Here is a 576,716-nt window from a genome sequence, read left to right on the forward strand (position 1 = left end):
TCTCGGGCGACACGAAATCCTCGGTCACCTGGATGCAATCGAGTAGACTGCGATATTGATGGCCATATAGCACGAAGAACAGATGGCCGTTAAGGCCGAAAAGTTCTAGAATGGAGACCGCGAAGGCAAGCATAGCTTAGGACGTCCACCAAAGAGATGGACGGGTGACCTGGTTAAAGTCGCAGGTTCACGGCGGAGGCAAGACGCTTCCAACTGAAGCAAGTGGACATAATACATGAGGGAGGCCTATGTCCAACAGTGGACGTCCTACGGCTGATATGATGATGATGATTGTGTGTGTCGGTCTGTCAGCCCGTCGCACAGAAATAAATCAGTATCTATAAAAGTTTCGATTTACTTCTAAGGTCCGGAAACATAAAAGTAGGTACAAATTAATACAGCCACAGTACAAAAAATACCTATGTATCCACGACTTTAATGTTCGGGCAATAAAGTCCTGTATAAGTACATATTTTTGGCACTTCAAACGTATGTAAGTATATTTTTGTTGTTTATGACTACCAAGCCCGACTTTCTTGGCTAACTGTTACAGCGAGGTATACTTTGATCCTATAGTGTGCGTGTGCCATTTGGAAATATTTATGCGGTTGGACTATTATCTATTTTGTGGCACAGGTGCAGGTGATACAAAGGTGATAGCCTAGGTTAAATATTCGTTATTTAGGAAATTTTGCTACGGTCTTCTAGTACCTAGGCGTAAAAAAAAACAGTTTCTAAGTTCACGCGCCTTTGAAATTTATTTTCATATAAAATCAATCCTGGTTCCTACTTTTGCTTTTTTTTAAATTTATACGAGGCCGACTCGCACTTACCCAGCTTTTGAACTCGGCTCAAATTAATTCCGGTAAGGTTGCCAATAATTTAATTTTAACGCCATCTGTGGTCGAGTAGCGACAACACGGTCATTTTACTTACACAAACAAAATATACGATAGTCACGTAAAACATTAACAGATGGCGCTTATTCACGGAAAGGAGGGTTTTCAGAGGCGAAATAACGCTAGATGGCGTTAGTATCGTGAGGTCCGACATTTGACGTTTGTTTACGATTGACTCATTTAGTTATTTATAACCAATCACGAGCAAACGTCAAACGAACCTCACGATACTAACGCCATCTAGCGATATTTCGCGTCTGTGAAAACCCTTGAAATCTAGAAAGTCAGAAGTCTACGGAGTCTACGGTTTTCTCGATACAAATTTACAGTCGAGATTCGCGCTGTCATCGTTCATCCACCATTACCTCTCATATTTAGTTTTCTAGATTTTTTTTTACGTACAATGGCAAAAACTACTAGACACTGGCAAAATTGTCCTCCAATGGACAGAGCCATATTTTTTTAAAGAAACAACAACAAATTTACAGTCAAAATTGTTATAAAAAAACATATATTTTTTTTGTTTTTATTTTCTTAGATTTCAAGTTTGAATAGGTGATTGTGAAGTTGTAGTGATTTTTTAAATACTTTGAAGGTATGCGAGTCAAACCTACCGACGTCCAATGGTCGGGATTGGGATTGATGTATAAGTAGATTAGATGATAAATACAATTTATGTTTTTATACAAAATATAACTTAATCTCGTAATTACATAAAAATGATAAATTGAGAATTGGATTCAACAATAAAGACTTTTCTTGTTTGTGTTCGAATTGAGCTGCTCAAACAAGGCTCAAACTCAAACCGCACTAGTACTGAATGCGAACCGCCTGGTAAGTTAGACAGATGTCAGATTCCATTCATTCATTCATCTAGTCGAGCCCAAAACTGTCAACTGGTGAGGAGAGTTGCTCAGTTAAAACCAAGGCAGTAACATACATTTAATTACTATTAGCTAGTAAAGGGTGAGTAAAAGAACAACTAATATAAACATCTTTTTTTTATTCCAACTTATAACCGTACATAATATACACAGTACAAAAAAAACTTGCTTTCGCCTAATACAGCAATAAGGACAAAAGAAATTGTCACGTATCTTGTTAAACTATCGTTTGTAACATACTGAACAAATTGAGAAATCTAATATAGGAGAAACTTATCTACACGCGTGTTTAATGTACAATGCTTCGAGCGAATACGTTTTACTCATACAATAACTTAAAAGTATACACTTCTTAATATGTACTCGATGGAATTCGAATTAAAAATTTACACAATACATACATATCACTAGGAGCTACAAATAAGCTGTAAATAACCTGAAGAGTTTATTTTGTATTTCGATTAAGGAACATAAAACATATCCACATCTCGACAATATCACTGTAATCAGACTAATTTACATTGCACATTCTCCGATCGCGACAGTCGGACTAAATCACATTTCGAGTACGTTTACACACAAACTGGTACACAATCCACGCGACGCTTAAAAATGGCATCTTACATACGAAACGCGGGTCACACTCGCTCCCAATCTTACGTTTAAATGCGGAACTTAGCTAACGTTACGTTCGAGGTTGAGATCAAATGCGAGGCTCGGTCGCGCGCTACTTGGTGGCAGGCGCGGGCGCGGACGCTGAGGCGGGCGCGGGCGCGGTCGCGGCGAGCGCGGCCTCCAGGCAGCACAGCGAGTCCTTGACGGCGTGGTACACGATGTTCTTAATCTGCAGCTTGTCCTCCTTGTTGGAGTGCTGCCGCGACAGCCGGCGGAACTGCTGCGCGAGCTCGAAGCAGCGCGACACGTTCTCGGGCGAGACAAAGTCCTCCGCAACCTTAATGCAGTCGAGCAGGTTGCGGACCTGGTGCGGCGCGCCCGCGGGCACGAACACCGCGTCGCCCGGGCACTGGAGCACGGCGTAGCCCTCCACGCCGTACTCGCGGTACAGCCGCTCGCGCAGCGCCGCGTCCAGGTACCAGGTCTGGTCGTGCACGGGTCGTGCTGCGCGCGCGGCCGCGCGCCGCGCTCCAGCTCCGCGCGCACGAGGAAGTCGCGGATCTTGTCGGCGTCGCGCGCCGCGTAGATGTGCCACAGGGCGGCGGGGGTTTCTGTCGCGCGCGGCGGCGCGAGAGCACGTCGACGCCGGCTTCTTCGGCGGCGCGGGCGGCCTCGCGCGCGCGCTCGGGCGCGTCCGTGGGCGCGCTCGCGTGCACCATCACGTTGACGGCGTCGCTGACGTCGAGGTGGAGGTTGGTGGTGCCGCCGGCGCCGCCGTACGCCGTGTACATCTTGGGGCCGAGGTCGGGCCGCACGAAGCACTCGGGCAGACGCGCCGCCAGGTTCAGCTTGCCGGTGCGCGAGGTATATTCGGCGAGCGGCAGCGCACGCATCAGGTCGTCAAAGCGCGTGGGCAGGAGCTCCGCGAAGTCCTCGCCGGGGGGCCAGTCTTTAACTTTGAGCACCATCGGGGCGCCGCGCTCGTCCCGCAGCCGCTTGCCCGCGAGCTCGAAGCCGTCCCAGAACTTGCGCGAGGGCTGGTTGGGCACGACGAGGCCGGACGCGCAGTTGACGAGGTCGACGCGCGTGTCGCCAAAGTCGCGCGAGAACGACTCCGGGCTCCACAGGTCCTTGTCCAGAAGCGTTGACATGTCTGATACTAGCACAGGCTGCCCACGTTTCCATTGATCCTAGAACAAAAGAGGTCCAATTTAAAAACATGATACAAACGTTTGACGTCAAGTTTGCACTTCGTAATTGAACAATTTAATTTAAATATTTGATTGAAAAGATTGAATAGTTTGCATCAGCACGAAAAAACCAGTTAAAAGTCATTAAAAACTGCGTTTTTATTAGTATGTTTAAAATGGCATCCAGGATATTTAATAAATTACCACAAACTATTACAAATCTATTGTCTATATTATTTTTTGTATCTTTATTACATTCTCAGTTTATAAAAAGTACTGAATCAGAATAAAACAAAATATTCACCTGGAAGGGTTTATAGTTCCCAGGGTGTGTGGGCGCCGTGAGATGCAGCAGACGGCCGTCACACAGCCACGCGTGCGGGACGTCGGGATACAGCATCTTGGATTCTGTCAACGTCATTATCCGCACAGGCAACTCGTCGCGGCCCCGCCCGGCGCGCGAATACCGCTTCACTACATTAGACAACGCAAACGGTTTGGATTCTTCATCCTCGTCTTTCTTCTCGTCAACGACACTGGAGATGACATCGTCCAGAGCGTCGCTCTTGTTCTTCTTCTGTTTTTTCTTGGGAGTCTGTTCTGCCGCGTCGGGTGCGGTGCGGATGAGAAGTTCGCGCAGTGTTGAAAAATTGCCGCCTTCACCGTCGGAGGAACTGGAGTCGGACTTTTCGTCTTTGACGTCCGTTTTGAGCGGGATGTCGGAGAGCCAGCTCACGACTGAACTCCCGGTCTTTCCGTTCTCCGATTTGACTGGGGACGACCCGTTGGTCGGCCCGTTCTCCTCTTTCACATCCTCTTTTTTGACATTCTGTAAAAGATAAATATTTCATTAGTTTGAGAGTTAGAATAAAAGCAATATTAACAACAGGCAACATGTCGCTGCGACACTAATGGTTGCATCTAAATTGTGGTTTCATAAATTGCAAACTATTTTACAACCACTTCTTAATATCTGATTGAGCAGAAAATTGGCATACTTATGTAAGTCCGATGACAATACAATAATCTGGTAGTGAAATACTGGTGGTCTGGCCAGGATCGCGTCCATAGGACCGATCTTTGCAACGGTTAATGTCATCAACTTGAAACTTAGTATGAATTTAGCTGACAATGACTGTAAATTTTTATTGAAAAATATTTTTCCTTTGAAGTGTTGTCATTTTGTCTCCTGACTCATGAGACGTTAATATTGGACCCGTAATTTTTCTTTTATCAATTAAACAATACTGCCCTCCTAAGCCAAACGCTAGCTCAAAAGACGCTAACTCGAAAAAAAAAACACTTCCGCGACTTCTAACTTTTCTGAATTTGTAAGCATACTATTAGTAAGTACTAAGTACCTAAGAGACATTGAAATGGCAGGGCGATTATTTGAGCGATTCAAACGCCTCATTTTCCTGGTCACGTTTTTCACGAATTTGCTGTCGTTTTCGATAATTTGTAATTCCTGTATTTCTACCAGATAACTAAAAAACTGTATCAGAACATTCGGCCATTTTTGCAGAAGTCTGCAAAAAATGTGACTGTACAGTCGTGTACAATGTGATGTACAAGTGTAGTGTGTGTACCTTTTGCATGACGTCGAGCAGCAGCTGTCGGGCGATGGCGCGCTTGGCGGGCGAGGGTGCGGGGTGGGCGCCGCACGCGCACGGCGGGAGCGCCCAGGCCGCGCGCGCCGCGTGCGCCCGCGCCGCCGCCGCGCCCAGCGCGCCGCCCGCCGCGATCTGCGTCAGCAGCAACCGACGGACCGGGTGCGCGCCGCCCGATGTACACGTTAACCAGCTGGGGACAAACATTCACGTTAGTTACGCAGTTATTCTAATGTGTCGAAAATAAATATCATGGGACATGGTTAAAGCCCCGCCCGGGTTTACGGTCGGTGGATGCAGGCCGCTTTCAACCAAAGCAACTGGAGGTCTATGGGGGAGAGGAGAACACGTACATACATACATCCATACTTGTTCAAAACCCGAGAGTAAACATTCTAATTATTCATACAAATATCTGCCCTGAACAGGGCTCGAACCCGGAACTTCAAGCTTCATAGTCAGGTTCTCTAACCACTCGGCTATCCAGTCGTCAAACCAATAAAACAAAAAATATTATGTGCGATATTTCGCACTCAAAGATCAAGAATAATCAAAATAATCTACTATTTTAATTTAGACCTTTCAGAAATTCATTGAAGTTTAAATTAAAATGGGATATTATTTTGAGTTGATTTACTCTTCATCTAGGAGTGTGATTGATTAAAATATTATTTTAATTGAATTTCAGTCAATGTTACAGTATGTTTAAGCAATAAGAGGACAATATGTAGTTCCCACTGTGGTGCTACAGTATCAGAGCCGCATGCTCTCAGAACTGATATAGTTCTAACAACGAAAGATTTGAATACCACTCTTTGTAAATAACTAATTAATAAAAAATATACAAATATTTTGACATACCCAAAAGAATCTCTTTCGACGTTAGAGTTTGCGTTAGATGAGCTATTTGTTTCACTAGGAGCAGTTGTTGCTTCACCGGAGGTCCGTGACTGTAAACAAAAAATAAATTTATACCTACACCAAACGCAAAACAACATTATAAAATTTGTAAAATGTGTTCGTTCAGCACGCCTGAACGATTGACATGATTTCGTTTATGTATACAGTGGAGCAAAATAAAATCCTGTGTAAAATTTGTATTGAACGAAAGTTTAGTTTGTACATGAAGCGAGTAATATCGGTGGCTCTGTATCTTTAGTTCCGTTCGAAAAAACATTGTCTGACCTACAAGTTTGTAATCTATTTTTTTTCTTCAAAAAAACTGTTTTTTTTCTTCAAAAAAACTGTTTTTAGAGCTTTACAACTAGCATGACACAATATATTTTGAATACTTAAATATAAATCCTTAATTTGCAGTCTATATTGGCGGATATTGGAATTAATATAAATGCGTAAATTATTTCTTTACAAAAGCATTTACTTGTTTAGGACACTAGAATTGTAATTTATACTAGTCTTTACGTTTAAAGCTTATTTAGATAATTTTATTTGAACACTACAATATCTAGTTTAAAGTATTATATTTTAGCAGCAGTATAATGTTTAAAAATGTGTGCTCACCTTATAGCAATCGAGGCAGACGACGAATCCGCACTTGCCACAGGTCCAGTGGAAATTGAATAGCGTGGTTTCGCAAACGTCGCACATCTCACGCACGCCTTGCACTACCCGTTTCCACGCTATCGTCTTGTCTGTAACAAAATTTCCATGATATTAACCAAATGTTATTTGATTATAGCACTGTCAACACAGACTAATGCATCCAAGGGCGTCGCTAGCCGATGGATTGATATGGAGAATGAGAAAAGGATGAATTGTAGGTAAAGTTGAGAGCACATAAACTTTAGTACTTAGGACTTAGGTTTGGTTGCTTTAGATTTGGTAACTTTTTTAGAATCTCTAGGGGGTGGCGGGGTGGCAGCTGCCCCTCTGCCCCCCCCCCCCCTTGGAGACGCCCATAAATTCACTACAAATCCTACCACTAAAATAGGATATGGCGTCAGAAGTATTTGTAATCGCCAGATGCCAGAGGTCAATTTATTTTGGGAAAATCAATTAGTTTTATCGTCAGTCGGCGTTAGTATCATAAAATTCGTTAGTTATAATAAAACAATCTGAAACGCGAGAAATGCCAAACATACCTCACGATACTAGTGCCAACTAGTAGCCACAAAACCCTAATTGCTTCATGATTCATTTAAAAGTAACGACGTTGCTAAGTCCATTAAAAGCTAAAACAAACAAAACCTCTTTCTTATGTTCAGCTCAAGTACAATAAAAAGTAATAATATATATGTTAGGCAAACATTCCTCTTTCACTTTCATAATTAATTTGGAACAGACACGGAAATTTCTAGTAATAATCATGTAAATTATTATACTTATCAATGTGTACTATAAACGTATTTATAACGTAAATTCCACCGGCTATCAGCAATCAGCTGACCTTTGATTCTATTTAATCGTATCAGCAGAATGACCAGCTTATTCTGCTTCTAATAGATTAATAACCTCTAGGTAATTGAAGCAGATCACGCTTGACCTACATGTACATGTCGCTAATGCAGGACTATATTCAGAGCCATACTATTTTTAGATAACAATAGAACCTATTTGACCAAATAAGGATGCTGGTTTGAAGTGGGCGTGATATTAAAACGGAATAGATTCTGATATCAACTGCTGTGAGTTGTTGCGTCACTGTTACGACTAATCGACGGTTTGACACGGAATTCATTTTGTTTAATTACATGACACGACACGGATAAATAAGATTAATAACAGCACTTCGTTGTTTTCTTACCGTCGTTTTGGTGGTGAACCTCTGCTTCTTTCTCCTGTTGTAGCAGTTCACAGAACTGGTCTCCGATTTCTCGCAGGAGGAAGCAACTCATTTCTATGTCTAATTCTGCGGCGCCGACCGAAGATGAGAGCCAAAGCTTCTTGTCCTCCTGTAAAAAAAAATAAGAATTGATTAGTGCAAAATAATAGCGTATGCCAATGCATGCAATGGGATGTTTAATTCACTTTGGCAATTAATTAGAGAACAGAAAGGCTTATTACATGTAATGTAAAATCCAAAGTGAAACTTTAAACAGTTGATGTTATGACATGACAATGTGCACTTTAGTGTGATGATATGTAAATTATAATGACCTCGTTAATGATATTTACCTCTTCAGCATCCTTGTAGGGATCAGAGAACCCGGCAATAGCTAGTTGCCTGTTCTTGGCGTACTTCAGTCTTCGGAAATGGTAAAAGCGGCAGAATATGTTGGGCATGTCCTTGTCGCGTTGCGCAGGGGACCAGCGGCACTCGCGGCACTTGGCAAGCCGCGGCGCGACCTCGCAGCACGAGCCGTTCTGGAGAAAGGACTCCGGCGTAGGCTTGGTGCGGGCCGACGAGGGCGTGCGGCGCGGAGGCTCGTCCCTCCGCCGGCCGCCGCGACCGCCGCCACCGCCCCGGGCTCTTCGACCCCGCGCGCGTCCACCAGCTCCTCGCTTGCTTGAGTTGCTCCCACTGCCGCTTCCACTAGCACCAGAATCTGAATCTTTATCATCACTCTCTTTATCACTCTCACTTCCGCTCTCGGAAGCCTTTTTCTTCTTCGGCTCATCGCCAGCTTTTCGTGGAACCGCGCCCTTTTTTCGCTTCGCTTTCGGCGGTTTCCTCTTTGGTGGTGACGTCGCTTCGCGCTCCGAACTCGAGCTATCCCGCTCGGCGTCCTCAACGCGGCCATTTTCTTTAGGTTTCCTAGGTTTAGCGGTTTTACGTCCTCCCGTCTGCCTCTGTATTGACTTGGCGGCGACGGGAACAACGATATTTGAGCTGGAGTCGTCCTGTTCGGACATTCTGTTGATGGCCATCGGTAACGTGATGCAGGTGCCGCCGCCTCCGGAGCAGTCCCCTTCCCCGATGGGCGCTGTCTCGTGTCGCTGAAGCCACGCTTTCTTGCCGAGGTGTCGCACGGGTGCGGAGCCGTCCCTGGGGGTCGGCGACGCAGTTTTGGCAGGAGTGTCTTGATCAGCAAGAGGTGTAACGGGCGGCGTGGCGGGCGGTGCAGGCGGCGTGGGCGTTGGCGCTGGTGGCGCGGCCGCGGGGGGAGAGGCTGCCTGAGGGGGGACGGGGGTGGCGGGAGCGGGGCTCGCGGAGGGCGTTACTGATGGCGCTGGAGAAGCACCGGCTGCCTTTTCGGGCGTTTCAATGCTACCGTCAGCAGAAGGTACTCTCACATCGCAGGGCGGACCCGGGGCCTGGGGTGCGGGTTCTGACCCGTGCGGCGTCCGCCCAACACTAGCGGCCGCGCTCGCTATTAGGGGTTCCGGGGCCGGTAACTCCTCCAATCTCCGCCGTTTCGATTCAGAGTCCGCGGGTTCGAAGGGGCACCGTCTTCTGGGTGATAAACGGTCGGAGTCATCGGCCCTGGCTACGCCGAGGTCGAGCGGCTGCGTCTGGCACGGGGAGGTGGAGGTGGCGTCGCCGTGCGCGCGCGGCGGACGCGCGTGCGCGACGGGCGGCAGGCGCGTGCGCAGCGCGGGCGAGTACGCGGAGGGCGGCGGGTAGGGGATGGGCGGCGGGTCGGCCTTGGCCAGCTGCAGCGCGGGCTCCACGGCGACGGCGAAGTGCGCCGGGCTGGGCGCGTTGCTGCTGGGCTTGCCGTAGATGTGCGGCGGCGCGGGGCTGGACACCTTGGGCTTGGCGGGCGGCTGCTGGTAGTAGGCGGCGGGCGAGCGCTGCGGCGGCGGCTGGGAGAGCGGCCGGCGCGCGTTCTTGTCCTGCGCGGGCAGCGCCGCGTGCGGCGACGTCTGCAGCGCGGCGTGCGGGTGCGTGGGCGCGTGCGGCGACAGCCCTGTCCGGTACGGCCGCGACGGCAAGTAGTGCGGGGACGGCTCATTTCGAGGCTTGCTCGGGTATTGGTGTTTTTGTTCTAAATGAATTTGTTTGGCGTCGTGTTTCACTATCACAGAGTTCTTTTCCGGCACGAGGGGCGGCGGCGCCGGTAGGTGCTGGTCCTTTTGTAGTTTCTCGTAGGCCCGGTAGGGGTAGTTGTATGGTGAGAAGTTGGGTTCCCCCTTGGGCAGGGAGGGGTGAGGTTTTTCCTGCTTGGGGGGAGAGCGAGCCGCGCGTGCGGGTGGTAGTCGGAGGGCGCGGGCGCGGGCGCGCGCGGCGCGGGCGGGTGCGGGTGCGGCGGCGGCGAGTAGTAGGCGCGGTCGGGCGGCGCGCGCAGGCGCTCGTGCTCGCCGCCCGCGCCGCGGTTGGGCGCCAGGCTGTTCAGCAGCGACCACGTCACGTTGCGCTCCCGCTGTTGACAATCACAACCGACACGTTAGCACGATACGTTTCGCATCACTTGTCCCGATTGCCTCGAGCGAGATTACGCCTCACATCACTGGAAACCGAGAACGTAAACAAATACTAAGATCGCAATGTGTAATAGTAGCCGGTAAAACGGCGTTAAGGTGTGATAAAAACCTTCTGATTAGCCAGGCGTAGAGATTCCTCGAAATGCCTCGACACGAGTTTCGAAGCGGCATTTTCTTGCTCTCTCCTTTCTTTGTCTTCTCTCTCCAGTTTTTCTCTTTCGCGTTCCCTCTCGCGCTCCATTCGTTCTCTCTCCTTCTCTTTCTGCTGCTTTTCCAGCATATCCCGTTGCTCCTGATCCCTTCGTTCCCTGTAAACAAATGAAAAAGTTTAAAACATAACGTATTTAATTTATTCAATTGTATTTACCTGTGGATAAACCAAACACGTGAGTAAGCTTACCCGGAATATCAAGTAACCGTAAATTGCAAGACAAACACAACAATAAGTAACGATGAGGTCATAGTTTGCTCAGTAGGTACGTTAAATTAAACTTGCGCAAACCGCAAATGATAATAAACTATAATAATGTATTTTCGTTGTTTGAGTTGAGTCTTTACCAATGAGGGCTATCGCGTATGAATTCGCCGCTAGAGGCGCTAGTGTAGCGTGAGGTCTCCGAAATGTCAAATCTCTTTTTGGGTGAGCTACGCGGGTTTATTTATAATTAGAATAATTTTGTGAATATTTTTCATACCTGAAATTAATTATGGCAATTATGCGATAAGGGGCAATGAATGTCTGTGTTTTGAGACAGTTTTGTCTTTCGAAAACTTTTGTCCTTCCTTTTTTCCGAACAAAACGGGACTAAGCAAGACTGTGGGTGCTCGACATATTTATAAGATGTATTAAATATGATTTTAATGTAAACTTTGTTTTCACGCCCGTAGTAACGGACTTTGAAAGCCACACTTAAAAACCTTACGCAACAGTGGCGCCATCTAGTAAGACAAAAAACGATAGCCCTCATTAGTTTGCACGTTTGCAAGTAATCATAGCAATAATACCAATGCAGGAGTTTTCTGCGTGAATAACCTTGCGACTAAATACATTTTTTGCACGTTACATGGTTAGACAAACAAATAAGTTATTGATGAAAGATAATTGTGTCCAATAAAATTGTTGCGATGACAATGACTCGAGCCACTTGGCGCGAGTGTCTGGTGCGCTAAAGTAGGTCAAGGTCAAATTCATTTGAAATGACGAAGCTGATTTGGACATGACGAGTTGATATATTTTAAACAAGACTCAACTAGGGCTGATAGAATAATACTTTAATTTAAGGTCACTTTAGTGTTTCAGCGTTTATCACTATTGTATTTTTCACCTATGATGAGTTCTGTGACACTTGAAAATTTTCCGAATTACGCATACTATGTTCGCAAAATATTTTTTTTAAATAATTTCTAGTTTGAAGCAAATTAATCATAAAAATTTAAACCTGTACATTTTAAATATATATAGCAATATCACTGTCCATTAAATAGTCTCCATCGAATACGATAGAAAAATATTTATTTTTCTAAATGACGTAATGTGTGAAACGGAACAGAGTAGTGACGTGACACAACATTATCGGCAATAAGGGCTATCGTTTTTTGTCTCACTAGATGGCGCACTGTTGTCTGCCTTGTATACGAGTTGAGTCTCGATTGCATTTTCTTTGCATTGTATTTTGTTATTGTTCATTTCTGTTATTATTGTTGTTGACTTTTGTTACTGTTTCTCGTTAGGTTTGTTGTTATTTTTTGGCAAAATGCCGAAACGGTCTAAAAAGACTGTTTTGAACTCCTAGAGTCGGGAGTGTAATTCGTTTGAGGGATTATTTTGAGCGAGAACGAGAAAACGGTGTCCCGGTGGGCGGAAAACTGGAAAAATATATATATTTTTAATATAATGCAACTGCTCCAAAAATAGGCACTAATAACTCGTAGAAAAATCGATAGTTCACTCGATAAATGGTACATCTCTAAAACTTTCAAACTCGAAACGTCACACAACTCATCATAGGTGAAAAATATTTTTTTATAACAGAAAACATTTGTTTTGCTCTAAGGAACTGAACAGAACAGATCGTCACATAGATATGACATTACTTTGAGAAGTGTGCCACCGACAGGGATGACACCCATGTCATTTCTTGAGAGTACGCAAGAAGGGTGACACTTTCCCGGCCCGGATAATACCGACTTGGAAACACCGACCGTTGTTCGCGTACACGCCCATGGAAGCTAATGTCAGTTTCTATGGGCGTGTACACAAAAAACAGGGTCGGTATTTTCATGTCGGTATTATCGTATTGTCGGAAAGAATGTCACCCTGCAAGAAACCCTTTCGACAGGTTATATAGTGTACACATTACACTGTAAGAAACGTGTAAAGTCACAATTGAGATGATTTGTTTATAAAAATTAGAGAAGTCTCCTAAATTTCAAAATTATGCTTCTTCGAAGTACCTAAGCTTATCAAATGAGTAGATTTTTCGCCTTCCACTTAATCCAACCACTGCAAGACGAGAGACGTGATACCTTACGCTGAAGTTGGCGGGTGGCACTGTCGTGCTCCCAGATTAACCTGACTATTTTAGACAACAGGAAATGCAACATTTTTCATGGCTGTGAAAGCTAGTACGGGACGAGTATGCCAGCCTAGAATGTGTAGGAAGCATATGCGCGCTTATAGAAAATATGAGTATGATGTGTCTACACATTTTGAACAGTTTACAATTTGGCAAGATAGTCTAAGCTAGATACGCAATTTTGTTCGCACTAATCTTGATAGAGAGACTGAAGCTTAGCTACAGTCTCAAATCATACGAATCAACTTTGGAAGGCGATAAGAAATAACAGAGCCGAAGCGAATAGCAAGGCAGCCTTTGTACATATTTCTAAAAGGCACAAACTCTCTTTGACAGATTCCCGTCAGTTCATTGATAAATAATAAGTATTCTATTCATATCCTAACAAAAGAATGTTTAAACAAGTTATTTAGCGTTGAATAATAATAAATAAAACATTTATCTAAGCTATGTAAGGACTCAAAAATATTTGCACATCACTTTATTGACAACAGCTTGTACACATTTTATGAGTAAATCGTGTAAGCGTGTAAATATGCCTACTCTACTGCTGACTATACTGTAGATATAGAAAATGTGAAATACAAACAGTCGAAGAAACTGTATATTTTTTGTCAGAATAGTAGATCAAAGCTACTGGAAGGTATTACTAACTGAATATAGAGCTTTACCATTTTTTGAACTATATCTATCAATGTCCATGCAAGGCCATAGCTATTAGGAAAAGATAATGTCTCATTGAAACTTGTCCGATAACAGTACACGCACCGATCGCACAATAAACCGTCCAAAACACCTTAAGCCATTGTGTTAATGATTACAATACAATGATTACATAATCACAACGATAAAACATCCGCTGCCCATTCATTTTGCAACAAGAATAAGCAATCTACGAAACATCAGTCACGTAACCACTATCACAGGTAATTAATTATTCACTCACTTCTCACTTTCGTTAATGGAAATCATAATGCCAGAGCTTGATTAAATACAGGTACTTAAGTAACATTAAACTGGAATATATTCAAATTACTTCGAGTTGCTTGCTTGTGCATACTACAATAATAAAAAATAGAAATAAGCGTCTTTATAACCTGTTTGTGACATGCAAATTGACACATGGCGTAAATGGAACCGAAACCATAGACAAAAAATCAGTATCGTGTAATACTTTTCACAAACAACGGAATCTAAACAGCCTTAAGCGATTTCACACGACTCTGGTGTTTACTTATTGGTGGGTAGTGACCACGTAAGGTAAACGTCCGAGCGCTCGACATGCTAACGCCCAATAAACGACACCCTGCTGTCATCTCTATAGCTAATGACATAAGATTAAAGATGCCAAATATTAGGACAGCGACGAGCACTCGTACGTTTACCGTAGTGACTTTCAAATTTCATCGTGATTTGTGACAATATTATGCGAAGTGTTAAAACTTTTTTGTACTCGCTTACTACAATGTGCTGCTAACGATACCGCTATCGGTAATCCAATGAGGTGCATTGTGTGATCGCAACTTTGACATTTCATTGTGAAACGTTTTCGCACTGAAAATGGCGGGATTTAAAAAAACTTCAACCATTCTATTTTATTTACTTAATTATTGTTCAATCGACTTTAAAGATTAATTAAAATATGTTTATATAAACAATTAATGAATACTTACATAACGGACAATAAGTAAATGAATTTTACAGTTATTACTAAATTTTAATATTTCAACATTATTTAATTTGGGTGTATTCTAAAGTTCCCAGGTCCATTCAAAGATTGTAATTAGTGAAAAAAAACGTTTCAAAATAGCGGGATTTGTTTTGCTTTTGCAAGGAGTTCTTGAAAAATAAAAGAAACAAAAGAGTTAACCACTATTTAAACGACTTTTTATCTGTGATAATGTGTGACTGGTGAATTAAGTGATGCAGAAATGATGACGCCGCCAGAGATAAAACAGCCGGCAATGGAAGTGAGCAGTAATTTAATTTGCTACCTTTAAAATCGAAAAATTCATTTATTGTCCGTTATGTAAGTATTCATTATTTATTAATTGTTTATATTTGAGCTCGTAGAAAAAGTAATGTAACTATTCATAATCAGCCATTGAGACACTCATGAGTGTCTATTCTGACATTCGGCTTCGCCTCATGTGATAAACTCGTACTCGTGTCTCAATGGCCCTTATTATGATACAGTTGCATAAAAAACTAGGGTTTGGCGTCAGCCACTCAATCGTAAGCGTAGGAGAACTCAATATATTGCCAAAATCAACTTTTACTATTTTAATTTAGACCAAGTTCAAGAATGGGACTCGTTGATAAATCGGAAAGTTAATAGCCGGGCGTTAAGAGCTACAGAGTGACTGCTAGTCGAATTAAATATTCTATAAATATTAAGCGTTTTAATTATTGTTTTTTTTTTAATGCAAGAAAGACATACAAAATGGAAGAACGTATCTACTCAGAAACCAAATTTTGACACAAAACGTACGTAGTATCTAATATGCCTACTGAAAACTAATTATGGACTAAACTTTAGTCACTAAAGCTTGAAACACACAGACGGCCCCGCCACCGCTCTCTGTGTGTTGCTAGCTTAAGAGAAAAAAAACCTATGTCGCAGTAACATGGTCGGTGCGTAATACTGTTTGTTTACCTAAGTATTATGAAATTTATCCATAACTTACTAGGAATAACTATAAAGATGATACAATTTTAATATATTATAAAATTATATTTTAGTAATGTTAAAATTAAGCGGCTAATCTAATGAAAAAAAAAAAAAAAATTGCGAAAGTTAGAAGGTTACCGCCTGACTTACCGCTCTCAGTCTTCCACCTAACCAGAGAGACATCGGATCTCGCTCGTTGTGTTCGCTCGATTCCGCCGGCTATAGCTATTGATATATGGTTAGAGCTCATATTAAATGATATTGCCTGCGTACCTGCGTACGTGCCGAGTCGCGTGCTCCTGAGAAGAAGGGCTACGAAATAGCCCGAAACATGTCGAGCTAAACTCGGTTTAAGACGTGAGTTATCCGTTACAATATCATTTAATATGAGCGAGTCTCACAGTAGTTTCATGTTCAAAATGGTTAGAGCTCTATTCCACCAAAAATATGCTGTAAAAATGTGTCAAGTCTCAGTTGAGATGATTTGCCTATAAAAAATAGTGAAATGACATAAACAGCCAAACCTAGAAGATAAATGTAGTAATAATCGTTAATTTGGCTGAAATATGGGCTGTTGAGGGATTCCATATGACTTGTGCCTTTGAAAATGCTGTAGTAGTCATCCTGCATTACTAAGACTATCTTCCAAAACGCATTAAGTAGTCGAAACTCCGCGTAAAATGTGAAATACATGTATGTTTACGGCTATGGCAGACTTCCGGCTATGTATGTACGTTTAGTTGGGACTTAAGGAACTGAGGTATTTAACTGGGTGATATCTAGGATACCCTCACATGAAACCTTTTTTTAACAAACGTTCTTTTGATACTTACAGGCGTAATCATCGTGCGATATAGTGCCGCGCAGCAAACATAGTGCAAGCTCTATTAAAATAATGAATAATTGCCAGGCAGGGTTTCAGTCAGACTATATATAATGAAATAAAATAATAATTCCTTATAAAGTAAATTAATCTATATCTAGATAACTTTTTCAAACAAAGGACATACGTTTGGTTGGTCTTAAATCTTATAATACACCATCGTGCGTGAAACTGAAAAAGAAGTGCGACATGATTTTCCACTCCTGTGTTTGTGCCATCATTGTCCCGTATCTGGGGCACGGCAGTACCCTCGCTAAGACCTAAGCAATAGTAACGATGACTCCTACAATATTTTGAACGGCACAAGGCATCCGAAATTCCACAACAAGTCAAATTTTAGCCAAATATATTGTATACGCTTCTAGGTTGGTCTGTTTATCAGATTTCACAAATGTTTATAATTAAATCATCAAAAACGTTTTTTTTACAAAATATTTTGTTGGAATGTACTTTAGTACACTTGGACATCGCTTAAGTTACTTATAAAGTAATTTAAATTCTCATAATGGCAGGGGTTAGGCAATTAAAACTTGCAACCTTTTTAGTTATATTCGTATTAGTCATTTACAGGCAGGGTGTATTATTATCATTAATAAATGATTAATAATTCAATTTACAATGCAAGAACGAACAGGAAAACTGAAACAGTGATTCGTTGAACAACCACGAACAGTAACAGAATACTAGTGAGTTCCGAGAAAATACCGAGCATCAACCAAATGAACCATGTAACTTGCAATATGCAAATTTCTTTTTTATATCTACATATTACTTTCAACTTACTCTCTTATATACTTTGGTTAACAAATTCAAACTCGAACTCATTATTGCGTTAAATGTTTATTGAAGTATTTGTTCAACATAATAAATAATTTCATAATATCACCCGGGATTTAATAACGATTAAACGACGATACCGATACGACGATATTGCTAAAATTATCTCTACGTTTTAACCACATTGCCGCGGTCACGAGTAGACTAATAGAGAAAGTTTATAACAATTATAACATTATAAAAGTATCTACATGACTTCCATATTTTCCATAAGATGATGTTTCCACGGTTAGTTAATTCTCGTTTAAACGGGGTTTTCATGATACTGCATATAAATATAGGGAAATCCACATTATCCACCGAGCCAATTGAGGCCTAAATATTGCAGAAAGGGCTGAAAAATGATTTTTCGTCAGACAAATTGTTTTGAATGGTATTCAAACAAAAAAGATGACAAAAAAAATGCAATCGACAGGTTTCTTTATGTCCACGTCCACTGGGCGCTTTTTCTGTGCTCATTCGTAATTTTTCCGATATTCCGGCTTTCAGGAGTAACTCTTTTTGAGTCAACGCGTGACATTTCAAATTATGGTACTCTTTCGTCACCTGCTCCCTACTGGCAAAAAGTCTGGGACAATTTCCTAAAACCGGGACATCGATTTTCAAACCCAGCCCCCGGCGCACCGAGACGTATAATATAGTAATCCTGTTAAAAGTAAAATCGGCCGAGTAACAATAGGTACGTTACGAGGTTTAAATAATCCCAATCACATTATAACTAGTTCAGTAACCAATCTCTCTAAATGTGATTGTGCTGGACATAATACATTCTTAAACGTATTTAATGGAATAGTGAACTACTGTATGAATATGATATATCTGCACGAATATAATTCAATAACAATAATACATATTGGTTTATTTTATTGGCACATATAAGGCCCTGTTTACACTTTACATTATTTCTGCATAATCATTCCAGTAGCATGACAGTATGGTGCTAGATTGATCTCTCGTAAAGCTCGTAATTCATTAACAATGGAATGCTACTGGAAAAATGTAAATAGGGTTGTAAAGTAATATAATAACATAAGTGATTCCATATTAAATCGATTTTGCTAAATTTGGTATTATAGAATCACATAGTTTTGATAGATTTCTAGTGAGTCACGGTCCTTTTAAAGTTTTAAAATTTAAGTAAATCAATGCTCAGGTTTTAATACCTACAAATTTGTTACAAATATATTTTCCTGTTAGCATACAGAATATATGGCAGATCGGATTTGATTGGAACAAAGTGATAATTCAAATCCATTTTTGACCAATTTATTACTGTTGTTTTTAAAAGCAGTGCCGGATGAAAACCATTAAATGTCCTAAGAAATCCACGTCTGGTAAACAATTATTTTACGTTATATTCTCACAAAACAACCGAAAAACATTTTTAATTTCGTTTATCTACTTATTTTTTGGTCAGACAGTATAAAAAAAGTGTTTGTACTACCTATTACTATTTATATCTCTAAGATGTTGAAATCTTCAAAATAAGCATGAATAAATTAAAGTTGACCTTGACTATTGTTATTTTCTGTCAAATTCAAATTCAAAAGTTGACCTTGACTATTCTTATTTTCTGTCCTTCACACTTTGTCGGTTTCTATTTTTTTTTATTCACTGTTACCAAATATAACACTAAATAACGCTAATAACAATGTAAACAACGTGTAAACAAAGGTATACGGAATGGTGAACTTTTGGAAAGTACTAGAAACTTAAAAAGTACCGTGGATAGGATAAGTTGCGTGGAAGCATTTTTAATTTATTGTTGAATTATATCTTTATTCTTTTACAAACCGAGTTGCGGCGGAATTAAAAAAAATACAATGTCAATTACACAGAGATTCCAACATATAGGTACTATGACGTCATAAATATGAGACGACTATAGGAAGTCCATACCAAGATTGTATTCGATTATTTTTTTTAAATATGTTTTTTCAAGAGATGTATTGTCTATATTGATGATTTTTATTTTTATTCCGTATAATTTACCAGTTTTGTATTACGTTAAGTTATTCAAGAAAAAAATATGAATAAAATGCATATAGCCTATTATCATAAAATCTGTTGTTGTTGGAATTGTGTCTTGTACCTACTCACCCTGTTTATTTGGCATACAATCTGCCATACAACCTGTATAAGGTTCTAAAAACAATGGAAATAAATTTCGTGTAACAAGAAAAAGAAAACAAACGGATTGGTTGTACAGCAAACATCTTTCAAACATAATTTAGTGAGATCTAAGAAGCACAGTATGTTAAATACTGATTGCTTTTTACATGCATAATTTATGCCACCGAACTTAACGATCTTGATTGATTTAAGTAAATTAAAGTCAACAGAGGTCAACATGTCTATGCAAATTCTCAGAAAAGATGACAGGATTGTGTAGATTACGCTGTTGCTAAACGTGAATGTGGGAAAGGTTCCGTTTTGAAGAGGCCACGGTAGGTATTTTAAACACAAGCACACCAAGCAAGTACACCCAGATGGCAAATGTTATCGAAATCCTTAAAAGCCGTTTCCGAAATCTAAGAATTAAATCAATGTACAAAAAATCCTGATTTAAATGTATTATAGATTGATATTTGCTGTTTGTGCCACCTTACTTACTTTATTATTATGTTAATGGAGATAAATTATTTTATAGAACTAGGTTGACATCTAAGCTAACAAACAATGAGTCTATATTGACCGCTATGGTCATTTCTATTCTAATAGCGTTTCTTTGTCGAAACTGTAATTTGTAAAATGGATCCGCGAGGTTTATAAATAATTAAATGAAGTGTCCACTTATTATGGTAAATAATTGTATCGCACGATTTGCAAGGGAGACATTTTTTAATCATCTGTATTAGTTTAACCATTTGAAATAATTAAAACTAGGCTAGCGTTTAGAAGGGATAGTTCACTTTAACAGAAAGACATTTTTTTTTTAGCGATAAGGTCACTTACATTACTACTCTCAGCATACTAATCTTTGTACGAAGCTGTTTGTAACTTTATGTGAATATAGTGGAAGAGAGGTTCACAATCATTTATTTTCATACGTTTTTCTATCACAAGCAAGCTATCAATGATAGTAATGCAAGATTCTACTACAGAATGACTTTTAGTAAAACGAAAATCGCTTTTGGTTAAGGTTTCATTATGTACAGTTTTTAAAATTAAGCAGGAGCCAAATTTAAGGTTAATCAATCACAGTAAGTTAAATTAAAACGGACCTCTAAGAAATTGCTTACATTTTTAGCTAAATTACAAGTGACGCATCACCTGTTTATATATTTATGGGTCTCCATCAATGCATATTAAACAGTGAAGAAGTATAAACAAAATCATTACTAGTTTTGCACACTGCCCGTATTATTGCGTGTTCTATTTATAAAGCTGTGCTTATCTCAAGCAATCTCAAGATAAACTTCAATGACCTAAAGACTAAACCAAACAAAGTGACGGAAACATTATCTTCATGGAATAAATAACGTAGAAAGCCTAAGCCCCTTATAAATTAACTTGTTTTATTTTCATTCTCATTAATTTAAGTAAACAAGCTGAGCCTATCAACGCCATTTTTTTTTGTCTTTACAGCAGATTGTTATATATAGTAGAAAATAATCATCTACGATTACTTACTTTCAATGATAGCCAGTGACGCGTTAACGCGAACCACTGATATGACGATTAAAGATACACTAACAACGCACTGGAAATTTATAATCTGGCGAGAAATGCGCAATAATAATGAATCTAGGTCCATAGCAACAGGAGTAGCATAAAAATCGCAAGATGCAAGATGAACACAATGGGGAAAGTGACTACGCGGTGACGGAAACTGGGCCGCGGAAGAAAGGTAACTGTAAAAGTGAAGTAAGCTGCCGTTTAAACTGCAATTGAAACAAAAGGCTTGCGATTTTTATGTTATTTAGTTATTATGCTCTCGCGGAATTATTATTTTAGTCTTTAGAACCATTTCCTAGCACAGCGATAAGAATACAAGAAAAATTTTCGTTTATTGACGGTTTTGTTCTCAAGTAGTCTGACAACAATGCTACGTTAAAAAGTTCATTCGAGTTAAACTATAGTTAGGCAAGTCAAATTAGACTATAGTTTAGTTTGATAAGATTCCGTGTGAACACACACAAACATCACGCCTGTATTCCCAATTAAGTTTGACAAAAACGGTACAATACCGTACCGTATCGGTACGTGTTCCGTGTAAAATACCGTGGAAATACCTATCCTGTTAAAAATAATTATTTAATAAACACATGAAGACAAAGTAATCATAGGCATTGTTATTATTCTCACCCTTGTAATATGAGCTAACTGACCTCGAAACAAATTCACAAATTTATTTTTACGCACTAAGGTCGGCGAATGCCGTCAACCCGCCTAGTGGAAGTGTGGAATAATTAGAACATGAAAGGTCTCGTCACTCATCAGGTCGGCCCTGACCTACACACTTTCCCGCTGACGTCATTACCGGCCTTCATCGGGTTTAACAATGCCGACGGAATTCGGATGACATAAATGAATACCTACCAGTTTAATTCTTCTTAACAAGTTTTAAGCTAATTAATTACTCTACGAGTTCTTCAACAAGAAAATCAAGCAATGAACCACTGGAATGATAAATTTCTATATTGAAATTGTAATAAAGACTGGTCATACATAGGCATGTAAGCAATCGCTAATCATCGCAATGTATTCGTTTCACATTCCTTTGCAACAGCATATCTAATTAATTACCGGACTGCTTTGGATTACAAGGTAGTTATCGTGTTCCGATTAATGCTGCCCAAGGGCAGGTCGATGTTTACTCGTTAACTATCCAACTTGTCTGTTGTTTACTAATTAATAAGAACGATCATTAACCCCCTTTGCAGTGCTTTAAGTAAGCATGAAAATTACAAATATCTTGAGCGGTTTTTTTACCTTTTTGACACTATACCCATCCATTACAAATACCATACCCAATTAAATATATAGTAAACTAGCCTGTTGCCCGCGACTGCATCTGCGTAGAATTAGTTTATCGCTATCCCGCGGGAACTAAGCAATTTTTCGGGATAAATACTGCCCTATGTCCTTCCCCGGGACTCAACCTATCTGTATACCGACTTTCAGCTAAATCGGTTCAGGAGTTAAGATTTAGTGTGAAGAAGTAACAAACAAACAGACTTGCACCCTTTCGCATTTATAATATTAGTGGGGATAGTAAGGTAAGAGAACTCACCGTAACAGTCTTTCATGTCTCTCTCTATCGTAGGTGGCCGCGGCGAGGTAATCCTCTGCGATGGCATGGTGCAGCGGCGCGTGCAGCGGCGGCTGGTAGCGCTGCTTCCAAAGCAGCTCGCTGGCGTACAGCGACGGCGGCGGCGGCGGCAAATGCAGCAGCGGCGGCGGCGGGTGCCCACCTCCGTAGCCGTGCGCCATAGCGCGCCACTCCCGGTCCTCCACAGAACTGGCGGAGCCGCCTGAGCGGACCCCGCTCACGCCCGAGTCGGACCTCTCGTCCGCATCGCGCGCACTAACTATCACACAGTCGTCCTCCTCGGAGGCCACGGCGATAGCCACACCATCCGCGCTCGCACCGCCACTCACTTCACACACTTCACTGATGCACACGGCAGGCTCACTCGCCACGGGTTTCGCACACTTGTCGGGCTCCGGACTCACTTGAACAACATCACCACTCGCACTTACACTCTCGGTGGCACCTGAAACAATAACAAACGATTCGTCAATACAAGAACTTGTAGCATGTAACAGGGGTATGGCTAAAGAGCAATATTAAAGTCACAACACTAAACACGGAAATTTTAAGCCACCTTACTAGGTGTAATACATAATTGTAGAGAATATTGTCATTAATAAAACCATTAGCATTACACGGACAAATTACGAACAGTGGCAAGTAGCTCAACAGTCTCGTGTTGTGACTGTACAAAGATACGATTGACAGTTTTAGGCTTGATACTGATGTAAAGTGGGTAGATAGGTAAGGTAATGCTAAAATATCTGGGTCAGATATATCAGAGAAGGGTTCGAGCTTCGAGCTGACAGCATGTGAAGTTGATATCCCGTATCATCTGTTAGTGTCGTCTGTCGTCCCGCTATCGCTGACGTCAGCTCCGTCGGGCGAGCGACACGTTTGGGCTGCCGCCAACATGGCCCATTCACATTACGCCCACCGCCGCACTCGCGAAATATGAAGTAGGTATGCGGACGCCGCTGTCCCATAAATCATGCTTCATACAAAACAATTTAATGCAGAGTAGATATGTTATGTCTCCAGAGATAAACGTTTCAGTTTCACCATTACACATTGGTGTTGCAGTTACTTCCCACTCATTGCTTTTAGAAACGACGTAAAACCACAGAATACGTAATAGTGTAAAACCGATATGTCGATCCACTACTCACCGTTTTAACAGAGCAAGGAACATTCAGTCCCTACCCTAGCCTTGGTAGACGCGGTTACTTATTTATTATCAATTGCATCACCGACTCAGTGCGGGCTAGTGAAAAGCTTGCATCGGCCTTGGCTCTAACGTGATAGGAATTAGTTATTGCTTGGCCGGAGTCACGTTTCGTTCCGCCAAGTTTATTACGGGCATCATAGACCGGAACAAGGGAATAAAATGAAGATATGCCGAGTGGGTGGGACAAGGCCGGTGGTGGCGCGCCACACGTGAGTGGCGGCTGGCGGCCGGCCAGGGATTGCCAATGGTCAACAGTTGATGATCGGGCATTTGGCGTGCGACCTAGAATGCTAGCTATGCCATAAAAGCGTGAATGACGAGCTGACACGTTCCTACATGTAAATGCCTCTGCTAGGCAACAAAGATGTTTGATTATAGACGTAACATTGCGTTATCTAATATAATACCTACGCTTGCTTTTTTATTTCAATCGAATAATTTTAAACAGACAATAATTGAATATATTTATGAAGCACCTAACTGACATAACACGGAATTCGACACAACAATAGAGCCAGCCAGCGCGTCGAGTGCGCAACAATGGAATTTTAATGAGGGAGCTGTTAACGAGGATCCACATTTACATAATCGCGTAAATAATTATTCATAATAAACATGAACACAAGAAACCGGCGATTGTGCGGGCGTTGTACGCAGATCTCGTCTCGGTGCGGCGCATAATGGGATAATGCGATGCGATACGGTTGCGCCGAAGCCAACTTTTTATGCATCCGCTGCCATTACTCACCTCACAAGAGAAACCGGTCGCGGCGAAATCCGCCCCACTACACTACACCATGCCTGCCATTCTTATCCTGTTATGTAGGCTGATTAATAACATAATAAGTCAGTCTGAGTTTTTTTCAAGCACGCCTTGTCGTTAGGTAGGTAGGTACTTACCTCCTATTTTATTTAACAAGTATGTCGTGCTGAGGCGACCGCGTGCATAGGTACTTAGAATAAATTGCTTTGAATATTTTATTGAAACAAACACTAATCTTATCGCTAGAGAAAGATAAGATAGATATAGATACCGAAATGGGCGACGTAGTTCAGAGTGAAATAAACACGGCAGTAGTTGGCAGTAGGCAAGTAAAGGGAAAGAGATAACTAATTGATCGCCAACAAAAAATCAAACAATGCGTAACTGAACATTGTTATATAAAAGCCTACTTACACGAGTAGAAAACAATAATACGAATGTAAACAAGTGTCTATTGATGCGCCGTAAACAAAAGTGGTGAGACAATGCGACATTGATCAGGGCGAGGACAATGGGGCAACAAATAACTCTGGGAGCGCGCCGGTGCAGGCTGATTGACAAGACAAACGCCGAGGCGGAACCGGTGAGAGCTTTCATTAGACGAAGAGGGCAAAAAGTTGACAAGCGGCACTAGCCGTCGCACCGGCCATGGCAGTAAATCCTGGCTGCGCCACCGAATGAATTATTCATAACAAGCTCCCCACAGCTCTGTTTCGCGAGTAACGCAACAGCAGATAGGTACAACGAAAATCCCCATAATTTAATAAAGCTGCTTATTAAACATAAAGCCATTAATAACAGCTATGTTTTACCACAAACATGTCAAACTACTTAGTCATTTGAGTCGAGTGCAATACCGTTCACCGCGTCATTAAACAACTGGGTCTTCTCAGAATAGTTAACCGCAACGGCGTAACTATTATGGGTACCTAACCTACTACTGAACCGGCCTGGCCTAACATCCGAACAACAACACGTTTAGTTCCTCCATTACGGCGGAGACCCGGCGGGGTCAAGAGGTCGAAATGATCAAAGCTATTTTGTAGTCGCACAACAATTCACGGAGGATGTCGGGCTTGAGCGCGTGACTTGAAACGATCAATTCACAATGATTCAGATCATTTGAATATTTCACGAGCTTAACTACCTACCTACTAATAAAGAGGAAGGCATTCAAACCTCATGCGGTTTGCGTGCGTGCTTGTAGTGGGTACGTGAGTAGGCAATTGGTAGCCTGAGGTCAGAATGAATTTAGGTATATTTTTTTATTATCAAGCTACAAAAGGACAAAGACAATAAACATCACTACAGAACCATTAAAACCGTTCAGCTGGCTACATGCAGTAGAGCGAGTCGTGTCGACTCTAACCGCCTATCCGTGTAATGAAACACTTCCACTCTGCTAATAACCGTTAAAGGACATGGAATGACAAAGCTTTCTCTGCAGTCACGGGGCTATTAACTACGTGGGTTTATGTAACGTGAACCATAGATCTTTTCTGACATTCGTCTACCTTAAATATGACGAAAAACCGCAGTATTTATGGTCACTTTCTAACTAATGAAGCGCACGAATCGAGACGTTCGCTTTTGAAATGTCAACCCAGTTTTTCGCTCGTTAACCAGTGTAGTGACCGGCAATTACGTGAACCGGTCTCGGCCGTATAAGGCGCATCGGTTGTCGTGACTGCAAATGCAATACCACCTTGAAGGTATGGTGAAGTGTGGCTTTGTGGCACGACTCGGGAAGGCGCGTGCAGTAAATTGCGCAATGTGGTATTGAAAGCGCATAGCACGGCGAGCGGGTCGGGAGTAATCTCCCTCGCATCTCACGACGTGTCCCGATAGCTCGTGACTGGAATCCCGGATCCCCCTGCAAAGACAACCCACCCCACTTTTCTACAATCTCTCCCTCCGTTTCAAAGTAAACCATTTATTTCCAGGGCCCTTGCGTTCTTATTCCGTGGCCCTACTACGCTACATATCTATTTGGAAAGAAAAGGGGTCGCAATAATTTAAACGAATCCTAAAGGTATTATTAAGCAAAATATTTAATATCGCTAATGCAATACCTACTCATTGCATACTTAGTAATTTAACCACACTACAACTAACTAGCATCCGGTTTTCCTGTTACTGCGCTGAATATTAATGCGTCTTATCGTTGAGCATTGAGCAACGTAATTCAAGGTTTGCATTATTTATGGTTGATTTAACTATTATATGTGGTGCATATTTAGGTGAGACGTATTTACTGGAATAGGTTTTGGCTTGGACCAACTTGAAAACAAGCATTTATGTACACTTTTTAACTGTTTTTTTTTTTTTTTTTAAATTGCTGACAGTCCTAAACCTGTATAAAGTATGAAGGGAAGTTTTTAGTCGGTATTTAATATAATATAAAATTAAAAAAATATTAAGTGTGAAGACTGAACTGTGACGTGGAATTCGGTAGTTCGATATTCGTAAAACTACTAAAACTAGTACGGTGTATATATACTGTATACGCAATCACGGGAGTGCATTTACGAGACTCATTTTGTTTACGCAATGAGTCAATTGAGTTAAGTACTCGTAGATACTCGTGGACCTAGTCTTTGGATCTAGTCTTTTTGTGGACGCGTACTCGCAAGACTCAGTCCGCGTTTTGCCTAGTACGTCTCACCTTTAATATTTATTCAACCACAAAGGAAATTATTAGAAAAGCACCAACCTGCGTAGGTATGAATATGCTTAAAACAATCCACGATTTCCGGGAAAAGATTATGGACATAGGCATAGATTAGGTAATCACACATCACAACAAATATTTACCGTCGCTATATATAGGTAGTGCCACGACACGAGTTGAAGTGAATGATTACACAGACAGGAGAATGAACTCCCGAAACAGCGTTGTATCAAACAAATGGTTCGATAGTGCATACTACAAAAGGTAGGTACATACCTACTAGTATTTTTCGCTATTAGCTATTTTTATTGCTGAAATATTTATTCATAATATACCTACCTAATTACTTGATTAAACTGGGGTACAGTACAGAAAAGATCAGGTCGGCAGGCGAGTCAGCAGAGGCTGACACGGTTGTCAGCGTATGACCTAACCTTACGTGGCACCACGTTTATCTGACTTGCCATTGCCACATGCGCAATATAAAAAAAAGTACAATTACTTACATGCTGTAATATAAGTAAAACATTTACTTTTATTAGCTTGGTAATTAAGACTAGCGCGACGGGTCAAGCAAGTCACATGCCGCGATAACTCGATGAGGTCAACTTTCGATAAAATACCTATACCTATTTGCGCTGCACAATTAAAACAGGAAAAACACTGATATCGTAATCGATTCAAGCACCGTTCTCCATTTTTATTAAATGTAGTAAATAGTAATGCCATGCCGATGGCGTGATAAGGAGCTTTGTCAGTTTCCGCTATTATTTCACACGTGCGTTATCTTATCTATCCGGATTTGTGTAGTTAAGCCAAACAGAACGAAATAAAAAAACTGTAGAAAGAATTGTTGACCTTGATCACTTTTGGATTATTTGAATGGCCCGAATGAGTACAATTGTATTGCAAAAAAAACTAGGTGTCAAAACTCTTGGAATAGAGAAATCTTTATCGAAAAGGAAAATAATTTCGGATAACCAATCACTAAAAGCAAATTACTCACGTTTGTCAAGTTGGTAATAAAAACTTCCGTTAGAATGTAATAAATAAATCTTCGGCAGTCTTCTTTTATCAAATTATCACAATTCCAATTTCACTTCTTCAACAACAACTGTTCCGGGTCACAATCACAAATCTCCAAATCACACGTAGATCCTGTATCGGTAATCCTTGGCGTGGCGTCCTTGAAAGCGGTCAGGAATAGCGTTCACCTGCACACACACAGCACTGCAGACGCCTGTGTTATATATGACTATGAATCACGATGTACGGAACAGACGTGAACGTCGTATTAGCGAAGACGTGCGAAAGCCTCGACGTTACACAAAGAACTGAAACGCGGGCGGGGAAGTGGCGGTTGGAGGGTGGGGGTGCGCGGGGAGCAGAGTGCGCTAGTCTCGCGCCGGCCGACCCGACAGCAACGTAGCAACAAGTGAAGGGCGTCGCGGGTGTGAAGGAGTAGGAAGAGGGGGTCAGAGGGAGCGCCCCGCGCTAAGCGCACCTGACGGAGAATGCAATGCAGTCGCAGCGCGACTACGCCAACCGAACCGAACCGAGCAAAGATGAAGCGATAGCACAGCACGGCACCGGAAGGGCACGCAGCCGATGATAATCGCTACATACATAAAACTTGCTTGCAGCAAATACTAGTTTTGTTGCTGCTCGATTAATCAACAAAAAAACACAACGGAATGCATCGCTAAACAGCTGGTCGTTGCGCGGTTAATTACAATATATTGTGTCTAACGAAATAAAGTTATTTGGAACGTTTCTACAATTGACATATTGTAGGAATTTAATTGCAGGTGGTAGGACCTTATGCAAGGTCCGCCCGGATTGCTACCACCATCTTGCTCGCTAATCCTGCCGTGAAGCAGCAGTGCTTGCACTGTTGTGTTTCGGCGTGGAGAGTAAGACAGCCGGTGAAATTACTGGCATTTGAGGTATCCCATCCATCTTAGGCCTCTAGGTTGGCAACGCATCTGCAATCCCCCTGGTGTCGCATGTGTCTATGGGCGGTGGTGGTGATCTCTTACCAACATTAGACCCACTTGCTCGTTTTCCATCCAGTAGAATAAAAAAAAATTTTTTTGTAGTAGGTATTTTATACAAAACAATGAACAGGCAGCTTATCATTAAGTATGTTATTCACAATACCCATCATGATGTTTGCCACACACAACTCGACGTTGCAAAAGAACACTTGATGTTGACACAATAATGTGCATACCTACCTATCGTGTAGGTTCTAAAAAATAATTCCCATAACTTAGACAAAAACTGGCAGCCTAAACTTTTAGGTAATAATGTTACAGCAAGAAACAAGAATAACAAAAAGTAAACAAATTGCGATCGTTGACCACCATAATCTACTGAGTACTGGCGTTCATCGAGTTAACGATTGGCGAACTGCCAAAAGCCTATTGGTGTGGTGTGACAACTATTCATTCTGCATTGCGGAGTACTTAGGTATAAAATAAATTAACCAGGGTCCTCCTTTATAACACGAGCACATGTACATACGTCACACGACATGACATATTTTTTAACATTTTATCTAACACTTAATTACCTAAGCCAAATTGACTTCTTGTTTTGACAAGAAACGGCCATTTTGCGAGGTCACGCTTGTGGCTGCGTTCCGAATTAGAAGAGTATTTTTTGTAACTAAATTAGCCAGTCGAATACCCGGAAGAGATATAGAAAAACTTTAATTAGGTTTATTATTAACCATGTTCTTTATAGCAATTAAGAATGTGTACCTAAACAAGTTTTGCAGTGAGTTTAAATTATTTTTGGTATCAAATTATCATTAACAACCGAGTTATGCGGGCGGTCGTGAAATTTATGGCAAAACTGGTTTGCGATTTTTTTTTCAGAGACGCAATGAGGTCGCATTTTGTTTATCTACGGCCTTCGTGCTTATAAAATTATCGACTACATGTGAATAGCTAACGCTTCATAATTTGCGCAAAAACGTGGTGAAAAAACCCAGACATGAACTGCGTAACTTAATAGAGTTCTAAATCAATTACAATTTACGCTTATATAAAAAGCTCAACGATATTGTAGGTAGGTACTTATCGAATGAGACAGTGAGATCCGATATCTTAAATTGTCACATTATATTACTGGAAAATGATTTCACTTCGAAGAACGAAGTGATACCGTAAGGCAAAATAATAACCCAAAAATACTAGCTTATCATTATCACGCAATGTGCTTCGTCAGATTGTTTAGATTAGTGAGATAGTGAGAGGGGAATTTAATAGATAAGCAACACAAACATAGCGGACGATAACCAGGCGGCACCTACTGATAACAGCTATCCGTAGGTGAAACTACTTACCCATTTGAAGCTGTGCAAATAAAGATAAACTGAATAAAATAAAACAACGTGCAGGGCTAATGCAGGTGTTTAAAATGTATCAAACAGGTTAGACAACACGGGTAGAGTAAAGAATTTGAATGTTCAAAGTACTTATCCCTAATTAGGCAGGACAAAATCATTAATAAGCATAAGCTTTACTATAAACCGTTAATGTAATCGATACTTTGCGCTAATCTCGATGATGCATTATTGAACTACATACTTTTCTACATCGTTTTAAAGTCAAGAAGGAAACGTTGCAGGTCTGAGAGTCTGAGAGATACAATATTTAAGTACTATTAACGTGCACCTTTACGTGCTGTGGAGATAATGGTGTAGCGGGCGTGCGTTATCGCCGTTACCGCCCCGTTGTCGCCGACGATTGCGATTACGATTTACGACAACAGGCGATATATTTACTCTGCAAAGAACACTCTCCTCGCGATTTCCGGGCCGTGACTCAGCCGCGTGGGAGAATATACAACGTAACAATCAAATTCCTTGCTCGCTTCAAAACGAATACATTAACTAAGTACCTATCCCGAGACCGGCTCTCGTCTCGCTCGGAACAATGACTTACTTATTATCGTTATCGATAGCTTACACAGCTGCAGAGCCGGCGCGATAGTATTACTATTAAAATAATTCGACGGCCTCCTGATGCATTAACCGTGAATCACTACGCAATATTTAGGTACGAACGGAAACGAATTTGGCTCGCGGATCGCGATAAATAATAATAAGCTTGAAGGTGAAGACGGTTGATGTTATTCATCGACTTATTAGTCTTATTACGAATATTCGAGACGTAAATCAAACATAGTTTCGTCATCGTGTATGCGAGCTGCGGGCTGCTCGCGATCGAATGTCAAAAACCGCACGACGCAATAAATTGTCTCGTGGAGAGTAAACATCGGCGTTCGGCCGCATTCATGCATAATTGATGAGGGTTCGGAACGAGCGTCGAGCGCATGGATTCCTCGCGGTCACGACTCCTAACTCCGCCGAAACGTACGCCTCCGGCAGCCATTTTGTGGAGCTGCTCGAGCAGTCGCCCCGGGCGAGCGCCAGCCTGCGCCAGGCGCGCCGCATCGTGAATAATAATTCGACCTTATGATACGTAACGTATCCACTATACCTGAGCTCCATGCTCAGATAATAACCGTAATTAAATACGAAATCATTTTTTCTCGTTTGTTTCACTTCCGCCGAGCTCGATCAGCCACACGTTACTATTTAAACATGATACTCGGCAGACGCAAAGTATTGCAAACAGACGCGGCCGCGGCGCGCAAGATGCAATTAATACAAAACGATCGTTATTAGTTTCTATTGTTACCGTCCGAGTAAATAGAGCACGAAGCGGTGTAACAATAATTTTAATGGCACAATACATGCGGAGAAGTCTCACGCACGCCTATTGTGCCGTGTAATTGTAATCAAAAGCCTTTTCTCTCGGATCGAGCATCTCGACGTCAATAGACATTTCACAACAACGAACGGGAACCTTTTGTTTTATCATGAGCATTATCTGTTACTTACTTATGTGATCGTGCGGTCGAAACGATCTGTATTTTATTAAGGTAAGTAACCGAAAACTTAAATTGAATGAGCTTAGTCTATTAAATTTGTGGAAGTTCAATTACGGAGGTTGTTGCCTTAATTTGATTTGCGTAGATACTTTGCGGTGGAGGCATATCTACCCCAGGGCGAGGCACTCGCATGAGCATGACGGATGAAAGTACCCCCGAGCGCCGACTAGTAATAACGTGAAATGAAATACAGAGTTCGTCTGCTCTTCAACCGCAAGTCTGCGCTGCGCCAACAACCGCCTCGACGAGCACATAACATAAAGTGAATGCGTAACCATGAACTACGTATTACGCCAAACAGAACACCGTCTGCCTGCATGCACCGTCAATCTATGCTACAACGTACTGAGAATGGAATGCATTACAGATTATGCACATACTTAACCTAACTATAAACAAAGCATTCTTGGTGATAATGGAATGAATTTAGACGCCTTTGAGTCGAGACAGCGGAACGATCCGTGTTTGTAAATCCTCGTTTTGTAGAAAGTCGTAAGAGTATTCACGTCATGTTAAACAGCTGCAAATGGTGCAGCCGTGCTTCCTGCCATCGAACGGCCCATTGTTACAGTATAACATACTTTTTATGCCGCATTAATAAGAATAGCATGAGCGTTGGCACTTGCGTTCGTTATATTCGCGATGCATGCCGATGTGACAGACAGTTATAGGTATGTATATATGGATGTATGTATGGAATCGACAGCCTTTTTGAGCGTAGCTACATTAATCGTTTTTCCTTGATTTGAATGAGTCAACATTGAACCGCTATGTAATTATTTATGCAAACACAATCAGATCTGCGCAAATTCCAACAGTTATAATTTCACAATTCCTATAGGAATTGTTATACTCCAATGTATGAACAGTTTCCTGCAGAAATTCTGTTGCTAAATGTAACAAGGATACTTTACAATTTCAAACAGTTTCCGTTTAGTCCAGTCATTCCAATCAAACGTGTATTTCTGGTTTGCTTTTACTAACAACAATTTACAAGTCGACGACTGCGGATTAATGGTAGTTGAACAAATCTACAGCTGAAACGCGGTAAGTAGGTACACTGATCAAATACAAATCGGAGTAGTTTCTGAATTGGCTTATTATGATGTTCATATAATTTGTACCGAAGCGCTGGGAACGCAAGCTGGCGTGAGATCAGAAAGTCGTGATCGGTCGCCACGACGCCCTCATGCGGCTTAATTCACTAATCAAATAGCACAATGCTTCCATTGATGCTATATTCTTTTCAGTTTACCCACAAATACTTCCTGAAAACCCGGGTCAAATGAGTTCACAAAAAAATCCGCAATACTTATAAATTCTATATGTTCGTTCTGTCCACAATATTTCTAGAATGCAATTACATCAGGAGTCACATTCGAATAAACCATCTCGCCGCCTTTTACATCCTTACATCACGACCCAATGATATATCAATATCAAACAAAACGTAATGGCTGGGTGTCGACGAGACAAGGCCGTATATCACTGTAGCGGACTGCCCAAATCCTCCACCGTAATATATAGAGAGGGGGGCGCCGCCCGCCACCCCGGCTTATTCAAAACAGGCATTAAGCCCTCCACCGTTAAAGGCTAACTGCTGCGGGTTATCAAGGGTTTTCCTTTGAGAAACTGCAGCCGAGTGAAGTATTCGATGATTTGGATACTAGTCAAATGATGTTTCGACACGTTACCTATACCGGCGACCGTTTTATCCGATGTCTAGGAGTAGGAAATGTATGAAGCCGACTAACAGTTCAAAATTGTACACCATTTCACTCAAGGTCCGTGCCAATGGATTGGAGAAATAATGAAATGAATGTAGATAACGCTTCGCTATAATAAATTCACTTGGCAAAGATGGACCAAGATCTTCTGTCCAGTTATTCGGCACGTCTGTGAGCACAAAGCGGCTTCGTGATGTAACCTCTAGACGACCTAACAGTTATAGATAGTAATAAAAGTATTCATTGAAATAAAATAAAGTAATGAGCCATTAGCGTCAGGAGTGCTAACGAAATATTGATGTTTTCCAAAAAAAAAAAACAAGAAACTGATGGAATCAAAGAAGTTTAAAACAAAGAGCGTTTAATTTGCGAATTTCGTGTCGTTGAAAGATTATTGAACTGTGTAGGGCGCCGAGGGGAAAATGTCACAATTTAGGCGCCGACACGGGACGAGGGGGCAGGGGGAATGTCGCCCACAACCGCTCCCGCGGCCTGTTTACGTTGTCACCCATGAATCGAGGTAAATCCAGGGGCAGAACTTTGATTAGTTATCCTTTTATTTACGGCGTCAAGAGGCCGTTTATTGGAAAAGTGTGCCCCATGGGTGCCGTTTCTTTCTAGCTTTGGCGTAATTCTACATTTTATTGATACTTACTCTTGTTGAACATTACATTCAGAAAAGGTGGAAGCTATCAATTTTCGTGGAAACGATAATATTAGAGAAATATTTGTCCATGAATTATTATCGATATTATAATCTTTATAAAAACACGGCACATACGTGTTTATTCGTTGTTTACGTGTTTTTGACTCCCAATAAACGGCAAAAGCTTCCGGTCCCGAGCCGTTGTCATGGCGACCATTATAGCCCACTGAGCCAAACATCCCTCACTTTATTATTCCCAACCAGAGGCACCCTTAGAGCAGCTGATTTCATTCATGGAGAGAATAATTTGTTTGCCTTTGAAAGCATATAGCTATAAAAAGGCAGGGGGCACAGGGATACACTTTTTTTTAATGAGTGGGCACCAAGTTACTAGCATCCCCGTTGAACTTTAAATAGTTTTCATCGCAATCTTTTCTAATAATTGCTAAAGCACTTTGAAGTAACTATATATTTTTAGTTTTCATCGTAATTCAAAGTCACTCGAAGTAACTTAGTAAATAAATGCTGACATCGTTGATATGTAAGCTATTAATTACCTAACAATGGCTGTATATACAAATGAAAAAAAAACCCTTAATAGACGATACGTAAACCAGTCACGATTAAATTTCTGTGGCTCATAAACATGAAATGATATAGGCAAATGTTACTGAAGTAAATATGAGCAGCCACGTGTACTTAAGTATAGTATATGTAGCCGTTGATGTGTAGAGGCACGTCAACCCTTTTCCCGCAGCTTGAGGGACCACAAAGAACCCTCAACGGCCTCCCGCCACCCTCCCGGCTTTTATTCACGTATAAAAGAAAACATTGATGTTAGATATAAGGCAGGCATTTCAGAGGGCGAGCCGAATTATTATTCTTATGAAAGAGCGAATCGCCGGCCCCCTTTGTTCGGGTCGACCTGTTCCGCAATTATACAACTGCTCGATTAATAACAACAACCGTAGAATAACTGTCATGTTCACTCGCGACTAATGAATGAGTTCGTTAATCATCTGATTAAAGCATTCAAGAACAAATAGAAGACGTCGAGCGAACAGCGAGCACATAGGAATTGTGTTCACGTTCTCGTGTTGACATCGTATTTGGACGTTCCATTATCTACTCACGACGCGTATCCACCTACTTCCATATTAGATTTCTATTTTCTCAACAGCCGGTTCGACCCACGCCATCTGTTGACAGCGATGATTTGAGTTTCGTGATAAGAAGATTGGCATTGGTATGTGAGCGTTGAGATCACCACTTAGTATTATTTGGCTCTGATACATTCAGAAATGTGTATAAGACAATGCCATTAAAAGAAGAAGGCATGATTATGTCGGATACGGCATCAACATAACTCATTAATCGCGTACATAACGACATAGATCGCGAAGCATAACGAGCGTTGAATATTAAATTCATTGGCCGAGTCGGACCGGTTACGTCGTATAAATTGCACGGTTTAAATTCGATCGCGATGTACGCAATATAATTGTCCGTTCAGTTAAACCAACAAGGCCAGCGTTATCAAGTGGAAATCGACACGTTTATTTAACGCGATCTGGGCCACCGGTAAGATAGCATTCCTTCGCCTTTACGGTAGCGCGATTTACTGCCGCGATAGTTTCGTTTTCACGTTCGAATGGGCCCGTTGTACCTATTTATTTGTCCATTGTCACTGTCTATTTGGTGGTGACCATTTGTGAGAGATCCCTGATGGTTAAGTGGGTTGCGTAGGTAGTTTGTTTTGATCGAGGGTGCAGGGCGGAGGGGGGAAGGCTTTGGTACATTGGTGCGGAGTTTTTATTCGCGTCAAGTAGCTGCGCGTGACTGTGACGACGCCGTGCGCACTCAAATACACAAGACACTCGGTTGCGCAACAGTGACTCTACGACACCTTGTTATTCAATAGACACCTCGACATTCTTTTACTTTCTCGACTGCCATTAGTGTCACAAATGTCACAATCCACTTAAGCCTTCTTCTACAAGTTTAACGTGTAGTATCTGACTATGGGCTAGTGCTAAACTTTTTAATAATCATAAAATTAATGCGTATTTATACTTGTAACTATATAATAATTCTTATTTTAACCGGCTACTTTATTGCACATAATTACATAAAAAATTTAATGTAATCAGCTAATAGAGTCAGCATTTAATGTTGTACAATTTATATTATCTTAAGTTTTTTGAGGAAATTACCTTGACACGGATCTCCAATGCACGATAAAGGTCGATATATTACTGTGCTCCCCGCAGCGTTAATAATTCTTTTGCTCTTTGAAAGCTTTATAGATCCATATTTCAAAGATTTAACACAACTCTATAATTTAGGGGTCGTGTTTTCTATGAAATTTTTACTCCCGAAGTTTTTTTACAATTCTACATGTCACATATTTGGGCACATTGTTTATTTCAGTCAATAGAGAACCAGCTCTACTGTGTTACTTTTGAATCTTTCCACTTTGTTATTGATTCCTTAACTCCATATTTGAAGCGGGTGATTACATTAGATATTGTTCTATCTATCATCTATTGAATGCTTTATTAGCATACCGTAAATCGAGACCCTTGTCTGGCCAACATTGTAACAGCATCTTGCGGTAGGAGTATTATAGATCACTGTGAGTTACGGTGTTATATAATAACATAGCAGTAAACCCGACAATAATCTAACTACAATATAAGACAATGTTACTAAGTAGCTAAACAAAGTCCATCCTTTCACGAGCATTAGTAGGTACTATAATTTTATAGCCTCTTATCTCAAGAAACGGGAAAACATCACCCTACGAACTACTACTTATAGTTTTATACGAACGAGTAAGCAATGTCTGAAGCTTTTATACTACTGAAATATTTGGATAGTAGATTATATCACATGGGTGCAAAATGAAATTTTTATGCCGCGGGATTCATAGTGGTTACCGAGAAAAACCTAATTTGTAGTTTTTTTTTTTTTTTTCAAATAATGTAAAATACTAGAACAGAAGACTGGACGTGGTCATACTTTTTTTGTGCCTTAATCTTCTTATTAATAGATTTAACACAGAACTAACCAAAGCACTGAGCAATTCAATGGAACGACCGGTGGATCCATGGCGCGGTAGGGTTGGCTGACGTGTAGCTGAAGCTGAAGGGTAGTGTTTATCATCACTTTCACGCACTGAAGCACCCACGAAGCACCATTATACAGCTCTAATAATTGTTCCTAACGAGTTAACTGACTAGTAAAGTAAGATGACTGATTTCAAACACAATGAATATTGCTGATACTATTTGATGTGAGAAGACACAAACAAAGTAGGTACTCAGACAGTCACTCCACAAACAGGCGACTGTTTCTCATAAAAAAACAAAGCGCCTACTTCAACTACGCTGTACTAAAACTTGTTTTATTACTTTGGACTTTACTTATTGACCTGTGTATTATTATTGATTTAAGAATCTTTCTTTTTCTTCCTAGAACTATTATCGAGCCAGTCAACAGTTGCAAGTAATTCTGAAATTTCCCACAGGTATTTAAACGATGTAATCACGTCAATTACTCACTGTTTTTGCGGCTTGTATACGTCAGCTTAAATGTACCACAGAGCTCATAAATAGAATAGGTATGGTATAGGTCGATTTACATGAGCTGGCACGAATGAATTGAATTAGTGAACCATAATGTCGTGTACTCGTACGGGTCATAAAATGTTTCAATACAGATTGATTCAATGAGTGATAATCGCGTTTTTAGACTGTTTTGTCCCATAATCGCCCAAATGTTGTGTAAAATAGAATAGGTATGGTATTATTAAAATAAAAACTCCATGATAATAAAAATATTTGTATCGACCGACCCGTAAAATTTACGCTTCCGCTACTTACCTATTTGTTTTACCTGCTTAGTTCTAAAAATGTGCAGATTATAATATGTATGTAATTGTACTTTTTTAACCCCCGACGCAAAAAGAGGGGTGTTATAAGTTTGACCGCTATGTATGTCTGTGTGTGTGTCTGTCTGCCTGTCAGTGGCACTGTAGCTCTTAAACGGGTGGACCGATTTGAATGCTGTTTTTTTTAATTGAAAGCAGGTTTTCTAGCGATGGCTCTTAGACATGTTTTATCAAAATCGGTTTAGCCGTTTTTGAGATATTGAACATTGAAGTGACAAAGTCGGGGGTTTTCCAACTTTTTGTTGGTTAGGTTAGGGTAGGTTATTTCTAGAATAATAAAGAAATATCATGTGCTTGTTTACAAAATATTAGAAGGGTATAAGAACAGCACTCACAGAGTGAGTGAATCAACCTATAAGTACATGTTTTATAGTCATACAAAATGCAAATAATGTAAGTAGGTACAAGGAAAAATTATATTCACGGAAACCCACTGCCTTATTGTTTGTGTTATATGAATATAAGTTGGTTCAATAACAGGAAATGAGATCGCGTAGAACAAGCGGCTCGTCTATATTTGGTGGCGTGAGAAATGTTATCTCGTCGATCTTGGCTCGGCCGGGAGCCGGTGTGCTTCTAGTTTAATTTACGATAAAAGTTAGTCGCCGAACCGGTACCCGCTGCTCCAAACAAGTTCGACTAATCGTGATTCGGGACGAATTAGCCACGATTTAATTGCTCACCGTTTGATATTACAAACACGTTGGAAACTCGTTAGTTTCTCAGCTATTTGTGTTCAAGACATTAACGTTATAATTATAATATATTTGTTTACTTGTGTACGTCATCAGTGGAAAACAAACATTTTACTGTGGTTTTTCCAAATATTACACATTTAGTCATTCAAAAGTATAATATAAATAAGTTCGTCTTTTATGCGACGTATAGGTACTCACTCAGGTCGATCATCAACGAACGAAACAGCTCGCTGTTTAAGTACATGCTAATGAATCAAAAGCCAGAAGTCATTGCCTCGGCGGCCGTGGGCGTTCATAACTCATGTGTAATTTAAACGCCGAGTTTCTTGACTCGCGGTGGCTATAAGCTACATCCGATAGGCACGCAAGTAGGTACACGGACTCGTTGTGTCGGCTTGGCGCTATTTGCAATGATATCGACGGTTTGCTGTGGCTTTGAATACACATCGACGAGCCCACGCCCGCGACTCGAGCGCTATATACGTAACTATTGTTGTTCGGCAACGTACCGGAACCTATCTCGGATCACCGAATGCGCCGCCGATCGCCAGACGCTCGACAAAGGCCGTTGGCCCGCTTCAAAGCCGCGTGGGTCGCCTATGCGCTTGCATCGCTGCCGGCTATACAGTTACGCTACATACAGCGTTTCCGACATTGCTTTGAGTGTATTAATTATCCAATTACGCAACCGCAGCGTCACGTCACGAAACACATTTGTAACCGCCCGCTATCGCTCACTTGCCAAAAGCTATTAATTACGACCAGAGAATAGAATATCCCGCCGGCTAATCCCCCGGAGACGGTTACGGTTACCGACAACGTTGATTAACGTCGGCAACATTCCATTAACTCTTTGTTTGTGTGCCTTACGAACACGTTTCTTGGTTACGTAAACGCAAATAACCTTCTTTCGTTTACGGACTAAAACAAACTCGCATCCACTACACAAATAAATAATTTATACGCCATGATACGGCACAGATGTGCTCCGTTAGAGCCTCGAGTATCCGCTCGGTTGTGTTTTGATCGCTTAAGCAATAAAGGAAAGTGACGGTCGAGGTTGTCGTCAGTTGTCGGTAACGATCGACACGGGTGCCAATTAGCGGGTGTTTTCACTCGATCTGCGGGCGACGGGGGGCGTGAAAATGGTCACACAATGCGGCAGACAATAGAGTGGAGATGAATCGGTCGCGGCGACACTGCCGTGCGAAGAATGCCGATGGAAACAACTGTTGGTTTCCGTGAAGGCGACGCGCGAGACGAACCGCGAACCGGTTACACGACACCGAGCAGAAACAATGCATTTTGCCTTTCGTTAATTTTAAGCCCACTCGTATTTATGTTTATGAAACCTTGCAAGTCTAAGAACCGCGCCGGTATGCCGGAACGAAGACAAACAAAACCAATGTGTTTTCACAATTGTTATTGGAGTACAATGCGGATTTCAATAACAGAAACACATAAAACTTTATAACTTACGTATTATGTGCGGTGGAACGCCCACCGAAGTCTGTGTTCTACTGCCAGACTATAACTACTTATTTAAAATATGCATAGGTATAACCTATGTAGGTAGATAAACAAAGTAATAATTGAAAGATGAACATGCCATTACCTTGGTTTCTAAAATGTAAAAGTGCCTATCAAAGTGAGATCAGATACCAAAATGAAATTTGCTGTAAAAACATATTTAATACCAAATGACACCAGCGACAGCGACCCAACTGATAAGTCTCACATTACTGTTATCAGACACGTTTTAAATGTACAAATACTTGAGAAATAAGCATAAATTTAGCTCTTGTTGAATAATAAAACTTGAAGGGCACATGAAGGTGACCAAGCGAAGAGGGAAAATAATCGACTGAGTCTCGACATAAAAACATAATCACGCATAATTTCAATAATTTAAATGCGCAACATAGCGACCGTAAATTAAATTCCAAACTCGAGGTAAATGAGGATATTAACTTGGTATTAAAAAGCAGACAATAATATGAAGTTGACACAAGTGTTTCCAGTGCGAGACCGTTTCTATAAGCCGGGGACGATAACGACAGAGAATAACAAAGCTGTAGGTACTAATATTTGCAAAGAGAACGACGATAAGTGATCAAAATTTGTTAAGGATGACGAATTTGCGACGTACAGCACAGTGCAAGCAAAAAACGTTAATGTTACGCAATAAATCATCATTTTTAATGTCGGTTGTCTTTAATTACCGGGTCATAGCAACAAGGTTAATTGATTGAGAATGCAGAATGTAAATTACAGCGAACAATAATGAGGCAGGTCGAGATAAAAAGTCAAAGATGTTGGTAAGTTCGTAAGCTGTGAGTGGGCTATTCTGTTAGCACCTTGAGAACTGGTTTACTGCAGTTTATTATGCATGTACGTTTAGGTAAGATAAAGTATGCCGGCCCTCGATTTGCTTGTTCGATAGTCGGTCGTTATAATTATAAACCACTAGTACGATTACTATGCTCATAATTAAATTAATTAAATGTTTATTTAAGAACACCGTGTTTGTTGGGAATTATATACTTATGTGTACTTAAGTATGTAAATATGTTTATGTTTTTTACAGTATCTCGAAATAATTTACGTAGAATCTCAGCCAGTTATAAGGAGCATCGTCTAATACGAGTCAGAATTAGAGTAGTTCAATAGGAGTCGATCGGTATTACGTCGTTAACTCAGATTGCAGCTTAATCTAATATTCTCAACACACCATAAGATAATGTAGATTGTCAACAGAGATGGCGCATTATTTACTAGTGGCACAATTCCGGCGGCCGCCCCCTCGCGGCGGCGAGATATAAATTAAACGAACATAAAAGACGGATGAACGAGAATAAAATGAGATGTCGTATAGTGAAAAGTTTACGAGGCGCTCGCGAGTCGCGGTCTACGCACACAGTTGGCGTATGTTCAATTCCTGTTTGAAGTATTTTAGGAGCCACGCACGCTCCCGCTGCGCCGCCCTGTTTACAAATACTAGCGCGCACTCGATTCAATTCCACATTTTATAAACACAGTGCCAAAAGAGATTGGGCCGCGGTGCCGCGCCGCGTCTGGAATAGCTCCGAACATATTTCCTCGCCTCCGCGCCGCTGCCGAACTTTACTCAGCTCAATAATTGTTTTGGTTTAAACAACTGTTCGTGAAATTTCGAACCAATTTACTATGGCAACGGATGAAATTTATTGGCATTCCGTTTTTGAAACAAGCATCAAGTTGCGAGGGAGTCTCATTTGTGCATAAAGAACAGTTTTTTAGGGTTTCGTAGTCAACTAGGAACCCTTATAGTTTCACCATGTCTGTCCGTCTGTCTGTCCGCGGGTAAGCTCAGAGACCGTTAGACCGAATATACATATCAGTCACGCCAAAATAAAAAAAAGTAAAAAGAAAATATTTTAGGGTAAGTACCTCCCATAGACGTAAAGTGGGGGTGATTTTTTTTCTCGACTAACCCTATACTGTGGTGTATTGTTGGATAAGTCTTTTAAAACCATTGGGGGGTTGCTAAGACAATTTTTCTATTCAGTGATCTGTTTGCGAAATATTAAACTTTAAAGTTTAAATTTTCATTAAAATCGAGCGTCCCCCCCCTCCTCTAAAATCTAAACTGTTGGGTGGAAAAAATCGAAAAAAATCAGAATGGTAGTAAATATACCTATCACATTTACAAGGAAAATTATAGCGGCTAAGATTGCTTAAGAATTATTAGTAGTTTGAGTAAATAGCAGCCTAAGGTATAAAATATACTTACCTAAACTTGGAAGATTCAGACACAATACGAAATCCTAAGAAAAATATTATTTGATTTTTTCGTAATGGCTACGGAACCCTATCCTGGGCGTATACGACACAAACATGGATGCACAGAAAAACCAGAAAAAGAGACCAGCTCTGGGAATCGAACCCAGGTCCTCAGCAATCCGTGTTGCGTGCTATAACCACTACACCACTGGCTGGACAGCAGTGTCTCAGGTCTCAGTTTGTCTTTTCGATATGGTTTCACGGTATACCCGTAAAAGTATCAAATTTGGAGTTGAAATAAAAAATACAAAAAGACTCCAAAAAACCAATCATAAAAATAACATTGTTGATAAAATATTATAATTTGTTCGTATAACGCATGAAGGTTAGTCCGGACGCAGCTCAGCTCGTTGTTTTCAATTTTAGTTGTGTAATGACGCCATGTTGGCAGTAAGCGAGAATATCTTTTAAAAGTCAAGCGAGTATAAATAATTGATGAATCGGTGTAGCCGTCCGGTCCGGCGCGCGGAAGAAGAAATCGACCGAAACGGGAGCTCCGTTCCAAAGCCGACCGGTTTAAAGGTTCATCGCTATACTCGTGGGAGCGAGGACTAAATAAAACGCCTCGCCGGCAGCCTCTGGCAGATAACTGAGAGGCATTTACGTGGAATGAAGAAAGGAATAAATTATACAGTATCGAATGGGATGAAAGGGCAAAAACATGATCTTCCGTCTACCTGCGCCGGGCCCTTAGAGGGACGACTCCACTCCGGTCGACCGTTGCGAGCAGGTTCTCGGAATGTCCTTCAGATTGTTAATAAAAATACCTCGCGGGAAGAATCCGTCCAACGAACGACTTCTCGGGATTACTAATAAGTCCAGATTCTACTAAATTGCTTTCAGCAAAGTCATTTTTATTAGGAAAGCTTTAAGCTTCTACCTTTTAAGAGGATAAAATAACTCCAAAATTGGAAAATTAGTAATGAAAGAAGTTAAAAATAAATTCATAACATGATATCGTTATGTTAAACTGACGCTTTTGAGAAGCACGCGGAATGAATATACCTAACGATGATATTATTAAACCTTATATGGTCATACACGTTTCCAATGAAAGTAAATAACCTTAGACAGTAAAATACAAACGAGCAAAAAATAAAGGAAACCGACACGATAATAATACGAGTTTTACTAGTGCCTTCGTGGCTTTGGCAAATCGACGACGCGTTCCACGATCCACGCCACGATGTAGGCACGGCCGGGCGGCCGGGGCCACAACAAGTAGAGAACAACCTCCTACTCACTCAAACTAAGACTGGAGTGTAAAAACAACTCATAAAGTTCAAATTGGTTCGCAAAACTTCGCACGTTGCTCAGCTAAATATAGCTAAAAACAAAATGACTCGAATCTCGTAAATATTTCGACATTTTCGCCGCGAGCGGGTTGTTATTTTGCGTTTATTGAGTCGGCTCTTGATTGTTCTTCTCGAAGCGGTTCTAGAGCATTGAACTTGGCAATTTTAACGTCGACAAATTATTATTATACGTTTATCTAACTGCGCACGGTTTCACAGATATAGTCTAATCAAATTATAGCTCTGTAAAATGTGGAAGCACGTACGCACCCACACATGTTCAATCTAGCTGTGCGGCTCCTAATAATAATAAACAGCTGTTTGATATATTTAACCTTGGAACCTGTCTTGCGCCCTTTCGCTCGACCCTACCTCCCCTAAGAACCCATCAACAGGACGGAACACGTGTTCGCTCACGCAGAGCCATATTTATAGCTTCAGTATTTGATTACACAATAAATCAAAGTCAGGCTATATCGAATGCTAGGCGTAGGTATGTGTTATACACGTAACCAATTATGGAACAGCATTGCTTTTAAAATTGCTTGCCGTAAAGATAATAAAAGTAAATTGCGAATAATAAAATTGGAAGTGAATATGGCACCAGAAAAGACTAACGTAACAGGTAACAAACAAGGCGCACTGTGTAAATCGGCGGAAAGGGGTCATTGACTGCAACGGGTGACAGGGTGGTGTTGGGCGAGGGCGGAGGGTGTATAATAATACATTTGAAAAACTGCCCCAAACATCTGCCGCACATGTGCGTACCGCTCGCAGTGGAATAATGCAAGTCGTGCCGCAACCGCACCGATACGGCGAGCTTTTTGTGCAGTAGTTTTTTGTTGTCTTCACGCTTTGTGCTCGCGAGCTTTCAAATGGACAATGCCTCTCTTTATTAGAAAGGAAATCAATACAGTTGTGACGTTTGAAGAGAACAATTTAGGCGTACTGGAACTGAGAGCCTGATTTATGGTTGTTGCTTAATGAACCTGCTTCTAGCGGTGGTGTAAAAATCGGATTAGACTCAGTCTGCATTGCAAATAATAGCAGTGAACATCATTCACTGATGGGATGACGTCAAAACAAAAACTACTTATATCGTTGGCGAGACGTGTAATTAAGAAGTTGGCTCGGGGAGTTGGAAGTGGATTGCAAATCGATGCAGTCCGCGGAAGATCACCATACTTTGGCGTGGGGCCAGACACTTTCGTTGGCTTGAGTGCGGCCGGAATAGGGAAAAGTAGCACTTATAACTTCCACGAGCTCCACGCTTTGAGTTAGAAAACGCTTTTGCTAACAATGTTATGACGTTGCGAATATGTATATACGAAATTTGTTTGTGAGTGACATTTTAACTCGAGACACCCAAGTGTTAAAATCCGCATTTTAACAAGCTTCTGCAAAAATTTCATGTTTGTGTTAGCCAATATGGTAATTTGCGTGTTTAAAGTGTATATATCATAGTCATTGTAGGAACTAAACGTAAACTTCAATGAAATAGTTCGCCAGTAATAGTTCATAACGAAGTGAAATAGTACCTACTAGGGTACTAGCAGCAACGTGTACATGAGCTGCATGTAGATACCGGTAGAGTCGAGCAGGGATCGTGAGCCGTGGCCTTTGACTCGTGAGCCCCCCGGGGCGGGACGAGCTCGTTCCAAATATTCCAATACATAACTCTTGTGATAACATTTCCCATGCGTTCAATTCGAACACAAATGATACGAAAACGCACTTACGAAAATTATACGCTTTCTCACGTGTTTGTGCTGTGGGAGAATCTCGCGAAAAGCATTTATTTTTATTACAGATTACAACCGATAATAATATACTTGTTAGCCTCTCATCATGACTGTAACTGGTTCTCTTAATCAGCTCGAAAATGGCAAAATACAACATCGTTTAAATAATGAACATCTCCGTCGAAATAACGATGAGCAACAAAAAATAAACACACAAAGCCAAGTACCAGCCTACAAACCATTTCGAAACGTGTTATAATCTTATTACCGTCATCGTGATCTCGCAGATAGTTAAATACAAAATAGATGTCGTAATAGACGTGTACAGACGAGTGGCGGCAGCCGAAGCGGGGGCAGAGGAAAGTCCCGTTAGGAGAAAGTAGCCGCCTACACTCTACTCTGGGGCAAAGGATCGTGACGCGAGCTCATTCGGCGCGGCGGCCACCGCCATCTTGGAGGCACAACTCCATTTATTCGACACCAAATATTATTACTTTACGACTGACACAACAATCAAGATGTCTCCGATTCGATATCATGCACGAGCTGACTTTCAAGTTCAATAACTTTTTGCAGATCCAATCTTCTTGTTGACCCGTGACGTAACGTTGTTCTGCTAGGTAATCGCAAAAACGTTCCAATGGCATCGCGAAATCGGTCAGCTACGACCAGAACAACTCTCTCTTTTTTTGCTGAAATGAATTTGTTAAAATCTTGAAATATCACGCGAATGTGACTTTACTAAAAATATAAGTGAGTCATTCTTGAATCTGCACTGTAAATTACTGGTTTTATGATAACTTTAGGGTTTTCCAAAGTTCAAAGCATATAAAAGACTACAACAACGTAACACAGAAGATATTCTTTTAGCTTGATCGATATGTTATATTCTGGCGACAATTACGGACGACGAATAACTCTGCCCATCTTAGCAATTATTGCGCAAGCAATGAAATAAAATCACGAGGGCGATAAATAACGTTTCATAACACGACAGTAGACGCGACTTGCCCAACCGGTCGGCGCGGGCGCAGCGCAGGTGAAGTGCATGCAGACGCGACCCTGAATGCAGTGCGTGTGAAGCGCCTGTTAAGTTAACATTTATCCAATAACCTAGCCAGAATGTGGTGGCTTATGATCAAGCGGATAATTCGAGTGACATAGTTCAAGCAAATTTCAAATGCAGTTTTGTAGATATTAAATAGTATTCTTTAACATACAATTACTTTCATTCAACGCATTTATTTACAGTTTTCACTTCTCACTCGTTAACTTCGTATTTATGATGGATTTCGACTGCATAAAATGACTTCTTATGCTCAAGTGCTTTTTATAGTAAAATCGTCAAAGACCAAGGCAATCAAGCGTTAACGCAGCCACGAACAATTTAACTATTTTTTTGTTGAACAATAAAACTGGGCAATTCTAATAAGTTATAGGAATAGCAACGTTTGAAAAAGGAAAAGTAATAAATTAACATTTACTTGCACTGCTGCTTTCTAATTTCCTCGCAGTCGAAGTTAAAAGCAGAGTTTAAGTATAACTTGTTGGTAAAGCCCATTTTACGATTTGACCATCAACCCTCATGCGGCTCGGGTGGATACAAATGTGTCGGGTACAATGGAACGTTTTATGGCACTTCTTGTATACTTATACAATACACTATTCAATTATAAATAACACCCCGTTCATGTCCGCGATAAAAACGATAGTAATTAAATTCGATCACATTTTGCAGTCATTTATTATTATCTCTTGAAAAACTTCATACCATAAATGTAACCACCATATCCAATAAAACACAAAAACACGTATATAATTAGTAAACCCGAAGGCGGCCGAACATGAGCTTCTGATAGAAAGTCATGCAAAATTACACGGTGTAGTCGGAACCGGTCGGCGTGGAACCCGACCATTACCAGCCATAAACATCAACTGCACAATATGCACGTATAACAATACACGATCAATTTACTACAATTAAAAATACTTTCACTAATTTCAATAACTCATGCATACATTGGGTGTCGTAGATGACATTTAAATATGTGCACTAAATGGTGAAGAGATATTAATAATTGTTAAAGGTTATATTACCTAACTGCAATAAACACAAATGCCAGTTCTTCGCACATTCAATTGTTAGAAGTGATATTGATGAGCAAATTAGCCAACAATCAAACTTCAAATTCTACTGCTGCAGAGCTACAGGCAGGCGTCATGATTTGATCTAAGAAGACCCCAAGAGCACTGAAATCCAAACAAAATTTCAGACCAGCTTTACTCTGTACCTACTGTGTGCAGAATCGCACAAGTAATTTAGATGGTAGCAAATGGCCATTAGATCCGAGGGGCGATGAACCCCGACATGCGGGCTCATTAATGCACCCGCTGCAATGAAGGCAATGCCCACTGCCTCGCCTGCGCCGGAGCAGCCGACCAATTATAACGGTTACCGACTTACCGCTGACAAACGCTGTGAGTTTACCTTGACGACATGTTGTTAACATTATTAATTTAATATGTATTTACTTTAGTTGTTTTTTAATTGCTATATGTACTTTAATTACTTTTAATTTCTAAATTATGCCAGATGCCAGTAATAATTCAGCAGCGATGTGTGAAAGCAACAGGCAATTGAATGAAAAGGTGGCAAATTGTGTTTAACACGACAATAGCCGACCCCGGACCCTTGTCGTGAGCACAATGGAAAAGCAGGTCCACCTTACAAATCTCACATACATTAGCTCACCTTTGTCACAAAGCCAATTTATCATAGAATAAGAACGTTGAAAAAGATTATCTTTTGTGTCAGAAATCAACCGGCTCTGTTAAATGTAATGTTATGAAACTGATTTAAAAATTATCGGCTCAAGAATTAGACACGGCCTGTACTTTCACCGGCGACTTTCTTACTCTCACACAAGATAAGACACGAAATACTGGTCCAACTTGTTCTTTTGACCTCCAGTCGTGACGAGATGGTATTGTTCACGAATGCCTTTGTGTTACCTGTCAATCTGTTTACGCTTTTATGAGCTCACTGGTAATGCCAAGCCAATACACTGGAAAAAGTACACTAACACTAACCGTTATGCTTACTATTTTCATTTAAGTGACTGTACTTCAGTGACTTTAAGACCAATGTTGCGTAATGCCTTTGTAGCTTTCCGAAGCGAGAAAAGGAAGTCAATAATTGCGATCCCATTAAATACTCGTTCAGAGCCTTTACCTTCTACCTCTAACTGTATAACATTATTAGCGTTCTCAATATCAGCTATCAGCTTATTACTATAATTTACCTGGTCTAGTTCGCGACTTATAATTAAGTGCTATTATCTACTATAGAAACGCATAAGTACATCGAACGTAAAATATAAATATGTTTATACGTTGATACTTGAGTATACTTATAAGCACGCATTGTAGCTGTGTTTATGGGTTGTAGCTGCGTTTATGTGTGTAGGATGAAACATGGCGTCTAACCGTCAGTGATCGGTTCAAGGCACGATCATCGAGTTAAACAACACGCGCACAAAAAACGCGAGACCGGTTTCTTCTCAACGGCCATAAAATGGTTTCGGGGCGTTCCGACTCATGAATATTCATTTAATTATACTCACATTTATATGATATTCGGGCATGACGCACAAAATCGGAGCATAATCATTTGGTAATCTTTTACATTTTCTGTCTTATTTATAACGTTGATCAATAAAATGTTGATGGTCGGATTTTTTTATTTTGGACGACGTGTTGCGCGGTCGACTAATCAAATAATTTAGGAGTGTTTATTAAGCAATTAAAGTACATGATTGTCATGATTTACTATTTTTAAACAATGACGCAAAACGTTGTGCCAAATGTGACTGACATTAATATAATTTATTTGATTAAGTGTTAGATATAAGTCTTATTGATTTGACCTTGTAGCTAAATTGTATAGTACTTAGTAGCTCGGCAAGGAAAGGTGCGGCGTACGTGGGGTAAAGAAAACAAAGCCACAGCGAGGGTGGCGCGGCACCTCGTGTGTGGCGGCGCTAGGAAGCAACCCGAGGGAAGAGCGTGTTGCTAACCGCCTCTCAGTACCTCCGTACACGATTCCACAAACCAAATCACCAGTTGAAACTCAATATGCGCATAAACACAATTTCGGACTGATACGAATAAAATAAATAACAATTAGCCACGTACCGTTGCACAGTAGATTTAACATAACTCACACAGACGCACGCTTACAGAATTATGTAGAACTATCTATCGAAATCGACGTGACCCCGTTACTCGTATGCCCAATTGAAATTCAGATTCGTTGAATGATAATAACAAATGTATTTGTCGTTTGTTCGGACCGCAGGGTTTTTTAACTTGCCCGTGTGAAGTATAAGTGGTCCATGCATATGTAGATTAGGGTTGAACAAACAAAGATATGATTTCAAATGTAAAATTATGGATGGCAATCTCGGCTTTCTACACAAACACTTTTTTAACACACGTAACGTCCTAAAGCCCCTCACACACAGTGTCACCCGTTTAGGAAAATGAAAATTAAATCTACCACTCACTACCTACCTATTAAATGTACATTTAATATGCCGAAGCAAATTCATAACAAAAGCAATTTCCTTGTCTGATTTACTCAGCCAATACATATAATTAGCAAAGAAACCCATTGTTTTTTTTATTTGTTCGCCTTTGTAGATCTTATTATCCTGTGTTCTGTTATTTTCATGTGTTTTTATGTACAATAAAGAGTTTTACAATACAATACAATATGAATATCAAAATCTTTTAACATTACCCCTCAAGTTTACATAAAATTAATATTAGTTGTCTTTATAGATCTGTCACTTTTTCATTTTGCCTTTGCCAGACTCAGACCAAACATAAATTTTGCCTTGACAGATTTGTAACTTTCATGAATAAAGTGGTAAGATTTCATTTCTATTTTCACTAGAACTCATCAAAAGACCAGAATGAAAACTTATCATAAGATTCATCTTCAAGTAATTGCTTTCTGAACCAGTTTGTAACTGTTAAATATTTTATTATTCACCCCAAATCTCAAGTCTGTTCGTGTCTTTATATCTTTCCATTACAAAACACAAGGCGAAACATTACAATATTGACGTTGTGCTGTTTATTTGGTATTAAAATCATCTGGAACGTATCCATTAAACAACAGAACTGATAGATCTATACTTTGTTGTGTAGTGTTTGATGTATTAAAATAAATGAAGGACAAAGAAAAGATGCCTAATTTTTTTTGAGGTAGCTCATTTTTGTCTTTGATTTTATTTTAAAATATAAAACACTTACCTTTCTTACTAATTTCGATGGTCTCACGTTCAGGCGAGGAACCTGCAACAAGAAAAAAAAATTGAATCCGGCAAGCTTTAGCAGAACACGAAAAACCCGAAGTGAAACTCCATCGAAAAAGGAAGCTTCGACAATTTAAAGGTTAAACATAATTTACTGAATACATAATAAAGTTGGCAATAATAGGAGTGGACCGGTGGAACCTGTTGCGGCGAGCGCTAAAGGTGTGAGAACAAACAGGGTCTACTTAACTGACATGATTTATAAAATGTTGATACTGTACGACGATAAATGGCGTTTCTGTTTGCCATTATCAAGCAAACACCTGCGAGACATTTTGATCGATGACTAGAAGTTTTGTTAATTTGAAAATCAGAATTAGCTGCATTCAAAGTTTATTTATGGGTAGTTTCACTTCAGATTCACTCAATTTGCGTCATGTTTCGGAACTTTAGGATATCCGAGTTTTACTCTAAACGCAGTTCATATTAAATCCAATCCAATACAAGGATTCCAAATTCACAACAATCTGAAATAACAGACAATTCGACTGCAGAACATCATCTCTAACTGCTAATAAACTCTACAGCAAAGTTTTTCTAGTCAACACCGTGATACTTTGAGCTCGAGTACGCAATAAAATATGTATATGTGCAAGTTGCGGTGATAGGACGTGGAAATACAGGGCAGGTGACAGTCGGAGCCGGGTTGGCCCGCATGGCTTGGCATCCGAGGGCAGCTGGCAGGTCACTAACCGTGACGCTAATGGATTTGTGGCTCTCTTTTCATATTATATTTATATTGTTTAGACGTCGAAGATAGCTTCGATAATGGACAATAATTTCCCGACATAAAGTTGCGAGACGCCATCATTTTCCATGGAATGTATTGTTATTCGTTTTATCGTCTGACCTCGATAAAGATAAATATTATCATCTGTTATAAAACTATTAATCACTTAATAGCGGTGACTAAGTTTCTTAAAATTTGGTTCACGTGTTCATAGTGGAATTTAACGTCAAAGAATAATATCGCTACGGGCGATATCTAAAGCATTACGGTTCTTTATTTTTGGCTTTTGTAACCGAGCCTCTCCGAAATTGATAGCCCTTTATCTGCTTTTTCTTTTTTATTTCTTGGAATAAATCCCGTTTCATCGATAACTTCCCAGCTAACATAAATCGTGACGAGTCACGCTATCTTTTTAACAACAAGCCCTGATATTGAAAAGTCTTTATCAAGTTTCAGGTTGACACGTTTCTAAGAAAGTCATAAGAAATTACGCTTCGACACATGTAATTAATTCGTTGAAAAACCTGCTCGCCATAATTGCGGCTGTATGTGAACCAGCTGTATGTATTGCGCGCATGACTCCGGCATTTTATGGCAACCTGTTTATAAGTTATGCAATTCAAGTGGAAACATATAAGTATGTAGTAAGTGGTATGCGGCCGACGGCCATTTAGCGTAATTGGCTGTCAATTGTAGTGAAATACGTATTTATAGGCTAGTTTGTTAACAGATCTGCCTACGCGCAAGATGTTTAATGCCACTGTGCACGCCTTACGTTATTCATTTCGGTGTTTCGACATTAGGAAATATGTATTGTTTTTACGTGTTCCAAATATATGTAACGAAGTTTTTCAGTCAACGTAAATTGGTTCAAAAAAACCAAAGCGAGGGTGGGGTGGGATTGAGGACACTAGTCTTAATTATAATTGATGTAGGAATAATTAACTGCTACTACTCCTACCAAATATTATGTGATCCAACTAAATATGTATAATATATAAATATATATATGTTAATAAAAAGGATCAACAGAATCAATAACAAATCAAACAACTTTAAACCAGTATTTTTTAGTCGACTTCACAGAAATGTAAGCTACCTACTTAATTAAGAATTTATTTCACAATTTGCTCTTTAGGAATGTCACAACTAATTATTTCAAGACTAAACTAATTGTATAAGTGACTTATCCAAGCTAGTCAGACTGGTCGCCTGATAGCCATCCAGTTAATCCAGAGCAGAGCAGGTGGCCAGACGGGGACGGATTAAATTATCGTCATAACTACCAGGTAGGTATATCCGCCGCTATCAGTGGCCGAGCGAGACAAATTGTGAGTGATTACACGATTACGGAGAAGGGAGTGGGCGTATCGAATCAATACCAACAGGGCAAGTCAATAAAGCATTGAATTCCGAGCTATAATTAACTTGTTGATTAATTAGAGCTTTGAGAATATTCCGACGTATCACACCTTCTGATTACATTAGTCGTTTATTTTAATACAAATATAATAAGAGCATAATGATTATAATGGTCATAGTCATAAAAAATAATTTCAAAACAAGTTTTGCGGTTCAAAAATATGACATTCCATATTTGTTCGTTTAATCTGTTGATAAACAATAATCAGCTGATAAAATAATTAAGTGGTGGTTTGTCCACCGATAATTACGGTGAAGCTAGGAACTAATAACCAATCAATTAATTTTCTGTGGAAACCATATTGATGTGTGCGTTGATAAAATATTTGATTATTGCGAAGAATTTATTATGAGGCAGGTGTTCGAATTCCACTGGGAATCAGTAAAGCGTGTATTTAACTTTTTTGGATGTTAATTTCAAAATGGCAATAATGGACCTTATGTATAGTAAGTCATTTATTAACTAAAAAAAATCACGATTGTATAAATAGCTAGCACGGAAGACAATATAATCACTATTACTTATGACAGGTCAATTCGTACTCAGGTTAGCTCGAGAAAGTTACACTAAGTATTATATGATCTTAAATAAGACAATAATGAAGCTCTTATTTAAATTTGTTTTAACAGCTTCACTAACATGATAAGAGCAGACCGCAACATAACAATCACTATTACCAGTTTTAATTAAGGCTAAAGTGACTAACGACCACAGGCGGGAGTAAATAAAACCAAGCACCATGGCAAACGCCACAAACATGGTAAACGAAACGATGCTACTTTATATAACACTTCTAAGCATTATGTATTCAGTGACATGCGGCAGCTACCGCATAATCAAATCGATTTAACTTGTTTACATCTCGGATATGTTAATATTAGCCGCTACCCGCGACTCCGTCCGCGTAAAATATTTGGCTATCTCTATCCCGCGGGAACTATGCAATTTTCCGGGATAAAAACTATCCTATGTCCTTCCGCGGGACTCAAACTATTTGTATACCAAATACCACCTACCTCGGTTCAGCGGTTTAGACGTGATGAAGTAACAAACAAACAGACTTACAAACTTTCGCATTTATAATATTAGTTAGTTAATATATAAAACTGGAGTATATATTTAATGGCCAAAAGTGGATTTCTTACTCGTTTGAAAATCATTTAGCCGAAGCGGTCTAATGGTCGATAACCAGTATGTCTGCGTCCATTAAGAGAGCAAAAAACAGCCGTTTCTCCTTTTAAGGGACCGCACCGCATGTGCCTTTCTTGATCGGCATGCGGCTGGACCAGTCCGGCGGGTCGTGAGAAATGGGAGCCGGGTCCGGCAAACGTCTGATACATGGCCCGCCTCTCTTCACCTAACATAATTCGGACCGACAGGATAAGAAAGCGAAATATGACATCACCTCGTTAAATTATGCTGTTTTATTCACGGCATTTTTGCATTGGCGCCAAAGATAAACACCGGTAATTAGATAAAACTAAAAGGAGTGCCCACACAGTTACGACTTATCTATCATCCATAGAGATACTATCTTGTAATTGGAACTAATATCGCTGATAACATTGATTCGAAAAAATGATAACAATAATCCATCACTGATCCAATATCGAGGAAAATGAAGTCTATACCCATAGATACAGCGAGATAAGCGACCGCTCGAAAAAGGGTATCAAATGCGAAACATTTCACGCATAGAGTAATTTGTCTTCATCGATCATACTGCCAGTGTTATCAAAATCTTTCTCCGGCTTTCTAATTGTGAGATAAGTCGTGCAGGAACGGGTTTGGTTCCACGGCCGAGTCCATTAGTGAACAAGGACCGGTCCACTTGTCTGTATCTCGACCGGACGGGCTCATTGAAATTAAATACGTGTACAATTAAATACGATACGAGCCTCGAATAGGTCGGCAGTTGTTACACGGATTATTAACAATAATTTAATCTGATGGAAGCTATTTAGAGTAACAGAGCATTGTTTTAACAGATTCAAGTTACAGATACTAACTAATAAAACATGTTATTTTAAGCTCCTTTAGTAATCCGTCTTTTGACTGGCAATCCCTAAAATTAGTTCCAACGCAGCAGGTTTTATAAAAGGTTGAGATCGTGTTGTTCACGGGCTTATCTGTATTACGAAAACTTATTGTAAAGAATCATTTTGCTTACCCATCGCATCATCGACAGCCGCGTAACCTCTCTCGCCACTCCGCTGTTATGATAAATTAAACCCCGGTAATGTACGCGCTCGCACTTGGCAAACGTGTTGTAAAACAAATAAATAATAAGCAGAAGCGGTCTGGGCTTGATACTGGCTAAAAATAGTTTTGTTTTCATAAACCCGATATGAGAGTTTACGCTAGTCCCGGGAATGAGGTCAGACCAGTTGGTAGTTGCGATGCGGGCAGTGTCGAAATGCTGCTGCCGACCACTGCCGCCAATCAACAATGCAACGCTTGTTAATTATACAAACACTTCAAAGACGTTAAATTTAGAGCGTCGCATGCATGTTTTCTAACCGGATTATAAAGATTTTTCTAAGCGGGGTTTATGGGTGTCCTATTCTTGGATTTGGCTATTTCGAGTTTGGTGCCAACTGCGTTTTTATTGACGGATGGCTCTAGCTACTACTTGGTTCCGAAACTGCATAATGAGGGTTTTCACAGAGGCGAAATATCGTGAGGTTCGTTTGACGTTTGACGCTAAATGAGCCAATCGCAAGCAAACGTCAAACGGACCTCAAAATACTAACGCCATCTAGCGATATTTTATTTCGCCTCTGTGAAAGCCCTCTCCCCAAAGGGTCTGTGTTTCTTGAGGGGATAGGATTGCATTACACTTGTTTAATTAAGGAGTGAATGACAACTATCTACAATTTTCAAGAGTAAATAAAAAAGGGCCCTGCTTTACAAGTATTTCACGGAACATTAAAGTTTGCGGTAAAAAAACTGGTACTTAAATTATTGCCATATTTAAATGTGACACAATAATCGCTATACCGGATTTAACATGACAACGAAAACAAATTACAATTTCCTCTTAATATTATGAGCAGTCGCTATTAGTAATATAATGTAACTGTAAACAAATCATTTCCTTATTATGTGGTTTAGGTCTGTGCCATTAAATATATGCATATAGGTAGGTAATTAAAGTGAACATATTTCCCTGCAAAATCGACAAAGCGTAATGTGGAAGAAACTCCACTTGGCACTTCTACAAAAATGCGGTCCGGTATTTCAAAACTTCCGTACGCGATTTAGTTCGTATCGTAGATCTTATTAATAGTCAATACATACTTAAATTATCTGTTTTTGTCTTGTATGCTTTTGTTTTTGTATATAATATCAAATAACTCGGATTTAATAATATACCAACAAATACCAGCAAGGTAGTTAACATACTTTTATCCTTGTTTGTTTTTGTATTCTTTATCATTTTGTAAATGTATTTTTTATTTTTTTGTTACGATGTGTTGTGTTGGCTGAATAAACGTTATTCTATTGTTTATGATATCCATAGACGTTACATGCCACTATTCTTTACCCGCAGCTTTGTTTGCGTTAACCATAGATTTGGCATTTGAAGAAGTTCTGGGATTTCTCATAGATTCCTATGGGAATACCCATATTTAAATCGGATTCTTCATGCCAAATTTAAAGACTAAACTTAGCGGTTGAGATTTCAGGATTTTAACCTGACGCGTAGGAATATCGGGATAAAAGTGACCTAAGTATGTGTTATTCTAGCCGTTTTGGTATGAAAATGTAGTACGCTCACCTGCTACACAATAATAAACATACAAACTTTCGCATTTATAATATTAGAAGGTTAAAGTAGGATTGGATTAGATTCAACATGTAGAGCACGGATCATGCATGTTGCAAAACAACATGCATGTTACAAAAGTTATATAAGGCATCCAGGCAGCGGCCAACGATTTGCCGACATAAACGCTTCATTTAGCTAATTACGAGATAACTGCGGGTGAACGGACGTTCATAATGGCGCTCTGTATCGAGCTATCGATTTATCAGGGAATTATTTTCCGTTAGATAACTTGGAATAGTTCGCTTATATTTTGTTGTAATCCATGGATCGATCGACATCATATCGGCCTATATAAGTGCCACAGAAGACCTTCTCTCAAAATGAGTCGCATCTTAAAATTATTTCTTGGAGGTACTTCTTGTTTCCTTTTCTGTACGCCGTACTAAGAAAGCAATCAGTCTTCAATAGAGATATTGTCTATAATAATAACCTTCATTTTATTTGATGACATAATACTTACAGTTACCTGGAATGTTTATTTGTTATTAATTAAAAAACCTGCATCCAATTTGCTTATTTTTGTTTAAATCTAAGAAGTCATTTAAAAACTGGTTTAGCTGCCACAGTATATTTTATAGTTTACAATTAACAGTGTCCTGTCCAATGTCATTGATCATGACATGTCGGAAAACTTGTTGGTAATGACAAGAAAGAATTATAATTATAAAGCCATTTAAAGATGTGCGGCCATCTGCAATCAGCCGTCAGTTTTCCTCATCGACCTTCGGCTTCATGGCTGATGCCTAAGAGGAAATCCAACCTAATTAGATTTGTACTCGCTTTTTGCCATTTGTTACGGAAAAAACAACGCGATATCTACATTAATCGATTGTGTGTAAAAACATGCAGAGCGATAATGCGGACTGAATAAAAAATTTAGTAACGAGGTCATTCCGCTCGAAGAATAGTGATGCGCCGCCGAGTCCATTGAGATCATAAAGCCACCCACTCAGTTCAAACATTTTTTGTACGATAATAACAGGCCATAAATATTCGTAATAGCATAACCGTACAAAACCGTCACTGTTGCAAAACAGTAATAAATTCCACGGTCAAGATAAATACCATATTTGGGTTGCTTTTGAATGCTAATGGAAGGATGTTACTTCCAAATTAATGTGTACCTGTTTAGAAATGGGTTGAAAAGTGCTTGCTTAATAGCGGATAGTTAAATGGAAAGAGTCTAATAGCGGAAATGGGGCATTAAATATTGATTAGCCGGCGCGAACAGTAGTCGTCGCGGGTCGCGTTTCTTGGAAGCAAATCATCATTAGTCTATTTGTAGCGCATTACTGACTCACCGCTAGACGAAGAAACCCTGGTTCGCTCCACTTGCTGATGCTTCACTTCCAATTTGTTAACCCCGGTTGACGTTATTATTAAAATTAAAAACATAGAGCTAAAAATAAACGCTGTTTAACCGACTGCTGCATTCATTACAAAACAAAAGCAGCAAACACGTAGATACCTACCGAAAAAAAACACAGTCAGATTCTTTGTTTTGGAATAATGCTAACATGTAGTGAGCCAAAAAGTTATCACATGTACCGGACACATGTTTGATACTCCCAGACAACCACATCCATAATGTATGTCTGTTTATGTCTAAGATATTTTTGTATGATATTCGTTTCGGTTCGAGACTTATGTTATGGCTTCCTATTTACACTATATATATATATGAGAATGGAATGGAAATAGGAAAAATAAAACTGAATCATATATTATTAAATTGGAAGACATCTTGTTAGAATTCAATTCAATGACGTCAATTCTGTATTCAACATCTACTTAAATCAGCACCATTGGCTTCATGATGTGAATAAAATATAACGATGCACTAAAACACTGCTGTAGATAGGTATCATAATACTAGACTCGTGTCTATTTGCTACGATGTTGTCATAACTTTATTTATAATTTTAATAATACATACATTAGAAACAAAGCTTCTTTTGCTACTTGCCAAGTAAGTGACTGTGAATAAAAAATAAAAATGTAATTTGGAGGCGGTCGCTATCGTAACAAAGGTCAATAGAATTGAATTCAATGTTCTCCAAGTTCCCATGGCCGTCGGAAACAATAACAGAGCAGCACTTAAATCCGAGAACAATCGGTCGAGTGGAAACAAGGCAACGATATAAATCAAGCTAAGCATTGCGTGCACCGGCCGGGCATAGATCCTCGCGTTTATGCTCGCTGCGCCGCCTTCCCGCCGCTTATAATTACCGAGTACTTTCGCCAACCAACGGCCCGACGCCATCTTGCTATTTATATTTGCAAAATGGCCGACTGCGCGCTCCACGTGTTCCTCTTTCTTTTGTTATTTCAAGAACCAGAGTTAGTGCACTGCATTCCAAACATTATGTTAGGGTAGAATGTGTTTTTAATGACTTTATTGTTTTAGAAAAGGCGTTAAGAAATGGATCGTAGCAGCTTGGAAGAATAAAGGTAAGTACGCAAACTTGGTCCAAACTTTAAAAGAAACACAGATATTACAGAGAAAGGTGAGTAAGAGTAACAATAATAATGTAGCCACATGTCTTTAGATTCGGAGTTATGCAAGGTCTAACAAGAAATTTACATTGAATAGGGCGCTTACTATGTCACGGCGTGACAGGGCAGTAGGGAAGGTCACCTTGACCAACAGCGGAACGGTGCGCTGTGCCTAACATGGTCCGACTTGGCAACAGAATTAATTTAACACGACTCTATTTCGAGCGACAATTTTAGATTATTAAAACGGAAAGACCTTTTGTTTTTTTAATTCGATTAAGCATACCTAACCAGTTTTTAGACATAATTATGTTATGCAATTTATAACTATATAAAATAACATAAATTTCACGTAATTGTATGTGCATTTGCACATGTTTTCGCGATATTCAATGCTAATTTAAAAGGAAACTATGTGATGTAACCCGGGTTGCACAATACAAAATAGTTTGCTTACAAATACGTAAATAAACACCTTGTAAAACAAACAAGAGTAATTCTAGTCTTAACATGATACAAAAGATAATTTGCGTCACTATCGATGCAAACAGCGGTCGAAGCTAAACAAAAATCGTAACAACAATCGGTGTTTGCACAGCGGTGCGGTGAACAAAGGACGTTGATGAACTTGAAAAATCAACAGATCTGGTAGGTACTTACGATCGGCACCGCCACTGAGCGATAACAAATTGCACAACTAATACATCATACCCGTTACGGGCTGATAACGCGTATCTACAGCAACTAGGTCAAACTGAATAAATTGATACTAATAATATTTAATACCTCTGGAACTATGATAACAAAACGTTGTTTTGATATAATTCTCCGTTGTTACAAAGAAAACAATACGAGGGGGTGAGTAAATTGTCTCGACAGTTTCCTGCTGAGCGGTTTGTGATTCGACACAGGTGACCGAATCTGTACATAATTTTAATGCAGATCTTGTGAAGGTGGTCGCTTAGTATTCAACGAGTTTTGCGGCCATTGCTGAGTGATCGGCGCAGACCAGCGCCTGCTGAATATGTATGAGTGAGCACTCGAACACCAGACACGCAACACTTTAGCCGTGACACACATCCTCACAACAGATTTTCAACTAATTCTTCTCAATTAATTCTCGCGTGATAAGTCGCGCGCCATTTCATGCCAAATGCTTCCATAATTTTTAATGTGTCTAATTATCTCTGCGAAACTATGCTTGTATTTTGTATAAATTGCGTGATCGTGATTATGTTCTTAGCAGTACTTACTTAGATTCTCGTACAAAATTAATTAATTTTCATATTTTTCCCAGCGCAGCGAAAAGCAACTTTTTGATCAGCCCGTGTAACCTTCGCTTCTTTTATGACACAGTAGTCTTTTCCGCGATAAAGACGCGTTTATTCTTAGCTATTATATCGCGTCGTAATGTCAATTGTGGGTCTTTTTGCAATTTCCGCTCACTATTGTCCTCTAATATTGATTACTGCGGCGAAGGCAATGGCCTCATTTTACGAAACAGTTTAATGTCTCATAAACCTAAACGTGTTATTACAGTGTGGGCATAGTATATATTTGATTAGGTGTGGAATTCACCGCGCAGAAATAGAGTGGCTGATTTTACACCTAGCTAAATAATGTAAAAAGTAAATTATGATATTCCGAGAATGATGCGCATGACATCATGCGGCGTGGTGAGGAACAATGCGGAGAGGCCGGTGTTAACGGCTCGCGGAACAATAGCTCAGACAATAAAAATGTAAATTAAATGTACCATAGATAACGATAAATATGTAAGAACACCGCAACTTGCTGCGGTGTAGAGAAATAATTTATTCATGTAAACTGTCTGGCTTTTTGCGTTTAATAGCTTCAAAGTGACAAAACTTAACAGGTTTTCTTACAGCGCTAACGATTCGAAAGTTTGTGAATATATTTATATATGCATAATTAGCATAAACGATTTCGTCCAGTTCATCAAAGTAGTTGTGATCATCAATGATTCATTAAATAACATGTGTATCCGGTCATTGATTGGTCATAACGTACAGTCCACAACTGCCGAGGGCGCGGAGTCAACACGTGGCGACTAATGGCTCGCCTGCTACGTGTTAACGCCTGGTCTGGTCTACGCATTTACGAAAATAAATTTGTATGTATGTAAGTACATGTTAACTTACTACACGACATCAAATTTAGAATTTCGTAATCCACAAGATATGTAGAGACGTTGTCGAGCATTTTTTTGTCATCAAATAATCGCAATCGAAAGGAAATCCTATCAAAATTAATGTTATCGCACAGGAATCACTGTGCAATAGAGAAGCGACCAATCATTTTATGGACCATGAAAATTTTATCCTTTGCATTTCAGTGATAGCCTTTGTGGAAACGAGAATGAAGCATGCACGCGAGGTTGTGTGCGTACGACAAACGTGGGAAAGCGAATGGCGGCACAAGCGGCGGCCATCTTGGCGTGGGTTGCTCGCATCACACGGCCACACGCGTCCGCTTGGCAACTCTGGGCAGGCACTAAACGGAGCGGAACAATTCGAGCACACCACGTGCTTTTTTGTTGCAACATTCCTCTCCCCCAACCGAGGGTATTGATTGGTCCGCGAACCTATTGGCCTTGGTGGTGAAAAAACGTTTTGAATTGCTACGTGCAAAGTAATTGGACGCGAGTTCGGAGATAAATAACCGCAATTAATATTAAAATAGCATATAGCAGCAAAAACTTCAACATTTAAATGGCCAAATGCTAAATCAATCTTTAGTTTGATTGCCGAATATCTTACAGTTAGCTTAATCGATATGTAAGATAATAGAAATCGTGATATGCCAGTTAAAGGACTTAAACCGCTTGGCGCAATAAAAAAGCCATTTGTAAGAAGGTATTTCTATCACCCACGTTATAGTAGTCTGCGAAATTTCTAGAGTAAATTATCACCTAGTAGGTATGTACAACCTTCTACATGAGTTCTAGAATTCACAGTTTCTCTATTGTTGACTTCCTTCATAAATTCCAAGATGACTGTCATTCTTGCTACATTATACATTAACTAATATAAGAGGTAATAAATTGAAGGCAAAGAAAACGACAACGAACGCATATTATGCATTTTGCTGGAGTTAATTGCATTCCGTCAGTCAGGGTATATTTTACATCGAAATCATGGAATAGGAGGGGTCGAAAGGGAAGGGACACTAATAATGATAATGCAAATAAAAATTATAAACTGGCTCTTATGGTGATACCTAAATAAATTTTCCTCGTAGACAGCTGCAGGAGTTAGTTGAATAATTTAATATGGTAATTGCCATTCGGACCAATGCTATAAATAAGTGTAGGCACATACTTATTCCAAGTAACTTGAAGTATAACTAGTAATTGGACATAAACAACAGACGGTTTTAGTATTGTATTGATAGCGAGGGTTTTAATGGCATGTAAATAATGAAATAAATGTATCGTACCGTAATAAGTATGAAAGACAATTAATGGTTTCGTAGTAGTGATGATTCAGCTATAGCATGTGATTGTTGTTAGATACTGGTGCGTCTACGTGGTTGGTTATAAGTTTATTTACGGCCGGCGATGTTTCCTCGGCGACCCGTCGCACCATGCGTGACTCACATTAGTGCGTTACAGCTGCTTTGTTATTATTACGTGAAGCGACGTTGTCGGCTCTACACTTTTTCTACGGCACCTCGCTTTTTATGTCCCTTTGTTACGCTCCATCTACCTGCTTCCATCTATTCAAGATAACAGTCGTTCACATTGTTACTGATATAGATCCTTCCTTATTGTTCATCAAATATTTTTCTTTGTTACTTTATATTCTTATTATTAGCGTAAACCTTATCTTTGACCTTGATGTCTCTCTGATCGTATGTTTTATTCCAAGAAAAAGTTTATTTTGCTATTGTGTTTTGTAAATCAGCACATGTTCCTACGTTTATTGATAGGTACATCATGAGGATTTAGTGGACAATTATACCTCTGAATATCATCGATGTCACGTATTACGAGGTTTTAGTGACTTTTTTTATGTTAGAGGCCAGACAAACGAACTAGTGGGTCACCTGATGACCAATTAATAGTATAATATACCTAAGTAGGTACGTTAGCCTTGTGTTTACTTTTGTCTTTGTTACAATGTTAACTTATTATACTGATTTGAGGTGCTAAAAAAAGAATATTTGTATCGTATTGTACCTTAGATGTATAAACCATTTTTTTTAAATGAATTAATTTATTAATATATAATTAAATAGATACAAATGATTTAAATAATAAAAAATTAATAACAATAATTAAAAACTAATATAAATCTAAAAAAGGCCCCTGTGGCATGGTTCCAAGAATGCTGGCAGCATTTCCTCGCTGATTGACGATGCCAAGACGCTGTGCGAGGAAGCTGCCAGCCCTCTTGTCTCCGGTGGCGTCGATCAGTTTCTTTACCAGTTGGCTAAGAGTTCCCTTGCGCCAGGGCCCCACGGACCGAGCGTCCGACGCCGAAGGCAATGAAGTTGTATCAAACTATTTTATATCCAGATTCTTGAGCATGGTATATATATACTAGTGTCGTCAGTCTTGAGTGAAGTTAAAAGGCAAGTTCCGTTAGCGGAGCTGGCCCTTCAGGTAACATAAACAGCTCCTCGAGCCGCATACCTACATTATGCAAAGAGTTTTTATCTCGGTCGCTCTCTGCTCCCGGCACGCTGCGGTAACTGCTTAGCCTTGCATGCAAATGTGGTTAATGAGTTCAGGAAAGCGCTAAAGGGTGACCGTTCAACATAAATCTCGACCTGTTCTAAATTCGAACGGTCCCACATACACAAATGCAAATAATGACGACATTTGCGACAAAGTAAAATAAAACAACAATTTTCAACATGACCGCGTATTACGTAACCCTAAATGAACTCAAAAAAAGATAATTAAGTCTCAAACGTGGAGCTCTTGCTACCGTCATGTAATTCGTGAAATTCGCAGATTGAAAAAAGAAGTGAAAAAACGTTGGCAAAAAATTTAACGGCAACCAAATCTAGAAGAGTGGGACGGGCTCAGTGATACGCGGTCGTTAGAGAGGGACGTCTGTGCACGCCATCTTGCCTGCATCGAGTCTTTAGTCACGCGCAGTAAAGCAGGATTTCTATTTTTTGCGCGTTCTCGTCTGACCTCGTTGGTTTATCGTTATCACACGGCTCTTATAATGGATTTCACTCGGCGAGGAATGCGCGCAGCACTGGCATCACAAGCGGGCGTAATAACAAAGATAACCTTCGCCCGCAGTCCATCAAATTTATTTGCATACGAGTACGACACACTGCTGCCTCTATCGTCATCCACATACACTCGTCGCACGAAGGGATTAATGACTGAAATAGGCGAAGCGATGTTGTGACTATGCAGGCGCGTATGATAAAGTACGACCCACTTAACCTCTCTTAATAGTGAGGTTCGCGTTCGGAGTCAATTAGCACGCCAATAATTTGAACAGCTGTGTGCAAACGAGGCACAATTGGCCCGCTTTCGAGGCTTCCAAGTTTTAAGAAAGACATTTTAGTCTCATTATATATATATATTTTTAGTAGACGGGGTGTCGTAGATGAAACCGATTGAGAGTACGCATTTCTATCTGGTCCGGAAAAGTTTACACAGTCAGGCCCTACCTACTACGAAGTGCAAAATTTGAACTTCGTATCTTGCCGTCTCGCTGACGCTAATATTATTTATTACGAGAGTGAGAAGGACTAGTTGAGTCGCCTTAAGGGTAAAAGACACTAGGGCTAGGGCCAAGCTTTTGTTTATTTGTTTTTAGTTTTTTTTTTATGTTATATGGACAGCCAGGTTAGGTCAGGACTAGATGTATCAGTTTCGATGGAATTGAAACATTTCCGAGGTGAGTCAAGGTCGCACGGAGCACGAACGAGCATCGTCTCGGATCACGATCGTTCAGTCGTGACTGCGGGTAGGTATTATTTGCTGATTAGATTAAGAATGACTGCTTTAAACTCTGTAAACTGTTTTCTTCTTAATGAGTCTGAAATCTTCTGCAATTTAAAATAGGTTGTCAAGTAATTAATCAAATATACCTAAGCAACTACGTTACTACTACATATAACTAATAGGACGAAAGACATTAAATCATTTTCGAGTTTCATAGAAGGAATAGTTTGTTTTGCAACTATAGCATAACAAGCCAACATTTTTAGAGTTCTATACGTCAATTGACAAAAATGGAACCAAAAAATACAGTCATTACAAAAAGGTGTTTCTATACAAATCGTCGGGGAATTAAAACCTACAGAGTAGGTACTTCCCGTTGTCCTATATATAGGAACTATTGAAATTTATTTTATATGGCTGTAGCTCTTATAGCAAAATCAATAAGAAAAATCTTATTTTTTAGGTATATCTATCTATGACAATAACCAATTTTAAATTATTCCACATTGAATAGATAAATTTTGCTTAGACGGGCCACTTTTTTGGTGACTTATATAATCTAGGTAAGCATATTTGCGACCGTTGCAACAGAAGTGGTCGTTTGAACAAAACTAAGAGCAATGAATAAGAAGCTTCTATAAATTAACTCGGATAATGTAATACAAAGTTTATTCACAGCCAGACAGCAATTACGTTGGAAACTTTAAGCGATATTCACGAACACCAAAGAGGAGTCCCGCCCGGCTTCACACCCCTCGCGACCAGTTTAACTCGCGGGGGGGGGGGGCGAAATTGACAAAGTTCCATGCTATGGCCGTGATCCTTTCAGATTATTTCAGCAACCTTCTCACCCTAACTTACTTTGATAATGTAAACTGAGGAAATTAACGAAAACATTTATTGTTAATTGCACGACTGCTGTTTTTGATCGTTTTTGTTTTTTTGCCTGGAGATTGAATATTTTGCGTATTACCTATCGAGTGGTGCCCAGTGAATTGTAAACCTAATTAGAATATATAAACGTAGGTATGCAGAATTTCCAAATGAAAGAACTTGCCGCCAATAATTTGCACGAGATACGTATAAATATTGACATGAGCAATTGATGATGGTTGTTGTTTACAAAAATGAGTTTAGCGAATGTAGCAAATCAATGAAAGAAAAGTTTACCAAGCAGGTCATGCTTAAAAGAATGCACAAAGGCAATTTAAAGCAAATAAAGACATTATTTGAAAGAATAAAGCTTCAGGAAGCTGGAACGACGACGGAGTTTGCCGGAGTCGGCTACTTGAGGAAAGTTGCGAAGTTCCACTAACTTCAAACGGATGGAAGTTTGCCCGTTCACAACTATAATAATGGATAGAGGGAGATAATCTACAAGTTTGTCAGTACAAGCTAACTTTAGTAATTTCATCCATACCATAATAATTAAGGATGCTCATCATAAACCAATTCTTCTTTATCATTTTAGGGAAAGTAAAATAATAATTCAAAAATCAAGTAGCATTAATAAAGTTGAAATAAAAGAATTATATTTTAGTACAAGCTGAAAACTCACGTTTCCTTAGCCAACTGTTATACAACACTTTATATTTTGGTAGAAGCCTCCAAAGTGTCTAATTTTATAATTAAAACCCGAGACCGTCTTTGCGTAACTTGAAATACTTATTTTCGGGGACAACGTCAACGTTTCTTTTCTTAACATGAGTTATTCTAATAACAATACAGTTGAATTATTATTAGTCAATAGATCATTCTTAAAACAACAAGTTAAATTACGATTAAGTTCTATCCATTGAAACCGATAAGTTAGTTTAGATTGAACATCATGGGAAGTTAGTTTGTTAGTTTGAGACTAATGGGAATTGGAGTTTGGCGAACTTCTTAACTAGACAGAAGCCAGAAGGCCAATAGGGAAGTAAATACTGTTTAGACTGACTAACACAGATTGAAGAATAAAAATAGTTTCAGTATTGTAAAAACGAATTCTACACTTTTCAGAGCTTTGGTTGCCTGTGGAGTTGCGGATCTACATTCCGTACTTCCCCATAAATTGCGATGTTCGGTTTATCGTAAATATCACAAAGTTTATTGCAATCGTAATGCGAAAATAGATATGATTGGATTGGTAATTCCTCGATCTCGAAATACGGAATAACTTAAAAAAAAAAGAATAATATCTTTAAAATGAATGTTTGCCTTCATTGTAGGGATATAGAAACATTGGCATCGTAAGCACACATTTCAAGAAAAGCACTAGATCATCGTTTACTCGTAAATAGAATGGCTCTGCTTAGTTCACGTATGTTTGAGTTGAGTATGAAGTTTAAACTTAAACGCTCCTGTTACAATTTAATGGGTATATATCACTACCTACCTGAACAACCATTACTAATTCCAAATTGAACATGAACACCCTTTCCCTAAGTTCATTTGTCTGTCAAATATTAGTCAGAATTTAGGACAGGCTTAGCTAACAGGGCAACATCGTTTGCTGGCTGACTCCGCAGCCACGAGGGTAAAACAATAACTGTAAACTAAGCTGAAAACTCATTAAAAGCCTGAATAGGGGAATGTGGGAGGACGGCACTCATTTATTGGGGTAGAGAGTGTTTAACACGATCGAAGTTTAATTGGCCCGACAGAAGTTCCGACGTTGTTAATATATAATGAGCTAGTAGAACAGAACGTACGAAATCCAGCTCTTAGTGCAGTGAAGGAATTAAGCATCTCAAGTAATTGGAGGACTTTGCATAAGGAACTTGAAAATTGAATACTTACAGCTATTTAGCAACTAGTTTTGATTAGTTTCCTTTGATTGAATTACTGAAGTAGAAATTATACAGCTTAAGAAACTAATAAGTTTTGATTTATTCATATTCAATAAAAGCTACTCTTCTCTCTGTTATTTTTGTAGAGTGTCCTTGTATGTCATCCACGTATCCATGCAAAATTTCAAGTCAACCAGATCACTTTAAGTGGGTGAATTTAGACTTGCAAAACTTGACAACAAACATACGAACGTTAAAAGTTGAATAAAACGTTGTAAGAGTGTAGATTACGTAATTTCTACACATAAACCGTGCATTGTTTGCTAATCCTGCCGTGAAGCAGCAGTGCTTGCACTGTTATGTTTCGGCGTGGATAGTAAGACAGCCGGTGAAATTACTGGCACTTGCCATCTTAGGCCTCTAGGTTGGCAATGCATCTGCAATACCGCTGATGTTGCAGATGTTTATGGGTGGTGGTGATTTCTTACCATCAGGAGACCCACTTGCTCGTTTTCCATCCAGTCGAATAAAAAAATACGCGTTAAATTTAGTATAGGGTTGAGTTCAAACAATCTATCTTCGAAAGTCTAACACAGAAAAAACATCCAATATTTATCGATATGGCTGGTTATCCTCATTCGTTGAGTTCGACGTCGCGGTCAAAAAGTTTGGCAGTGAGCCAGCCGGAATTCGCTTGAACTTGTTTGAAATATGTCACACCACAGTTTGAATTGCCACCATCTGTTAATCTATGAACTGACAAGTGATGAAATAAATTTAAGTGAAAGCTAATGGATAGTAATGAAGATCGATTGTGTTGTGATGATGGATTTTGTTGCTATCGTGATAGTTATGTGTAAAGAAAACTTTTTAGCTAAGTTAAAAATAACAGAACTTGCACTTGTTTAGTGTTAATAAGTAAATTAACAGATAGAGAATTGTTAAGAAGGCCCTCAAATTCACGATGGCTTTCGGAAAGGTTAAAACTGTCACATGGTGAAAAGAAATGCCTTTACTAATCATGCAGATTCTTACAAAAAAATTGAATACAATAATTAACCTCTAAGCTGGCTTCTGTCTAATGAAGTCTAGGTATTACCGGTACATTCTGCCAATTAAATCTGCTGAATAATTGTACATAAAATATTTCACTGTTTCTAATGAGGCATCGCCCAGAAATAACTACGTGTGTAGATAAGATAGAGATAACAATGAAAAATATCTGACACACAAGTGTTCGTTTACGATAAATGAACGTTTTAAAACTTAAATTATATCATCTTTCACCTTCGCTCAGTTTGACCGTAAAAGGCACTTCACGGCCAAATTTGTTACTTCCTATTTTGAGTGGTTCGACCTTTACGCGGACATTTATTTAAACAAATGAACGATAAATAACCTTATTCGTTAAGCTCAGTCGTGACAAGTGCCAGAGTGAGCGTCGGGTCACGCGGGCTTTAGGTAATCCAAATTGAACGGAATACCCCAATCAGCTAATATAAACTTGACGTAAAGAGCGAGCGCCCTTGAGTTCGTAATTTGCCATATCTCTGTCTTGGACTGGAGCCAATAACGATTCGAGTCACCACATTATTTTTCTTACTTAATATAGAGTTACCTCGTTGAAGTGGCAATGGGCAGGCTATATAGCACGGAGACCAGGTGGCTGGTGGGGGGGACCGAAAAGTTCATGAATGGAGAGGAGACCGCGGATCGGCAAACGTAGGAGTCCACTAACGAGATGGACGGATGACCTGGTTAAAGCCGCGGGTTCACAGTGGATGCAAGTTGCTTCCAACCGAAGCAACTGAAAGTATATGGGAGAGGCCTATGTTTTTAGGGTTCCGGAGCCAAAATGGCAAAAACGGAACCCTTATAGTTTCGCCATGTCTGTCTGTCTGTCTGTCTGTCTGTCTGTGTCTGTCTGTCTGTCCGTCCGTCCGCGGCTTTTCTCAGGGACTATCAATGCTAGAAAGCTGTAATTTGGCACGGATATAAATGTAAACTATGCCGACAAAATGGTACAACAAAAAATTCAAAAAAAATCTTTTAGGGTACCTCCCATAGACGTAAAATGTGGGTGATTTTTTTTTCTCTCAACTGACCCTGTATTGTGGGGTATTGTTGAATAGGTCTTTTAAAACCAAGGGGGGTTTGCCAGGACGATTTTTCGATTCAGTGATCTGTTTGCGTAATATTCAACAGTGCAAATTTTCATGAAAATCGTCCCCCCCTTTAAAATCTAAACCGGTGGGAGGAAAAATTTGAAAAAATTCAGGATGGTAGTAAGTATATTAAACTTTCAAGGAAAACTATAACGGCTAAGTTTGCTTGAGAATTATTAGTAGTTTAAGAGTAAATAGCAGCCTAAGGTATAAAATATACCTAAACTTGGAAGATTCCGTATAAAATACGTAATCCTTCGAAAAATATTACTTAATTTTTTCGTAATGGCTACGGAAACCTATTTTGAGCGTGTCCGAAACGCTCTTGGCCGTTTTTTTTTTATAGTATAGAGGCAAACGAGCAGACGGATCGCCTGATGGTAAGCGATTACTGTCGCCCATGGACACCTGCAACACATTGGCGTATCTAGGGTTATTTTTCAGGAGGGGCCTGGCCTGGATTTTTGTGTGAAGATATCAGTAATATAGAGTTTTGAATCATTAGCCCAAAATCCTGGGTTGGGCACTAGACCATATTGACCATAACACCGGAAGAGTACAAGTGCGTTGCCGGCCTTCAAGGTAGGAGTACGCTATGCTCTTTTCTTGAAAGCCTGAAGGTCATATCGGTTCGAGAATACCGCAAGCGATAGTCCAACAGCAGACGTCTTACGGCTGATATGATGATGATGATGATGGTGAATGTAGAATTTATTATTTAGGGCCTCAACTATAAGGCACAGTTTAGTCTATGTATAGGTATCTACATATAAATAATAGTAATATAACTGAAGACAAGGCATAGTTCCAACCAGAGCTTGAGACTAAAATCTAGCAAGAAGACATTTTCCGGTAGGTATTCTCACGAGATAAGGAAGTTCCACGAGGGTGAAGCCGCAGGCATTAGATAACTCATATTTTTTTTGTTTCCGTTCTATCTCGTAACGGTTAAACATACAAAACTCTAACTCAGAATGATAATAGAGGTAAATATGTTTGTTGCATATCAGCATCTGCAAATAATAAAAACCGGTTAAGCGTGAGTCGGTCTTCGATAAAAAAGGTTAAACTTTGTAAATGAAACTATCAATAATAATACTTTTCTTTTATGGGGACCCCTTAATTAATAAAAGTAATATTATTTGTTGTTGTAACAGCAATTAAAATACACATTACGAGTATGTGTACCTAAGTTTCAGCTGTCTATCCACTATCTATTACGGTTCTCGAGATACAGCCCTGTGACAGACAGACAGACAGAGAAACGACAGAAATATGGGCCATTTGTCACTTTTCGGGTACGGAAATTTAAGGGTATTTATTAAGCAGACTCTGGGAAATTGAATAAGTACTACGAGTACCATTGCATTGTGAGCAGTATACCAACATAAACAACAATAAGAGCGCAATTTTAAGGAAGATAAATAAAATCAAGCAATAATTGTTTTCACAAAAAAAACAATGACAAATGGCGTTCATTACGGTGGGTTCGTTTGGCGTGCCGCCACGGTCGATGGCCTTGCCTTGACCAAGTTCGAGCCGCGATCGGAGATGTCCGTCTGCTTGTATGTGCATATTAATTAACAAGTTACATAGTTATTTACATAAATTTGCCTTAATGTCACATTGCAACCTTCGATTGAACTGGAAACTTGGAGTGACAGTATAAGACATTGTGTTCTTGCAAAGTGGGTATACTATACAAGTATGCTATATGGATCCATAGAGGTGACTTCTGCAAATATAATTGAGAGTGTAGTTGTTTTTTTTCCTGCGTTAATAAAAGATTTTGCTACATCTCACTGAATAGGTACTACATACATAATAATACTACACAACAGAAAAAAGGACCGTCGGATTGGTACAACGAAAATACTACATTTATAACATATAAAAAAATGGTTTTATTATTACAACATAGCACAATACAAATACTTATCATTTAATTAAAATATATTCAGATAGAAACACAAACGTATTTATGACTTAATTTTTACCGATGAAACTCTAGTGGCCCTTATTTTTAACCCAAAACGCAAAAAGAGGAGTGTTATAAGTTTGACCGCTATGTGTGTGTCTGTGTGACGGCTGTAGCACCGTAGCTCTTAAACGGGTGGACCAATTTGAATGCGGGTTTTTTTATTTGAAATCAGGTTTTCTAGCGATGGCTCTTAGAAATGTCTGTTTGAAGAAACGTTTCATCAAAATCGGTTGAGCCGTTTTTGAGATATTAAACTTTGATGAGACAAAGTCGGGGGTTTTCCAACCTTTTGTTGGTTAGCTTAGTCCTTTCAATAGTAAATACTTAAGAGCGGCAGGAAGAAGTACAGTAACTAACATTTATCTTTCAATGACCTAATTCACAACTATCAGATTACAATGTTATCGTTTGAAGTAGTAAATTTATGAGCGTGGATTTTAATGTTATCAGCACTAGCTCTAGAGGAATTAGATAAATGAGTACCTGAGCAGACATCATTGAAGGTTATAAAGATTCCATGAATATATTATTATTGACGATGAAAACATATTATTTCTTTGAGCGTTAGCAGAAGTCGTGATATAAATACTTTTTGAAATCCATGAAAGAAATTTAAAATAGTCAGGTAGGAGTGCAGACCGACTGTTGGAGCGGCAGACATTTTGGCATATCGCCCACAACCCACTCAACCAAGTGCCGTATCGTTGCACATCTTAAAAAAATATCTAAACATCGAATAAGATTTATTGCATTAACAATTTATGAGTTAACAAGCTGTTTTGAGCAAATGTTTGATCTCATCATATGAGTCATGTCAAGTGTAGGTAAGTGGAAATTTAATTCAGCCTCGCTATTTGCTTTGTAAGTCTCTATATTTTAATGCGTTATTTGGTTTAGCCGTGGTGGCCTAGTGGTTTGACCTATCGCCTCTCAAGCAGAGGGTCGTGGGTTCGAACCCCGGCTCGCACCTCTGAGTTTTTCGAAATTCATGTGCGGAATTACATTTGAAATTTACCACGAGCTTTGCGGTGAAGGAAAACATCGTGAGGAAACCTGCACAAACCTGCGAAGCGATTCAATGGTGCGTGCGAAGTTCCCAATCCGCACTGGGCCCGCGTGGGAACTATGGCCCAAGCCCTCTTGTTCTAGAGGAGGCCTGTGCCTAGCAGTGGGACGTATATAGGCTGGGTTGATGAGGATGATGATGATGATGATTTGGTTTAGATAGAGCTCAGCAAACACAATCGTCTACATAAAGTATGACGCTTACGGCCCTCATTCTTAGTTAACTTCAATCAGGCCACGACAAGCAAAGTTTTTATAGCGGGAGTATTAACTTACAGTCACATTTCGATAAAAAAAAAACAGGATAGGACAGGTACAAAATAGCACGATGAGATCTTAGATCACTAATTCTCTATTAACAGTAATTAATAGGCACTGAACTAAGCCCACTCCGTCACCGGTATTTACATGAAAGCGTTAGTGGTGGGTACGTAATGCTTCACACTAATTCGCTCGACTGATTCATTTAATTATTCCTGACTGAGGTAAGAATCGGAATCCGTCAATTTCGGTCTTCGTTGCAACTATATTATTCATTCGCCGTTGAACGTATTCCAGAGCTGTCATGGAACAACCACAGCTACCTACAGTCATACAAGTGAATCATTTCGAATATACAGCTGCGAGATTTCAGTCTACTTATTAATATACAATTTTAGCAGATTCATATGTAAAGTCAGAAATACAGCGTGAAATTTTGAACTCACGTGATAAAAAAATTGTGTTTCAAGCTTATAGTGTATGTCTAGACCTTCCGAATGCCTTAACTAATTTATCAAAAAAAAAAGGCAAATTAAATTGAAGTTTCCATTGATTGAGTGGTCCGTCATGAATTTCAATGTAATGAACATCCTAAATTTTATTACATATAATATGAACAAATAAATTAATGCATTAAATTGTCTAGCATTAGCATTGTGTTGTCTAGCTTGCAACATAAATTTTGTATCACGTTCAAATTTTCAAGTTGTATAAACAGTAGGTATTTTAGCCGGCTCAAAAACCAGTCAAAGTTTTTGTATGTTACTTGAATGAGTTATTCGGCAGCAAAAAATCCAGAAACAGTACAAAAACAACTTGAAATCAATTTTAATTCACAACTGGGTGGTTCCAGCTAGTCGTTTTGTATGGTTAAGTACGAAACGTGGTCCAACTTTTTGGTGTTTGTTTACCTAATTAGACATTCTGAATTTTTCCCAGAGTTTGTCTTTTACGTATGATGACGTTTAATTATAGGCTAACCAACAATAAAATAATGTTTCTAAATCTTAAATTTGTTTTAAAATCTCTATATAGATAGATAGGTACTTACCTATGTTTTCTGTACTGCTTACTATGTGTTGATGATCAATAAAGAGTGTATTGTTTCTTTAGTTCCGCTAAATATCACGTTTTTAGGCAAATCAACAACACTCCAACGAAATTTTAATAAAAATGGTCAACCTAAAATTGCCGGCAAAATCAAAAAGTATTAAACTTGAAATAAAAGGCAACAACTTAAAACTAATACGTACGACTGGTGCAGTAGGCAAAGTTAACGAGGCCGTAATACTTATTTTTGCAAGCACAGGTACCATTCACTTTCACGCAATGAAATTAAATGACTTTTTGTATCAATGCGAACCACAACTGAGGGAAAGTTTAGTTTGCTTGCTTCACTCCCTATACGTTGAAAAAATTGATATTTAAATAATAAAATGGCGTATAATAGCCATACTATATATATAACGGTTCTCTATCGTTTGTCTGTATTTCAAATGCCATTATAACCTAACGTATCATTTTAATAATATTAATTTGTCGTGAAATCATTTGCAGAATTGTTTTTAAATTAACCTAGCCTACTACGTTCCTTAAGGATGACATTACCAATTATTTTAAATAACCTAACCATAAAAATTCAATTTTTAAAACAAGCTTTTTTTGCTGATTGAACTTTTTGTTGACTGTACTTGCACTGTCACCCAAACTACATTTGCATATCAAATTTCAAGTCGGTGCTATTAACCGTTGAAGAGTTCCGTCCTGCGGAGACGATCCTGGCTGGACTACAAGGATGTCACTACTAGATTATTGTGTTGTCACGCGATTTACATAAGTATTCCAAATTTCAAGTCAATCTGACTACTGGAAGTCGGACTCGCACACCGAGGGTTCCGTACAAACCTGTAGGTCATCATCATCATGTCAGCCGAAAGACGTCCACTGCTGGACTCCCGTAGGTAGACTTTAAAATTATTGAAAATATTTTTACTATGATGTAACTAAAAATTTACGGTTTTCGCAATTTTACCTTTATCTGTGCTATCAGACGTTGCTTCGTACCAAATTTCAAGATTCTGAGTTCACGGGAAGTACCCTGTAGGTTTTGATTCCCTTCTCCCTTGCTAGTTTCGAAAATTTGCGGCAATTTGCGGCATTTAAACGGCTGTATCTTTCGATTGCGTTGGCTTAGAAGTTTGATATAAATTTCAGCTTGATACCTCCACGCGTTCCTGAGAAAAAGGGTCTTGACAGACGGACGGACGGACAACAAAATGATCCTATAAGGGTTCCGTTTTTTTCCTTTCGAGGTACGGAAACCTAAAAACAAACAGGTCTTTGAAAGGCTCATAATATCATAGGTAAAAAAATTACCTCTTCTCCCTTTAAACAATCTCCTCATACCTGCGAACAATAAACACGAAATAATTAATGAAATGCTTTTAAACAAGACAAACAGACTTACAGAACAGATTTAGTGTCAAGGCTAAATTAACATGTAATTTCGCGACCGGTTTTTCCAGTGAATGATAACAAAAACAGGCCGACTTATTTCAATTTTATCTCTGTCAATGTTATTGTAAGAGATTTATCTTATTTCCACTTGTTAAAATACTTCTGTGCTTATAAATAAAAAAGTGTGTGTAACAAAACAGTAGAGAATTTCAAATGTAGCTATTAAAAATATCAAATGTATGTGAATGTAGAAAATCACTCTTATTATGAAATCCTTCCACCCTTAAAAGTTGTAAGGTCCCACCCAAGTAATAACATTCTAAATTTGTTGTCAACTTATTGTATTTATTTATTTACTCAATCGAATGAAGTGAAATACATATTTCAGAATTATATACATTGGTAGATTTTATACAGTTTCACTCTGCTCCAATTTATTTAATTGACGGTGAAAGTATTTCACACTTGTACTGATCTGACCAGATCTTATCTCTTTTAAGATATTTATAATTAACTCTTAACAAAGGACCACCGTACGTCCCTGTAAAATGTAGGTATTATGATAACCCGTGTCATTTAATTTTAATTTTATTTGACTTCTAATTAATTGTTATTGATTGTTTTTATGGACTAACGTCTGGAATAAATATATCATTTCATTTTCATTATCATCTATTAAATATATATTTTTTTTAATTTAGCTACTTTGTTTTGCTTACTTTAATATTGAAGAGAATATTTTTAAGATATGTATTTTATATAGAGAACCGCAAGATATATAAATTTTTTTAATGGCTTCATGCCAATTTCCTGCAGCGCATTCTTCTTGGTAATAGAGGTATTTCCGAAAGCACTAGTAGTATAAAAAGTGACATGTAAAAAGCCCATTACGTTCTCTTTCAAAATAAAAGTCTTGAGTTTTATTTCGTTTTTGAGTGTTTTACCAATCGCACAACAAAACAGCCGAAAAGGAATAAGCGTAAAAAGTAGTTATAAATATTATAAAACCCACACGGAGTTTAACAAAAATCTATAAATAACGGTTAAACAGAGGTGTACTAAAGGTTATCTCAGGTTAGAGGCTATCGAGCAGTGTTAGGTTACAGTAAACAACGTAGGGGCTGAATGGCGTCGCAGAATATCAAATTTACCGACTTGATTTATGTCTACAACAGAAATGATAAAAGATGATAATGAATAGCACATGCTGTTATATAATTAAGTGTTGAGTACTAAGAATAACAATATTTACGAAGCCTGGTCTACATAAACATACGTCGACAAGTAATTTTAAAGGGTTTCATTGTCTCGCAAAGATATTTACATTGCAATATTATCGACTAAGAAGTAAATTTTCTACCGCTGCAGCCACGAGACATTCAGTTTCAATTCTACATCTACGTAAATCTTTGACACATTAACATTAATGTTGAATCGTATCTCACTCCGATTATATCATTTAAATATCAAACAAACCATTGTGTTCGTATGATACGGAAACATCTGCAGTGGAATGTTTCGCAATAAACTTATTAATCCAACCGTGCGCTATCTGATCTCAAGTGTCTGATTAACCATATCATTATCAAACTTGATAAGCGAGTTTTCGAGTGTATTTAGTCGATAGGTATTTGTTCGTCGTGTATAAACTTCGATACTTCCTTTATTACAAATCATGATACGTCGAATGTCATTTAAAGGTCGTTTCTCCGTTGACTTGGGCTCATTCGTGCTTAAGGTCCTATAACTTATGCAACAGCATTCATCGGACTAGACCATGTCCGTTCCATCAAGGGGTCATCGTAATAACTATAGTACCTAAATAAATCCATCCTTATTAGCGGGCAAGGAGACGCGTACCGCGCTGTCAGCGGGCCCCAACGACCGCAATTGAATATGATAGATGACCCATTGTTGCAACCACTTCGTCTAGAGATTGATGGCATAATAACGTAGAAAGCATGCGAGCGAATCGCTTTCTATATGGCGCCCGACGCTAAATAACAAGGCAATTGTAAGTTTACGGCAATATTTACGTACGATAATTAATTGTTGCATTAGGTATTTTACTTTTATTGATCATTATACCAATTTCATTTTCTTATTTATGTGAAAGTTATTTAAATGGACGCGTGGCTTGCGTTTTGCTCGGCCGGTTACTTAAACGTGGTCTAGTCTAGAGTTGCGAAAGGAGACCGACCATATATGAATCCGGCTCGAAGCAGTTCAAGCGAGTTGAACGAATAGTTTAGTTCAAAGAATAATGAGGAACTGAAGTTAAACGGGCAATTAATTAGCGCACTGCCCGGTTGGGTGGAGTGACCTGGGAGCAGTGGTCTCATTAAACGTTGACAGACGATTTACGACGCCGTTTATATTCAAATTGGCGAAAGTCTAATACATTATCGTAGATTGTTGTGTCATCAGCATCAGACTCCAGGATGCGGGTTTTGAATGGATGCCATGTCATACATTTAAAGCTCACGTATTCATACTACCTAGATATTGTTTAGTTAAATTATTATGCCAGCATCTTCGGCACAATGCCGCAGGGGCCTTTTTTTAGATATAGTTTAGTTTTTAATATAGTTTTTAATTTAGTTTGTAAAATTTAGTATTATTTCTGCGTTTTGATTTATTTCTATCTTAATAAAAACATTATATGAATAAAAGTTCAATATCCCAAAAACGGCCGAACCGATTTCGATAAAACCTATCTAAGAACGCATCGCTAGGAAGCATGCTATTAAATAAAAAAAACGCATTGAAATCGGTTCACCCGTTTAAGAGCTACGGTGCCACAGACAGACACACAGACACATATAGCGGTCAAACTTATAACACCCCTCTTTTTGCGTCGGGGGTTTAAAGTAACATCAAATAAGTTTTAAGTTTAGCAAAGAAAAATTTCAGCATCATCGAATATGTGCTCATGTTGTGTAATGTGTTTTTGTTATCATTATCACATTGATACATACGTGACGCGCAAGTCATGTGTCGGCTTGCTTGCTGACAGCTTGCAGTGGCTAATATTGACACTATTTAATATTAACACCATTTAATTGCCATAAGGGATGTTAACCGCAGCTCTAAAATGATCGTAGAATCTGAGTATGAAAGATGACAGTCAAAGAAACCTCAAGAAGAAGAAAAGCTCAAGCTCAAGCTCATTAAACCTATTTCTCGTGTAATAAGACTAATAGGGGCTGTTTCACCACCCATTGATTTATTTCATTTGATGGATAAATATATTCAATGCATGGTGAAACAGGGGGTTACTGTACTAATATGTACACATGGAATTAAGAAACACATTACGTAATCAATGGAAATAACATGTTTGTAGCTCTAAAAACAAATTCCAGATTAGGTACTTCAATCGACCGAAATCACCCAAATAACCTGTTCGTCCTACTCCTACACATGTAAAAGGAAAATAAAGACGTAAATTTACATATTAATGGTTAAAACGTTTTTCGTCTGCTTATTAATAAGTAAGTTTGTCCAGCTGTGCGGGTGTCAGGTATCAACACAACATTCTTGATAAAGCAAAGGTCATGTGCTGAGTCAAAACAGCTCGACGTTTTAAGTGGAACGGTATACGATCTTGATTTATAATTATGCCTTTATAAAACAGATATGAAAACATGTTTGTAAAGTCTAAAGGTCAATGAAGTTCGAATGCTTATCAGAGTAATAAAGTTTTTAAAAGAAAAATACTTATGAAAGAATAATTTGACTGCACCAAAGTGTACGTGAGCATTTTTTCCTTTACACAGTAAGCAGGGGAAGTTCCGTTTCGCCTCGCCCGATATGAGAACCGAGCGGGAAGAGGGCATTAAAACTTGGGCATTCCTTCACGAAGTTTGCGCACTTCGCAGGAGTTGCGAGCAATATCTAACTAAACTGAGATTTATCTCCGCTTACAACTTCTTTGACAACCGCCTGTTATATTTCACGTGATTGAGAAACTTCTTTTTTCTTTGAGCGGCTTTGATTGTGAGGAAAATATTTCCGCCTGATTTGTTCAACAACTTTATAATAGAACGTGAACTTTGGAACTTTAGGTGCTTTTTTTTTCAATCTAATCTAAAAGGAAAACATATTTACAAGAAAACAAGTTTTACATTTTAAAGTCGGGTTTCTCAGAACAGAGCATATATTGGCCTACTACGTACTTGCCTAAATACGAGTATCAAGCTTTGCCAGGCGTTACTTCCTATCAAAAATCAGCAATATGTGTATTCAAACGGTGTTGCTTTGATGTTGTATATGTACAAACTCCTCTAACTATTGTGATTGAGTTTTCTAATCAGTTTGTCGTATTTATATGAGTAAAATGCTAATGACAACTTATAACAACAACAGTTTACGACATACGACACTGAAGAACACGGATTGAATACAGAACTTGGCCACACATATTGCTGATTTTTGATAGGAAGTTACCGCCTGGAAAATTTTGATATTGAGGCAAGTAGTAGGCCAATATAATGGTCTATTCTGAAAAAAAAAATCTAGAGGTGTCAATACTTCACAACCACATAAATAATACCTCTCTTTGCAGTCGAGTAAAAAAAATGTGATTTTTTTAAATGGCCTTTTTTCTTTCTTTTTTTTATATGATTAGTTTTCGTTTTTAGGGTGGCGATGCAAATCTATATAAAGAACATAATTTCAAAATTTAAAACAAATCGCTTGAATACATCCCGAAAAAATACATTAATCTGTCATCTCCCAGGATAACAGGATCAAAGGAATTTCGGCACAAATTTGTGCCTCTGGGAGAGGACAGGTTAAAAGAAATCTTTAAAAAAATCATAAGTCAAATACTGTCACAAGTAGGATGTTTATACTCAGCATAAATATTCTTCACTTTAAGAGGTAATCACAAAAAAAACCAAGCCCATTTGATGTAAGAGCCGACTGACTATGGAAACCCGACTATAGCCTTTACGGTTTGATATCTTTAAATAACTTTTTTTATGTAATCGTCACAAAGCAATTGTGTCGATGTTCTGTTGAAGATGAGCGAAATATTCAGCGTATTAAATATTAGTGCTGCGGAGGTAAACTGACATGAATCTTAACAAGAAACCATTAAGATTCAAACAAGGAATAAGTTAGCTTGCTTTTTTTTAACCTGCCTGAAGCCACTAGTGTCAACATGAGACGTATCGACTCGAGAGACTTCCGTTCCATTAGCGATGACACTGGTTCGACCGCGACGACACTTGACACGCTCACACTCAGGACATTCCGGGAACCGCAACCAGACAGCTGCTTTAAACTTAAACCCTTGGCTAAACAAACATCACATTCATTCATATGGCTTTGTCGCGTAGCAGCATATTTAATTACTTCCACGACTTGTCAGTTTATTTCTCTCCGAGATCTGTTACTGTTTTTACAAGCTTTCGTTGTATTCTTACTTATTGTGATTTAACTTGTAATGTTCATATGTAGTGCTTACCTATAGGTACTATCTAAGTCATTGTATGCAAGTTGTCACTTTTATAGTCCCATTGGCTTGAAATTTGGCAAAGATAGGTATAATAGGGTAATTACTACAGCTAGGTACTGTTTCTAGTCACTATTTAAATCTAGCAGGTGTTTTTGTTATTGGCAAGCGACACCAAAAATTCCTTGAATTCACTCATGTGCTAATAACCAAATTGAATGAGTTTACCCAAACGTGGGACGTGCGTTGTTTTGCTAATGACTTGAGCATTCTCGGAACGTAAACATTTAGCGTGCAGTGTTTGGCAACTTGGCAACTGATTTGACGGCTCGCGTCAGAATATCGCGACCTTTAGCGTAACACTCTCTTTCACAACAAGCAGGTAGGCAGGTAGGTATAAACTACATATTTTGAAAGACAGTTTGAACATTTGGTGACTTGATAATCAGAAATTCTTCTTGCATTTGCGACACACATACATAGATGTAGAGCTCACTGACAGAGAGCTAATTTGGTAACAGCAACACAGTCCAATAGCTAAAAGATCTTGTCAACTAGAAAATAAAGGCAAGAAGAAGAAGTAAGAAGAAAGAACAGTATATGATATGAGTAAAATTATCGCCCATTGCGTCTGCCCTGTTCCGGTAAGACCGTGGATAACACAAAAGATCAATCTCGCAGACATACCTACCCCCCGATCCTACCGGGGAACGAATTGTTTACATTTTTTCTGATCTCTAGAAAAAATACAGGTAGGTACATGTAGGGGCCATGTTTAAGCCGAAGAATGCCGGTTCCAAAAGAATAGGCAATTTTTTGTATGACAACAAAAAGCCATGCCCGAAATGCGTTGTGGCCCATAATTATAATAATAAGAATAACTTGGTCGATTTCTTGTTGCGAGGGGAGTTTTTTCCAAGCGGGAACGACCGCGGCAGGTGGTGTACACAATATGCTTTAGAGCATTAAGTTGGCTGGTACATAAATTTTAGCAGAAAAAGTGCAACAAAAACGGATTGGGGCGAACAAGCGGCCCGGCTCCAATGTCAAGTAAAGGTCGCTCGAATATCCTCTACGCAGCGATTTGAGTAAACAATGAGGAGGACGAAACGTGTCATCAATAAATCATTAACGTTATTCACTCACTGTTTATATTCGATGCGAGGCATAGCGATAATGAATAAATTATATCGTTATCTTTATTTTTCTTTTATTGAAGAATTGGTATATTTTTAAAGTGATCCATTGCGTCGTTCTGTCTGATATTTAATGCAAATGATTGTCGACAATACATCAGATCAGGATTTAGTAAATGCTTAGTGGTACTCTCTATAAACTAAGTACAATCTTAAGGTTTTGATGGAAAAAGCCGAATTCAAATGAAAATGATAAAACGGTGACAAATCCATTAGACCCTTCCACTCACATACGCGGAGGATAACTCATATCCACAAATCCAATTTCACGCCACGTATATACGTGAACACGTATCCTACACGAAGTTTAAAGGCCCCATCTTTGTATTCATCCGGTCGGCTCCATTAATATAATGAAGCCACAGAGCTAGCTCGTCACGTTCCTAGGCACAGCCCACGTCCGCATGTGCCACAAAAGGAATGCTCAATATTATTCTTACAACGAAAAAAAAAGCTGACACTATATTTTTTACGCGGCATCCAGGTAGCGCAACAAAAAACGAGCCGAGCGCGGGGAACCGGTTCGGGAGAAAAAACGCTTTGTTAAAGCATATATCATGAAGTCACGACTGCGACCGGTTCATTGGCTGTCTTGGCTCCGCGACTTGCGGCCGTCGCAGCTAATGAGCCTTCAATCAAGGTCGGCGTAGACCGTCGTTGCCGGCTCAATTATAAACCGGTCAACAAACGACTCTTTATTTAACTTTTTGATGTTATAACATCAAATTGTAATGCTTATTGATCTGTAGGTAGCCCGGTCTACAAACGACTCTTAATTTAACTTTTTGATGTTATAACATCGACTTGTAATGCTTATTGATCTGTAGATGGATTTCAAATGGGCTATTTTTAAGTCGTAGGTATAATATTCATATTATATGTACGTTAAATCATCATGTGGGTATTCATCTTTAGCACGTTTATGATACATCGTTATTATTTATTCAAATTACTAAATAAATAATAGGTATTGCTTAGAATAGTGGAAATGTCACACTTAAACTTTTCTTAAAGTACCTAGGTACCGTATTATCTAAAGGCTCTTCTATATACAGGTAACTTTGCTCAACGGATTCTTGTGAAATGTGAGGTCTGTCGATTTTTCAAAATGGCGGAGCTATTGGAATTGAAGACTGAAAAATGTTTCAGCCATTTCGAAAAGCTCGCGACGACGCGACTACAGCACACAGAGCCTCCAGTGATAGATAGTTATTTACGGTAGATGTCTCAATAATTTGTAGTAGAGTCGGTTAAAACTCTTGTATATTCCCATGATGAATCACAAGGAAGTATGAATATTGAATAGGAGCCCCGTTAGCGAAAACAATGAAGAGTTGAAGACGACGTCGAAGATTATTATCACATTTTAAATCGGGAATGGTAGAGGAGGTAATAATGAAAGCAGCAGTTACCATTGTGTGAAGTTGAAAAACAAACAATTTCTCATTAGGCGAGTAGCGCGAACCAGCCATTGTTCTCTCGAGAGGACATAACGGACTGTGTTGGATTTATGTAGACGGGACCGCGGCCCGCGCCCGCGCCGGCCTTATTCAGATGCTGCTCGCGCAAGTGTTCCCTTTTCAATTACCGCGACCTTTTGTGGATTTATTTTTCGAAGGCTTTAAGCGATTAACAGACAAAAGAAGCAATTTCAGAACTGGAAAGTCAGTTTTTAATTGATAGAAATTATCGTAATAGACGCTATAAAATAACATACCGACGTTGTGTAACATAATCTATCGGTATACAGGCAGAGCTGCGTTAACCAGTGGAGTGGAACGGAAGGGTCAACGGCCGTTGGACCTCGGACCAATTCGCGACATGAGATTGAATAATAAATTGATTGCCAGCTCGGCCCAAGGCCGGCTGCCATTACCGCCTCGCATGGCGGCCATTTTGTGGGACGTGCATCAGTAAATGTTTTCATCTATTCTCTATGACCTAGTTCCTATGTAGTCTTTCTGTTTCTTTTTAATCTTATTGGTCTTATTTCCGATTTAAATATCGTAGATTGATACATTACTCATTTCAAATCTTTATAGATAGGTACTTACCTATTAAGAATACATCACTTTTGATTAAATAAGTACATTTGTAGGTTACGTAGAGTCATAAAGCTTTAAAACGTAAGGTATTTAATTTACAAATAATGTTTACTTAGGACAGGTACCTAAATAAACAGAAATACAGACATTGTGATTAAAAAACAAATGTTTTTTTACATCATAGTGTTATTTAAATACGGTCAATAAGATTCGTGAATATTTATTACATGAATTATTTATTAAATCGCAGCAATCATTAACCAAATACGGTTACGACCAACGCTTACATTATGGTAATTTTATTTGAATTCTTTACTTAGTTAACGCTGTGACCATGCAGTATTTAAAGGCAAACATTACGTAACAGTTTTAAATAAACTTTACAGTGTAGGTATGTGAATTGTCGGATTGGACATTAACGATGCGATATAATAAATCACTTTAACAAGTAATAAGTTATATAACCTGGAATATAACAATCGCCTCATTTATTTATCCACATTATTACTTCGCATTGGGTACGTAACTAACTTCAAGCATAGTAAATTTTTCACCAGGCTTAATAGTGATATTTTATCATCAGTAGAGACCGGATTTGCAAAGAGTATGTTAGTAGTATAACAGTACTATTAGTTATTCTGTGGTATAACTTAGCTTATTCTTAACTATGTTAGCTTAGCAGTAGCGCCCATCGTTTCTGACAAACAAGGTAAAAATATATACTTACAGTAAAAATATCTTCACTACATGTAGCTAAAATATACATCAACGTAAAATTTTACGAAATGGGCTTAATATGCAAATGCAAAATCCGGTCTCTAATTATTACTATTAAATTTGGTTAGTATTAGATCATTTTAGATAAGACAATTGAAGCCTATAATCGAGTCTCCTGATAAAGCGTCGCGTGATACCGGTTCATAATCGGTTATTGTTTATCGTCTTGCAAGATTGCCATTCATAATCGCATCTATACGTATACCTAAAATGCCGTTGCGGTGTTTCATGTTCTTCTACAACTGTATGTTCGTGTAATAATTTTTATTACCGATTTCATTTAACTATTGTTTCATGGGGATCTTTTCTTCTCTTAAGTTTCTGTTGAAAGTTCTCTTTCTCTAGTATCTTTATCATTCCGCTCAACCAACAGAATATTGATACTTTTTTTTTACTTTTTGAGGATTATACAACAAAGTGATTAAAAGATATTATTATATCAAACCGTAAATGCAAAGTCTATAACTTGAGTTTTTGTAAATATACCATAAAGCCATCATTCCATTGGATAAGTGATTAGTGTGCAGATGCTGCAAAGTTAAGTTTTCTGGATCGTGTTTGTCGCCATTTCGAATTGATAATCTAGAAAAAAAAACGATCTGTATACGTGTATATTTCAGTGTTTCTGTATGTCTATCTATTTTATCAGCCAATAAACCATTCTTATTCTTATTTGAATTGATTTTATTTTACAGTTATCAAATACAACCTGATCTTTGGCCCGAACCAAGCAGCAATTTTATGCTTCTCAAATTATACACAGAACGTCATTTAAGTGTGACACGTTTCATTTTTACATCATCAAACGAAACGACGTGAATGCTAATAAACAGATTGTGTTACAATGTGTTGTGTAAATTTGATACGTCTAATGTAATTTGGTTAGAATGAATAACAATGGTGAGTGGTCAGTGGGCCGTTTATTGTTGCATTTACCGTGACCGATGCTTAGTCAATACTGACTAAATGGTAAACCGTAAAATATCACAAAATTATTACTAACGAATTACCTTAACAATATGAGCGATTGTATTGGACATGCTTGCAATTTATATTTTGCAAAACATGGATTACAAAGCAAACTGTAAAAACTAGGATAATAATATACGAATACCAATGACAGCGTGATCTATTTTTTATTTATTGGGATTTTGTGAAACTGCGGGCTGGGGTGCACAGAAAAGATCGTGAACAACAATAAACTTTCACTTTGTCTCTTCTGTCCCTTAGCTACAATTTGAATAAGGTGATTATTTTGTATCAGTCAGTACCTGGGCGACTGAGTTTCGTTCCGGGTAAAACTCAAATACACGCCGCGCCTTGTCCCAGAGATAAGATCAAATTAGGCCCCCAAAACCCACTATCCCATACTTGAAAAAAATTCATCGAAATTGTCAGAGCCGTTTCCAAGATCATCTTAATTTTAGTAAATATACAAGAATCACCCGTTTAATTGAATTAAATAATGTATGTATTAGGTATTGTTGGCGCCTGATTGCCTTGGTTTTAGACAAGATTTTACTTTATGCACGAGAGCATATAGAGCCACTTTTTTACGTCTATGTGTTGCCTACATGTATTCATCATAAATACGAACTTCGAGCGCATAAGAAATAAAATAATATTATGCTCTAAACACGATCAAACTAATGTATACTTAATCAAGTACGATATCATTACTTTATGTCACAAATTAAGAGTAAGCCCCTACAATTCGGCGTGTCATCCGTTACAGCAGAGCACAAAGGCCACGAGTGTCAATCAGCGTCTGCGCATCGTGACGTAACCGCCGCCATCTTAGAATTAACTCGCTGACCCACTCAGAATGACAAATATAAACCCTAGAGTCAATAAGTACATTTGCATTCCTAAAATAGATAACTGCATTTTAATGCGTTAAAAATTAAGAACATCCTCACCTATCACCTAAAGAGAAATATAACTAGTAATCATAGCGAGTGTTGGATTTGATAACTAAAGCAGAGTTGTACGTACCCTTTTGAATAATGAAAATTTGTGCTTCTTCTAAGCAATTATGCAAATAAGACTCCTTTATTAGGCTGTACATAATTATCATATTACAATGGTCCTAGTCTAAATAAAACAACACTATTATTTCATAAGTACGCCGTTAAACAAGTTCAGTAGTAGAACATTAATGAACAAAGTCTGCAAGAGTTTTAAACTTATGTAGAGTCTCCAACTTGCCCACAATAGTCCCCTAGCGGCGCTCTTAAACAAAACTACAAGCCATATTTACGTACGTCGTTAACATAGTTACACGCAGGGAAAACAGGTTCTAGGAAAGGGTTGTGATAAATTCCTCCAGAAAGCGATTAAGATTCGACAGCGAAATTCCCTTTAAGGGCACCATGAATCAGTCTGCATGCGGCGATTACGGACGTGTGCGGAGATCGCCCCGATAGGGAGTGGACTCCCTACCCGTATTTTATGGGCAGCTTCGAAACCGGTCACAGGAATGAGAATGCTGTACATACATACGAGGTCAGATCGAAGTCATAACGGAGCGAGGCTAGTAATTTAACATTGGGACGATAATTGCGAGAAGAATGCATTCGAGTCGCTAGGCGAGAGAAAATTGTTCGCTGGTCTATATAGTAGAAAATACAACGTGAACGTGTGGCGACTAATACAAAGTGTCAACCAGCCCTTTATGTAATTGGTGTTAGAGGTATAATGGATTCCTTTTCTTGTGTCACTCCAATAATGTGTGCTCTAGAAACCTTGATGACATTCTTTTCTTAGAAAAGATAATTGTATCGATACAGCCAGGCAAAGTATTTACAACAACTTTAAACTATAGGTAATGTAAGGTTAAATCGAATACTGAACTCTGTCTAAATACTCGGAAACATCTCTTTAGTATCAACTTATCTATGCATTTAACAATAAACTTGTGAATAAAGCTCTCGGTGTTCGTTAATTATTAACGACGTATAAAATCTTAAGAAGCCATAAGGCCTAGGTGAATAACTTTAGCTTGAGGAGAAACTCGAGAGATCGCGTTATCGGTAAGACTGAAATGGAAGATGCATAACGGTTCAGTGGGGTGAAAGTACTTGTACAAACGTAATACCGATGCAAGTGCGCTTGTATAGATACCAGCTGGGTACTTTAGCATTTTAACAACTGCCCGTCAGGCCGGGCCATAAAAACATTCAATTAAATGTTACAGAACATACGTATAATTTTAATGACTAGTGTTATACGACTGCTATGCTAATACGGCAGTTAAAAACCATTTTATTACCGAAAAAATATTCTAATTGCCCAGATCCCAGATCTCATTAGTGAAAACGAACGCATTAATTTTAAATATCGAATTCAGCATACTCTTTCACACGCTAAACATGGCCAGTCGAAAATATGCAAATCGTTGTTTATGCAGCGCGCCGAGGACGGAAACGGTACTGCCGGCCATTTGCAATTCCACAACGATATTGTATAAAATGGAGACGACTGCGCAGAGCAGCGCTATGAATAAGTAAACAGAATAGATCCGAGCCGCGTATTCTGGCGGCGTTCACGGCCGCGTTCCCAGCCGGCCATTGTTCTTTACGTAACGACGTGACGCGAACGCAGCGATTTATTACATTATGAAGGTGCCGTGCTCACGTTTCGCGGTGTCGATTTCCCCCGACCATTGTTCGTAATCTTACGCTCCTAATGTGCATTAAACTGGTGGCGTGTAGTGCCAGCAATCAGCACCCGCACAATGCCCGCAATCATACTGTAATTACGCTATGTCGTTTAATCAAGTAGGGCACTAATCTTGTGACACACATCGGTCTTTATTGAGCATCCTCATAACCGTTATTGGCACGCGGATTTGGAACTAAATCATACATAAATGAAATGTTATGTCAACAGCAAAGGCATTGACAATGTTATTTCTGAGAATAGGGAGGAAGTAATAACCGGTAACAGTAGCGGAGGGGGGAAAACCGCCCACCCGCCAACTTACAATAACAACATCACTAACTTGACAGGAAAAGGAAGGTGATATTAAAGGAGGTTTGCCGGGTGACCTTAAAATAGCAGAAAGTTCCCAAATACATAGAAACAATAATACATAGTATAAGGACTTCGACATGCAGGTATCGTAAATCAAATAGGTAATAAAATGAAGTCTTAATTACATTGCCCCCATAAATCTTCCATAACGGTCGATTCAACGCGAAAAGGGCAATGGGCCTATTGATGAGTCCCGCATTTTACACCACAGCGCTCCTTTTCAGTCAAAGCATTCAAACGAATCGGTTCATTTGGCAAAATAACACTGAAATGCATCACGCACATGAAATAAAAAAGCGCTTAGAAAATAACTCTAGAAAAAAAATAGGAGCCGGTAAAGTCAGATTATAAAATCATAATAATCTAGTCAAAATACCATATACGGGACTTATCACGCTATTTTTACACAAGTAATATTTACCTCGACGTTTCGGCAACGTTACAGTTGCCGTGGTCACGAGTAGACTGAAAATAGCGTGATAAGTCCCGTATATGGTATTTTGACTATGAGTGAGAATCACGAAAGTTTAAAACGTTACATAATAGTCTAGTTCTTCGAAGCAGCTTTTAAAACAACCGCAGGTGGGCGTACTCCGTACAGCGTCATTATTAAAACAAAACAATGATAGCACAAAAGTTTTCTAATTAAGTTGGTTGATGGTGTGTGATGTGTGATTCACGTGGCGTGTCAGTGACCTTCACTTAATGGCGGGCGGATGCGCTGTCGTGCGCCCGAGTACTTCATCACGGTTCCGTTTCACTGTTCACACAGCCTTTGTAGTACATAAACAAAGATGGCTGACTCATATGACTTGCTATTGCTACATTATTTATCGTAATAATGTTTAGCGAGGACACGCGTTATAAAGCGCGTGCTTAATAGTGCGTTCGTTTAATTTCTTGATTCGCGGTTTACGGTCAATGTAATGAAAAAAATGGGAAAATTTCTAATTAAGTATGCAGAACTCAGTGAGCGCAGAGTTGGAACTTAAGTTTAGAATAAGTTCAGCAACATATGCAGAGGTTGGAAATATAGTGTAAAGACCACAGATCTCAGAACGGAACGGAAGTGGAATCCTCTTACTAGTATTATTAGCAGTTATTACGTTACGAGTATAATAGAAAACCTACATTGCAGCTTGGGGTTGCTATGACAAAAAGATGAGCTTCCGGAGCGGAGAGAGTGGTATCAGACTAAGGGCCTGATTCACCACTCATTAGTTGATTTATGTGGTACCAAAAACCGGTCCTAAATGTGATTGGTCTATTCTATTCTGTCTTTTCAGTTTCAAGAGCATGCAATATTTGTACAATCAACGCCGCTGCGGGCGTTAAAGTCTATTTGTCTGTGAAATTCGGCACTTTTGCAACACGGCAATGCATTCCACGAATAAAGGGCCACCCTGGAACGTGCCTGTCGTGTCACCACTGCCCCACCCTCGTCGCGTGCCGCAGGCATGCAAATTTAACTGTTATTTTTATTCCGACTTTACAAGGGCAGTGGGGGAGGTAAAGTATGATAAAGGGGCATAATGTGTCTTAATGGGCGCCCCGCTTCCTTTAACACGTACCGCATTTACAATAAATAATGTTTCCTTAATGTTTTATGTATCGTTACAGTTTTACATACTTAATTGCTTAACTAAATGTAAGCCCGCGACTTCGTCTGGGTCCCGCGTCTGATAGCTATTGTAACTGTGGTCAGTTTTACTTAGGGCCAGTGCAGACGGACTGCATTCCACTACAACGTAACCACAACTGCCGACTGCTCATACATTTTTATTGCAGAGAGCGTGCAGTTGTGCCGACTGCAATGGAACTGCAATGACAAATGTATGGGCAGTCGACAGTTGGCAGTTACGTTGCAGTTGGAATGCAATTCGTTTGTACTGGCCCTAAGACCTGTTTACATGAATCCAGTAAAATCTGTCCAGTAGCCGGATATGTTGCGGGGTCAAAATCCTAACGAGTTACACGAGGTCGATGAGCACCGCAGTGTCATGGTATTTATTAGAATGATTTTACTTGAATAATGTAAACAGGGCGCATATATGCGTTTAGTTCGAAAAACGTATTAGATATATGTCCCAAACGTCGAGATAATAAAAATAAACAATATATTATTAATTTAAGACCCAATAATTAATAGTTCTTAAAAGCGTAAATTCCCTTTAATTTTGAAGAGCACATTTCACTGTACTTGCCGTGAGTTGGGTAAATTAATCAACATTCCGTACTCCACGAAATCGATACGCTATTGGCTTCAATAAGTTATTTCAGCGGTCGTAAATACTCTCTCATATCGTTGTTATATTACATGTATAGGAGATTTATGTACCCTATCTTGATGTACTGTAACAAAGTAATCTGCATTCTGGCAGCGGGCCCGTCACAAATTTTGCGTGCGCGCCGCGTCGCAGTTTGCATAACTTTGCATGTTCGTTAAACGTGTCGATACGATGCGAGTGCACAGGCACTCTGTGCATTCGAACACCTAGCTGTTAGATGCATTGCTAAAATATGCTAATAAATAGCCGCATGCAGCTTGTTGTTTTTCTTTTGCGATCGCAGTGAAAACGTAATGAAACATTCAATACAATGACAAGAGATTGATACTCTGCGGCACAAAATGTTACCCACTCTACATATAAAATTACCTATTCCTGCATACATTTGATACTGATATATGGAAGGTGAAAATCCCAGTAGTCGTCATCTTTAATTTTATGGCATAAGCAAGAGAGGTGACAGCAGGGTGTCATCTATTGAGCATTACCATGTCAGGTTATGACATTTTCCATAATAACGTGTATTGGAATATATATAGAGCTAGACATCGAAGCTTTTTCAGTCGTAGTCAAAATAACACAAACGGGACTTATCACGCTAAAACAGACGAGTAAAATTTACGTTTACGTGGCCGTGGTCACGAGTAGACTGAAGTGTGTGGTGTCAAGTCTGCTTAGCAGCACGAGTCCTTCGAACTACCCGCATTTGATCACAAAAAGTACAGGCACTATACCCGCTCTTGGTCATTTTTATGTAACCCCATCACGTAATGTCACGTGATATCGGCACTAAAAGTATTCAAAAAACATTAACCCACCAAACACAGTATAAATGCGCAGCATTTAACAGTAAATTCCTATCCCCTGTCACTCGAATGTTAGCGACAAGCCAAAAGCAATTAAAATCAAAATTAAATTGTTCAGTAAACTATCTGGCCACGGAAGTATTGAATATCCTGAATGCCACAAACATAAAGCAGGGGGCGACACGAGCCCCGTGTTTTAGTTCGCTGGCACTGAAAGTAAATGAAAACTGGAGTTTAATTTAACTATATACTTAACGATTAAGTATAAGCAAAGAGTCAAAGAATTTGTGTCGCTTATAAAATGAATATCGTTTGTGCCCAGCTACAGAGGTTAATGGGTTTACGGTGGATATTGATTTTCTTGTTTTGTCTGTGTATTTTGATTTTAAAATTGCTATTCTTGCTATTCAATAAATATTATTGTTAGTAAAAAAATGAGGTCCAGTTACATCAAGACCTACGATTATCTACCATCGCGTCATAAGGGCCCCATACGAGGTACGATTCGTCTGTAAGATCCGTCGCTTCAGACCGATCGAAATGACGAATCGACTGTACAGTGTATGTCAATATCGGTAACGATTTACTCAATCGAAGACGATGTCGGAGATCGCAACAAAATCCCATACAATCTTGAATATGTATCGATGAATCGACAGTGTATGGCTCTTTACGACAAATTGTCATGATTTTCATCAGATCGATCGTACAGACGAATCGTACCGTATATGAGGCCCTATAATAGAGACCAAGAAAACTTATAGTGCGGAAAATACCGTGTATTACAATTTTATACTAGTCGTATGAAAAATTGGACCTAGAGAAACGGCTTTGTCATCTAAATAAATCAGCCCAACTTACTATAGGCTCATTATTGCTGGTATGGAAAAGTTTTCAGTTTCATGGTTTAATGGTGCCCTGTTTTGTAATAACTGAGAACTTCGATCAAATACCTACGCTAGGAAACCTATTAAACGAGTGAAGTCACGTGGCGAGCCAAACTTTATTGTTGTAGACTTCAAAGGTTGCGGAATAGTAAAAAATAGAACCTTGCTCCATAATGTGGAATCTTTTAATAACTAATTTGCAAGCAAAACGTTTCCAATTATGTAAAATGGTATTGTTTACCAAGTGGCCGGCGAGTGAACTTACTGCCAACCTTGGGAACTTGGCTAGTTTCACATTCAAATGTTGGTCCCCTTACGCCGACGGCTAGGTCGCGAAATGTTCACAAAAGTGAGCAAACTTCGAACGATGAACAACAATGTGAACAAAGTTGGAACGATCCAAGCTATATTTGTTCCGAATCCGCGCTTTGTTCGCAACTTTGCAGCCAATACAAAGTTTGTTACTCTCAGAATGTATTAACAATTTCACGGTAAACTTTACAGCTTACATGATAACACTGGCTTTAATGCAATGTCTTACTTAGAACATGTTACGTCCTTGAATTTTCAATATGTATTTAATTCTGTCTCTGTATTTGTTTGAGAATTACAAACTTTGACGGAAATAATAATAATTAAATATTTTCGGAAATAAACTTTTGTATTTGTATTTTAAATTACAGACAGTATAAACTTGATAATGACTAATTGCATCTACTCAGATATGCAAAGTAATGAAAATCATTCGGTTTGATAAATGATAAACACTACAGCAGCAAATATTAGGTACCTACATAGTTGGCTGCGGTATTCCGGAGAGCACGAAACCGCATAGAGTCGTTTCAGAATATTATGCAAACCTTACTGCTTACTGCATGAGTATATGAAATCGCGCCGCTTTATTATGTAAATACGGTGGTCCCACGGCAACAGACTTTATTAATATTGGAATTATTTGAAAACTAATCAACGGGTATACAGAATTAGGTAAACGAGGTAGCATGTGCTTTAAATAAGATTTTACTACCGAAATTATGTTAAAACGCATAAAAAATCCCACTAACATGGAAGAAATAAGCTCAGATATCCAGTTAAGTAACTTGATTTCAAATTTCATTCAAATATGAATACAATTTTAAAAGTATGTAAAGACAAGCACAGGATAAAGATTTTGTAATTTGTAGTTGACAGTAAGGAAAATAAAATGTAAATTGTCTTTTTGATCGCCAGAGCGCGTTCCTCTGAGTTCAGTGCTGTCACAGTCACATGTACTCGTAGCTCTACAAAGCGAAAACGTTATGGCATTTTCTATTATGAAGATTATTCCAGTTACTGGGCAACTTTTTAGTTCGCTATGTGGTTTGACAAAACCAGACGATGTATTTGTTATTGTACTCGTAAAAGTTGCTGGTTTTTCAGACTAAGACATGAAGTTGAATGAGAAGAATGACTTACAAAGAATGACGAAATCTCAATATAAGATTGCGGGTCATTATATTGTCAACCTTTTAAAAATTTCAGCTACGCTTCCGGCATGAACGTAGTTATACTTACGTATGTTAAATACGCCAACTTATATGAACCATTCAGTTCACGGTACACCGTTATCTTGCTGCTAATTAGACGAGCGTCAACCTACTGCGGTTTATTAGGCTATAGGAGAGATTGCATTAATTTATACATACTTTTAGGTTCTAGTAAGTTAAGTATTGTTGTTTAAGACTTGGATGAAAGTCAAAAGTTCTGTGATTTTAGAAATTATTTAAACATAGTTAAAGTTTTTATAAGTATTCGGCATTTGCTTACAATTGATTTGTTATTTTTAATATACTCTAGGATTCACAAGGTTTAATTAAAGATTGTTTCTAAGATAATACCTTACATCTAGTGACATTGACGTCTATGTAAATTTATAAAGAAAAATAAAATTATATAGCTGATTGATAAACTAGGCTAAAAACCGTGTCGTGTAAACAAACCAGTTCTTATAAGGGTCGTATGTTCAACCCGTCCATCGTGGCGCTGTGCCAAGTTCTGGCAAGCTCCGGTTGCAGCACAGAACAAAATACAACTACGATATTTCATGATGGAAAAGTATGGCGCCATTTAGCTGGAGCAGTCGGGATGCTTTGAGAATTTTTTACTCGCTTTAATTCTCTTGTATCTCGCTCCAAGACCTTGTAAGGATGCATTTAATTCTGCGCTGAAGACCCCGTGAACTACGTTAATTGTTTCGGGACAAGTTTTGCGGATGCTGCTGGTATCACATTGCTCAACGACGGACAAAAGAGCAGCAGAGCAGCTTAATGTTTATTGAAGTCCTCAGATAACAAGACAATTCAAGACAATTGTCTGAAAACAACAAAGAGGATTTTCATTTAGAACATGTAATTTTTTTATTACAAAATGCAATAAACCGACGGAGATTCCCAATTGAAATGACGTGCTAAATCACTGCTAAAAGAAAACGTACGTATCTAGGTCGATTCAGAAGAGCAAAAATAATTGAATGAGCGTATGAAAGTAGTATATGTGTGTTACCTATTTGAAAACAATGAAGGCTTATCGCATATGAATTCGCCGCTAGAGGCGCTAGTGTAGCGTGAGGTCTACGAAATGTCAAATCTCATAGTTTTTGGGTGAGCTACGCGGGTTCATTTATAATTAGAATAATTTTGTGAATATTTTGCATTACCTGAAATCAATTACAGAAATTATGCGTTACGGGACAATGAATGTCTGTGTTTTGAGACAGTTTTGTCTTTCGGAAACTTTTGTCCTCCCTTTTTTTTCCGAACAAAACGGGACTACGCATCACTGTGGTTGCTCGATATTTTTATGGTACGGTTTTAAGGTATATTAATATGATTTTAATGTAAACTTTGTTTTCACGCCCGTAATAACAGACTGAAAGCCACACTTAAAAACCTCACGCAACAGTGGCGCCATCTAGAAAGACAAAAAACGATAGCCCTCATTCACATAAATATAAAAATGTCATGCATCTGTCATTTTCCTACAAAAAATGTCGTTCAATCCATTCGTGCCAGCCCTTGTGAATCGACCTGTACACTCTAATATAGGAAGACTCTTACTAATTTAACCGAAAACCTAGTGAATAGCGTATTCAATCTAGCATTACAGACAGGTAGGGTGAAGCCAGTCCGCCTGAATGCGCCGAATCCCATCCTATTAAGCGCTAGCTGGATCGTGCCCGGGGGTAACTGCCGCGTTACCATAAAACGTGCACAAGTCCGACGTACAAAGGAAACTAACGAAACTATTTACTTCACAAACTGCATAGTTTTGAATTAGTTTACCGAATAGAAGTTCTCGATGAACTGTGCCAAACATTTCCATATTGGTAGTATACTATTTATAATTAGTTTCCGATGGTATTGAAATCAAATTTCATTTTAGAATTCAGTAAGTCAATACGTAGAAGATGTGCTTTGTTTAATAGATATGAGAAAAATGCACAGAGTTTAAGTCAGCTTCCATTAGTGTTACACTGCACTGCAATTTGGTCTGTCGTAATCATAATTAGCTCCATGTTTTACTTCCTGCTTCAAACATACCTACTCCTTAATTAACAAAAATAAAACATAGAACATTATTACTTGCGATACATCTCAGTAATACGCAACAAGTTGTAGGCCCTATATATATGGAAAAAAAATTGACACCTCTATTCATCTTGCCAGTATGTTTACTTGAAACATTTCTGGCCGGAAACAAAGTAAATATAAATACCTGAAGGCTGCGGGGGAGGCTCGACCGACGCAATCTGTCCGTTGCTGCGTACCGCAGCGGCTTTCTTCCTGCCACCCGTCGTGGCCGGACTCTTCGCACTCTCGCGCTCAACCCTCTGTAACAACCGTAACATAGTATAAATAAATCTCGTAAAAAAACTGTGTAACACCAGACACCTACTTAAGGTAGTAAATACTTCATAATGAACATAGACCGAGGGCCAAGGCGATATTTAAATACGCGATTGATGTCTTACTTCGACACTGTTCGTACTATGGCACTTAATTTTATACGCCATAGGAAGGTGCATAGGAAGTGAAATTATGTACAGCTCTTGCGACGGAAAACGAAATAAGCTTAATGCAAGCATTCAAACTATTGATTCCTAGCCAATAACATTAATGATAAAGCTTAAAGTTAGCGTTTACAACATCGTTTGTAGTATGACATAACAGCGCTCTTTATAAAGAATTCATTGAGTTGTGAAGGAGCAATCCACTTATTTCGGCTGACGGCGATCCCGAGTCCAAATTTCGTTGAGTCATACCTCATGCCATTTCATGCCGGCTCTGCTGACTCATGCCGGACTCAGCAAGAACGCTCATACCGCCGAGTCAGCGCCGCACCTCGCCAGCGCTCAGATGTGACTCGGCGGAACTAGACCGCTCGCTATGCACTAATATTGATTGATATTCGATAACGATAAACTGAGACTGTTAATAGACTCCATCAAATAGATTTATTATCATCAGCCACCTAATGTCTCTCTAAAGCAATATATCAAGCAGTCTCCGGCGGATTATTAGGAAATGTAAATTAGGCAAGAGTACCTAATTTAGGAGCTCAATAAATCGTAGAATCAGAGGGCGAGGCGCAGCGTCTAATAAAAACGAATGGCCGGCAGAGAATACCTACAGACATTTCAAAAGAACATTTATTAAGTAAAGTGTTGAAATATAAAATTTGACTCTCAAACAAAGGCTGTCATTTTCGATGGAGACACTTGACAAAAATTCAGAGATACTTCCAAACAAAAAGAATACGCTCAAGTGAATATAAAATTTAACGTTCACGCTTCCACAAGCTCTTTGTTACAGTAGTTTTAAGTTTAACGTTACTTTAAAATTCAAACGAGGTTAAAATTATTTGTTATGTTAATTAATCAAGCGTTGTACATCAGCTGATCGCGTGTTGTCATAACAACATTTTACTCGGAAAAGGCGTGACACAAACTCGGTTGTGGATTGTGGGTGTCGGTTGGAGGCAGCCGACATGCTACACGGGAACTCGTGAAAAATGGGGCATACGGGGGCAGGGGGCGTCCCCTGGGTGGGGAGAGCGGGGAGATAGGAAGCCGCCGGCGGGCGGCGGTCGCGACTGAATTGTTTATGTGCACGCCGGGCACCGTGCTTTGACAGCGCTGCGTCATCGGGAAATTGACAAACAACACGCTAACATCAAGCGAGCGCTTAGCCAGGTTACTGTTTACGAGCAAATTAGCACGATTAGCAATTATTTATTAGCATTGGCAATTTTAACACCGATAAACAAACCCATAAAACCTATTGACCGTTATAAGGGGTAAAGTAAAGTAAACACCATAATGTAAGCAAAAATGTGCGTTATCTTTTAATATGGAACAGTTCGAAAAATTTCAATTAAATTACGAAATTGAAACAAACAACACGCACCGCTGAAACTTCTGTATGAATAGAAAGTTTAAAACGTTAATTAAAACTTCGTTCGAATCGCACGGGCCCGGCGAAAGCTGTGACTCATTCATTACATTAACATTTATTGATACTCATTTTGTCCTATTGTTTTTGTACTTTTGTTGTTTAGTGATTGATCAAACGGTGTCAATTAGGTACAATGAATGGGCCTAATAGCATCCCATCGCATACATTTTTATCTTTCTCATGGACGTACGATTAATTCAACGTACAATGTAATGTAATTAAAATAATATTTGGAAAATTATCGTTCAGCAAGTTCAATTTCTCATAACGAAACCTGAAATCTGATTTAAAAATACACACTTCTTAAGGAAATCGTCCTAATTATCATGTGCATGGTAATGGTAACAAACATAAATACGCAGATTATACTGCAGGTGTAGGTAAACACAATATCATCCAAATAGACTAATACAATTATAACTAAATAAACCTTTTGTTTTAGGCAACTTGGCCCGTATAGTGTGTAAATACCTTATAGATAAATGTGTAATTAATCAAAAACAAAAATATTAAAAACTAATTAGACAGGCGACGAGCATATGCACGCGTGTCTAATTTGTCACCAATGCCACTTCAGCCTTTTTGCATCATGGCATTGTTTTTTGATTCTGACCTCACACAATTGTCTTAGTATGAAGTTATTGTTGTTTAATTTTCCTCTAGTTGGCAGTGAGAGTATATTAGTCTACGAGGAAGGCGCGTGACCTACGCAACGCGCGAGTGGCCGACCAAACCCGGTTTTACCACGCAATTTAACACAAGGAAGACTTGGAAATAGGTATATGCAAGCATAAACGTTGCATATTTTGCTGATTTAAAAAGGGTTTTGCCTTTATTGAGTCATAAAATTAGCTGCAACGCCCGTGACTTCTTACCTACGCTACATTAATTTGTTTAATTTTCAATCCACCATTTAATAAATGAAACATTTCCAACAAACCACAAATAAGTAGTTAATTAAGAGGCTTTCTAGTAGTTTGGTTTAATGACAAAGCAGAATTTAAAACCTTTTAATAAAGTCATCAGAAACTTCTTTTAAGTGGCATTCGGTAATTTTACCGCACTGTTTGACATAAAAGCGAACGATCCATTTATGCCGCCTTCCCCCCAGTGCTATCGCGCGCATGTGGGGAGAGGTCGTTTAACCCTTTTCAATATATATTTCTAATGCAAACGTGTCGTTTAGTATCTACTTCTAAAACATAATACTCGTAGGTAGGTATGCACTTTTGTAACCTTGTTACTTTTACTTCAGTAACCCCCGACGCAAAAAGAGGGGTGTTATAAGTTCGACCGCTATGTGTGTCTGTCTGTCTGTGTGTCTATCTGTGGCACCGTATTTCTTAAACGGGTGGAACATTTTGAATGCAGTTTTTTTTTTATTTGAAATCAGGGTTTCTTGCGATCGTTCTCAGACATGTTTCATCAAAATCGTTTCAGCCGTTTTTGAGATATTGAACTTTGAAGTGATATGAACTGAAGAAGTGACCGTCAGCGCCATCTCTTGCTAAGTTCGTGGCAAGTAATAATTCAGGAATGAACTGTAGCTTATCAATTTTTAAGAATTGGAACACGTGTATCGGTAAAAACTACCTCGCACTTCAGCTAAGTAAATTATAACTTTTAAAGCCCAATAAAATTTTACAGTGATTACGTGCAATTCTATCAAGATTCTTAACCATACGGCGAATCTACACATAAATCTTTATTCACTCACAGTAAGTATTTAAGAGCCACATTAAGTGGCTTTGGCCTCAATAATTGTTTATAAAACCGCAAACAGATTTTAATTACATTAGCTATTCGATACTGTTACGTATAATAACAAAAACTATTCGATACTGTTACGTATAATAACGAGGAATAAATTAAAAAGTTCTGCTGCCAAATAACTCCGGTCGCCTGTGAGGTATTCAAGGACCAATTTATATACAACTTCGTTTGACTCATCGACAGGCACTTTATTAATTGATATTATTTGCTACTGTAGCATGCTGTTGTAATAAATAGGTACGAACACCCTAGTGCATGGTTTATAGAACCAAAAAGAAAAATCTTAGCAGGCCTCCCAAGAAATAGGTGGACTGACGACGAACTTTGTACGAAGTGGTCATAGTAACAACAATAAACAATAGTTTTCCGCGTGATGATGATGACTTTGTAGTAATCAACATAAGAAACATAAGAATAAAAATATTACCTAAAGATACAAGTCTTTAGGTAAGTACTTAGTTTCATTCTTATGTTTTTGCGTACAGTAGTCCTGCTGGAAAAAATGCGCTGAATACGGTACTAGATAAAGCAAACTGTGATGCGAGTTCTTTTACTTTATTGAATTGGCATTTATTCAGTGTTTTGTGAATGGTAACAGATAATAGGTAATTAATACTTTGTCTTCTACATAATGTGGACTCTACATTGTAGAGCATCCATAATTCAATCTGTTACGTGAATAACTTCACAAATTAAATTTTGCAGTGTTCACTCGTACACAGTGGGCCAGTTGATTAATCAGACGTGGGAATATCGAATGTGAACTACTTATGTAGATTTGATGGAATGATTGAGGTATGAATTGGTCTGACACCGTCAGTAGGCACAACTAGCGACCAATTAATTAATGGGTTCAGGATTAGCCAATTTTCTATCGTCGTGACGAAACAGTCTAAACCTAGACGTAAATATAGATTCGGGATTAATTCCTTTTGGAGTTAACAAGATTAATTAGAAATAATGTGCTTTAGTAAAATAAAGACAGCTCGAAACGCTTCAGTATTTTGTGTATGGTGTTTGATGTGGACGCGAATGAGGGAAGGCTCTGCACGTGAACATGTCATGTAATCTACGTCTTGCATAGACAAAGCTGTGGTGCACGGTTTGTAGCGGACAAACCTCCGCAAAGTAACGCCTGAATCCTGAATCAATCAATTATTCATTGCAGTTATTTGTCGTGATCAATAAAGAATATTCGTGTATTGTAGTTGAAGCAGAATAAAAAATGCATTCTGATGACTGTTAGGTATTAAAGCACAGTTTGACAGATGTAAGAACGAACACTTAAAATGATACTGCACATGTGTTGCTATAAATTCGACTGTAAACGTAATACAGAAACGATACTCGAAACGTCTACTCGGTTCGTTGAATAGTCCATCGTCCATATACATACACCCAAGTGGTGGTACATAGTCCTAAACAATGTACAACAGTGTACACAGAAACATGTATGTGCACTAAGGTATAGTGGCCGGGAGCTACATGAGCCATGCACTTCACGTTAGCCTTTGTATTGGGTGCGGATGCCGACGGGAATACATAGATAAACAAGATGTAACTAGAGTTGTAATGTTTTGGTGAGAAGATAATGTATAGTGTAAAACTTTTTAAGCACATTTTACTTGTTGGCTTAGCTATCTAGTGGCTATCTATGTTGTTGATTATAACCGGAAATATTAAAAAATTAGATACTGTATGTATTATAAAAGTTTGCTTTTTGTGGGTTTTAGGTAGGTATTTTTATGGCATTGTCATCGTATCTACAATGTAGACTACCATAATTAGGTACACCTGCTAAATTTCAGGTGAATATGGTAAAGAGTTGATCAAATTTATTACCAATTAATAAATAAATATTAGTTTAATTAATAATTAGGTAACATTGTACTTAAAAAAAAAACTTAGTTCATGACATTGTTAGTTATGTATGTACAGTCAAGGGCAAAGATATCGACACGGCCAAAGTTACAAAAATATGTAAACACGACTTTATGCACTTAATATTAAGGCCGTGTATACATATTTTTGCAACTTTGGCCGTGTCGATATCTTTGCCCTTGACTGTACCTACATACATACCTACCTAGTTACAATGTGAGGCTAATAAAATCGTGTTAATACAAACATTTTAAAATAATTTAAAATTACATACCTACCTACTCACAAATCCACGTACTTACCTACTTACTTTTTTTTTATTCGACTGGATGGCAAACAAGCAAGTGGGTCTCCTAATGGTAAGAGATCACCACCGCCCATAAACATCAGCAACACCAGGGGTATTGCAGATGCGTTGCTAACCTAGAGGCCTAAGATGAGATACCTCAAGTGCCAGTAATTTCACCGGCTGTCTTACTCTCCACGCCGAAATACAACAGTGCAAGCACTGCTGCTTCACGGCAGGATTAGCGAGCAAGATGGTGGTAGCAATAAGGGCGGACCTTACCACTTGCAAACTTGAATGTCTATAATTTAGAAAATAAGATGCGCATTATGCGTAACAGAAACGTTGCGCTTAATCGAGTATTTTACTGCCAGTAAAAACATAGCAAGTACGGAAAATAATTGACAATTTTCTCTCTTTAAAAATAACTCGAGCGTAACGTAGCAGGTCCTTTCAAGCGGCTATGAGAGTAATTTTCCTCGTAGTCGAAGGAGTACAGTAAGTTATATTAAGGTTGGAGGTAGGTAGGTAGGTTAGGACGGTATACATATAGCGCGAGCCCGGGAAACAGGCGCCTGGCAACAGTGCTTACTTTTGCGCAATATTCTTTACTTATACAAAACCAGAAGAAAAATAGACTACGTATTTTCCTATCACAAAACTACTTAATTGGGTCGTGTCTAGAACTAAACTTTTGAGAACGGTAGTCTTGGGGATGTCGAGCAGATTGTATTTTAATTTCTTTCTTTGAATATTTAAAGATGTTATGTGTATAACGAATAAAAATAAGCTGTTTTAACTCTAATCTTTGAAATTAAGAGCTGTCCTAAAAATAAATAGATTTGGCTTAGAGGATAAAGAATCCCGACTAAAAATTGTTTTAAAACAAATTAGCTCATCTCGCGTAGTCTAGAATTTTCGAAGAAAAAACGTTTTCATTTTAATAGCAGCTTTGAACGACATAATCGTCTGACAGCTGACAGGTATGAAATTTTCTGTTGGCAACATTTTACAAAGCGATAGCTAAATCTTTTGACGCAAATTTAGCGTCGGTCGTTTACAAACACGCTAAAAAAGAATCTAATTCATGATCGATTCTTGAAATTAACTTACCTATTTTCTCAAAGGTTTGAAATAATTAGTACAGTATCCATTTAATATGGTTCGTGACGTAGGCGAATGACCCTGGGACTACCTACATGGTGATTTATTTGCGTTCGCCAGCAGGTTTGGTGCTCGCCTCGCCCTACAGGATTTACTTTGCCAATATCAACAGAGCCATAATAAAATGGCCCATCCTAGCTCTAATCTATGTTATTTATATGAGCGTTTGTACATACGGAGAGTCCGGAATCTTGATTAATTGGACGGTTTGTGTGCAGGAAGTTAACGGTCTCTTGAAGGCACTTCAGTTCGTTAGAAAGACATCACTCTAGCTGAGGTAAAGGCGTTATAAGGTAGTTTGTATGTAAAACTTTTAGGAAACACTTTACTTTTCTAGTTCTAGGTATTGTTACGCTGGTTACATGGTGTCTAAGTTAATCCATCTTCGAAGGAAAATCCGAGCTGGAAATGATATTCAAATCAAAAACACGCTTGAACAAAACCCACACAACACAATATCTCGAGTTACAATGTTTTATTCATCCGCATCATCGCTTACGGGTCGAGTTACTTACACTAACTTACTACAAGCCCTACTAAAAATTGAATCATGCATTATACGCTGTTACGCAGCTGACCTTTGTCGTAGATTAAATAATAATCACCCTTTGTTCGTGTCCACGCTTGAATCACGTAGGATAATGCGTGTGATACAATTGTTATCAATCGTGATGTAAACCTTTCTCAGCTGTACTCTGAGATTATGTTGAGGCGTAACAATACTTTACGCTGATAGATTTAACCTTTTTTTTTTCTTTGAACCTAAAGAAACTAATTGGACATAGACACTGCATGATGATACTGCAAAATGTTGTTATTTTTTTCGTATGTAACAATATCGCATCTCATAATTACATAGTCGCTGTATTGACCTACATCCCCGACATGATCCGATATTGCAGTATCTACCATCCACCGGTATTCGCCGAAGAACAAATTTCACAAGCCTTTCACAAGCCCAATTAAAAGGAGGCAGTTACTGCAGAATTTATGTTATGCTCGTATATGTTCCCGGTATATTTATCTCTCAATCTCGTAAAACCGGAGGAGTGCCTGAGGCCAAGAGTGCAACGAGAACCGGTATAAAGCCCTCGCGTTTCCCTCCCGCCCGGCTGAACCAAAAGACACTATATACAAGCAGATTGTATAACCGCTTACGACGTTTTAAACTATCCCGGCAACGTTGGTCGATAGTTACTTGAGACTGGTATTGCTAGACTCCTAGCCTTTACTGCATTAACTAGATTTAGTAAAACGATAATACCTGGTGATACTCTGATAGTGATAGTACACTAATAAAAGTCCAACATTTATGTAAGCGCGACTATTAAACGCCACGAATACTCTTTATGTTAACGAGTTTCTTTAATTAAAAGTTAATAGTTATTTGATTATAAAAAGGTTGATATTAATAATGTCGCGTATAACAACCACTTAAATATATCTGCATTATTCATAATCGTTAAATGTGAATAAAAACAGAAATCAGATTAAAAATTCACATGGTTCCAATCCAACGCGGAAGGACACACGTGAACGTGACATAACTGACCCCGCATTAACAATTCAAATTAAATTTGTTGCCATCAGCTGTTGCCTAAAACTAACATTTTAATATATAAGGACCTTGACCTGACACTATTGTCACAGAAATCTCGATCACAGACATTTAATTCAAGCGATTACAATAACATTAGGCATTCCAATTGTCCGTTCAACCCATTTGCAACATAGATATCATTAAATAATACATATTAATTAATGAAAGGTTAATATAGAATAATCTGCTATGGCGTGGACGTTACAAGGTAAATCTGAAGATAAAGATACGGACGAAGTTGAAAGAGAGGAAGTACACAGAATAGAGAGCATGCCAATAGACTATAAACAGCTTACTTTCTCAGTACCAGCAATAAAGTATGTAGTAAAACAGCGAGTTGGCAGCGTCCCAAGCTTTCTTTTATTAACGTCCTATGCAGTAGCTATAACTAAAAGGAATTGGTAATTAATCTACGCGAACGGAACGACAAAACTGGGTCGTACAATACGATAAAGGAGAGATTAATTGCATGTGATTTTAAACAGGATACGTTTACATTTTAACACAGTAACATTCAATTATGATTTAACTTGTTTATTAAATTTTACTTAAGGTTCCAAGTTCAAATTCGTTCACAAAAAAAGTTAGAAGCACCAATGACAAAATAAAAAATAATATACTTACTGAGATTACTGCTAACGATGATGAGTGATAATATCTGATGAATAACTATAGCCAAGATGAGATAGCCAGATACCATATTGTCTGCTAGTTTTTGCCCACGTCTCCGTCCGCGAGGTAGCTGATAGATATCAGATATCGTAAAGGATACAACTAATAAATGATGCTATAAAATCTTAACACCACGACGTAGACGTTTTGATTTGATGTTATAGCGCCATCTAACCAAAAGCTTCGAGGAAATGAAACTGCTGGGGGTCTAGGAATCATGAAATTTTGCACAAAACAAAAGATTGTAGGCCCTCACAAATTTATTTACCATTCCTTCTGCCCCAACCCATACAGTTATAAAGAAAGAAGGTTAATATAATACGATAATTTGAAACTAAATGGTTTCAAAAGCCGGAATAAACAATCAAGATATAATTCAAATTGACGCATTAATAATTCCAATACTCAATGTTAATGAACATCATTCACGGGATTAAGAGCCATTATTAATAGCAAGAACTTGTAGAACTGACGGCCATCGATTAATTTCAATAATTTAGCAAACTTTAACAATTCACTATCGTTTTCAATGAGGACAATGGATAACCTTGATATTTCTACGTTGCGTGGTAAAGCGTTGGTATCATAGCAAAATCACGTCGAACGGAACGTATAAATCAAAAGCACATAGACGTTAGCATAATGGTGCATCTCGGTTCTCGAATGCAGCATGAAATTATCGTAAATCGGAGCGCGATCACGTTGCGACGGACTTCGGAGTTACTTCGTTCTTGTTTCAAATAAGCGATAGTATAATAGCTATCGTGAGATCTGTGCGTCTAGCAGCTATTGAAAGTTTACTCCTGTCCTGTTGTTCAAACTCAAATTATAAAATGTAAAGCAAGTATACGACTAGAATGTATATTTGCCCGGGAAAGGGAACAAATAAAGCACACCACGGGAATGTGAGCAAGTAATAGTCTAGTAACCACCAGGAGACCCATTTGCTCGTTTGCCATCCAGTCGAATAAAAAAAAACTAGTTACTCGTTAGTACAGACGTCAAAGATATTGTCTTTGAAAAACACGACACGATTAGCAATACACGGCCAAATTAGGAGGAGTGGCTCAATAATCCCGAGTTGTGTGTGACTGTACTTAATATAACGGGATCAAAGAAGAAAGCTTCTAAAAGGCTTATGAACTAAAGTAGAAATGTTATTCATTAAACAAAATAAGATCCGATTAACAAACACGGAACAATTTATTTGTAAGGCTGCGAATCTACTTGAGCTGAGCTAGGAGCTAATTTGTGTGCGAGGAAAAATCTATCAATAGGAACGCTTCCTTTTCCCGGCCTTGTTTAGCGTAGCTTTTCTATATTTGTAAAGGTACCGCACAGTATAGGTGGATGAACATTACAATTGCGGTCGTTAGGTTCTTCTTAGAAATAAATTCAAGTATTTTCGCGAACCCAATGAAACTCAAAAGGGAATTTAATCGCTATGTAAGGAGGTTCAGACCGATGCTTTCATATGGGATTTATTCTTATTCTCGTTATAGGCGTGCCATGTGTGGGCGAACGTGGGACGAGTTGGCGCGTGTACACCCGCCTTTACCCTCGTCTGGCCTTTTTACTCCTATAAAAAAAAAGTCAGTAAGTTCGTTGAAAAATCCCTAGTTCGTTGTTTTTGTATGTTTTTCTTATGTATTTTTGTATTTTTTGTGTTAATTTGAATTTTACAGTCCATTAGTTTTCTAACTGTAATCTTTTTTGTTCGTGGCTGTTGTGTTGGCGTTCATATAGCTGTATACATAATAATACATGTGTGGTACATACATAATAAGTGAATAATTGTTTCCAGTGTTGTTATTTCATCTCCTCGCAATCGAAGTGAGAGCATTAAAACAATTTTCCCCTCGACGTGTCCATCCACGCTCGCCGTACCGGCTCGGGTGGCTATATTAAGGTCTCGGGTCGGGTAAAATGGCTCGTTTTATGCTCTTGTTGTACAATCTACTATTTATGCTCTAGTTAGTGCATAAAGTCTTCGTCTACGTCTAATACCATGATGATCAGGCGCCAACACAACAGCCACGAACAAAAAAGATTGTAAAATAAAGTTTTTTTGCAAGGCATGTAGGTATAATAAAAGGTTGTAAGTCAACATTTATTTTAAAAGACTATTTCCTCACAGTCGCAGTGAAAAGCAGTGTTGTTCATAAAACAAAGAAACAGGAGATGTGCGATCCAAAAATATTTTTCGTTTGTAAATAAATAAAATATAATCTAATAATTTTACAATTCATTGAGCAAAGGCCGTAGAGCAAAGGTATTGCTAATAAAAAAAATATTAAAAAGTTCCTCAGAATACCAAAAAAAACAACCACCAATTTTCGCAAATCTCTATTCATGTTTTTTTCTTAATCGCACAGTTAAGTATAATTTGAAATTGGAACATGACTAATGTCAACTGCATCGGTTCTGCGATGATTATAACTGGCCAGTTCGGTTTCCAAGTGACCTTCACATCTCCTTAGTCTTAATTCTAAACAAACAAAACAAATACCGATAGCTGTTTAGTGTTTACAAGTTTTTTCATAAACTCGACCGTTTTACAAAACAAAGGAACAATGAAGAACTACGTCAAAAGGATTGGGTTGGATGACCGAGCCAAGGCAAATTTTATATGCAACTAATTAATTTCCCAGTAAATATTACAAAAAGTAACCGTGGCAATACTTTATTACTTTATTACCGTAAGTCGACTAACAGCCTATATTGATTCCATTATTATTATACCTACATGTTCGACTTAACCATTAATTACGTGTTCATACGCTAAGTGTATTACGAAATTAGCAAGTAATTTTATAATTAATTAAAAATTTAGCAAGACTTGAGCTCACAAGTCGAACTTGATTAAATTTTATTTCGTTCAATGAACACACTAAGCGAACCCCACTTCAAGAGCCCTCAAACGGGTTCCCCTTTGGGTTTAGCTCGTAAAATATGGGAACTTTTTGTGAATTCGAAATCCGACTCTCACTAAATGTATCTACCTGTTTCAAGAACAAAAGATTGGAACAAAACGAGCCCGCATCCAAAGACATTCGTAAACACCTAATAAACAGGACTAAAGAATTAACGGTGCACTAAACTGCATCAGAGATGGAAAGAGACCGCAAGATAACGAACCAGCAGGTGCGACAGAGAACACGCTAGCGGGGTGTGGCTATCACAAGCTACTTTATATGCTGCGCAAGTACATAGTTGCACGCGAGCGCATGGCATATATTATGTATATATGTTTGTGCCTGTATTAGGAAGTCGTGCCCGTGCTATTATATGCTAATCAGCTTTCAGATGCATGTTCACTGTTGCAGATTAGGCTTTGGTGTATTATTTTAAATCAAGAAGGTACAATTGGCATAAATATCAAAGAAGGTACATAGATATTTTGGCGTAGCAAGGTGGTTCAAATAGGATAAAGTAAGTAAATAAATACAAGATATCAAAAATATATATTAAAAATAACCAAAAGTATAAATATACAGATGATGAACTTATAAAAACTATCATAGACAGTCTACAGGAAACATGCTCTACTAATAACGAAACAAAAGTAGAGTAAACACTTAACACGTACAATGGTAAAAAAACAAGTACCGGCGATCTCGGCCACAATGCCACAACACCACACTTCGCGACGCCACGCGTGTTCGGGAACGGTGAAAGGTACCGGGAGCTCAAAGAGTGAACGAGCGGAGAGCCGAGGAGTGCAGCGCGAACTGGCGTCGGGAGGAGCGCCCCGCGCCCCCCGCACCCTTCCCCGGAGACATGAGCTCGCATAATTAAAGGCATCTCACACACCTTCCGCACACAAGGTCGCTTTTTATACAACTTACTCAAAATCAAGAAGTCATTTAAGCTTAATAGTTGCGGCGCTCACAAGGTCACTGTTTTTGGTATCTTGATCACGAGGCAAATATTTAAACTTAATTTCTGCTTGAAATTCCACGTTCGCCGCTTTGAGTTTGTTCTGTAGGCGGTCGTTTACTTTAGCGAATAACAAAATAATGCTTCAGAAACCGGTTCGTAAAGAATTTGTTATCAACAGTTCCGGCAATTTGACTATAAATAACTTTGTAAGCTTTTGTGATAAAAATCACGTAGCAACGGCAAAAAGCGAGAGGATTATTTCCCTTTTAACTAAATTTAACAAAAGAGATAAGATGCGAGTAGAGACGCAATTAGAGGTGTCATTGAGAAGTTGTCATTGCAGCTGATAAAACAGGCAAGTTCTTTATCTGATAGGACAAACTTCGTTTAAATATTATAAAATATGTCGTTTAAGCAAACAGAACGGAAGAAATTATAAAAAACTTGCTCAAATCATAGCAAAAGTCCTGTCATCCGGGTCAAAACGAATATTAACCTTCAAACGAAACAAGAACAAAGTAGTGGGGTGGGCACGTAATAACAGGGTTGGGGAGGCAGGCGCTTTCCCGGGCGCGGCGTGCCAGACGGATCCCGCGCTTGTCGCGATCGATACCCTATCCGCTGTGAGGGAACTCGCTAACTACCCGATAGAGGTGGAAAGTCGACCGGTGTTGTTGCAAACTTTACCGATCAAACTTCCCAGCTCTCCCTACTGAAAATGAATCAACAACTGTAGCGGCAACATCCACGCCCTATGCCTCTAACGAACCGTGTAATTCTATTATGTTAAACAAACTTCCTTTGTTCATAGAAATAACTTGTGATGTGCTGTTAATGCCTCTTGCTTACCTGCATTCATTAACATTCAAAGGTTGGGTGAACGTTAAAAATACAGCTTCCATTTCATTAGAACGGAGATAAAAGTAAGAGACGATTAAAGAGCGAAAGGAAATTGATCTTGGTACAATTATCCTCTTTAGCTTATGTAACTGCTGCTAGGATAGCAAAGTGGGACTCGGCTGTAATAACCACAACACTCAAGTCGTCCTCTTGTTGCACAAAGGACTTGTGGTTTCACCTACTCAATCACAATGATAATTTGTTATATAACAATAGCTGATACTCGACGCACTCGACACGATTGTCAATTAGACACTACAGAATGTAAGCCCATAATTTGTAGATGAAAGCCTTCCGTCGTGCAATGCGTAATGTGCCCGGTTCACTTGCGTTGAACGCGATGATAATGATGATAATGACATAACACGTTGTCGGCATAAATCATCATTATGTTGTCGCCGATTGATTCCATTCTGATGTCGAGCTAAAAGGGTTTCCCACGCAATTTGCATTGCGGACGATGGAGATGGATTGTGTTAGGAAATGTACATAGTTTTTACTTGTAGGCTGGTTATTACAACTTGAAAAAGTACACCGAGACTTTGTCTGTTTGTATAAACTAAATAGCTGTGAGAAAGAAACCAGACTTCAATGTTTCAATTGTGTCCTAATAATCGTTGTCATGTGGTACGAGTTATTTGTGGATGATAACGTTTTAATATTTAAAAAATTTCAAACGCTGCTTTCCGAAGCACAATTGAGCCAAAAGGTCGTTTGCTTGCTTGCTCAATTGATGCAGATATTGAACGATACATAAAGTAAGACGCTCAATCGATTCCCAGGGAAGTAGGAAAAGTTTGAATCGATCCACTTACGTTGTGACTGTGACGCTCTCGCGAGTTTGCATTGCAGAGCGCGCATCGTATTAAAATACTGAATTCGCCGGGAATTTGCTGTGTCAGCGATGTGAATTACGTACAGTATAAATATTAAACGAACGTAATTCTGAATTCAGCTTTGTGCAGTCACTCTAGATATTAATTGTTTGGTATGTTGATGACACCTCTCTATTGCAATCGAACGGAAAATTTAAACTATAGGTACTATTATGACTGTTTTATGTAGAATTGATGAACACAAATATGTTTACAGGTCACATGAAAATTGTAAAACGGTGCAAAGATAATTAGCTACTATGGATTTCACGGAGATTAAAATGACAAATTACGCACGCAATGTTGAATTTTGCAGTGACAATAAATTGCAAATTTAATGTCCATCAGCGAGAACTAATGTCACGTATTCATATTCCACTAGCATAATTCCAACCTGCTATTTAGTTTGCATTCAGATCAGAAATACGTGCCCGAAATACGTCGGTTTCTAGTCCCCTCTAAAATGCTGTTCCTATCGGTCGCCTGACAGGGCTTAACCTAAATATTTCAACTCGTATTAGATGACGTAATTCTAAAGAGAATTCAGAGATCATTACTCGCCTACGACGGTTCCAAATTACTCGGTTGACTCACCTTATTCATGTCTGAGGATTAAGTTGGAGGGGATCTTAACGGTGTCTGCGAGAATTCAATAAAGCCATCAAACCCAGGTTGTATAAGACTTGGAATCACAGCAAATATAGGATTACAAGCTTAATTCTGTTACAGTTGTTTATAAACAGTGAGTATGAACGACAGTTACCAGTGAGCAGTGTCTGGCAGCCGGCCAGTGCGGGCTTCCGTGAAATGTTATTGCGAGAGTGCCGAGATTCACTCCTTGCGTCTGTGTTACAACTAAGAGATGAATTATTTATTGGCTGCCGTATAAATCTATGTATCTACGTCCGTATGTTAATGAATAACCATTTGTTTCTTAGTAATACACGTCACATATGTACATTTAAGATGCTGAGGTTTTCTTGCCATGTTACTCTTAGAATCAAACATAATTATGTAAAGCTACGCCAATTAAACCAAACCACTTAAACCAATGGAAAGTTAAATGCGAATCGTCGATGAAGGTGATTGTTAACCACAAACATAGTAAAAACACGCTATTGTGAGTATAATAAATATGAAATACAATAATTGCATCGAGTAAATAATATATTAAATTACTCCTCATCAAAAATTGCACGCAATAACTGTGCTGAACAACTTGACCGAGAGCATAAAGAAACGAAAGTAAGTAGATAGTTAGGTACATACATTGGCACAAAAACAAACTAGATAATTAATTCCACATGTCGCGACATCAAAGAGATAACGTCGGAGCACAATGTAATGTAATCTCCAGATATAGGAATACACGTGACATTTCCACGACCTCGCCCCACATATGAACACAAGATCGTGTGTATCCCAGCTAAAGTATTTACCGTGGTTACAATTAGTAATTAATATTGAGAGGTTCGAGGAACTAGAGATAAAGTGCCTATTTTAAGTGACACATGCATGAGTTTCTTGCTGGCTAGTTTTAGGTCATTAAAAAAAAACTTCCTCGAATACACCATCAAAATCAAAATATAAACGTTAATCACATGTGAAATAAACTGCCATTTTCGGCATGTATTATGATCTTTTTGGGGTAAGGTTACATCCATAAATTACGTCGAACCGAATCCCACCAAATGCCACTCTTATTTTCTTTTTGCCAGAAACAGTCAGTATAATTGCAAGAAAATGGGCAAAACATGTTTCTGCACCAAAATAATGCTAAACACTCAAAGCAATCATTCAAACGCAAATTCACATGATTATATACACTTAAATGTGCAATTTGAAAAATAAAAAATCAAAACTAACTACATCTGAATCCGGTAGATAACACAAGATAGACAAAGAAGCTAGATTTTCTTTGTTCCATAATCTATTTGGAAAACGGTTGATCTCATCTAAAATGTTATTACGAAAGTTTTTAAGAGAAACCTTTCAGCGAATGCAAATTTAATATATCCATTTCAAAAAGCTCTTCTCTCGCTCTTGAAAAAAAAAATAGTTCAGTTTCGAAAAGTCAATGAAATAATGTTATATTATAATAATAGCAGTTTTCGGAACACCTGGGTGCGACACAACCAAGTTTTATGCAATGCCAGCTTTGAGTGTATAGAAACAGAGTTGTGTGTTTGTGGGATGCAATATGAATTTGGGATTACAGTTTAGCATTCCGTTCACGGTAGAAAAGAGACGGTTATATAATGTATAGGGGGGAAAGTGGAGATGATTTGTTTGAGAGTGCTTGCCAATCGATAACTGAGAGCATTTATAATGCTTCTAGACGTGACGTTTATGGGCCCGGAGCAGAGCTACGGAGCAGTCTAAAACATGGGGAAAGCTCATGTTTGTTTTAAACGCAAAATACTATTTTTTGCGTTATAACCTAACCAACTTAGAAAAGATGAAACACCGCCGACATTGTCATTTTAAAGTTTAACTAATATCTCAAAAACCATTAAAACCAAACGATTTCAATGCAAAATAGGTAAGAACCACCACAAGGAAAATATAGCTTTCCTTAAAAAATCATCGATATTGGTCCATTCGTTTGAGAGTTGCTATGCCACACACATACAGACAGACAGTCATTGGCGTCAAATTTATAGCACCCCCTTTTTGCGTCGAGAGTTAATATATAAAACCAAGTGTTGGTATGCCAATGCCAAACCATCGATAGGAATCTTCAGATAAAAAAAATAAACCTACATGGTAATCATCATTCAGTTAGGCATTGAATTTGCAATATCTACAAGTAAACTTCTAAACTAATATTAAAAAGAGAAAAAAAATCATTACGTGTTGTTTGTAATGGTAAATTCGAAAACTAATAAACCGTTTGTAAAAAATCGTTTACTTAGAAAGAGTAACATACATAGGCTATAATAATATTACATCTCGGGAACGCTTAAACTTACCACCGAATGCAATTAAACTTGCGACAAACAGTTAGTTGCAAATAAAGACACATTGTGTACTTCAAAGCATTTTACTAAATTATTAGCCATTGTTAATATCAGGTCAGGTATCTTCAGTAATTTCCAGCAGCGTGGAGGTATTTTCGTAAGTGAACCCGGTGGGATTCAAATGTTAGGGCGCCAAGCCTCTTGACTGGTAGTTCCTCTTATAAATACAACATGGGTCCTAGGTACTCCATTTTGAGTATTGCTATTGAAAGGGGTGTTTGGGGAATAACAAGACCTCGGAGACGTACTTGATAAGGAGTAGGAAGCATTCGACTTAGAAATCGTGCTCATATCCGTCTCGAAAATCAATTGGTTGATCTTGTGAATCAGAATAGCATTAGTCGTTGGATCGTATTGATTCAACTTAGCTTCTAAGTAACCTACAAATTTAGACGTAACATCTCTCTTTTCTTGGTCTGATGGAATCGTATATGCTTTCAAGTCGCCCTCTTTTTTAACCCGAAGCTCTTGATTGGTGTTTTCGTAGAGCGTTGAACTGAGCCTGGGTCGTTTGATGGGTGGAGTTGGTTCGACAAATGCTGTAGGATTTGGTTCAAGTGAACCTGTAGAATTTGGCCCATGCAAACCAGCAGGATTTGGTTCGAGGATTGCAGCAGGATTGGGTTCGAGTATGTCATCTATGTCAGTTGTGTCATTCTTGAATCCTTCTTCGAATTCTTCGGTATTGCTTTCTGTTTTTGGTATTATTAGGTGTATTTCGGTGTAATCACATTCATCCTGAAACATAACGCGAAGTCATGTAATTATTTTATTAAGTACACAACATATTACCAATTGAACTCGCACTAATACTCACATTAAAATACTTACATCGTAACATTCGTTTTCCTCTTCCGAGTGTAGCGATTTTTGATCGTTTATTCCCAATAAAAATTTCAATTTATTAAACGCAAACCAATCAGATTGGTAGTCGCTCAAGGAATCTGTAAATAAGAACATGGTAAAAATATATTGTATTTTTTTTTCGAAGGAGGTGAAGAATAAAAGTGTACCTAATTGGCCAGTTGCCGGATAATTGACTAGGTACTCGTAGGATAGTTGCTTTGCTTGAGGTTGCAAGCGTGCAGCGAGTTCTCTTATTTCTTCGCACAAAAACTCCTAAATCTCTTTACCACTCAGGGGTGCGACTCTATAAATTATGTCGATATTTAATTACCCTCAAAGGGTAAAACTGCGTTTCGTCGGGTAACATACAAGATGACATCCAACATCCATCAGTAATCGTGGGCACAAACGCAACGAAAGAATAGCACATAACTTGTAAAGGGCTAAATGGCAACTAGGTACAGTCACCAGCATTAATATCTGCCACAGCGGAGCGTGCAAAAATATCTGACACGTCCTTCCGTCCCTAGAAATAGAGTCGTATCAGATATTTATGCACGCTTGTTGTGTCAGATATTGGTGCTGGTGACTGTACTCGTACAACCTACAATTTTGAGGGGTCAATTCTTATAAAAGGTTAGGAACCGCTGCTGTAAACGAATCTCTTCAGTGGCGGCATCACTGCGCATGGCAGAAATTACGACTGGACCCGTTTGCTGCCAGCCAGCATACGGGGCTGCGGAGTAAGGTATCCTGAAGTTACTCGTTACTTGATGTTGAAATTAGCCATTGACTACGAATCTCTAAATAGAGAATACCGCTGATGGTCTTCAACTCTTTAACGCAAGTGAGACTTGCCCAGGTGAGTTACAACAAATAGTCAAATGCTTTAAAAAACTCTATGATTTTATTGATTGAGCAAGCGTATGGTTATAATAATAAAAACATTAATAACTAGCCTGTTACCCGCGACTCCGGCCGCGTAGAATTCGGTTTTCACTATCCCGCTGGAACTACGAAATTTTCCGGGATAAGAACTATTCCATGTCCTTCCCCGGGACTCAAACTATCTGTATACCGAATTTCATCTAAATCGGTTTAGCAGTTTAAACGTGATGAAGTAACAAACAAACAAACAAACAGACTTACAAACTTTGCATTTATTACATTAGGGATATAATTTTATTGATCACCTAAAAATGCATTTTCGGTTACCTAAATACGGGTGCTAAACAACGGGTAGACATACATACATATATATACACTTAAATACATACAAACATCCAAGACTCAAGTTCCTACTACAAACATTTGTACTCATCATATAAGTATTAGAAAAAAATTTTTTGGTTCGGGCACTTTGCCGGCCGCTGCCGCGGCACGCTCGCTCCGCTCGCTCCGCTCGCGCACTGAGGGCCGCAGATCTACCTAGCACTCCTCGCTCGCTTCGCTCGTCGTCGTACCTAACCAGACCTGCCTTAGTAGAATAGGTAGAAGCATCGAATTAAGAATCATTTGCCCGAATTTTTGCCATACCAACGTTTGCCATAAAATAAATAGAACCGTGCTGTTTTTAGGATTTTTTTAAAATGTCATCATAAATAATGCAGTAGGTTAGGTTAGGTTACTTTAATATCAACTCTGAAGAAATTACTATTTCAGAAATAAATTACTTTATAGCAAATGAAAATTCTAGAAAACGATACATTCGGGCAAACGATAGAGAACCGATCTATTTATTAGGTGACAGATCTATTATTTTGGTGATCGAATTTTAATGATCAAACTATAATTTAGGATACAGGTTTACATTAATCTGATGACTCATACTTAGAGACAGTTTGATTAATATGATGACTAATATATTTCTTAGGGATAGATATTATAATTAGGTATCGCAGTTTAGTGACAAATCTAAATTTAAGTGACAGAAAATATAGTTCCCTTATATTAGTGGGATATTCTCACCGTTCGCTTGTGCCATCTTCATCTTAGCTTTCTCTCGCCTAAACGATCCAAGTAAACTCGCCATCTTCCTTCTAGCATCTGTTACGTCGACTCCAAAAGTTTCAGCTATTTCCTGCCATGCTGTATTTTTAATGTACTTGTTGAAATGTCCTTTATGATTGGAGTCCCATAAAGCTCTGTGTTTCTGGTATTCCTCTATCATATCGAGGACTTCGCTTTTACTTAAATTCATGGCTACGAGTACGTAAAAAATAATGAACAGGCGCTTGTAAACGCGCAGCACGCATGGTCCGTACCGCACGAACGGCGAGCGCCGAATGACGTTACGTACGTACACTACACAAACTCACGCGCGCGCACGCAAAGCACACGGCGTCTATAGGTACAACCATGCAGCGTCTCATTCTCTTGATGTGTGCTTGCTTGCTCACACGCACGCCGTACTGCGCACGCAAACATTTCTCGCGAACAACGTACGATAATCCGAGGCTACACTATAGAAGCGACACCGATTAGATACGCTTAAAAAACTTAACATATTAATTTACGTGTACTTAGACAAACACCACTTGAGTGGCCAATTCAAACTCTATAGCAATTGCGTGAGAATTTGTTTTATCAGGACGTACATTATTATTGTTGATTCCGGGTCGACAATTACAGGTCGTACTTTAACTGCACCCAATAGTTCGTTCCAAAAGAACGAAAAAAGACGAGTAGTATAGGTACTTCTGTAGTCGGTAAATTGCGGTAATTTTTCAGCGGGCGCCTTGCACGCTCGTCTGTATAATTCAACGACAGCTAAATTGTCTAATTCAACAATATACAGTGCAGATGTATGTACTAACTACTAAATAAATTCATACCTGAATGCCTCCTTATATACCCTATTTTATTATTTCAATTCAAGTAAATAACAGCAAACTCTAGCACAGCAGTGAAAAGTTTACGGCTTCCACGTATGCTATAAAGATATAAATAAGTAACAATAGGTGCAATTTGTCTAATGTTACAATTACCTAGTAAATAAACAATAATTTAAGTCTACTTACTGATATCATGGCAAATTAATATTATATTATACCTCTAGGTACACAAGACAACCCACACATTTCGGTAGCTTGCGTCACACACTGTACACAACTTGGAACAAACGCAAAGGGATATTAGGAATAGCTAGCATGGTCTCCGTTCCCATACAAAATAGGTACATAATGTCTGTAAATACATAATGTACTCTAATTTAACCAATTTATTGTCCTTAGTGTAACGTTATCGTACCTGATTGATAACTTGATAAGTAAGGGTTTTTATTTTTTCCGTTCAGCTAGGGAATAGAAGAATGAACCAAATTATACCTTCAAAAGTTCGTATGTGACAATTGCTAGAACCCTGTCGCAGGGGGTTTCTGCTGTCTTTATTGGGCCTCGGTCCCGATCCATACCGTCGTATGTCCTAAAGTCAAGTGCCATACCAATTTTGTCCTAAACGCCCTTGACATATCGTTCATTAGTCATAAAGATTATAAGCCATAATGCTTCTTATCTCCTAAAAGTCATAAGCCATAATATTACATTACCTAATACTCAAAATACCTAACTGGGATGTCCCAATTTTTGACAACATATAATAAATCGAAAACCATTTGGAGAAATAGGCTTTGTGAAGCGTTTTCAGAAATCAGATTCCAAAAATGTGATAAACTGAATTAAATAAACAAAATTTAAGTAATGACCCTCATTTGACCCCTGCAGTGTCTTGTCACAAAGGCAGTTATAAAGCAGGTCTACATTCTTAAGCAAATTGACAGTTTGAAATGTTGCTGTCCTGCTTATAAAAGCAAAGAGTGACAAAGATAGAACTTTAATCAGCACATGATGCGCACCCGGCTTTAAACAGTTGTCATTTATCGTAAAGTCCGAAATGTATACGAGTATTTCCAATGTATTTTTACAAATTAAATAATTAAATTCCTACGTTACAAGTAAATACAAAATAATTTAAATACCAGATTTAAATAATAATATTTATTTACTATCACACCATTAAACAAACATAGGAATAATCGAAGCTAAATGAAGAGAAATAAATAAAACTATTTGTCATGGTTCATTTAGGACCCTAAGCCGTGCTTGAATTATTGTCAAATTGTGATGCCACAGATTATGTTATGTACGACCTGAATTTTTCAAGGCAATGAAACGTGGCTGTCTCACTGTGACGTCATCCAGCGTATTTCGTAAAGAAAATATAAAAGATTAAATACTCATCCAAATTCAAAATCAATGAAAATGGTATCTTAAAATATCCTATTCTTTCCAAAAATAAAATAAAAACTATAGGTTATTTTTTTTGTTGCATCCCAATTACTTTAGCCATAATATAACATGACCTAATCCCAAAATACCTAATATTAACATTTATGTCCTATGTAATAATCATCATTTGTCATAACGCTTTTTCTCTGAAACCTAATTTTTTCAGGGTTGTTATCAAATATAACATAACCTATACAGTTCTCCTAAGTAGATTGATTTATTTGCCAAATCATCATTTGTCATAACGCTTTTTCTCTGAAACCGTAATTTTTTCAGGGTTGTTATCAAATAAACCTATCCTAACCTATACAGTTCTACAGAAGAAGAAGAAGATTGATTTATTTGCCAACATGAACAATACAGGATAGACCACTTCAAAATTTCTGAAATATGTACGGTTTCAGAAAAAAAACCGTTATGGCAAATGATGATTTGGACAAACATTACATTAGGACATACGATGTTATGGATCACGAATGACACCCGAACCCAGAAAAGTAGGTTAGGTTAGGTTAGAACTGCGTCCCCCAACTAGAGAAACGGTGAGTGTTTCAAAATGAGCCGAACCCAACCAAAAAAACTGGTGCAAAAACACTTTGAAACAAATGGTAGCCTATATTTTTTGCCCCCGTTCCGCCTATCCCTACCGCTATATCCACCCTGATAGAGTTACGTGGAATATTTTTCCTTTCTTCGCTACCGGTAGGGATAGATGGAAATAATATATCCAGCCACCACCGGTAGGGCTTGTGGATTTTTTTTCCAACCATCCATACTAGCTGACCGTGTGCTAGGGACTTGTGGATTTTTTTCCAACCATCCATACTAGCTGACCGTTTGGTAGGGACTTGTGGATTTTTTTTCCAACCATCCATACTAGATGGCCGTCTTGTAGGGACTTGTGAATTTTTTCCAACCATACAAACCGACTTCCAAGTGAGTCTCAGAACGTTTTTTAATAAAATAACAGAAACAAAACGGTCAGTTTATAATGTTATTTTATTTGTTATTTCAAGTCGTTCAGTATCTAACAAATAACTATTACTTAACTCACAAATTTGAAGGTTAATCTAACTCCGTTATTCAAAAAGCCTTAATATTTAATGTTTGAACATATTGACTTTATTATTCACTTCCCGTGTTTACGAGAAAAATCGCAATCCCAATAATTTGTAACAGAGTTGGTGCGAAATTACTTTTTATGGATTTATAATTCCAAGGTAAAACATTGGGGTCTTTGTTTGTGTTAGCAACTTGTTCAGGAAGGTCGACCGGTAACTGTATAAACGAGTTAATATTGAAACATAATACAAAGGGAAACGGACGGCTGCGCACTCCGCCCTTTATAAATAGATCTAATAGCCAGCATAATAATATCTGCTGAATCATACAATACATAGCAGTTATTAATTTTATTTTAGGAACTGTTAGAACTTTGATTAGATTGAGTCTTTTTTTACGGCAGCGCTTTTAGAATTAGCTCACTATTAAATTTGGCAGTAGGTTTTTTTTATTAAAAAAAAAACCAGCGACTGTCCTCTATCTAACTTTATGTTTTAATGCCAACCCATGGAAAAAATTTAAACAAACAACATAGGTTAGTTAGATATTTATAAAAGTCTGTCTGTAATAAACATATCGTATATGGAAAATAAATGGTAGAGGTACCTAATCATAATACTACAATAAAATTAATTTATCAGGACATAAACAACTTTATTAGTTACTTGTTGTATATGTACCTTTAGTTCAAAAATTTATGGTCCGTTTCACCGCAAAATTTGAGCACTGAAGATAATGAATTGTTAAATTTAGCTGAAAATTTGTAACTCAGCTGAGCTCATTTCAAGGATGTCTTCATTTCATACGTCTGTCTCGTCCTTGGTCGAGGTCGACGAGACCTTGTTTTGATCCTTGGGACCTTGGGACTACGAAACCTTGAGTCTGGATAGTACAAAAATAACTGCTGCCCCACTCAAACGAGCTTATTTGCTTTGAGCTATAAGCTTTATACTCTATGTTGTAACGATCCTTTATCTATTCATCCGATATTAATGTACGTTTTCTCGAGATTTGAAAGTCGCAGTCCTGCCAATGTGGAAGTAATGCGTAGGTTGACGATAAAGGAAACGTAAGTTGAAACGATTCACGTCTTTGACGTCGTTCGTCTCTTATTATTGTTACGTAAAATGAAAACAAACATGAACCTGGCTGACTTTTGTTTTAAAAAAGAAGTTATTTTAATCATTAGGTATATTGTTAAAAGGTGATTGACATTGATTAAAATTGACAAGAGTTCATTAAGGTTGTACCTTGTTTTGCCTAACAACTTTTTGCCTATTTTCAGTTTGCCTAATGTTAGATAAACTAATATTACTTAACCTAATGTTTCATTTTACCTAATTTTCATTTTAATTAGTCATTTTACATACAAATTACTTTACATAATTTTGTTTCGCCTACTTTTAAATTACCTAATTTTTATTTTGTATAAACTAATTTGACATAATGTTTGACTGACATAATTATATTTTGCCTAACATACATGTCACATAATTTCATTTTGTATAAACTTATTTCGTTTAACGTTTGATTGATATAATTATTTTTTGTCTAACATACATTTAGCATAATTTAATTTTGTATTAACTAATTTCGTATAATGTTTGTCTGACAATTTTATTTTGTCTAACATAAATGTCGGTAAATTTTATTTATTTTAATCACGGTTAATCCGAATACATAATGATAACGTTAGTTAATTCTAAAAAGTTTAGTATTATAAAACAAAGTCGGTTCTGGCGCTTCGCCGGCCGCTGCCGCGGCACGCTCGCTTCGCTCGCTCGGCTCGCGCACTGTAGGGTCGCAGTTCTACCTAACGCTCCTCCTCGCTTCCTCGTCGTCGTACCTATTCCCTGTATGCTTAGTATTGTTACTTGCTTGAACCAAGTAGAAAAATAGTAGAATATTATGGATTAATTTATTTCAATTATAACCTACCAAATTGACCTTATTTTAAAATAAACATTTAGGTACCAAAATTAGGCATAACGTTAGTAAGCATAACAAATATTATGATAATTCAATATTAAACAATCCAATGTTAGTTAAAACGTTATTCGGCTATATGATCATTAGTTAAAATGAGAATCGACAAAGTTAGTTTTCGATAAAATAATATTTGGCAAAACGTTAAACGTTAACCTACCAAATTGACCTTATTTTAAAATAAACATTTAGGTACCAAAATTAGGCATAACGTTAGTAAGCATAACAAATATTATGATAATTCAATATTAGACAATCCAATGTTAGTTAAAACGTTATTCGGTTATATGATGATTAGTTAAAATAAGAATCGACAAAGTGAATTTTCGATAAAATAATATTCGACAACACAAGAGTTATGCAAATCATCACTTAGTAAAAATGAAAATTCGACAAAATAAAAATTATATATAATGAAATTATACAAATTGACGTTAGACAAACTATTCATTATAGTAAAAGTTGTTAGACAAAGTGAAATTAGGCAAAACATTTTTAGACAAGTCAAGGGAATACCGTTCATTAACGACGCAAAATGCTCGACCCCCATTGAAATTTCAGAACGTTATTAAAGGTACTCGTATGTATCTATCCGACTGGCCTTCTTAGGACTTTTTATTTGTGAAAGGTTGAAATAGGCAGTATCAGAGCTGCAACATTGTTTTATTCGTAACATGTGTTTAATTTACTTTACTGGTAAATGAATAACACGAGCGCGAAGGTCTCGTTGCCCTTTTTATTCCTTCGTGGATTCTGTCTGAGGTTCTTAGTGCAGATTGCTATCTGCTAATAAGATATTTTCATCGATAATGTTACTCAATTGTAAATTTTAAAAATATGGTCAACGGTCGTATAAACAATTTCTGTTTCGACTAATTACATCAAGGTAATCTGACTTAGAAATATCATACTCGTACAACATACAGCACGAAAGATAGTTTCAGTTTGAGAAGTTCCACTTATGTTAGGTCTAGACTACTAGTCGGCTTAGTAAGATATTAAAACCACTCACCACCCACCCACCACCATTCATTAGTTGATATTCTATACTTCTTATTTACTCGATCCAGCTAGAGTTAAACCTCTTCATTATGTTACAAGCAGTTTAAGTTCGATTGGGAATCCAACTGCAAGTTTGGAAGTCAGCGCATAAAAGGGAATTAGAACATAGTTGCGTCTGCTTAGAAGGAACTCGAAACACCCCACGATTAACATTAGTTTTAAACAATGCCGGCAGGATTAAACTAAAGTTCATAGTTTGCTAGTCCAATATTCAAATGAGCTCAGTATGCAGAAACCTCGCCCGGGCCTTAACTCGGCCAGACTGAACTCTGAGCAGACTTTTGCTGAGTAAATTATCAATTCGTCATTTATGTTTAGGCACGCGTTCAAGTCGATTGTCATTTTTATAAAGATGGACTGTTTACTTGTTATGCTTAGGGTGTCCACTACAAATCCAAAAAAATCCTTGACTTTTCCCTGACTTTCCCTGACCAATCATGTACATTTCAAAGCAGGTTATATGATTTTTAATTACTGCCCGAGATACTAAGCTGACCAATCATGTACATATCGAAGTAGGTTATATGATTTTTTATTACTGCCCGAGATACTAAGCTAAGCCGATGATGGGAACGCACTGCACACCGAACGTGCTCACTTTTTCGTTGACTGTTTTTATGGTGCCACTCTTTAATACGTCGCCCAGAACTGAAACGACTGGTACCAAAAATCGAGCTAAATTTTGGGAAATCACGAGTTTTTTACATTGACTTTTTGGATTTCTAGCAAATTTCCCTGATTTCCCTGACTTTCCAGAAAGTGGACACCCGATTGTTCAATATCACAGGGTTTCATTAATGAGATTATCAAAGGGTATATTTTATGTTCAGTTTATCGATATGGAATGGAAGCACAATAGGTACACAAAAAATACTATAACCACCTTCATTTGATATTATATTGCTTGAAGCACCAATCAGACAGGACGTGAAATTAAACTGCCTTTGCCACTTATAGGTACGTAAGTGTTATACAAAGACGTTTAAATTAAAGCTGTAACAGATGAGACCTCAGATCGTTAATAAAAGCTAGCAATAAATTAGTCATGCATCCCAAATTAGGCTGAACTGTGGCAGTATGAAGCCGCGCACGCGCCTGGCGCCGACGACCCGTCGCGGCTTGCTATACAGAAATAACCGACGGACAAACGTGAGTAGAGTGCTGATTAAGTTCTTGCTATCCTAGCTAATCAAATCTACAAGGATAATGCAAGAATTAAGGTTGCCTTTCGTCCTTTCGGAATATTAATGAGAACTAGACAATTGCTCAAGTAAAAGACTAATAAAGACAGCTCCTTACTGTTGGGAAAACCTAAACACGTAACTCGGAGCTAGCTATATGATCTACGTGAAAGTAAACAATCGAAACGTCAGCTTTCAATCCGCACACATATCTTCGAAACTGCCAAGTCTTAGTGCTGCCTCTGCAATGGCCGACCAAGCAAATTCAAGTTTGCCCTTAGTTTACACTTACTTGGAGGTTGGAGCGCGACCGACGAGGCATGACGCCCACCACTTCTCCCCTCATTATAGATTCGATAACTGTAAAAGAAGATAAATGTCAGAATGAGCAATGGCAAAGTAAATAAGGGAAGTCACATAGTTCAAGAATACGAGTAAAATTGTTCGTTCGCTATTTATAATCGTGAAATAATCCGTTTAATTATCAAAATAAATTGCACCACGTTATTATAAGGATCAATCAATGTCAAACCATATTTATGGTGCAAGTTAATCTTAGGACCTAACTCAGAAAAAAAAATAGTGTAAATAATATAATAACTGTGGTATGGGCTTTAATCTAGTCCGCAACTCTGTCGAGTAGCACGATTTGTTAGGTACGAAGGCGCGCGACGCAAAGATTCTCAGTTGCGTCACACACAACTATGGCCTCTTGCATCCAATTATGTATGCATTAGAATTAAGCTACCCGCTTCATGGTACGTCCATTAAGCATTCGCAACTATACTGGCTTAATATAAAATGAAATAAACATTTTAATATCAGTAGTCTCTGTGTACTCAAATAGATGAGCAATAGATAATGCACGTCCGTTATAGGAGTATTGTTCTCGCATACCCGGCAGCGGTCATTATAAATTCCCAAGTGGAAGTTCAAATTACGATAGCTCTGACTGATACCGCGTATTGAATACAATGACTGAATTGAATTTAGCGATTGACATTTGATAAAACACTCTGAGAGCTATTCGAAGACTTAAGAAACTTTATTTTGAATTGTTCAGTTGTTCACTGATACAAAAAGTGAACTATTAGCAGTGTGCCAGTTAAAGCAGTCTCTAGCATATTATTGGAGTAAGACAGTTGGCAGTGAAAGCGTGCATTATTGTTCCGCAGTCGGCCCCGTTGCTCACTGCAGCGCGATGGTTACGCAACCAAATGCCATTCCGCGAGCTCCTATCAACAACGCCATGACTCCACTAAATTCGGGTTATCGCTACATGCACCACTGCTTTTCCCGCTCTCTTGCATACAGGCAATATATCTAAAGGGTTTATATATGGGGTTTATCGTACCTCCATCCCCAAGGAGTCTCATTTGGACCAGTGCTGGATCTTCACTGTGCTCCTCCAGCACTGTATCGTCAGTCACCGTCAATTCCTGAAATAAAGAAAATGGTTACTCCAACAATTTACAACATACAAAATCATTTCTGATATTTACGTAAGACGGCATAGGCCAGAATCCCGAGTAAAGCAGGTGCTTTAAATTCGTCTGTAAACAAGCTTCCCAAATTCTCATCTCAACTTTCCCACGCCGGACGCCGTTTACTATAAGCTATAAATAACACAGGAGCGCATCTGTTTTATATTGCTAACTATTTTTTGAAACAACAATGTTCATTTTACGTTAGCTGAACCGTGCAGGAATAGGTACGTGTAGATTTTAATAGAACAGGTGCAGTAATTTATAATATTTTATGAACAAAACTAATCGTATCCACGGGAAGACAGGCATTACAGAAGTAAACGACGACGTTATCGTTTTACTCGGTATAGTATACCATGGCATAATGATGTCGTTAAAAATATCGTAGAGCCAAAACTAGAAGTTGAAGCAGAAACTTGTAAGAAACAAAGAGGAAACTTTGACAAAGTTACTTAAGAAACCAGGGAAGGGGGACGAACAGGGGGTTACTCAAAACTTTGGCGTGGCGGGCGGCAGTAATACCAACCTCGCCAAGTTTTCCACTCGCTAATTCGCAGTATAAATTTGTTTAACGTCTCAACTTTTTAACTGTAATTACTAAGGAAAGTTCAAGATAGATTGAAGTACTTCGCAACTCTGACAGTGAGGCTGAGGAGTTTGACGGGTAATTGAAACAACATAACTCGCAAACTTCACGCTTGTTTTAGATAACTTACACGAGAATAGTCGAGATTAGCTTCCGATTCGTTTGCGAGCAAATTATAAAGTTGAAGACTCTCTTATATCTTCAGTACCTATAGGCATTTATACTTTAAACAACTAAAGAACGAAGGTATTCGACAAGATAGTAAATAATGATTCGTCAACATTGAATATATCCTTCATAAAATTTCCGGAAGACAAACAATATATTTAATACAGAAAGTTTCATATCGCGTAAGTACAAGAATCTTCCCTGCAGCGGAAGGGTGATGAAAGAAAACAAATTGTTTCAATAACATAAAACAAGAAACTTTGTTGTGTAAAGTTAACGAAAGGGTGAAGGGTGTGGGTGGGGGTGGCCACCTGGCGCCCGGGGAGGCAGCGATTATTGATACATTGTTGTATTTAATATTAATTTAAACTCCCTCGTTGAAGCTTGAAATTATCTTATGAATAAATTAGAAGGGCGCAGGCTTTGAGTTATTTTGTGCTTATCTAGACACTGAGATGCTATTTAACAAAATAACTTTTGAATTTTGATAAAAAGTCCATCAAAGTAATGACCAGGTTAAACTTGATTAAACTTGAAATCGAAACTAATTACCCTGCTACTGATGCAACTAAACACCTGCTTTGCTTCTGCTTTTCTTTATCGGTTAATGCAAATGAATAACTGACAGTGTATGGTGTAAGTTTGTAAAGAAAAACAAAAACGTTATTATTTCCCAATAAATCGCATTTCACCTCACCTTTATAATAAAGCGTTTGCCATAAAATGGGAAACAAACATCATTAAATAACTGCCAATCTATGCCAGTGCTTAACGAATCCACATCAGCCGTCAGCTTGTCAAAACAAAGCAAGGACCGTTCAATTAAACGATCAAAAGGCATTCAACAACAACACAAAAACTCGTTCTTGAACGCGGCCATATTGCAAATTGACTAGGCCATTACCCCTTTTTAGGATGCAATTAATAAAATCGAAGGCAGGTGGAAAGTTCAGAATACCATTTCGGTGTTTATGGATTTATGCAGCATTCAAACGGGTTTCCTTTTGCGCAGCAGTGTGGCAGTTGCTATACTCGGCGAGATACTTAAACAAGTCCTTATAAATCGAGTCGTTACCGTATCGCCGGGATGCCACGGCGTTCAATAAACCGAACTGGTTCCACCTAGAGCTTCCCGCTACAGAATTATCGTGTAGAATGCCTTCACAGTTACTTGTAAACGCCTAGGTTTTTAACGCATTATGATGCTCTAGATCACCTAATCAGGATTTCCTTTAGAAGCGTGCCTTCGAGGCAAATTAAACACATCAAAATGAGTACAATACAATTACTCTTTATTGTACACCAGAAATAGTAAGCGATACAGAAAACAGGTACACAGAGGAAATTACAAGGTAAGCAATAGGCGGCCTTATCGCTTAAGAGTACTCGCAAGAAATAATTATTCCACGATGTTATATTTGCAATTTCATTTTCCTTATATAAGTATTTTACTTTTACCAGCCTGTGAATGTCGGTACTGTTTTTAATAATAAATCATACGCAAACATGGTTTATTAAAAATTCATGAGCAAATTCAAAACTTTGTCATTATCTCGATTAGATTGCAAGTCTGGTTAGCGAGCAAAATTTCTTCATCATTTAAGGGCTAACTCTCCTCTCCATGTCTTCGAGATCTCTCTATGTCTATTAAGTGTTTACATTTGTACGGTATCGAATGTCAAACTCTGAGGACTCGCGATCGAATTTCACCGAGAAGGCACTAGATGAAGATCCTAATCAAGTCAAGATTCTTGCTATTTAGTGCAAATGTACATATGACTCAGAGGCAGCACAAAACCACGATGCCATAGGCGTAAGGTAAGCCCATTTCGCTAACGCCTTCTCCCGTCTCTGTACATCGCAAGCGAAATTATATCCATTTCTCACACGTAATCCTAACGTGTAAAAGTGGGTCAGTATTTCGTTCGCATCAACTAGCTTAAAGTTTATAGGTCCACAGCCATCTGATCATACTCACGCCAGTATGCTCATTGACGCCGACGATGACAGCAGTGTACCACTGCGTGGCACCAGCAGCCCGGTACACCTGTGCTCGACAGCCTCCCAGAACCGACGGCGTGGTCGTTAGGATCCGCTGACCGTCCTGGATGGTCCGCCACTCCGCTGCCTGCGCGGCCAAGGCAGCTATCGTCTCCGCCTCCACGCCAGCCTCTGAGCCCGCAAGATGTGCGTCCCATTCCTGGAAAAAAACAAAGAGTTGTAGCCTATAAATAGGGTTGGAGCTAGACTTCTGTTTGTACACAGAAATATTTCCGGTAACATCTGCTCGCAGTTGATAAGGTGATCCCCTTGTAGGTGTCAAACGTTGGCCTCAAGATTGGCCTCACCTAGACGAGTTGAAAATATTCGCAGGTGACATGAGGAAACTTAAACTAGGCTGTGTGAGCAGACAACTGATTGATGTGAAAATCCTGCATCGTCATCATTATGCTGTAGCAGTCTACTACTGGACATTGGCCTCATGAATAAAAAACACGTGTAATTTTATCCCGTCTTCGGGCCGACCTTTCCAAGATCGTCTTTATCTAGATAGAGGGCGTTATAGAACGTATAGGACTCCTGTCGAGTCACAGTCTCCAAATCCGGTAGAAAACCTTGGGAGCGACCTTATATTTCCAGCAGTGGAATGAGATGATAACGAGCAAGATGATCGGTTTTAATAAGGCCTGTAGGATTTGATTAGGTACATCTAATATATAAAATTCTCAGGTCAAAAATGTTTGACCGATTTTTATGAAATTTTTTGTGTATATTCAGTAGGTCTGAGAATAGGATGTAAACTATTTTTCATACTTCTACGCGGACGGAGTCGCGGGCAACAGCTAGTCTTCTATATATCTTATATCTATCTATATAAATAAAAATGAATCGTAAAATGTGTTGCTAAGCGCAAAACTCGGGAACGACTGGTCCGATTTCGCTAATTCTTTTATTGTTGTGTTCGTTACTGCCAGGTGAAGGTTTTTATGGAAGAAAATACAGAAAAAATACAACGGGGGCGAAGCCGCGGGCAACAGCTAGTTTTATATATAATTTGCCTTGTCATCTTACCCATTGATAACGACACATAACGATAAGTAACAATGGCCGTTGTAGCCAATCAGTGTGCGAGATAATACCTAGGCGACTAAAGCTGCACTGAGTCATACAGCATTGCATCATGTTACATAACAGATAACTCAGATAATAATAGACGTTCACTTATATTATATCATATAACGCAGGTAAGATTTAGCTAGAAATGGTATTGTTACTTTCGCTAGTCTTAGACCGAGTGGTTTATGAAATAGCCAAAATTTAATCGTATATTATGACGTCCAGATAATGCCGGATTCTTTAAATACTCTTGTAATTATTAGCGCTGCTATCTTGTCGAGTGCAATCCTTCCTGGATTTGATAATTTTACAAAAATTGTCATTGAAATGGTTTGTATAATTCCGATGATTGACCTTAGAAAGTTATTTAAAAAGATATATATATATATATCATATCAAAGGAGTTCTGATTTTGAATTGTGTCACTACAAAATTTTAAAATGATACGGCGTGACCTGCGGAGCTTCAACACACGTCTCATTAAAGACCCAACTAGCAAAATTTGATCTTAGAAGTATCCTAAGACCACATTTTCGATACTCTTAGTGTACACTTGTAAACGTTGGTAAGTGTCGAATTGGGCGCATTTTATAAGAGCGATTGCTCTTACTGTTATTTTATTACGGTCTTATGAAGATCAATTTTAATCTTACAATACTCTTTCAATTGCTGTTGTAAAACCAAATAGCCTTACAAGTATCTTACACTGGCACGATGTTAAGGGTAAATGGTTTTTGTGTAGCCTCAGTAGTGCCGTACTAAGAGGGATTCACCTTATTTGCCTCTTTGTGTTACCAGTGTAAGAGTATCTATGTATTAAGCCGTCGCGAAAAGTTTGAAGTCAAAATCATATTGTTGTGTTGTGCTTGTTGTGGTAGAAATTAAGTATCCACTTGTGTTATTGTTTTATACTTTATTTAAGATAACTGTGTGTGTTTATTTTAGAGACTGTAGTCATGTTAAACCACGTGCGGAGTACATTTATTCGAATGAATTTTAATATAAATAACATTGCGATCTCGGGCCATTTCTGCGATGAGTTTGGAAATAATGTTTATTGATAAAATAAGAGTGAAATAATACAAAATTTCGCCATTTTTGCAATTTAGGCATTCAGTCTCACTGTATTCTACATAAGGACATTTATAAGCTTATTAATTCTTAGAGAAGTCCACTATAGAACTAAACATCCCTTATATTAATCTTGTTAAGTTCATTTAAAGATTTCAACTCTTGGTAAAACCTTGACTATGACAATAGGTGGCCATTTTCCATTTTATGTAGGGTTCCTTAGAAAATGAAAGAACCAGTAAGTATGATGAAGAACGATTAAAAGTATAGAAAACCTATTCTACTTGTCACACGAAGAAAAAATTTAACGCATAGTCGCATATATTTTGAGTGAAAAAAAAGTAATTTGCCAAGAATGCTAGAACAAATTGTGCATAATTAATTCGAGTTCAGATGGGCTACTACGAAACTCGCAAATCGAAGTTCGTATCGCACCGTCCCTTTTACTCGCGTATTAAATGACATAAGCGTGAGCAGGACGGTGTCACTAGAAAACTACTTTATTTGGTACGGAACCACCAAATATATTGCTAGGTCCAGCTTGTCCCATTTCTCTTGTTACTTCCTCTTCTGGTTCTTTCATTAATGTCGAGTACTGTTTATTAACTTTTCTTCGATATGCTCCGCTTTTTTTGAATCGTTTCCATTTTTGCAAATCCATTGTAAATCACGTTTTTTATCCAGTTAGCTTAATTTCCACACAATTTAAACGGTCGCTTTTAGACTTTACTAAGCAAGTAGTCATAACCTTGGTGAGTTCAAATGTTCTTACAGATATCTCCCAAAAAGAATGCAACAAATGCACTTACTTTTGTGTTGTCTTTCAGCAGCCATATAACATGTTTCAGTAAGAGCAGTACCCTTATCCTGTACTTACCTAAGACTCTATAAAGAACAAATGCTCTTGTAAAAAGCCCTTTAAAGAATGGATATTTTTCTAAGAGTAACTAGTCTTACAATGTGCATCTATAGGACATTATACTTATAGATGGTTTACGAGTAGGTCTTGTATGTATCTTTAAGAGATCCTTCTAAGTTTATAAGTTCTTATAGTCCAAAACGTCTGTACGCTTGCCTCTGTAAGGGGTTGATTCTTAACCAAAACCCTTATATTACTTTTATAATACTTTTGCTCTTATATGTGACAGTGTCCAAGACATTTTTGCTAGTTGGGGAGGCAATAGAGTGTAACCGAGGGTCCAAAGTATTCACTCAGCAGCTTGGAAGGAGCCACCTGACGAAGCTTAAAACTCACGATGGTCGAACCGTTCTGTCGAGGCCGAAGATTTTTGCGGAGATCGAGGATTTATATGGCCAACTATACGCTGCACATGCCCCTTGCCCCCAGCGTGAACGCCACGATTTAAGAGCCACCCTAACCCGTCACTAAACCGACGAACTACCTGAGATCAGCCAAGACGAGATCGTGCTAGCTCTGAGACAGCTTAAGAATGGAAAAGCCCCCGGTGAAGATGGAATTACTTCGGAGTTGCTGAAGGCTGGAGGAGCTCCCGTTATACGGGAGCTGCAGGGCCTTTTCAACTCCGCTATTCACTGCGGGAGAACTCCAAAGGCATGGAACGAGAGCTTGGTTATTCTGTTTTTTAAGAAGGGAAACAAAACCCTTCTTAAAAATTACAGACCTATCTCGCTTTTAAGCCATGGATATTAAGCTATTCTCTAGAGTTTTCCAATCTACTGTAAATTGCACCCTCTTCTAAAATGTATTCCTTCCTTTCTGTCTATTGTAAAGGCTGCCTGGAAGAGCTCGCTCAGAAGCGATAAAGCCACCTATTGCTTACCTTGGTAAATCTCCATATACCTGTGTTTTCTGTACTGCGTACTAACGTGTTGGTGTGCAATAAAGAGTTATTGTATTGTACTGGAACTTCAAACTCCAACATTGTGAAGTGAAAGGGAAAGGAAACCACTAAAATATTTTTCCGACTTATTAGAAGAAGTAAAAGTCCAGTTTGATTCCTTCATTAAGGCACTGTACTGCCACAGTAAAACAGCATTGAACAATAATTTAAAGAGTATGTACCTACCTATGGATAAAGACCTGCTCACATTAGTTGAATAACTGATACAATCACAATCAAAACACGATTTTACAACCTCGAGTCGTGTAAACATGCCCTACATTGTCGCACACACAGGCACAAACCATAGCCTGCACGTTTATCATATTAAGTGCAATAAATCACCATACAAGGTGGTTGCTTGAAATTATAATTGTGTACCGCAACAGAGAGCAGTAAGGTTTAAAATACCGTAATGGTCCATATGATATGTATGACCGTGTATTATGCTTAAACTATGGGCATGGTCTGACATAACACGACTACCCAAGGTAGGTACTTAGCTTGTTTTGTATTTTATCTCGCTGATGCATCTCTGTCTCTATTAAGAACAATGTGAGGTAGAGTACCTAGAGACATTCAAATCCGCGTCAAAACTGATTAATAGGGAACACCTACATTAACAAACTCATGTTTATTTATGTCAATGTTACACGCACATGCGGCCAGTGCACGCACACCATTGCATTCTGCACGCTGCCCACCGACAGACGTATCCGGTGCGTTGAACTCTCCCCACCCCACCCCTAATGACTAGTGAACGTGTAGTGTAGCGGCCTACTGTGTCGCTTTTATGGAACGTTGCTTAAAAAACGAATGACTAGCGGTGTTCCATTTTTTTGAAATGTATAAAAATAAACAAAGATGTTCTGTTTTGAGTTGAGTATTGCCAGTGCTGCTCTATGTTTGTTTCAGTGAATGTATTAAGTTAGAATTAAATTCAAAAAAGTCATTAATTATAATACAGATTGTTAGTAAAGTCGTATTTGTTATTTCGTTACAAAGTAGGTATTGACCGAATTCTGATCATGTACGCACGATTCCTCGCACGCGATTAAATGAGAATGAGAGGAGCGCAGAGCGCCGGCCAGTAATTTGCAACTGGCGGCTGAATGCTAGAATGCTCTAATTGATCCAATTCACAATGAGAAGCCTTTTATTTCAACGATAAATTCTGCTTGTACCGCGGTTTATTTATTACTCAGTAAACAAAGATAACAGTTGAAAGCCCGCAAAACCGCTAATGTAAATATTAAAGACTGTAACCAGGGTCACCGCTAGCAAAGATGTTTGAACAAATGTTTTAAAAGTAGAACATCCATTATGAACGGTTTTGTTATTACGTTGGCAGTCATGAACGTGAATCAAACAACATTTGTCTCGGTCTGCCGCCCGATTATGTCAACTGAACAAAGTGGTGCAAATATGGGGACTGACGGATGAATGCTTAACGATATTTAACGCCTTTTTAGGGTCCCGTAGTCCTTATAAGGAATTCTTTTAGTTTCGCCATGTCCGCCCGATGCGCTTAAGAGTTCCAAATATACAGAATGCTCATTAACGAATAAGATTACATCATATTGCAAATCATGACTGTTATCTACAGTCTAATAATAAATAAATTTTAATGAGATCACCTAAAAAGCAACTCTAATAGATCACAATGTCCACATAATCCGCACCCACTTCGCCCCACCACGACCTCTAATTAATCACTCGCAATATCGCCTTACGACTTGGGTTCAATATAATGGTGTTACTACATGTAGCTTACTTAGAACGAGCTTTAAAGTAAAGGAAAAATCGTGAGAAACCACCTGAGAAGAAAGTTTATGCCGTGTGTGAAAATCCCAATCTGCACTGGGCCCGCGTAGGCAGTACGGCCCAAGACCTGTCGTTCTGAGAGGAGGCCTGTGCCCTTCAGTGGGAAATAAATAGGCAGAGGTGATGATGATGATGATGACTATATGTAGCAGCTTTTGTTTTTCTATCTGGTTGACAAACATTTTCCCAACTAGTTTCTCAATCACAGACGTAATGGCATTGTACATAATTGTTTGGTACTATAAGGGGCTGTTTCACCATCCATTGATTAGTGTTAACTGAAGGTTAAATGTGATGCCGTCTCTATTTGTTTTGTTCGAATAGACAGAGACGGCATCACATTTAACCGTCAGTTAACACTAATCAATGGATGGTGAAACAGCCCCTAAGTGTTGTACAATCGCCATCAGATATTTCGGAGCGACCAAAGTGGTCAAAAATATCGGCACATGCACTCTATAATAAATGTATTAGAGTTCATGTATCCATATTTTTGACCACCTTTGCCGTTCAGAAATATCTGATGGCGACTATTGTATTTTTCACCTATGATGAGCTCTGTGACACTTGAAAATTTTCCGAATTACGCATATTATGTTCACAAAACTTTTTTTTCTATATTGAAGCAAAATAATCAAAAAAATTAAAAACTGTACTTTTTAAATATATGTATATAGTAATATCAGTGTCCAATAAATAGACTCCATCGAATACGATAGAAAAAAATATTTTTTTTTAAATGAGGCAATGTGTGAAACGGTGCAGAGTAGTGACGTGACACAACATTATCAGCGATTGCCGCGTCTCATTATTCGATTCGATAACAGTGAACACTAAGATATTTTAAAATTTTAAACAAAACTTGCAAGATTTTGTAAACGCGGCTATTTGAAACGCGGCCGCAGCCATCTTGTGCCTCTTGTGGCCAGTGCTTGTCAGTATCACTGTCAGTACGAGTGCGTCTGCCTTGTATACGAGTTGAGATTCCATTACATTTTCTTTGCATTGTATTTTGTTATTGTTAATTTATGTTATTATTGTTGTTGACTTTTGTTTCGGTTTCTCGTTAAGTTTGTTGTTATTTTTTGGCAAAATGCCGAAACGGTCTAAAAAGACTGTTTTGAACTCCTACAGTCGGGAGTTTGTAATTCATTTGATGGATTATTTCGAGCGAGAACGAGAAAATGTTGGGCCGGTAGGCGGAAAACTGGAAAAACATTATTTTTTAAAATAATTTAACTTCTCCAAAAATAGGCACTAAAAACTCTTAGAAAAATCGATAGTTCACTCGATAAATGCTACATCTCTAAAACTGTCAAACTCGAAACGTCACAGAACTCATCATAGGTGAAAAATATTATAAGTAGTACTTATTAGAATTAGAACGAAACTCTGCCAGAGACTGCTCCGGTAAATTTACCGATGTTTGTGTATTTTCTGTTAGTAATTTTTACTATATCAAATTTCCAAATTAATGGCGAACCTAAATTGGCTATACCCAATAAATAATTGCTCTCACTTCACCTATTTAGATCAAACACGAAACTAACTTAAATAAAATACTAACTAACTTAAATGGTTAGTTAACTTTCGAAGAGAAAGACTGGAAGAGACACGGCGACTAAACATCACAATTTAAAATATCTATCTAAACTACAATAATCATCATAATCCCAGCCTATATACATCCCACTGCTGTGCACAGTCTCTGAATGAGAGGGCTTGGGCCGTAGTTCCCACGCGAGCCTAGTGAAAATTGGGAACTTCACATACATCATTGAATTGCTATGCAGGTTTACGCTGGTTTCCTCGACATGTTTTCCTTCAGCGTGAAGCTTAAACTTTAACAACAGACCATTCTACGAGACGATAGATCAAACAGAACCGTCAAGCTAACCGCAAATTTAAATCTACCTACATAATACATATATGTCACCTGTGTCAAATTAGTTTTCAAACTTCGCGTTCCCGAGTGTTCCAGGAGATCTAGCAGACCCTATTACCTACGTACGGCACATTCATTTAGATCCTAAATGAATTCCTTAACGAACTGAACGGTTAATTATCTGCTTTCCCCTAAGGTTTTCTCTGATTTTATAGTAGAAATAGTGATTAAATTTCTGCGCAGAAGGTTGATTGGAATCCTAGATTGTTTGCCTGGAACTTTATCTCATTATAGAGTTCGATTCTCACTTTACTCGACTAAAGTGGCTGAATATAAAAGGGGTAGTAACACTCGTGTAGTACTAGATAAAACAATGTCAAAGCGGTTTTATTGCATAAAACAGTAAAACGTAACCGGAAGAAAAGACAATGCAATAGGTAGGTACTCAATCCATCAAGCGGAATGAAACGTCTCGGAGAAGACTCGACAACGACCGAGACCGGATTATAAATAGGGGCTTTGTGGTCACTCCGCCATCTATTGTATCCGTTGCCATCTTTACAGGCACCGCTTTATTCGTTGAAGAATAATGTAATGTAAGTAATGAGACCTGAAAGTTATAACACAAGTTTGCAAACCTTTCACGTAAAATATTTTATTTTCCAAGTCTTTTAAAGTAACCTAAGTGGGCACTCTATTTTGGTAATATCCAATAAAGTTTGGCGTTTGAAAATAGTCTATAAAATAAATAGCAATTTGGTCCAAAAAAAAGACCTTTAGAATACTGAGCATCTGTCTTCAAATAGAATGATGAAAGACAATAATATAAACGAATTTACGGCTCACTTCATCAACTCCTCTTAGATCCTGTTTTATGTCTTAATCTCCAGAAAGGATATCAACGGATTTGACGTACTTAATAAAACAAGGAGCAAGACCTTTATACACACATCCACAAGCCGCCCCCCTGTGGGAGGGACGCTGGACAGTGGGGTAAAGCCAACTGAAACAAACTTTACTCGTTTAAAATTTGTGGAAACTGTTCTCGAGTTGTTGCGTGCATATAGAAGTCGCGGAACTCCTATTGCTCTGTGGGTTTTTAATGGTAAGTGCTTTCAAAGTAATTGGAACTGTGTAACAATGAGCGTTCGAGTACATGTGCTTGGAATGATAATGAACTCTTCAATTCAGCAGGCGAAAGAAGAAACAAATCATAAATAGGTACGTATAGCGTATCCTACCTATAGAAACTAGATTTGACAAGAAAATAATGTTCGATATGAGTCGATATTCAACTCAACATATTTTAACAGATATTAATGATTCACGTATTTCTATTCAAAGATGAAACCTTCTAGATATTAGGATCTTCAGGCAATAAAACATTTTTTCTGGACGAAATATAGAGGAAAAATTATTTTACCTACATAACAAGACCGTGTTGTTTCTGCCAAATGATGGTAAGGAAAAAATTACAATTTCACCTTTATATCTATATTTTTACATTTTACCTTATTTTAGTGTCGTAAAAATACTGTTTAATAAAAAAGCTTGGATGGAAAACGTGAATTTGAAGGCGTCGATATTACTTAATGATAATTTAACGACAGTAACAGCATAATACGCCTCGCTGGTGATGAAAGAATAATTAATTTATATTACGGCTTTCTCGGATTAAAGTATTTGCCTGTACATTATACCAGAGGGTAGCAAATAAAATGAATGTTGATTGAAATACAAATTATGTTTTGCTAAATGTATCAATTTATCTAAAATAGAACCTACAAATGTTAACTGTTGCCTCTGGTCGAAAACTCGTACAGTCCAGTTTCCTAAATATGTAGTCAGCTCAACAATTGTGACAGTGTGTTGTTTCGAACGACGTCAACTTTGCGTTGAGAACTGAGTTGATTAAGATTAGTGGTGATCTATCATGGTGCGCACGAGTTATCAACGAGTGGCGGACAGGCGGCCGGGCTCGCCGAAAATAGCACGACACGACATGAACACCACCACCTGGCTCAGATATTATAAAGGGGCTCGGGTGGCGAGGGCGGAAAATCAATAAAGCGGGCGGCGGGCATCAAAACATACCGCTCCCTCCGCTCTCCCCACACCTCCACCCTCGTGAACCCCCCGTCTCCCGGGAAAATCCCCCCTTGTTTGGCAGACACCGTCCTTGATCTGCCCACTCCGCCCGCGCCCGGGCGCGCAAGTTTGGATAAACACTCGTAACGTGTATTCGAAATTGGGTCGCTTATATGCGTTTTGCTTTTTGCTGTCCCCACTTACAAAACTCGATCTAACACAACACGACGCTTCCTCATAATATAAACATATTTCTACTCCGAGCAAATCCAGACAAACGGGCGATAAACGGGTTTATAGCCATTCTAATATTGTTATTTACTTCATTCCATCAATAAACATTGCAGTCGTGATAAATCTAAGTTCAACACTATACAATAAATACGTCAGCGTAGCCGTAAATGCCGAATGAACGTTACGTAATGTAATGTCTCGACGTTCAAAACCTAAGAGAATAATAGATGAGGCTTAGAAACAGCGAGTAAGTAATTTCAATTTAATGTACGAACTTCTGAGAATATAGCAGATGATACGTGAACTGAAATAACTTAGGCGGCTATTCAAAATAGAAGTTAACATACCTAATAGTTGCTAGTGGCCAAATTGACGGTTTAACGGCGCTACCATTCATTGATATTTGTCTCGCACTAAAGCAATTGCCTATTAAAACAACTCGGCAATGAGTCAGAAGTAGAATATTGTTCGAATTAATCCCGACATGAAGCCATGATTCATTCGGCTCACGTCCGAGCGCCACTCGGGTCTTACCGTGGATCGTAAAATAAATAAATTCAAACGTAAATCAGTTTATAAACGCTTTATTGTAGTTGCACGCCCATTGTGATCAATGGTTGAATGACTAGGTATAGAATGCACGATCTGTATTGAAAAATATGTAACTAGTTGATTGTAATTTTGAAAGTTATCTACAAACACGTGAACATACATGAACATACTGCATAAGATATATCCGACTAACAGCGTAACTAAGATTTAAAAAATATTGATAAACGGTTATACCAATATAAAGATCTCAATCTTTAAATAATTGAAAAAACTGAAGGCTAATGTTTCGATATAACCTAATAAATAGTCAATCTTAATAGAACCCTATTCTCTATTATGACGAGCGGGAAATGTTGAATTTAATAAAATGGGGATTAATCGTTCCTGATCAGCGACACGTCAACTCAACCGTTCTGTATTCATTAAAAGTCAGTTCGTTACCTGATAGGGCTGAAGATTGGCGTAGTCGAGGAATTTCAGTTGCCTGTCGTGCAGAAATTCTACGGGTTGAGCATCAGTCTGCAGCGTCAGGTCTGCTGCCAACGGCATAAACGTCTGCGAAAGAAATTTCATCAGTGAAGTACATTCAATAACATGTCTGTATTACGTATATCTTCTGAGGGATAGTAACAAGTGTAGTTTTATTGAAGGATTCGTTTAAAACTAAGATCTTCGGTTCGGTAGGTACCTTATTTTTCGAATGTCTTTATGTAGGCCGCACAGCTGAAAATTAGAGCGATGTGATATGTTGGTAGAGCTAGAAACTAGAAAAGATGAGGTAAGCAGCTAGAAGCGTGCTAAGGCTAGTTTAGTCGCGTAGCGAGTTTATTCTTTGACAGGATTCTTTCGCTACGATAAATTACTTTTCTCGCCGGCAGTATAAACTGTTAGCAATCAACTGCTAACTATATGTGTGTGTAAGCATGTTCTTTACTGACACGGAATCTATATCTATTCTACGTCAGGCATTAATTTTCAGAGATCCATATTAATAAACTACACCTATGTACCAACCATAAATTGTAGACCTTAACTAATATTTTTTTCGTCGGCGGTGACGCAGCTGTCTAAGTTCATCCAAATTGACGTATATAGGTACCATCAACCAAATATGTGGTCTACCACCCTAAAGTTGATAATCGTTTGCATGTCATAAAAACAATAATGAATGCCAATAGACTTGTCTGTCAACTTGAAAGTTCGACTTTAGCGACATATTCATTTGATAGGAACTTGTTTAAAAATTTATAGACCACTTATTTTGCTGATGGTACCAGCTTAACCACAGATTAATTAAGTGCCTCAAAGTCCGTAACGGTACGTTATCATTCAAAGCAGACCCGCTTTTATATCATCAAAGGAATAATGCAAGAAATCAAGAGCCTTTTGTATCTGCGCAAGGGCATTCACACAGATCAAAACAAGCAACACATATCAGGTCAGGGTTGTAGATAAACACCTGCCAGTGTAGGCTGGTGACGGGCGGCCATTTATCTTGCAAAAACGTGACGTACAGGTCACATACCTACGCCTAACATATGTATTAGAGCTAGAATAAATGTATCTGGGCTTTAAGGGATTTTATTTACATAATGACATCCCAGGGCTGTTGGTGACGTGTGTAATTAATCGCCTAGTTGGACTTGCAGGCTTCGTGTAAATACGCATTAAATATATCGTACCTTAAGTAGTACAAGATCATTATAGACTAAAAAAAAAACGAAAATATAATTAATTTGCATAAAATGGAACTATGCCCTTGTTCTACTTAAGGAATGTTACGATATGATTAACCCGTCGAAACTAGTATTTTTGCAAACAAAACCAGAATTTAATTCCGGTTTGTGTAAACAGTTTCGACCAAAACTTGATTCAAGAACGATTCTAGTTTTTTTTTAACTCGCTTTAATTAAAGTTCTTTCTCATTACGTATTTGGATTATAGAAGCGATTAAAAATCGTAAACAATCTTGAACAACAATTAAGTCACGACAATTTAGGAGATGCACAGGTGCAGGAGCAGGAGACACTTCACCACGTGTATTGCTACCGAACACTGCAAAAAAATCGCTTGAACTCAATTTCAGTTTTGGTTGCAGCTTCGGCGAATTTTTTTGCCGAAACCGAATATAAATTACACGCCGAATCTCGTTTTGAATATTCGGTATAGGTAGAGTCATTCACGAAGACGCGTGCCGTGGTTCTTATTACAGTGTAATTAATGTCTAATTTTGACAAAATCACGCGTCTTCGTGAATGGCACTAGGTATATGTGGGTACCGCTCCTTTTGCTTTGCATGTAGGTATATTAACCGTTAAGTGCTGCAAAGAAAACTCAAATTTGACAGCCAAATAATGAACTGCAAAGTAGAATTACAAACGAATGAAAATGCAAAAACCATTTCCTTGACAAAGTTTGTCCGCCCTCGGATCGGAAATTAAGCTCGCTCAAAGGAACCCTAGAGGTGTTAGAGACATTTTGTGACGTTCAGGGATTTAAGGAACGTGAGCGTCGTACGAAACTTGTAATACGAGCTCGAAATTAACTGAACATGTAGGTGTAGAGGAAATTTAAACCAGTAGAGCTGTCTATTATGAATTGTTATTGTACCGCATGCACGTTTTGAACGGGACTGTCCCTTTTTTTGATTACGAGTCCCGGTGTCCCCAAAATGAAAACCGGGACGCGAAATTGTCCCGTTTTCAAAAATCGCGCGAAAATTCAGTTCTAAAGGTGAACATAAAAAAAACGTGCCAAGAGTTTCATTCTTACTTAAAAGCATCAGTCCAGCTGTGTTAAAGCAAATTTGTTCCTCTGCCTCTGATAAATATAACTAAACATTTTGAATTTTTTTTTTTATTTGTAATATAATAACAGTTAACTTTTTCTAAATGACCTTTTTTTTTTTTTCTCATTGACTACCTGTTAATTGACCTGAATAAACTAATGTCCCGTTCTGAATCAAAAAATAAATGGTCACGTTACGCATGCACACCACATCGTTTTATAAAATTCTTCTATTCTCCCTGACTCATTTCTTCAGTATAAGCGACAGTAAACTGATAAGCTGTTGAAACGCTCGTAGAACTACTTGTACTACTTATTACTTATTCAGATGTAGAATTACCCGCTCGCTATCCAATTTTACAAAATAATAGAAATGAAATCACTATTTATCTATTACTAGCCGATGCCTGCGACTCCTCGTAGAATTCGTTTATATTTTAGTAGTCACAACAGGATAAAACACAACCCACCTGTGATGCCGGCAACGCACCTTTGATACCCCTCGTGTTGACAGGTGTCCATGGGCGGCGGTGATTGCTTCCCATCAGGTGACCCGCATGCTCGTTTTCCCCTCTTATATAAAAAAGTGGAGATCTGTGTTACGGATACAAATGTCTTAATTACCTACTTATATACAATGTGCTCATTTTATACACTTTTCGCATAAAAGATACATACATACAAATGATAACTTAATAACGTAACAATACAATAAGCGGTTGTTTATATTTTATGAAAATAAACCATTTCTGATAAACATTATACTTCTATTGTGCCTTTCTTATTTTGATTGCCTCAGTGTTATGTTACACATTCTCAGATAACTTAGGTTTGTATCTCATTCATTTTTATATTTCGCTACTACTAACGCCATCTGCCGGTAACACCTATAACTGCTAAGCTGAGGGCGAAACGTAGTGAAACATGAGTATGAATGTGCAACAAACGTTTTGTCAAGGACCATAATTAATATTATATAGTTTTGTTCAAAAAAATATAATGCATAATAACTTACCAAAGCAGGCCAACTGACTGTTTCCTCTTTAATATTTCTAGGAGCCCACACTAAAGTTCTTTCCACTAAAAATATACGAAACGTCCGTCTTGAATAAACGGCAACCCATTCACGTCGTTGCCAGTCTACTCCATCGTATTCCACTAAAACCTGTAACAAAGAAGTTTCCATTAGTCCTTTTATTTCGATAATAAGTAAATAGTGATAAACCACTACGAACTTTTGTTTTAAGCGATATCTAGTGGCGAGTAGCGGAACTAAATCTGTTGATACTTGGCGCATTCACTCATGAACCCATACGAACAACAACGAGCGCTGTAGACTTATCACGTTGACGCTAGATGGCAGCACATGTAATCAAGTCAATGCTGTCGCAAAACCCCGCCCAACGAGGTTCACAACTAAGTATTGCATGTGCGAAAGAGAGGAACCGTACAAAACATAAAAAGAGAAAACAATAATAACAAACAAAAATTATTGGAATGAGATAAAAATACATTCAAAATAAAAATACTTGGGTAATGTATGTAATTTTTATTTTAACGTATCTAATCTAACTAAGATCTAAAGAACATACGGTCCACTCCCTTGCAAAAAACTAAATAAAAAAATAAAGTTTTTTTTAATTTATTCCTCACTATTCAGAAATAAAAATACTTAGGTAATTATGCATTTCCAGTAGGTATTCAGTTATGTAAAATATTTAAAAGATAGGTACTTAGTCCCTTTGGCCCTTCACAAAACATAATGCCTTCCGTGAAGTCGCCAAGCGGTCTCAGCGGAAGACCAGCGTTGGCCTCTACGGCCAGCACTATGCTGAGCTGAGACCGTTTCGCGATTTCGCAAATACTGTCATTAATATTTACTTTATACTTGTTTTATTTTGTGTACTTATGTAATTTGCGAAATGCGAATAAACGTTTTCTATTTCTATTATAATATTATTATGTGACAAGCCTGCAGCCAGGCAGCCTGCCATAAGGACCCTTTTGCTACGGATTGTCACATATAATCTCGATCATCATAGCTTTAGTTTGGTACAAACCAAGATACCGTGTCTATTAAAACAAACACAAGGCTAAGACTTTTCAATGTCAAGCTAGTACCTAATGTACAGCATTGTAGTACACTACTACATACATACTCTCTGTGATTAAAGAGGACTGTTTTTATCGTAAATAATGAATAAGCTACACATTAAAACAAGGACCCGTGTGGTGTCGGGTTAGAATAACACCTCTCTATTTCTTCCATGGATGTCATAAGAGGCGACAAAGGATATAGGTTAAGGTATACCGTAGGCGACAAGCTAGCGACCTGTCACTATTGTACCGTTTTTGCCAAACTTAAAACCTAAAATTGCCAAAAGTGGCTCCGAAGCGGTAACGTTTCGTGTGCTCTACCTACCCCATTTGGGAATACAGGCGTGATGTTTGTGTGTGTGTGTTGTGTTAAAACATAAAAAAAACTGCCAAAATTAAGAAAAAAAAAACAAATGCTCTGGTTTTGGATATTGCATCTCGGCCTACATACACACGTCCCACTGCAGAGCACAGGTCTCCTCTCAGAGTGAGATGGCTTGGGCCGGGCCGCAGTTCCCACGCGCACCCAGTGCTAATAGGGATGTTGACACCATTAAAAAATATTCGACTCCAGTAAAAAACGCTTAAAATTAGATTTATTAGATTTCTTGTTGCTTTAAAACAAATAAATAGTTGATTGAGTTGGCGAACAAGTGACGTCATAAGTTGCTATTTCCATTCAAACTATGGGAGAATACGGTATTTGACTTTTTATATGTATTATAAATTAAAACTTTACAATGCCTGTTATCGAATAGAGAAACAAATTTTAAGCTACCTTTACAAATAACAAAGTTATAAAGGTTTGAAATCCAAGATTAGACAGAGAAAGACATACTGGCATGTGACGTCACACGCTAGTAGCGCCATACTTGCTGCATAGAGAAAAGCGTTTGAGAAACAGACAGGTATATAGATTTTTCAAAAAATCGCTATAAATCCAATTTTCAACTGATTTATGTTTTCTCTTCGCTAAACACTTTCTGTATACCTATATTTTCATAATTATACCTACGTAAGTAGTGTAAGTACCTACTATGTGTGATGTCAGAAAAGGTTACCCAAATCAGACTAGGTTGTCCAAACTTAAGTAGGCATAGAAGTTCTAAAACATTGTCTGACTTATTTGATTTTTTCCACAAAAGCGTAAAAAATGTGTCAGTCGGTCAGTCCCATCTAGAGAAATAGGCTACGCGAGGACGGACCCTTTTTTACGAGGTTACTGCTCTGTCAAAAAACGGGAATCTTCCCATTGATTTGCTAACTCAGAGAGTGGCTCAGATATTGAGCACTGATAGACAGAACGCCTGCAAGCAGTGGCTGGATCAGTAAATGGTGGGGTAGAACTCAGTGGTCGTCAAACTACGTCCCGCGACATATGCAACGATTTAAGTAGGTAGGTAATGGCTTTGAAAACAGATTTTGAACACATATTTCAAAACGTATTATTTTATTTATTTATAAGCCTTAACTTTGTCTAATTTGGCCTTTGATCATAAAAACCGGCCAAGAGCGTGTTGGACACGCCCAAAATAAGGTTCAGTAGTCATTACGAAAAAATAAGTAATATTTTTCTAAGGATTTCGTATTCTATACGGAATCTTCCAAGTTTAGGTATATTTAATACCTTAGGCTGCTATTTACTCTTAAACTACTAATAATTCTCAAGCAAACTTAGTCGTTATAGTTTTCCTTGAAAGTTTAATATACTTACTACCATTCTGATTTTTTTCAAATTTTTCCACCCACCGGTTTAGATTTTAGAGGGGGGGGGGGACGCACGATTTTAATGAATATCTAAAGTTGAATATTTTGCAAACAAGTCACGGAATCGAAAAATCGTTTTAGTAAGGTCCTAATGATTTTAAAAGACCTATCCAACGATGTCCCACACTACAAGGTTGGATGAGAAAAAAAAAACACCCCCACTTTACGTCTATGGGAGGAATACTATATTTAAAAAAATATATATATTGTACCATTTGGTCGGCATAGTTTACATACATATTCGTGCAAAATTACAGCTTTCTAGCATTGATTGTCCCTGAGCAAAGCCGGACGGACGGACGGACGGACGGAGGGTTCCGTTTTTGCCATTTTGGCTCCAGGACCCTAAAAAGTGACGAGACAACCACTGGTCTATCCCGCGGCAGCGGGTGAGCACGGTCGTATTCAGGAATGTTTTTTCTGTCTTCGGTCTTTGGACTCTTTCATCCATCATACACATTCTATGATGCTACCGATATCGTGGTCATGTTTCAAATTTCATATAAAAAAAATGCGCAGACAACTGTATTAATATTCAGAAGCCACAAAGTATGGAGATATTTCTCTAGTAGGTAAGTACTTAATCAAATTAACTAAGGCTAGATGCAATAAGGCAAGTGGCGAGTTGTCTTTCATTCGCACATTTGAGTATACCTACAGAGAGTTTTTAGAAAGAGTTACGACAGTTTTTGATCGCAAGTGCGAGAATTGTTGCGTTTTCTAAAGACGTTTAATCAGTAGTGGACGTCTTTCGGCTGATGATAATGATGATAAATGAACTGAACTACAATAATATATTAAAATAAAAGTGACTAGGTATCTTTCTAAAATTCGATTGAATCTTCAGTTTGGAAATTCCTAATTCCCAATATAGCCGCGTAACTTTTCGTCAGACTCAAAAATAGACTGTCCAACGCCGTCAGTTGTAAACAAATGGATCCCACGCCACTCCGTATGCAACTAGGCAATGCACCTGCAGGGGAATTATTTAGTATCCATCCCAGACTGAATAGTTGACGCGTTGCCAAGAGGCCTTAACAGCCACAAAGATGAGTCCGTGAGGGACTACGTGAACCGATAGGAATCAATATCATTTATTGTGATGTGAACTGTAGTCAGGTAGTTCTGCTAGCGTTTCTACTGCTATCAGTATCCTATCGCCTCATCATCGTTATATATATCAGGCGTAAGACGTTTGTAGATCTGTTTCTTGTCACTGGTATCACTGGTAGACTAAATAAATTGCAATGAACTGAAATAATTTCCTTGCTCACCCGCGACCTTACGATAGCTAAGCTTATTCAAAATATGCGTGTTCATGCAGTTCCTCCACCTCCACACTGTAAGAACACACACAAATCACACAAACCCATCCATCACCCACCACACTACACTGACGCGTTTCGAACTCAACCAGAGCTCATCTTCAGAGTGACACAACCGTACACCATGCTACCAGTTGTTAGACTCCTTACGATAGCTAAGCTTATGCAAAATATCTAACACTGGTAGCATGGTGTACGGTTGTGTCACTCTGAAGATGAGCTCTGTTTGAGTTCGAAACGCGTCATTGTAGTGTGGTGGTGGTGATGGATGGGTTTGTGTGATTTGTGTGTGTTCTTACAGTGTGGAGGTGGAGGAACTGCATGAACACGCATATTTTGCATAAGCTTAGCTATCGTAAGTCGCGGTGAGCAAGGAAATTATTTCAGTTCATTGATATGGACATCCGCAAAGTAACGCCTGATTCAATAAATTAAATAAATTGCAAGTGGATGTGTGGTGGCCTACAGAAGTAATAAGCAAATCGGCCAACGCCCAACTTCATTGAGTTGGGATTGGGAACAAATCACTGGCTTCATTGCAAAGTGCATGCAAGTACAGATGTACCTAGTTAATAATATTTTGTCATCGTATTGTATTATATCTTGCTTTAAAAACATTAAGAATTCACTACATACGTTTTAAAGGAGACAGAGAAGTAGAGATGAAACGGATAGTGGTTTGGCCGGATACCGGATACCGGATATTCGGCGGGACCGTTGGCCAGATAGCCGGATATCGGGCCGCCGGATAATCGGTCTAGTTTTACGTACAATTAAATTAAGCTAATTCGAACATGCGCATGACACTCCGTGCAGGTTGCAACTTGTAGAGTATAATTATTAAGATTGGTTTTTTGGAATCTTTTTGTATTTTTTATTTCAATTTCAATTTTTTTGTTACTTTTACGGTCATCCCGTAAAACCTATATCGAAAATACAAACTGAAATATAGATGCACAGAAAAACCAGAAAAATGAGGGCTACGGCATATATGTCGCTAGTGTCGCTGCTTAAGTGGCTAAATAAGAAACAAAACAAGCTGAGATATGAGGTGCATAGTAGAAATTTGTGTCTGTATCGCTGTCCAACGGTGGTGTAGCGTTATAGTAAACGGCTCGGAATGCCGAGGACCTGGGTTCGATACCCAGCGCTGGTCTTATTTTTCTGGTTTTTCTGTGCATCTATATTTCAGTTTGTATTTTCGATATACTTAATTAACTAAGTGGCTGTTTCACCACCCATTGAATAACTTTAACTTTAACTGACGGATAAATATGATGTCGTCTCTGTTTGTCTTGTTTGAATAGACGCGAGACGGTATCGCATTTATCCGTCAGTTAAAATTAATCAATGGGTGGTGAAACATGCCCTTAGAATAATAAACTGATGTCAATAATTGTTAAATTCATAAATAAATAAATACCAGTTTTTAATCATAACTATAAGTTTTTTACCATCCGGTATCCGGCCGGATAGTACGCAACTATCCGGTATTCGGCCGAATAGTAAAATAGTGGCCGGATAGGCCGGATACCGGATACTGACAGGATATCCGTTGCATCTCTACAGAGAAGTTCTGAGAACTGGGAATTGCAGCCCAAGTCCATTCATTCTAAGAGACATGTATCTAGTATCTACCTTATATCTATGAACATAGTCGCTTAACCCAGCAACCAAACGCAACTAAATGTCATCAGTACCCTTAGTGTAAGTTTTCGGTTACAAAATACGTCTCGACGATCGGTCTTTATCCTACCTACTAATCCTAAATACTAATATTACAAATGCGAAAATTTGTGAGCGAGTATGTTTGTTACTTCACGCTGAAACGGCTGGACGAATTTGGATGATATTTGGCAAACAGTTAGTTTATAACCTGGATTAAAACATAGGATACTTTTTATCCCGATAATCCCACGGGATAGGGATAAAATCTCGAAATAGCAATTGCTGGGCTTAGAGTCATGAAATTTGGTATGTAGGTAGCTGGACGTCAGGAATAACACATAGGCTAGGTACCTACTTTTTATCCCAACATTTCCACGGGATAGGGATAAAATCTTGAAATTTCAACCTGGGTTTAGAGTTGAAATTATGGACAGTTGTTCTTAACACAACCTCAATGAAGAAGCCCACGATATAAATTTTGGGAATTCCCATTGCAGGGGAATTTTGTAAAATCCCGGAACTTAATTTGTAACTCGAATCGAATAGTTTACGCGTGCGAAGCCGCGGGTAAACTCTAGTCGAATATAATTGAATCCCTCGGCTTAAAAATTGCTTCTTTTTAAGGTGGTATGGACGATTGGCGTTTGGGTTCCTGAATCCGGTTTAGAGCTCCGGCGACGCGGTTCAATGGGTCAACGAACGGGCGCGGACCTGTCGAGCGATCGGTTGCGAAACAATGGACAGTGATAACAGTGCGATTGGATCCTTGATAACGATTGAAATACCATGAATAGGGGATGACTTGGGATGAATGTGGCAGTCTGTCGGAAGCTAGGGAGGTAAATGGCTACTCGGAGGGAAACAGACATGAATTGACGAGTGACGACTACTTTAAGATTGAGACATTTGTTGGGGTAGGTATAGTATACGTATGGTAAGGTTTACAAAAGGATTGACGAGATTGACACCAGTAAATGTAGCAAATTGTGTGTGTATGACACACACACACACACACACACACACACGCACGCACGCACGCACGCACACACACACACGCACACGCACACACACACACACACACACGCACACACACACACACACACACACACACACACACACACACACACACACACACACACACACACACACACACACACATGTACGAGTAAGTATGTATGTATAGAGATAGCTGGACATCTGGAATAACACATAGGCTACTTTTTATCCCGCTATTCCCACGGGATATGGATAAAATATCAAAATAATACTGGCTCTAGTTACGCGGAAACACTGAATTCACCATTGAATTGCATCGCAGCTACGTTTGTGCAGGTTTTCTCGCGATGTTTTTCTTTACCTTAAAGCTCGTGGTAAATTACAAATGTACCTATTTCGCACATGAATTTCGAAAAACTCAATACGAGCTAAGATTAAAGATTTCAAGAAGTATCAATAGGTTACATCTACAAGGTAGTAAACAGTAGATCTTGGGTCTAATCAAGTTGGCCACCACGGCCTTAGAGGAATCAACTTCCATTTCAATGCACTAGAAACAATTTTTATTAAGTCAGGTTTTGGAACTGAGAAGAACGATCAACTCAGTCACTGTGTCTGATGAACTACGTTAAAAACTAAGGGCCTAGCATGGTTGCACGGCTTTCGTTTTACGATATCACCAAGAGATGGAGCCGCTGTTTCCAGTTAAGCGTTACGTACGTTTTTCTTTGAATGTTGAAGTAAAGTATATATTTTTTTATTCGACTGGATGGCAAACGAGCAAGTGGTTCTCCTGGTGGTAAGAGATTACCACCGCCCATAGACACCTGCAACACCAGGTATCTAATATATCTAATATTTATAAAGACGAATCAAATACGCAACGTAATTATGTACTTGTTAGCTTATCAATATCAGGCCCATGACTCGGACATTCGCTGGCGTGTAATATCTTACTTTCACTTAAATACCTACTCTAGCAAAATGAAAAATAATGGTATAATGATAGCTTGCCAGAAAGTTTATGATTTAAACTGCAGTTAACGTCAATACGATAGTAATTTAGGTTTTACTTTTAGTGAAAACTAAATTCACGCTTAATGTTAAGTAATTAGAAATGTCGTCGAACCTTTATTTCCGTATGATTTCTATTACAACTTTGTCGGACAAATTGTGGGTTCAGAATCACATAAGAGATTCCCCTTTCAGCCGTTGGGCCCTAGGGTGCGGCAAACCTACATCGTTAATAATTAACACGGCAGTTACATACCATTACCTAACCGTAACCCCTACTATCCTTACTTTAATCCTACCCAGGCGGATTTCTGTGTGAAATATTGGGGTGCCGTTCAATCGTCATACAAACTTTTAGCATAATTTCATTTTACTACGTTCAAGACTCATAATATTCATTTAGCATAAAAACGGATTTCATATTATTACCGAGCATAAGCTTTAAATAATATAACATTCATTAGTCATAACAACAATTGCTATAATGCTTATATTCAATAATTTCATTTTGAGTATTCGGTTAATCATATAATTATTAAAATCTATAACAACATTTAGAATAAAGATTGGACGGTATAGTATAACATCATGCGTGCTAAATGCAAAAAACATTTGATTTGTGCGAGCGAGCGAAGCTTAGTTGTTGAGTCTAACAACTGGTAGCATGGTGTACGGTTGTGTCACTCTGAAGATGAGCTCTGGTTGAGTTCGAAACGCGTCAGTGTAGTGTGGTGGTGGTGATAGATGGGTTTGTGTGATTTGTGTGTGTTCTTACAGTGTGGAGGTGGAGGAACTGCATGAACACGCATATTTTGCATAAGCTTAGCTATCGTAAGGTCGCGGGTGAGCAAGGAAATTCTTTTAGTTCATTGATATGGACCTCCGCAAAGTAACGCCTGATTCAATAAATTATAAATGAAATGCATCTTTTTTAAATTTATACTTAGCATAGGTACATATAAGCGCAACAAAATGGTAAATATGAATATAGTAAACATTTTTATTCCATTCAAAACCTACTATCTATCGCAGAGTAAGAGTACATACAGATCTAGTGAAAAATAATTTTCCATCGTATTTTGTCGGATAACTTCGTATTTAACGTGCTTTCTCAATTAGCTTGAGTAAATTTTAGTAATCTAGTTGATATAGCAAGGTATTTACGAACTTTCCCGACAAAATACGATGGCAAAACATTATTCACGACATCTTTAAGTATTTCTATTCTACACGCATTCCTATGTTGACAAATTAACAAAAAAACTACTTTCAATCGAAAAGCATCTCTTTTCTTTCTTTCTTTTCAATCGAAACTCTTTTCCTTTGAAATTAGGTCATACCTACAGTAAAACCAGACACAGATATCATAAATTCACAAATACGAGATTATAGTGTTGCGTTGGTGTACCGGAATAAGACTAAACATCTTCAAAACAAACCGTGAGATGAGAACGATCCCAAAACACAATGACGGAACCTGCGTCTCGCTCAATAACAAGCGTAACCTTGAACAATTACAATAATTATAGCTAAGAGTACTTAACTTTAAAAATATATATTAAGAGTACTTGAATTAAAATGTAGTATTAAATTATGTATGTATAGTTTACGGATGAATTTCTGTTATTATTTGCACGCTTGCTTGCAGGTTGAGTACGCATGAATATTAACAAAATTTAAAACCTGTAAATAATTGTAAATAATTTTTTTATATTTTATTCTATTCTAAACTCATGAATTTAATAGGACCATACTTATTTAAATAGCAACATTATTTATTTTACACGCTTAGCTTCACATGTAACATAATCTTTTTTTTTTTTTTTTGCTCTTTCTATTATGGTATTGACACGCAACTTGGTATTTAAATGCATAGTTCTGATGACAATACAATAATATGGTACCATCAAGCTGATCTGAATTCTGATGATGGATGGACTGGAAGTTAGACACTGGAACTCCCAGACAGAACAGCATTATCTAGCCGGGTTTGGGCTAATAATGGGCTTTGTTAGCATTGTTTAAGTGTGTACATTGATCAAGAATGATATCTAGCGTTGATAATGGAGCAGTTATTCAGGTTTACCATTAAGTGTTTTTTAAACTATTTTTATTATTGAATCACTGGATATACGAAATTAAGAGCATTTTTTGAATTAGTCGGTTAACGAAATTCCTCCAAGCGAAGAACATTTGCATTTCTAGGGTATATAACATCATTTACGTAGGTAACATTCCAAATACGTAAAAATAGAATCCGGAGCAATCGAGCAGTAATCATAAACAGTATTTGTTATAGCACGTAAGCGTCAAATAGCGAGTGACCTTGCTGGCACTGACCGACCTTCGGGCGATCCATATTCAATGAGCTCGCGCAAGCAAGACTTTGTAAGACAATATCGCGATGCTTTATCAAAACAAACACGCACCGCTACATTTTCATATTCCTCGGCTTTCTTGAGATACATAACACTGCCACTAGTAGTAGAAGGACAATGTTGATTTCAACATTAGGAAGGTTTGAAGTCATAAAGCGATTAGTCGTCTCGTCATATATTACTTTCTTCCTCGTTTCGACGGTTCTATTAGTTCAAAGAAGTGCCAATATTTTAGTCAACTTCAACCGTAGAATAAATTCAGTCATAATGTTTTCTAGTATTACCCAGTATAAGTGGCAAAAAAGGTGCAAAAGGTCGAAGTAATTTAAAATTATAGCATAAAATTGAGTTTTATCACAGGAACCTTTTCGAAAAACTCGTATTAACCGCCTAAGAAGCTACTAACATGATTAATTATGGCTTAATTTATCTGAAGATGTTTTGAATACTTTTTCTAGACGGTCAGTCAGTAATTACCATAACATTGCCTCACCTGACAACGTTATCGAGCTGAGGTGAGAACGATAATTACGCCTGTTGAATATTGTATTTATTTTAAACTAGTATTTCTTGGATAAGTCGAAGCGAATCGGTCCAGGACATTTCGCAACATAAAACGACTACGAACGAACTTTACACATTATTCATGCACGAAGCTAGTATGAGTGTGTATGTCGGGAAGTAATAAGAGAGATAGAAGTTGACATAATGTGTCGTAAAGATGAGAATAGATTATAATCAAGGAACTGCACAGCTAATAAATCTAGTGAAAATTTCAAAGTTGAAATTAAGTTAACGGATCAGGAAATCACGAGCGGACTGGGACTGCTATTGCAGAAACTATACGTCTGCCTAATTGGGGACTTAGAATAATACTAACTCATTAAACTATTGTTACTTACTAAACTTGGATAGGTATTCCTAAATACTCGTAAACGTGTTACTTTATGACATTCCGCTCCGCAGGTGTGAAGTAGATCCAAAATGAAAAGAAAAACATCAAATAATATAGATAGCTTCAAGTTTCCCGAATAATGAGAGTTAGTATTGTGTTATGTAAGAGTCTAGGAACTAGTTTATATAAGGTTAAGACGTTTATTTAAGCTCTCTCTCGATTACAATCCAACTAGCTTGGCTTTCGTTTTCTGCACGACCGGAGACGTTGTCGGTCGGTTATACGCAGCCTCAGTTACTCATAAAGCGTCTCTGATAAAGCCCTCAGTCCTGAGAGATAAGGGGGATCCTGAGGGGAGGGGGATGTAAGGAGGTTCACGTACACTGGAGTTGGCAGCATTATTAAAATTCATGGAACTAAGTTGTTTCAATACCAGGAACGTGAGTTTAGTTTTAGTTGTTCTGTTTATATCCTTTTAGGTATTTTAGTGTCTTAATTGTATTTAGATTTAAAACATTTTCGTTTAGTAGATCGTCTTCATATCGGATCTTATAGAATGTTTCACATACTTTTTATCCCAACTCAGATCATTGTCTGTAAGAACAATTGTATTTCTGAACAATGTTGAGGATAGTATTAGACATTCTGCATCAGATGGTATTCAAGTGATTTTTTACCGCTTTTTGCCTTAAGAGGGCAGTATAATAAACAACAGCACCGTCGGCACCAATATAAATGAAGGAAAAAAACTAAGTAAACTCCAAGACGAACAAAAAACTTGATCTCCATTTAATTTAAGGCTTCTATAAGTGTAAAAAAACACGTTACTGGAGAAAGCACGGTAAGTTGAGTACTTTGAAACTTTTGGGCATGTCTAGATCGATGAAGGTAAATTGAGCAGTATTGTTCAGTGTTTTTGATAAATGACTAAACCCTGCTAAGTTCTACATAAACTTTTGATAGATTGAGTCTGACAGACTGTTAACGTGAGAGAATCAGCCAAGCTGTTGGCTTGGTAGACTCGTTGTAATACGGTAGACGTAGGTCTACCGTACCTATTACTACGAGTATCAAATGAAGATAAAGAAGGCTAAGTAACCTACCAACAAAAAACTTGGAAACCTCCGACATTGTCACTTCAAAGTTCAATATCTCAAAAACAGCTGAACCGATTTTGATAAAACATGTCTAAGAACAATAGCTAGAAAACCTGCTTTCAAATAAAAAAAACGCATTCAAATCGGTTCACCGTTTAAGAGAGACGGTGCCAAAGACAAACACACAGACACACATAGCGGTCAAACTTATAACACTCCTCTTTTTGCGTCGAGGGTTAAAAACTAGACCTAAACCTATCCACAATCGTGCTAGTTTCTAATAGCAATAGGTATTTTAAACAGTAAGTAGGTATTTTAAGTACAATAAAACATACCATATATGATATACTAAGTCAGTAAGAATTGTTATAGCTCAATAATCTCAACATGACAACATTTACCATCACAGTAAATGTGCCACTGGCAATTTAAGTACACTAGTGTTCAAAATTAAATGAAATATTAGATTGCGTGCTAGTCAGGCAGGGGGCCATATGCGGATGCGATGCGCGCGCGACGCATGCCAGTGCCGGTCAACGCACGCGCCAGGTTTATACCGACCTCCGTATACAAATAAGCATTTATTTTTGAGCAACGGCACCAATGCGAGTATACATTGTTAACTTTGTACAGTCGGAGTAAAAAAAGGTTCGTCACCGTAAGATCTATTTTCCTTTGCTCAGTATGAGCGCTAATCTGCTTTACAGGACTTTAGTAGGACATACTGCGTCAACCTGTCAACCTGCTAAACATAATCAGGTGACCATAGCAACCCTTCACTACACTACACCTTGGCACTGACAAACACTGAATACACAACACACAATTAAATAGAACATTATTTGATTAAAACTTTTACAAAGTTGTTTATTAAACAGATTTTGTATTGATATTAATACAGAGCATGCTTTGATCAATAACACCGAAGAAGAGGTTCGCAAAAGTTATCTTGGCAAATAATACTAGGAGAATCAGAGGCCTCATTGTCTTACGCAATCGGAGTCACGCACGATCGTTTTCATCTTTCTTTCTGTCACACTCACACTGTATGAGATGAGGATAAAAAGAGATGGTAAATGCAATCATGAGCGCCAGAGCGTTGGTGTTAGACAATACCACGGGTCTTGTTTTGAACTAAATTTATCCCACAAATTCGATCTCGTGGCAAATTTTATGAATTAAATTCGGGTTTTGTTCCGCGTACCTTGATTTTACTGAAGCTCGATATTTCGGCACAGTTGCAAACCCCCCGAAAACCCCGCAAAACTCGAATTTATTTATAGTGATTATCTAAAATATTGTGCAACATGGGAATTTTCTCAAAATCGGTATTGTGTCACATACATAATCTATAAATGTTGAGCACACATGAAATCAAGACATGACATAATTATCTTTTCCCGATATAAAACGCAATTTTAAACACTAAGGGGCTGTTTCACCATCCATTGATTAGTGTTAACTGACGGTTAAATGTGATGCCGTCTCTATTTGTTTTGTTCGAATAGACGGAGACGGAATCACATTTAACCGTCAGTTACTCGTAACACTAATCAATGGATGGTGAAACAGCCCCTAAGGATCTGTTTCCCCTTTCAAATATCATCCCCCAAGCCTAGTTTACTCTTCAGCTCAATAAATGCTCAAATTATTCAACAACAACTAATTTAAATGACAAAATTTATTATTTTAAGAATAATCACTGATGGACTGGCGTGGATGGAACGAAAACACGTCTTGCGATCGCCAGGTAAAATCAAGTAAATATTTTTTAACGCAAAGTTGTTTTTATGCATTGCTTGTGGCAGTGTGCAATTTATATTAATAAACTTACTTCTTTCTTTATTGTACAATAACAATTTCACTGGTTGGTAGCGAGCGATAAAATACCCAACCAGCAAAAAAGTCTTGGATTGCGCACTTTATGAGAGTGGTGGGCTTATAGCGCTCTTATAATTGTTTTGGAACATGTTACTCTGCTCTTATATTAGCCTTAGATAAGCTAGTACAGACTCAAGAACTATCTATCTTATAACCTAGTCTTATATATGTATATAAGCTCATTTTATAATACTATTATAAGCCTCTTACTCCTACAATAACATTTACGAAGACTCATTGTACTTGAGAATATCTGTTCTTATAGCACCATTCTCTAAGTTTATTTGATTTTATGGTCCTGATAAATGCTCTTGTAAGAATGTCAGACTAATATCAGCATAACATAAGAACATTATAAGCGTATACTTTTTTGATCTTGTTTAAAGCTATTGTAAGATCGATAGCAATAGTTTAGTAAGATATTAGAATGATATTAGTTCATTTGATTTTATAATGGTCCTGATAAATGCCCTTGTAAGAATGTCAGACTAATATCAGCATAACATAAGAACATTATAAGCGTATACTTTTTTGATCTTGTTTAAAGCTATTATAAGATCAATAGCAATAGTTTAGTAAGATATTAGAATGATATTAGTTAATTTGATTTTATAATGGTCCTGATAAATGCTCTTGTAAGAATGTCAGACTAATATCAGCATAACATAAGAACATTATAAGCGTATACTTTTTTGATCTTTTTTAAAGCTATTAAAGATCAATAGCAATAGTTTAGTAAGATATTAGAATGATATTAGTTCATTTGATTTTATAATGGTTTTGATAAATGCTTTTGTAAGAATGTCAGCCTAATATAAGCATAACATAAAAACACCAGACAAGTTAAGTGTTGAGAAAGATATTGGTGAGGGTTCTGCAGGATTTTATTTCATGCAAGAAGTCGATATAGAGAACAGAGATTCAGTTTGTGACATAGATCATGTCAGTGAAATGAATCTTCGACCGAGGACGAAACTGATTATGAAAAAGATTTTGCCTTAAAAAGTGATTTACACTGCAGTTGGGCATTGACTTAAAGTATAAATAATTCAAAAAAACACATTTTTCTAAAGTTTTTTCTTTGGAAAAGTTGTTTGTTACTAATCAGTATATGCATACGCTTTCGTATCAACGCCTAAATAGAATTCAACCTGTATAAGTCGCAAAACCAATTCCAGAGATTGCTGTGGCCATCAAGAAATTATTATATCACGGAAAAATGCATGCTATATCTCTTCTAGAAATGGCGTATACTTTTCCACACTAGTGCGCAAAGTAGCACTTTTTGTGCCTGAGTAGGTAATTCGCACAAATATCCTTTCGGGTTGTAATTATATTTACATGGCAATTGCCATTTTACACCCAGGGGAAGATGTAAAATCATATGCTCACCACGGGAAATTATAAAGAAAGCCTCAGATAGCTTGTTTATAGCCCTCGCCTTCGGCTCGGGCCAAATACCCGCAATCTGAGACTTTCTTTATATTATTTCCCTATGTAATGGCCGCATCCGTGACACGTTTCACTCAACAAGAAATGAGTTTCTTTCCAAGGCCATGTTAAATTCTTTAACATACGGAAGTCTTTCTTGGTCAAGTAATGGTCTAAATCCATATATTCAGCCATTTACATCACCAACGTTGTCACTTAAATAAAAAGTAAAAACTTTTAGTATATTTGTTTTTATAAAGTCAAGTGATCAGGTTAGGATAAATCAGGTAAAGGTTAAACAGTTCATGTTTTATGTAGGTAAAGCAAGGAACCCTAAATTAATTCAACATGGCCGTACCATTGGTATTCAGAATGCTAATATTAGAGTAAATGATCTTACAATAGTCTAATAGTGCGCTGGAAAAGTGCAACTATAACAATGGCATCATTTTCACTACAATTATAGAAATAAAAAATATACGAGGATAGAAAATACTATTTTAATTGATTATTTGAGTGGGCGCATGAAATTTGAAGCGTAAAACAGGGTCTTCTTTACAGTAAATAATATGTTCCAACGTAAATACTTACCGCGCAACATAAAGAACCACCAATGATAACAAACACGTTATTAATATTACTACTATTATTATACTTGCATTCAGTTTGTCACTACAATATTTTATTCTGCCACGCTGCAGTTCACTCACCGAGCATATGCACGCGGAATGTTTCAAAATTTCGTGTGGTCGTACATAAATTCAAAATAAGCTTGTTTAGGCTCACAAGATTCTAACGTTGGACCAATATAAGCCTATGCAGGCTTACAAAATACTTACGTAAAAGCGATATTAGCCTAAGGCAGCTTAAATTAGTTTTGTAAAGATTATTGTAAATGCGAACAGTATTCAATAAGACTGATATTAGGACGATGTTAAAATAAATACGCTTATAATTTGTGCCCAAATCCAGGCTTATACGATGATATAAAACCAATATTAGAGTGAAAATTTATAGTCTTGAGATGGTTGTAAGAGGGATTTTGCTGGTTGGGTACCTAATTATCTAAACTAATTATACAATTTAACAGACACCATGAAGATACAATGCGAATAAAAATTAAAGTAAGGAACCTACCTATCTACCTACTCAAGGACAATACAATTTTACAATTACAACGATCTTGAAAACTACTTTAAATGGGAGCGTCTGCTGGCTTTTATTTAATTGCTTCTCAGAATAGCAGACAAGAAAGAAGATGAAAGGCTGGATCTAAAACCTTAATATTTTATTCGTTTTACTCGTCAGTTACTACAGTTGTTATACCGGTCTTAACTTTCCTCAACGATATCGCCATGCTTTAGAAATAATTTAGAAACCTGGTATATGAATATTCACTATCAGCTTCGCAGCGCATTTGATTCTATTAATTTTGGTAATGACGAAATTTTTCAAAAGCTAATTTGTCAATAGCTCTGTTCAGCATGTCTAGACTAGTCTACACTACACCTAGAGGTAGGTAACACTAAAACGTCTTGACTGTAGTTAAATTTGCAGCGAAATTCTTTCTCTCTCTCTCTCTCTCTCTCTCTCTTTTCTTATTTAGTATACAGGGTGATCAATCCAAATGGGTCAGTGGGGAGAAGTCAGGAACTATGACAGATAGCGAAATCTGTTCTTATCTTAGGAACCATGGCTTCGAACATAACGATGCTTACTGCAGTTGGGTAAAGTAAAAAGCTAAACATTGGTTACGCAAAGTTGCATTATTGATGAATAATTCAACACGGGCAGGTCGGAAACGACCGTGTCGAATAAATTCCCCCACACGGTCCTCGTGAACAATATTCAATGAATAGAAAATTACTACATTGATTATTGTAACTAACAGGTAGATAGTAAAAAGAAAAGCAAAATAAACAATTTTGAAAAATTCACGCTGGTTATAAAACTTATTCTTAATTGGAAAAGCGTTAAATTATTTTTATGAAAATCCCCTGACTAGAAGTTTCGAAAGAAAAAAAGAATAATGTTATAACTTATATTTTTAATAAAATATAATTTCGTCCGTGCTTCATAAATTATCTGACCAATCAAGTAATACTTTTTGTAACCCGTTGAAATGCGATTCCCACATAAATTTACGGTATAGATACTGAACTGAATACAACACCACTAGTACACACTAGTACTAGTACACTGAACATCACTAGTTTTCCAGCTTAATGAGGGCTATCGCGTATGAATTCGCCGCTAGAGGCGCTAGTGTAGCGTGAGGTCTCCGAAATGTCAAATCAAATCTCATCGTTTTTGGGTGAGCTACGCGGGTTCATTAATAATAAGAATAATTTTGTGAATATTTTGCATTAGCTGAAATTAATTATGGCAATAATGCGTTACGGGGCAATATATGTCTGTGTTTTGAGACAGTTTTGTCTTTTGGAAACTTTTGTCTTTCCTTTTTTTCCGAACAAAACGGGACTACGCAACACTGGTTGCTCGATATTTTTATGGTAGTACGGTTTTAAGGTGTATTAAATAATAATATGATTTTATCTAAACTTTGTTTTTACGCCCGTAATAACAGACTTTGAAAGCCACAAAATTAAAAACCTCATGCAACAGTGGCGCCACCTAGAAAGACAAAAAACGATAGCCCTCACATATTTATTTACTAGCTTTTGCCCGCGGCTTCGCCCGCGTGGAATTCGGTTATCGCAGGCTGTTCCCCCGGGAACTGTGCATTTTTCCAGGATAAAAAGTAGCCTATGTCACTCTCTGGGCCATAAACCAGTTCTATGCCAAAAATCACGTCGATCCGCCGCTCCGTTTCGACGTGAAAGATGGACAAACATACATACAAACACACACACTTTCGCATTTATAATATTATTAGTATGGATTTCAAAGCTAAATTAATAAGACCGCCTATTTACCTTGGATTTCCTCCTCTAGGTAAGTACCTCTGTTTTCTGTACTACTTACTATGTAATGTATTGTATATTGTAGTTTTCAATTCAATAGTCATTGTTGTTGTTGTTAAATGAAAATTATTCTGGTTTTGTGGGTTAAAATTAAATGTATTTTTCCATTCATCCATTTGTTGGACATAGGCCTCCCCCATGTACTTTCAGTGGGTTCGGTTGGAAGCGGCTTACACCGTCAACCCGTGGCTGGCTTAGAACTGATCTCCTTCGAATCGAATTATTGCTTGATGATAATAATACCTCCGGCAAATAACTATAACTACATTACATTTTGCTACGAACGATACTAGAAATAGCTAATTAGGACAGATGATAATTTTGCAGTTGATATAAAATTAATCTGGTTTTCAATTCAACTAGACTTACTATTTTTTTACTAGAGTCGCGTTTTGGAATTATTATTTTACGATGTTCTAGCGTCTAGTTCTAGCGACTGCCTTTTCCAGTACATTCATCTGAGAAACCTATTTCCAAGAAATTTAACGCAACCTTATAACCCAGTAACAGTGAAGCCTTACATAACCATTCAACTCAGAAAAGGAGTAAGGACTGTACATTGCATTTATTTATGTTAATGTAATGTACATTACATTTATTTCTGTAACTGACATGCAATTAGAAACAACGTGAACGATTAATAGACAACATTGAATATAAAGTTGCATGGACGTGTACCCGCAAGTTCAATGTGTTATACGTCATAGTTACTTACATGATTTAATCCTACAGGGAATCGACACAGACCTGCTTTTAGTCGTTTGAGTTATGCCATTTTGAATACCAATTTAAAAAGGTAATGCGGAGAGGATTTCATAACATATGGTAATGCGCCAGGGTTTATTTATGTATACGCAATCGTCTGTAATGTTAAACTTGATCTGCGTGTGAATCAGTGTGATGATTAGTTTTCTACTTTGGTAATGAACGTAAATTTTATCTGTTAGTTTAAATATACATATACTCGTATGACGTATGTATAGAACTTCCGTTATAATTCCTTCGATAGGACGTCTTCTATTTATTCTGTGTCAAACTACCGACATAAATGCTAAATGCTACCATACTAACTTAGCTTTTCTTTGTGGGTAGTAGGTAAGTACTTGTACAGTAGAGGTCAAATAGATCTTTACACTTTAGTACCTTGTCACTGTATGTCTTCCGACAATTTTATATCAAAGTTCGAACACTAATTTACAGTGCACTTGACAAGGTAGTAAAGTGTACACATATCTTGACCTTGCTGACCTTACGAGATCGGTCTGCTGCTCTTACGATGGTTTTGGCATTTATGCCATCATTCAGAAAAGTATCGCGTCTGTTTAGAAACAGTAGGGTGAAATCGAAGTTCGTATGCATTGCATCTTACAAATTTTCGACCAAATCTCAGGGTCTCAATAATCAAGCAATATATGTATGTATATCTTTACTTTTACTTAAATGAATCAGTAAGTAAGTGGTGGCAGCTTTATTGGTTTATCTAAATTGTAATTTGTTTATTTTTAAGAACCATGTACTTACTGTTTGTGCCCAAATAAACATTAAAACATCTTTAGCGATGTTTAACTCAAGTATTCAACTAAATTCACAAGTCATCGTGCAACAAGTAATTATGAGCATCTAGCTAGATCAATTCGGATGATAGGTACTTGTTCAACATGCACAATAACAAATGGCACTGCGTAGAAATATTACACTTCAGTACTTATCACGATCATGATCACTTTCTAATAGCAAGCGCGATACTGCGCACATTTTAGCGCAAACATATTTTGCCATCGAAAGATAATCTTCACAGGTCATCCAATCCAAATCAAACGCATTTGCATTTTTATTAATACGATAGCAATCTATTCGCAGCTACAATCTAAAGCTGTCTTGATTACCCGCAAAAATACACAAAGCGGATGTTTTGGCTTAATCTGTCCCTTGTTTTCAATAGCAACAACCGCTTGCAAGCCGCGCGATCAATACACATTTGGCAGACCTTTTGAGTATTAAGTTCAGAACCATCCGTATTCGACCCTAGAGCGGCAAACGAGCCTTCCCTAAGGCACGTCCCAATTCAACCCTCCGCACGTTTTGACCTAGTTCTGAAAGCCGCTCATTTGCAACCGTAGGTTTAAAATGGGGTTGCATGGTAATGGTTTCTTGCCCCCGAACTGAGGATCTGTTCTCTATAGGAGTCTTATCTCTCTCGTGCTACGCCGAATACGTTGACCCAAATCTCGTAATTGACACTTGATGAGTTTCTGCATAGCTTTTAGTTATTTTCACAATAACTAAAAATACATAATAAAATGTATTCTACTTAATGCTTCTTCCAAAATCCATTCCAAATCTTTCGTGAGCGTATCATTCTGGAGATGTATTTTGCCTAACGAAGGCTGCCACAGAATGAACTTCAACTTTATTAAGTATTTACATCCAAATGCTTTAGACTAGAGAGAGATAAAGCTATGCAGTTATTTTGCGTAGATGCCTTTATATCTATCAAATAATGTCATTGTGTCTACGGCGTTGTTTTAAAAACAACAATCATGATTATACAAATATCAACCAACGAATGGTTGTGATAGATAACCAAATATAAGCTAAGTAGGTATACATCAGACGTCATCTACTAAAGAACAGGACTGGTTTGGCTGCAGTTGCGGAGTTGAAAGTAAAAATAGCCGTTACGTTGTTCCAACCTTGCTGAGATAAGTATATCTCGGAATATATTACAAACGAAACTATGTGATAGATACCAAATCACGTGGAAAATGCTCCCAGTTTGTGGCAATCAGGTGCAGTTGTAAACATGTTGGTAGACATGTACCACCACCATGAGCTTACATTGACCGTACTCGATGGCGTAAATTGTACAGCGCCTCTACAAATAATTTACGCCGTCGCTATCGAGTACGGTCACTGTATACTCATGGTAGTGGTAATGATGACATGTTTGTTGGGACTTAATACATGTTATCGCGTCTGTTGCTGGCAGCTGTGACGTAGGAAAAGGTGAGCGTCATTGTCATCTGTGGTTTTGAAACAGGAGCTGTTGTGTGTTGTCTTCAGAAAGCTTATAATGTAATCAACTAAAATAATATTCACTGGAACTAGAGACTCGTCCATAAGACGGCATGCTTCGAAAATTTCCACAGGATAGAGAGCAGAGAGCTAGTATTTTTTATGATCCACGGGAATGGAGCCGCGGCGCGGGATAAAACTAGTTACTCATATCATAAATGACAAGGTTATACCTCCAGTATAGGTATAGGCTAGTTTGTCGCCACTCGCCACCTGTGAGTAGGAATTTCGATAAATTCTTTCTTAGTCTCTCTCCACCTCCACCTCGACGTAAGAAACTGAATGTACGTTGTTTGACATACTTCAAGTCTCCACTTCTAATGGGGTAGGCTACTGTTTTGTAACTATAGGGAAACAGAGATATCAGACGCTCATCATTGTACTTATGAATAAATGATTTTACATATTTTTTTAACTTCACAGTCACAGGTCTAGAACTAAATCAAGCTTCTGTAAACACATGTTATTCCTGTGACATTTAAGTTTTTCGTTTAAAAATGAATATCAGCACAAAAAGTAGACTAGTAAATCTACAGGGCGCGTGACGGGTTAACATTAATAAATACTTCGCAGTTCAGTTCAGCAAACGAGTCAGTTCACATATTTATATATAATTGAATGACCAAGACGCAATTAATATTGCGCCCATTAAACCAAATACTGCTGCGTCACTTATCAGCGTTCCGCAATATTTTCGTCGTATTCAAATCATAGGAAAGTGACAGACGCAAGGTCCTCTCACGCGAGGGGTCGTTGACCGCGTTTACGCGAGCTAAGTATACACTGTGTAAATGTATACCTATTGATACCGGGGGGGCTACTACGAAATTCGAAAATCGAAGTTCGTATCGTACCGTCCCTCTCACTCTCGTATTAAATAATATAAGCGTCAGCGGGACGGCAAGATACGAAGTTTGGATTTGGCGCTTCGAAGTATAGGGAAGGGCCTCCTGATGCTGAAGGGCTTCCTGATGCTATTATAATATAACAAGGACGGTTGGTTTACCCAGGTTTGTATTCAAAAATACCAAACGTCAGTTTTGAAACGTAATGAGGGCTATCGTGTTTTGTCTGTCTAGATGGCGCCACTGTTGCGTGAGGTTTTAAAGTGTGGCTTTCAAAGTCTGTTATTAACTTATTAAGGGCGTGAAAATAAAGTTTAGATTAAAATCAATTTTAATACACCTTGAAACCGTATCATAAAAATATCGAGCAACCACAATGTTGCGTCAAAAAAGTTTGTAAGTGACACTCGGTGGAACCCGTCGCAGGGAGCCTCTGCTGTCCTTCTCAACTTTTTTTTTGATAAATGCAGCAAATAAGGTCCTTCCTCCGAGTATCACGCACAAGCTTGTCAAATTCCTAATGCATTTGTCTGTCTACAAGATTTAATAAAAAAAAAACAATATTTCAACAGCATGTAAGATATCTTTGAATATATATTTTTTGATTTCTAGAAAGTTAGACGCGTGGACGTTGTTTTGTTAGTCACGGACGGTACACTTAGAACATCGACCAATGCATGGAAACATTCGTAGAGCAGAATAAATAAAATCCTGAAAAACTTTTACTGGATTTTATCACGCGGTGTAAGCTAATTAATTACATCATCGAAAAAGACAAAAATAATGTTTGATTTTAAGGTCTTTTATTAAATTAGAAACTGACTCAACGCAACTGGCATGCGATTTGTTTTTATAAATGTATACAAATTTTGGTAAAATTTTCATCACAGCAATTAAATATTTTAACTTTTTATATGAGCATAAAATAATGTTTTTATTACATAGTAACTTACAAGCTCAAATTAATGTATTACCGGCATCGCGACCGTGTTTTTCTTAAGGGAAGCCGAAAAGAGCAATATCTCAAATAAGGAAATGCAAAATATCAACGTACCGAACGTGGGAATATTGGACGATAAATATAAATACTATCTCACTTAGTAACCAATATATCGGATGATCAAGCGAGATCTTCAATTGGAAAGATAACAGCATATATCAGCTTACCATTCATATCACTTACCTAATTTACTGTATTTATTCTAACACTTATCATAACGTAACAACACCGAATAAGTAATAGTACAAGTAGCACAGCAAGTAGTAACGATGAAATGAAATAAAAGAATAAATTGAAGAGAGGGTATGGATACTTAAGTATAATTATTTAAGATAAGGTCTGAGTCGATGAACCTATGCGATCCGAAGTTTGATATCAATATTATGACATAGAGAAATTCAAATTCTTACATACTCAATAACAATTGCTACAATTATGTTCTGACAATACAGCGAAAGGAAAATAATTAAGTGAGAATGAGAACACCAAGACAATATCAGACATTATTTCGCTCATTGCTATCTCTGTCTCAATTATGTCATTATAGGAATTAGTCTGTGTCTGTGAAGTTAAGTTAGCATTAAGGCGTGTTTGGCGCAGACTCATAGACACAACACAACTAGATAAGATAATAAGAGGAATATAATTGGTATTGTACCAGAATCATCATTTATTTTATTATATCAGCCGTAGAACGACCACTGTTGTACGGTTGGAAGTGGAAGCGGCCTCACAATCCTCACATCCACCGTTAACCTACCAAACAGGCCTCATCTACCAGAATTGGTGTCGCCAATACTTCGGTTTCCCTGCTATTAATAAGCACACGTTTTTTCATATTTTCATAGCTTTTAATCATTATCACCCACCATTATCATCAGCCGGAATATGCCCACTGTTGGCTGACTCCCCCTTTGAATGACAACTCGCCAGTGCATCCAGTGGTTGCCCGCTCTCGCGCATGTCGTCAGTCCATCTAATTAGAGGATTCCAAATTCAAAGCCAAGTAATCATAGTTACGGAGACAGGGCCACTTTGAATTGGATATAGAAATCCCGTTTATTCCTTCTACCGTCTTCAAGGCAACTGCTATGCAAAATTTCAGCCTCCTAGAGCCAAAAGTCTGAACTGGGTGTTGATGAGTCTGTCAGTCAATCAGTGAGGACTTTTCTTTTTATATGTATGTCCTCCCGTTGACACCTAAAAACGTTTATTGCGACGCTACTAGTAGCTAACTTCACCGACGCCAACTTGCACGATGAAAAGTTGCCACCGTTGAAAATTGTATCTAATTAATTAATTCATTTCATTACCACTTAATGACCTGGCGCATAGCTTACATAATAATTATAATACCTATTATTATGTACATGATTCTTGCTACAATTAAATAAGGTATTGTTTGAACTAAGGGCGTTCTTCAGCTTCAATCGAGACAGAGTGTAGTGGGTCATTTAGAATTGACGACTTAGTCGATATCCACATCCTGTTGTGCTCGCCCTGTAATACTATAATGAGATACAACGATATTGCGTCTCAGTGGAAGCTTGCTCTTAATAATAAAATGCTTATTTATGACGTTTGTGCAACCATTTGTAACGACAGTTGACATATTTTTACAAAGATCACGATCGAGATAAATGTTCCTTCCTAAGAATACATCGCAATAGCATCACCTTGAAACTGCATCGCGGAAGGTCAAGGGATTAAAACAAATGAGGAAAATACTTCACTGACAAAGGCTCCGGGAAATATCTGACATAAAATAAACTCGACAGAAGAAAATGATAAATCAGAGAATGATAAAACAATATCCGAATGACTATTTTCGTGACATAGAGCTCAAGTCAAAATGAGCGAAATCTATGAAGACAATACTCAAAATGAAAGAGAAATACTTTTAAGTATTCTTATTTCTTATTGCAATATTTTAAAGTGTTGCAAATGCCTAGACTGCCGAGTATGGAATCAACTTCCCAGATTTCGTGCTCTATAAAATATAAACTAAGAATCTCACAGCAAAACCACTTTGACCGGTTTCTTGTACAAAGCTAGGCGAGTCGTAGTCGTGCATATTGTAAAGTCGTCTGTTATGCAATGTCTATCAAGCATTCTAATTTGCTTACCAAGTCATGATTACATTTCAAATTGAATAGTTTTCATGGTTTTCTTGACACCTACATGTAAACATACCAGAGTTAAATCTAAACATACCACGTTAAAGAAATAACGTGAGGTATGTTGAGAATATGAAAACGAGAAATTAGCATATAAAATACTTTCTGGTCCGCTCTTTGTAGAAAAACTTAATTATACTGTCAAGGTTCAAGAATCGTTTAAATTATGCCTGAATTTACTCCATTGCCATTCGCTCTTGTGCAAATTGCACTCATTTTAAATGCACAAACTTACTATGTTTACGAGCCGTTTGTCGTAGATAAACGTTAATTACTTCGTCACATTAGATCCGTTGGGTGTGCTACAGTTGGTGAGATCGTGTTATTTATAGTGAATGGCGTGATAACATGCAGCTGTTATCAGCGGCAAACAATACGTTTATGAGTGCTCCACAATTACACACAGAACACACCGTGTACATTGTGTGACGTAACTTTAACAGGGTTTGAACTGTGAAGTGAATGAGGAAACAGTATTAAGAGAAGCGAAATGCTAAAGAACGTAAGTACTCTTGGAAGACAGATACTCAAATAGATAGGTTTGAGAGACTAACTTCCACGAATACAAATGTTAAATTGGATTGGATGCAGTGACTCTTAAACTCTTTATGACCATCTACTTTTCTTCGTTCCTTTAAATAAGGAAAATATTTTATGTGGTCGTGAAAAATATTGACGGCCAAAGGAATGGTTAGAGCCATCTCTGGTAACTTGTAAGGATCGTCAAGTTACCTCTTCTGTACACTTGAACATAGACAAACCTAAATAATTGCCTTTATCTACCAGCATAAATCTCTTACAAACAGTCGAAATATTAAGTCAATTGCTTAGAAACAATAATAAAGAAACAATACAGGTACCACGAGTGTTAACAAACTTACTGAAGAAGAGTTATATCTGAGTTTACGTTGGTAAATTAATATACGCACTTTAAAATTATGACTTCAGGCAAACAAAAATATTTACTTGTCGAAATGATATAACATAACAACATACTCGTATCAAAAGTCACACTACCTAATAGGTGACGCTATCAGTGTAACACGCAACTGCGCTCGTGATTTTCGAATAATGATCTAATAACAATGAAAATGTACGAATAGATAACGTATCAAAAAGGGTTATTATAGCGTCATTTTAAGTCATAAACCCTGCGTAAGATAGTTCAGATGAAGAAATAGCTGTAGAACTAAATAGATTTGGTGACTAAATCGATTCAAACCTGTACCTTTATATGTATGCAGGCGGCGTAATTGAACAAATTCAATTAGTGTTGGGCTTAATTATCATGGGCTGCAATGCAATGGGCCATTGCTTAATTGCGGTCGTCAACTACACGTGCGACCAGGATCTGAGCTTCATTTGCTCCTAAAGCGTAATGTAATGTATTTTTTTATAATTAAGCAAATAAACTTAACATCCATTTTAATTTCAGGCAAATACTGTAACTAGACTAATCGAAATAAAGGTCTACACGGAAACCATGAAGCACACTAAAGTTCGCAGAAAAGAAAAGCCCTACCATAAAGCAGAGAATTTAACAAAAGTAATTGAATCTGAGAAAATATCGACTTAGATCTTTCTAGTAGTTTGGTGATTTGAAATCCCAGTCCACAAGTGCAGACGCCGTTGCGAAATCCGCAGCGAAGCCTTTGAAATGAGTGCCTGAACCGCTCACCGCGCAAGGCCGCCGGTCATGGCTGGCCATGGTACGATAAACCTCATCTACTTACTCAATAACAATGACTAATACTCTGGAATTGTAAGAATTAATCATTATGCGAATTGTGAACCTTGAAACGGCGTGTAAAGATTTGCAAACTGGTACTTACACGCTGGTAGAGTGGTACATCTCAAAAATGCGGTTGTTTACTTTTTCTTTAAAAATGGTGCTAAAAAAGGAATGTTAAAATTTAACAATGATCTCATCACACCTTTTAAGAGTTCCACTGGCTTGGCAATTCAATAACTGTCCAAATTAAGAATGATTTTGAATCAAGCATATTACACATAATGACCAATGATTTCAATGAAAGTGAAAGTTTATTACAGTCAGTGTATGGTCAGATTAAGCTCCACAAATTGACCATAGCATAGTAATTTAAGAATGAATCGATGTTTAAGTTTCAATTTCTATTTCAAATGAAATAGGAAATAGCGTCAGTAAACTAAAATAATGCAGCATGTCATATTGTAAACAACACGTCACACATATCGGTTTCATAGTTTAATTGAGATTTACAGTTTGTCAATCCCACAGCAGAATTTAGAACAATTATAACAATGTAGCTACTGGAAGCATGAATCTCATATCCCTGATCAGACCAGACTCGACCAATTCAAAAGAAAACTATGATCAATTGTTATGTCAAACACACACCAAACCCGGCAAAACCAAGGTAGACAACGAGTTAAGCCGGTCTCAGTTAATATTTCCAATGATTTCACTCCGCTGAGCATTGTAAAATCAAATAAGATTATTTTCGCTGATTAAGGTGTTCGGAGTATTTTCTATTTGTATATCGTCAGCATAATTGAAAATCGACGTCGAGCTACTTTCGTCGATGTTGTAACAGGTTCATTCTTCGTGGTTGTGTGTATAAATAACAGTTAATTTCTCGTCTCACGGTCCGTTAGCCCGCGTCGCGTGCCGAACTCGCTTCCTGCTTACTACCACTGGATTTCTTCTTCTATGGAGGAATGTGACATGAATTGTATGCTTTCTTTATAAACTGAGTTAGCTTTTTTGTAAACAAAAGAGAGGTTTAAGAAACCTTTTTTGTTACGTCTGGGTTATAAAGGACTTCGTGGGAAAACAGAATGTAAACAGTGGGCCGGACATAAAACGTAATCGACTGAACTTTGAAATTCACCTTCATTCAATCGTGTTTTGTGATAAAATGAATTGCAGAAACTGTTCCATGAGTAGGTACATACGTAGCGTTTATAGGAAATATGCTGTCAATCTCCTTGTTATGTAGCTTCTTTTTTTTTACTGTCAACTATGTAATTATCTACTTGAATTGCCGTTTTCTGTAGATTGTTAACCGGACTATATTTTGTTTCAATAGGTAAGTACTTAATGATTTTGCCTCCAGCGCGCGCCATTGCAAGCAAGACTAGGTCGGAAGAAACAGTGAAGCGAGACCGTGATCAGCGACATTGTGTCCTCAACAAGTACCTATAGATACCTTTTAACACAAAATACTTCCAGAGTACATGATAGTACAATAATTGACAAAGTATATACAAATAACAGGCAGTACAGTTCTAATCAAAAGACGCAATGATAACATGACCTTAATACGAATCAATGTCTTATACTAAATTTGAAACGCCTTCATTTTAACCTGTTCATTTACAGTTAATTTATTTTACTAAGAAGACAATGCTCACGAAATTACTTTGTTACAAGAGAGCAATTTAAAAGCAAAAAGTAAGAATGTCACGTCACGTCCGTGAGTCACGCTCACGAGTTCGTATTTTTCAGTTCAAGAACTCAGCATTCCGTCCGATCATTCAGGCAAGCAATCGGTAAACAGCTACCAAAAATAAATTTCTTATTTGGGCTGCCCATTTCCGGTATCTTGAAATTAAACAACATAACGGACTAAACTCTAGTAAGCTGTTGATATTTGGCTTCGCCTCAATTGATGCCACGAGAAGCTAAGTCGATTGATTTATGTGATTGTAATCGAGTATAATATCTCAAGTCCATTAATCGTATGGAATGTTGAGGTAACTGCCTCCTGAATTATATTTTAGGAGATTCAATACGCTCGCGCTGCGAATTTAGGTCGCTTGCAGTCCGGGGTAGCTATTTCCAATCTTCATCTAGCACCGGCTCCGCTACGCCGTACCATAAAAACGAAAAGTGCTTTAACTGAAGTGGTTATGCATGACAGTCATTGAATGAGAAAACGAATCCTGGTACTCATGAGCGCGTCATAAAACTACTTCTCCAGTTTCACCGCTTGGAGTAATAAGGTGAGATTTAGGTTTGCATTGGTTGTAAGTTATAAAACTGTTGAAAAACTATTCAGAGCCGTTTTTTATATCTGTGTGCGTAGAAGGTTTTATTTTGTGCACATACTACTATAACTATCTCAAAGTCAAAGACAAAGTCAAAGTCAAAATAACTTTATTCAATTTAGACTATAACAAGCACTTTATGATATGAATGAATGTCAAAAAAAATCTACCACCTATTACGGAATAAGCGCTAATCTAAAGCTCTTTTGATTCGAAAGTACTGCAAGTTGCCAAAAGACATAATTCAGTTCAAATGTAGTTTCATCTAAAATAAAAGAACGTTGCGCAGAAAAACCAATCTTGATTTGGTAATGTAATACTTATGTTGTTTGTTACATAAGCCTAATAATAAATACATATTCAGACTCCAGACTAGGAAGTATCCATGTGTATGTATTTAAAAGTCCAACCATCTATGGCGCTGCTTAAGCAATAACAATTCCATTTTATTGCTAAGTAACAATAACAAAGAAACATCGAATGACACGATTGTGGCTCGCGTCTTTGTCCAAGCTTGAGGCATGTAAAGCAGCATTCCGCGACACAAGTGTTACATGAGTATTACAGCCGTTAATTTTGCTTTTTCTGCCTTGACATCCGTCCAAATCTTCATGTTCGATATCGTGCTGAATTTCAAACTTTTCTACTGCGTTCTTTTTTATTCTTCTTCGTATTAGAGCACAGAGGCAGCAGAGGCTACAGTATGTGCAATACATAAGATTATACATAATACTAGCTATATATATGTATGTATATTTTGTGTAAGTACTAGTCTTGCAGTAACATAAAAAATATTTCTCCACGCTATCCCCACTAGACAGCAGAGCAGACCCAGAAAATCGATTCAATGGCCTGCCTATAGGTGTGATGATGACCTACTTTATCGAATGACCCTTGGATATCAGCGCTACGTAAGGCAATTATCTATAATTACGGCCATATTACAACAGCCACTGGTAAAACAAAGCATACTTCGCAAAACGATGCATCGTTTCATTTAAACATAGTATGTGGACCACGTAGTAAGCGGAACCATGTTCTGGAAAGATGGAAACAGGGTATCCAGTAGTTTAACAAGCATATGTTATGCAACAGATTCATTTAACACATCTGATGATTTGTGTAAATGATAAAACGACCTGTTTACGGCAACAACGGCATTGCAGTTGAGCAGTAAGGTAATGATATAACTAAGAACGAGTCTGTGATGGTACGGGGGCCGCGAAGGTTGTAGAGCCGTGCGAGGCCGCCGACAAACCTTTGATGGTTATAAATACTGGGAATATAATCAGCGTCGCCATAATAATAGTTTAAATAAATCCCGGCCAATATCTGTGAAAGTTGCGAGTTCAAGTTGTTTAAAGTTATTAATTCGAAAGTTTAAGTGTTTGCGTGACTGATGGAAAGGGCAGGCAGCCAACATGGCTGCGTTTTATTGAGCCTTCGATGCGATAAAATGACAGGTTATTCCTGACAACTTTATGTAAGGTGTAGGTAATTAAACTGTAGTAAACACTGGTCTGGTTGAAATTAGCAATTAAAGTCCTACTCCTCAATTCAATACGCAAGGCCTACGGACCAATAGGTACGACTACTGTGATGTGAATGTACTCGGATTATTGGACTCTTATAATCTTTCTTCGGCGACACGATTTTTGGTATTCTGTTATTAGTATCCCAAATATATATTAGGTTTATTTGAGCGCTAATGTAAGATGATTAGTTTAGTATTCGGTCAAAGTCAGAGTTTGTACTTTGTGTCCACACAAATTCAGGGGAAATGGCAGATCTACGATCTGCGATCTAACTAAAGCTACGAAATTGCTAAGTTTAAGATATAAAAGTTTCTTACGAGCATTAATGACAGATGCTAGGTTTATCGTTGATTGTCTTCTACATATACCTACCACTCAAATACAGATCAAGTGTTGCATTTAACAACAGAAAAATTAATAACGTAATCCATACTAATATACTAATATTATACTAATATATATAATATATATATATATATATATATATATATATAATATATATATATATATATATTATAAATGCGAAAGTAACTCTGTCTGTCTGTCTGTCTGTTACGCTTTCACGCCTAAACCGCTGAACCGATTTTGATGAAATTTGGTACAGAGATAGAATAGACCTTGGGAAAGAACATAGGCTACCTTTTATCGCGAAAAAGAGGCTTTAAGGGGTTGAAATAGGGGATGAAAGTTTATATGGTGGAAGTTCGTCGCTGTCAAAAATAAAACTATGAAACTTGGCATTTAGGCACTTGATAAGAAATAAGTCTATATTTGTTTGAGCTTTTTAGAAAATTCGACCTGTGAGGGGATGAAATAGGGGATGAAACTTTATATGGAAGATCGTCATTGTCGAAGATAATTAGACGGTTCTTTATGAAACTTGCCATTTGGGCACGTGCTAAGAGATAAATACATATTTGTTCGCGCGTCTTTAAAAATTCTTCCTGTGAGGGGTGAAATAGGGGATGAAACTTTATATGGAAGATCGTCATTGTCGAAGATAAATCGATGGTTCTTTATGAAACTTGGCATTGGGCTACTTATAAGAAATAAATAGATATTTGTTCAAGCGTTTTTGAAAATTTTACCTGCGAGGGGATGTTAGCAGAGGGGATGATGCAGTGTTAGCAGAGCCTTCTAAGCTCATAGGCGAAATGTACGCAATGTGGGGTCATTTTAGATGGCGTATTCACATAGACAGTCAGACATGAAAAATTATGATTTTCAGATTTTTCTTATTTATTGTGCAATAAGAGCTACCTTTATGCAAAATTCCAAGTTTCTAGGATAGCCGGAAGTACCCTATAACTTTTTCTGTTAAGGCAATAGGTTTGGAAACACCTTTTTAATGACTGTAGCTTTTGATTGCCTTGACTTAGAGGTTTGATAGACGGACGGACGGATAGCAAAGTAATCCTATAAGGGTTCCATTTTTTCCTTTTTAGGTACGGAACCCTAAAAAACATTTGCTCCGGCGCTTTTCAAATTTCAACCTATTTACTTGAAAATATGGGGATGAAAGTTCTTAAGGAATTCCAAACAAATTACTACATATAAGTATATTTATCGGAAATATGTGTAGCTATGCTTAGTAAAAATGCCGTCTTAATTATAATCCTACCCTCCTAACTTACTATAAAGGACGTAAGGTGTCAAGAGTTCACTATGAAGAATTAGTCCTTTTGTGTTGGCAGGGTAGAATACACGTCGTATTGCTAAATTGTGGCTATCCGCAAAATATTTATGTTTTACCAAAGAACATCGGGTGGATGGATGGATGGAAGAACAAAAAAAAATAGTTTATATTTATAGCAATGTATTAAATTAAAATAGGTTATTTTCGGTTAACCGTAGAAGTTACTATGTACTATTATTGGCAGAATAGGTATCCTAAATAAATTAAATACTTCCCGAAATTACTATTCCACGCGGACGAAGTCGCGGGCAAAAGCTAGTAAACCAATAAAATCGACCGTAGATCGAATCGAAAGTAATCTACATTTTTCTGCGATTCCTTGTCCAACCATAAACATCGAGTACGTGTGTTGGTACAAATTAACAGTAGGTGTAACAGTTGTACAACTGGTTTGCCGGCTGGTACTAGAACAGGTCGCAGGGCAGATGGGAGTTGGAAAGCCTACGCGAGCGGTTTTCACTTCACTAACAACTAACAACGAAACCGTTACGTGTTATTTCTATAACTTTGTTTTGAAAGTTGGGATGAATTTGGCCGTAGGCGGAAATTATGGACTCAGTAACGTCGTAGTTTCATTGTTATTGTGTGCTTTTGCTAGTTAGATCTAGATTTCTGCGAAGTATCTGCGCCCTATTTGGGTCAATGTCTACAGGCGCCGAAGATTCTTCATAAAGGGACAGATGATTTGATCTAAATTTCTGAGACGAGCCCAGTTTCTCATATGGAACGCTTCAAGTAACCAGTGTATTTCGTACTGTCGTGGTGCTGTCACAGTCACTTAATGGCTTAGTCGCTTACGCTTATAAAACAGGGCCAGCCAGGTACCCAGGCATCTTTTTCTTCGTGGCCTCGTCGCGTTATTGGCCGTTGGGTAGCGGCAATCACAAAATGGCTATGTTGGCATGCTATAGTGACCCATTCCGACTTTAACGACTTTATGATGCTGTTTTTTTTAAACTGCCACTGCGTCATTTTTTTCCGAGCCGCTTTCCCCGTGCGACTCGCGCGTACCCGCGCGTTGATAAGTGGGCGTTTTCTCTTCTTGCGACTAGCTCTGGGCCCTTCGAGTAACGCAAGGTTTATTGCACTTGCTTGACTAATTCTGTTTACAAGTTGAGTTTTAATAATGACAAAGTCGTAAGAAAGCGTCTTTTGTTACTGAAATTAATTTCAATTTGAATGAGCGATCTTTATAACGGTAACGGATAGTTCAGCTCTATGAAAAAAGTTACTAGGCTAGGCATGGTAAAGGGTACAGCTAATGCAACTGGTACACATCATTATAATTAGCTTGTTATGTTAACGTACATTCAAGAGTTGTTGAAGCATGTAAATCTTAAATCCTAGTTCAAAAACCGAAGGTGTGGTCTTTTAATGCCTTTAGTCATTTAACCTCTAATTTTTCAGACGAGTTCGTCGTTCTTTTTTATAATTTTCTATCGGAAAACTGGGCTGCAAGAGGAGCAACACGGCGGCCTAAGGGCTCTCCCCGCGCCGCGCTGACCTACATTCCCCCTCTCGATCTTTGTGCTGTGCACGCTCCGGCTTGCACAACTCTTGCGTGATATCAGCTGGATTCAATGATAACTCGATAGTGGCCGTTCGATTGACTTTATAGAAAGTTTCGTGGTTATGCTTTTGTTTTATTCTAACAATCAAAGAATTGAGCCGTTCTTTGCGATGTTATGGTGTTTTGCAGCGCTCTGATCTATAGTTAGGTAACTTGCGTCGTTTAGTCATTTAACGTTAGTTTAGCTATCTTGTGGTGTTCATTATTTTATTATTATTATTATTTTTTATGAGTTTTCATTTGTCTTGTCTCATTTGCATCGTAAATATGTTAAAGTAATTACTACGTGTATCTATCTGAAACATTATTATGTTTTGACTATGTATGATACAGCTTTGTGTGGGATTCCAACTTGCCTTCACCGTATTGTGCTTTTTTGTGGACTGCGTTCATCCCTTGTTTTAATCATACATAAGTCATAAATATGTACAGAAAATGAAACATAATTATAGTTCTGTAATAACGCTATTGAGGTTGGTCGATTTAATTTCTTCAATACCAAAATCATGGTTCAAATCGACTCCAACTATTTTGTGGATAAGTGATATGTCGTGCTTCACACACATAAAAGTTTTTGTGGCCACCAACATTGTCTGCGATGAGATGATGGTTAGCTAACGTTGATACGTAGTAAATGGCCTTGCCAAGGGCAAGTCTATTCTGGCTGTACGACAACAATCGTGTATCATCTAAATGATTTCTACAGTCAATATCCAACAAAATCGTCAGTGAAGTGTTAAGGAAATATATAAGGAAAGGTAAGGGAATTCAGATTATACCTTAATTTCTGTAAAACACAGATCTATTGAAATTAATTTGGAAATCCAGAAACAATGAAAAGCTAAACTTAAACGACCAGAAGAGCATTGACGTATAGCAATACAATTTCTTAATACGCGTACTGCGTACCCTTTATTTCGATCAATATAACATCAAGTCACTAAGTTTTGTAAATCTAGCAATATCGATAAACCAGGTAGTATATATATGACATGCTGATCCTCTCAGACTATTGCATCAATTAAGCATCAATAGCTTGCTGGTTAATCAAGTAATATCCTCTTTGGGCGCAGCTGATGTCACTTCAATTACGGTACTTAATATCAAAAGCCTTCTCTGTAGACAGCCAATTTTAGGAACTTCTGATTGATTTTTATGGCTCGTTCGGGCAATGCTCAGGTCATTGTCGTTTTGCCTAGACCTGCCTCGAGTCTAGATTCTTAACCCAGGCAATGTACGGGTAACCGACCTCGAATGAAATATTTTACTTAGTACTTCAGTTAGGTCTACTGCGTATTAGACGGCTTTGTATACTTTGGAAGAGTATTTTCAGTTTTTAATTTTGAAAAAGATATAGTTCGTTTTAAATTTATGATTTTTGCATATTTCTGTTTCAAGCTTTAGCGTCAAGGTCAAGAAGGGCTTAACTAAATAGCTTGTATTGTATATAGTCAATATTATTTTTCAATGTTTTGTAACCTAACCCAATATTATTATTAATATTTTTTTTTTATTCGACTGGATGGCAAACGAGCAAGTGAGTCTCCTGATGGTGCGAGATCACCACCGCCCATAAATATCTGCAACACTAGGGGTATTGCAGATGCGTTGCCAACCTAGAGGCCTAAGATGGGATACCTCAAGTGCCAGTAATTTCACCGGCTGTCTTACTCTCCACGCCGAAACACAACAGTGCAAGCACTGCCGCTTCACGGCAGGATTAGCGAGTAAGATGGTGGTAGCAATCCGGGCGGAACATTTCAGAATTACCGTAATTACTCCCTGTTATCATATTCATGGAATTGCAATTATTGCAAATTGAATGAAGTGTGTCAAAATCGACCTTTAGGAAGAGTTTAGGAAGGAGGCACGAGGCGGAGAGAGAGAGGGATCATTTGTAATTTTGCAGGAATTGAATAGATTTCATTACGTATTTGATAGTACTTATATACGTTGAAGTTTGTCTGGCGTTTCTCACTCACGGCGGGAGAGCGAGGGTACAAAGATATGGTTTCTATTTATAACTGAGGAACGAGTGAAGAGCGCTGCACTGCATGGCAGGCGCGCGGACGCGGTGTTGCTTTGTCGCCTTGGTCTTCATGTTTAATGTTTTGTGCACTGCTTGTGCAAATAGACATAGTACTGTTACAACGCACAGGTTTTTTGACAAGAAAGGAATCCACTTGTTAAAGCCAGAGCGAACAAACTTGACTTTATACCTAGTAGGATGTCGACTGATGTCTTCTACGTCAGCAAATCACTCATGTTGTTCTCTCTCCGCCAAAACTGCGACTTGGCAAGTCTACCCGCTATTCTGGGTTGCATAATTCTTCCTACGCCTTCTCGATGCCGGAATCCCTTTGGAGATGCATCACCCACAAAACCGATAAGTACAAGATTCAGATTGCTACAAGTTGATAGTATCCGGTGGGGTGCTATTGTCTCGAAGCTAATTCAATCAAATCGAAATTGACATCATTCTCAGAGCCCAACATTGTCGTCACGATACTTCGCTCACCGTGTGGCGAAAATTTTCCCACTGTAGGTACCTACAATGATAAGTGAGATAACGAAGTGTCCTTCTAACCATCATATCGTCGGCATAGACATTAATATTTAAATAATGAAGATTTATTAGTTACTATCAGGAGTATTTCTTACGTAATTCATTTACATGATTTAGTTACCTATATTATTTAATTCGTTGAAAAGCTCTGTATCTCAGTTGTATCTTTCCAAAGTGTATTTAACGAGAAGCTACTAGCTATCTATTAGCAACGTATCGTATCGATAATATGAGTGGCATAGCTTTCGCAGGGTTAGGCGGTGCTGTGCTGTGCAATGGAGCTTTCATGGTGAGGAAACCCTTGGACCCTAATCTGCAATTATGGATAAAAAAAAAGAAACTTAGTGATACCTTTAAGCGCAAACAACGCCAAGAAAATTAAGATAGTAAAATTTGGGGTCTAATTTATTTTTTGCGCATTGCGCCTTGCGCCACTGCTTTGCATTGCTGCTTGCTTGCATGCCAATACCTATATGATACGAGATGCAATAGGGGTTTAACTTTTCTGTCTCATTTATGTTTAACAATTCTTTGTTTTACTTCACCTACGCTATTTAATTCTAAAGCCACTAATAAGTACAAAACTTTAATTATAATTTCCAATTTTAAAACAGTTCTATTCGTATTTTAATTCATATCAATATAAAATCTGCTCTCAAATCTTTCTTTAGTTCTCTATTTTACGTCGATATTATTTGTAGTTTCTACTTAAATTACTCTTCATCATGTACATACTCGTATATCTTGTTCATGTACTGTTGGCAATGTCTTGTAAATAAATAATTACTTTCTGGTCGCCCAAAATACTCTTAGTATATCTTTGACTGTCATCTTCATCAAATATATACTTGATATGATTAAGTGATATTATTAGTACTTGAGTAAACATGATGGGTTCTTCCTTTCAAAACAGAATGAGAAGAAATAAATATTATCCTGATTTCAAAAAAGCATTCCAGATTTCTGACGTATTTTCCCAATCAGTCAAACTACTAACTACTAGCATGTGACCAATTAATCGCTTAGGTTTCTTGCTATTAGCCTTTGCAATTTCTCTTACAGGAATACTCCGGATATCAACTAACTATAGGTTTGTTAATTACTGTGGTTTTGGTGCTTAACTGCTAGTCGGTCAGTGTATTCGTGAACTTATTGAGATTCTACAAGCTTTTGTTATTTATCAAAATTTTCTTTGGTCAAAGCTGCATACGGTGATACAGGACTATATCTATTCTGTGATACAGGATACAGGTCATAACGGCAATACAGCTCTCAATAGGTTTTTTGTTGCGATTTTTTGGAACTTTACATACATACTTAAATAAATCTCCAATAGGTTAAGCAAGCACTAAGCATGTTATGTACGAGTATTTCAGAGTAAAAGGCAACTTTCGAATAGAAATTTTATAATACAATACGAGTAGAGAAGTCAATTAATGATAAATATCTGGGCGACCGAAACTCGGTGCCAAGCGTTTTCCCAGAGATAAGACCAAGCTAGATCGATTTTTCATCCCCGGAAACCCCCACATACCATATTTTATCAATTTCGTTAACGAGATCTCCGATATATATAAGAATTGCTCGTTTAAAGGTATTAGATAAATAATTAATCAGAAAACAATTTTGATTAACACCAATTAAACACCCAATGATCGCAAAATTTCTTCATGTCATCACATCAGATTCAATTTCAGAGAATTCGATTTGAGATCTTTGATTCGGTTCAAAAACCGTGCGTCGTCAGGCCGGTGCATCGAACGCGGTGAGACTGGCTGGTGAGAGCGGGGTCGACGAACCCGCTCCAGCTCCATGTGCATTCGGTGAACTAAATTGTCATAGATAAACGGGTTACTTTTTTAAAGCGCGGGAAAACTGGACAGGACAGTTTTTTTTGTATAAAAATGTCCGAATTGTACCTACGTTGGACCATTATTCGAGGTTTGAAAAAATTAGGTTAAAGATTCTGTTTTCTATGCTGTAGGCATATTATGTATTTCATCCATGAGTAGGTAGTTTGAATTGGTGGGCTGGTTGGCGCATCCAAATGCTAATAGGTATGCTGTCCAAGCGACATTTTCTATTGACTTATACCTACCTACTCCATTTATTTTAACATTTGAAACTTAACGGTAAAATTTGCACACTTTTTTAAATGAAACGATGAAACTATTTAAAATTGTGTTAACTTCTATACTAAAAACAGTAACTACCGCTAATAAATGTAAGTACCTGTAGGTATTTTTAGTCCATTTGTGTTCGAAATACCGAGAAACGTTACAATTTGACCGTTAATTCAAACCTTAAATTAAATGGAGTATGTGGAGAGTGTGGGACAGACTATTTTTTTTTCTTTAGGTGCTAGGTAGGTACTTTAAGGGGCATAATGGAAAATAAATAAGGGTCGGTTATCCAAAAGATGAGGAGACGAGACACGAATTAAATCACAATAGGTATAACGCAACGACGTAGGTAGTATTGGCAAAAAACTCCACCTAGTTCATTAGTAGGTACCTTTCCCTTTAAACAGCCCTTAGTTACACGTCCATATACATAACTCATCTATGTGCCTACAATCTTTATTATCCCGGGTTCGTAATAGGTCCCAGGCTGCCAGGCTCCGACCAAGCCCTTTCCGACTGTCCCGAGCTTATTTCTCACTCCCTCCCTTTTCCGTCCCTTCCCCCCATCGTTGTAGGGCAAAATGTGCCCCAACCTACCTATACCTATACCTATTGAGCGGGAAAATAAATTTTCGCCTTACAAAACGTGGGTGGCGCATTGATTGTGAAGTCGTGTACCTACCTATTTTATATTGCATTCTTTAATTACAATACCGACTAGTTTACGTTAAAAAGTTAATGAACCGATTTTGATAAAACATGTCTAAGGACCATCGCTAGAAAACATGCTAAGTATCAAATAAAAAAAAACCGCATTCAAATCGGTCCACCCGTTTAAGAGCTACGGTGCCACAGACAGAAATACAGACACACAGACACACATAGCGGTCAAACTTATAACACCCCTCTTTTTGCGTCGGGGGTTAAAAACCGGTTCGAACGAGAAAATGAATGTTCGGTTCGTTGGAATCGGCCAAATAACAAACATGTAGGTACGCATGTATACTTTTACCTTCATAAAAATTCGTTACAACTTAATAAAATAAAAATTTTAAAAGTGTGGTACCTACCTACTTATTGTACCTGTATGATCAGAGTAAAAAAAATCGGCTGGTGCGGGGGAAACTGCGGGTAAACTGACCACAGATTAGACTTATTACTGTAAAATGAGTAAAATTTGTGAGGGTAGTTAAGAATTTGGAATATATTCTCATAAGCATGGACAAGGAACTTGACCTTCCCTGATTATTCGAAAACGATATCAATGAGGGCGAGTTCTATTGATAGGTGAACGATGGGTTCTAAGCGGTTGTTATAAATGAAGGACTTACTATTGTATCAATTCATGACTTAACATTATTTTCAATAATATCTACTTATTTAATAATTCGAATTTAAAAGCACTAAGCTCTACCTGAAGCTCCTTATTCTTGTTATCTTTGAGTGATGCTGCCCTGATAACACCAGCTTTCCATCCCCATTCGGAAACTTTATTCACATTAATTTTTGTCACACCACTCACAGACAAAAATCGTTTGCCAACTAAATCTTCACGGTATTTATAGGCCATAACGAACCACACAATCACATTATTCACTTTTAAACTACACAAACGTCAAGAAACACAGCGCACGAACGCTCTACGCACCACACTCTTCGTTGAGCGAAGGGAAACTACGTGGAAAACAAAAAAAAAGCGCCTGCCCGGAACATACAATATAATACGACTTGTTTTGTATACTGTTTCAACGTTCTTTCTTTCCTTTTAATAAGCATCTTTCCAATTTCACTGCATAATAATGAACAGGTCTATAATACTGCCAAATGGAACCAACATGAGTGCCTAGCGCTAGTCTTAAAATTGTACTCACTTTTGCATTTATCCTCATTGTCCTGTTTATAGTTAGGTTTCAACAAGCACGTAGATGTTTTACGTCCTAGTTTTACCACTCGTCAACAGATGACGCTGCTAAGACCTCCATAAGTTTGTATTTATGAATCTTAAAGGTGGCGCTGCTTGCCATATGATAAATAAAAAGTAGACTAAGTACCTTACATTTCAAGACCATACATAGTGAAAATAGTTCATTGTGCATTAGGGTATTTTTTTTTTCATTTTATGTTAATTACTTTTATAAACACTATTTAGCTGTCTTCTTAAACTTACATCAACATTTTAATATTGATTGATCACGTGATCAAAACACTGACAATTCAACTTTCAACATGGCGTCTTACGCTTACTGCTGAGCGGTTGTGTTTGTCATGTCATTTTAAATCCTACGATTTTTTGAGTGTATTTCTTATGTGGCCATTAATATGATATCTTCTATAATATCCCGATTGGTGATGTGAGTATTTTTTATTTACTGTTGTGTATTGTTGTGACATATTATTAATATTACGAGTTTATTTTTATTTTATTACACATCTGTCTGTTCTGTCTTGTCTACCCTTTGTTTGACTCGTTTCAGTCGACTTTGATCAACGTTTTTTAAATTAATTGCGAAAATCGCTGTTTAATGAATTGCCGAATTGAATCTCAAAATGTAGCATTATTTCCTTTGGACATTTTTGTTAAAAATTACACCAAGTATAAACTGTCATCAAATCATAATTAAATATTTTTCAGAAAACCAATACGTAGTTCAGTCGACCAAATAAGTCCTTTACCCTTTTTTATGCCAGTTTCTACATCATAGTAACAATACTATTACTACTGATTGTCACATCAAATCTAAGGAATTTCTTGGTTTATTATACCTACATTAGCTGAATATCGTGCGCATCGCAATTTGTACAAATCTTCTGAAGACTTGCCCTTGAACTTGCCTTACACAAAGTTAACAGAAAGGCAAGTAATATATATTTTTTTATTCATGTTATTAATTAGGTGTTCTGCCCTAAAGACTGATTTTATAATTGTTTAATAAGATAAGATAATATAAGATGATTTATTTGTAAAACATGAGTAAGTTTACATAGTGGTCAGAGGTTTACAATAATGTTCATCATGTTTTGCCTTTCCGCATACAAATTAATTTGTCAATAATTTAATCTAATAGAAAAATAATTGAATTAAGTGATCCCATTATCCAATACAATAATAATAATAAAATTAAACAAGTACTCAAGACACTTAAAAACTATTATCATTTATAAATTCATTAATATTATAATAACATTTTTCCAGTAATAATTCCATGATCCTTTTCTTAAATATGTCAATAGTGCAATTCCTTATTTCTAATGGTATCTTGTTGTAAATTTTAGGCGCTAGACGAAATATACTTTTTCTTAATAGGGCAGTATTGGAGATTTTGCTTATTATTCTAACGTTATCATGTGGTCTGAGATAGCTACATGCATTGTGATGACGTTGAAATCGATCAGGGTTATTTTTAGCAAATACAGCTACTTCATAGATATAAATTGAAGGGAATGTCAGTAAACTATGTTTTTTAAAATATGGTCTACTACTGTCTAATGGTTTGAGGTCAAACATCGCTTTAATACATCTTTTTTGTGATATTAAGACATTTTCTCTATATGTGCAATTTCCCCAAAAAATTACTCCATATCTAAGAATGGATCCTAGTGCGTGGTATGTTGACAAAACTATTTCCATGTCTATTAACTGTTTTAACTTATGAAGCACATAAGATGATGCTGCTAGTTTTGAACAAATAACTTTTTTTTTTTTTTTATACGACTGGAAGGCAAACGAGCAAGTGGGTCTCCTGATGGTAAGAGGTCACACCGCCCATAAACATCTGCAACACCAGGGGTATTGCAAACACGTTGCCAACCTAGAGGCCTAAGATGGGATACCTCACGTGCCAGTAATTTCACCGGCTGTCTTACTCTCCACGCCGAACACAACAATGCAAGCACTGCTGCTTCACGGCAGGATTAGCGAGCAAGATGGTGGTAGCAATCCGGCGGACCTTGCACAAAGTCCTACCACCTGCGAACCTGTGAACTTCAACATGATTTTTCCAATTAATATTTTTATCAATTCGTACCCCCAAAAAGTGAATTGTTTCTGCTTCATCTAGTACACTTCCTTGATATTCGATGTTTATCTGCGCTGCAGTCTTACGTTGGCTAAATTGCATCGACTTAGTTTTCGTAAGGTTAACTTTAAGGTTGTTTCTTTTTAGCCAGGAAATGATCTTATTTACAGAAGAATTAATATCAAATTCATATGTCAATCTATCCTTACATTCTATTACCACTGTACAGTCATCCGCAAACAGAGTCATTGGATGTTCTACTACTCTCGGTAGATCATTAATATAAATGATAAAACAAAGTGGGCCTAGCACAGATCCCTGTGGTACTCCATACTTAATTATGCGACTCTTAGAGAGGAATGAAGTCTCTTTTCTTGTGTTTGAATTTAACCTAGATATCTCTACTTATTGTTGTCTGTTGCTTAAATAAGATTCCATCAATTGAAGAACATTACCCCTCATTTCTCAAATACTTTTGCAAATACTGACAAGAGTGCAACAGGCCTATGAGATCCCATATCCTCCCTGTCGCCTTTTTTAAACATTGGTTTTACTATGCCAGTCTTTAGCATTTCAGGAAAAACACCCTCACTGATACTGAGATTAATCAGATAACTCAAGTGTGGTGCCAAATATTATGCAACATATTTAACAACCTTCGTTGATACTCCATCATAACCTACACTTTTCTTATTTTTTAAGTTTTTTATTATTTTATATATATCCATAGGAGTACTTGGCGACTTAAACATAGACGCTGATCTAGGAGTTATAGGGCATTTATAAAGCTCACTGTTATTATTTAGTTGGGAAGCCCTATCAATATAGTAGTCTTTAAAGGCATTGGCTATGTCTTTTGGATCAGATAAAACAATATTATTTAATTTTATATTCTGAATATTTTGAATAATTATTATTGATAAATTAAGATGATTCAAAGTTTTTAATGTTGACAAAGACACTGATTCAACTGGCAATTGTATCCAATAATTTTTGACCTAATTTAATTGGAGATGCTTTGATCCTGCAAATAATATAGATGCATCATTCAGCTCAACTGCTTTCAGATGAAGCAATGCTGATTTACAGATTCATTAGACAGGCCTTTGCATCCAGAGCCAGAGCTTATTCTAGAGCTTATTTGCATTGTTTTTGGTCCAGTAAACCAGCGATCGAAATTCAGTAGTTTTCAAGACATACGAGTTTGAATTTTTTCGAAAAAAAACACCACCATCTCAGGAATGTTGCTTTTTAAAAAAAAACATAAGGTAAACTAAGGAAAAACTATACGTAAATCCATTATTCCCGCGGGAACAATTTAAGCCATTGTCCTTTAGTATACATATCGAAAATATAAACTGAGACATGGATGCACACAAAAACCAGAAAAAGAGACCAGCACTGGGAATCGAACCCTGCTGGACCAGCATTGGTGTAGGGGTTATAGCACGCAGCACGGATTGCTGAGGACCTGGGTTCGATTCACAGTGCTGGTCCCTTTTTCTGGTTTTTCGGTGCATCCATGTCTCAGTTTGTATTTTCGATATGACGAACAGGTAGACGCTTGAGATATTCACAGAATATTTAGTTGTATTTAATCACTTAAAAAAAAAATAACATTAAAATATTTTAAATTGTTAATTTGTTATTGGCCCTGTCACGTTCCATCTTTTATTTTATTTTTTATTTACTATCACTTGTTCGTATAATTTAATACGACCAATGATCGCGTTGTTTGTGTTTGCACGCACCATATCTTCATAGACCTCTTCTGTACTGGTTCTGGCAGAATATCAGCGCTGCGGCCTCCGCAGCATTATTGCTGAGTCAGCGCCCTTTCTTTCCACAACACATGGCCTGCACGTTGTGTATTTTCACATGTATATATAGGTTTTATGTAAGTATGTACGTACAGACACTCGTATACATATGTGTGCGCCTGTGTGGGTATGTGCATGCTGCATGTATACATATATATCCCAATAAATTTTGTATGATTTCTCATTAAATACTACTTCACTTCTTCTTTTCGAAACATTTTGATTGGTAAAGTATCAATAGTTTTTAACTTTGTAGTTTAACTTTAATGAATGATAATTATATGTATATTTTTAAATCTTGTTATGATATTCTGTGTTGTGGATGAATAAAGTCATTTCTATTCTATTCTATTCTATTCTATATTTAATGTTGCTCCCATACAACAAACTTGTTTTTATTATGCCTTTTTTTGCTACGAAACCCTTCGTGCGCGAGTTCGACTCGCATTTGGCCGGTTTTTAGGGTTCCGGAGCCAAAATGGCGAAATTGGAACCCTTATAGTCTCTGTCTGTCTGTCTGTCTGTCTCTCTGTCTGTCTGTCTGTCTGTCCGTCCGTCCGTCCGTCCGTCCGTCCGTCCGTCCGTCCGTCTGTCACAGGGCTCTATCTCTTGAGCCGTAATAGCTAGGCACTTGAAATTTTCACAGATTATGTATTACAGTGGCCGCTACAACAACAAATACAACAAATTCAAGGAAAACTATAACGGTTAAGTTTGTTTGACAATTATTAGTAGTTTAAGAGTAAAAGAGTATTTTTTTTTTTACATTACTTCCTTCCGTCACATTCAAAAAATTATTTTAAATTGTAGAACACTTTTTGTATTAGCCAATTTTTTATTTTTTAACATATACCTAAACTATGGAAGATTCCGTATAAAATACGAAATCCTTAGAAAAATATTACTTATTTTTTTCGTAATGGCTACGGAACCCTATTTCGGGCGTGTCCGACACGCTCTTGGCCGGTTTTTAATTAAAACAGATGTGGTGCTTCATACTGATCTGATAATTTCCAATTTAGTTATTTTGGAAAATTATTTCAAGTAGGTTTATTACGTACAATGATCCTTATTTTATCCATCAATTTGAACTCCGCTCCTCTTCAAATTCGGCAATTTTTCTTACAATTTATTGATTAATTTGTATTTTATATAATATATATTATTATAACATTCACTAGAACTAACAAGGTAGTGATTCAATTAAGAGTAGTGAAGAAAATAAGACAGTTATAATTTCAGATTAATGATTGTTAACATTAGTTGGTATGGTAACACAAAGAAGTACAGGTGTCTTTACACTTGGTCCCTCCATATTGACACAGATGGTATTACATATGCAGGTTACTTGCGTACCTATTGAATATGTAGTAACTTTTTTGCATTCAAATCAAAAGTAGGGGGTACTTTATTTATTAGTTTATTATATATTTCGAAAACATGTTTTTTTTTAATAAATTCGCTTCTCCTTTCTTTTAGTAGCAGTCTTTCCATTGATGAATTCTTCTTCTACTCTTTGGTATTATTTTTTTAAGTATTTTATTATGTATGAAACATTCACATCTCTATTGGCCACTGGCTACTTCCTTGAAATTACTCCTAATTTCAAGGAAGTAGCCAGTACTTCAACCAGTTTAATCAGTTCCATGGGTATTGTATATACAAGTTTAATGAAAAAGTCTGAAATTAACTCTAAATAATTAGCAAAAAAAAATTAAAACAGAGAGAATGGGTTTCTGCTAATTCATTTGAAAGCATAACTAGCATATGAAAAAGATATTTTTTTTTTATATAACTGGCGTCTGTCCAATGGGACAAATATGAAAAAGATATTATTTAAGGTATGTTTATATAAATTCATAATGATAGGCACATAATGTCAGTACCAAAACATATAAGAAATCCTTTTAGTTATTTATACTAAACCATAGCTGAATCTGTACATCTGTTTTCAATTGCAAGTTGCAACATAAATCAAACCAACCACCAGAAAAATGTTATGGCTTGCTAATGGCCTGAAATATCAGCCAATTGATACTATCTACGATCAGGGCAGTACAATAACAGTTCAGCCACAAATTGGCATCCCTCCAACGATTCTTAATTTCAAGACCTGCACAATACCGACATTTGGCAGCATTTCATTCTCCTAGTCCCATTTTTAACCTTCAGACATTTGCAAGCTCTCTGCGTGGCCAGTATTGTTCAATAACTGTTATTTAAAACCAGTTTACAATTTGAATTGCTGTACCTGCCCTCCAAGTTCAAAAAGTCATCACATCAAGCCAGTCAGAAATAGAATTGTGAAATGGAATAGCTCTAGTGACTCTTAAGCGGCTTTAGTTTCGTCGCGGTATTGGAATTCGTCATAGGGGTATCCCGCTGCACTGCCGGGTGCTATTTTCGGTAAGCCCGGCCGTTCGCCTCCGGGCTGTTGTAAGCTTTAGTCTGAAGCGCTCATCGCTTGCGCTCGCGCCGCGGCCGCTATCGTTAATTCTATGCAACTTTGAAGTGAAGTGCGTTGACACCTAACCGTACCGTGATTCATGTATCGACGTCCGTAGGAGTTATTAGTGTCTGTTCCGAGTGCGCTCAGTTTGCAGTTCCAGGTCGTACTCCTTGACTCCGACTTAATTACGACCTTATAGAGGCCACTTGTCTTACCTTTTTAAGTATAACCTCGGCAGAGTTACTTCGTCCAGTTTCGCCGGTGACGTAGATTGACCTAAAACAAAATGTCTTCGAGAACAAAACTCGAAATAAGAATAACTATTTATTATGAGGATCATGTTGTTGTGATTTATATCTGATGTGATGTTAATACTAGTTCAGATAATAAAATGAAGGTCTAGTTTCTTACATTGTGTTTGTTTTATAACTATAATTGGATAAGCAAAAACATATATTTTATTACTCTCCACGTTCATTATGTATGTATATTGTAGTTTCAAATCATATCAACCACTTCCTGGCATCCGAGATCTTCGATATCTCGATCTTCGTATCTTTTGGTAAAGAAGGATAATGTAATTTGGATGACAATGATAATGCAAGTACAGTCAATAAAAAAGCTTGTATTTGTGTTTTTTTATCAAAAATGTGTCAACTATTATTTTGTATAACAGAACTAATGCCCGTTAGTATAACAAACAAGGAAATATGAAATTAAAAAAATAATTCAATAATAAAAACAAAGCGTTTTTGTTGAGTTCCATAACGCTTCAGTGGCTAACTATGAACATTTTAATAGTACACGGCACGAGTCATAACCGTGTACCTTAATGTAGGTTATCCCGAAAATAGCTATGCCATAGTCAATTATCGTGTTGGCATGGTATTTATAAGACTTCCGGTCATTAGAGTACCCTACTGTGTTGCAGTGCAGTCATAATGTAGGTACCTCGCCACCTTTTTAGGGTTCCGGAGCCAAAATGGCAAAAACGGAACCCTTATAGTTTCGTCAAGTCCGTCTGTCTGTCTGTCCGTCCGTCCGTATGTCACAGGCATTTTACTCGAAAGCTACAATAATAATATGTATATCAATGTAATTTGGAGTACAGATGTTTTGTCAAAGCTGCTATTTAGTTTGGTAGTTAAATTACAAAAATAAATATTTATAGGGGGGGGGGGGCGCACTACACGTAACAGAAATAGAAAAAAAAAAAATTTTAACGCATCAACGTGTGGCACATAGTTCGACAGCTCTTTTGAAAAGATAGTAAGGTTTCTCAAAAACTTTTTGATTAAGTAAAGATTTGCGGAAATAATCGCTCCCAAAGTAGCAAAAGTTGTGTCCCCCCCCCCTCTATCTTGTAAACCGTTTGTCCAAAAAATATGGAAAGGTAACGCTTAATAAATACTTTCAACGAAAATTGGTTTCAACATGATCGGATATACCGTTTTTGAGTTATTGCCGAAAAACTGCGCTTTGCAACAAAAGGACGTAAGTGCCGTGTAGATACGCTCTTTTTCTGGTAATAAATTTTAAAACTGTGAAGTGTTTTAATTGTGTTGTAACGCAAATAATATTACTTGATTTTTTTTCGTAATGGCTACAGAACCCTATCTTGGGGGTGTCCGACACGCTCTTGGCCGTTTTTTTTTAGTACTATAGGAACAAGTTCCTAAATTCAACAGTGTGGCTCAATTAAAGTCTCTGTATACGGGTTAGTACTTCGTAAAAATATTAATTGGGTCAATCAACTATTTTACCGACACTTTGGGCGTCTCCTGCGTTACCAAAATTGTCTCTAGCGTTACCAAAAAATCGTACTTCCATCCAACAAGATATTTCGCGGTTTAATAGCTTAAACTTACGTAGGATGGCATGTATTCATGTACACCATCTATTAAATTACAGAAAAAACATGTTTACTTACAATAATCTGCAATTGTTTGAAAAATGTCGCGGACAGATTAGTGTCGGTAAAAAAGTTGATTGGCCCATTTTAGTCTTACCTAGAGCATCTAATATCGGACGTTTTTTGCAATACCGGTATTTTTTCGATACCGAAAATTCCAATACCGGTATTCCGGTATTTCGATAATTTTTCGATATTCGTATTATTAAAGTAAAATGAATGAGTTTCCTACTTCCAAAACCTTTCCGGTTCCGACAATCTTAAGCACGAGTAGGTAGCTAAGATTATTTCAAATTACAACGAACAAAGATATAAAGTATTTTTATACAAAATCCAAGATACTCCGTATGATGAATGGATGATACACGTTTGTTATTGTCTATGAGGCGAGATCTATGTGTAACATAGGTATATTATTTTCTTCCTGCGAATTTAATAATTCTTTTACTTATCCCTAAAAAAAATTTGTGACTTTCGCGACTTTTGAGTGTTGAGAATGTAATACTCTATTTAAAAACAAGATAATAATTGGTATTTAGAGATCAATATCGAAATTATCGAAATACCGGTATTATACAATGTCAATTCCGGTTTTGCCAATATCGTGATTTTGCTCCGATTCCGATATTCCGGTATTTCGGTATTATCGAATACCGGTATTCATGCTCTAGTCTTACCTTGAGCAACGCAATACAATAATCAGCGAGAAGGTTTCAAGGTTCTAGCCATTTTCGGATAAAGTGAAATCACAATTTCAACGGCCTTGTGCTGTACATTGCTGATGTTAGGTTTTATTGTTTGCTTTGAAGATGTTTATCTCGTGCTTCAAGCAGTCAAGTGAATGCCAGGAACGATGTACTTGATGTTAATGTCTGAAGCAGCGAATTTGTAATATGCTGTTTACTTACAGAAAAATGATTGACCAACAATTCAAGTGATTTTACAAAGCCCACATTTCCACAAAGATCACTCCTTCTCTGCAATAAAAATAAGACTATCATGGAGGGAGGACTAAAGCAATCTCAATCTATTACTTATTTTTTATTAGTAGTGAACATCGAAATCCTGCCCTATTTTTGTTTCGTGCAAAGGGCCTCCCGCATCGCTTCTGATGTTCTAATGTTTGTAAATTTATTACTGTTTTGTTTATGTTTTTCAAAAACAGCTGTCGATCGAATAGTATCGTAATTCGTTACGTGAGCTTACTGTTAAAACTCAAGATTGCGTGATATTTTTACAGCTTCTATTTAAATTGCAATGTTAGTATGTATGATGTATGTAAGTAATCTTCATCTTGCAAGTCAAATTCCACCCACTTCCCGTTTTCGGATTGGCTGTAAATTTAGTTTGGACATACAAGTAGTTTGGATTACAATGCCAGTACAGTAATCAAAAAGTTCAGCCAACAAAAAAAGCAGCATACTTCATTGACGTTTCTAACGTCTTCAAATTCCTAATATATTGCACGACTTTTCTGCTCTCCAACAAGTACAAGGATTTGATATGCTTGTTCATATTGTGCCTTTTTATTACTTGCTAATGGATATAGTTACACAAAGACTGCAATTATTAGTTAATTCACGCTCCAGTGAACGTTACATCGACCCCGATGCGATGCGCACACGACGTATTTGGCGTGCGGGGCTAGCTGTTCTCCATTGCAGTAGGAAGTTACAGCCGCATAAACATTTGGAAATTTTGGAGATAGGTACTTGTGATATTTGATTATCAATTCAAAATTAAAGTGAGTTTTTTAACTCAACATAAGATTTGATATTAGAGCGATGGAATATTTTTAGGTTGGGAAGAACAACCATAATCAAGGATGTTAGGTAGTGTAGAGGTATTCGGGTATTATTTTTTTAAAGTACTCACTAGAAACAGAACACAACCGAAACCTGTATAATCTTGATTTCAATGAAAAGCTCAAGACAGAGATCTAACGAACATTCCTCTGAATTAAGTACATATTTAGTTCTTTTTGTGTCTGAAAATTCAACCTACTTATACTGCGCAGCAATTTTATGAGTCACTTTCGAACAAAGCCCTTGCCAGTGCATTATGTATTCCACGATGCACATTGAGGTAACGAGAACCAACTAGCGTTACGAGGGTTACCAATCCAGGTTCATGTTCAGTACTAGGTAGGTACTGACAGGGTAATTATATTCCGTTTAGTTCAGCTATCATCTCTGGTAGTGCTGTGTCATTCGTTTCTAAATTATTATCATGAATTTTTTCTGGTTAGATTCAACAAAGTACCTTAAATAGTAAGAAATTGTTCCTAGGTTTTGATAGCTAGCTATATATACTTGTGGTTTGACTGGGATTTGTTGTATTATTCACAATATAATTCGACGCAATGCATTGCACTGGATGAGGTTGACAATTAAAACTTCCAGGGTACATAGGATAAAGGCACAATATTTTCTGTCATCTGGCAGTTAAGTTTAACCTGCTTACTGCTTAGACATTTTAGGGCCACATGTTGTAAATTGTAATTTGGTTTCTGATAGTAAATTCAAATTCAAGTCATTTATTCAGTAATAGGCCGCAATGGGCACTTTCACACGTCATTTTAAGGGTTCCGTAGCCAAAATGGCAAGAACGGAATCCTTATAGTTTCGCCATGTCTGTCTGTCGGTCTGTCCGTCCGCGGCTTTGCCCAGGGACTATTAATGCTAGAAAGCTGTAATTTTGCACGAATATATATGTAAAGTATGCCGACAAAATGGTACGATAAACAGATTTTTTTAAACAAAAAAATGGAACCGACTAGAAAACCCTTGAAAATATTTTTCTAGATAGGTACCTACTAGCTCGAAGTCCGTATATCAGCACGAGCCAGCAGGAGTGGAACAATAGTTGTCTACCTCACCTACATACTATGAGATTCAATCACTCCTGCTAGGTCGTGCTGAGTCACCGACTTCGAGCTAGTAGGTACCTATCTAGAAAAATATTTTCAGGGTTTTCTAGTCGGTTAAATTTTTTGTTATTTTTTTTGTTTTTTTGGATTCGGTTTTACTTTTTTTTTTAAAAATTTCTTTATTTCTCACTTTTTAGTGACAAATCACTAAAATATGAAATACCCAAAGTACATCTCACAACGATTCCATTAAGTCCAAACACGGCTTAATTACGTTGTTTTATAACAGAGTTCCGTTGCCTACCTTCCGGCTTCAGCATCAGATCAGTTCGAAAGAATCATTGACTTAAAGCTTCTTCTTAGTCGTTTATCTAGGTTTATTAATCATGATCGTTTATAGACGCGCGAGCAGTACTTAGCTTTGCCGAGTTCCATTGGCCATCTACGGTCTTCTTCATCAGGTCCAGTTTACAAAATGATACTTTTTGAATGTAAATGCTTTTCTTAATGCTAAAAATGCCAAAATCGCTATAGGTGTGCCTATAAATTTTGAGGTTTGCCCTCGATTTCCCTAGGATCCCATCATCAGATCTTGACTTCGTGACAATGGGACCACTTCAAAAGTCCCTCTTTCGAATAAAAAAATAATTTTGAAAATCGGTCCACAGTTGACTGAGTAATGGGTGAACATACATAAAAAAAATACAAACATTGGAACATTCCTTTTTTGAAGTCGGTTAAAAAAAATAAAAAAAAAATTTTTTTAGAGTACCATAGACGTAAAGTGGGGGTGATTTTTTTTTCTCATCCAATCTTGTAGTGTGGTATATCGTTGGATAGGTCTTTTAAAACTAAAACTATTTTTCGATTTAGTGATTTGTTTGCAAAATATCCAACTTTGAAGTGCAAATTTTCATTTAAATCGAATTCAGGATGGTTGTAAGTATAGGTACATATCAAACTTACAAGGAAAACTATAACGGTGAAGTTTTCTTGAGAATTATTAGTAGTTTAAGAGTAAATAGCAGCCTAAGGTATAAAATATACCTAAACTTGGAATATTTCGTACAAAATACGAAATCCTTAGAAAAATATTACTTCATGTTTTCGTAATGGCTACGGAACCCTATTTCGGGCGTGTCAGACACGCTCTTGGCCGGTTTCTTAAACTACCAGCGCTCTCACTACAAGAAGAATGCGCCTCAAGAAACTTGGCAGAAAGTCATTTTTTTCAAAATAAAGTAATTAGGTATAAATAAAATACTTAAAAACTACAGTATAAAATTAAAAATTACAAAAAAATAATGATAATAATAAAGGGATGTATAGGGTATGGAGTACCCTTAGTTACATAACTAAACACTAACTATATCTACGTTCAATAGTAACGAACGATAACCCTATAAAACGTAAACACGATGCACAAAGGGTAAACCGGATCGCATAAGATGTTTCTAAGATGCACTGCCCGCACCGGAGGTTCTTGACCTATATGCTATGCGGCCTACATCGAGGGGGAGTTATATTTTTGTTACTAGATTTAATAATAAACATTTGTACGGGATGAGTCAGGCTAAATTTCAAGGCAAAAGGATAAGTTTTTCAAAACTTATTAGCGTGTTTTGTTTGATACGTTTGATTCATGGAAGGGACGATGATTGCAATTGAAAAATGGCGCGAAACTTATTGACTATGAAATTTTTACAGATATTTATTGCCTCGTGCCGGATACTGTGAAATTAAAACTTGTTTACGATATATTCTAAAATAATTTCTCGCTTAAAAGCTATTGGCTCGCCGATTATAAAGGCTGAGAAATCAATACAGTAAACAGTTCAGTTCATACTTGAGCGAGTTTTATGCCTCATTTGACCGACAGTTTGCATCACCGCCTTGTTTATTATCTTCTAATCCGAATATTTGCAAAATGGCTTCCAAATTCTACGTTCATTATTTAGACCAGAGGTGGCAGAATTGGGGCAAAGGGAGTTGGTTCCGCGGTTATTTTCGTTTTCAATTTATGGCATTGTGAAAGCGAAAAAACATGTCTGTTCTCATTTCTTAATTCAGTTCGTCTTTGTGAGACATTCAACGTTTAGTGGTTTAGTTAAAATTCTAATAAAGATGTTCGTGTTCGATCGCATTGAGGTTTGTTTCCGCGTTGTAATTATCATTGTTCAGTGTGTATGTAGATATTGGATAATTTACGATACGATTAGTACAAATACTGCTGTTTTATTAATGACTGACAATTCTTTTGTTTTTTGCTTTTTTATCCAAATTTCGATTCGGTTTATTAGTGTTTGTACGTAATTTCCAAATGATGGCTGATGGCATAACACATGAGTTTGACTCATTTATCTTTTGTGAGTTCGCTTTCGATTAATAGATATTTTTGTGAAATTAGTGCCTCCCTAAAGGTGTCTGTTATGACTATGACTATACGCCTATATATGTCTCGCAATAGACAGTGCTATTTGAATAGCATTCTGTTACAAAGCAAACTAGATTGCGCTCTCCCGTCTACATTAAACCGTCTGTATACTTAAACAAACAGATCTAACGTTGTATGCAAAGGGACAATACGTGATTGTTACACCTATAAACGAAATATAAACGCATGTGTCTTGCGCCACGCAATTGTCTTGTTTATTTTTAACTCGACCAGTCCTATTGGAGTCTTATTGTCTGAGCAAGTTGCACAGTTTGGCAAGAAACAAAGACTGCGGGGTAGACCATTTTAAATTGGCATCACTGCAAATGTCTTGCCGGTGGTCGATCATTTGCGGAATAGTTGCCGCTGCATTGCTTGCTTCCGTTCCGTCGTGCCGTTCGTTGTCTTTTAACAATCTCTGAGTTATTGTCTATTTATCACGAGGAGATTGTTGTCATAAATAAGTATTACACGCAGTTTCATTTTTCTTTTCTTTTTAAATTGTGGCCCGTAACTTTATTATTATTTAATTGTAGAGTGACTCGACACAACATGTCTTGGCTTCAATATTAGTCGGCCCGACTTTAATGAGCTTCATTCGTTAAATTGTTATGGACACTTGCGCTTTTGCTGCGTTATGAATATATAAACGTGACTGACTGATAGAAGAACAGACAGACAAGCCAGTGGTTTCTACCACTGGAGCTAGAGATTTCAAATATGACTCAGAAATATAACTCGAGTATCATAGAGGTCCTGGTGAGGTAAGAAGGGATTTTCTAAAACTACCAAAGGATTCGACGTCATTTTTTACATTTTCCTATAAAAACTAGTTTTTTTATTTAAAAATTTAGATCATAATTTTTGATTAAGTTACGATAGCTATCCTATATTAAATGCATAGTATTTAAATCAATAAGTAGGTAATGTTGCTCGTAAAAAATCATAAGCGGCATTTAATACTAGTTACTATCAATGAAACAGAAGCATTGTTGATGAAACAGTATAGGTGCGGTTTGGAAACCGACTTGCTCGAATGAGTGGGGCATTAATTAGTGTTTTAATAAAAAACCAAAGTCATTATAAACGCTCGTTGAAACATGACGGATTTTTACTTCTCATTGGCAATCGACTGCAAGCTTTTCCCGGAAAATATGTTCGTGAGCTAATGAATTCATTAGGCCTTGGAGTAGAACTTGCATTACAATGTACCAAAGTCAGTTATTTTACAGTACGCCAATCAGTGCGGGAGATGAGATCTTTAACTCGCAGTCTTAATAAAGCAGCAAGCGGACGCGCATCTTACATGTGCCATTTGAACAGAGTGCACTCGGTCAGACATCGATTTTTACAAGTGCTTTTCGTGTATAGTGTACAAATGTCGTGGTTAGACTGTCTCCATGGAGGCAGGTCGCGCGCGCTGTAACCGTGACGACAATCAACGCTTGCCGACGCTGAGTCTCGGACTGTCCAGCGTTAGACTCATTGTCAACAAGTTCGAGGCAGGATACACTCGTGCCGCCTCCGACGCATTTGAAAGCAACCGTGAACTTGTCGCGTACGACCCACGCATCGACAAAGTCGATGATGACTCCTCTCTCGGCACAACGAGAGATCGAGTCTGGCATCGATTACTTGTGAACCTGGGGATCGCTCTCTGCAAATGCATTCCTAGTGTAACGCTCGCAAATTTCACAATCCTGAGCGTCTTCGTCGGATTCTTCGCTCCAAAGATGATATCTTACCTGGTGATATATCCGTTTTGCAGATTGGTATTCGGGACCCTCTACCCGGCTTATGCGTCATATAAAGCTGTACGGACGAAGAACTTGAAAGAATACGTAAGTAGTCAAAAATATTTTATAGGATAGTTTTCATTATAAAACCTTATACAGTTGTTAGTGCAGTATAACACAATAAAACATAGTAAATGGTTAGACTAGTGGCCTTGTCACGGGTGCATGCTCAAGCTGTTAGAAACGCTTCAGTTCCTGGGGTGTCCTTTACCTCGTTCCCGGCTTCCTCATGTGGAAATTAGGTGATATACTCTTTTATACCCCCGAGAAACAAAGGAAATTTACAGCTGGCGTAATAAAAGGTTCGTTCATTAGACACTCGATGTGTTTGTTTGCGCTAATGCCAAGAGACTAAAGAGCATTGTTATCCGTTATGTTAATGCTAACGTGAACATCAATTATGTATGTTAACACCATTGAAGACGAACGGTAGTAACTTCTACTCGGATACATATATTTGAATGCGAAATTCGTCTCTGTAGCTGTCGCGGTTAAGGTTAAGTCATTTAAATATTTGACGTTGAATACTTACTACAATTAAGAAAATGCGTATAATTCTAAGGCTGTCCTAATACTAATTTACTGATCTGCGGTTAGCTGCCGTCTAAAGTTTAGAACAGCGTTCCTAAACAATTAAGCATGTAGCAATGTTGTAAACTTCAGGTCATAAATATAGTCCTTGTCAGTTTTTACCTCCGTCCCGAGCAGGCCAGTTGGCGTGGGTGACATCCTTTCCGTAAATGATTTTAATGAACGCAAAAGGCAAGCAATAAAGAGACTGTCAATTTTGATACCATACTGTATATTATGCTCTCACTGGACATCCTTTTCTTAGTGTTAATTTTAACACTCACACTTTTGATCGCATTTTCGCAATTTTCTATTTTTTTTAGATTATAGACTATTTGCTACCTATCCATAAGTTCCATTTAACCAAAGTGTGCCACTGTCATTTTAAGATATTTATGTGTCATATAAGGTTGGAGCTATGGAGTGAGCTATGCTTGGGGTTTCTCTACGGGATCGAATCAGAAATGAGGACATACAATTAGCTCGTTAAAGTGGCAATGGGCAGGCCGTATAGCACGGAGAACAGATGGTCGTTGGGGCCGAAAGGTTCTTGAGTTAAGACCGCTGATCGGTAAGCGCAGCGTGGGACGTCCACCGACGAGATGGACTGATGACCTGGTTTAAGTCGCGGGTTCACGGTGGATTCAAGCCGCTTCCAATCGAGGCAACTGGAGCTCTTTGGGGGATGCTTATGTCCAACAGTGGACGCCCTATGGCTGATATGATGATGATGATGATAAAAGGTTGAGTTTCTCTAGCCCGCTCTAAAAATAAAATTCTAAGCACTTAAAAGTTGGCTTGTTGAAAATCTAGGCACTTAAAAAAATATTTAGGACAAGGTATGTAGATAACAGGTCAAGATCGGTGTATGATTGCCAAGTGGTAATGACCGTCACACTATCGAACAATTAAGCATCTAAACAATTAACAAATTTCTTAATATTCCAGGTAAAATGGATGATGTACTGGATAGTTTTCGCCCTGTTCACGTGCACGGAGACATTTACGGACGTGTTCCTATCGTGGTTCCCGTTTTACTACGAGGTGAAGATAGTCCTCGTGCTATGGCTCCTCTCTCCTGCAACCAAAGGGTCCTCGATTTTGTACAGGAAGTTTGTACACCCGGCGCTGTGCAGGCGAGAGCAGGTACGCTTTTTACGATAGTTTATTCGTTGTTTTGATCAAGCTTAGTAAACGGAAACAGCCAAGGTTTACAGGATGTACTACACCCTTAATGATACATTTGGGCTCTTACTTTATTATACTATTCGAGCATTTCTAAAACAATAGTTTTAATGTTCCAATCTTATTAAACCTTAAACGAGCAGTTCTTGTATATTTATTTATTTCGGATTTATTTTATTTATTTTTGGGGGCAAACAATTGATCTAGCTTAGTCTTATCTCTGTTGTTATCTGTATTAGTTTTAGCCCGCCTAGATGCCTAATATTATTATGATAGTTACACGATTACAACTAAAAATTGATTATAATTCTAATTGTTACATTTTTATCTTCTGCTTTTGTAAGCAAGCAGATCAATTTTAATGTAGACTGCATTATTTTACTACAGAACTGGCCCTGTTCATTATGCATTCAGATGTAATAAACGCATTATTATGCTGTCATTTGATGTCGCATGATGGTGTTTTGTATCACATAATTCACTTCCTCCCGTCGTGTTTACCTGACAATGACTTGTTCTACTTAGGGCAAGTGCCAAGTTATGAATAATTTTTCAATTGATAAAACATATTTCTGTTCACGTCGTTCGAAGTAGAAATTCGTTCACGTCATGAGAAATTTCGGAAAATAATACTAATATAGAAATTGGGTCAATTTTTTATCTAATACTATAATACTATGTTAGCTACTGTAATGAATTTTCTTTTTACCGTTTTTTTTTCGGCTGAGACTGTTATGTCATACCCATACGATATCCAAAGTTATGCGAGATAGGTACCTATTAGAAATCACAACTGTTTTTGTCATAATTTGCGCCCTAAGGCTGCGTTTCCACCAAAGATGTGCGAGGATGTGTTGCGTGCGAGGAATGTGTTTTTCATGAACCAGTAGAAACTCTTCATTTACCTGTCCTGTCTGGTGGAAACAGCTCAGCGGAGTGAAACGACGTAAATGAAGCGTTTATATTGGTTCATAAAAAACAGCAGCCTTAGGGTGACAAATGGAGCCTAGCAGCCTTATTCATAAAAAATCCTTAATTGAGGTTTGATCGGTCTGTTACTGCAGACTGATTAAGCTTGTTAGACGGTTGTTAAGAAGTATGATTCATAAACGCTTGCTAGCAGTCTGCTAGTTGTTGAGCTGCTGATAGACGGATTAGACGCGTTATGTTGGCCATGGCGCATGTTTATGTTGTACCTAAGTGAAAAAAGCCCTAATTATGTTAATCATCTTAATTTATTTTTTTCATATTTATTGTTAGTAAAGTAGCAGTAATAAATACCTAATTTATAGGATTTTTAAATACAAATTCCTGAAAATAATTTTTCCTGATTTTTTTTTAATCTTTGCGTAGCCCTCCCATTCACTAAAAATATCTTCGGTATGGTTTTTTGCTCTTGTCAAAGTCAGCTGTTCAAACTTGTGGCGGCCATTTTGTGACTTAGCAGGGAGATAAAGGAGGGTCTACGGTCCTCTAACTTTAGCAGAGCCTTGATCGACTGATTAGCGCTAACAGACGTTTATGAATCATGTTTTTTTAGCATCGGGCCTTCAATTAGCCTTCAAGGAGGCTCTAACTTTTTATGAATAAGGCTGTAAGAATGCACTGATATCGTAAAAAAAAACCATTTCATTGACCAGTTGATTTAATAAAAGTGTGCTTTTGTTTCAGGAGATAGATGAGTACATAGCAAAAGCCAAAGACCAGGGCTACCACACAGTGCTCAACTTGGGCACTAAAGGCGTCAACTATGCCACCACCGTTATTATGCAGACGGCCATTAAAGTGAGTTGACAACCTTATTACAATGTTAGCTTTATAATAATGTTTTAATGGCATGCTTCTGTTTTGTTTTGTCTCTGATTAGAACTGTCTTGAATATGTTTGAAACGTGTTAAATATCGGGGATGTTTTTTGCAACATTTAGGGGCTGTTTTACCATCCCTTGATTAGTGTTAACTGACGGTTAAATGTGATGCCGTCTCAATTTGTATTGTTCGAATAGACGGAGACGGTATCACATCTAACCGCCAGTTAACACTAATCAATGGATGGTGAAACAGCCCCTTAGATTGTCATTCGCTTTGAGCAAATATGCATTGTGAGTTAATTTAATAATTAATTACATCATTATTGCATTGTTCCTAGTTGTTAAACTCACGTTCATGTTTATGACAGTTCTTATTGTAGACGAGTCTTAAACAAGGGTAACGGTGGACTTTAACCCTTAACAACACGTTCAAAATGTTAACTAGTAACGATTTTTTTTGCATATTAAATATAATGACCCGGATAACTCACGTCTTAAATCGAGTTTAGCTCGACATGTTTCGGGCTAATCCGTAGCCCTTCGTCTTCGGAGCAACGCGAGAGCAGCTTTGCTCCGAAGACAAAGGGCTACGGATTAGCCCGAAACATGTCGAGCTAAACTCGATTTAAGACGTGAGTTATCCGGGTCATTATATTTAATATGAGTGAGTCTCACGGTAGTTTCATGTTCAAGATTTTTTTTGCCTCAAAAGTTGACACACCTGTGTTGTGTCAATAAACTTAGACGAAATGGCATGTTTGATCACAACATGTTAATTGGTTTGTATTACAAGCACTCTAAAATACTCGCTTTTACCCCATTGATTCACTTCTGTAAACAGTATTTAGTTGAATAAAGGTTAAGTAAATTGAGTTAAATGTCACATCATTTATCACTTAAGCTCTCGTGAGACATGATTTATAAAATTACAGAATTAAACGCTTCAACTCACTATTATAAGTCAGGTCCGGCTAGTTTCGATCTTCTCGGAAGATCTTTTTCAAGGCTGAGTGGGTTCACGACGGTGGCACCCCTCGCAAAAGATAAAAAAAAGATCGAAACTAGCCGGACCTGACTTATGGTCGTGAGTTGAACCGGGTAGGTAATTATGTAATTTTATAAGTCACATCATTGTTTAAAAGTAGAATCATTGCATTAGATAGCGCAGCCTCAAAGCACCTTTGCAAGCGAGTAGCCGTCAAAGCAAGCGCCAAACTTGTCATCAGGCATGCCTCGACTTCCACCCTCCACATTGTTGTTGTTTTATACGTTGACGCTTTATTTAATTTCACTTTCTGTTTTTTTTTTTAATTTTATTAACACGCTTTTTTTAATTTTCCCCCTCCCACCGTTCTATTCCGATATCCTTTCCATTGCTGCTTCACGCAGAACTTCAATTTGCCGAGTCCCGAGCAAGAGCGAAGAGTTCAGGCTGGTCGGGATGCTACTGACGGCTATCAAGATACCTATGACGACCTTGACTACCAACCATCGGGAGACCGGAATCTGCCTGGTATCGTGGAGATAGTAGAACTCGATAGCGACAATCAGGAATATCCTGGTGACGACGGCGACACTACTTACCCTGACACAGAGTCCGCTCAATCGTCCGCCCGCAGTCGAGGCAATGTGGTCAGGAAACGCAAGGTCGTCAAGGAAAAACGACCAAGGAGCAAATCCAGAGGACGTCGCACCAGAAGTCAGACGGCCGTCGACAGAGATACCAATGAAATCATGGTCGATTGACTCTCCTGATCGTACGAAACTTCAACTGTGATTATTAGAACGTTTCTAGGCTATGTTTAGGGTAATATTAACTTTCCCGTGGATTGTAAATTTTGACGTAATATTTCAAGTTTGCTCGTTTAGGAAGTCAAGTTTCTAAAGCCTCCTCATACAACCATATAAATGCCAAAGTTTTTTTAACACCCACTCTCTTCATTAAACTACAGGGTACGGTCCATAAATCTAAAATAGCAACGTGTTTGACCAAAAAATATGGTAATGAAACTAATGAAGGTTTCTGTGATAGGCTAGTGGGCGCTAGACTACGTAGAGATCCGTTTGACTACTTTGAAATTTGTTTATGATTGATTTATGAACTAAATCAAACAATTGCATGCGAGACTGTTGGGAGCGTCAAACTTCGCATACTCTTCGCTAGTCATACCATAATTTTTGTCCGAATCATCGTTTGTAATAAAAAAAATCCTCTGAAGCCTTAATTTTTTTCTGAAAATTTTAAATGGTCATCGTATAGAAAACTATAGGTTAGGTTAGGTTTGTTTTATAACAATTCTGTACAATCATTGGATTCAGATAAAAAAGAGTTATGACAAACGATCATTCTGACAAACATTATATTCGGACTTTCAATAAGTATGCGAGCCGATATGGACCCGAGGCAGTTGTCAAACGGACTTCACGATACTAACGCCATCTAGCTATATTTCTCCTGCTAAGAAACTCCTCATTAATTTGTAACTTTTGCAACGAAATCCAATTAATTAGTATCGTCTTACTTCAATTCCGTACATTGTTGCCATCTAGCTATGATATTTAGAGTAGATTTTGATGTTAATACAGAAGTGAGAATTAGATGATTTTGCTCAAGAGGTTTTACTGTATAATACTTTTTACAAATCTTTCCAAAGATTTATAATAATCTCAGGTCATTTGAATCGAAACCTCGCATATTGTCTCTATAAAGGCAATTTTTTTACTTTTTTACCACATGACGTTATTTTAATGTTTAGTTTATAAATTAGTTTTAAAGTGCGCATGTACTGTGGAACGCACATGTATGTTACATCACTTCGACTTGATTTGTGTGACTGATTTAGTTAAATTAAACATAATTAATGATTTATTATCTGATCTCTTTCATTTGTTGTAGTAGTTTTTTTAACTTGAAGGTTGCATGCGCTTTGCCAAAAACCTTGTACAGATCTCAACACAATCATGTAAGTATGATTTTTAATTGTTTTCCGCTAAACTAGATACAATATCACGGCAGAAAAGCACTTCGTAATATTTTAAGACGCTTTTTCGGCTTTGATATCAGTTTTAGTTTACTCGCATTTGGTAATTTATTTGTCAGCTAAGTAGTTTTTAATTTTCATTGACATAAAGAGATACATGTATATACCTATATGACTATTTCGTAGGCATTCATGGAAAAGACTAGTTGAAATGCCTTTGTCGCGATACAGTGTTGGGTCAAGTTTTCATTATCAAACAATTTCACCATCCAACCCAGTAATAATAGTAACTGTTCTATTACTAGTATCAATAACTACTTTTAGGCTGTGGTTCGATCAGAGATGTATAAAGATGCGTTGAGAGGAATGTTTGTCATGCGTGAACCAATAAAAACGCTTCATTTACCTATCCTCACTCCTCCGCACTTTCCCCACTAGAGATGCGCTGGGCGAGGATAGGTAAATCAAGCGTTTCTATTGGTTTCATGACAAACACATTCCTCACAACCGATCTTCACACACCTCTGATGGAAAAGTAACCTTAATGAGGTCTAAACTTTTTAAAATGCGATATGTCATTGGTACAATGTTATCTGTGAAGGGGCACTTTTAAATTACATTCGCCAACTCATTGATCAAGTCTTACCTCCCATCAGTCAGAATACAAAATTTAGCACGACCTCTTTACTCAATACAGAGTAGTTTCATTAAAAATGTGAAATACCCACAGGGCGGCGGAGGGCTAGTGCAACAAATTCGCAAGAGCTACAGTCTGTCTGACCTGACGGAGTGCGATGTGCGGGAGGAACGCGCAGCGGACGAAGCCGATGACGTGCTGAGCGAGCCTAGAGCTATCCGCCGCGTGGTCAAGAGGTAAATGGTCCTACTTTAATGCAAAAGTTTGTATGCGTGTGTGTGTGCTTCTATATTATTTGTTACTCCTTCGCGCTAAAACGCCTGGACGGATTTAGATGAAATTTGGTATGTATAAGCTGGACACTTTGAATAAAACTTTCCAAAAGCGCTGGTATTTAAAAAAAAACGTGTTAGTGTCCATTGCGGCCTATTTACTGAATAAATGATTTGAATTTGAACACATAGGCTACGTTTTGTCCCGACACTCCCACTATTTCGTGATAAAATCTCGAAATTTCAATTGCCATGTTTGTAATTATATTTAATATACAACGTCAGCAATATTTTTTTTTTTAATGAAATCCACGATGTAGTTTTTGGTAATCTCCATGGGAATTTAATAAAATCCCGGAATTTTAATTCAATAAAGTTGCGGACAAAAGTTAATCTTTACTGTAAGGGCACGTGGGAAAACGGCTAAACTAGATTTATTTTTCTGTCATCCTTACTAAAATATGAAAGCCATTACTAGCAGCTTACTAATGGCCGCTAAAATAGCGTGCCCTTTGGATCCCTGCTTGGTTTAATACTCTCCTGCGTAAAATATTGTATTGTATACCTGTATACTGTTATTTAATCGCAGCAGTGGCTACAATACTCGACGCAGTGCCTCAGAGTCGAACAGTCGCACGCCGATGTACTTCCCTGAAGTGGATGTGGATGTAAGAGGCCCGAGGACTGCCAGGACTGACGAACCTGACTTTAGGTGAGGACACTTACACTCATAATTTATTGAATCAGGCGTTCATTTGTAGAGGTCCATGTCAATGCCATAGGTAGTTACGTCTATAAAAGCAACAAATGTTACACGCACAACTCACATAAACCCAAATATCCTCACCACTATACAACAACGGAACGGTTGTGTTAACTTGTGTTGCTCTGAAGATGAACACTGATAGAGGTCGAAACTTGTCCAGTGTAGTGTGGTGGTGATGATAGTTGGGTTTGAGTGATTTGTGCGTGTTTTTACAGTGTGGAGGTTCTACTGCTGAACACATAAGTATTTCTTACATAGACGTGGCTATTGTAACGTAGCGGGTGAAATTAATTGTTTATATTTCACTTACACTTATATTCATACATACATTCATCATCATCATCGTCAGGCGAAAGAAGTCACAGCTGAGCATAGGCCTACCCCAAAGTCTATCAATTTTAAACAAGTTCCTAACAAATGAATATGTCACTAAAGTCTAATTTTAAAGTTGACAGAAATGTCTATTGGCATATACGTACCTTCGCCACACGCATCAAACGGACTCTAGGTTGTAAGTCCAACTTGTGGAGGACCCACGCTTCGTTTTCCGGTACATGATCGCCACTCAAGAACGCATTGGCCATAAAAAATGGCTGTGTTTTTGTTGTGATGTAGTGTGTTTTTCTTGTCAATAAATGTTGTGTTTGAGTTTGAGTTTGAAAAAATAAAATAAAAATAAAATCATTCATTTCAGACAATTAAATCCATAATAACAACCATCAGTTCTTCAAACAATGTGCCCCACCCACTGTTACTTCAATCCATTATCCCTCTTGCAGCCACATCAAATCCACCGAAGACATAAGCTCCGGCTACTCGAGCGCCGACAACTCGGCCTCCCTCGCCCGCACGGGTTCGGTCGGCGCCGGCGGCCGCGTGCGCGCGCGCACCACTCGCACCACCGTCACCACCATCAAGAGGCCGCAGGCCGCTGAGGTCTGGTAACAACTTTGTTATACTTATGGTAGGCTCGTGACAGGGTGTTTCAGCAACGGCTGTTGATGAAAAGGATTTCATTTGGGTCAATCAACTTTTTAGAGCTTGTTGCCATGGTAACGTGTGTTACTTATTAAAAGTATGATTTTATGGGGTACACATCCACTAAAAGCTAGAAGTTGTGATACTTTTAGGGCAATTTATTCATGGCTCATCTTTCCTAAGCGTGCTAATAGTATAAATTGCAAACATTTTTCTAACAAACTGTATGACTGATGTCTCTTGAGTTACGGGACGGAATAACAACGCTAAAAAGCTGATTGACACATTTATTATACCAATTGATCTATTCCCGAACCAAGCAAAATTTGTACTAAGAGTGCTGGACACCCAATAAACATACTTATATGGATAAATAAATAGTTACTACTTTTAAAAAAGCTCGAGTAATATTATAACAACATCTAAAGTTCCTCGAGACGCAGGTAAAATTGCTAGCAATAGTTAGTAAAACTAAGCCTCTGAGTGAACTTTATGTACAGTCGAGGACATAAATATCTATACAGCCATAGCGTCAAATATATGTATACATCGACTTTACGGTTAGCGGTATAAAGGTGTACAGATATTTTTGACGCCGTGGTAACGTACATATATTTATGCCCTTGACTGTACCTACATTATTTCAAGGGTCAATTTTGTTGTCCTTATTGATTTGCCATAAGAGGTTTTTTCAAAGTAGTGACGAAATATATACTTAACTACATATTTTCCATAGAATTCATTTCATTTTTAATACCACTTTGGCATTGCCATCAATACTTTATAAAAGCTGCAATCCTTTTGATCAATGTTCTATTCTATTCTAATGTTTGATGTTCAAACACCTAAATCACGTATTGCGTTTGCATTTCCATGAACCTGTGTCATGCAACTGCATACTCAGCAGTGGATAGTAGACTTGATATAAGCAACATTTGTCACAATAAATTCAATTACTAATAGTATACCTGTAAGGCTGCAGATAGAACGACAGCGTAGGCGAGTGTGTTTTCTGTTCATTGCGCGGCTAAAGGCCGAAAGAAAAATTCTAACGATCATACTGCACCGTTCAATCAATCAGTCCGATTTATCGTAAATTCCTACGCCACACGCTACAGTTTATCTTAGCGATCTTCGTTGCAGTTTCGATGGCGAACGACGACGCAATAGCAGTTGTGGGTTTAATTATAGGTTTATAGCCCTAATTCATTCGATCTGATTTATCTATTCCAATTTAGATACTGTTCTGTTCGACGGTACAGTTGATATTGTTCCGTTCGACGGTACAGTTGATACTGTTCCGTTCGACGGTACAGTTGATGCTGTTCCGTTCGACGGTACAGTTGATGCTGTTCCGTTCGACGGTACAGTTGATGCTGTTCCGTTCGACGGTGCAGTTGATGCTGTTCCGTTCGACGGTACAGTTGATGCTGTTCCGTTCGACGGTACAGTTGATACTGTTCCGTTCGACGGTACAGTTGATGCTGTTCCGTTCGACGGTACAGTTGATGCTGTTCCGTTCGACGGTACAGTTGATGCTGTTCCGTTCGACGGTACAGTTGATGCTGTTCCGTTCGACGGTACAGTTGATGCTGTTCCGTTCGACGGTACAGTTGATGCTGTTCCGTTCGACGGTACAGTTGATACTGTTCCGTTCGACGGTACAGTTGATACTGTTCCGTTCGACGGTACAGTTGATACTGTTCCGTTCGACGGTGCATGCAATGAACAGAGAGAACACGCGACGCGCTGCTGCCTGCCCCACTACCCGCCGGCGCGCAGTTCGTGGCCTAAAAACTATTCTGTGCAAACAGCCACTTTTGGAGTACCTACTTGCGTAAGATTTGGTCTAGTAGTTTCAACATGTGTTGCTTGTGGAAAGTTTCCAAACTAATTTACCAGAGGTGACACCAGAACTAGATATTATCAGTTAATTTATAAGTAATTTTGATGTAAATTGCCAAAGTTTGTAAGCGTTTTGAGCTTGTTTTATTAATTGTCGATATTTTTAAGACAGAAATAAGTTTGAGATAGGTGTATTGGGTTGTCTTTGTCAGATATCATATTTAAAAATACAAACACGAACACGTTCGTAGATTTAAAAAAAATACAAAGACAATTCAAGGTGTAGAACATAGCAGGGTAGTAATGGTGCTGGAATTCTGGTTGTAAAGGTTTACATATGGTGTAGTAGCAGTGATTAATTAAATTTGCTTAATTTATGCACAATTAATGTACGCTAATTTATAAGAGATATCAAGGTCTAAATATAGTAATAATGTCTATGTTCAAAATCTATGGTTTGAACAGATGTCTCTCTCAGGTCAATAAAGTCCCATTTTTCGTTTGATAAATTATTTATTTAATAGTGTAGGACCTACACTGTAGGTTATATGTTTAGTATAAAGTATTACTAAACATTTAAACTTAAAGACATTGCAAATTAATATCATGTGAATTAAAAGCGATTGCAACACCAAATAGTTGATGTTTAGCTTGTAGTGTGCTGTGTGCATGTTTTCGTTTCATATTCTTACTTTAAAAATTATAATTATGCTATTTTCTCTTTCGACGTCTATATAAGTCTGTTTATGCATTTACTAGATTATTTCTACGTTTCTTCTTGATATTTGATTTAGACTTAAGTTTTTATTTAAATTAAAGGACAATGAAGTAATCATCGAAGAGCTACCCGACGACGATACTTTTGAATATACGAATATGCCCCCCCTAATCAACCTTCCTCCGCACCTTTTCCTATCCGATACAGATCCTCCCTTCATATATCAATACATAGGAGATCAAGTTAAAATAGTACAATTATTAGCAAATAGTCCACTAGGTATGAATTTTAATCAGAATAATATAGATTATAGGGACCAAAAAGATGCTATTGACCCCCAGTCGACAGAAAAACCCTCTCCAGATGAAGAGAGTATACATGATGAGTTTGAAAACGCACAAGATGATTTAGACAAAGAGGTTAACCAAATTGTAATGGCAAATAACCATAAAGACAATAATGAAACTAACGAATTTCCAAATACTAAATCAGTTATAGGGACATCAACAAAAGTAGTTGACAATGATAAAGCGCTTGAAGTACCAGAGCCTGAAATAAAAATAGAAAATGAACAAGACTTGAATAAGGATGCCACATTGATTACTTCAAATAAAAAAGAAGATAATAATACTGGGAAAGAACACGATAAAAATATAGATAAAACAAGTTTAACAACAGACGAAAGAGAAGACACTACAAGTCTTGATACATCTGCTTATGATAATGATTCCGCTGAAAGTGATGATGAAGCCTCTTTTGGAACCCCCGATAACTCACCGAGGAGTAAGAGAAAATCCAAATCCCCTAAAGGTAAATATGGCAAAGGCAAAGCACCACCACCACCGCCCCCTAAAGTAGATAAAATTAATATAACATCTGATACGACGCTAACAGTTGATGTTGCCCAAGAAAAAGCAGCTAGTACAACTTCCCAAGAAAGTTTGAGCGATATACTGCATGCTTTACCCAATAACAGCTTTAAAGAAACGGGTTCATATCAAGGACTGCAGGTGGTTAATCCAATAGCTGAAAAAAAGAGACGTCATAAATCGAAATCTCCGGGTAGAATTCCAAAAGGAAATGCCATGGGAATCGGTAAATTGTTACAAATTCCTAGCAAACTAGCGTTCTGGCACAAAAGCGATGACAAGTCTAAAAGCGATACCACGTCAAATCCGTCGAGGTCTCGCTCTCATAGTAAGTCGTCTGCTTACGAACCAACAGAAATCAATGATGATCAATTGAGTTTCGTAGACGCTGCTGATTTTGAGAGCGAAGTCATATCGCATGACATAATGGAAAAAAGTGATGCTTTACAAAAGTTGATCGAAGCCAAGCTAGAAAGCCATCCCGAGTACAAGTTTGTGTCATTGCACGATGAAATTCCTACTACATCGAAAAGTACAGACGTTTAAGAGGCCTCCCTAAGTCCTGAGTCCATTTTCTCATTGCAGCAGTGAGCGGAACGTATGTTTTATTTACGTTTTGTTTTATTGTTTTGTTTGCATGACGCTAAACTGCTACGAATTGAGCGAATGCAGCTGTTTTACAGTTAAATGTAACCAACTTACTGTAGATTTACTTGTATGTATTTATTCAGCGTGCGGTGTCGTGTTTGATGTGTATTTATTTTAACGAATAATTATTAACAGTGTAGCTATTAACCGGCTTCAATCCACCACGCTTAAAGCACAGTTTGCACAAAATTAAAGCATCAAACTCTAATGTTCGTATAGGAAAGTAAAATTTAATTGGTGTTTGTAGCGTGCAATGTGTAGTGGATTCGAGGCTTCTAATTGTGCAATATTATTTCTTTGGCCATGATTTTTTACAATTACATCATGTCAGTACTGTCAGTGCGCTCAGAAATGTATGAATTGTCCTAAAGACTCCGTGACTGCTGACAGCTTCAGATATTTATAAAGCGCATTTCTACAATTTCAACTAAAGAATATGTTGATGTTGAATTTGAAGCTTTCTAAACATGTTCAGTTTCTCATGTTTTCTATGCCATTATTGCACTACTTAGTTGGAGCAATCTATTTCCAACATAAAGGAATGAATAAAGAGTAGAAATTCAATGCTTTCTTTTCACGTAACTGCCAGATTTTTAACAAACATAGAATACTTTAGGCAACATATAAAAATAATTAGTTCGACCTTCATCCTTTTTCTGCTCTTTGTTTTGTGGTTCCACATACGTAGCTCCCATAGATACTGCTTTGCTTTGTTATAATTATTTTTCAATTTATTTAATTCTATTTCCAGGCAATGCTGACAGCCTCTGCTACCATGCCTCGCACAAAAAAGTCTAATAAAAGGAAAACACAATAAATACAGCGTCAAGTAAACTCCATAAGTACCTTTTTTAGGCAACTTAGCTCTCTTAAATTACAGTAACGAGCTGTATGAACATATTATGTCTCCGCAATATTGCTTAGCAAACGTGAGTAGAAAAACACATCAAACAATGTTTGTATAGGTACTTTACAGTGTGCAGGCTTGTTTGTTGTTTAGGTCCTTCCAATATTAGTAGTGAATGATATTGTTTTATATTGTGCTTACCTTTAATAAAATAAAGTTTCGTTACTGTTTCAAGCGATCGACTTCTGTGCACCGTTAAGTCTGACAAATAATTTGAACTACGAATATTTATCGTTATAAATTATTTTCAATACAAACTGTAAATTGTTAAATTATATAACGGCACCAAAAATCTAGTGATAAAACTGCTCATCGCAACGCAAGTATTCGTGTCATACATGAACTAAGTAAATAGAGCATAAAATGCCGCGTAACTTCCTTTTATGAGAAATTAATTCTCAATAATATCAGTTACTAAAAAAAAGTAAATGTTTATTTCATCTAATGAATTCTTTCCAAATTCGCCGAAATAGGTTGAAACCGCAATGTGGCGATAATCATTTTAGCCAAAATTTGCCAAATGTGGAACATGAAACGACTCGACAATTAGTAGAAAATGCTTAATTATAGTTATCTATTAGTGTTAATACAAAGAAAAAAACTAGTCCGCCGATGTCGCGTAATATGTTTTGACAAGGATCTCTAAACGAGGCTTAGCGTCATCTTACTCAAGCAGTGTGAACGCGTGTTGAAGGGAAACTGCTTCTTGATATCATGTTATAAATCAGTATATTACCGACTGTGGTTGTATTTGTAATGTGATAATAATAATAGCCATTGATGAATTGGATGAGAGGCCCCAAAGATGGCTATGTAGGGAAAATGTATTGCATGCAATAACAATGCGATCTGGATATATTTTATTTATAGTACTCTGATTTGTACAGTTAGTTTAAAATCTCATTAATTTTAGCTTATGAAAGAGTCACTTTATGTAAATATTTAGCTAGGTACTATGCATGATGCTCTGATCTATATAGAGGTAATTATATAGTAGGTATGCAGTTAACGGAATGAAAGATTTTAAGTATTGTGCATAATACTCTCCTAAATAATGTCTAAATTCAGTATTGAATTAAATGGTCAAGTTCCTATGACGTTTTATGGAATGATTATACTTTCTCCTTTTAACTACGTAAAATTGAATGAAATGATAAGTACTACTTTTCTAACTTGAGTATTTGCTGTGCTATCAATCTGCATTTGTACTCATTTTGAAGTTACCTTGTAATTTTGTTACCTGTTACTATTATATGTTTTACTAGTTGACTGAGTCACAATTTTACATGAGTCCTGTTTGAGTTTATTTAAATAAATGACTACTACCATAAAGTGCATTTTTTATTTTCATTATATTGTACATTTGGCTGTTTTATACATTACTAGAACTTCTGTGTCTCAGTGTGTCAAATATATATTTTCCATGATCCAAGTTATACACATTGTTAATTAGCTGTTTTTCCAATAAATTCAAAGATTCATCATCCCAACATTTTACCCAATACAGTAAAGAAAACATTTTGTAATAGCTTGTGTTGTTGAGGCTATCAGATATAGAAATGTGTGGTAAATTTTCAATAATTTGTAATAGTTTGGGCTTGATAACAGAATTGAAAATTTTGTTATTGCATATAGAAAACTTGTGAAGAATGTCAATTACTTGCATAGTGACAGATTTCTCTAGTAAAATATCAGGCAAGTTCTTGAGCCACATTTCATATGCATCAGTTGTATGGAAATGAGCCAATTTGTCACTCAAAGCTATTTTGCAAAGGAGTGAAAAAATCTTTTGTCTGAAATTACTGCGCAGATTTTTGTTGAAATAAGCCCATATGATTTTTCTCAGCAAAGCATCCATTACAGAGAGGGTCCTAGTCCAATTATTCACTTCATTTGAAAATACAGAGTCCAAAATTTTGATGAGAAGATCACTGACCTCAGTTTGGCTGTTCTCATTGAATATCTTTTCCATATAATTAAGCACAGAGCTTATTTCTTTGCTCTGATTTTTAACATGAACATTAGGATTTAGCTCAATAAATAATTGGCAGATTGATAGATTCTCAATAACTAACTTTGGGTCAGTGATCACATCTTCAAAATTAGGGTTTGTTGGTCCCTTTTGCTGCCTTGACCTTGTATTTGTTACAAAAGGAAATGGTTGAACAAAGTGCTGGATGAAGGATTTGCGATGATTTTGTCTGAAAAGATTCTCTATGTTAGAATGGGGATTCTTCTTATTTAGGTGTTGAACAAGAATCCACAGCATCGAAATGACTTCAAGGATTCGTTTGAGTAAACTTGCAGAATCCTCACTGATCACAGTTTCCATGTTTTTCTCAGAGTTCACGTTGGCACAGACTTCCACCCAAGCCTCAAACAGCAGTGGCATCAAAGTTTCAATGTACTTAATAAATTTTTCTGCTTCATCTATCAACACATCCTGTGCGTGTTTGGAAGAAAATGATGACACATAGCAGATTGATGTGTAACTTGGATTAAATAATGGATAGCAGCTTAATTTAGTGCTGTCAAAGACCTTGGTATTTTCTGCAAGTTCTTTATTAACGGCATTAATCTTATTGTGCTCTACATACTTGTGCAGAAAATCTTGCAGACGGAAGAGTACTTTAACTCTCCACTTTACACTAGTTATTTGACTTTTAAGATCCACCGTGAGTGTTCTTCCTGGTTGGGAGTCTACCCGTAACTTGGATATCATATCCAAGAAGTTAGGCATGATTCTATGGAAATCTTTAGCTATATTTTCAGAGCTGCACATGAGGAGTACATCAAGGAATAAGAGAGAGTCTTCTTGAATTCTGTTATCTATGTGTGTCATTGCGCTCCTCAGGTAGGTTGACAGTATATCAAAGAATGGTTCAACCTTTTCAGCAGTTACATTTGAAAGCATCAAATGAAGAACTTTCAGGGCCTCGCGGCGGACCTGAAATCAATAACGTTTGATGAGAACATTATAATAATAATAATCAAATTGTTAAAAACTTGAGCATTAACACTTGATTTATATTCGGTATGTAAGTACTTACCACAGCTTCAATATTCAGTGCCAGAGGAGCCACGCCATTGATTAATTGACCCAGATTTTCCTCCAAAACATTGGCATGACCGCTTATCAGCTCCTTTATCCCTTCCAAAGCATCTTTGCAAGATTGTGTATTAAAATGATTAAGTCTGGACAAGAGATCTTTAGCGTTAAGTTTCCGTGCAGATAGGGCTTCGTTCTCACCATGTTTTTTCAACTGTTCCTTGATTACAATCTGTTTCACTTTAAAATTTGTTTTTGTCACATTTGTACCTCTTGGCAAGTCCTTCTTGGCTTTTAATTTAGTTTTTGCTTTCTCCGACTTTAGAAATTTTTGATATCTTGTGGCACCAGTTTGTGGCATTTTTAAGAAGATATTTGGACCTCAATTTAAAGACGAATTTTATATTTACTTATTTTAACCTCAATAATTTATAACCTAACCTTGCCTATTATGAATGACAGAAATACGACGAAAAGACGTGACAATGACAGCAGGGCTACTATGAAACTCGAAGTTCGTTTCGTATCGTACCGTCCCTCTCGCTCTTGTCTTTGCTTTGTATGCACTTTGTGTCATCTTTGTATGATTGTATGGCCACAGTATAACAAGTACTCCCTAGGGAAAAATGTTATACTGTGGTATGGCAGTGTTTGATTACCCCCTTTTTTTTTGCGATGTGGAAATGCTTTATGCATACTTCCGTGGAAAGTTATGTGGGACTCTCTGAACTTAGGATACTTACTCACTAAAAACACATCGGCGTTTCTCCACTCTGCCGTTATGGGAGCGCCATGGGATCGCGGACATTCAACCATGACGCTCCCCGAGTGTTTGATTTCCCCTACCTTGTTTGCTACCTTGACAAATTACTTTCGCCATTCACCGTTTACCAAAGTTTTATCACGTTCCTTGAAAGCGGCGTCTATTTAGCCATTCCGCCCGCATCGAATTAATCCTCGATTTGTTGCTTCTTCGGACACGGAACTATTTAAGTCACGGATATAACCGCTAAGTTGATTACCTTTGATATCTATTGCCATCTTTGACATTGACACATGCTGTTGTTGGGTTGGTGGCAGGCAGTGGCAGTCACTACAAATCAAAAACACGTGGTATCGTGGTTGTACTGTATTTTACTTTACCAAATCGCTGTGGTATATTAAAACAAGTAAAGATCAGCGCCAAAATGAAGATCAAGAAACAGCATCGTAAGAAAAAGTATCTCCACAAGCTAAATCGCAAACGAATGCACTTAAAGCAACGTAGCACTGGCGAAGTAAATTGGTAAGAAAAATGGTCATAAAAATGATTTGTTTACCTTAAGTACTAAATATTTGCAAGACCTCGTGGCAGCTAAATTAATTTGTCTATATTTACAGTAAAACCCTAAAAGAAGCATGGGACATGAAAAAATCTACTCTTCGCAATTTAAGGGAGATGGGACTTGCAAGTGATCCTAATAAAGCGGTAAAAATACCAAACTACAAACAGGAACAGTTAAAACGCGCTAAGAAAATGGTTAGTCAGGAATCGTCAGAATCTGAAGAGGAGGTTGAAGTAAAGATTATTCCTAAGAAGGAAATAGTTGAAAAACTAGAAAAAGAAGCCCGAGCACCCAGACAAAGAAGATTCATGTATGTATTCCTTATATATTTTGTTTGTTACAAGTTTATGAATTATGGACTACAAGTTTTAATCTAACATGAGTTTGGTATATTCCAAGTTCAGATATTAGTAACTGAAACAAGCCTATAGTTAATTGCAAAGTCATTCAATCCATCTTACAGTAAAAAAAAAAAATGTTGGAACTATTTTAATCTTGACAGCTATGTATAGTATAATAAATTGAATCACAACCCAGGGTGGAGCCTTTGTGCTACTAATGTCATGTTGATATCTCATACTTTTGTCAAGGAAATCAAATGAAATTGATTATTAAAAGGTTCCAACCTGGGTCATAATTCAATTTATGTCATTACTAGACTAAGTTTAACCTTGTGGAATGACCAGACCCATACTATCATGTGCATGTATTTTTTTTATGAATAGCAAATTTTTGTTACTTATTTTGTTTCCCAGCTTTAGGGTACTAAAAGAAAATTTAACTTGAAATGAATACGGGCCTGGCCACATCATCATGGCTTGGTGCTAGAGTGCAGCACACTGCATTATGTTGATGTATGGTGCTGAGCACTTGACACACCTTTTAATCAGAGGTGTGGTTCACCGCAACGGCAAAGTGCCGCACTCCGTCGCCGCGCCGTTTCACATGACAATGGAGTGCCTTAATGATGGCCAGGCCCTTATTTCCATTAAATAGACACTGAGGGTGACACTCTTTCTCGGCCCGGATAATACCAACATGGAAATACCGGTCCTGTTTTTTGTGTACACACCCATAGAAACTGACATTTCTTCTATGCTTATATTGCTTCTATGGGCGTGTACACGAAAAATGGTTGGTATTTCCATGTCAGTATTATCCGGGCCGGGAAACTGTCACCCAACACTGTCTATCCTTATTTTCTGATTACAGGTTACCAAAAGGTCAAGTGGAATACCTGACATATTTACTAGACAAATATGGCCATGATTACAAGGCAATGACTAAGGACAAGAAGAATGTTTATCAAGAGACTTGGAAACAGATTCGGGCTAAAATCAAAACTTTTATGGGTATTCCAAAGCAATATGGAGAATATTTAAGAGCTAGGGGATTGTTAGATAAAGAGATTGATGAAGAGGACTTGAAGGAACAAGCAAAAGCATTGGTTATGGATGACAGTGACTAACCTTCTCAATATTAAGCTGGGATGTATCCGTTGCTCGTTCCCTAAATACCAGAATTGCAAAATACAAGATTGCCAATTTACCCGATTTCTGAAATACTAAATTTCCAAAATACCAGATTTTCTTGTTACTGTGTTTCTTTTTATACCAGATTGCCAAAACAACGTGTTCTCAATACACTATGTTCCATTTAAAACCAAATTCCCATAATACCAGATTTTGAAAACACCAGGCTCGCAAAACATAACATACTTGAAACACCTAGTTTGTTAATCTACCAGAGACTAAATACCAGATTGCCAGTTTATTTTATTCCCAACACACAAGATGCTGATTATACTTGGTTTTCGAATACCCTTTCGATTTCGATTTATTGTAAACTGTTTAGAACTATTTTACCATTAGCAGTTGGCAAATACAGTGTTTCAATAAAAATAAAATAAGTTAAGGGGCTACCCCGTCACAATGACCTTGACTCGCGGTTTTCAATAAAATTGCAAATCAGAGCAGGTTTAATGCATGTCCTCCGAAATGATTTACTTTTTAGTTTAAAAAATATACAAAATATCCAGTATATATCATTCTCCACAAAATAACTCAAGGCTTTTTTCGTTTTGTGTTCCGTGGTAAAGGTTAAGAAAATGTTAGAAAATCGCGAGTCGACGTCATTGGGGTAGCCTCAGGTTTAAAAAAAAAATTAGCTTAATAGCAAGTCCAATGTGTAGTGTCCGCAGCGGGCTAAGAAGAAACAAATTACTTCAGGTGTTTTTTTTACACTCAGCCAATTTAGGTTTGCGTGGATACCTGACCGTACTTGTTTGATATTTGATATTTTGGAGATCTGGTATTCTGAAATCTGGTAAGTATATCGGAATTCTGTTGTTTGAAAAAACAAATATTACATGATAACGCTAAGGTGAGATTTCTTGTGATTTCGAAATTTGATATTTTGGTTATATTAGGGAACATGGTGAACATAGTATTTTATAAAACTGATATGAAAACGAGCATAACATAAAGAAAATCTGGCATTCTGGGAATCTTATATTTTGATGAGCAGGTATGTCCGCAATTAGGTATTTTGCGATTATGGTTTTAAGGGAACGAGCGGTATCCATCAGTGTGCGTGCAGTGTATAAACAACCTATTCACATATGTGAATTAACTGGGCGACCGAGCTTTGCTTGGGCTAAAACTCGGTAACAATCGTTTTCCCAGAGATAAGACTAAGTTAGATCGATTTTTCATCCCCAGAAACCCCTACAAACCAAATTTCATCGAAATTGTTGGAGCCATTTCCGAGATTCCCGAAATATATTTATATATATACAAGAATTGTTTTTTTAAAGATATAAGATATGCATATGATCGAAACTATGCTTGCAATTAGTATCCAACCAAAACCAAAATTTTATTCACAGAATATTCTAGTGTATTAATTTTTTGTTTATTTATTAGAAAACTCTATACCTATTCTAGTGATGTGAAACAACAATGCAGGCATGAAATATTAATAGAAGCTCAGGAAGACAATTAGTCCTGAATGCTGCCCACTAAAACAATTTGGCAGATTTTCAGTTGAAACCAAATCTTCAGTTGGACACACAATGGAGTTCAGAAATATTTGCATATAACAATATTTAGAAATTTAGAAATTCTTGAGCACCTAGACAGCTCTGATATTGGTGATCTTGACTTTACAGCAAAATATATCTATTTGATTGGCTCAGAAATATGATCAATGATTATATGTTTGGAATAAGAGCATGAAATTTTTATATTCAACTGTACCAGAATCTAATTATTTATTAAAACACTGGGGTTTCTACCCATCATCTGAAATTATTTTGCTTGAAGTCGCTATAACAAAAAACAGAGCTGTCTAGTTGCTAAAAAATATCTGAACAGGCACTTATGATTGTGTTCAGATATTTATGAGCACCTGAACAAGCTTCGTAATTTGCGATAGTGACTACAGAGGTATGGTTACAATTACAATAGATACCAGCTAGGTAGTCCAAGGTAAATTGGTAAATAAAGAGAAATGTATGACTTATTTTTATGTAATTAAGACTAGATGTAAGTTCTGTAAATATAACTGATACAAACATAAATTCTCTTTTACTTCATATGTTCTTCTCAAACACAAACATCAAAACTATTGAGTTTGACACTCATTAGGTATATCCTTCACTGGTTTAACCTGCTTCAACTCTTCATACCAATCCTTGTCCATATCCAAAAGCTGCTGAGGTTTTTTATACTGAAATAAAAAATAAAGTTCAAGCAAAAAATCTAAAATCAAGCCAATTATTTTAATTTACCCAAATACTTCTTACTATGCCCAAGTTAGTGTCTGCTGCCACATTCTATCAAAACAAATAAATTAGTTCGTAATTTGTCAGATTTCTATTTTTAAGTGGAATTCTCATTTTGTCAAGTTTGCTTAACTGTTTGCTCCTGTTGACCTGGAAACTTAAGACAGTTTGGTGGGACATGAGCTACTCATTGTTAGCTTATTATTCCCTATATCATTTAGTTACACATCCTAGGGGGGAGGGTTAAGTCCAACACCAACCTGTGGCTAATGATGATGATGATACTCCCTAGCTACAAGAATGTAATGATTAAAACGAAACCTGTAGGTGTGCCGTTAGGAACCCCTGTCCCCTATCTAGGTAGTAGATAAAACTACACTAGGCTTACCACAATAATTAGTGTATTATATTGATGAGAGAACTGGATATTAGCCTGTTCTATTGGCAAATTTAATCTCATCAACTCTGGCACTTGTAGCTTTTTGTAATATTTCTTATTGGTGGTCCGGATTATGATGCATTTTTCTTCATTGTTGGCGCTGATGGAATATGTTTCAATGGGGTATGGCAGGTTTCTGATTCTCCACTCTAAATTGATCCTAGTGTTACGTCTAGTCACAATTGGCTAAAAACAAAAAGGTTAATTACTAAACAGACTGTGAGTTCAAATGTTTCTGGCATTGGTATCTGATTTCATTAATTAAAATAAAAAAGAAATATACCGCATAACACATTTTTTTCATAAGATCTAATTTTTACTGTCAGAACAGTACAATATTAGTTTTATTAGTACAGTCGAGTTCATAAACTTGTGAGCAAAACTGATCAAAAATATCTGAACACAACTCTATTGTCAACGGCGTAGAAGTGTGTTCAGATATTTTTGATCAAATTTTTGCTCACAAGTTTATGAACTCGACTGTACAGTGGAAATTAAACCTTATGGAAAAACTAGTTTCGCGGTATTGCAGTATCACCAATGAAATGAGATTTATTTAATAAGTAGTTATAGTTTGTATACTTACAACATAATATGCTTTACTTTATGAGATTATAGTATACACAAACAATAGGGAACTTTTTTAATTTGTTCAAATACAGTAGGGCTATTATGAAATTCGCAAACCGAAGTTGGTATCATACCATCCCTCTTACTCTCGTATGAAATAATAATATTAACATCAATGGGATGGTACGATGCAAAATTCGAATTTCATGTCCTACAGATTGGTCTAAGTTTATAGAAATATTTATATCAATTTTATTTTAGCAGTGCAAAGTGTGATTCAAACGCTGTGTGGCCTTTACTCTAGTGTATGAGCTGACCAGACCTCACACGATGCAGAGCATCTGTGGTATGACAAGTCCTGTAAATTACTAGATGTTAATGTGCACATTATAATTTCAAAGCTGCATATTAAAACCCACCTGATCATTGCTTTCAAAAATTTCTGCTGTTTCAACATGTGGCGTGGCATCGGGTATGGGGTCCCCAATTTCTACATCCCATTTCCCATCGCCTCCAAGCTCTGTTTTGACCTTCCATGCCCTTCTAAGCAATACCTGCGTGTCTACGTTATACTCTTCAACCATCTCCTTCGCATCTTCAAATTTGTAGTGAATTTTTTTGATTTTGTCTTGTTTCAAACAGCTTTTCTCAGCGCTTTGTACGGACTTGTACCAAATCGTGTTCTTGTGCATCTTGCTGGTGGTTTCCGCAGCTTTACTTCTAAAAGCAGCCTTTAGTCTTTTTTCGAAACTATTAGAATCGTCAAATGATTCGATCAAACAAGGTTTTCTTTTCATTGTTTTGTTCCCATAGAAACAATTGGAACGAAACTTATTGTAAAACCTTTTTAGTAATCGACACCATTCCAACCTACATTTTTTAGGTTTATTTTGTAGGTACTTAATATGCACTCGCTAGGTAGTATTTTTGGATCGTACAAAAAGAAAAGTATGTGTTTGTTTGTGATTATGAAAATTAAGTATAAAATCTAAATAGGTAATTAATCTTTTTTTTTATCTAAGTTTGATCTAAGTGTTTGAGGTTGTTTTCAAGCTCTAGTGTCAAATAAAAACCAGCGACAGCGGCGCGGTTATAATATTGGCTTAAATAGCTGCACAGATGTTTTATTTGAAAATGCTATAGCTATAACGAGTCGAGTATTTCATGAATAAAAATCATGCTAGCCAACCGTACATTTCCCAACGGGGAAGGATTTTTTTTTTATCGGTGCAATAATTTCGGAGGAGCCTATTCAATGCAAACAAGATTCAAACAAACAATCAATTCTTTTCTCTTTATAATATTAGTTTAGTATAGATAACTTTCTAATAACTTATAGTAAAGTAATAATACATAATACTCTCTAATGGCGCGTCTACACCCGGCAACGAAGGCCAACGAATGGGTTTCGTTCGTTGGGCCCGTGTGTACGCGCCTATGTTATCGCCACGCTACGGATCGCCGGCGAACGACCTTTGGCGTTCGTTAAGCCGTCCACACCACACAGCAGGGCTACTACGAAACTCGAAGTTCGTGTCGTGCGGTCCCTCTGACACTTATACTATTTAATACGAGAGCGAAAGAGATCGCATAACACGAACTTCGAGTTTCGAGTTTCGTAGTAGCCCTGCAGGACCAACGAACCCATTCGTTGACTTTCGTTGCCCCGGTGTGGACGCGCCATAGCCCTTACCACAGAATATGTAATAGAACAAGAATTACTTACCCTTACTTACTTATTTTATTCAGATTTTTTGGATGTTACCGTCCCACGCATACGTCATCGCATCGAGAAACGTCAAACGAATCAAATATTCAATTTGTAGTACCTATTTTGTATAGTTCACATTTTAGGTTAATATTACATTAAATTTAGTTATAGAAAAAACACGTAAATTTAGTGTTCATTACTAAGACCAATTTTGCATAATATTACAGCGATACGGAGCGCAGCGTCGTACCTACAAGATGGCAAAAAGCATTCCAGATCGGTGGGTGACATTAAATATCTTGGTGTTATTATTTTGTTTGTCCTCATTTCTATCAATACTGTGACTTGCAGGTGGATACCGTACCGGGCATGTGGTAAAGTCATTGAAGGGACCAGAATAATTTGTTTCAAAGTACCTCTGAAGAAGGTGAGTTAGCTAATTATGTTTATGTCAACTATTTGACTTCCATCCAAATCATATGAGAACCCTCAGTGTGTACCGAGAACATAAATATTATCCAACAGCTAATTACTTTGTATTGTGCCAGTGTGATAGATAAAGATTTGGTGTTTGCTCAATTTATTAGCTGCAGACCAATAAAAGACAGTCAGGGTGTCGACTTTCTGGAAAGTCAGGGAACTTCTTGGTGGTCAGGGAAATTTGCTAGAAATTGAAAAAGTCAGCAAAAAAACTTGTGATTTCCCTAAACTTATCTTGATACTTTGACACCAGTCGTACACAGTTCTGGGTGACGTATTAAAGAGTGGCACCATAAAAACCGTCAACGCAGAAGTGAGCATGTTCAGTGTGCAGTGAATTCCCATCATCTAGCTTCATATCTCGGGCAGTAAAAAAATCATATAACCTGCTTTGAAATGTACATGATTGGTCAGGGAAATTTAAAAATGTGGTCAGGGAAAGTTAGGGAAAAGTCAGAGATTTTTTTTAGGATTTATAGTGGACACCCTGACAGTGAATAATAATTGCTTTAGGTACTTTTTGGAGGTTCATATCCATGTACTAACCAATTATCTTGCTTGTGTTGTAGCAAGTAAATCTGGTGTACTTTGTATTCTTACTGACCTAGACAAGTGCTAGACGGAGTGAGGGCTAGATGGTGCCATGCCCTGTGGATCTCACTCTTAGAAGGCCCTCGAGCCCTAATTTGCAAATCATAGGTAAGAAGAAACCTAATGATACCTTTAAGCACCACAAAAAATAGATGTATGTCAAGTTACATGGACAATAGATACATGGATGTCAAGTTGCAGAGAACAGCCCACTTCTATCTAACACACATACATTCACACTGTGTACATTCTAGGTACCTTTATTTATTTATTTATTTATTAAACTATATAAATAAAAATGAATCTTAAAATGTGTTGCTAAGCGTAAAACTCGGGTACGGTTGGACCAATTGCACTATTCTTTTTTTGTTGTGTTTGTTTATTGTCAGGAGTAGGTTTTTATGGACGCAAATTTAGAAAAAATACATCGGGGGCAAAGCCGTGGGCAACAGCTGGTTCAAAATAAAGACAACAAATGGTCCAAGAGTTAGTAAACACGAAAATACTTAAGAAGCTATGTTAAACTGTTGTATGCTTTGTTCCAGATCAGTTCAAAGTTCAAGGCTTTATTGCATTTTTATATTTTTATCTTAATCCGCGTAATTAATATTATTTGAAGCAAAGGAGGCTAGAATGCAGGTTTTTATTTTTACATTCCGCATATGAAAGTTTAAGGCGCAAACAACCAAAAAAGAAGATAGAAAACAAAGTTTTGATGCTTAATTTTATTTTTGCACTGGGTTCCTGACTTAGTTATGCCACTGGTAATGACTTGGGTATTCTGCAACCTTTGGAAAAAAAACTTTGTATACCTATCAAATTTTTTGATTTAAAAATAAAGAAAGGCAAACGAAACCATTGCTGGTTTGAGTATTTCATGTTTTTTGATGTCAGCGCCATCTATAATTTCGTCCCAGCATTATCTGACTCAATTGTTATATTACGTTTTTCTTAGTACCATTGAAATATTATAGGTGGCGTTATGAGTCTGAAATGAGATAATCAAGTTAAGTTTGTTTGTCATCATAGATGAGTGTGTATACTGGTAATAGCTAGCTAACTTCACGTATATTTGTGGTCTCGACTAAAGCGCCACCAAGCGGTTTAGTCCGTGACTATATGTCTTCTATATAGGTGTATGGCTATGATAGCTATCTATTACGGATATATATTGATAGGTATGGGTAGGTGTGTAGTGTTAGTTAAAGGTAGGTATTTATAACACGACCAAGCTAAGTTTGCACCTCGCACTTAACAAAGACAGTTAAAAAAATATTAATTCAACAAATAGGAGACGAAAATTCGTAAGATGCGTATCGGCGATAAAGAATTAAAGCTGTTAATGCTAAAATTTTCGTCTCCTATTTGTTGAATTATACATTTTTGAACCGTTCTTGTTAAGCGCGCGGGGCAAACATAGCAATATACATAGCTTGGTCGTGTTACAGGCAAAAGGCGGCAGTCTTTTACGCCGATTTCAAGTATATAATTTCAAATAAAAATTTACGTGGATATAATTAGCAAAGAAAACTGTGAACGTTCAAATCAAAGACAGCCGTTTAATGTTGCCAGCACTAAAAATTAAATTGCAGCTATTTCGTGGCAATCACATTCGATTTCCGATTTAAAATTTTGTTTAATAGAATAAAACATAAGTAATTTTACTTTTAGGCGCATAAAATAATAAAAAAAAACAATTTAGAATAATAATGATATATGTTATGGATTTTTACTTCTACGATTTTTTTTTACCAATGGTAACAATGTGTAACATTAAGCTTATCAGCGCCACCTAGGCGATCTTTAGAGAGATCGAGCGCGTGAGTATTATCTTATGAGACTCATCCAATAGATGGCGTTTTTATCAGTGCTCTATACTTTGTTCTAATTTAATTTGCGTTTTGGCAGTAGTACAGTCAAATGTAACAAACATTACATTATTATGATGCTTGTAATCACTAACTCCAAATCAGAATGAGATAATAATATTATATCGGAATCGAAATTTATCAAAGCAAAAAGTTATTAGGTATTTACCCAATCAATTATTTTTTTCCTTTTATAAGTAATACCTAAATAACTCTATCAATACCTACTATGATACTATCGATGATTCCGCCGATACATATCCTGCCCACCTAAGCCAAAAGGCGCTATCTCAAAAAAAAAACACGAGTTATTAATACTATTGTGTAAGTAGCTTAAAACATTCTGCATCACATGGTGTAAATTACAAAAAAAGCGATATTTTTTGAGGGCAGTATGTCGAGGTTAAAAAGTCCCTATCGGTTGGCCGTGGCTCGAAATAATTTATGTACTCAGAATGCTTGGTAGATATTTCGCGTCCGACAGCGGCTTTGACAGTAGGAAGTCCTACTGCCCCTACTGCAAAAGCCGCTATTGGACGCGAAAAATCTCAAACTCAAAATCTTATACAAGGTATTAATTAAATAACTGAAAACCTGAAAGTAGTTTGTTCAGAATCGGGAGTACAGTAAATTAGGTACACTATATTTCAAAGCAGGCTGTGTGTGTTTTTTATAAATCCCTTTTTTTTGGGGGCGTAAAATAAATATCGAAAATTAATATAATATAACATTGTAATGTTAAAAAGTCGACGGTCAAAATATCGAAAGTAGGTTAGATTAGCATAGATATCTTAACCGTCGATATTTTAAGATACGTGCCCCTTTTTTATTGTGTCCAGTCTTAAAGTGCCAAATGCTGCATACGCTAATTAAATATCTTAGCGAGGTTGCATACCTACTATTTAAATCATTTCATACTTCCCATTCTTCTGTCAGTTTCATTTTCTGCTTAAAAACGGCGAAGCGCACAATTACAAATTACGAGTGTATACTTAATTGAAAATTAAGTAGAATTACTGACTTGGCAAAATACATTCGAATACTTTTTGAAATAATTAAGGTATTAGAAAAAACATGCAATAAACTAAGTTGAAATAAAAAAGACTGTTGAGGTGTCCGAGGTTTCAGTATATTGATTAGATTAGAAAAAAAAAAAAAAAAACACCTTGTGTAAGCCGGTGATGATAAAGGAGTATGTAGTTGAAAATCCACACCGAGGGTTGCAGAGGGTTTGTAGGTACTTGGCTGGTACGCCATACGTTCCTACATTCATCACAGTAATTAGATTCATAGTTGTCATTGAGTAGTGACTGACTTAATTTAAAAATATATTCCGTAAATTATTTACTAACTAATTGATTCCCGAATCTTCTGAGTTCATGAGTGAAGTTAGTTGCTAGTTACTTTGCTTCCTATATTTATTTTATTACTCTAAGGGCTGTTTCACCATCCATTGATTAGTGTTAACTGGCGGTTAGGTGTGATGCCGTCTTTATTTGTTTTGTTCGAATAGACGGAGACGGCATCACATTTCAGTGTCCTTCTTAGCCGCTGTTCTTTCTTCATTCGACTTAACTACACACGTACGTTTTACGTAGGTACAGCAGTCTAAGTATACTAGGGCATCGTATCCTAAAGATCAAATACAGCAAACGAGCGAATATCATCGGTATCTCAAAGTCAACTAAGTAAACCTCCAATGGAGTTTACACCTTCCACAACAGCAGGTGCACTAGCAAAGGCTAAGCCGACAACGAATGCATTATTGGTCCACCACCATGTGTTTGCATAACTGTCGTCGCCTGGGCGTTCACTTGACCACACCACAGTTATAGCAAACATAGACTCGTGGATCTGTGTTAATTTGTTCTGCATAGCACTTGCATTACCGAGATATCAGAAGTGTGTTTGGTTTGCTACTCGGAATTGTGAAGATGTGATAATCGAACGATGACTTGAATTTTGGTTTGTTTACTGTACTCCCTTACTAAATATTGTATAGGTTTGTATTCTTTCTAACGCGCTAATATTTAGTATTGCAATCTTCTAGGAAACCTATGATAGATAGCAGCCTCAATGGTTACCATAATTCACATACCACCCAAGTTAACCAACAATATGGTTTTATGCAAATTTAACGCATCAAAAAAAACGCTACCACCAAAATTTGCTTATGTTAGCGTATGGAAATGATGAAATGTGAATAAGATATTTTTCACTGCAATGTAAAGCAGGGCCTTCCTTATTGGCTGGTCAAGTAGTGGGCAAAGCCAAAGCTATTCTCAATTTAACTTCACTTAATTTCGTTTGCTGTATGTCCGACATTATGCGGCGGCGTGTCTCAACGACATGTTTGTGGAAATTTGAGTTTGTTTTTCGCCCTTTATTGTTTCTGTCAACAAAACACTGGGCCCGCCGCGATCGAGATGTGCAAGGGCGATCGGAAAATTAAAATTCATGAGCGTGCTATGAAGTTTGCTTGTGAATTGCGTCGGAGATTGTCCAAGTAATTTGTTTAGAAGCCGTCTAACTTCGGATTTCTGAGCCAAAAACGCGGAATGAACTTTTCTTTTAGATTCTTTCTGGCTTCTGTACTTTGATTAATGCATCTTTAATTACTTTGAGTAACCTGGCTTAAAGTACCTATACAATAACAATATTGTTTTTTTTCCTAAATCTCCCGATATTTAATAAAACGTGAGTGTCCACAAATCGGCCATTGCTCCAAATCTTAATGAATCAGGAATCATTAAAAGCTGTAAACTGGTCATACTGTAGGTATAAGTAAAATTTTGTGAAGCCTCCTTAGTGCAACTGAAGTGGAAATAACTAAGAAAATATTACGTTTATCAGGATCTAAATAAAGATGTCACGACATAAAAGTGAATCCTGAATGTAAATCCCAGATAAGTAAAACGGCAATAAAACGTAATTGTGCGTAAAGAGGTTACCTTAATCCGTTATACATCCCCTCTATTTGATCTACCGCGTGTCACAATATTTGTACCCGCCTAAAGGAACCGACTTCCAAACGGCTAATCTCGTATTTGATAAAACAGCGGGTGCCATATAGTGTGTCGACTACCCTATGTGAATAGTTTATTCTTTTTTCAACATCTTTTGAGTTTTTTCTCTAAGTTTTTATATTCCGTGGCGCTTTGATTCCCGATTCTTTATTCAACGGGATCTAGTCATAAATTCTAATAGTTTTGTTCAACTTTGAATTATAAAGGGGTATTACCTTAATGGCAATCGGTAGGTGTAATTTGATATAACTCGTGACTATAAGTCTGTTACTTTATATTGAGTTTCTCACCGCTCCACGGTTATGATTTTGGTATTTTTAATCGGAATTTATTATTTTTAAATGTGTTATTGCTCGGTCGATCCGAAATCCTTTTATAGTTTTCGGCATCTGTCAGGAACTTATTAGTTTCATTGAAGTTTAGTTCCACTTCTTTCTTGTCTTTGTTGTAATTATGATTAATGGTGACAGGGCCGGGGCGTGCTTTTCAGCCAGGTAGCAGATGGCACTCATGCCGTTATGCATAATGTTCTTTCATCTCTCATCGAAGGTACTAATTGCGTGTTTTTTTTGGCAACGCGTGCAAGATTGAGCGCCTTAGAATCACAATGCAAGAGTACCAGATGTTAAGAGCAATTATGTCGCGTTGTATGATAGATTCCATGTTTATTTATTTAAGTAAAGTACGTGGAATATTTTTATGATATGTTTAGACTTTCGATACGCGAAAGCGATGTATCGCGCAGGCGCAGCTGGAGTCATTGTGTCAATCAGCGAAACGTTTATATACGCCGTGCGGCAATCGACAATCAGAATTATTTACTTTTAGTAGTTATGCTGTAGGTATCGCCCGCCTAGCCCAGACGCACACAATTGGTGCAACGACTTGGACAAACGCTTATGCCCTTATTATGCGCGCACACGACGATGTCTTATGAAGTTATAAACGACAGGCATTTCTTATTGTGTTCGTTTCATAGTTTTATTTGTATCCATATCACTGTTAAGCTAGTGACTAATGGATCTGTCCTTTCTTCAATGCTTGTAGCTTCGTGTATTTCGGCCCTAAACTCGTTGTACGTGAGTTTCCCACAGCCGGAATCATCTTGGGTAATTATTTGATGTTGATATTTGTGGTTCTCTTGAACAAGTGTGAATCGGCAATAGAAAACAAAATTTAATGCGATTGTTAGTTATCTCACGTCGTTAATCGGTGTTATGCGGTGTCGGTATGTGTTCAATATCCCAAAACGCAATCGGTATCGATATCGACTCGTCTCCGGTTTAAAGCCCACATAACGTGTGGTCCTCGATACCTTTAATCGTGTGAAAGAATAAATTCAATATTCTTGACTCCGGAGTCCGTGCGCAGTGTCACAAGGTGTCATATGAATTCCATGAACCGGGTCCGAAAAGTAACTTTATTGTTTACACTATTATGACGGGACCCCATAACAAAGACATGATTATTACAAGGTATCAGTTTCATAAACGATTATTTTCTGTGATTTCGTTTTTAATCTACAACATTATAATTTAGATGTCAGAAATGTATGTGGGTTACTGATAAGTATTACCGCGCTTGACAAATTCCGACGCGTAATGTTACATTTTAGTTTCCGATGCCATTACTCCAACCCAAATGCCTCGTGATTGGTTTAAACCGTTTATTTACACATTTTTACTGGAGCACGTTTCAATATCGTTACGGAAATCTGAATCGGGAGTGGTGTTGCATTTCTCCAGCCATCAGGCCAAATAAAAAAGTCATAAAACTATGACGCGCTGGGAACACAGGGTGGGCAATGTCGGCCCATATCACCCGATTTATATGGTACCGACAACGGCGAAAGACCCGACATCGCATTTATCGCTTATCAAAGCGTAATGATATAGTATTACATGATCGTAAAAATCTCGTCTAAAACTAGTCCAACATGGGCTGCATTAAGGACGGGTCGAATTAGTTCTCGCAGCGTGTTGAATATTCATTAGAGTGTAAGGGATCCCGTAATTAATAAAGAAACCGATCAAGCGTCAGTAACACCGAAAATGTTACGGCGCAGTCATCTCGCGCCGCGTCCTGCTAACGGGTTCTTTAGAAACATCACAAAGTTCCGCATCATTCCCCAAACCTCCGCCTTTGTTCAGTTACCTAGAACCGTCAAAGAGGTTGGCGTAGCTCGCAGCGATGGATTCAATTATGGTTCTAATTTATGTGCTCGAGGACCCGGTGTGTAGATTGACGTAAATCACGATTATCTCAAGGCGCGCTGGACAAAAGGACTTTCTAATTCAGTTTTATACCTTTTGTATATTATCGTTAGGAGGTCGCATTGCATTGGTACGTTACGATCGCACAATTGTTTGCCATTGTACGCGATATTACACCTCAATTATACGCAGCGAGTATGAAAAAAACGCAGACTCCTTCTTTGTATTTTCGCAGGGGGAGAGCAATAATTTATTCGCTGTCTGACTTCCGCGTGGCGTCAAACGGTGGTGTTGTTGGGTCGCTTCTATAAACCACCTTTAGATTAGGAAAACTGCGGCTTTAAATAATAAATACTTATATTTAAACTGTAATCATTTGGAACTATTCACTTACCTATTGCAGTGCTTCTGCTTTGTTAGATATTTGATCTCTACGCGCCTTCCCAAAGTTCGTCTGCTTCGTGCGTTAAATTAGAAATTCCTTCTTGTCCTAGCAAATGTCTTTATCGATATGCATGGTAATTGTTAATTAGTATCGATGTGCTAAAATCGGAATCGCGGCGGAGTCGATTAGCGTCGTATCGATTGCGGCGCCGATCGCGCGGGCAGTGTTAATGGCCGCCCATTTAGCGAACTGTTTGATCTTATAATAGACATTTGGGAACACTGTTTTTGTGAACTATGCATTTTTGGAGCGTTAATGGGAAAGTTAAACAACGGCCTGCTCGTAGGAGTGACGTCCGCACGCGATTGCGTCAAGCCCTAAGTATTGTTGATGAAGTGTTGTCATCGTTTCATTTCTATTGCTTGTGTTATCGTATTTTTTTTCTGTAATGGAGTCACCACAGTGATGTCAGTGACGATTTCTGGCCACGATAATCGTGATTGTTACGCCCTGTCTGCTACATTACCATGTTAAGTTATGAGCTCATTTGTGTATCGTATTTTAATTTTTGAAGATTGTTATTGGTCTGCCGTGATGGGGTTGACATTAATCGGTTTGAGGTTAATTAATATATGATTATTAGGTAGGGCAATTAATTAATTTGAATAAGTAGATGGCGCCTGGTCGGCCACCAACGGCCGTCTTGGGACGGATAAAGGACCCCGACTGCGCGAGCGACTTGCTCCGGCTCGCGCTAATCAACGCTAGTTAATTGCCGTTTTGCGCGGTGATATATCGCTATTAGCTGCTTTTAACTGTCGGTTATATACGTCAATAGATTTATTGATGCTTAACCAACTCACGGCCGTATTTATATTTACTCTACCATTTGTGAACTTTAGTCCAAGTTAACAAGTTTCTAAAGTCTTTAGAACACTTCACGTGTTTGGCAACCAAACTGCAAGTAACTTTATTACTTTGACAATTCTATTGTTCGCTTTCGCCTTTACTTTGTGTTTATTATTAATGATAAATTAGGAGAATGTCAATTGTTAAAATAGCAGCAGTCATCTAACAATTTCGATTAGGTAATTAGGATTTATTGGATTAACTAGTGAATTCAGATCTATGTACGTCCCCCGTTATTGACATAGGTAGTTCTATTAGTTGAATTATTTTCTTTCATTGACTTTTCATTATTCATTTAGAGGAGGTAGATTTCTACACGATCATTTTTTGATCGGTGACCAGGAGTTGAAAAATATTAATAACCAGGAAAATTTTAATTCACTAACCCTCACGCAATTACCTCACTGTTTAAAATAGGTACTACAAATAGATAGGTACAATACATGGTAGGTACTGGTACTACATTACAAAAAAAAAACCATGTAAAAACGATTTCACTAGAAACCGGATTGCAAATTACATACAATAAAAGTTATGAATGAAAACTGTCAAAGTGCAACACATAAAAAGTCTTTATTTTTACTTATTTTAGAATCAAGGTATCAACGGTAAATTAATAATTATACATTTAGTATATATTTTATATTCTAGTAGAGATTTTGATCTAAAATGTTCAGTAAGTTTTATAATGCATTTTAATCACTTTTGCTTCTGGCAAATTATCATGAACTATGTAGTATTAGTATGTACTTATCCTATTCAGAAACATTGCAAATTTATATAGTTAAAAAAATTAAATATCGCAAGATTTTGGGTAAAACATGCAATGGAAATGTAAAGAAAAATGCAAAATACAATTGCATGTACGGTCTCTAGTGAAGTGATCACCATTTAATTTTATTTATCAAAAATCAAAGAGTACACAAAAACATTTAAATAAGATTAGGTTTGCTCAAAAACGACTCGGTCAGAAGCAAGAAGAAGAGTCAGATAGTTTAAGTAAAGATATCCCCTTTCGCTTGTACAGTAGTACAGAGTACAATGCAAAGACAGCCGTGGGTGGCTTTATGCCAGGCTCAATCAGTGACGGCTGTTGCGCGCACGCGCGGAATCACCGCGAATTATTATTGGCACCATTTGTCGCTGCTGTAGCGTTGTCTTTATGCAACATGGATAGCGTTAGACATTTTTATGGACCAACAAGAATATATATTACTTTATGTTATTTTGTTGAAGATTAGTTTCTTTACGATTATTATCTTGCTACCACTTCACTATTAAGTAAATGTATTTGAAAAAAATAAATCATCAAATCTAATTTATTAACGTAGATATAAATCGAAATATGGCTATTGTTTTCTTTGCTTTGCTATAAGTATGCCTAAAAATAACCTGATGAGCACAGGTTCGATCAGGAATTAATTTCGATGAACAAAACTTTGGGAGTGTATTTATCATTACCATTATTATTTAGGACAGCAAATCATTCAGTCAACTGATAGAATAACGGTTCGTTTATGCACACGGTATCTGTAAAATTTTAATCAGCTTCCAATGCTAATGCTCATCGACTAATTTGATTACTGTAAATTAAATCGAAGATCTAAATATTTGGGTCGCCAACGTTCCCCGCAGCTGGAAGATGAGCCCGTATCAATTACGCAGATCGTGTGATAAGACAATAAATTGTAGGATGAGATAGCATCTCTGGTCGATGGTATTTTTCTTCACCGCTTATGATTTAGTAAAGGGTTATGAAGGATTCCATTATTAAATGTTGAAAGACTTGATTTGAAAGGATTAATAATTGATACTGTCTGTGACAAACGTGGAGAGCTAATTAATTTATAGCCGTTTGCGTATTGAATTTTGAAATCAGCTAAAGAGAGATGTAGCTACTTTAATAAAGACGTAAAAATAGAAATAACATCTTTAGGTACCTACTACTATTTGCACACAACATCAACTTCTGTCAGTTTAATTGCTATTTATTAGACCTATTGTAATAATCAGATTTTTTTATACGATATACTTATTTAATTTATTGTAGCATAAAATTGTATAGAATTAACTTATCAAATTAAAAAAAAATGTAGTTAAATGATCTCTCAATCATTACTGTGAAATTTAGTCGCATTACATCGAACCGTAACGCCCGTAACGTTAAACAGGTGAGTACATTCGGTCCCTATTTGTTTATAAAGGCTCTGTCAGACCACACAGTAAGCAGGCAATCATCTGACCATCGCTCACCCTGCTCCCACTACGTAATCATGGCATCATTACCTCTAATGACGTGTTAACGTTGCTTTATGGGAATGCCAAACATGACGTTCACATTTCGTTCATTTACATTTGTTTGTCCACTATCTTCGGATTGTTTGCTTTCGTCTCTAGAACAGAGGGCGGCGGCTCGACCAGCCACCGGCTTGCTTGTGCCTTTTTAAGTGCAACTTGGTTTTAGGTTACGTTTGGAATTGGTTCTGTATTGTTGCTTCTGTCCTTTGAGTCATTGAATTACATTCGGTTTCTTGACTTACAGATTACAGAAGCCTTAGCATATTAGTGTTAATCCTACTAATATATAAATGCGAATGGTTGTGAGTATCAGTATGTGTATGTTTGTTACTCCTTCACGCTAAAACGGGTGGACGGAATTGGATGAAATTTGGTATAAAGATAGCTGCACATCTGAAATAACACACAGGCTACTTTTATCCCCATATTTGCACGAGATCGAAACCTCATTCGCTGGGTATAGACTCATGAAATTTGGTGCAGCTATTTATAATGCAACATCCATAAAAACCACGATGTATTTTTTGAAAATTTCCACGTAAATTTAGTAAAATCCCGAAAACTGCAGGATCTCATAATTTACGCGTGCGGAGCTGCGGGTAAACACTACGAGTAAGTAGTTTCTACATTTTAAAATGAGCAAAATTACTTCACGGGGAATCTTTCGTTAAGATAAACGATAAAAATAATTCGAGTTAAATGTTAAAGTAAAAAAGCCGCGCGGTATCTACATTTGGGGGTATCTGGTACCGTTCATTATATAATCACTATTCGTGTATAAGAAGTAACGCCAAAGGAATCCATAATTCACGTTTGAAAACATTAAAAAACGAAACCAAGGATAGTAAGGGACCGTTAGTCCGAAACACTCGTAGCTATCACTTTAGGAAGCCGTATATCTGTGGGGATACGTAGGGGCGTTACTTAGGCTATGCTTGTTGATTTATCAATTCGATGACCCATTGTTAGGGATATTTTCATTCGCTTAACAATGTTTTTATAAATACATAAAATACTTACAGTCAAACGTAAGGAAAAAGTGATTTTCTGATTTGAGTGAACTTGGACATCAAGAATGAGGTATTTTGTGGCATGGCAAGTTAGTTAGCTCTAGTATCGTGAGGTTAGACATCTGTGACATTTGGGGTACGTTTGAGACTGGTGTATAATCAATCACAGAATACTTAAATAGTACGAGAACAGAAGATTCTCTCTCATTTAAATAAATAGCGACTCTTGCTACCTTGAAGTGCAATTCCGGTCGTATTTACTGCGCTAATTCGCTTACAATCATTAACATTAACCCACAAGTTGCCTCTCTTTCTATCACGTGTCGCTTATCTCTTTTAACTATCTCAGGGCGGTCTTCTTTAAAAAATAAATCTGAATATTTAATTATAATTTAAGTTACTAGCCTTTACCCGCGGTTTCGCACGCGCAGACAATTTTGCTCGGATTGTAAATACCTCGATCCAATGTACATGATCGGAACTGCCAGCTTTGTCTCGATTAGCTTTACTCATTGTGACAGTGACAGGCATATTCATGTCGATCATCATCTGTAGCGGTGTATAGCTACCGAAAATGAAGTAATAAAAATACATAGTTAATACTGATGATTACGTTTTATTTCACCAACATCTCAGCAGAAAAACAGCGAAAAGCAATAAAATGGAATTGCAAACGGCTAACTTTGACATATATTTACTACCGGGTGGCGTGAGTGAGCAACTGGCAACATACCAGACAGATGTGCGACCCGACCGGCGCGCGGCAGCCCTGTGAAATCAGTGCCTCCAGATGACACCGTCAGGTAATTGTTGCTTCACACCTTAAATGCGGAGTACGCCATGCCCGATATATATATTTTTTATTTGACTGGATGGCAAACGAGCAAGTGGGTCTCCTGATATGATGGTAAGAGATCACCACCGCCCATAGACACCTGCAACACCAGGGGGATTGCAGATGCGTTGCCAACCTAGAGGCCTAAGATGGGATACCTCAAGTGCCAGTAATTTCACCGGCTGTCTTACTCTCCACGCCGAAACACAACAGTGCAAGCACTGCTGCTTCACGGCAGGATTAGCGAGCAAGATGGTGGTAGCAATCCGGGCGGACCTTGTACAAGGTTCTACCACCTGCAAAAATGAGCCAATCGCAAGCAAGACTGTGACGTCAAACGGCCTCGCGATATTACCGCCATCTAGCGATATTCCATGCACCTATCAGAAAGCCTCATTCTATCACTTTTGTTTTCATACTGCAGAGGATCAATTTTCATAACAATGTAGAAGCAAATACGTGTCTCTATCTTTTCTCCGTCAATTACCAAATATGCCTGGTGCGGTTAACATACGAGAATACGACTGGTTAGGAACACCCACGGTTGTCCACCATCCTGTCGGTGTTAATATGGCCCTGTTGATTTTGTGCGTTCACCAAACACGGTTTTCCGTTGATGCAAGCAATAATCCCCTGTATTGGGAAAGAAGCGTTTGTGATGGGAAAGATGCCGTGTCTAGGAAGCGAACGAGCGACCGCAAGCCGAACCTAATTCACACTATGTATTTAGCTTAACTTCGTGAAACACAACAGAGATGTAATGATGACTGTGGTAATGCATTTTTTCGTGTACTTAAAGAGGGTCGCCGCACTGCAGATGATAATCAAATTATCATTGCAGACTTCCGCATTATAATTTAAAACGGGTTTGTCGAAGTTTTTAACAATTTCTCAGGCCAAGAAGACGTATCGGACACCACAAATGGAATTATTAAAACTAGCCTCATAATAAATCGATTATATATTCAGAAATTCATATTGAGCTGTCGGCGGTGTTTTAAACAGTACAGTCACGTTCGGCCAATAAAAAGGTTAAAGCGACAAAGAAAGAAATCTATAAAAGGCCGTTGTTGATAATAGTCGTTGGTCACGAAGACGGTAAAAATGTCCGAGGCGCCAGTATTTTTGCTACCCGCTGTGATTCCCTATACCCGCCAATTTAACATGGAATTCCGATCTCCCCTAGCGGTATATTGGTTGAGAGAGGAAGGGAGGTGTATGTTGTTTGGTGGAGGTCTCTGTGGCTGGCTGCGATGCCCCAGGATGTTAGAGCTCGCCGATTGAATTCACACCCGCGGTTTCCTTGTCCCCTCCTCATTATAAATCAAACGCAGGTATGATTCCGTCTAGCGCAGTGTCTGAGCGCCGTGAACCATTACGAGGGTGATTTGTTTGTCAGCTCTGCACTGCCACTGAATTCTGTGGAAATTAACACGATTGTCATAAACATAATGGTGATTTATAAATTGGTCAAATGTATTCATAAACTTAAAAAAAAAACAGGGTGACTTAGTCAATGTTAACTTTTAACTATTTGTTATTGTTTTAATAATTCTGAATTTAGTAGGTAGGTAATCTATTACTTAGGTATACCTACGCGTAGCTCATTTCGACTTTGTCTTGTAGTAAGAAAATTTGGTGGCTGTATACCAATATAAATGAATGTATATTTAGTACTTAGATTTTGAGTCCGTCTGACATTACGATTAGCCAACGTTAGTTAATCATGCTATTTTAAATTAAAATATTGGCTATTTCGTGCATAGATACAATAATGTTAGCATTTTATTTCGAACGGGCACTGCACCTAACTGGTTTAAACCTAAGGTAATGAAACTTGTATAATAATTTGTTTTCGTAATGATCTGTAACAAATTTTATTTCTATAAACACGTCGTTAAGAACTGGGTTACTTCAAAAACATAAAGGTTTGTAATAAATTACAGTCTTAACAAATACCCTTAAAACATTCGAGGCCCCTTGTGACATTTAGTCGATTCTACCAAATTGTGAAGTTATTCAAATAAACTATTCAATGTGTTAATCTAATATTTTATGGCTGGCTCAATATTTATTTAACCTCGATTCTTTTCTATGGTAAATGTGTCACGTTCAGAGTGCGCTGGAAGTGTCTCGTCTCGACTTGACAATGAACTTGCCAGTCAGTTGGGCTTCCTTCCCTTCAGCGTGCCGCGTACCCTCCTCACGTGTGACGCTGACGGCCTCACGGCACCGTGCATTTGTTTGTCCGCAGCTGCGGTGCCGACAACATATTTATTGTGCTCATTAACCTTCAAGAACGCTATTTAATTGTCGGCCGTTTTTTATTTACTTCACCTCTGACCCGTCCGCGACTTATTGCTCCCCGGCCTCTCTTTGAAAGCGAGAACTGGCTCGTTATTTATTACCCCGCGAGACGGGGATGTGTCGTTTCTATCTTTGTGGCGCTTGTGAGCCCGTCTATATGATTTATGTGGTTATAAGGACGTGATTACTGTCACACGCCGACGAATCGTGTGCCGCTGTTAATAGTATTGTTGCCTTTTCAACTAAACGTATTGAATGCAACACGGATAAACGCATAGCTTCACGCCTCCTTAAAGATGTCAAAGGATACGTAAACGAGTCTGGATTAACAGCGCTTATTGCCCGAGTCGATTTACAAACTGTTTTTATTGAAACATGCAGTTATGACATCTGCCAACTTTACCAATCATTATGTACGTACGTAGGTACATGTAACAAGTAAAAACCTGTTCATTCATAAGCAGTAACGCTGTTGGAAGATAATGAAGTCCTGGTATTATGAAAGTGGAGAATCGGTGTCATATGGAATAAATTTGTACCGAGTTACCGACGATATTGTCAAAATGGTCATCTATTTCTCACGCTGCGTGAACTGGTACTCACCGGGTCTAATATCAGAGTCTAATGATCAAAACACAGGCTTAGGGATTTTTGTATACAAATGTATGTGTTTATTGAATAAGCCTGTTGCACAATTTAGAATGTTAAAAGTTAGTCTCGTGACAGCTCTCATGAGCGCATTAAAGCATTAGAAAATTTAAATTTTGGGCTTTATCTTCATTGCGGTGTTTTATAAAAACCAGTAAACAGTTTGTAATGCTACGAAAAATTACCGGGATTAGGGATATTTTGAGGCTTTGCATACCGTTAAATTATTTAAATTGTGTGATACGAATATGAACTTTATTTTGGACACAAGAACTAATCTACAAGTCTAAAAGCTTCCATAAGTGCAATGGTGCGTTTGTGATAGATAGTCCCGCGTCTGATTTACATTGTATTACAAGGGATTCCTATCACAGTGAAAATGTCGCTACTATTGTTTCTCGGCAGTATCGGGTTAAGTAATTCAGTCGAGCTTTGACGTCTTCATAGGCGCTATCGCGGGCATTAAATTGTGGTATCATGTCGGTACCGTCGTCGGTACGGAACCGTTTATTGATTGGTATCGTAGTTTGTCCGCTGTTCACTTTGAATAAAATTCGAATTATAATTAATCACTGGTGCACCGCGTGGGAGAGCGCGGCGCGCGGGCCGACCATCTATCATATTTTGTGATAACGCCACTAGGGCGCATCTCCTAAACGTATTGGCCCAATTGAGCCCCAACTATGTGACAATACTTCCACGCAACGCATTGATGCATCACGTAAATATTATGCAATTACAATATCGTTGAATGACGTTAAGAAGATCAAGTGACACGAACCGTTTTATCGCGATTTTAGCTATCGTTATGCAACGGGTCGTTGAACACCAATGCGTTTAGGAATGTGAAACAATTCAAAGTTCCATTGAATTTAAACTGAACGACAACTTGCGGCCTATTATGTCGGAGACAGTACCGCTGACAACAATAAAATCGAATCATAAAGTTTAGATAACACCTCCGAGAGTTCCTTTGCAATCTCACCACTCAATTCCATTTCCAATAAGAGCGTAAATAGATAGGCGGGTGGATGTAAACGATAGACACCCTGGGGCACCATCGGAGGCTCCTGTCAATTGAATTTGTCTGCAAGCGCGCCGTGCATTAATAGCGCACTAAACTATGCTCCGTACTATTATTGATATTTTCATAAAAGCACGTATCCATTGTGCGGTGATGGCGATCAATGCCTGTAAGGTTTTATTGCGTTTTTGTTGTACTATTGGATATTTTACATCGGGTATTTCGGTTTTTTGTTAATATTTTGACTTTGTCGTTTAATGCTCTGTTCTCCGGATTATCTTACGGTTAAATATTTTATAGATGATTATTTAATTTCATATCAAGTTCCCTGTGAGTCAAGTTATGACATCTTTTCAGAATTTACCATTGACAATGTAGTTGCGATTCTCAATACTAAATGTCTTTCTACTGAGTAGCATCGCAGTCTATTAGTTAATTAAGTATGAGCTTTGTTAGCTGTTTCTCGGTCTGTTCCCACGTTCTCGCCTCTTAATCACGACGTCTGCGCGCGCGCCTAATATCGTGCTGTAATGTGTTTATTAAGCGCCGTTGCCTTTAATGGCGCACCATTTAACATACAATGTGCACCGTTTCGCCAGATAGCATTGCATGGACTGTATTTTGTTACAATATACTTATATATATTTTTTTCGTTCGTATCAGGTAATTTACATCCAAATTTAACGTCGTATTTGTTTGTTTCGATTTTATTTTCTTTTAGATTACTTTATTCAAATGATTGTTACATCGCCGGATGTTATTTACTGTATCTGTACAATTACTAGCGGGTATGTCCACTCGTTGATACCGTCGCGTGAAGAGTTTGCAGCTTTCTTTCTTCGTTGCAGTTGCACCATCGCTCGGGGTATGAATAACGCCGTATTAATTACTGCTACGAATATCTGAGAGCCGACTTTTATTCATAAGTTGCAGCTCCAGACGATTTTTTATGTACACCTTTCATTATTCATCACACTGGACCTGTTATTTTTTGAAAAATGCCAACGTGATCAAAATTGAGTATTAGCTGGTATCTACTAGATTACTGTATTACGGTGGGTGGAGCTTTAGTACCATCAGTGAAAGCCAGTAGCACGTATTCTTCACTGCTCTCTTATTTTTCTTTTCAGTACCCATTTAAGTCAAATGTTAGTAAAGTACCAGCGATTCCTCAAATTTTACGGATACAAGGTCGGAACATTTTGACTTTCCTTTGTAAAGGCAAATGAAAAAAAAACTTTATTATTGTCACTATATTTTAATCAACAAAAATATTTTTTAATGATAAGCTTTCCAATTTTTAAAGACCATATATGTTTTATATATATATAAGCCACGTCGAAATGTTCAAAATATGAATAGCAACCTTCGACCCATGATTTAACTAGTTGAATTATAACTGGAAAATATTAATATTTCACTCCATTTGGCCGGTCATTATGCCAACACGAATACCATAATCAGCGCCACAAGTTATGGATCGGAGGTGTTTGATAAATTCCCTGGTGTCACCATTACCGAAAGTGATCTACGCGCCTCATTAGCTCCCTCTAAATAAGACATCACCGATGAGTAACTGCTAACACGCGGTAATTATTTTATTACATTCCAATGTTAATAAACAACCCATCGATTAATACCTTAAACGGTAAAGTTTTTAATACCCATCAAATTAACCGCCCAAAAAATCATTTTAGTTTCCTTTCCTGGTCAATTTGACAAAGAAAAATCTTGAACTTTGAAATCTATGTTCCTTCGTTTTCTTATGATTGAAATTTAAATTTCAATGTTTTAAATAACGCTTTTTAAATGATGTCGGGGACACAGAAATTGATTGCTCCGTTCAGTTGTTTTCGTTAGTGCATCGTTAACTAGTGTCGCCGCTGCCGCAGGGTGATGCAAATTAAGATGTTCTGTCGGAATCTCTTTTTGATTTACGATCTCATTTAGCCACACTCTTAGACAAATTATAATTCTCTGTCGTAAGCACAAATCTGGTATTTCTTAGTTTCATCTTGCACAGCTCATCTACACAGGATTCATTGTTATTATTTTTTTCTGTCCACACAATTCACATTTACTGCGCGGAATTTTGATACGGATGTTCAGTATTAATCCGATTTTACGATACAAACAAGGTTATATTGTTTTGCAGATTGCTCAAGTCAGTTTGTTCTTTCAATATTTTATTGTCTTTTTAATTTATAGACTAACATTTTTATGGCTGCCACATCGTAAAAATTACTTTAGTGTATTTAGAATTATTTCGTGTTTAAATAACATTCCTAACCGAGGAACCATACATATTCATAATGATATTGTCAGCTAATTTTTAACCTTCGCGTTGATTGAACAGCGTCGTCACGTAATTAATTAATTAAAGAATACTTAATTATGCCACTATTTTATAATTTAAAGCTTTTTCATTTTATTAATTTATTCTAGCGTGCATATTTAGTAAATTAGGAAACGATCATAGTCGTTTCGACGGTCACCACATTTATCATAGATACCAGCGTAAGTTATATCGCGAGGAAGTTGTTATTGCTTAATAATTTAAATAAGGCTAATGAAGTATTGCTTGTTCTCAGACCTATGATATATGTTAGAAATTTCTCGTTTAATATGCATGTCGTTTTCGTTCTAAATAGTTTTAGGAATGTATCAAATATTTCTGAACCAATAAGGCCGATGTATTTTATTATGTCTCGTACAGTTAACACCTCGGCAAGTGCGCGCTATCTTTATGACGTCTGTTGAGCGCCGCTCTGGATACTCCGGCCCGGGGGTCAAACAGCCTTATTAATCGTTCCCGCGAAAGCCTCTGCTTCGGCACTTATCTTTTAATTCAATTTACACGCGTACCGAGCATGTTGTTTAGTAATTTATCGTCAATAATTCAGACTTTATCTTGTATCGATCTTAATTTCTTTATTATCAGTTGTATTTCTCTCGGCATGTGTAAAATAATGTAAGCTCGATAACTTACACTTAAATATCGAGCTGATTTTCTTATTTCCCATACAAACGGTTTTTCATCTATGTTCATCTGTGCTACCTTATTAATTATATTGTTTTTCGTTGCCGAGCTTACATCATTGGCGTCTTACTTGAATTTCCTGGGACAATTTAATGCGCAACGAGTTTAATGAAGTGTCCGGGTCTCGTCGGTACATAATGCTAGCACCTGCACTGCAACAGGGGGCTGAACGGTAATAGAGAGGTGTGTCGGCACGCCCCTCCGCTGATGTGCCGCCGACAGGCCCGCAACTCTCGCCCGCTGACTCTGTTTCAACGTGAACGCGCGACGACTACTCAGTACTAAGCTTGTAGACTTTACCTCTAGCAAGTCATTAGACCAATCTGCGTAAAGTATATGAACATAGGTTCATTAATTTAATGCCAACGTTGATAAAGTTCCAGTTTTATGCCGCGCGATACCTCTTAATTAAATAAATGGCGACGTAAATTTTATAGATGCCACTAAAACTTAAGCAACCTCATTGACGTTACATAAAAGTAAGTAAGTGGTGTTCAATATTTCACGACTGTATCTTCAAAGCTGTACAGTTAATTTAGCTATTCATTCTTTAGCGCCTCGCGTTCACCACCTGACACACAAACTCAAGTGTTTGCGTTGTTATGGATTTGACCTTTTCTATTAAGTAGATATAAAATTTTAGATATATATATATATATACATTATCATTATAAAATACTTGTTTCTTTATATGGCGATTAGTTTATTGCACCGCAATACTGATATGGTGCGTCTGGGCTGCCGAATTATGGTTGTGCTATTGTTGTTCTTTATGGCTCTTGATTTTTCGATTGCGAATTCTTGGTATTGTGTTTTCTGTTCATAATTTTTGTTCATGAATCAGATGGCCTGATTTTGGGGTACTTACATATTGTTAATGCGTGACGCGGTTTATATGCTGGGTGCGACGTGTACTGTTGTATGACGATGTTTGTGCGGGCGGGCGCTATGACAGCGTAAGATATTGTTAATCCCCCGGTTCCAAGAACGCAAGGTTGATCGCAGCGCCTGATGCTGCACCAGGCTACTTTTTCCAGACCCGTCATACATTCCCGCTTAATCTCTTATAAATTTTATACAATAATTTCCTGCTACATTTTTTGAACGAGCAGTAGAAATGTTGACTACAAAATATGTCATTTCTTCCATATCATCATCTTTAGCCTATATACGTCCCACTGCTGGGCACCGGCCTCCTCTCAGTATGTAATTATTCCTATTCATTCTTTATTTTAATGGAATAACTATAAATTTAATTCATGCTTTATCATTTACTTTGTTTTTCTTAACATTATTCAATTTATGCATTCATAATGTTTCTATGATAGAAATATATTCTGTCTGTCTGTCCTCTTAGTGTTTGGCGCTCACCGGCGCCGGAGCACGTCTTCTCACGAATTTCGCGGCGCCTGCGCGTGGGCGGCCTATCGTACGCCGCCATCGCACGTCTCACTGAATGCATGCACCAACATTACATTTCTTCCACGCTGTACCTTCGTACTGCATACATAAAGTCTAGTTGAGAGAACACGCCTGACTTCTAGAATATACGAGCCCCCTTTGTTGCATAGTGCGTCTAATTAGTCAGACTGTTTAGTGTTAGACCCGCCGCAGGCTAGCATTAACTACGACCTAGTGTGAAATTATGAGATTTGTTGAGGTATGAAATATGTTGAAAACTTAAGTATAAGCATGGTGCTTGTACTTTTGTCCTCACATTTTGTACCGCTTAAAAAAATATATGTTTTTAAGGTTCCGTGTCTCAAAAAGAAAAAATAGTATACTAGTGATACATTTCGTTGTTCCATCTTCTTCGTTGTTCAGGTATGTGCGGATGTCCGTCAAAAATATTTTCTCATATACGAGTTGAAATTAATGTCAAATACTTAAGGCTGATCTCTCTATAAAAGTAAGTTTCTAAGTCTTCGTTGTCGATTTTTTTATACAGAAACTGTGCGTATGACTACTTGTAGGGTACTTCCTGTTGACATAGAATTACTTATGTTATGACATTTGTCTAGAAGTAGGTTAGGTAAGGCCTCACAACAAGTAATGAATATGTGAATCACCTCCATTTCCATTACATTTCTAATCAAAGCAACGGGTAATTTTCGCCAACCACAGACTTTATGACAGTTTGTATTTTTTTTGCCTGCTTTTAAATTTGCATGGCACTCTCAGTGCGCGAGGCAGAGTTGTATTTTTGCCCTATTTTTCTTAAGTATCGGGCGCCATCATCATACCAACTATCTCCATTATTTCTCCAGTACAATATATTTGAGTTACTCGAATCGGCTGGCTTGTAGAAAGGACATCGTATTTTATGAGTCGTGGTCAGATCTATCTATCTGAACAATTCATAAGAGCATTCCCGTATTCACAAGTGACATTAAACCGCTTTGTTGTACAATATTTTTTGTCCATCATGTCATTTTGAGTATTTGTGAGTAGATATCAGAGCGAATGTGTTTACTACTCGTATGTTTATTGTACTCACATCGCTTGTATATTTTACGTTTATTTTCCTCAAACCCTTCGTTTTGTTTGTATTGCTTTTTGTTATCACGGGAACTACTTGGTACCCACGAAAAAAGTGTAACTTGTGTTTAACGAACAAACAAATTTTATTTAAACCCAGTTATATATTGAGTTTTTTTTGAAAGTAGCTTATTATCGCAGAGTCGTATCAAAAAATCCACTGGCTTTCATATTTATTTACAGTTCACAAATTAACATCTTTAAGAACTGTGTCACCATATAAGGGTCAGTCATGCATGTATACGATTGAAATTCTGATTCAGAAATTGTGACCTAAAATATATCGGCGCCGTGGCGCCATCATTCTCGATCTTTGATTGGGTTATATTTTCTTTATAATCCACACTAATGTGATTTATTGAAGTTTTTATGAAGTTTAATGACACATATACTTTTTGTACTATTTGATTGTTTCTGATTATGAACCCTACTTTTGATTGCTAATGGTTACTACTTTTTCTTCTTGGAAAGGGTTGTTTTGTTACTGATTTGTCGCGATAGGGTGATTTATCTCAAGGGAATTTATCGCTCAATCAACGTCGCGGCGCGGGCTGACCGCTGATTGGATTTCTTCATAATTACATCTTTTGACACGTACGCGCCAAGTTTCGTACTTCACGAGACGGCAGGGCACGAGATCGTGGGAGCACCGTGTAATCAGCTTTCTTGATCGTCTTGTTTTGACTCCTCACCATGCCACGGAGATATGCTAAACGGAGACGATACCCCTGTTACAAAACTAGTATTTTTATTAGTAATATTTTTATTGAAATCGTATATTTGATATGGGGAGGCCTAACTATGTCCAACAGTGAACGTCTTTCGGCTGACATGATGATGATAATTTTCATCGAAATTTGCTATCAAACTGAAAAGAGATGACTCTTCAAAATGATTTGTTTCACATTATTTTTTTCTAAAAAAAACAGAGCGAACGGCTTTTTTCTTGGCCCTTCCAGAGGCAAGTTTAGTTTCTTGATTCAGACGCGCGCCAAAAACAATGTAGGTGTTGAAGGGTGGTGTTTTCGCGTTCCACTCAACACGTCCAGTTGTCATGTGCAATATTTTTGGCGCATATTAACCGTAAAACCTTCACGCGTTTATAATTTTCGTTAAGAGCTATTGGACTTTGATGAAACCCGCAAATTACTGAACTGACTGATAAATTATGTGCCTTACCATTTTTGAATTTTGATTCAAGTGCCTCACCTTGTTCGTGGTTCGTTGTTATACAGGATTTTTAGTTGGAAATATTTGACGCCATTTACAAGGAAAGAAGTCTAAATGCTGATGAAGCGGAAGTTTATTGAAAGGTCATTATTTTAATCAGACAAAGATGAAGTATATTTCGTCTCGTTGGCTTTTCTTTAGATATTAAAAATACCATTGTAACAATCGAATTGCTGTTTAGAAATATGTAGCTGACTGCTCACCATATTGCGGTAATATGAAAGCTAATTTATGATTTAACAAAGTGATGCCATAGGCTGACATAGTCACATTTAGTGTACTAAAGCCTCGTTAAAATATAAGATAAAAAAAGCGATGCCATGCTAAAATAATAGTGGTGTCTTCTTATTCTGGTCAGGTTATAACTTAGTGCCCCGGGTATTGCCACCCAGCTTGCTCGCCACAATTTCGGCGCGCCCGTCGCAATTAGGCGCGATAAATGCTCCCGGCGTTCGATACAGGCAGCTTTTCATTCGACTAATCGCCCAATCGAACACAGAATTCGATTTTAATGAGACGTATCTTTTACTTCTTTATGTAACACCACATGATGAAATTAAAGTGATCCTGGTCAGTAACAGTAATGCAATGATATAGATATGAAACAAAATTTAATAATCTTTTGTCTGTACTTGTAAAAAAAAATATTATTGTTATTGACGCCCGTATGAGCTGGTAGCGAGTAATTTATGAATTAGTAAAACATTGGCTTAGATTGTTGACTATGCCTACACTCACCCGCATACAAGAAAAACCTAGCCACATATCAATTATAGTGACAACGGGTGACAATTTGGTGGTTAAGCAATTACGATCTCTTAAATTTTATGTCTTATTCTAAATTGATTTTGACATTTACGTCACACAATAAATAGGTCGTTGCATCTTCCTGAAAAAGTTGTAGAACATAAAGCAAACAAGTTCACGGGTCTCATATTATACTTCTAAGAAAACTCCTCCTTTTTACAGTATAGGTACTGCGGCAGTTGTATCGTTGTCGGAACAGAGCGAACCAGTAACGACTTCAAAACAATGCATGTTACTGCACCATTACAAGGCGACAAAACCCTAATATCAATAGAACACTATACGAACAATAGTTGCCCTCTGTCAATTATGCCATCATTACCATTCGAATAAATGGCGTAACGGATCAGATGATTGTCCAAAAACAACATGACGACACGGGGCGATGCTGTCGTGGCTGCTCATAGGCCAGGAAACAGTGTAATCTCAATCTTAGGGCTCGATGTATACAACAGTCATTCAAACAAAAAACTGAATGATGATCTTGCATTTTTAAGAAGTCAGAACAGTTATTCTATAAATCATTTATAGACCGCGGCGCCGTTAAATTTTTGTCACTTAACAATGTACAATGAATCTGAATAATAATTAAAATAGTGCGTGCCTGTTAATGGTTATTTATGAATATCTTTGAATATTTATCGAAGTGAATGATGGAATTGATCGTTTCTATATTATCTTTCGTTTCGTACGACTCGAACTCGCGCACAGAGAGTTTCCGTACTTAACAATATTTATTGTTAAAAAAATAAGTGTGTATTTCGATGAAAAACAAAGTTAACTTTTTACAGCTTCGAGAGACTTTTAAAAATATTATTTACTAGCTTTTGCCCGCGACTTCGTCCGCGTGAAATAGTAACTTTGGTAAGTATTTAATTTATTTAGGATACCTATTTCTACGGCTAGCTATAAATATAAAAAATTTTTTTTGTTCTTCCATCCATCCATGTTCTTTCGTAAAACATAAATATTGTCACAAAAAAAACTCTTACCTCAAAATAGATAATTTTTCTGAGTGAACTTTATAGACATTACATCAAGGTTAAATTTTGTTGAAATATTGATTTTAGATACGAGATTTTTTCAAAGTAGTGACGATATGTTGCGGGAAGCTACATTTAAGCAATACGACGTGTATTCTACCCTGCCAACACAAAAGGACTAATTCTTCATAGTGAACTCTTGACACCTTACGTTCTTTATTGTAAGTTAGGAGGGTAAGATTATAATTAGGACGGCATTTTTACTAAGCATAGGTACACATATTTCCGATAAATATACTTATAGTAAATTTGTTTGGAATTCCTTAAGAACTTTCATCCCCATATTTTCAAGTAAATAGGTTCAAATTTGAAAAGCGCCGGAACAAATGTTTTTTAGGGTTCCGTACCTCAAAAGGAATTTCCGTATGTCTGTCAAGACCCTTTATCTCGTAAACGCGCGGAGTATAAATAGTCCCAAAAGCTGTGAAAAAATCAAACCTCTAAGTAAGTCAAGGCAATCAAAAGCTACAGTTATTAAAAAGGTTTTCCCATACAAATCGCCGTAACAGAAAAAGTCATAGGGTACTTCCTATCCTAGAAACTTGGAATTTTGCATAAAGGTAGCACAATAAATAAGAAAAATCTGAAAAAATATTATTTTTCATGTCTGACTGTCTATGTCGATGAGCCATTTAAAATGACCCCACATTGCGTACATTTTGCTTATGAGTTTAGAAGGCTCTGCTAACACTGCATCATCTCCTCTGCTAACATCCTATCGCTGGTAAAATTTTCAAAAACGCTTGAACAAATATCTATTTATTTCTTATAAGTGGCCAAATGCCAAGTTTCATAAAGAACCATCGATTTATCTTCGACAATGACGATCTTCCATATAAAGTTTCATCCCCTATTTCACCCCCTCACAGGAAGATTTTTTAAAAACGCGCGAACAAATATCTATTTATCTCTTATGTGCCCAAATGCCAAGTTTCATAAAGAACCATCGATTTATCTTCAATAAATGACGATCTCCCATATTAACTTTCATCCCCTATTTCAACCCCTCACAGGAAAGGATTTCAAAAAACGTGCGAACAAATATCTATATTTATCTCTTACATGTGCCGAAATGGCAAGTTTAATAAAGATTTATCGATTTATCTTCGATAACGACGACCTTCCATATAAACTTTCATCCCCTATTTCATCCCCTCACAGGTCGAATTTTCAAAAAAGCTCAAACAAATATCGAGATTTCTTATTGAGTGCCTAAATGCCAAATTTCATGGTTTTATCTTCGACAGCGACGAACTTCCACCATATAAACTTTCATCCCCTATTTCAACCACTTTAAGCCTTTTTTTCGCGATAAAAGATAGCCTATGTTCTTTCCCAAGGTCTATCTCTGTACCCAATTTCATCAAAATCGGTTCAGCGGTTTAGGCGTAAAAGCGTAACAGACAGACAGAGTCACTTTCGCATTTATAATATTAGTATGGATTTCAACTTGCCCGTTTGCATGAAATCGATCCAATAAGGATAAAATACGGAACCCAGCCTTTAAATTGTAACTGTTGTTTGCATCACTTAATTTTATTACTTTGGACCATGTGGTGAAAGTCATCAAAGTTATTTGGTGTTTGGATCACGATAAGCGTCTACAAGCTCTTTCTTGTAACCTCGTAAATTGTGTTTGATCGCGACTAGATTTGTTTCCTCAACTACGTTCAATTTGAAATTTAATACCAATTCAAACGTAGCGCCAGCGCTGACTCACCGTTACGATTCGATTTTGCGAAACACCTACTTCTGTTTGTTATAAAGTAATCTTAAATAATTTCTTAACACGGTAATCATTACAAAAAAACTACGTCAATTATATAACTAAACTAAAATAGGACTACAATGACACTTAGGTTGTATTTACTATACTCTATTTATAAACTTGTAACTTGTTGTTCATTCAACAACCTTATTGGTATCGCTTCTTCGTTCAACATCGTTTATCTGAAAGCGGCAGCGGTATTGGCGATTATTTGATCCTCGCATTCGTCAAATATGATCGAGGCGTGCGAAGGTGTTCGTTTTGTCGACACGCGATGGTGCGATAAGCCCTGGGCTTGCCACTTGTAATTTGATGGGTGGTCTGCAAGATTTTTTTTTGTACTGTTTATTTTTGCGCTGTAGCAATGTTCTTCGCAATTTAATGTTGTTCCTTTGTGACTTCTATTTCGTAAACGTAACAAGTGATAGGACATTTTAACCTAAATTTCGTAGCCAATGAGACGCTCGTCTTAGCAGGAAACTCCTCAAATCAGCAATATATTTCCTTTTGTCATAGGCTGTCGCGTTTATGAAATACGGGCTTGCTTTCCTGTTTGGCTGATTAATACCGCTAGAATTCGGATATACCTATTGATAGTGCTCACTGTCTAATTTTATTAACAGTGACATCTCTACATGTGGTACCGTTCCTCACTCCATGTTTGCAAATATACATTATAAGTGGTATGTCGTAAAAATGACAAAGTTACATTTATTGCTGTGTACGACACAGACACGTAAGTAATGTCGTGTCGCGTCGTATGAGTTTGTCAGCGGGCAATCGGCGATTTATTCAACTGCCTTGTTGATTATTTTATTAAACACATTTTTTCCACAGTCACATTAATATTTATGCATCAATATATCCTAATTATTTCCGTCGCATTTTATCCATAACATACTTTACATCTCTTTTTTTTATTAGCCTATATGTGTGTCCCACTGGTGGGCAAAGGCCTCCCTTCATGACCTTTAAAATAGTTAATTCAATTTTAGCGTCAAAAAAATTGAAACATCATGTAAAATAGACGTTTACTAAGATAATTTATAGAACTCATTCTAACTACTGCTCTATTAAAATATAAGCCACAGTTAGCACTAGTTGCAGATGTATGAGAGATCAATAAGGTGCCACGAGATGATTTCTGAATAGCATCTATTATTTATTTCACTTACTGCGTTGTAACTCTCGATACGAATAGTAGCGTCAGCAGCAGAATGTAACTGAATAAGTTTCGTTTATACTCCCTCAGAAATATAACTCTAAGTTTGCATCTACTATAAATATATAACTGTATCAGCCATAAATATTATATTGATAGCATTGCAGCGAGCTGCATGTTGTTTTTGTTCACATTCAATGTACAAATATTGAAAAGAAAAAAGTTAAAATATGCCAGAAAACCAGTCGATATTTGAGTTTCAATTGTTAATTTGTGATGACACGCTGCTTTGAGTTCGAGAGTATTAAATAATGTATGTCTACTTTACATGGTGCTACATAATGCTTATTTTCGCTGCCCTTTCACGTTCACTATAACTTTTTATCTCTAGATACTTAGGCAGAACTCCCATGAACTTACGATTTCTTACAATGTTGTGGTATTTTATGTGATGGATTAGAAATAGTTGGCTATGTTCCAGAGGGAACTGAAAGAATCTTACTTAGTAAACTTTCGTTTACATGAATAATTTATTGCTCTAACAATTTCCCTAAATAAAATGGGCTATAAAAAAAGACTTTATTTCATTAGGCAAGAAATCTAGGCAAGGCAATAAAGACTAGCTATCACGTCATCAAGTGGCCTAATTTATAAACATGTTGGTTTTGCCGCATTTATAATAATTAATAATGTTTTCGCTGTCTTTACTGGTATTGTAGGTGTGTATCGGTGCGTGCAAATTCAACTCTTGTGATTAAGAGTTACGATTGTCATTAATAACGTAATGGATTATATTTATGATCACGGATCATCTCTTCGGTTTTATTACGCCGCTAGTACCATACATTTAATAATACTGAATGTATTTCGAGGGCTTGATATTACAAAACTTTTATTTGTGATATTGTTTGCTGTCTGCGTGCTATTTTTTTTTCTTCTCATCCACGCCACGACCGTTGAGTTAGCCGATTGTCTAATGTTTTTTTCACTTCTCATGCTCGTAAAATTCGTGTTTATGCTCGATATAGGCGGCATAAAATTAGTATTTATGCTCTAGTTCTTCAAATAAAATCTTCGTCTAAGACCAAGGTAATCAGGTGTCAACAGCCACAAATACAAAAGTTTCTACATATTTTTGTTAATTATTTTAAAATTTATATAATATTAAAAATGAATAAAAAAAAAACAATAAAACTAAAAATATTAAATTATATAATAATGCATGAAAAATAAGAGGTACAGTCGAACAAATTGAATCATGACCCAGGGTGGAACCTTTGTGTTACTAATGTCATGTTGACATCTCTTACTTTTGTCAAGCAAATCATAGTGAAATAATAATCGTTTATTTCTGAATAATGTATCAAGTTAATTTCAATTAAATTAAATTAAATCAATAAATAAAATAAAATTAAACAATGTATGTATGTAAATACTTTATTGTACATAAAACACAGAAATAATACAAAAATAAAATAACAAAACAAAAGAGTACAAAGCACAATGTAATTAATTATTGTTATTAATGTAATTATTAAAATACATATAACAAAAAACAATAAAGAGTTTAACAATACAATACAATACAAATGATTAAAATAACCTAAAACCTGTAAAACTCGAGCATTAAGCCCAAAAAGCTGAATAAATAAAAGAGCTTAGGGAATTAATGATGCTTACGCCAATATACAATACAATACAATAACTCTTTATTGCGCACCAACAATAATAATATAAGTAGGTACCAAAGTAAAGTTAAACTCTGACAAGGTTTTTTTTTATGAATCAAGCACAAACATATATGATGGTGTGACAAGTTGCAGCCGTGATAATCCACGATTCCAATAAATTCCTTTGTCCTCGCGCTGTGTTTTATTTGTTCCGGCTCTTCGTTAATTGAAAATGGTGTTAAGCCGACGGCGGTCGCGATTGTTTATTAAAGTCAAACCTTGGAAGTTTGTTATTCTCCATCAAAACATTGGTTAAATGATCTGAAATATATACCCTAACCCTGGTTATTCATAGGTCGGTTACTCATACCTCGTTTAATTCGGACGGCTTGATAAAGATGCTCCCAAGTGTGCCACTGTCAATAACAGTCAAAACAAGACCCTTAATTAATCTAGTAAATGCGGTCATATTTCCATATTTAACTACAGATGATACATTGCTTACAACTTATTTCTTTGCGGTCGGTAATAAATTTTTGAGTCATTTCTCTGATTTACAGTACTGTGCTACAATTGTCCGCTCATCAGTTTGTTCGACGATTAATTTATACTTCTCGGAATCGTCAAGAAGAAGACATCGCGGCGTAAGAGCTTCGGCACTTTCTCATGTCGTCGTTTAATTTAGTTTTAATTGATCCCATAAAGTATTTACGGATGCCTTGACCAAGTAGCAATGGGCAATATGTATTCGCGTTTCCAGTATCAAAAATTTATTGAAATAACCCCGCTGTTAATTTATAAAGGCCACCGGCGATACCAAATTGAAAATTAACCCCATTTAGACACACCTCCTGGCGCTCTTTTTTTACGTTAATCTTTTTTGCATTCTGTCAACACTGTCGATAAATTATGACCACTCTAAACAACCTATTATTAAGGGATCTGACATTTTATTTAAGATAATTTTAGGCGAAATTGAAAATTTTTCACAAAATTCCAAGCCTGCGGTGCAACACAAATGGGTTTTTTAAATTTATGTTCGACCATTTTGGAGACCACTTATATCAAATTCGTATTTTTTTATGAATTAGTTCGTTGAATTATTTATAATTCTCCCAGAAAAATTGCGGTAGAATATTTTGTCGAGTTCTTTTAATTTATTTGTTCAAAGTAAAAAATTCCCCGTTTTTATTACAAACGGGAATATGCAAGCTCCGTAAAGCTCATGGTAAATTTCAAATGTACCTAACATGTAACTCTTAAGTCTAGCGTGATAGCAACGTGTTCATGAACTAGTTGACATCTTTACTCCTTTAGATTTTTTAGACACAACAAGTAATTCGGACAAACGGCCAGCGTCTCCCAAAAACGGTCCCCAAACTCAAGATTAGTCTCCTAGAACCGTCACCGCGTCTGGAGTTCATTGACACCAGTCAGGTAGGGCTGGCCAGTGATTGATCTGCGTCCTTATCAGTGCCCTGTCGCCTACATGCGGCACTCTCAAAGACGCATTGTCCACGACCACGGAGGCATGTGCTAACGACACGGCGACTCTTACCCCGCCCGTGTGTGTATATTTGTGTTTGCTAAGTTATTTTTTTTTTGTTTCAGTGTGTCCAAGAGAACAACAAGAACATTAAAGAAATGTAAGTATGTTTCACTTTTATTTAGTGTGCTTATATCTCAGCTTTTATCTTTAAAAGTTGAGGTATTTAAAGCTCGAATTCGGATGCTAAAACTGCCTTCAACACCTCAGCAAAATCGGTCATGACTTCTGACCCTTGAGTCATGTTAAGTGGGAAGTAAATTGAATTCTGACGTAAATTGGCTGCGATTTTCACTTTAACAATATTTTAAGGAGAACGATTTGTGCCAAATCCAAATAAAAGTAAAACAAAAAATGTAGCGGTAACATTGTACTTTTTTGCAGATGGGACATCAAAAGTCTTCTTGAAAAAATACCTAATTTAGGAGGAGTGGTGGACTTAACAAACACTGCTCGTTACTACAACCCAGCCGTAAGTAGTATCTACAATATCTATGCCTGTTTTGTTAAACGTCTGTCTAATCGCGTATTTACACATTCCGCACCGAACACCTAAGATTCATAATTCTCTTTGGCTTGTTACTAATAATGAAAAATAACCACATACCAATAACAAACCTAAGAGAGCATACTTACACCAGAGTGACGACTTCTAGTTATGAGGCTAACGTCTGCAGGACTCGGTACGTGTTGGAATACCTGGAAGCAGTAAAATTATGTTCAGTTTTATGATTCAAAGTCACATTTTCCGCTACGATTCTTTGTTCGTACTTACCTCTGATTGCCTTGCATTCATCTTACAGTATAATCCTATCGTAAAACGGCGTTTTCATGGAGCAGTCGGGCAGCCGCCGCCTTTTGTGGTACAAAACGTTGACTGACTAGTCTGTACTATTGGAACAAGTGGATCTTGAAGATTTTAGAGAAGCTTATTTCGATAATAATTATTCCTAAATAATAATCCTTCTAATTCTTTTTTTTCCTATAAAATACCCATGTCGTGGCGCCGTGACAACTTGTCGCCGGGTTGTCTTAATTATATACGTGACGTCAGTTCAGTGATGACAAATAGGGCTAAGTTTGTGTAGGTACATAGCAAATATTAATCTAACGTAACTTATACTTCTTTCACTCTTTGGGTTGCCCATTGAAAGTGTTCACTTCATGCTACAAAATACTGGGACAAAATCAGCCACAAACAAATAAGGGTGTTCTTCCAATAAACCGAAACGGAACGGAGATTATCGATCATCGACCAATCTCCTTAGTTGAAATCCGTATCTCACCGGCTCTGTAATATGAAAATGTAGGTGTACAAAGTGCTTTTTATTATCCATCCTCGTGAAGTTTTGGTTTATATTTACTTATTTCTGATACACCGTGTATACCGTAATGAGGATAATAAAGACTAGTTTAACCTTCAACCAACAACTTGTGCTTTGTTTTTTTAAAAATCTATAAGATCAAAATATTAAATCTAACTTATATTTAAAATTTGGTTTTCCCCTGCAATATTCCTTATAACTTTGAGCTATGCGATTCATGGGTCTATAATTAATATCTAGATAAATCTACAGTTCAACCTTTCCTAGCTCAGCTATCTATCAGTATCAGTAAATTTTAAATTACCTATATCCATACATTAATCCATTTTGAATTGTAAACCTTGAAGGCACAATGTCCATTCAACTCTGTATCTATCTACTTCTAACTTTTATTGTCACATAGATATAATAAAATATTTAACACACCCCGTATTAATCTTACTTTTTTCTTGTAACTATTTATTCTCTTCGTTTCATTACGGATTTCGCCTGCAGCTTAGGCCGTGGTCTGAATTTCGCCGCGGGCTCAACTATACGCATGAACAGTAATGTAGGCAGTTTATACGTTCTATGAATTTACCTTGCTCTCAAACATTCCATCTTCCTACGTTTGACAATACATCTTTAATGTCAATCAGTACATTGTTACTGTAATGTTAAAATTTATGTTAAATTGTTCAGCAGTTATTTTAAAACGATCATTGTGTATGCTAGTCTTAAAATTTCATGATTTGCTTAGGTTGCAACTTTCTACGCATGTAAATGTTTTTATAGCTACTTATTGTAAATACAGTTGAACAATTGTACAATTTCTGATATTACTAGTGACAAAGTGTCGGTAAAATGAACTAACATTTGCGTCGAATTTCGGCCTTCTGATTTTCTGATTATTTTTAAAGCTTTGCAATAATACGTATAAAAGTTAATGACTTTATTCTTAATTACGGTAAGAAATTAAGTCACAGGTCTTCAGTGTCAATGCTATGTTCAATAGATCTTTGAAACGGCCAAATCATACTTATAAACCAACGTGTAGAGTAGGGTGAGTAAAGTAAGGCAGGGCTTTGGGGCTTAGCTTTTCCTGAGATTTGATAACTTTTACAGCGAAAGCTTGTGAGTCTTGGCCGCTAATATTACACGAAAAGTTTTTGGTGGGATATAGTGTTCTGTCTACAAAAGAGCGTGAGTTAAAAACAGAACCTTCAGCAAATTCAAAGCCAAACATAAGCTTTAATATTAATAAATAAATAAAAATTAAAAAATATCACGGGACAATTCACACCAATTGACCTAGTCCCAAAGTAAGCTTAGCAAAGCTTGTGTTATGGGTACTAAGCAACGGATAAATATAATTATATTGATAGATACATACTTAAATACATATTCAACACCCAAGACCCTAGAACAAACATTCGTATTTTTCATACAAATATCTGCCCCGACACGGGAATCGAACCCGGAACCTCAAGCTTCGTAGTCAGGTTCTCTAACCACTAGGCCATCTGGTCGTCTATATTGAATAAACATGTAGCTAATGGATAAGTTCTACTGAAAAGATTATTAGTAGGGCTCGGAATTTTGAGTGCGGCTATTGACACATTGTAGGGAGAGAGCACCGCTTTTTATCGATATTATCGATAGTATCCAACTATTATCAATGCGGTTAATTTAGCAAAATAAAATAACACTTGAAAGCAAATACCTATTTACGTTATCAACTCTTTATATACCTATATCAAATATGTATTCGTAGTTATAGTGATTTCAAAAAGGCAATTTCAACGGATTAAACTTTCCGATATTTCGAACTTTTTTCATCATTGACCGCTGAAAAAAGTACAGTCGAACAAATTGAATCATGGCCCAGGGTAGAACCTTTTAATAATCAACTAGTAACACAAAGGTTTCACCCTACCTGTGTCTTAAATTTGTTCGACTGTACGTATCATCGGAAAGTTTGAGGTTTTATTTAATAGAAACATAAATTAAAAAACTGTTGATTTGTCGATAACATCGATAAAAAGCGGTGCTCTCTTCCTACAATCTGTCAATGTCCGCACGCAAAATTCCGGGCCTTAATTATTAGTATCATTATCACCTGAATGATGTGATAGCAGAAGACAGCCTCGTGTCAGGCGGCACACGCCTCGTCGTCCGTCAACTCGTGTTAGCTTAGTTGACTCAGCATTGGTCCACACTGGAACATAGTCGTTTGAGAAAAAAAAATGGTAAATTTTATTTGTTTCGTGCGCTGAATATGCGTCGAGATTTTGATGAAAAAATTGCGCTTTCGCGTTAAAGACCGTCTTCACAATCGTTATTATCGTGCCTATTAGGCACTGCTGCTGGGCCTTTTGCCTTTTCTTAGATGCGCTACTGAGCACAGTCATGGTCTTCCTGCATTAAGGTCAAGCAGATCAGTGGTTTTGAAACTGAGGATTATTTACTTATCCACAGAGGGATAGAGATTTCTAAATGAGTAGATCGTAGATAGCATCTGTCTACATTCAATTTTAGATAGATGTCAGGTGCCCTCGTAAGGTTGAGATAGGCTTCCGCTCACGTTCCCCCGGACAACAAAAAAAAAAAGGCTTCCGCTCACGTTGTCCAGCGTTAACTTATGCGGGGATATAGGAGCTAGTCTTAACATTCCTATCCAAACTAATTTAAAAAAAATGGGAAAGTAACTCTATATGTCTGTCTATCTGTCTATGTTTAACTATCTATCTGTTATCTCTTCTCTCTAAAACCGCTGAACTGAAATTAAATTTGGTATGTATAGTTTGAGATCCCGGAAACGACATACATAAGGTTGTTTTTATCTCGGTAAATTGCATAGCTCTCGAATTCTCGGCAGACAAAGTCGTGTGCAAAAGCTAGATCTTAATCCTTACTAATAATATAAATGCAAATGTGAGTTTGTTTGTTTGCTATGATTTCACACTTAAAAAGTATTTTACCGATCGTGATGGAACTGGGTTTGGAGATAGCATCGGGACCCTGAGAAGGACATGACGCGCGATAAACAAGCTTCGCAGACGAAGTCGGGGGCAACAGCTAGTAAATTCATAAAGCCAAATTTGGAAAGTGCCAACTGCACCTGCGCTTGGATTTGTTAATAGAAATTGATTAGGCACTATAATTCATTGCATCACCATCACCACTATTCCGATCGGTTGTCATCGCCTCACAGAGATTACACTCGTTTAATACGTTTGGTTTGGACTCATTTACGCTTCACTTGATGCTTGTAATCTCTGCGCGTTACTATTTTAATTGACTATGTTACAATTATCAAAACTCGATCATACCAAACTAGTTTTTTTGTAACTGTTGTTGTATTTCATTGCTATAAAGCCGGCTCGTATATGTCCGCTTCAAATCCAACACTTTTCTTGAAAGGAAATATGACTGTCCATTTGTTTGATAGGTTTTCACGAGTAACTGAAATAATTTGTAAATAGATAAATCGATTGCAAAAAAAATGCTGATTACATTTCGACATCAAAGTAAGCGGTGGAATAACATGTTTCCTAAAGAAAGTAACCATTCAAATTATAAATATACCCAAGCTTACCCATTTCAATTACAATGTGCAATACAGTGCACATGATTTATAAGACTACTTGCCTTATTTAACTTTTATAAAAAATTGAATTTTTGAGATTACATGGCAATGACGGGGTTAGTCTAGTGTTTTTTTTAATTTAGTCAAAATAATGGTCAATGAGGTTTTTTTTAAAGGCGAAAAATCGCTAATTGGCGTTAGTATCGAGAGGTCCGTTTAATGTTACAGTCTTGATTACGATTGGCTCATTTAAGACGTCTTGTAGGCTTTTTTAAATCTCGATTTAAGGCTTAAACTGACAATTCTTGTATGGATCTGACAGGACTTAAGACCACTTAAACCTAGATTAAAAAGCCTGCAAGTGGACGTAAGAAAGAAAGAAAGAAAATAATTTATTTATAACAGCAATGACACATAATTAGTAAAAATAACAATAAGAAATGTTGCCGCTATAAAAAGGTCCCGGCTCAGCATATCGCTGATTGAAAACCAGCACTGGTCTTCCGCCGGGCCACAGGAGAGTGAAATTACGGAAAGTCACACAAAACAAATCAAATACAAAAATAGCTACGAGACTAAAATATAAGAGTTAGTTGAGTTAGTTATTTAACCAATCACAAACGTAACACAAATGTCTAGAGTTGTCAAACGGACCATACGATAGTAGCGCCTCAACTAGCCTGTTATAAAACCCTTGTTATGATTTGATATTTTTATATTGACAGAATAACCCTTAATGTTTATTAAACACCTTTCCTTCCCTTTCTTTCCTTGTTTCCTTTTGCAGGTGGTAGGACCTTGTGCAAGGTCCGCCCGGATTGCTACCACCATCTTGCTCGCTAATCCTGCCGTGAAGCAGCAGTGCTTGCACTGTTGTGTTTCGGCGTGGAGAGTAAGACAGCCAGTGAATGGAAATTTTCACGTATTACGAAATTAATTAGGTTCAGTTTCCAACTAAATACAAATGGCCATCCAGTCGAATAAAAAAAAATGGTCCCTAAATCGCCTCTACCTTATTAAGGGTTCTGATAGAATTTAGCAGTTTATTATTAGGTATACTGAATCAGCGCCTATTCTCCACATTATCGTATGGCTCTCAATTTAGAGAAAAATAAATTAACATTATTTTTAGTTCATGTTTTAAGTTAATATTGTTGTGAATTATATATATTGAACTTACTTTGAGCCTTGTGTGATATTGTGAATAAAGTTTGTATCAATTTTATGCATACAAAATGTTTAACTGACATCAGCTTGCAAGCAAGTATGAGTACCTACTTAATGGGGTTAATGTAGTGACAAGTGTAAGGTAAATGTTACTTAAAGCACGTGGTATTAGTTGCATATAATTATTAATTTTGACATTGCCTCTATTCGCATATCTACGTTAGATGCTTACAGCATTTCGCGGATTTTCGCGGCTTTCCAGCAATCCGTGAACACATAAATTTGTACCTACGGTATTTATTAAGTACTTATTTAATTTACTGCGTAGCTTACATGGTTACCTACATTTAAGTAGTTATCCTTGAAACAATGTTGGTATTTGTGAAAATGATCATAATTCATTGTTTTTATGTCTAAGAGCTGTTTGTTTCGAAGAAGCGAAAGCATTAGCTTTAACCACTTTAATAGTACACACACCACAGGGTAGATATTAAAGACTAACACAAGCGCTATATTTTTGAACACTATTTTTATTAGCTTTACTTGTAACTATACGTGTCTATTTACTAATAAATAAATATGTAACGGATTATTTGAATTAGATTTATACCCATTTCTTATTTTAGTATTAACACGAAACTTGTCAAATATGTATAAAAAATAAAAACAAAATTTATGTAATCTGTTACAATTAGTCAATAGATTAATAATATGATATCATTGAAACGATCTGATGATGGAGCCGGATACCAGACACTGGAACATTAAAACAAATAACAACAATAAATAAATAACAATGTAACATTGGATTTGGGCTTGTTAGAACAGTTTCAGGGTGAATTTTGACTTTTTTCCGGTTTACCATTGAAGCGTGTTCTTTCAGTTTTATTTTAACTATAACATAATTCTATACACAGACTTTGTTTTTACTTTTAAAATTAATGGGAGGTGCGTTATAGGGCGGTGCAGTCGGGATACATCCATTATGAACGACTAGGGAGGGAAAACCCGCACCGTGCCGGATTCTTAACAGCTAAAACCCTGGCTGCACACTCCTCCCCCCAACTACTAGAAGTCGATACACAATTAAATCTTGGAAGTGGTGCTTTAGGAGTAAAAATCGCAAACGTTTAAAACAATATACGTACATATTCTCTTCTATTTTTGTTATAGGATCTGAAGACGGCGGGCGTTCTCCACGTGAAAATTCTAATGCTAGGCCGTGTAATACCTCCCGAGAACAAAGTGAAACAGTAAGTGCCGATTCACGTGCGATTACTTCTCTCCTCATGCGAAGTTGCGGCTCCGCTCGAGCAGAAGTCTCTTAGATGTCGCACGTTACCAACACGCCTTGATTAACTGGTATCAGTTGGGTCGCGAAATAAGCTATTCAGTGCGGCTTATGAATCATTTTACCTAATTAAGCAATACAAAATGTTGAATTGGCAGCAGCCGCGTTGCCGACTTCTATGAAATGAAAAGACTTGTTTGAACTTTGCTAGGGCACGTTATTTCTTATAGCGATATGCAACAGTCGTCAAGATATACATAGTGCCATCCTCGAAGACGCGTGATTTTGCCAAAATTAGACATTAATGACATTGTAATAAGAACCACGGCATGTGTCTGACTACCTATAAAGATGCGACGAGGCTTACAGGTGTCTTGTATATCTCATTTTTTATATGAGCCTGAACCAATCTTATCGACTGAACAAAATGTAAGAGGGTATATGTCGTGAGAGGAGGATACTACCCGGTACAAAGACTAGCTACGAAAAGATTGATGTTTACTTTTGATTTTAAAATGTTTAGTTTATGCAGTCGGTTGTCAGTGCCCGTGGGCAATAGACTGCGGGGATGCGCCGCTGCCCTTATACGGAGCCGCGTAAATCAAACGGCGCTGCCATCGATCAGCGCAACTCGCGTTATCGTTTTGCGTTCGCGGCGGATTTTAATTTGAACCGTCGAATTGGCGCCATTCGTAGACCGAATATGGTTAATGTTATAAATCTCGGAGCGGCGTGGGCGCGCTTCGGGCCGCCGTACCGCGGGCTATGGCCGCCGCGGTGGTACTCTCGGATTCAATTGAACCCGGTCACATCTAGCGCCTGTGTCGGACGTCGTCTGCCGCCCACGCGTGCTCTCGGAATTTGAAAGGCATTTGTCGCTGCTCCGGTACCTGGCGTCGCGGCCGACGGCTGCCCTGTAACCAAATATTTTATTAAGTTATTAATTTTCGGATACTCTATTGGTTTTTAATCGCGCCGGATAATAATGTTCTTTCACTCATTGGGAATGTTCGAAACGGTAATTAAAATTTAATATCCACCGATGTTTACGGTGATAGCTCTACATAAAAATGTACTGATTGAGGGAGCGATAACAGATTCTGTAATGGCGCTTAATTGGTAAGCGATAAAGCGACAAAAGAGCTAATACCCATGGCAGATTTCATTCCACATAAAGGTGAGTGAAAATGTGAGTTAACTAATAGATTATCATCATCATTTGTTTAGTCTTTTGTCCTTCGGCGGGTCCGATGGCCGGTTGTCTTCGCCATAAATAACCATCGGCATTTCTGAGATAGTTCGCCTGTTATCAGGACGAGAGGACCTCGTATCTGTTTGTTAGTTAACGTTACAAATGCGCCACCCGTATAGCTCGAGCTACTCTCGACATCTTGGGGTATACTGGCTTTAATGATACCACTATGTTTAGAGGACTAATTTGACGACTTGAGAATTGGACGAATTTGTAAATGCTTTTAAAGAATTTGATGGTGTGACGTGATAAATAGTATTAAATAAAACATGTTGAAGTTAACTAAATACTCTTTTACCGTTCTAACTTAGCCGTGGTGGCCTAGTGGTTTGATCTATGACCTCTCTAGCTGAGTATCGTGGGTTGAAACCCAGGCTCGCACCTCGTGAGTTTTTCTAAATTCATGTGCGAAATTACATTTGAAATTTACTACAAGCTTTACGGTGAAAGAAAACATCGTGGAGAAACCTGCACAAACCTGCGAAGCAATTCAATGAAGTGTGTGAAGTTCCCAATCCTCACTGGGCTCGCGTGGTAACTACGGCCCAAGCCCTTTTCTGAGAGGAGGCCTGTGCCTGGCAGTAGGACGTATATAGGTTGGGATAATGAGATGATGATGAAATATTTTTTTCACGTCTCATGCTCGTAAAGTTGGTATTTATGCTGGATCTAGGTGACATAAAATAACTTTTTATGCTCTAGTGCATAAAGTAAAATCTTCGTCTAAGACCAAAGTAATCAGGTGTCAACAGCCACAAACAAAATGTTTGTATATATTTATTTTAATTATTTTTATCTTATGTAAAACTAAAAATCAACCAAACCAATCAAAATACTTCAATAAAACTAAAAAATATATAATTATGTAGCAATGCATGAAAATAAATAAAAGGTAGTAGTGACCGATTGTGTCCACTGTTGCTATTTCATTTCCTTTCATCGAAGTGAAAAGCAGTGTAAAACTCGAGCATTAAATCTATCGTTTTATGCTCTTGTTGTACAATCTACTATTATATTGTAAAGTGTTACGTCATCTAAGCGGTACCTATGGCGAAACATCTTAGAAATAGAAGCAGGATTTTTTGTTTTCCGAATCGACCAGAACAAAAACAAAATTTTTCCACCCACCTAGTATCTACTTCTGGCTCCATAGTCCATAGTAAACCCCAATAACTGTAGACGGGATATCAAAGAGGATCCCAACCAACAAGATCTTAGACACATTGAACAACGATATCACAGCGAAGACCTTCACCCTGACCTTTCCGACCGCCGCGAGATCATCAGCTCGTAATGGTGCTCGCGTGCCTTCGCTAGTCCATTTATCACCGCCATATTTTTACTTGTTTTTCATGTCGTCTGTCCACAATCATGTCGTCATTACAACCCGGCCCATGTAACCATCACCCCGTCTATAAATTGTTACCAACGCCGGTGGTACGGTTTGTCCGATTAATACGTTTTTATGGTTCGACTCCTAATAATTTATTCCGTTCACGGGTTTATTTACATTTGCTGGTGAGTACGTGTTACATCGATCGTCCTTTGATCTAGGATTAAGCTTGTACGCGGGTGGTGATACGAGCGTCATCAACTTTATAACACCAATCGACGAAGAATCCGTTGACTCGTTATAATCCTTCAAGTGCATTGGTAAAACCAGTCATTGGCATGTCAGCGCGATGCCTGTTCAAAGCGTGACCTAATATTGATACATTGGATTCCGTATCATGTTCACGTGCTAAATCCGCATTTGGTAGTTTTTCTCCATTATTTTTTGTTGGTGTTTCGATTAGCGCATGATTGAGAGTTATCACGAGACAATTTGACATTGTGTTAAGTCACTTCTTATTTTTAGGTGTTTCACTCAGTACTGACGAGATTTGTTACTAAAAAAATCTTGTTTTAACTTTGTAGAGGACGGAATAATTGTTTGCTAAAACAGTGGTGTGACGTCAAACCTTTGACTTGGAATTCCCAAATATACTCACAATGCGAGGCTAAATCTACATGATTACCGAGAATTACGTAACGCTAAGGGCTTTATTGTATGTGTGAATTGGACACTAAAACACGAATAGGTGTGACTTATAAATTCTACTCTTGTAAGGATCCATGTCTATACAAAATAAACTGTTTCAGCAACTTCTCTAACTTTCTGATAATGTTATCGGATTGAATTTTCAATCGAAGTTTGTTCTTCGCCGCGTTTACAAACAACGCTCAGGATCAAAATATTTGTCAAATGCTCTAGACAAGTAAGAAATCAATAGATTTCCAGGATTTCTAAAGCGGAAATTTACGAGAACATGTCCTTTAAAATGCTTTATCGCTTTAAGGTGTTGAAACTAAACTCTCAGCGCTGTGATTGTTTGTCGAGTAAAAGTCCAGTGTAAATCAATGTAAGATAGGAGACTTCCGAGCGTGATAACAAACACATAAATATGGCGACCGCCAGCCATTGTCCAAATTTACTGCCACTAAGCCTTTCCACCAATATTGCCGGTTATTTTCTCCGCGTCTGTACAGAGAGTATTAGAATAATACGTACTGTTTATATGATGTACATTCCAAGATTCTGTAAAAAGATTTTTCGTGTTTAGCCCATTCGTCCGACGATTGCTGCGATGTCACTTATCTCGTTCTTTACGAATGTTGTTTACTTTTTTCACTCACACAATTTATTTTATCTTTTGCCTTTGAAAATACTAACGTAAAATAAAGTTATGTATGATTGTACCTACCGGTACAACTTCATTATTTCCTAAGTGTAGATTTACGTCGCAACTACTTGTAATAAGTTCGAGAAGGAAATAATTATCGATATTCTATAATGTTCCTAATAATACTACTTAAGCAGCTATTACCAGTGGTTACACCGTTTTATTCATAGTAATCGTCGATCCGAGCTATTCTTTTATTTTGTTAGAGGTATGTAATGTATGTAATCAGTTATTTGGACCACACAGGCTCACATGATTGAGCGTATTGAGACATTCGACAAGTACATATTAATACCGTGGACTTATCAGGGATATTGGGTGCTTTCGAAATTTCTACTTGCACCGTACATAACTTAATTAAGCGCTTACGAAACGCCGCCTCTTATACATGATTTGATTAGCCGCGCTCTTGTTTTAGACATGATTATTTTTTCTTGCATCGACCAATAACTTGTTCTGTACCGTACTTAATAACATTTAATTATGTTGATATTACTTATATTTATTGCGTTCTAAGGAGTCGTATGGTAGGTATGATGATTAAAAGAGTTTTTAAGTTAAATTTTACATTTATGACAGCAACTCTTGCTATCAGAACTTTGTATGTTATAGAACTCTATCTTTCAACTACACCAGACCACGGGAAGTAAAATTAACTGTCTAGATTTGATTTAAAATCTATACTTACTCTCGTATAAAGAGGAAAAGTTTGTGAAGTTGTAGGGGGTACTCTGGATCTACTGAACCGATTTAGATGAAATTCGGTATACAGATAGATTGAGTCCCGGGGAAGAATATAGGATAGTCTTTATCCCGGAAAATTGCATAGTAGCGATAAACGAAGTCTACGCGGGCGGAGTCGTGGGCAATAGCTAGTTTAAAATAAAGTAGTAAAATCTTTTTGAATACAAGCTTTTTTGCTGACTTTTTAGGGATCCGTACCTCAAAAGGAAAAAACGGAACCCTTATAGGATCACTTTTTGTCCGTCTGTCTGTCTGTCTGTCAAGACCCTTTTTCTCGGGAACGCGTGGAGGTATCAAGCTGAAATTTATATCAAATACTGAGATCTACTGTCCCTTAGAGCTGTGAAAAAATCAAACTTCTAAGCCAACGCAATCAAAAGATGCAGCCGTTTGTGCTGCAAATTTCCGCAAATTTTCGAAACTCGCAAGGGAATCAAAACCTACAGGGTATTTCCCGTGAACACAGAATCTTGAAATTTGGTATGAAGATAGCTATTATAAAACAACCAACTAGAACTGTTTTTTTATGTCTGTCTGTAAATATCAATGGCCAATATGATTTGATCCCACACTGCGTACATTTTGCTTAAGAGTAGGGCTCTGCATACACTGGATGTATTAAATCACACTGAAAAAGCGAGAAATATCTTCAAGACACGATTTCCGTTTACTTACATACCTACCTATAAATGTGTACGGAACCCTCGGTGCTCGAGTCCGACTCCCACTTGCCCGGGTTTTAGGATTCCGGAGCCAAAATGGCAAAAACGGAACCCTTATACTTTCGTCAAGTCCGTCTGTCTGTCTACCTGTCTGTCTGTCTGTCCGTCCGTCCGTATGTCACAAGCATTTTACTCGAAAACTACAAGATGTACGTCAATTAAATTTGGAGTACAGATGTCTTGTCAAAGCCGCTATTTAGTTTTGTAGTTAAATTACAAAAATAAATATTTATAGGGGGGGCACTCCATACACTTAACAGAAATTGTTTTTTTTAACTCGCATCAACGTGTGGCACATAGTTCGACAGCTCTTTTGAAAAGATAATAAGGTTTCTCAAAAACTTTTTTGATTAAGTGAAGATTTCCAGAAATAATCGCTCCCAAAGTAGCAAAAATTGAGTCCCCCCACTCTATCTTGTAAACAGTTTGTCCAAAAAATATGCAAAAAATATGGAAAGGTGACGCTTAATAAATACTTTCAACGAAAATTGGTTTCAGCATGATCAGATATACCGTTTTTGAGTTATTGCCGAAAAACTGCGCATTTCAACAAAAGGACGTAAGTGCCGTGAAGATACGCTATTTTTCTGGTAATATATTTTAAGACTGTAGTAAGTGTTTTAATTGTGTTATAACGCACATAATATTACTTGATTTTTTTCGTAATGGCTACGGAACCCTATCTTGGGCGTGTCCGACACGCTCTTGCCCGGTTTTTTATATTTATTTGCTACGTATATTGCTTCTTGAATTTTATCCTATCTGCCTGCATATACGCACTAGATTTGTCATTTGGTGAAATTTGACTATATAAAGGTTTGAAACAATTAGGTAACTAATCTAACATCGTAAATGAAATAAAACATTGTAAACACCAGACACCATAAACTTAAAGTGTGACAAGTCAAATAGGGCATCAAAAGTCAAAGTCAGTAGTGTGAAAATATCTCTATTAGAATTCGAACGGATATCGCATGGGCCAGCAGAAATAGCGAGCGTGTGAAAATACCTCCATCGCTAGTTGGCCGATAAAATTATCGACCAGACGCGATTCAGATGGGTACTAAGTAATAGTCAATACTTTCATGAACAATATCCTATTTATTTTAATAACTAAAGAGTTAATAGCTGAAAGTATGCTCCCTCCCAACAGGCGTAGTATATTTTCCTTTTTTTCGTGGGTGGGCGTCTTTACCGCCTCGCCATTGTCTGAGATAAAATAAAAAATGGTTAATACTTTAATAAAATCGTATTCATATTTATTATTCATCCAATTAATTAAAGTACAGGAGTCGCAATACACATAGCGTCATTGGCGCTATTCACCTCATCAACGCAGGAAATTAATTAAACCTCTTTCGCTGAAATTATTTTTCAGAAGACTTAATCCATGACTATGAAATGAGTAACACAAATTAGCGTTTGAATTATAAAATTAGTCATACCGTAGTTTCATGTAGTAATCTACTCCGACAAAACATCGTAAGGGAGAACGTCACAGTATATTTATACGTCTTTTTTCCTCTGCGGCAGTGTACCGGCGCCACTATTTGATGCGTACGATTAATTTGCACATCCCACATGTTTATTAGCAGATGAATACTCATTGTTGTGGTTTATTATGACTACCGAATATGTTCTTGAGGCGCTATGTTAATTTGACTGACAGCTCGGATTGGGTTATTCGATTCCTCTCGTTATAGGTGTTGAATTGTGTTTACTGTTTTAATTAAAATTCTTAGAAGCTATTTTAATATTTTTTGTTGAGCTATTTGTAAGGCAGACGTTCGAGTGCTGATCGACCTGATCGTTGTTCTAGTAGTTGCCATCTTTAGTTTTATGTTATCAAAATAGATGTGACAGCAGGGTGCCGTCTTTTGGGCATTAGCAATATCAGCATATCCATTGTCCAATCACACATACATCACATAGGTACTTACTTTCTTGTTTTTTTCCGCAAATAAAGTTTTTCTTTTATGTTTTTCTGATTTTGCAAAAAAAATATCTGGGCCAACTTGAGTTATCTTTTCGCTTTTGCTTATTTATTTTTGCTTCTATTATCTTTACTAATATAGTTTATAAGAATATTTGTTACTAACAAATTTCATGATCCCCTGTTGACATCTATGGACGTTAAACGCCTGATAATAAATGATTTTTATTTTTTTCACACATAATAAATAGTTTAGAGCAATAGTATAAAAAAAAAAATACACAATAGTATTATTTAAAGAGCGACCTCTTTCAGGCAACCTTTGAAAACAGGAACAAGAAAGAAACCGATTTATGCATGTAGTGCAATTATCAACATATAGGTGTAATAAAATACATAAAATAAACATATTGTACCCTATACATACGAAACTATGTAGATGTTTACGGGAGTTTCTTATTCAATTAAACAACTTAGCAGACATACTAAATTATTATATTCTGAATTTGGATAAAATACTTTTCCCAGTAATGCATATGTGTGATCAACTTTGTAAAGTTTAATTAAGTATTTCTATGCCACAGGTACCTATTGGCATAATGTTTATCCGCATCCCACGCGAACGAAGTCGCAAGCACAGCCAGTCATTTATAAAAGTAAAGGTAGAACAAGTTAGTCGGAAGAAGTATATTGTCCTATTTGTTCACAAACAAAACAATATAGTTACTCACGTCTATTTCAGTGTCTTTATAATCCAATGGACCACAAAGGACGTGTTCTGGGAAACCGTGCATAATCGCGACGTAACAATTTAGTTCAAAGCATTAATGCCGGTGATTCAGACTGTAATTGAGATAGTTTTTAGTAGTTGACGCAGTACACAGGGATAGAACAGTTGGATAGAATATAATCAAGAAATTCATGACTAACTTACTCTAATGACAGATCCACCTTACTGCCCCCATGTTCTCCAATAATTTATTTTTCTTCATTTTAATATCTTTGATTTGTTTAATTGTAATATTGTGCTAAACCGTTATATGCAAAATCGTCTTGTAGAATGCTGTGAGTTATCCCTCCCCAAGTTTTTAGAGACGTCACAGACGAACCCAAATATGTAGATTTCGTATATGTTAGATCTTTCACGTCAATAGAGATACGAAATAAGTGTTTTTTCAGACAATGTTTAAAAAATCATACAAAATTAAATTTTAATTTTATTTCAAAATCCGGTAGACAAAAATGGAGATAAATAATTGGAGAACCGATAGCCGTTTGACTTATAATTCTATCTGTAGTGCAAAAGTAGGAGATACGATTCAAAACTTGTCAAAAATCAATAAAGACCTCAGGTAGCCCCTTAACCAGGTCATCCGTCCATCTTGTTGGTGGACGTCCTACGCTGCGCTTGTCCATCCGCGGTCTCCATTTGAGAAGTATTCGGCACCAACGGCCGTTCTCCGTGTTATAAAGCCGTTGTTTGCACGAATATATGTAAACTATGCCGACAAAATGGTACAATAAAAATATATAGAATAGACTATAAAATAAAAAATATGTGGTGTGGGGTATCTTTGGATAGGTCTTTTAAAACCATAAGGGGGTTGCTAAAACGATTTTTGATTCAGCGATTTGTTTGCAAAATGTCAAGAGTAAATAAGAGTAAAGTATTAAGAGTAAATAGCACCCTAAGGTATAAAATATACCTAAACTTGGAATATTCCGTACAAAATACGAAATCCTTAAAAAAATATTACTTATTTTTTTCATAATGGCTACGGGACCCTATTTCGGGCGTGTCTGACACGCTCTTGGCCGGTTTTTAGGGTTCCGGAGCCAAAATGGCAAAAACGGAACCCTTATAGTTTCGTCAAGTCCGTCTTTCTGTCTGTCGGTCCGATGTCACAGGCATTTTACTCGAAAACTACAAGATGTATATCAATGAGATTTGGAGTACATATGTCTTGTCAAAGCCGCTTTTTAGTTTTGTTGTTAAATTACAAAATTAATATTTATAGGGGGGGGGGGCACTCCATACACGTAACAGAAATTGAAAAAAAAAAAATTCTAACACTTGGTCAACGAGTACTTACTGTTTTTTCGCACCAACTGTAGTTGTGGTTTGATACCGGCGCCGTAGTACGTTTGATGTGGTGCGCATGATTCACTCTGTTATGGCCTTTGCCGTTGGAGCATACGTTTCGGTATGTGCAGTTGGTTTCCGGAACGTTGGCGGTCCCCCAGACGTGAAAATGCCAAGTATCGGTGAAGGCATTGCAGTGCGGTTTTATTTCTATGTTGTTTTGTCTTGTGTGTGCGTCTACGTAGCCAGGTCGTAGGGAGTGTTTTAATGCATTAGATCAGCTTCTTGCTTTTAGAAACGTTAATTGTAGTAATAAGTTGTTTATAATATATAAAGCAACTGCTATAATTACCTAATTCGTTGTTTTAAACACGCAAAACAAAGGAAAAGAAAGCGAACTATTAGGCTGCGTTTCCACCAGAGATGTGCGAGGAATGTGTTTTTCATGAATCAATTATCCTCGCTTCGCTCAGCTGTTTCCATCAGAGCTGTGCTGTCCGGGATATTAAAGGCTTATTCCTGCTATTTACTCTTAAACTTTTAATAATTTCTAAAGAAAACGTAACCGTTATAGTTCCTTGTAAGTTTGATATACTTACTACCATCCTGAATTTTTTCTATTTTTTTACCCACCGTTTAGATTTTAGAGGGGGCGACGCCCGATTTTAATGAAATTTTTAGTTGAAAGTTGAATATTTTGCAAACAAATTACTGAATAGAAAAATCGTTTTAGCAACCCCCTAATGTTTTTAAAAAGACCTATCCAGCGATACCCCACACTACAAGGTTGGGTGAGAAAAAAAAAATCACCCCAATTTACGTTTATGGGAGGTACCTTACATTTTTTTGAGTTTTTTATTGTACCATTTTCTCGGCATAGTTTACATATATATTCGTGTCGTGCAAAATTACAGTCTTCAAGCATTGATAGTCCCTGAGCAAAGCTCACTACCTAGCCGACTACACAGCCGACGACAGACAGACAGACAGACATGGCGAAACTATAAGGGTTACGTTTTTGCCATTTTGGCTACGGAACCCTAAAAAAGCGAACTATTAGGTTGCGTTTGCACCAGAGATGTGCGAGGAATGCGCTTTTCATGAATCAATTATCCTCGCTTCGCTCAGCTGTTTTCATCAGAGCTGCAATGTGCTGTCCGAGGATAAGTAAAAGAAGCGTTTCTATTAGTTCATGAAAAACACATTCCTCGCAACACATCCTCGCACATCTCTGGAGGAAACGGTTTTAATGAGGGTTTGTTGACAGGCAAAATATCTCGGCGAGGGCGTTAGTATCGTGAGGTCTGTTTGATGTTACAGTTTTACTTTCGAAGGGGCAGTGTTTGGTGCGAAGTGACAAAGTCACCGTGACTCGCCGTCAAAAGGTGTCACTGTGACTTTTCACAAAAGAACAATTTTACAAAATTACATCCGTTCCTACTGTTCCTAGTGCCTAGCGCAGTCTCTGTTACTCAAATCACGACGCTGTGCTGTGCTGTGACTGTAACTCGGGCTCTAATCGGGCTCAGTCGGGAGTGTTCGGCAGAGGCGAACATCGAACATCGGATGACATGACGCCTGCTGCTGAGTTTCTTGCTGGCAGTTGTCGGATTCTTCTCAACAGAGGTTTTTCCGAACCGGTGGTAGATTTTTTTTGACATTCATAAGTCCTTGTTATAGCCTACATTGAATAAAGATATTTTGAATAATTTATTGAATCAGGCGTTACTTTGCGGAGGTCCATATCAATGTAAGGTCGCGGGTGAGCAAGGAAATTCTTTTAGTTCAAGATATTTTGACTTTGACTGGCTGCCTGAGAGCGAGTGAGATAGCGTTAAAGTTATGAATGCTGGCTCACTCATCCGTGCAATGAAGCATGCGTACTCGAAGATATGCCACATGCCTGTACGATAAACTCATTAATTACTATTAAATGAAATATAACTTTTAATATTTATTTAATTGGTATCAAAAATATATATTTTTATACAAAACAAAGTCGAATTAAATTACAAAGCATACTTACCAGAAAATGACAAAAAATCTAAATTAATAACAAAGTAATAAAAAAACACCAAAAAAAAAATCACCAACAATGTGTTACAATCCTATTCTAAAATTACGTAATTAAAAGTTATATTCTCGATTATGGATGGTAGGATGCTGATATGAGTGCGTAGTCACATTAACACGTACACAGAAGACACATTGAAATAACAGTGTTTCATTACATGACCGTGACGTTTCACAAATATCATACAGTGACACGAGTAACAGGCGTGACAAAGCCACGGTGACTTTTCACTGTGACTTTTTTGGAACGGGATCGTCAGTCACTGATATCAAAATGTAACGCTTTTCCCCATGTCTACTGCGAAGGATTGGCTCATTTAGTTACCTAACCAATCACAAGCGTGACGCAAATGTCGAAAATTGGTAAACGGACATTACGCACGATACTAGCGCCAACTAGCCTGTCACACACTGAAACCTTCAATGAAGGGATATCTGCGAGCTATAAACGTAGGCGCAGTAGAAGGGGAGGGCTAGGTGATAAATTGTATGAATAATACGAATGTTTGTTCTCGGGTCTTGGGTGTTTAATATTGATTTAAGTATGTATTTATCTATATAAGTATGTTTATCCGTTGCCTAGTATCCATAGTGCAAGCTTTGCTTAGTTTGGGACTAAGTCAATTGGTGTCAATTGTCCCATGATATTTATTTATTTATTTATTATTTTATTTATTTAACAATAACCAAACAAAATTAAATTTACAATCTTCAATTTATTCAAATCAGAATATAATTTACCTGTCACTATTGTACCGTTTTTGTCAAACTTAAAACCTAAAATTGCTAAAAGTGGCTCCGAAGTGGTAAAATTTCGTGTGCTCTGTCTGCCTACCCCATTTGGGAAAACAGGCGTGATGTTTGTTTGTGTGAGAATATAATTTCAATAAAATAAAGTGTCCTTTTGCGATTATGTCTTATCATCGTTTTTATCGATAAGTCTCACATTCGCTTCTAAAACTTTTCAGACTTGAATAAAGTCTGAATTCTCCCAATAGCGATAGGTTTTTTTTATTCGCCGTCATTACGTGCCCAACTTTTTCTTCACCACGTTCTTTTATTTTTAGCACCTAAAGCAGCTTTCAGATTGATCTTTTTTGCGAGATCAACTATGCTTAAATCTTGTCTAAAAATGTTTAATTAACAGCTATCTAACACAACAAGTTGCTAAGTATATAACAAAGTGTCAATATGGCTAAAACTGATTACGAATAAATTGACACCTGCATAATAAATCCGCATAGTGTAAATCCGTCTGGACTTTGGGCGTACACAGTTGTGATAAAAAGTAATAATATTTTACTGTAAATGTTTGACAACTCGATATCCAACATAACACCAGAAATCGGTTGACATTATTTTTATGAGCAGTCAGATCAGAACGTGATTCCCCATACGTATAACTAGCTGCGCCCGTGATTTCGTCGAAGGGGACTTAGATCTATTTATCTCTTTCTGTCACAAAACACATCGTTACTGTTTGTTTATTTGTTATACTTCATGTTTTGTTTATCTGCCTTTTTTATTCAACATTTATGTGCTCTTTATCAATTTTATATATTTTTTTGTCTGTTAATACGAGTAGTATACAAAAAAAGAAATAGCCAAATTTTCATTGAACGTGCCCTAATCATCTCTTTTCTCAGATCTGAAAAATCCGCCCATTCACGCGGTTTGAATCCCCAAAGTTTTCCGATGTAAACATTGTGCTCGCATCTACCCTCGAATAATTTCGATATGTACTTACTTACTTACTTTTACTTACTGGAACGACGCTTTTCCTCCCCAGAACGGTAATGCGTTGGTACTTCCATTGACAACTCGTCACGAACTACGCTAGTTTACGAATACATTGTTATTTATGGCCGTGAGATTGGGCTTGATATTTTTTTCTTTGGAAACCAACTCTCCGAGGTTTTTTCCGTATTAAAAAGTAGATAAATATAAGTCTAGACAAAGAAACTGAATCACGTATATATAGGTAGAGTCATTCACGATGACGCGTGCCATGGTTCTTATTACAATCTCATTAATGTCTAATTTTGACAAAATCACGCGTCTTCCTGGATGGCACTAGGTATACCAGGGTGGAACTGTACATCTGCTAAAGAAATCATCGCAAAATTGTTGTGATAGGCATTAACCGCGGTACGCGATTTAGTTTCCTTGGCTATACTATATCAGACACCCCGAGCCGGTTTCGCGGCACTCAATTCATTTTGACACGCAACCGGAAGCTAGTTTCGTGGCATTTCACGGGTGACCGGGAGCCGATCTAACACCCGAAAAGATAAGGCAAATAGTCATTTTCTGAATATCCGAAATCCAGAATCTGAATCATTTGACCTCCCGTATAAAAATGAATTAAAATCTTTTGTGCATGTCAAGCCTCAGTCCGTGAGCTCGCAGCAGGCTGCGCGTCAAATCCATTCCTTACAGTCCTTGTGTGTGGCCATTAAACTAGTTATTGAAAAGTACTTCAGTATAATATAAACGAACACGAAGCAAATGAAATACGCCTTGTTATGTGTCAACAAGCGCCATAGCGATCTTATTAAACGTTTACGCACATAGTTAATTATTATTTCGTATGCAAACATAAAGGTATTAATTTAATTTCGTATAAGTAGTCTCCTGCAATATGGCATGTTGATTATATGACATTTAGTTGATAGTGTTTGGATCTGTTTAGTTGGAACGAGGTTTACGATATGAAATAGCAATTTAAAGAATATTATTTTCTGTGCAAACAACATTAAACTGATGTTTTAGTAGAGTTTCTAAAATTGCAATTGCAACCACGTCCAATTGTACACAAGTTTATGTTCCTCGTTTTTATTTACGCTGAAAACATGTTTACCTACGTAGGAAGATTTTTGTTGCATTCGACTGAAAAGCCATGATAGACTGCTGAGCATTAAAATCGTGGGTTTTAACACAATCTCAATGAGGAATCAAATTTAAGTTCCTTTGATTTATGTAATAATACCACGACTATTTAGGACAAGAAAAATAATTGCAATTATGGCCGAACTGAGCACGTGTTGTAAGGCTGAGACCCTATTATTGACCTGTACGCATCAGTTATTATTAAAAATATAGTTGTTGCCCGCGACTTCGTCCGCGAAGAATTCGTTAATCGTTAACTTTGAATTACGTACCTAATTTTCCGAGATAAAACCTATCCGACGTCCTTTCCAAGGTCTCAAGCCATGCCTATTCATACCAAATTTCGTCTATATCGGTTCTGCGGCTTAAGCGTAAAAAGGTAACAGACTATAGTTACTGTCGCATTCATATTATTATTAGTATGGAACTTTTTCAAACTCACTTTCATACTTTGTCCTCGACCGGCAAGAAGCATTTGAATAATTGTCATAAATGGCTCTATTAAACATCATAAAGCACTAGTTACTAAGTGAGAGGCTATAACAGTTCTGTCAACGCCACTCCAATCGTCTAATTCACATCGACAATTTCCTAAGGGCGCCACCGTCCAGTTGTAATAACTTTACATCACCCGACGTCACGACTCACGCTCTAATAGCCGACTGGGCCGATGGAAATTGCAAGGATATAACTTAATTAAATATGTTCACAGAACTTGAGATCGCGGAATATCATCGTTTTACCTTTTATAACAACCGTTTTGATCAAATTTTGTGGAGATTTGTAGTTTTCGGGGAAGTGAATGGTCAGTGTTGATGGTTTTGCAGTCCAATATATATTTTTTAAATAAACATTGTTTTCCTAGTATTCTACGAATATTATCTACTAGCTTAGGCTTCCTCCTCAGAGAAAATGTCGGCTGAATTTCGAGTTGCAGTGGTTTAGGCTGTGCGTTCTCTATGTTTTATACCTCTAGGCATAGATAGTTCATTTTATACGTAGTGTGATTAGCGATTAGGGAAAAAATGGCAAGCGCAGCGCCGCATGCGCATCTAAGCCAACGACGGCGATGTATCAAGGGCTAATTGGCCCAGACCCCGACGCACTGCGCCTCTGGCCGCCGCGTACTTCGCACGTCATAAACACCGTCTACCACGCACCGACCAACCCGGCATAAATTACGTCTCAACTACGCCAGCACTAAAACTTCATTACGCTTCTCGTAAAAGCGCTTTTGATATTCACACGAGTCCTTCGCCGGCGATAACATCTTTATTTAACAAGTTTTAATAGCTTTTTAATGATCGCGATCAGGCCTCCAAATAAATACCGACTTGTTCCTGTTGATCCTTTTTTGTGTTCAATTTGTATTTTGTCCACGTTTGACCTCTGATCCCGTAGGACCTACGTTCTTAGGGCGGCCTGAATCTCATGGGAACCTCCTTTGTCCTTATCTCGCGTTGTATCAGAATGTCGCCCATTATCTCTGTTCCGGGCATTTTCGGCTCTTGTAGGGTACCGACGTAACGACATGTACGCTCCTACCATGATGGATGCGTTTGCGCCGCATATGTGAGGTCCGGGCGTAAGGTGCCGAGAAAGTTGCTCTCGGATATGCAGTGTTTCGTGTGACAAAATCTGTATGCAAATGAAGTTCTCAGTAGGCAATAATTAACCTTATTATTCCTTTGTTAGAATGGAAAATGCAGAATGTTTAAAGTCTGCTATCGTTATCCAACAAATTAATGAATACTTTAAAGCACGGTTTATGTCGTCGGACTTGCGTTGAGGAAGACCATTTTCAAGAGTAAATTACAAAAGCGCATTCGATTGTTCATTAAAGCTGTCGCTTATCGATTAATTTGAGGATTTAAGCTGTTTCCTGTAGGTGGGTCGCTCGTATGTTACGTCACAGTATGTAAGGCTATAATAATTGCAGCGATGCCTCCTAGTAGTTACATAAATTTTCCAGTAACACGTAGCAGGGACGGCGGCGGTCGGTGCCGCTTGAAAAATACTCGGATTATAACTTGGGAGCGATCTCTCGACCGATAACGCCGCTAGATATAAATTATCCCACAAACGGTGGATGCGGCTGATATTAAATACGAAAGCATGTAATTCACGCAGCTCCAATCTGCCTGCTGTGTAATAAAATACACAATTTTGACAGATTTTAAATAATGACATCCGTAACCAGGAAACGCTTAGAAAGTTTCATTCAATGTCGGTCTGTGAAGCGCAACCTTGCAAGGTCAGCCTGACTTGCGTATAATGATTTTACTATCAATTAATTGTTAATTTAAAATGTTCGTGACCAAATACTATTTCTAGAAAATAAAAATATGGCTCATAAGTTATTCATTATCCTTACAAAACCTTAAATCATCGAAATTGATCTGTCATTTACAATTAACTCTATAAATCTTATTAGCGAGTTACGATTAACATTTATAGTAACTGTTTAATTGATGATATGATCTGTGGGTAAATTAACCCCCAAGTTATAAAAAATATTTTACAGTTTGAAAGCGGGTCTTAAGGAGTCGGCTTGGTTTGGGATTCAAACGCTGATTATCGATTAAGTATTGATACGTTTATGAGCAACGTTATTTTGGAAAGTGGCCGCCGTCACGCCAGGCCCGCGGAAGGGGCGCGCCACACGTAATAAAATCTTCAATTATCATTAACCCATACCGAATCACGGAGCTAACATCTCCAATCGAAAATATTTCACTTCGCCTTATGATTATCCATTACGACCCGATTCTCTTTATATATGAGTCAATTATATTTCATTGATATTGGTTTTCCTTATCAATAATGATCATTCCCAGTTGAATGTAACGTTTCGTATAGATATTGCCTCTGAAGTGTTCTTCGAAGCTGGCCAGTTTTCCACAGATATGCAAAGGCCATTGAAAATTAAGCAATCGGAAAGTCCGGTCGCCAACGACGTCAGACGCCCCACGCAAGAAGCCTTGATGAGGTATTCTTTGAATTAGTGGTGAATCGTGACTTTATGCATAATTAAACTATTTGCACGTTGGCGCCACGCGTCGCGGCTAGTTTCGTTTTGTAAATTCGATTTACAAAGATTCAAATTCTGTAGAATTGTTTGTTAACAACGTTTTTCTTTGATCCACAATTCGTTTCACGGTTTTTTTAGTTTAATTTACTATATTCTGGAATAATCACGGTTATTTGATAGCAATCAAATGTTAAACAAGGAGGTGGCTCAGATAGTATGAATAATTTATGATGTGGTCTTAAAGAGCTCATTTGCACCGTTTTAGATGGTAATGTCGATGATAGACTGAATTGTAAATTCTGTTTGGATGCAACTCGTTCTGTCTCCTGCCGTTCGTCGCTGGAGGGGACTACCTAATGGTCCATTAAAAAATGATAGCTTAATGAAGTATTGCAGACGCGATTTTCCATGACAAGACATGGCCTGCTTGCCTCTAAATAAGCTTCGTGCCACATTTAAGGTACGACAGAACTTCTTTTTGTATAAAAAGAAAATACTTTTACCCAAAATACTTTCAACAATTTGAGTCGTTAGACCACCCCGGCAAGTTATTTGAAGAAAAATCTCAAATATGCCAGTTCAGGGGACCGAAGGCGCTCCCTCTGACCTTCGCGGCAAATATAGTATGGGTTTTGTTTCGATGAAAGTTAACATATTTCACCAAATTGGCAGGAATGCAGCCGGTCGGCAGAAACGCCTTGTAATTCCGAGACGCCCACAGATCATGCGGTTTTAGGTGTAAAAAAATCGATAAACGCATGGCGACACGCTGTGATCAATATAATGATAATATTTCATCTAGAACGTGACGGTTGCCGTAGATTTTATGTTTTTTTAGAAAATTCAATTAAATGTTTAATGGTGGAATAACTGTTAAGACGGTTTTATATTTGGCTACCAAATTTTGTGACATATGTTATCGATTTCCAATTATATGACTTTTATATCTGCTCTAAATGTTCTTTAATGTACGCCGGCTTTTATGGTGCAAGTTTTGCCACTTGCAACATTTTTTGTGCTAAGTTTATTGTTAACCATGTCATACGGCAATACAATAATATTGATTTCCTTTGTTTGATTTCAGATTTATGGATACCATTGACGAGTTCTTGGGAAAAAGCCGGGGTGAGTCAAAGTTGTGTTTGCCGAGTGTATTAACGCATTCGATTACGTTTGGACCGTAGCCTGTGGCACTCAACGTGAAGTTGTTGCTCTTGCGGTTTTCTCTTCTAGTAGCAGTCCAAGCCTGGCGAGCCAAACTCGGTTTGTCGAGCGCAGGTACCAACTGTTCATAGAATCCATAAATTATGCATTATACCGCTCTATGTAAAGTGCATTGACCATTACAGAAGATTTAGGATTATTATGATTAGTATGACTCAGATTTTGAATGCCGTGTTCTAGTAATCGTCTCTTACGCAAGATTTGTTTCAATTCCAATTTATGCAGATATAATTATGAGACATCATAAAAACTCTTAGCTTAAAATAACACATCAGATTGGAAAGCTCTCGCTGGAATCAGTTTTTGAAGTTCTATACTCTATACTATTATTTGTTTCTTAGCCGGTAAGCTATAAATTCTGCTAGGTGAAGTGCTGTTTTGTCTTGCCTTGAGCATCCTTGTGCCGTTTGAGTGAGACGTTAAAGTGATTGATGAAGTTGAAACGTTCTCGGACCTTTGTACGCGCAGTACGCCACGTGGATGTGGGCTAGATCCGGCGGTACTCGTGCCATCCCGTTTCACGTGGGAGTCAGTTGCGATGAGGTGTTAATGCACGCCCATTGCCTAATTGTATTGCTTTACGAGACCACCATAAAGAGTATCGTTCAGCGAAGTCTTTATAGACACTAATCGTTATTCTATTGTGCTCCTTCTCAAATTACTATGGTCGTATGTCGCGCCAGCGTCGTGAATGCGGCAATATAATTTTGTTAGATCGAACATTAAAGTGTTGTGAAACACGATTTCCATATATCAAAACATCTTTTTACACACTTATGAGATTCTGTAGATCTTAGTTGTTTCCGTGCGTCACATTTGATTTTCCTCGAATCATTTGTGACGCGTTGTCACTCGTGCGCTTAGTTCTCAGGAATTTTTCGGAATATTCTAAAATTATTTGCATTTTCATACCGGAACAATCAGCTCACCAAAACTTCTAGAGTCCACTGATCTGTTTATCTCAACTTGAATCTAAAGTAAAATAATTCTGAGATACAACAAGCCAATGACGCGATAGATACCTACCTATTCACGCTTTTAACTTCCTATGTGTCGTACTCCTCACAATGGGGTTCAATTTACCGCAATCGGTCTGTCACATCAAAACATTTCAACGCATTGTAGAGCAATAGAATCTTATCGCTGGCGCTGGACAAAACACACGATTTCAATTAAACTCAACTTCGTTTTTAATGAGGAATTTATAACGCATCCAGCCATTCAGGACTTATTAAATTTTAGAGTTGCATCTCATTCGCTACGTCAGCGATGTATTGGATATAGCAGCGGGGGTCTGGCTACGTTGGCCGGGCTACGAGCCGCGGCACTGGGAACTCACGCGCTGGCCCGCGACCGAGTTTATCGGCAGCCACGCTTTTAATTACAGTGACACAAATCGTAGTTATCGCTGAACTTCTCACGGTGCCCGGCTCAATATTCAGAACGTTCATTAAGTTCTAATTACGAATGGGCGCCCTTGTTTGTCTTGATCACCAAACGTAACTTTTATTAGATTACGTGGGCAGTTTCAATTAATTGTAAGCATACGATAATCTGTCGGCATTTTCGTTAGTAATGACCGGTTATCGGCGGCTAAGTAGATTGAGTAAGACGTATACGTAGTACGCGACTGGTTTGCTACAGTTGACGCTAGATGGTTTAGGGAAATGGGTCGGCCGAGTGGTTTTAACTGCTTTTCAGTAACCTTCCACTGTAATTAATAATTCCGTTGTTTATTGTTTAATAGCTTTTAAACCTCTACGACTTTGACACTATTGTATAGTCGACCAAGAAAGTGCTTTACCAATTTTAATGACAGTTCCTACTTTAGAAATAAAACAATAAAGCTGATTGTCATATTGACTTGTGAGTGAAAATAGGCTTTGACGCTTTACAATTTACTCATAGAAATGGTCGATTATCTAAAACATGAAAATGAGAATTTCAGTTCAACGTGTAACTTACCGTATTCTTATGAGCTTCGTGTAAAACATTTGTAACACACCGCCTCGTGGCAAAGCGACGATATTCATATTTCACGTTTTATCTGCGAAGGAATCGCGCGACTACTGATTTACACGATATCCCATGCCCGGGAATGCTACTACAAACGCTACCGTTTATATCACCGGGGTGGTCTATGTGTACCTATTTGCAAAGCGACGATTATTAAATCATGATTTTTATGATGTTAAAAGTAACAAAAATATGTGAAATTAATCTCTTGTTAGATATATTTTGGAGGTATTGATCATTAATTAAAGTAATATCGCGCGTTAAGTGTTGTCGTTTTGGCTGTTTTTTTGTTTTACTACGGCCAAAGGTATCGAATACTAAAATATAATTTTAAAGTTATGAGTAATAGGTTATGCGTGGCGTCTGGCAGATGTCATAATAATATGACGCTGCAGGGTGACAGATGAATTACTCGCCCGCCACGGACAGATGACTTGCCACTTATCGATGCCTCACCGATAGCCGATACTGCTTCTTAAGCAGTATCTATTAGCGCCGTGATCCCAGTTAATGCCCCTTCGACGCCTGTTTAACGGCCGGAAACTTAATACAAGAAGATATCATACTTCTGAAATAAGAATTGTTTATGATAGTCTTTTATTTCACCAGTTGTAGAACAACGACCAAATTTTATAGTCGCAATGAAAACAGATACGTTGAACTGAAATGACGTTCCTTTCTTTAAATTATAGTGCTGACGTCACGCGAAGTTGAGTTGGTCGAACCAGAGTTGGGCAGTTTGTTGACATGGAAACTAGATATATCGCAGCGCTCGGGACAATTCTGCTGCGCGACGCGCAACTGCGGGGGCAGTCGCAGACAAAGTTGCACTTTTGTACTAGAAGCAGTCTCGAAGACAAATGTTTTAGAGATTTGTTTGCCTGTCTATTTCTGAAGTGATAGCGTAGTTTAAGCGTTGTTTGTAATATATGGTATTACTATTGCACAAATTATTTGGTTTCTTTGAATTTTTGCTACAATGTCTACTTTCGTTGGTACTTAGTTATTTTTATTTCCGACGTATTTTTGTTCTTGAAGTTGGAAGTTTTCTAGCGTAGTTTGCAATTTCTATTTACTGGAATGTCCAATTACGTCTCTACAATAGTTTATGATGATTCTTGATGGACTGTGAAGTATTTGCTATTTCTTAAAATTGTTCAAAGTAACCTCATATGTGAACAATCACCAAGTTTAATAGTTTCCTTGTATTCTCTGATCCAATGATCGCGGAGTTTTCCTCAAATTCGTAATCATGGTAGTCTCCATATCGATTACTTAAATCCTAATCGCTTGTGGTTGCGGTAGTCAGGCGTGCGTACACACATGTCTTTTGTTGTGAAATGATCAGTTTATTATGTAGGTGTCATTCTACTATATCTTTCCACACGTTGTTTTGTTCGGTTTCACAAGTCATTGTTGCGTTTCTCGTAAAATATAAATAGGTTAACTACGTCCGAGAGTGAACCTGCTCGTTTATTTATGGATAACCATTTATGTATATGCTTTGGTTTGTTATTTTGATGCTCTTGTAAATAAACTACGTACTATCACATCAGAAGCGTATCGTCTTTATGAATTATACGAGTAGTAGACCAATTCCATTTTTGATCAAGTATTTAATAATTCATGTTGATTTGGTAATCTTAAGAATGTTCCGAGGTCGCATTAGAGATATCGTTTAGTGGGCAAAGAGAAGCGATTAATGACAATATTTTTTGTTAAATATGTAATCAGTCATGTGATCATCTCGTCTGCGCCCACGCCTGGCGCCGGCTTGTTGCAATACAAGCTTCACCAAGTACTTGATTTAAATGATCGCTCTTCTTGCAGGCTACTATTTTATTTATTTTTAAATGTATTATTTTATGATACTTACAATGTAGGAAGATCTAATTAAATGTGATAGAAATTTCTGATAATGCTTCTTTCGTGAAATATAAGGTAAAGCTGTACTTTACCGAGCAATAAGAATAACTTTACTTTGGAAGGACAGGACAGTTACATCTGCATAAATTAGAAATCAATAGTGTTTTTTCGAGTTAAGATGATCGGATTTTAACACTATACAGTCAATATTTTACACTTCTTCGGCTCACAGTCGACCTTAATCTACCTTTATATCCGTCAGTTTTCGATTATTCCACGCTCTTCGCCGAGCAAATTCAAACGATCAAATTTTAACACCGTTGGGACATCACGGTCGCACGAATGCGTGCGGTAAAATCCTAATAAGCCGATTACGATGTAACAGAGTCGCGCGTAGGCGAACCGCCGTATCGATATCGAGGGACACAATGCTTCGATTGTCGACAATCGATCTGCGAGCTCTGCGCTTCGTGTCGCCGAACCTACTGCAACTTACGATATAGAATTGCGTCTGGGAATAAATGTGACACTTGATAGTTCCGATTCGCTGGCTAAATTCGCATACTGTCATTTTATACATAACGCCATGAGACTTTCGTACGTTTCCTTTGTTGTTTGTAGTAATAGGACCATTGACGTCATAGCTGAAACCTTTTAAGCCAGATACGAGTATCAAACTGCTTTTGTATACAAAAACGTTTTAGTATTCGTTCGCGCTACTTTGACACATATTGTGAAACGTTATTATCATATTTTATAGGCGCCTGTCTGCCCGTCGCCGGGTCTATGGCGGGTCCTTCTATTACGCAATGAGATGCATCACAAATATCGTTATTATAATTAAGTAACGCCCTCTTTTGATACCTTTTGTCTGTTTGTCTGTCCGTCCGTTCCGTTACCGGTGTTCGTGTTTATTCACTATCGAATTTATTACATTTGAAATGTTACGTCGCTTTCTATGCTAAGTAACTTACAAGTAGTTACATTGTATCGGTTCATTGTACGAGTATATCTTCGTTACAATTTACATGTGAATCAGTAACTAATATTTAATAGTTTTGACATTTGAAATGGCATCTATCATTCATTAGGTACAGTCTAAAAGATATCGATACGGCCAAAGTTACAATAATATGTATACACGACCTCAATGATAAGTGCATTATTGTCACCTGCAGCTAGGTTTCACTACCGTACTTCGCGCAGGCGTCAGTCATTTCATCCTCACCACCTTGATGATTGGCAACCTAGCACCGTCCGGTTTAAGCGAAACTTTTTTCCTCGCACGACTAAAGTATGGAATCAGCTTCCTGGTACAGTGTTTCCGGAGCGGTACAACTTAGGGATCTTCAAAAAACGAGCCTATCAAGTCTCTCAAAGGGCCGACAACGCACCTGTGATACCCCTCGTGTTGACAGGTGTCCATGGGCGGCGGTGATTGCTTCCCACCAGGTGACCCGCATGCTCGTTTTCCCCCTCATATAAAAAAATATAATAATAAAGTCGTGTCTACATATTTTTGTAATTTTGGCCGTACTATATCTTTGCACTTGACTGAACAGTGCGCTCGTTATGCATATTGGTCGATGAATAAATACCGAAACGCAAATTAGGTGATCTGTTGCCACTAAATTATGTAAGTTACGTTTTCACTTAACTCAATAATATATCATCCAGGTTTTGCCTGCCGATTCACCGGCAATTATTACACGTACAAGAAAATAAAACTGAGATTTTTTACAGTAAAACACTAAGCGAGAGTTGCACCAAGTTACTTTAACGTTAACGAATATCAAACCAGCCATCAAATCCCAGGGAGTTCATGACTGGTTCGACAATGGTCGTGGTTATAGTAACTTGTTGCAGCTCATAGTGCAATGTTATAATTCTACGTATCCCAGTCAAAAAATTGCAACGCCTCAATAGGGCAGTATTTTTAGGGTTCCGTAGTCAACTATGTAGGAACCCTTATAGTTTCGCCATGTCAGTCTGTCTGTCCGTACGCGGCTAAGCTCAGACACCGAAAGTAGTAGAAAGCTGTAATTTGGCATGAACATGTATACATATCAGCCACGCCGACAGTGGTACAATAAAAAAAACTAAAAGATTTTTTTCTATGGTACCGCCCATATTTTTCTTGACTAACCCTATAGTGTGGGGTATCGTTGGATCCGAAATATTCGACTTTAAAGTGCAAATTTTCATTAAAATCGAGTGTCCCCCCTTCTCTAAAATCTAAACTGCTGGGTGAAAAATTTAAAAAAATCGCATGGCAGTAAATATATCATATTTATAAGGAAACTTATAACGGCTAAGATAGCTGGAGAATTAGTAGTAGTTTAAGAGTAAATAGCAGCCTAAGGTATAAAATACACCTTAACTTGGAAGAATACAATACGAAATCTTTAGAAGAATATTACTTGATTATTTCGTAATGGCTACGGAACCCTATCTTGGGCGTGTCTGAGCTCTTGGCGGGTTTTTTTTTGTAAAAAGTGTTGCAATAAATAAATACTGAATACTGAAAACTAGACTATAAAAACACAAATCAAAGCAAACGCAATCAACATTATTTTTTCACTTGTATTAGCTTCGTTTGTAACGTAAAGCATAAATTAACAAGGTTTTTTTTGCCAAAAACTTTGCCTCGAGAACCCGATGTTAACATTTATTATATAGCAGCTAATAAAGTCCGCGCATCTGTATAGAGGCGGTCCTCGCAGCAATCACCTCGTTGTTTGTTTCTGTAATTGAAAACGGACTTGCTCGTTAATTAAGATGCTGGCGAAAGCCTTGATGGATTGTTGTAAATGGAAATACTTTTTTCTTTTCCTCCCTTCGAGTTGGCATGAATTTGCATGTGCAATGCATCAAGCGCATTACCTCTTGGCCGCGGCGTGGGAATCCTGCGTCGACATCACAGTTTTTGTTCGCTTTTTGTCTCGTGCTAAGAGACGGGCCAACGTGTGTGCCCGTGAGATATGCGCGCGCGTCGGTCGCACGCATGAGTTTACGGCGCGTCTTTCTTATTGCCATTAATTCCCCTTGTCACAGTTGTAATTTGTCCTACGGCTTGTTTCTTTACCGACCCGTTTTGTTCTTTTAAGTACACTGAGAAATGCATTCTCCTCGCTGAGCAGAGTTTGTAATGCTCAGCTTTGTGCTGTCGGTACTCGGTACTTAAACCGTGCGGTGGTGAAGTTGCTATAAATTAGTTAAACTCGTGGCGTAACGTAAGCGCTGATAGTGTGTACCCGGAGCGTAAACGCCTCGCGACACGCGATGCGGCGCGACGCGACGCGGCATGGCGCCAACCTCGACGAATCCGTATTAATTAAAGTGCGACGAATTCTTAATTCTGTATGAAATTACTGCATAGATGTTAATTTGTTTAGTTTTTTTTTAATTTTTATTGAGGAATCCGGATGCAGGCAGTTTTTTTTTAAACGAATCGTTTCAAACCGGATTGAAGTGTTTCTATACGTTTAAAATATGAATACAAAATTTGTTTGGCAAAAAATCTAGAGACGGATGTGCACATAACGTTAGTGCATAATAAAAACTAAGTAATGAAATGAAGCTGTTTGAGCACCATGCAATCCACATAAAATTGCAAAATAAAACATCCCATTCATCCCCCAGCGCAACTATTATACCGACCTGTAAACAAAAAATCTTAGCGAAATCGTAATCTGTGACCAGTCCTTGTAATTACCAGCAAGTTTCGCTCTCCTTCAACGCTACTTTCCCGCAGTCTTCCTGAGGAAGTGTCAAACCGCGGCCACGACTTCCTCCCCCCACCCTACCTTTGGGGTGCGTAGGGGCGCGAGTCAACGACCCCCGCCGATGTTTGCGGTGCGGTTTTGAAGACACAAACATGAGGTTTTAGTTTATTTTTCCTCTGAAAGCCAACCGATCGATCGCAGTTCGGTTCGCTCCAATGTTGTAAAATATGTTCTCGTGCACTTTGAAGAAAACTAAGAGATCATTTTATTTTCACATTCATTATACGGTATAGGCATTATACATTATAGGTATTATACGGCTGCATTTTGTCATGTCGTTTGTTCGTTTGAACTATTAAAAAAAAATCGTATTAAGTATAAAGAAAATAGAATGTCAATTTTATTGACAGACCCTTGTTAATATATTTTTGAAATATGAAATTTTCAACAAGTCTCTGGCCACTGATTTTTATTTGTATTTAAGAGCAGTGCTGACTTGCTAACTGAATCATTTTGTATACATTTTGTTTAGTATTAGGTATACCTTTTCTTTTACAACTTTATCTTCTCATTCAACTCTCCGACCATCTAGCCGGTTGCAATATACAGAATGTCTTTAAATTATTCCAGAATATTTCAGCGGTTAGGTAGGTATAGTGTTAATTTGAGTAAATAAACCTTCGAAAAGGTTTTTATCAGAATTTTTCGTTTGAAGTGTAGCTACGTTTTTGACGCGATATATTTATAATTGAAAATCATTTACAGAGGTGTTTAGTCTAACTAACTCAACCATCTGTTGAAGTATTACGGAATGATTGGGAGATACCTTGCATAATTTCGAGTTAAGTACTAACTCGGGGGGTTAAACATGTAGTGTCAAAATGTATGAAACTGTCATTTATAACCCAGGCTTAAAGATTTATTTTTTAAACCTCCGTGCAAGCAGCCCTTGCTCTATTAATTGTTATTTTCTTCGCAGATGTTCTGGTCGGCGTACACTGCACGCATGGGCTGAATCGTACGGGCTACATGGTTTGCCGATACATGCGCGATCGCCTCGGGATACCTGCCAGGGAGGCCATCCGACGTATGTATACAAGCTTTACATGATTTTACTTATTAATATTGAGTTGGTAACACCATAGTTAATGAATAGAAGTATGCACACTCCGACCCATTAGGAGACTTAACTGCCTACTCCGGCGCGGACGCTTAGGGTTGTCGGTGTCTATTTTAGATAAATTACCTACCGGCAAATAATTTTAATACGAAAGGTAACTTAAAATTGTCTTATGGCTGTGTCTAGACAAACAAGATTCTATGCCGCTATATTATTATTATTATTATACTACATTTAAAAATATTATTTATAAATTCGCCGGAGTGGTGATGGCGACTGTGTACGTACATACCACTCATGATACCCTACACATAATACTATAACTACCTATATTGTTTATAGATAGGTAGGTAGGCATCTATTATTTTTCATGTGTCTGCACGAAACTGTTACGCTACACTTATATACGAGTACTACTAATTTACAACTATACCTAATACAAAAAAATATGTAAGTACGAGTACACTAACGTAAAAGGTGGTCATCTCGCGAAGCGAGCGCAAGAAGTACGTCAAAACGTACATACTGTTAAAGTTGGACTACTAATATTAATTATCATAAGGTTCCAGATTTAATCGATTGTGACACTAGAAAAGAGGGTGCAACGAACTGTTTTTAGTCAATTTCAAATTTAAGTAATCTTAATTGTTGCAGGTTTTGAAAAAGCACGCGGATATAAAATTGAACGCGAAAACTATATCGCCGATATACTGGGGAAGAATCCCGTTGCTCCCGACGTGGGTAAGAAAAAAACCATAGTCACACCAATTGACAAGCAAACCATGGAATACAGGTCGCCACTTGGACAATATGAAGAAGAAGACTATGATGAACGGAAAACCAACGGATACCGGAATAGATATAATAAGAAATTTAAAACACCGGGGAATAGGTACAATAGTAACGAGAGCCAGTCAAGTAGTAGCAGATGGGATATGTCAGAGATGTCACATAGACCTTATAGTTATAAACATGATTATTGACGTACTTACAAACCGATGTAAGGCTAGATAATTCTGTTTCTACGTTTGGACAGAATTTAAATGTCTGGCTAACGTTCAAGTACACACGAAAATGGAAATGTAAAGTCCAGTCTAAATAAAATAAGATTTACAAAACGTATTTTTTTTGACAGTATACTTTTATTTTTTTATTAGATAAGCACCCACTTAAATTTCAGACTACAGAACTTTGCTTCATAAATAATAAATAAAATCATATGTTGTAGTAAAACATATATCATCAATTATTTTATTATTGTATGTCTCTTAACAATGAGTAATTGAAGAAACATACGATACCCGTTTTTACGCAAATATAAATAAATGTAATAAATAAAATTTTCGAGATAATTCAAGCATTTTTATTTCGCTCGTCGCATTGTAACATGTTTTGAAACATTCGAAGATGCTCTCTTTATCACTATCAGCTTCGTTATGGTAACGCAGCATGAGAACAAGTCTTATTACAGTCCAATTGTAGGGATCACGTAAAAAACACGCGCGTGCTTGATGGTATCAAGATGCTCCACAGATTGGTGCTACCACAATGAATGTCGATGTTAGCTGATGCTTACCTAGTCCCGCCTAAATGGCTTTGATCAAAATCACCGTTTTTTTATAGATCCATCCATCCGGCAGCAGATGGTTTCCTTAGCAGAGAAGACATGTCATGAAATTCCTAAAGTTTACATTATATTGATCATCTCCAGATGACTCAGCTTTTAGAATTTCCAATTTTAACTTTCTAATTCTGAGTAAAAGGTAAAATGATGCAATCTGATTAGTTGACATTTTTAAGTCAATACCTGGCAGCCCTTACGATTGCGTTTTCGAAACATCTCGTGCAAGAATCCGAGCTACCTACTGCTGTTTGTCTGACAGTGGAATATTTTGTTATTTATACGAAATTTTATGCATCAAGACTTAGAATAATAATGGGCATGTCAGTAAAATAAACACACTTCCTAGAATGCGAACGGTTTTTGTGACGACCAACTAGCAGAAAATTAAGATAACTGATGCGATAATGCAGTTTAAAGCCGCTTTGTTCCAAAGTTTCTAAATCAGTGAGAAGATGAGACAGATAAGTATGAAGTTCATTCTGACAATTAAAACCGCAGTATCATACAATATACTTTTTTATTTCATGTTATTGTATGTCTTTAACAATGAGTAATTGAAGAAACATACGATACCCGTTTTTACGCAAATATAAATAAATGTAATAAATAAAATTTTCGAGATAATTCAAGCATTTTTATTTCGCTCGTCGCATTGTAACATGTTTTGAAACATTCGAAGATGCTCTCTTTATCACTATCAGCTTCGTTATGGTAACGCAGCATGAGAACAAGTCTTATTACAGTCCAATTGTAGGGATCACGTAAAAAACACGCGCGTGCTTGATGGTATCAAGATGCTCCACAGATTGGTGCTACCACAATGAATGTCGATGTTAGCTGATGCTTACCTAGTCCCGCCTAAATGGCTTTGATCAAAATCACCGTTTTTTTTATAGATCCATCCATCCGGCAGCAGATGGTTTCCTTAGCAGAGAAGACATGTCATGAAATTCCTAAAGTTTACATTATATTGATCATCTCCAGATGACTCAGCTTTTAGAATTTCCAATTTTAACTTTCTAATTCTGAGTAACTTTAAGGTAAAATGATGCAATCTGATCTAGTTGACATTTTGATTTCTGAGAACTCGTAAGTCAGCTGTCGAAAAAATTGCGTGACGCATTATTAGTTGATCACTAACTTCTGTAATGAATGATGTAGTGCGCCTAATAATAATAAAAAAGCACTTAACTCATTTTATATGTAATAAAGGTTGCCCTCCACCTGCAGAGATGCCCTTACGATTGCGTTTTCGAAACATCTCGTGCAAGAATCCGAGCTACCTACTGCTGTTTGTCTGACAGTGGAATATTTTGTTATTTATACGAAATTTTATGCATCAAGACTTAGAATAATAATGGGCATGTCAGTAAAATAAACACACTTCCTAGAATGCGAACGGTTTTTGTGACGACCAACTAGCAGAAAATTAAGATAACTGATGCGATAATGCAGTTTAAAGCCGCTTTGTTCCAAAGTTTCTACGTATAAATCAGTGAGAAGATGAGACAGATAAGTATGAAGTTCATTCTGACAATGTCCCATTCCTCTAAACCGCAGCATATTTTATGAATCAGAAACTGAATTATGCCCTGATGTTTAGTTTGTAACGTTCTTCGATATATTTCCTGGCTTTTACTAGGTCTACAGCTGTAGCACTAACGCTCGAGGTTGTCTCTGATTTATTCCTTGTCGATACATGGTAGCTTTCTCAAGTCGTCGCTTGTAGTTGCATTTATTGCTCTATTGTTTGCCTCCTGGGTATAGATTACGAGTGCTTCTAGTAATTTAGTTGTAACCACTTCGTATTGTGTTTTGGCTTCTAGCGTTAATGTTGTAATGAATTGCAATAAGATATTTGCAACTGAAGGCACGGCGCGCTGTCGAGGCAATTCTAAGGTGAGGGATGACCGTAAACACCACACATTCTAATTTACTTGTTTTTTCAAGTAGGTACGCTTGCATTGTGCCCACGCAGTGGGTTTCTCGTAGTCGCTTCATAAAAGCGAATGTCGGTGCGTTATCTTACGACCCAAAAAGGACGTAAATTAGCTCCACTTTGTCAGCTTCTAATAAAACGTTACATCTTAACTGGGTGTTATCTTATATTTTTGTTTCGAATCTTAACTACCTGGCTTCCGTCAGGGCATATTTCTTCAGGTCCTGCGGCTTGAATGTCGTTGACGACTATTTAATTTATGTCCATTACTGGAAGCGTTTCGTTTTAATGCGCTCGTTTAACTAGGTGACAGGTCGGTGACGGTTCGGGCGCCATCTTGATTATTATCGGCGCATCGACGCGTTCAAAGAAATCGGTAGGTTAGATGCTCTTCGCTTTTTATGATCCGTTTGAATGGAAATCGAAGAGTATGATTATGTTATCTTTAAGGCGATTTCCCTCATTAAAGTAATCTCTAAAGTAAGTAATAAATTGCTTAGCGGTTTGTAATTAAATGATTGAAGTAGCCTAATAGCCTCGTAAGCTAAACATTCGCATTCCGATGAAATATTTTACTTACAATAGCGCTTCTTAAATTGGCAGATAAAGTCTGGAAATCTTAGTGACAGCGCGCTGTAATTAAAGCAGGCAGTGGAACAATGTATAGGGTCATTACTCTCGCGATCCTATTATCTGATCGATAATTCAATCTGGGCGATGTTGCGCCCGCGGCGTGACGCTACCGCGGTAGAGCACGTGGATTATTTACACCAGCAGACAATAGTGGAAGTGCTATGTTGTGTACCTATTCATTATCTTTTAGCTCGTCGCGAGTTGTGATTGCTTGTAGATGCTTTTTGTTGAGATTTCGTACCTGTGCGCTTTCCGAACCTTCATCATATAGGACATTAGTATCTTACCTGTCAATGTGTCTTTTGAATTGTATCTAATACGCAGACACTTGACTATTTATCGCAGGATAGGTACTTACTGTGTCCACTATAACAATAAATAAACGAGTTAAATATTAAGTAGGTAAATGGGATCTCACATGAGAAACGTCTTTTTTTCGCCGTATTTTACTCAATCAAACTACTCAAACTACCTACTTTTTTAACCCCCGACGCAAAAAGAGGGGTGTTACGAGTTTGACCGCGATGTTTGTCTGTCTGTATGTCTGTCTGTGGCACCGTAGGTCTTAAACGGGTGGACCGATTTAAATGCGGTTTTTTTATTTGAAAGCAGGTTTTCTAGCGATGGTTCTTAGACATGTTTGATAAAAATCGGTTCAGCCATTTTTGAGATATTGAACTTTGACTTTTTGTTGGTAAGGTTAGGTTATGTAAGAGTAAGCCTCGCTAAGTACCGACGAGGTAAATACATACAACCTTTATTTATTTATTTAGAAAGAAAAAGAGAAAAGTAGAGTAAGATTTAATTACAACCGTCCAAATTCACAAATTAATACCATTTGACCATTTTCTATTTAGATATTTAGAGCGGGTTTCCTTTCCTTTAATGTAAACATTCAATGTCGGAATGATTGTTGATCCCACCACCAGAGGCGTCTTTATCTATAGTGCAGGGTGTGCGTTGCACACGGGCGCAGCGGTGTTAGGGGCGCCGGCGCCGGCCGCGGCACTTTGTACCTATTCCATTTTGACCGCGCGCTTCCTAGATGGCGCTAAAGTAATAATTGCACACGGGCGCTACATGGGCTATAGACGCCGCTGCCCACCACAATCTGTAGTTGTTTAACCGTATCATCAAGCCTAGCTTCAATAATAGTATCAGTGGCATAAATAACATGCCTCATACAATTAAAGGGTAGCCGGCGGATATGGGCTAGCTCTTCAATTGTGGCACTGGGTCGCCTTTTAATAGCTGCGTCGATTTAATCGGTTATTAACAAAGAATTGATATATTAATCGTAATTGTAGGCTCAGTTACTCGAGGCAGGGTTTTTTAGGAGTAGATAGGTAACTAGGTAGGTATATACTGTTAAGTAGGTACACCTACACTTTTCCTAAATCTTACTATGAAATAAAAAAAAACGCCGCCAAAAAAAAACAACTAAAAAGGAAAAAATAATTACTTATGCACTACCTAGCTGTTGCCCCCGACTTCATCTGCGAAGAATTCGTTTATCCCTATCCCGCGGGGACTATGCAGATTTTCCGCAAAATTAGTCCAAGTTAATTTAGTATATGTAAGTACCACAGAAAACTAAAGTACATTTGTTGTATTTTTTAAAGTATTAACCTTAGCGGTCCCCCGACACCGACAACGCTTAGTTAAAAAAATATAACTAGGTATTTATACTAAATTAACTTAGGCTAATTTTGTGGGAAATCAGCATAGTCCCCGCGAGTAGGGATAAACGCGTTTTTTTAGGGCGTTTTTTTTTTAATTGTATGCTGGCGTTTTTTTGTGTCGGGGTTTTTTAAATTTTAAATTTAAGTTATCTTATTTAATGTTTTTTAAATTTGGTATATTATTTTTTAAAAGTGTACTAGTGTGTTGGATATCCTGGCTGTAGCATCAGCTCATCGTGTCGCCACCATTGCGTTGTGTAGAATCAAATACTGATCAAAAAGAATCAACCACGACATATCTGCTATTATTTTTTCAAGAGTATACTGGTGTGCTGGATATCCTAGCTGCAGCATCAGCTCGTCGTGTTGCCACCACTGCATTATCTATCTATTTTCTTCTTTATTTGATCTAAGTGCCCTATTAGTCTTCCCATTCCTCTTTTTCATTCATCTTTCCTTCTACTACTTTTTGCATTAGAACATCGTGTCCTATCAAATCTCATTATTTCCCATTATACATATTTAGGATACTTCATCATCAGGCATACGCGTCTCTTCTAGACGAATTTTGGCGTGTTGCCTGTGCACAACGTCTTTGGTGGCTGACTAGACCGATGCGAGAACGACATGTTCGTCCTCAGGCCTGACAAGAGAAGTCTGCGGATGTTGGTGCAGAACCGCACTTATTTACCGCACAGGATACTTATTTCTTTTAAAATTAATGATTAGAGTAGAAGACAGGGCCACCTTATGTAGGTACTGTCGTTTAAAAAAACTACAATATAGAAAACAGAGGTAGGTACAAAATATCAAAGCAGTATGCGGCATTATCGCTTCCGAGCGATCTCTTACAGGCAACATATACATAGAAAAAAGTAAGGAAAAGATTTTAGCAGGTGGTGCAATGTTCAGTCGAGTTCATAAACTTGTGAGCAAAAATTTTATCAAAAATATCTGAACACGACTCTATTGTTATCGTCGTAGAAGCGTGTTCAGATATTTTTTGATACAATTTTTGCACATAAGTTGTACTGTACTGTAAGTACATACAGATACACATACAAACGTAAAATACACGTTTTTAACTAATATAAATATATAGATATTCGGTCACATATAAATAAAATAGACTAACTATATAACATTCATGCACAAGACGACAGACTGATAGTACTCCCTAAGCATAGACTTGATTGGTAAGGACCTTGCGCGCCTAAATCTATTGGTCAGGAGTTCCATAACCAGGTAGGTACCCTGAACTGCAATGTACTTATACCTATATGAATAGACGTAAAAGATAGAGTTTAAAAGAGGGTCGGTAAAGATAAAGTTCGAAAACCACCAAATAGAAGTAACATAAATAACTAAATATTGTTTTTTTTATTAAGTAATTTTAATACTGAAACACTTTCGTAGTTAAATTATCGGAAGGTTATACTGTCGCTTTCAAGCATCCGTTTGAACTATTATACTTATCTGCTATGAGTATAGAATCGATATCGATACAATCGTTGCATACGTCATCCAATTGTTACGTATTCGTTCCCAAGGATGTTATCGGGAATCGATAGTGGCACAGGAAGCGATTTATTAAAATTTGATCACTTCATCATAGAGAAGGATAAAAAAGCTTTGTTAGCGTGTGCCGCGTTATTGTTATAGCACAGTGAGAGTGATCCGAGTGTAAACAGTACTCCAATTGAGGTAGCAGATGCTTCAAAGGGCGTCTTCTGTATGGTTTTATAATACTGTATGTGTTTAGTTGGGTCAATCAACTATTTTACCGACACTTTGGGCGTCTCCTGCGTTACCAAAATTGTCTCTAGCGTTACCAAAAAATCGTACTTCCATCCAACAAGATATTTCGCGGTAGCTTAAACTTACGTAGGATGGCATGTATTCATGTACACCATCTATTAAATTACAGAAAAAACATGTTTACTTACAAAAATCTGCAATTGTTTGAAAAATGTCGCGGACAGATTAGTGTCGGTAAAAAAGTTGGTTGGCCCAGTTATGTCAATTATTTTCTAAACTATAAGAAGAAAACAATATTTGATTATGTGAGATTGTTAGTATCTAAACTGATATTATAAACAGAATAGATTTTAGTGGTCTATCTTTGTCTGTTTGTAATAAATAAACTCCAAAGTACAGAATCGATTTTTAAATTGTTTCACACATGAAAAGCATTTATTTAGCGGTTAACATGGATTATATCATATCCTAGCAACGTCTAAACTTTCCAAGGGACACAAAAAAGATTGCGAACAACAACTAGTACAAAATAAGCGACATTTAAATAACAATGGGATAGGTAAACACTCTCGTTCATTTATCTGCATTCACTCTATTCCACGCTACCTACTCTCTACTCTATTCGATCAGTCAATAAGTAACTTGATATTCTGAAGAGGTTACCTACTGTTTGTGTATATGATTACTATGAGTACCAAGTGATTATTCGAATTTTACTTTTTACGAAACTATTTGGAATGTAGCGAGAGTGTAAGTTATGGCAGGTGACACAAACATTGGTTATGCTCGTGCGGTGTTATTCAATATTTTTATAATATGTAGAGCCTTGTTAAGCTACTTGTCGTGCGTGTATACTTTATTTGTATGTTTCTTAGAATTTAATAAGTATAAGAGTAAAATTATTCAAAAAGGAAGGCTTGCGTAAGGTGAAATTTGTAAGAGGTAAGTACCGACAAACAATACGTAAATTTAAATTCTGTGTTGTCTTATTTACCTAGTACCTATCCTCGTCAAATGCAGAGGCGGAGTTATCAGTTTATCGATGGAGCTATAATTATAAGTAAAAAAAAAACAATTAAATAACCCGACTGCCCAAAAAACTTTTTTTTTCGTGGACGCCATTTTGGAATCATAATCATCAGCCTATAGCAGTCCAATACTGGACATGGGCCTCCCCCAATGAATGCCATTGCGCCCTGTCTTCGGCTAAACGCATCCAGCACCAGCACCAGCAGCCTATCGCAGATCGTCACTACACCTGGCCGGATTTTGGAATACCTATTACATATATACATATACACTATATCACTCCGACAGTTATGACAACTCCAATAATTTTTTTTTTCGTTAGCCATTTTCTATGTCCCACTGCTGGGCAAAGGCCTCTCCCTCGGACTTCCAACTTCCCCTGTCGGCAGCTACGTTTTGCCAGTCGTTTCTGAATGCGTCCAAGTCGTCCCGCCACCTCCGTACTCCAATAATACACTCGTAAAACTCGAAATCGTTCAGTTGCTTTGCCTGTACATAAATAAATAGACATAAGTAGGTACATACACATTTACATAAATACGCTCGAAAAACATAAGTACTTATCCCTCTTTCGGACAGAAAATGAAAAGATACCTAGATAAGGTACAGTAGGTACGATTTTACTCAAAAGTGAAGAAATTTGAATGCTTCTGTACCTAAACATGAATTTAAGCCGTGGAATAATGGTTCAAAAACAGGGCACGACCGGGATTTGAACCCGGGACCTCTCACACCCAAAGCGAGAATCATACCGCTAGACCATCATGCCTCTTGGCATCCAATGAAAATAAATCGTCTAGGCTTGACAGCTGTACAAGTTTTTCAGCTGTTTAAATAAGAATACCTACTTAGACGTAATGTCTGCCGTAATGTTACCTACCATAACATCAGTGGTAAAGTCTAAAGAACGTACGTTTCCTTTAAGTTTACGTTTTCTTACACTGTGTGTTCGCATAATAAATTGGAATATTGGGATATCGCGAAATTGACGCGGGAACTCTCAGAAATTACAAAGTTCGGTATTCATAAAAACACATATTCGACCCGTGCCACATTTGATGTCTTTAAACTTAGCGGTTGACTTTTTGGAATTTTAGTTTAGATACCCAATTATCTTCATAATAAATTTAATTTAAGTCGTCCAGACGTTTAAAGACTAACATACATAAAAAATCACGCAAGCCCGTCACGCATATGTGCATACTTAAACTTTTATGTTACAATTTATGATATTAGTAGGTAGGTACCTAGTTCCCACGGGATTGGAATATATACTGAGCGTCAAAAAATCTGGCCCTCAAATGTATGCAATAATAGGTTACTTTGTATGAAGAGTGGGCCAAATTCTGTGCCGCTAAGTATATTTTCGAAATCTCGACCGCTAGGTTTAGTCATGAAACTTGGCACGTTTCTTTTAAGTGCAACGCTAATAAAGACCACAGTTTAGTTGTTGGGAATCCCCGGAATCTATTGTTTGCTAATCCTTCACGCTAAAACGGCTGTATGGATTTGAATGTAATTTTGCGTGAAATAACTTTATCCCGATTTTCGCACGGCATCGGAATAAATCCCAAAATTTCAACCGCTGTAATTTTTGAGAATGGAGATTCTGGTAGCAGTTTAACGGTTTACGCGTGCAAAGCCGCGGTTAAAGTGTAGTAGATAATTAATTGTTTAAAACTGTTGCTTTTATCGGTAAAAAATATTACGGGGCAGTATTTGTAGGTAATTAGTTAAAAACTCATGATTTTTAGGGTTCCGGAGCCAAAATGGCAAGAACGGAACCCTTATAGTTTCGCCATGTCTGTCTGTCTGTCTGTCCGTCCGTCCGCGGCTTTTCTCAGGGACTATCAATGATAGAAAGCTGCAATTTTGCACGGATATATAATTAAACTATGCCGACAAAATGGTACAATTAAAATAAAAAATATTTTTTTTTAGGGTACCTCCCATAGACGTAAAGTGGGGGTGATTTTTTTTTCTCATCCAACCCTATATTGTGGGGTAACGTTGGATAGGTCTTTTAAAACCATTAGGGGTATGCAAAGACGATTTTTCGATTCAGTGATTAATTTGCGAAATATTCAACTTTAAATAAACCTCTAAAATCTAAACCGGTGGGTGGAAAAATTTGAAAATATTCAGGATGGTAGTAAGTATGTCAAACTTTCAAGGAAAACTATAACGGCTAAGTTTGCTTTGAGAATTATTAGTAGTTTATGAGTAAATAGCAGCCTAAGTATGTTGGAACAACAATAAGAACTCTTTGATACAGTAGAAAGTTGTTTAATTGAAGATTTGTTGCTAGTTTTACATAAATTTTTAATGTATGATGCGCTTCATCTCCTGTCAGTTGTCGCAAGTGACGTCTCGCCGCGCGCGCCATCGAGAGCTCCCTCTCCGCCCCACCGCCTGCCTGCGTCGTCTTAGGGATGCGGTAACAATTTCCCCCCCTCGAACATCCTGGATTTCGAGGTTCTGATCAGGAAGCAGTGGACAAAGATTGCTAATAGCCCGACGAATAGTTCCTTTGTGGGTCTTGACATCAGCCACTCTCGCTATTCCGTCTGTTCCGGGATAAACTTCTGATATACGGCCCATGTGCCACTTTAATGGAGGCGCCGTATGATCCTTGACGACCACCATATCTCCAACCATCAACTCAGCTTGATTGACCCTCCATTTAGTGCGTTGTTGTAACTCCGTCAAATATTCCCTGCTCCAGCGATTCCAAAATTGTTGGCGGAACTTCTCCAAGACCTTATATCGTGACAGTCGATTTTGCTTCACATCCAGTAGCGTGGGTGATGGGAGCGACGTCAGTGATCTGCCAACAAGGAAGTGCCCTGGGGTAAGGGGATCTAGGTCATTGGGGTCGGACGAGAGAGGAGTTATAGGTCTGGAATTTAGGATCGCTTCAACTTGCGAAAATAGTGTCGATAACTCCTCGAACGTCATATGAGTATTACCTAAAATGCGGGTAATATGAAATTTTGCTGATTTTATACCGGCCTCGGCCAGCCCATTAAAATTTGGAGAGTAAGCTGGAGAGAACAAAAATCTGATACCTTCGTTGGTTGCATTACTCTGAACGCTGTCCTTGCATTGCTCTAACAACCTACCTATTTCATTGCTTGCTCCGACGAAATTAGAGCCGTTGTCACAATATAAGATAGAGGGTTTCCCTCTGCGAGATATAAAACGACGTAGACATAAAATGAAGACTTCAGATGAAAGATCACTAGCAACTTCAAGGTGTAAAGCCTTGGTAGAGAGGCATACAAACAAGCAAAGGTAGGCCTTAGTGATCTTACAACCGCGCCCTTTACGATCTGTGATGTAAAACGGCCCTGCAAAATCGGTTGCCGTGACTTCAAATGGAAGATTCGGAGTAACTCTCAAAACTGGAAGGTTTCCCATAATTGGTTGGAGTGTTTTAGCTTTCATTAATCTACAGATTTTACAATTGTTTACGGTGCTTCTTGCCAATATTCTGCTCTTAATGGGCCAAATTCTGTCTCTGATAGAGCTCAATAACAATTGAGGTCCACAATGCAACAGACGTATATGTTCATGAACAAACAGAAGTTTCGTCAAATAATGTTTAGAATCTAGCAGTAATGGATGTTTTTTTGTATATCTTTCCGAAGACTGTTGTAGACGACCACCTACGCGCAACAATCCGTTCTCGTCTATAAAGGGAGTAAGAGAAAGAATATTGGATTTTGACGGTAAGTTTTTTCCTTGATTTAATAGTTTAAGATCTTCAGAAAAGGTTTCTTGTTGAGCTTGTTTTATCAAGAGGGTTTGAGATGATTCGAGTTCACTCAATGTTAATTGTCCTGTGAGTCTGTTGTTAGAGTGCCTGACATTGTGAAGAAACCTTAAAACATAAGCATAGACACGTTGAATTGTGCTGTACTTAGAATAGCGTTCAAATTGTACTAATGTTATTTTATTTTCACCAGAACCAACAAAGCCATTCGTAGTATTTGATAAATTAGTGGCAGTGGGTTGGACAATGGATCCGGGATTTGAATCGGTAATGGTAAGCGTAGCTGTAGAATTTAGTTGCATGTTAGTTGTAGTCTTAGAATCATTTAGTATGTAAGCTTTTATTTCAGGTAATTCGAGTTTAGATTGGTTTCTCTTAGGCCAGCATGAAACATCATTTTTTAGAAAGGAAGGGCCCTGCCACCACATGGAGGCATTACGTAACAGATGTGGTTCTATACCCCTTGATGCTAAATCGGCAGGGTTTAACTCCCCTGGAATGTGTTTCCAAGATTTCAGAAAGGAAGATTCCAAAATCTCTCCTATTCTGTTAGACACAAATGTTTTTAAATTTCGTGGTTCAGTATCAAGCCAACCCAGTACGATCGTGGAGTCAGTCCAATGAACCCGCCTCTCTATTTTGCAACGAAGGGAATTAACGACCTTTACAGTCAAACGAACAGATAACAACGCACCCAACAGTTCAAGCCTGGGAATCGTAGTAGGTTTTAATGGTGCTACCTTCGTCTTAGCACATAAAAGACGCGTTGAAACCTCACCGCTTTCGTCAATCGATCTTAAATAGACGCAAGCTGCATAGGCGTCTTGAGATGCATCAGAAAATGAATGAAGTTCAATAGATCGCACGTTTTTACTTAAGACGCACCTTGGAATTTCGATAGTCTCGAGGTGACTTAAATTCTCGATGAAATCGAGCCATCTCCTTTCCAAATCATTTGGAATAGGATCATCCCAGTCAAGTTTAGATGACCACAACCTCTGCAATAGAATTTTTGGAATTATAGTGCATGCGCTCAATAAACCAAGGGGGTCAAATATTTTAGCAGAGTTTGCTAGAATGCTACGTTTGGTTGCGGGTAATGAATCTCCCAACTGTACGGCAAATTGTAAGAAATCTGATGACGGTTGCCATTTCAGACCTAAAACACTCGAGCTAGCATCAAACGCCTTTGATCGGTTGGAGCTTAAATTGGTTTCAAATATCGAAGGTGCATTTGTGCGATATTTCCGAAGAGGGAAACAAGCCGAATTAAGAGTTTGAGTAATACCGTGACAAATGTAACGAAGTTCTTCCTTGGAATCGGCCCCACAAAGCAGGTCGTCCATATAAAAGTCGTGTTTTATTATTGATGCAATTTTTGGGTCTGAACATTCCTTTGATAATTGTAATAGACAACGCGTACTTAAAAGGGGGCGGAAGCAGTGCCATATGTCACAGTATTTAGTTGCAGAACTTTGATTGGCTGATCTTCTGCAGGTTGCCAGAGAATTAATTGTAAATGCCTTTGACTTGGATCGATTAAGATTTGCCTGTACATTTTTTCAATGTCTGCAGTTAATGCATACTGATACTGACGGAATCTCAACAGGATAGACATTAAATCGTCTTGAATCGAAGGCCCAACATACTGAATGTCATTGAGACTCCGTCCAGAACTTGTTTTTGCGGACGCATTAAACACAACCCGTAATTTAGTTGTTTCACTCTGTTCGCGTAACACGGGGTGGTGAGGTAAATAACACCCAATCGCTGGCTTAGGTATTTCCTTGAGGTGTCCCATAGACTTGTATTCATTGATGAATTCACAATAGGATTGTTTTATTGCCGGTTTTTTATTTAATCTTTTTAAATTACTGAACATACACATTTTTGCCATATGAAACGAATCGCCTAGCGTTTCTGTTGGTTCTCGAAACGGCATTTGCACACAAAACCTGCCATCTAGGTCCCGATATGTCGTTTTGCAAAAAATCTCTTCGCATATCTCATCCTCCGTATTAATGAACTTGGGCGTAGGTAACTCTTCGAGCTCCCAAAATTTGGATAGTTGATTGCGAATATCTTGGCTAAAGTTACAGTGTACCGTAGAGGACGTGTCGGAGCTCCCCCCTGTAGGACCAGCTACTACCCAGCCCAACTGCGATTCACGCAAAATGGGTCGATTTGGGCCTAATTTTTCTTGTTTGGATCCGATTATATCCCAAAAGATGTCAGCCCCCAACAGGAGGTCAATCTCAGATGGATTATTAAACCCAGGGTCTGCTAATTTTATGTAGCTTGGAATATGGAAATTTGTTTGTATTTTCATGTTTGGTAACCTATCGGTGATTGTTGGAACCACAAAGCATTTAACCTTTGTTTGAAACGTTGTGTTATATAGAGAAGTCAAATTTAAATTGCAATGTTTGTTTATTTGGAACGATGCATTGTTTAGACCAGATACACATTTTATCTCATTAGAATATGCATTACAACCTATCCTCTGCTGTGCAGCTTGGGTGACAAATGATGATTGGCTGCCGCTATCGAGTAAGGCTCTCAAGGTGAATGTGTGACCATTGTTTGTCACTTTGACTAAAGCCGTAGACAAGAGAACCTGGCCTGAGGAAACAGTAGATGTACTGCCAATAGATGTATGACCTTGAAACGATGTCGACTGAAACGGAGCTGCGCCGTTCTCCAATGGGTCTGAAGTTGAGGGCAAGTGGTACGAGGTTGTAGGTAATATTTGTGATGTTGTAGGTAAGCTCAACGTTGACGTCGGTAAGCTACTAGTAGCAGGTAAGTGTTGCTGTGCTTGTGGAACATTTAAGTTATGGGGTCTTGCCTGACTTTCCTCTGCTTGTTGGAAATGTTGTTGTTGTCTGTGCAATAATGTGTTATGTTTTTTGTAACAGATTCTGCAGCCACCGAGGCGACAGTGAAAGGATCGGTGACCAGTACGCAAGCAATTACTGCACAGATTCCATTGGGATACATTAGCCATGCGTTCGTCAACAGACATTGTTTTGAATTGTGGGCAATCATACAATCTATGATCTTGTCTGCAAGCCAAGCATGGATACTGTATCTGTGTATCAGGAGAAGACACCATAAATGTTTTTGACTTACTTACATTTGTACGTTTTTCATTTATGTCTGGTAAAGATTTTTTGGAATTTAATGCCTCAAGTATATCTGATTGATTACGTAGAAAGGTAAAAAACTCCTCCAGTTTGGGCGAATTTTTCAAATTGCCTTTGTATTCTTCCCATTTCCTTGCAGTAGAAATATCTAATTTGGAAGAAACCATAAAAATAATTAATGTATCCCAGTACTCCGTTGGCTCTCCAAGTAAGTTAAGGGAACGCAAGTTTTTTGTAATTACATCTATAAGGCTCCGTAAGCCTTTCTCGCTTTCTCGTGATAGAGGTTCTATTGCAAACAAGCATTGAAGATGATGATTAACAAGTAACCGCTTGTTATCAAACCGTTCACAGAGTAAGTTCCAAGCAATGGCATAATTATCCGAAGAAACATTTATAGAATTTATCACTGCACTAGCAGAGCCCTCCAGGCACGATTTTAAGTAATGAAATTTGCTGATTTCATCTATTGAATCATTTTTATGGACCAGAGATTGAAATGTGTCTCGGAACTCAAGCCATTTATTTGGACTGCCATCAAAGGGGTTAAGCCGAATAGTAGGCAATTTGATATTAGTACACTCTAGTGAGCTTTGCTTTGATTTTGAAACTTCTTTTTTATTATTGCATTCTTCACAAGCTAGTAATAACTGCTGAGTTTGGGCAATAGAGGTAAAGAACTGATTTTCGGTTACTTCTCTTTCATCGATTTGCGAATTCTCCTCGTCTTCATGAAGTGATTCTATTTTTGATTGCAATTCGTCAAATTCGGAAAACATATATTGTAATTTTGCTAACCTCAAAGTCAGTTCATTCACCTCTTGTTTACTTATTTTTCCGACTTCACGCTCTAGCAAAGGCGACAAATAACTATTATATTTTGTTAAACGAGCTCTTATGTTGCCTCTATTCTTAATAAAATCTTTTAATTCTGTCATTTTGTGAAGCAAACAATAAACCACTAACCTCTTAGAGCAGAGAATAATTTGTTCCTAATGCAACCAACTAACCAACATAACAAACCTGGTATCAGACGACTTAGTGTAGTTATGTATGTATACATACACTAAAGATTACTTTTTAACTTTCAATTTGCATTTCACAGCAATCCCTCTTGTTGTAGATCGTATATTTGTTATTCATTGATTTTTGTTCTCACCAACTTGCTCTCCCTCGATCTTTTAACCTGTAATATTCGGCAATGAAGTTATTAAAGCATTATGTATTAAATTGATGCGAATTATGCGGATGCACGGTTAGATAGAATGTTACGAAATCTGTAGGTATCTGTTGTAGCATAATATTTTAGTATAGGTTTGAGTTAGGTAAGTATTCTTAAATAATCTGGTTTTAAACGAAGTCAAAGCTGTACAATTATTAATTATCTGTGTGGAATTAATGGTTTTGGATTGAAGCTGTCTTACTTGTAAAATTAAGTTAATTTCGTGCAAACAAAATGGAGGATGACACTAGTTAGTTAGTTAGAAACTGACCGACACCATCGACACAAGTTGAAGTAGGTACGAAAGGGAATAAGATAGGAATAAGGTACTTCCTTGATTAACGATTTGCTCTTGTACGCTCCGCTTTTCGTCTTCTTTTGTTTGAGTTTCATCAATCGTGTGCCTCGTGTGCGCCAAGCGTTGCAGGTTCGTAGGTTATAGTGCCATCTTTATCCAAATTTCGCTATCACTTCGGGGGTCACCATCATCTTATTGTTGGAACAACAATAAGAACTCTTTGATACAGTAGAAAGTTGTTTAATTGAAGATTTGTTGCTAGTTTTACATAAATTTTTAATGTATGATGCGCTTCATCTCCTGTCAGTTGTCGCAAGTGACGTCTCGCCGCGCGCGCCATCGAGAGCTCCCTCTCCGCCCCACCGCCTGCCTGCGTCGTCTTAGGGATGCGGTAACAGGTATAAATATACCTAAACTTGGAAGATTCCGTATAAAACACGAAATCCTTAAAAAAATATTACTTAATTTTTTCGTAATGGCTACGGAACCCTATTTTGGGCGTGTCCGACACGCTCTTGGCCGGTTTTTATTTAACCGTCTTAGCAATAGGTCATCATCATCATCATCATCATCATCATCGCTCTTTCGAGTGATATCTAGTTCGAGCGAGGTGACTTCTAAAATCGGTTACCAGATTCTTAATATTTAGAAAACCATAAATCATGCACCTCCCTCACAAGATTACACGCTTGTCGTAAATATCGGATAAATAAAACGGGCCAGTCCACAATCCGGGTAAAGTAAGAATAACGGGCCATTAATGAGAGAAAACATCCAATCTCGATATATTACTGCCTAATTACCTATACATTTTACTTACCATAGTGCCGCGACACGGACAGGCGCAGGAATAATGTTTTATTTGCTTGCGTATACAATATTTACAAGTCTATTTAATGAGATTAGAAAGACTTTACGTGTTTGTTGTAAGTTTTGAAGATGATGGTTTATGGTATTAAAGCCTGTGTCGCAACTAAAAGAGATTGAATGTTGTCTGGTAATATTAGGTGTCGGTAACAAAAACGAAAATGGAAAGCATTTTTAGAGTTCAATACCACAAATGGAAAAAACGAAATCATGGATGATTGTAACTACAACAAGTGCATAAAACGCGCCATTTTGCCCGATATCATATCCATCCGATCTGTACACGAGGGTAGATATAACTTAAGGGTGAAATGATTAACTACGTTAAGTTTTTGGAGCAATTTATAAACTCTGCTTCGATTGCGTTGGAATTACCTAAACAGCAACAGTGAAAATAATCCCTACTAGCTTTTACTTCTTATTACTAGTTCTGTTATTATAATTACCTACTGAGCTATGCATGTGGAAATATGAGAGGTAATGGTGTATGAACGACGACCATAATGTAGAGGCGAATCATTTATAATGTTCCTCCGTCACTTGAAAGTTTGTTCAAGTGATTGTGATATGTGATATTATTGTTATGCTGAATTTCATCAGGTATTTTTACGTAATTTTTAAGAGGCATGATGGTCTAGCGGTATGATTCTCGCTTTGGGTGTGAGAGGTCCCGGGTTCAAATCCCGGTCGTGCCCTGTTTTTTGAATAATTATCCTATGCGTTAAATTTAAGTTTACAGCAGCATTCAAATTACTTGGCTTGTAATTGTAAGTCAAACCGTATAATACCGGAACCCTTATAGGATAACTTGGGTGTGTCTGTCTGTCCATCTGTCACATCAAATTTGTTTTTTTTTTCTTATGTAGCTCTGGCGATATTATCGATGATTCAGCCAACGACGACAACGACATTGACGCAGAAGCAATAAGTAGGGTTTTTATTTAGTCGTTCAGTAGCAGTTTATAGGTATTTACGTAACTAGCTTAGGACCATATCATTTTACTTAACTTGAGACTTATCGACTGAAAAGTGAAATGAAACTTGTTTTTATTTTTTTCTTAAATTGTCTATGTGTTATGTGTTTTTAAGCATGTTATTGTATTCTATTCGATTCAAAGTCAAAGTTTAAATCAAAATATCTTTATTTAATTTAGACTATAACAAGCACTTATGAATATCAAAAAACATACCACCGGTTCGGAAAAAACTCTGCTGAGAGGAATCCGGCAAGAAACTTAACGAGGTAGGTAAGTATATATTTTTTAAACAGATTTACAAGGTAATTATAAATCGTTATTTTTTACGTACTGCGGTATGTAGTGCGTTAGCAACTGTAAGGCTTAAGTTGTAGATCTTTGAGGAGCGACGTTGAAAACCTTGAGTTCTTCAGCGTCACGTACCCCTTTATGAGAGAGTATGGTCTCATTTAGTAACGCTGGAGCCGGAGCACCCTGAGCAACAACGGCTATCTAACTAAATACTATATAATTTTGCTTTAATCCGTAAAAGCCAGAATTCACAGAAAAATGTAGTATGTAGGTAAGTCTAGTGTAGTACAACGTCATTATTTACACAGGTGATTTAGTTTCTAATTTAAGAAAAAAATTCGGAAACAATTCAGGCGGCATGATGGTCTAGCGGTATGATTCTCGCTTTGGGTGTGAGAGGTCCCGGGTTCAAATCCCGGTCGTGCCCTGTTTTAAGTGCTAGAGTGATTTAATTAGCCTGATTGTATTTAATCTAATTTTATAATAGTATTTTTTAACAGTTTGTCATTTATTGCTAGGTTTTTCGGGTGCGTAGGTACATCCGAGCGAAAAAACGGAATCCTCAGAGGATCACTTTACGTTATCTGTCTGTCCGTACGTCACAATCAATTTTCTCCGGATCTACAGAACAGATTTAGTTAAAATTTGGCACACATATGCATATTTATGTTATCCAAACACAAACATGCTACGCATTACATGAATTTTAAATTTAGGGGAGCGTTACTGGAAATAAAAATGGCTATGAAACAAAATCACAAAAACGGACTAAATGGGCTATTAAGAACCTATGTATCCAACTTACAACCTATCAATAAATATTTGAATTTTAATTTGAAACTTTTATAAGTACAACTACCGACGGTCTCCATCGTCAACATCGAATTTGTTTAGATGCAGGTGGTAGGACCTTGTGCAAGGTCCGCCTGGATTGCTACCACCATCTTGCTCGCTAATCCTGCCGTGAAGCAGCCGTGCTTGCACTGTTGTGTTTCGGCGTGGAGAGTAAGACAGCCGGTGAAATTACTGGCAATTGAACACTTGAGAACTCATCTGCCATTCCCCTGGTGTTGCAGATGTTTATGGGCGGTGGTGATCTCTTACCACCAGGAGACCCACTTGCTCGTTTGCCATCCAGTCGAATAAAAAAAATGCTCCAAATTATTTGAATTAGATTGAAAATATAAACTGAAATATAGATGCACAGAAAAACCAGAAAAATAAGACCAACAGTGGTGTAGCTACACCACTGTTGGCCACCAACAGTGGTTTTACGGGATGACCGTAAAAGTAAAAATTTGTAATTTAAATAAAAAATACAAAAAGATTTAAAAAAAAACAATCTTTATTTAAATTAGACCGTATTTACTGTCAATTGCGTAAGAGTGCTAAACAACTGGACTGTATAGTAGTGCTAGCGGTACGCCAAAAAAAGCTGCAAATGGTGTTAAAAGCATGAAAATCGGAACAATTGATCTTTAGGCCATACGAATCAAGCACGAAGACCCGTAGCACGAAAAAAAAAACAAAAAAGGAAAGGAGTTATGACGTCATCTTTTTTTGCATGAGAAAGTTTTTTTTTTGTTCTGAAACCTATCGTTTGTGGTATCTACTTACTAAGCCCATTCTAAAAATATATTACATCACTATATTTCTGTCAATTGTTTTAAATTAAAATAAAAATCATTTTCAAAACATACCAAGTTTTGGCTCCTAAAATGATATATGTAATATCCTCATATCCAACTCCAAGAAAGCAATTTTGAAAATATTTAGTTCTGCTATTTTCAAAACAAAATATATAATTAATTAGGTACAATAATCTTGACTATTGAAGTGAACATAACAAAGTAAATTAAAAATAAGAATTGCATAAAAATTACAAACATGTACGAGGTGCCAAAGTTAAGAACTTAGATAAGTCTAAACATCTTAACTGTATTTACGTACCTACTGAGAAATTTCCACCGAAAAAAAGGGTCCTAAATGGACTGAGTCATTATTGTATGTTTGGTGTCTTTTATGTACCTGTACGTACTCTAAATGTATTGTAAATCTATTTTAATTTTAAATACCTTTTTGATAGTTAATTTGAGGTCATTAAGTGAGTTTTTGAATTAAAAGAGGGCACGACCGGGATTTGAACCCGGGACCTCTCACACCCAAAGCGAGAATCATACCGCTAGACCATCATGCCTCTTGTTCAGGCTTTAATAAAGGTGTTTCCATTTCAATTCATGCCTGAAAAACCACCTACTCTAACAATTGTTGGATGTTTATTACGTAAGTTCATTAAAGACCTGGCCTAAAATATGAATAAACATTAAAATATTTTATTTTTGTTAATTGTTGTGTTATTGTCGTCTTGGAAGATGTCCAGTCGGACGGCCTAGATACCGGTGTATGGACCAGGTCGAGAAATATATCGCCCAGCTCCAGCAGCCGGAGTGGCAAGACGTGGCCCAAGTTTGCAGGTGGTAGGACCTTGTGCAAGGTCCGCCCGGATTGCTAGCACCATCTTGCTCGCTAAACCTGCCGTGAAGCAGCAGTGCTTGCACTGTTGTGTTTCGGCGTGGAGAGTAAGACAGCCGGTGAAACTACTGGCACGTGAGGTATCCCATCGTAGGCCTCTAGGTTGGCAACGCGTCTGCAATACCCCTGGTGTTGCAGATGTTTATGGGCGGTGGTGATCTCTTACCATCAGGAGACCCACTTGCTCGTTTACCATCCAGTCGAATAAAAAAAAATGCAGAGCAGAGAGGCGTTCTTTGGTGTCGGAGGCTAAGGTCCATTTCGGATCGCTAAGTTATCCAAGTAAGTATGTGAGTAGTAAGTGTTAATTATTGTAACGATGCGATTATGTTATAGAATATTTCTTTAACTCACAAGAAATACGTCTACGACAGAAACTTATAAGTAATATGAAATATTAGTTTGGGTGCATGCAAATGCAACTACATATATATATATTATAGTGAAAAATCCAGTTTGATATTTCTTATGTTCTTTCTCTTTTTTCTACTGTTAATGTGAAAAATACTATATTATGAGGTATACAGATCATCACCTATGAGTTATTTAAACAGATGGTTTTTGTATGAAAAACGAACCTGACGACCACGTTTCAATAGGTTCATAAGAGGCATGATGGTCTAGCGGTATGATTCTCGCTTTGGGTGTGAGAGGTCCCGGGTTCAAATCCCGGTCGTGCCCTGTTTTGATGCCCATCACTTACTTAATTACCTTAATATGGATTTGTTATTATTTTGCCTTCGAACTTCATCTTCCTTTCTGCAAAAATCTTTATCACTATTTGCACTACGCTGTTTATTTCCGTATACTTAAGTAACTACTAATCATATGGTTTAAGTATGTATGTATGTATGTAAACTCTTTATTGTACAAAGGAAAGAAACAAAACACAATTGACAAACTCAAAAGAATGCAAACATTCACTTACAGAGAAAACACTCATTCTAAAAAAATATATCGAAAATAGTGCGTATCTTATTGTAAACATGCAAGTAGGTTTTTAATTGCTTATCTTTTATCTTATATTATTAACTTATATTGCAACCTTTTTCTTTGTTTTTTGACAAGTGTAAACTCATCTAAGGATATAAAAAAAATCGGGAATAGTAATGTAATTAAAGTGTAATTAAAGTGAATATGGCTATACCCTGTTATCAAGCGGGCAGTTTGGTGGCTGCCTAACATTTAGTGATGCGCAATACAAACTATCCAAGTCCAGACGTTACAGCTATGTATGGGAACTCCAATATTTATCTGAAAACTCAATTAAAAAAATATAGACTTTGCACATCAATAATGTTTGGTAGCCACCAAACTACCCGCTTGATAACGGGGTCTAAATATGACCTGTTATATTCACCTTAATTGCATTACTCTTGTATCAACTCTTAACATCCACAAGCATCAAATATAATATTGCATTGAGTTTAAAATATGTTTGATATTTACACGAAAACAAAAGATAATTGATGAAGACACCAACTGCACCTCGGCAGTTCAAAGCCACCCTGGTCTACGGTAACAGAAAGGTACTTCAATAAAATTTGCTAAAGAATCCAGCAAAGTTGACGTACAGCATGACAATCCATCACTGCGGCGTCGGTGGTCCTGCCCACTGTTGTGTAACCAGGCATTGTTCTTAGACATAAAATTGATTGTAGGACTTTTTAAAACGTGCGTAAGTGCGTACACTTAGAAACAATTAACAGATATGGTTGTTACGAGCTTTTGTTGCAACGCGTAGCAGCCATTTTAAGTGCTACTCTGTTGTAAAGTGAATCCGGGTTGCGGGACATTAATTGATTTCCTAGATGTTAAGATTTTAAGAGGTAGGTACTATAATAAGCACGCGTAAGCAGATACTGCTGGCGATAGTATGATACCTACTATGCATCTTGCAATTAGTGTAAACGAGTACCTTCCTTCGATATTTATGTCGCAAAGAATAGACGTAGCAAAGCTGTTATTTTTTAAATAAGCGGGTTCAAATTTAGCACGAAATAACTCATAACTAATTCTAAAAAACGACAAACTGTGTCATAAATATTGATCAACCAATGCGGTGTTTAAGTCAGTATCAAGATACTTATTTATCAGATCTAAAACCAAAAGAACTCATCTTGCATGTACTTCTTAAGTTTTCTCTCGAATTTTCAGCATGGCTTATTGCAAAGCTCTTACTGCTACAAATCAGACCCACTTGCTAGTCTGCACCACGCATTACACTACTCCGACATTTGGCACCTAATTAAGCCATCGTCCATACATTCATGAAATTGACAACACGATAGAAATCCCATCGACAATCGAACTCCCACGATACCTTTCTCCATGTCAAAAGAGCCGCATTTACAATGCTAGCATCTGATCCTACATGCCATCCGTATCTTGAAGCGACAAGGTGTGTTTTTCTATTGTTCTGCGTTGCTCAGTTGCGTTTTAATGGTGGCGGTGTATTAAACGAGTTGCGGTGTTTTCAAATCAAAGTCGATCGCTTACGTGGCCGCAGGTTTACGGTCTGTGCGAATTGGATGGCGACGGCGGAATGACACGAATAGATCGTCACAACTAATATAAAAAGGTTTATTTATGCGTTGAGCAGTTTTTAATGGAAAAATATGGTTTTCCGTGGGAAGAAGAGATACTAAAGTTAAAGGGAGAGCTATGCGACTGTGGCTATTCACTATTCAGTAATACAGTATTTGACTATTTTATTTATTTAATAAATTAAAGCTTATCATGCATGTTACCAAAAAGAAAAATATTATATAGTGTTATAAAGGCTTGATATACAAGATTAGACAGAGAAAGACGCACTAGCATGTGACGTCACATGCAAGTAGCGCCATACCTGCAACATAGAGAAAACCGTTTTAGAAAGATACAAATATAAAGATTTTCAAAAATCACTAAAAATCTAATGTTCAACCGAATTCATTTTTCTCTTTGCTAAATAGGATATCCATGGCAAATTCAAGAAATTGACAAAAGTACCGTATTTTGGGGTTATTTAAGGATTTTTCGAGTCGAAGATCGTTTAACGTTTGCAAAACAGACTCGCAGAGCACGCGATTGGCTCTCGAAAGGAATATTGTACAAGCAACCAATTTGGATTCCTTCCATCTCTATCATTTAAACCTCCCTTCGATACTGCGTAGGAACATTGCAACACGAGCGCAGTTTGTTTCAAATCGGCCATTTGTATTGTTTAACACAAAGCTACTCACAGGATGCCAAACTACCATCTCTTATTACATCACATTTGGATGTACGCCATACTGACACGGTGCTTGCATATGCGTTTCCACTTGAAAAACTTATATAAACCTAGAGTTCAGGGTGCAAGAGCTTTTTAAAATGTTCTTTTCAGCCTATGAAACGCGGGCTATGAACTTTGTCTAAGGTTTGTTATTATGACAGCCAGTGGTGTCACTAGCTACTTATTAACTAAAGTTATACCGGGTGAGGCCTTAAAGTAATCGGAACAAATAATTAAAAAATAATTCGTACTCGTTAAACTGTACGACGTTACTTTCACGACTTTAAAAAAAAAATTAACTCTTTAGATTTCCCCTTTTTCATAAAAATTAAATAGTACTATCAATCCCTATCCTAGAGCCCAATCAAAATCACCTGTTACGCTACTAACATCAAAAATTTGCTTTACATTGCTTTTGAAGTATAAAAGAAACAAAAGTAATTATTATTACATAATTATTAGTGAAAATTATAAAAAAAATTAAGAAGAAACCGTTGCTGTAACACAAATATTCCTTTTACGAAGCACCCCGAAGCGTCACACATTTAACTGCCGTCAAATCTTTAATCCTAGTTTAATCGTCGGTGCCGCCGGCTCCTTTCGTCAGCTTGCGGAAAGACGGCAATTTTGGCAGGATTCCGTATGGGCTCCGTACTGCACCGACGGAAACCCAAATTGCTCACCGAGACGGTTTATAATAACTCATATGCTGTTTGTGCATTTGGAGATAATGTCGCATTGTTGCTGGGACCTCTTAATTTTGGGTATTATGTGAAATGCCTGGCAGTGGCGTGGAGTAAATATTTTCGTTTGGCAACCGGGAAATAAGAAAATTGTATGTTAGCTACCGCGATGTGGAAGGCATGGAGAAACCATCACCACATTATTCTCCCGGCGGGAATCGAGTTGTTACGGCGCCACATCACTGATGTCTAGAAAAATAACGATAAGATGTAAGTTTAACGCAAAGAAAACTCTTTTTCAGTTTTATACCTTCATAATAAAAAAATATGTGGCCCTAGTATTCAAAAATATAATAATTATTAGTAACAGGGCTGTTCCACAAAATAAACAGAAACAAAACTACATTACACTACATTTGAAGTGCTCGATGTTTTAGTATGGGACAGTGACAGAACTTGATTGGGATTGACTCATTCTCTCTTACTGACGTAGAGTCATTTCATACCAGACAGATTTGCTACTACTAGCTACTTATTGACATATTTGTCATAGGTTTAATGGGTCTGTATGAACAAGTTTGTATCAACTGTGAAATATACAAAAAGTTTCGTTGTTTTTCAACTAACATGCTTAACTTAGCCAGTTCACAGAATCCCTAAATTATCACATCACCACTACAATATTTATAAATGTATAAATACATATCTCTTTGTGCCCGCGAGTAATTGTCATCGTCTACCGCATGCGAGCTTTATTGCCCATATCAAGTTCGCTGGGACGTCGTTTCGTTACCCAGACGTTGCGCACTTTGGCTGATTATGCAGTTTGACTGCTGGAATGACTCATCATAACTTCATTAGTAAACAAGTAAACGTACATATTTCACAAAAATAAAAAGTATTCATAAAAAATATTTTTATTTTATCGTATTATAAGTTTAGAATAGTTTTATGTAAATGGTTTTAATTTGATTATTATAATTATATTCTTAATATATTTGTAACTCTAATTATTTAAATAAATTCACAGTATTCATTATACGTGCCGTGGTGGCCTAGTGGTTTGACCTATCGCCTTTCAATCAGAGGGTCGTGGGTTCAAACCCCGGCTCGCACCTCTGAGTTTTTCCAAATTCATGTGCGAAATTACATTTGAAATTTACCACGAGCTTTGCGGTGAAGGAAAACATCGTGAGGAAACCTGCACAAACTTGCGAAGCAATTCAATGGTGCGTGTGAAGTTCCCAATCCGCATTGGACCCTCGTGGGCCCAAGCCCTCTTGTTCTGAGAGGAGGCCTATGCCCAGCAGTGGGACGTATGCTGGGATGATGATAATGATTCATTATACGTATTTTTTATAATATTTCACAAAAATCAACCATTATAGGACACTCTTACACACCCGTAACTACTTATGAACATAGGAACTGAAATAAAAGGCTACCGATTTGTGTTCATATTTTTATCCTCATGCTTTTTTTGTTCGTATTTTTTTATTACTAACATCGGAACTCATAACAGACAGTGTTGATATTTTTTTTACTCATAATGTCATTACTAGAAAAAATCTCAACTCAAAATAAAAGCTTATTACCGGGTGTGCTTGTAATACGAGCATATAATTAAAACGTGTACTCGTCAAACTGCACAACATGCACAGGCCACACCCGGTATATAAAGCACATGCATTATGATTTCAAATGCTCACTTGCATTGCCTATAAAATTTGGTAAGTAGGTCGGATGGTCGTCGTCAGAATTTAACGGTACTACTCATAACGATGGTCCAAACGAATAAACGTGCAAAGGCCTTTACACGAAAAAATTTTAATTGCTGTATGGCATCAAATTTATTTATACCGATCTGATTAACCGTTTTTGAGAAATAGTATTTTTATTGTTTATGTGTTATTATTTTTGAACGCCGCAATTAATGAAAACACATAACCTTCCTTCTTCGCAGTCGGGTAAAAAAAACCATTTTAGTTGTATTAAACTGAAGATATTAAATGATATTGTACCGGATAACTCACGTTTTAAATCGTGTTTACTCGACATTTTTCGGGATAATTCGTAGCCCTACGAATTACGGGCTGCGAATTAGTCTGAAACATGTCGAGCTAAACTTGATTTAAGACGTGAGTTATCTGGTACGATATCATTTGATATGAGTGAGTCTCACAGTAGTATTATGTGTAAATTCAAGATTTTTCAGAATCGGAAAATTGCTTCGGTAATACGAGCCTAAAAACGAAAGCGGCCGAGCCGAAACGTGGACCTTTGCGGGGCTAATCCACAAATTCAAGGTCGCTCAGCGAGCTACGGAGAGAGCAATGCTAAGGGTTTCTTTGAAGGATAAAATCCGAAATCACACTATCCGACAAAGAAGGAAAGTCACCGACGTTGCTGAAACAATTAGTTAGCTGAAGTGGCGTTGGGCTGGCCACGTCTGTCGCAGGATCGATGAACGGTGAAGCAGACGAGACCTCGAATTGAGACCACGGACGGGAAAACGTATTGTAGGGCGTCCTGTGGCACGGTGGACGGACAACCTTAAGAGGCTCGTTGGCGGCGGATGGATGCGAGGGGCTGAAGACAGAGTGTTATGGCGCGCCATGGAAGAGGCCTTATGTCTAGCAGTGGACTGCTGTAGGCCAGGGCTGTAAAAGTAACGAAAACCTTGGTACCCGTATGTATTCGTTACTTTATTAACCAGTACTCGTTACTATCCTATCGTTACTTTTGATGCGACCATGAAGCAGCAGGGTTGCTACGCAACTCGAAACTCGAAGTTCGGCACCGTACGGTATGAACGAACGTACTTTATACAAAGCGAAACCGAACTGTATCGTTATCGTATCGTCTGTCTAGAATGTTCTGATGTATATTTTTAAGTTATTATTGTAATAAATCTAAACTAATTTTAATTTAATTCTATTTATGTCAATATTATAAAGCTGAAGAGATGTTTTATTTGGTTGAACGCGCTACTCTTAGTAAAATAATTAAATAATGACAGTTGAACCAGAACAGAGTACGACCGATACGGGTTATACGGGTAACGAGACGTATTCGCGAGTAACGATTCGTTACTTCAAATCAGATGAAGTACTCGTTACTTAGTAACGAATACATACGGTTTGCCACAGGCCTACTGTAGGCTGATGATGATGATGATGAATACGAGCAAGAGTTCAAACCCACATGTAGACAACGCATGTCCAAAGTTTAAATAAAGAGTTTGTATACCAACGCTGTCTAGCAATTGGCCACTAATAAAATTGGAAAGCAAGCAGCGCGGAAAGAAAACAAAAGAATATCGAGAGTCTTGTCATAGTCCTTGTCCGAGCTGCGTGTTTAATTTTGCATTATTATTAAAAAGTTGTTTTATTTTACTAATTTACACTCCAAAGATTAATATACAGTCTACACCACAACTTAACTTTCCCTCTACTAAGTGGCCACACTCTTGACAGAGTCATTGGTTGAGGTTCCGCTGTGAACCTTCGTGACGACTTTCTTGGGAAAAGAGTAATCGTTTCCCCTCGCCTTTCACACCTCGGAGCTGGAGTCCGGAATACAGTCAGCAGGAGAAGTGGATGAGCGGCTACGGTGCTCAAGATGATCTACACATGACTCACACGGATGCAGAAAGCGCAAGACCGGTTTGAGTGGAGCGCCTTGGGGGAGGCCTACGTCCAGCAGTGGACGTCTTTCGGCTGATATGATGATGACTCTACTACCCAGGTAATAAGGGAGTGTTTCGATAATTTTTAGTACCATAACTGTTCATCTACTTCTGCTGCAGACTGTTTGTAGTATTTCCTCCTAGTTTATGTAGGTTTTAGGTGTACCTACGTGTACCTTCATTAAACTATTCACGTAAACCAGTCTTCATGTAGTAGCTATTATCAAAAAATGCAAAAATATGGCAGGTTGCGAATTAATTAGCATCTGCCTGAGCCAAAACAGGGCACGACCGGGATTTGAACCCGGGACCTCTCACACCCAAAGCGAGAATCATACCGCTAGACCATCATGCCTCATGACGGAAAAGGTCGAAGAATACCTCTATTTTCAATTGTAGTGGAACAAAACCATCTGCGTAAATAGTACCAATCATGTGTATTTAAGTGTTTCTAATATATTACTTTCCGTAATAGTGTGCTAAAAATATAAGTAGGCAGGTCTGAAGAAAAATAAAAACTGTACAAGTACCTCTTCATCACTATACTAATATTATAAATGCGAAAGTGTGTGTGTGTTTGTGTGTTTGTATGTTTGTCTGTCTTTCACGTCGAAACGGAGCGACGGATCGAAGGTATTTTTAGCATAGAGATAGTTTTATGGGTCAGAGAGTGACAGCGAATACTTTTTATCCAAAAAAATGCACGGTTCCCGAGGGAATAGCGCGCGATAACTGAATTCCACGCGAACGAAGCCGCGGGAAAAAGCTAGTTGGCCTATATATTTAAGTGGATGGTATTGTTGCTCTTACGTAATTTTGATTTTTTATTTTCCTTATTATGTAGTTTATCCTTTTAGTTCGCCTATACTAAACATTCTCGTTTGTTGCTACACTGCGGTTACGTCTGATAAACACAAACACAGCTGACAGAAATTGACAGAATGTAGATTCGAGTGAAAAGGTACCGATTTGTTCAAAGATTTAAGCACTCGTCTCGCATATTTTTATTGTAGTTACTTACCTGTATGCTAAATGCATGTATAGTGACTGTATATCTTGTCCCTGAATACACTGTCGTATTTTTCAGCACACTAGTGTGGAAAGTATTCTACAAGACATACTGAAATACATGTGGCGGGAGAACTCAATACAATAACAATTTACACAGATGTTTTTTTTGCTACAATTTTAATGGAGGTTTTTTTTTACACTTTCCGTCGTGAGGCATGATGGTCTAGCGGTATGATTCTCGCTTTGGGTGTGAGAGGTCCCGGGTTCAAATCCCGGTCGTGCCCTGTTTTGGCTCGGGCAGGTAATCATTGATTAGCTAGTTACTAAGTTTCTAAATCGTTTGACAGTATTTACTGCATTCATGTAATAAATACACCTAATGCCTACATAATGTGGGAGAGAAAGAGATAGAGAGAGAGAGAGAAAAACATTTATTTACACATATTCGATTCATATAAAAGTACATTGGAAAGAATAAAAAAATAACATCGAATAGAGTGGGCCCCACTCAGCATAATGTTACGGCAAGTCGCAACGCTGTTTTTCAGTGGAACCCATTTAAAAACTAAAACATAAAAACAAACAAACACTGTGACGACACGTACGCCAGCGGAAAGAAATTCGCAAAGAAACTTTCGATCCGGAAGGTGATGTTTGTAACCACATCTGAGAAAATACCTAACTTTTACTGAGAGAGGCTTCTTTTCCAATATGCCTAATTCAGGCAACTCAATGTTAACAAACCGAAATGCCTATCATGCTATCATGCATTAAACCATTGGGTAGTATATTCTCTTCTATAGTTTTACACTGTGAACGTGATTAATGGCTGCTATTGAGGACTATTTACACCTATTCTTGGCTATTGACGGCGGGGCTATAAAGTCGGAGGTATGCAAATGATACGGACTCCTCGCCGATTCATTTGGTGTGGCCTTCTCCCGGAACCTACATTATAGGTTATTGCAGGTTAAAATGACGCTTTTTACTCAAGATCCGCGTGTATTGTAAGTACATGGGCCACTGTAGCATTGGACGGACGAAATCCAACGACACGGAAGTCAAGACAAGAATGAAATAGCTTATACTTCGTTTTTTAGCAATTGATAAAGGGTAAACAATCTTGTCGAGTATTTTTATTGAAAAACGTTTTTAAAAAACAGTAACTATTACTTATGATACCAAAAGCATGTAAATGATCATATTTATGTCCTTGCTAATTGTTGCGTATTTGCTGTGACTTATTTTTCAAAAGACATGTCAAGATCGCTTACCTTCTTTCTAATGCTAAAAAAAAACCGAACTATATAGTGGGAGCCTTAGAAAATTTAAGAGTGGGAGCAGATAGAATTGAACTACAATTAAGATTGGTTTAACACAGTGAACTTGAAATTTGGTACGGACAGTACTAGTATAAGCTCTAAATTGTGGCCTATATATAACGGTGCTTCAAAAATTTCAGGCTCTAAGAATGTACAAGTTATAAAGAAAGAAAGATAGAAAAGAAAAAGCAGACGAAGCGCTAGCAGGCCTCCCTCCCATTAAGTGGACTGAGTTGCGGGCTACGGGGGGCTAGTTGTTATTCATTGTGTCGTTCTAAGGGGGGGCTCTGAACATACGTACAACAGTGGACGCCTTTCGGTCAATGATGATCACGATGAGTACAGTCAGCAAAAAAGCTTGCATTCAAAATGTTTCTTTTTTGTTTCCGCATTTTTAACCCCCGACGCAAAAAGAGGGGTGTTATAAGTTCAATCGCTATGTGTGTCTATGTGTCTGTCTGTCTGTATGTGGCACCGTAGCTCTTAAACGGGTGGACAGATTTGAATGCGATTTTTTTATTTGAAAACAGGTTTTCTAGCTACAGTTCTTAGATATGTTTTATCACAATCGGTTCAGTCGTTTTTGAGATATTGAACAATGTCGGGGGTTTTCCAACTTTTTATTGGTTATCGAGTAATTATTTTTATACTTTTCGCGGCATTTTAAAGGCCCTCAGACTGCGTGGCTGCGCATACAGAACGCGATTAGCAACATGTCCGCTAAAGTTATATCGCTTCAGGAACGCGGGGTCATATTGTTTTCAATATTTTAACACATTCCTGGTAATTAACAGTAGGCAACGTTGTTGGAACAAGTACTTGTAGTTAGTTTAGTACACGAATACTTATGGCGCGAATATGATAACGTACTCGCACGAGAGCGGTAGTCCATCCATCATAATTTAATTTCCCACTGAATTGTATCCTCGGTTACATGGTAAAAGAAGGCATGTGTCTATCATATTCGTAATAAGCTTCAAAAAACTGAAAGTTTCCTACATTTCTAACTCTAACGTAACCAACCTGGAAAAGTTTAAAACCTCCGACATTGTAATTTCAAAGTTTATATCTCTAAAACGGCTGAACCGATTTTAATGACCAGAGAATGGAACTTTCATGGCATTTTTTGACCTGTTATAGTGACTTCTCACTTATCGACTCTACCTAAATGATGTCGATATATTAGACTTTAAATTAGATTGTCGTAAATAACTTATTATATTTGACTGTAAAAGAAGTTGTTTAAAACCGGAAAATATGAAAAAAAACATCTATTTCTTTTATAGAGACATTTGATGGAACACTTGTTAACATTACATTACAACAGAAGAATTACAACATTAAATTGTCAAAAAAAAAATTAAAAGAAGAGATCGCTTTTTACCTTAAGGCCGCCTATTGGCTCCCACTCTATAGTTCGTTTTTTTTTTAGCATTAGAAAGAAGGTAAGCGATCTTGACATGTCTTTTGAAAAATAAGTCACAGCAAATACGCAACAATTAGCAAGGACATAAATATGATCATTTACATGCTTTTGGTATCATAAATAATGGTTACTGTTTTTTAAAAACGTTTTTCAATAAAAAGACTCGACAAGATTGTTTACCCTTTATCAAATGCTAAAAAACGAAGTATAAGCTATTTCATTCTTGTCTTGACTTCCGTGTCGTTGGATTTCGTCCGTCCAATGCTACAGTGGCCCATGTACTTACAATACACGCGGATCTTGAGTAAAAAGCGTCATTTTAACCTGCAATAACCTATAATGTAGGTTCCGGGAGCCTATTTACCTCTACTTTTAATCTTCTTTAGTACTTGTGTTGTGTATTGTTTTTTTTGTGGGTTGGATTAATTTTGGGTAATACCGTCTTCATAAGTCACGAAATTATGTTTTGTCTGTCTATGGCAAAGGAAAATGCAAAACTGGCAGGTAAAGGCATACTGTCAAACTAACTGAAGTTTAACGAGCGTTTATGAAAGAGTACCTAAAAGTAGGATAACATCAACATACGCTTGACCGTTACGTCTCCTTTTGGCGTTAAGCCACGGGTAGGTGCACACAGAGCAACAACGTTTAAATAATTTACTTTATAAATTAGCGCTATGATTTTAAAATTGAATTGAAGAGTTTATGAATAGGTAATGAGATTAAATTAACTTCCATGCTACATGCAGAGAAAAGATAACCAAAATGAACGGAGGTTCTTTTTCAAAATCAACATAGGTATTTAGTTGTAATACATGGGATATCTTTGAGTCTCTGGCACATTTTTTCCAGGAAGCGAGAACAATAACAACACTCAATAGAAATTTAAACTCGTGCAAAGTTTCTTCGCAATAATACGTTGTATATATATTGCATGTCTATTATAATAAGAAAATCTTGATTTACACCCTGCCTGTCATCGTAAAACATATCGATTTTATGTGTTTTCACTTTCTATGTATTATTGAAATTTGATCTGATCATGGTTTCTATGGATCTCTATTCTAATATAATAAGTGAAATTATTATGCTGCAACTTATTGTACGCTAAAATGTGCATAGTAAAATTCAAAACAAACGTTTCAACTAGATGTACCATAACCGCAGAATTTTCTGTCAAAAATCTCATTTTTAATGAGAGCTACCTTAACATGGGTGCTTGTAAAAACGAAAAAGTTTTTATGGTTTGAATGGGATCTAAAGATCTAAACTCTCATCTTGATTGTTTTCGGATGGGTTAGTTGAGGATGAAGTGGTGCAATTAGTGCCATGCGCGTAGGCATATCCAAGAGATCTGCAGGGCTACTACGAAACTCGAAACTCGAAGTTCGTGTCGTTCGGTCCCTCTGACACTTATAGTATTTAATATGAGAGCGAGAGGGACGGTACGATACGAACTTCGAGTTTCGAGTTACGTAGTAGCCCTGCTGCGTTTGAATCTCGGCCGGTGCTGCCGAAAACAAAATATTACGTTTCGTTAAGCAAACGCTAATAAAACGAATAATATAAAAGCTACCTTATTTGTCGACGGTACCCATAGAACTCATGATGAGAGTAAAAGAAATGTCACGGGAGCTTAAAGCGCTTAGTGCAAGTGTGGCTTAAAACCATAGAAATAGTCACAGATATAGATTACACTAGATTACGCAAATGCATCTACTTCGCGTGTCCGAACCCCGACCAAACGTCGGAGTTTGCCCCATACAAAGATTGACCGCTAACTGACTAATCATGACTAGTGACTGACTCGAGCTCCAAGGCGCGGGCGGGCGGCGCATTTGAATCGATTTTGCGTGGACATCGGGGAATTCACATCGCTAATTCGCTCTTGAGACGTCACAGTAGATATAAAAAAGTGCCACGGTTGGTTTTCATACAGATTGGGGTGTTTGCGTTATCTAGTGTAATCGATATCTGTGGAAATAGTGAAAATTCGCCCCCCTCCATATACGTACAATAATGATTTAAGTTCCAAAATTATGTAAATACCGCGTATCTGCACTACTCACTTTTACATTAGGTGGTTTGAAGTAAATAATTTTGCATTATCCATGATAATTTAAGCGTAATTATTTTCCCTACCGAGCCTAAACGAAACTGTAGATATTACGCTTTCAAAAGGCAATCATTTAAATGTGAAGTACCATAAAATAGTAAAACCTATGAAAATAAAAAAAATTGCGCAATAGCAAAAAAAAAAGCCGAACAATTCTGTGGCAATAAGCCGGTTCTGGGTGCGAAATACCAAGTAAATAAATTACTTGTACTAGGTCTATTACGTCTGCAAAAGCGACAAAAATAGTCCTCTTTGAGTATCTAATTTTGTGGTACTATTCAGTGGCTTACGTTAACATATTTAAGAGACTATATCATCGAAGCTACGTGTAAAGTTCCCCCTACACCGAGCTTTAAGCTCTGGCTAAACGGAGTGTAAAAAATTAAAAAACGAAAATATCTGGTAAATCTAAATTAAGTATGTAGGCAAGTTCTCCTTATTTTCTACCGAGCCTAAACGAAACTGTAGATATTCAAAAAATCATAAATGTGAAGGCGCTCATAGCAATAAAAAAAAAAAACAACCTTCAATCCAAGCCGGTGTGGCAATTTTACTGATTTATTTATCTAAGCACTTACGAGTAACATATTTAAGTTAGTGTAAATTGACTTATGAGATTTATCCCAAAAAAAAGTATAGAACTAAGCTCCCAGTTCTGTATGTTTTAAACTTAGTTCGCTGAAAAATCATAATGGGCGCTCAAAAGTAGTAGGTATATATAAAAAAAGTCTACCTGCAATCTGCCTTCTGGGAATGTGGAATTTTAAACACAAATATGAGCGGCGTTTGCATAGTTTATTCGAACTACCAGGGTTAGTTTAACGTTAACAGTTAATTTGTTAGGACGGCAAGTTAAGTATTGAACTTAGCTTCACCTGTAACTTCACTCATCAAAAGTGCTGGGAGATATTTTTTACCCCTAGACAGATTTGAACAATACAATAATTAAGTAATTCGTGTTAGTTTTAGGTTAATTTTTTTTTGTTATATTATGTAAGTATTTTAAGTCTAAGATATTTTTATGTACATACATAATTTAAAAGCAGTACTTATTAGTAATATGTTATTTTGTTACTATTAAATGATATGTGAATTCGTTGAGGCATAAGTCAAAACATCCATTTTTTCTAGGGATAATGAGTACCTATCCTAACTTATGTATGTACCTATGAATGTGACGGATTTTTTTTAACTGCAGATTGACCATGCTCTTAATAATTTATTTAATCATTTTTGTTTTCAAAATAAAATAAAAAAAGTTAATCTCACTAAAGCCGAGATTAGACTTGCAAGAAAAATCGTGCAAGTTGCATTACATTGCGAGGCCGTACAGCCAACGAATTTGTAATGGTTAATCGAACGCCGCAATGTAATGCAACTTGCACGATTTTTCTTGCAAGTCTAACTTGCCTTTATACTGGTATCATACGAGTTGTAGCCATAACTAACTGAATCAGGTAGGGTTGGTCCTGTTCACATTTCCGGGATCACCCTGAAGAGTATCTTGTGCGGTCTACAATTATCCAGACACAGTTACCTACCACAATGTACTAAATATTTTTTCAGGGTTTTATAAAATTAACCTTGTATTTAAAGATATATGGTTGCATTTAACAGTAGCAAATTAGCCAAAGAATTAGTCAGGCCACGTGTGGCTCAGGGCTACTCATCAAAGGGCCGCTTATTCAAATCGCGAACTAAATGCTAAAGCGATAAATTGGTCACGGACCGGACATCTTAATTTGAAAATTTGGATGTGGTACGATGTATTAAAATAAAATTAAGCTTATTTGACAGAGACTGTGTTTAATTGGGTAGTTAATATGCATACCGATATTTTTGAGTTTGCAAATGTCCGGTAGCAAGCGGCCAATTTAGTTAAACGCGTAAAAAATTACAATATTAAATGCGAATTCAAATTACCTACATGCGAAGAAGGTAATAATTCGGCTAAAAAAGTTTATTTATGCGATTGCGATGAGTGTTATGCTAAGTGAGTTTTGAACAAACAAGATTATGCCATCTAGTCGGACTAACTAACGGATGGACGTACAGACTAATGAACAATAAAGGGCGCTTCTCCATTCAAATGTTAACGGTTATCTTATTTTTTCGCACATCGAGAGTAATCCCTCGGATTCTTTGTAAACAGGTCCACTTGTGCGGGATTAGTGACGTCACCGGGCGACAAAGATCCGCCAATGAATGGGACCGGATGGAGAAAAAGCCATTCAGCTGATTGTTTGCGAATTTGCCATTCAATGGTAACTTTTGAAACGTTTTGACGTCTAGATGGAGCTAATGTATAGGGCACAAAATGGTTAAACTGTGTAAAGGCCGCCTTACATATGCCCGTTCTAGCATGCAAGCAGGCTTATAAGCATGCTAGTACCTGAAGTACCTACCAGTATGCCACTAAATAAGCATGCTTAATAGTAGCACGTGTCCTATACTATACACACATGCTAGTGGGTAGCATTTGCTTAATAGTAGCATGCTTTCGTGCTAGTAACTAGCATGTGTAACAGCAGCTTTAGATAGAGTCATTTTACGATGATTCTTGTGACACTTGCAATGTTAGCTCGTTTAGAGTAATGTCAAAAAGGCGGTAATGCTTTAACGTTGGTTTACAAAATACAATTAATACAAAATTTAGCTTGTGTTTGTCGAGCCACGCGCACTTTAGGGTTCTGTATGTACCTACTAACATGGCGACCAATATTCAATATTAAGTTTTAATCCACTACCACTCGTTAACTGGTAAAGCTTACTAAGTTGTAATTTTCCTTTTTAATTCGTTAAAGACTTATCCAAAGATATCCCGTATTATAGATTTAGTGGAGAAAAAAAAATATTCTGAGTGTACGTGTAGGTAAAAAAAAGACTATTTAAAATTTTATGTCTGCGAGGTTAATAAATCCGCGCAAAATTGCAGCTTCCTAGCACTTACAGTCTCTAAGCTAAGCTCTGGACGTCTGTTCGGACGTACAAACATATAGACAGACCGACAGACAGGACAGATGGACGAACGGACATGGCGTATCTATATAAATATGGGTTCCTTGTAGGACTACAGAATCCTAAAAATATTCCGCCATAGAGCCAGTAGTTTTCCCCACTCATTGCATTACTTAATTATGTAGATTTGCTTACTGCTGGCCTCTCATTAATCAAATTGATTATTCGCATACTTAATAATTTTTGTGTCAAAGTTTTTTTTTTCGGAAGCAAAAATTAAACCTACCTCATATTTTCTGAATCATATCTAAAAAAAGCCACTTGCTTTTAAAAATTGGTATAAGAATGTCCACGGAAAATGTGTGAAGGTGATATTAATACATAGGTAGGTATCTATCTATCTAATACCTTTAAACGAGCAATTCTTGTGTATACATAATTATATTTCGGGGACGAAAAATCGATCTAGCTTGGTCTTATCTGTGGGAAAACGCTTGTTATCTAGCAGCATTTAATCTAACTGCACATTTTTCCTTATAAATAAACATTACGTCTACCAATTAATACCCAACTACTCAGCCTTTATCTTTCACTACCAAATTCTTATTAGCATAACTAACATTAACATAGAGAATGTTCCAAAAATAAATCTGGGGTGGCGTGGGACGGCCGGGAGATGGGAGACGGGGTAGGATGAGTCGGGATAGCCCGTCAATGGAAAGTGTGCCGGCGTCGCGCGGCGTCGCCGGCGTGGCGCGCCTGACGCACAGGTTGATCCGAAAACTATTGCGTTGTAGTTAAGTAAGAAAAATCCTGCGAGCAGACAGTCTAAGTCAAAGTTAACGTATCCTTCCTCAATTTAGGCCATAATAAACACTTTTGAGTATCGAAGAAGATATCAGCGTCGAGTCACCTGTCACCTTTCGTGGCCTGACGAATGCTGAGTGGATTCCTATTTCGCAACAACGTATTTGGATTATTACGAGTATTTGAACATTATTAAATATAAAAACATTGTCTCGATTTTTTTTATTTATTATTAAATATAGATTAAATTATTACATTGTCTTCTATTGATAAAAAAAATATTAAGTTCATATGACTACTTCTTCCTTTAAACTTTTGTTTTTAATTTCAATTCGTTGCGATTTCGGATAGTTGTTTTAGTATCCATCAAATAGATTTCCAGGAGTTTTTCTTTTCATGTCGTCAAAGTGACGACGAAGCTCAGGGTGGAACTTGAGTTTTTTTGTCGGTTTTTTTTTTTATTTTTTTTATTATACATACTCGTACAGCCTGTATTGTCTTCGCAAACGCCCACGTTGGGTACATTCATACTCGTGGCATTTCAGCGTCTTTATGGCCACCGTGGATGCGGCCTGGTCACAACCTTAGGCGGCTGCTTTAATGTAGATATTTTATCACATATTTATCTAGAGGTGCTTTGAAAGTTTCTGGAATTTAGTTGGCAACTTGAGATTTATTTGCAGAACTTTTATTTACTCGTAAATAAAATACCACTCTTTCACAAAAAAATCATCTTCGCTTTTTCAGAATTATGCATGCAACCGTCAATTCGATTTTCAATGACTTAATCATTAGTTAAATCTGCTGGTAGCAGTATAGCGTGGAGAGAAGATATTCGTAAGGTAACCGAGAGAATGAAAGAAGCGTGAGCTTCTTCGCGGGTTACCACGCGTATGTTTTCGGAGACATCATCTTGTAATTTTTGGAAATAAGTTTTGATTACTGGCGTCACGTGTATATTTTAGACATCCTTGTCGGAATCCCCCGCTATCTATGTAGGTACTTAGACCAAACTATCTTAACTTATTGGTGAGGGATGCAGATATGAAGGAATCATCATCATCATCGTATATTCAAAGCTTACTCTTATCCGCGGCTTCGCTCGTGTTAAAACCATTGAAACGGATTTTACTAAAATTCCCATGGGTGGGTACTTCCAAAAATTACATCGTGTTCTTCATTTAAACTACATCTAGATTTTGCGGTTAACATTTTGGGATTTTATTAAAAAAAATAGTATATGAATATGTGTCATATACGATATGAAGGGTCCTCGGAAAGAATATGTCTAGTCACTTTTTTTTGAAAATGAGATTTTAATGCCAAAATGTAGAGCTCACAAAGTACTATGACTTACCATTGAATTAAATAATCTGAAAACAATAAAAAAATATTTTTTGATCTTTTAAATAAATGGTAACCATAGTAATTGTTCGTGATGACTAACTTTCAAACCGCTATAACTCAAAAAACTTCTTTCCGTGGACCCTTCATATACAGACATAACGTGTACCACGATAGTAGGAGACCGTCATATGCGTATTGATATTTTATAGAACAATAAACATTTTACTGTTCTGAATATGTTTCACTTTATTCGGTACGTTTTAGTATACTTTATGAATGTTTATCGGCTGTCGATATTATCAGTATTCAGCCTATAAACGCCTTACTGAGTGACATATATATTACTAGCGTTTAGCCGCGGCTTCGCACGTATAATCCATTTTAAATCTAGCAATTTAATGGAAATTTCGGGATTTTCTTGAATTCAAGTTTTTACTTACGTTGTGGGTTGATGACGAACAGCTGTGGGAAATTTCTTGTCTCCAGACTCAGGTTAAGACTTAGGATTTTACATAGATCCCATAGAAATATTAGGATAATAAGTAGCTTATGTGTTATTTCAGACGTTCAGCCATCTAAGTACATAACAATTTATATCCATAACTGTCCAGACCTTTAGTGCGAAAAGTGACAAACACACGAACGCACGCACGCACATATAATATAATTATTAAAATAATTAATTATTACAATTATTATAATATATTTTTTAAAATCTGTATTTATAATATTAGTAGGATTTTCATTGTAGCTATGTAAATTGGAATAAGGTGAAAATTCTGTCGTTGTAAGGAAATTTATTTTCATATTAAATCATCCTGTTAACTTTACTGAATTTAATAGGTTTTACATGGCATTTTCTTACGATTTAAGCTCATAATGATATTTAAAAAAGTTGAAAAGGTATGGCATGGTAATAGAATATATCAAACAGGATAGAAAACTTTTGTTTTATTTATGTTATTCAGTAAAGAAGTAGAGTAACATTTATAGCTACGTGAAAACTACTAAGGCCAAAAGTTTTGCAAAAATGCAATGCAATGTGGACGGAACTTTGAAGTAATTTTAACAATTAATATATTATAATAATAATAATATCACGGGACAATTCACACCAATTGACCTAGTCCCAAAGTAAGCTTAGCAAAGCTTGTATAGTTCATAGTATAGTCCCGAATTATATTAGTTATTACAAAAATACAAATCTTGCATCTTTATAATATTTATTGTACCTACATACCTACATGAAATTATAGCTAGTTGTGTAAAACTTGGATACTATTGAAATGTGTAAAATGTATACAATGCCCTACATTGCATAAGATTTTGATCATACAATCGTGGGCTCTTACTGTATTTCATTAGCTGATATCCCAGACAACCCAGTAATGGCCTATTTCCCTAATAGTGTCTCCTAATTTACAAAGTTTCCCTACACCATGACCCACTGTATTCCGCCCACTGGGAATCCTACGTCTTGGCAGACTCTAATCTTGACCAGTCACGCTATGTGCGGATAGGGGTTGCTATTTCCATTTAGTTTTTTTTATTCTTGAAAAAAAGTTGTAGTACCTTGGTAAGGAACAATTTTTAGTACTTGAATTACGCCAGTTTCTTCTTTCAGTCAACCAGATTTTAACACAACACAGATTAATAGTTCTTCTACATTTTTAGCGCTCCTATAATTAACTTATAATTAAATATTATAGCGCTCTTAAAATAAAATATTACCTATTAACTTTTAACCAACAATCGAAAAAAATTAACCCACGTGTGGGGTTACGTATGGAGTTCCAATGACAACGCAATAATGACAACAAAAATAATAATAAAAACTCACAAGAGCTTTACTTGTTAGGTATTTAAAAAATGACCCAAATGTACCTAACATTTCTTTAAAATTATGTAGCTTTGATGGCCATGCTGGTATACTCCACCAAACCAAAAAGTACAGTCAGCAAAAAGCTTGTATTTTTTTTTCAGAAACCTTTTCTAATTTCTAATTTACGGACCAGTCTTTAACGAAATAGTCGGCCTAATTTTAAAGCTCACTTTGCAATTCGAATATTGATGCAAATTTAAGTAATTATGTCCAAATGTTCTGGTAAAGGTTTTCAAATACCAGGCTAAAGCTAGGTTGGCAGCCCTGCCAGTTGTGGCGATCCCCGTCACCCTTAACCTTAGCTCGGAGACGACCACGCGTTGGCATCGAGCCATGATTCCTTCATTCATGATTTTTGCCAGCGTAACCAGTGGGGAGAACGGGGGCGTAATAGTAGATTGTTCAACAAGGGACTAAAACAAGTCATAATGACACGAGATGTTTAGCCACCTGAGCAGAGCGAGGGTGGCTATAGTTCGAGTGGCATTATGGTTGTTTAGTCTCGCGTTAAACACTCTACTTTTAACTTGGAATGAGAGGGAAAAAAAACAATGTTTTGTTCAAAATGACAATATTACGTTTGAAAAACGTACGCTTGACTAATGAACAAAATATGTACAAAACTCAAATAGCAAAAAAATATTGTTGCTCTGTTTTTTTTTCTTTTATTGTTTATGAAGTGACGCTTTAAACGCTTGCATATTTGGGCAACAGTTTCAAAATTGAAAATTTAAAACTAATTGGACTTTGCATAATAAAATGAATTAATCCTTAAAATAATTGAATAGATTCATATTGGAAATCATTAATTGTGCTTCATCCATCCCGCATCCATCGTCAAATTGTAGCTATCATTTTGTCAAGAGCTGAAATTTATTTTCGATTCGCTTTATCCCGTTTGAAATATAGCTAATATTTAACAAGAGCATAATGCAAACTTTGCTTCTATGCAGCACAATTCGATGCAATGCTAACACATCGTATCTTTAGAATTTAAATAAACCCGTGCCTTTGCTTTTGAAAAAATTGACAGTTTTTTTTTGTAAAAAACTGATTGTCGATTGACTCCTTATGTATTTACCTGATGTAAAGTGCAGATAAGCCAAAAAATCCATACCTCTAGAATATCCATACCCATTACCAGTAGCTTTGAAAAGCCGTAGATTACGCCAAAGTAAAATGTAGTAGTGAGAATGTATTCATGAAGCAGAAAGTTGTATCGCTATGCTCTATTTAGCAAAATATTAAAGCTACAGCTGCACTGGATCCATGGCAAGCATTCAAAGATTTAATATCGGCCTGACCTTTGCCATTTTGGAGGGAAATTATTTTTTCGCCCACGCCTGTAGACTTGGAGCCGCGCCAGGCAGAGTCCGCCTTTTCATAATTAAGTTTTCGTATCAACTTGTTTAGTAAACATGTTTATTAATAATAGAATATTTTTGACTGTGTTACGGTGCGACCAAACCGCTGCTTAAAAAACGGCGACGGTACGGAATCGCAGTGACGCATCGTATGCGCACCGTTTTTTTGCATGCTTTCCACACCGCTGCTTAAAATACGCAAACGGTGCGCAATCGCAGTGACTTGCCGTAAACGTCACGACTTTTGTTCGGTAAAAACCTGACGTTTACGGTAGGTACGTCACTGCGATTCCGTATTTTAAGCAGCGGTGTGAAGAGCATGCGATAAAAACGGTGCGCATACGGTGCGTCACTGCGATTCCGTGCCGTCACCGTTTTATACCTTTACTTTGCATTGCGATGGCAGCTAACTAAGCGGTAAGAAACAGTGTTAACTTCGAAGATGTTTCTAGTTATTGAAGTATGAGAAAGCATGCAGAATTAAATTCAAGGATCCTAAAGAGTTAGTTTAATGTTACAGACAGTTTGTTTACTACTTATTCTGTCTAGATAGTTGGATGGTTGGATCAGAGATGATGATATCCGCAGTAGAACTAAGGTTATCGACATAGCTCGAAGACGCTTAGTTCTGGAGTATTTTCCAAAAATATACCATTATAAATAAACCCTTAAATAACAAAAAAAGTCTATAAAAATATACCTAAATTTGTTTTTGTGAAATACCTTAAAATAAAATCATAGCCATTGTTCTATAAAAACATTTCTTTCTTTAAAGAAAATATATGAAGAAACTGACCCAACTTCATACAATAGGAGCTACATTGTAAGATTTCAGCGATTTCTCAATATTTTACAAACAATGTGTCACGTAACTTTGCCCAAGAAACTGGGCGAACATTCTAAACTTACTACGACTATATTTGGGAACACATAAACGACGGTAATGTGTTTTTCCGCTGAGTAAGAGAAAGATATTTTCACGTGAGTTAGATAAGTAAGGGCGCTGTTTGTAACGTCTATTTCTACGCCAATGCCATAAACATTTCAATAAGTTTTCATTTGGAAAAGACAACTGTGTGACGACTCGCATTTCTTTGTGTGGAACACACCAATATCGCGGAATGCAGATTGCAGACATCGCTCTTTCTTATGTTGTAGGAATATAACGATTATCCAGAGCCGGATTTAGAGGTCTGGACTGGAGGCCTTGGGGCAACAAAGGAGTGGAGGCCCCCTCCAAGTATTTTCCAAATAAAATGAGGCCGATTAAGGGGCGATTTGAGATTTTCATATTTTACTGATTGCCTCATTGAAGTGAACAAACATAGATGAATATTTGTGTACGTACTACTGTTTACTCATCGGAATTTAATAAAAAATTCCGAAGTCTATTGTGAGGGCCCCTCTTTCGTGGATCCCCTAAATCCGGCCCTGCGTATATCATTAGATAAATAAATCGAAATAATTCCGAAATTAATGGTTTTGAAATACTTTTCTGTAGTTATTTAGTCTTCCATACTTGGGGTTTGTGATTTAATTAAAAAAAATATGAACAGCCTAATTTTAATCAGGCTAGTTAAAACAATTAAGTTATTGTATTATGTTGTCCAGCATCAACAAAGATACAAACATTAATTTTGTCATCATCATCATCTCAGCCTATACACGTCCCACTCCTGGGCACAGGCCTCCTCTCAGAATAAGAGGGCTTGGGCCGTAGTTTTCACGCGGGCCCAATGCGGATTGGAAACTTCACACGCACCATTGAATTGCTTCGTAGGTTTGTGCAGGTTTCCTCACGATGTTTTCATTCACCGTGATGCTCGTGGTAAATTTCAAGTGTAGTTCCGCACATGAATTTCGAAAAACTCAGAGGTGCAAACTGGGGTTTGAACCCGCGATCCTCTGCTTCAGAGGCGATAGTTAAAACAATAGGCTTTTCATTTTGTATATTGTGAAAAAAATCAAAACATTCTGTAAGTTATACCTATGTGGTACTTATTTGGTTCAGTTGGTAGGTGGTAGGACCTTGTGCAAGGTCCACCCGGATTGCAACCACCATCTTGCTCGCTAATCCTGCCGTGAAGCAGCAGTGCTTGCACTGTTGTGTTTCGGCGTGGAGAGTAAGACAGCCGGAGAAATTACTGGCACTTGAGGTATCCCATCCTAGGCCTCTAGGTTGGCAACGCATCTGCAATACCCCTGGTGTTACAGATGTTTATGGGCGGTGGTGATCTCTTACCATCAGGAGACCCACTTGCTCGTTTGCCATCCAGTCGAATAAAAAAAAAAGTTGTATTCGAGATATTTTAATTTTTATGATTATGTATGTAGGAAAATTAGTGAAGTGAATAAATCGATAGTCATAACTTTAGATTAAAACTCGTCTGACATTTCTTTAGACAGATAAAAGCTTATCGACGCCAATATCAACAGACAAACAAACAAAGAATGCGGTCATGTACCCACATACTGTCTCAAAACAGCCTCAAAATCTATTGAAACTAAATCAGCCAATACATTTCTACGTCGACCCAAAAAGGTTAACAGATTAACGACTTATCGATTCAGAGTTTTATCGAAACTTATTAAGTATTCATTGTTATTCGAATTATTATCTCGATATTATTACTAGATTAATGATTATTTGAATATAAAAGTAAAATCACCTGCATATCAGAGTTTCTTTGACGCAGTTCAGTAAATTTATGACGGGCCTTAAGATAGGATGACCATAATCCGTGTGTTCCGGTTAATTATTTATTTATTATACAAATATTTATTTTCTTTATCGATAATTGTGTCAATTCGAAATCAGCGTTCGTGATTTATCGTCGTTAACGTCGGTTTGTGAGTTATGTGTATAACAACCGTACGGCTGTTACTAATTTGCAAGATGACAATAAATTTAAACTATTGTACTTACATGAATTTAGAAAACTGGACACAGTAGAACTTTCTAAGTTTTTGTATACTTATTATTACTATTTAGCTCGGAGTCGGTCGAGGCTTACCTTAGGTCGAACCTTAGAGCGGACGATCTAAGCCAAGTACCGGCTAGTTCGAACCAGGCACGCAGGGACCAGCGGAAGGAAACATGAAGGGTGCGCCTCTTTCGGGTGGAAGCGATCATGTCCTCGTTACCCTTCTGCTTTTAGAGTAGGACATGAGCCTACGGCAGCCATCGTGAGAGCACGTAATCCCGGCTGGGCCAGCCGGAACGTGGGTCGCTTCGGTGCCTACGAGGAGTAAACCGAGTCTGCATTGCACAATCTTGATTTGAGGAGCCCAATCCTGGGAAGGTCAGTGGCAGTGGCGTAGCATAGTTAGGGCGGGGGGCGGTCCACCCCGGGCGGCACATTTAAGGGGCGGTAAAATACCTACCATAAATTTTTCAAGGTATGTGTGAAGTTCCCAATCCGCTAAGTGCCCGCGTGGGAACTACGGCCCAAGTGTTCTCATTCTGAGAGGAGGACTGTGCCAAGCAGTGGGACGAGTATAGACTGAGATGATGATGATAATTCCATAACAAAAAAAATGTCGCACCTACGATTCGGACCGATTAGAATGAGTACCCTATTAATAAGAGGGCGGCAAAATTTTCTTCCGCCTCAGGCGGCTGATACCCACGCTACGCCACTGGTCAGTGGACTCCGCGGTGTCATTTCATGCTCCTCTGTTTCCCCGACCCATACCCCATCCTGATAGAATACATGATTAAGTCCGATTTTGTGGATTCTTGCACTACTTACCACATTGTAGATAGTCAGAGATTTTTATATTTCTTTCTTGCTTGCGGGTCCAACAATATGATATTTCTAATGCAAGACAAACTACGGTAATGGCTACGATGTGGGAACAGTGGCGCAGTGCGTTTTCTCTGTTTCTTGCTTGTAGGTACTACCAGGTAACCCCTGTACGGTAATTGGGTCACCTACATGCAACTTCTTCATCTATATGAAGAACTGTTGGGACTTAGGACAAGAACATATTGTCAATATTTTTGTTCGGTATTATTAAGACAATACTAATATCTGTCGGGACGGAAATTAAAAGCACCGTAGAGCTTTTCAGACTGGCAAAAGACCGAATCAGATATGCGAAGCTGACTGCTAACCTTTACTATTTAGAGAGGCATTTAGAGAGAGAGAGAGAGAGAGAGAGAGAGAGAGAGAGATAGTGTTAATGCACGCTTAAATAATGCATGTGGAGTGTGGGTGCATTATCACCCCGTACCGAACTAGCAGGGAACCAACGACGACGACGTGATAATCCGAAGCATTATGTCTTCCGATTATCATGCCTTACGATTTCCGTGATTGAAATAAAAAAAAATACCTAACGAAGGGCGAGAGCGGCGAGCGAGGCTGCCGCCTAGCTCGCATACCCTCGCCCTTCAACCTAACCGGGCCGGGTCGGATCTACTCCGACTATGTCGATCTCACTCGCTTCGCTCGCTCGATCCGCGGCGATCGTTCGAATTGAATGGATTCAGATTATCACGTCGTACATTATCACTACGTACTCGTACATTACAGCGCGCCCAATATTTTGTACGCCCTGATAATGCGCGACCATGATAATGTACCTACGGCAGAAGCAATAATGCTTCGGATTATCACGTCGTACATTATTGCGCGTACCTACATTCCGAGTTATACATTATTGTTTCCCAGAATATCTTCAAAAAGGATTTATCGCGAAAATATAAAATCGTTAAATAGATTTTTTAGCCCGAAATACCGATAACCCTGGATTTTCGTCACAAATCTCAACTGTTTGTCGTCGCTACATCATGTTTATGTAGGTATATTGCTAGGTAATTGAATATTTGTTTCATAATGTACTATAGTAAAAGAGTGTACCTACAGTGAATCACGATACTGATTATATTGAAAGCTTCACTAAAACCTCTTTCCCTTCTATAGTAAAAAAATAACCTTTCCTAATAAAATTACGTAGATACGAAGACTCGCCGTAAACCGTATAATTAATTTGTAGCATTAAAAGTGCCGACGTTCTCATCATGCCATCGGTTTAGTTAAAAATACTAGTTAGTTAAACCTGATTTAACAAATTATCTCAATCTTTTTACCGGCTGAAAAAGTACTGGATGCTTTTTTAAGTACTTATTAAGAAATAATTACATACAGTTTCGGATTGAGTGTGGTTTTGGAGTTGTCTGCGAGGTTGGTTTTATGTCAACTTTGATTTATTTACGATGTGGTCACCGCGTTAAATTTTTATGTCACAAATCAATCAGTTTGATTCTGAATTCGGGGGCGATGAAATGTTTGATTGGTGCTGGTACATAGTAAGCGACAACTAAGTAGTGCTTAGTATAGAGCAAGTTTTTGCTGGTAAAAAGAAACGAGGTGGTTTTTATATGTAAAAGTACCTATATGTATTCGTGAATCCGGTAAAATAGAGTTAAGAAAGTTGTCGTTGAATGATGTTGGTAAATGTACACTTAATGACACTGATGCCGAATATTTGAAAATCATTAAGTCAGTGACTTACGAAAATTCACATGATTTAAAGGGCACAGAATTGATAAAACCCATGATGAAACCCATTTCCCCCTCGACGTGTCTATCCACCCTCGCCGTAGCGGCGGTGGCTATATGAACGTCTCGTGTAAAATGGCTCGTTTTATGCTCTCGTTGTACAATCTACTATTATCGCATGCGTGAAATCAGTACAATAATTTTATTAGCAAACTAAATGCAGAGTTCATAAATAAGCGGTCTTATCCTATCGTTTTATTTCTAATAATTATTGGATACAATGTCTATTTTAAGCTTTCATTACTTTGCTTTTATGATCAATGTTTATATATACATTTATGCATTAATTGGTTTATCCGCCTCCTAAACCTCAATAGTAATGTGACTGTAAAAGTATTTCACATAAATAATTCTGTTGTACTATTTATGTACCGCACGTTGTAAATGTTATAATTTATGAAACTGGTTGACAGATTGGCAACATAACTAAGTAGTAATAAAGACTGATAATGGCAATAAAATTCTAGAAAAGTAAACAAACTATAAAATATTATACTAGTATCTACATGGATCTTGGTTGCCAGTTTCTATCTTATGTTCATCATCTCAGCTGTAGGACGTCCACTGTTGGACATAGGCCTCCCACAGACCTTCAGTTGCTTCGGTTGGCAGCGGCCTGCATCCACCGTGAACCCGCGGCTTTAACCAGGTCATCCGTCCATCTCGTTGGTGGACGTCCTACGCTCCGCTTGCCGATCCGCAGCAGTTTCTACCTATTTAGCTACATTTGATAATAGCTAGGCCAGGGACGGCGAATCTGTTTTGGAAGAATAAAAATCGGCTAAAAGACCCTTCTTGGTGCACCGTTATGAATTCAAGAAATATGTCTGCCTTAAATCACTAGCTCCAGTACCTTACTTTAACTTAAACCAACAACCTACTTTAACAATGGCGTGGAGTGAACATTTTCTTTAGGCAACCCAGAGAGTGAAAGAGGCGTATGCCTTTGGATGCAACAACTCGTACGTAGTTAGTGTGCCTGTGTGTACGCTGTATTTTCTCTTTGTGTACCTGTTTTCTGTATCGTTTACTATTTCTGGTGTACAATTAAGAGTCATTGTATTGTATTGTATTCTAGTCAACGTCATAAATAAGTGATCGCTTTTGTACCTTGTAAGTGACTGTACCTGCACAACTTTTTTCATATGTACTTGCCATAGCTGACTTTCTCAAAATGTAGGTGACACGGCGGGAAGCGAGTTATTACGGCGCCACGCCACTGCACGGTTTCAACTTTAACCAGGAGTAAAAAAAATGGGTCGGGTTTTAGGTATCTCGATTTAGTACATAATAAAGCAAGGTAGTGCCCACTAATGCATGAATTAAAATCAGTCAATGCGGTCAAATAACCGTATGCCTACCGTATTGCGAATATCGGAAACAAGACGAGGTTTAGAAGGCCAATCAAATTCACTTAACGACCTGTTCTGATTGTGCCTAATTACGGCATTTACGGCCCAGTATCGCAATGGATGCCGCTTTTTGGGTTCCGTCTACATTTTTAGTGAAATAATGGTAGATTGTTCAACAAGGGACTAAAACAAGCCATAATGACACGAGATGTTTTGCCACCCGATCAGAGCGAGTGTGGCTATAGTTCGAGCGTCATTATGGTTGTTTAGTCTCGCGTTAAATACTGCTTTTCACTTTGAATGCGAGAAAAAAAAACATTTAAAAACTATTTTAAAACTAATTGCACTATGCGTAATAAAATGAATTCGTCCTTAATATAATTAAATATATTCATTTTCGTTCTCATTTCACGAAATTAAATTATTAAGTTGTTTTTATATTTTTGCACAGTTTTCATTTCGTGCTTATATCCACGCCCTAAAAATTATCTATACACAATCAATGAAAATGGCGATAATCCTCTATTCACAAACGCCGTGATTGGCTGTTTAGGGGTTTCCAGAGTTAATTAAAAAATACTTTTATCCCTAGAGATTAATAAGGAGCTTTAGTCCCGATAGATCAAACATTCGTCCCTCAAGTTTCATAGTCAGGTTTTCTAACCACTTGGCTATTCGGTCGTCTTGGTTGATTTTTAGGGTTTCGTACCCAAATGATGCCAACGGGACCCTATTACCGAGACTCAGCTGTCTGTTTTATTAGACTGTCTGCCTGCGTGTCTGTGTTTTGTCTTACTGGTGGGAGTTGTCCCCTAGGTTTCCAACTCGCTCTCTCTGCACTTATGTCTGGACAGTCGCTGGAGAGAGCGTCCTGGTCATCCCGCCACCTCCGCCTTGGGCTGCCGCAGCACCGACAGCCGTCATGTGGCATCCAATGACTTAGTTGGTACAAGGGCAAAAGCAAACGCCAAGAATCGCTTTTACTAACAAAATTAAGAACGAAATTATGATGGGACGAAAACTAATTCTTTCTAGTGTTTGCTGTTTAATATACTGAGCGGCAAAAAATCTAGCCCTAAATGTATGCAATAATAGGTAATTTTGTATGGAGAGTGGGCCAAATTTTGTGCCACTGAGTAAAAGTACTTATCTACGTGGAGCAATTTCGCAGGTGTTCTTATGAAGCGTCACCCTCGCTAGCTCTTCAGGTTTTCTTAGGGGATGACAGAAAACTAACGCGAAAAATGGGAAAGAGTTAATTTTATCGTGTAGATACTATGCTTTCATTTTTAACTAGCTGTGGCCCGAGCTTCGCTCGTGTTAACTATAATTTCAGAAGTACACTTATTGTTATACTATATTTTCAGAAGTTTGTTTATTTTATATCTTTTGGGAACTGTACCTACCCTTTATCAGGATAGAATTTTCTTCTAACATGTCCATATATCTACTGTTCCAAAATTGTATGTAAATCGGTTTAGTAGATGGTAATCGATATTTTAGAATACAAAACAAACTTAGTCATTCCTCGGGAACAGCTTTTTTAGGATTCAAGGTATTATTTACTCTGGATTGTGTGCAAATTTTCGTAGCAAATGATTCTATAGTTAAGGCGTAAAGGTGGATCAAACAAAAAAACTCACTTTTGCATTTTAATAATTATTAGTATTAGTAAGGACAAGTTTTAGTAAGAATTTTTCTAAACTCAGATTCAGAGAATCTATAAAATACCTTCTTGTAATATTTGTCAATGATGGTCATCTCTCTCTCTCTCTCTATCATCAAATACTATTTCTTCCGTATGACATTACACTTAGAAATTCATCTAATTCATTACACGAATTTGTAATAACGGGGCATGTATCTAAAAAACACTTGCGGCCAACTCGTGCCTGTCCATTTTCGTGCAAACACCTATTGAGCGTAACTGTATTCGTCAAGGAAGCAGATCTAGTTCGCTCATTACTTTTTGCTCGACTTTTTGCAAGCGATTAACAAACATTAGGTTTGTTTGTATTTCACGACGATCTTTAATTATATTGAAACAAATCGTTTATTACTTTTTTTGTCCGTCTGTGGCATGATTTCCTCTATTGCCAGACCTTGATTCGTCCAGATGTTCTATGGTGACATGGAGCTACGATGGAGTAGGCAATTGAAATGGAATCATTTTAAATTTAAATTAGCAAGGAAATGTGTGAACAGGCGAGGTTGCCTTTTTAACATTTATGATTCAAGGATTGTAATCGTGACGGATTACTTAGGCTTTGGAGTTGATTGAATAACATTATTTGTTTTATCGAAGCGAGTATATCTACGAGATAATTAAATAACTAATAAATTCACCAGACGTATATGTAAAACGAGTTGTAAAATCAAACCAAAATTTAAGCTAGGTAGCTATTTTGCATTATTTTTTAAACTCTGTCAATGTTTAAGTTTTAACTCATCCAAAATAAATCATACATAAGTTCCTTGAATTAAAAATTTACCGAAGAATGGTGATCGACAGAATAAAAAGAACCTACATAATGCTTTTTAAGCATAGTAATATAATCAAATTAGCTTGGGAAACATAACCAATTTGATAAAAAGTAACAAAACTAATCATCCTTTTCATCAAAAATACTGTTTCAAAATGTAGTCACTGTAGAAACGGTATATACCTACTTAGAACATTGCATACCTTAATTAAGTACCGAAAACTTAGACAATCACAATTAAAAAGTCCTGAAAAATATCTACAGCCAAACTGACCGAATCACCTGCTGAAATATTTCGGCTGATCTTTAAATTATCTTGTTTAGTTATTTAGTTACCAGCACAGTGTGACGTGTGCACTTGCTTCGTAGCTCCGAGGGCGGGGATTAGTTAATAACGAGAGCGGCACGCTGTCTGCAGCTTTGTTTTTTACCACTACACCAACAATACGCCATATTTCTTGCCCTCATAACCAACAAAGACAACTAAAGTACAATCAACAACAAATATAACCACAGTAGCGGAGAGTCCAGAAAATAAAAAAGCTCTTACTCTCTTTGCAATAGAGTCGAGTGAAAATCTTTTTGAATGCTGCGATTACTATATTTTGCTGGTTGTAATGTTACTGAAGCTTATGATTATCGTTAGTCTTAATTTATTGATACACGTGATTTTTTATTTCGTACTGTTTTGTGTTCGTATTGTTTTTTTATGTTCGGTAATTTGAGTAATTATGAACTAGACAGGTGTTACACAATATGGGATTGTGTCTCTCTAGTCAAGGGCATTGCCGTGATCAGAACTGCTATTGACAGTTTTTTCTAGTCATTTCTGTGTGAGTAATTGACCGTCTGCACACCTGTTCCACGAACTTGTGGATGAAGAATAGAGATAAGGCACAAAAAGTTGGAACATCTTGGATAGCAACAGCAGGCAGATACATATATTGTGACTACTATGCATATAAATATTATACTCGTGATGATAAGATTATTTAAGATTGGTTATTTAGTATGGTGATTGTATCACGGGCTTAGTGTCTAAGGTTTTTATCACTGTCTACCTATATCTTTCCGTCTCCCGTTTTCCCATTTTCTCTCTCTCTTCCCTTCTCTATTATCCCTGTGCCGAAAGTCTTTCAAAAGCTTTATTTTGAAAAAAAAAGTACGGTAAAACAAATGAATTGTTCTAGTTTCGAAACTCGTTCTTTCATCATCTTCATATTCTCTAAGGTGTTTTTGTATCGTCAAATAAACGATACGCAAGTGTGTTTAGGATATGATTGACGGAGTTATAATTAGCCTAAGGCTAATGACCAAAGTAAATATAAAATTGATTCTAATACGAAGGTCGAAAGAACTAAGCGGTCACTGGTTGCTAATTAAGTAATCAGTAATTGTTGGGCGTGGGCAGAGTCAATTGCTTGAATCAATATGAAGAAAAAAAACCTAAACGTTTCGCGAAGGTATGTCGTGTGTTTTGGCTACAATGTATCTTTTTAAATGACATATCGAAAATTAGTATTTACAATACCATGCGTCGACTCTACTGAGACAACATTTTTCAATTTTTCATACTTATTAAGGTATGTGCTACAAGATTTTCTAAGCTAAGGTAAGCTAGCAAGAAATTTGCCTAAGGTTTGCAATTAACTCGAGAGGCAAGCTCGAGTAACCAATCCAATGTGGCAAAACATTGGTTAGTAATTTATAAATTTCACTTGGTAAAAATAAGCTTTGTTCGTATCTATAAACCGTTTAAATTGAACAATTTCCCATTAATTGTCCTCCCGAAGACTATTTAAACCGGTCAAATAAAAATCTCCCGTTAAGTATTTGCGTTTTATAAGATCATCGGACTTCCCAAACCACAAAAAAATACAAAAGAACTTCCAAATATTCAATAAATTCAACGACGCGTAAAATTCAACGCATTCTACGTCAGATCCGATTGACCACAAGCCGCGGAATATTGTCCGTCCGACAGCTATTGTGCATATTCAGCCTAATACAATTTACGGCCATTGTCAGCCGACACGTGGCAAAATGCCACCATTAATGCCCCTTGCAGCCCGGCAGATGGCGTTAACCGAATTATTTGCTATTATGATCTAAAATTGTGTTATAGAGCTTTCGCTTTAAGAAAAAACGTCCTTTATTTTGATATTTAGTCCGGCTATAATGGTTAACAACTGTCAGATTATTCCGATGATCTATTCACACCCTTAAAAGTAATAATTAAGCTGCATTATGTCTTAAGGGGTGCGATCGAGAGTTCGAATTGGATCGTCGTGAACCGTGATTTATATAATTTGAGGACAATTGTTCATTTCGTGACGAATTGAGTCGTCGATTATGGACGGAAATCGAGCAATTTAGCTGTGAATTTATTCGTTTCCTATTTATTTAGGGTGTTATGGATGGTCATTTGGCGATGGGGAGTGAGGGATACCGATCACCGTGTAGGTAAATCGATTTTCAAATTGAAATTGATTGCTATAAATTTTCTTTTGTTCGAGACTTCGTGTGTGGTACGAATTGTTACACCTAGTTATTTTACAGCGCACGTTACCACGAACAGTATTATTATAATCCAAGTGTACATTCTTTTCAGGAGAATTAGCGTTTCACCAGCTTTTGAAAATAATAATCTGAATAGCATTGTGAAAGATATGTTTGTTTTATTTAATTTTTAACGATATAATGAAATCCCGATCGATCCGATTTATTTGTATTTGTAATAGTAAAACATGAATAAAAACGTCTACATAAAACGCAGACGTGCTTTTCAAATGCCTCTCTAACATTGTAGCAGTATTAAATACTTGCGAATAGTGAAAACTGATCACATGATCCTATGAAACATCGTAATCTACTAGACTGGCTGTTTAGAACAAAACGCGCGGCGCATCAATCATCAATATTACTTTGACACAACCTCTGTCACGGACGTCAACAAACTATAGTGAAGGTTCACAAATCCGCACTGCAAACAAATTTTGTGCGCTGTTTTGATGTAAGGATCGTGCAGTCTAGTACATAATGTAAATGCTATGAAAACTAGAGATGTTAGCCGGGTTTGAACCTATGATCCTGTGTTTGAGGGGCCGTAGGTCACACCAGTAGGCTAACACGGCCTTTAGACTAACTATAATACACGCGGCTAAGGTTAACACATTAACAGTTCATCTTAGACCGAAAAGGGAACATGATCCCAATTCAATCCGGTCGGACCCGGCTAAGGTTGAAAATTACACCTGATTGCAATTTTTAATTGAATTGTAAATTACGTAGGTAGGTATATATAATGTCAGTGACTCTTCTATACTTAATAACATTTTGCATTATACGTGCGCGTGTCGTTTTAAGGTTGCGTATTGAGTCACTCGCATTCACTATCAAATGACAGGTTTCGCATACAAAAACTGACATTTGATTGTGATTGCGAGTGCCAGAAACTTTAGACCTTACGGCCTTAAGTCCCCATTTGCCCATGATCAATAATATCATAATGGCCAATAATAATAAAAGGAATTCGCGGTTGCGATTGTGTTTTTATTTCATCTAAAATACGTTAATAACAAGGTCTTTAATAACTTTAAAGCCGAGCCTCCGGTTTAAGGCTATCTTGTGTACCTAAGTTACGTACAAACAAAATACCTCTGATAACTAATGCAGTGATAACACAGGAATAATTTGCGTAGTTAATATACTGAGATAGAAATCTGAATTGTTTACTAATCGCGAATAACAATGTATTAATCAGCAATATAATAATAAAAGGGGATTACCGTAGATATAAACATGTATATTTAGGTCAGCAGAGTATCAAGTACTTGTAAATATACTTATAGTAATTTAATTCCATAGAGGAATTTCAAGTGGTGCTAGGCGTACACCTATATTATGGTATTAAGCATTTCTTAGTAAGTATCATTTCTGTATGTATTATCATAATTATGTTTTGCTGTTACTTATGTGGAAGATCAAGATGAAAATTATTTGGCGCAGGAAGGATTTTCCCATTCTCAATAAGTAGTAAAATAATAAACATGGGATACATTATGAGAGGGCACTGCTTGATGGAAATAAAACAATACGAAATAAGTATGTATAACAGTAACATTTGGTACAATACTACACTTGAAATTCAATTTACTCAAGAAGTAAGCTTTACAGGGTTAGTGTTAAATCTGATTCTATGCAGGTTTGCTAAGATTAGGCTTATTAAAAAAACATCGACACGGGGAAACAGACGAACATGGAATCGACCCATTAGACAAACAGGGAACAAATACAAAACAAACCTAATCCCGTAGAAAATATGTCTAAATGACTGCTAAGGGTAGATAACATTTATTTATTTATTTATCAAAGCACTCTGTGAAATTCAGATTACAAAAACATATTACTGAAGACCTTAAAGCATGACTTGCACATAAGAAGTGTATGCGCAACTTGTTTCAAAATACAGTAACTTGATCAGAATCATTGCTTCCTATCTAATGTTATGTCACGAAAGCCTAGAATTTAAGAAAATTGCGCTTTCATTTCAATTATAAATACTATAATGGAAACATTTTATTAGAGGGGCATTTTCACAAAAAGGTGTAACCTTTCTTATTTTTCAATTTTGGGAAAAATATTGTTTTTCATGCTCAGAATCGAAAGAACAATAGATTCCGATGGTTTAAAAAAGTCCCAATCAAAAATGACAGTTTTGTGACGTTTTTTTCATACACTCGATATTAGGCGTGACAAAACTGACTCATAAAATTTGTATGAAAAAATTAAGTACATTTTGAAAGAAAAGGTATACGTTTTTGTTAAAACGCCCGAGATGTCGTCAGTGAAGAATTAAGCTTTGATTTACTAATAGTAGCGATCTCATTTTAATTCACTTTTTGGTATCTGCAACCAGTAGCGTGGCAAGCGTCATCTCATCATCATTATCATCAGCCGGAATAGAAGACGTCCACTGCTGAACAAAGCCCTTGGAACGCCGCAACGAACGACAACTCACCAGTTGCATCCACCGCTTTTTAGCAGCTCTCAAGACGTCTTCAGTCCATCTAGTGGGAGTGAAACGTATGAATGGACTGTAATTAAAAAGCAAACGAAGAAATATGATTAACGAAAAATATAATTTGATCACACAAACACAACCGAATGAAACACAAGCCATATGACAACTAAAAAGAAAATATACAAAAAATAACTTTACAAAAACACCAAAAAGTACAAAACTCCAAGGAGTTTGCAACAGGGAGGGCTTCGTCTTCCGGTTATGGTCGCCATTCGGGGACACGGCGAGCGTATTAACTGTTAATTTCGTGTGCTATCACGTAGTCTTTGCGCAAATCAATTCAGTAACCAAATTTTTTCAATACCAGATCAGATTGAGGAATTTTGTTGATTTTCTTAAATTCAGGATACGACTAATGGAACAGAAAATTGATGAATGATCAGCTTTCCCCAATCCTTACTATTATTATACATAAATGCAAAAGTAGGTCTGTCTGTTTGTCTATTACCACTTCATGCTGAAACTGATTTAGACGAAATTTGGCATCGAATTCTTCGCAGACATAAAAATAATAATAGGTTTGTTTTAGGAGTTTTAATCATGAAGACTGTCTCATGTCCGCACCTTTAGTAGTTTTCTATCTAGTACGGCGGAGTGCCCGATATTGCCGATAAGAGTTTTACTGAAACAACTTCAGTGGAACGTTTATTTCCGATAACAATTTGTAAGGAAATGTATTGGACTTTGTAAACACGATTTTGCCGACGTCAATTTCTAGATCAGATAATAAATTGTGCAGTGACTTCGAGTTAGAATCGCAGTCGAGTTTGAAATTAATATTAGTAAGAAAATGCTCTTCATTATAATGAAATATATAAATGAAAATATGGGTATGTTTATTTGTTTTATGGCCTTCTCAAATCGTCAAACTATACCAAATAACTGTTGCTCATGACTTCGTCTGAAGATTTCGTTTGTCGCATGCGCGCCCGCGGGAACTATACAATTTTCCGGTATAAAAACTATCCTAATTATGTCCTTGTGAGTGTCTTAAATAATCTCCTTACAAAACTTTAGAAAATGGATAAGACCATACAAAAAAAATCAAACATATTCACATCCGAGTTTGTAATATAAGTAGGGATGTTAGTAAAGATTAAGAATTTGGTAGGAGCAAATTAACAAAAAAGATCAAGTTAGGTTAGGTTTCATTTCATTTAGGGCCAGTACAGAGGACTGCATTCCAGCTGCAACGTAACTGCCAACTTGTTCATACATTTCAATTGCAGTCAGAGTGCAGTTGTGCCGACTGCAATCGAACTGCAACAAAAAATATATGGGCAGTCGGCAGTTGCGGTTACGTTGCAGTTGGAATGCAGTCAGTCTGTACTGGTCCTTAGAAAACACAAAATTTTTTCGCGTTCTTTCCATTTGCATATGTGTTTTTCAGTAAGTACCTACTAGTATTTTAATTTAGACCTAACTACTACAATTTGAATGAAGTGTAAATCAAAACGGAGTAAGTACCTTATGTTGAGTTGATATACTCTTGATCTAGGAGTGCGATATCCAAGCTCTGTCATCATCATCATCAGCCAGAAGACGTCCCTGCTGAACAAAGGCCTCCCCTTTAGAACACCATGGCAAACGAGCAAAGTCTCCTCATAAACATCTTATTGCGTTGCCAACCCCAAAGTAATTTCCGCTTCACAATTGCCAAACCTTGCACGCTGAACACAATGACAATGAATGACAACTCGCCACTTGTATCCACCGGTTTCCCGCAACTCTCACGATGTCGTCAGTCCACCTGGTGGGATGCCTGCCAACGCTTCGCCGTCCGGTTCGTGGTCACCACTGGAGAACTTTCCCCCCCAACGGTTATCTGTTCTTCGAGCGATATGGCCCGCCCATTGCCACTTTAACTTCCATATTTTCCAGCCATGTCGGTGACTTTAATTCTTCGACGAATTTCCGTATTCTGGATTCTATCGCGCAAAGAAACTCCAAGCATAGCTCTCCAAGTAATTGCGCCCAAGCTCATTGGATGCTCTCTTCTGTACACTAATCCTTCCGGCTTCTTCGATGAATATTGCTAATAACTAATAAAAGTAATCTATTTACTTGTTTTTAATTAATTTCAACATAGCCATAATCCAGAAAATGAGGAAGTCCTACAGATAAGGTGGACAGGCATCGTTGGATTTAAAAATGTTCCGATCACTATCACTTCAACATGGCGTTTTGTAATCGGAAATGCACGAGGCACACTCAGATTATTTTCCATGTTAATCGTGGTATCAGCTTATTATCAACTGATACGGAATCAGTACTTCCTTTCATCAGTAAGTATTGAATTATATGACCGATCAGGATATGTCGAAAGTAAAATAAGCTGTTTTTATCTCATTTGGAATTTTAATTACTTATTTCTTAATATTTTTAGTACCATCGTCACCTGTTTCATGTATTTGTATCTACTCGTCCATCAATATGTGGATTATAGAGCCATTTGCCCGTAACCCTTAGGTTCTATGTATGTTTTGGTTGTGTAGGCAGTTTAATTGTGTTCGACTAAATAAATATGTAGCAAATAGCACGGTAAGTTCACGAAAGGTCACGTTATGTCGCATAATTGGGAGCGCCAAAATTCGCATGCTCTTCGCTAGTCATACCGTAATTTTAGTCGGAATTATCGTTTGTCATACTTTTTTTCCTACTGAATCATTACATTTTTCTGAAATTTTTGAATAGTCATCCTATAGAAAACTATAGGTTACGTTAGGTTTGTTTTATAACAATTGTGAACAATTATTGGGTTCAAAGAAAAAAGAGTTATGACAAACGATCATTCTGACAAACATTAGATTCGGACTTTCAATAAGTATGCGAGCCGATATGGCAAATAAAATATTTTTATCTTTATCTTTTATCTTTTTATGGACCCCGTAGAATGGTATGGTATGCCATTGGGGCAGCCTGGTACAAAGCAGAGCTCAAGAGTAGAGACAGTGGTGCAGGGCGTTCTGTATCTAGGTAGTGACCGATGATATTCGTAAGGTTAGAAGGGGAGAGATGAGGATTGTGCTTGTTATTAATTAGATAAATGAAGACGAGGCTGAAATTTCCATTGTTCAAAAAGATAACCACTGATTTAAAGCACGTAGTGGGTATAATTCAAAAGGAAAAACTGAAAATCAGAAGCATAAAAGCAAAGAACCATAAAAATAAAATTTTAGGCTACGTTAGTGCCATATCAATAAGGATGTGTTAAAGTCTCATTCAAGAATGGGCAAATAAACACCACTGTGCTGTGCTCATTCATGAGTTCATTGCTAACATTTCTACGAATTAAGGTGTCAAGCTCATGTTGTGGCAGATTAAACAAGATTCACAATTCTCAAAACAACGAATTTTTTGGTATGTAGGTAGGTAATAATAGGCATCTAATTTAAGTCGATGACGACCTTCACGTGGTTTTCCAAATAAACAGGACTTCTTTGACAGTTCCATCGTTTTCTTAGAAATCTCGATTAATTTTTGTCAGTAAATACGAGTGTAATCCAAGATTACGAAATAACAGATTTGAGATATTTACATACCTATATAACGATCTATCTAATAGCGTTATGAAACATGAGTTTTCAAGCGGGTTGAAAGGGTCAAAACTGAAAATATTGCGTGTGTTCAAACATCGAAGAAATACTCGTAAAATGGACACTAATTTATCCAGCAATGGCATCCCAACCCAAGACTACTACGAGAAACTCAATCTAGGCTCCAGGGCCTGACCGAGGAAAAACATTTTCTTTTTGCAATGTTTTTAGACTTTTATACTGAATTCTATCTATACCAGCAAAGTGAGGCTGGAAAACACTTACACGTCGCCGTGTGTACACATTGCAACCTTTCGTCAAGTGAACTTGTTGAGCTACAATATTTTTGTTGGCAGAATTTTGGCTTTACTATTTATTCGGTCAGATATCTTTTGTAATTTCCTGATTCACTTGAAATTTGGTATACACTTGTAAGTTGGATACTGGATAACAATGCAAGTACAATCAATAACAAGTACAACCAGCATAAAAGCTTGCATTTTTTTTAACAGGAACTTCTAACTTTCAATTGTTTACATTTATGTCAAATTTAAGTAAATAAAAAATATTTCTTCTTCCATTTTTAATGTTACAGAATATTCTAAAAACACTGTGCAAACATCCTTGCATACGCAAATATATTCTAGTTTCTTGACAGTCAGAAGCTAAGAGATTTATTTAAGTTTTGTATTTTACTGCATAAATATTTTACTTACTTTGCGAGTTCGGATAAATTGGATCAGTGTCCTTGACCTAGATGCCTCAGAATATAAAACTAAATCCCCTTGAATTTTGCGCCAAATATTTAATGGAGTGATAAAGTAAAAGCAATTGTCAACAAATCAAATGGTCCTTCGAATTCCACATCCAATACATTTGCCAAAAAGCTGCGTAGGCTCCGTAGTTTATAACTTTCAGAGAGTTATAGGTAACTATACATAGTTAGACAGATACTTTATTGTATGTAAGTACCTACCTAATATTGTCATTACTCATAATATAATACCTACGTGTGCTCAACGAAATCTCAAAAGTTGCAATAGATGGCACCACATGCCACTATTGGCGTATGCAAGCGATCAAAGTTTTCTTTCGGATGTAAGTCGGGTTTCCCGGCGGTCTAGTCGTTGTCGTAAGGTAATGCTAAGGTAAAGGTAATGCTTATTGCCACAGAGGGCAGGGGGCAGGTTTCAATACCACCTGGAGTATCCGAAAATCTTTATTGCTATAAAAAATAGTATGTGCATGGGTGCCCCCAGCACTATGTATATATACTTCGTTTTTTTAGCATTAGAAAAAAGGTAAATAATCTTGAAATCATTTTATTGAAACAAAGTTAAAAAAAAAACTGTAACTGTTACTTATGATACCAAAAGAATGTGATGTCCTTGCTAATTGTTACATTGTATTTGGTGTGACTTATTTTTCAAAAGTGTTTTTCAATAAAAAAACACGTCAAGATCGCTTTCCTTCCCTCTAATGCTAAAAAAAGAAGTATAGCGCTGCGGCTACCCTGCTGTCTACTCAATGGACGCCATTATGTGGCATGAACTTAAGTTCAACAGGTCGAAATGTGTAATTTAGGTATACGTTTTTTTCTTGTTATTTACATTTGAACAAGAGTCTGTAGAACTACGTGAATAAAAAAACCCCTGAACATGTAATTAATCGACATAATCCCTTCGAACGGTACCCTAAAAACCTGCCGAGTGATATATTACTTGTATAGCCTCTGCAACTATGATGTGACTGTCGTCTTCAAACAATCGAAAGTCAACACTCCAAGGAGCGATGACTTGATGCGCTTGCGCCGCCGCGACTTAGGAATTCCGTAGTATTTTAGTTGGAAGCTGATTTCAATTCCAGTACGAACGTACTGGACTCAAAAGCAACAGGTCGACTATATGAAACACGCCTAGGAAACAGACCTGTTTGCATTATTTTGCATTTGTAGGGTTTCGATGGCAGGAAAAGAGTGGGTAATTTTTATTTATTATTATTTATTTAATTACTGAACCGTCTTTAATTAAAAATTTGCGGAACGAGAGAATACTTTTTCTAGAAAAAAAAAAACAAATCAAACTGGATTTGCCATATTAGAATATACAAAAAATTACAAAACACCGGTTAAAAATAAATCAATAAATAGTAAGTCGCGGTAAGATGATTTTTGCACACCTTATCAAATATAAACAGTACTTAAATTATGCTTTGATTATATTATAAGGAATAAAATGTTGTAAGTTTGTATAGGTAAAGTCTGCTTCAAAACCGAAACATATTCAATTCTCCCTACCGTATCTTGTACTTACACCAAGGATTAAAAATTAAGAAGCGACAAAAGAAAAAATAACCTTGTAACCGTTTTTAATATTATCAAAAGACACAATTTCCGTCACGCCGTAGGTACATATAAATAATAATCATAAACAAAATACATAATAATATTATAATTTGATTCAACAGATAAACATCTTGCATTCCACACATGCCGCGCCGCGTATATTCATATTTCACGCTATAAACGTTGTATAAACAAATACATGAATAGTTTTAAGCAAATTACGTATTTACGGAGGAGTTATGCTCCTCGGCTATGATAATGCCTTGTAATCAGTAGATTACCGTCGCCCACCGGCTCCCATAGAGTTCGGCTTGCGCTCGAGTCGATTTTGGTGCTACATGAATGTATGAAAGTTTAGTGGTGCAGGCATTTTCTTTGTATTTTCACGACTAAGACAAAATATGAGAATGTGAATGTTGAGTTAAAACCGTAAATGGGTAGGTACCTATTGATTTTTAAAATCACCAGAATATTATTAGGTTAAATTTAAAATACGGGAATACTTACAACTTTAATTCATTTGTTCTATTCTAGTAAACGAATTTTTTAATGTTAATTTCGAGTGATGTGATTTAGAAAAAATACCTACGACAGACTTAGAATTGACGTTACAGACATAAGCATTGTAAGGAATAATTACCTATAGCATTTTTGTGTCAACAGGGTCATATTGGAGGATTGTTCCTCGTGTAAAACTTAAAGCTTTAAGTTAAGGTTTGTATTTTACTGACCTTTGTTGAGAACTTTAGTGTTTTTACCGATGTCCTCAATACGGATATTTGACTATTTTGTATATGTTTTATAAATTAAAACTACACAATGCCTGTTATCGAATAGAAAAACAATTTTTAAGCTACCTTTACAAAGAACAACGTTATAAAGGTTTGAAATTCAAGATTAGACAGAGAAATACATACTGGCATGTGACGTCACACGCCAGTACCGCCATACTTGCTGCATATAGGAAAGCGTTTGAGTAAGACAGGTATATAGATTTTTCAAAAAATCACTATAAATCCAATTTTTAACCGATTTAAATTTCCTCTTCGCTAAACGCTATCTGTATATCTATATTTTCATAATAATATTAAGATATGGCAAAATCAGGAGTTGTTTAATACCGTGTTCATGTAGTGAGTGGCGATAAAAAATTCAGATTAAATCAGGTCAGACTACAAAAACTTAAACTTAATTTTAATTAATGTTACCCAATTTCTAAACGTAAACAATTTATATTTCCAACAATAAAGTTTCATAGCTCGTTTTATTGTAGATCCATGTCGCACGCAGCTTTAAATTGAATAAATTATTGTCAATGCGTTTATATTGTTTTATTGGTATGAAAGTTCGTGAGTTTTGGTTATTATCATAATAAAAGCGTTCTGTTATGACGAAATTTTGGGTCTCGATAGATCTTACAGTGGATCGATAATGTGAATTATGCGTTAACGTGTCAGTTGGATTATCGGAAAACAATAAATAAGACAATGGACAGAAACATGGTGTAACAGTTGGTAAATTATCTAATAAAAATAATAAAGTTGATTGATATGAACTATTGTTTGTATCAAAGACTGTTACGGTACTATATCCAGTTGCTACAAATCGATACATAAGGGCTGGCTTTAATCAATCACGACTTTTCTTTTTATATGAATAAGCTAGCGGCTTTACTCTCATTGCAGAACTTCTCCCGAATCCCGAATTCGAAGTTTGATAACTTTGACTGTGGTTCAATCACACGTAAACGGTTGCACGGGCTCTTGCTAACCTGGGTACGGATATATTATATCAAAAAATGCATGTTCCCGAGGGAAATCGATGAACAAGTTGTAGTTTGTGGGTTCAACTTGTTGTAGCCTAAAAATCGTCGCTTACGACAAAGATCTACGTCCACTTGCAGGCTTTTTAATCTAGGTTTAAGTGGTTTAAGTCCTGCCAGATCCGTACAAGAACTGTCAGTTTAAGCCTTAAATCGAGATTTAAAAAAGCCTACAAGACGTCCTTAGTAACGGTTCCGTTGACACTTTATCATATTAAAAGATCATGTCGTATTTAATAGTTTATCATCTTAATTGAGACGTTTGAATTTGGATTATATCTCATCATCATCATCATACCAGCCTATATACGTCCCACTGCTGGGCACAGGCCTCCTCTCAGAACAAGAGGGCTTGGGCCATAGTTCCCACGCGGGCCCAGTGCGGATTATATCTGTGGAGGGTAAATCGTGGGCAAAACTAGTAAGTACCTAAATATTTAAATATTTGTTACTTTAATAGTTGTACGAAAGCCGCAACCTAAGCAGACAGTAGGACGTAGGTAGTCGTAATATTACGATGTTACACACGTTTAACGGAGTAGCTGTATTATATTCAAGAATATGAAGTTACATTTTACACAATAAACCATTTACATTTCCCAATACTTTTTGGCCTACCAACGTAGTTTATTGAGATTTTACTGATCTTTAATATCACTATAAATGTTTAATTTATTACACACTCACTAATACGCCATTTCATTCACTTTATAGCATTTGTCACTAAATTTATTTCCATAGATCCATCTAATAGTAATTCGAATTAGTTGCATATGAATTTGGAACTTTACTACCTACGTCTGTGGTATAAAATTTCATATTAAATTTAACAATAATAAAATCGTTTTGGTGATGTATGACATTATTTGCTTGCGGTGGGTTCCGCGAAGCCTGCAAACATGGTAAAGAGCAATATAGTTATATGCCGGATTTTGCAAGGTGTCTTGCTTAAGTATGAGAATATTGTACATCCATACTTTGGATTTTTATAAAGAGAATGGACTACTTACCGAAAAAACTTTTAAAATATGTAAACAACCAGCAAGTATTTAACAATTAAATTATGATGTGACATAGTCATTCATATTGTTATGGTTTCATAATATATATTGTAAATTTTTAAACGGAGTTTTTCATAAAAAGGTCTATATTGTGTGGGAACATATTTTACCAAAAAATAATAATATATACTATGGAAAATCTGCACACAACTTTGAAGTGAAGTTCCTGATCCGCAATGGGCTTACGTGGGTAGTTGACAGTAGGCCTGTACCATTCGTTGGACGTATAAAGGCTGTAGATAAAAAACGTAGTAACAACTGGAAAGCTGCATGAAACTTACATACCGCGAAAGTCAAAACCAAGAGTTAAATACGCGCGGTTGAAACTTTTTCTGAAATCCGCAGAAAGTAAATAATAATATATACCAGCGTATTGTTTGGAAAATTTTGTTGTTACTTCAGCGTACCTACTAGGGTCTTTCTCAGCATTATGAGTAGATCAAGACGTATGTCTTACAACTATAAAAACACCTATAATAGAACATAACAACTAATGTGCCAATGCCATACCGATTTTAGCGTCTCTCAGTGATCCCTAAAACAAGAACTATTTTGTCCCTATTCGTCTGACGAGACGATCACTTAGCATAAGTCGATTGTCGGCATTTAGTATTTTGTTAGATTTTATTAACGTCTCGTCTGCGATGTTAAAGATACCGCCCGATTTGAATCCTAGGTGCCTTATACATTGAGTTATCAGCTGCATTTTGGTTTACTGTATCCGAATGTTCACTTAGAAAGCTTTGTTTACTTCCCACTGCCTTGTGTTCTGGCTTTCTTGGTTCTGATCTAATTTTTGAATAAGTAACGACGACGAATTTGATGGTTAGTACCTGACTTGACTACGAAACTTGAGGTTTTGGGTTCGATTATACCGTAAAAGTGGCTCCAAATGGTACGGTGTAGATCTGTTAGCTTGAACTTGGCTTGACACGCTACCGCGTGTCTAGATATTTTATTACCTACTTATGGTATATTAACAGTTATTTAAGTTTTGGTAGATAATATTGTTGTACGAGCTGTAATTTAACTTGCAACGTTCGTATATTTGTCGTAAAAAAAGGAATTTGTCCTAAATTTACGAAATCATTTTTCGACCACTTTCTGGTGTACGATTGCAAGTCCGGCGACAATACAAAATTCTGGTACTGAAATTCTGGTGTTCTGGCCAGGATCCTCACCGCAGGAGGGAACTCTTCAACGGTTAATGGCATCGACTTGAAACTGGTAAGTACGAATATAGTTTGGATGATTAAAAAAGAAAAAAGATTATAGAGAAATCTTTATTTACCGTATAAGTTGGCAAAAGCACGTAATGTTAATCTGACCCAGTGTTTCTACTTGCACTTCTATGTGACACAATCTAAATCAAATGAAGTTTTACATTACCTGCGAGTATTACATAGTAACGACCCATAAAAAAATCATATAATATGATCATTTTAAGATTCTACGTTTATGTCTATTTCACGTTTTGTCGTAAAGTATGGGCAGAATAATCTTCGGCATGTTATGTCTAGGATGAAAAACTAGTTACTGCAGGAACTGCTTTTACCTTGTTATGCTAATTCGATTTAGTCTTCATTTATGTAGATACATTATGTTTTGAGTGAACGCGCTAACGCTCATTGGTGGATTGCCATAGTTCTCAGAGGGATCTTTTAATCAAAGACTGAAGCCGAACCCAATACCACCGACATCCAAATTGAAATCAGTGTTCGATTAGTTGTTACCTGCATCAATATCTGATACAAAAAAGCTTGCATTTGATACGACTCTATTTCTAGGGCCGATAGGCACGTCCTGACTCTCATTGTGTAGTTGATAATTATGAGCGGTGGTGATCATTTTTCATCAGGCCCTAATGCTTGTTTGCCTCCTCAGATCCCACTAATATTATAAATGCGAAAGTTTGTAAGTCTTCATCACGTCTAAGCCGTTAAACCAATTTGGATGAATTTCGGTATACAGATAGTTTAAGTCCCGGGAAAGGACAGAGAATAGTTTTTGTACCGGAAAATTGCATATTTCCCGCGGGATAGCGATAACCGCATTATACGCGGACGGAGTCGCGGGTAACGGCTAGTTAATAATAAGTGTCAGATATTTTTGCACGCAACGCTGTAGCAGATTTTAATGCAGGTGATGTAGGTAGGTAGGTACATTAATATAAAAAAGAAAGAAAAAACATTTATTGCCACAAAAACATTAAATAAGATTTCATACAAAATAAAAGTTAAAAACAGAAAAAATAAAATAAAAAAAAGAACATTATTATATTATTATTATTATTGTAATTAAAAATAATTTGATCTCGTATAGTACTGCGAAGAGAATTCGCTTCATAATTTAGCTACGTATGCGATTTATCAATATATCGTCACTACTTTGAAAAAATCTCGTATCTAAAATCAATATGTCAACAAAATTGAACCTTGACATAATGTTCATAAAGTTCACTCATTTAAAGTAGTTATGATATGCGAGTAGCTACCTATTATGATTCGATAAATATTCAATTTTTTTTTTATTACCTTTTGTGGTGGAAGTCATACAACATTCTACATAAAGCAAGTCAAGATACGAAAAACAAAATATTTAATGAAGTCAATTCACCAAGTGCCTATTTTACAATCAGTTCACAGCTAATAAAAATAACCACGACATGCGTTCAGAAAGTCCCGGCGTATTCAAATAGTGGCCCCTGCCCCTAGTTAATCTCTCTATGTTAATTAAAATGTTCACAAAAGACAGAAAAGCGTTGCTACTCTATTGAAACAACCGGTTTAGCGCACGCTCAGTGCGTGAAATTCTATTGAATTACGGACAAATTATTTGCAAAAGTTATACAAGGGTACAACATGACATCATAATATCTACTCCTAGAAAATTATTATTTCCAGTAAAGATTTCTTATTTTGGACCCTTAATTTAGATTTTTGGAACAGAGATTATTATTGTAATAACCTCAAGGATGTACAAATAAAATTGAAATAGGTATTAAAGTAAAGCATTAACTTTTTATCTTTTAACGAATGAATATTTTGAACATGAAACTACCGTGAGACTCACTCATATTAAATATATTGACCCGGATCAAGTCACGTCTTAAATCGAGTTTAGCTCGACATGTTTCGGGCTAATCCCTTTAGCCCTTTGTCTTCGGAGCAACGCGACTCAGCGGCTACTGCAACACGAGTAAACTCGATTTAAGACGTGAGTTATCCGGGTCAATATATTTAATATGAATGAATATTTCTCAGGTCTTGTCCTACTCAAAACCTAACCAGCAAGGCATGTATATTTTACTTGTATTACAAAAAAGATGAATAAAATAGAGCACTGTATTAAGGTAATTTTCCTCTGGCGAGGCGAGACGAGACGAGGCGAGACGAGAATTGAAATTTGTATGGAGGCGCCCGCGGCGGCCCGCGGCAGCTCGCGGCGGGTGCGCGAGAATGCATACAAATTTCAATTCTCGTCTCGCCTCGTCTCGTCTCGCCCCTCCAGTGGAAAATCACCATAACGGTATTCCAACAAGCTTATTGATCAAAAGATTTAGTTAAGACGTTAGTTAGATGACGGAATTGACACGCCAATTATTTGATTTGCATATTCTATTTTTATCTGCCTTTTGTATAAAGAACTGACAGTTTTGTTGGACTTGCCGATTTCAATCTTGATTGAACGACATTTAGATACATTGCTACCTATTTATATGTTTTGATTCCTAGTCAAAGCAGGAGTCATTTTTGACTTTGAATTTATTTTGTATTTTTTACATTTAACATTGTTAATTTAACCAGTGATCTCTTTAGTAATTGAACTACAATGTGTTTCCTTACTCCTTTTCTACCATATTCATTGGTACGGCCTTCCGCAAAGTAACGCTTCAATTATTCAATTCCTTTTTTATTTTTTCACAAAACAATTCATTTTCCCTTTACCTCTGCTGCCCTAATAGTCCATTAATTTTCTTCATTACCTTGTACATTTCAATTGTTTTTTAATTTTAAGTTTCCTAAATCATACGAATCCTTTTCCGTAAATACTTGGCCGTTACCTCGTAATCGGTCGTGTGAGGTAGTTGCAACCGGAACCGTGATAGCTGTTGGCTGCCGGAAGCATCCGGAAGTGTGCTCCAATGGCTGAGTAGTCTTCCGAATAGATGCTTCTAGGGATACAGGTTGTTATGTTCTTATCATTAGAGCAATTTAATAGTTTATACCTAAATTTCCCTTAAATTGTCAGTAAGCATTACAAGCTCACCATTAAAGACTAACTTTTGTATTTTTTTTAATGTAGAATTTTTTGGACTATGATGTAACTACCAGGTTTGAATCGTGAACTTTTCAATTTTGTCAATTTAAGGGTTAAATAGTTACGTAACAGATATGGTTCGATAAGTTCTGTTGTAGCACATCTCTCGCATAAATAGTGATAAAACTTGAATCTTCTAACCTCAGGGCGCTATTCGTATTTATCTGGTTCTCTATGTTATTGCAAAGCCTTAAGAAAACCTCTTGTTTATTAGGAGTTTTTCATCCCCATTGCAAAAAAGGGCGTTATAAGTTTGACATGATTCTGCCTGTGACATCATGTTCCCAACGGATGGACCGATTTGATGTAATTTTACTAGCCAAAAGCTAGTCTGATCGAGATGGCTCCTAGCACTGCTTCACTGAAATTAATTCGGCTGTTTGAGAGATATTGAACTTTGAAATCACAGTGGCGGGAATTTCTCAACTTTTCTAAGTTGTTTTATTCCGTCTCTCGTTCTGAGAGGAGGCCTGTGCCCTGCAGTGGGACCAAAATAGGCCGAGATCATGTTAAGTCAAAATTACATTACTCAGTGTCCACAGAAGGTAAAAAATTTGACGTAGTTAATATTAATTTTCTTCCTTTTAAAACGAATAACTAAGCATGGATTAACTTAATTTCGTTTTGTTGCGGTTATTGCTCCAATCCTTTAAGGATTACCTTTTTTGCAACAATATTACTTTAGTGAAACCTAATCAATAATAATAAATACAGCCTGTCAATACTAACAAATAGCATTGGACAACAAAAAACCACGAGACTCGCGCCAAAACTGTTTCCAAACAAATTGATAACTTCAAAAGCACACATCAATGACAGTGACATCAATCAAAATATATTTGAAAGGGGATCGCATGGTGACAATGGTGAATCGATACAGTGTAATAGTGGGGAGGAAATAAAAACCAGTATCGCTTCCGACGCCACCCTCGGTTTCCGAACCGCAACTGCTTTTTGGGATTCGTGGGGCTCTTTTGCTGACGGTTGGTATCTAACTTAGTTATATTATACTCGGGAATGCGAGGTTTGGCGTACAGTTATCAAAGAAATAGCTCACAGAGACGTTTTACTTTGATATGGGAATACTTAGCTTTATCAGTCAATTTTAAAATTGATACTTTATTTTGAAAACCTCTTGTAGCATTAAAACTATAGAAGGCTTGGTTTTGATTCCGATTTTGCGGAATTCCGTATCCAACTCTAATGAATTGGTGGTACGGAGGTGAGGTAGTCCTCACCTGTGAAAAAGATGTTCCTAAAAGATGGAAACTAGTCGAACCATTCCTGGCTTATACACGTGAGTTGAACCGTTGAATTTAGTAATTTTAACTCCGTATCCCTTGTTGCCTTATTCCTTTGTCATCATGGAGAGTTTTGCAAAATACTTAGCTTTCTGAATTCCATGATTTGGTTTGATTAGGCGTTGATGTGTCTGTAATTAGAAACTTTTATTTTTAAATATGAACATAATTTTAATTTGAATGGAAAACACAATAATATTTTTATGCTATGCGTAGCAAAAAAAACCCTGCGATCATCTAACCGCTGCTTTTTTTCCACAACCCTTTCATATAGAATTCAAAATGACAATAATCACACGCGCTTAGAAATCGATTTGTTTTGCATTCCCGGATGATGGATGCAGCACGGGTCCCTTTCATTATCACCCTGGGGCGTGAGGGTAAATGAATATTAATACAACCCCTGCGTGCACGCAGCTGTTGGCGCGCTCGAAGCTTTGCAAATTTCGGTCCAACATTGGATCAAATGATGCCATAGTTTGTCGTGAACTTGCGGAATGTTTCGATTGGTTGAGATCTAACAAAATACACTTATTAAAAGGTATTATATTTTTTATCCCTAGAATGTTTTGATCATTTCAATATGTATAGGCATATTGCAACTGAGTCTGGCAAAAAAAGACACATCAAATTTTTCTAGTGATAATGAGTAGTTATTCCATGACTTATGATGTCTGTAGTGCCGCCATTCTGAGTTCGGCTCAGATTTGTCATTGAATAGGACGAAAAAAAAACAATCGTTTTGAGTATCCAAATCCAAAACTTAGAGTCTATTAGATAAGCGCAGACTATTTATGCGTCGTTGTCACTGAATGTTACTCAACTCCCGTGCTTCCTGAAAAACTGCGTTGCCCGATGTCACGCGTTGGGGTGATATGTCCAATATTTGGCCAAATATTTGCCCAGGTTATTCAGTTAGAAAACATATATTTTTATTTATGTTTGATGATTTATTTATTTTGGAATTAGCCTTTAATTATAGAAAAAAGTTCACATAGCTGAAGAGAAATTTGTTAAATTGACACAAATTGTTATATCACACTTAAATCACACTATCCTAAAAAATCCACCGTGACATGTATATCAACATTGGAAATTACCCTCCAATATTTGCAACAATGTCTTTATTAGTTTGCAAATAATTGCTTTATTTCCTCCCCACTTTTTGTTAAGCAGAAAAAGCGCAGTTTATTACCTAGCTAATAAAGATACTTATTATAAAACGGGGAAGCTGAGCAATGACTCATTTGAATAATCATAATTGTTCATGAGAATTACAGTATTATTCGTGGATTTTATTGGAATAAATGTGAATGGTGACACATATAGAAGGATCAACAAATAAATTAATGCCGCTAAATATGGCGGTACTTGTGGTCAGCTAATTTAGGCAGATGAATCAACGTGAAAAAGTGTGCTGAGTGCAGTAATGGGTTAAGCAAACTGTACATAGTTATGGTAAGAATTTAATTTGAGGCATTTGCTTTGACCACAATGAGAATGACATAACAGTTTAAAAATACTCGTATTTTTGTACATATTGTGTTCCTAAACTAGCATCGTTTACTGACCTGATCAAAACATTTATAAGAAACTAGCAATGCATAATATTCAGTGTATATATATATCCAAAATATTACCGAATGCTATTTTAAGGATATATGTCTGTAATAAAAGAATCTGGAAAGGTTTTATCAACAAGCTACCTGTCTTACTAATTGTTTAAACGTATACATTTTACAGTGAGCTAAAATGATAAGTGATTCGGTGCGGTAGCTCCGCAGGTTGTAAATAATATAACCAACGATCTCTTATCAGCGATCTTGTACTTAAATGGCAGCGGTATCGGATTTCAGTTTATTGCAGTTGACAGGGGCGAAGTGGATACAGCGGTACAGTGGGTACGAGGTACGAGACGCTTTTGACTTCGATTTTAAGCTGGGTGATCGCGCAATAACGCGATTCTCTATAGATTCTCTGTTATGCAGAGTGGGGCCAGTCCCAATTTTGAATATTATTGAGTAATAGTACTTTGGTTTGGCAGATTAAATAAAATTTAGGAATTTAATATGTTCCAAAAATTACGTCGTGTTCTGACATTTGCGTTGTATGAAGAAAATCCGTGCAACTCATGTATTGAGATTTTTGAAGTTTACACGCGTATATCCCAATTCCGTGGGAATATCTGAATAAAAAGTAGCATGTGTGTTATCCTAAAGTTTTCTGTAAGTACATAATTTCGTAATCTACGTTACGTAGGATCTATGAACATATTTTGTCCAAACAAAACTAATTAAAATAATTCGAAAGAATTATTTACGATACATGGGCATTGAGGTTGGCCTGCTGTAGCCCTGTCTCTTGGCAGTGGTAGTATAGAAGCCCGCGAGTGAGATGTCTGAGATCGTTTGATTGACGATAATGCCGACTGTTTACAAGTTTTACAACTACCTATTATACAGCTTGTTGCTTATGCCTGTCGCGATAAAAGAAATCGTTAATTAGTGGGAATGCACTTTGCTGGTTCGCGTAATTACAGCTGAACAGTCCGTTTCTACATGTAATAAAGTTTTATGAATTGGGTCTTTAAATATTAAATGGCCACCAGTTCTATGTAAGTGGCTTGTGCGACAAAACAACTTTATGGCTGAAGCAAATAGTGAGTAAAACACTTTTTTACGAATGAATATCGTGAAACTTTATTGAAAATTATAACTAAAATAATAAGTATCAAATTACATGTGTACAACAAAAGGATAGGCTTTATAGTTTTTAAAGATAATCGGCGAGCTTGGTAGTGACAGAGGCTAAGTACTTTTATGACTATGACCGAAAAATACGAGGAGATGCCTACGTTTCTACGGTTCTTCTGAACAAGAGTCACCGACATAAGTAGCCGAGCGAGTTAGCTCGCTGAAGTGGTAATGGACAGGCCATACAGTACGGGGAACTGATGACAGCTGAGACCGAAAAGTTCTCGAATAGAGACCGGTGAATCGGCTCAGCGTAAGCACCAACGAGATGGACGACTGACCTGGATAGAACCGCGGGTTCACAGTGGATGCAGGCCGCTCCAACCGAAGCAACTGGAGGTATGTAAGGTGGCCTGGACCGTGGTCCGCTGTTGGACGTCCTACGGCTGATATGATTAGTAAGCATGGTTTTTTTATATAAAACGAATGACAGAATGGTATAAACAATATTGTAGGCTGTTAATCAAAACGACGACCTCGACACTTTAACGAAATCGCTTAACAATAATAAATTACTATGTCTGTTTATATTATTATGTCCACCTTTTCAGTAACAAGTACAAGACAATAGAAGTTTAGTTTATTGGAAATATCCCAGAAGACATAAAAATGCTATCAACCGAGATACAAGAAATGTATGCTTCTTCAATTCCTGGCAGAAAATAGATATTTTAATAACTGACAAATTATAGGTTTTAAAAGGTTGTAAACTTGAACAGTACGTTACAGATTATTTTCTAGAGTTATTTTGCCTAATAACTGTGTGCAAGATACTCAAAGAACCATGACAATGAATTTAGTTATAGTACTTTTTAGTTAGTTAGTGCTGTATGCTGATATTACTTAACCTTAACTTTAACCACGAATTTAATGGGAACTAAAACACTCTTCATCTAAATATGCACATTATTCTTCATGCTGATCCCGTGGGAATTTCGAGATAATATTTTAAAAACTCAGCCATTAAGATTCCAGCAGGCATGAAATTAGTTTCGATTTTTTTATGCTAAGTTGATGAAATTCATGATATGTATATATTTTTCGAAATTCCTACGGATTTTTTTGTGAAATCGCGGAATTTCAATTCAATTGCTAGGCTTATTAGTTTACGCGAGCCAAGCCACGCGTAAAGGTTAGTATAGTACCCAACATAGACAAATAAATATATTCCTAATCCTTACTAATATTAGACATTGGAAAGTATGTCAGTCCGTTACCTTTTCACGCTTAAACCGCTGAACCGATATAAATGATATATGGTATGAAGATATGCTGCGAGATCCTGACAAGGCCATAGGATATTTTTTATAAACCATAGTTTCCGCAGCCGCAGACGCGGGAAAAAGGTAGTCACAAATATGCCTCAAGTACAAAAATTCGTCTTCATCATAAAAATGTCCGTCCTTACGAGTAGGTACCATAATCAAAACGTCGTCAACATTTTTACTTTCAATAAGGAAGTTAATTTGTGATAAGTAAACAATAACAATACTACCAAATAGCAAACGTTACTAAACAAAGTAATGCTAACAAACAGTAGCCACAGCATTCGCTACAAAGTAGGAGCGGGATCAGTTCCAGCGAAGTTGGTGCTTCCAGTCCCGGCCGGCATCCTGCTCCTGCCGCTTCCTGCTGGTCTTGTTCCACACAGCACCCTAATATTATAAACACCAATAATTTAACATTACTAAATAGAGTAATTACTAATAACATTACTAATACAGTTCCGCATATTTTGACACTACAGCAATTTGCGGACTGAAATTACTAAATTGTAATATTATCAAATAAATATGTCTCACGAGAACTTAAGTAATATAAATCTGCGCACTGTTCACATTGTAACAAACACGAGGTCCTCGCACGTGAACGGCGACAAAACAATGTCTTATACTCGTGTGTGTGTGTGTGTGTGTGTGCGTGTGTGTGTGTGTGTGTGTGTGTGTGTGTGTGTCGTGTGTGTGCGTGTGTGCGTTTCGTGTGTCAATTCAAGAAATAATTTTCAATCAAAAACATTTTATCTTAATTATGTACTAACTAGCCGTTGCCCGCGACTTCGTCCGCGTAATATTCGTTTATCGCTATCCCGAAGGAACTATGCAATTTTCTGGGATAAAAACTATCTTATGTCCTTCCTGGGGACTCAAACTATCTGTATACCGAATTCCATCTAAATCGGTTTAGTGGTTTAGACGTGATTGAGTAACAAACATCCATACATCTAAACATATTCACAAACTTTCACATTTATAACATAAGTTGGATAGGAATTATCTTGGAAATCCGAGAGCGAGGCCTTTACCCAGCAGTGGGACCTAGAAAACGGCTAAATAATGTACATATCTACCTACCTACTTCAATTTCATATTTAATTATAATTTAATTGAACCAAATGAGAGTAACAAACATTTCCGATTATCACATACACGAAAGAAATAGGTGCTAAAAAACAACTAAAACCATAATAATTTCACAACCCAAGTAAACTAGTTACAGTTAAATAAATACTTGAAAATCATCATCCATTGAACAATTTGGTTCCAAATGGAAGCAACTCTTGCGCAGCGCCCAATGAAATACACTCCTTGTTCAACACAACTGGGTTAGCAGTGACATCTCGCTGATAAAACAGCTGATATTCCCTGTTACTATTTGTAACATGATTTTATTTATTTCCTTATTTAATACCCACCTTTACTGTATCATTTAAATTGTTCGTTTGACCAAGAAAAAAGTGTCTACTGATACGCTGGTCTACTGATATACAAAGTGATGCGTTTGTAGCTCATTTAAACACATTAAATTTAGGGAATAGTTTTTTTAATCAGGCGTTACGTTAGTTTGTTACCTGTTGTGTTGCTCTGAAAATGAGCTCAGATTGAGTTCAAAGCACGTCAGTGTAGTGTGTAGTGTAGTGGTAGCGAGGTGTGTGGAGGTGAAAGAACTGCATGAATACACATTTCTTGCATAAATGTCTATATCGTAAGGTCGCGGGTGAGCAAAGTAATTGTTTTAGTTCAATTTAGGGATTCTGCGGTGACAGAACACTAGTTGGGTCGACATATTTCAGGCATACCTCAACTAATAATATTATTATGTGTTTTCCGTTTACTGTATTTTAATAATTAAATTTACGCTATTTATCATCGTCGGCCGGAAGACGTCCACTGTTGAATAAAGGGTTCCTCCTTAGAACGCCACAATGAGAGATAACTCGCCACTGGCATCCACCGGTTGCCAACTGCCAACGCTTCTTCTTCCGAAATCACACATTCGAAATCTCGTAAGAGTAATAAAAAGAATTGCATAATACCGTGTGTGGCCTTTAATATGAGCAAATAATTAAAACATAGATCATACTCCTCAAACTGAACAACATTATTTCAGCATTTTTTAAAAAGAATTGTTTTTTTTAATTTTTATTATACACTTAAGTTTATTCGAAGAAGCAATGTAAAGCAAACTGTTTTAACAGTTGGGTTCTAGGATGACGTACATTGATAGCAGTATTTAATTTGTATGAAAAAAGGAGACTACATTATTTTTAAAAGTCGTTGAACTAATGTTGTTTGGTTTGACGAGGACGATCTATGTTTTAATTTTTTGCTCGTATTACAGGCCACACCCGCAATATTATTTTGTCTGACATTAGCTGAACTAGGAACACAAATTTTATGTATACGTCGCTGTGGCAATGACATAAATATAAGGAAAAAATAAAGATTGCGGTTAAAATAGTTAGTTATATAAGTAGGTACAAAAGTCAGTGTAGCACTTATTGTATCATTAAAGTATCCTTCACCGTGACCCATTTTTATTTAAATAGGTACCTACCTAATTTCAAAACTGTTTGTTGCTAATCAATAATTTTCGCTTGTACAGTTGAATGAAAATTTATATATCTATCCACTTTTTCGCCTTATTGCATTTTTAATAAAGTGTCAAAATTTATACAAATTTTTGCACTCGATTATACCTAAACGTTTTCACAGTAAATGCCCAGCCCACTCACTCTGAGAAGAGACCTGTGCTCTGTGCATCGAGACGTATTCAGGCTGAAATGATGATGATGATCGCACAATTTGTTTTAAGTAGTTATTGTGAACCTAAATACCATGTACCGCCATACTATTAACACGTACTACGTCTTAAGTCATCTTCCGCATGTTCCATGCTCGTAGCTACTAACTGTTAAAACTGTATAAACAACCCAATGAAGGGATGAATTACGAATTTCCATAAAAAATAAGTTGAGGTGTGTAAGCAATGAATGAAATCTCACCCCATCAATAAGAAAGCGGTCGTGCAAAATTTCGGTGTCAACAATTCATTCATTCATTTACCCCTAACCTAAAGCAGTTCTGACTAGTCGTCCGACGCGTCGACCGGGGACATCCAAAGGCATAACAAGCCGTGTCACTCCGAGAATAATTGTAGAATTAACTGGAAAAATTATAACCGAGAAAAATTAGTCACGGCTCTAAATATTGGGAATAAAATGTGTTCCTGGATGCGTCATTGGTCGTTAGAGTAGTCGGGCGACTGGTTGGGGCGAAAGTCGGCGGTCACACAGCGCGACCGGCGCGGCTTGACGCCACAGTCTCATCTAAGCCACAGCTATGCGCACATCTTACCCATCATAGCCGAAAATTCCACATTCGAATTCCAGAGTCGCGCGAACCGGGCGACGCGCGCGAAACTTGCAATACTTGCAATCGAATTTCAAATTCGCGTAACTTTAAAAATATTTGTAACGAACTTTTTCCTCTTGACTGTTGTACTGGAGTTGGCGGCAAACGGTAAAGTTCTTAGTTGGTGTATGTTGTATGTAAAGTGCATTTCGCATAAATTGGGAGCGTTAAACATTTTTTTTTATTTATGTGCTGATTGTAACGTGTGCTGAAAGATTCTGTTGATGTGAAGTGTTTATTTTTTTAGTGCACTTTTGAATTTGGATTTTATTTGCTCCGGAATTTGGGTTGGTTTTTTATTATTTTATTCTTTTATTTTTACTTATTTTTAAGCCTGATTTACTTTTGTGCGTTGTTTTTAACTGTGATGTACGTTATGTTTTATTGTGGGTTTTTAAGGTTAAGATTATTATTTGATGTCGTTTGACTTTTAGGGGACTTTTTCCTTGATATCTGTCATATAAAGTATCAGAAACTTAGCGGAGAGTAGTAAAAGATGGCCTAAGTCTGTTAACAAAAGTTAAAAATTATTTCAGCGGTTAACCCATACGATAACGCCTGGCTACACCAAGTATAGACTAACTTCAGAATATTTTAGACCTACGCTTTCAAGTCTACGCCGCAAGAGCGCGGAACGAACCGCTGCACTTGTGCGTTAGCGTTTGCGTAGATTTAAATAAACTACAAAACTTAAATAAACCGCATATGTTTTTTTATTGAAACTATAAGGCAATTTTATTTTCCAAATAAATTGGGGAATTTGTTAAAGTGATACAAAAAAGTTTAAACACGTATTGCACGCAGAAATAAATAAAAAATGCGTAAGGCTTCAGTTTCGAATTGAGAAAATAAAGTGTCATTTGTTAAACAAATATCCATATACTCGTAATAAACGGATAATAAAAAAAACATGTATAAGTAACTTTTTTAGGAAGCAATTTAGGAATTAGATTTTTTAAAACTTTTTTACGAATACAGCGAAACACACCTTTTTGTTACTCATCAGTGTAGCTTACTCTATGAGAAAAAAATATTTGGCTATGTAACTTGAAATTTTTAATTCTTAAATCGTATATCGTCGTAGTCGTATCGTGTGCCGTGATCTTAAACGTCGTGCAAACTTAGGTAAATATGCATCCATAATTTTCTTAAAAAGTACTGATCTGATTGGAATGGGGCTTTCGCTTTTCATCTGCCAATTATTTTGGAAAGATTTTTGTGTATCTACCTATAATTAGTTTTTCTACGCCATAAAAAACTAGAATTATAGATGTAAACAATGTTATTAAAATTGTTGTTAAGAGAGCTCACATTTTTTGCTCTGTTACATGCATTTTTTGGTCTTTATTAATTTTATTTAAAATGTAAATAGATAAACCAAATAAGTAAAAAATACTTAAAACTCAATAAACACACACAGTAGATTTCGCACCCGGAACAGTTTGAAAAAATAAGCACTTCAATCTGAGGTCAATTGTACTGCTAAAAATATAGCAAAATTTTCAATTATCATCACGCGTTCGTATTGTCACGCAAAAAACTCAATGAAAATGTTATAACTCAAGTTGAAATATGATTATGTAAGACAAGTTTTAGTACCTTATTGGGAAATCGGAAATGAGGTCAATTTTTTATTAATAAATTAAAATTATATACTTTCGTCTACGAAAAACAGAGAAATTTAAATTTCCTGTGGACCGTAATAAAAATAAGTTGCAAAGCAAAAAAGGTTTTTTTTTGCGTCAAATAGGATTTGATATTTTTTTATTTCGTATATAAAGCCATATGGCTGACTTGATAATTACCTACAAGATACCAAGTTACCAACATTAGTAAGTAAAGGGTGTTGTAGTTTTAGGTTATAATACTACCAATGTCGATTTGAAAATATTATTTTTAACCTCCGACGCAAAAAGAGAGGTGTTGTAAGTTCTACGCCACTTGTCTGTCCGACTGTGGCATCGTAGCTCTCAAACGGGTGGATCGATTTCGAGAGATTCCGCAAGCGAGTTACCCTGTGATGGTTCTTAGGGTGAAGCCAGATGAGCGTAATTTTTTGAGTTTATGAGCTGCGTACTTTCGGGCGCATAATTTCTGCTGCTTTCGGTTTTATACAAAAGTCCAGTACGCGACTCACAACTCAAAAACTCAAGCTCGTCTGGCCTCACCCTAAGCTGTTTCATTTAAATCGGTTAAGTCGTTTTTGAAAAATTGAACTTTGAAATGATAATGTTGGGAATTATTAAACTTTTCGTAGTTGTTTTTTTTTTATAGAACAATCGGCTGCTTTTACAATTGTCACTTCATTAAAATTCTTCAACGTATAATAATATCTCATTATCCATTTTACAACAAATTTGTTTAAAAAAAAAACACTTCGTCGACCAAGCGAGAGCGAAGCTTCTCCGTTTCAGCTTGAGCTAATGCTTTCGTATGTAGGGCTGTTATTTGTTCTTCACTACAGGTCGCATTTCTCGATCGATTCTCGTAAATTTTTGCGAGCATCTGTAAAGTCCAAGTCAAAATATCTTTATTAAATTTAGGTTTTAACAAGTACTTACATACATAGGTACTTTATGTTAAGTATGAATGTCAAAAAATCTACAACCGGTTCGGAAAAGACTCTGTTGCAAAGAACCCGAGAAAAAATACAATGAGGTGTATTTTTTACAAGCTTTTACTTAGTTTCACCTGTCCCGTTGTCTGTCTGTAATCAAATCTTGCAACTTGCAAGTTAAGTTCGACCAACTTCCAGTAGTCGGATTGACTTGAAATTTGGCATAATTATGTAAATTGCGTGTTAGTACAATAATCTGTCCGGCCAGGATTGTCTTCGCAGGACGGAACTCTGCAACGGTTAATAGCATCGACTTGAAATTTGGTATGCAAATGTAGTTTGGGTGACAATGCAAGTAAACTCGACAAAAAGTACAGTCAACAAAAAAAAGCTTGTATTAAAAATGAAATTTATACCAAAAACTTATTTCTACTAAATCATCATCATCATCATTTTCCCAGCCTTTATACGTCCCACTGCTGGGCACAGGCCTCCTCTCACAACACCTCTGTCTTATTTAGAACCAATAGTTCGATACCTAATATATAGATTTTTTTGTAGGTAGATTCAGTTGCCAAAATGATAGAGCCATGTGGTTTGTAAACATGTAACCAACTTAGAAAAGTTAAAACCCCTGAAATTGTCATTTCAATGTTCAATATCTCAAAAACGGCTGAACCCATTTCAATGAAACATAGCTAAGACCCGCTAACTCGCTTTCAGGTAAAAAAAACCGCATCGTAATTAATCCATTCGTTTGATAGCTACGATTCCACAGACAGACATACGACATTGGCGTCAAACTTATAGCGCCGCCCCTACTGTTTTTGCGCCGGGGGTTAATAAAAGACAGACTCACAGATCTACAGCTCTCAGAGCCACTAGTTTATAAAACGGTTTTTCACTCACTGTAACCTAACTTAGAGTTCCCTGACATCAATATAAATAGCTTTCCTAACGACAAAATTTCGTGAAAAATGTCCAAGTTCAGATAACTTTGGAACTGAAATTGCCATTCTAGATTCACGGCGATGGTGTTATTGACTCGGAACTGAACAACATATTTTCTCCCGTCGCTGCAGTTACAGCTTCATCAAGTAAACGAGAAGTTTCGAATGCACATCTCGACTTCGCTATTTTTCTATTTCGCGTATGTTGCTAGTAGGTTTGTTCAGGTTTTACATGTTTACGACCTTATACGTCCCGCTTCTGCTGCACAGGCCTCCTATCAGAAGGTCTTGGGCCGTAGTTCTCCCGCGGGCCCAATGTTAATAATATTTCACGCAACCGTAGGACGTCCACTGTTGGACATAGACCTCTAGTGCTTTGGTTGGAAGCGGCCTGCATCCACTGTGAACCCGTGGCTTTAACCAGGTTATCCGTCCGATCCGCGGTTCCATTCGAGAAGTTTTCGGTCTCAACGGCCATCTGTCATGATGTGCAGACTCAAACAACTTAGATCAGAAAATTCGGAATGAGCACATGGAAATAAATAAATGGAATAAATCAATGCACATAGAAAATCAGAAGAATTAAATTAACGTTAAAGAAAAGTAAAATCAATTAACTAGTAGACTTTACTCCACCTTATGTATTCAGGTATAACCAGACGATTATGTCGGTAAACACATTCCGAACGGCCAGAGCTAGGTATTCCTAGAGGCATATAAATAGCTTTATGACAGTTTTCAATAGTTTCGAAGAGGTAAATTCTGAAGCGTGAAAGCCATGAAATAAAATGGCAGCTGTTTATGCACTGAACGGACTGAAAGGAACGATATACGATATGGGAATGCGAAGAAAACTCTTTGATATATTAAACAACTAGCTGTTAACCGCAATTTCGTATGAGTCGTGTCGGAAGTTTGGAGGTTCCCGGGATAAAATAAGAATTTTTAAATCGATTAGAAAGTCTTTTTTTTTTGCTAAATAAAGATAAAAAGAAGCAACAAAAACATGTGCAAAGAAAATAAAATTTGTGTTTTGTGCTAAATAGGGGTAGGCAGTTTCTAGATTCTAGAACTTCAATTACCATTTTATTATATCTTTGAAGATATCTATCTAAATTAAATACTTATATTTTGATCATTAAAATATGTAGCAAACAAACATACCAATCTGCCTCATTAACAAAATACTTGTCAGTAATAACATGTAGCATTTTCAAATCAAAATTTAACACCGGGAAAAACACTGCTCTAGATAAAAGCAAAATAAGTTAGACAGAAGCGCGATTTATTTTTACCGATACTCGTTCAGGAATTGCTGAAAAGTTTCATTCATGTTTAAAAGAGTTGGCCTGGCAGCCATCTATTTGCGATATCCAACGCACGTTAGTTTAATTGTCTGAAAGAAGGAAACTCTTGGAACCCTGTTTTCGTGTTCGCATCGGAAACATCAAAATACGTACAAACGAACGCAGAGTACAAACGTATCTTTGCGGTTCAACGCACTGCCTCTATCTACATACATATAACTTAGTACTACTTAGTACGTACGTAGCGATACTAGCTCAATATTTTACTACAAGCACAAATATCTTTTCATCTCTCCTGTTCGGAAAGTTTGATTTTCATGGGTAGATATAGCCGGGTGGAAAATTGCGTTTTCATCTCTAGGGTGGAAATGATTTTTTTTTAATTTTTACGATCAGCCACGGAGTCGATGATAATTAAGTTACGTCAATGACACTTGTTTTCACGTTTCGGCATGGCCATCTAGATGCACGTCGTGACCAAGAAGCTTATATACAACACTGGAAGTTGAACGCCGAACATCCGTTTGAAACAAGAAATGTTGATCTTTATTACGTCACGAATATATTCCATCTCTTTCTTAACTTAACTAAAGAAAGAGATGGAATATAGGTAAGTATAAATAAGTAATAAAGGTCAAACTTCTTCGTTCGGCGTTCAACCTCCAGTTTTATATTATATATAAGCTCCTTGGTCGTGATCAACTAGTTTTTTTTAAAGTCGGCCGTGGCAAGTGGCCAGTGCGAAATGGTTGGAGGTTGGATATCAGTTAATTTAATTTATTATTATTCTGTTTTTTTGTAGTAATTTTCCTCAATGTCGAAATGAAAAGTAGAGTGTCTAACTCGGGTGAAATTACCCATTTCCCTCGAACTATTGGCGCTGGTGAAATGGGTCACTTTCCACCCTTGGTTATCAATCTACTATTGTCGCGTTACAAACACACCGTCAACTTTCAAAGTTGTTCATAGTTTTGAAACAAAATGTCAGAACGGACGATTTACTTATTTTTGTTATTGTAAGTTTTAAATAACTAGACAAGTAGTAGTGGAGGTGTATTGCTATTTCACTATCGCTTCATGGGATCTTTAGGGGTGAAAACGGAAGCCTTATGTCGTTGCCTTTTTAAAACGGCTGTCATAAACATCTGCCGCCCATTTAAGATAACATATGAAAAGTTCAGTGAAAACGATGAGAGTTCGTTTAAAAATTAGGCAGATAAATACTTCAACAATACGTAGTAGATATTTTAGGTAATTAATCTATTCAGGCGTTACTATGCAGATATAACTATCATTTTTTTTTGTGGAGTAGCAAAGCATAAAAGGTAACAGGTAAATATAACAATATCATAATGAGATGAAAATATTGCGTGGTTAGTAATATACCACGTGTTACTCTCTGAACAATTACTGAAAACTCGACTAGAGTTCTTTCTCAGGAATATACTAACTAACTAAATTATTGGATTATATGTTGTAACAAAAAAAAAACAACATAGAATTAATGTTTTTTCAGAAATAGGTATTAAATAAATCACAAATAAATCCATACTAATATTATAAATGCGAAAGTGTGTGTGTGTGTGTTTGTATGTATGTTTGTCCGTCTTTCACGTCGAACCAGGAAAATTGCAGTTCCCGAGGGAACAGCGCGCGATAACGGAATTCCACGCGGCCGAAGCCGCGGGAAAAAGCTAGTACATAATAAATAAATAAATATCATAGGACACTTGACACCAATTGACCAGGTCCCAAACTAAGCAAAGCTTGTACTATGGATACTAGGCAACGGATAACATACTTATATACATATTGAACATCCAAGACCTGAGAACGAACATTCGTGTTATTCGTACAAATATCTGCCCCGGCCGGGACCTCAAGCTTCGTAGTCAGATCCTCTAACCACTTAGCCATCTGGTCGTCTAAGTAAGTCATTTCTCCGTTAATACTATCCATCTAGGCTTTGTACATACATAGGTTACAAATACCCTAATCGATACGCTCTATTCATTTTTGTCCAGAGAGTAGAGACTATGTTGTATATGAATTTTTGAATTAATTATTTCAAAACCAATATAAGGTACTTCCTCACAACAGTTTATATTGGATAATCAACTAGCTTTTGCCCGCGGCTTCGTCCGCGTGGAATTCGGTTATCACGCGCTGTTCCCTCGGAAACTGTGCATTTAACCGGAATAAAAGTATCCTATGTCACTCTCTGGCCCATAAACTATATCTATGCCAAAAATAATGTCGATCCGTTGCTCCGTTGCGGCGTGAAAGACGGACAAACATACAAACACACACACTTTCACATTTATAATATTAGTATGGATGCATAGTCAACAAAGTGTTAAACATCTTAAGTTTCATTATCACAGCTAGTTTAAAGTAAATAAAATAAAATATAATTGAACATCCAGTAAAATTAAATAACACTAAAAACCTCGTGATAATAAACGTGGCAGTATTAATACTGTACCTATTACTAAGAATCGGTACTCAATAATCCACAACTTAACAATTTTACTATTATCAATATAAAATTCCGGTTTTAATAATAATTTCTTGACAATTACAAAACATACTGTTTGTTTTAAAGCCGCTTAGACGCTTAAATTAATTGACTTTGGATAACCTTAAAGGGTCATTCAAAGTCTTCAGTATGAATGAGAGACTTGAACTTCTTAGGGCTTTCATTCACGATCATAATGCGTTTTAGCCTTTATCTTATCCTTGCAGGGCTTTTTAAGAGCATTAAATATAAGAATGGCGCAATGAATAAGGGGATGGGACTCTTAGGACGATGATTACACACAAATTTATCTTATCAATAAATGTTTCTTTCCCCTTCGCTAAGAAGGGGCAAGAAATTGCTCTACCGCCCTTAGTGTCATTTCTATGTTATAAAACATTCAGCGCAAATTGTCAGTGTAGGTTGTGTAAAATCACGGAGTGTGAATGTGATCGAAATGTGGAGGTAATTTTAAATATATAGTAGTCGTTACTATGGCCCGAAATATATTAGTTACAAAATCAAATCTCGTCGCTTTTAGACGTTCACCAGACAACGGACCGCATTTTTTGCCGGACTTGCGGTGTTGTATGGCTTACAATTAATGTGTGTATGTATGTACATGCACCGGACACTTGTCCGGCGACTTAATTGTCTAGTGCATGTACACACATTCATTGTAAGCCATACAACACCGGAAGTCCGGCAAAAAATGCGGCCCGTTGTCCGGTGAAAACTACGGACGTCTACAAGCGGCCTTAGCGTATTTTTAATTCGATAAAAGTCACGAATGTGTTAGAGAGTTAACGTCTTTCTTACGTACGTTTGAGTACTAAAACGAGGAAATAAATGAAATCTGTACCACTACCATGAGTTTACAGTGACTGTACTCGATAGCGACGGCGTAAGTTATTTGTATGGAGAATTGTACAGCGCCCCTACAAATAATTTACGCCGTCGCTATCGAGTACGGCCACTGTAAAGTCATGGTAGTGGTACTGGGACCACATATATTTAAGTATTCAACAACGGCTTCATTAAAAAAAATATACGGCTATGCTACTAATATTATAAATATGAAAGTTTGTGAGTGTGTGTCACTTTGTACCGTTTTTGTCAAACTTAAAACCTAAAATTGCTAAAAGTGGCTCCGAAGCGGTAATTAATTGATACATTTTGAGCGTGAAATTTGGCACGGGTGCTTGTCATACAACGTAAATTTATGAAGACCAAGATATTATTTTTTGGGAATTCCCACGGGAATTTTATAAAATCCCAGAATTTTATTTCGACTGCCATACCTAATAGTTCACGTGAACAAAGCCGGGCGTAAAGAATAGGCGAAAAATGTTCCAACAGTTTACTGATTTACATAGAATGTACAGAAATATGTATGTTAATTAAGCTTGTGTAGAATCAACAGTGAAAATTGTCCTCGTTTATTTTTGTACCACGAACTCGACACCTGACACCCGGATTTATAGAAATACAAAAAACAAAATATTTTATTTGCAAACACTACTTAAGAGGTGAATTATTTTAACTTAGCGTAGCCAAGAGGTTGTTTGAGTGGTCTGTACTAAAATCAAGCAGTGGTTTGAGTTAGAGCGGCAAGCTTTCATGTTATTGATTTTTCGCTGCTATTAAGGTAATCGAAATTTTCGTTCATTGAATCCAATCAACACAGCTTTGTCATTAATGCGAGTTAATGTAACAAATATTCGCGTCGACTTAAGAACTTCCTTTTTTTCGTCGGTTATCTAAATAATGTTTAAATTAAAATTTAATTTAATTTCTCTCATGTGTTCATCATCATCATCTCGGCCTGTAACGTATTACTGTACTGTACAGGCCTCCTCTCAGAATGCGAGAGCCTGGGCCGTAGTTACCAAATGTATTCAAATTAAAAAAAATAGTTAGGTACTTACTTTCAGGTGTCTGAAAGCCACTTTATTTCTGCTGAAATACGGATACTGAAATTTATAATAATAATACACATGCCCATAGATGGTTAGTAATATTATATTTATGCGTTTAGGGCAACTGCTTATGTATTAGCTACTCGCTTGATGGTTGACCACAGCCTGATGCTTGTATTTTTGCATTACGTTATTCGACAAAAAAAAAACTGAAAATAGCTCAAGAAGCACTTCACTGATTCTATATTTATTGTGAAACGGAGACGTTTAATATTATTTTAGTAGTTTTTTTGCTGTTTTGTTTAATAACATGCGTTTTGATTCTAATTGGTTCAATGGTTTGAATGTATTATTGTTACTTTTTACGAATAAATCGTTGTGAAGTCATATGATTGGCATATTTACGACGTTTTTACATGTGTAACAAACTTAACTTTTCTTGTGTGACTACACAGGATTCTAACCTTTAAAACCTGACCTGTTTATTTATTATTTAAACATGAAAAACTTTTTTTGTTAAAACACAGACATCATTTGAAATAAAAAAAAAATGGTTTGTTTAGTTGTTTATAATTTAAGTGTCTATATTGGAATCCATACATATTAAATCCATAATGTAATGTTTGCCATACCAAATGATCATTTGCCATAACTGCTTTTCTTGAAAACTATAAATAATTCCTGTTTGTTATAAAATAAATTTACTTTACCTATAAAGTTCTACGGAATGGCCATTTAAAATTTCCTGAAAAATTTATGGTTTTAGAGAAAGAAGAGTTATGAATTATGATCATTATAGCAAACATTACATTAGAACAAACGGTGTTATGGATTACGACGGAGACCTATAAATCTACTTATTACATTTGAAAGTTTGAAACCTTCCCGAATGGCTTTGTACTTCAGTTTATGATTGACTTTGGCCTGCCAATTTAGGGTTAGGTCCTAAAGTTTACTCATTTTGCTCTGTCATATCATAAAAACGTAGGCTGATCAGTGGAGTTTTTACATGCCGAAGTACTTAAGGAAAATTGTATTACCTACCTTATTTCATCCTTAGGCCAGTGATAAGTACTAGTGGTAGGGAAACTGAAAGGAGATCCGTGATTCTTTCTCAGGGGGTGTGGAGACAAAACTAGAAATAAAATAAATATAAGAAGTTTGATTTAAAAGACATGAAAATTTATCGTCGATCGTGGTAAAGTGGCGTCAAACCTGCGGCCCTTTTTTGGTCTGTTTGACATAAAAAATATCAAACTTTCAACTTTGACTTTTAACCCTGTGGCCTTCTGCACCATTGCTAGGTGCTTACACATTTGTGACCCATAAAAAAGGTTAAGTATAGATGCGCTACAAATTCGAATTTAGGCTATTGTTCCACAAGGCTACCGTTATGTTACATTTAGGTAGAATTACATTAGGTTTCGTGCACTAAAAATTTCACTAATTAAGTACCTGTATGTATATTTATGAACCTTTACAAACCAATGAGTTGCTAAATAAGAATAAGGGCGTGAAACGTTGCATGTTGTTTTTTGTACTCGAATACAAAATTAAACCTTAAGTCGTTAAGGTCGCGGGTAAGCCTAACCCCCGATAATGAATATCTGATATAATTTTGCTGGTTACCATTCAACAGCCAAGAGTTCGGAACCACTGCCCTAGAGGTTATTCATTATCTAGTACTTGATGTTGTGTAGTATTCTAGAGGTTTTTCCGAACCGGTGGTAGTTTATATAAGTGCTTGTTATAGCCTAAATTGAATAAAGATATTTTGACTATGACTTTATTGTCCCAACCGTTCGGAAAAATCAGAACAGACCACCCACCTTTTGTTTATCTTTGCTCAATGTAATCAGTATCCATTAAAAATATATACTTTAATATGGACTTCTTTATACATTGCCCAATACTTGAATGTCGAAGTAATAAAAGCGGACATAAAATACATACTTTTATAGGCGTTTGGAGGTAAAACTTCACAGGGAAGTATGAGCTGATTAACATATTTACTAGTCTTAATTTTCCGAGTGGATTACCTTGTTTTCATTTATATATGCTGATTATTTTTTGATACTTAGATCAGAGATTCTCAATCTTCAAACGCTTGATTCAATAAATTCTTTAAACTTTCTCAGTTTATAGCGCAGTCACAGCATCCTTGCAGCTACTGCAAACTATACGCAGCACTAGGTACTGCTACTTGCTACTACTGCTGCTAAACTGACTGGTTGCGCTGGTTCGATTATAAACACCTAATTGTAACAACTATCTGTGATGTACCCACAATCAACAATAATATATATTTTTTTAATTTAGGGTTAGCTTAGCTTGTTGAAATAATATACAATACCCACTCTCGACATTTGACGCGCTTCCTCTTTGTCATATTTTTATTAATTAACAAAATAAAAAACCGGCCAAGAGCGTGTCGGACACGCCCGAAATAGGGTTCCGTAGCCATTACGAAAAAATTAAGTAATATTTTTCTAAGAATTTCGTATTTTGTACGGAATATTCCAAGTTTAGGTATATTTTATACCTGAGGCTGCTATTTACTCTTAAACTAATAATAATTCTCAAGAAAACTTAGCCGTTATAGTTTCCCTTGTAAGTTTGATATACTTACTACCATCCTGAATTTTTTCCACCCACCAGTTTAGAGGGGGGGACGTTCGATTTTAATGAATTGAATATTTTGTAAACACATCACTGAATCGAAAAAATGTTTTACCAACCTCCTAATGGTTTTAAAATACCTATCCAACGATACCCCACACTACAAAGTTGGATGAGAAAAAAAATCACCCCCACTTTACGTCTATGGGAGGTTGACTAAAAAAATAAAAAATAAAAATATTGTACCATTTTGTCGGCATAGTTTACATATATATTCGTGCAAAATTACAGCTTTCTAGCATTGATAGTCCCTGAGCAAAGCCGCGGACGGACAGACAGACAGACATGGCGAAACTATAAGGGTTCCGTTTTTGCCATTTTGGCTACGGAACCCTAAAAATACGTGTTCAATATTTTGTGATACCTAATGTAACTGACGGATTAAATATAATATGGTTATTTTACTCAGGAATCAAGGTAACTAATAGTGGAACCTGAACTTCAAGCACTTAAAAGGTGACTGTCAATTTGTCAACTTCTGCGCAACAGGCACAGGCAACTAGGGATACATAAATGAGTGGAGAGTTTTTCATTGCACATGAATATGCAAGTCCGACCGCTGCACAAGCGTCTAATCGTTCGGCAAACAGCCACGGCTGCATTCTACGTGTGGTCTTGTACCACAAGTGTGAATAATACAGGGAATTAAAGCACGTGGAAGCGTAGTGGGGTCAATGCGAGCGTTTCTATGTAATCATTTTCGTGGACTCTTTTCTGTACAAATGTAGAAGATTCCGATGCAGTTTTTCAATTATCTGGTAGAAGTAGTGGAACTCAACAAATAATCAAAATTAATTGGCTGTGAATTGTAAAGCATATTATGACCTCGAAAGTGAGGCAGTTAAAACGCTCCAATAATAATGGATTATTATTGGAGCATTTTAACCACCTCTAGTGTACTCTAACAGTCTAGAACCATATTGGAGCTGAAAAGACAAAAGTTGTTTAGCATATTTAAAAAAAACCGCCAAAGTCGGAAACAGTCCTAATGTACACTCAATATTGGGTGATTTACCATGGTGTTTTAAGATCAAAGACCTCTTCACTGTTAAACCGCTGAATTAATTTAGATAAAATTTGGTGTGCAGATAGTATGAGACCCTGGACTGGAAAGCAGACCGAGTCGCGAGCAACAGCTAGCAATGTATAAAGACACATTATATGCACAAAATCAGTTTTTTTTTGCATTTTAAAGCCTACACATATTTAAAAATTGTCCCTACGCGTACCTATAATATGTATACCAAATACGCATTAAAATTTAAATGAATACACCGTTACGTCGTTGCCACTTCCAGCCGCCCGACTTCGTTGCACTCAACTTTAAACCAAAAGTACCTGGGATCCACACTCAGGACCTTCACCTTTATTTATGCACACTCAAACAGAAATCACCCTTTGCGACGACCGACGCATGGGAAGCAAGAAAGCGTTCAAAATGATTTATTGTAAATGGTTTCTACTTTGTTGGCTAAAATAATAAGAACCGCGCCTGTATTGCTGTTCTAAATTTTATATTTTATTGTTATTTTTTTACCTTTGCCTGAAGCCGATATGGTCAGGTTAAGATTTAATTTGCAACCCCATTATGGAGCCGGCGGTTACGGGTTGCGTTATGACTCAGCGATATTGAAGGCGACTTTACAAGGATCAGTGCAGGTTTAACTGCAACATTCTTACCCCAAGAATCTACTGTTTTGTGAAACTTAAGCTTCAAAGTCTACTCAATTAAAGTAAATAAAACAACATTGCTAATGATAATTTAAGTGGTGGAAGTAAATAGTTACGTAGTCGTAAACGTTAAAGCTAGCGATCGTACTACTGAATGAGATGTCTACAACGCAAATAAAAACGGTGAAAGCACAGTAGGACTTGCGGGTGGCTTTGTCCCGTGCACAATAGACGGACTGATGCGATTGACGGTTCGACTTCGAAGGTGTTACCAGAATTAGTGGCCTATTATTACTTTACGGGGCCCATAGTGAAGCAGAAAGCAGATAACAATAATTAGCTTGGACGTAGCAAAAAGTGACATAAATCCCGCATAATAAGTCCTCTACTGCAAAAAAACACCGTCCGAGTTTACCTGGACTCCGGTATTTTTTGCATGACGTAGAATGAACGCGGGACGATATAATAAACACCTCAATTCCTGGCAGAGGCATTGTTTAATGACTGCTCTGTTGTGATCTTGCACAATTCTCGACCGACTTTGTTTTTTTGATCCGAACTTGCAGCAAAATAAAAATATTTTTTGTATGTCTTAGTAGCGTATAAACAAAAGGGACACAGTTTCTGTAGAGGTGTGATTTATTTATGACTGCGTTTAGAGCCTCGGTTTGACCGAGTTTGGGTGGCTTCTCATCGTTCAAACCTTGAGAATGCGATATAAAAAGTTTTTTTGTTAATAATCGTTTCTTTTGTTTCAGGAACAATATGGGCATCAACTACTTAACAGATTCGCGATCCAACTCTTTAAATTAGACTCTTTTTACATAACCCCGATATTTTTTAAACTGTCATAAATACAAAGATGCTGGGGTGTGCTCTAAGAAGAGTTCCCTCAGTGTCTGCCGCGTCCCCTAAGAACATCTGCTTCAGCTCGGCTGATGACAGCCGGTGCTTAGACAAGTAGATGACAGAAAGCATAAACTTTAATAAGCATCAATTTTGGCCTTAAATAATTAAATTTGAAAGTTAGTAACAATCCGAAACCGAACTAGTCAAAACAAAATAAGGATCAGTAGCAATATTAAGTTACCATAGTTTGAAGGCGATATAAAGGTGGATCTAGCGCGGCGTGTGCTGGAGTGGCCACTGCGGTGGTATGCTTTATATTGCATCTTGTGTCGACTGTGCGCTCACTGGTCGCTACGTCACGTGGCTTCCCAGCGCGCGACTTCAGTGCTGGATGCTTCTAACTGTATACACGTGAGTACCTATGTACATTTAATTATTTTTATACACTACGAGTATAATCTACAACTGGTAAAAGAAAGAAAGGGAGACTTCTAAGTAGATGGGACGACGAAATCATACACACAGCTGGTCCAAATTATATGAAACTAGTAAAATCTAGATAAGATTGGTTGAATTTGGAAGAGTCTTTTAGATACCTGCAGCGGGGTTCTTGCTGAATTATAAATTAACGCTAAAATTACCAACTTGAACATTGGGTTTTCTGATAACTATATTTATCTAGGGGTATATAGGTTACTTCAATTTGAAATAATAAAAATTATAATAAAGAGCTCACATGATGAACACCTCCTTCTTTGGGTTCTGTGCATCACAAGGAAAAAATGCAACCCTTATAATATAGGATCACTTTGCAATCATAATTTCTATTTTATTGCCAATATACCTACTGCTATTCCAATCCGTGTACTATTCAAAATTATGCTGAAAAAACCAACTGCAATTTAAAAATATATATTTTAGAATCATGTTAGGTCAAGCCAGGCATTAAGTCCTCCGGTTGCTGTTACATAGTTACCTCCATTATCGTAAACTCAAACCGCTTAGCCGACTGTCAGCCGTCAGTTAGGTAATACATATGAGCCCTACGACCTTTCTGTCTTCACGCTCATCTGACCAGCGCATAAAACCAGCCAATGTATCGGCGATACATAGTTACTGCGATTTACAAGGGGCTAGATCAAGTTAATGTATCTACTTATGATTTATTTCAGATTTGAATTTACTCGTCAAGTTTCTAGGGATTAAGAAGAATTTTTATTCGCGTTTCATTTCTAGATATTAAGAAGTGTAACTTTTTTTAGAACCGTAAAACGGGGTAACTTTATTGTATAAACTGATATTGTTCATAAGTTGAAACGAACATAAGTTCGATGAATATATTATAGAGTGAGAGTAGCAAAAGTGAATAAAAACAAGTGAGCTCCTCGTCGAAAAAAAAATATGTTTCAAAGTCGTTCCGGTAAATCAAAGTCACCCCAAAGTTTTGGATGGCATTTTCGGTAATAGTATTGGCCCTTAATGGTAAGATCTAATACCGCGCACTCGCTTGACCACATTATCAATAGCAAGCTGGAACATTATTAGAATTTCTAGGCTTTGCATAGCATAGATGATTGTAAGGTGCATCTGAAGTTTTCCGCACAAAATATTGTTACTGGCAGAACTCAGTGGTGGTCGTGCGTTAACCAGCTTAAAAACACCTGACTCAGTTATAATTCCTACGAGCGTATTTGTTAAAATTTTGTTGTCGATCGAGCACAGGTACCCTTATGCCCCAACTAGTAGCGCCGAAAGGATCGCTCGATTACGCCACTTCTATTCCCCATTAAAGTAGAAACAGCAAGTTAAGGAATAATGATGATGCTACAAGCTTATCCGCTGTCGTGCTCGTAAGTAAACCGTACTCTGCTATTATCTTTGTCTTCTTGCAATATATGCTGGCACATATGCTTCTCAGCGTAATCATATACTCGATTCCAATTCGACAGGGGAAGTCAAAACTAATATGTATGCAAATAAATCAGTTTTACAAAATAAAGGCGCATGTGTCGAATCCATTGTCTTGTTTATTGAGCGTTTGCATAAAATAGGACTAATATTTGATAATTTGTAAACAAAGACGTTTTTCTACATATTTTTTTTGATTGATGGAACAAATTGGTCAGTAACTTTTCGAGCGTATAGTATCTATGTGAAACCGAACAATATGATGTTATTTGCGATGTTTGAAATAAAATTCTTCATGATACTGTCATATTTCGAATTGACTTGTCATCTAGGTATGGTTTCTATCAATCCAATTTATATAAAGTGTAAACAAACCGATTTTATCAAAAAATTGTATAAAACACCCAGTGGATCGCATCAATAACACAATCATCTGTAATTCGTTTCTTTTAACTAGTTAAAAGTGTGAGTGTGTGTTTAAGTGATTTTATACGATTAGACGTATAATCACTTTTTTCACCAAAATTCACTTGATTTCAATATTTAATTTTCATTTGAAACATCTTCGTAAAAATCTGACGTTATTTCTTGAATGAAACATGGGTGTAATCTGTAGTAGCATAGACTAGCGTAGAGATGGTAGAAAATTTGACATTTCAAAACTCGATTAATGCTCGATTTCATAAGCGACTTTTATTTACTTACGTCAAAATTAAAAAATAGTTACTGCTTTTATAATTGAATAAACAGTCTTTGGAATTAAATCAAGTATTGTAAATAAATAAAATATATAAAAATACTTTGATCTATTAATTAATAAATTAATCGATTTACTGAACAGATTAATGATTTTGCACTAGTTTCTAGGTTTTCACATCACTAAATGTCTATGGTCGGGTAAATGGCGTCTTTGTTTACACTTTTCATAAATTGGATTGACATAAATCATAAGTATATGTATTACCTACATCATCAGTAAAGACTAGAACTGAGTAATGAATGAAGTAATGACATAACCCTGGGTTGTGGCAGAATATCAGTGTTTTGCTCCTATGAGCAATGTTGACCACTGAGCCATGGCCCTTTTGCACTACTGCAGCGCACACAAACAATTAAAAATTGTTTACTTTTAAGTTAGGACTGTTCTTTTTTTCTAATTTATGTAATTTTGATTGTGTGTGTTTGCAGTAACAAATAAACGTTTTATCTATCTATCTATCTATCATAACCAAATAAACAACTGCACTCTTTTAAAATAAACATTCTCACTAATCCCACCAATATTATAAATCCGAAAGTTTATAAGTGTTTGTTTGATACCTTCTCATGTGATGAAATTCGGTACCCATAAAGATAGTTTGAGTCCCAGGGAAGTACATAAGATAGTTTTTATCCCGGAAAGTTTCATAGTTCCCGCGGGATAGCGATAAACGAATTCCACGCGGACGGAGTCGCGGGCAACATCTAGTAAAATAACTTAACCAGATTGAAATAAACCTAAACAGATTTCATTTAACAATCACAGGATACTTATTTTATCTGTTAAGCGTTTAGTAAACCCATTCTAGCTTGTTCGGCACTTTAACGCGACTTTTGGCCAGCTGTGTGCAAATATTTCATGTTATTACCAAATAATCACTCAAAAGACTCTTAAATGTCAACAACATTTCGATATCTAAGCCTATTTACACTGGGAATTACAAAAAAGCGCGGTGAAAAAATTCAAATAATTATTTATTATTTATACCTAATGCCGTCCACGAAGACGCGTGATTTTGTCAAAATTAGGCATTAATAACATTGTAATAAGAACCACGGCACGCGTCATCGTGAATGACTCTACCTATAATTCATCATCTTTGCCTATATACGTCCCAGTGCTGGGCACAGGTGTCCTCTCAGAATGAGGACGCTTAGACCTTAGTTCTCATTCGGGCCCAGTGCGGATTCCGAACTTCACACATACAATCAAATTTATTCGCATATGTGTACTTATAGGTTTCCTCACGATGTCTTCCTTTACTGTAAAGCTCATAGTAAGTTTCAAATGTAATCAAGCACATAAATTTCCTAATACACAGAGATGTGAGTCAAAGCTTGAACCCATAACCCTCTGCTTGAGAGGCCATAGGTCTAGGCTAAGCTAGCACGGCTATAATAATAATTTAACTTTTTATCTCCTAGATAATTGCCAATTTTTAAAGTCCTAAAAAATCCTATTCTGTCCCATTGGTTCCGTTTTCTTTTGAATGGGGGGAGGGGAGGGGGGCAAAACAGGTACACAGGTATGTTTTTTAAATGCCAATGACTTTACGATTATCAAACACGCATTCAATAGTCATTATTTTTTGTTACGAGATCGTCTAGATCATACAGGCGACAATAATGGCCGAGTGGGAGTATATTGTTTGGCCACGCGAGGACAGGTCGCATTACTTTACTATGGTTACAACAGAGACGTCTAGACACCTCGATAAGCTGTTTGCTTGGGGGCCCGTAGCCAAGTGAACCTTAGTAGATACTTTCATAACGCCAAGTGCTAAGGGATGGAATTCGCTTCCATCGTCTGTATTATCGGATAAATACAAAATAGGGGTCTTCAACGCTAGAGTGAATTAGTCTCTACTGAACCAGTGAGATACACCATTGCCCTCATTTGCACTTTTCATCAGGTGAAATAGGGGTTAATCACGGGACAGTTTTATGTAAAAAAAAAACTCCTAACCTTAGTAGTAGTATCAGCTAATAGTTTAGTTACATATGAGAAGAGAATATTGCAATTTCTAGGATGGTACATGTTTTTATTTTTCACTTTCCGTTTTTTTTGTAAAAATAAATTGTAAGTTTATTTCGGCAAACCACACGTTTCGTGAGATTAATAGGTTTTGTGCCTTGGTCTGTTTAATTTAAAAAAAGAGGTTCTACTAACAGCTGTTAGTTGTCTAATGTCGCCTTACATTACATACATAGATCCTTTAAAGGGATAACTTCGCCTTAACGGAAAGTGAAAAGAAAAATCTATCTACAGGAAGAGTGAAGCTACATTATAAGTCTACTATCGATAAAAAAATATAATATGGACCATCCTAGAAAATTTAAGTTAGGTACTTAATAGCGCGTGTATTTAAAAGCCTAGTTTAGACCTACAAGAAAAATCGTGCAAGTTGCATTACATTGCGGCGCTCGATTGACAACTACAAACTCGTTCACTTTACGGCCTCGCAATGTAACTTTTTCTGCTGCTAGCAGTAATTTACACATTCCCTTACTTACTTAAAAATTAGATGATTATTGTTACTGGTGTTAAAATATGTACTCGTAAGTATCGTGCAGGCACATTTTTGTTTTTAGAATTGGATTGGAATATTTTACCCAAAGTACTAAACATTACATGGACGTACGTAGTTTCCGATACGAAATATTTAAACTGGACCCTTCATTTACCTTCGCATTTCTTTTACTTCACTGTTTGCCCAAATATGCTCACCAGCAAATTCATCAAGTTCGAATTTATATTTATCATAGGTGTTTATAAGTGTCAGATTCAATCAAATGATATTCTTCATTACTGGTTTGGAAGTCAGCTTGAGTATTGTCTTCGTATTTCTCGGTAGCGATCGACTTTGATACCGAATGTTATATGGTCGTAATATTGGAGATATGTGGCAGTGTATTTGCTTGAAGCAATATTTGATGGGACAATAAAGGTATGGTTTCATTTGGATTTTGTTTGTTGGAATTGGTTAGTGATCTAACCTTCGTAATGTGATGAAACAGCCAGGTATGTTTTTCCAAATCAGCATTGGAAGAACAATGTTTATGTTATTTCTATCTGCACATAAGTGCTCCGTAAATGGGTCAAAGACTTACGGAAGCTAGTACGTTGTGCTCTATACTTGGCGTAGCAAAACGGTAAAGAGCTATTGTAATGTTCTTAACAGCCTTTTGATAGGTATTGTATAGGTATATCTTAGATTAAGATTCTACCATACTTTTAATTTGGGTTTTGGGAGGGAAAATTATTTAAAAGGTACAATTTAAATGTCCATCCTAGTGAATCAATTTATCAATAGCTACGTTATTGGCATTCCTCAAGAAACCATTTTAGTCTGTTCCCATCAGTGTTCTCGTAAATCAACTTGTGTCAACTTCTTCAGTATACATGTGAATCGTTTCTGTCGAAAAACGTCAGTCGACTCGGTAATCGTAGCGCTAAAAAGTTATAAAGACCAGTGGTAAATATGGGAACTAAAGTATGCGACGTACTAATCTTTTTCGTCAGTTGAAGACGACGCCGTGGCTGATGATTCACTTAAGTTGGTATTTCACAGCATTTGGCACGTGTAGGCTTTAATCTAATAAATCTAATAATAGTTTAATGCCATTGACTGACACCCAGACAATGTAATTCATGTGTCACTCATAGCACCCGCGTACCCAAATATAGGAGTTAATGAATTATTAAACCGGTGCTGTGACACATAATTATAAGTCTGTTTAGTCGCACGTGCAATCCAGCGTTAAAAGTGAAAGCGACGCTATCGGAAGTTTGGTGTATTAATTAAAAATATTTTTTTATCTATCGCCTTTACATCAATGTCTGCCATCAAGCATTATTGTTTTATTTGTTGAAACGTCAACACTATGTGTCGTCAACGTTCCTGAAACATATCAATAAATTAGTTTATTTTTCAAAAATGTTGTGAAATTTTCCCTATTCAATTGGTATTTATTTCTGGAAGAGTATCCTAAATAATAACAATACTATGTTATATTTGGTCAATCGACACTTGAATCTATGAATGAAAGACAAACTGACGTCAATTGGGTAAACTTTGTAGGAGTAGGGCATGAAAGAAGTTTAACTTACCTTTTTGTTGTCACAGCGGGTACTTGCATATTGCGTTTGGAAAGCTACTTTTACTCGGCTAGTGCGTAGGCGTCTTTATGTGGAATGCAAAGGATTGTTCGAAATTTGAACTTGGTTTGTCCCCAATGATGCATTGGTGTAACTTTTTAATTTTGAACGTGTATTTTTCTATTACAAAAGTGTTAAATGATAAATGACGAAGCAGTTTGTGTGGCCCTTTTTGTTACCTATACCTTCATTTTTAAATTTGAGACATGATTATAGAGTTAAGTACATCCAAAAAACTATTACAAATAAAATTCTACAGTAACTACTGTACTGTACTGTACACTTAGGAATAACTTTAAATATAAATCAGTTACGTGATGACTCTTATCATTGTTGATTTTGACGTCTTACGCAATTTTGGCTGGTTTCTTGACCAAAACTGTACCTAATACCAAATCGCTTAAACTTTAATCCTTTATCCTGTAAAACAATAAACTTCATACATTACGATGCACATCCGTCAGCTCCAATAATAACAGAAAGGCTCGTACGTCGTACGTGACAATAAATTAATTATCATAGCCCTGCGACCCGGATTTGTCCGGGTCGAGCTTCCCGGGTCAGGTGGTCCTTTCAACTCAAGAGGGAAGCATTTGGAGGGTTCAAAAAACTTATTATAAATGCTTATTGTCTGTCCATTGAACTTTCGGATTGATGCAGGATAAACGAGACAGATTAGAAGACTCGTTCAATGCATGCGTTTCGCTTGTTCTTGTGTTTATAAAGCATTTTAAGTAGTAAATGAGTAACGTCTGTATTGGAGAGGGAGGCTGTGATGATCGAAAACACTAGAATGTGTACTAACATGATAGCAAATAGAGATCTGGAGTCTTTTGAAACACCACAGCATATTTGGTAGCAATTGTAATTTAATCAGACAAAGTTACTATAATAGTACCAAAATCAAAATTTAAAAAAAAAATTGGCGTATGCAAACGTTTACGATTTACGGCTGGTTGGTCAGATTCCCGATGGTCAAGTTAGTACTAAAGTAAAGTAAAGCCACAGAACGGACGGATTCAGATCTCACCCGAAATCCACAAAACTTTTTCATTAAAAATAAATCTTAGATTTCGTTGAGCATGCTTATTGCTAATAATATGAAATAGCATGCAAATAGGGCGCAAAAATAAATGTTGCCGACTATGGAAATTATGGGAACTAACCTTTCTTACTTAAATCTGTTAAATATTTATTTATTACCCTTTGGTAATCAGATCTGTTAAATAATCTTGTAATTTTCTCTGTGTACCTGTTTTCTGTATCGCTTACTATTTATGGTGTACAATAAAGAGTAATTGTATTGTATTGTATTGTATAATTTCCTCTGTAAGCCTAGGATGCATTTCTTCTAGACGCTTTGTAGAAGATAAGCGAACATGGTCCATTCGGCAGGTCGTTGCCTTCTAAGCCGCATTACCGACAAGAAAATGTAATTGCTAGGAATCCATCAGATTAAGCAGTTGCAATATTTTCAAATTCATTCTGTTTTGTCTCGTTGTTCAGCTAATTGAGAATTCAATGGGTTTAATGGGACTTGGCAAGCTTGCTTCGTGGCCAGTTAACGGTTATGGTTTCAAAAACGTAGTTTCATAGTTTAATTAAAAATAAAAGAATCCCTGTCCCTGAGTTCTAATGGATATGGAGTACTTACTCTATATTCTATGTCTTCTTCTTTTTTGTCGTTTCACTCCTCAGCAAAGCGTTCGTTGAGGCGTCCACATCGGTGGACTTATTTATATTAAGCTCTGCTACGAGTATAATTCTATTTGAATAGGTTTTTCTTTTTAAAAGTGGTTGTCTGCCATGTTTTTTGCAGCACCTTTGCAACAGTTATGGTTCCGAAAGTTCTGTGAGATGAAAACAAGCTTTTAATATAGTCGTTTGGGGCATCCTTGCTGTTTTGTTTTTTTCTAAGTCCAATGCATATGGCTACACACGACTGCTTTTACTAAAATATCTAAATCGTTTCATTGCTTGTTTAATCTTCCAGCCAATATAGTGCCCTTTAAGAAATCTTCTTTCCTTTTCATATCTCACGCTACAGTTTCTACCGCGTAAAATTAATAGCGTAACAAAATTGTTTTTAATTTGGTGTACGCGTCAGAAGCGCCCGCGCCGGGGCCTTTGATCTGCTCGTCCAATATGCGTAATTGTGGGTTTAGTGCTACGAGGTGTGTCTCAAGTTAAAGGAGGATATAGCCGACTTTAGCTTAACTGTTGGCCTCTGTGAGAGGCTCAGAGCTATGCTTGAAGTTTCTTTGGAGTGGACGTCTTCTGGCTGATGATAATGTAATAAATTTGGTTAGCTTGAAAATATCCCTTTTAGGGACAAGTTCGCCTTTGTACTCTTTTTGTTTTGTTGTTTTCCTTTTGTATTATTTTGTGTTTTATGTACAATAAAGTATTTACATACATACATAATGACTTTGTAAATGGGTTAATCAACTTTTTGTTGCCTTGGTAACGTCTCCTGCTCCTTGATTGACTCAAATAACATCGGTATATCCCTGGATGTAGTAATATAGACTAAACTTTATTATCCGGACAGCTGATGAGTGGAATACCCTGCCTGCGTCTGTGTTTCCTGATCGCTTCAATCTGGCCGACGTCAAATCTAGTTTAAATGGGCAATTACGTATAAGGCAAGCATGCTTCTCTAAGTCAACATCTTCGCTTACCATCAAATGCGTGATTGTGGTCAAACGCAAGCGTATTTCTGTATCAAAAAATGCAAGAAATTTTCTACTAATACTCGAAAAGCGTGAAGACCTTAATTAATACCGAAATAACTACATTTAGAAAAATTTTGGGCAAAAAGGTGTGAGTGGTAGACAATAGTACTTATTCTGCCTAAGAAGGAAAAATATAAATTTTGTATTCTGCTCAGGAATTTATATTTCTTGCGAAAAATATTAGAAATAAAGAAATAGCTGCAGAAAAAAAAGAATTATTTTTGGATATCGCTGTTGTTTGAATTTTCTTATCGCTTGTCGTTCTCACCACACAGTCTTACCGTTTTTTCTCCAAGCACAAGTGTTTTTAATAAATAGGTATTACATTAACTCGGGGGCTGGCGTTTATACCATAAACCGTTGATGTCTTATTACAGGTGACCATCAATGTACCTCGATTATTCATAAAATGTATTCAGTGTTAAAGGTTTTAATTACCGCCCTTTTTAACCTTTTTACACAATAAACGAGGCTTTATAAGCCTGTCTACAAGATTGGCTTGTCGATTATAACGTTAATTATCGTCTCTTTAAATTTTTGCTTTATTACTTGGAAACTAATTGATTTTAAGCGCACTTTAAAGGTCGTTAATTTTAGTTTGATATTTAACATTTTTGTATTCGTCGGACAACCCAGAGAGGAAGAGAAGCGTGAGTTAGGCATGCCTTCGGATAAAAAGTCTTGAAATCAGTAATTCATCATACATTGACGACCACTGAAGGTTTGGCCAGTCACGTGACGTAAACAAATGACCTCTGTGTTCTTAAGACTCCAAGAAGAAATCAGGATTTCATTCAATTTGGTACTAACTTAATATCCACCCTATGACGTCCACTCTGGGACATAGGCCTTCCCCACAGATCTCCGATTGCTACGGTTGGAAGCGGCCTGCATGCACCGTGAACCCGCGGCTTTATCCAATGAAATATTTACACTAAAACATCTAGAAATGAAACTTTTAGTTATTTTTTCCAGTTTGCATTTTCCAGTTTCCAGCTTTAAATGATCCGAGAACACAAAATTAAGACGTTTCACAAATTATGCAATTAAGGCATATGGTTAATAAAACTTTCGTTTATTTGGCTAATGATCGAATGAATAATATTTATAAGATCCCAGTCAATATTTAATTCCGATTTTATGATTCCTCTGATACGCGTATTCTATAAACATAATCAAGCTAACATTAAGATGTAATCGAATGCAATATGCGGATCGTAAATGTTACCAAATTCGTTAAGATAAACACAGCATGTAATTACATTTACTACTCTTAAACCAACATTATGAATTTTAATGAGTATTTCAGAGCTTACTGCAGCTTTGGCTAAACGTCTTTATAGGGATTGGCAACATAATTTATGCGCATGTAGAAATTTACTACCCTAACCCCAATCGGTAAACAGAAGGGTATTGTTATTAGTTTAACTTGCACCTGTGCATTTGTATGCTTGTCTGTGGCGTCGTAGCTTCCAAAGGATATACGTTAGACCTGTTGAGATGTAAAATTTATTAAAGGAAATCTGGCTTAACCGTGATCACTTTTAGCATTTTTTTAAAGATGCAGCAGTTTTTGAGACTTTAAAATGAAAATGTCGGTCATTTATGTTTTCTATGTTCTAGTTACAGTGATTTTTACTATGATTAACATAGTCTTATCAGTAATAGCGATAAAGCATATAAGCTACATATATCATCGTCTTCAAAATAATACTTACAAAATCGAATCAGAAGGATCACTAATAGAAAAAACATCGATAATTGATAAGAAAACTTTGTACATGTCTATTTTTTTATCCCCCTTTTCGATGCCAGATCATGACTTTTAATAACAAGTCTATGTAGGATTTCACTGGTTCTCAAGGAAATATTTAAGACAAAAAAATCAAATACCAACGACACTTTTAACTATCTATCCTAAAATTTATAGCAATCAATTTATTCCGTCATAATTATTACGGTGCTGTTAATTGTGTTTTATCAATTAGGCGTATTTTATGTTCGTCGCTGTAAGTGTTCAATGGCATACAGAATGTTGAGTAGACGAAAAAACATTTTACGGTTATTAAACCCCGCGATTGACAACCGGGAAGGCATTCGTGTCGTTCCCATATTTTTATTGCGTGTAAACCCGTCGGCGGGTTTTTATATCATCTCTTTAAGTGACATAAATTCTAATACAAAGTCCATTTGTGTATCTCGGACGTCTTAAAAGGTATGGGGATAATCGTTTTTCTGCTTTTTACAAGGAACTCATTTCAATTATCGAACGATTTGATGGGTATAAAACTGTATGGTATGTGTCGTGTAGCGGCGCCCAGCAGCGGCCGGTAGGACGCCGCGCTCTTTTACATTTTTAATTTTCGAACACGCTAATTTAATTATGGAACCTATTGCTTTTTTTCCATATCCCGCGCAGCTGTATCCTGCCAGCGATCATAATTTTCATACGTAACGGTAACTTTGTTGTCTATTGTTGGTTGGCATTAATTAAGTAAGCATTTAAGTCTTACTTTTTTGTTCCGAAATTAATTTTAATAAACTCGAGACTTTTTGCACTGTTCAGTTGACCTGAATAAAAGCAACTGAAAAAAAAGGCAACATTAATTTGTAACAAGATAACTTTATCTAATAGACTGATAGTAAGAAACAGTTATTATCTCGATATTTAATCTGTGAATGGAGTTTAAATACGTGTATTATTTTAATCCGTGTAGGTGTATCGGAGTTGATGCGATACGGGACTCTGAGATTAATATTAAATGAGTGGGAAAAGGACTTTGATGTCACACGACAAATGGACTGGCCTGAGTGACTGTTGCAGGTGGACATATAAAACTATAGAGTAGGGAATAGAGAAAGAAAACATTATTTTCATAATAATTCTATCCATCAAGACACAAGATGCATTTCTTCATGATATTTTTCAACAACTCCTTTTTTACCCGAATACCCGAATAAGGGTTATGTTTTTGATTAGTATGGATGGGCTTTATCTTTAAATCTCTTTTGGCGGTTTGAAATAGCACAATCAAACAATATGATTCCTGGGCAGAAGCATATCTTAGTTTAGTACTTACATAAATAATTTTACTTATCTATAACATTGATTTTATCGAATTACGTAAATGCCTACTTACACTGGTTAACTGTACCTACATATAAAATTTAACATTTTAACTTAAAAATTGCTACAACATTCTGGCCTTCCAAAAGCCTAAGCACTGTCTCATAAATAAATGACATTTTAATTCGTTGTAACTAAATTGACGCTTGTATGAAAGTTTTTAGCAGCAGTTAGAAGCAGAAATTAAATATTTTTATAGTTAAAAATTTATTGTTCTCAATGGTTTGATTTCTTTTGTGGCTCTATGGTTCGCGCTGTGCGTCCGCCCGAAGGCTCAAAGAAGAATAATGTCAACCGGCCAGCGTCACTGATACATTCCCAAATATCTATTATTTTATTTAACAAACATTAGGTATTGTACCTCGATACGTATTAGTTATAACGAGGTACCGTTAGGTGTCTGTGTGTTCACAGATGATTTATTCTAACGATTTATTAGGTATATTGTCCGAGTTGTACGTAATTTATGGTCGAAGCTAGTCAAGTTGCTGAATTTATTTTAAAGTGCCAGTAACATTTTAATTGTATTGGATCCGCCTGCTGGATGCTTAAAATTTTACGCGAATGTATGTTGCTTTACTTATAGTTTATATTATTATATATTTATATTAATTATTTGTTTGCCAAAAGTCAAATACAAAAATACTTAATATGAAACCGTATTAGGTTTACAATAAACAAAGATACCTAGAATGGCAGTCTTTATTGATATGTGATTACCTTTACCGATATTTACTCATAATTTGTATAGTTTCGATATTGAGTCTACCCGTGATTATGATGCATGGAACCTGCGTTGAAATATCGGGAGCACACTAAAGGTTAGTCATACACTTTTTATGTGGTAGATCTTCACTGGAACCACTTGCTGGCTGCAGTACGAATGGGCCGGCTCGACCGGGCTAGTACAGTCACCAGCATCAATATCTGACACAACAAGCGTGCATAAATATCTGATACGACTCTATTTCTAGGGCCGGAAGGACGTGTCAGATATTTTTGCACTCTCCGCTGTGGCAGATATTAATGCAGGTGACTGTACCACACTCCCACAGAATACCGGCGTGAAATAGTAGTTTTGCTACTGTGTTTCGTCCGGTGAGTGTTAGATCCGGAGGCCTAACTCCCCCCCCCTCTCCCTCTCCTCTTTAGTCTGGCAACGCACCCGCAATCCTAATAATGCTGTAGGTGTCCATGGGAGGTGGTGATCACCTACCATCAGGTGACCCGCATGCTCGTTTTCCAGCTATTTAATAATAAAAAAAACCACTGCGTACGTTTACCCCACATGACTCTATCATCTACCTACATATACTATCTGGTCTACATTCCGTAACAAATATATTATTTTTTAATACCTAGAATGTGTAGGTATTTATGCACCTATTGATAAGATCTATGTATTATCAAAGCACAAATTTCTTTGTATTTTAACAATTAGTACCTGGGCGACCGAGCTTTGCTCGGGCTACAATTCGGTAACAATCGTTTTCCCAGAGATAAGACCAAGCTAGATCGATTTTTCATCCCCGAAAACCCCTACATACCAAATTTCATCGAAATCGTTGGAGCCGTTTTCGAGATCCCCGAAATAAGGGGTTAGGTATAGATAGATAGCAGCGTTATGATCAGTGATTTACGGTTATATATATATAAATAACAGGGAAAAACGAGCCTGATGGGAAGCAGTCACCGTCGCCCACCTGGACACCTGCCAACACGACGGGTGTCACAGGTGCGTTGCCGGTCCTTTGAGAGACTGATAGGCATGTTAAACATATCTCGTCAGAATATTCATCATTATCTGGTTGGCCCGGGTATGCCCGTGACCATGATGCATTTAGCTGAGGCCTTATGTCTATCGCACTTGGAATCACGATCGTTTTCACTTCTTTCTGTCACACGGTATAGGATAGGGTAGAAAAAGAGACGGTAAATGCGATCACAAGCGTCAGAGCATTAGGCAATACGGTCACAGATTTGAGATAAACATTGATCTCATCAAAGGCGCAATGCGCCGTAGAAAACATAATATCAACGTCACTTCCATCGTGAACACGAGAATGAACCAAAAAGTGTGTCCCGAAAATCACAATAAAAAAACCGGCCAAGTGAGAGTCGGACTCGCGCACGAAGGGTTCTGTACCATTATCTATACAACATTAGACATAAGCAAAAAAAACACGTTTGTTGTATGGGAGCCCCCCATTAAATATTTATTTTATTTTAATTTAATTATTAATATTTCAAGCGGTATTGCCGTTATTAATATCGAGCAAAAACGGCAAAAAATCAAGTTTGTTGTATGGGAGCCCCCCTTAGATATTTATTTAAAGAAAGAAAGAATTTATTCACAACACAACAATATTATTAAGTACTTAATTCTGTTTTTAGTGTTGTTATAGCGGCCACAGTTATACATAGTCTGTGAAAATTTCAACTGTCTAGCTATCACGGTTCCTGAGATACAGCCTGGTGACAGACGGACGGACGGGCGGACAGCGAAGTCTTAGTAATAGATTTTCCGTTTTTACCCTTTGGGTACGGAACCCTAAAAAAGATGCCAATAAAAATAAATCACACCCAATATATCACAATATCACACATCTTCTCATTTCAAGATAGTTTTCTATTCACGCGACTGTCATCAAATGACGGATGGTGTTAGTCATTTTATAACAAGGTAACTGAGCCGATTCATCAACGCGTGTCAATTATTATTCTGGTAGCAAAGCTTGGCGATGTTCGATTTAATTAAAATTTATTTGACAAAGCCAGCGGTCAAACTGCTATTGGAACTGGAGTAAAAGTGGCTGCGCATTCGAATTGAAAGCTACACCTGCGAGTGACAAATCAACTTATGAAAACAAACCTTTGCAAATAGAAAACGTACGCAAATAGAAACGTAAGAATTAAAATCAGTGCTTATTGTGTTTAAATTATATTTTTGTTTGTTTTAAAATACGAAATGTTAAACAAAACATACTTCAATATACATTCAGACTGAGGGCTAGGAAAGTTAATTTTCTATTTAAAAAATATTTATACTTATTTAGGGAGCCGTGGTGGTGGACTAGCGGTTTGGCCTATGCTATGCCCTATCTATGGCCTCTCAAGCAGAGGATCTTGGGTTCAAATCCCGGCTCGCACCTGTGTTTTTCGAAATTCATGCGCGAGATTACATTTGAAATTCACCACGAGCTTTACGGTGAAGGAACATCGTGAGGAAACCTGCACAAATCAGCAAAGCAATTCAATGGAGTGTGTGAAGTTCCCAATCCGTAATAGGCTCGCGTGGGAACTACGGCCCAAGCCTGTGCCCAGCAGTGGGACGTATATAGGCTGGGATGATGATGACGATTTAGGCTTTCGGGAAATTGATTTCGCAAGATCAATAATAGGTAAATACAAATATATTACATGATTCACCGTCCGTTAACCCGCCAGAAGCGTAACTAAAAGAAAACCATAATCATAACATCAATAAACATTTGATGACCAATCGTAGAACAAACAAACATTCTGCTACTTAAATATTGCAAATAGTAATCAGTAATCACCTCGTAAAATATGATAGCCTTTGCGCATCTAGATATATAATATACCACAGCCATCGTAAACTCGGATCAGTTAACCACACTATACTTTTAATAACGACTCGCTTGCTTTAAGCCGAGTTTAGACTTGCAAGAAAAATCTTGCAAGTTGCATTACATTGCGGCGCTCGATTGACCACTACAAACTCGTTGGCTTTACGGCCTCGCAATGTGCAACTTGCACAATTTTTCTTGCAAGTCTAAACTCGGCTTAATAATTTAACATAAAAAAAACATATTTAATAAAACAAGTGCGTGTATTCAAATGAAAATACCTATGTGTTACTCGTAGGTAAAAAGATAAACACCGCACTATCATGAAAATCAAGTTTACCACGGTGGTAATAGGATTTAGAAAAAAAGGTCTTGGGAAGTCACGGCTAAACTACGTAATAAAAGCACGATCAAATCTTTATTATGGTAATGAATTTGCCAATTTCTTAGTTGTTTTGTTTCATGGGCAGCTAGCTGTTGCCTGCGGCTTTGTCCGCGAACAATTATTATTCATTTATCTCTATCCCAACCAATTTCCAGTATAGAATCCATCTTTTATCCATTCTCGACACTTAAACTATCTTCATACCAAATTTCATCTATATATCGGTGCAGAAATAATTGCGTAAATCTTTATTTCTCGAGGTGACCCGGGTCTATTGTAGCTGGGGGGATATTGTATCTGAGCCGTCTGATGGCGTCCTAATGACGCCATGTTCGCCATGTTCATGTGTGTTGTGTGAAGACAGTCTTCTGGCGAACACAACGTAAAATGGCCCAGAAGAACATGGCATCGTAAGGACGCCATCAGACGGCTCAGATACAATATCCCCCCAGCTACAATAGCCCTCACCTTATCTACCAAAATTTATCACGATCACAAACACAACAAACGTATTCACATTTATATTTACAATATTAGTTAGAGTTAGTAAAAATCAATAGACGTGTGTATCCTCACAACTGGGTATATCAACTGCCTGCCTGCCTGCCTACATCGTAACCATGTCATCTAGCTAAATCATTTCATACTTCCCAATGTTTATTACCGTGAAAACTTCTCGGTTCGTTAATCCTAATTAACAAGCGAGCAATTACAACCCTGGTTGTTGAAATTGATTTACTTAACGCGAACAATGTTATTTAAACGTCATAATTTTAAAGTACGGTGCAAAAGAACCACGATATTTAAACACTTGAGGAAGAGGTTACACAATTTTAACAAAACACTCATCAAGTACTCACAAAACGTCGAACTCGAATTATTTTAATATAATTTAACAAATATGAAATATAAACACTACCTATATACATGATTCACAATCCACCACGTTGTTAAAATGGTGTTAATTTTTCACGTTTACTGTTCTTTAAGAAGTTTAATTCACATTTAAGCATTATATTTCTACTGTTCCACTAATTAAAAATTTCCAACATGGATTCAACTTTGTATATTTAAATTAATTGTTTTCACTCGGTTTGCAATTAACATTTTCATGAGCGTTAACGTCCCTGACCCGGCCTTCTCAAGTTTCCACTTTATCTAGATTTTTGATCTAAGCTAGCCGTATCGCTACCATCGCCTAGGTTTTACGTAACCACTCAAGTTCACGCTGATCCTAATCTTGGACGAAAGATCTTATCGCGGTGCTGTAGACTTTCTGGATTTAATTCGGTTGTTATTGCGGGTGTTTAATATAATTATCGGGCGGACTTGGCATTTCAATTTGCAGAAGCACGTGGTTTGAAGCCGTAATGATATTTTTTACTTATTGTTATTTTTAGTTTGATCGTTTTTCCGTTCGTTTTGTGTGAAGGTGTTTATGCGTTCAGTAGCCTACTGTGATTATGGTCTTGCGTTTAGTGACGTCGAATTGTGTAAATTTATTGAGTATATTTTGTCGGTCGCTATTTATTCCTATATTATTGTTCAGAAATTTGATATGGATTAATGATTAAGTGACAAGTATCGGAAATAGTGTCTTTTGCTTATCAGGGAACTCTTTCAAATTTGATTTCTTGCCCAGACCACCCATTACCTACTTAGCGGTTTGTTAATATCTATACTATAACCATGCAAAACTAAGCAAATTGTATAAAATAAGAACCGAAAACGTCTACATACAGTTACCAGTTCCTCCTAATGAATATGCACTAGTAATTTAAGCGCAAGTGATGGTGCAAATTTTGCTCACACGACTAAATGCTCTCCCTTGAGCAATCAGAACTCGGCATTTTCTAGTGTATTTAAATAATTATCAGTGAACATGTTAACATTAAGTATGGTTAAGTGTTACAAAACGAGTAAAGGAAAAATGGTTTGTATCTCAATCGGAGGACTAGTAACCAATTAGCGAGCGCAATTTAAATGTAAGGCAAAACGGCGCCAAGTAATGCAAGCGAAAAAGTCGCCTCGAAAGTTTAGTGCGATTTTTGGAAATTTGACGATGAATGTATTTTATACGATGATGTTGTTGCATGTTATAATTATACCTATATTCACGTTAGTTATGACAAGCAATTATAATTATTGATTACTAGCTTTGCACGCAACTTTATCTTCGAAAAATTCGTTTATCACTATCCCGCGGTAGCTATGCAATTTTCGGGAAGAAACTATCCTATGTCCCAGAGTCTAAACTATCTAACTAGAGATACCAAATTTCATTTAAATCGGTTCAAGATTTGACCTGTTACTAAGACGGCATGTTTACCTTTTGAGTGTACCTACCTATTCGTACTGTAAAGTTCATTAATATTCAGTATTAACATGTAACATTTGTACTTAACTTTGTTCGTATTAATAGAACGAGGCCTGTACGGATGTTTTAAAATCTAAAACATCTCTGTCTCGCCCTAGCTCTAGCTCATGGTAGCGACAAGCAATCGGCATAATCTTCGATAAGCAAAAGTGTCGCTTGCAATGATAATAAACCTTCATATTTATGCAGTGGACAAACTATTAAAATATGCAGTAGTAAGCTTAACCAAGTTACAACGAGTAATAATGCAGATATTATCTTATCTTGTATCCGATTCCTTATCTGACGCAAAAATCACAAAAAAGTTGTAATATTTTTATCGTGTAATTTTTAATTGGCGAAACAAATTAGCATTGGATTTTATACGGCTGGAAGAGCTTTGTACTTCTTATCGGTATTTAATTGGTCGACATTTATATGGTTGTAGACATTTAATAAGATCACTGAACTAACGTAAGGTTTTTAATTATTATTGTCTTTTACTACCGGTGTCTGATAATGAAGGTAAAAATATTATTTTAGTATTTTTTAGGGTTTCGTACCTCAAAAGAAATAACCTAACCTAACCAAAAAAAAGACGGAAAACCCCCGACATTGTCACTTCAAAGTTCAATATCTTAAAAACGGCTGAACCGATTTTTATAAAACATGTCTAAGAACCATCGCTAGAAAACTTGCTTTCAAATAAAAAACCGCATTAAAATTGGTTCACCCGTTTAAGAGCTACGGTGCCACAGACAGACACGCAGACACTTTTTGCGTCGGGGGTCAAAAATAAAATCTTGTATGATCACTTTATTGTTCGTCCGTCGATCTGTCGGACTACCAAAACTTTATTGCTCAAAAAAGTAATATGTTTTGGAGTTCTCTCAATCAAAATTACACAACAATTTTTATTACAATGACGTTTTCAAGTTTCCCATAGGCAGACATTTGAAATTTGGCAGGAAGTAAAACTTTACAATACAAGTAAAATACAATCATACTAGGAAAAAGTCGGAAAATTGCCGTTAATCCGCAAAAAAGCCTTGTTTTTTCATAGAATATAAGTAGTTACAAATTTGATATTTGCTGACTTTAAAATTTTCCCCAGAGCGCGAGTACGACATTCATGGCCGGATTTTTGTTCCAAAACATTAAATGATCTTTAGAGTCACTACTTCGTGTAGCTTGTTAAACAACGTTGTAGATTAGTTCCCACATGTCCCAATTGCACTCACAGCTACACCCACCGCGGAACATTCAATTAAGGTAGTCGCAAGCACACCCGATTCAAATTAATGTTAAAGAGTCAGTGGCAAATAGGTACGCCCAGCCTCTCGGTTACCGCTTTCTGATTTACACGCGTTTCGTAATACACTTTCAGTTTCATGTTTATTAACTACAACCTATTATTTTTCCATTTAAAAGGTGATGATTTGTGCTTCTATTATGACAGTTATTGCGGCGATATTTAAAAGATTACTAGTCGTGCTCTAGGTTGCCGGCTTTAGACTGTAATTAACACCAAATTGATTTTGTAGAGTGGTTCCTTACATTAAGAATCTTCACACCGTTTGAGTTTGACTAAATCCTTTTAGAAAATAGCTATAGCCCGCGACTTTGTCTGCGCAAAGATAAAACTCATGGTCAACTCCCGTTCTCTATCCTACGGAAAATTCCGGCAATTCATTCTTACAGCACCTCTATAACATACATCTATCTGCCAAGTTACAAGTCTGTATAACAGCTGCATCGTTTAAGTACCTAAGTTAGTTAAAAATACGAATAATCTTTTATAATATGTATTATCCCAAGGGAATTCCAAAAAAATCTATTCTAATTAAGTACAAAGTTGAAATCTCTGACCATCATAATATGGTTATGGAGGTACGAGTAAGACCATCTTGAAATAAATGTACCTTAAAATTTGTCAGGTTACAATTGTATATCTATATGAGTATATATAGACAAGATACAATTATCTACACTTGCGTAAATAAGTACTCGTGTTTCAAAATATCACACTTTGTAGCTGGATTGCATGGATGAAGCAGTTCTGAGCATTTAATTTGCAGCTTTGAGTACGCGTTTCACAGAAGCCACCGTGGCGTGTGCTCCGCGAGAGAGTGCTACAAATCAACCCGAAACATGTCCAACTAAACTAGATTTTGGACGTGATTTATCCGGTTTTATTTCACGACGAAGCAGCTAATGAAATTATTCCTAAGTACTATAAATTACAAAGATGCTATTACATTCATCGATCACTCCAGTAAAGAGTTACATTTCATATCACCAACAAACATTATTAAAAACCGTGTTACCATTAAAACCGTATTAGTATCGCCCTGGGAGGCTGACGGCGCTACAAATGGCCGTTTTAATGAAGAAACATGAACCGCGATTGTGGTGGCATTAATAAAATAATATATTATTTTAATCACCACTATCACTGCGTCAGTTTGTCAGTGAAGCTATTCGTTTGCTATGATATTTATTAATAAAGTGAAGAGAACATGATTACTTTTAAACTTAAATAAAAAGAATAAACAATAAAAATTAATGCTGCACAAAAACTACCTGTTGTAACAACGTCAAAATATAAGTTTAAACAGTCAAAACAAACGAAGATCGAACTTGAATAGAATGATGCGGAAGTGAGCAATCGATATCGAAATCAATCTATAGTAATGATCGTGCGTCAAACAAATGATTATGAAATCGATATTAAGCTTCCCGATGTAAAAACGAAACATCGAACACAGACAGACAGTCACGTTTTGACAGACAACACTCATTAGCATTGTTTAGTTTAATTTTAATGAACTTTTTTTGGGAGATGCCAAACGGTATGTTGCACAATCTCCAATAGCTATTTGTTTTCGTTTTTTGTGGTCTACAGTTAAAGTAAATGGGCAGCTACGGTCCGCTATAATACATCCGATCAATGTGTCAAATTAAAATAAACTAGTGATATTTAAATAAAGTTCTATCCCATTCATAAAAGAAGAGACATGATATGGCAGTTCAAAATGAGAAATGGCTTCTTAAAAGGATAACTAAAATGCGACGTACAGGTTAACACGATTTAACTAAATAAGATGTCGCTTGTGATGACTTTCACAATAAATCTCTTTTATTCGCTTCGCAAAATGACAGCGTTTACGGCTTCGGAAGCCATTTAAAGAAATCGTTTGGAATATAATGAACATATCTCTGGGCTTACAATAAAACATTTTGAAAGGTTTCCAATGTGCGTACCTACGGGCGATGTTATATTTCAACTTTATTGCATAACGCCACTTCTTAACAAATGCGTCGGATGTTACGGGTGGTCATTGGTGGTATAAAAAGATATGGAAAAGGTTAGGCGAAATTTACGTGACGTTTCCGTGGGAACAGTAACTTCAAACGTCAGCGGTTACCTCAACGAAGTAAAACAATTTGACGCGAAGGACAGTCGAACAATGAACGATATTGAAATATCTGAAGGCTCTTTCTCATAGCTTTCTTTAGTCCTCACACATTTACGTGACAATCGGCGTGTCGGTTTGTTCGTCTACTTACATTAGCGAACTGTCCGTGGCACAAATAGCAGCCGCCCCGACAATGGGGCTTGTCTTCCAGCGAGCCTCGGTTAAGACGGCCCTGTTAATGGAGCAGGGAATTAGCACCGGTGTAGCGAACCACTATTATCCTTTATGTCTTCATTTCACCCGCTTAAAGACTTTTGACGGCCTCCTCGATTCCGTTCAATACTTTATGGGTTCATCCCACCGAGCCTTAATAACCGCTTTCGTTTAATTTACGTACGCGCATACAATTGTCTTACATTGTTTATCTAGTGCGTTCCCGGCACTGTCATTTGATGTTTTATGATGAGGAGAAATTTAGTTTCCCTATTCATGTCCAAACTTGTGTTCGGACAAGTTTCTTTTGTCGAAGCGAAGTGTATATTCAAAAGTATTGTGGTGGGCGTGTGCACCATCATAACCCCGCGTCGTAAATCCGCGGCGAGGAGACTCTGCCGGCGCCGCCGCCGCTCACTAGTAGCATTAAATCTTCATTCGAATCCGTTCTTATCGTTTGTAAAAACTTTACTGCCACTTCAACTTTTCTGAATTGCAACTCTTGTCGCAATAGAAAGGAGTCTTCTTAAAAAACGATTTCGTTTATTTAGTCATTTTCTAGCAGGACATTCAGAAAAGCAAGTCTCGCGTTACATTCCTATTAGATCGTATTATTACGATAAAGGCACTTTAATGAATCTTGGTGGATCTGTTCATTGCGAACATAACTCATGAAGCTGGCTTTATACTAGTATGACGTCGTCATGTTACCTAATGATATAGTCCACAAATGTAGCATCCCTTATCCAAATTGAATCTTAATTGACGCAGCTATGAATTCATAAAACAATTTTAATTGTTCATGTTTTGCATAAAACGCATTGAAAATAAATTGTTGTTGAGAGTGGACAGTGGAATGACGTGGGTGGAGGGGAGCCTCCGGAGCGCACGCCCGGTGCGCCGGCGCGCAACAAAATGTCACTTGGCAACTTGTTGAACAATATTTATTCAATAGCACACCGACTTGAAAAGACGGACACTCGAAACTCTTGTGCAGGAAATTGTTAATGACATTCAGTTCTTAGATACACAATGAACTGCGCAAGTGTACTATCGACGAGTATGTTAATATTTCCTCAATGGTCGCCCTCGCCGCGGCCCGCTAGCTGCAGTGATTAATTAAGTAAAATAAAAACTTTGACAAATTATGACAGTGCCAGTGGCGGCAAAGTAAAAAGTGATGGAACAAGAGGCAGAGAAAAAACTTGATACAGTTAAAGTGTGATTGATGGACTTGGCCTGTTCGCACACTTACCGAGGACCGGTGTGGTAATTGAATAATGATAACGAAATAATTTTGTATCAGGCAGTTGATGAGCATTTTTTGAGTCCTAGTTGTAACGTGGATATGTCGAGGCGGGTTTTCTCAAGCTTTTAGTTCTGTTGACGTTGGAAGTTGTGGGTTTGTGGTGAATCCATTAATTCCCCCTAGATCGACAGAGCGGAGCGGGTATGCGATATGCAAAACAATTGAGATTAGCAAAGAGCCCGCTCAGATCCTGACTTAAGCCCGAGGCACACAGCGGCTGTTGATATCTCAAAACGTACCAGTAGGTCTATAAACTTGGTCAAACGCGTATTTTTTCGTCGTCGAAAAAACTGTGCCATTAGATTGTTACTTTAAGTGAAGGCGCCTACGTAAATGCCGCTTACCACAGATACCACAGCTAACGTGATGTAAATTTTACTTGTTTGGCAATTACACAGTCGTGTTGTCCGTGCGTCTGTTTGTGTACATGCCGCTACATGCTAATTATGAGCAAAGTCTGCGACATTAGTGTTTGATGGATATCACATAATTACGTGGAAATTATTGCTAGGAATACCGCCGGTTTGCCGTTTTGTCACCAAATTAGTTTTAAGTATTATTGATTATAAATATGTATGTTAGTCTGTAAGGTATTTATTGTATGGGCCAAGTTGCCCGAAATAAATGAATTTATTATTATTAATACGTTTGTTTGTCAAAAATTAAAACGTCACTGTTTCGGATTTCGTCAAGAACTACTTAAGTTTAAATAAGTTTCGTTAAGTGTTTCAACACTTAATTAAGAGCTACTTAAAATTTATAAGTAAATTTGGACATAACAGGAAAGTAGATAAAGCGATCACGCCCCATCCTTCTCAAACTAAGCAAAATACTAGGCAACGGATAAACATACTTATATAGATATATACATACTTAAATACATATTAAACATCCAAAACCCGGGAACAAACATTCATATTATTCATACAAATATCTACCCCGGCCATGAATCGAACCCGAGACCACAAGCTTCGTAGTCAAGTTCTCTAAACACTTAGCCATCCGTCGTCAAATTTAGGAAAGCAAGAAAGAAGAAAAAAAAAAAGAAAACTTATCCAAAAAAAAAAAAATATTGAGATAATTCATAAGTACTAATTTTTATTGTTCTGTGTACAAAAAACTCGCCAAGTGCGTATTGTGCCACATCTGATGTAGGGTTTCCAACTAATATGCAGCAAATATTCAGTATTAAGTTTAGATCAACTACCTTTTAATAGTTATTTCGTAAAATCTACATAGGTATGACAGTTTTTAATATCTATCACTTCTTGCTGAGTTAGTGAGTGCGTTTTATACCCCCGACGCAAAAAAGCGGGTGTTTTAAATTTGACGCCAATGTCTGTCCGTCTGTGACATCGTAGCTCTAAAACGAATGGACAGATTTCAATGTGGTTTTTCACGTGAAACCGACTTTCCTTGCGGTGGTTTTTAGCTGTGTTTGGATATTATACGGTTCAGCCAATTTTGAGAACTTTGAAATGTCAATGTCGTTAAACTTTTCTAAGTTCGTTAGATAGTGTTAAGTGTACCGCAGCCTTAAATACAATCCGCGGCGGCGCTCAAAGGCAACGTATCTGAACGGCAGTGGCGCCACTGGGAGCTATTATCCTCCCGTTATTCTAAACGATCGATTCACTAGCTATAATAAAGGTACGCAAAATATATGTATACAACGTGTTTTTTTTATTTCGATAAATTCGTCAGATGGCTCAGTTCATTGGAATCCAGGTGGCAATTAACTTTTTGGCCAAATAATTTAATATTTATTTTTATTGGTTTTCAAAAAAACTTTGCGATGAATCCTTGGTTTGTTACATGATGGTTACAGAATATCAGCGCTGTGGCAGCAATGTTGCAGCATATCAGCATGTGCTGGCTGACTAAGCAGTCGGCGCCTTTTATGAGATATTTTTTTAATTTGAAAACACTGAAAAGGACTTTTAATAGAAATACATTGTCACCCGACTAATGGTTTATTATATGGTTTTTCAAAAGCTAAAACTTTAAGTATTGAATATAGTATAGTATTGTAAAACTCTTTATTAAGTATGAGTAGTAAATCGTCATTGTTAAAAAATGCTTAACAAATCCGTGAATACCTACCTATTGACATAGAACCTACCATTTTCGGGTGATTCCCCGTACTTCATTTCAACAATTTTATTAATTTAGGATTATTATTTGTCCAGTGGTTATCGTTTTTAACCATATCATTAATTAACCCCCGACGCAAAAAGAGGGGTGTTATATATAAGTTTGACCGCTAATGTGTGTCTATCTATGTGTCTGTCCGTGGTACCGTAGCTCTTAAACGGGTGGACCGATATTAATGTGTTTTTTATATTTAAAAGCAAGCTTTCTAGCGATGGTTCTTAGACATGTTTTATCAAAATCGGTTGCGCCGTTTTTGACATATTGAACTTTGAAGTGGCAAAGTTGGGGGTTTTTGAATAAAGGTATTAACACTAAGGACGAGATCGTAAAGCATAAACTGTATAAAGCATCCAAAATTTCTTGACGTCAGGAAAACGTCACGAAATCTTGTTGTAATTAATAAAACTGCTGAGCTGTCGGTTGGCCTCCAACAAGATGGAGCGACTGGTTAAGATTGCGGGATCGCCTTCGGGAAGCCTATGACCAGCAGTGGACGCCTTTTGGCTGACATGATGATTTTGGCTGACGAATTAATACACAATGTCGGCTAAGTATTAATATTATTCAACTCCTGATCACCGATTAGAATCATCGTGTATAAACTTATTTAACAAACGAACAGATATAAATCAACGATAACGCTACAGCAAATCACGTATGCCAGTTAAACGTTCAAAATTAGTTTTACCGAATTCAGTCGACTTTGCATTCGAAGCACACGCATGCGCCCCGAATTTGCTTAATCTGTCAGACCGCGGGTGACATTTTAATATTCCAAAAGCGTGCTTAACTACAAATTGATATCTGTACCAAACCGTCAATATGGTGTTATAGGAATACCAAGTCAACGCCATAGCTGCTTCTTCTTGAATACCAAATCAGGCTTTTGGGAATGATTGAGGCCCAAGTTTTTATCTGTCTTTTTGATAAGTGTGTTGATCGTACTTTGGTCTCAGATTTGTCGGAATAATTCCACAAATCATAAATGTGTGTGTGTGTGTGTGTGTGTGTGTGTGTGTGTGTGTGTGTGTAGATAGCTGGACGTCTGGAATAACATTGCACTTATACTACTTTTGATCCCATTATTCCGACGGAATCGGGATAAAATCTCGAAATTTCAACCGCAGGCCTTAGCTATGAAATTTGGCACCGTTATTTTAAATGTAATGTCGATGAAAACAACGAATTAATTTTTGGGAATTCCTATGGGAGTTATTAAAATTCGGATATTTCAATTCAACTGTCGGCTCTAATAGATTACGCATGCGAAGCCGCGGGTAAAGTCTAGCAGGTATAATAAATTAATCTCAAAACCATCCGATCGTTTACTTATTCTATCCGGTCAGTGGTCTAATGCCGCTTTCCTCGGTACCTATCTATCTGACCAACTTTGTTTAAATATCACCATCATCATCATCATCCCTGCCTATATACGTCCCAATGCTGGGCACAGGCCTCCTCTCAGAACAAGAGGGCTTTGCGGTGAAGGAAACATCGTAAGGAAACCTGCAAAAACCTGCGAAGCGATTCAATGGTGCATGTGAAGTTCCCAATCCGCACTGGGCCCGCGTTTAAATATCAATCTTGTTAAATTTTTACTACATCAAGATAAAACAAGAGCGTGTCAGACACGCCCAAAATAGGGTTCCGTAGCCATAACGAAAAAATTAAGTAATATTTTTCTAAGGATTTCGTATTTTATGCGGAATCTTCCAAGTTTAGGTATATTTTATACCTTACGCTGCTATTTACTCTTAAACTACTAATAATTCTCAAGCAAACTTAGCCGTTATAGTTTTCTTTGAAAGTTTGATATGACTTACTAGAGGGGGGGGACGACGCTCGATTTGCGCTTTAAAGTTGAATATTTCGCAAACTAATCACTGAATCGAATAGCAAACCCCTAATGGTTTTAAAAGACCTATCCAACGATACCCCACACTATAGGGTTGAATGAGAAAAAAAACACCCCCACTTTACGTCTATGGGAGGTAGGTAGGTATACCCAAAAAATTTTTTTTTTAATTTGTATTGTACCATTTTGTCGGAAGTGCAAAATTACAGCTTTCTAGCATTGATAGTCCCTGAGCAAAGCCGCGGACGGACGGACAGACATACAGACAGACAGACAGACATGGCGAAACTATAAAGGTTCCGTTTTTGCCATTTTGGCTCCGGAACCCTAAAAAAAGTAATCAGAATTATTACGTTATGGTTCCAAACGATTTTATAACTAGGCTGTTACCATGCCCACGGAAGCCGCCATACTTACCTACAGCACAGTTCACGTCACGTTACTATAAAGGAGCAATCAAATAAAATATCCAAATTGATCTCAACGACTCACAATATTGATTTCAAATATGGCAATTTACATGTATTTTAAGATATTTAGACACGATTTTTATTGTGTGTTGTTTTTTGTGTGCCACACATTTTATATACCTACGGCTTCATATTAGCATAAACGTCATTGACGACGTCAGGCATTCTTCGTGCTAGGTATTGGCCATAAAAAATAAAGAGCCTTCTTGATGTTCTTTATACGAAGCAAGACACTTGGAGTGGTCGCGCAAGACCACTAGTGTCTAGACACAGTTGTTGCAGATTTCAAGAGTTTAATTGTTTAATTAGCGCCAGATCTTTTATATTATACACTTGTTAGGAGATGTTCGTTTTAATAATATTTGTATTAACAGACAGCCTCTTAATTACGTAATATAAATTCCACCATTGCTTTTTAGCACTTCAATGTGAATGTTGTATTCAAGTAGCACATTAGTACGAATTTAAACAAGAAATACCTTAAAACCTACTCAAAAAGTCGAAACAAAATTGCAAAGTGACACTTAAACTGACATATATATACAATTTCTAAGCTCGTTATCGTTCATAATTTTTAATAATTACTCAATATTTCAAAGTCAAGGATATAATTTCGTTGACATATCGGAATAAAACAATAAAAAAACCTAATGAAAATTCCACAAAACCAGCTTATGTCGCCTACTAGTCTTGGCATTAGCATAAAAATATAGTAAATTATTATTTCGACAAATAGTTATTGGCTATATGGAAAAAGATACGAATCTGTGGAATTTGCAATAATACGTCAAAAATTATTAATTGTCCTACACCTTTTGTTACTCTTGTATGTTATTAGCAGCATATTTAAAATGCGAATATTTTTATTTGGGAGAAAGATATATTATATGGTAGTAGTGATTTGAGAAACTATGTTGAAAAACTCGTGACAAATTGAGGTTGATGTGGAAACTTTAGAATAACTTGCAATTTAACAATTCCCAATGTATGCAAAACATTTCAAATATGGAAGCATCTATTATTTAGCAACAGACAGGCGCAGTTAAGTTTGGATTCTTGACATTCTAAAGTCAATTTATAATATTGATCAAAATCAAACTTTCTCCGTCAATTAAAACAATAGCGCGGAAACGTTAACGGTTCCAACGTGTTAAATATGTTCCTTTGGCGTAAATTTGACACTTGAAATTTATCTTAATACCTTAAACTAGTCCGTTGACACATATTCTCGTGGTAGTGGGTTGAGGCCGAAGAAAGCGAATCGAAGGCCCTTTTGATGAGATTTTTATTTATTAGGTATCATCTTGTCGCATTCTTAGTTTCGAAAATCTTTCGCATTGACTTACGATATAACATTCCCATGATTTCTATCACCGATAAGTCAGACTTGATCGCCAATTATCGACTAAGATTTATTCGGTTTTCAGAATTCATTTCTTTTCTTTGTAATTATATGCGTATCTCACAGCAGGAAGTGGGCTTCTCTACGGATTCACCATAATTATTTATTTTATCGCACTTTCACACCATTGTTGTACTTTAAAGTCTTGAATTATAACCTTATTTTTAAGTTTGAAATTTAAATATTTTCTCCTCCTTAGAACACACGATGGTTAATGATAGCATTTATTTTTATTACGTACTTAGTTAGCATTTTTGGGTCTTTTTTAGTTTATGATTGTTTTCAAACAGCAATTTCTCCTATACCGGCTTGATTTAACACTAAACTTTGTACAGTATTGAAGAAATTTGTAATTTGCATACACATATATGGTGTAGCCGCGTCACCCGGCGCGACCTGTCCGCAACGCAGACAAATCTATTGGTCAAGGTCCCCCCCCCTATGAATATGCAAAAGAACGGCTTTTAAAATATTCTTCTAATCAAAACTGCACAACTCTTGATTATGTTGACCATAAACAGGTAGAATATCAACGTCAAAAACAGCCGTCAGCTTATTATACTAATCAGGTAAAGTTCACTGTGAATTTAGTGGGTTTCGAAACACAGACGTCTTTGGTCGTTGACCTAATGGCTCCATAATAATTAAGTTGTCTCTAACTTGTACAGAATATAAGTTATAGCATAAATAGTTTGCTTGTTTGTAAGCTTTACCTATAAAGCAAACATACGAGTGACATCGCGCGACTATCCAATAGATCAGTGTTTTTCAACCTTTTTCATGACACGACCCCTTTTGTATGAAGAAATATTTCGCGACCCCCCTACTCGTTGTTTTTTTTTTCAATAATGAGTTAAAGGTAACATTAAATATGCTTGCGCTAATGTAGGTAATTTGTCTTATTTTAATAAAAAAACTGCATGAGAGTGTCCTATCCCATCCTTTTCTAACATGCGCACTAGACGATCTTACTCTCGTTTGATGTGAAGAATGGACGATCGTGTTAATGTTCGCTAACCGCCACCGTGGCAGCAATTATAATCTACAAAAAACTCCATCCGCTAAAATTTGGACAATTATATATATCAGAGCGCTTCTGTGTTTGTGTGAGTGACTGTATTTGTTGGATTATCTCAATTGCGGCAGAGATTTGTGTCTTTGATCCTATGCACGTGCTGTTGGACTGAATCGAGTCTCTTCTTGGACTGCTGAAGGACTACCAGCCAAGGTCCTGGCGTTGGAGCAGCGAGAAGAAGCTGAACCTGTAAGTGCGCATGTGTCTTACCCTAAATCCTTACTCTCATGCAGTTCAGTAGGTCTCTTTTTCCGTGGTTCTAGCAAAACGTTTAATTTCTTATGGATTCCTTCATCATCAGGGGTATTTTGGTTGTCTCGAACTAAAGTGGCTTTATCAGTAAAGAAAAGCCTCACCAAAATATTTTTAAACTTTTTGTTTTTTTACTGAAGTAGTTTTCCCAGCAACTAGTATGGGCTCGGCGACCCCGCTATAGAGGCTTCCGACCTTTCCGACCCACAGGTTGAAAAACACTGCAATAGATGACACACTGCGTTTACCTCTGTAAATATTGCTAATGTCATAAAATTAAGGATGGCAACTATTGGGACAGTGACGAATACTCGTACGTTTACCTTAGTGGATGGCTTGGTTGATTATGATATTTGGCTCGCAGCGTTAGGTACTTTATTGAAATAGCGACTTTAGTTGAGTAAAGATATTCTGAATAGCTTCGCAATAAAATAGAAATCCATGTACCTACTCCACCGTCTACAAAATACCGGTGCAAGTATAGAATATCTCAGCCAGTTCAGTATGGTAATCGACTGGTGAAATCAAATATTAGTATTTTATTTATCAATCCAAGCTAATTATGTTCACTGGGTCTATTAAAATTTATGACATCCTTATATCATCCATGATGTAGATGAGACAATTTCAATATGTTTTATTGTTAACCAGTTTAATTTATACTTCGCTGTCTGCCTTAATAGGTTGGCTCGTGTGCGATATAAATTTTGAAGGATTAATAAACAACTCGTTAAGCATTATTAATTATAGATTGTTTTGGACACAATTATACTCTTGCTGCAATTATCACCACTTGGTTCCATGCATTCGCCTCAAATTCAAAGATCCTTATTCTCCTTCCAAACAGAAATAAATAACTAACTGAAACTTTCAAAAGCTTATCATGCGAGGGCTAATTCTTCTGAATGTATATAGGTACCTACTGTTACTGTGAGGGTTATAAATCGCGGTAAGTACGTCAGTTCGCGTGACGCCAAATGTAGGTGAACACGCTTAATCGGGGTTGCGGCCGCTGGATCAATCCAATTTATTACGAAGCCACTGTAATGTTCAATTATTATTAGTCACTGAAAGTAAAACACTACGGTAAAAATAAGATTTAACGTCACCATTTGTTAACGCCAATTCCTCCGTAGCTGTCACATTTTGAACTCCCAAGCAATTAAGTATTTCGACAGTTTCAAAAAAGGGTTTCCGATTTAGTTTTCAACTTTTTACTGGACTGCACGGATAAAAATAATGTATTATTTCTGTAATTCTGACGTTAGTCAAGTCAATCAAGGGGTAATATCTGTAACTTCACAAACGATCCTAATCATTCTTTCCCTCTAATAGAAAGCTACACTGTCTTTGATTACCAAAGGCATAGTTATCTACTTATCTAATAGTCGCTACTGTCTTGACAGTAGTCATCGGTTTAGGATTGGTATGGTTGGTCGAGGTGCTGCAAGTTTCGAGTTTATAGTGACATTTATAATTGACAACAACAGTGAGAGTTGCTGCCCTATCTCAAATCAGGTTCCTTTGTTGCCTTGTACGACATCTATGGGAAGAGATCTGTCCTATTCTAAAACTAAGCATGACACGGCACAATAAATAGTACCTACCTCAATTAATGGGAAATAAATTTTATATGTTAAAATTTCGTTTTAATTTGTAAAGCTATTGCGAAAACCTCGGAACATATTTTAAAGCTACTTCCTCAAAGACCACTTATGCTAAGGCTTTTAAATCCACGGTCAAAGTTTTCGAAACAATGTTTAAAGAACGGAAGATGACGTTATTGCTATTACGCCGTACCAACATAGTCATTATCGTCCGATATAATAACATTCTAACATACCATTATAACTCTGTACATACTTTTCTGCGAATCCCTTTTATCATGGAAAAAACTAGCAGTAATGAAACCAACGGGGTGTTACAATCTAGCCGATAGCACTTACTATTAGTCGACATAATTTTTAATATGAATAACAAGATAAAGCGAATCGGGTCATCAAATTCTCTTGAGCCGTTCAATAGATACCATTTAGTGTTTAATGAAAATGTGCTATTCATTTTTTCAAGGACTTTATCTCTCGGTAAAGTATCACGAATTGTTTTAAATACGGTGCATGTGCATTTATTTTAACTAATAATTATATACTTTTAAGTCCACGGATTCGTTCTAAACAGAGGCAGGCCAAATAAGAGATGGCGGGACCATTTGGTCGGGTACATAAAATTGAATGGCAGGATCATTTTCTTGACAGACACGACTGAGGGAAAGACGGAGAGGCAAAGATAAAGCATTGGAACATTCAATGGGCTATAAAGAATCACTTACACTGTTCACAGCGATCTAACTAGAAACTAAGGACTGAGATTAGCGATGCATACAAAAACGGCATTTAGTAGACTAGACAGGTAGTATAAATGATATCAAGAAGTAATTGGTTCCTGCAAAGAAATATTAACTAATTCGGAGTATTTTAATTTCTTAGGTATCTACACGAGCTAAACTTGTCTTACATCTTAGTCAGAACTTATCATCTTCATGTCCATAGGAAAGACGTGAACCTAAATATGATTATTATCTAGACGTACGGTACGGTTGGTACGGGCATAATTACAAATTGATACTTATCTTAAGAATCTCTTCAAACTCACACTATCAAATCTGATTCGATTCTAACTGTATCAATACTAATGAGCAGAAACGCACAAGTATATTCTGATGTTCGAACATTACCACTAAACGCTGGTCTTGGTAATTGAGATAAACATTCGAGATACTCGGACCCTAGCGCCCACGACGGTGCGTGTTTGCGTTTTATAATCGTAAAGGAGATAGTTGCATGTTTGATTGGTTTTAGGCTGTTTAAACAACTGGCTGCTTACGAGGACTTGTTAAGAATGCAAAGTAGTCGGATAATTTTTGCTTCGTTTTGTTGTATTGTTTTGGTTTTAAGGGCTGATTGCTCATTTAGGAACCGCTGTTTAAAATGGCCTTATTCTGTTTTAAAACGGTTTCATTTAGTTTGATCCCGTATATTTGTTTTGTTTATTATACGTTGCACTTGTTTACTAAGTTCTACCATATAGCAATTCTGACTAAAATATTTTACTGTTCTTTTGGGATTCAATAGTTGTATGTGCTTATTGATTCACAAGTAAAGCATGAGCTCAAGGTAGCATACGCATCTTTATCGTGATTTCTTCAGATCCTACCTACCCATCGTCATTGAGGTTACTAATTTTATGTTAATTTACTAATAAGTAATTAAAATACACTGAGATGATGCCTGATAGTAGTATTACTTACGTGTTGTTAATGTAATTGGAAATTTCAATTGAATGGATGAATTCTAACTTCATAGTGAAATTTGGCTTTAGAATAACAATCAATTTGCTACATTTTTTTTATAAAAAGAAAATAATAGTTTCTTTCGCATATATGTAAATCTTCATTAATGTAGTTTATAACGCTACTTTATGATAAAATTTGTTATTGATTTCAACAAAAAAATTTTTTCGCATATAAATGTATCTTTAATGGTGTAATAACTTTATGAGAAAATTTGTTATTGATTCGGGCGAAAAAATTGTGCACAATAATAGTAAATATTTCAACGACGTCACTCAAGGAATGCGTTGCTGTCAGTAGGTACACATAATATTCAGCAAAGATGACGCCCGAGTGTTAGTGGATTTGAAATTTTCCATACATTTGTATGTTTTTATTGAGACGTGGGTGGACAGTCCTCCGCTGAAGGCTAACGGCGCCTATTGCGTACTATGTGTAGTACTTTGAAAAAAAAAGGGTTTGGAAAAATACCCACTTGAAAGTTGGTGGAATGCTTGTGAGGTCAGATTCTATTACGCAGTTTAACTTTACCTTAAGCTTAAGCAATACTTCGATTATTTAACAAGGTACACACGCTAAGTTAGTATCAGCATAATTGATATAAGTAAGAAAATCATCAAGCTGTAAATTCCACCCTTTTGGCTAAAAATGTAGTTTTTAAAATTTCCGGTTATTCCCTTAAGCATGGTAATTATGAGTGTACCCAGGTTCTGGGCCAGGGGGGGGGGAGATCAAATTTTATAAGCACCTAGTCAAATAAATAACAATATTTATCGACAACAGTAGATAGTTAGTAGGGAGGTAAACAAAATCCAGGGGGGGTAGCTGCCTCTCCTTGCCTCCCCCCCCTGGGTACGCCCATGATAGTAATACCTACTCGTAGCATGTGTTCTATAGTCGATTAAAACAAGTGTCTATTCATGTTTCTGTACATGGTGTCTATAATAACAGTATTGCCAATATGGTCGTATTGTATTGTGGGGATTCACAAAATGTGCTGTAATGACGAAAATATTTTACTGTCATAGTTAATAATACCACAGGTAGTGGTCATAATGGTCGAAATAACTTACCTAGAACATGATCTAAGTCAGCCAAAGGTAAATTTTTATTTCAAATCAGTAATAAATAATGACTAGTACAGTCGAGTTCATAAACTTGTGAGCAAAAATTTTATCAAAAATTTCTGAACACGAGTCTATTTTTAACGGCATAGAAGCGTGTTCAGATATTTTTGATCTAATTTTTGCTTACATGTTTATGAACTCGACTGTACCAATTTTCAACTAAATCGGTTGAATAGTTTCGAAGTTAATTGGCTGTAACAGACACACAGATAATCAACTGACTGAGTGATTCTATATTCCTACAAAAGTTTGGCTTTTTCGCTCAGACGTACGCTAAAAAAACTTATCTCAAGCCGACTACCAAATTTTGATTATTGATTTCGTTTAATATCATATTTTCTTCTGTCAATTTACAGAATACTAATTAATATTCTGCAGAATATAAATGTATGCGTGCATCCTTGCGGTTTGACGATGGCAGCATAATCGTTCTGGCGTGCGGTCGGGCGATGCCATCCTAATAACAATATCTTCTCTTGTGCCTTGAGCCTCGCCTGTCAACTTGATGGCATTTGCACAATGTGGCTTTAGAAGCTATTATAATCGTTAAATTATTGCAAATAGGCCTTCAGTAGATATTTTTGTATTCAGTTCTCCTTAACCCTTTACCCCTTATTCGTAACTGTTACTAAGATTCTGTTGGTTAAACATTTTCGGACTTCCACACCCGAAAGATGCCAAGGCAATATGCTAAGCTCCGCATCAACGAGTACCCTATTACTGAACCTTCTCTGCTACCATCTTTGTCTCTCTTTCTACTTTGTCGTCACCATGATCACGGCGGACGTATGTATGTGTTATGTTGTATTCCTTTTATGCTATTAACAGATGTTTTCATATAAAAGAAATGCACGCGCTTTATTTACCCATAATATTTGCATGATAATTAAGAAATTCGTCATGGTGCGTATGAAAATGTAGAGGTTCTAAGTGGCCAAACGGTTTGGCCGTGCGTATGCATTAATTATGTTACTACAACAAAATACGAAATGTTTGTAAATGACCGAGAAAAATCCAGATGGCATACGAGAAGGTATGTGAGCCGACCGCTCTTGCGTCTGGTCTAAGCTATGCGCGGGCACATATTTTACTCAATGTACATGGGTAGTAGGTACGATTAAACTAATGTTCAAAGACTGACAGAAGTAATACCAGGATGGAACCTTTTAATAATAAATTTCACTCTTCAAACGTATGGGATGTTACATGACATTATTACATAACACGAAGGTTCTATCCTGGTACATAATTCAGTTTATTCGACTGTACACTTTACAAAATAAATGTCGTAAGGTGACCCGGGGCTATTGTAGCTGGGGGGATATTGTATTTGAGCCGTCTGATGGCGTCCTTACGACGCCATGTTTGCCATGTTCATGTGTGTTGTGTGAAGACAGTCTTCTGGCGAACACAACGTAAAATGGCCGAGAAGAACATGGCGTCGTAGACGGCTCAGATACAATATCCCCCCAGCTACAATAGCCTCGGGTCACCTTACTCAATTCTTTGTTTGAAAACGGACGTATGTTAGCTAGTTATAGTTTTGAAAATGAATTCGATAGAGAGTTTGAAACGCGTTAGCATTTGGTGTGGTGTTTGTGATAGTGGGCCTGTGGCATAAGTCTTGTTTTATGTGGAAGAGGAGGGCGGGTTCTGCATATGTTACACAAACATATAGCTGTAGCAGACAGTGCTAAGCACGTATCATCTCCAATAAAAAACTGAGCAAAGCTCGGTCGCCTAGGTAGGAACTGTATCATTATGCAAATAAATATTTTTGTGGTCACTTGCAATGTTTACACGTGTCATTGCGGACACAGGATGCCATGATACAGTAACACTGTGTTGTTTTCTTTGTCTTACTTCTATGTAATTATTCTGTCACTGTTCCGAATAAATGTATTTTCTTTCTTTCTTTCTTTCCATGAGCCAATATTATCATTGCATTAATTAGATAGTTTTATTTCACTAATAATGTGTCTTTAAGGTTTTGCTAGTCACCGTGAAGAATGCGGTTATGTATTAGGTACAATGTTTGTATTGTTATTCATAAGATGATCCCATATCTTTCAAACTTTATGCCCCTGTGATTCAGTGACATGTTTGTTTTTAAAATATCACAGAGTTTACGTAAAAATAAATTTCGATCCTTTTAAGGCAAGAATTTGTGGCTAACTCATGTTGGTCTTTCCTTGGTGTGTGATGAAGAAAAAGGTGAGTATGTGCTAATGCAGCTTATGAATTTGAAATATCTGAATGCTTGCTAATTGTTGAGTGAGGTAGTGCCTTGACCGAGCGCCGTGAGTGAATCGGCCCAGACACAACATGACATAATAGCAGACAGCAGGGAAACTTAACATAAGTGCCTGCTGAGTAAATAGCTAAAATATTTGTAGCTTACATAGCTATATATCAGAAGGTTTAATAGTATGTAAGTATCTGGTTCGGACTATAATTTTAAAGGTTGCAGGATGGAACCTCATTAGACACTATTAAAAAAGAAAGCAGTGGTGGCAAAGGGGCGTGGGTTCGAGCCTATACTCAAACCTCTGAGTTTTTCTAAATTCACGTACGTTCATTTCGTTCGTTCGTTTCGTATGTTCGTACATTTGAAAGTTTACAACGAGCTTTACGGTGGAGGATAACATCCATTTCAGAAGAAGTTAACATATCTATCTAAGATGATTTCACTATGGCAGCCACACATAGTCCTTTAGGATTCGACCTACTTCGTGGCTAACCTTGCATAATGTAAAGTCATACTCGTACAGTGCATAGTATGATCTCAGAACAATTACTACAATGTTCTCTAGAATCAGCAAAACAACCTTTAAGTTGATCCTTGGAGTTAAGTCTACAAACTGAGTACAGTCGAACTAAATAAATTACGACTAGTTATATGCAGAATCAACTAGGAAAATATATGGAAAATAGTTTAATTCTACTTAGAAACTATGTTTCATCAATTTTTTTTTCATTTCAGTCACTTTTTTTTTACTAGGATATGATAAAATACTAGTACCCCAGTACCGTTTAAAATTGGGTGCCCGTCATGCTTAAGTCCCATCTGGTAAAAATATAGACTACCTCTACTATGCCTGTAAACTGTATTTTTTTTTTTTTTTACTATCTCTCGTAAAATGTGTATGTGTGGGACTGCGGTTTTATTAATACAGCCATCAGGTTTCGAGCGATAAAACCCCATTTCAGTATTTTAATAGCTATTTGTCAATGCAATGGTGATTATAGAGCAAATCCTAGGCTACCAGGAAAACGAACCTTTCGCCTCCAACTACACGCAAATCCTAAGTCCTAAACCTCTCATCATAACCTACATGGGGCTTCACAGAACCGTTCATCGTAATTCTCTAAGCTTTTCCTCATGTCCGAGAAGGCCGCACTTGTCTGTTATGGCGCTGTTTGCTTATGCGCAGGCGACGGTCATTCCAATCAAACAATTGACAATCGGAGTACCGCGGTACAAGGGATTTGACTTAGCGCAGCGCTTTGCTACCTATGTTTAGACCGGTAAATGAGCACCACGGGGACCTATTATGATATCTTAAATGTTCCAAAGTTTGAAACCTTATGAATCAGTCTTATAACTTTAAATTACTATGATAGAATTTTTTGCTATGTTGTCGCTTTGTGGGTGATAGCCAAAGTAGTGAAAGTATATTAAAAAAACCGGCCAAGAGCGTGTCGGACACGCCCAAAATAGGGTTCCGTAGCCATTACGAAAAAATTAAGTAATATTTTTCTAAGGATTTCGTATTTTATACGGAATCTTTCAAGTTTAGGTATATTTTATACCTTAGGCTGCTATTTACTCTTAAACTACTAATAATTCTCAAGAAAACTTAGCCGTTATAGTTTTTCTTGAACGTTTGATATACTTACTACCATCCTGAATTTTTTCATATTTTACCACCCACTGGTTTAGATTTTAGAGGGGGGGGGACGCTCGATTTTAATGAAAATTTTCACTTTAAAGTTGAATATTTCGCAAAGAACTCACTGAATCGAAAAATCGTCTTAGCAAACCCCTAAAGGTTTTAAAAGACCTATCTAACGATACCCCACACTATTGGGTTGGATGAGAAAAAAAAATCACATGATACCCTAAAAAAATTTTTTTTTGAATTTTCAATTGTACCATTTTGTCGGCATAGTTTACCTATATATCCGTGCAAAATTACAGCTTTCTAGCATTGACAGTCCCTGAGCAAAGCCGCGGACGGACAGACAGACAGACAGACAGACATGGCGAAACTATAAGGGTTCCGTTTTTGCCATTTTGGCTCCGGAACCCTAAAAAGGAAAATAAGTGTTATCAGAGCACTGAAAATAAAGTTTATTATCAGTAAGTAGCATAGACTATATTTTATTCCGGTAACTTATAAAGTTTGCAAAGAAATAAGACGAACCAGCTTCTGTTAGATAACCAGACGTTTAATTTTTATTGTATAACATTATGCTGTAATGTTGACGTCAATATAAACAATTTCCTATTTATCAGGAAATGACGATTTGGACTATTAAATCCCAAAAAGATTATTGCACCGATATGCGTGTTTTGAAGGAAAAGACGCGCTGTGACAATAAATTTTATCGCGCTGTAAAGATTTCATTGGAATGTTTGACACGTGTGTTCGTACTTTTTGGTTCGAACATCACATTTGGGTACGGGCAGTGCTGCGAATACTACGTGAAGAAATGAAAGAAAAGATTGAAATATTTTAAAGATTTTCGTCACTTAAAAGGATAAAAACAGAAATCATACTTACTGGATTACTTCATTGCCGGTCTGTTCATTAGTTTGTTAGGAACTATAAATCAAAACCAAAAGGATGATTCATGAAAAGCAGAAATAAGGCCTCAAAGCACAAATGAAATTAAAAAGTGAAAATACCACGTTATTAAACTTTTAACATACTAACCTGCCAACTTCTCGTCATAATTCAAATCTTACAATTTAATTTGGACCATTTCTAAGAGTTTCAATAACTCTCTTCTCAGATCCGGAAAGAACGTGTGTATAACTCCAAAAAACAATGCAATAATGAAGTGCCCTTAGCAAAAGGTTGCAGCCTAAAAATTTAAGTAAAAAAAAACATTCATGATAAATACCTACTTTGTCGCAGGAGTGAGAACTTACAAGGAAAATAATCGACCGTAAAATCGAATTTCACTTTAAAATTCCAAGCTGAGTCAAATGGGTACCTTTAACGAAATCAAAGCAAACGACACCAATACCAACAAAGCCGTTGAGTCACAATAACAGTAAATTAAAGTTGTTAATGAATTTGCCAAATACTTTATTGTTTGCGTACTGCATAGTCTTACTCTTGACCCCTTATAACTAGCAGCAAAACACTTCACCAGTTTAAATCATTAGCCCGCTTACTAATAGGATTAACGGTTTTAGGGTTCCCTTAGTCATAATTATTGAAGTGAAACTTTTATTTTAAAACAAAAAACAATCTGTAAGGGTTGTTTAACGTAATCTCAAGCTGCATGACTAACTTCGTCAATGGCTATGCACAATTTCTATTCTGCCACTGTTATCCCACTAATAATAAATGCGGAAGTTGATAAGTTTTTTATTTTACATAAAACTGACCGTGATTAACCCCTATCTCACCTGATATGAAGTGCAGACGAGGCCAAAGGTCTCACTGGTTCAGTAACAGCCTATTCACTCTAGCCTTGAAGAGCCCTATATATTTATCCGGAAATACAGATGATGGGAGCGAATTCCATTCCTTTGTTTGTTTGACAACTTTTCACGTCTAAACCACTGAACCAATTTAGATGAAATTCGGTATACAGATACTTGGAGTCCCGGAGAAGGACATAAGATAGTTTTTATCCCGGAAAATTGCACAGTTCCTGCGGGGTAGCGACAAGCGAATTCTACGCAAACGGAGTCGCAGGCAACAGCTAGTGTTCCACAAAATAACAATATATGGGACTGTTATTGGACTGTTAGTGACTGTCGAAGAAAGTCATCCAAATTATTGAGATATTTTAAAAGCACATTAAATCCAGCCGACTACACGGAAGTTCTAAGGAAAGACTGGGCGCTAGCAGGTCGAACTGGCCGTATACTACGAAGTGCAAAATTCGAAATTCGTATCGTATCTTGCCGTCCCCCTGACGCTGTATTATTAATACGAGAGTGAGAGGGATGGTATGATACGAACTTCGATTTTCGAATTTCGTAGTAGCCTCCCTGATCCACGAAAAGCGCCGGACGCTACACCCCTACTGGCCAAGTCTTCAATCTCAATAGGCCGTCCGGCAAACGATTGATATTTCATTCGATAAAAGGTCGCTAGTTCACTACACTACTAATACCTACGAGTTTACTGATACGAGAGTGGTGAGCTATGAATAGAGTGTGGCCGGTAAAATAGCAATGCCTGCAACTGTAATTTTCATGTTTTTAGTTTTAGTTAAGACGCGTAATTTAAGCCAGCTAAATCGTGAATGTGAGACGGCGAATAAGGAAGTGGTACTTTTGAAAACGCAGAAAATAAAGGTAAGTACTCGCATAAATAGTGCTTACTGATTTTTGGTGTACTTATATCATTATTTCCATGGAACACTTCGGCTTACTTGACTTATTGCGCTTGTCCAATCTTCAAATAGCAATGAGCCATTGCCATGACTAACTGCGGAACGCTAAACGGTCGATAACGATAACGAGCCTGCATTTATTCTGAACCAAGTGTACCAAGTTGATCTGCTTCTTTTCTTACAGTTTTCGGAAAGTAACTTTTGCCCGCGGCTTCGCCGGCGTGGAATTCGGTTATCGCGCGCTGTTCCCTCGGGAACTGTGCATTTTCCGGGATAAAAAGTAGCCTAAATATTGTCACTCTTTGGCCCATAAACTATCTCTATGCCAAAAATCACGCGAAAGACGGACAAACATACAAACACACAAACACACACTTTCGCATTTATAATATTAGTATGGATAACATTATTACATTAAATAGGTCCTTGAAGACATGAAAGAATACAAAATATAATCAAATAAAATGCCTGCCTATAATGGTAAACTAATTACACGAAAAAAAAATTTTTTTTCTATTAAAAGCAAGTTTAATAAACAACTCCTAAAACAAATATTTACTTGACTAATATAAAAACAATTACAAAACTAAAACTAAATATAAACTAACCTAAAATTAATTATTTTAGACAATAATACTCGTATTTTCTATGATAACTGTTTCACACGGCAAGAGATTATGCATTAATTTCTACAAAGACAGGTTTAAAAATCTAGGGGCACGGTCGGTAGTGCCCCTGTCAAGTCAAACAAAACCAAGGCATGGCCGTACCATACATACTTTTCTCGATGCCATTCAGGCTATTTTCAACCTCCTGTAACTATGTGCTGGCTGTACTTATTCAGTCCTAAGCTTTAGGTAGATTTTTTCATGACTAACGTCTGAAGTCATCGATCACTGTATCACAAGGTGACGACTTGAAACTGATGAGTCAAAACCAAAAAAAGAAATGCTCTTATTAAGAAAGCAAGAGATTGGAGCGAGCTAGATTCTCAGAAAATATATTTTTCGTATACCTATAATCTCCTTGATGGTAAACAATACCGACAAGAAACTACTGAAGTCTATAATATTGACACTCCTAACACACACTATTCCTATCAATAATTCTTTGTTAACCCTGCAAGATGATGCTCAGAATCGTGCGAAAACAAAGTATATTTCGTTAGCTTCGTCTGTAAAACCATGATAAATATAGTACAAATTACAGTGTCGGTACAAATTACAAAAATCGGATACTTGCTAATTAGCTTAAGTGCTTATGATTAGGTTACGTACGCCTAATCGTTTGTTTGTAGTTTGGTGCAGTGCTTTTAGCATTGTTTGTTACATGTTCAGTGTTTGGCAATCGCACTTTGTTGCCATGATATTTTGAACTCAGCGGTTGTATAATGATTAAATAATAACGTTGATAATACCGCCGCTGTAAGTAGTTTGTTACTGGGATTCAGTAGGTACACATGTAATGTAAGAGACGAATATAATTAAACTTACACCATTTTGGAAAACTGTTTCTAAGTTTGGACTGTCGGGCCAAACTGACTCTACGTAAATTTTCAGCCTATAATTTAATTCGTTTTATCTCGTGGCTTTGCTCCCGTAGCGTAGATGAGTAAAAAATGGCTAACACTCCATCCCAGACAATTTCTAAAACAATCCCATCTTACTCGTAATACAAGACACTAAGAATATGTTAGTCAAATTAGGCTTTAGCTCCACCGATATAGGCTGTACTTTGTCAGTCAGTCAGTAAAAATTCACACTTGAAGTTAATTAATGTCTCATTTTTAACAAAAATAGTTATTTGGTATTGTTTTGATGTTCATTTGTCATTTCAAGATATCCACTTCAAGCCACTACCTACTCGCAGACACGTCTGGTTCAGATTGACTGGCAACGTCTTCTTGATCAGCGGCTGGACAAATAAACATAAGACCAATGCCGGCAGCAAAGTAACGCCATCATAATTCGTCCGCCCGATTTCAGCACTTGACTCTGCCAGCAAATCGGGAAGAGGGCCGTTGACCCTTCGATAGACACGCGACGAAGTGACAATCACCGTCAATGTCGTCACTCGTCTGGACTACGCACATCCAAACATTCTAAAAGCCACAGAGTATAAAAAGTTCACACTTCTGCATAGTTCAATTGAATAGTATCTCAATACTATCTACGATAATGCTATACAGGCGCACGCTGTTTATTTTCATAGCTGATGTGTGAACGTTAGCTTGTTAGATTAAGCAATAGTTTCTATCTGGCTGTTATTTAATTGATGCTTTAATATAAAGTGAACTTGAGTGGTTTGTTGTTGACAGCTCCATGGGAGCCACTGACATTCTATATTTATTAATTTCCTTTATAGGTATTTATTATCAAGTGCAATTGGTATGTTGATGCCTTAGTGTTCAGATAACAAATGTTGGCGCCGTATATGAAAGAACGTATTGATAAAATTACAACAATGCGACATGAATAATAGATAAAGATAATTCTCAAGTTTTAGAAGTGTAATCATTTCAATTTGTCGCGTAGATAAGTTTGGACTTTAAGTATATAAATACTATTGTTTTCTAGACAGACGATTTTATCAACGCCCTTATGTTAATAGTATAGTATGTATTTGAGCTTTTGTAAAACTATTTTCTCTCTCTCTCTCTTTCTTCTTCAGCCACTAACCTATCCACCCAATGCATTAGGTATCTTCCAATACACGCCATTCCATTCGGTCATGTGTCCGTAAAACTATTATAATAAGTTAAATATTCAACTGCTGGTGGTAGGACCTTGTGCAAGGTCCGCCCGGATTGCTACCACCATCTTGCTCGCTAATCCTGCCGTGAAGCAGCAGTGCTTGCACTGTTGTGTTTCGGCGTGGAGAGTAAGACAGCCGGTGAAATTACTGGCACTTGAGGTATCCCATCTTAGGTCTCTAGGTTGGCAACGCGTCTGCAACGCGTCCCCTGGTGTTGCAGATGTTTATGGGCGGTGGTGATCTCTTACCATCAGGAGACCCACTTGCTCGTTTGCCATCCAGTCGAATAAAAAAAAAGTAAGTCGATAAATTAAATTACTTACTTAACATTAACATTGCGCAACCTTTTAAGTACTATAGTTTTTAGTACCTTTGTAGTAGTAGTTTTTTAGTAGGCTGCTGGTAGAAGCTGAATGCGTCTAGCCGAGGACAGGGCGCAATGACGCTCTTTGGGGGAGGCCTATGTCCAGCAGTGGACTGCTATAGGCTGATGATGATGATGGTGCACCATCATCATTGCACTACGCCATTTATACTAAAAAGGTTAATGAACCTTTTTAGTATAAATGGCGTAGTGCAATCAAAGCATACCTAATTAGGTTAGTCATAATGTAATGTTTGACATACCTAACTCTTTTTTTCTCTTAAACCACTTTATTTTTCAGAATTGTTATAAAACAAACCTAACCCAACCTAAAGAGTTCTACAGGATGACCATTTCAAAAAATTATGAAAAAAGTAAAAAAATATGAAAATGTATAATGTAGTTCGGCGGGTAAAAAAATTATGACAAATATTACAAATTATGGCAGTCGAAAGGATCCCACTCCTTTTTCTGGGCGCTATCGGTCACGGAAAGACTTGTAAATTAACATTAGGGTGGATGCCGCCCCCCTCACTGCACTTCGCAGTGTCCCTGATTAGATGGTCGAGTTTCCTCATTGGTTGTTTTTTTGTCACTGTGCATACCATAGCATAATAGGTCAAAGTTCATTACAAGAATTGATATTAAATTCGCTCCCATCGTCTATATTTCCGGATAAATACAACCTAGGGTTCTTCAAGGCTAGAGTGAATAGGCTGTGACTGAGCCATCTACACCTTTGGCCTTACTGCACTGATCAGGTGAGATAGGGGTAAAGTCAACCATGGTCAGTTTTTATGTAAAAAAAAATCTTTTACTATTCATTTACATGATGGTGAACAGAAGTTCTTAGTGTACCTAAATCAATTCAACCAATTTACATACGAGGACATTACACGAATAGAAATAAATACATAAAAATCATTCTTTTCCACAACAGTCCGGTAAAATTGTCTACTATATCAGTCAATATATCCAACATTAACATATTAGACAGATCTTAGCACTTATTGAATATAATCTTATTCCTACTGTATATTACGCTAAAACGCTAAAACGGCTGGACGGATTTGAATGAAATTTGGTATGTAGAGCTGGACATCTGGAATAACTTATAGGCTACTTTTTATCCCGATATTGCCACAGGATAGGGTTAAAATCTCGAAATAACAACCGCTGGGCTTAGAGTCATGAAATTTTGTACAGTTGTTCTTAACACAACCTCAATGAAGACCACGATATAAATTTCGGGAATTCCCAGGGGTATTTTGTAAAATCCCGGAATTTCAATTGTAACTACCAGATCGAATAGCTTACGCGTGCGAAGCCGCGGGCAAACTCTACTTACCCATAAACCGTAGGTACGAGCATCTATTCGTACAACGCTGGCACCGCCACAAGTTTGTCGTACGTTTTGTTTGGCGACTGGCGCCTCGCGTATGTAATTGCTCGGACAAACAAATACGAAGACGCCTGATTTACTAATGTATCTAGTTTTAGCACTTACACAATACTTGCGGAGGATAATCCAAGCTCGGACGTCTCGCGACAAACATGTCTCATTTATATATTACTAGTGATTACCCGCGGTTTCATTCGCGTAAATCATTAGGTCTAGGAGTTGAATTGAAATTCCAGGATTTTACTACTCATGGGACTCTCAAAATAATCATCACCATCATCTCAGCGTATAATACGTCCCACTGCTGGGCACAGGCCTCCTCTCAGAATGAGAGGGCGCGGGCCGTAGTTCCCACGGGGCCCAGTGCGAATAAGGAACTTCACACAGACCATTGAATTGCTTCGCAGGTTTGTGGAGGTTTCCTCACGATTTCCTTCACCGTAAAGGTGGTATATTTGAAATGTAATTTCGCACATGAATTTCTAAAAACGCAGAGGTGCGAGCTCGGGTTTGAACCCACGGTTCTCTGCTTTAGAGACCATAGATCAAACCACTAGGCCACCACGGCTTCAAATAATATATTCGATATTTTATCCCGATCCCGTAGGAATTTCGGAATAAATCTATAATTATCTTCATAGAAACGAAACCTTATTATGCTATTCTACCTAGAGTATATTAGTTCTGCTCATAATATGCCACTACGTCACGATTTCATTGCTAAAAAGCCGCGGCGTGTAAAACCCTAAATAAGTAAATACTTGGGCACATACTTGGAAATTTGACATCATGCATATCATGATGTCACAATTTTATGTCATTTATCCAAAAATATGCACAATCACAAAACATATCATAGAAATCACTATCAGATGTGGGTTATATTCGTATGAGGCACGCAGTTATCTTGGATTACATCGATTTGCTGTATTTATAATGAATAGGTAACAAGACAACACTGATAAGTAAAATACCTCCTTTTCTGTTCTCAAAAAGCATTAGTCAAAATACTTATTTCATAATATAACAGTGTAACAAAAATAATGTTTAGTAGTGTGCTTGGCCAAAGTATTTTAGTCCAATTGTCATTTTACGTAATTATATCCTAAGGCATAACTATAGCAATACCCATAATATTCACTTGGCATAATGCTAACGTCGACTATAATTTGGCATTATTTTATGCACCACAATAATTACGAAGCATAATTTTAATATGGCAATACCCACATTAACATTAACAATGGCTTTTTATGAATAACTGCTAAATTCAATGAGCAAGATAATTCATGTACCTACTTGAAGTTACTTAAAATCCTAAAAAAATATAGTCTGTGTAGTACGATCTTGACCCAAGTGCTAAGAAAGGCGTGATCAAATCAAGTTGCGTCATTTACAGTGACATTCGTTAGCTTATAACATAAGAATTTCCGCATACTTTTTACATTGAAGGATGACACTCACGTGTAGGTAGAATGCCGTCTACATTACGCTTGTTGTTTGATGTGCGTGTGAACTTTGCTATATATCTTACAGTTAAAGTCAGTAGCGCATGAGTGTTCATAAACTTTCAACTTGGCAATTTCTTTACTTTTCGACTTGAAGCAAATGGAAGAATAGAAAAGAAAAAGAAACAACCCGATGGCCTTAAAAAAACTTTACATAAAAACTAAAATGGAAATAAAAAGTCTAGCGGTCTAAAAGGCTGGTAAGTCATTTAATCTTTAACAAAATGTTCTAACATATATGTATATGTTTGGAATGGACCAATTGTTAGCTTTAATTTAGTATCCATAAAGTAAAATATACCTGTATATTTCGAGATAGAACTATCCTATGTCTTTCTTAGGGCCTCAAGCTATCTCCGTACCAAATTTCATGTTTTTAATTTCATAGACCAAGAGACAGATACAGAAAGACAGACAGAGTTACTTTTGAATTTATAATATTAGTAAGGCTATGAATTTATTTCGGTGTACTGCCTTTTCGGCTAAATATGTTTCGCCAAATTTCACTTAGCAACCAATCTTTCACCGTTAAGTTTCATTAATTTGGCAAACTAATCGTTGGCATAACTTTACTTCGCATTTTTCTTATTTTTATCTTGCAAAATTTTACTTCATCACACTTTTTTGTGGCAAATATTATGTAGCAAATGATTGGCTTAGGCAAATAACAAATTGTCAAATAACATTCGGCCATTTTTTATATTGCAAAGTTTTACTTTAATTTGATTTGAGCGAGCGCGCGAAGCGAGCGAGCAAGATGGTTCGGAGCAGAAGCTACTTGGATAGTTTAGGTTCAGAAGGCTAAATAGCCTTCGATGTTAGGTTAGGATAACTGCCACTAGGAAAGTAGGTGAGATGCCATTCAATATGTTGCTAAATTATGGTAGTACATTTGACGAAACCATAAATGACATCTTGAAAAAAATCCAGGTAATAATTTCCATAATAATAATTTATCAATTCGTTAGTTGGGAAATAACATTTCGCCTAAATAAAAATATGGGATAAATAGTTTGGGAGCTGATATGCTAAATAATTTTCGCCGAATCATTAGTAAACCATTTATTTCAAATCCTAACTCTTCACACTATTTACGTCGCATGCCAAACTTCCTTCATTTTACTTCTAGAGTACCGCCTCCGTATCAAATTCTACTTTGAAGTTTTATGAAAATTTACTTGACGCTGCCCAAAACCGCGTGTCTCGGCAACGCATAAATTTTCAGAATCACCCAGACTTCGTGTAGGCTGTAAAATTGGAATGAGATGTCAAGCAACTTTGTGAGGTTGCTCTATCTATCTGAAGATCCGTTGGCAATTGCGATAGAACCTTTTATCTAAGTAAATATCTACTGCTAATTTTTTTACGCAAAAATTATCGTTTATTAAGTTCGTAGAAGGCCGCTTAGAGACTAAAATTGTCATGTCAGCAACAAAGAGATGAATACAGCCAAAGTGAAAAAATATGTATACACGACCTTAATGTTGAGGCAATACAGTCCTGTATACATATTTTTGACACTTCAAACGTATGTATAATTTTGTTGCTGACTGTAACTACAATTGAACAAACAAAATCACGTAGGTCATCATCATCATCAGCCTATAGCAGTCCACTGCTGGACATAGGCCTCCCCCAAAGAGCGCTATTGCGCCCTGTCCTCGGCTAGACGCATCCAGCTTCTACCAGCAGCCTTTCGCAGATCGTCACTCCACCTGGCCGGAGCGCGTCCTACACTACGTTTGCCAAGACGCGGTCACGTAGGTACTGGAGTGGAAACCCTGATTCAGTTTCTTACACCTATCGAAGTTTTGCTTAGCCTTGTATACGAAAGCCCGTAATTATCTGTGAAAGGAATTTTCTGAAACCGATGTTTTTAGTAATGAATATATTTAAGCTTCAATTAATTCAAAAAGACAAACTACTCTAATACATTTCGAAACGTTATAACAGCTATACGAAAAGAGTACCGTTAAGGTGGTGTTACATGGTAAAATATTTGTTCATTTTCGCATTAAATTTTGTATATTTCACTTAGAGTGATACCATCTATGAAAACAAAATGGAATGAAAGGAAAATAAAACACCTAGTTACCTATTAGGTACCTTTAGATAATTTTCTTTTGCCTATTACATTTTATTGTCTGGACACATAGTTCGAGTAAAATTATTAATGACAACCCTCATAATATGCTGGTTTGAGGTGGGCTCTAAGTACTAGCGCTGGTGTGTTTCATCATGAATAGTAAAACAGCCGGTGAAGTTACTGGCACACGTGAGCTGCCACTCAGCGTCATTATCATCAGGATCATATCAGCCGTAGGACGTCCACTGTTGGAGGCTTCCAGTTGCTTCGGTTGGATGCGGCCTGCCTCCAACGTGAATCAGCGGCTTTAACCAGGTCACTCGTCTATTTCGTTGGTAGATGACTTACCACTCAGCCATTGATCCATCCACTCAACGTCTAACATGAACAATCTCAAGTCTCTTTCACGGAACCCGATCATGCGCATCAAAGTCGCAATTTTTCCAAGAACAGCTTGCTAAGTAAAGGTTGGCCGGTCAAGTACTCAGTAAGTGTCTCCTCAAGGGTAGTTTATTTACTCTGGCTCGCTCATTATAGCCCGTAATGCTACATTATAGCGTTATAGATATACTGTGACGGTGAGGTAAACAAATACGAGAGATTATGAGACTAAAGGATGCTATGGAGGATCAAGCACTCATGTAAGTACCTATTGGGAATAATTCCCAATGCAAAGATAGGTAATTAAAACTTTATTTTGGAAACCGTCCAAGTACACCATCAAAATGCCTGTAGGAATAGAATTGAAATCGGAAATAACTACAAAAGGTTTTATTTTTGAAATAGCTTCATTTTGTTGCCCAATAAATATGACTACCCTAGGTTTTCCTCCTCGTCGGAGTAGTGCATAAGTTGTGGGGGTAAAAATGTACCTACCCCAAAAGGGCAAGCACTGCTGCTGGCTGGCAAGAACTGGATGAGACTGGCCGAGGATCGTGCTCAGTGGCGTGCAACTGGAGAGGCTTATGTCCAGCAGTGGACTAAGATAGGCCGATGATGATGATGATGATGATGATGACCCCAAAAGGGTATAAATTATTTCTGATTTGTTTTTTTTTGGTATATCCCTACTGATCTACATTTTTTATGCCTTTCCAATGCATTTTGGAACGTCGGACTATTTGTCGTATGCAAGTGATCAAAATTTTGGAGTGGGTTGGTGCACTCGGTAGCACACTTGGCGCGCAACTATGATTTAGGAGGTTCACATCACACCCAGCTCACCAGAAAAACATTTTCATTTTTAAAATGATAAGCAGGATAGCGAATGACTCCCTTTGAGCCAACACAGCGTAATGAGTGCCGAGCGTTATTGATACAGCCTCTCTTAATCGTACACGAAATTGCACTTCACTGAGTTTATCGTGGTCACCGAATGACGTTTCAAGACCAAATATATTCTACACACTTTATTGACTAAGGATTACTTAGCGCGTCCGTATTTGTATGTTAATTTGATTTTTATGACTTTTAATGCATGTCGGATACATATGTACGTTTTTATTGAAGCGACAATGGCTGTGTTAGGATTTGTACCTATGAAATCTAAATAAAGACTTAAAATGTTTTGTATCAGGTTATTACAATAAAACCATGATTATATGTAATTTCATCAGAAATTTGTTACAATAACAAATAAAAAGAAAGAACATATAATAAACAAGAAAATTAACAAGCATTCCTGAATTCGGCATAATACTGCGGCAAGCCACAAAGCTTATTTTCAGTAAGCTACCTTTTAACCTTAAAACAATACAATGATTTGTAAACCGCATACCTATTATACGTGAACTGTATTAGCTAACTCAAGTAGGTAGCTACTTATTTGTAAACGTAGTATTATAATTCTGATTATCCTTCCTACTACTTCAACGGTCCTCAGCTTAAATCCCGATCACGATTTCCCTGCACGCAGTCAATTAGATCTACATTTCCCACCACTTCCTATATGAAAATATTCCGATTGAAAACACGCATTTACGCAGCAGAAGGAAATAAAAAGGTTTTTCAAAGGTCACCGGTTGGGCACGTCTTGGCGGTCAAGGCAGTGTTGTCAAAACAATCCTCTTTACACAGTACTTCAGACTAAACAAGGAAGCGACGTCAAATGTTGTCGCAGGCATGTGGTCAACGACTCCGGAACGAGGAAATTTCCTTTTCATGTGTCCAGTCGAATTCTAGGAAAAACCATCAACTGTTAATCAATTGAATTATCTGTAATTTGTAATCTACTTAGTACTGGAAACGATGAGTGATGCGGCATATGATTCATTTTTTTTAAACGCGCCAGAAAAACTACCGAGTGGAGTCTACCAACAGCATAATGGTAGTTCGGGATCCGATTTCTTCAAAGACCGGTAACCGGACCTAATAAAACCGAGAACAGAGAAAGAATTAAGATACCTTAAGCTTATCTGTGTGAAAAATAGGTGCATATAATTTAATACTATAGGCCAAGGTTGCTGCAGTAATTTTCAGCTATAGTTGCCAAGTTGAGGCCACTTGGAATAATTATACAGCGACCTGCCTGACCCGAGCGGCATAGTTTAACTACGAAGTAGTTCTAGGTAGGCTTTATTCTACATAGTAGTTATTGGCACAGTAAATTTTAGTTTTATTATTTTACTATGACAGTTAAATATTTAAAGCACTTGGTAACCACTATTTAAACTAATAGCACACCCGGGATTCTCGACTTAAACATTAAATGTAAACTATGTTACGTAAACCTAAGATTTTTTTTTGTAATTGTTTATTGCGAAGCTCCCAATCCGCACTGGGCCCGCGTGGGAACTATGGCCCAAGCCCTCTTGTTCTGAGAGGAGGCCTGTGCCTAGCAGTGGGACGTATATAGGCTGGGATGATGATGATGATGATGATGAATTGTTTATTACCTCTCTTGTGCAATTTTGTCTTCTTGAATAAAGATATTATTATTATTATTATATTGTCGAAATTAACTTGACTTTTCAGTCACAGTGTAGCGGCCGGTGAGTGAAAATTACCAAAGTTTAAAACATTATACTCGTATACCTACACTAACAACATTACATTATAAATCTATACTTGCCTACTAAAAACAGTACCATAACTGACTAACAGACAGTAAGCAGTTCGAACTATAGAAGCTTGAGACTTGCAATTTGGCCGATTTATATCTGAATTAACATATAGGTGCACTAGAAAGTGATTGTACAAAATTTGTAGCTTAATTGTATTCTACTGTAAAAAGAAAATATAGAAAAAATAACATTAAGTTTTCGTTTAAGCGCTAAAGGACAAATGTTTTGTTTTACATAAGATCAACATAAAGCTAGGACTTGAAATACTTAACGCAATAAAGGAAGGACGACACAGTCAAGTTTCCAACTTCGAAACAATTCAAACACGCTTTTACAAATAGGTATAGCCACGGAATGATGTACCCAAATGAAATGCACATTTTGGTACAAGGTTTTTGTTGTAATAACATTAGGACGATATTAGCACAATTTGTTTGTGCGCAGTCGGTTTCTCGATTTTCAAGTTCGCAATGAAATAAGTGTCGTTGTTATACATTATAAAGTATATATTTTTACAGCCCAATTAATTTCTTTCTTTTTAAGTCGAAAGTAATCATCATCATCATGTCAGCTGTAGGACGTCTATTGTTGGAAATAGGCCTGCCCCATAGACTTCCAGTTGTTTCGGTTGATAGCGGCCTGCATCCACTCTGTTAACCAGATCATCCGTTCTACTCGTTGGCGAACGTCTTACGCCCGCGCTTGCCCATCCGCGATCTCTATTCGAGAACTTTTCGGTCGCAACGGCCATCTGTTCTCCGTGAGCTAATTCGCTTGTCTATGTCGGTGACTCTCGTTCTTCTACGTATCTCCTTATTTATATTTTTTTGATCCCTTAGGTAGATAAATCCCGAGCAAAGCCCTCTTCCTAATAACATTAAAAAACTAGTTTTGATAAAAGTTCTCTATCTCCATAACGCCGATGTTAACCAATTTTTGATATGACAGTCAAAATCGAAAAATCGGTAATATCGGTTAACGTTTAAGGAACGAAAAACATTATCACCGTTTGCACGACAAGCCGTGACTACACGAACTTCCTAATTATAACGAAAACAAAACCATCTTGCTGCGTATTGTTTTTAAAAATTAATTAGTAAATATCTGCTTAGGTGTTCCGTTTGTTTATAATTCAAAGTTAAGGTTACTGGCACCGTAATTCGTGTGCGACCCAGAAACAGCAACTGTAAACATTAATTGATTACACTTTTAGTAATATTATGCAGGATTGTCGGCTGTGTAAATTTAAGTATGTAATGGTTGTCAAGAGAAATTTTTTAATAGTCCAGTCAACGAAGAGGTGTATCCTAAGAATAATTCGGCATTTAGTGGCTACAAAATTTAGTAAACAGATTTTTGTTCAATTGTAGATCATACCTACGATCTACAAAAAATTAAATATATTGGTCCAAAAGTAGGTATGAAGACTAAATCATGTCTTGGATTTTCTTCACGTTTCCTTCTCACTAGATTACCTACTTGTGAAAGAGCCAAATTTTTGATATAGACGAAGTTCTATGAAATCTATAATTTTTTTCTACAGTTTTTGTGCCTCATACAAACTTTGAGCCATCGTTTTGAAGTAACATGAAAAAGGAAAAGTCACTTGTAATTTAATTTTAATACAACGAATTTAGAAAGTCAGAAAAATAAGAAGCAAACTTAGTCTACGAGAATATTAACAAAATTTTAACACCTGCACAACATGTTAAAGAAACAATGTTTTGTAAATAGTAAAGTAAAGAACTAAATGCAGTTGTTGGTAGTAAGGCACGGGCTACATTGACCCGTTTTGATAACTTGCTCGTAGATTAAGTACGCGCTTGCCTTGGTAGGTAGCACAGGTGTAGATTACTCTTTATACATAAAATATAAGTTACAAGCATCTTCAGAAAATACTTTTACCGTTTACTCTATTTTCAACCTTAGCTAGCACAACTGTTCAAAATTCGGGTCGAGGTCGCATATCCACAGAATCTATCTTAGTGCTAACAAAGTGTAAACAAAAACAAACCACATTTTTCAAAGTAGGCTCAGTGAAAACTTTGACTGACCACCGACAAAAGCCTATCGTGCACACCGACGCCTGCACGCACACGAACAAAAAAGTTTAGCTTATAAGTTTATAATCAAGCGAGGTTTTTATCTCTTAGTCGATGGCTGACCGCTGCACTGCGCGCATGTTGCCGTGAGCGCTGAAGCCCCATAAAAACCGCGCGTGAAAAAAAAAACTCCCACCCGCACATGAAAGTAAAAAGAAAAAAACTCTCCAAGGAAACCGTCAAAGGAGTGTTCCACAAACGAAGTGTTCTATTTTTGAATTCGCGCGGGGTTTCGTAGGCTTTATTCGGAAAATTTACGAGTACGAAAGTGTAGTGTTTCCGTTCAGAGAACGTTCAGAATTTTCCCAGTTATTTTCAACTTCTTATGACCACAAAAGCTATTGTTGCGTCGTACTTAGGTACAAAAAGTAAACGATTTCAAGTGTTTAGTCCATTTGAATGCGAAGTGTGTTGAAAAATAGTTATATAAAAGTGGATTGTTCAGTTTTTCTAAAGGATAAGTGGCAGAGCAATTCATTTAGATGTGTGTTCTACATAATATACAACGAGACACAACATGACGGCAAAGTTCGGCTATGTAAGTCAAAGATGTTATTTATTTATTCACTTAGTAAATTAAATATTGTTGCGAGGCCTTTTAAATTATCCGTCGTAGCCGCGCGCGGCGGGTAGTTGTTTTAAGCGTCTAGGCGTTTGTTTTGTCTGACAATTTAGAAGTGTATTTTTCTTGTTGTTAATCGGTTGACAGATTGTGAATAAACACTCAATATAGCTTTTATCTTGCGCTTATATTTTCACGTGGTAAATATCTAAATCGTTATGAATGGAATATTTATAAATTATCTAAGTAGACGCATGTATAATTTAAAGGTGATTAAATAGATTACGAGAAGGTAAGTGCGCATAAATAAGTCGGTAAGTGATAAAGTAATAAATTATTGTATAATTCAACAGTTGACTTTCAAGCGCTAAATACTAAATAAGCGCTAAACTTTATAATATTTTGTGTCTTCGTACATTTTTTATATCACTTGTTGTGCAAACGGTAACAATTATTTTATTTATTGTAAAAGTACTGCGATAAGTTACCGGAGTGAGTGACAGATAATTCGTGCAATACCTACTTATATTAACTAATTATGCTATCAGGGATTTAAAGAAAAACGTGGTTTCGTAAAGTGGCCAGTAATGCGTGTTTGAATAATTTACTATGGCAACAAAATTAAAAACATAAAACATTTTTAGGCTTCTGCAAATTAAGTGTGCCAACTGTCAACGCCTATTACAGAACCGTTTCAAAGGGTAGATTATTTAGATTGTCGTTTTCGGCTTGATTTTAATAGAAATTGCACGATACTACAGAACTGTTCATGCGATAATCCGACTCCCACTTAGTCCCACTTTTTTTGTGCGTCATTTAATTAATAAATTAACTTGGAAAAAAGGAAGACCTATGTGGGACACTAACGGGTAAATTAAAATTAATATGGGTAATGATAACGGGAGACTTTTATTTAAATTCACCCACTAAAGATAACTAGGTCTTCAATTAATTATTTATTAAAAATAATAATAATTGTTATTATTTATAGAGTTTATTGTAAAATTTGTGTTATTAATTAAACTGTTAAAAATAACTTATGTATTAAACGATGGAACTGAAACGCTGTGGTTCTCAAAGCATTGCTAACTTGACAGTTCTTTCGTCTCTAGTTTATTTGGCATATAATTTCACTATGCTTATTCTTATTTTTTGCTTGTTTGTGCCGAATAAATCTAAGGCTCTTTCTTTTATATCGAATGAATCACGTCAGCCGTGGTGGCCTAGTGGTTTGACCTATCGCCTCTCAAGCAGAGGGTCGTGGGTTCGAACCCCGGCTCGCACCTCTGAGTTTTTCGAAATTCATGTGCGGAATTACAATTGAAATTTACCACGAGATTTGCGGTGAAGGAATACATCGTGAGGAAACCTGCACAAACCTGCGAAGCGATTCAACGGTGCGTGCGAAGTTCCCAATCCGCACTAGGCCCGCGTGGGAACTATGGCCCAAGCCCTCTTGATCTGAGAGGAGGCCTGTGCCCAGCAGTGGGACGTATATAGGCTGGGATGATGATGATGATGAATCACGTCAGCAAAAAATTATATTAAATTTAAAAAAAATGAGCTAGCCGTGATATTAATTACTAAGAGGTTACCTACTCAAGTGCCAGATAACCTATAATCTGGTAGTCGTAAAGAATTATTTTATCGATTCTGGTGTTTATTGTATTTTTGTGATTCTACATGCGAGCCGGTTGCCAGTCACATATCATCGTCATTTGATAACGATTTTAGATAATTCGCGGGGAACATGTGAATTGGAACATATGGCAGTATAATGAGTCCCAAGAGATATATAAATGCTAATGTTTGAAGGACTCTGTGACATGAGATTCTTAGGCTTTCATTATTTGTAGCGAATCAGCTTGTTGAAGTGGCAATAGGCAGGGCATATAGTACGGATAATAGATGGCCGTTGGGGCCGAAAAGTTCTAGAAGAGACCGCGGATAGGCAAGCGCAGCGTAGAACGTCCACCAATGAGATGGACGAATGACCTGGTTAAAGCCTGGGTTCACGGTGGATGCAGGCCGCTTCCAACAGAAGCAATGAAGGTTAAGGGGAAGGCCTGTGCCTGATACAATGATGATGATGTATTTGGGAGTGGACATAAAATATCAATCGTGTAAGAGACAAGTTTTGTGATTGAACTATATTTATTTGAAGATGGCTAAACCAAATTGAGAATTGGGAGGGGGAGGGATATTTAGGTTAGTTTATTATTTTTTTATTCTTTTTAATTATATATATTTTAACATGGACGCTCACGGTAGGGCTGGTCCACGAATTTAAAGTTGCTCATCGTGCTATGGAAAGGGCTATGCTCGGAGTTTCTCCGAAAGGTCGAACTCGTAACGAAGTGATCCGACAGAGAACCAAAGTTATCGATATAGCCCACCGCATTAGCACGCTGAAGTGGCAATGGGCCGGCCATATAACCCGAAAAACCGATAACGGGGTAGACGAGTTCTTGAGAGGAGACCACGGATCGGCAAACGTAGCGTAGGACGTCCTCAGACTCGGTGGAGCGATGATCTTCGCAGTGCGGCTGGCAAGAGCTGGATGAGAGTAGCCGAGGATCGTGCTCAGTGGCGTGCCATGGGAGAGGCCTATGTCCAGCAGTGGACGAACATAGGCTGATGATGATGATGACATATATATTATTTATTTAATGTCAGTGTTTAGTTTAATTTTTATTTATTTTATTAACTGATTTAATTTGGTTCGATTTAATTTAATGACAGTGAGTGCTTAGGTTTAATTTTATTAATTGATTTAATTTGGTTTAATTTAATTTTAATTTTGTGATTTGACATGATGTACCTATTGCTATCTGAATAAATAATTTTATTAGAATTGAGAATTACTTTTTTTCCGAAAAGGGCCTTGCCATTCGTTTAGACAAACATTATATAAATGTGATTAATTAATTTATTATACTATGTCTGCCTACCCCGTTGGGAAAGAGGCGTGATTTTATGTATGTATGTATGTACCTACTATGTTTTAAAGGTTGTTTGTACTCGTGTGGATAGTTATACCTATTTTAATTGCAAATAATCAATATAGCTGCGTCGTACTGAATTTAATAAATCTTTCAAACTGAAAAAATACGCTATAAAATATATGATTATTATGATTATGATTATCCTACTAATATTATAAATGTGAAAGTTTGTGAGTGAGTGAGTGAGTGAGTGAGTGAGTATGTTTGTTACTTCTTCACGCTGAAACGGCTGGACGGATTTGGATGAAATTTGGCGAAAAGTTAGATTTTTTACCTGGATTAAAACATAGAATACTTTTATCCCGATATTCCCACGGGATAGGGATAGAATCTCGAAATAACCGCTGGGCTTAGAGTCATGAAATTTGGTATGTAGGTAGTTTGACGTCTGGAATAACACATAGACGACTTTTTGACCCGATATTCCCACGGGATACGTAGGTAAAAAATCTTGAAATAACAACCGCTGGGCTTAGAGCCATGAAATTTAGTATGTAGGTAGCTGGACCTCTGGAATAACACATAGGCTACTTTTTATCCCGATATTCTCAAGGTATAGGGATATAATCTTGAAATAATAACCGCTGGGCTTAGAGTCATTAAATTTGGTATGTAGGTAGCCGGACGTCTGGAATAACACATACGCTACTTTTGATCCCGATATTCCCACGGGATAGTTTTGTAACTAAGGGACCCCATACATCCCTGTATTATTATTATTATTTTGTATTTTTTTCTTTAATTGTATACTGTAGTTTTAAGTATATTATTTGTAAGTAATTATTTTATTTAAAAAAAAATGACTTTCTGCCAAGTTTTTTGCGGCGCATTCTTCTTGGCAATGATGGTCTTTCAAAAAACGGTAGTTTTATAAAATTATTTGAATTTGAAATTGGATAGGAAAAATTTTGAAATTTCAGCACTGGGTTTAGTCTTGAATTTTGTACAGTTATTCACAACACAACTAAATGAAGACTACGATATAAATTTTGGAAATTTCCAGGGGAATTTTGTAAAATCCCGAAAATTTCAATTGCAACTACCAAACCGAATAGTTTACGCGTGCGAAGCCGCGGGTAAAAGCTAGTAAAATATAAAACATTCGTTTCGCATGGGACGATTTAAATATTTATTTTTTATATTTTATTATTTCCCAATAAAAACCTGTGGCAACTTTGTTGGTCAATGTTAGATGTAATTGTTTATTAAGCAAGTTTAATTGTACAGTTTGTATCCGAATACATAAATAAATAAATAAGTAATAAATAAAATAAAGTCCCATAATTCCACAGCATATAGCTAAGGGCGAATTATATTTGCTTTGGAAAAAATTGGCACTTCCCCGCAAACGTAGCCAATAGCCATATCCGTATTATATAAATAAAAAAGGATTGGTAGCGTGTACATACATACCTACATGACAGCCATCTGAGCGATACAGGTAAATATAGGTTTGGAGGCTAAAAAAAGGTTAGCTTTAGTTTTCCTTTACTTTATACAAATTTACCTGTTCATATTTGAAAAAATTAAGACATGTATTAATGTTAGTAACAAAAAAAAGAACGGTTAGAGCATTAGCCAAAACTAAAATATCTGCTTGCAATACAAAAATTATTAGACATTAAATAATGTAATTTCTTGATATTATGTTATTATATACATTATTTCTTGTAGATATACAAAATAAAATTACTATTAGGTTTGCGAATTATATTAATCCATATATGTACATTATCTATTTAGTTCAGTGCTCAGGGTTTCTGATAAAAAATAAATTTATGATCGCATTGATATTACCGTACTCCAAAAAGCGTAATCCAATTGTTACTAGATATATTAAACTTGTTTATGTTTACCTAAATGTTTTAAGACGCCAATGGGTGACATATTTTTCACTTGTCTTATATTTTGAGACTAACTACTCTACTACTCCTATATTTTGTTCTTAGCAGAATTTTTCTTTATTCAATGTTTCATTTCAATCAAAAAATGGTTTTATTTTGTACAATAAAGAAATAACAAGGAAAAGCAATAAATACTATCTAACATCCAAGACTAAAACTATTTATAAACTAATACAAAAAATAATACAAAAGAAACACGTCCACTAAATGACTAATCATCTATGTAAATACACTTTGACCGTTTACCTATTCACAATTTCTTATACTATAAAATTTATATAATCTAGACCGCATGTCTAAGCCAAGTTCAAGCTAACAGAACTGGCGGCCAGCACCGTGAGTAATTTTACCCGAACCATTTGGAGCCAGTTTTGTCCCCCTCATAACTCAAAAACTATTTCACATTTAAACGTGTCAGATATGGCTCATTTATTGAAACTTGTGACACACCTCAAACGGTTATTTAGATATCAACATCCAAAAATCGTCATTTTTTATCACTGACTGTATATGAAAACTAGCCAAGTCGCTTACGCTTCAATATATTATCGTAAGTTATAAGAAGAAATGATATTTTAAGTTGTTATAAAATAATTTCAGGACTGACTATTGGCACTTGGCACCTATTTCGATCTCACTTCTCTTGTCGTTAAAGTCAACAATCAATCAATCAATCAATCAATCGTATTATTGAACTTATTGAACTTGGCTCTCATTTCACATTTATGTTTTGATGGGATGTATCTATGCTGGAATGACACAGCCTATATAGGGGTAAAATAATTTTAATTGAAAATAAATGTTAAATGACAAATAATGTTAAATTATAATCGTACGCACAAAAATGTCACAATTATGAAACTAGACGTGGTCTATCTTGATATTAGCATTCTAGTTTATTACCAGTTTAGAGATAGGAACGATTATGTAAAATTTACTAAAGATTTAAACAATAATATGGCACACTGATAATGTAGTAGCTTATCTTTCCTGATAGCCAAAGTGAAAATCTTTTCCCAGTAATACCTTTTAAAATAATTGCGTGTACGTTTTTAACGCCAATTTTATTTATAATATGACAAATAAAATATGTCCATTTACTTATAACTTTTGAGTTATAATACGCATATGTCGAAACAATAAATAACCAAACGCGTCAATTCAAATGCATTCTATTTAAAATGTTTTTTGAAATAATTATTGATTGCAATCTTTATTGTTAATCTAATAATTATCTATCGTTTAACTAATTTATGCCATGAGGCTAATAATGTTATAAATGCAAAATTTTCTGTGTATTTGTTACTCCTTTCCGCTAAAACGGCTTTACGACTTGGATCAAATTAGGTATGTAGACATTTGGCATAACACATTGTTAACTTTTTATCCCGATATTCCATCCCATCGTGATCGGGATAAAATTCCAAAATCTTAACGACTCCCAAGGAATGCCAGAACGTTGTATATTTTCTACTACTAATCGCGCCAAGTTCAAGTGTTTTTCTTTTATTTTTCACTAATTCCACAAGATAAAAGTATTAATCAGCACATTTTTCGCGAAACTAGATTAAAAGATGATCGTCAATTTCCTCAACTCTTAATCTTCTTAGAATTAACATAGTCAAGTATTCTTAAGGAACTTTTGATTAGATTACCTGCCTATTAAGCAGATAACACTTAGAAATAACGAGTTATTTTTTCATTAGGTATTTTGTAGTTTGTCTAAGTTCCATCGGTCTCTTCAATTAACTAGTTAGGCATGTGGTAGTATACCACAAACACACTCTGAATTGTTTGCGCTTTCCATTTTCAAGTAGAGGCGTTATTAGTGTAGTCGGCGTCCTATAGGAAAATCGCTAGTGCCTTATGGGTTTATGACTATTTGACTTTTCTTGTAATAAGTATTGCTTCCGGTTTGCGAGACGAAGTTCTTGAGCTTGCCGAAGCTATTAGTCAAAGGACGCGTTTATACGTGAGTTTTAATTTGTGTGTTTATTATATTAAATATAATGACCCGGATAACTCACGTCTTAAATCGAGTTTAGCTCGACATGTTTCGGGCTAATCCGTAGCCCTTCGTCTTCGGAGCAACGCGACTCAGCGGCTGCTGCAACACGCGCACAAAGCATATATATATATACTTTGCACATCTGTGTTTGGGTCATAGGATTTCGCAGGGGTCAGCAACCTTTTGGGAGACAGTGCCATATAGTGTACAAAATAGATAAAGTTCGCACTTCTAAGATAATTTTGTACCTAATAGATATCTACCTATAGTTACCTATTGTAGGTAGGTTATATAAGTCATATTATAAAACAGTTGCGGGCCGCAAGGAAATAGGTCTCGGGCCACATGCGGCCTGCGCGCCGCGCGTTGCCGACCCCTGGATTACACCATCCGACCAAATTTCACCTGATTTGCTCTAGTAGATTAGGAGCAAATTGGCTGTGACAGACGGACGCACGAGTGATCCTATAAGGGTTTCATTTTTTTTGTACAGAACCCTAAAAAAGCCAGACAAACTTTTGATATAATATAGGATATAGGTATATCATAAATATCAGAATATTTTTGAACCCTGCCTGAAATTATATCTGTAAACTCAAAAATAGTGGTTATAGTCAGTATATTATACATTTATGGTACTGAATAAAGTTTATTTATTATTTATTATTATGGTAGATAAAAAAACGGGGCGGATAATAATTAAATATTTTCCTTTCGAGGTACAGTCGAGTTCATAAACTTGTGAGCAAAAAATTGATCAAAAATATCTGAACACGCTTCTACGCCGTTAACAATAAAGTCGTGTTTAGATGTTTTTAAACAATTTTTTCCCACAAGTTCAACAACAACAACAACTCGACTGTACAAAATCCTGATAACAACGATATCCATTTTACTGACACACATACTCGTAATGTACCGACATTCTTTGATCGGGTCCACGTAAATAGAAGCATCTTGACAAACAAGCAGCACGTAACTAACTTGACACTGCTGATGCTTTCTAGAGTTAATGTGTAGTAAATTATTTTCTCGTTAGACTTTGCCGGTGCGAACAGCCTGAACACTATATTATTGAATTAACTTGCTGGCGCGTGATCATGTAGAATGCTATAGCCCACGTGACGTTCGAATAGTTGTAATTTATTAGCTACTAGAGCACGCGTAAATTATTAGATACAGCAGTTGAATTGAAATTTCGAAATTTTACAAAATTCCTGTGTGAATTCCCGAAAATTACGTTGTGGTTTTCATTGACGTTGTATTAAAAGCCACTATGACTAGTTTGTGACTCTAAGCGCAACGATTGTTACTTCAAGATTTTAACCCTATCCCGTGGGAATATCGGGATAAAAAGTAGCCTTTATGTTACTCCAGATGTCCAGCCATCTACATACCAAATTATCCCAACGTCCACACCTTTTAGCGTGAAGGAGTAACAAACATAAGTATATACACACACACACACACACCACACACACACACACACACACAAACTTTCGCATTTATAATATAAGTTAGACTAGGTTAACTCGTTCATTCGCTTGGACTAATATATTTGATACTAGAGTTTACCCTAGTTACGCACGTGCATTCGATCTGGTAGATACAATTGAAATTCCGGGATCTTACAAATTCCCCAGGGAATTCTCAAAATTTATATTGTGGTCTTCATTGAGATTGTGTTAAGAACAACTGACCAAAATTTAAAGATCCTAAACCCAGCGGTTGAAATATCCAAGGTTTTATTCCTGACCCGTGGGAATTTCGGGATAAAAAGTAATCTATGTGTTATTTCAGACGTCCAGCTAACTTTATATAAAATTTCATGACACTAAGCCCAAAAGTTGTTATTTCGAGATTTTATCCGTATCTCGTGGGAATATTGGGATAAAAGTGTAACCTATGTGTTATTCCAGACGTCCAGCTATCTACGTACCAAATTTCATCCAAATGCGTCCAGCCGTTTTAGCGTGAAGAAGTAACAATTATTTATAATAAAGTAGGATTCTAGTTGAATCTACTGTGGGTACTAGGGTACTAGACACTAACAGCAAAAACTATTGTAAGTATGTATACGAACGTATCTTTGCCACTATTTAAATCTATGCACTATCTGTCATCTTGTAATAATGAGCTTTATGATAATATATTTATTTATTTATGTGTTGCTGTTTATCTCACTGCCTATATTTATTTTAGACCTGTATTATATGTACGATATACTTATGTATGTATTTGTAGATGTATTTTTGTTGCGTTTTAATTTTCTGAACTTACTTCTGATGCACCACCTGCTGTAAACTAGTCCTTCCTTCTTTCTGTAAAAGGGTTGCCTGGGAAAGATCGCTGTTAAGCAATAAGGCCGTAATCAGTAATTTATTTGCTCAAACATGGTACAAAGAAGATGGTTTACATACAATTTACAGTGCGACATGTTTTGTCAGAAAGACATGCAAAATGTTTTAAAGTTGTGTGTATCACTTGCATTTATAATATTAATTTTCTCTCTGTGTACCTGTTTTCAATCAATCAATCATTTATTTGATAAAAGTAGGTAGGTAGGTAGTCGTTAGGTAGAAGTGGGTAGGTTTTCTGTATCGCTTACTATTTCTGGTGTACTATAAAGAGCCATTGTATTGTATTGTATACATTATCAAAATATAACACCCTGATGATGTATAAACAATCGTTGGCTGTCACAAGCTTTTGTTCGGGGGCGTTTTTGATGACGCTCAGGCAACGTCATTTCAAGCTTGTATCTTCATTGACCATGATATTAAAACGTTCAACCATAAACAGATGTTGAAACATTGTTCACCATCATCATAACTATTAGCTGTAGGATGTCAACTGTTGGACATAGGCCTCCGCCATAAAGATCCAGTTGCTTCGGTTTGACGCGGCCTGCAACCACTGAACCTGGGGCTTTAACCAGGTCATCCGTCCATCTCATTGGTGGACGTCCTACGCTGCGCTTGCCGATCCGCGGTCTCTATTACAAAACTTTTCGGCCCCAACGGCCATTCGTTCTCCATAATAATGTTAAGTTATATTGATAGACAAGATTTTATGTCAAACGACTCGTCTAAAGGTATTAGATATTAAAGCTATAATATTACCTTACCTTACCTTACCTTTACCTTATTGCTTCACTTAGAAAATCTCTATGTATAGGTATACCTTGATTTCTGTACTTCTTACTGCGTTGGTGTGCAATAAAGAGTTATTGTATTGTATTGTATAGATATATAATCAGAATCTTGGAAACGGCTCCAACGATTTCGATGAAGTTTGGTATGTAGGGGTTTTCGGGGACGCCGGGGTTTTATATCTGGGAAAACGCTTATTATCGAGTTTTAGCCCGAGCAAAGCTCGGTCGCCCAGGTACTTTGACTAAAACATTGAACATACCATGCTTAAAGTCGTGTAACCTAGTGGTTCAATCAAAATCGTGTAAATATTAGTGGTGCCTAAAAACATTAATTTATTAAACATTTATTTGTTTGTTTCCAGGTTACCACAGCTTGCCGTCTCTGCGAAGATATTGTGCCTCCTGATGGTAAGTAAATAAAAGTCCTTTAAAACTCTATAGTTAAAATACAATATTATGATATAACAATGATATGGCAGCCGGTAACTGATTAGGTAACTAAAAGGTCAGTTAACCGGCAAGGATTAGTAATTTCAATTGCAGACGCTATTCTATTCGCATTAGGCGTCGTAATGAGAAAACTTAAGCCTTCCGAGTAGCACGTACGGCGCAACATAGTGCGAGTTTATATTACGAAGAAATGATAATCAGTAACAACCTGGAGGTGTATGAGGGACGTCCTACGGATAATATGGTGATGATAATGAAACGGTGAATTAGTTGGTTTATATAGTACTAGCCTGTTACCCGCGACTCTGTCCGCGTAGAATTCGGTTTTCACTATCCCGCTGGAACTATGAAATTTTCCGGGATAAAAACTAACCTATGTAAGGACATAGGATAGGGGAAGGCCCGGGACTCGAAACTATCTGTATACCGAATTTCAAATTACGTGATGAAGTAACAAACAAGCATATAAACAGACAAACAGACTTACAAATTTTCGCATTTATGATATTAGTAGGATTTGCAAAATATCTAACAAAAGGTTTTTTTAGAGCGATGATAAACCTATGACAAGTTTTGCTGGGCATATGCCTCGTAATATTCAACAATAATTATCCCGATAATTACGGATTCATAATAATCAAGGATAATAATATTATTAATGTTTATCTAGTTAGACATATCACTGCACATTAGCACTATTTATAGGAACAATTTTACCACTTCTAAAGCACAATAAACAATTTCATATGGAGTCTTAAAATATTAAGTTAATTCTACGTCAAGATGATTATTAAATAAAAAAGAAAACCGCTCTTATTGCGTCAACGACATTGAAAACACTTATTGTTGAAACTCGTTTGCCTTTATAAATATGTGAACAATTTTCGTACGAAAACCAGTCGAGTGGGATTTTTTATTGTTTTAATAATTCGTGATCTTAAATCGTGACCCCCATTTAACTGTAGTAACTGACACCTCTAATCCTAATGTATGTTTACTCTGGTGTATATTATGTGGAATTTTATTATTTGGAGCTTTGGAATTCCTGTCTTGTAGTTACACTTTTTTTGGTACCGTTGACGTCCTTGACATATACAATATAGAAAAGTAAGTTTTTTCTGACTGTACTTGCATTGTCATCCAATCTACATAATATGTATTTCAAGTTGATCCGACCACTGAGTTGACCCACGAATAATATGACAAGTAAAATAAAAGCTAAAAAGTTTTTGGTAAAAAATTCAATTGCTAACTGTACTATTTGTTGACTGTACTTGTATTGTATTGTCACCCAAACTACATTTGCATACCAAATTTAAAGTCGATGCCATTAACCGTTGAAGAGTTCCGTCCTGTGGAGACGATCCTGGCTGGACTATCAGGATGTCACTACCAGATTATTGTATTTTTTATATAACTCGAGCAGCATCGGGTGACCCAGGTTCTCGGTCTAAAACTCGAGAACACGCGTTTTCCCTGAGATAAAATACAGCTAGATTGATGGTTCGCCCCCAGAAACCCTACATAGCATAGTCAATTTCATTCATTAGAGCCATTCAATAGATAATCATTAGAGCCGTTTACAAGATCTACGACATAAATACACAAGAATCGCTCGCTGAAACATATAAGATAGCTTAGGCCCTTTAACGTCTGATAGAACTTAGAACGAGGGTTAATATCACTTTTCACGAAAAGTTATTTACGATAAAACGTTAAGCAAGTGTCATTTAATAAACATGAATTTCAAATAACTTTCCTGGTAGGTAACCGAGAATGATTATGCGTTGTTTTGCGAATAACCACAATTCATTAAAATTAAGTGTAAGCAAAGTTGGCATATTGTTGGATATACATATGTTGGATTTATGTGGACGTCTAAATTATGTGGCTTTAAATTTAATCAAAATCCTCTATTTTTGGTCGCTCAATGCAGTTTTATTGTGTTCATAAAAATATAGAAACATTGTGCTGATTTTAACAAATCACAGCATTATTTCCCTGTAATCATAGGATCACAGTTTTTTTTTTAAATAGAACAACAGTTATGAATAATAGAACAATACAAGGCACTCTGAAAAAATACAATACTCTTGAAATATAACCCGTTCTGGCGGCAGTTGCGTATTCGTCCTCAAAAAACTCATACTAAAATGACACATTATACGTCTCTGCTCTCATCAATTCCGCGAATGAACAATTCGTGCCCTGTAAATAATTTTCAATATAATTTAATACACATGCTATCAGAGCCTAGCTCGCTAGCTGTCGCGCCCCGTAATTACCTGCAGTTGCTTGATGAAGAAATTTACCTCATTGAACGGCTTGCCAGTTTTCTAAGAGAAGATTGAACGGTATAGACTTAAGGTAATGAGACCCATTTTATACATAATTCAATAATATGAAGCAAATAATAACTTGCAGTTTAACTTTAAAACAAGTTTTAAACTAATATTAAAAAGCAACTGAAGGTATAGACCTACCAGGCTACCATCTCATAAGAGGAGGCCTATGTATGTCCAACAGTGGACGTCCTAGGGCTGATATGATGATGATGAATATTAAAGGGAGAAAAAAAATGCGTACTAACAAACATGACGTTTAATACCGTATTAACTCAAAATGATTCTGTATTACATAATGAGTTCTATGTAGAGGTTAGATTAAAAATATTATTCAATACAGTTTTATTTTGACTTAATATGGTATTGAATGTCATGTTGTTTGTTAACTGGAGAACTAATGAGCCAATTTTAAAAATCTGTCATCTATATAGGAAGCTATTATTAGCTCATCTTATATTTTTTTCCGGGATCGTGTCAATTTTCCACGGGACGTAGACGAAATTTCAAACAAAAGCAGTATTTTTACACATATATAATATAATATTAATTATGGTTCTCTTATCTGCCTACTTTTGTCAAACGCACTCGCAGAGGACCAAGATACAGGCTTAGCCTAGTTTGGCCTCTGACGGATTACTAAGTTGTATATACTGTTACCTCTTTTGGTCAAATAAATTATTTTGCATTTTATTTTTGTATATAATAATAATAAATAATAATAAAAGATATTTATTTAATAGTTTGCTTACAAAATCTACATATATCATTGTCATGGATTTATTATATTATATAGGTATTACATTCGTCGAATGCATAAATTGAAGTATTGTGAAATTTAAACGGACCGTTATATAGAACGTATTATAACATATTGACACGTGAAATATCTTTGCGATTTCCCCCTTCATTATATATGTAAAATCTACTCGAGAAACATTTAACATTTGACTTGCGACCTTTAAATAACATCATTAATTTTGCATGTTAACTCCTTGCGGCAGGATTTGATGCCTTAATTTAAAATTTGTTAAGAAATTTGGTACAGTATTGGGGGGTGCTCATGATAAAACCTCCATTAGGAGCAGTTTTTGCTACACACGATTGGACGAAACTTTTAATTTAATCAGGGAACTACTTATATGCTGTCAGTTCTGTATGGAGAACATCATCATGCTGACATCACACACACAGATTTATAGAGCTTTTTGTGCGTTTATGAAGAACCCATAACAACAGTGTAATAATTTATAACAAAGGGGGCTCTTATCGAAAATACAAACTGAAATATAGATGCACAGAAAAACCATAAAAATAAGACCAGCGCTGGGAATCGAACCCAGGTCCTAAAAAAAAGGAGCTCTTCTTTTTCTCGGCGCGATCTTCCCTACTATCAGCCGAATCCCGACGCACACTAATAAAAGTCGGAAAGACTATGACTTGCCAATGAGCATTAGACGACGATGCACTGCCCTGCACCGTCTAGTTGCAGTATCTAGACGGATAATTTACCTTACTTACAGTTATTTACGCTACGCCACAACAAATAAGCTCGTGAGATGCAACATTAAATGTGTAGGTATTTATCCACGTCTCGTTAGTCAATTTTAATGTAAACAGCCCCGTTTCATCCCCAACCAGTCAAGCGTGAGCGTCACCGCCACTCGCTGTTCGTTCAAACGGTTTTAAATTAATTGATCCATTTCAGATTATGCAAGCCCGTCTGAGTGAGAACGTTTAATTAAAAACATTTATCTGGATTCTTTTCATGTACTCCTTGCTTATACTCAATAAAAAAAAGTATTTGGTGTTTTATGACAGGTACAATTATTTTATGACAGTTATGATTACGGCAATGATCTGATAATTTACAATGACCTTTGTACGTAATTATTATATTTGAACAAAATCACACACCATTACTCGTTCTGAATTCTCACTATCCAAGAAAATCCATGTCCATAACCTCGGTTCTAAAAAACTGCCGCATTATTTGTTGAACAAACTTTATCACTCATCACTCTCACCACGAATGTCTTACGAATGTATACCTACTTATGTATTCTGTCATATATGACATATCATATCCCTTAAGCGTTATCTTTAAACGTCATATGCGTCATTATAAAACAAAGATCTCTTAATGACATCAAGTCTGCGAATTCAAACAAAAAACGTGAAAACACTGCCTCGATTAAACTGTTTGCTTTTATTATCTACCGAAAACAATTATTACATAGTCGTTATCAGTCGCGTGTGTGGCCGGCTTTACTCGCCAAGCGGGGCTTGAGCTGAGATAAGTGTGATAGAATCTTTACTGGGCATGGGGACATACTGAAGGCTATCTCGAAAGGTACAGAGCTCTAGCTCTAGCTCTAGCTCTTCTTTTGATTCTCATGAGCAAATAATCCTACAATCAAAGTCAAAGTCAAAATATCTTTATTCAATTTAGGCTATAACAAGCACTTATGAATGTCAAAAAAAATCTAGGTACCACCGGTTCGGAAAAACCTGTTGAGAAGAATCCGGCAAGAAACTCAACGAGTAAATAGAATACAATGTATCAAAACTTTTTATTGAGGACTGGATATCCAAGTGGTTAGAGAGTGACTATGAAGAGATTGACTATGAAGTTTGAGGTCCCGGGTTCGAACCCCGTTCTGGGCAGATATATGTATGAATAATACAAGTGTTTGTTCTCGGGTATTGGATGTTTAATATGTATTTATGTGTGTATTTATCTATATAAGTATGTTTATCCGTTGCCTAGTACCCATAGTACAAGCTTTGTTTAGTTTGTCCCATGATTTTCGGCAAACGTTGACCCTTTGTCACTTTGTCAGTAAAATCAGAGACCAAATCGTGGCGCTACATTTTTATCGGTTTTCTAGTATTTATTTGATGCAAACTGTTTAAATAGTTTTTTCTTTATATAATTCGTAAGCAATAACCCGCGGTGCAGTCTTCTTCAGAAAAAAATTTCGCCCGGTGCGGCCAGTAAAAAAATATATTTTATACAGCGTGTATTGTTGATATAGCCAGTAACCAGACGTAGATTTAAGGGTTCACTAATATTTCGCAACTATCGTTTGGCAATCTGTTTCATTTTGGCAACTGTTTAATATTTCTGAAACTGTAAATATTTCAGTATTTTAATAAAACTAACCAAACCTAACCTAAACGGTTCTACACGATGGCCCTGAAATAAATCCTGAAATATTTACAGTTTTAGAGTTTGCGAAATGAAAAGTTGCGAAATGAATCGGGTTGCCAAACGTTAGTTGCAAAATGAACGGATACCAGATTTAAGTGCTGTGAACCAATATTAAAACAAACTGTTAATTTATAATTAACTACCAGAGCGTAATTAGTTTTCGAATTATTTTCGAGCATTAATGTAATGCGTACAATGATTTGATAGGAGAGAGGCCTTCTGTAACAGCTGTCACGTCAACAAGTGCGACGTTTTAAATAGAAACAAAGTAGTATACGTAGTGATACATTGCATGCTAATTTATTATATAAGGAAAATAATAAGTCTAAATTTTTTACTAAAACATAATAAAGTATGATTATTACGGCCTTTACTAACTACCCTGAAAGTTTGAGGTTGTATCAAAAATAGAAATACAAAAAAAAAGTGTGCCTGAGCCCATAGCGTGACTGAGCCCATGAAAATCATACAGATTAACGGCTTAATTAGCATCAATGTGACATAATGCACTTTCCACAGAAACTCTCAAAATAACATTTACTTATTAACATAATCAAAGTCATTTATAGTTCAAAACGCGACCGTTACTTTTAAATGTGGCTTGTTTTGACATGTTATGATATGATTATGTGTAGTTTATTATTGGTATTTATTTACGAATAGTTTCGAAATTTGTCTTATGGAGCGGACTTAGTGTACATTATACACTTATTTCAAATTAAGACTTAAATGCCGCAGTTCTCATGGTTTGATTAAAATCAAAATATTACGCAACTTAAAAATAGTTATAAGCATGACAAAACTATTTATCAGGCGCAGAACACGTGAAACAAGATACAGTAATCATAAAAGTATTACCATTGTAACTACGACTTATTACGTAAATTTATTACAAAATGAGACAACAATAGTCACAATAAAGGAGCATTCGTAAGAAAGCCTTAACGTTAAAAAGTATTAATCCCGGTATTGTTTACACAAAGTTCACGTGAAATGCAATATGGCTGAGTGGCAACCGCGGCGCGGTAGCCTATGCTTTCCCACCTGAATCTGACACCACCCACACACCAACACAAGGTCCTAAATCACCAATGAATACTAAACAAAAATAAACTTTCACTTAACAGAATAGGATTTAATATCCTCCACGTCGGGCACTCTGAACCCTCAGTCTGACGGATTAGCCGAGCACGCCTGACCCATTAAAACGATCGATTGTTTCCTTATTGTGTGCTTGAAGCCGTTGTTTCTAGTAATAATTGCAAACCTAATGTGATTATAGATCAAAGCTTTATCGAAAAGCATTCCTGTCCCTTAAATCCATATCCATACTAATATTGTGTGTGTTTGTATGTTTGTCCCTCTTTCACGTCGAAACGGAGCGACGGATCGACGTGATTTTTGACATTTATGGGCCAGAGAGTGACATAGGCTACTTTATATCTCGGAAAAATGCACAGTTCCCGAGGGAACAGCGCGCGATAACCGAATTCCAAGCGGGCAAAGCCGCGGGCAAAAGCAAGTTAAGAATAAAAATTAGATAAAAGCCAACAAACGTTAAGAAGTAGTAGACAACGCGACAACCTAGCGCAAGGAAAAGATCTGAAATAGGTGCACACGATTTTTAGTTTAGGAGAATTAGTAACAGTTCATTTCCAGGTGACGTATTCAAAGACGCGTAAACTCTAACAGAGCATTGCTCGTCTGCTGTATCTAAAATATCTTTGAGCCTAATCCAAAGCAATGCAAGAGGACTAAGTGTTAAGTTAACTCTAGTAAGTTCAGGAGTTCGCACGATGTTGATCAGTATATTTGCGTAATGAGATGTCAGCTGGTGGCGCCATTAGAGTGTGGTGAAAGTTCAGGAACTAATTCAAGCTATCTTTGCACTGATAGGACATCGGCCACACACAAACAGTTAAGTCACGATCTTACCTTCGTCATTAGGGTGCGAGGGAAAATTGGTTGAATTTTCAATGACTTTCAGCCAGTAGGTATAACAAACCTTGCTTACAGTAGGTAATTTAGTTTTTTAAAGCTAGAGTTTATATCGTATCATGTAATGATTATTTGTCTTATGTAATGTTTGTTCTAGTGCCGATTGTCCTAATCGTTAATTATACTGAAACCTTAAACCTTATCCATTGTCTTAGTAACCACGCACGAGATGTTCTAAAATCATGAAATGTTTTCAGTTTTAAGTGTTAGAACAGATCATTAGAATTAACATTACATTAGGACAACCACGTTAGGCGATACTTACGCACTTGCCAAGTTATTGACAGATGATAAAGCTACTTAAAAACGCTATTACATTACGCGTGCAATTACAGAGCCAAATGGTTACTTTCTGTCTTAAGTGCTTAACGGTTTCGGGTTGCAGTATCAAATCTATGACGCACTCAAGTATGATACGTCTTAGTCTTGTGACTAAGGCTGGCGTAAGCAGGACTATAGACAGAGGCCTTGTGACTAAGGTTCGCGTATGCTGCGTTTTATAGCCTGCAGTGTTATCGTGTGGCCGATTTACCGTGACCATCCGCCACACGACGTACGGTAACACGTCTCGTGTACTATTCGAGATAAAATCAAACGTCACACTACGCTGCATTTTCACTTTTCAATTTCCGATTAAATATGAATGAAACGTACGCTAAAATATTTCAATTATTTCATTGACAATAACCGGCCTAAGGTTTTTTCCACTTCGCCTATAGATTTATTACTGAGCAAATATTGTTTCATTAAACATCAACATAACTCAAATATTAAACTACATGAGCACGTGCTCTTTAAATGAAATAAACTTGTATAGTTTTGAACTCATTACAAAGCATTGAAGGACATTGCCATTTGTTACCGAAGAGTCATCATTATCATCGTCAAATGTGGCGTGGCTCAAAAACTTACATTATTTATGCGAAGGCCGCGACTGAAAAAAACCCTTAGAAGAACTGTGTCATTCTTGTAATGCATAGCAACAGATAGCGTAACTTCCAGTAAAACTTTGATTTAAAAACATTTTACTTAGTACAGTCAGCATTAAAAGTAGCTGGTTACTTTTGTACTTTGTCGTTTTACAGCCACGTACTTAGCGCCATACAAGATTGACAAATGTGTTCATGTGATAAAGTAAAAAAGTAACCAGCTACTTTTGATGCTGACCGTACCCTATCCGCATAAGTTGAAGAACCCTGTAAGAAACGATATTGTACAGCGGAGAATATCTAACTAGCATGATTTAATAAAGACATAGGCTGAGCAAATGCCGCGTCAAATTGATGTCGGTGTACCCGGTGATTTGCCACCCTTCACCCGTATAAAGGTCGTGGCATATAGAACGATTATCAAAACTCCCGATCTCCCCTCAAACTTGTAGAATTGTAGTGATAAAGAGCAGACTTTGAGATCAAAGGGAGTTTATCCACAGAAAAAGTTTTCTTTAGATTATCTTGTACAGGGACATGGCTGAGAATTAACTTGCCTTAAAGTTGTTCTTTTCTTTACTATTTTATAAAAGGTGTTTTAAGTAATGTATAAGTTTGACGCCAATGTCTGCCTGTCTGTATGTGACATATGTGGTAGCTCTCAAACGAATGCACCGATTTCGATGCAGTTTTTTCACATGAAAGCGTGAAACACTTGTTCTTGCGGTGGTCCTTAGCCATGTTTCGTTAAATCGGTTTTACTTTTTGAGATATTGAATTTTGAAATGACAATGACGGGGGTTTTCCAACTTCACTGAGTTCATCACCATCATCATCATCATCTCAGCCGTAGGACGTCTACTGCTGGACATAGGCCTCCCCAATAAATAGACCTCCAGTTGCTTTGGTTGGCAGCGGCCTGCATCCACCGCGAACCCGCTTTTCTAAGTTGTTTAGGTTATAATAAACTCAGTACTACTGGATGACCTTCCCCTTCACAATAGTCTAGTGTAGTAAAATCTTTATGACCGCAATCAGCTCGCCTGAGCTTAGCTACCAAGTAATTCCGTTCAGAATCCCAACCAGGTAGGTTAAGTAAATAAAACTTAAACATTATACCTATTATCGCTTTCAAGATTTTCAATTTTCAACTGTGATTATCAGCTTTGATAATTATATTTAAACAGTGCGCTTGTAACTTCTTCGATATGCCAAAAAGTTCGAGATCATGTTTCGAAAGTTCGAGCTTTTTATCATTACCATTTCAGACAATAAATATTGTTGAAAGAGATGTTGTTGAGGATAGAGAGAGTTTTTTTTTTCATGAAAAAAATACAGAAGTAACAGTGAATCTAGTCCAAGTAATCAAAGTTGTTTTCACTCGTACTTCCACCGTGGTACCTAATAATCGTGGGAGATTGAGAACGAAACATTTTTAAAACTTTTTTTTATTGCACCGGATAAGATTTGATTTTTGGCTATACATGCCCAGGTCTACCAACTAGACCACAGGGCTTTTGACCAACTCACTCGACAAAAATTGATCGCTTGCATTCGCCAAAACTGGTAAGTGGTGCCATCTATCGCAACTGTCTAAACTCACAACTCCTACGTTCCGAATTTCCGGATTGCATTGGAAACACGTAGTGACGTACAATAGTAGATTGTACAACAAGAGCATAAAACGAGCCATTTTACCCAAGACGTTCATATAGCCACCCGAGCTGGTACGGCGAGGGTGGATAGACACGTCGAGGGGAAATGGATTTAATGCTCGAGTTTTACACTGCTTTTCACTTGATGGCGAGGAAATGAAATAGCAACAGTGAAAACAATTGTTCACTCACGACGTAAATTTTATTATTCATGCATTACTATATAATTATATTTTTTTTAGTTTTAGTGATTTATTTTGATTGATTTGATTGATTTTTACTTTTATATAAATAAAAAATATAAAGAAACTTCTTTGTTTGTTGACACCTAATTACCTTGGTCTTAGACGAAGATTTTATTTTATGCACTTGTGCATAAAAAGTCATTTTATGTCGCCTAGATCCAGCATAAACACCAACTTTACGAGCATGAGAAGTGAAAAATGTATTTTTCCAACATATTTGTTTTATCACCAGTATATCTCAGCGAAATGTAAGATTATAAAAAAAATGTTAGGTATTGAAAAATCTTAGATTTCATTGATCACACTTACTGCTGATAAAGAAAAATAATGATGGTAATGAAGTTTGACTTAAGCTTATGCTAATGTAATCTTTCTCCGTTTGCAGGTGGTGTTCTGCGGTGCGGTGCCGTCGATGGTCCGGTCAGTGCGCCTCTACAGTCAGTGCTCTCACCTGTACGTCAACGTCTTGCCAAACGGCACCGTCATGGCTCGCTCCGATGGAAACGACCAGCGTAAGTACTTACGTCTACCCTACAACATCAAAGGAGTTTGTGTCGTATACAGATTCAGTACCTAAATGCCCTAAATAGGAGCTTGAAAGTATTTGGAGCCTAAAGCTCTCTCCGCTCAGTTGTTTCCACTAGAGATGTGCTGTGTGAGGATGTGTAAATGAAACGTTTCTATCTATATATAAAACAAAGTCGTGTTAGTTACACCATTTATAACTCAAGAACGGCTTAGACCAATTTTTATGATTTTCGTGTTTTTGGATTTGTCTTCATCAGGAAAATGTTCATGGGTTTCGCAACTGTCAAACATTTAATGTTCATCCCGTCGATACGGTAAACTCTCCCCTCAAATTAAAGAACGTATTAAAATAAATTGGACCCGCTAGATGGCGCTGTTGTTGTTATGTTATCAAAATTTTAATGTAGTGTTTTTTTGGGCAGGACTAAGTTGGTTAGTAAAACACATTCTTTGCAATTTCTTCTCACACATTATTGGTGGAAACGGAGCTTAAAATCTGAGGCCGTATTGTCTAACGCACTTGGAATTTCACCATTTCTTTCTGTCACATAGTATAAGAAGAGGGTAGAAAGAGAGTGAATTCGATCGCGAACGTCACCGCGGTAGACAATACAGCCTCTGGTATGATCGACCGTACAGGTTGTGATGAAAGTGCGATAAGAATACCGTATACACCGCTATAGCTACAAATCACTAAAATAAAATTAAGTAGAAAATAACCTAACCATAAAAATTTCATCTTTAATACAAGCTTTTTTTGCTGACTGTACTTTTTGTTGACTGTACTTGCATTGTCACCCAAACCCAAAGTCGATGCTAGGTATTAACCGTTGAAGAGTTCCGTTCTGCGGAGACGATCCTGGCTGGGCTACCAGGATGTCATTACTAGATTATTGTATTGTCACGTGATTTACATAGGTATGCCAAATTTCAAGTCAATCCGACTACTGGAAGTTGGGCGAATTTAACTTGCAAGATTTGACTACAGACAGACAGACAGACAACGGGACAGGTGAAACTAAATAAAATCTTGTAATAAAAGAAGGTCTGCATACACGAATGTGTGTCAGCGGTATTTTACCCGATCTTAATCAATGGTAATCGTAATAGTTTGTTCATGGGTGAGTCTAATATCACGCGGTGGCCTGAACTAACTTTAGTCATGAATCATGATCATGAATGGTAAATTCCTTCGTGTTAATGAGTTATAATCTTTCATTTCTTTGTCTAGCATACTGGAGTATCAGTAATAATGTAGCATTGTGGAATTACAAATTTGAGATTCGCATATGGTGAAGCATACTTTGAGTATTTTGACGGGCTATATTTATAAATACTTGAAGTAGAGTTTTAAAAATGAACTAAAATTCCGTCTCTACTTGATAGATCATATCATTATATTCGTTTATTTCTTCTGTAATCTTCTGTTTTGAGTTGAAACTGTCAGCTATTATTCAAAGAAAGCTTGACATTATTGTATTGTGAAGTGAAAACTTACGAGTCGGCTGTGTGTGCGACGGCTAGAAGTCATACGTGAGAACCTATAGGAATATGTCAATACTCGAAAGGTCAACGGCCACTCGCTCGAAGCAGGTAACTCACAGAGCTATAACGGGGTACATACGAGGTTAAAGTTTATAACAACCCTATTATGTTACGCATATTGAATTTTATTGTTAATGAAATGTGGAGAATACTAAAGGCCCATATTTGGTCTTAGCAATTGCCGTATATTTCTGGTTAGCGTTCCTTATAACTTTATCCCTTGGATTGTATCCAAGCCAGTGAATTCTATGTAGGAATTAGACGATTGACCCTCGTAGAACGATACTATTATTTGACGTTTACGATGTAGCCTTTTAAATTGAGTGCTACAACCCCTCATTGAGTGCCTCATATAAGTGACAAGTGTAGATATCAAGTTAGTACAGGCAACCGACTACATTGATCTGTTCTCTCTCACCCTGGTTATAATGGGTAAGAAGAAAGGTGTAGGTGTTAATTATTATTATTATTTATCGGCCGTAAACCGTTGTAGCTAATTTACCTATATCTAACTTCACCTATAGCCTCTCAAGCCGAGGGTTGCGTTTTTAAGGCCAGAAAGCACCTCTGAGATTTTCGGAATTTATGTGCAAACACTTGAAATTCGTGATGGACTTTACATGCACTTGAAAGTATTGTTTTATGGTGTCATCGACCTATTATTTACATGTAACCATATGTACATTTTTAAGGTAGAATAAAGATACCGCGCAATTTCTTTTCATAGTTTGTTCAAAACAGAGAAATTATGCCAAGTGTTTGCGAATATGAACGAGTATTAGATAAGTGTCCATTATTCGCCGGCGTTACTTAATATTTGTCGTAAGAGTATGCAACTTTTAGCGGTCACCTATTCAAATAAACTTTCACCTTTCTTTAGTTAGCTCATGAGTTTAACGAGAGTTATTGCGAAGTTTTTGCAATATTTTATTCTCGATTTGGTGGTTTTAGATCATTCATCATCATCATCATCTTGGCCTATACCTACATACATTATAAGTCTGACTGCACGGTACAGTTCTCTTTACAGAATAAGGTTTGGGCCGTAGTTCCCGCGTGGGCTAGTGTAGGGCGATATACAACACACACCTACATATCATGTGTGAACAAACAAATGACTAATTACTGTTTACCAGTTTTGAGCCCTCTGGCTGTATTGTCTAACACAAGACGATCGCCATCACATTCGCTATCTTTTTCTACCCTGATCCTACCGTACGACAGAAAGAAGTAGTGAAAACTATTGTGATTGTGACTGCGTTAGACAATAGGCCGTATTGCTTAAAATTTCTGACGCTCGCGATCGCAATCAAATGACAGATGTCGCATACAAAAACTGTCGTTTAATTGCGATCGCGAATGCCAGAAACTTTACGCAATAGGCCCTCAGTCCCCTGACTGTAAGAGTATTGAACTTGGATTTATTTTTTCTAAAGTATTTTAAATCAAGCAGGATTAACATACAAGGCTATAGAAGCTATTATGCTGTGTTAGTTTTTGCAGGCATATTGAAATCCACCACGGCGTCTTGTTTTGATAAAACTGCGATTGACTTTGAACTTTATGTAGTAGCATTACAGCGGACTATCATTTTATTGCTTAATAATTTAGTATCGCATTGGATGGTGTACGTGTAAAATGCGAATTAAGATTACAGAGTTCATATTACAAGCGTGTACTGACCTAGTAAGGCAATGACATGACTAGGTATTTTACGTCAGCAATAGTAAAATACTTATTGTTCATTTGATACCTTGTTACATGTGCATGTAAGTTATGTACTAGTTTCATCAGATCAATGTAAATACATTGCCATCACCAAATTCTTGTAAGAGACCAAAAGTGTGTATTGGTCGTAGTAACGTTAGGTACCGTTAAAAACCACGTTTCTTATGGGGATCCTTGGAATTTTTAACTTTTATTTTGTTGTTTGGCTATTACGGTTCAAAAGATACGTGCGACGAACACACAGACACGTAACCCTAAAAAATGATTATGTTAATAAAATTATGTTTTCTTTAAATAAATTTATGTCGGCCGGAAGACCATTAATCTAATATGAACAATAATTGCGTGAGAATAAACATTTATTTGATGCTACAAAAAATTTAATCACTTGACCCATGTTAGCATACGTGTTAGTTGTGAGGCAATAAAAGAAACTACGGGGCCAATATTAAATTTAACGATTTAATATTGCATCTCCAGCGTCCGTTGATCTGTAATTTGGATCTTTCATCTTGTGATCGCGGCTCATCATTATCTGGTGCTCACTTTTCAACGGAATCAATGCGCCGCCTACCGCCGAATACCGCGTGAAATATGTGCCGCTTCTTAATTAAAATTAGATTTCAAGTACTGATAAGGAAAATTAATTACAAAAAAGAATTAGAAAATTGTTTACTACAGAAATAACGGAAGTACACACATTGGGACTCAGGAAAAATAAAATAAATTAAAGTGTTATGGAAATATAAAATATTAAACTGTTTATGTAATTGTTATCAAATAACTCACTCGTAAGTCAATCATTACGTTATCGTTGACCGTATTAAATAAAACCAAAGTTCAATCAATAACGATAACTAGCAATCGGCATGTCACCTTCGGCGTTTAACGTATCCGCATCCTCTTAAAAAAATCTTATGAATTCCGTGCCCGTTTTATTCCTTCTTTGTAGTTTATTTTTTGCGGCAATTCATCGAAAAGGTAGGCGGAACGAAAATTACATGAAATCAATCGATGGAGGCGGTGCGGCGCCTTCCCAAATTAAGTTGTTATTTTAAAAATTTATAATAATATAAAACCCATAAGGCCCTCTGTTTCGCAAAAAAAAATATACCACACGCATGCGCTCATTATTAATTTAATAGGATCAAAATAACATAATTTGGCGCGTCAGGAAAACGTTTCCGTAAAAGGTATTTTTACAGTTTTTTGTGCCTCGAGCCGATTGTTCGTGTCAAGCTTATTGTTTGTTTTCTTTCGATTATAAAAGCAATTTTCAAGTGTATCCAACAAGGCTTTTTTACTACGACAGCTGCTTATTTGGGCGACAAAAAGTTTGCCTTTCAACGATTCGCGATTACCTCGTTAGTGGTCGCCGTGAGTGCCGTGACGTTTGTACTTTGTTTAATTAGGGGCTAAGTACCATGACTTGCGACATTTCATGTGTTAACTTAACTAGATTTCTAAACGCAAATGTAAAGTAAAAAAAAAGTTACCTCCGATTTTGAACTCGTTAGAAACGAAATCGATTTGGCATTACTCAAGATTCAAATTATTAAGTTATTGACGGTTATTAACAATTAATAAAATAACAAGTTTCATGCTCATCAAAATCAAGGCCTCAAACGAATAGATAGCTTATCGTTGTTTTATTGCATTTATTATAACATCTGGTCAGCAATTGCTAGTTGGGTGGTCCGCACATTGTTTCCAATGTTGATGTCGCAAATAAAAAGGAATGTGACGCTGTATGTTTTGTAAACACAGAATGTTACAATGACGTAGGTGCAAATATTTAAATACTTGAGGAAATAAAGGTAACGGTTAAGCAACTAACGTGCAGTCGCCAAGTGCCAATTCTTAGCGCAGTCAAATCGGCACGCATGGCAAAATGGTGTCTCAAATAGGAATAGGGGACACCTAGTATTGATGTCGCTATTTATTTAACTGTGAAGCAAACTGAATACCTGCAAACTATTGTGCACTGAACGACTACTTTAGCATAAAGTATGTATTGAAATTGACTCACAGTTTAGCGACGTTAGGCGTTTGTTTACTGATAAATATTATAGTAACTCGATCATTTACGTCATAAAATTTATCAGCTTATGAAATTGTATGGAGGCGTGTTACACAAAATTTTATCAAGAGTTCAGGGTAGTTTATCTGAACTTGTAGTTTTCCGACGATAGTAATTATTCTGCAAACGCCAAATAATTAGTGCAATGTACAAACATTGTCTCAAATTATCGGGTGTCGTCGGTTTATCGTATGCGACTGACCCGATTCCAATCTTTCCTCCTCACCATATCATTCGATAACATCACATCTATGATTCCTTTGATTCAACCTTATTTTTATAAGCGTAGAGAATGTTTTTCGATTGTTTTTCATATGAAAGTCTTTCGATTGACACAGTTTACCTGAATTACACCTACTCCCTTTATGTCAAGATTTTCGAGTATGATTCAGTCTTTATCTTTCGTGGAGGCTAATCTTTCCTCTTTAAATTCTGGGTCATTGCGTTGCATTGTTTCTATGCTGCATTGTCTTTTTGTAATTAATTGTCAATTTTTATGTTCTGCTTATCGTTGATAAACTGTATGAATAATCGATAAACTTTAATACGTAGATTACTTGCTTTTGATTACTAAGTGACTCTGCAAAGATCTTCGTCTGTTTTGTATGAATTAAGCTTTGAATTAAAGTTAAAAGTAAATCTTCCTGTGTCATTTCTTATAACAACTTTTAAGCCAAGGTTCGCAAAGAGATAAGTGTGAATGAAATAAATGCGCAGGCAATTAGCGCAGATTGAAACAAACGTGATTCTCATACATTGGGTTGCCATGAATACTCAATCGAGATTTGCATTTAGTGACATATTTGAGAAATTTTAAACGCATCACTTGGTGTCATAGCATTAGTGTCAATGCCACAGTGTTTGTGGTTGTATCTGGCTAGACGGGAATATGATACGAGTAATCTAACGTATTGATAGTCTAAGATGATTAAAACGTTCTTAGAACACGATACGTGGCAATCGGCATAAGATATACAACAATCCGAGTTCACTATGCCATTATATTGACATTCCTGTGCTTGCGGTTATCGTGAATTCGAAATTAATTCAATCTCTTGTTTACACGATTCCATTAAATGCATTTTCATTGGTGACGCGTTGTGCTAGATACATTCGTATGGTTTCTACTACTTAATTTATTGATGTGTCAGATTTTGCTGTATTGTTTTTCTCGCCATATTTTGTAGTTTTATGTGACCTGTCATTATATACCTTAACAAATTGGATAGTTTATGTTAATAGTTATGATATCATTTTATGGTCCATTATCATTGATATATCAATTTATTCTGAAGGTTATCCGTATTTACTAGCCTGTACATTTATCATTAGTAGATATCGTTCTTAAAATTATGAAATTTTGTTTAAACTACAATTATTATAGTAGCTACAATCACTACACGATAACCTCTAGGTAGATTAGTTTCAACAACTGCAATTAAATTACGTAATATTAATCTCAGCGGCAACCCTATTTGCTAGCAGATGAAGTTATCCCAGATTAGATTTAGGGATTAAGTGCCAGTGACGCCAGAAGGAGTCACTTATTCTTGTGACTCAGGCTTGTGGGCCCGTAGGTTTTTATCTTTGGCTCTAGTGCAGTAGTGTCCGTAAATCCGTGTTTACAGTTCTAAGCGCTGTTTTCCTGTTTCTGGGGAGGCGCTAGCTTCTGTGGTATGTTTTCATTGTTATACGACATGGAAACAGATATTTTGACTGAAATTTTTATTTTTTTGTTGAATACGCTGCGGCAATAACTAAAGGGCGGACAATGGATGCAATATGGTGACAAAAGCGAAGATAGATAAGACTTTTATTAAACTTCGATTTTCGATTTTTGTGTAAAAATGTATAGAAATTTGAGTGATGGTGATAATCGTCCTAATAATGGTGAAGTATCACTTTACAAATCTGTAGATGTAAAGAGGTAATTTTCCCCTACATAAGTAGATAGTGAACTATAAAAGGAATGCACTGAAAATATGTAATATAGACAAAAATAAGATTATTTACTAACATCAACAAAATAATCCAACTATTTTTCAACTACGTTCTCTTTTTTAAACCAATTTTAGTCATATCCATATTACGTATATTATTGTTCGACATGATTTTGACGTAAATTGCGTCCGTCGTCCGCCCACTGGTAATAACCCGTTGTAGATCAAGAAGACGAAAAGGATAGAAGATAAGGATATTAAACGTTTGATATGTACCTATTAAAAATTTAAAAATGTAATTTAAAATACTTAATTTAGTGCTATCTAGCTATAGTACTTATTTTTAGGGCATTGTCATATCACGAAAAATGTATCGTTAAAGTCAACAATCAAGGCATATATATATATATATATATATATATATATATATATATATAATTTATAAATCTTTGAGTTACTAGGGATATTTCGTACGTACCTACATAAGTGTTCATACATATATTACCTACTAATTTGACATGTTTATGTGAAATAGTTTTTGAGTTATGAGGGGGTCAAAAGGGGAGGGGGTAAAATTACACACGGTGCTACTCGCCAATTCTGTTAGCTTGAACTTGGCTTGACGCTACCGCGTGTCTACATTTTTATTCAGTGTGATATAAATGTCGATTAGTTTATGGCTAATTAATAAAATTTAGAAACAAACAAAATAACAATCGCGACTAACTTGGGTTAATATTTTGTTCATTTAGAAAAGTAGCTATAAAAGGTATTACATATTTACAAAATAAATTTACTTTTCAAACAAGTTGACGTGACGTGTCGTAGCCAGCAACGCATACCAACTAGCTACTAAGGAAGCGTTCCGGCATTTACCCCTAGATTCCTGTGAAATGCCTACCTACCGCAGCGCCGGGATTTGTCCCGATTATCCTGCGATCCCGCGTCGTCCCGGGATTATGTGTGTTTATAGAGCTGCCTGTGGCTTATCTAGCGGGAGCATTATCTTTCTTCTTTTTACATCTTTTTTGCAGGTTTATGAAACGCAAATTTAAATTCAATTAAAATAATCTTTTCAATGATGTGTATCGACGGAAGATTGTATTTGTAATCGCGCTGATTGAAAAAAAAACTGCAGTGCTTAATGATATTTATCTGATTATGATAGAAAAAAAAATACTGAAAGCTTTCAATTTGTATTTTAAAGTAAAATTATGATGTGTGATGTGATATGTCAAGTAACACCTGTGATGTTCCAGCAAAATAAATCATTTCAATTCACATTTCACAATTAATTAATAATTTTATTTCCAGAAAAATACAGGTCCAACTATAAAAAAGGTATATTAGGTACAATAAAATTAAATTAATTTTTCACAATTATCTAATTAAAATTGTATTTTTCACTTATGATGAGTTCTGTGACACTTGAAAATTTGTGACACGAGAAAACCGTGGCCCGGTGGGCGGAAAACTGGAAAAATATTATTTTTGAAATATAATGCAACTTCTTCAAAAAAAGGCACTAATAACTCATAGAAAAATCGAGAGTTCACTCGATAAATGGTACATCTCTAAAACTTTCAAACTCGAAACGTCACAGAACTCATCATAGGTGAAAAATATTATAATGTGTCATAACTTTTTTTACCTATAGTCACGCGTAAACAATAACATATTGTTTTTTAATGTACGTTCTAAAAATATTTCACGTTGGTTGCTATCTGAAACTTAATTATCGCCTTTCGTAAGTCTTCGATAAGGCAACCTCTTGAATGTAGGTCATGAATTTCCCTGTACATATATAGATAAATAGAAATATTTCTAATGGTCATTCGATTAATCAAAATATATTTAATTAATTATAGCAAAAACCGTTCACCTACAACATAATTGCACTTTTATGCGTATAAGCAGAAAATGCCTGCTTGTGTAATATTATGTTGGCAACACATTTTCTTTCTTTCTTTTCTTTCAATGTCACCGTTTCCAGCGCGCACTTTTTTCACCAGTTTTCTTCATCATATAGTTTGAAGATCAAAATATGATTTGAAAACTTGACGATCGACACGTATTTTCGAGTTTTTTCTAGCGAACATATAAATCATCTTCTTTTTTTAACCAATTTTCACACTGAACACTAACTCGCTTTTGCGTTTATGTTTTGATATAGACCTTTAATGGATAAAGGGATAACAATGCATTTACTGAATATACGTCTAAACTTTATGACATCCAAAATATGAAAATCTCCGATGAAAAAAACAAGCAATTTTTGGTATAGGATTAGAAGAGTTTTTCTTATTGTGCTTCCTAATATATATATTTTTATTAGGTACTTAATCCAAGATACATACAAACCTACTTTCTTTCGTAAAAAAAAGTTCACCAGTACAGTAAGTGAGTGGGCCCGTAGATTAGGTATATCGATACAGGTATTATCAGTCCGATAGCCGGTCATTGACCCGAGATTGGTCATTTGCGGACGTATGCTTACTCCGATATTAACGACACGTGTGTACTTAGTTATTTTTTTACAGGTTTAAGTTATTTAGGGAAACATTACTAATAAATTGATTAAGCATTTGATCAATTGTAGGCTTGTGTACTCTCACACCGAAAAGTCTAGATTTTATTGTCACTATAGATGGAATATGTTAGTAAGCGTATAGATAGATATGTACAGGGTAGCCCATTTAGTATATGACTTCTTAGACATGCATACCTATAGACGCTTTGCCTGTTTACCTAGCGTCGTGACGTTCCTTTTAGTTGACAGACTGTACTTTCCTTGAAAACGTTTCACAGTCGTATTCGTTTCAGTTGTTTCGGTAGTACCTTAGTCGACAAACTGCGATTCCTTGATAATGCATTCGTCCACTAACGAGGAAAGAGAAAATTCACGCGTCGGCGAGCTCAAAGACATGTTTGCTCGTCGGATCATGTTGTCTTTTCGAAATTAGCCTGCGTGGGGCAATGTTGACAAGCCCGTGTCCGCGTGGAATCTGAGTAAGACAGCTTTTGATGTAGTAAATGTCGTGTAGGCTCGCACAAATTTAAACTTTGTTTCGGCTAAAAACATCAAAAATTGTACTAAAATTTGTACTTAGCACCTTTTTCTGTTTCATTTTGTACTATAAAGGTTTATAAACAAAAAAAAAAAAACAAACAAAATTGGATAAAATCGATAAGAATTATAGGGCGAAAACCGTCATCTGCTTTTTTCAATAAAAAAAAGCTAGTAGTCACTTCCACTGTTAACGGAAAATCAGATTTAAGCCATATAACAATATTAGATGTTGTCCGTTACGTAGCTTCAAAAGTCTAAAAAGTACATGAGTAATGTTAAATTCAAAAATATTAATGTGGAAACTAGAAAAAGAATAATTTTAAATACAACCTAATTTATAATGCCATAATATAGTGTACAAATCGGAAGTAATGGCAATTTTTGTTTCATTAGAATCGACAGAAGAATATGTCAGGTTACTACTGTAGGCGTGCTTAGTTTTTATTAGCGACATAATTTATTAGGTGACTTCCCAAAACACAATTCGACCAGAAAAAAAGTGTCTTCACTAACTTTGTTCTCTCACCTTTTCTAAAGTAAAATCAAAACCGTCCCCAGGCCATACAACTATTTTTATTTCTCCGGACGTTAATTGAAATCACTTGGACCCAGTCGGGACTCTTTTTTTATTTTATTAATTTTTATTTGAGCCCCATCGCGCCAGTGTCGAATTCCGATGGACTTTCTTACATTACCCATTGATGAGCCGGGCAGGCTCACATGAGGTGGTGAAAGTTTGGTAAATTTGAAAATATAATTTTGGTTATTGTGGTACTCTTTTTAAATAATGAAACACTTAAGCTGAAATTGTGAATGATATTAGTTTGTCTTAAAATAACACAGATCATTACGCCGTTAAAAAAAATGTCGAAAGCCGTAACTATCTATGTAATTTCGAGACAAACTATTAACAACTTATCCCTACAGTCGAGTGTAAAAGCATGAACTTATCCAACGCATAAAAAACGTGTACCGTCAGCATCAAAAGTAGCTATACACTTTCGTATTTTGTCATTTTACAGCCAAGTACTAAACGCGATGAAAGATTGTCAATGTGTCAATGCGACAGTGTAAAAAAGTGATCCGCTACTTTTGATGCTGACTGTACCACAGTTTCTTTTCCGATATAATAAGGCCGTGGTATATTTTTGGGTGGTTCGAATAGTTAAATTATTTTTGCACTAGTACAAATACATCTATTTTAGTTACTAAATGTCAAAAACATATTAACACATCCCACATTTTCTAAATTGTTTGACAATGAGGTTTACGTGGGTATATAAACAAAGGTAAACAATGGTGTTAGGTGATTTAAACACAGTTTTTTTTTAATTAGCTGTTTTGTATTTTGTATGTTTTGTGTTTTATATGTTTTGCTCGTTGGCCATACAGTCGAATAAAAAAAATTTTTTTTTTACTAGAAACGCAAGAGAAAAGATCTCATAACACCATGTAAGCCGCCCGCGACACCTCGAGTATTGAATGTCTAGCGATAGATTAATATTTATTGACATTTTATTTTTGTACTTTATTAGCGTTCAGTGTCATTAGTTGTCGCACCTGACACTCTTACTCTTCCCATATTAGTAATTGAATTTACTATGTGACCGCCGCGGCTGAGACACGTAATTACAGTGAGCATTAGTCGATACATGTAAATGAGAATTCTTAGAATATTTACTTTCTACTTAATAAAACGAACATCGGGTTAATTAATGTATTGAAACGTGTGCGAGACGATGAAAGCTTGGTAGCGGTGATTGGTATAACATGCGCCCTAATTATAATTTTAATTAAGTCATTTCGAATCCTTTAACTCGAAGTTCATTCGAACGTTTATTAAACTGAGATTTCTCTTTTGATGGTACATTCGGTATGATTGAAGAATTTGTGTGTATTGTTACAGCGAATCTCACCATCAGTACACGCGGCTACAGCCTCGAACTGCTCATCCACTCACCCGTTCAGGACATGTTCCTCTGCTTCAACCGGTCCAAGCTAGTAGGCAGGCGATTGGTGAGTATGAATACTTTCAAGATACATTACAGTTCATTAAATAGCCATCTCTGTCTATATACAAATACGTCCTGCTGCAGGGCACAAGCCTCCTCTCAGAATGAAGGCCTGGGTCGTACTTTCCACGCGGATCCAGTGCGGATTGAGAACTTCAAACACACCATTAAATTCCTTCGCATTTTATTTTTGAAACTTGGGAACCCCGATCCTCTACTTATACGCCTTTGGTAATATGCAAATGCATATAGTATTATATCATCTGTGTTACTTTAAAATTGATGCCGTGTACATTTAGTTTGATTGCCCGCAGACACGAGCCCAAGCGGAGAGACAACCCAACTGCCTGTTCAAAGAGGAGTTTGTGGACGGCTACAACAGATACCACCTGGTGAAGAACGAAGACCGCTACATAGGGTTCAATCGGCGCGGGCTGCAGCTGCGACGCGGCAAGAGCCGCCTCCCCGAGCGCCTGCACAAGTGTTTCTCGTTCATGAAGGAGGCCCACGACTTCGACATAAACAGGCACAACGACGTGCTCGCGGGAGACCTGCCCAAGTGGCGCCCGCAGCGTAGGCTCAGGCCGCCGCCGCAGAACTCTATCAAGGGTCCCTGCCACGGCGTGCGGCACCACCACGGCAGGCATCAGCGGAGGAGGAACTGCGACAACACGTAGGCGCCCTCTCACGCTAGCACCTCATTTACGCTTTAACGCTTCGCGCGTTCCGTTGCCAGCTGTCGATGGACCTTGTGAGTGGACAGAGTATTAGTCAACTATCGCAGTATTATTACAGTGACGAGGACTGGATAGCGTTAGGTAAGGGCTCGGTCGCGGTGGCCGCGGCGGTTCAAACGCCGCATGAATGGTAGCTGAAGCGAGAGAGCAAACATTTGAATGGGGAGAAAAAAGCCGAGCCGGGACGTCGTTCGGAGCTGTGAAATTCCTTAAGGTCGTGTAACATCGTAGCGCACGTTTGCTCTTGTGCCTGCGGTCGGACTGGTGCTCTAAAAGGAAAAAAGGTTTTCTGTGGAAAGAGTAAATAGTAGTCGCGCTAGTCACGAGTCTCCGACAGACCACCGCCGCTCGCCGCTCGCCGCGCCGCCGCTTCGGGAAACTCCGCGTTTCCCCGCCAATGCTCCGGCTGCCGGCTGCGCTGGTTCGCCATAAATGTAGCAAAACGCCTTCACGTCAGTTCTCAGTGTGTTATTATTTAATGCTTTACTGTTACTTAAGTACGGTTTGTGTTATCTGCTTGTAAATATAATAAACAGTAATTATGTTTACATTACTTATTTATCAAAAGACTTTAATCGAAAATTGTAAACGTAGATGTTAGTTGTAAAGTTGTATTAAAATGTTTTCTATTTAATTATGGGTGTTACAGCCGATCGCTCTCTTCTGCTCGCTAGCCACAGCTCACATAATCTAGTTCTCTCGGATTACTGATACATTCCCGTTGTTCATTTGTTAATCTTATGTTCAACCTGATATATGATTGTATGTTTTGAACGTTTGTAAATATTATTTTAAGAGTTCGTCTGAGAGTGATAGGTTTCTAATTTGAATCTCTTTTCTGTCCTTGTCTTCACACAATATTCATCATTGATAAAAATCATGTAAATTTACTTTAAAGAAATGACAATACTTGTGTGTCTTTTACCATTTTACTTTTCATATCCATACTTAATAAAGGACATTATAATCTAATATTTTAATAAGATCTGTGCCATAGTGTGGTGGCAGTGTACGACTTTGTGTTCGCATTGTAACTAGTGTATTAAGTGTATGTCTGTAAACTACAAGTAAACTAAAATGTTAAACATTAGGCGAAGAAAACTGTTCAGTGTATTCAAATAAAAAGTAATATCCCGATTGTTGTTTCTGGACCCGTTGTCCTCGTAAAGCGGCGTTCCCCGTACTCCATCAATAAATAAATGTATGTTAACGGCGCGCCCGCGCGCGTTCCGAACAATAGGGTGTAAAATAAATCCCCAACTACGCGCTTGAACACAGCATACTGTCAAATGTGACACTGTCTATTGTATTACCGTGTCTAATTATAAGTACCTATCAGATGCTGAGATCGAAATCATATAATTGCTAAGAAAAATTACGAAATTAAATCATATTTAACTCGCAAAATCATGTGTCGTTTTCTTAAAAACATAATCCTCAACTCTCCCTTTTATCAATGAAAAAAACTCTTCAAGACGTTAAAACATACAGTGTTAAAATTAAATTAGAATAACCAGCGAAGCTTTAAGTTAACAGAATTTAACGAACCTCCAAAGAACCGTCAGTTGTTGACTCAAAAGTAGCCGGTCAGGGGCGGTCACAAAAAAGGACGAGTTCCAACAAGTGGGCCGGAAGAGTTCGCGGGTGAAATGTACCCTGCGCGTGCGCGCCGCGATTAGCACCTCGCGCAGAGTACGCGCGCGCAGAGGCGGGTTTTTACTTCTCAAACAAATTTGGTTCCTAGAAAACGCTTTATGACGCTCACTGTTAAGCCCAGTTCAAGCATCGTTTTCACCAATAATTTGCGAGGATATGTTGCGAGGAACGTGTGCTAGGCGAGGTAAATGAATAGCGTTTCTATTGGGAGGGTGCGAAGTACTAGGTGGGAGTAATGAAATCTATCGCAGCGCTCATAGTGCCCAAAAGAAGAAATAATGTAGGCTCTGTTATCTGTCGAACTCATACGAATCTGTCATTAACAAAGCAATTTGTATATACTTTAAATACCTAATTTTAGTAATAGATGATTGTGTAATGATGCGAGCTTGAATTATTGAACACTGTCCCTGTTTTGTTCTTAATTTCTCTACATCTCGGACATGTCCAGCAACAATTTTCCTTATGAAACGGTTTGTGGTTGAAATTTTATATTGACTGATACTCACAAAACCGGTCTTCAAAGTGATACTCATTTTGATCTGAAAACGATACTTAATTTATTACTAGCGATATAAGAACAATTATATAATTTTACTATTATTCAAAGAAACCAATAAGATAGCTTTATCTTTTCGTTTTACAGTAAAAGTACAACTAATCGTGAAAACAAAACCCAGACATAACAAAAATAAAACACACTTTTTGAATAAATTTTACTTACCTCATTTAATTTTAATGACCGAAAATTAACTCACAACCTTTTGTCCACCCAAATCACGGTATCACAGTATTTTTATGTCATAAATTAATTATACGTTATGTTATAGGTTTGATTTTTGTCACAATGTCGCGATGAAATTTCAAAACGTCAGAGCATCAGAGCCAAAAAAGTTGCGGACGCTAGGTGGCACTGATGTCGTGCACAGAGCCATTGGTTAGTGAAAAACATATTCCTCGCACGCAACGCATTCTCGCACATTATTGATGTTAACGCAACTTTAGACCTCCAAGGACAATCATGCAAGTTACTTTACATTGCGAGACCGATAAGTGAACAAGTTTCAAGTGATCATTGGAACGCAGCTTTATAAAGCAATTTGCACAATTTTTCTTCCAGATCTAAACAGAAGCCTTTGTCTAACACACTCTGAATCATAATCGGTTTCACCACTTCTTTCTGTCACACTGCATAAAACAAGGGTAGAAAGAGATGGTGAATCGAACGTCAGCGCGTTAGACTAAAGGGCCTCTGGGCTTTACAGGGTAATAGTGTCCATAGCTTATAAGCTTCAACGCTAGATGATGCGAACTAAGATTTAATTTACTCTCTTACGTGGAATGTGTATTAAAAAAAACCTGGTAAAATTTATAGAATTCTCATATTCAACTGGTAATCGCTTACCATCAGGCGATCCGTTTGCTCGTTTACCTCCAATTCCATAAAAAAATGCTTCTGTCCTAGACCTCTGGTATGTTTGTAAGTAAAAAGCAAACCATTTCTTCCTTATATTTACATGCATAGTGACAATATTGAGAGGGGCTATCCAGGCGCTTAAATTAAGCACTTTAGTACCGGTACAGTAAATACTTAGCACATCGAAATGGATGGTAAAATATACAAGACAGTACAACAATACAGACTCTTTATTACACACTACAATATTCATATTAGATATTCATTGTTATGCAAAGACAACACTATTATTTTGTAGTGTTGGGTATGGTTCAGTTATTTTCGAGTAGTCTCTTCAGCTACGATATTTTTCATGCATCATGTACACAATAGTGCATCACTATATTTAGCCGAAGCCAAAGCGTAATCCAAAATCAACATCAGTCTCTGCCTCTCTGGACCGTTAACTTCTCTATGCAAGAAGAGCACAAGTCGGAGGCAAGTATACCGACGTACCTACGACTCGATTATGTTTGTGTATTCTAACATACGTACTGATGTAAGTGCTAAGTAGTTCATAGTGCGTCGGTACCCCGTAGGTACAGCTGTGCTTGGTGGGTTTGGTTAGAATTTGGAAGTCAAACTTTTGTTAATTATGGATTTTCCAAAATGTTTTCACGTTAATTGAACATAATGGTAACTACACGTATCTCGCATTTTGAGATCAGATAAAATAACTCTGACTGAACAGTCTACACTGAAGAGTTTTTTGCAAATAGCTTTACTTTCTATGGTTTTCGTGACACTTGCACCTTCTTTAAAATTGTAGAGCGTAAAATTACTTATAAATTTTGCATAATATTTTAAGGAATCAGCAATTGTAATCCTAATGTTTCTTGGAACACATGAGTAAAAATATGGCAAACTTCTTTACATGAAATACTTGTACGTATTTTATTAACTCTTTCGTCCGTCATCATTTCTAGTGTAGAATTGCTGTCGAATTTCACACGTATCTGGGCCAATCAACTATTTTACCCACACTAATCTGTCCGCGACATTTTTCAAATAATTCCAGATTTTTGTAAGTAAACATATGGTGTACATGAATACATGCCATCCTACGTAAGTTCAACCTATTAAACCGTGAAATATGTTGTTGGAAGTACGATTTTTTGGTAACGCCAGGCACTCTTGGTAACGCAGGAAGTGTCGGTTAAACAGCCTTTTTCAATGTTGTGGCGATTAAGCGTCAAAAATACCCAAGTAACATAGTAATATAATAAGGATGGAGATCCCATTGTTTCACTTGCGCTAGTAACAGACGTCGTGTAATAATTAATTCACATTTATTTGTTATTTTGACAGATGTTTCACGCATGAACACTCGAACATTACGCAAGGTCACTGTCAATGCGATTTGCATAGAAAACGCCCATTACTAACCAAACAACTGTTAAAATAACTTTTACGTCATAACTCACAGATTATAGAATCGAATATCAAAGATATACTTTCATATTGTGTTTTGTAAAACAGGAAAACGTATAAATTTACATAATCGCATTAATGTAGTTGTGAAAAATTAAATGATAATGAAAATATTTACCTAACCAATGGCCTCTTTTAAGTAGGCTTCTGCAGTACTTACAATACTCACATAATATACTAAATACTAAAAACAATTCGTTCCTGACACTGTACTAAAATGAACTATTCCCATCTCTTTTCTGCTCAATCTTAGTACTGTGATAATATCTCGAGAGAGCAATCGAATCGCGAATCGCTCCGAACTACCTATTCCCAATAGCCCCCGACTGACCTACCCGCCGAGCCCCTTATTGAAATCTTTGAAAAAGAAACGGAATGGTTATTGGAACGACATCAAACCATGTAGATTCTATTATTCTAAATCCGAAAGGTGTGAAAAAAAACTATACCGAACTGGTACATTTGCGCGACGAACTAGTATAGAGCGATCCGTTTAGTAAACGAGCAGGCACAACTCTACCTTTATGTTTTAGTTGCCTAAGAATCTTGTCCAGTAAGCTCTGAAATTTTAGGACTACGAATAGGACCTCATGCAGGGTCTATCCAGGTGGCTACCACCATCTTATCCATTCACTTGCCGCCAAATTTAATAGGGTCTATATTAATTCGCATAAATTAATTGTCCTAATTGAAATGGGCGTATCGTTATTTCGCATAATTATTAATACGCATAACTGAATACGCATAATGTAAATGTGCCTCATGTGGATTGGCATAATTAGCATAACATTACTTTGCATAAGTATAAAAGAGTATAAACATAAAATGATTATTTTAGTAAAATCGAAAATTAAAAAATAATTATTACTCAATTTAATTACATCTGAGAAGTAAACTACTATGTGAAATATCTATTACAATTGGATATTACAAAAAAATACCTAACATCGAACCTAACCGAGTCGGTTTTGCCCAGCAGGGCCACTGCGAAACTCGAAGTTCGTGGTCCCTCTCGCTCTCGTATTAAACAGTATAAGTGTCCGAGGGACCGCACGACACGAACGTCGAGTTTCGAGTTTCGTAGTAAGTAGCCCTGCTGAACAAGCTAATTCACTCGCTGTTGATAAAATTATGCGCATTCATTATTATGCTAAATAATTGTTATGCTTCCTTATGATTATGCAAGTTCGGTGTTATGCACAATTATGTTATGCCAAATCTGTTAAGCGAATTCATATTAGGACAATTAATGTTATGCGAAATAAGGGGCATCCCGCCAAATAGCATGTTTGCACTGTTGTTCCGGTTTGGGTGTAAGATATATAGTAGGTAAAATTATTAGAGTAGCGGCATTCTCCTTAGTCTTTGCGGTAGACTATGCCCAATTTTTTTATATAAGAGGGGGCAAACGAGCTGACGGGTCACCTGATGGAGAGCAATCACCGGCGCCCATGGACACCCGCAACACGAGGGGAATCACAGGTGCGTTGCCGACCCTTTTAGGAATTGGTAGGCTCGTGTTTTAAAGATCCCTAAGTCTGTTTGGTTGCCTAATATCCATGGGTCTCAGTTTCCACCTTTCATAAGCTGTGTTGCGGGCTCGTCTGCTTACTAAAAAAACATCCAAGAGCGTTTCTGACAGAGTTCCGTATGCGGTAAGTACAATAATTTTAAAGTAAGTACACATGCTTTTTGCTGAGTTGGCAAGGTATAACATTCATTGTCATTGAAGCTTTAATATATTGATTAGGCAGATCTATAAGACAAGCGTGAGTGGGAACGTTGGAAGAGGAAGGCCTAGACGAACGGTCCACGATCAAATCGAGGACGTTCTGAAGGAAGGTCGGGTCAGGAGTACTCTAAATCGACGTGCATGCAGTTCTTGTCTCGCCTCATCTCGTCTCGCCTAGCTGGTGGAAAATCACCTTAAGACTCGAAACAGACAACATGGGGACATGACAGTATTGACAGTAAAAAAAAAAAAAAAATTGGAAAGTTTCATAAAAGTTCCTAAAAAGCATAAAAAGTATCCCTTAAATGTAGTCTTAAATAAACAAATAAACCAAAGCCAATTTATGAGGGCCTCAGGCTAGGTAGTTTGACAACTTTGACATTTGTGTGACGTTGTGATTGGTTAAATAAGTAAACGAGCCAATCGCAAGTAAGAATATTACCCTCGATACTAACGCCACCTAGCGCCTATATCGCCTGTCAATTAACCCTGAACACGTTTGATGCTGGCAGTTCACTAAATTCGTCTTTCCATTTTCAAAGTTCGAAACACAATAATGTTTCGAATTATGCTTATGCACGAAGTCACTCGACTAGCGCAGGCGCAGTCTAGCGAATTTATTTACTGGCATATTTTGTACTGAGTAAGATTATACTTTTTTTTTATTCGCCTAGATGGCAAACGAGCAAACCTTAATTAGTGAAGCTAGTAATTAGAAACCTGTACAATAATTACGAGTGTTATTTATCTACTCGTCTTCACGTGGAAGACCATGTGTCTTACTTGTTATGTGTGTCTTACGAGTAACACGTGCTTCTTAAATATACGACCGCTTTACAGCACATACATTCATACATACGCAATACTTACTTACGTATAAGGTAACCAAAATATTTGATCCTTAAAATGACCATTTGTACTATTTTTGTGCCTTACAGGTTTTAAAATTAAGAACTAAATTAAGACAAACAGGTTGTATTTTTGAGGTCAAATTAATATTATAAATTTCTATGGTACTTTATCGTTTAGTAGCATTTGACATTAATTTCAGATAGATACTTTCACGTATTCCTGAATAAAAAGGTCTTGGCAGACGGATGGACGGACAACAAAGTGATCCTATAAGGGTTTTTGTCAACTGCGTTACGGTACCCTAAAATATAAGGTTTTCCTTCATAATGTTGATATTAGAGAAGTAAATTCTATATAGTAAAATTGTCAAGACATGCTGGACGCTAAAAGAATTTGAAAATGTCATAATAATATAAAGCATTTACCTATTTCAAACATATGAAAAAAGCTCATAGGTACAGTCAGCGTCAAAATTAGCGGATCACTTTTTTCTCTGTCCAATACACATTATGTCAATCTTGTATGGCCTTAAAAACGTGGCTGCTGCAGACCGACAAAGTACAAAAGTGTGTATTTCCTTTTGATGCTGACCCTACTTTTCTCTATTGGTAGCGTATTGTCATCGTGTAGTAACTTTGCCAGCTCTATCGGGCATTTGTTCACTCCAAGGTTTGACGTTTGACTGTGTTGACCTCTATATTTATCTACCTTATTCATGTTTATTTGTTCTTATAAATTTTCTGCAGATTTTCCTTATTATGCTTCAAAGATTTTATGCCTACGGAATGCCTTAGATTAGGTCATCTTTATTTGATACAAAATGTTCTGTTTACGTATAGAATTATCCCTTTTAGGTAGAATAGTGACTGTTATTTTTGGTCGGTTACCAGGAATTGGGAACTTCCACAGCAATTTTGGTAAGACCGTATTGAATTCAGAATAACAATTTTATAACAAAAAATTTAACCGACTATATACATAAAACCATGAAAATAATTTTCTACCTGTCTGAAGTCGGTCGGTGCCTCAGCACCAGCCAGCAGGAGTTGACCTATAGTCATCTACCTCACCTACGCACCATAAATTGGGCTTCAATCACCCTGCTGGCTCGTGCAGAGGCACCGACCGACTTCAGACTGGTAGAAAATTATTTTCATGTTTTTTAGTGTAAATAATCTAAGATAAGAATAGTTTACTATCAACTGCTCGTCATCTTTTACGAAAGATTGCTTTTTCCGATGCAGAGACGTTCATTATTGAGGAGTCCTGGTGCTTCACCACCCGTTTTACTATATGCATTACGAGGAGCATAAATTGCTTAGCATTGTGTCAAAGTAATTAAAATTCAATCCGTTAAATACTTGTTGTTGAGTAGTAACTCCGATGGTCAAATATGATCTTCATCATCAGATCCACTTCACCAAATGATGAATTTCAAGAGCAAATGCACGAGTTACTACTAAATATATCCAATTTACTATAGGAGTCCCAACAACATTTGAAGGGTTCCCTCGATTTCCTTAAGATCTAATCATCAGATCCTGATTTGGTGCTTATGGGACCTAATTGAAGACATTCCTAGACGAACGCAAAAAAAAAAACAAATCGGTTCATACGGAGTTCTGAGGTAACAAACATAAAAAAAATACAACCGAATTGATAACCTCCTTCTTTTTTGAAGACGGTTTAAAATAAACTAAAAACTGAGTGCAGATATTTTTGATGCGAAACTGTTATGTGAAATTTTTATTATTTTTATAAACTAAAATCCTTTAAAGTCCCTCAACTAAGCAATGCCCTATACTATGGGTTTAAACGGAATATTCTAGATAATAAAAATAATTTATTTTCCCTTAAAAATGACACACGTATACATAAAAAGAGATGTCTGGTGGACCCCAAACTAGGCTGAGCCTGTATCTTGAGGTCCTGGAGTGCATTCGAGATTCAATCGTATACATAGTAAATTTGCATTATTATCTAGATACATTAAAATCAAAATTAATTTATTACATTATATTATAGATGAATTTCGAGACCCCTTGATTAATAATATACTTATTATTATGTCCTGTCTATTGCACGGCCGAAGCTTCCCGCACAGTGTTTACCTACTTAGCTGTTGAACACGCAATGTACACTACTGGTAAATCGCTCGTCGTGCCACAAGTTGCGTGAAATCCTAGTTGGGACGTTTGCAGCGGTACCTACCCAAATCATTACTAAGATCAATTACATTTTTCTCTTCTTCATCGGTATCTTCATTGCTGAAGTCCTGTCTAGTCTGAAGGGATGATAGCTCGGTGCTCTATGTTTCTCCATGTTTTCTGTCTTTGGCAGCCCTTAGTGCTTTTGTGGCAAGCAGGCCAGAGAAAACTTAACTAGGTCTGACCATCGGGTAGGTGAGCTACTACGTGGACATTTCCCGTCGAATTTGCCTGCTACTAATTACGAGAGTAACTAACTACCATTTTAAAAATGGTGGTTTCAATTTACATGAGATGATCGTTCTTAAAAAAATATCGTGTTTGCTATACAAATGTAGCGTTAATCGAGAATGATGCTCAACGAGTTAAGGACGGCGTTAAATGTTTGATCAAACATTTGCCCGGAGCTGGTTCTGGTTTGAACCAACGTGTCGGGTTTATGAATCGAGCAAAGAGTGCGTTCATGGGTTTTTACTTAAATCATTTGGAAGTAACTTGAATGATCCATTAACTTAGAGTCCAGTAGATTTTTTACAAGCTTTTTATTTACTTGCAACGTTTGGAACTATGGCCTAAGCCCTCTTAATCTGAGAGACCACCATTGCAGATACCTACGTATTTAAAGGTTTAATTTATTATTTCTACTAGCTGTGCCCGCGACTTCGTCCACGTGGATTTAGATTTGTCTCAGTCAAGTTATTGTTTTGACTGCCTAGCAGCTTACAAAAGATATTTTCCATCAAAATGTTTACTTCTTATTCATAGTTACTAAATAAAATATCTGTGATTGTGGACTTAATTATCTCGATTAGTTTATCTAGACGGGTGGCTACTGCATGACGGGTTGATGGCTCTTCAACGGCTTTGATGTTAACCTATCATCACTAACAGACAGCCTACCTACCTAGAAGAATTTGGCGATCTGTCGGACGTACGTAAAGTGGCTGACGTGTGTTGAGTTGTCAGTGCGGTCAAACATAGCGCGAGCGGAGTGTTCGAAGATGCAGTTCAGGTTATTCCATAAGAGACTGAGCTGGATGGCCTGGACGGAGACAGGTGCGCGTATATATTGTGATGAATGACCTCTTGATATGCTACTTCAATGATAGAGTCCTGGCTATAGGACACTCATGTCCTTTACGGAGCCTGAATGAAGCACTGTCTGAACACAAAATCGGAGTACCGATGCTAGTTTCTATTATAATAAATATGTCTTGAAATATCAGAAGTTCATCAAACATATTGCGATCTAATGTTCCATAAAAAAATTATGTCTAACTCAACTGAAACGCAACTATTCATGCATTTATAAATCTTTCTAATTCTTCGCCTGCAGGTAGGTACAGTCACCATCAGATTTTTTGGAGCGACCAAGGTAGTCAAAAATATCGAAACATGAACTCTAAAACCTTAATGGGCCGATATTTTTGACCACTTTGATCGCTCCAAAAATCACTGTACTTACAAACGTAAAACGTCATACAAAATGTATCGTAAGTAAGAAACCAATATTGAACTTTTATAACTCTGATTCTCTTTTAATAACCTCGCAGCAACAATGGTAGTGAAGAGTTCCGCAAACATTGCACGATCCGCTGACTCTTCTAGTGCCTTAATACAAAAATTGATATCTGTGTAACTATTGCTTTGAGATTATTCAAGGTAAGTATTTGCATTTCGAAATATATCCACCTCTCTGTTTTCGCTGAAAGAATGCAAAATGCTGAACCGTCACGAACATAGAAGGAGAAAAGTGTTACCATAAAATACATCATACCAAGTAGGTAATTTAAAAAACAAATTATTACCTGCGTACTAGGTACTAGCACCCCACGGGATTGCTCGTATAAATAATAACATGGATCGTATAAAAATATGTTTACATGACAGTTTTCTTTTTCAGAGTTCTCTTGTAAATTTCGCCTTTGTACCTACTTAGTACTTTTTTTGTTGTTTTTTGTTGTAACCTTTTTGTTTTTCTTTTTTACAATAAAGTTGTACTTTGATTTGTTGGTTGGGAAATTGTACTCAAATTGGTTGAATTTGGGATTGTACATGCGCATGAAAAATGAAAACAACAAAACAAATTTGAATAACTTTGTTTGTAATTACGAAATAAACAAAACGAGGATTCAACCGTGCGTATTAAGTGGTTTTACGGGCTTATAATTAAATTGAAAAAAAACTTGTACGCTACCTCTAAACCTGTCAAATATTGAATCCATCAAAGCAGTCCAAATAACCCTTACTTGTCATCGCAACAATGGAGATCCTTTTTAATATATTGTTGCGGCACAATTTAAGGAATTCCATCATGAAATGTTGTTTCGTCTCTCCAAACACCCTAGCCATTCAACCCTTCTACTCAGGCTTGACAAAAAATACTCCACTCGGTAAATATTTTACTCCAGTCTCTAGCCGCTTGACTTAAGGCAAGAGAGATCGCGAGTTTCGTTTATGTTCACCTCTGAGAACATCAGAAAAGTATTGTATCATCTTTGTATAATATTTATATTGTTATTATCACTGATATTCTGTTGAAATCCTACCATTTACCTAATGATAATTAGGTACGCTGAAAACTCATGACGATGCGATGACGATAAGTTAAATATTGCAATAACTGTGCTTGGATTTTAGGGTTATCACTATTAAGGTCTCTACCCACTACATTCTATCAAAATGCCATGACCGTAATAGGACCGTGTCAGTAACGGAATGTCAAGCGCGTACATGATACGCGACGGTGACGGTTGGTTGGGAAACGTGCTAGTGGGCATAGTCTCATATTTTTCACTCATCATCCCAGCCTATATACGTCCCACTTCAGGGCACAGGCCTCCCCTCAGAATGAGAGGGCTTGGGCAGTAGTTCCCACGCGGGCCCAGTGCGGATTGGGAACTTCACACACACCATTGAATTGCTTCGCAGGTTTGTGAAGGTTTCCTCACGATGTTTTCCTTCACCGCAAAGCTCGTGGTAAATTTCAAATGTAATTCCGCACATGAATTCTGAAAAACTCAGAGGTGCGAGCCGGGGTTTGAACCCACGATCCTCTGCTTTAGAGGCCATAGGTCATTCCACTCGGCCACCACGGCTTCCAGTCTCTTTTTTTCATTACAAAGAATATATTTTTGCCTGACACGTTGCTTTTACGGTCATGGTATGATACGGTGTAGGGAATGAGCAGAGACCAGGCTTAATGTACAAAATGATAATAATCAATATCTTGGCTGTAGTCGCTTGGACCAAGCATTAAAAAGTATTGTGTTGTCTTGCGTCCTTTTAACGCCACTTGTATGTTTGAAGTCGTCGGGTATTACATGTCCATTAGGTTCCTTGCGGATATTTTTTGAGGCCGTCTCCGGAACAGGAGATGAAAGGAGCGGTTTTCATTTTTAAAATTTTATATGTACCATTTAAATAGTGTCTATGGTATTTCTGTGCCTAAATATAAAGGAACTTAAGATACCACTAGCTTTTAACAAATTGGCCACTTCAACAGTATTGTCAGTGAATTTCGTTCTTAGTTAGGGCTTTATTAGTATGGGCGGCGGTGATTGCTTTCCATTAGGTGACCCGCCTGCTCGATTTCTCCTATCATAAATAGAAAAATAGTTGCCAGTCAGTGTTTTCTCAGTTAACCGCGAATAAGGTTCATTATTCTTACTCTATCTATCATTCATATGCCCGTGAAAGGGTTAATTCTTATATTTCTGCACCCTTCGTCTGAGTGGCTCTTCTCGAGACATCTATTGCCCCATTGAAGTCGCCTTTTTATTTATCTGTTCCCATTACATTTTCGGACAAAGGCGTCTAGTGTTTGGCCGCGGAGGCCAACAAAATGCCCGGGCAAATAGTCCTGGTTCCCACGTTCTTCATTTTGGTTTGCCTTTGTGACGTGACCCAGAGTGACCCACGTTATTAAGTACCTACCTATTCTAATTTGTAGTAAATTAATTAGGTACTATTTAAATTTTTATACTTACTTTAATTTGACCTAGACTACTTAAACAGAGGATGGTCCGTTCTAGCCCCGACTTCTGTTCTATGTTTTAAGGTACTATGTGCGAAATCCGAAGCCATGAAGAATCTGAGAAACCGTGGCCGAACCCGGACCTCTGAGTTTTTCGAAACTCATGTGCGAAATTACATTTTGAAATTTACCACGAGCTTTACGGTAAAGGAATCACATCGTGACATCATCGTGAGGATTTGGCCCCCTATCAAGAAAGTTTGTCTACCACTGTAGTTACTAAGTACACCTTTTAGTACTTTCTTGCAGTAAATGAAAGTTTTGGAATAGTTTAAATTTGAAATGTTTCTAATTAGTGACAATGACAAATTAATCAAGAGTTTAGCTAGTTTTGCGTTCGACTGTACATTGAATATTGAGAAGAACCGGCAAAACTCGTAGAGCTTCAAAATCATTTGCGGAGAATTTTGCAGCGTAATTAACTATTAATAGGTAAATTAAAGGTACAAGTGCCTAAGTAGGTTAGTTTCCTTAACTGACTTAAGTTCTTTTTAATTTGTTTTACCCTGTATAATGTACATTTCTGAAGCACAAACTTAAAATAGATTTTTTTCCGGGATGTAAGCTTAACTTTAATGGGCTCCCGATATTTCAATGCAATTGCATGCAATGATCACGGAAGATACATCGAAATATCAGGATAATTGAATTCAGCAACAAATATATAGAGTACTTTTAATATTTATAAATCATTGTCGTCCAAATTAATTACGGCTTCGGGTGACCAGAGGGCTGGCTTTTTCTTAGCACAAAGATTAAGAATTGCCATACAGCGTGGTAATGCTGCCAGCCTTCTGGGCACCTTACCACCTGGCAGTGATTTTGGGCAACTTTTTTATTTATAAGTTTGTACGTAGTTTTAGTTACCTTTATTACCTTTATTTTGTTTTGTAATGTGCTATGTTTTATTAATAAAGTAATAATTAAAAATTATATCAATAGAATTATTATAATCAACGTTTCTTTAATCCAGTAGTTCCTAATACGAACCAAATCAAATATCTAAGCGGAGATAAACGTTAAAAGTCAATCGTTCATCCGATAAATACTAATGAGAGCTCGTTGAAAACAAACTTATCTTGATGAGACAGTTGAAAGCAACACGCCATTAATAACCCCATATAAATAATAACATCATTACCTTAAAGATAGACCACCCAAAATCATCACCTTCAATATACGTTTATTATACCAATAGTCTAAGATCCGAATTAGAGAGGATTTGCACCCATCTGTTTAATGGATGAAAAGTATTTTATATCAAATTTACAATTAAAGAATATAACGCAAGTGGGTTAGCTGAAAAATTCCTGGCCAACTATAATGAAATAAAAAATGAAATATTACTTTTTTTTTAAATTCTGACATGAATATTACGAATAGATAAAGTATGAAGCCTATAAAATGTATAAACGTTGGATTGTCTATTTTTTCCATGGCATATAACTACGAGTTGGCTGGCAGGTATAAATCAAAACTAGTTCGTTTTCACCCATTTGTATAATAAAAGAATCGTATATCACATAAGCGCTAATTCATTGCAAACATGATGGTTTAGGGTTAGCAGCAAAAATTCTGGTTTGATTTTCCATGATGGTTGTAGTTTTTTTTACTTTGGCCAGGAATTTCTTAGGCAACCCACTTGCAATAAAGAAAAACCGGCCAAGAGCGTGTCGGACACGCCCGAAATAGGGTTCCGTAGCCATTACGAAAAAATTAAGTAATATTTTTCAAAGGATTTCGTATTTTGTACGGAATATTTCAAGTTTAGGTATATTTTATACCTTAGGCTGCTATTTACTCCTAAACTACTAATAATTCTCAAGGAAACTTAACCGTTATAGTTTTCTTTGTAAGTTTGTAGTAATATACACTACCATGCTAAATTTAAAAAAAAAATGTCCACCCACCGGTTTAGATTTTAGGGGGGCTCGCTTTTAATGAAAATTTGCACTTTAAAGTTGAATATTTTGCAAACAAATCACTGAATCGAAAAATCGTTCTAGCAACCCCCTAATGGTTTTAAAAGACCAATCCAACGACAAGGTTGGATGAGAAAAAAATCACCCCACTTTACGTCTATGAGCGGTACTCTAAAAACAATTTATTTTACCCTTTTGTCGGCATAGTTCACATATATATTCATGCTAAATTACAGCTTTCTAGCATTGATAGTCCCTGAGCAAAGCCGTCGACGGACAGACAGACAGACCGGCATGACGAAACTATAAGGGTTCCGTTTTTGCCATTTTGGCTACGGAACCCTAAAAATCATACTAAATTTACTGTAAAATGTTTTTTATCCATTAAATTGACGAGTGAAGGTCGTTCTTAAATGGATCCTCTACTAAAAGATCATAAACCATGAAGATAAAGAAGAAGCTAGTAAAATGAGAAATGAAAAATTAAGAGAAACCACCGTAATCGAGGGTCCAGTTGACGACAATTTGCATACGATATGAGGCGCTAATGTTAATGACAAACCGTTTTCTGAACATTCTTTCCATGCACAATCGCTATTAGCATAGATAGCATCCAAGGAGGATAAAGAAGTGGGACTAGGTCGTGGTTTACGCTGCACCATGGACGCTTAATGTAGCTTACCTAATTTCACGTACTCTGCGTGGATATTCTCAATTAGTGACGGATGCCGCATAATTCAAAAATAATTATATATCGGGAAGGAGTATTTATTTTTATACTTAGAAGATAGGATAACATTGATCTACCTCTGCATTTTGTAATGCACTTAGCTTATTTCCGTTTTTAACCCCCGACGCAAAAAGAGGGGTGTTAAAAGTTTGACCGCTTTGTGTGTGACTGTGGCACCGGTAGCTCTTTAACGGGTGGACCGATTTGAATGCGTTTTTTTTATGTGAAGTCAGGTTTTCTAGCGATGGTTCTTAGACATGTTTCATCAAAATCGGTTTAGCCGTTTTTGAGATATTGAACTTTTAATTGACAAAGTCAGGGGTTTTCCAACTTTTTGTTGTTGTTAGGTTATATAAGTTTGACGCCAATGTCTGTATATTTGTCTATCAGTTTGCAGCATCGTAGCTCTCAAACGGATGAACCGATGTGTTTTTACGTGAAAGCCAATTTCCTTGCAATGGTTCTTAGCTATGTTTCATTAAAATTGGTTCATCCGTTTTTGACATATTGAACGTTGAAATAATACTAGCATTTTTGGAGCCACAATCAATCCAAGCTTCTTTGGGCATTCTTTGATGGATGCTAATGATTGTAAACGATAAAAATGTTTGACTGAAGCAAAAATCTCCCGGCTTGGTCGTTTCCGAAGCTTTTTAAGGTGTTAATTGTATTTTAAAATCAGTGACCTTTAATAACCAAATTCCTCACTTAATTGTGATACAAAATAAGAGTTGCTCCCATAATTCTTTGTACCGTTGTACTCGGAACGGCGTCTAAAATATGCACCGACAGTTTTGGAGGCGTTCCGACGTGTAATGAGGGTATTTAATGATCAATACTTAAAAATAATTTATGTCATGCGTGCTTAAGGCGAATATGTACTCGCAAATTATTCTTGTAATTTTAATACATTCTTAGTTGTTGGTACGGTCAAGGACTTTAATTAATGAGCCAACGTGGAACCTTTTTAATGGGAAAGTCATTACAATTTTCCTTGTTAATTAATGCGATGTCACTATGACGTTTACTGTGAAATAGTTCCATGGTGGCTTGTGAATGAATTAAAATCCTTGACCGTTACATACTGCATTCATATATTCATATCTTTTTTATTTTTTATTTGACTGGATGGCAAACGAGCAAGTGGGTCGTGTGAAATTGTCTGACACGTCCTACCGGCCCAATAGAATCGTATTAAATACATATATATGCACGCTTTGTTGTGTCAGATTATGATATTAATGCTGGTGACTGTACTTGATTGTTGTAATTGTCACCGGAGTTTTAAATATTATACATGTGCAAAATTTTAAGAGAAACTAATCTAAAGCGAGCGGAAATGGATTCGTGATTAAAATGATTTATATATTAAAGTAGTTAAGTACAAGTAAAGGTAAAAAGGTGTTAATAAATTCAGTATTTGTGTTTTATGTAGTTTTTAATAATTACTTCAGAATTTAATAGATAAAATAAGTTGAGTGACTTGTTATTTTCTTTAATATTATTACGACATTATATTATTATCCTATGACCAAAAATAAGAAAATATAAAAAGTTTATTACGTCAGAAAATGGAATTGAATAAGGTTATGATTAATAAGGTTAAGTTAAGGTTATTACTAAAACCTGACAAGTAACTCAGGTAAGGTGAGTGCAAAAGTGCCACAAGTAAAAATATTAAAATAACTAATGAACTGTTACAATACAATAATTACAGTCCATTTTTTATGTTTTGACTTGTGCCACTCTTGCACTCACTCAGCAAACTATTCTTCATTTCTTCGTGTTTATGTTAACTTCAAGTAGAAGCTAAGATGAGACCGGCCATTTAACTTGAATATTTAAAACACGGTTATTGATTAAAGCCGTGTAAGTATCGTGTAATCGTTCAATTATTGCCGCTGCGCAAGCGCCGAAGAGCCGGCCACAATTACGCAGCATTAAATACGTCAGCCTACTTACAGGATTCTTTATCTTGTACGCTAAACAGATAGTTGTGGTGGTTCTAAGTCCTTTTTGTTTTAATTCTCAAGCAAGTTTTGAGACATCGATAGGCCGGCCACCTACCTAGTAAAGTAAAAAGGTAGGCATAATTTTATGTCTCAGCGCTGCCTCGTTAGCTTGACAATGTTTCTAAAATTAGCCATAAAACGGCATTAAGATATATGACATGTATATGACAGAAATTTCTTCGGGTGTATTACCCTCCATGCTAGTACAGTCACCAGCATTAATATCTGCCACAGCGGAGCGTGCAAAAATATCTGACACGTCCTTTCGGCCCTAGAAATAGAGTCGTATCAGATATTTATGCACGCTTGTTGTGTCAGATATTGGTGCTGGTGACTGTACAATACAATACAATAATGGCAGCACATCTGCTTAGCGAGAGAAATGATAGAACTTAGTGACATGTTTATAGATAGATAGATAGATAGATAGATAGATAGAAACTTTAATCGTCATAACAAAATAACATGGCTCTATACACGTTTTTATAGCGTATAGTGTAGCGTAGTGTATAGCGTTATGCTTATGATTATGAACAAACCTCGCAGGTTCGCAGGCAGGAGAATAAACTAATATTTTCTACAGGAATTTTGACAGTTGACTTAGATTAGTTACACTTAGAAGCGAGGAACCAAGTCATCCGCCCATCTCGTTGGTGGACATCCTACGCTGCGCTTGCCAATCCGCAGTCTCCACTCGAGAACTTGTCGGCCCCAACGGCCATCTGTTCTCCGTGTTATATGGCCTGCCCATTGCCACTTCAACGAGCTAATCCACCGCGGGTTCATGGTGGATGCAGGCCGCTGCCAACCGAAGCGACTGGAGGTCTATGGGGGAGGCCTATGTCCAACAGTGGACGTCCTACGGCCGAGATGATGATGATGATGAGAAGCGAGGAATAAAAAATCTATAAGAAAAATTTACAAAATATATAAAATTAATATTTTTATAATAATGTTTTGTATTGTTACAATATGAGTATTAAATGAAAGCTAATAATTAGCCCATTAGCCGTATTTATCAAATAGCTGGCAAACGAGCACGCGGGTCACCTTATGGTAGGTAAGTCATCACCGCGTATATAAATAATACTTTGCTAATAAAGTAAAAATAAAATAATAAATGTATAAAATCAAAAACCCTCATAACTGAAAAGAAGTCTAGGCCTAGAGCTTTGTTAAATAATTTACTTAAGTACATAAATTTGATGAGTTCGGTTGCTTACCTTGCATTCGGCATTTTTCTCTCTGTGTATCTGTTTTCTGTATCGCTTACTATTTTTGGTGTACAATAAAGAGTCATTGTATTGTATTGTATTGTTCGACAGTAGGGTCAAGACCCATTAATGAGAAGTAGTAGGTACTAGACCACTAGACATGATTTCTTCTTTTTTTTAGTTTTTTATCACGGACGCTAGTTTAAAATTGGTCTACAGCGCAGGTACATCGAGAGGAAATAACTACTCGTGTAAAACTGTTATATGTATTTTATCAACATGTACTGCAGTATAAATGGAAAGAAACGGAAATGCGTATTCGATTACAGCTGATATCGACTCAAAATAAATTTGTAATCGATTATCGTCATAGTGTCTGCCTTGAAATTATCGCGGCTAGAAACAGCACGTTTATAGCCTTCGATAAAAAAGATGACTCTGATTACTTTTATCAGAATTAGAAATAAAATATACGAGAATAAAAATAAATTAGTCCGTCAAAGAGTATCCCTTGTACTGCTGAGCATTTTATATCCCACTCGTATTATAAATGCGAAAGTTCCTAAGTTTGTTTGTTTCTTACCTTTTCACGTCTAAACCGCTGAATTGATTTCGATGAAATTCTGTGTACAGATAGTTTTTATCCCGGAAAATTGTTTAGTTGTCGCGGGATATCGATAAACGAATTCTACGCGGACAGAGTACCGGGCAACAGCTAGTCTTTTAAAAGTGGCTTGCTTCAGTAGAGATTATCCACTGCCTTAAATAATTCTTCTACGTCTCTACACTTTTAATATAGTACTTATCGTGGTCATCGGGTGAGATTCAGCAGTGAACCTTCTTGACGAAGTCGACATAAAGGTTCACTACACTATTCTCAAAAACTTTCTTGGGCAAATGGTGTGGTAGTTTGCCCTTGTCTCTATATAAAAGCGAGTACCTACTATTTAAAGGTATAAGATTGTGCCAATATCACGTCAATCTAATCAGTGGAAGTGGGACAAATTTTACTTCTACAATTAATTTCGGACAACAGGTGAAACCAAATAAAAGTTTGTGAAATATGGCCTTTGTCGTTTTAAGCCGTGAACTGTCATTGAACTTTGAGGTGGTAAACATATTTTTTGGTCGACTATACTCCATAAAATTCATTAACGCTAATGCATGTCGTGGCAAGGTTAAGTCATTATGAACATTAATGTGAGAGGGTTGTATCGCGTCACGGTTCAGCTACACCACGAACCTAAAACTCGACATTCAAAAATCATCTCATCGTGTTAACATATTGTTAGTGAAAAAGTTTGACAACACTTTATTAGTTACTAAAACGTCCGCGTAGGCGTCGCGGCGCCACCGCTCCCACTTCATATTGTATGCTAATTTCACACAATTCGAATAATAATTATAAGAAAAATAATTTACAAGTAGTCCTATGAGCAAGCCGCGACGGGTTCTGTGGGCTTATATTTTAATACCTAATCTTTTATTTCGTACCGGTTTGTTATCTGTCAAAGGTAGGCCCTTTATTATACTGGGCAGGTACCGTTGGTTTCGATCTGTTACTGTTCGCTCGCATATCTGGTTACCATTACTAATTAAGTCTCGCTCGAAGCGATTATAATACAACGTACCTACCTACCAAAATATTTGTGTATTGATATATGCCTATTAAAATTTATAAGCAATGTGGTGTTGTCGCGACATCTCGATAGGTTAGCTACGTGAAAGCTGCCGTACCAGAGCGAATTATAATCATTACTATTTTTCATGTTGATTTGACTATTTGTTTAAGAAACTTTTATTCAGACTTAAGTGGCAGTGGGCAGGGTAGACTGTATTTTCGACTGTACAGTCGCGTATTTTTGGTCGCTTAATTTCTGCTGCATTCGGTTTTATATATACAAAAGTCCAGTTTGTGCCACACGGCGACGCAAAATTATGCATATTCTATGAAAAAAATACGCGAACGCGACCCACTAACTGAAAAAAAACGTTCGTATGGCCCTTATAGAGTGGCGAACGCGAACCGGAAGACGTAGCGTAGAATGATCCCTACAAGATGGAACAACGATATTGTCAAGGTCGAAGGAGTCAGTTGGATGTGGGCAGTGGCGTAGCTAATCAAGCTCACAATTCTGAGCTGATGAAGTTGCAATGGATAGCGATTTGAGGGCCCTAGGTCTAGCTTGGATGTGGGCAGGCAAGACCGATCGTTATGAAGCTCTTTGGGGGCGGCCTTTGCAGTGGATATCTTTGAGCCGATATGGTGATGATGATAACCGTTGGGAGAGAAAAGTTCTTGAGTAGTGGCCACGAACCGGAAGGCGAAGCGTTGGCAGGCCTCCCACTGGTTGGGCGCAAGTGGCGAGTTGTCATTTATTGTCACAATTTAATGGGGAGGTTTTTGATCAACAGTAGACGAGCTTTCTGCTGTTTCTAACTAAAGTGCACTGCACACACAAAATAAACTACTTTTATTGTAAATACTGAGAGTAGCATAAGAATGATCACGAGATATTAACTGAGATGGATAGCACCAGAGAATTATATGTGCGTTGCCACTGTAGAGGCTGATGAGCCATAGTCCGGATATCTTACCCTTCTCGCTGGAACGCAGCAATGCGAGCACTGCTGCTTGGCGGCAGTATTGCTGAGTAAGATGTAGTGATGGAGGTTGTGATCGGGATGGACATTACACAAGGTCCTACCTCCACATGCCTTAATTTTCAGAAGTTATTTATTGAAACAAATACATCATAAAAAAATTACAATTCAAAAACACAGTAAGTATACAATTATTAGAAAAATAATTTAGTCAAATAAGGTGCCCATAACGCTCTCGGCATAACCACGTTGAATAGCTTAGGACAGCCTTTGCACCAGAAATGACTCGGAGCGAGCGGAGCATTTTCAGAATAAATATTTAAAAATCAACCACCCAGGCATAAAGGCATAATTATTTTATATGGTACAGTTTCTATTAATTGATGAACGTAGCATTTAATGGACCAAATCAAAATGCAAAACCAGCTCGTGGCTAAATCGGAGTGACACAATCCAATTTCGGATGCAGTCACCTGAAAAGCCAGTAATTTAATTTCTCTAGTCTGGCATGTCCATGGTGTCTGTGTAAATGGTTTTAGGGTTTAGTTAATTTCCGAACTAATTTAAATTAGCTTAAGTCTTTATTTCAACGCGAAGCAACAAAAAGTTAGCTTTTCCAACTTTTAGAACTGAATGAAAAAAAAAACATGTTATTTGGCACTGATTATTGACCACAGGTCCGTCGGTGAAAAATTAGTTAATCACTATTTCAGTGTCCAAATAATTGCTTTTAAGCGATAAAACCGCCTAATACATTTTCTTGTTTTATTTTAATATTTTGTCAATTCACTAGATATATATTGATCTGTAGTGTACTATTACTTATTCTGTGGTAGTGTTCAATAAAGAACATTTGTCTTATATTATACCGGGTGTGGCCTGTAATACGAGCAAATAATTTAAACATAGATAGTACTCGTCAAACTAAACAACATTAGTTCAGCGACTTTTAAAAATAATGGCGTCTTTAGATTTTCCTTTTTTCATACAAATTAAATACTGCTATCAATGTACGCCATCCTAGAACACAACTGACGTCGCCTGTCACGCTACAAACATCAAGCATTTTGCTTTACATTGCTTCTTCGAATGAACTTTAAAGTTTAATAAAAATTAAAAAAAACTAATTATTTTTAAAAGTGGCTAAACGTTGTTCATTTTGGCGAGTATGATCTATGTTTTAATTATTTACTCATATTACAGGCTACACCCGGTATATTATATTGTAGTTGAGTTTAGTTCATAAAAATATGCGCGTACATTGATTTTCGTAACACATAATCTTATTAGCCAAGTTACCTTTTTTATTCCTTTAGGCTTACTCAACGCAGCTTTTCTACGATCTCTTCTGTCTCTGTTCCTCGGTCTGGTGGTTACTTTCTCGCATCATTTAGCTCACAGACTTATGGAACGTGGGTGCATCGTAGTCTTAAAGATTCTTCTAGACAAGCCAACTTTAGTTCTTCGACTTCAAGTCCCTAAAGGAACTGAGTACCCCTTTAATTCCCGTAATTCCCTTATTTCTTACCGCTTTAATAACAGATTACTCCTATCACTAACCGATATTAATTCAGCGAATAGCCGTGCTATTAAGAATGCTTTATTTCGTAATTTATTTTCATGTAAGTGAGGATTGGATAAATGGGCTAAGAGTAATCGATAGGGCGGATAAACTTAATAATAGTGCGCGTTTTGGTACATCACTACCGATTTATGTTGTTCATTAAAATTCTTGGTGCACTTGCGGTGTAACTTTGGCCTCTTTAGTAAGAGTTAATTCCATAGGATTTTCTTGAGGCCTAAGAAAAAAAATGCCGTTTTGCTTGTGAAAAATTCTCACTTGTTACAAATTTCACACAATCTAAAAAAATAAATAACGATTTTCTTGTCACTACTTTAGTGTTTTTATTGTGATCAATTAGTAGGTTTCCATTATTGGATAGTTTAGCGCTTTTATCTTTTTCGTGACCTTGTCTTGGTGTCAAGTCAACTTGTAATGTGGTACTATCAACACGCGTCAGGTAAGTGATTGCTAATTTCGCTGTCTCATTTAACGGCCGAAATAGCTCAGTTGGGAGAGCGTTAGACTGAAGATCTAAAGGTCCCTGGTTCAATCCCTGGTTTCGGCAGTCCTTTTTGTTTTTTTATATTACTAAAATAGCTTCACCGAACATAATTAAATTGTTGTGTTCGATATAAAAGTGCAGTTTAACTATCGAAAAATTTGCCGAAGTATTTTTTTGGAATTCAAAGGCGTGTAATAACGTAAAGGTAACAAAAAGACCCAGTGGGAACACACAGGTCGAGCCATAAATGCTGCCACCCAGTATTGCTACCTTTTATTTGGAGGACTACGGTTATGGTTATTGGATTAGACCTTTTAGTTCACAAAAAGACGAGCAGTGTAAAACTACTGATTGACATGTTTGATAAATTGCATTAAATTTACTTTTTTGGTGTTATTTGGTTGGTGTATCACAATGTAAGTATATTGTACCCAATTAATTTTAATCTGGTTTCAATGTCACTTCTGCTGATATTCATGTAATGGAGAAAAGGTACATTTTTTCCTGAAAAAAAAAACAATATAAAACTAACTATGCAAATAGGTTAAACAAGAGCGTCAAATGCATTTACGGTTCCAAGAAACATACAAATAAAAGTAGATTCATAAAAACCTTGTTTTTGAGCCTATTAAGTTAACCATATACTTTCATCGCGCGATCACAGGGTGTAGCCTAATCGGCCTATAATAAGCCCCAATGACCCCGCCCTATGATTTGAAGGCGCCTCCGAAATTACAAATTTTGGTTGCGTTACTTTTATGCTGGTAGAAATAGAACGCTATGAATTTCGTTTCGTTTTTAAATTTTAATACGAATGCTTTATGCATTTTTTATTTTTGTTATTTTTCGTTATTAAAAAAAAGGCAAACTCAAAATAAGTGAACAACCGTATAGGATTATTCTAGTTCCTAAACAAAGATAAGTAACAACGTCAAAATCTATATATTACACATACATTCAGGGTACAACCTTAAATTGTGCTACAATATGCCCAGTTCAATCATAATACCTAACGTGGTTTTTTTTCCCGTAGGTACAATAAAACGCTTAAATGGAATTGAAATCGTAAATCTGTCGGCGATATTATAAAGCTACCGATTCATGCACTCAATACACTCTCTCAATTCCACACAACAGCCTAAGGCTTATTCTGATCAACCCTTAGCAACTAAATTAGGACAAAGCCGCCGCGGGTATCCGTTAATTGACTATTAAACACGTATCGGCAAAAAAAGATCTAAAAAGGTTAAAAACATTGTATTTCACGAAAGTTGATAACTCAATTTGATGGAGGGTGGCCGGAACAGAGATACCCATAGAGTCGAAGTGTAAATAAAAGCAACAAAAGAAATTACATACAGTTATGGTGAATAATGTCTTGCCTTCGTATTTTGTAAGAACAGTACGTATTTCTCTTGCTTTCTCACCTAGCTTACCGAATTTTACTGAAGCTAATTGAGAAAGCAAGATAGATAGCTCGAAAGAGGTCGAGCTAAACTCGATTCAAGACGTGAGTTATCCGTTACAATATATCATTTAATATGAATGAGTCTGACGGGTAGTTTCATGTTCAAATATACGAACTAATCCGACAAAATAAGATAGAAAAACATTATTCAACAGATCTGTGCATATTTATGACGCATTTTTTTTGTCAACGTCGATACTCATTGATTATTTACATAACTGTCAATTTGATAAAGTAACAACAGTCATTAATCTAATTGGATTTTTTGTTTTTTCATTACTTGGCTTAGCATTTCATTATGGAAAGTACCTACTAACAAAGTAATATATATAAAAAAAAACAAAGAACTTTATAAAATATTGAAATAGTCTTTTCCGAACAGTTAAGTCCTATAAAAAGAGTAATAGACAATCAAGTATTCTCACGATAACATCGTTTTCGTGACATAAGTTTGGTACAAATTAAAAAAAGACAATTTAGTAATTCCATCCAGTTCGTCCAGTTCATCCAGTTCGTTTGCCATCCAGTCGAATAAAAAAAAAATGTTAACAGCTATCAAAACTAATTCTGACCCCAAAAGAAAGCAGAAATGGCAGAAAGAAGATACAAACAACGCACAGAATATAATATACACAATCAGGCCTATTCTAATTGCGGGTCATGTTTTTGGAGTATTCAGATTCTGCATGAAAAATAATGAACTTTCACCGACTAATGGAAAAATGAAATGTGTTGTAATGTGCATGGTAGCAGTGTATGCTAGTGCATGTGTAGTATATTATTCATATTATGCACCAATGCTTAATACACATCCGTTACTAGATGGTTTAGATATTACTACATCGTTGTTGGTTATGACATCGTACATTGCGACTTTAGTGACACATTCAATCATTAAAAGCCAGGTAAATGTTAAGATCATCTTAATTTTAGCAAGACTGGATAAAAAAATACATTTCAGCATCAAAGCCAACAAAAGTTCTAGCAACAATAGATCTAGAACTTACTCGTTGTGCTCGGTTATTTTCGTAGTTGTTACTAATTTAGCAAGCACTTCGATGTGGAAGTATTATTTTATTCAATCTTACGACTTTTTCAGCTTTTTACTAACTGATATTTTATATTATTTACAAGATTTCGAAACAGCACTTGTCTGTATTATGGTTCACATGCTAAAACTTAGACTAATTGCCTTAAATGAAATGCTCGGAAAAAAAAACAAAAGTGATAAGTTTTCGCTAAAGCTTAGTTCTGTACCTAAATTACGAGATTTATCATTGGTATATATCGATATTGGAAACATTTGTATCTTAATTAATGACCTTTTCAATTGTCATATTTTTCTAGCTTTGATGACGACTTTTATGTCAATAATTTACACTCTATGTTTTGTTTTATATTCGTTTCGTACAGAATTCATACTTGTTGATATCATATCTGTTATTGTTTGGTCCGGTAGTAAATTGGTTCTTGTCATTGTAATATCATCTGTCTGCGAGAGCTTACTATCGACGCGCCGTGACACTAAGGAGCTGGTGAACGAGCTAGTGATGGACTACGGGCTGCCCGCGAGTGCGCGCGCGCAGGCGAAGGCGTTCATGCGGCTGATCGACGCGTGGCCGCTGCGCATATTCGTCTACAACATGTTCCCCGTCGATATATCATTATTGTTAAAGTTTATAACTGTCTCTACGACGTATTTGGTAATTTTGATACAAATATTTCATTAAAAGCATCATTGTGCAATAATTATACTTTTATTCTTATATTCAAAACTAGCTCTATCCGCACTTTCGCTCCCGTGAAATTGTAAAAAAAATATGTGTTTACATATTAATATTAGGTATAACATGAGCTAGGAGAGTATCGCAAATTGTAATACAGTTTGGGAATTGAAACTTTCAAATGTTTGTGCATATTTTTGTAGTTTAGGTAAGTACTTCTTAAGAGTCGATTTTCATATAAAATTGTATGAGGAGTGAAATAACAGCGTTAACTCAAAAACGTTAGGTACGTTTTTCTGCGCAACGTATTTATATACCTAAGGCAAAAAAACTTAAGAAGATACCTGTGGTATGTAGTAGTAACGTATCCGTATAGATTAGTCGACGTTCCATATTCGAAAAATTACTAAAGTCTTACGTCAATTCTCTGCACTACTACATACAACAGGTCATTTTCTTAAGTTTTACCCATACCTTGCTCATCTTTCTCTTTGCAATCAGGAGATAGCGACACAAACGATTACTTCGAGACCCTCTCAGTGGAAATTACCTACTTTTAGCAGGGGTTGGACACTTCGCAGCTTAGGTAAGTTCGACCGACGCGCCTAATCATTAGGCACACGGCAGTGGGTTGCCGCCATGTTGCCGCACGGCTCGCAGGCTGACGCGTCGCGCGTGATTTGTGTAGGTACCTACCTATTAATTTATTTTGAAACAATGACTGAAACGATATAATCCGTATGTTATATTGCTGTATAATTACGGATGTATAAATAAAAAGAAGATAAAGGAATCGTTTTATCATTCCGAACATTCCGAAAGATATTGAAAGGTCGTTCTCTTTACTTCTCTAATTTCCTAAGTCCCTAGTAATAGCTTCGTATATTTGTAGTTATCTGGTGATAAAATTCTTTAATTGGTTTCGCCAATAGATATATACGGGAATCTGTATAGTAGGCAAAGGTAGTATAGATAAGTAGGTTATTATTGTCATGTTTTGTTGTCTGTCATGTATGTTAAAGTATATTTGCTTATTTATTAAATTCATATTAATACCCACTGTTATCTTTATTCATCGGCGAGTGGTAACCCTATGCTCTTGGTGCCAAACTGGTCTCGAGTCAACGCGGTTCCCAACGGAATATGAAAGCTCGTGTAACAGGATAAGTTTTAATTTCGCGTGCAAGTCGTAAGAGTAGGCAACGATTTATACCTAAACTTGACCTTTGTTCGAGAGAGTCCCTTCTGTACGGTAGTACTATTAGTAATTCTGTGCTTTTAGTTTAAAACTCTTCTCACACGTTGTCCAGGTTCACAATAAGCTTAATTCATTAGTAGCCCAAGCTTTTTATATTTGTTGTACCTAATAATCAAAGCTTAATTTAGACTGCAGAACACTTTGTTGTACGTGGTCCGATACGCACTTGACCGATTGTGAAGTCATGTAAATCCTAGGTATATCGTGAAATGGCGCCATTTTATGAATTGGCTAAAGGACATCCGCCATATCGTTCAAAACTCACCGTTTAGCGATTTGCCTAGTGACGTTTAGGCACATCGTGATATGCCTGGACAACTTTTAGAATAGAATAAAATAGAAATAGAATTTCGTGATCTGGCGGTTTTTACGTTACGCTTTACGTTAGGCCGCCGACATAGATAAGTAACCGTGTAAGGAAGAACCTCTTACGTTAATATATAGTAGTATTAAAGTATAGCATGTCATTGAAGTATGTTACGAAAATAACAAAACTTCTTCAATTAGTGAGTAGAAAAATGAGAAAAAAAAGTAGTAAGCCATCAAAAATTCACATGATCACACAGTTTTGTCGTAAAAATTTAGCACAAATTAAAAGTAGTTTAGTTACTATGCTAACACTTCCCATCAAAACTAAAACTGGTTCCAAAAGGAAGCGGAAATGGGAGGAAGAAGATAATATCGGCTTCCACAATACAATATACACACTCAGACCTATCCTAAGTATGGGTCAAGCTTATGGAATATTTAGAATCCGTATCAAGGATAATGAACTTTTGCCGACTGATGGGAAGATGAAATGTGTTACAATATTAATTATTATAGTCTATGCTAGTGCTTGTGCGGTATATTTTTACGCATCCGTTATTAGATGTTTAAAGCATTGTTCTTGGTTTGTTAGTTATGACGTCGCATATTGCGACTATGATGATACATTCCATCACCAAAGGCCACGTTAATATTCAGATTATCTCATTTTTATCAAGACTAAATACTCAACTACATTTCAGTATAAAAAATAACTTTTACAATATATCAAGATTTTATACGTTGTGTTTACTTTTGTTTGTGCCTGTTATCTTTTTTGCAAGCACTGCACTATGGCATCATTATTTAGTATTCTAAAACAGGCTTTTTTAAGTTTTCTTCTGTTTGATACAACTTTTCTTTTGCAAGATGTGGAAACAGCGTTTCCGTGTATTATTGTTTACATGTTAAAAATTAGATTAGCTGAAATCAATAAAATAATCAGAAATACAACCAAAAGCGAATTAGATTCAAGAAAGCTCAGTTTTACAAGTAAATTTCGAAACGCGGCGTACGTAAACATTGGTAATATTTGCAGCTTAAGACCTTTTCAATTGTCATGTTTTCTTAATATGATGATGTCTAATTTTCTTACAATTATTTACACTGTGCTTTACTTTGTATTCTTTTCGTATCTGTATTATACCTCTACATTTAGCAGCAACAATTGTTTGGTGCAGCTATAAATTTATTAACGTCATCGTATTATCATTTGTCTGTGAGAGTTTGTTGTGGACGCGCAGTGATACTAAGGAGCTGGTGAACGCCCTAGTGATGGACTACGGGCTGCCCGCGAGTGCGCGCGCGCAGGCGAAGGCGTTCATGGGGCTGATTGACGCGTGGCCGCTGCGCGTACGTGCTAACAACATATTGTTACCTATCGATATATCTTTGTTGTTAAAATTTATAAGTGTGTCTACTACTTATTTAATAACATAGATTCAATATTATATCTGCACCATATTATTTAGTTAGAACTTAGTAGTTGATTTGACATAATTTTAACTCAAAATATGTACCTAATATCGAATACATCTCTACGTTTTTCTTGATCTGATTTTATGCGGCATCGTTTGAATGACGTAAGCGGAATAAAAAAAAAGTATGCATCAATTACCTGGACCACTGATAAAGCGATAAACAAAAAAGTCTTGAAGAAATCTTCTACAACGAAAAAAAAAACACTTCAACGTTATACTATGTGTAATAATGTCAATAAATTAATAATTTTAAGCGAAGTGTATTTAAGGATTTTATAATAGAAAACGATCCCATGTTATGTACACCAAATTTGAGAGACACAATAAATCTTTTTTTTTTCGATTAGATAGCCATGTAAGCGAGGACAGTATTACTAGCAAGCTATGTAGCTCGCTATTCTGGCTTGAAAGGCTAACCTAGTGTATTCCGGGCATTAGAGCTAAAACACGTCTGTAGCATTTGCTAAAATATATGTAGTATATATGCACCAACATACACTCCAGCTATAGTTATAACTACACATTTCATCTTATTGTTGGTAGACGAAAGTTAATTTTTTCTGTGGCGAAATCTCCATATTCCCAAAAGCTGGCTTATAGTTAGCGTTGGTTTTAGAGCGTACATTATTCTGAACAAATATATGTCGCAGGGATATGATAAAAACAGGGATTTGATCAAATTCCTCAGGGATATGATCAACTCCCGGGAGATGATAAAAAAACACTACGTTGTATCATTTCCCTTGCAGAATTCAGTGATTTCAACAAGTCTCCGAGCCGTTTTAGGGGAATGATAAAACGAGTTATTTAAGTGAACTAGATTCGAACATTTTACTAAACATGTCTTGTGATTTGATCAATCCTGCTTTATATATTCTGTCCGCCGAGAGTAGATAAAACAAGGGTTCTCAAGTCAATAAGTCAGTACAAATACGGCCCGTTAGTTAAATATAACAAGAACAAATAACGATGAAAATAATTATAAACAATTATTAACGGTACAAAACAGAAAAAGACACGCGAACAGAAATGACACATTCGAAACACATTACAGAATTAATGGCCATATGGCCGGGACGCTACGTCCACTCGACCGCCCGCCCGGCCCCTTCGTTCGACAACAACTGCGTGCCTCGTACCACGAAACTCAGTGATGCTTATCACCATAAGCGACGCCCGTCATGCGTTTGCGATAATTAAGTGACAATCGCTATTCCGAGACTTAATTATAATATTTATCAACTGTCAGCGAAGAGACTTTATTTAATAGGTAAGCAAGTAAAAAAACAATTCAGTGTTAAGCTTAGTCCCGTAACGTTAAAATTTATGAAACTACTTAATTTAGGTTTATTTTTTCAGCAAGTAGCCATAAATCGATGAATAAAATTGACTTCTATCTCATCTATGCTTCTTATGCGGTAGCGAGTTCGGTGGTAGGGTATCATAATTGAACGACTTCTACGTTAAAAAGGAATAGCTGTATCTTCGTGACACTTGCTCTTGTGTAATAAGTATTTGAGGGCCTGCATTTTATGAGGCTTAGTGCAATGATTGTAGAATAATATCATTACACCTACTTAGTTTTGTTATTCAGGCAGACAAACTGCGAAGTAGCGCCATGATACTGCCTAGTTTATTAACATCTGCCATCCTATAAGTGTATGTAAATCTTGTGTGTTATAAGAAAATATTTCTCAGAAAATAGATTTCAATGATTTTTCAACAATATAATTAGACAGTTGTTTTTAATAAACTTCTTGTATAAATACCTGAAAATAACTCATGTTCAAGTTGTCTTAAGCACAATTCTAAGCTAATAAACTTTTGAAGTCAAAATTATTTTTTAGTACCTACTTTACCTACAACATTGTAATGTCTCAAAAAAATCCTAGTTATCTCAAGTTAGTTGATAATCGGGCATCAATGTTCAAAGTTAAGTAAAAGTTAGAGTTGATGACAAAAAAATATGATGTCTCCGGTAAAAAATGTTTTTTTACCTAGGTATTAATTTAAGTTTATAAATACAGAGTTAACAACCTTGTCTAATCAACACTGTTCTTAATGACGAGCAATAAATCTCTTACTTAGTAGTTAATAGCGTTTGTGTCGGCCTTTAAAAGGGGTGGCTATAATTGGGTAGTTTTAAGGGTGCATAGTCACCTTTACGTAAGGGGTAGTTCTTAATAAGAAATTAGGAGACTAAGGGCCCGTTTCACCATTCATTGATAAATGCTATTACTTAACAGATGTTTGTAATGCCATCTCTGTTTGTTTTGACCGAATAGACGTTACGGCATCATAACGACACATAAAATTTATCAAAAAAATTGTGAATATATTGTATTGTATAATACATTCTTGTATAATAATTCAAAAGATATTTCTCCAAATGGTTTACAAAATAATAATCGTGGCCATATTTATACTTCAATTTGATTTACATTTAAGTGACAGGTACCTTTATTTCTCGATTTAGGTAATTAATTTCTGGTAACAAATATGTTTCAATATATACCAAAATTAACAAAAAAAACTGTGTTTACTTCAGTTATTTTATAATAAGAAGGTGCTAGAAATAATAATCTGTTTACAAAAGTGAAAGAATTTTCCGTGACTTGCCCACGCACATTCACCAAATTTTACATTTATAATATTAGCATAACACATTTTGCTTAAAACATAGGTACAGACGAATTGCGAACCTCTTCCTTTTTTGTAGTCGGTTGGAGTGTGTGAGTGTTTGGGAGAAGTTCTAGGTGTACAGTCAATCAATTTGATTTCTTGGTAGATAGAATCATATCGTAATGACATTTCACGTCATTCGATAAACATTGTTAAGTATAGATAAATAAAAATATTTACTATCATAAGGTTCCATGATGGCTCAGGAATCGAATTGGTTGATTGTACGCAAATACCTAATTGAATTATATGGCCGCAGGATACTGCTTCGCCTTAACTAGGACTTAATTGCATGGTGGCAACGCAGCAGGTTTTAATCGTGATTTATCTGTAGCTCACCCTTAACTGACCGCCTTTTGTCCTACTGCCAACTAACAAAACACTTTAATTCAAAATCGTATACTTAAGACTTTTGTATAAAGATGAGGATGTTTTTGAGGGCTTTGTAGATGTTTGGAGGTTCGGATGTTTGTTACTCAATCACGTCTAAACCGCTGAACTGATTTAGATGAAATTCTGTATATAGATAGTTTGAGTCCCGGGGAACGATATAGGATAGTTTTTATTCCGGAAAATGTAATAGTTCCCGCGGGATGGCGATAAACGAATACTACGCGGACGCGGGCAACAGGCAAGTTCAATATAATTCCGGCTGTGTATAACTAGGTATTCATTAAAGCGATTGATTAATAAAAGGAATCGAACCCCGAGACCTCAAGCTTCGTAGTCAGGTTCGCTAATCACTTGGCCATCCGCCAAGATGATGCTAGAGGCAAGGGATAAAAAAATAGATGGATACATACTTAATTACATTATTAAACGTCCAAGACCCGAGAACAAACAGGTACCGTAAAACGGGGTTACTTTAAAATGCAGGGGCTACTTTGGATTATAACACCCCTCTTTTTGCGTCGGGGGTTAAAATTAGTTCAGACTATCTGTGGCAGTGAAATACCTACCTTCATAAATTACTTAACTTTTTACTTCATTTGCTCAATCGAGCTATGAAATTTGCGTTTTTATAATCATTTAATGACCCAAAATTTCCTAAAGTAACCCCGGTTTACATCCATACAAATAATTATCTGCCTCGGCCGCGGATCGAACCCGGGACCTCAAGCATCGTAGTCAGGTTCTCTAACCTGTCTGTGACAGACAGACAGACAGCGTCCCTATACCATACTACTAAGGTCATATACTACTAAGTGCAAAATTTGAACTTCGTACCTTGCCTCCCCCAAAGTTAACGTTTATACCCTGGACTAGTTGAAAAGAGACGCATTATACGGCAAAGTTATGCTAGCAGCGCAAGCGCAGCGCGTGAAGGAATGCCAAAACAATGGCCCATCAAAGTTACACGGTTTTGTTGCTCCTGTCAAGTCCAGTAGTGCCTGTAGTGCTCGATTAACTGCTCTGCCTCTAGCCGCCATACTATGTTAGTCGCAAGCATAATAATAACAGTTGAGCTTGCACACCTCCCGATGTCGTGTCCCGACCTCATGGATATACCATCCTTGTTTAAGGGTAAATTGGCAGATTTAATTTAATGAAAGTTTATTTTCTTCTTTTTAGCGGAAAGTATACCTACATGCTTTAAAATAGTGTATATTTAACATCTGACTAAATAAAAATGCGGGACGATTATAGCTACGTTTAAAATTATATTTAACTATAATTACTGCTGATTAAAAAAGTATCTCTTCAATTACTGCACACATACGAGTACTTACCTATATATTTTTTACTTCGGATGATGCATGATAAAATTGATAAACTCAAATGAAGTTTAAGTCTTTCTGTTCTGTTCTGACCCTATAGATACTACGAAGTGCAAAATACACAGATGCTTAGATAAACAATAGACGTGCTTAATATAAAATAGTCTAAATTTCTGGCGCCAGGTTGACCTTAAAAGTACCTACTCCTAATCGTTAAAGTTAGTAAATTATTGATCAATAACAATAAAGTTTTTCTTTTATTGCAAGATATCGAGTTGCCTACAAAGGCAGACTTGTGTAGGTGGAAGTGATTTGTATGATACGAATTAGTTTCTCTCGCACAATAAAAATTATACACTCAAAAACTAACAAGGTATAAACAAATGGAATGAATGAGTGAATGATAATGTCTATGCGTGCATCACAAAATTATTAAATATAGGTAGGTGAGTCAATATATAGAGTTATAAAACGTATTATACCTAATTTGTTTACAATATATTAGGAATTTCTGTATTAGGTACTCGCAGGAATGGCAATCACGCAGTCATAAGATAAGTGACATAACTTTCGTTTAATTGATTCGTTTCAGCTCTTGTGAATCGACCTATAAAGTTGTTTTTTTTATATTTTAAATCAAGGAATTTGAAATAAAATAATGAACAGTAATGAAGTTTTGTTTCACGCCCTCTAACGGTATCCGTTCCGAACTACAGCGAATGCAGACTACGAATAAGTATAAGTGAAAAAAATATATATACAAAACTAGGTGTCGCTGTTAATGTCAAAATAGCGCCATCTATTAAAAATACTGGAACTGTTACGGCGAGGGTTATCTGGCTGGTGAAATATCACTGGATGGCATTAGTATCGTGAGGTCGGTTTAGCATTTTTGACACGTTTGGCATTTGTTTATAAACAAATCAGTCAATTGCAAGCAAGACTGCAACTTCTAATGCATCTCTTATCTATCTAGTGATATTTTATTTATCAGAAAACCCTCATTGTTAATATCATGAGTTTATTGTTTGTACTTTACAAACTAGATGTCGCTGTAAACGGCACAGGCATAACGCCATCTATACAAAACTTCTTAAACGAATGAAGTAGCGCGCTGACTAAATGATAAACACAGCAATGAAAGTTTTAGTTTACTTTAAATTCTCTGTAAATTATTTATAGTTCATAGATGGCGCTAATAACACAATTTAAGCAAAAGTTTTGTTTTTAAATAACTACTTGTTATGTTTGTTGCTTAAATTTAAGTGGACATAATTATTTTCAGTTTACGTTGTCATGCATAAATCACGACATGAATATAGGATTGATCAACAACAACAACAACACCTTTTCAACGTCGTTTATTTTATCGTTTAAAACCACACCCTTTTTAAATCTTAAAGCTTGTTGAAATACCTAGTAGCTGAAGATTCGACTTTAAACTTTCGAGTTTTTGAAAAATATTATACCAGTGTCCTTATTGCACCTACAAAACAAGAATAAATTAATTTGCTGTAGAGATCGCTCTGGGGTAAATACAATTAAATATAATGGGTACAGGTGGAACGAACGACGGGCCATTTTATAAAAAAAATTGTGCAACTAAAATTGCAAACAGCTAGCCTTGTATGTGTACCTACCATAAGAACTTCAATTTATTTAAATACTGGCATCTAATAGGGGAATAAAAACATATGCCCCGGGTGAGGATCGAACTCACGACCTTAAGATTATGAGACTTACGCGCTGCCTACTGCGCCACCGAGGCGGATACCAGTCGGTTGAAAACACGGAATGATTGACTCGGTCTATATCTCGCTGCGAATGTAATAATAGTCAATAAGAGTATTGTTTGTTTGTTATCATTATCAAGTGCTTATCCTAATCTTTGTTGTGGATAAGAATGATGACTGAATTTATTTTTAACCAGCATGACTTAAGTACCTACTTGTATTACCTACCTAAAAAATTATGTAGGTAGCCAGTGTTTTTTGATACCTACATCGCCAATTTTACCCTTTATCATTATTAATAGGTCTTGTTTGTACAAAAGATAATATGCTGCGTAGAGATGTAGCTTCACTGTGCATCCTCTATCGCATGTACAACGGGGAGTGCTCCGATGAGTTATTCGGGTTGATCCCTGCCGCATCCTTTCGCCACCGACCTACGCGACAACACTTCCATCCTCACCATTTAGATGGTTGGCGGTCCTCTACTGTGCGTTTTTCCAGAAATTTCCTGCCTCGCACAGCAAAACTGTGGAATGAACTATCGCCTGCGGTATTCCCGGACCGATATGACGTTCAAGTTTTCAAGTAAAGAGCGTACTCCTACCTTAAAGGCCGGCAACGCACTTGTGACTCTTCTGGTGTTGCAGGTGTCCATGGGCGACGGTAATCGCTTACCATCAGGCGATCCGCCTGCTCGTTTGCCCCCTATACCATAAAAAAAAATATATCTCTAAGCGACAGACGCAGGCGGTTAATAATCCGTATTGGGGTTACCATTTCAAAATTTGAAAAGTCGGGCACAAATCCGTACATTCCAAAAAATGCATGATCATTTTGCATTAGGGAATTATTCCCTATTACAGTGGATGGATGGAGGGGGGCGGGGGTGGATGTGAGTGCGCAATACTGCAATTAGTAAGTAATTTTTGACGCGGACACGGAAACAGAACATTTTCTTGTTTTAAATTAATCATAAGAGATATCTCTTCGTTCCATTCTCCATACAAACGTAGTCCCGGTCTCATTTGAAAACTAGTCTTCAGAAGTAGTTGAAATTTTGTAAGTATGGACTAGACCGCTCATAATGCTTAGCTTTGGCATTTGAATTGTAATTCCGAGATTTTAATAAATTATCATAGGATTTTTCAAAAATTCTCTCTTCTTTCCCTGTACTCTTTTTTATAAGCTTTTTATGCAATATTTTTTTTCCATTTTCACTATGAAAACCATCAATTCAAAACACCAATATCTGTGGAAAAATAATAAAGTTTCTATGGCCGTCATGGCATATGATGATATGACGTTATAGTCCATGTTGGATCTCTCTGTCTCATCGAAAATTTCAAACGTCCATATTTTTCTATTTTTAAGATAATTCTCCCACAAGTAGGTTTGTCAAACAATAAAGATACATTTTGAAGAAATCAATAAAAATGATATGATATTGATAGTGTCATTTACCTTATTGTCTAGTCTCCAGGCTGGCCTGGAGCTGAATACACTCAGGAGTTTATTCACATTCAGAAGCAGCCAATTGATGGCCTGAAACTATATACAAATTAGACTCGGCAACTCGCAGCAACCGCGCCAGACAGCGGCAATCTAATGGAAATATTACAAGTTGCTGTCCACGTCCGTCCCCTGGCTATTGGACAGACAGACCGACGGAAATGAGACCGTAGGTTTTGTTTCATCTATGAAATATTACGGCTTTATGATGGCCACTAAATTTAGCGAAGTTGATATAACGAGTTCACTTTGGATGCAGGCCGCTCCATACCGAAGCAACTGGAGGTCTATGTGGGAGGCCTATGTCCAACAGTAGAAGCTTACGGCTGATATGATGAAGATAATGATGACATAACGAGGGTTATTGACTATCCATATGTAGGAGAAACAGCTGGACAAAGAGTATACTTAAACCAGAATAAAAAAGCTTACGATAGCTTTCGGTTATATTTACTATATACCAATACCTGTTCTGTTGGACAATCCCAATATAACGGAACATGTCTCCCAATCCCAATATACACACGGGGCACAGCTTCGGGTGTAAATGCAGATAGATAACTTCACACACATTATTATACTACTTTACAAGACAGTGTGTTGAAGCAGTGTATGTATTCTAGTTATTCGTATATAAATACCGAAAGAGCTTGGACACGAAGCCATGATCTTCTGCTACGGAGGCCGCAGGTCCAATAACAAAGCTTCTAGAGTTTAATATTGATTTTCATTGGAACGAAAAGAATTTCTTTGCTCACCCGCGACCTTAAAACACACACAATCATAAAATTAAACAATACTTACTTAACTTTTCAACGCTCTTCCAAAGTGTACGATTCAATTCAATTTTTGAAAATGTAGCTTCATCAAAGGGTGTTCGATCACATTAAAAAACAATTCGAATTTAAAAATGGAAAATTCTTCGAAATCCTTCACTTCGCCAATGACAACTTTAAGCCCCCAAACTTTCAACTTTTCCTAATCGACACGTAAATATCGTTATTTTCGAATAAATCCTCCCTGGAGTGATAAATTTTACCTCGTTTGAGTGGCAACCCTTCTGTTGAATATTTAAAAAGTCGTTGGCAACATTTTAATTGGACAATCCTGTAAGGATTAAATTATCAAGACACCTAGTTACGGCACCTCTTTGAAGTTAATGAATTCGGTAGGAGTTAACCGCGGCTTAGTCATCGTGTATTCAGCGTTGTACAGATTATGACAACTACCTGGAAAAGTTTAGGAAAATGCTAAGACTAGGTACGGTGCAATATTGTTAAATATAAGGCTAAACCAACTGATCACGGGGTGTCCACCCTTTAGTTGCCACGCCAGAAAGGTTTTGATTTGAAGGTTAAATTAAATTGGCGATTCGAATAACCGAAAAAAATTATATAGGTATATGTGCGTGTTATGTATGTAAAATCTTTACTACACATTTAAATTTAAAAACAAAAACATAGGTAGGTACACAGTAAAAAGGATAAAGGCAAACTTATGTGTCCCAAGGGATCTCTTGTTAGTTAAGAGAGTGAAATAAGATTGCAATGTATCTGGGTAACATAATTTATGTCGCCTAGAAATAATTCTAGCGTTTACTTATTTGAGATAGAAACATAACTAAGATGACGATATTTCATTAAAGAACATGCGGCCGTTAAATTTACTAAACCAGTCCAGTTTAGATTATGAGAATTCGAATTACCCTTCTCGTGCTTGAAAGTGTGACATTTACCATCTGTACCCATTTAACTTGACCAAATTCTAATTTGTAGGATCGTAGTAAAACGAATAAGTATTATGAAGAATCCAAGTCGGTACGTTCACGATCTCCGTTATTTTTTTAATTCCGACCTGTTTCTAAGTGAACGTAAAATGTTTATTCTTCCAAAAGAGGGGACATTGTAACTTTTTTGGACTCTTTTGTGCCTTAATTTTTTACGGAAAATCTCTTGAGACCGATCCGGGATTTTGAACGACGAAGCTTAACAGTTTGAAAAGTTTGCTAAAAAGACATTCTTACAATGGGTTACAAGTTGAAAAGCTTGCATAATTTTATAACTCCCTAGGCCAGGAAAGATTAGTTTGGTTTCAGGAGGAACATAATGTAATGTTTATTGTATTGTGTGCCTTTATTCCTACCTACCTCTGCATGTTTTAACTTGGATAGGTTTATGTTTTTTACTGTGTTTATGCCAGTTTTCGAATTAATATTTTAGGCTTCAATAACAATAGTTTAGGGCTTCGTTCTACTTGTAATAGTTAGTAGCGTGGAGCCAATCAACATTATCGTTAAGTAACACGGAGATTGACTGACAGTCATGTATTGAGAGTTTGCAACAACTCAAATCTAGTGTAAACAACCTTGCCATTGTCGTCACTGACATCACGTTATATAAAAAAAACTGGCCAAGAGCGTGTCGAACAAACCCGAAATAGGGTTCCGTAGCCATTATAAAAAAAGTAATATTTTTCTAAGGATTTCGTATTTTGTACCTTAAACTACTAATAATTCCTAAGAAAACTTAACCGTTATAGTTTTCCTTGTAAGTTTGAAATACTTACTACAATCCTGAATTTTTTAAATTTTTTCCACCCACAGGTTTAGATTTTAGAGGAGAGGGGGGGGGGCGCTCTATTTTAGTGAAAATTTGCACATTAAAGTTGAATATTTAGCAACCAAATCGCTGAATCGAAAAACCGCTTTAGCAATCCCCTAATGGTTTTAAAATACCTATCCAACGATACCCCACACTACAAGCTTGGATGAAAAAAAAAACTACGTCTATGGGAGGTACTCTAAAAAAATTGTTTTTGGATTTTTTATTGTACCATTTTGCCGGCATAGTTTACATAATATATTCGTGCAAAATTACAGCTGTATAGCATTGATAGTCCCTGAGCAAACTTTTATTTTGTTTTTATGTGTATTTACAGTGCTTTGGTTTAACAGTGAAATGTAATAAATAATAAATGGCGAAACTATAAGGGTTCCGTTTTTGCGATTTTAGATACGGAGCCCTAAAAAACGTATAAAATGTAGGCGATTAGAGGCCGTATTGTCTAACGTGCTGACGACCGCGATCGCATTCACCATCTCTTTCTACCCTCGTCTTATACCGTGTGAGTGAAATGGTAAAAACGATTGTGATTCCAAGTGTGTTAGGCAATAGAGAACATTTAGTTTTTTCGGCTCAACGCCATTGCTTCGTAGCAAAATTTCTAGAATTAAAAACAAAACTGTCTAACATCATGCAAAGTTAAAGAAAGTTTGTGAAGCTTAAATAAAAATTTAACTATTCATAAATAACACCGTCCTCCATTAAGGCCAGTAAAACTATAAAAAAGCGTTCCACAGCTCTTCCAAACATCAAAGTGCACATTAATGAGACTTCAGACGAACAAATGAATTCAGTGTTCAAAAATTTACGTACCTACCTTGTAAGGCCCGTGCCTTACCAGTTAAAGCCCTTACTACGCGACAATATTTCGTTTGAGACATTAAAATTTATCACTAGAGCGAGTTTACGCGGAGGTGGTGATAAAATAAAATGACAGTTGTTTAGTATAGACCGGGGAATATTGTAGGTGCAATATGTAGAAATTGAAAGGTATGGGGCGCGCGAGACCTCTTTTATTTATGGTGGTAAATGGGTTTTGGATTGCCGCGAGTTTATGTGGTAAGGTAGCAATAATAGATCTTGAATATGGTGTAGCTACGGGCGCAGAGTATGTTGCTACGAGTATGGGTATGTCGGTATGGGTATCGATTGTATCTAAAATTTGAAATATTTTGTTGATGATAATATTATGCTCCCTTCCTTACTTCAATATCTCATCAGACTCAAATTCACGGGCTCGGTACAATAAGTCAATTATTTAGAACCTTTGCACACGGCGTGTTTTAATCGCGTTTAATAAATGATATCGCGTTCTTCTTTACGTAACTTGCGTGATGCGTATTGCGTTTGTATCGTTACAAACGCAAATAGGTGAGTCTAATAATTTGAATAGCAGTACTTTTTGAGAACTCATTAAATAACGACAATGCTGTTCTTTGGATGTCAGTGGCTAGTACGTAGTTTATCTGCTATAATGGAGTTTGGAGATTGAATTATTCGAAATAGGCATCTAAATCTAAGTAGCTATACCCAGATTATATTATCTGTTTATTGAAATGATGTCAATCAATCAATTAATTTGGCTTGAAGAACAAATCGATAATGACTCCATATCCACCTATTTACTGGAAAAAATAGTCTCGATTCGGTTAACCTCAGATTCGAAGCGTCGAAGTGCATAAAATTTTCAAGCTTAAACTTAATCTTTAATCGAACTTTATTCCTTTTTCTAGCACATGGGATAAGGAGTAGGTACCTAATGGCAATGACAGTGGCAAGAGCATTTTGCAAAGTTGGCACGATCGAATCAAAAAGGTACAAGTTAACTTACTCATTTCGTCGCCGCAAGCACCGATTCTCCGCCACCCTCAAATTCGCCAATCACCTCGCCACGTCCGTCAATAAACGTTAACGTGCCGTTCACCGTCAAGGCAACTTCCACAATCACCGTCCGTTTGATAGCACGTTAAAATCACTCCGCGAAGCGTTAAACCGGATTGTTACTGGCAGGTACAGACGATGGTGTTTAAAAATTAAGAAGAATAGGTACGTACCTACATTTGTACTGGCAGTAATATTTAAAACTGGCAGTGCAGAAGCAAGAAAAAAAAGGTTGTAGTTCAATATTTGAATGCGAGAGAAATTGTGTTCTATTTTTTCTTTTTTAAAGAGGGTGGTTTGCTTGCTGACAGCCGAAATATCGCTAGATGGCGTTAGTATCGAGATGTCCGTTAAACGTTTACAGTCTTTCTTGTGATTGGCTCATTTAGATAATCAACCAATCGCAAACATGACGCAAATGTCAAAGTTGTCAATCGGACTTCTCGATACTAGTGCCATCTTGCCTGTCACAGAAACCTGCATTCAGTCGTAAAGCAACGACCATGTTCACGAGCATACTAATGGATTAGCACATTTATAATACCTGGGCCCTATAATAGTATTGAAATTCACTATTACTATTTGCTTGTAATTTGTTATGCAGTTGGGCCCTGAATGGGTTTTGAGAACTACCCACGCCTTGCGTTTTTTTTATCGGCTATCGAAAGGGTTATAAAACTTATAGTTTCAATGCTGACATTGCCAATTTACGAGTATAAAGCAAAATATCTATAAATTATCACGAAAACTGAAAACAATGAAATTAAAAAAATACACGATGGTCACGGAATATTCATACCATATCATAGCTGTTGCGGTAATTTAAAAACGCAATAAATATGTAGGTATAAGCGCAGTATCTAAAAAAGGTAGTTACCAAGACAAAGGCTCGTTAATACAAATCTGTTAAAATAGCAGAAGTAGTTCGCATACGTTTTGGGCTAAAACTATTGTATGACTTTGTTTAGAAAAATATAAACAAAACTGAACAGAACCATTCATTCGAGGATAAAATTCTAATATAATTAAAGTTTTACGGCTTATCAGATCCGCTCCTTTTTCACAACCACCTTTGCGTAAACAACCGTGCACATAGGTAAGATTTAACAGTCCAACATAACATAAAGGGGTAGAGTTTATGTAGCAGTAGCCTGACCAGGCAGCGCGCCGTAAACTGGACCGGATTACTTTTATATCTCGTAACAAATAATAGCACATAAAACTTGTGTGAAAAACACTAGTTACGGGCGGGCTTGCGCGGAGGTAGAGTAAGCAAAGAAATTATTGTACTTTAATATGTATATTTGTTTTGTATGTATGATATCCGTAGTAGAATTAAGGTTACTGACATAGCCCGAAAAATTGCGAAACTGAAGTGGCAGTGGGCGGGCCACATTGCTCGCAGGACTATTGGCCGATGGGGTCAGAAGGTTCTCGAATGGCGTCCGCGGACCGGGAGACGAGCTGTCGGTAGGCCTCTAACAAGATGGAGCGATGACCAAGTTAAGATCGCGGGATCGCGGTGGATTCGGAAAGCACAAGACCGGTCTGAGTGGAGAGCCTTGGGGGTGGAGGGGGGGCTATGTCCAGCACGTGGATTTGGACGTCTTTCGGCTGACATGATGATGTGATGATGTATGTATGTGTATATAGATGGTCGTTGGAGCTGAAAAGTTCTCGAGTGGAGACCGCGGATCGGCAAGTGCAGCGTAGGACATCCACCAACGAGATAGACGGATGACCTGGATAAAGGTTCATGGATGATGATGAATATGTTATCATCATATCAGCCGTAGGAAATCCGCTGTTGCACAAAAGCCTCCCCCATAGACCTTCAGTTGCTTCAGTTGGAAGCGCCCTTCATCCACCGTGTACGGTGTTTCAAAATGAAAGTGGTACATTCTTCAAGGCTGTCATGTCACATTCGTCAATGGTTTAGTTAGCTGATCACCCATGTGAAATAAAAACCGCTCTTCACGCCTTTGTCAACATTCACTTTGAACATCGTTCAATATATACATTTCTCAACTACAATAAAAAAAAAACTGAGCAAGATTTACAAAAATGTTCAGTCTCTGCCGAACCATCTGTTGGGATACCAATATTCCGGATTATTTTTAACATTTGTGGACCTTAAAAAGTTAAACACATGAAGCTGACCGTGAAAGCGAAATATTTATTATTATCAACATGCATACATCGTTAAAACAATTCTTTCTCATCCCTTAATACTTTATATTGAATTTTTCCTATGGATTACAAATAAATATACAAGGTTAAACTTAACACAATATTTAAAGGTAATGCAAGTTATTTGGCAATTTTTTGTCATCATTTTTATGGTTCGAGCAAAAAGTGAAGGATACAAACCTATTACTTAAATACTATTGTGTGGAAGTAAACAGGAAAACGCGCACTACCGTTGCCGACGGTACGTAATTGCTAATTCGGTCTAAGCAATGGGGGTGAAGAAGCTCTTATAAAAATGTCAGGGAAAGATTTAGATGGGTACTACCTCTGTGCATTGGGATACGTGAAAATACATATAATTCCTTTGTTTTACGAATTTTCTTTATAAATAAACACTCGTTTAGCAATTTAATTTATTTTTTTGATACTGGATGTTTGGTAGGTATTTGGTTTATCAATTTGTCTTGCTTTTTGTGAAGTTCTTGCTACGGTAAATAGCTCTCTTTCTGTTCTCCATTACTGTAGTTGATCTTTGCTGGATGTTCTTTGATATTATTCAACATTAGAAGACCTCTAGCATCCTTACCTCTGCCTCCGCGAAGGTGAAATTCTTCGCCTCCGTATTCGCCGCTGCCTTCGCTAAGAATGTTTCCATCAACCCTAATGAGTACTTACAAATAAAAATTCAATCCACTACAGGCACTACAGCTAATAGGATGTCCTTGAGTGCGGCCTTTAACCTCGTAGAAGTCCAAACGCCCTCTGTCTTCCAAGTTGTTCAACTCATCAAAGATTAAAGCATTAATCGCCAAGCAACGGCACCGTCATCGCCCGCGCAGTAAACAGTAAACTATGAAAATTAAATCAGGCTCGATTGTTGTGAAGCTTCTCGTCAACTTTAGAGAGCTGTTTTACGGGAACTTTTATGGGCTAAGGTGTTTGCTCCAAAACACTAACTCACGGTAAGAAGGTTCTATGTAGTTTTTCTTATATTATGAAAATAACCTTTGTAGATGATTATAGTCAACGGCGGTTATGAAGTAAATCTTTGATACATTGCACAACTATAAAATTACTGAATATTGACAATGTTGAACCATTGGAGAAAAATATACTTACTAATATTCTGAAGCACACTTGTAGCACACAATTAGTAAACATTGCAATTTTGTCTATGATTCATATTGTCAATATTCAAATACTTCGTAACTGGCCATTGATGTAAATCTAACATCACTTCGAGTATCAAAAGTACTGGCAATGTACCTACCCAACACTAGTGCTGTGCCGTAACAACGATTCTCACTAAATTTCTTCTCTACAGGCCGTTGTACAGGTCTCAACCGATTGTCGTAAAATTTTGTGAGTAGGTTATTCAGCCTATTTTGAAAAAAATACAAAATGGCGGAGGTACGGAGGTTTGAAACGTAAAAGAGAAATCCGCAAAGTTTACAGCTCACAGAGCCTCTGCAGATTAATGAATGTTTAATTTAGAGTGTCAGCGACTATATCCGAGAAATATTTAGACTGTATCATCCTTTAAAACATTGACCCCTTAGAGTTGTCATCTGGAATATAATATATTGCGTTCGGACCCAGGGCTGTCCCTGAGGAGAGTCCGTTAATTACCGCATACAAGTCGGGCCGGGGGAAGCCTTTAAATGTCGCATTTATCTTATTAAATATTTTTATATTAAAAAATATTTATACTTACTGTTAAATTTTTCGTGAGGCAAAATACATTAATGACTGCACTAAATACTCATAGGTAAAATCAAAAGTTTATTGTGCCTATAGGCTTCTAGAGGTTTATTTACATGTCTTTTTTGAGTTTACCAGTGAATTCGTAAAAACTTGGCAAAAAACATGGCAAAAAGGATGCGGCGCGATAAGCTTGGATGAAAGTAATTTTGTTAGATGATTGAATATAGCATTAAAAATAATATTATTCATCGATGAATATTAGGTTTAGGTGTAAGTATTACTCATTTAATTTTGGTAAAGTTTTTTTTATTAGCTATGCGTATAGTCTTCAAGTGGAACGTACTTAACATTATTCTAACGATTTGCTGGGTAATTGAAGCCACCTTATTCTTATTTCTCAAAGGGCAATAAAAAGCATATTGTTAAAAATTGCTGCCCTCTCATAGACCGTGTAGACGAAAAAGTACCTAAAAAGTCTTCGAAGGTATTCCCGCGACGGCGACCGTTCGAAATTAAAGTACCTCGCGATTGCGTCGCGGTGTTCCAATTTTAATTTTTACTTCAACTTTTAACGGCGACTTTTGTAAGATGTTGTTTAACGACGTTTGAACTTGGAACTCAGCCGCGGGGAATATTTCACGTCGTTCCGGTTCGAAAATTAAATTTAAATCCCCTCGTTTTTCCAGCCCTCCAGATTATTGTCAGCCAGCTACCTATAAGGATTTTCACTCTATTTTTTAAATTTGTCAGGGTCAATTTTGATTTGGATTAGGAAACTTGGAAGCGCCTTTTAGCAGAGATCGCGAACACAGTATTTTTGCCTCATAATAAAATTAAACATTAATAAATTTCTTAGCCAATAACTCATATCAGCAAATTAAAAGAAAGTTGCATGCTTCATAAATTTGTAGTTGGAACCTTTTTTATAACAAGTCGTCAAAGTTCTCGCTTGTTCTCTAGATCACGAAATCTTTTGTGCAACCGTATCAAAATGCAGTATTCCTTGATTAAATAAAAGCTAGATTCGGCGCTCGCGGCACAACGCAGTCGCAAGGGCAGCTCACGAGTCGCGACGCTTGTCAAAGCTCGTAATATTTTATTAGATAACCAAATAAACCTCGCCCGTTTACATTTTTGCCCCGAGTTTCGAGTATCCTGTTAAGAATTTAGCATAATGTAAGGTCCCGGGGAATGTTTGCCCCGACTATAAAAAATGTCAGGAGATTTTGAATCGGGTAGGGAAAAAATATAGGGTAAGTATGAATCGCTAAAAAATATATGAAACAGTCCACGGTTAAAATATTTTTAATAATACACACGTTCTCACAATTTAAAATATATATATAAGTAATGTTTGATCTTTGATGGGTATTTTATTTTATCGAACAGCTGGCAAACGAGCAGGCGGGTCACCTGATATTTTAAAGACCCTGATATGATATTAAAGTGATTAGGGCAAATATATATGTGTCTCATCCATACCCATATTAATTTATTCTTTAAATACAGTTACTTACGCTAAATGTATTGTGGCATAGAAAGGTATATAAACTTGTGATACATAAATATCACCTCCAGAACTCCCGACCAAAATCTGTGCCATAAAGACTGTACTAACTCAAACCATATAATATAATACATTTCGCACACGCATGCTATTAATATTCATAATACAATTTAACGCAGCGAGGTTAATTTCACCTAAATATGTAAATTATCATGAGCCGACCACCGTTAATTCAGAGATGTCAGTTTGCGAATATCTCCCACGCACTCGCTCTTATTCGACTGTGTTTAGGATGAAGGGAGATGCTCAACATGTGTATTATGAATAAGGTGGTAGGGAAAATTTTAACGGCGCCTATGAGGGTTGTGAACGCTGAAATAACTTTCAAATATTGTCGCTAGGTGGACGGAAAGTTTAGTTCCTGGGGGAGGTTGTTTGGCGGGTCGCGCTCGTCTCTGTGTTTATAAATGAAACGCATATCATTTTAAAACACCCTACAGAGTACAACATCTCGTAGCTTCGTAGCGGTTACAGACTAAATTCAACACGACAAACAAAGCAAAATACTGCTTTGTTTGCCGTTGTATGTCGTTGTAATTTACCAATCTGTGGTGTCTCGCAAATCTTTGCTTTAGTACTGTGAACGTTGAATTTTACGCGTATGTTGCTTCGGACCGGGGAAAGTTGGAGTTATTATTATAATGCTACAATTCGCTGAATGTCCGTGAGTTTGGACAAGTTGGGCCGACCTTAATTAGAGACGCGAGCGCATTAGTCAGGTTGTCGGTCTTTCTGCTAATGGACTCGAATTTTAAGGGGACGTGAAAATGTAGAATATTATATTATGTTTTTAGATAAAACATATATTATAATATAACCTAATCAACAAAAAGTTGGAAAACCCCGACTTTGTCACTTCAAACTTCAATATCTCAAAAACGGCTAAACCGATTTTGATGAAATATGTCTAAGAACTATGGCTAGAAAACTTGATTTCAAATAAATAAACCGCATTTGAATCGGTCCACCCGTTTAAGAGCTAGGGTGCCACAGACAGACACACATAGCGGTCAAACTTATTACACCCATCTTTTTGCGTCGCGGGCTAAAAAATTACTAGTTTTCAAAGACTAGTAACAAATTGTTTTACAAAAATATAGGTAGGATTCTATTTAAAATTCCATCGAGAATAACTTGATTAACAGATCCAACAAACACCTAAAAACAGTTAATCCGGCAAATTGCGAATCGCGAGTCCATAAAACATAATTAAAACCCAATTCGAAAAAAGTGGGTGAAAAAACGAGGCGCGAGGAATCGCGTCATCAATCTGAGGAATTATTTCATTTGCGTATTAAAATCCTCGTTTTGTCGGTCTGTGAATTATTTCTCGGCGCTTTAATTACGCGGGTTGGCTACCCCTGCCGTTTAGATGATTTCGCGAAATACGGATGAATCAAATGACGGTTGTTCTTTTTTGAAATATTTGAATTTTTGCCTGCCAGTGCAGTAGAACTGTTTACATGATCTTTTTGTTAGGGACTAGAAAAATCGAACTAAATCACGGAGAGCAAAAATTACAACTAAAGATACTTTCTCATAGTTACTATTTTCTTGCTATTTTGAAGTTTATCAAACTGTCACTGTATTCTTGTTTACTACGACAACGTTTAAGGGAGTCCAGCTACTTTTGAACTTGACTATATGAGTAAATAAATTCTTAGGTGTATCTTTTGAAGGGGTATGTTTTTTCTGCGTGTTTGTAGAACTATCTCCAGGAACATTCCAAGAACTACTACTACTACTTTGTTTAATTTTTTTAATGTATTTTTATTATGTTTTATATAATGTGCGAAGAGCGAATATAATATTTATATTCTATTCTATTCTATTCTATTTTAAGAACTATTTCCATGTTAAATATTCGTGCTTCAGTCGGATTATTCTGCTATTCGGAGATGGACCTTCCATGCATCCCCTAAATTATTAAAAATCTTTTATAAATACGAACATGCTTTGGATTTGAAAATACTCACACGTACTAAAACCAAAACTTCAACTACCAATACTTTGCGCTATTACTTATTTTGCTATCAACCTCGACTGGACTGGTTTTAACCAGCTCTAACCGCCGAAAACCAGTTCCCTTTGGGTAAATAAACGGAGTGTGGATGTGCGAATGCGACAATTATCACGTGTGACGCGCGATTAGCAATACGTGACAAACTCTCTAACGACTGTTCTGCTACCTACGACAGTCTTATGCCCTGCTATGAGTGTATCTACGCCTTATGTCTACTTATAACTGTTTTACAGTATGATGTTTGATGTTTTCTATATGTAAACATGCGATTATTATTGAAGCGAAATGCTGGTATTAAATAGAAGTTGTTTTGCATTGTAATAATAAGTTCAATTATTTAGTTTTCCAGGTGGTTCCAGAAGTCACCTGGACCGCGACTTATGTAGAAAAAGGTGCTAAGTCTGGGAAGTTAACTACTTAAATTACTAAATGAGAATGTCTTATTAGACTAATTTTCATGGAATTTTCCATCAAATCACGACATAATGAAAACCTCCACAGCCTGCGTGACAGTTCAATGGTGTGTATAGTTTACAATCCTCATTGGGTACAGTCCAAGCCCCTTTATTCTGAGAGGTTTCTGCCCAGCAGTGGGACGTATAAAGGCCATCATGATAAAGCTGATTATCATCATCATCAGCCGACAGCAGTCCACTGCTGCAGGCCTCTTCCATGACGCGCCACAACACTGTCTTGAGCCCCTCGCATCCATCCGCTGTCAGCGACCCTCTTAAGGTCGTCCATCCACCGTGCCTCATAACGTTACACACTACGTTTTCCCGTCCGTGGTCTCCATTCGAGGACTCACCTGCTCCACCATTCATCGGTCCTGCGATGGACGTGGCCAGCCCAACGCCACTTCAGCGAACTAATTCTTTGAGCAACGTAGGTGAATTTCGTTATTTGGTAGGACAATGTGATTTCGGATTTTATCCTTCAAAGAAACCCCTAGCATTGCTCTCTCCATAGCTCGCTGAGCGACCTTGAATTTGTGGATTAGCACCGCAGTCAAGGTCCACGTTTCGGTTCCGTAGGTTAAAACTGCTAATCATGCTGATGATTGTAGATACATAATTGACAACTACCGCCGTTTCGAGGTTTAATTATACTGCCCTATTCTATTAGCGTATCGTTTAGTTGCTTCACACGTCACAAACTAAACGCTACGTGGTGCCACGTGTGAGTATTCACGCCAATTACGCTACGCGTGCTTCATTACGCGTGTCACGCATTACGCGTTAAGGACGTGACTCTACCTGTACCAAAAATCAATGCTGACTGTACATAATGATTAGAACAAACATCAGAACTTGAAGATTAGGACACGCACGACTCTACCTGCACATAGAATTAATGTCTTCTAAACACTTGATAATTAGACAAAATAATTTATCAAGTAAGTAAGGAGGATTGAAGCTTTCTAAAAGGAAGCAGAAACACAATAAAGTAAAATGTACCATTAACATTATACTTTATTGTGCTTCTTAAGATGCAGGAAAAAACGAATAATATTAATAGTATAAAACTTAAAATAAAATAAAAAAGGGGCTACTCTGAAAGTTTCAGTTTTTATACTATTAACATTATTAGTTTTTTCCCGCAACTTCCCTCAGATCCAAATTAGGCTAACGCGAAAGGCTTTTTAAAGGCGAATAGCTTTTGCCCACGGCTTTACTTGTACTTAGATTACTGTCTATTTCTGTTTGCAACATTTTAATGAACGATATTGTGATGAAAAATAAATGCACACAGTGCCATCTATTGAATCTTTAGAAAATTATATACTTAATAATAATAATAATAAAGCCCTTTTATTCCGAATTCTCTACAAATTTAGCTGTAGATGCTTAAAAGTTCTACTCCATATTATGTCTCTGAATGCCTCTTGACATAGGCCTCCTCCAGCTCTCTCCACTGAGCTCTATCTTCTGCTACTCTGGTCCAGTAAGGTCCCAAAGGCTTGTTGCCGGATATTGTCTAAAAAAATGATACCGACCTATTACTTATTAACTTTAAAAAGGAAACCATGATTTTTTTTCGGGATAATATAATATTGTACAAATGCTCAAATATATATAATTATTTTTAAACAAATTATATTTATAAAAAAAATGTTTTATTTAAAAAAGGCCCTTTCGTTAAAATAAACTTTGTAAGCAGAATGTTTGAATTGAGTTCTGATGTAGTATCTGTCATCTTGTATGACAAATCAAAGTTATTTTTAACAAAAGAGTTGTTGCTATAAGCAATAAGCAACTAACCACGTAAGTAAGTTGCTGGCAATAGGTGTGGCCCTTTTGTTAAAAAAAAAGATGATTTCTCATGCAAAACTACGAAACACTGGATAAGCATCCTACTTATCCAGTGTTTCGTAGTTTTGCATGAGAAATCATCTTTTTATACAGTGTCCAGTAGTTTTTAGCAAAAACTAAAGTATATTTTAACATACTAGGTATACCCTCCGCTTCTAATCCCGTATTGTCGGAAGGTTCACGCGGAGGCAATTCCCCGCCGTCGTAACGTCTAATTTCCGTCGACTTACACACATCAGCGTTTTCGATACCGTGTTCTACCCCCTTTATGAACAGAGCAAGTGTGAGCACAGAGAGTTCTTAAGACAAAGTCAAAAGACTAAGAGCGGTTTCGCACAACGTCCGTAGTCCGTAGTACCGGGCGTACTCAAACTTAGGCTGCATTTCCACCAGAGATGTGAGAGGAATTTTTTTCATGAACCAGTAGAAACGCTTCATTTACCTATTCTCGCTCCGCTCAGCTGTTTACACAAAGCTGTGCTTTGCAAGAATAGGTAAATGAAGCGTTTCTAAAAACACATTCCTCGGCATATTCTCGCACATCTCTGGTTGAAACACAGCCTTAGGGTAATTGGATCTTGTCTGTGACAGCTCAGAAAGAGCGAAGAACAATGTAGATAGATATAATTATTTTGGCTTTGTTTATTGTTAAAAATCTGACTGTATAGTATATAAGTGGTACACTGTAAACTCACACTTTAAGTAATAAATAAGTTAATCCGATTCCGTAATCATGCACGAATCTGCATTGTGAACAGGACTGTGTTGCGTCAAGTGGCATTACCGCATTTGTGGAAGAAATATAAAATGCTTTTTAAATAAATAAATAAAGTGGCACTGAAAAATGAATAAATTGTAAACACGTTCTGTATTATCGTAACTTTATAATTATTGTTTATTAACCCATTGATCAGATAGACGTGAAATTCGATCTGTGTTTTAGATATCAATAGTGATATGAGGTTTGGATGATAATGCAGTTACAACCAACAAAAGGTTTATACAGCTAAAATGATTTTATCGAAAATGGTTTTTTTTTATGAGGATTTTGTTATTTTTAATCTATCTCTGTATTGCTTTTAACTCTGCTCTCCTTTTTCCATCTACACGGCACCGCACAAATATTGCAAACTAAACGGCAGCAGCACTATTTACAATTTGCCCCAAGCTCCCTCGGCAGCGTCCTCGACCTATCGTTACGCGGCCGATGTTTATACTGCCTTTACTGCTTTTATTGGCCGAACGCACGGACACCTCAGCAACGTTCTCATTTTGAATTTGATTTCGGTCGCGGAAATTGTTATTGGCCAGTAGCTGGTGTCGTATGGCAATAACATGAACTGTTTTCTGGCACTGGATTGAACCTTTTTTTTTATTTCACCCTTTTAGCTGTCTCATTACAATTAGTAAAATTTCAAGTTAATCGGGCAATAGGAAGTGGGTAGAAATTACGAGTAACGTCTATTTATAATTATAAATAATATTATTAGTTAGTATTACTATATACTATATAATTTATCACATTGTTTTAATTTCGTCATTGACGCCAGACGCAGACAAAGTTGTGGGCAAAAGCTGGTTTAAAATATTTCAAAATAAGTACGTATGTCCAGAATTTCACACGGTTCAGAAAAAAATCGTAATTTAAATAAATTTAGTAACTATGAGATACTTAACTTCACACTTCCATCGAATTTATTTCAACTCCCAAACTTTCCTATATCCGAGTGTATGCAAATCCGCAGTAACGGTCGCATGCAAGACATTTACAGACAGACAGACAGCGCCTGGAGAGTTCACGGTCCATTATCGGTTTGCGATAGGGCGGGTGCCATTGTTGGCACTTACAGAGACTATTCTAACGGCGGCACTAGGATTGTTCTAAAGTTACTTTGACATTTTAGGGTGAGCACTTTGTATGCTTATTCAGTCAAAGTGTGAAGTTATTTACAAGCATGCATATATATGCACACTAGCTGTTACTAGAGCAAACTAGCTGTTGCCCGCGACTCCGTCGGCGTAGAAGTATGAAAAATAGTTTACGTCCTATTCTCAGACCTACCAGATACACACAAAAAAATCATTAAAATCGGTTTCGGAGGAGTTTGGTTACAAACACTGTGACATGAGAATTTTGTAATTAGAAGATGAAAAATTGTTCACGTCCTATCAGACAACTGATTGAGTGATAATTTATTAGTTATCGACCACCAAGGGTTGAAAATTATTAAAGTACTAATATCGCTATTAAAAACTGGGGGTTGGTGGTAGAAGTGTGAAAATTTAGGGTTGAATGTATTTTTAATGCCGAATCATAAAAAAAATATTTTTGTCCAAAATATAAAAAAAAAATTTGGCGTGGGCCATTCTTGACACTTAGGGGTATGAAAAATAGCTTACGTCCTATTCCCAGACTACCATATATACGCAAAAAAATTCATGAAAATCGGTCAAGCCGTTTCGGAGGAGTTTGGTTACAAACATTGTGACCCGAGAATTTTATATATTAGAATTGTGGTGGCTTTGTGGTTTAGCCTAAAGCCTCTCGAGCAGAGAATCGTGTGTTCAAACCCGCACTCTGAGTTTTTTTTAATTTATGTGCGAAATTACACTCGAAATTTACCACGAGCTTGAACCTGGGAAGCAATTTAATGGTGTGTGTGAAGTTCCATCCGCACGGGGCCCGCGTGGGAACTATGGCCTTAGCCTTCTCATACTGAGAGAAGACCTATGTCCATCAATGGGACGTATAGGCTGGGATGATGAAGATGAGATCAAGATGCATATAAATATAAGGCTGTTGCCCGCGTTTTCATCTGTGAAAAAATCATTATAAAAGTTACTCGAATTATAAAAGTAGCCTACATTAATCATTCAAGTTTTTATCAGTCTATGTGCCCAATTCCGTACACTCACAACCTTTCGCGTTTATAATAATGGCCTAGCAGGATGAAAGCTGCCGTCGGGAAGGAACTATATTGTAAAAAATAAATAGCTGGCCACAATCACAGAATTTGAATTTAATTTGAATTTAAATATTTTGTTCTAAAACAAATGAAGTTCAAAATGTTCATGAATGTTGTTTTTTTATTTGTAGGGTGCTTTTAGACCAACACCATCAACACGAATTTTTAATTCAACCTTGCTGGAGTTCACTTGAAAATATTTGTAAAAGTTTTTATAAACTAATGGTAAGTTCTATTTAAGTTCCTGTTTAGCAGCACCATGAATAGGTCTCAGCTAGTGCTGCGAAAATGGAGCCGGTTTCGTGTGACCGGCGAAACATGCTTATGTGGTCGGAATTGCAGATTCCATTGTTAGAAGAAAATTGGAAACTGAATTGTTAAAATGTTTATTTCGTGGCGATTTTGTTTCAAAAACATGGTGGCAGTTTTGAAAGTAGGTATTTTCTTTTCCATCAATTTGCTTTTCTAAGGTTGCAATGAGCGTATCCTATAAAAGTCTCATATGAAAAAAATATAACGGCTGTATTTTATCCAGTGCCGCTAATTTTGTGATGCTGCGTTAAAAAAACACTTGTGATTCAGATATCTAATCTAATAGTTAGTAGTTAATATAAAAATTTGAAAACTAAAAAATAAATCTTGTGTATAAATTTGAAGTAATTGTAAGAGATAAACTTTTACAAAACAAGCACGTGGGAAGCAATCACCGCCGCTCAGGGACACCCATAACATAAGTTGAATTACGGATGCGTTGCCGGGTCCTTGAGAAAGAAGTAGGGTCGTTTTTTGAAGATCCGGAAATACTGCCACTGCAAGCTGATTTTTACTGGTTAAAAAGAATAACAACCCAGGTAGGTACATATTTTTCAACTTTGCATGGATCCTCATTGACTTTGACTGTATTTATCAGAAAATCCACCTTGGTAACATTAGGTGAATTAATCTATAACATAGGGTAGGCACTTAAATTTAGTACAGCCTATAAATTCCACAGGTTAATATGTTCGATATGTAATTAATTAATTTGGCCCACGGCGCGCCCGTGGCACCTCCGTCGGCCGCCGATTTCCCATGAGCCTTCCATGGTTCATAGATTATGCATCGTAGAACACAATAAAGCAAGTTTTAGGCAAATAAATCCATATAAAAATCCATTTTGCTTTTGTGTTTTTAAGCTCACAAACTTTTTAATTCTTAAAAAAGAAGCTTGTTCGTTTTATAAGTGACCATAAGGAGGGCGCTTCCCTCGCTCACGTATTGGCATTACCGTACAACTAGGAAATACAACTAGCCTTATGGTCACCCTGCTCAATAGTAACGATCTGGGTGGTTACAGCCACCTGGTATTTGTAAATATATAAATTCTTAGGCTTAAGTAGAATATTATTATGTTAGTTTTATTAGTTTACTTTGCTTTTGTAATGACGTTTTTGTTAATTTTTCTATCATACGTAATGTGTTTATATATAAGTAATTTGTAATTGATGAGCATGTATAAAAAAATGCATAAATGAGTATAATTGAACCGAAAGAAGTGTGTAAGGTTTTCATCCAATTCATTCTGTATGTTTCTTATGTCGTATTTTATTAGTGGAATTTCACCTTGATTTACAGTCATTAGTGTAGTACGTAAGTTCTTATTGGTCTAAAACTGAATTCATATACTGACGAGCGAAAACACTGGTCATAATTCAAATAGTCTTCCAGCTTTAATCGTCAAGTGTCATACCAAAATTATGAATATCAAAATAATTATGTAAAAGTGGATATCAAAAGAGATCTGAAACCCCCCCCCCCCAAATAAATAAAAATACATTCTCATCCACTACTTACTCTTTGACTAGTCGCGCCCGCGTGTCATCCCACCTATTAAGGCACCTGTCATGCGAGTTCACAATAAGTAAATAAGGACGTGTTGCGGCGCGTTTACCCTGTTATTGCCTTACTATTGAGGACATTGTTTGCACTAAAAATAAACAGAGGCTATTGGGTGAGGTAAATCGCCCAATTACTGGACTGTCCGGGGCTTCGTTATTGGTTGACGCCGACTGGTAAATGTGTGAATATTGCTGACGTCGGTTTGTGTACGTAATTAATTATTACAATATTTTACGAAACATAAGAAAAATAAAATATTCACCTAATCTCGGGTTTATTATTTTACAAAATTTTAACAGATAGTTGCGTTACTTTGATTTCAAACCTTGATAAAGGTTTTTTTTTTTGATTAAAAAAATATAGTCATGCGCCTTTGACGCAATATAATTTGAACATCGATCAATATCAGAATAATAAGGTCAAGCATTAATAAAATTCAATTAACCCAACTACTTATCTCCCAAAACATTATTCTTTCAGTACATTTACAAATGTGGATGGTATACATTAAAATGCATGAGGTAGCTACGTATTATGACGCATGACGCAGGCTACTTATTTACGGTGCGTCAAAGCATTTGACGGTGTGGTAAAACCTTTACTTTAAACATAAAACCGGAAACGCCTAGTTCTAGCATACTTCCATCAATATCTCACTACATTAAGTTGGCCAAAAGAAAAGAATAAAATAAAATAAAAAAATAACTTTCCCGATTATTACAAGTGGAAACAGCTCGTATTTCAAATAATCCCAAACGATTTACCGCATTATTTGCTCGAAATGGCTTCGCGGCTAAGTTTAACTAAGTACATATCGGGACCCATGTCAAGATTCAACTTAATTAACTGGTAGAGGTTTCTGACTTGAATCTGTCGAGGGAGTAAGCTTCCCATACCATTTAACTATGGGAAATGTTATGGCTTTTAGCTACGTCGGTGTGGGAATATTTAAGTGAGTTGCGAAGGCTCGAGATCCCGGGTTCGATCTTAGGTCGTAGCAGATGTAGGCATATATAGTGTGTGTACTGTAGGTACAGTCAAGGAATTTAATTCATAGACCACCATGGAACCTTTTCAAAGGAAAGTCATTACGACTTTCCTTGTTAATTAATGCGATGTCACTATGACTATTACTGTGAAATGGTTCCATGGCGGCCTATGAATTAAACTCCTTGACCGTACAGTCAAGAGCAAAGAAAGATATCGACACGGCCAAAGTTGTAAAAATATGTATACACGGCCTTAGTGTTAAGTGCATAAATACATATTTTTGTAACTTTGGCCCTGTCGATATCTTTGCCCTTGACTGCACGTGAAACATATGTAGAAGAATGAGAGGGTTTGAGCTACTAGGTTTACTCGTTCGCTCGTATGGACCAATAGGTACCTTTGCTTGGTATTGGAATATAATTTTTCAAAGGGGATTTCCCCTAAATTACATCCGTTTGTTTGTGCGCAGGTTTGTGCAGGGCTCCTCACGATGTTTTCCTTCACCGTAAAGCTCGTGGTAAAAATTGAAAAACTCAGAGGGGCTAGCCCGGATTTGAACCCGCAAACTTCTGTTTGACAGATCATAGGTCAAACATTGGTTTGACATAGTGATGCCACCATGACAGATACGGTCACGATCTAATGATTTGTGATCCATTTTGTAAAAAAAAAATTGGAATTCTCTAAGGAATTGTCATACAAGATGACAGATATTGTTGATATACAGAGCGGCAAAATCAGGCCCTCAAATGTATGCAGTAATAGGTAATTTTGTGTGGAGAGTGGGCCAAATTGTGTGCCGCTGTATCTACATAGAGTGCATCATAAATTGAAGGTTGTGACTGTACAAGCTTTGCTTAGTTTGGGAATAGATCAATTGGTCCATCAGTTTTTTATATTAGGTACAGAATAACGATTTGCACCGCCTAAATAACTATTAAACTATTTAATTTATAAAAATTCAAAACTTTTTGATTTGTTTTCAGTTAAAACAAAAACTAGGCCCGTAACTTTTTTTTAAATCAACCACAGGCAATGGCGGAAAATAATCTTTTTATGAATAACGTAGTATCAACTTAAGCTACTCAGACATCAATTCGATCTATAAATTCTAACGTTGAAAGTGGAAGCATCAAAATCTATATCCTTTAATGTTAGTTCATAAATCTTGATATTTACGTACAATTTCAGCAAACATCCGTTTACATTGGAAACGGAATAAAACAAAAACAATAATGCACCTCTCGCGATCCCCGGGGGCACATTTTTGCCCCAATAATATATATTTATCATATTTATTGACTGATAAATAGGAACGAAGTGTTGAGTGCATTTTTATGTTTCAATGGGTTACTTTTATTATGTGTTTTACTCTGACATTTTTGACATTTAATCATGGATATGGAACAGATGGATTATCAAGAGCTCGGACTATTGTACTTCTGATTCTGTTCTTTTCTGAGTCTTAACCTCTTAAGACGCACGTCAAATTTCGATAAATAGTATTTGAAACTTGATGTCAACCCGTAAAACTTGATATTTGAAGGGATGTTTACAAAAACAACATAAATACACTATTATGATTTTACAGGAAACTAAACAAACTAAATGTCTTTTTACATACTAGTTATTAGAGATAATATTTTATAGGTGATTTTAGTATGTGGCCAATAGTTCAGAAATATACTATTACACATTTCAAAGACCAGTATTTATTGAAAAAATAGTAAAATAGGTTCGTCACTTATGCAGTTTTTGTAAAATTTTGTTAGTTATGTTCTTTTTGTACGAAAGTAAAAACAAAGTTGCCTAGGAGTTGTCTTCTTATTTTAAGAAATACAGGTCTATCACACTCAAGACACTGAGGTTTTCACCACTCCTTTCTGCCACACGGTATAAGACGAGGGTGGAAAGAGATGGTGAATGAATGTTAGACAATATGGCCTCTGCTCGGCGCTTGATTATCATTAGTTTTTCCAGTTCAAGCACGTATAAACCCATCTTCAATATCAAAGTAAAAGCATCGCCACAATATAAAATGCCACGGAGCATTATCAATACGCGAGCGAAAATAGATTCTGTTTACAAAAACAGGTGCCTTTGAAAACTACTGGCGTATCCCAAGTGGCATTAGCAGATAACGCATATGCGGGTATCGAGTGAGGCGGGAATACAGATTTCTACCCCACGGCGCAAGAGTGGAATTTCAAAGGGTTTTTTGGTGAAAACTCGGTCGGCGTAAGGAACCGTGACGGTGGGTACTGTAGCTGGAATGTTGTGTTGTATGTAGTGCCGCGGTTTGTACGCAGCTCAATGTCTTGTAGATGGATTTACTGTCGCACTTAGATATGTCACTTCTGTAATATATAATAAGTAATGGGTAGCTTGTGTTTTTGCTCCCGTGGAAGAACAAAAGACAGGCTAAGTTTGCTATCTTGTGGAACTGCCGAGAAATCTCTTCTTAGTGCACTTCTTTAACAATCAAGATTAAATTGAATACATTGGCAACATTTTTCAAGTCACTAGCTCAAGTGGTTTATGAGGGTGCAATACAAATACTTATATAGATTTTACGATAAAAATTTTGTGAGAAGGAAAGTAACATGCGCATTATGTTTGACCAGCTGTTGCCGGCGACATCATTTGCGAAGAATTCGTTTATTATGCACACTTGGAAACAGCTCATTGTTTCGGGATAAAAGGTATCCTACTATTGATTCTCGTCCTATATGCAATCGTGGCATTCGGTTCAGTAGTTAAAACATAAAAGCGGGACAAACAAACCCTCACTTTCGCATTTATAATAGGTACAACGTAAGGATTGGATTGAATTGGGTTGGAAGGATTGGGTTGTATTTTGTGATTGTATGTACTTATATAGGTACAAGGTTGTAATTAAAATTAGGTCCTCAGCAATCCGTGCTGCGTGCTATACACTAGGGGTTATAGCACGCAGCACGGATTGCTGAGGACCTGGGTTCGATTCCCAGCGCTGGTCTCTTTTTCTGGTTTTTCTGTGCATCCATGTCTCAGTTTGTATTTTCGATATGGTTTCACGGGATACCCGTAAAAGTAACAAATTTGGAGTTGTAATAAAAAATACAAAAAGACTCCAAAAAACCAATCATAAAATTAGGTACTTAATAAGAGTAATTATGGTGTGCATAAATGCTGTGTACAATTGTAATCGTAATGTGTTATTCTTGTAAGATTTAAGTTGTGCTGTTGTTTACAACATGAAATTGTACCTAACTAATAAATAAATAAATTGAAAGTGACGGTTCGACGAGTGAGGTGAGGCTCTTAAAACTCCAAATGTATTTTCATATTTTTCACTTCCACTAAGGTTTTTGAAACCAATAGACAAAATAATATCTTCTTTGAGTTGAAATTCAGACTTACCTTACCAATATCTACGTCTTATCTCTATATTTTATATTCAATTAGAATTTGACACCGCTTCTAATATTTCTTTTAGTAATTGGATGGGATGTGCGACGGTAATAAAATTGTAATTAAAAATTAATTATTTTGATACTGGCCTCTCCCCGAGGGTGCATAGTAAGTAGCTCGCATTTGTTTACTACTAAACTGTTTGGATTAGTGATGGTGTTACAGTCATTCCGTTGTTTAAACTTGAGTAAAGATTTAAGTGATCGAAGCTTATTTTTAGAAGCCTGTATTCAAATTTCCATTGTTTGAAATTTCCTGTGACCGATTTTACTTGAACTTTACTCCGGATGTGTAGATAAAATGTAAGTTCAATAAAAGAAAAAGATTCTAATACAACTTGTTTTAAAAAAAATAAGCTTTTGCTTTGGTTTTGGATTTGATGCACATTCTCAAGGTCGTAACTGAGGAGGGTAATGAGGTGACGAGAGCTTCATTTAATGCAGATCGGTGGTCATGGTCAAAAGAAGAGCTGTTTCGACCACGATGCCAATCAAAAAAATTAATGTAAACCTTATCCCATTGCATCTCATCAGTTAGTGGACTGTGCTGGGTATTGAACATTTTAAAATCAATACCAGAAATAAACTTTAACTGTCCCAAAAAGGATAAGTTTCCTCGGCACGTGTCCCAACAGGAAGGGTTACCAGAACATTTAATTATGTAATTAAAACCCTCGCCCGAAAGACAAATGACTACAAACATTTTAATTTAGTAAATTTGCTAATGAAACCCACTTACCCTGTTTCCATTAGTTGGCCGCGGGGACATAGGCCCTGTGCACATTATAATAAGTTATTACAACATAATTTATTATTCTGTCATTACCGTGACACGGTCGCGTGTGTGCCTGTCATAAGTTAGAGTCATCCAAGCCACTGCGGTTAATTTCATTGGGTATGGTGACAAAAATTCTGTTTGCTTTAGCCACGGTGTCAGGATGGTCCCCGGTAATGAGTGCTGTAATGATAAGTATGGTAATGAATTGGATTTAATTATGGAAATTGCGTGATGGGTTTTAGAACGGTTCCCGCTGGCTTTTCGTGTAGCTATTAGATAAGATAAAATAGAATCATTATTCTCAATGATGGTGTAGTTATTGCTGAAAAATACAAAATCATTGTTGAAATTAGGCAAATAGTGTTGCGCTGAATGCAAATTAAAATCGGTACAAAAAAGAAAATTTTAAGAATTTTGTGAAATTAGATTAATAATTCGCTTACTGATATTTGGACGGATTATGAACGTAAATTATATCTAAGAATCTGCCCTAAAATGATATCAGTGTAAAATAAAGGTCTAAAGTCAATTCTTGAGGAAATGGTGTAAACATACACTCAAACAATATCACCTCTTAAAAACGTAAAAAGTAAGATAATTAATATATAAGATAATTGTATATATAGTAAAGTTATTTTTAGGATAGTTTAGTATAAGTACTTCAATTGTACCCTTTCTATAATGCGTTTGTTTGAATAAAATGATTTTTTCTGAAAAAAAAAGATAATTATTAAACGAACGTTTGTAGATAAGAACACAGGCTAATCCGGGTGCTACTCGTAAATCAATATACAAAAGTACAAGAAATGTGCAAGAATACTTAACTAGAATACTTTATTTACCTCTGCTTAGGGTAACCGAGCGGTAATGTCAGAATAGGACACGTCCATCGTAAAGCGAGTGAGAAACGAGTCGTCGAAACAAATCGGACAAGTCATCAATTGCCCCGTGTTATTGATATTCGAGCGGGGCTTTTCCGTGTGGTCACCCCGGTGCTGTTACTGTGTAATATTTTGCAATTGTGTCGGGTTTTTGCAATTATTTTGTATAAATAAATTTCATATAACATTAATTTTAGTTTAATTGACCCAGCCCCAAATTTAATTCCAGCAGACTATGAGTACCTACTAGGTGAGGGCTAATCATATTTCGCGTAATAAGTTTTGTGGTAAAGCACGGAAAATCTGGAATGTAAATCTATAACGTAATTCCATTCAACCACTGACTCCTCATTGTTATTCTACGAAGAAATAACAAAATAAACCAAATAACAAACTTTTCACTAACCTCCGTCCCCACAAACACAAAATCCGTCGTAGAAACAACACCTGTATTACCATAACAAGACGTGAAATTTGAATGTCCTCAAATCGAATAACGCGCCACCGTCGGAGTCCCGGAATTAAGTTATCCACTTTTTGCAAGAAAAGACGGACACGTTAACATATGAATATGACAAATTGTCCGACGGCGGTCAGGCCGCGGACTATCCCGTGTCCGACGGAGTTTTACGGCACCCTAGGGACAGTAGGGGGACCAACTTGAAAATTTTTCATTCCACTCGACTAGCGGTGGAAGAAAAACGGCCAGGTCACTCGTCAAAACTGTAACAATTTCTCAGAAACAATAATGGGATAAAAAACGTGCCGGAGGCGGCCAGTGGAAAAGCTATTATGGCCACTGTCAATGTTATTTATTTGGACGCCACATGTTGAGAATTTTTATTCTATCATGGGATTTCAACTTTTATTGGTGATGGCTACCGACGTCGAATGGACACACCTGCGTTCTATTATTGGTTTAGGGAAATCAAATTGCGGCTTCGAAGTGGAATTGACAGTTATAAACTTGAAACGGTTTAAACTTTAAAAATTCAGGAGGATGTTACATTAAAAAGTACTTAAATATGTAGGGACACGCAATGTTCAATCAGACTCTATGTAAAAATAACATCAAAATTACTTGATTCCGAAGAAAAAAAAGGGTTGATTGAAAACTTGCTAAAATATTCTCATCTCAATTTATTCATTTGTGAAATACCTGACGTTGCTCTAAATCTATCTTAGTGATACAACATTCTAAGCCACGTCCTGGTTATAATGAAAGTAGTGATTTGTGTTCGCTGCGAAGTAATTCCCAAATGGAATCAGGAAGAGTGCAGCCGTGGGCCGAATTGCAAATACGCATATGTCGCGGACTTTATTCTGTCTTCGATTCAGGAACTAACATCCGTGCGACGGCAAATTACTGTCTGCCCGGCCTTGTGGGGTTTGCGGAGAAAATATTTATGCAGCTAGCTGCTGCGGATCAAATTGTAATATTCGTTATGTAGAGGACATTGCTTTTTAAGGTTCCGTCGTTTCCGTACAGTCACCTGCTCTGACACATCCTACCAGTGTCAGAAATAGAGCGTTGTATCAGATATTGGTAAATAGGTACTGGTTACTGTACACTGTTCAAGTTTCATACCTGAAAAGTGAAAAAGAATCCTTGTAGGGTCACTTCGTTATCCGTCTTTGTCTGTTTGTCGGTCTAAATTTAAAGTACTGACATTCATTTACTCAAGAATCATGAAATTTAGAAATAAAGGTCTCACAACACTACCAAAGAATAAAAATTCAAATGGAAATTGAGGATGATGCCATAGATAGTAAAGCAAATCGGATTATTCAACGACAACGACGACAATGAAAAAAAAACTAACTAAATACTAACTAGGACTAGGACATTTAAGCTATGGATAGTACTTTCAAACCTTCATAGGGTAGTCACATTGGTATTGTATGAAACCGACGGTGTGCGAAATTTCGATTGGACATAAGAAATCGAATTCAGCTTGATTTCAGCGCGATTTAAGTTTCAACTACTAAGTACTTAATATTTCAGGGGATTTCATTTCTTACATTATCTACTACTTAATAAATAGCCATGGATATAAAGTATCATACAAATAAGACAGAGCAAGAGTCGCAAATTTTGCTAAGTCCCGGAATTAAAACTAGATACAGACAGGCTACTTTATTCCATTAAAACGTGACTCTCTCTTCATTCTTCACCATCCAAAGTCTATTATTCTAACTTCACAATCCGCTTGAAATCATACGATGCGTCCCAATATAAATGTAAATATGGAGCGTGAAATATGACAGTTATAATTGGTTTATTGCACTTACGACTCGCACCTCGATTGTTGTGCGTATGCTAATTTCTGATGAGTTTGAATATTCGTTGAGGCGTCCTTAATTCGGATGCACTATTTTCTTTTGTTTTTGTGAATTAACGAGGCATTCCTATCACTCTGTTTCTTGAGTCCCGTACCGCTCTGGTAGATAGAACCCATTCACACGAGACATCAGATTCTTTGCGAAAACTGTTTTTTGTAGGATCCGATTTGGTGGCAACAGTATTGCAATGCGCGCGTTAACACAACCATAATACGGTTGTAGGATCCGGGAATAAAACGAATCCTACAAAATGTGTCATCTAATTTTGCGACTACCTACAAATTAGTCCCGTCGTTCGATAAAATGCCGGATATGATTAGTATTTAAATACCTGCATTCACATAAGCTCGGAACAAGAATCCTGCAAAAACCCAAGAAACCAAGGATACCTCTAAACCGGGCAGAACGTGAACATATTCTCTGTTTTTTTAGGACCCAATACAGTTAGTAGATCCACCAAAACTTGACGCCATGTGAATAGACTTTTACGGTGTAAATCTACCATCTGATAGAGCACGCATAATGATAACGAATTGAACGAATGAAAGCATTTATTTAATTAGAGGTAATATAGAGTAACATAGAGTATAAAGTTGTGTAAAGCCCCTGGATTCCATGGAGAAAATGTTAATCACCTACCATTTATCTACAAGTTTGTAACTAAAAACCAGAAATTAGCATGAACCAAACTAAACACATCAACCATTGTTTTTAGCCAAGCCAGCTCATAAATATTCACTAGTCACGAGAGACGATTCATTTAGGGCATGGCCCTCTTTTTGCTGTTGGCGTAGCCACCAGAGAATTGTTTGGATCGACTCGGAGATCAATGTTGTTAATGGACCACTTTTTTTATTAATTACAGGGAATTTTTTTGAAAAAAAAACCCTGGGAATCGCTGTAAAAATACAATCTTCCTGTTATTTTATGAGAGCCTTTTTGTTTTACTAAAAAAGTGACTTTAAAATCGGCTGGGCAGCGTTCGGGAAGCTTCGCAGTGTCTTTTCGTCCAAATTACCGCAGTGTTTGAAGTCAAAAGTCTTTACATTGCATTGGTTGCATACTTTATTAAAAGATTGGAAAAATTTACACTTTGGAAATATTTTGTTGTCATCTAATTTATTAGGTATCGATATATTTTTAATACCATAAATTAAATTTAAGATTGTAATCAACACATTTGATCCTATCTCTCGCTTTTTTCGTGTTGAAGTGAAAGTGACAGATCAATGTGAAGTTCAAATATGTGGAATTCATTGAATAGACCCATCACTGTACCTACTCAGCATTTTAAAAAAATAATTAAAAAGTTACTTTGTCTCACGGAGTGAGCAAAATGCGATTTTGCTCACTGATTTCTCATAGCAAAACCTGCCTGTTTGAGGTGCTGAGGTGAAAAATAAATCAATAACTAAAATATTTTAAGTTTAATGTCATTGTTATATTATAAATTTGTCACAGAAAATATCTTGCGACGATTTCGTTATTGGCGAAATTCACGATTATTTAATTTAAACAACCGTCCACTGAACAGTTATAATAACTTTTTTTTTGTTGCTCCATTATTGCACAAAAAAGTTCACAGACGCGTGTCTCAAATGGATAGCACTCCCGCTCACACTGGTCCCAACCGGTCCGAGATATCGTGTCCGTGAGCAGTGTCTATGTGTGCGTTGCTAGAGCGCACTTGTATGGAGATTGACTTCCGAACTATCTGTGTTTTGTGGCCGGGCTGTGTCCCCACCCAGTCTTTAATCAGGAATGTTTCTTTTTTTTGCACTGTTTTTATAGTTTATCGAGAGTTATTGTAAAATTGTAATGCATCACAATATCATTATTATTCAAATTAATGTAAATATTACACTACAATCCTGGTCTGACTTGTTGAGGTTTAACTGTTTCGAAAATGGTTAAACTGATCGAGTGTTGCCATTATTTCCGGATTGAAAGTTTCTTTGCGAACTTCCTTCCGTTGGTTCGTGTCGTCATAGTGTGTTGTCTGTTTTTATATGTTTTAGTTTTTAAATGGGTCCCACTGAAAAACAGCGTTGCGGCTTGCCGTAACACTATGCTGAGTGGGGTCCACTTTATACTATTCAATGTTATTTTTATTTTTTTCCATCTAATTTATTTTTATGTGTAAATAAATGTTTCTCTCTCTCTCTCTCTCTCTCTCTCTCACATCATCATCATCAAAATGTTTTTTTTTTATCAATACTACATAGTTACTTTTAAAAGTTGATAAGATATAAAAAATAATCTTACTTATCTCTGTGGAAAAGAAAACAAAGAAATCAGCCATTTTATGAAATAACCATTAAAAATGTTTTTTTGATATGATGATAGTTTCTCAGATTGAGTAACATAATTTACACACCAAATCATGAAAATGTCTTCTTCTTCTTCTTCTTCTCAGCCTTCTTTTACCAAATTCTTGGTATAGGCCTCCGTCAACCTCTTCCACTCCGATCTTTTTTGGGCAGTTAGAGTCCAGTTGCTGCCTGCCACCTTTTTTATATCGTCTTTTCATCTCATTTGCGGTCTGCCCACTAGTCTTTTCTGTTCTCATGGTCTCCAATTCAGAACAACTCTACACCACGAATTGGTTTTTCGGGCAATATGTCCCGCCCATTGCCATTTGAGCTTCGCTATCCGTCTACCAATATCGGCGACTTTACTTTGCTTTCTGAGCCATTTGTTAGTTTTCCTGTCCCTCCTTGTAACTCCAACCAGTTTCCTCTCCATTGCTCTTTGGGCAACTCGGAGCTTTTCGACCGCAGCTTTCGTTGCTGCTCCGTAAGTTTTTTAACCGGCAGGACACATTGGTTGAAGATCCGTGATAGAAAATGTCATGAAATTTTAATCCTCAGTTGCTTGCTGATATACACTATTTGTCTATTTCTTTTCGGATTGTTTTAAGGTATGTTTCGGATAAATTTGACTAACGCATGACACTACCATAAACGCGTGCAAGGTCATACCAGTAATTGTGTTTTCTGACTTCTTATGCCATACATATATGCCATAGATGTTTAGATGTTGCCATTTCCGCATAGAAGAAGTCAGGGGCAACTACTAGTTAATATATATTAATGGCAATACTAGACAAGAGCTTTCATATTTATAGTAAATCTTCAGTACTTATGAAAACGTACATGGTGTAAATTTTCGAATATTCACACCACAGTTTATGGCATGACGTACATTATTGTTGTTATTGAAGATAAGATAATAATTGATTAGGAACGCGTTATCTTTGGCATAAAACTGATTTCATTCCACACAAAGTTATTTAATGTCATCAACATAACTCGTCAATAATACAATGGCAGAAAACGAAGAAAAACTACGAGATTATATGCAGAAAATTGCGACAGAACAAGGCTATGGCAATGGAGTTGTGGATATTCAAGCAATGTCTTCAGAAGGCGCTAATTTTACGACGTCTCTCTACCTTGCTAATATATCGGACCCACCAAAAGAAGACATGAAGCTTTTTGTCAAAGTTGCAAATATTAGTGAAGAAATTAGAGCTGCTAATAACAACATGTTTGAAATACTCTACGAAACAGAACGTTTTTTCTACGAGGAACTAGCTATTGTTTTTGAAAATATGTACGATGAACATAGCGTTCCACAGAAAGATAGACTTCAATATCCAAATTATTACGGGTACAAATCTGTTAAAATGGAAGAAACGATGGTGCTTGAAAATCTTGTGGCTAAAGATTTCGGCAACTTTGACAGACTGAAAACATTTAACTGGGATTATGCGTCAAAATCTGTAGAAATATTAGCTAAATTCCACGCTCTGGGGTTAGCTTTTAGACATAAAAGTCGAGAAGACTTTGATCGCATCATTAAAAAAATACCACATAGAGTAGCCGATGAAAACATTAGAAAAGCCTACGTAGAACAGGCTATTAAAACAGGAACGCAGATGATGAATGAAAGATATAAAGAAAAAATGCTGAAATTTTTCGAAACTGATCATTTATTGAGACAATTAGAAAAAGTATCGAATCCGCCCGCTGATGGCTTTCTTATTCATAGTGATTTTCGGTCTAGTAATTTGATGCAAAGAAGACGAGTAAGCCTAACTCTTCCTTACTTTATTCTTTAATTATCGTGACACTTCCAAGGACTTAAAATATTAATGGGTATATTGTATTTTCTGTTTCAGAACGGGAAACTCGAATTAATTCTATTGGACTTCCAAACCTTACGCCTCGGCGCTCTTACTACAGACTTGATGTATTTCATCTTCACTGGCTCAGACGTGCAGTTCCGCAAGTACCACTACCAGCAGCTTCTAGACTTTTATTACCAGGAACTAACTCTGGCTTTAAAGAACCTTCACGTTGACATCAACAAAGTGTATCCGAGAGAGACTTTTGATAAAGAATTGGAAGAGGTGAGTTCAAGAAAATGCTAATTATTGATCTAGTAAACCTAACTAATTTACATATGCATACATATTTAATGGCACTAGCATAATTTTTGAAACCTAAATGAAATTTGAATTAAGAGGGCAGTTTCTATGTCTTTCACTAAATCTGCTTAACCCAAATCTGTTAAACAAGATCTCTGGCTGTGTCACACAAAGGTATAATGAAATACTTTATTAGTCGAGTAGTCTAAGTTAAGTTTCCTCCCACCGTATTTTTTCTTTATTAGTCGAGTACTCTAAGTTATGTTTCCTCCCACCGTATTAATTTTGTTTCTCTAATGAATACTAAAAAGTTCAATTGATTTTTGATTTTGCCTTTAACGTTTTCACACCGTAATTAATTATCATCATCATCTTGGCCTATATTACGTCCCGCTGTACGGGTATTCTTCCAGAATACCTGGCCACGCTTGGATTATAGTTTCCAAGCGAGCCTGGTGCGGATGGGGAATTTCAGACACATCATGGAATTACTTCACAGGAGTGTAAAGGTTTTCTTCCGATTTTTCTTCACCGTAAAAGCCGTGGTAAAATTTAAATGGAATTTCACACATGAATTTTGAAAACTTAGGTTCGAGTCCGGATTACAACCCACAATCCTCTGCTTGAGAGGCATAGGTCAAATCACTAAGTAGACTATCACAGGTGTAATTAATGAAGGATGATAATTACATTTCAGACCAAGTACGTGGGCTTATTTATTGGCTTGACAATGATGTCAATGCTGACTGCTGACTCTGAAGATACGCCAAAGATGGAAGGTATAGACAACATGTCGATGACCCCAAATCAGCTCGCCGCGGAGCGACTAAACGGGATCGTTGAAGACTACATACAATGGGGAATCATTTAGATGGCCTTAAATCCTCAAAGTGGGTAAGACCAAGATGTATACCAAAGTTTTATTATTATCTTATAAGCTCATGAAATTACCACCACCACCACGACCAAGTTAAACGCAAACTTGAACCACTTCAGTATCTGCTAGGTACGAGTACAATTAAAAACCTTTGGTATGCCGTGGTACGGATCCCCCGCCCTCAATGAAATGTGTACCTTATGCTTACGTATCCAATATCCAATTTTCTTCGGATCTGTCACGCCCCCTCCCCCCAATGTAATTTGAAACCTAGGAAACCTAATTAGAGTCCAACTTTCATCTTTCTTTTTGAATACATAAAACATAACTAAGGCGGCCAACGGCTTACCAAAGGTAAATGAATATAATATGTCAATAAATGTAATACTAACTACTTCTGTCTTTCCTTTTTACTTAAACTAAAGACTTACCCAAACCGGAAAAAATACCTTCCTCCAATTGCTGTTTCCACGCCCGATCGTAATCTAATACCCGAACGATCTGTAGTAGCGAAGCATCGTCCGACAATCCACCGGGATTCATTACCGGTACCGGGCTGATTGAGACGGTGTTGTGTTCACAATTGTTAATTTTTTCCACATAAATGAAAATTTTCTTCTTGTATAAGTATCTTTTTCTTTTTATGGTGATTACGCGAAATAGTTTAACCCAAAAGTATGCCCCATCTCATAATGTACATCGGGGTAAAATTGTTGAATATTTAGAGTTTCTAGCTCCAGTTTTCGTTTGATACGTACTTCTAGGCTAGGACCCTGCTTACCTTATATTTAGTTCTTCATTCTCTGGTAAGCTGGTATTTTACGTTGCAGATAAATACCGTACCTAGTTGTAGACGGGTATTTTATTTCCTTCTTTTATTCGAATACATAAAACACCAGAAAGAAATTAGTCAAACCAAACTGTTAGGCTGCGTGAGAAAAAAATAAACAAAACGCGAACTTTGTTGTTGGATGGACGCACGGTCTTACACAATAAGATAACACTTGCAGATGCAGTTATCATAAAATATCCTAACACTAACGCATAAAACATATTATAATAACTAATATTAATCAGGCGCTATTGTTGCGATGATTTCGCGTAGGGCGTGCAGTTATCATTAGCTTCGCAGCGGGTGATGTGCAAATTGCACATTTTATGACATGTGTGCATTTACTTGATACCGATAGGTTGAGGGGGGCTTGCAGTGTTAGTTTTCACAATAAACCTTGGTTTTTGAATCGAGTCAGTTATTGGATATTAATAACTGGAGACTGCTTCTACATAAAAATAAAATGTTCTTAATTTACGTATTAATGAAAATGGTATTCTATTTACACTACGATCAGGGCTGGTAGTTAGGCTTGGTAGGATTGGAAAATCTTTGAATTGCGATCTCATATTTTCACAGTTACAAGTTAATATTCTTTGCTGAATGATAAACCAAACGATCCAACGAAAACTCGCAACAATGAACTTTGAAACATATAGGTACGTTATGATAACCGATATTGCTAATTCATAGGTAGGTACAAGTCGTCATTAAGCAATGTTATTGTTACTCATAAATTACTACCCACAATATTCTCGCGTATACTCAATGATACAAAATCTTGGCATTGTCATCCTGATGAAAAGGTATTTGGCTATGTTTTAAGCTTCATGCCATCATCTCACTACAACATGTATTGATTTGACTTGTTTGGTGCAATATTTCTACGTTGTAATGAACCCTAAACAATAGTTCCATTCTATTTTACTAACTATTCCTCCGTAAAAACAAAACAGCTACTTACACAACATACATTACTGATGCATAATGGAATGTATCAGAAATCGAAGGGGTGTTGCATCATCCCCTAATTTGCTTTTTATTTTATTTGCCCCCCCTTGAATTAGTCTTACCATATGTGAGCCTGCTTGTGTTACACTTCAGCTTCGAATGTACACATTTTTATAGTGTGCGTTGTGCAGGCGGGCTCTTTAACATTATAAATTATAAGTTAGTATTTATTGTACATCAGAACTGGTACCAAATGTATAAAACAACTAATCTGAGGTCTTATTTCAATGCAATTTCAGAGACTAATATTGATTGTAATAGAAACTGTTGAACTTGTGCAAAGAACAGAAATGAAAATTAGAACACGCTATTACTAAAGCTACCTATTACTAAATGGACATCTAAACTCTTCGTGGTTTAAAGATTCAATTTTAATTTTATCTTTGTTGTATTCGGCAAAAAATATATTACAGTTAGTAATCATCATAATCAGGACAGGAGCGGATGGCGACGTCTCACGAAGTCCCTTTGTACCACTGGGGTACCATTGGACGACAACAAGCATCATAATTTCACTTTTGTACTTACTAAATTTCGACTAATTGGAATCTTTTGTCAACAGAAATCCATGTTTGGGTTTAAAGGTTACTGTAAAACTCACTCTACTCGCAAAATTAAAAAATAAAAATACAAAAAATCTTATTTCTTTACTATTGTTAAGACGTTAAATGCAATAAAAAAATGGAATTTAAATTTTTGTTGCCCACCAGCGCGACGCACACATTTATTAAGGGCGCTCTCGTCGTAATCCGACATGTGCGTGCGGCTTTAAATTCTGATCTAATACCGATTACCGGCACGCATGCGGGAGGAGCCTTAATTCTGTTAACCGGGGCGGAAAATGTACACCGCTCTTAAGTGAGATTTTGTAACAAAGTCAAACTAACTTACTACAGTCAGCTGCAGAGAAACTACAGAAATACAGGGCGGTAGGAAAATTTTCTCTGCAACTGACTGTATTCTAGATTTTTTCCTGGGTATCGTAAAACATGTTTTCTTAATTACAAAAATGAAATGGTTCGACTCACGATTATAAGTCAGAAACGGTCCGACTAGTTTCGATCTTTTCGGAGTTTTTTTTTTGATATTTTTATGCTGGGGAAAACAAAACATTATTTTGATTTGAAAAACAGTATACTCTTTTTCATGTAATAATAATTTAATGTCTTGTGTAATATTTAATTGTCATAATATTACCAAGTTCTTTATTATAATGATATGACACAATATAAACATAGACATAATATAAATCGACATTGAATAAACCTTGGACTACCTTTTCCCTCCTCACCTCTCGGCTTAATCTCGAAGTCTTTTACTAATCAAAACAAAAACGCTTTTTATCCGCTCCTCGTGAAGAACGTCGTAAGTGAGCGAGGCGATGCATCATCGGGTTATTACTCGGCGGCGCCGACGGCGACATTTTTCACGGCGAATGAAACAATCCCTGATTAATCCAGAGCTGTGAGACTGTATCAAAGGTACAGGGGAACGTGTGGATTTGATATTTTACCGGTAAAATAAAATTTGAATCAAATTGAAAATGAGGTGTTCCGTCGAAATATTCATCAGTACTGTCTAACAGTAATTTCGAAGGCGGCAAGTAAGCGATCTAAGGGTCTTTGTTTAACAGTGAACGTCTTCCAGTTGATGATGATGATGATGATCATGAATGAATGTTGTTTTGAGAAAATCTATACAGTGTTCGATGCCTCTATTGAAAATGAGAGATAACTTGAGTGAATATTTTTGGAGCCTGTGTGTAGTTTATAATATTCACGTGGAAACGATAGTTGATGAATTTTGGATTATTTATGAATTGATACAATAATTTGCTTAAAAGCGTAATGTAATCTGATCTATTGTTAATTTAGAAACAAAAGCCCTGTTAAACTAACTTAAAATAATAACAATAAAAATATTTTGTAAACATAACGAGACATTTCATCAAATTCTATAACATTTTTAACCAGTAACTATATAGTTTCTTACAGAATGAGAGTGACTTCAAATGTAGTCAAGTATCAAAAACGTTGTATCTCTGTACAAACTCGCGCCAATACTTACCATAGAACTGATGCATTAATATTTTGGTTGAGTTTTTCGCCGCCGTCTATTCCCCTGCCACCAAGTGGGGGTTGTTATGGAGGCGCTCCGTCTCAATAAATTATCGGAGATGAGCGAACATTAACTAATTACCGACACCGATACCTGGTATTGGAGGAATTTGCAAGTTAATATAAATTTCTCAGTTTGGTGCTTTTTTAATTGCAGTGTCGAAATTTAAAACATAAATATGCATTAGAAACAAAATATTATTATAATCTTATACATTATTGTTATTAAAAAATATGAAAACAATTACCGTTATACAATTACATTGCATTTCATAAAAAAAAAACACTGGAGTTAATCCTCCTCCTGTTTTGAACCCAATTCATAAAGCTCACGCTATAAAACCTGACAGCAAATTAAATTCTAGAACTAAACAAAAACAAAGCAACGTTGGTGAAATCAGAAAAATACAATCAAAGCATGCAATTCCCTCGATCAGCCAACTTAAACAGGGGCCATTGTTGCAAACAAACGCAAATCCAGACGCTTCACCCTTTCCCGGGCTCTATATTTAATTCAGAGGAACGGAATGCAGGTAACAATCGCGTAACACCGGTAACTGTTGTAAGTGTAAAAGTACGAAAAATTTTCCCCGGGAAAAAAAACAAAGTGAAACTCAGGCTGCTTATTTCCCCTGACGATGCCCCGCCGACGCCGAGTTTCCCGGAAATGGAAAATATTGCGATAAGAAGCATTATAGATTAAACACGTCGGCTTTAATGCGTTGTTCGATGATCTGATATGGAGGTTTAAAAGTTACAATGACGTTACGGCAACCAATGGCTTGATAAGAAGTCGTTGTTTATGCAAACTGCTCCTTTTGCCGATCAGTTGTTGTTATACTGCTTTTGTTGGGACTGGAGTGGTAACGATCAAAAAATATATATTTTTTAACATTACCTAGCTTTTGTTGGCTATATTTTTTCTTGATTGTAATCAGAACTAAATATCCTTACCAAGTTTCATGTCAATTCTTTTTACTTTGAAGAGTTTCGTCCTGCGCCAGGCCTGGCTTGGTGGTTCTGGTGCATTTCATTACCAGATTAATGTATTGTCGCCGAATTTACGTACATACCTATGCCAAATTTCCGCCGGTGAAATTACTAGCACTTGAGGTATCCCATCTTAGGCCTCTAGGTTGGCAACGCATCTGCAATCCCCCTGGTCTTGCAGGTGTCTATGGGCGGTGGTGATCTCTTACCATCAAGAGACCCACTTGCTCGTTTGCCATCCAGTCGAATAAAAAAAAACTTTGTTTTTCCTTAGTGATTAGTTAATTTAGTATGTATAGCTCGTTTAGCCTGTAATACAGGAATTATCCTAGTTCAGGCACACGTGTTACATAGATTTTAAGTGAAATATTGCATTTTATGTTATTTTGTACCGAAATTCATTCAATAAATTTTATTAATGACTATACACCGATCGATATCTGGTAGCTTTAATCAAGCGATCGCAATGCCCTTTTCTAAGCGTTCGATCTGTGCAAATTCACGTCCCATCGCATTGACGGTTTTAAGCGCTACGCAATCAGCCAATTGCTATGAGATTTATTTTTAAGCGGTTATTGTTTGTCTCATCAGCGTTATAACATCCATCTCATATTGTAAGCCGAGTCATAAATAACGCAGTGTGTCTTATAAATTATGAGCGTTAGCTCTCGCTCATTTGCTCCGGTCCCGTGGGCTTCGGGCCAATCACGGCACGCCAACTTTATTATGGGAAAAAGTTACGCCGTATACGTCATTTGAGGCGTGAAGTATGTTTGGAAAAAGATAAATAACAGCAGTTTTGCTAAGAAATTTGTTCATATATTATCATCTTAGCGCACGTACCATCAGCCAAATATGTGGTCTACCACCTTAAAGTTAATAATCGTTTGCATGTCGTAAAACAATAATGCCCATAGACGTGTCTGTCAACTTGAAAGTTCGACTTTAGCGACATATTCATTTGATAGGAACTTGTTATAAACTTGATAGACCACTTATTTGGCTGATGGTACCAGATGCAAAATGTAAATTTGGCACCGATTACTAGATTTCACAAAAAGGCGGCACGATATGGGTTCAAAAGACAGAATTTTTCGAGGTATGTGATATAATAGCTATATTCAGCTAATTTCATGTTTGTTTCTGCCATCATGTTCTGTTTCATGTTTTGTTTATGTACGAGTAGTTTGCAGTCTGAATTTATCTTTTGGCGAAGTTTAAAATTGCTTTTTATAAGCAAAATATTTACCTCCACAAGAATTGTACAATTCTGTCTATAAATCTAGAAACAGAACAGGCTTATTACCTAGATATTATTATATATGTACTTTTCTTAAAGAGCAAATTTTTGATAGAGGAAAGTATCCCTCCCCCTCCCTGGGCTCCACAAGCTTCTTTTGTGAGTAATCTGAAAAAAAAACATATTGAAGGTAGGGTATATCAATCATATCATCATCATCATCATCATCAAATCTATCAGCCTTTACAAGTTAACGAGTAATTGTCGACTAAAACTTAAATATTAGTTCGGAACTCTACACCCTACACTGCGCGTAGCCCGTTACGCATTTGGCCGGTTTTTTTATGAATATAAGACAACAAGTAGTTTTTTTTTACGATTTTTAATTAATTAAGTCTAAATCAAGTTACGTTCGGTGCCACGGCTTCCTTGGCTCAGCAAAAAGCAACATAGATTTTTAAGTTTTTTAAATAAAACAATCCAGTTAAGCACAACCATCCCTATCCATCCCTCAAGCTGCAGTACGCTCCAGAAATAAATAAGTGCTCGTGTGAAGAAGATATATGGCACGGCGGGGGAATACAATTCAGGATAGCAAAGGTCTTTCCCGTTAGTACAAATGTAAGTAAATTTGAATAAAACATAGACGGGGTTAAAGTTCTCCTGGTTTTGTTTACGTGTAACGATGTTTTTGTTGAAACGAGGGAAAGAAGATGGATTGTAAATTTTGGATGATTCCATATCAATTCTGTTTGCATTGCGTCAACGCTTGTTTCGCAAGTTTTCGTAATTTTTAACCGACTCCAAAAACGGTAACAGGTTCTTAATTGAATAATATATTTATTGTGTTTAAGTAGCTATATTTTCGATGATTGTGAACCAATATCTGAATCGTTGATCGATTTTTTTACATTCTGAAGTGCTTGTGATAGCCTTAATCGCGATTATTTTATTTTGACTTTGACTTTGGTATCGATGTTTTTTTTTTCGATAAAGTATCTATATCTCAAAGTGGACCTGAAGGCTGCCTTACGCCTAAAACGATTCTTAGACATAGAGGCTTATAGCCATTTAATAATCTTTTATTTTTTTCTTTACACGTAATAAAGTTAAACAATTATTTTAAATGCTATTGAGTGTACAGTTCAATATTTATCTGATCACTCAGGAACTGTTACATTACAACGCACTACAAGGAGCACGAATGTTGGCGACTGTATAGTCCCGGGTATAAATATCAATACAGCTATCGAGTGAAATATATAATATACCTGTGTACCTGTTTTCTGTATCGCTTACTATTGTGGTGTACAATAAAAAGGTGTATGTAGACACCAACCTTGCGGTTAATAACATAAGTTATTTATTATTGAATATATTATATATTTATTTTTATTAAATTATTAATTATTTATTATGTGTTAAATTTTTAGTTGCTATTTTGTCAGCTTAGTTATGATGCATATTTGTTCTCTTATAGGTATGTTATAATGACAAAATTTCTTAATTTTTGAAAGTTGCAGATTTAAAGTAGTTCTATTATTTAAGTACTTATTTATTATTATTTATTTTTCTTATTGACGCCTTGGTAACGTAAATATATTTTTGATCTTGATTGTACCTCAGACCCGTGACAAAATGCCATAAGTACTGAGTCAAATTAGATACAGACCGTGATAGAGGGACCACGCATGGTTTTTCACGCAGTACAGTCAGAAAATAAACTTAAAAATTATAATCATGGCAACCAGTGACATTTGAAGAAAAAACCGGTAGGTTATACAAGTAACAAAGTAATGATTTTTAACATACACTTTTTAAATCTAAATTAGTTGCCTTTTTTTTAATTGAAACTCCACATATTCCTAGCCTGTAGGTTCTCTTTCTCGTACATAATAAAGATAATAGATAACAATGAGAAACAGATGTGAGACATGACAAACCATATTGAACATATTATCATGAAAATTTTACGGTAAAAATTAGAACTTTCTCTTTAATCCAAAACTTACTATTTCAGAAAAATAAAAGAAAAATAAATAAAATAGTACCTACAATTTAAAATGGAAATGTCCACTGAAATGTCTCATAAGTATTTTTGAAATGGCTTTATAATATACATAGTGCATTTTACATAAGAATGTGCCTATTCAATTTATAGAAAAAGTTGTAAGTATTGCAGACTAACTTAAAAATCCAACAACAACAACAAATACTAAGTTAAGAATCCAAATAGCCGAGTACTTTCCTATCGTTTCATGCTGTCGGTACAGTCACCACGCCTTACGTTATACGTTAGGCTGACAGAGCTATATTTTAAAACAGAAGGGTTAACAGGAGACTATCATATACGAGACAACGATCTAGCCCCGCTTAATTAACTTTTATAATGCAGCATTAATTTTGTAGTAATTAAACAGCAAACATTTTATTAATCTATTTCTTTTTAGTTTACAATAGAATAATTATTTGATTTGATTTTTAAATGATATTTGTCTCGAATAAATATCAACATCATTTTGAATTGATACGAAAAACTTGGACGATGGGGTAAATTCGAATAAAGGATTTTTTTGAGGACAGTATACTCTCACTGGGCTATTTTACTTTTAACTAGCTTGATTATGAACTTTGTGTCCTTCTGTTACAATAATAAAATAAAAAAAACATTCGCCATTCGATTTTGCTCTTCCAATGTGCAGCACTGGATGTTAAATACGGCCATTAGTTCGTTTGCTACCTCTGACAAAACACGATTATACCGCTTTTGGGGTAATTAGGTACGGCTCCAAGTTCGGACAACGGCTTTAGAACAATCCAAAACAAATTATTGTTTTTCTTCAAAACATCGAAATAACAGAAGACTAAATGCTAGTGGAAGTGGAAAAAGTAGAAGCCTGAGTTAAGTATGTCTCCAAATGCTAGACCTCGCAGCGCAAGTATAACTATGTTATAGATTGACGTAAAAGTAACAGATAACCCGGGATGGGAATAGCGTTGTCGCAGGACCACGCCAGTGAGAAAGAGAATTAACACAAATTAATATCGAATAGTAAAATTAGGCCCCACTCAGCATAATGTTGTAGAAAACCGCAATGCAATCAAGCAAGCAAGTACTATATTATTATAACTCCGCGAAAGCTAAGAGCACGAGCATAGTCACAAAAATCTTTGCATGTTCTCATTATACCGTTCCCCGGATGGGGAAAATTCGTCAATTGTAGAGGGTGTTAAAAAAATGTCATATGCTTATGGGATTCCCGTGTTATGGTAATGTTATGTTCCGACGTTTGCGGTTAAATGTATTTTGTTTGCATGCATATTTCAGTTGGGGTTTGGGGTGGACAAATTATGGACGCCAGAGAGGAGTGTTAGTATACGGAAGGAATGATTGCGTGAAGGATACTGAAGATTGGTGTATTACATCGCAAGCGTCGCAAAAATAATTATTATTGTGTGCGGAGTCTTACATTAGTAAACGCGTAAGGTTGTTAACTTTATTGTGTCACTTAAAAATAAACATCATCTCAGGTTTTCAGCCTCGTAACGTCTCATTGCAGACACTCTCAGAATCAGAGAGCTTGAACCGTTGTTCCTACGCAGCCTCAGTATGGATTGCAAACTTAAGAGACACTACTGAATTTCTTCACCGTTAAATAAGTGATAAATTTCAAATGTAATTTCGAACATAAATTTTGAAAATGTCAAAGTTGCGAGCCTGGGCTTGAACACAATATAGCTGAAATCACCTGGACGTTTCGACCACATTGCAGCAGCCGTCTGTAGCGACCGACCATGGAAATTAAAAATTTGAGAAAAGTATATAGTGTGTTAAGTTAGAAATAGATTTAGCGTCACTTCCAACTTATCAATGACGTAATTAATTAAAAACTTCAACTGATTAATTTATTGATCAACTGTTCATTTAAGCATGTTAAAATATTAAGGATTTATAGAGAATAACTCGTAGTAGACTTTTGTGCACAGAAAAAAATTAGGAGGTGCTTTGTCCTCCACTAATAATGGATGAGGTAGGTAACGCCTTTTCAATAAAGACTATTACTATAAATAAAAAAACTTATACCGTCGAAAATATGTATCTCATACGAGTACTGCCTTTTCGCAACGTAACGTTTGGCAACCTGTTTCATTTCGCAAACTTTAAAACTGTAAATATTTCAGGATTTATTTCAGGGCCATCGTGTAGAACCCTTTAGATTAAGGTTTGGTTAGTTTTATAAAAATCCTGAAATATTTACAGTTTCAGAAATATTAAACAGTTGGGAAATAAAAAGTTGCGAAATGAAACAGGTTGCCAAACGTTATTCGCCGAAACATTAGTAAACCATTTCATAAGACAAGAAAATCACAGGCATAAAATCCAAGCGAAAAGTCATGATTAAAAACTATTCGACAACGTAACATTTGCCGTCGCAAATCGCAAATCAATCATAATAACGAACCACAATAGTGTGTAATAACCGAATTACTGCCCCCTGCCAAACCAAGCTAAACGCTAACCCGATCAGGCTTAATTTGTGAGCAATTAGAATAATGGTCGCATCGTGATGTATGCACGACGTGGACGGATAAAGGAAGGCACGGAGTCGCTATTGATTATGATGTTTTTGTGGCTATAATAAATTATGAAAATGAACTTATATTCGTTTCATATTTACTGGTAGTGTGTGGTAAAGAACATTGACATTCCATGTAAAATATCCGTTTTATTTTTATCTCGCTGAAATTTATATTGTTATATTAAGTAACAAGATTTCAAAGCCTGTGAATGCACTTATTAATACTGGCATGTGGTAAAATATGAATCTGTCGTTATTTCACCAAACTCCTTACTACTTAATGCTTTTCAAAATAAACATTGTCACTACTGTTACAAAAGTTGGTACCTCTATATCGATAATTTGTCTGAATGAACTTTATCAACACTATTTCAACGACGTATGAATTTGAGTCAAAGTAGTGACGACATAATTTTATCTTATTGATTTACAAAAAATATCAATTTCATTTTTTTTACGTTACATCGGCATAACTCTACGTCATTCTATGTTCGTTAATATATGTTTGGGGAAGCATTTGTCCGGCGCAACGTCAATGTCACCGATTGTCGGTAGTTGTGCGGAGTGCACTAGTGTATGAATCTTCCTGTGTGCATCGCAATTAGGAATACATGGGCTTGGCCGGGAAACTAAGGAATTATTCATCGTTGACTAAAATATTTGGAGTTAGAAATGCGTAGCTAAGCCAGACAGGCTTGTGTCCGTCCGAGTGTTAAAATATAATGGGTATAGGGATGGTATTGGAGATTTGTCAACTTAAATTAAAGGGCTAAATATCTTAAATGCCAGGCAAATATTACAAAAGTATCGAAGCAGTGTAACCAACCAAATCCACTACCTATATGTAAGAAAATTTGGTACCTATCTAGATGTTTTAACAATATACCTAACTAAAAATAATATTAGTAAGGAAGGATTATTTCTCTATTTGAAACTGCTAGGTACTTATGTGTCGAATTGAAAGTATACCTACTTAGTTGTAACTTTGTTTTACATGAAATCCCCTACATTTGTCCTAAAGCTGGAAAACAAGCATGTGGTTAACCTGATGCTAAGTGATCAACGAAGCCCATGGACACTTAGCACCATTGGGACTGCTGAAGAGTTGCCTCCCTAGCAAGAAACATATATATTTCGGCGGCCGATCGTAAAATCCGCCAGATCACGAAATTCCTAGGCATATCGTGAAATGGCGCCATTTCATGATTATGCCTAAAAGTTGGCCAGGCATATCACGACGTGCCTGAGAAATAATACGGCAGATCGATTAGAGCAACGCATTCGTCGATATTCCTAATCGTGATGGCCGAAGAAAAGAAAATTTTAGGTACGACAAGCGAAGCGAGGAGTATAGTATGAATTGTGACACAACGCACGAGCCGAGCGAGCGAAGCGAGCGTGCCATGGCAGCGGCCAGCGAAGTGCCAGAACCAATATGGCGGCGTTTCATAATATGCCTAGGAATTTCATGATGTGCCTAAACTGGTCAAATCATGTAATGGCGGCGTTTCATGATATGCCTAGGAATTTCGTTATTGGCGGATTTTACGATCGGCCGCTGACACATATACCTACATACATTACATTAAAAAATGTTATTTGTCAGTGAATTTTTGATTGATGATAGTTTTTAGTTTTATACGTTTAGTAAGTAAGTAACTATATTTTTGAAAACCGGAAACGGCAGAACATGATGCACCTAGTTTATTTTAATACATGTTTGGCAATAAATTATTTCATTCAATTTCATTTCATAATAATTAAAACGTAGATCATACCCTTCAAACTGAACAATATTCGTTCAGCGTTTTTTTTTTAAATAATTTTTATTACACTTTTAGGTTTATTCGAAGAAGCAATGTAAAGCAAAATGCTAGATGTTTGTAGCGTGACAGGCGACGTCAGTTGTGTTCTAGGATGGCGTACATTGATAGCAGTATTTAATTTGTATGAAAAAAATAAAATTCAAAGACGCCATTATTTTTAAAAGTCGCTATACTAATGTTGTTCAGTTTGACGAGGACGATCTATGTTTTAATTTTTTGCTCGTATTACAGTCCACACCCGGTATAATGGAATATACAGCTACTACTGCCGTACATGAAGCAATACATACGTCTGCATGTAACAACAAACGTCATGTCCGTTGAATCGTGTCCAGAGTATCCCACTGGGACCTTGACTAACGTATTGTCATGAAATGTTAAGATGTATTGTGTTGTGAGGTCAGACATTCATAAGTATACTAAACAATTTACTTATACAAAATACTAAACTTAAATTTCCGACCTATGTACTATCGCACCTTGAGAATGAGACTGTCACTAAACAAAATATGTCAGCTTGCATTTGCAAGCTTTGCAACTATGCGTTAAAATTCTTTCAGTGTCATTTTGAGAGATGAAATTTTTTGTTTAATAATGACAGTCTCGTTGTCAAGGTGCGCTATGTACTTAACTTCTTAAACTTTTTAAAATTTCTCAACTACTTTGTATACCACCATCGCGATCGGTTAATGATTTTTAATTTGAACAAAATAACTTTGTACAAAATTACCAATATGAGAATACACGCTCTCAAAAAAATATTTTTGGATAAAATCAAAAGGTCTTTTTTTATATAAAAATCATCATAACACTAGTTGAAGTTTCACATATTTAGCGAATTTGCGGTTATGAAACTACAATCTATTGAAAATAATCGGTGGGATAATAATATTTATAATTATGCGATTTATGAGACCCTGATATACCGTATTTATTGCTAAAATTCTAATAATACACTAGCAGTCTTTAAGCATGCATTTGTCTATACCTACCTATTGAAAATCAAGCCTCGGTGGGATAAGTAATATTTATAATTATGAGATTTATGAGACCCTGATATACCGTTTTTATTGCTAAAATTCTAATAATACACTAGCAGTTCTTTAAGCTGATGCATTTGTCTATACCTATCACTGCAATCGTGCTTAACTTATATTTTTTAAAGTGTTCATCTTATCTAATTAACTGTTCACTGAAACTTTATCTTATTTGCAGTATATTTTGTAAGTCGTTTTATATTCGGTTACAAAAATTTAGCGCTATCTTATCACAATTTTACCCACTTTTATTAATCTCTATTTACATACTTTTCCTTCTCAGTAATTTTCACAACCTAACCATTCATGCAGGTAGATACCTATGTCCACATGTCAGGAATACCCTCGTCAATCTACGGCTAATTTATGCCCACATTTGTTTAACCAAAAACGTTTAAATTCACCGATTCGCCAGCCCTGTCTCAACTTTTTTAGACAAATCACTCTTGGTTTGAAGGGGTAAACATATGGGCCACGGACACGATGTGTCTTATTCGAGTTTTATTACTGTTTTGTTTTAAAGTAGCATCTTGATTCGTTCTTTATCGGTCTTATCCTACTAATCCTACTAATATTATAAATGTGAAAGTTTGTGAGTGAGTGAGTTTGTTACTTCTTCACGCTGAAACGGCTGGACGGATTTGGATGAAATTTGGCGAAAAGTTAGTTTATAACCTGGATAAACATAGGATACTTTTTATCCCGATATTTCCACGGGATAGGGATATAATCTCTAAATAACAACCGCTAGGCTTAGAGTCATGAAATTTGGTATGTAGGTAGCTGGATGTCTGGAATAACAATAGGCTACTTTTTATCCCGATGTTCCCACGGCACAGCACATGTTTACACGTGAGTTATCCGTTACAATATCATTTAATATGAGTGAGTCTCACGGTAGTTTCATGTTCTAAATAAAAGCTTGTAAAAATAAATTTAGTTCCGTACATATATGAAACTACTGTGAGACTCACTCATATTTGACGAAAATTAATAACCTCGGAAAAAAACCCGGATAACACATGTCTTAAATCGAGTTTAGCTCGACATGTTTCGGGCTAATTCGTAGTCATCCTCTGGGAGCACGCGACACGGCGGCTGCTGCGAAACGAATTAAAGACGATTTAAGACGTAAATTATTCGGGTTTATTTCATTAAATATAAGTTTCAGTGCTCGATATAGTGCTTTATGATCATAAATCATCTCATACACGCAGACGTTAGCGTTACCATAACATGGCACGGAAATGAGCACCACAATGCTACCTACGAGCAATTAACATGATGCGTTTAATTACGAACGCATAAATTGTATGCAATATTAACTGTTTACGAGCATACGTCACGGATAACCGAAGGGAGAAAATGCTCTGTGCAAATTATGAAAATTTGAGGTAGTTTGGCTAAGTTAACAAGATCATGAGGTACTTTAACATAAAGTACTAATTTCAAAGAATTGATTTATACCTAGATAAATTCACAAAACTGCAACAAGTAAAACGACTCAGAAGTCATATCATTCGCGCATAATTATTTATTACTTAAGTAGCCAAAATGTCAATAATATACTTAGGTGCCTTTCGATTTTTGATTTGATCCTGGCCCGACTAGCAGGATGTTACTACCTGATTATTGTATACATAAATACATTTCGCAACTGTACACAGACAGAATACCAACTTGTAAAAAGATCTGAACTACTGGAAGTGGGTCGAATTTAACTTGCAAGATTTGATTACAAACAGACAGACAGACAATGGGACAGGTGAAACTAAATAAAAGCTTGTAAAAAGGTGACCAAGGGACTTAATGAGAAAGTGGTCAGAGCTCTTTGATACCAACTACGAACTTCGGACTCCAACACTAACGGTGTGGAAGGAAAGAGGAAACCATCAAACTATTTTTTTCCAAAAAAGTATGTATGTATGTTCGTAACTCTTTGTTGTACAAAAGACAAGAAACTAAATACAATTGACAAACTTTGAGATACTTGTACAAAGGCGGACTTATCCTTTTAATTAATCTCTACCAGTCAACCTTTGAGTGGATGAGAGGAGCAAAGGTCATCTTGAAAGTCAGAATAAACCAACCAATGACCACGATCACGACAACCACACTGTCAAGAATGTAGCAGCTTAAAAAAAGGATAGGTAATCGCTCATAGTTTTGATCCAAGAACCATAATAAATTTATGAATTAAACCACTGTTTTCTTTTAACCCGTTTGTTTCGTAACTTCGTTGGTCGCGTCATAAATATCGTATTGCGACAATGGCACCCCATTTGTCCGGATCGCGGTAAATAATCAAGCGGTTACTTTATCGCGTTATTTATTGGCTCATTATCGACAAATAATGACTATTTAAATCTAAATTACTGTGTTAAATGCGTGCTGCATGCGTTTAAAAACTTGTTTATTTGTGTTCTTTTGTGGCTAAACTTGCATAGGAGATAAAAACAAGAACCTCATGATTTCCAATTTTTTTTATTACAATTGTATTTGTATAAATTAAAATTTATTAAGTATGTTGTACTTAAATATCAGCAATATGACCTTGTGACACTTACAAATAGAAAGGAACGTAGGTGGTAGGACCTTTTGCAAGGTCCGCCCGGATTGCTACCACCATCTTGCTCGCTAATCCTGCCGTGAAGCAGCAGTGCTTGCACTGTTGTGTTTCGGCGTGGAGAGTAAGACAGCCGGTGAAATTACTGGCACTTGAGGTATCCCATCTTAGGCCTCTAGGTTGGCAACGCACCTGCAATACCCCTGGTGTTGCAGATGTTTATGAGCGGTGGTGATCTCTTACTATTAGGAGACCCAATTGCTCGTTTTCCATCCAGTCGAATAAAAAAAAACGAAGCTTATTTTTTTAAGCAACCAATAACTGTTTTTTTTTGTAAATCTAATAAGTAGGTAATAAATAATGTCGGTCGGTTGTTAGTATACAGTACGGAGTAACGCACTCGCACACATACAAACTTTCGCATTTATAATATTCTTCTGACTCACTTCCTGTTGTCTTGTATACCTACTACCTACTACATCTATGATTCCATCATAACGCATAGCCAACACAGTAATCGATTCAAACGTAACGTAAGTATGTAACGAACCGAAACTTCGCATCATTAGCGCGGGATATTACCAATAATATTCCCGGGAGTACAACACTATTCGGGTATTATGCCCAATAATGCCCAAAATTGGCTAGTCTCGCTTCATTTGCGAGCAAACGGGCAAATTGAAATGTTTCACGGCTCGTTAAAAAGGTCCTTTCAGTTAGTTACCGTTAGTCGGTCATTGGGATCACGTTATCCTTGAAACTACTCAACTGATAATATTAGATTGACGAGAAAAAATAATGGGAGTCTAGCTACGTATGTACCTACCTAAAAAAAATATAAATGTAAGTTCATCATTTAATCTCATAAAGAATTGTACAATTCACTTACATGAGACAAACATAAAATAATTAACATAAATTTGTTATAAGCGCACAAATACATTAAGGTATTAACAAGAATTAAGTTATTAACAAGAAAATGCTTTCATGAAAATATTTTTTTGGAAAATTGTACTCAACAGTAATAAAATCTGGTTTAAAAATCTCCATGCAAATATTGAGTGAGTGAGTGCGACAGAAATTGCATGAAAGTAAGTTTAGTTTCATTTTCATCATTAATACTCCTATAGGTTTTATAAATCCAGCCACACAGCCCCGTGATGAAAAGATACTCGCAGAATATTCCAAACACCGTCTTTAAGTAATGAGGCCTTAGTAGTTTCTACCTCTTGCTGTATTACATATAATTTAATAGCATGTCGATAGCAGACTATCAGTTTTCACTTTCATTAGACGAAACTGTGGTGAAGCCCAAAACAAGCACTTTACTATAATGTTTAAATAATACCAACCTCTTTATAAATCAGCTTTATTCACGACTGTTTTTTTTTTTCTAAAGTCAGCAATTCGACGAAACAATAATTTAATAAACGTGCTTAACGTTTACTAAAATACGGGTATTTTGGTAATAAACCATATATTTCATATTAATACTAACTTTCTATCCAAAAGTTAGAAACTTAATAGAGTCCGTCTGCCTTTAAGCTTATTGCAACGCTCACAATAACACTGACAACAGAAGGAACGTCAGTTTGTTGTGAAATGTTGTATCTAACGAACGAGCGTTAATACCTGCTGAGCTGGCAACGTTGCATTTTTGTTAGTTTTTTTGTCGATTATTCCATAAAAAATTAATGAAAATTAAAAATAAAGTCTGATAGAACTCTTCTTATTATATAATATGTTATTGTGTATACTCGTACTTCAATAATTATTCGTGATAGACTTTTATATTCTTTAAAAACGAATTAATGTTTATTAATGGTTTTTAAAGAAAATAAAAGTCTCATAATTCCAGGCTATATACGTCCCACTGCTGGGCACAGGCCTCCTCTCGGAATGAGAGGGCTTGGGCGTAGTTCCCACGCGGGCCCAGTGCAGATTGGGAACTTTACACATACACCATTGAACTACTTCGTAGGTTTGTGCAGGTTTCCTCACGATTCAAATTCAAATTCAAATTCAAATTCAAATGATTTATTCAGTAAATAGGCCGCAATGGGCACTTTTACACGTCATTTTTTTTTTAAACTACCATCGCTTTCGGAAAGACCATCATTGCCAAGAAGAATGCGCCGCAAGAAACTTGGCAGAAAGTATTTTTTTCATAATATTATAATTACAAATAAAATACTTAAAAACTATATTATACAATGAAAGAAAAAAAAAAAATACAGGGATGTATGGGGTCCCTTAGTTACAATACTAAACACTACTATATCTAAACTATATCTACGTTCAGTGGAAGTGTAGAATGCTTCCACCGTCATAAATTTTAAAATAATAATACTTAACAATAATTTAGATGTCTTCCTTCACCGCAAAGCTCGGTGGTAGTCTGACCAACTTTTGTGTTTATTAGAAATAATTTAAGAAATAATTTGATATTAAAAAAATACAGAAACTTAGTTCAAACGGGCTTCCTCTTCCAAAGGCAGCGCAGCGCGGGGTATTGTACTCAAAGCTGGCGACGTTACCACACTACACTGCGAGGCTCAATCGTTGGACGAACAAGCTGACAATATCTAAATAATAGATATTAATAGCGGCTATAGACGAAAAGAAGAAGCTTATTTCTAGCGATTCGAAGTTGCATTTTGCGCAGAGAGCAACTAACTCGTACTACGTAAATATGAAAGTTCGGACTGTCCGAGTGACTCATCAATGCCCAGCCCAAGAGCCAGAAACCTGAAATTGTATACAGGTTCCCTTTATGCTGTAGACAGTTGCTGCTCATCGTCTTATACACATACCAACACAAGATTTCAGATACCTTACGAATTCAGTTTAGTTGAATAAAAAAATTAAATAATAATAAATATCATGGTACACTTGACACCAATTGACCTAGTCCCAAACTAAACAAAGCTTGTACTATGGATACTAGGCAACGGATAAACATACTTATATAGATAAATACATACTTAAATACATTTTTTTTTTATTCGACTGGATGGAAAACGAGCAAGTGGATCTCCTGATGGTAAGAGATCACCACCACCCATAGACAACTGCAACACCTGGGTATTGCAGATGCGTTGCCAACCTAGAGGCCAAAGAAGGAATACCTCAAGTGCCAGTTATTTCACCGGCTGTCTTACTCTCCACGCCGAAACACAACATATTGAACATCCAAGACCCGAGAACAAACATTCGTATTATTCATACAAATATCTGCCTCGGCCGGGAATCGAACCCGGAACCTCAAACTTCGTAGTCAGGTTCTCTAACCACTTGGCTATCCGGTCGTCAAAAAAAATAAATCGTAAAAGTTTACTAAATAAGATTCCCTACTGGCCTTGACCAGTATTGTGACTAAGATGGAGTGACCGGAGACAATTTGATATCTGAACGGACTCGCCCTGGGGACTACGAGATTGCGGTGCATCGCATTACAACTTCGCGTTCCTGCTCGGGTAAGCCTTTCTGTACCTACATATTTTCAATAGATAATGAAAATCATCGTCAGCCGAAATTCATTCAACATTTTAGAAGCAATTCACTTGTAGGTATGTGTGAAGTTCCCAATCCACAATGGGTTCGCGTGGTAACTACACCAAACCAAACTACAGCCCTTTCTGCGGACGAGGTCCTATGCCGAGATGATGATGATGATATAAAAAAAAAAATGACAAGCCAGAAAAGTTATGCGTTGTTAAAATGAAATGATTTTTTAAACATGCTTCAAAAATTTACTATAAATCTACGTATTGCTACAAAACTACCGCACAAATAAAACTTTTGACTAGATAACTAGTTGTAAAAATAAACTTGGGTAGTTATTATTCTCTAAGTCTAAATCGCATTTCATATTAAAAAAAAACTCCAATTTCAAATTATATTTCTATAGTAGGTAAGTATATGATTAAAATCAGCCCGTGATTGACTTTTTTCTGCAACCGAAACATAATACTATTGCGTCAATCTATTTGTAGAGCCAGTGGTTATTTTAACAATTTAAACCTGTATTATTATCATCACATAAGCCGTAGAACGTACATACACTGTTGATATAGGCCTCCCCGGCTCCCCCATAGACCTCCAGTTGCTTCAGTTGGAAGCGGCCTGCATCCATCGTGAACACGCGACTTTATCAGCATCTTAAACCTTATAGCTTTCATAAAAAAAAAAAAACAGAATAAAAATGTGAAACACTGCGATCAAAAATTATGCATGAAACGACGTTATTCAATGAGGTGTACAAAATTCGCGTACACCATATTACTATTGAATATTTAGTATACAAACAAACGTTGAAAAACTGGGAATCATTGCAAAATGTCCCTTAATGTTTTTGTATAAGGGTTTGTGCATATTGACAAGTGTAGTCAGACGAGTTTTCCTCCTGAAATTCATTACAACGCGGTGTAAAAACGCCCCTCTTTGTTTAAACACAGAATCACAATAAACTTTCACTTGTAATGGCTATGCATTTTGAGGAGCAGTAACTTTGCTACGCTGGCTTTATTATTTTTAAGCGCAGCCGTTGTTTGGTTTTTTAGAACAAGGAAAATGTGAGTGTAATAATAATCTTGTTTTGTCGGTAAAGTCTTTTGGACATTATTTGTAAAAGAACTTTACTTTCTGCTGCTTGTATCTATTATTGCGTGCTATAAGAATATTTGCGTGCTTGCTGCTACTATTATCTACTCGTTCTGTTAGCAGACTTTTGATTGTATGCTTTTTTATTTCATTCTCGTCAAAAAAGCCGCCAAATTAAAATTAATTTAAATATTTTTGTAAACTTTCAGAGACATTAAACGCCGTTTCCGTTATAGTCAGTAAATTAGGTGTGTGCTAGAGACGCAATTTCCCAGTCTTGTCCAGTGATTATGGTAATTATTCCGATTGGCTATAACTATCACTATAGATAAAGGAACGGTGCGACCTCGTAATATATACGTACATGGAAACTATCTAAACTAAACCAAAACTTTTTGTCCCTTATTAGCGAAGCCAACAAGTATAACTAATCAAATTCGTTGTTAGATCATATCCTGAGGGAGGCGGGATAGGGATCAAAGTTGTCACTAACACAATTAGGGAGACGGATTAGTTTTGGTCAGAAGTGTCCCGTCCCCCGTTCTTGCTCTACCTGTTTGGTTTACAAGGTAATCGTATTGCTTTTAATTGGCGCTTATTTCACCACATTAAAGTATTTAAATATGTAAACTTATGTTAATATTCAAGTGTCGGGTTATTTTATTTATTACTAGCCTGTTACCCGCGACTCCGTCCGCGAAGAATTTATTTATCTCCATCCCGCGGGAACTATGTAATTTTCCGGGATAAAAACTATCCTTTGTCCTTACCCGGGACTCGAACGACTAGACGTGATGAAGTAACAAGGAAACAAACAGACTTAAATCTTTCGCATTTATAAGGAAGTGGGATTTGGACGTCAGCATAGCCAAGTGGTTAGAGAACCTGACTATATAATGAAGCTTGAAGTTCCAGGTTCGATCCCCGATCGGGGGGGGATATTTGTATGAATAATTACGAATGTTTGTACTCGGATCATAGCCGTTCAACATTTATTTAATACGTGTTTATCTATATAATTATGTTTATTTATTGTCCACCCATAAAACCTACCCATAACGTAAGCTTTGCTTACTTTGAGACTTAGCTTTATCCCGTGATGACGCCCCTAATATTTTTTTATAAAAGTGAATACAACGTTAACACAATATTGAATCGAATTCAAAACAAATTACAAATAGGAATATTGGTAAAGTCCCCTTTTCCATTCCTCCTGAAATGACACGGCCGACCTTCTGTAATATTAAACGTAGGTTTGCCAGCGGTCCCCACATAATTATTCGTATCCGTAGACCATCCACAGATAACGTCATTCCTTAAGGCTTGAATTTTCGAGGCCGCTTGTCGTACAAAATTGCTGCGAAAAAATAAGCTAAAAAGTTGAAGTCTGAAAGTTATATAATATTGTCTGTTTTTATTTGCTATAGTTGCAGATATGTTGGTATGTAAAGCACATGAATAACTGACAACATGAGTATAGTGACTCACGATATTTTTTATTAATAAATATTTTTGACATTTATATAGACAGTTAGAGACCCAAATATGTGTCATAAAATCATCATTAAAGATCATAAACTTGTAAGCAAAAATTTTATCAAAAATAACTGAACATCACTTTCTTGTTAACGGCGTAGAAGCGTGTTCAGATATTTTTGATTAAATTTTTCCTCACAATTTTATGAACATGACTGTACAGTCGAACAAACTGATTTATGTACAAAGGTTTTAATAATCAATTAAAATGATTTTCTTGGCAGAAGTATGGGATGTCAACATGACATTAGTATCTACCACAGAAGGTCCACCCTGGAATATAATTCAGTTTGGCTATACCCCCGAAAGACGACCAGCAGCGTCCACACCTCACAGAAAATGCAGCACTTCACTTTTTATCTAAAAAAAAATGGTAGCGTTCCTTCGAGAACGCCTTTGTAGAAGTAATTGTATTTCGGCTGACTGTCTCAACTTCAAAATATACATAAGAATATAAAAAAGGAACTGTCGTTTGTTCAGTGAGTTTGCAAGTTTTTTTAAGTTGTTGTACCTACATATTTGTATAAATTTGACTTGAACTTGTGGTGTTAGAAGTACAATAAAGAAAAATAAAGTTTTTATTGTACTTCTGAATATAATTACAAAATATTTGTAGGGCAACCGGTATTGCTCAACATTCTAAAACATTAAAGAAGGTTGGACGTTTGCATAGATGAGACTTGAAATTGGATATTTTCACCATATTTGTTCAAAAAATGAATCCATATTGCTCTTTGCATCGTTCCGATAATCTTTACTGAAAGATATTTTATTATTCACCCGCCGTTATGGTGTATATTACCGTACGTTTTTAGTTATTTTGTCGACTTTAAAAACAAATGTATTTGAAATGATTTGTTCTTAGCATTTCACAGAGTTTCGAAAAATCAAACTACCTATTGTCAGCTTAAAATCATTGAATCTAAGTAACCTAACTCTTTATTGAATCTAAGTAAGCCTTAGGTATATCAATATTAAATGTTTGTTATGCAATTTATTTGAAGAAGTTTATTGTATTTATTGATTTTAATAGATAGATAGGATAGAGCAAAACAATTTGTCAACGAATGCGCAAGCAACACGACTCGACTCAACTAAATAAAAACCTCGATGTTTCATCAAATTTGTCAAGAAACTCAACGAGGTATATATATATATTTTTTAAAACAGATTTACAATATTATAAATGATATGTATACTTACATCACAAGTATTTAACACAACTTTATTTTAACACAGTAGGTTCGCTATTTGAAGGGATCGCTAATGCGGATCGGAATTATTTCCAAATATCCTGTCCATGATATAATCATTTACTTTATAATACGCCTTTGATATTAATGTCTTCTTGACAATAGATCTGAATTTTGTATCCGTTTCATTTATAATATTTTTTGAATTTTATTATAAAAACGTATGCAATTTCCCAGAAAAGACTTTTTGTTTTAGCCAGTCTGTAAGATGGAACTTTAAGCTTCCCTGTGTTTCTAGTAGCCTTTGGCTTATCGACGTTAGTGGGAAAATCACATATGTTCTTCCTAACATACATGATTATTTCAAAAACATAAAGCGACGGCAGGGTTAGGATATCTGTTTCCTTAAAAAAAGATCTTAAAGATTCACGCGTCTTCAAATTATAAATTGCTCTAATTGCTCTCTTTTGTAAGATAAAAATTGACTCAATGTCTGCAGCAGATCCCCATAAAATAAGGCCGTACGAAATAATGCTATTAAAGTAAGCAAAATACACCAACCGTGCCGTCGCCACATCGGTTAGCTGCCGTATTTTCCAAACTGCAAAAGCAGCAGAGCTCAATCTACCCGCGATTGCTGTGACGTGAGGTCCCCACTGTAGTTTAGAATCGAGCGTTATTCCTAAAAATACTGTTGATTTTACAAATTCAATAGTTTGACCATTTAACTTTATATTTGAAGAAGTTTATTGTATTTATTGATTTTAATAGATAGATAGGATAGAGCAAAACAATTTGTCATCGAATTCGCAAGCAACACGACTCAACTCAACTTAATAATTTTCCCCCGATGTTTCATCAAATTTGTCACTCAATGCGGGTTCGACGTACTATGATAATATTTAACTAGAATTTTTACCAAAAGTTTAGAGTATCTTCATAACTAAACACTAAGTTAGGGGTCTCGGGAGATACGCCATATCGTAGCTGGTCCGTAACGTGCTTGTTAACTCGTCTCATATATTATGTACGCGAGTCAAACGTATCTTTATCCCATGTATGTACAGGACGATTTTCAACAATGCAGATATTTTTGAGCTCGAGAAAATTATTGGAATTACTTTAAACTTTACGATAGGACTGAAAAATCGATAATACTTGTATTATCGTGTTTTGGGCAAAAAAGTTGTAACATCTTCATATGATAGTGATTGGATAACTCAGTGGCGACAACCCCTTATTAATGCTTTACCGGATACTAACTATTCATTAATTATAACTAGGTATGTTTGATTAACAAATTAATACCAATAATAGACCGTCATCTGTATAAATATAATTAAATAGAGATATATATTTCAAACTAAATTAATTAAGTTTTGTTAAAAACAAACATAATAAAACATAATTAAACTATATAGATAGAAAATTTGGGCTAAATTGCCGTCAATGGGTAAGGTATTAATTTTCTATATAATGGAGCGGTAAATCTTATCCGTTTCTTTCTTATATGTATTTAGGGATAATATCTAGAAGTATAGAATATAATTAAAAAAACATCGTTCACTTATGAAAACCTACACCATCTACAGACATATATTATTCGTTTCTAATCCAAGAAAGCGCAAGATTTTGCAGGATGCGGAAAAAATTACGAGCAACAGCTAAAATCTCAAAATATTCTCATAGTTTATCTAAAACGGGACCACCCTGTGAACGCTAGATGGAGGTAAAATAAAGGCTGGCCGAATGTCGTCTGTCGCGACCTCTGGGACGGCCGCGGCTAACTTATTTAACTTTGAGTTGTAACTCCAATATTTGCATATATGCTCGATGGTAGAGCGTCGCCATGATTGAGCGCTGTTTTGCTTCAGGGATTCTTAGATACTACACTGATGCGTTTGTCGGTAGGTATCTTTATTTTATAATAGAAAGTAGAAATTAATGTGCAGTATTCATTTGTCTCAGCTTTTTTCTTAATATATAATTCGTTTATTGTACAGAAGGTCAGGAAACTACGAATAATATACTTAATGTAAATTATTTTATTAAAAGCAAATTCTAAAACATGACAAGGCCCCGAGAAAACCTTATAGGAGGCAGTGACAGGGCTGTTCATTATACAAAAATACGACGGCCCACAGACTGTACTGATGGCCAGCGTTAGGTACGTTCAATACCCCCTCATAACGTGGACATCATCAGTTCTGACCATACAGCCGAGTTAATAAACGTGTGGGCAAAAATTTGATCAAAAATATCTGAACACGACTCTATTGTTAACGGCGTAGAAGCGTGTTCAAATATTTGCACACAAGTTTATGAACTCGACTGTACACAACTAATAACGCCTAAGAACCGTAAGCTGCTACTATAATATAATTTAGGTATTATATTCAAAATACACACAGGTTTATGTTGTTGTTTTTTTGTAGTTTATTAATTTTTACAGTTCATAATTTAATTTTTTTGATCAATAAATAAATGAATATAATTGCCTTAAAAAAATACACATAGTTATTTCTTACAATTTTTATAGCGGAATTTTGAACTTACTGAAACACACCAACTAACTACATGCCAATGTATTGTATTTTTTTTAAAGCTTTATTTATTATAGAGCTTTGATCATAAATGAACGTATGATAAGTTAAGTAAGTTGATGATAACAACATTTATTAGCAAATTGTGTAAGTTAAATTAAGGACTGAAGTATATTATCATAAGTTCCATTATCATCAAGTAACTTAATGCTATGGAACTAAGACAATAGAAAGAAAAATGGAAAGGAAAATACAAAATAAGAAGAGAAAGTAGCTCTACTTTATTTTTCAGTACCTACCTATTGTTACAGCCACAAAAATAAACTGTATTTTAAAAAGCCCACCTGTTTAACACAAAATACCTTACCTAATAAACCCAACCCTCACCTTTATCCGCGGGATGATTTGTCAAAATAAATTAAGCATAAGACAGTCCACGGCGAACGTTGTCAAATATTTACGGAGGCTGCTATGGGATGAATACAGCCTTGGGCTACATGGTTCGCGTATTGGAGAATACACCCTTATTTATAAATGCTTGAGTTTCTGTTGTTATTCAATTGCATTTTTGAAAATATGGTTCCATCGGTGCTATCCAGGATTATGTAAGTATCAAGGTTAAAGAGTGATGTTCTGAATCGTTATTCGGTTTGGCAGCCTGTTAATATAATCTTCGAATGTCTTTAAGTACCAGTTTGATATTTTATATAATAATTTATCTATCACTAATATATTTTGACAATTTATATTGCTTTTGCTCAAGAAGATGCGTATTCTGTGAAATTTTTAAGACTGTAACTTTGGTTTTGTTTTAAAACTTGTGTGACAGACGACAGATGGACCCTTCAGGTATTGAATCGTAATACAAATGTTGTGAATAATGTTCTTATTCCGATGAAATAATGTACTTGCTTTCTCAACTAGCTCACTGAAGTCCGACAAATTAAAAAAAGAAAATGGCACCGACTACAAAAACCTTGAAAATATTTTTCTACTAGTTTGAAGTCGGTGCCTCAGCACGAGCCAGCAGGATTGGATTTATTGTCGTCTATCTCACTTACTTTATTGGTCTTCTATAACTCCTGCTGGCTCGTGCTGAGGCACCGATTTCAAGCCGGTGGATTTTTTTTTATATGGTTTTTAGTGATTTGTAGCCAAAGTGCATCTCACAACGATTCCATTAGGCCAAAACACGGCATAGTTATATTATTTTATTAAGGGGTTTGCTCCTGGTTAGCTCATGAGCAATGTCCCGTTAGATGGCGCTGTTATCAATAGTTCCTTTTTTCAGGTTTTTTTCGTAAATTATGAAGAATTATTTCACAAAAACTAGTGGCGGGAGTATCTAAGCGTAACCGATTTTTTGACCCCACACTCGAAATGAAATATTCGCCAAAGCC

The 576,716-nt window shown here is 37.0% G+C and overlaps 9 protein-coding genes and 9 non-coding genes across 22 annotated transcripts; 10 read left to right on the top strand and 8 right to left on the bottom strand.

Annotated features, from left to right (window-relative positions):
* Window positions 1-1,882: 1,882 nt before the first annotated feature.
* Kdm3 (Lysine demethylase 3) lies at window positions 1,883-185,714 on the bottom strand. The gene is given in 20 exon segments (XM_074098901.1): window positions 1,883-2,893; window positions 2,896-3,000; window positions 3,003-3,588; window positions 3,893-4,417; window positions 5,178-5,391; window positions 6,060-6,148; window positions 6,720-6,850; window positions 7,963-8,110; window positions 8,334-10,267; window positions 10,270-10,462; window positions 10,633-10,831; window positions 22,727-23,210; window positions 51,576-51,617; window positions 98,005-98,119; window positions 126,512-126,579; window positions 127,574-127,658; window positions 130,439-130,660; window positions 141,535-141,648; window positions 144,896-145,045; window positions 185,447-185,714. Coding segments are annotated over 20 exon segments (5,943 nt in total). The 5' UTR covers window positions 185,603-185,714; the 3' UTR covers window positions 1,883-2,510.
* Window positions 115,746-118,940, bottom strand: LOC141436064 (uncharacterized). Its single transcript, XM_074098906.1, has 3 exons — window positions 118,611-118,940; window positions 116,628-116,740; window positions 115,746-116,534 (listed from the first exon to the last, which is right to left on the bottom strand). The coding sequence occupies exons 1-3, from the start codon at window positions 118,840-118,842 to the stop codon at window positions 115,914-115,916; spliced, it is 966 nt and encodes a 321-aa protein (XP_073955007.1). The 5' UTR covers window positions 118,843-118,940; the 3' UTR covers window positions 115,746-115,913.
* Window positions 185,715-186,236: 522 nt separating the features above from the next.
* LOC141436062 (uncharacterized) lies at window positions 186,237-216,846 on the top strand. 2 transcript variants are annotated; one of them, XM_074098903.1, is made up of 9 exons: window positions 186,237-186,383; window positions 201,301-201,373; window positions 202,847-203,044; window positions 204,755-204,868; window positions 208,605-208,747; window positions 209,373-209,495; window positions 210,329-210,485; window positions 213,192-214,557; window positions 215,359-216,846. In XM_074098903.1, the coding sequence occupies exons 1-8, from the start codon at window positions 186,352-186,354 to the stop codon at window positions 214,503-214,505; spliced, it is 2,154 nt and encodes a 717-aa protein (XP_073955004.1). In that variant the 5' UTR covers window positions 186,237-186,351; the 3' UTR covers window positions 214,506-214,557; window positions 215,359-216,846. The 2 variants fall into 2 exon arrangements, with proteins under 2 accessions (XP_073955004.1, XP_073955003.1); XM_074098902.1 differs by lacking the exon at window positions 186,237-186,383 and adding an exon at window positions 192,037-192,477 and having other exon boundaries at window positions 200,904-201,373; window positions 209,376-209,495.
* LOC141436063 (testis-expressed protein 10 homolog) lies at window positions 216,843-219,075 on the bottom strand. Its single transcript, XM_074098904.1, has 2 exons — window positions 218,565-219,075; window positions 216,843-218,461 (listed from the first exon to the last, which is right to left on the bottom strand). Exons 1-2 carry the CDS (start codon window positions 218,922-218,924, stop codon window positions 216,887-216,889), a joined length of 1,935 nt encoding a protein of 644 aa, XP_073955005.1. The 5' UTR covers window positions 218,925-219,075; the 3' UTR covers window positions 216,843-216,886.
* Window positions 219,076-219,629: 554 nt separating this feature from the next.
* LOC141436066 (nucleolar protein 16) lies at window positions 219,630-223,468 on the top strand. Its single transcript, XM_074098908.1, has 3 exons — window positions 219,630-219,848; window positions 219,944-220,198; window positions 221,101-223,468. Exons 1-3 carry the CDS (start codon window positions 219,751-219,753, stop codon window positions 221,354-221,356), a joined length of 609 nt encoding a protein of 202 aa, XP_073955009.1. The 5' UTR covers window positions 219,630-219,750; the 3' UTR covers window positions 221,357-223,468.
* Window positions 223,402-225,758, bottom strand: LOC141436065 (protein DPCD). Its single transcript, XM_074098907.1, has 3 exons — window positions 225,101-225,758; window positions 224,061-224,297; window positions 223,402-223,617 (listed from the first exon to the last, which is right to left on the bottom strand). Exons 1-3 carry the CDS (start codon window positions 225,476-225,478, stop codon window positions 223,513-223,515), a joined length of 720 nt encoding a protein of 239 aa, XP_073955008.1. The 5' UTR covers window positions 225,479-225,758; the 3' UTR covers window positions 223,402-223,512.
* A 595-nt stretch (window positions 225,759-226,353) lies between these two features.
* Window positions 226,354-294,894, top strand: LOC141436081 (RNA/RNP complex-1-interacting phosphatase). 2 transcript variants are annotated; one of them, XM_074098927.1, is made up of 9 exons: window positions 226,354-226,384; window positions 226,620-226,672; window positions 226,744-226,819; window positions 258,856-258,890; window positions 259,175-259,262; window positions 266,024-266,103; window positions 284,676-284,716; window positions 293,402-293,509; window positions 294,197-294,894. In XM_074098927.1, exons 2-9 carry the CDS (start codon window positions 226,650-226,652, stop codon window positions 294,523-294,525), a joined length of 780 nt encoding a protein of 259 aa, XP_073955028.1. In that variant the 5' UTR covers window positions 226,354-226,384; window positions 226,620-226,649; the 3' UTR covers window positions 294,526-294,894. The 2 variants fall into 2 exon arrangements, with proteins under 2 accessions (XP_073955028.1, XP_073955027.1); XM_074098926.1 differs by lacking the exon at window positions 226,354-226,384 and adding an exon at window positions 226,435-226,535.
* An 8,010-nt stretch (window positions 294,895-302,904) lies between these two features.
* Window positions 302,905-302,976, bottom strand: TRNAP-UGG (transfer RNA proline (anticodon UGG)). Its single transcript has one exon. It is a non-coding gene; the product is annotated as a tRNA-Pro (tRNA).
* A 9,162-nt stretch (window positions 302,977-312,138) lies between these two features.
* On the top strand, window positions 312,139-312,210 carry TRNAP-UGG (transfer RNA proline (anticodon UGG)). Its single transcript has one exon. It is a non-coding gene; the product is annotated as a tRNA-Pro (tRNA).
* A 928-nt stretch (window positions 312,211-313,138) lies between these two features.
* On the top strand, window positions 313,139-313,210 carry TRNAP-UGG (transfer RNA proline (anticodon UGG)). The gene has a single exon. It is a non-coding gene; the product is annotated as a tRNA-Pro (tRNA).
* Window positions 313,211-314,908: 1,698 nt separating this feature from the next.
* Window positions 314,909-314,980, bottom strand: TRNAP-UGG (transfer RNA proline (anticodon UGG)). The gene has a single exon. It is a non-coding gene; the product is annotated as a tRNA-Pro (tRNA).
* A 944-nt stretch (window positions 314,981-315,924) lies between these two features.
* TRNAP-UGG (transfer RNA proline (anticodon UGG)) lies at window positions 315,925-315,996 on the top strand. The gene has a single exon. It is a non-coding gene; the product is annotated as a tRNA-Pro (tRNA).
* Window positions 315,997-323,228: 7,232 nt separating this feature from the next.
* TRNAP-UGG (transfer RNA proline (anticodon UGG)) lies at window positions 323,229-323,300 on the bottom strand. The gene has a single exon. It is a non-coding gene; the product is annotated as a tRNA-Pro (tRNA).
* Window positions 323,301-324,168: 868 nt separating this feature from the next.
* TRNAP-UGG (transfer RNA proline (anticodon UGG)) lies at window positions 324,169-324,240 on the top strand. Its single transcript has one exon. It is a non-coding gene; the product is annotated as a tRNA-Pro (tRNA).
* Window positions 324,241-373,398: 49,158 nt separating this feature from the next.
* Window positions 373,399-479,961, top strand: ths (thisbe). 3 transcript variants are annotated; one of them, XM_074099128.1, is made up of 6 exons: window positions 373,399-373,778; window positions 387,851-388,352; window positions 454,441-454,486; window positions 465,297-465,423; window positions 477,709-477,818; window positions 478,129-479,961. In XM_074099128.1, exons 2-6 carry the CDS (start codon window positions 388,249-388,251, stop codon window positions 478,489-478,491), a joined length of 750 nt encoding a protein of 249 aa, XP_073955229.1. In that variant the 5' UTR covers window positions 373,399-373,778; window positions 387,851-388,248; the 3' UTR covers window positions 478,492-479,961. The 3 variants fall into 3 exon arrangements, with proteins under 3 accessions (XP_073955229.1, XP_073955230.1, XP_073955231.1); XM_074099129.1 differs by having other exon boundaries at window positions 373,399-373,599; XM_074099130.1 differs by lacking the exons at window positions 373,399-373,778; window positions 387,851-388,352 and adding an exon at window positions 443,469-443,983.
* A 22,498-nt stretch (window positions 479,962-502,459) lies between these two features.
* TRNAF-GAA (transfer RNA phenylalanine (anticodon GAA)) lies at window positions 502,460-502,532 on the top strand. Its single transcript has one exon. It is a non-coding gene; the product is annotated as a tRNA-Phe (tRNA).
* A 12,269-nt stretch (window positions 502,533-514,801) lies between these two features.
* TRNAM-CAU (transfer RNA methionine (anticodon CAU)) lies at window positions 514,802-514,874 on the bottom strand. Its single transcript has one exon. It is a non-coding gene; the product is annotated as a tRNA-Met (tRNA).
* A 32,356-nt stretch (window positions 514,875-547,230) lies between these two features.
* LOC141436203 (uncharacterized) lies at window positions 547,231-549,637 on the top strand. Its single transcript, XM_074099088.1, has 3 exons — window positions 547,231-548,024; window positions 548,118-548,348; window positions 549,064-549,637. Exons 1-3 carry the CDS (start codon window positions 547,260-547,262, stop codon window positions 549,235-549,237), a joined length of 1,170 nt encoding a protein of 389 aa, XP_073955189.1. The 5' UTR covers window positions 547,231-547,259; the 3' UTR covers window positions 549,238-549,637.
* Window positions 549,638-576,716: the final 27,079 nt, after the last annotated feature.

The sequence above is a fragment of the Choristoneura fumiferana genome, chromosome 16 (assembly GCF_025370935.1).
Source record: "Choristoneura fumiferana chromosome 16, NRCan_CFum_1, whole genome shotgun sequence".
Lineage (NCBI taxonomy): Eukaryota > Metazoa > Arthropoda > Insecta > Lepidoptera > Tortricidae > Choristoneura > Choristoneura fumiferana.

Coding starts and splice junctions, on each gene's coding strand:
- LOC141436081 (XM_074098927.1), top strand. CDS start 226,650: ATGGCAAAAAGCATTCCAGATCG. Junction 259,263..266,023: donor CTCGTTACTACAACCCAGCC/GTAAGTAGTATC, acceptor TTTTTGTTATAG/GATCTGAAGACGGCGGGCGT. Junction 266,104..284,675: donor CCCGAGAACAAAGTGAAACA/GTAAGTGCCGAT, acceptor GTTTGATTTCAG/ATTTATGGATACCATTGACG.
- LOC141436062 (XM_074098902.1), top strand. CDS start 200,933: ATGGAGGCAGGTCGCGCGCGCTGTAACCGTGACGACAATCAACGCTTG. Junction 204,869..208,604: donor TTATGCAGACGGCCATTAAA/GTGAGTTGACAA, acceptor AAATACCCACAG/GGCGGCGGAGGGCTAGTGCA. Junction 208,748..209,375: donor ATCCGCCGCGTGGTCAAGAG/GTAAATGGTCCT, acceptor TAATCGCAGCAG/TGGCTACAATACTCGACGCA.
- LOC141436203 (XM_074099088.1), top strand. CDS start 547,260: ATGGCAGAAAACGAAGAAAAACTACGAGATTATATGCAGAAAATTGCG. Junction 548,025..548,117: donor ATTTGATGCAAAGAAGACGA/GTAAGCCTAACT, acceptor TTTCTGTTTCAG/AACGGGAAACTCGAATTAAT. Junction 548,349..549,063: donor TTGATAAAGAATTGGAAGAG/GTGAGTTCAAGA, acceptor ATTACATTTCAG/ACCAAGTACGTGGGCTTATT.
- ths (XM_074099128.1), top strand. CDS start 388,249: ATGCTTTATATTGCATCTTGTGTCGACTGTGCGCTCACTGGTCGCTAC. Junction 454,487..465,296: donor AGATATTGTGCCTCCTGATG/GTAAGTAAATAA, acceptor CTCCGTTTGCAG/GTGGTGTTCTGCGGTGCGGT. Junction 477,819..478,128: donor AGCTAGTAGGCAGGCGATTG/GTGAGTATGAAT, acceptor GATTGCCCGCAG/ACACGAGCCCAAGCGGAGAG.
- LOC141436063 (XM_074098904.1), bottom strand. CDS start 218,924: ATGCCACAAACTGGTGCCACAAGATATCAAAAATTTCTAAAGTCGGAG. Junction 218,462..218,564: donor CACTGAATATTGAAGCTGTG/GTAAGTACTTAC, acceptor TATTGATTTCAG/GTCCGCCGCGAGGCCCTGAA.
- LOC141436065 (XM_074098907.1), bottom strand. CDS start 225,478: ATGAAAAGAAAACCTTGTTTGATCGAATCATTTGACGATTCTAATAGT. Junction 224,298..225,100: donor TTTTTGAAAGCAATGATCAG/GTGGGTTTTAAT, acceptor TTTTGTTTTTAG/CCAATTGTGACTAGACGTAA. Junction 223,618..224,060: donor ATAATACACTAATTATTGTG/GTAAGCCTAGTG, acceptor TTTTTATTTCAG/TATAAAAAACCTCAGCAGCT.
- LOC141436066 (XM_074098908.1), top strand. CDS start 219,751: ATGAAGATCAAGAAACAGCATCGTAAGAAAAAGTATCTCCACAAGCTA. Junction 219,849..219,943: donor AGCACTGGCGAAGTAAATTG/GTAAGAAAAATG, acceptor CTATATTTACAG/TAAAACCCTAAAAGAAGCAT. Junction 220,199..221,100: donor CCCAGACAAAGAAGATTCAT/GTATGTATTCCT, acceptor TTCTGATTACAG/GTTACCAAAAGGTCAAGTGG.
- LOC141436064 (XM_074098906.1), bottom strand. CDS start 118,842: ATGAATTTAAGTAAAAGCGAAGTCCTCGATATGATAGAGGAATACCAG. Junction 116,741..118,610: donor GAAGATGGCACAAGCGAACG/GTGAGAATATCC, acceptor TCTTATTTACAG/ATTCCTTGAGCGACTACCAA. Junction 116,535..116,627: donor AGGAAAACGAATGTTACGAT/GTAAGTATTTTA, acceptor GTTATGTTTCAG/GATGAATGTGATTACACCGA.